General features: G+C 41.6%; 16 protein-coding genes across 28 annotated transcripts; 7 read left to right on the top strand and 9 right to left on the bottom strand.

Annotated features, from left to right (window-relative positions):
- Positions 1–51,488: 51,488 nt before the first annotated feature.
- On the bottom strand, positions 51,489–62,640 carry tmem59l (transmembrane protein 59-like). Its single transcript, XM_038716145.1, has 8 exons — positions 62,321–62,640; positions 60,919–61,024; positions 59,840–59,934; positions 59,527–59,679; positions 55,010–55,115; positions 54,793–54,907; positions 54,011–54,128; positions 51,489–53,396 (listed from the first exon to the last, which is right to left on the bottom strand). Exons 1-8 carry the CDS (start codon positions 62,483–62,485, stop codon positions 53,238–53,240), a joined length of 1,017 nt encoding a protein of 338 aa, XP_038572073.1. The 5' UTR covers positions 62,486–62,640; the 3' UTR covers positions 51,489–53,237.
- Positions 62,641–63,614: 974 nt separating this feature from the next.
- On the top strand, positions 63,615–75,484 carry crlf1b (cytokine receptor-like factor 1b). Of its 3 annotated transcripts, none has more exons than XM_038716142.1 (8): positions 63,615–64,472; positions 66,616–66,894; positions 67,856–67,985; positions 68,198–68,370; positions 70,556–70,713; positions 71,308–71,476; positions 73,191–73,372; positions 74,036–74,096. In XM_038716142.1, the coding sequence occupies exons 1-8, from the start codon at positions 64,415–64,417 to the stop codon at positions 74,063–74,065; spliced, it is 1,179 nt and encodes a 392-aa protein (XP_038572070.1). In that variant the 5' UTR covers positions 63,615–64,414; the 3' UTR covers positions 74,066–74,096. The 3 variants fall into 3 exon arrangements, with proteins under 3 accessions (XP_038572070.1, XP_038572072.1, XP_038572071.1); XM_038716144.1 differs by lacking the exon at positions 74,036–74,096 and adding an exon at positions 74,238–74,335 and having other exon boundaries at positions 63,629–64,472; positions 73,191–73,376; XM_038716143.1 differs by lacking the exon at positions 74,036–74,096 and adding an exon at positions 74,238–75,484 and having other exon boundaries at positions 64,127–64,472.
- On the bottom strand, positions 75,193–78,679 carry rex1bd (required for excision 1-B domain containing). The gene is made up of 5 exons (XM_038716146.1): positions 78,526–78,679; positions 77,729–77,811; positions 77,347–77,551; positions 76,154–76,242; positions 75,193–75,941 (listed from the first exon to the last, which is right to left on the bottom strand). The coding sequence occupies exons 1-5, from the start codon at positions 78,526–78,528 to the stop codon at positions 75,869–75,871; spliced, it is 453 nt and encodes a 150-aa protein (XP_038572074.1). The 5' UTR covers positions 78,529–78,679; the 3' UTR covers positions 75,193–75,868.
- Positions 78,680–93,502: 14,823 nt separating this feature from the next.
- On the top strand, positions 93,503–100,391 carry LOC119900860 (protein FAM78B-like). The gene is made up of 2 exons (XM_038716141.1): positions 93,503–94,742; positions 96,614–100,391. Exons 1-2 carry the CDS (start codon positions 94,366–94,368, stop codon positions 97,134–97,136), a joined length of 900 nt encoding a protein of 299 aa, XP_038572069.1. The 5' UTR covers positions 93,503–94,365; the 3' UTR covers positions 97,137–100,391.
- Positions 100,392–100,544: 153 nt separating this feature from the next.
- LOC119900858 (UDP-N-acetylglucosamine transporter-like) lies at positions 100,545–111,742 on the bottom strand. Its single transcript, XM_038716140.1, has 8 exons — positions 111,357–111,742; positions 111,027–111,237; positions 109,633–109,787; positions 109,354–109,476; positions 103,652–103,826; positions 102,356–102,474; positions 102,059–102,192; positions 100,545–101,952 (listed from the first exon to the last, which is right to left on the bottom strand). Exons 2-8 carry the CDS (start codon positions 111,214–111,216, stop codon positions 101,862–101,864), a joined length of 987 nt encoding a protein of 328 aa, XP_038572068.1. The 5' UTR covers positions 111,217–111,237; positions 111,357–111,742; the 3' UTR covers positions 100,545–101,861.
- An 847-nt stretch (positions 111,743–112,589) lies between these two features.
- Positions 112,590–164,415, bottom strand: notch2 (notch receptor 2). 2 transcript variants are annotated; one of them, XM_038716138.1, is made up of 35 exons: positions 163,846–164,415; positions 149,905–149,986; positions 137,701–137,975; positions 136,322–136,529; positions 136,020–136,153; positions 135,457–135,579; positions 134,228–134,461; positions 133,635–133,790; positions 133,359–133,544; positions 132,798–132,911; positions 132,592–132,705; positions 132,186–132,419; positions 130,933–131,043; positions 130,636–130,828; positions 128,634–128,779; positions 128,377–128,490; positions 128,107–128,226; positions 127,798–127,950; positions 127,230–127,458; positions 126,637–126,838; positions 126,199–126,352; positions 125,744–125,928; positions 122,834–122,966; positions 122,266–122,517; positions 121,958–122,070; positions 119,886–120,421; positions 119,434–119,772; positions 119,152–119,294; positions 118,836–119,055; positions 118,481–118,562; positions 118,180–118,333; positions 117,780–118,099; positions 117,432–117,579; positions 116,381–116,478; positions 112,590–116,080 (listed from the first exon to the last, which is right to left on the bottom strand). In XM_038716138.1, exons 1-35 carry the CDS (start codon positions 163,916–163,918, stop codon positions 114,629–114,631), a joined length of 7,530 nt encoding a protein of 2,509 aa, XP_038572066.1. In that variant the 5' UTR covers positions 163,919–164,415; the 3' UTR covers positions 112,590–114,628. The 2 variants fall into 2 exon arrangements, with proteins under 2 accessions (XP_038572066.1, XP_038572067.1); XM_038716139.1 differs by having other exon boundaries at positions 118,836–119,040.
- A 15,950-nt stretch (positions 164,416–180,365) lies between these two features.
- On the bottom strand, positions 180,366–185,901 carry sec22bb (SEC22 homolog B, vesicle trafficking protein b). Its single transcript, XM_038716137.1, has 5 exons — positions 185,697–185,901; positions 183,752–183,861; positions 183,490–183,650; positions 182,087–182,233; positions 180,366–181,889 (listed from the first exon to the last, which is right to left on the bottom strand). The coding sequence occupies exons 1-5, from the start codon at positions 185,769–185,771 to the stop codon at positions 181,735–181,737; spliced, it is 648 nt and encodes a 215-aa protein (XP_038572065.1). The 5' UTR covers positions 185,772–185,901; the 3' UTR covers positions 180,366–181,734.
- Positions 185,902–189,650: 3,749 nt separating this feature from the next.
- LOC119900855 (N-acetylneuraminate lyase-like) lies at positions 189,651–195,873 on the bottom strand. 4 transcript variants are annotated; one of them, XM_038716133.1, is made up of 12 exons: positions 195,717–195,872; positions 195,335–195,420; positions 195,049–195,122; positions 193,479–193,566; positions 193,328–193,385; positions 192,510–192,585; positions 192,171–192,263; positions 191,382–191,527; positions 191,207–191,253; positions 191,032–191,116; positions 190,903–190,942; positions 189,651–190,786 (listed from the first exon to the last, which is right to left on the bottom strand). In XM_038716133.1, the coding sequence occupies exons 2-12, from the start codon at positions 195,412–195,414 to the stop codon at positions 190,638–190,640; spliced, it is 936 nt and encodes a 311-aa protein (XP_038572061.1). In that variant the 5' UTR covers positions 195,415–195,420; positions 195,717–195,872; the 3' UTR covers positions 189,651–190,637. The 4 variants fall into 4 exon arrangements, with proteins under 4 accessions (XP_038572061.1, XP_038572062.1, XP_038572063.1 ...); XM_038716134.1 differs by lacking the exon at positions 192,171–192,263 and having other exon boundaries at positions 195,717–195,873; XM_038716135.1 differs by lacking the exon at positions 195,049–195,122.
- A 1,474-nt stretch (positions 195,874–197,347) lies between these two features.
- Positions 197,348–211,154, top strand: edem3 (ER degradation enhancer, mannosidase alpha-like 3). Of its 2 annotated transcripts, XM_038716128.1 has the most exons (21): positions 197,348–198,814; positions 198,921–198,966; positions 199,370–199,470; positions 199,682–199,721; positions 200,699–200,811; positions 201,021–201,174; positions 201,568–201,702; positions 203,798–203,903; positions 204,181–204,278; positions 204,611–204,736; positions 204,841–204,924; positions 205,046–205,129; positions 205,414–205,538; positions 206,075–206,246; positions 206,342–206,487; positions 206,603–206,747; positions 206,889–207,080; positions 207,378–207,543; positions 208,056–208,241; positions 208,655–208,702; positions 209,828–211,154. In XM_038716128.1, exons 1-21 carry the CDS (start codon positions 198,729–198,731, stop codon positions 210,205–210,207), a joined length of 2,733 nt encoding a protein of 910 aa, XP_038572056.1. In that variant the 5' UTR covers positions 197,348–198,728; the 3' UTR covers positions 210,208–211,154. The 2 variants fall into 2 exon arrangements, with proteins under 2 accessions (XP_038572056.1, XP_038572057.1); XM_038716129.1 differs by lacking the exon at positions 208,655–208,702 and having other exon boundaries at positions 197,350–198,814.
- Positions 211,155–211,793: 639 nt separating this feature from the next.
- Positions 211,794–237,122, top strand: zgc:92140 (uncharacterized protein LOC447854 homolog). 3 transcript variants are annotated; one of them, XM_038716131.1, is made up of 8 exons: positions 211,794–212,126; positions 214,251–214,296; positions 223,726–223,816; positions 224,020–224,149; positions 231,651–231,736; positions 233,160–233,227; positions 234,290–234,350; positions 235,438–237,122. In XM_038716131.1, the coding sequence occupies exons 4-8, from the start codon at positions 224,059–224,061 to the stop codon at positions 235,480–235,482; spliced, it is 351 nt and encodes a 116-aa protein (XP_038572059.1). In that variant the 5' UTR covers positions 211,794–212,126; positions 214,251–214,296; positions 223,726–223,816; positions 224,020–224,058; the 3' UTR covers positions 235,483–237,122. The 3 variants fall into 3 exon arrangements, with proteins under 3 accessions (XP_038572059.1, XP_038572060.1, XP_038572058.1); XM_038716132.1 differs by lacking the exon at positions 214,251–214,296; XM_038716130.1 differs by lacking the exons at positions 214,251–214,296; positions 223,726–223,816 and having other exon boundaries at positions 211,796–212,126.
- Positions 237,123–246,420: 9,298 nt separating this feature from the next.
- On the top strand, positions 246,421–270,279 carry colgalt2 (collagen beta(1-O)galactosyltransferase 2). Its single transcript, XM_038716127.1, has 12 exons — positions 246,421–246,656; positions 260,157–260,267; positions 260,425–260,542; positions 260,942–261,076; positions 261,170–261,374; positions 262,317–262,436; positions 262,797–262,870; positions 263,164–263,270; positions 263,624–263,756; positions 265,843–265,970; positions 266,053–266,259; positions 268,884–270,279. The coding sequence occupies exons 1-12, from the start codon at positions 246,421–246,423 to the stop codon at positions 269,155–269,157; spliced, it is 1,848 nt and encodes a 615-aa protein (XP_038572055.1). The 3' UTR covers positions 269,158–270,279.
- Positions 270,280–276,625: 6,346 nt separating this feature from the next.
- On the top strand, positions 276,626–298,007 carry rgl1 (ral guanine nucleotide dissociation stimulator-like 1). Of its 2 annotated transcripts, none has more exons than XM_038716123.1 (18): positions 276,626–277,196; positions 288,855–288,965; positions 290,550–290,758; positions 290,847–290,921; positions 291,068–291,258; positions 291,362–291,486; positions 291,608–291,823; positions 291,915–292,018; positions 292,136–292,220; positions 292,361–292,450; positions 292,807–292,893; positions 293,155–293,187; positions 293,300–293,421; positions 293,768–293,857; positions 294,039–294,219; positions 295,217–295,468; positions 295,556–295,670; positions 296,105–298,007. In XM_038716123.1, the coding sequence occupies exons 1-18, from the start codon at positions 277,038–277,040 to the stop codon at positions 296,290–296,292; spliced, it is 2,433 nt and encodes an 810-aa protein (XP_038572051.1). In that variant the 5' UTR covers positions 276,626–277,037; the 3' UTR covers positions 296,293–298,007. The 2 variants fall into 2 exon arrangements, with proteins under 2 accessions (XP_038572051.1, XP_038572052.1); XM_038716124.1 differs by lacking the exon at positions 276,626–277,196 and adding an exon at positions 286,268–286,506.
- Positions 298,008–301,179: 3,172 nt separating this feature from the next.
- Positions 301,180–312,365, bottom strand: abhd17ab (abhydrolase domain containing 17A, depalmitoylase b). Of its 2 annotated transcripts, none has more exons than XM_038716126.1 (5): positions 311,608–312,365; positions 310,523–310,929; positions 308,861–309,055; positions 307,566–307,745; positions 301,180–304,491 (listed from the first exon to the last, which is right to left on the bottom strand). In XM_038716126.1, exons 2-5 carry the CDS (start codon positions 310,897–310,899, stop codon positions 304,266–304,268), a joined length of 978 nt encoding a protein of 325 aa, XP_038572054.1. In that variant the 5' UTR covers positions 310,900–310,929; positions 311,608–312,365; the 3' UTR covers positions 301,180–304,265. The 2 variants fall into 2 exon arrangements, with proteins under 2 accessions (XP_038572054.1, XP_038572053.1); XM_038716125.1 differs by having other exon boundaries at positions 310,523–310,905; positions 311,608–312,364.
- A 2,677-nt stretch (positions 312,366–315,042) lies between these two features.
- Positions 315,043–332,360, bottom strand: zgc:77486 (uncharacterized protein LOC405808 homolog). Of its 2 annotated transcripts, none has more exons than XM_038716121.1 (6): positions 331,819–332,158; positions 330,217–330,416; positions 329,726–329,837; positions 322,084–322,211; positions 320,356–320,463; positions 315,043–318,627 (listed from the first exon to the last, which is right to left on the bottom strand). In XM_038716121.1, exons 1-6 carry the CDS (start codon positions 331,983–331,985, stop codon positions 318,479–318,481), a joined length of 864 nt encoding a protein of 287 aa, XP_038572049.1. In that variant the 5' UTR covers positions 331,986–332,158; the 3' UTR covers positions 315,043–318,478. The 2 variants fall into 2 exon arrangements, with proteins under 2 accessions (XP_038572049.1, XP_038572050.1); XM_038716122.1 differs by lacking the exon at positions 331,819–332,158 and adding an exon at positions 332,218–332,360 and having other exon boundaries at positions 318,479–318,627.
- Positions 332,361–332,486: 126 nt separating this feature from the next.
- plin3 (perilipin 3) lies at positions 332,487–342,270 on the bottom strand. The gene is made up of 8 exons (XM_038716119.1): positions 342,116–342,270; positions 338,358–338,447; positions 337,908–338,103; positions 337,456–337,538; positions 336,707–336,938; positions 334,700–335,034; positions 333,596–333,814; positions 332,487–333,223 (listed from the first exon to the last, which is right to left on the bottom strand). Exons 2-8 carry the CDS (start codon positions 338,424–338,426, stop codon positions 333,083–333,085), a joined length of 1,275 nt encoding a protein of 424 aa, XP_038572047.1. The 5' UTR covers positions 338,427–338,447; positions 342,116–342,270; the 3' UTR covers positions 332,487–333,082.
- A 10,593-nt stretch (positions 342,271–352,863) lies between these two features.
- Positions 352,864–484,499, top strand: sema6bb (sema domain, transmembrane domain (TM), and cytoplasmic domain, (semaphorin) 6Bb). Its single transcript, XM_038716118.1, has 17 exons — positions 352,864–353,794; positions 409,170–409,297; positions 410,834–410,948; positions 418,882–418,942; positions 419,083–419,145; positions 428,986–429,084; positions 430,556–430,646; positions 431,195–431,314; positions 434,606–434,694; positions 435,552–435,769; positions 442,568–442,699; positions 443,286–443,435; positions 446,414–446,593; positions 449,136–449,276; positions 451,221–451,298; positions 457,132–457,190; positions 478,611–484,499. Exons 2-17 carry the CDS (start codon positions 409,189–409,191, stop codon positions 479,516–479,518), a joined length of 2,613 nt encoding a protein of 870 aa, XP_038572046.1. The 5' UTR covers positions 352,864–353,794; positions 409,170–409,188; the 3' UTR covers positions 479,519–484,499.
- Positions 484,500–487,988: the final 3,489 nt, after the last annotated feature.

Genomic DNA, 487,988 nt, shown 5'->3' with positions numbered 1-487,988 from the left:
GTTCCGCAGGCCTGCTCTTCCTCCCTCCGCTGTGCAAACGGTGGGGGCTCCTTAAAGGGAAACACACACTTCTTGTTTACTGACCTCAGAAACATGAGGAGAGAAGGGGGGAAGATGGGGAAAGGCATGCCGGGTACAGGCTCTGCACTTAGACTGGCAATTTCCCTAAAAAGACATTCCAGGACTTTGACTCCACTTTCATTTTGGGACTATGACCCACACCAATGAGGACATTACTCTCATTACTCTCATTTTAGCATATTTGCACACAGTGTTAGGTAATTATTCTCCATATTTTGTTACATTTGTGATTTGGTCTTCATGTAACAAGTGTTGTTTTGTCATTATAACAAAATTATTATTGTACCGTAGGAGCTTATGAACTCAATGTTGCTATAGAGAGCCAAACTCCCTCCACTTCCGGTGGGCCACTTTGTAATCTTATTTCGGAAAAAAATGTGTATGTTAGTCAATGACGAGAGACAATAAATTTTTTGATGGCGTTTGAATAGAAATGTATGCATTACTATATGATGTTTGTCATTTTGAAAGATAAAAGTCAAGAAAGTAAAGTAACATTTAGTTTTGTGCGAAAACACTCCATGTACTACATCTCTCGTTTCACACATTAAACGTCACCAACATGGCCGTCACCTCTTTTTCCCAGAACAAGGGGGAAAGTATTGAAGTGGTACAAAACACACAGGCATGATGCTTCAATAATGTTAGCTTTATTAACGTTATCTTCGGTCATTGAGAGAAAAACTGTTGAAGTATAAGATCGAAAATTTTTGTACATAATTAAAAAGACCACAAACCCAAAAGTTGTATATGTAACATCATAACTTTTTCTCTCACTCATGCTAACATTACTGAAGCTAATGCCTGTCATAATGTAATCTTGCATGTGTGTTTTGTACTGGAATGAAACATGGCGAGACTTGACTACACTGAGCGGTTTCACACAAAACTAAATATTACTTTACTGTTTTACGACAAACTACGACTTTCTTGACGAACATAATTATCTTTTAAATTGACAAACATATCTATAATTTAGGGCACAATTGAAACGGCATAAATATTTTTGTTACCTCTCGCTGTACATATTTATTTCCGATATAAAAAATAGGCATAAATTAATTTGATCTTTACCCTATAGCAAGGTGGAAAGTAAAGTTAGAGTTCGGGATGGTAGATGGGTCTGACTTTGTGGGAGACTGGAGTTTGTGTCACATCACAGACCTTATTGTTTACTGTTTTAGTTAAGATAACTTAGCTTTAAGCAAGTTTCTTAAACTCAACCATACCTTAACAATAGATTGTTTGCCATTACCAAGATATTTCACTTACCTTAAGAATGCTGTAGTTGCCATACAAAGATACTGTAGAAATAAATAATCTTAAAAACATTGGCATTAATCTGGGGTTTTGCAGAATAGTAAAATAATAACATTCTTGTCTGGTAATATATTTTTATTTGCCTGAAACAGCCAGCTGTATCTAGCTAGAAATTATCCTGATCTGAAAACTTACCAAGAACTCCGGTTCTTTTTATTATTTTCTTCCAGACCTCTCTCCTTATCTTATCCCATCATGAGTAGATGCGTCATTACCATTACCTTAGCACTACCCAGACTATATATGTGTCTATTTGTGTGGAATCACACTTTTGAATTGACTTCACGTGAAATCATGGTGCCTCTGCAACCGGTTTTGCGTAAAGTCCTTACGCACACACCTTTCTGTTCAGTTTAACCGCTGTTCTAAATTAGCGTGCATTAAAGTACAGGTAGAAATAGCAACATTATTTCATTGTTTATAGTCAATACACATCATATAATATGGATAACACTTTAAACACAGCATCTGTTTTTGCCCAATTTAAGTATGATATTATACATTTAGAATAATACACCGCAAGGTGTCCTGATATAGAATATAACTGACTTGGTTGGGGGCAAACCAACTCCTTTGTATTGTGGCATGTTTCACATTATGGTATTCTTCGTTACGTGTTTCATTGCAGCATGGTTTCCATTACGGTGTTCTTTGCCTCTACCTCATCCATTATTTTGAAATATCAGGACAGCTTGTGTGTTTTTGCTTCATATTTCTCATACCACCAGTAAAAGGAGCAGGCATTTGAAACTGCTTGATAAATTTTTACAATATGCATCACTGGTGCGAATTTTGTCAGACTGGTATGAGGATTGGATTTAAAAGAAATAAGCTGGTCTTCTGAAGCCCTTATTGATTTTTATTTTATTGGTGGGTGTTTGCCTGATGATAATCACTGACTGAGTTCACAGTTTATGCACCATTTTATTCACAATTATTCAACTCTAACTGAGAAGTACAACCTACCACAGACAGCTCTGAGGTTTACTTCTTCTGCTTTCTAAACAGCAAAGGACACACGATCTTTTGTTATTCAGATTATTGAAAAATAAAAACTGAACGAGTTGGATGTGAATCCAGAGGCGATGAGTTAATTAAGGGCGTTCTTGGTTAACACAAGGGAGGCTTAAGCAGCAGTCTCCAGTGTCAAGTCATCCTCACTGTTCTGCATAGAGAACGATCAGCCCACAGTCGGAGCACAGCTATTGCTGTACATTTCACATCTTGAAGAAGGCCACAGTCCTGATGAGATCTTTAGCTGATTTCTTGTTAGCTCAAAGGGGATTGGTTATTATTATTCACTCTAACTCTGACACCCCACTGACCCAAGGTCAACCCACTTTCCCTGGCACTCTTACACCTCCGACTCCAATTACAAAGCAGCTGTAGGGAGGTGGCACAGTAGTTGTTCCATATCAGCAAGTGTTAACAGTTCTGTATAATAGCATCTATGATTGGCTACTATATCCTTAAAGTAGGACACTTTTGTGGTATTTGTCAGCTAGGCCTAAAGGCAGGATGTACTTGAGATCTTTAACTTTTAACATGCTATACCATGCTGACTTGTGAGGCAAGTTTACTGCTCACAGAGATCAATGTATGATACTGTGTATGTACTGTGGGCTACAGAAAAGTTACACAAGGCAGGAATTACATCCGAAGTATACAAGGGGTTACGGTAGTTAATACATATGCAATCAATTATTTTGTGGTTTATATTTTCACTTAAAGGGGCACTTCAGCAATTTTGAATAGCAATGCCATAAAGTTAGGGAACTCACAAGAGACATATTTGTAAAAGAATGATCATAATCAAAGAAGAGATATTTGTAATATAGTCTTTAGTATTGGTGAAACTCCAAAAACAATGGATTGTACTAACTATAATGCAACTGATTAGCATATTTTATTAGAGTCCTTCCTCCTCTTTCAAAACCATACAGCTCCAGTTTGTAATGTAGGCTCTCTGTTAAAAATTAAGTCAAGCACAAACAAACACGTGCGTACAAGAGAAGAAATACATATATGAGCAGAGAAAGCAGAGAAGGCAGAGAAAGCAAACAGCAACCAGGCACCCCTTATAATTGAAGAAAAGCCACCTAAAGAAGTGGGGTTTTAAATCAGCATAGCACACCACACATGAGAAGACTGTGAAACGCTTCAGTTATTATATTGTATGACAAGCGTTTTGAAGACACTTTGGTGTTTTTCAGTCCTGTTGCTCGCCATTAAAAAGACCATGTGTGCTCAAATAAAATGATTAGAAAACATCACAACTTGTCAGCTAACAGAGATACTTAACATGATGACTGGCTTGATGCCACATGTTTGAGGTTGAAGGTAAAAACTGTTAATCCATCTGATAAAGTAATACATGTTTGAAAACTAAGATTAAGAGTAATAATAGTGATTATAACTGTAATACAGTCTAATTTCAAATAATAGAGACAGCACCTTGCAGAAGTGTATCTTTCACTGGTGTTTATTTACACTGGGTCAAGGTAACAAAGGAATTAGTGTGATAAATATAGAAGAAAACCAAGAGAACATGACATTTGCGTAGTCCATAACAAGTTTGGGAGCAACCTCGAGGTAAACTAGTGCTGTTTCTCTCTGTGTCTTTTTCTCTTTTGGGTGGCCTTGCTTTCACTCAGGCAAGCAATGTGGTTGCAATGCCAGGAACCACTAAGCCATCTCTGGCCACACTGACTTTCATGTTATGCAACAGCTCCACCAGTGAGGGTCCACGTTAGACGTGCAAGCATCCAGTACCCCTGTTAGGTCTCAGCTCCTCCCCGACATTGGCCTGCATGGGAAGGAAAAACACAATAAGTTGCAGTCCAGACCAACAGGAATTCCCCCAGCCCCTGCCTTTGTGAGGCCAAATTATAATTAATCACAGGTTGAATAATTCAGCGGCGAGCATATAGATGCCTTTCCCAGCCCATTTCTCAGCACCTGCCTTAGGAGGCATCCCCAGAGCCTACATGTATGCATGTAGGTTATGTTTGTATGTGTGATTGGTGGAGTAGCTTCTCTAGGGCCAGTAAAAAGGGAAACACACAACCCCAAAACATCCAAACACAAGGCAGCAGTAAAACCTCCACCCTACAATCCCTATGAGTCAGCCATGACTCGCAGAGGCCCCTTGATCCGCCTCTTCTCTTCTCCTTCATTCTCATCTTTCCTGTCCAATTCCTTAACATTTTGACTTACAGAAGAGAAATGGCACTTTTAAATGCATGAAGGAGAACTGAATTCCTAAAGGCGGGCGGGGGCTGGTTCTACTCAAATAGCTCTTTACCCTCTTTATGTCACTGATTGGGTCAGCAGGTTGGAGGAAATCCATGTGATAGTGGGAGACAATGGGGGGCATGTGGCAAAATCATTGATGCTAATCCTGTCTTACATTTAAGTGTGAAATTTACACAGGAAACGGCAGTGGGACATCAATCAATAAACCAGTCAGCCATTGTTAATATGAAACATATATTCAGGCTACTGGCTGTCGTTCGGTCACTGAATTGAAACCAGTGTCTCAAAATCATGCTTCCATTTGTTTGTTTTGTTGCTAGGTTTGAATAACGCTTAGCTTAGGCAAATTACCTGTTAATTGCAAAAACTACATCTTTCAGCAAAAACCAAAGAAAACACTGGGCATGTATTAAATTGTTTACTAGACAAATAAAAAAAAAATTCCACTGGCACAGCACAGCCTTGATAAACATCTACTGCTGCTGAAAAAGTTTGAAGCTGTAAGCCCCTGCTTACATAACTTCAAGTACTCAGTTATCCCAAATATGAACCTGTCTGTCTGCTCCTCTGTCTGTCTGTCTGTCTGCGTGCCTACCTACCAGCTGTTATGTCTCTCTGCCGCTTCCTGTCTGTTTGTCTGTTTTGATTTGCGTCATTCCACTTGGTCACCAAGTTCATCTGTGCCATTCCCAAACACTCTGCACCCTCCCCAACCCCCAACCTTCCCCCCCCCCCCCCCCCCCCCTCGCTTTGTTTCATCCATCTGACACCCAGCGGCTACTGCGGGCCTCTGCTGTGATGAAGAAAGACTCTGTGCTCTTCAGCGCTCCCATAATTAGAGACAAAGAAAGAAAGAAAGAAAGAAAGCTTTGGCACTAGTTGCCTCTGTGCGAGGCGCACAGGCTGCAGATACAGGTTGCAGCCACACAGAAATAATAATAAAATCTATCTCCCACATCTTTCGTTCCGTGCCGCCTTGTAAAAATGTTCAAAGTCATTGCAAACTTTAAAAACACTATTCCACATATTGCAGTTGACAACACAAAAGCCCTAATGGCTAAAAGGCATCTGCGTTAAATTTTCCCTTTCTTTTTAACTTGTATATGCCATTACTTCAGATTTACCAGCAGCTAAGGCCACCTTACCATCAATCAAACAATAAAGCCAGGAGAGAATACCTTACCAGGCATTTAGATCCAAAACACCACTCATTAAAAAAACACAGGAGGCTGCACTGGTGGGGTCACGTTGCTTCAGGTACCACAATAAATGTGAGATGATAAAATATGATCAGAATCAGAATCAGAATCAAAAGGAGCTTTATTGCCAAGTAGTGTTTTACACATACGAGGAATTTGCTGTGGTGATAAGGTGCTACACGTAGACAAACATACAGTCAACATAAATAAATGTAGAAATATATAAATATGGAATAGAAGAACAACGTTGCAGATATATACATGTGCATTGTTCTGGGTCTGTGCCGTGTAGAAGTAACGCAACGGAAGAGAATAATGTGTACAAATAAATATATAAACTGACAACATAAAAATATACAACAACAAAGATCAACAATCAACAACAAATATGTGCAACGTGCCAGGTCTGTGCACGACACGAGATGAAAGGGGGAGTGTGAGTGGGGGACCCGGCCTTGTTAATAAGGCTGCAGACGGGAAGAAGCTGTTTTTGTGGCGAGAGGTTTTGGTCCTGATGGACCGCAGCCTCCTGCCAGAGGGGAGAGTCTGAAACAGTTTGTGTCCGGGGTGGGAGGAGTCAGCTGCAATCTTTCCTGCACGCCTCAGAGTCCTCGAGGCGTACAGGTCCAGAAGAGAAGGAAGATTGCAGCCAATCACCTTCTCTGCAGAGTGAATGATGCGCTGCAGCGTACCAGATGGTGATGGAGGAGGTGAGGATGGACTTAATGATGGTGGTGTAGAAGTGCACCATCATTGTCTTTGGTAGGCTGAACTTCTTCAGCTGCCGCAGGAAGTACATCCTCTGCTGGGCCTTTTTGATGATGGAGGTGATGTTCAATTCCCACTTGAGGTCCTGGGAGATGATGGTGCCCAGGAAGCGGAAAGAGTCCACAGTGGTGACTGGGGTGTCACACAGGATGATGGGGAAGGTGGGGCCGAGCTCTTTCTAAAATCCACGACCATCTCCACGGTCTTCAGAGTGTTGAGCTCCAGACTGTTCTGTCCACACCAGGTCACCAGGTAATCAAGGAAGTCCAGTTTGAGTAACAGAACCATGAGACTTGATCCAAGGTGTTGACTGACAATCACATTCTCACAATGTGGCAACTGCTACAATAAACTTCTACAAACCAAGAATATAACACAAAATATTGCAGAATGCACTGGCCATGTAAAATTGTAGTCGCCATTTTTTAATTGAAGCTAAAACAAAAACTCAAGAGTGGCACAGAGGGATTTCATACACATGACATCTTCTGCATGTCTGTCCGTCTTGGGAGCAGGATCCCTCCTCTGCTGCTCTACTTGAAGTTTCTTGGGGGAGTTTTTCTTCATCTGAATCGAGGATCTAAGGATGGAGAGTGTTGTATGCTTTGCAGATTGTAAAGCCTATTAATGCAAATATGTTATTTGTGATATTTGGTTATATAAATAAAATTTATGTGATCATGAATTAGTGACATGTCTCTGCTTGAAGAGTCTGACACAGATCGCAACCAACATTTTATTAGACCCATCTTCCAGAGTGTGACATGCAATGACCCTGTAAGGTCGCTGTTATCCCACAGTGTGTGGGGGCCTCGACATACAGTATGTCACGCACACATACAGAACATGACCGTGATTTTGTTCTCAGCTTATTGGCCTGCTATAAATGTTTGAAACAAAAACTTTAACATGGTCTGATGAGGTGCAGAGAGCAGTATGTTTTTTGATAACTTTGTCTTCCTCCTGCACTTTTATTCCCTACTCTCCTACTTTGTCCCTGTACCTTTAAGTAGAAGAAGAAGAGAGGGGAGGGGGCGATAGAGAATGGGGAGAAGTGCAGTGGCAGAGAGAGAGAAAGAGGGAGAGAAAGGGAGAGGGAGGCAGTGGTAATGTTCTCATGTGTTTTCTTTCTGTGGGAAGTGGCACAGCCCCATCACAGCATAAACATACACATGCCCATGTACACACACACACACACACAAAAAGCCAACACGTTTTTCTACGTGTGAGTGAGGGTCCCTATCCTCACACAGTCGGGGGAGAGAGAGTCATGTTGACGACCATATTCCACAGCTGTGATCCCATCACACTCTGCAGACATGGAAAAGGAAGGGACGGCAAATAGAGGAAGTGAGACATTGAGAGACAGACAGGAGGGGGCGGTTACATTTGCCTGACAGAATGAACAAGGTTGACAGGAAAGCATGGGTCAGACAAGTAAAGGAAGATTTTGTGAGTAAAAGTTTTGTGTGTTTGAGAGTGAAAGACTCCAGATGGGCAACTGCAGTTAAAGTATTGGTATTGCTCTCACTAGAGGAATTTCCTTTGTGACTGATGCAACACAGCTGATACAATACAGACAAACATGTCTGTAATGTCACCACCAGTAGCTCCCCTTTATTTCTGGGTGATAACTGGGAGGATGAATTGCTCTGGATTTTTCCAGCGTGCCTTCCTGCTTAGTTTTAGATGATAACCACAAACAGCTAGGCCCAACCCAACAGAGCTACACCGAAACATGTGGTTACATCCTATGCCTGCTCACTCGCTCCTTCCATTATCTGTTATGCTCCACCCCGCCATCCTCTACTTCCCCACCACCACAATATATTGGCTTTGCCTTCCTCAGACGCAGAGTCAAATTACCATGACAGTGCTGAGGAAGACGATGGGCTACTGTCAGCCCGGAGTGAGTGAAAAGTGAGAGTAGCAGCTAGCTGTTTCTGTAACAGGCTTTGTGGTACCCTGGTCCCCTAAGCTGGACCCGGAGGACCATGGTGAACTGCAGTCACACTCTGATAGGGACCGGCCCGGCAAAGGCAGAGGAACGCGCACCGCCTGCTACTGGCAGGCAGGCACTGAAATTGCATCATCAGCGTGAAGGCAGCCACCATGCCAAAAAACACGCCTTGGTAGAACCCGCAAAAACATGCCGTGCCAAGTCACTCCTCCTCCTCCTCCTTCTCCTCCTCCTCTTCTACCATCCCCTCTCCATTTAGCAACCTCTCTCTCTCTCTCTTTCTCTCTAACACCACCCCTCACCCCCCCATCACATTTTTTAATTCTCTGTTCCAAAACATGCACATGAGCATGCTTGCCAGCATGGGTGCCCACACTAGCGCGTGCATACATTCTGCATCACAGTTTGTCTCTGCTGCATGTTTTCCACGCGCCCTTGTACACCACTGCCAGGCAGCATGGAGCACTGTGACCTCCCACTTACCCGAGGGCCTGTGTATAAGTTTGAGTATGTGTGTGAGTGGGAGTGTGTTGTGGTGGGGGCATGGGGTTTAAGCAGACGGGTAATGGGGGTTGTCACACCAGGGAGTCAGGGATAGACGGTTGTCTGCTCCTCTGTGCCCTACAAGAAAGAACTGGTGCCATTATGAACATCATTCACTCCCTGAGCTTCACAGCACAAACCCTCAGTGATGAAACTACCAATCACACTTGGGAAGAAATTGAAACCTGCAACTTTTACAGCCATTAAATATTTCACTTTATTTCAGAGTCACCGCTATGAGTCAACTCCGTCTCCTGCCTACAATTCAGACTCTTTTTTCTTTCCAAACGTGTGATCTTTTCAGTCTGCACACGTGAAAAAAAAACATCACAAATCAATTACAGAAATACGGAAGTACCAAGGGGTATGATTGGTATTTACAAAAATGCAGTGACAGGTTGATGGAGACAATGGAGTGAGACTAATGTGTTGTCAGCTGCGTTTTGTTCCAGCGGACTTGTCAGCTGCTTGTACATTTGACTAACTTGGTTAAACCGCGTGTGATGCAAAGACGGGGTCAGCATGGGGACAGTAACTGACATGATAGCTGGAGGTATGTGTGTGTGTATGTGTGTGTCGTGCGAGGGTGGGTGTAAGGGTGGGTGGGCAGACTGGATTGTGATCCTGTCAGTGTACAGAGGAGGGTGGGGGCGGTGGAGGGCTCAGTGATATGAATAATACCACACAGGAAGTAAACAGCCATTCTTAACGTTCTTAACACCTACACCAGCCGACTGGCAGATAGAGATGGTGGGAGGGAGGGGGGAGAGACAGAAACAAATACAGAGAAGAAGATCAGGAGACACTTGTATGAAGTTTGCCTAATTTTTTAAGCTCCCAAAATAGCCACAGTGGGATGATGAATTTAGAGCTGCCTGTGTTGTCAGGAGAGTAAGATGGAGGTATTGTTTGGTTCCTTTCTCCTCCCTCCTTCCCTCCACCTTGCACTTAAACATCTCGATAGATAGACCCACGGGAGCCTGTCTCCTGCATGAACCCTGCTTTAAATTGCACTGTAAAAATCTTGAAGTCTGTAAGACGGCAGCGGGGACAGCACGCTGAAGCTTTTGTCTCAGTGCGCACCACTGTGAAGAGTCAAATCAAAACCGAGCCAACGCCATGGGATGCCTGGGGAATGCCACCGCAGGCTCCACACTGGGGTGGAGGCAAGATGCTCACCGGGGCTTTTTGGGTTATATGAGAAAAGCAGCCCGGTGAGTGTGTGCATGTTTCTGTGTGTGTCAGGAATGTAGCATCCCTCCCTCTCACTCTTTCCCCTTCTACCTCAGCTTCACTCAAAGTGACTCAAACTAAAAAATGGTGTTTTAAGTACTAAGGAGGGATTTTGTGGTGACTGTATTTGTGTGTGTGTGTGCGCTTGCGTGCTTCAATACACGGTTGTGTGTTAGGGGGTGTAAGCCTTGCACAAAATAGATTGACGTGACCTACATATCCATGTGGCTTTTTATTAGCATACACCCATATTTCACATAGACACACTGTCGTACACACACACACACACACACACACACACACACACCAACAGATAACAGTGAGACAGCCACGAAGAAGGCTATTTACATTATTTGCATTGTGTCCTTTGTTTGCCTTTAACCGTCTCAACACCAGAGCAGATGGCAAACTGACACACACACACACACACACACACACACACACACACACACACACACTCACACATATGTGCATGGAAGATGGACATCATGAATGAATGTATGCATAACCCATAGGCCAAGAATTTCCATTTTGAAGATTGCATGACAAACAGTTTACATGATGATGCTTATATTGCAGTGGAGGGGATCATTCAGGACTGACACCATCAAATGTGATTTCTATATTCCCCAGGGAGTAGAAGAGAAACTGGAGGTTAAGCCAATATACTTATTATTTATAATGTAAAAAGAAGAACTAAAAAAATTGTCCCTAATTTGCTATATTGATACTGTATTCTGGGTTTGAGTCCCTAAACCTAACATCTGGTTAGGTTTAGGGTACAGAAACACTTTGGTTGAGGTTAGGAAATAATTGTGGTTTTGGTAAAGTATTGAAAAAGTTAACAGGTCCTGTCTCTCGCTTCAAGTCAGTGAAGACTTTTTCAATATTTGACCATGAACTTTCCCTACACCATAACCAAGTGTTTTGAGCTGCCTAAACATAACCACAAAATCAATAGACCTGCTTTAGTTGCCACCAGCAAATCAAAACCAAATATTGTGTTCTGTATGAATGTTTCCTCATTATGTTGCATTTAGTCTCAAAACGTATTTACTGTGGTAAATTTGGCCATGAGAATAATGACTGTTGTTTCTTAGAAGGTGAAATAGCATGACGTTGTACTTGTGTTTTCAATTCATCCACTCCATCATAAATAATAGTTTTCTTGCATTTTGTTGCACAACCCTGTGTTGTATAATGATAAATAAATGACAGTCAACATTGCTTACTTTAAATTATGACTGAGATCTTTCCAGACCCTTAACCTTGAGTAGTTCTTCTTTTAAACCTGACCAAAATCGTTCCCTGACATTTACTAAGTAGTTTTTGTGTTTATACATAACCAAACCTCAACCACTATGTTGGTAGCAGGTCAGACAACATCCTCAAGACAAGTCCTTCAAACTGCAGTAGGTTGTTTGTACAGGCTCCCCATAACCACACATATGAGCATTTCCCTTACCAGTCCAGCGACGGGCGACTGTACCTAAACTACGTTATGTAAGTCACGTGACCCAAGACACATGACATTAAACAACTTTAACGTTGTGAAACGGTAGCAGTTTGGTTAGGTTTAGTCAACAAAACTACTTGGTTATGTTTAATAAGACATTGCGGTTTAATAAGTACGTAAAAATTACGTAATAAATTACGTAAGTAATGTACACACACACGAGACAGAAGTCAATTTAATCACATGATGGAAGTCAGTAACAATATATATATAGTAATCCCACTTATATGGGTTGTAATAACATACTGAACAAATGACCCGTTTGGTTGTTTTTCTGGGGAGGACAGGCTGCTACGGCCATATAAATAATTTTTGTGGTAATTTCTAATACTTTTAGATGGCATGCCTGAAAACTCACGAAACTTTGCACAAAATTCAAGTCCCACGAAAGTTTACATGTCGTATGTTTCATGCATGGTCGTGACAAAACGGCCATGTTTCTCCAAAATGTACAAAAGTTTTGTGGCAGATATATCATATCCAGACCTACAAAAGAGCCTCTTAGAGCAACGCACTAAACTCAGCCATTTTGGATTTAATGGTCATTGTTGGCGATTTACTAGTTCCGTACTTTAACAAACTCCTCCTGCAGAATTAATTCAATCAACTTAAAATTTTCACTATGCAATCTAAAGGCGTTGACAATGAAAAGTTCTACTATCTGTTAGATCAAATCATCAAAGGGCATTTCCGTGACATGGCAAGGAAAATTGATGATTTGCCATGAAACAGGAAGTTGTTGTAACCTCAGTGTATATGGTCACATCTGCACCAAACTTGCCCCTGCACCACGTTTTACCAAGATGTAAGAAATTTTTGTGGCACATGTATCATCCCAGGACACACAAAAAAGCCTCTTAGAGCCATACCCTGAACGACAACTGCAACAAGTGTCACAGTGCGCGGGCCTGTCCAATGCTGCTTGCAGCTTTAAATGAACTTTTTACTATTTATATATGTTAAAGGACAATTTCAGTATTTTTAAACATGGGCCTAATTTTCACATTCTCCCTCTGAAATCTCATGAGAGGCCAGTTGTTGCAGTTAGACAATGATGGAAATGTGAGTCAGTTGTAGGAGTTGTGTTGAGGTAGCATTAGGAAATTAAGTCTTGCTAGCAGCTCCTGTATGTTCACAACAAACTCCTCTCCTGCAACAACTTGCCTTGCACGAGATTTCAGAGCAAGAATTGTCCTTGAGAGAGACCTGGTTAAAAACAAAGGTGTCACCGGAAGTCCATCATGATGTTGTTAGACACCTCGTTTAACAGTCTGAGCCTGTCAGTAGCAAAAAAGAAATAGTTTTGGTGGATGTAATTTTGATGGGTACTGTTGCCCGGAAAGGAATACGTTGCAGCCATTGCAGATGGTTTGCGACAGCTGACTGCAGCCATCCACTGCACAGATTCCAAAACTTTTTGTACCTACTAGTCATTTGTACACCAAAATGAAAGTGAAAATAGGGGCCAGGTTTTACATTATGGAATCACTAAAATTATCCTTTCAGAGAAAGAAAGGTGAATTGGTAAAAAGAAAACCTTTAAATCAACATACTTCACTGTGGTTTGTGATTCACCATTTTACCAACAATGACACCACCCTCTTGACAGGCTTTATTCATAAACCCTTTTTAACACACAATTGCAACACAACAGGCCACATTCAGAAATCTCTTAGCTCAGTTTTCTGTTTAACTGTTTCAGACCCTTGAGCAGGAGGAGTTTCTCTCTCGCCCTCTTCTCTCATTCTTTCCTCACTGCTGTTTTCCTCTTTTTTCTCTCTCTCTTATCTCTCCCTCTGATCCCTCATTTCAGCCCCCCCACCCCTCTCTCTCTCTTTGCAGAGCAGCCATCCCCAGGACAACTATTAATCAGAGGCAGAAATGATAGATGTTTTGCTCACCAGCAATGCCATCTATTTTGCCTAAGTACAAACAGTAGATGTGCTGTGCATATTTATTTCAGGAAAAAAAGACAGTAGCTCAAAAGAACACACATCTTTGCACATTTACAAATGAATACACGCATACACAAACACATGCTCTCGTCCTCTGTAAACAGCCTCCGCCACAGTGACGCAGAATCCAGACTTAAATATAACTAGAATCAGCTCTCTGCGTTTTTGCCTCTGCTTGTGTTTGAGTGTTTGGGCATTACTGTGTGTCAAGGCACCTTGCAGCTCCTCCAGCGCACTGATGATTAAGCAGCACAATGAACACAGTGGTCATTGTTGGCGTAGGATTTCTTAAAAAGACTCTAACTAGAGGCATTTGTGAGTCAGAGGACTGTAACACTAGTTTATAATTTGTGTTCTCTTCAAGGCTATTGAATCATTCACTGTCTGAAATATCATGCAAATGTACTGATTTTCAGTTTTACTTTTACAGCGAACTAGATGTTCATCTGACAGCCAAAATGAAGCCCAGTGTAGGAGCAATTATCACTTGCTCTTATTTCTTTCCAACACCAATCAGAAGTGTGTTTAGCTTGCCAGAAGAGTTGCAGTAAAATTGTCATTTTTTAAAGGTTTTGCCCATAACTTCTTTAGTTGTGGCAACGAGCCCTACTGCTATGGGGCTACTTTGGAACGACCTGCCTGAAGAGCTTGCTGGCACAATCAGTCTCACCTTTTAAATCACCTCTTAAAACCCATTTTTATAGACTTGCTTTTATGTGACAGCTTATTATGCCACCAAGACAAGCATCTACCTGCTGTTACTAAGACCATGTCCACATTAAAGGGCGAAGTATGCTCAAAAAGAACTAGTTCATATGACATGTCATACAACCAAGTGTTTATAGCTGTTCTGAACGGCCACATTGGAAGGTGGAGTGACACACCCGGATTATCCAGACAGCTTGTAGGAAGTCAGGTGATGTAGTACAAAGTGCGAAAAAAGTCCACATAGGGAGGTGGTCGGGGTGGATGGATGGAATCACACAAGCACAGGACTTTCATCCAGGAGATTGGGGTTCACATCATGTTATATTTGTTGAAATTTTCTTTACATCCGGACAGCAATCAATAAATCAAATGCTCTGATACAAAAAAGAAAAAAAACTGCGCATGGAAATGTGTTTTGGGGGAGTGACTTTGGAGGGAGGACTGAAGGAAGGGGGTGAGATTGTTTTTGTGTTACCTAGCCCAGCTGTAACGTATAATTTATTTTACCCCATACTTTTCTAAAAACTAACAAAGTAGTTTTATTGCTTAAATCCAATCAAACTATTTACAAATAGATAAAATGTAAAACTTGAAAACACACATTTTTGCTACAATAAATCTTTCAAAACGCTCCTGTGCTGTCAGTAACAGCCAATCACAAACATGCATTATTGATGATGAAAGCCCTCCTTTGCATGAAGCTGCACCTGCAAATCTATCTCAGCTTGTGTTGCAAAGACAATGATATTAAGCACTTGGCCTAATTACTTAAAGAAGGCCTGTTTTTTTTCTTTTTTAGTTTATGATTAGGCTACTTTGCAATGCAGAAAGATATTTTTAATCAGGGATATGTCCGCCCTAGCTTTCTGCAAATTGTGGCCACCTGCTATCTTTATTTCTGAGAGATAATTTTTAAAAGCTCATTCTGCAATCGAAAATGGCAAAACGATAGAAAGGTCAAACTTCCTTCTATTAATATTTTGATCATTGATTTTGCCACCATCCGAAGAATCTGAAGATTCAAAGGATATACCATTATTGCAGAAATGGACACACTTGGTATCTCTAAGACCCTTCCCAACTTTTCCTTCCCTTTTTTTTGGGCCCCATTGGACCATTATGCATCTACAATCAACTATCGCCTGTAGTTTTGCAGTGCCCAGCCCTGATTGCCTCTGTTGGCCCTGATATAGTCTGACTGAGCACTGAACTGAGGTGATATACAGCAGTAGTGAATCAGTTCTTTCATCCGTCTCTGCTTCTCCTTATTTTTCACATCTGCCTTATATATGCTGGACTTAAATCACTATATGTGGACGATGTTTGTTCTTATTTTATTGTTTAAAAGTTTTATAAATTGGAAGATTTTTCGTTGGACATTGTAACCTCACTGTACTTTGTACCCGGGGGATATGCAGTGGTGGTGTCACACACTTTCAGCTCTCATCACACACTATAGTTTTCTGGTTTGTTTCTTGTACCATAGTAATTATGTCATTGTTCTATAGTAACTGGATCACATGAGATGGGAAGTTAGATGGGATTTGGATCAGTGTATGTATGTGTCAGTTTGGCATGACTAATGAGGATTTAGTTGGAACAAAGAGGCGTATCAGAGCCACAGTGTCAGATATGAGTGAGGCGCACTCGTAGCTACAAGAAACGTGCGGCAGTGATTGGCCGAGACAACATGGCCCACTCCTGAAGAATGCCTCCATCCTGGCTGCCTGCCTTGCTGGCTGGCCAGATGACTCGCTGCCTGCCTGGGAATTAATTGAATGGGCTGCTCCACGTGCAATAATATGACACATGCTCTATGTGTCGAGAGGTGTCACTTTACTGTTGGGGAGGGAGATGGGTGGAGCAGGGGAGTAGTAGGATGGAGAAGAAGGAAGATGATCTGCTGGTTTATAATAGATTGAAAGTGAAGCATGGAAACTCAAGGAAATGAATAAAAACACAGTGTAACGGAGTACCCTAGCTCAGAAAAAAAAAAGAAATTACATATCAAAGTTTTTGGACAAGCAATTTGTCAGCAGTTGTAAAGTCTTCAAATAAAACTGTCTCTACTGTTCCAAAGTGTTTGACTGATGTTTGTTGGTGAACAACTTACATCATCTTCTGTGTAAGAACTGCCAGAATAGCGCACTAACGTTATCACATACAGTATACAGTAGATTTTATAGCATTAGTAGTATACTTTACATACAAAGGTGTAACTATTGTATATGCTGTGACAAAAAGTTTCAGATCATTGTAATGGAGATCAGTTCATTGGAGGCGACTGACACAGGACAGAAGAAGTCGTACACATATTGATTTTGATTCTTTATTTAGTTAAACATTTGGTAACTTTCTTTGCAGTGGTAATCCCAGAGTGTGGTCGAAAGAAGCACAGGGAGGCTGGCCATCCTGCCTGTGTAAAAAGAAACTTCAATCAGTAGTCGCGGACCAGTTCAGTATTGTGTTTTTCTTCTCTGTTTCAGCTACAGTTTTCAAGCTAACTCAAACAGCTAATTCAATTATTTTATTTTTTGAGTTTATGTGTTATTAACTTATTAAGAGAAATTTGCGTTTATGTAAATATTAATTCTTTGTATTAAATTTTTGTAAGGTGTAAATATGTATTATTTCATATGGTTGGTGGTCTCACCTTGTTGCTGTCAGTGTAAGTTTGGTGACAATAAATGCCACGGTTGTGCTTTGCATTTTACATACGTCTCATATCTGTGGGGAAAAAAAGCCTTGTGTACTTATGTGACACATAAGAACACAAGGCAGACGCAACACAAGGATTTTGGAGTCATGTCTTCATATTTAATCTGGCAGTAAAGCATTGTGTAAGAGGTCATGTGGCATCAGATCAAGTCAACCCATATGTTTGTTGGTTTTTATGATTTTATGTTTGCTTTGTAATTATTTTTATTTTATTTTATTTTTTACAGATAAAGATAGTTTCAAACAACAGCTTCCACCAGCATTTAAACACGTAGTATCATCTATCATCAGTTTTTCCACACATTTAAAAGGATTCAGACAATGAAGCTTTTAACCCCCTCCTGTACACCAACATATACTCCACAGATTGATTTCATCATCTGATCTTCGGTGGAAAGTCATCTTTTAATTCTAAGACAAAATCAGGCCGGCTCCTCCTGCTTTAATGACTCACTCACCCATGAACTCATTTAAAATCATGCGTCTCCAAATCAGTCATGCACTGCCGACCCCAAGAACAAACTGGACGTCTTGGCAAAGCTTGAAGTGAGCCAACAGTATGGAGAGTATCGATAATGAGGACACAAACCTCAGACTGTGGAGCCCTGCTCAATATGCCAGGATTTGTCCAAGTAGATAAATCAGAAATAATTGCCCAGTTCCCCTGCATTTCCTGGCCACACTGAATGGAGATGAGGGGCCACAACACAATACAATCAGACATCAGTCACTTCTCAGCCTTCACGGGTCAGTGGCTGAAACAATAGGGAACTTAGGGTAATTGTTTACCATATCTTTTGGACAAAGACGGCGTTTTTCAAATTCTTTTCGTCCAAATCAAGATCATCAATTTGGTAAACTGTGAGGCAGAGATACTATGGAGCTGTAGATCTTTCTTGGCTAATCCTGGCTCCCCATCAGCCACTTTATACATGTGGCTGTCAAACTCTTCATGTGTAATAATGACATGTACAAAAGTTTGGAAACCGCTGGGATCTGGGTCCGAATCAATAACGTGATGTCAGTCACTGGTTGCAAACAAGACACTGGTGGCAGACACAATGTGCCTGTTAGCGCTCTACTGCTTTTCAAACTGTCAAAAATTTCAAACTGTCACAAAAGTTACAGAAAAGTCTCTCAGAAACAAAACCAGTATAAACTAGTTTAAGTGACAGTTGCATAACACAAGTGTTTACTTGAGAAAATAAATATGGGAGTGCCTGCGCGTGCCTTTTTGGATACATTACAGAAAGCCAAGGAATATAAACACTATTCATGCAAACTAAAAAAGTAATTTTCATGGACTTCCTTTTAATGTCACACGGCAGTGTTAAGTCAACAATGACTGACCGAGGGGAACTTTAAACAGAGAGAAGACAGGATGAGAGGAGCAGGACAAATGATCTATGGAGGGCTGAAATGGAGTGAATCACCTTTTACAGGGTCCTGCCTCAGTGCTCCTGGGTGATTGAACAGATCAGCTGGGTTCAGCCTGACAGAGAAAGGAAGACAGCAAGAGAGAGATTTATCAGTATATGGGGATGTGATCCTCCGACTGTATGTTACCAAAGTGTTAAATCACGGCGTGAACACCTGCAGGGTAAAAGGTTCGGTTGCCAAGGTGAAAGTAAACCTTCTACCAACATGTTGTTTGATTTGTTTCAATAGTTGGGAACAAATTAAGCTTAGAGTTGAATTCATGAGCATAAAAATAGCCAAATTCAGGATATAAAATAAAAGTCACAAAACAAGTCATTTTAAAAAATGCATTGTTTTTTGTAAAAATTCTTTACAAACAGAAAGCTAAAATACAAGATGAAAAGATAATATAATATAATAGCATAATTCTAGTTGTGTGACCACTCCGCACTACGCATGACCTTTTGCCATTCAAAAGGCCAAAGCTCTTGTGGGATCTTCCAGCTATAGGTATTTAATAGCTCTCACACATGTCCCTAAAATTTAAAACAAAATTTAAAGAAATATTTGCTAGCTCCTCATGAGAATGAGACAGAAAACTGAAGTTAAATAATTATATTCATTGCATTTGACATCACTCTGTCCTTAAAATACATTTAAATGTACTTAAAATACTTCACAAAGAATGTAAGAATAAATTATATACGACAACATATTTAAACATGTAAATAGCATAAGCTAAATGAGCTGAAAGGATAAAAGACAGATGCCGAGCTGGCCTTCTTGCTAGTAAGTAATAACTTATTGGCTGGCTTGCTATGTCTTGTTTGCCTGTGTTAGCAAAGTTTAAATGTGGTCCATAACAGACTCCAGTGTGAACTGGCCACGGCTTGAAAGTGACCCGCATGTGCAAAAGAAGAATACGATGTCACATGCAGCACGCTGTCGGACAGAAGTAAACATGGAGGCCACAGGGTTAGTTCATACTTGCTAACCCTCCCAATTTTCACAGGAGATTCTTGTATTTTGTTGCCCTTTTCCCGGTTTTATGACAAAGGGTTTTATGACAAATGTTTACAACTTAATGTCCTTCTTATTACAGTCATTACAATTTCTGGCACTGTACAGCGCGTATAAGCGCTACAACTTTTTCTCTATCTCTACTTCTTTCCGCCCAGACAAGTAGCATGCATGTCACACAGAATTGTGCTGATGGTCCCTCTAGAGTGACGTCAGAATTACATGAATTCCGATCTGACTGTCCAAACTGAGGTCGCATTTCAAAATATCCGACCTTATCTGATTTAGACCACATAAAAAGTGACCCAAATCCGACCTGGAGAAGATCAGATTGCCCATGACCTGGGCTTTTCACACTCTTATAAAGAAATCTGATCTGAGTCACATATGAGCAAAAAAATCTGATTTGGGTAATTTTGACGTGCAGTCTGAACGCTGACAGAGGAAGCTATGGCGAGAAAAGAGAGCGACCAAGCAAGCGGCTTCTGGATGCTGGCAAGAGCTTCGTGAAAGTCAGACAACATGCTGGCATACTTTCTGTTTGACCAGTAAGTAACGTTACTATGTCTTGTGTCGTCACTCTTGCTTGATGTTTGGCTGTGTTAGCAAAGTTGTCGACATGCTAGTTTTTGATCATAAGTAATGTAATCATAACTAATGCATGTTATAGCTGTCCTTATTTACAACAGCGGTGAATTACACTATGAAACAGCAGGCGCCCCAAATCACACTAAATCATATATAATGATGATTTTACTGTTTTGATTTCAAAACAGTTTTGATATCATACTGTAAAATACATACAGAAATCTGGTTTTAAGCTTTTGGTGTTAAAGTAAAACAAATAATGAATTAAGGTAAAAAAAAGATGTAATAAAAAAGTCTGTTGTGTTTTTATCTTATTTAAAGTGTGTTTTGGAGATGTCATGGTCAGAATTTCCAAGTTCCCAGGCAAAAATTTCAACTGGAACACCCCCTTCAGTCGGACTTCTGACTTGGAAAGTTGGGAGAACCTCACCAACCCTGACCTCAAAATCCAAGAGCAGCATCAACAGAGTGGAAGCTGTAGTAATATACTGTTTATCCCACTTCTGTCTTTATTTGTATCTCATTAAATCAGTCAAACATAGTACTGGCCAACGTACACTATATTGGCAAAAGGTTTAGGACACCCCTCTGAATCTTTGAATTCAGGTGATCCAAACACTTCCATGGCCACAGGTGTATAAAATCAAGCACCTAGGCATGCAGACTGCTTCTACAAACATTTGTGAAAGAATGAACAAAGTGAAAGTGATTGGGAACAACAGAAACTCAGCCACGAAGTGGTAGGCCACATAAAATCGCAGTGCGGGGTCAGCGCATGCTGAGGCGCACAGTGCACAGATGTCGCCAACTTTCTGCAGAGTCAGTAGCTACAGACCTCTAAACATCGTGTGGCCTTCAGATTAACTCAAGAACAGCACGTATAGAGCTTCATGGAATGGGTTTCCATGGCCGAGCAGCTGCATCCAGACAAGTGCAATGCAAAGCGTTGGATGCAGTGGTGTAAAGCACGCCGCCACTGACACTAGAGCAGTGGAGACATGTTCTCTGGAGTGACAAATCACGCTTCTCTGTCTGGCCATCTGATCTGGTTGCCAGGAGAACGGTACTTGCCTGACTGCATTGTGCCAAGTGTAAAGTTTGGTGGAGGGGGGATTTTGGTGGGGTTGTTTTCAGGGGTTGGGCTTGGCCTCTTAGTTCCAGTGAAAGGAACTGTTAATGCTTCAGCAAGACATTTTGGATGATTTCATGCTCCTAACTTTGTGAAAAACAGTTTGGGGATGACTCCTTCCTGTTCCAACATGACTGCGCACCAGTGCACAAACCGAGGTCCATAAAGACATGATGGATGAGCGAGTTTAGTGCGGATAACTTGACTGGCCTGCACAGTGTCCTGACCCCTTTGAACACCTTTGGGACAAATTAGAGCGGAGACTGCGAGCCAACATCTGTGCCTGACCTCACACGCTTCTAGAAGAATGGTCAAAAATTCCCATGAACACACTCCTAAACCTTGTGGAAAGTCTTCCCAGAAGAGTTGAAGCTGTTATAGCTGCAAAGCGTGGACCAACTCCATATTAAACCCAATGGATTAAGAATGGGATGTCATTAGGGCTGTCCCTGACTAAGGTTTTACATAGTCGAATCAGAATCGTCAAGTCCTGCCTATAGTCGACTGATGGTCGAATCATGTGTGTTTTTGTGTGCGGCGATTGCGAGCCGAAACTAAACTGAGGCTTATTGTTGACCTCTTTCTCTCTCTCTCTCTCTCTCTCTCTCTCTCTATCGCCTGCCATTCACCGGTCTTGTGCAGAGTTTTGCCGACAACTGCATGCACGTCCTGGGTCTATTTCAAGTAGCTGGCTGTTTAAAAACAATGTAATATTCTTTGTGTGGTTCATCAACGGTGATAAATTATCCGAAAGTCCCGCGAGGTGTGGACAACTCGGCACAACACCGATGAAGCTGGTGCTCCGCTCCGTCTCTTCAGCAAGTGTTCCTCTTCTGCCACTGCACACATACACGCTACGCCTACTCATGCACACTGACGACCCGGGGTTAGGGTTACAATTTTGGATTTATTCACGCATTTTAAAACATTTATTGAAAATTTTAAAAAGTATATTTACAGCATTAAACATTGAAAATGTATTGTTCTATGTAAAATCAGACGTTGAGCACCCCTATATAGCCAAAATGTCCTTGTTTTGCTGCAAAGCTTCGACTGTGAGATTGACAGTTGATCAGGCTCCACCCATCAAAGCATTGAATCTTCGACTATTCGGGGTCAGCCTTAGATGTCATTGACCTTCGTGTGCATGTAAAGGAAGGTGACCCAAAATGTTTGGTAATATAACACATATCTGTGGACATTTTGCTACAGTGTTTGTGTTTGCAAGACACCAGGTAACGCGTTGCTGTCAACTGGTATTGCTAACAATGGCTAGAAGCATTCATCTTGGTTTTCCAACTAAAGATCTGTTGTGTGCTGGAACCCTGATCAACTCGGGTGTGACACCCTTCTCAGCTCTGACTTCAGACTTCCAAAGTAAACAGAACATGATTTAAGACACGTACCACATGGACTGCAATGTCCCTGCTTTAAATACCCCTCACTTTATCTATCTACATTTGTCTTCATTTTTTTTTAAGTGTGTTTTGCACGTTCTTCCAGCAGCAACCTGGTCATGACAGCTTTTAAAATTTGCTCTTCTCGTACAGGTAGATCTGTGGGAGGACACATGGCAAACCAAAGTTATGCGTTTGTTTCCGGCAACAACAGCGACAGAAGATCGGTGTATTTAGCATGAACAGTGACGCCCACTGTGACTCAACAAAGGCCATGTTCAGACCTAATAGCTTGTATCCAGATATATCTGGTTTGCGTCCAGATCCATTTCAGATGGCCTGCAGAGTGCATCTCAACTGTGTCTCCAGTGACCAATTCTTATGAGATTTTGTTTCCCTTCTCACATGTGATTTTTTCTGTAAGTATGCTGACTGCTACGAAACAGAAAGAATCATCAGAGAAGAGGACTGTAGGGGCTGTTTAGTATTTCCAATGGATTTGAAAATGTTTCTGAATTGACAGGGATAGGCAAATCGACTGTTTTGAAGCTTTGCCATGCTATATGTACACACGCCTGAAGATGTAGTCCTTTGGTTCACCTGTGGATGCATGTGCACTCACACTACATTACTTAATAATATGGTTGTGTGTGAAAACAGTTTACTTACCAGTTTAAATGATTCATTTACGGTTGTAGGGACTGAACACAGTATTGCAACAGAGCTTATGAGTCATCACAAATAAAAGCAATCAGACAGGTTTCAAACAAACCCAGTTCAAAGTTTAGCTGTCCAAACGACTTATTTGGAAGTGAAAACAAAGCATGGAAATCCCCCCCAAATAACCAAATGTTCTATTATAAATTTCTATTACAGATTTACAGGTCAAAAGGCATGGGGGTGTCTTTTTTTGTTGGTGTTTGCAATAGACATTTTGACTTCACCTGTTTGACTTCACCGCTTTCTTGTTCAAAAAGTGGCAGTAAAATAAATTATTTTCGTGTTTCTTTTAATTGCTTTTACACCTGTATTTTGTTCTGTCCGCATGTGATCTGTTAACTCAAGATGCATGTCTGTTAAGAGGGTCGGAGAAATAGTGTCAGTTACAGAAGCTCAAACTTCAATAAAAAGAAAGAAAAATAAGGAAACAGCCATCAAAGAAAAAGAAAAAGTTTAAAAACACCACAGTTACAACTTACCAAAAGCTATATTTGAATACAATTACAACAAATTAAATAATACTGGCAAAGGTTTCACCCCTTAAATAGATTTTTGTTGTTGTTAAGAAACCACTGTACTCTCCTCACCCATAAACACATACACATGCTGTACATATACCTCTGATTAACTGTGTTGTTTACTTCAGGATTTTCCTGAACTTACAGTTATAAAATAAAAAGTATCGTCATTGGCTAAATTGGGCTAATTCTAGTTTTTAGCTTTATAAAATAATAAAAGTGGTTTCCTAGTTTACATCACTCAGAGTATAAATTTCAGCTCATTAACTTTCAATAAGTTTTGAAACAAATTTATAGTTTTGGTAGAATATGCACATAATAATATGATTTTCAGTGGTATGGCTCTGTAAGTACAGTATGAACTCCATAACCATACATGTGCATGCAAGGAGTATAATTATTTCTCTGTGTCATGAACCTCTGCCATTGTCTGCCATTAAAATTGTTTGCTCCATGTCCTGTTTTTTCCCCTTTACTTGATCTCATTTGTTGACAAGTTCTTTTTCCATGACTGTATATTGACTCAGACACACACAAACACATTGTGACTGATATTTAAATGGAGCCCTGTCCGTTTTTCCTGAACAAATCAGATCTGCACTCAAGTTAACATCCATTTGCTACACACAGGATACCATACAAGTCCAACCTGTTCTGTATGGCGACACTGTGTGTGTGACTGTCTTGGTTTTGCATGTTTATTGTGTGGACTTGAACACTGAACAGTATACGTTCTCATAGTGTGAGCACAAGGCTTCTGCTTCTTTGTGCTAAATGCTAACATTAGCATGCTATAATGATTATGGTGCGTTCCATTTGACATGGGAAGTCGGAATTTCCGAGTTCAAAGGTCAAAATTTCAAATGGAACGCCCCTTAAGGTGAAAAAGAATCGCACTACCCCGACTTCATGATCCAAGATGGCTGTCGGGGTATCAACAGTAAGTGAAAGTTCTAGTTTATACTGTTTATTAGCACTTCTGTGTCCTTGTGTCTCATAGAAATGTTTGTACACAAAGTGCTGTCCAACAGCTGTATGTGGTCGTGTTGCTGCAGTGTTTAGTGTGAGTAAATACCGCACAATGCTTTTTTTTAATCAACCGGCGTATCATTAGCTAACCTGGCTAGTTGTAAACAAACAGCTGGCCGAGCGAGTTTTTCCGACTTGTTAACGGGAACACCGTCAACTCGGGTATGACGTCATTCCCAGCTCTGACTCCGAGGTAAATGAAACACACCATTACAACGATGATGCTAACATGTTGATGTTTAGCAAGTATAATGTTGACCATGTTTAACATCTAAGTTTAATGTGCTGTAAACACAAAGCCCAGCTGATGGCATTATTTTGCAAATATTTGTTCATATACCAAAGTATTGGACAAATAGATGAAAATTTAAGGGATCACCAAAGTTACAATTCATCCTGAGAGAGACAAATACAAAATGTAATGGCAATCCTTCCATCGAAAAACCACATGATGAAGCTAGAGAAAACCTCAAAGGATCACCAAGTCACCAGGCTTCATCTTCTGGGAACCAGGAATGTTAAAATTTCATGGCACTCCATCCTACAGTTTGTGAGATATTTCTTTCTGGACCAAAGTGATGGACCAGCTGACATTATCAGCACAGAGAAATGGCTGAAAATTTCAGTATTACTCATTGCACGTCACATGCTTTCAAAACCAATAATTAAACCATACATTTTAAACAGCTTTTATTTGTTTTTTCCTATGCAAATATTGCACCATTGGGTAATAGCATCATGTCTTACTTTTGGAATTCTGACAAATAAATATACACATTTTTGTGTTTTCCTTGTAAATGATCATTAGAATATACATTGTATATAAAACAAATTCTACATAATCTGAATCACAATAAACATTGTGCTGAATCTAAATTATTCATCGTGATGTTCAGATGATTGATTACATTCATTCAGCTGACGCTAGATGGGTCACAGTGGGGAATTGAACTTGGTCTTTCACACCAAAGGCATGTGTCTTGTCCATTGCGCCATCACCACCCCGGTTGATAACGGAGCAACTTCATTTATGATTGCGAAATAATTTTAAATTCTATAAAATGAAAAGGTAATTTGTTACAGTTGTCATTACTGGGAATGGTTGGGGAGTGTGTGATACTGAGTAATAGACATAGATTCATGACACTGTTCCAGCAGCGTTTTTGAACTTTAACATGAGTTGTAGCAGGCGAGATGAACTATTGCTACCTCTGGCGACTCGTTAGTGCTAAGCTAATTACTGATGCTTTGGTGGAGGGGTGGGGGTGGGGTGGGGGGTAAAGGATGTGAGGGGAGGAGCCAGGCTAATGAAGGATTAGACAGATGTTGTTACCCTGTTTCCTTTTGATGGGATTTCTGTGCTAAGGGCTATATGCTGGCTGGCATTTAATGATGGCCATTCGGGTGTCATTGGAAACAACACCAACTAGAAAAGTGGCCCTGGGAACGAGAGCAGAGAAAAGGAAGGAAAGGAGATGTGCAGTGACACTGTGAGGTTTAGTTAATTAACCCCTATTCTGCACCGTGGCTGCTCTCTGCTATCACCTCGCTCTGGGAGACACACAGAGCATTAAAGGGATGTTTCGCTGAAAACACTGCTGTAAGAATACTAACATGTCGCACTGCTATATGTCCAGAGCTTGTGTAAAATACTGATGTGTTCCCCATCAACAAAGAGTGAAAAAAAATGAGTTAAAAGGTATACATGTTGTGAGAAATATACATATCTTTGGGAGTTGTCATGGTAGCTCAGTTCTCATTGATATGCACACCAGCTTATAATTTCAGCTCTGGTGATTCTCAGAACAGGATGAGTCACACCTACCCGACTTCACCCTCTATTACTCCTCTTTCTCAGTGCTCGCTTGAGACTGAATTTATCTACATTTGGAAGACAAAATATTTACTTATAGTATATATCGTTTGCGCCCTAACTCATATTTTGTCTTGTTTCACTGTATTAATCACCAAATACTCACACAGAAAATGCCATAAACCAAACAGATACTGCTCCACTAATCAGTATTATCTATATTAACAGAGGATCAAATGACGTCGTGAAAAACGTTGTAGTGACAAACTCACAGAGAATTATCACCCAACTCTGCAGCGTGCCACATCTCTACTGAGCTTTTTAACCTCTTTTACCTCATTGTTTTGGTACGGCCCACAATTTCTGCTCTGATCAACCTTGTTTCCAGCCGCAGCAAGGAACAGTTTTCAGATAAAAAGCTCAGATAAACTCACTGTACGCTGTTTGCCGAGCTCCACAGGACAGACAGACAAAGTTAGCGAATATCTAATGAAGAAGGTCAAACATTTAGCCGTAAAAGGCCAGATATTTCCCATGAGGTGGTGGAGAAAAACAAACAAACAAAAAAACAGAATAAAAGGTAGAATGAATATTGGACTTACATTCCTCTGGTGGCCATGAACCCAAATCAATGCTAATGTTGCTTTTTATGTGGATGTGTAAATTGACAATTGTTCACCAACACACGTTCCTTAAAGGTTCAGGGTGTAAGATTTAGTGGCATCTAGGGGTGAGGGCAGCGAATTGCAACCAGTGGCTCACAGTGCATTCATGTGCTCCTCAGATGGTCCCATTTCCTGCGTTGTGAAGTTGTTCTTCCGACTTCAGTGTGTGTTCATGTGCTCTTAAAGGTATAGTGTGTAATATTTATGAGGATCAACGGACAGAAATGCAATATAATATACCTAACTATGTTTTCAGTGTCGCATGTTTCTACAGTTGCCCAAACGGACAGAAGTCTTTTCAGTTCGCGTTTTGTCATTACGTTGAATACGTACGAAGCAGAAGAAGAAGGACAAGTAACGTTAGAAGTAGTAGTAGTAGTCGACTGGATTAGAAGTAAGAAAAGAAGAGAAATTTGGACAAACAGAGGCCCACATGTATTATTTAGCACAAGAGTAGACAGAGAGTGATGGCCACCGTAGCTTCTCCTGTGCGCTTGGAAAGGGAGGTGTGAGCGATGCATTCATGTGGTGTTGGAATAATCTTTTTTAAGGTGTACATGAGACAAAGAATTATACAAAACTTTGATTTGTGCAAAATCACGTATTGCATATACATATTTTATACGGTAAATTTGCTGTCCATGTAGAGTGAATTAGATGTCTGTGTGTTGTTATATGCTCTGATAATGCTAATCCAACACATCTTTGTTGTAGCGTCCATGTTGATTCCACATTCCGACTTAAAAGCACATGAACACACACTGAAGTCGGAAGAACAACTTCACAACTGAGGAAAATGGACCATCTGAAGACCATGTGAATGCACCGTGAGCTGCTGGTTGAAGTTTGCAACCCTCACCACTAGATGTCACTAAAACTTACACACTGAAAGTTTAAAGGGATACAGGGAAGCAGGGAAAGCAAATATTTCCTCATGGGTTGCTAGCTCTGTGTTTTTCGTGTGCTCAGAACAAAAAATACGGTTTTCCTACACAGCCCTAGGTCTGTAAATTTAGCACAAACAAAGCTGCTCGGAGCGAGCAGCAGGTGGCAGTAGCACGCTCGAAGCAGTGGGAGAGAGAACAAACAGTGGTAGATTCGAACATGCTGGACTCATTATGGGACTCTATAGCTGTGAAAATGGCTGAGAAACAGCCACAGAGGGAAAGGTCTGAGGAACTGTGAAACAAGTTATATGACCAGGTGAGGGGAAGACCTGAGTTAACATCTGTGAGGGGTTTCGATGCTGAGGGCGATCTGTTTCTGCTGGACAGGTGAGTAACGTTAGCTTTGCTGTTCCACATAAACAACATCAATATCATTGTCTTATCTGTCTCTTGTCATGTTTGTAATGATCCCAGCTGGTTAGCTTTGTTAGCTTTGTTAGCTTAGCTCAGTGTGTGTGTGTGTGGTAGAGGAGGAATAGACAGAGCGTGTGTGTGAACGGGTGCCCCAGTGAACAGACAGAAACGGGTCAGCAATGAGCCTTGTTCAGCAATGAAAGTTACAGTAGAAGTGGCCGGTGAATAAAGACTGCAGCTTCTCAAGACTAAAGAGGATCTCCTGTGTGTTGCTTGCCAACTGTTGAATAAAGAATGAAGGAGGTTCGCCCCAAAGTTAGCTTTGACTTCGGCCCTGGAGAAAAACACTCTCCCCTGTGCTTCCCAACTCTTGTCAGTCACTGAATTTTTGTAAAAAACTACTTCAAATAACTCGCTAGTTTATACTCTGTTGTATTTTGGATGCTGCGTTTGTGTGCTTAAATTCGTTCGTTTGATGATGTTTGTTCATTAATTGTAACTATTGAAGTTACTCTTGATAATCCTACCGATAAATAAACTAGACTCTGTGTCTTAGACTTAGACTTTGTAATGGGAATTCCTTGAGTACCACAGCTTAGAAAAGTATTTTTGCTTGAATGCATATTTAAATATTGACAGGCTTGTCTATGAAGATTCTCAGTCATCCAGGTCATAGTTATCCAACAAAGGTTAAAATCAAGGGCAACTGGACTTGGTTGAAGATACTGGAAGACGTTTCGTCCCTCATCCAAAGGACTTCTTCAGTTCTCTCCCCTCTCTCCCAGTTCTCACAGAACTGAAGAAGTCCTTTGGATGAGGGACGAAACGTCTTCAGTATCTTCAACCAAGTCCAGTTGCCCTTGATTTTAACCTTCGTTGGATATTGACAGGCTTGTTGTCACACCTTCTACAGTACTGCTAAAACATGCCCTGTCATTGAGGCTAACGTGCTCTCGGACAGCAGACGCTGTGGATTCTGCTATATTTCAGCCTAGTATGACTTGTTACCATGGCAATGTGCGTCCATGAGTTTGGGGGTAGGAGCTTCCGAAGGAGCAGTGAAGAGAGGGGAATGTTTTTTAGCAGTTGGACTCAACTTGAATCAACAAACTCTCAGCAGAATCACAAAGTATCTCTTTAAGGTGTAGTTGAAGTTAAATGTGTTATATATTGTGTAGCCTATTTTATATTGCATTTTTGTTATTAGATGCTCCTAAATATTACACACTGAACCTTTAACTTTATAACGTAACAATAAAGATTAGTCCCATTGCCACCTCTGAGCTAGCCACTGCTTCACGAGCTTCTGTAGCTCAATTCAGTCTCTCATTCTGCATTTCTTTCTGAGAAACCTGAAGGTGTTCCCAGGGTTTACTGTCCATATTCTAAAATTAAGTTAAACAATGAATAATTTGTTAGCGTAAAAAGAGCTGAATACTCTAATCTAATCTGAATATGCACTCAACAAACAACCACAAGCACACAGGTCGTGTGTGGTCGGATTAATGTGGAACAAATCAAAAGCCATAGCAACCATGTAAGGCTCCTCCCCAAGGGACAGAGATGAGGAAGCTGCTGATCCCTATGTGAACTAAACTGACTCAACAAGCTTTGTATGTATAACTGTCATCTCTCTCTCTCTCTTTTGTGTGCATCAGTGACAGACTCGTCCAGGGAGTAAATTTGCCCTCTTTGTTTTGTTTTGGGGAGCTTTAATTTTGCTGCTGTTGTAAAATTACCCATAATTGCAGCCTGCAAATGCTTATCCCTCTCTTTCTACTCTCCAGCTACTCTCTAGTGTGCACTAGCTGTAGATGCCAACATACACACACACACACACACACACACACACACACACACACACACACACACACACACACACACACTCAGACGGCTACCCTCTGTAGAGAAAATGGTTGCAGCTAAAGGATAGACCCACATTTTCTCATTGTCACACTTGGACACATTGCCACATTGAGACACTCACACATGTTTGCATACACACACACACACACACACAACACCACACACACACACACACACACAGTCACACGTCCACCCCGAGGTTGATAATGAGACTAGGGAAACATGATTTATGTTTTCATAGTGCAATCTAATTGATTTGATTAATCACATTCTTTCTTGACTAATTAAATTAACGGATTACAGAATATTTGGCCACAAACGTGCCCGGAGGCCATGCTGTTAGTTTTCAGAGTTAGATTATGTGTTTCTGAAAAGCTGTGATCAATGAATTTTATGGCCAATAAGTCATTCAAGATCCATTCCTGAAGCGGAGTTTGTGCTTTACAGAACATAAACATGAGAATGCATTTGTCCCAGTAGTAAAGTATTTGCCAGTGAAGTCAGCTAGTCAACTTTTATAATGCAATATGTTTTCATGCAGCTGGTTTAGATTGTGAAATTCCACATATGCTCTTGATAATATGTAATATACACTGCATATTGTATATGTACTCCACCTTGTTCTAGTGCTATATAAACATGCTGAATTTAAATGTGGTGACCATATAAAAGATATCAAATAATGAACAGCACAGAGTATATTTTAATATTATCTTATTCGTGTTGACTCTGTACATGCTGTCCTTATATAGATTAGTTGACCTCTTTTATCCAAGCTTAGGCTGCACTGTATGGTTTTATTCCTGTGGATGTTGCTCTTATACCCTCACAGTGAAACTCAAAGGGAATGAGAGTTGGTTGGTTTGGTTCATTTTGAGCCTGGAATTACAAATGTATTTTGGTTGAAGTAGTTTTAAGTATTAGTTTGGAGCATTTATGTCATATTGGAAAATAATTTAATACAGTCTCCTTTATTTATGTTGGATTGCTATGTGATGGACTGGTAAAATGTCCATTTCCCTTAAATAAAAAATCCAAACAATCTGTGTTTAGAGCTGCATTTTGAGTAGAACAACTTATCTTAAAACAAAATGTCAGATCCTAATTGTTGTTTTAGCTGGCCTGTGCAAAACCATGACAATACAAAACAAAGGTATGAATGAGAGCTCCCTTAAGAGAGAACTCCAGCATTTAGCACCAACAACTCCTCCAACCTAAACGACAACATGGGTTGTTTATCCATGCCTCCCAAAGGCAACCACGACTGCTTTGTTAGGTTAGGTTAGTTGGTTAGATTTAGGAAAATGGTTGGTTGGGTTTAAGTAACAAACGCTATTTAAGTTAAAACTCAAAATAACTCCACATTTACTTGGTTTCACATGGGACTTGAACACCATTTTCCTGACTGTAAGTCCAGGGTTTGACCCATCCAATCAAAACCTGTCGCCAACGTCTCTTGACCATGCATCCATATGTGACGACTTGGGAATGAGAACGGGTTGATCTAACCACCCCATTTATAATACATCTCCCTATTACCTCCTTTACTACCGTTGTACGGCCACTAGAGGTCACTGTCACAATAAACGTAAATATGCATCGTATCATGCTGCAAAAAAAACCTATATTGTCATTTTCTGGTGTGAACAGTTTCGCATATAGTATTGTATTGATATAAAGTTGGGGGACTTTGACAGATGGGAAAAAATTGTCAAAACTAAAGAGGCAGGGGGTAAAGCTGCCAGTATACTCCGTCAGAACTGCTCGATGGATGGTCCAATAGCTTCGGATTCCCTCCGCCCACACCTTTCTGACATCAGAATCGTTTTTGTAACTTTGCAATCTGACATTTACAGCTACTCCACGCAATGATTGGCCAGCTGTGTTGATGTGAGAAAACAACCAGGGTTGTAAGTTCTCCCTTAAGCCTTTTTTTCATGTTTCTTATCATGTGAACATACAAGTCCAACAGCAAGAATGCCATTCAGCAGAGACTGTCTGAAAATGTGCTCTGTTTTCCCCATGATATTCACTTCGTCCTCGAGTGTTGCTGTTCAGGACAGCAGTGAACACACTGGATTTCCGACGTGATCAGACAACACGTTGCACAAATCTTTCAATTCTTTTCCAGCATAACCCAGCCCTAAGATCCTGTCCTTTACTCCCTAGTGGAGAGGGACATTTTCCTACACTGCGACTCATGCATCATGAGCCACAGAAAACATTTTACAACTCTTCAACTTTACAATGATCTTTCTCTGACCAAAGGAACATCTCAAACTTCTGTCTGTTATTAAAACCAACAACTGCAAGTGCATTGGATGTACAGTTTCTCTTCACTCATCCACTGGGACTCTTCACCACAATGCTACTGTATTTTCATTTATCTCACTATCTTTTTTATGGTTGCTAGATGTCATCTATATATTGACTTGGCTATAGATGTAGTTATGAAATGCCTTGTCCGTGTTCATGTTGAGATTCCGGGCTGCTGAGAGTTGGTGACTAAGATGGCCGTAGCCCAGAAAATGGAAAATAAATTCTGTGCGAGTAGGGTGAGGAAAAGAGAAAAAGAAAAGACTGAGAAAAGGAAAAAGAGAAATACAAGGAGTGCGGGACTTGTGAAGTTTAGAGGTACAGCGGGACCTTATAAAGTGGGTGAAAGAGTGTGAAGATAGAGCACATAAAAAGAGAGCGGGGGATAGGGAACATTGGAAAAGAGAGCAAAGCCAAATAGAGGACAGATTGGTCTGCAGAAAGTGGAGAGCAGCAAGATGAGAAGGAGAGGTTGCAGGAGGGAAAGAGAGAAAGAGTGAGAGAGACAGAAAGGGAAAGAGAAAGGAAAAAGAGGGGGAGAGTAAAGAGGTCATGGAGTGGTTATGAAACCAACTCTGACCTAATCTGGCGTGTTTATGACTCTGTGTTTGCCTTTTTTTTCCAAGCACCGAGATGCAGGCTGGAATTAGACTGGGCGGTGGCTTAGGATGAGCACAAAGAGAGAAGAGAGACTGAGAGATGGTAGCATATTGTACCGTCCTTTCAAGCTGAAGAAACAGCTCTGTATGTTTGTGTGCGGCAGCAGGTTGAGGCTGGGAGTTTAGGCATGGTAACATACAGCTTCATTCAGTTGCACCAAGCAGCACCTGAGCCTGAATCACAGAAGTCCTCTAATCATTAACCAGTGAAATCAGTACAAACAATAGAAAGGTGGTTAGGTAAGTTTCCATCATGTATGTCCAGATATGAAAGGGAAGCCACGCTGGGACTACTGTTTATTTGGCAAATATTGCGTCTAAAAGATACAAACATGGACACCAATAACTTTCCACAGTTGTAAAATCCAGTTTCATAGAATTATAAACACATTAATCTGTCTCTCAAACTTCATCTCACCAGTACCTGAAGACCCTCCAATGCGGCATTTTTCAGCCACGACCAGCAGCTCTAAACCACGCTCTTTAAGTTGCTCGGTCCACAAAAATTTCCCCACCCTTTGGGGGCCACCATTTTTACCCTTGAAGGCTGAAATTTGGCATGGGGATCAAGTGTGTGTGTGTGTTTGAAGGTCTGTGTTTGTGTTTATGTCAGTTGTCCAAAAGGGGCGTGGTAACGGGAGCGGCCTATTGCAAAAAGGCGCATAACTTTCAAATGGATTCACAGATTTGCACAAGATTTTGTGGAAAGGTTAGACACAAGCCAAAGGACAGCTGATTAACTGTTCATGCCTATTGGACAAAATGGTGTGTGGCAGCGTGAGTGGCCTATCACAGAAAGGCTCAGAACGTTTAAACAGATATAAGTAACATGACCAAACTTTGTAGGAATACACACACACACACCATGTGTTTGTGAGGTTGTGTGTGTGTGTGTGCGCGAATGCATGAATGCCTGGATGTATGTGTGTATGTGGTTGCAGCTATTGCCAGTTTAGGTTTGCTTTAATGCAGGCCTGTTTTCAGACCAAATGCAAGAGTGTGTTTCCAAAGCTCTCTGAGGCAATTGTGTAATTTGTGATTTCTGGCTAATTAAAATAGTTTTTTTTATAATTTACTCACTTTCTGTGTTTCACTGTGTCATGGCTCTCTCACTCTTTGTTTTCTATGGTTCTCGTCTAATACTCCAGCCATGCTTTAAACTGAATTATAGATTTGACATCACATTCCAGGTGACCTGCTCCTCCACCCCACTTGGGTGGTGAGAAGTGCTGCTTTTCTGCTGGATTGTTGTCACATATGGATTGTACAAGAGTGTCTGTGATCTTCTTCTTATCATTACTGAACCACAGACAATGTGACACTAATACTAATTTATTATGCAAATCTTTGAATCCCACCTAAAAATGTGCGAGTACGAACAACTCTCTCCCAAATCTACTAGAATGTGACAGAAAAATATGCAAATCTGTGATGTGATCAAGATCTCAGGTCCATTGACAGTTAAATAACAGTCTGTGATATCTGATATGAATTTGTCCCATTACAAAAACAGAGCGCATATTTCTTTTTTTATGTACATAAATGAGCAGACTCAACAGCAGAGATCAGCAGAGATTAGAAAGCCCATGCACACTGGATACATTACCAAGTTTCGGTGTTAAGACCCCGTCACACCAGCAGTTGTAACAGCATTTTTTAAAAGCAAATTCTATATTTTGATTTCACTTACCAATTTCAGGCTTACCACCTGAGGCTTCATATCAAAACAACTGAAAGTACATCTGCCAACAAAAACAAGCAGCCCTATTATCGACAGTCCAAACTCACACTTGAGATATTATTGCCTGAGCAGCTAGTTAAAAGCTGCTTACTTATGATATTTTGTTAGTAACAAAATTCCTATTTCTTCATGTACTCTACTGTGAGAACAGAAGTTGATCACGACCTTATGATTCTGTGTTGTCTGAGCTCTGTGCTGAACAATAGGAATGATTCAACAGGGCTAATACCTTTATAGAAACACTTTGTTTGAGCGTTTCCACATAAATTGTGGCTATAATATGTGATAACATCACAGACTGCAGCCTTGGCTGCCTGGATTTTAGTGCCAAGGACCGCATTTGATTTACAATAAAGTAGAATAGGTCAATCATTTGAATCTCAAATACCGTAAAATCATGAGCCGAGCCAAATATTTACAGGTAATGAGGTCGGAGTTTAATTAAGCTGTGCAATACAGAAAAGAATAAATGCTACTTAAACATGCTAGGAATTTTTGCCACTGCAAAGTCATCATAACATTGTGGTAAGTGGGTTATCGTAACAGTGACATATTTTGGAGAGGCACCAAATGTTCCCTGTTCACATGTCATCACAGCCTTTCATCACATTGTGATTATATCAGCTGAGGGATCACGCCAAGCCCGTGTAATATAAACCCTGCGTTGTGCCTTGTTCGAGAGCCGCAATTCATTAATGAACTTGATAGTAGGGGTGTGTGTGTGTGTGTGTGTGTGTGTGTTCATGACCAAAAGTGTTTCTATATTAAAGAGTGTGAGTGTGTGTGTGTAGCAGTTTCTGGGAACCAGCAGAGAGGCTCACCAAGTCCGCAGACTGTCTGGGAAAAGGCATAAACAGTGGTGTGTTAATGCTTTCCTCTGTCCGCATCTGACTGCAAAACAGCACTGCTCACAGGCTTGTGTGTCCGCTTCACTTTCTATTGAACAAAAGCCAAAACAGAAAACAGTTCTCCAGCTGCATTTCTTCTGATACAACCGAATGACGTGTTGTACAAGAAGCCTGCACCCTGATGGAAAATTTAGATCTTCAGTCAAAATTGTTCTTTTTTATTCCCAATTATAATATCAACCTGACATTCAGTAGAGTTTGATTAAATGTTTATTATTTATATGATGTACATACACTTTGCACAAAGGGCTGTTCTGAATTTATGTGTGTATCATGTGCTTTTTTCCTGTAGGGAAAAGGCCAACTAACTACCTTCAGGTTTTCTGTCTTCTCCCTTACAGGGCCTCTTCAACCCCCACCCCCTATTCTTACACACAAACACACTAAATCTCTCTCTCTCTCTCTCTCTCTCTCTCTCTCTCACTCACTCACTCACTCACTCACTCACACACACACACACAAATACAAAGATGCACACATTACTCTGCACACAATCTGTATGACACATGAGAATGCTTACACACACACACACACACGCATTCCTAGTTGCTCGGCTGAGACGGTATGTGAACAAACCACAGGGAGAGGTAGAGAAGGCCAGGCCTCCACTCCTACTGATTACTGCAGGAGAGAAAAGGAGAGAGGAGGCTGCTGCAAGCTTCTCTCACAATGACCTGCACACACACACACACACACACACACACACACATGCATACAGAGCTGGATTGGTAATCTGGCATAGGCCTTCTGGGGATTTTCTCGATCGGCCAACCTACCTTGTGGATGATATAATTTAAATTTTTATATTGCAAAAAAAAATCAAATGTTTTATTGCTAATGAGCGGCTCATTGGTTTATTTTCTATAATGACACTAGGATGGCTGAATCACATCTCTTACTTAAGAGGCCGTGGCACAGAGCCAAACATCTGTAGATGAAGGAGGGCGTCTTTGTCAATGTTGTGAAGATGGATAAGCAAAAATGAAAGAAGGGGGGTACGGAGAAATTGCAGGGAAGAGTCTAGATGCGGATGCTGCTAAATGTGCAATAATCACAGGTATGTTTGCTGTAGGGGCTGCAGCAGTAGCTTAAACATCTACTGCGACACCAGGAAAAATTACCTACACAGCAACGTGTGGAAGGAGGAGAGGTGATTAGCTTATTCCAAGTATTGTTTAAAAACGATATAATATTTTTTGTGTGGTTCATCAATGGTGATAAATAATTCGAACATCCCTCAGGCTGCACGCACAACTCCGCACAAAACCGGCACAGTCGGTGGTCTGTCTCTCTCCCTCTCGTACCACACACAAACGCTACGCCACACATGCGCACTGACGTCCCGAACTTTAAGGGTTAGGATCACAATTTTGGATTTATTCAAGCACTTCAAAAATATTTAATAAAAGCTTCTTTCTTTTCACATATTTATTTACAGCATTATACAGTGCATGGTATGGATAACTGTCATTACTATTTGGAATATACTTAAATTGTATATTAGATATTTTGTCCCTGTTCTGCCCTGCACTCATACAAAGATAATAATAAATCTCTCTGCTGGCTCCTATACCTCAGTATGTACAAATGCAGACAACAGAATATGCATGTTAAAATCAGATGCTCACTCACATCGATACAATAAGAAGAATTGTTCACACACCTAGACACCCTTTCAGACCACACACACACACACACACACACATCCGCGTACCTTTCGGTCTTAAAACACTCTTCACGACATACATTAATGCTTTTACGGCTCCCACTCTTTGACAGACATTTACACTGGCTCCCCTTCTTCCACGCTTCTTCACCCTGTTAAACTCCTGTCCTAACACTCCTGTGTTGTTGGAGCCAGACTCGCACACTCCCGAGTGTAACACTCAATGTACACTGTACAAGCCATGTCACACACTGCCACACAATAGACTACACCTTCAAAGTACAGGTTGTGCTGCATGCAACACATGCTGAACACACAAATTTGTGCAGCCCCTTTTCCACGATCCACATTTCTTTGTGTGTGCGCGTGTAGTGTGTGTGTGTGTGTGATGCTAAAATTGACATGAAACATTTTATTACATTGTTTTTAGATAAAGAAGACTAGACATACATTTCTTTTTCCATTTACGTAATTGTGGTACAGAATAAAAAATGGCACTTTAGCATGGCAGCTGTTTGAGAGAACAGAGACAAATGCTCTTCTTGTACATTCTCTCATATATTGTTGAATTTATACATATGTAACAAACAAAAATAGAAAATAATGATAGTAACACAATTGAGACCTCAACGGATCAGTGACAATCTACATTACATTTGTCTCAGAAATGAAAAATTATCTAACTCCTCATTTGAATCTCTCTATCTCCTGTACTGGTTTGAACTCCATGCATCTATATCCATCCTGCCAATTCAATTTGATGCATTTGTAGAGCAACAAGAGTCTACAGCCACACTAGCATCTCTATTAGGTTGTCCTTAGTCACAGTGGTGCTTTGAGTTAAATGTTGATGACAGCACGCTAACTTGCTCACAATGGCAGTGCTAACACCATGATGTATGGTCACCATCTTAGTTTAACATGTTGCTAGTCAATTAACACAATATACACAAAGAGGAACTGAGGTGGATTGTAATGTTGTTACTTTTGCAGATAATAGTCATAAACCAAGGTATTAAACAAATGAAAATGGTGACCTGATGATAGTCAACAGAATCATTAAGATTCATATTCTGGGCATTATATATATCTGCTCCAAAATGCATGGAAATCCATCCAAAAGATGTTGAGATATTTCACAAAAAAATAAAAAACCTCATGGTGATGCTAAAGGAAAAGTCACACCAAAGTAAGGAAAGATTCATCTTCAGGGCACCATGAGTGTCCCCAAAATGTTATGGCACTCCATCAAGTAGCTGTTGAGATCTTTCAGTCTGGACCAAAGTGGTGGTCTGGCAGGCCCACATTTCCATCACTAGAGCCACACGACTAGTATAGCAAAATATCGCTATTACTTAAGCACACAAACACCCACCCATCAAGACCCACTCCACATGTGATAAATTATGTGTGTGAAGATGAATGTGTTACATATATCAGGTTGTGTCAAAACATTGGCTCAATGTTCACTGAATGGTTTCTGTTCACTGTACTGGCAAAATAACAGGTGCCAAAGTGCACACACACACACACACACGTTTGTACTTCTATAATTGTGAGAACCCCTAATGAAACGCATTAGCTAGCCCCAACCCTAATACTAACCTTAATGTAAACTAAATTCTAATCTCACCCTAAAACCCAGTCTTAACCTGAGAAAAGCCCTTTCAAGAAGTGTACAGCGGCCAAAATGCTTCATAAAAATGTCCCCAGAGTCTAAAACTCAAGTTGGTCCCCACAAAGATTGAATTACAAGAGCATACACGTACACATTGAGCCATATTGTATTTTTCCTGTTGCTGGCCAAGTTCGTTGATGTAAAATGGACATTAAAATGTGCTCTCAAGCATTCATGTGTCCCAGTAAAACATCTGCTCCAGACAGGTTCTCCCTCCACCCAGCAGCCTGATCGGACCCAAAAACAGAGCTCCTTCTTTTGGGGTTTTATGTCTCTCTAGGTTTTCCATGTCTATGTTTGAGCTCCTTTGTAGCTGTAAGAGCTTTGTGCCAAATTAAAGCCAGGTCCCCCTTTCCTACAGGCACCAGGATCTGTCTCGTCGTTTTACTGTCTCTCCCTGACTCTACATCTTCTTTTATCTCTTTTCTCTTCCAATTCTGTGTGTCGACAACAATTGGGTGCTAAAATAACTCTGTAAACTAACTAACTGTAAACGCAAGACATGACTTCACCTTCAGTCACGAATTCAGATTTATAGAAATGGAATACTTATGTGACTTAATGCCAAATTAAAGAGTTAAATGTCCAGCGCCGTCTTCAGCTCTGTGTGTTTTGTGTTGATGGGTGGAGGTAGGTTGGAGCTTGGCATCGTTCAGGGTAATGTGGCTCTGCAAAAAAAAAAGAAAAACTATCTCTGCTCCTTGCTTTCCTATCGCTCATGCATGCAGCTATTTGCATGTATATTGCAGACATAGAAAATGCATATGGTTGAGAGGTTTCTAAACTCCCAAACCACCATCTATCCTCCTCCTTTTTCTTTCTCTCTCTTTCACTCTGCTCCACATCACCTCATCCCAACCAATCTCAAAATCTTTGTAAAATCTCTCCACCGCCATTTTGTCTGATATCTTTTTCTCCCCTTTTGTCTAAACATATTAGTATACTCCTCTTCTTCTCCTCATTGTTCTTTCCCTTTCTTTCTTGTTTTCTTGGTTGCTTTATTTCTCTTTCTTTTGCTCTTCTAGTGCTGCTTTCATTGTGAGCCCTGTTCGTTTTTTATTAGCAGTCTAGAAAGCGTGACATTTATATGAACTGCTCTTAGAGTTTCTCTTGCCTATTGTCTATCAGTGGAGCTGCAGACCCCTCAGCGCCATGGCTCCACACAGGGTCAGCTCTTGCCCTCTGTCGCCATTCATAATTCTCATATCAGCCAGCAATGAAACTTCATATCTTCATATCAACAATCTCTGCCTTTTAATAACACGGGAAATTGCTGGTCTAGGTAGCTGCTCACAATGAATATTCTGGCTGGATTCATTAAATCAGAAATAATGAAGGAGAGGAAAATATCTTGTTTAGCTATTGTTTTATGAAGATATTAAATCTGTCATTTACAAGTGACAGCAATGTTCATTTCTCCAGGTGCGTTTTGTCTACTGCAAAAATGCCTTCATGTTATATCTCTCGCTTTCTCGCATGCACACACAAACACGCACTCTCACATGTACAACACAGTGATGATGAGTGTACTGGAGCCTCTAATGACCACAGAACATTTCCCCTCCCACTGCTAAGTCTTCTCATGAGAGAAACCTGGAAACTGTGTGTGTGTGTTTGTGTGTGTGCTTGGCACATGCGCACATTCTTGTATTAACAGACGCAGCTCCTGACTGATCTGTTTAAAGACACACCAGCCACTCTGATTACTGTCTCCATAGCCAGCCATAAATAATGAGATTTAGCTCAATTAGGATCCTCTTGAGGTGTAAAACAAGTGGAGAGGCTACAGTTAGCCTCCAGTAATCCACACAGCTCCTGCTCGGCCTGCCAGTGGATTACAACCCCCGGGTCACTGTTTATCCTTTACGTAAACTAGCTGCTGTGTGCAGTGCTCGGGCTGTAGGACGGAGCTGCGCAGAGCAGACACCTCCTGGCCCGATAGCATCTGATCTCTCAGCTACTTGACGAACAACAGGACACTCCGACTTCCACCTTCCCCCAGCAGCAGTACCATCACCGCCAATGCTCCATCCATCTTCCAGCTCTTTACTCTGGTCTCTATCTCCACAGCTCAGACATTTTGACTGGAAGGGAAATTCAATCTCAGTCATATCTGTTGAGAAGTGGCGATGCTGCTGCCACCTTTTACATTGGGTGGTGTGCCACAGGCCACATGTGTGTGACGCCACACAGGAAGTCCCACACATAAAATCAGACCGTTAAAATACTGAGCTACTGTGAAAAGATCTGATATTCACAGATTTAAAGTATAAGCACCCCCTTTTTCTGTACAAGCCTGAAAATGACAGTAACTCTTCTTGAACCCTTTGGATTACAGCATGATCCTGAAAAGGTAAGTCTTTGAAGTGTACTATCAAAAATTCTGAATTAGTGTGAGTGATACTAAACCAAATTTACAGTGGCACAAACCTGTTATAACTTATTTTAACAGGCTGTGTACTTCCAAACAATATAGTTTGTCATGTTCGAATAAAAACTGAACTGGACGCCATCCCAAATATGGCAACAAACTGCACCAGGCCCAATTTTGAGGTGCTGCATGTTATAGTTGTGACCTCTCTGACTAGTCTGAGGCTCAGAGGTGAGATATGGTAACTGTATGGGGTGACCTCCCCTAGGTTCTGCAGATTGATTTAAACTCTTCCATCAAGTTGAAAGTCACTCGTCATCGCCAAATCAAGGATATAATCAGCTTGTGTATTGACATTCTTTTCACAATGTAATGCAGTTTGATTGTCCAGCAATGCTGAAGTTCATATTATCCATGTTTGGTGCCAACTTCAAATCAGTGCTGTTTTGTTCATTGGTAAAAGCTGAGCACATTTCACAAGTCAACTAAGTGCACCAAGACGAATGTGACTCTATGTGCAGCACAGAAAATCTATGTATTCAGGCAAGGAAGGTAATGCAATAAACAAGAGTATCAAATGACTTCTAAGGATGCCACAATGATGACCAAACTGCAAAGATGGCCAATACGACCAGTGTGCATCTCAGTTTTCTAAATGATTGACAGCTCCAAGCCTTTGCTTTGCTGCAAACTTCGCCTCAGAGGTTTGAGCAAACCTCGACCAAAATGTGACAAAAACTGTAGTTTTGCAGGGGGAGAATGGAATGTCTCCCAGAGAGGTGTGGTCTGTACGTCTGTTGGTCTTATGGATTTCCATTTTATGGCGTGTTGGTGAGGCCGACATAGATATGGTTTCACTCCCCTTGGCAGAGCCAGGCCCCGCTGCTGACAGCAGGTTTTATTTGATGTGGACGTCCCGTGTTGGGTTTCAGACCTGGCTTTAACATGTGATCTCCATTATGACCAGAGGAGCAACGCATGTTGGTGGATGACTGGTGACTCTGGGCAGACAGGGTGTGTGGGGGTGGAAGAAGAGATGCAGGAAGGCCCGCAGATGGAGAGTGGCGTGAAGGGAAAGGGCGAGAAATGTAAAGGTAGAGAAATGGATAAGGTGGATGAGACAAAGGAGAAGATGAAATGAAGGAATGAAAAAAAACAAGAAAGAACAGAAAGATGTGGAAGAAAATAGTCAGTAAAGTGAATGGGGTTTGGTGTAAATGTGAACCAGTTTAATTGCAGCCAGGCCCTGACTGCTTCATATTTACCTACCCAATTACACACACAGTACACAATAGTTCAAAGAGGTGGTATTATGCTCATTTTCAGTTTCACACTCCTATTTAGAGGTTGTACCAGAACAGGGTCACATGGTTTAAATTTCAAAAAACACCATATTTTTCTCATACTGCACATTGCTGCAGCTCCTCTTTTCACTCCGCTCTTGAGCTACAGAGTGATGCATCTTACTGTACAAAATCTTTGTTGGGAGTTGCACATGCGCAGTTCCCAGGTAAGGACTACTAGCCAATCAGAAGCAGAGAAGGGACGGGTCGTAAGAAACAAGGAAGTGTGATCCAAATCAAAGCAGCTTCAGACTGAGACCGTAACCTAGCAGATGGTACAAGTTACTCACAAGTCCACAACCAGACAATATCATTGTTCCACATCAACCATAAACCACCACAAAAATCACCATATTTCAACTCAATTTTACATAAAAATTGGCCAAACAATTTGAACGTTTGCGCAGTAGCTTTCACATTGGGTGTAACATTAGCATTATAGTTATAACTTTAGCTGTGTTAGCCAACGTTTACAACAACTCTGCACTTGAACATTGCCGTGTTTATTTTAAATATAATTCACAACCAATAAAGCATACTTACAGGTTGTGATTGTGAATTTCCAGGCCCAAACAGAGTCGGAGTTGCATCTTTTAGGATTGTTAGGATAGGATTGAACTGTTGCCGGTGTTCTGACGATCTATTCTGCCTTGCCGGAAAATGCTACCATAGCGCAAATTGATAGACTCGACTCTACTCGGCCCTGCTCCGTTTTCCATTGCAGATAGTACCCAGAGATAGTACGTAGCTTGTCGTCATAGCGACGCCACACACAACTGCCGCGACGTAACGTTCAATGCGACACACACACCAGCGATCCACACAGCTTTCTCTTTTTTAAGTTAAAACGTTTCAACATTCCTCAGAATGTAAAGACAGATAAGCGGTATGAAAACCTTCCAGCTGTGTTTCCTCTTCCATTGTTGCTGCAGCGGTCTGTGTGACGGCGGGAGCAGAGGGCTCTGTGAGCGGGCGGCTGGCCGGCCTCACACGCTCCTCCTGCGGGTTGGCACAGGCTTCCCCCACAGACACTTGCGGAGCTCCTCAACTCCGAAAATATTCAAGCACATTTTTGTTCCACCATCACTTCTCATAAAACTGTCAATATTCGAAATCTACACAGATCTACACAGCTGATTCTCAGAGGTGGATTTAGTGATGAAATTCCATATGAAAACTGTAAAATATAAAACTTTCTGTTGCTGGCCTCTGTCTGGTGCACGCAATGATGATGCAGTGAATAGTGTATATTATCTCTGACCAATCAGCACTCTGTCTGTTTTCATGTTACATTTTAGTATCCCTCAGCTGGCTTGGAACCTCGATGGAGGTGAGGTGATACAAAAAAAAGTACCTGGAAGCAGGTACAACATTTCTACAATGGAAAACCAGACAAAGGCGAGTCGAGCCAAAGGGCCTCCGCTCAGACTAGCTTGGTTTGAGCGCGTGCCTGACCCCGCTAGCCGCTTGGCAAGCTTTATGACGTGTTTTCATTGTGACGTCACAAGTAAAGGAAGTGAAGGGCTGGACTACAAACGAGCTGTTCAGAGCAGAGCTTTCTGTGGGAGATGTGAACTCCCTTTGGGCTGGACTTTGGGCTTTTTCACTTTGCAAACCTGTTACATGCACAAAAAAAGATATATAACTCAATAAAGGAGAGGGGAAAAGCCAAAAAGCACAATACCACCTCTTTAACATGCATTTTGTCCTTTACAACAAAGATACAAATAAAGAAAAGAATGTCAGGTTTTTAAACAGAGAACTTGTTTTTTATTTTACAATCCATGATCTATGGTTTGGTTTGATTTCAAGGTCTTACATTAACCACACATCAGATGTTGATGACATCAATGAAATGTATATTTTCTTTAAGATATGCAGATTGCAAGTTCACATCTTCCCACATGGACATCATATACCATCTGTTCATTTAAAAGTCATTGCTGTTAATGCTGTTGGTGCTATTGTTACTTTGTATATGTCGTAGATGTCTTTGAAAAATATGTTAGCCTATCTGCAAGATCACTCTGCTTCCCCAATTTAATAAAGTCATTTAGTGCATAAATTTGAAGATTTAAACATATCACCCATTACAGTAACATATGAGAGCAGTTTAGCTCAATGAAAATAAATTTGTGTTTTCAGTCAAAATAATTCAATTAAATAGCATTCTGAGATTTCAAATGACTAATCTTTCTAATTTCCAGTACTCCCCTAAACAGCTCTACTGGTGCAGGATTCAGCTGCACACAGTCAGTCTTTACAGCATAGGTCTCCACATATTATAAAACTTAATCTATGACACACACCAGGCCTACTTAATTGAAATATCAACATATCACAAGTCTCACAGTAAACGTTCTGAACCACTTTCAGCATTTGTTCCACAGAAAACTGAAATGTAAAACATTTGCATACAGAAATGAAATGAAAACAACCGCTAGCTCGGGATACACATATCTTATACCGCCTGTACTCTGCTTCGTGAAACTTAATTATATGTTGGCACAATACTTGGATGTTGCTTAACTCGTGGCCTCTAAGTGTGACCCTTTAAAATCTGGAATGTGTTCAACTAATAGATTCAAGGTGTTAGGTGGCATTTATTTAAAGCTAGAAGAATTAATCACACAGAAAGTCATACATAGCACCTGCTGTGAAAGGTCAAAAAGATAAGTGACTTAACTATGGCAAACATATGTTTTGTACAACAATTATATTAATTCGGTGTAAGGATGTCTAATAAGTCAGAGTGCAGAAAAAATGACTATATATATAGGCTATGTGAGATTATTGCCAAACTCCAACCAAGTGGATTAATGACATTAATTAATTAATGACAAAACAGCCTCACTTTCAGTTTTGACAATTATGAATCAAACCTGGCAAAGATGATATTCTGCTTGACCTTCAGGGCCTAAAATTGCATTCAAACACCAAACAAAATAACATAATTTCTCATGCAATGTGTGCATTTGCATCATGTCACTTTGAAAACAGGCTGCTATTATAGGACAGCCCTGCAAATGTAATTCTTCAGTAATGATGAGAGTGAGTTGCTTATGGTACACAGCTTCCCGTCTTCCTTTGTGTTGATAATAACTTGGCCCAACTTTTGCACCAATGTGTTTAATAATTTGATGGAGGATGGAGGGAGGGAGGGGTTGGGGGGGGGTCATATTTATTGGATTTAACTGTTTTGGGGGCTCTCTCTCCGTCAAACTGAGCCTGCACACCATTCTATAATTCCTTCTTATCGGCCAGAGGCTTTAGTTATTTACTTTAAAATGGACTAATTTCTTATTCCAGCGGAGGGGGGGCCGGCCGCTGACTTGAACAGCTGCTTCATGACCCAAAAAACTGTCAGTCTTTCCCTGGAATAAATTGTGGAATGTACCATTTCTCTGCGCGGGGGTGGCCGAGTCTGGTAGGGATCGCGAACCGCTCGAAAAACGAGGTGTGTCTCTGCGGTAGCGAAATAAACACAATCACGCAAATGTTTTAAGAGACGTGGTTGTACTTGTGTGACATTCGGTGAGGATTTGACCCGGATTGAACGCACTGTTTCCCGCCGCTCACCCCCGCCTCTGAGAGCAGAGATTCGTGTAGGCTCATAGTAGAATCAATTCACAGAGAGGGCAGCTTGAAACCGGCCGCTCATGCCTGTGCGCCTAGTTTGGAGAGAGTGGCGTGTCGGGCAGCTTGGAGTTTAATAGTCCGGGTAGCATCCGTGCTGTATGTACATGTCTGTCTCCCCATGTGTACGTGCATGGCTGTTACGGCTGTAAAAGACCGAGAGACACAGAGAGTGAGGCGAGGGGAGAAATGTGCTCGGAATTTTGATTTGACATGTTGTTAAAGCTCTGATTGAATCTTTGTTTTAGGCGCAACGGAGGTTTATGACAGATGTCGTGGCGAAATAAAGTTAATGCTCCAACCAAGTTCGCTCTGGTGGATGTTTTCCTTTATCTCCCTGTGTGTGTGTGCGTGCGCGCGCGTGTGTGTGTGTGTGTGAGAGAGAGAGAGAGAAACAAAGCGACTCAGGAGTGATAGATGGAAAGCGTGTGAGCATTTCCCCTCCCCACCCCCTAAAAACCCCCACCAAAACTTTTCACCGTGGCAAAGCAGATCTGACACAGAATCACATTCATTTTGACACTTGTCACACACAGTTGGCATGACTCAGATGGCTGCGAAGTTGACATGTTTCATGCCCATCTCTGTTATTTGTCCATGTGCACAAAGAAACATGGGTGAAAACAAGAAGATATCAGCATATCTGCCAAAATTTCAATTTCAAGATTTGTGAAATTAGGCTTATTTTTAAAGCATGGACCCAGTATAGTTCAGTGTTAGGTGGGAAATAAATGAATTTACTTGACTCTGGCATCTCCAAAATTAATGCATTTTAAAGGCCAGTTTCCCCATTTAGACCATTTCTCGTGCTTCTCATGCAGCTTTATTGAACTTCCCATCTCCAGGTTACTTTCTTGCACAGAGCAGGAACACATTATATGTTCTCTAGTGTCATCGCAGAGATGAATTATTCACAAACATACACTACAATAGATTGTCCAATCAATCCCCCTGATGAACTCTCCTTCTCCTTCCCTCAACTGTCTCTGACTGTCTCTCCTCTCTCATTATTCTGTTGATTTCCAAAGTCAGTCACACACACACACGCTGCTCTGTGTGTATTCGCCTGTTTATATGTGTGTGTGTGTGTGTGTGTGTGTGTCAGCGGTGGTGGCTTGTTTAATGCACTGCAGGTTGGCTCCTGCAGCAGGTCTGGCCAGATAAGAGCAGCACACAGCTTTCTGCTGGGAGGGAGAAAGAGAGAGAGGAACATTGCCTCCTCACTCACATAAACCATTAAATTGTAATAATGGGGCCACCAGCACTCAAACCTGGATCCATAGCGCCCCCTGTGGGTGATTAGCTGAGTGACAGCCAATGTGACGGGGGTCCTTGTTGCAGGTTGTGCGGTGTTTGTGCACCCCACTGCTGAATGAGGCACTCAGAAAGACTGAGTAAACGAGAGATCATGAGGAAAGAGGGAGGAAAAAAGGAAAATTAAAATTACACACAAATGTCCCATGATGGTTATGATTGATGATGGCTTGTCTAAATTTTCAGTGGGAGAGGGGGAGTGGGGTTGTGCTGGCACAATCTGAACTCATGACTTAAGTATTGGTAGCCTATATAAAATTATGGGCAAAGCCCTGTTTGGGACCACTGTCTTGTGGCAGGAAAAACAAAACACCATCCTTCTTAAAGGATTCCTTTTTGCCAATGCTAATGGCTGAAAAGTGGATTAAATCCAGATTTGGCTGCGTTTAACATAGGGACAGAAGTCTCCTCAGGTCATGAATGTCATCCCACGTGACGTGCATGTGTGTGTTGTCCGGAGAGTGAGGCAGCAGCATGGACCATAAAATCTCAGTTTATCTTTCCCTGCGTCAACAGAGAACGTCTGATTGTGGGAGAGAGAACGAGTGAGACAAGAGGGTCCATTTGCATTGAATGAGTCAACATGCCAGTGTGAAAAGTACAGTCCATTCCTACTCTTTTTCATTTTTAGTTCTTCCTCCTCCGCCACGTCTACACACAAGTATGAGATCTATTTGTAGCCAGATAAGTTAGAGACACTCACACACACACAAGTAGTCATACCTTCCCTCTCTCTTTCTCTCTCCAGTTCGTTATCAATGGGAGCCCAGCTGCTGCCAAACTCATTCGCTGCACACAGAGCGAAGGCCAGCCCGGTCAAGTTGCTGAAGTGGCACTACAGCAGGCAATTTTTCTCTCTTTACCTAAAGTGTCTGAATGTATGGCAGACAAATCGGAGCCCTGATCCAGCCCGCTCCTCCCATGTGGTGGGTGAAAACGAAGTCAAAGACACAAATTTACACACTCTGCCCACACACAACAGCTTGAGGAATTGATGTGGGATGAGAAAACAACTAAAAGTCTAAGGATATTCTTCCTCTGAGAAGTTCATTTAGGCCAGTTGATCTCAATCCCGGTTGTGCAGACAGAATGAAATCCTTAACTTCCTCTGATTACTTTCTTTTCACCACAGGCTTATTCTGTCTGCCACCTGTCGACACACACTTCAGTTTGAATGGGGAGTATGCGCTGCCTTCACAGACCAATACTGTCCACACTGTACTTTAAATTAAAAACATAATCGGGACATGTAATGTAACAACCTCTTGTAGAGAATCTTCTTCCCTTTGATTATGTGTCACAGAGCTGACGACAAGACATGTTTTGATATTTCCCTCTGTCTGTCTGTCTTTCTCACAGCCAAGCAGCATGTTATGCTAATTGGACACATGCACTGGAAGCTCTGATGTGTTGCCCCTGGTTTGCAGTGTTTGATTATGCATTCATTGTATCTGGTCTGTTTTTTGTTTTTTTGATGCACTGACAGAGAAGCCAAAGCACATTTCTATCTGCTTATTTTCTTGAATGCATCTTGTTTTAAAAGTAACCTCTTTAAATTAGCTTATATGGCTTAATTACATCTGTTACAGGTAAGTGCAAAGAAAAACAACGTATGCTGTTATACTCTTAATTTGGATTGATTTACACTTGTCTTCCCATAGCACCAGACTGTATTTCAGATAAAGCCACTCTTCTACATGGACAATTCAGCCTCGACAACAATTGTGAGCAGCTTTTCGCTCACAAACGGCATTTACACTGTCAGGAGAAAATGGTTAAAAAAGACACTTTTGGTTCAGGGGTTATGAATGGTAAACTTCAGGATATGATTTCAGCCGACTCTCAGATTTCTCTATGTTTCAAACTTCATTGCATGTTTTTGTCTCCTACAGCAAGGCAGGTGCTTCATTTATTCTCTCAGCAGTTGGTCCAGCAGCAAAATCTGCCTTCTCTTGATGCTACAGCTCTCATCTGTCATGTTTTTTTGCAACCACTTTTACTCGCTTCAGAAACAAACTTTGAGCTTAATGTATTTTGTAGAGTAAATGTCACCCGTTCTTTTTCTTTTCCATTATGCTGAAGGTCTGTAGTTTGGAAAAGATGCCACAGACACACAAAGCAAATGCTCAGCAGCTACATAACTGAGAGCCTTTTCTCGCTGACATTAAATTATGTTAAAAATTTAATAAAAACACCCCTCTCCAACATATAAACATTTATAGTCATTAAATGTATCACTTAAGCTCAGGTTAAGTAAAACAGGGCACAGAAGACTTAAGCATTTTTACAAAAAGCATATAGCCTACTGCAGAACACTGAACTTCTCATTCCTACTTTTAGAAATGCTAAAACTCTGCTGTCACCAAGTGGACAGAAAGTCTTATTACACATTTAGGATTTTTTTTTCAGTGTGATGAAGAAAGACATTAGGAGAGAAAGACTGGCTGGTGGAACTAATGATAGATGTTTTTATATCGCTAATGTTAAATGTCAGTAATTGTGTGAAAAGTAACCAAATGACCTACATTATGTGGCCAAAGGTATGTGGACGTAACTTTGGTCAGGGGCTGTTTTTCATTGTTTGTATGAGGCAAACCCTTATGTTCTAAAGAATGGGAATCTTAACACTACTGCATGCAATGGTGTTTTAGACAATAGTGTGCTTTCAACTTTCTGGCAAATGTTTGGGGAAAGTCCATTCCTGTTTCAACATGACAATGCCCCTGTGCATGAAGGTCCATACAGAAAAGCTTTGTCTCAGATTAGTGAAGAAGAACTGCAAGGAGAGCTGATCTCTGAACACCTTTGGGATGAATTAAAATACTGACAGTAAATCTTGCAGCCAGTGTGCATAATCATGTGGTGAGTGGATGGATTTGGAATTAGGTGTTGAACAAATACACAAAAGTTTTAATGTGCTGGTGTCCACATACCTTTGGTAATGTAGTATATTACAATTATTTTCTTTGTCTTCTTTACTCTTCTGCTTCATCCCCCCCCCCCCCCCCCACACACACACACGCACACGCACACACACACACACACACGCACACGCACACGCACACGCACACACACACACACACACACACACACAAACACTTTAGCTACAGGGTATAATGTGAACCATCAATCGGGCAGTATTCTTTTGTATTTATTTTACTTTTAAATTTAATTTAAAAAAACACTTAAATCTCTAATTTATTCACAATGAAAACACTTTATCTCATCATGTTGTCAGCATAATTTCATTGAAAATAAACAGACAAGTAAAAAGGAAACCATACATCATATTCCTTGTGATATACCTTCGGTTTGAACCAGCAAAATCATTGAATGGCTTTTTAATCAAGAGTCCTTCCTGTAAATCATGAGGATATTGTCATTCATCATTACACACTCTATTCGATGTTTACAGTAAATAGTAACACAAGAACTCACAAGTCTACAGCAGAGGCTTGCCATACCGGCATGGCGGGCAGATTAGATAACAAGATATCAAAGCGTCACTTGCATGCATGGTTTATTCTACATAGCCCGGATGAAAAGAGAGCATTACAGGACATCAAAAGTACTGAGAGGAAAACAGAAAATCTTCTCTAAGACTGTGCAACTCTGCTCAATAAAAAAGGTCTATGTTAAAAGCTTTGCATTACACATTGTTACAGAGGTTATCCTTCAGTGTGTGCTCCTAGGACATACAAAATATTCAGCTATTAGAAAGCACATGGCACAAATAACAGCTAAGAACTCTTGAAGTGATATAAGAGCAAAAATATGATAATATCAATTATAATAATAATACAGTAATAGGTGCAATCTTCTCTCTGTGTCTCTCTCCAGTCTGTGTTACAGTGTATTTTACATACAGAGCAATTACATTTGTATGATGAATTAACTGTACGTGGCACTTCAGTAACACTATTTAACAGATAACTTGTGTCAATGACGGTGAACAAATAAAGAAGAAAAATAAATAGAGTTTTTATTTTTGCTCATTCTCAGACAGAGCATCCAGTCTTCAGTCCAGTTCCAGTTCTGAATCTACAGGTTTTTAGTATTTGTTCCCAGTAACTGCATGTGTGCTGTTACTGATGTACACATGCACCCAAACACATACACAGACACGCAAGAGAGGAATTAGGTGAGGTTTTTGAGTAAGTATGTCTTTGTTTCTATGAACTTGGTGAGAATGTGTAGCTCACTGGAGGATTGTTTTAAGGGAAAAAAACAGGATTTCTAGGCCCTTATATAATACAATATTTACTAAGCATCTCATAATGCTGATTATGTAAAGTGATCATAAAGTGGGAGCTACAGCATCTGTTTCCTGCAGCGCTCACAAGTATTTAGACCACCTTCCATTCATCTTCTTTTCTCTCTCACACACTTTTTTTTAACCCCTCTTGTTTCACTCTCAGCAACCCATCAATTTATCCAAACCCTCTCTGCGAGAACAAGGCAAAATTAAATCTAAAATTTATCTCAGCGTTTGTCTTCTCTTGTTCACACTAGACATGGGAAATGACGTGAAAGCTCTCAGCTGTAATCCATCCTCCCTGCTTGTCTCCAGCGTAGCGCTGAGACAAGGGCTCTGACTTATCAATAAGCAATGAGCAGGCTTGAAGGAAAATCTGAGGATGGACCTGAAGAAATCCGGACTGTACAAGTAAATGAAGTGCCATCAGACCAACAAGACCAAGCTAGATGCTTCAGTATGATAATCTTAAATGAAAGGAGGGTGCCATGCTCTTAAAAATATGTTTTAAAAATTCTGGTGACTGAGTGAGTCCCATCCCGTTGTGTGTTTATTTCACCCCTTCCACCGACGGGCCAAGGATTTCAGACATGGTTACCATGGGATGCAAGGCTCTCCCGATGGTCGCTTTAAATGCAGGTTTTGTTGAGGTCAACTTTCACCGGCAGCGGCCCTGCCTCCTGACTCTCCTCCGATTGTTTCATGGCGACTGCGATCACAGGACTCAGGTGGTACGGGTTGACTTTGTGGGCATTATCGAGAAACTCTTTATCTCCATTGATACTCAGCTGAAAAGCCCGAAAGAAAAAACAGGTGATAACAGTGAGAAAACAGTTGTAATTTAAAAGGCCATTTTTTTCCAACAATGTGTGTCACTCAAAGTTGATTCTGCAGATGGAAAACACCTTCGGACGGGTGTTAAGGGAATCACCTGAAAGGGAAGACCATAACACAGCACCATGCTAGCTGTTGTGGATGGGAAATACTGATAAGAATCAGATATTACAGTAATCTTCACTCTGCCTCCCTGGAATGGCTCCCAGCTTCAGAATAAAACTGGATTTGTTTCTGGATATGTAATAGTGTCTGCTGGAAGAGGAATGTATGTTGAAAGCAACTGGAGTGCACTACTGGGTGCACCTTCACCAAGTTGAAGTGATGCGAACATCACAAAATATGGGAGCACAGGAGACAGTGGACTTCAGTGGACAGACCTCAGTCTAAGTTGCAATGTTTTACTGAAATAAAAATTTACAAATTTACTGCACTGCTTCCCCTACTGCCCCTCTACTTGCACTGCGAAGTATGCTGAGTCACCAAACAGCTGCAGACAGAGAACCTCAGAATTATTACGTCACTGCCTCCCTCACATGTGCACGTGGTTGCATTTCTGTGCGTGTACCTGCGTCTTGATGTGCTGCTCTGGTGCGGTGACAAGGCTGGCACAGCTGAGCCACAACATGACCATGATGGACAGGAAGAGACAGGCCGCTAAAATCCACCGCGGAAGGCCTGAACGTCTGGAGAACGAAAGAGTTACGAAAAGAGGGAGGCAAGAGTGAGGGGATGAGAAACAGTAAGGGACCAACAAATAGAACAAGTCCAAATTTGAATACATTTCATAAATTTCACAGAGAAAACTAACACAATTAAAGTGACATTTTAAGAAGAGTATTTGCATGTATTCCCCATTTAAAGCAAATACCGAACTACTTTCCAAGCACGCAAAGGTTTAAGATATTATTGTGTTCATTTCCTTAGTGTCAGTATGGTAAATTAGTTCCCAGAGATGGGAAACATGGGAGTTAAATAATCCATCTCAGTAGGTGCGCCTCAATCCATCATATCTACCTTTGTGTTTGTTGATGTTACAATAGCATCACAATGTAATGCAGTTGAATGTGTAGATTGGTTTGAACAGCACACAATCATATTACAAGTCTGACAATAATAAAAGCAGATATGACGTCCGCTCTGATGGATTAGCTGTCTCAGGTACACATTTACGCAAGTTGGTTTTCATGCTGACAATAAACTGCCAGTAAGAAATGAAATCAGACTAAGAAACTTGCGGTTTGCTTTAGAAAATGATTGTCAGTAATATACAGTTTATAATGTAGTTTTATGGGGAAAACACATTCTCTCATTTAAATTCTCAGCAGGGTTTCTCCAGCACCAGCTCACCTCGACATGCAGCCGAGGAAGTCGTGCTCAGCCGTGGGGTCGTCTGTGTGCTGGACAGGGTGCTTTCCTTTGCCTCCCGCTTTGGATGCTCCCCTCTCGCCATGTCCCCTCACGCCTGCCAAACAATAGAATACTGCAGCAACATACACATGCTGCCATGCATCGCCTGAAAAATGTGTGCAAGTGCAGTATGTGTGTGTTGTGTGTATGTTCTCACCATGGGGTCTCTGGGTGTGAGAGTGGACCTGAGGCCAAGGTTTGTCCGCCACGTTGGATCGAGGGGCCTGCAGCTCGGGCAGAGAGTACTCCATCTCTGGCTGGCTCTGAGGAGGAAAAAACAACAGCAAAGACACTCAGCCACTGTGGCAGCAATTACACCACAGTAATTCACCAGAACTGACAGCAAAGGGTCTGTTTAACACTGTGAGGTCAGACCACAGAGGAGCTCTGGCTAAGAATAGTTAGCTGGGAAGCTACAGAAACAGCACAGGAGATGAATCAAATATGAGGAGAGGCAAGCTGAAGATTTAATTTCCAAATGCAACACAACTCAAGGGTTGAAGAAATAGTTAACAAACATTTAGGAAAATATGTTTATCCACTTTCTTGGTAGGTGGGTCTTGATGCATTTGAACAATGCCAGGCTAGGTATTTCTCCTTATTTACAGTCTTTATGCTAAGCTAGACTGATCACTTTGTGGCTCTGGGTTCATTTTTAGCCTTCATAATCAGCCAACGTCTACAGCCCTGGCGCTGGAATGCTGTTGGACTATTTCAGCCTGTAGCATGACAGATCATGGTGAGTTATATCAAAGAAATGTAAGAAAATTAACTTCTGTTGAAAGTAAACATCAGCTAAAGGGATTTTTGTAGAATCAAAGATACAATGCTCTAGTTTCATAATGTTTTGTTTTTCAGTTTGTTACCATTTGAATCTGATCGTCTGTTCAGTGAAAAGAAATGTCTCCTGAATCATAAAATGAACACTCTCAAACTGTTTTATCTCATTTTGAGCATTCAGTATGTTGTATAACTTTACCAAACTGCCTTGAAACTTGCACGCTCACTATGTTTGGGTGTCTCTCATAGTATCTTTCTCATCCACCCAAACCACTTTAGTTAAACCACTTGAACTGGGACTGAACTGAAAAAAAAATGGCTTTTAAAACAACTGCTACACACATACGCACAGCCTGCTGTCAGTATTTGCAGTGTTGTGTGTTTCATTATGTACACAGTGTTCCTGGTTCCCCTGGAGAACTCATTAAAAGCGGATTTTGGTTCCCCACTGCTGACCTTGCCTCCACTACAACAGCAGCTGTAGTCGGTTGTAACAATACTATTGCTGGCTTCAGCAACAAACACACACACAACACACACACACACACACACACACACACACACACACACACACACACACACACACACACATATTTAGTCAGCATAGACAGTATATCCCACTGCAGTAGCGTCAACCTCCCAGTACTTATCGATTCTCGACACTAAGTGGATCAGTGAACTTTGAAACCTCTTGCTGGGTCTTACACCAGCAAAATTCATTCTCATTATTTTACTTAGCAAGTGATTGATCTGTTTTCTACTGAATGATTTCCATCACTTGCCCAGAATAACAAAACAACATACTGTAGCTGAATGTGGAGACATGGCTGGTTAGTTTGCTTCCCAAAACACCTACAGTCCTCCAAACCCCTTCTGTTGAAAAAGTTATTTCCCAACCGGGTTCATTACCCCTAGCGAGCAATGGTTTCTGACAGAGTGCATTGAAACCAGATGCAGCGCCAGCATAAAGGTTTGGGGAGACGAGGGTAAATGTGAGGGCGACGATTCTCATTGGCTGCAGACTGAAGAGTCTAACCATCAGAACGAACGGAGGCTGATCTGCAGCTGTCATGCATTATGAGAGAGCGAACGCAAAAGGTGCTCTGGCTTACAGAAAGAGCCTTTATGGATTTTAATCTGGAGGCCTAAAATCTAAACTTTAATTGCAGCACCCCATGTGGTCAATTAATTCAACAATTTCTATTTCCATTAGCGGTGGAATGTCATAAGAAAAAGAACATGTATAGAAATGACCAACAACATGTGAAAAACAAGTCTGGTGACATGGAAGGGAGGCCAGAAAGTATTGAAAGACAGACTAACACGAAAGATTAGAATATTACCAGCATTATACCAAACATTGACCATAATAAATAAACCATGATACCATATAGCAGTGTTTTTACTATAATGAATGTGCTTCACATATGCACACTGTAAGTAACGCTCATACTAATGTCACTTTCAGTGCAGCGTCACAAGTCAAAGTCACGCTTCCTTCAAAAACTGGTATTTTACTGGTTCTTTCTGTTCTGTTCGGGGTGCTTGTTTCTTCAAAACATCATTCAGGCAGAATGACTAATGCAATTGTCATGTCAATTGTCAATTGTCAGAAATGGGGACCTTTCGCTTTGTATTCAGCCTTACACCAACTTCAGTTTGGTCTGCAGGAAAGCTCGCTAGCAGTATAGCAGCTCAGTTGGAGGAGGCCCTTCTCAACTCACTTTTGTACCAAATACTTTCACAGTACCATGGGCTGATTTGTCAAAATAACATGGGGGTGGTCAGAAGGGAACGACTGAAGTAAAGGACTGTGCTTTACCAATATTTCCTCATAATTACAAGTGTTTTATTTTTTTCTTCTACTGACAGATCTCAGTTATGACCTCTGCTCTTATAATCTGAACTAACTGCTGCCATTGACTTACTGGTTACTGTTATATATACTTGAGGTCACACAATGAGCACACAGATAGATGTATATAGACAGCTCATCCAGATCATTTATATTGCAAGCCGTGCTGGCTTGTAGTTGCTGCATCTCTATCGTGTTAGACTTTGTGCCTCGGAGCCCAGACTCTTACCAAATAGTGAATTTTCACCATATAAAAGATTCCTCTGTTAAACAGAAGCCCTTTCTGTATGGGTTAAGGTGCACAAAAACTGTCATTTCCCATTGAGCCCTTTAATTATGTAGCTAAAAAATGCCATCAAAGCCACATTATCCAAACGGGAAAACCCCTGACAAGGATGCAGGTTTATGACCACTTTTTGACATTTGGAGGATATGGCTGGGTAGTAGACAGACCAAATCTTATTATAGCTTTAATGTATAGGTGGTTCACTGCACTGACTTAAGCAATACATTATGGTTTAACTAAAAAGTGTGCATACATTTCTAAATTTGCTATTTCAGTAATATTATATGTGAAGAAATGTTTAATCCGTGTCTGCATATGCGTGAAAATAATCACCGGATACATGTACCCGTTTTATTTTTTCAGCTAAAGTAGTTTGTCAGTAGTGAAAATGTTGAGGAAAATTAATCACTGGACAAACTTTTTACCCACACATCATTCAAATCAGTTGACAGTGTTTGAGTGGACTGACAAACCAACTGGGGCGAAAATATAACCTCCTTGGCGGGAATCATGACATGAACAGTGAGTCTGTCAGCTTTGTTCAGTTCATCTTGTTAAATTCCAGAAATAACATTGGAATATTTATTTGTCACAGCCACAACTTTATTCTTTAGTGCAGTCCACTCGCTTTTAAATCTTGCAGTGTGTTTCCATCCTGAGGCGAGTTCACCACAGCCAGCCCTGCCAGTTATCAAATATGCAAGGTGCCGAGGGTAATGACATCATTTAAAAGGACATCTATAAACAATGAAAGTGCTGAAATGTATAAATCCAACCACCTTGTCCCCACCCCACTTTGTGCCCTTGCTCACTCAACCTTCACAGATGCACTGACTCTAAAATGAGTAGTGTGTTGTTTTGGCAGCGACCCAAGCTCTACAACACCGTATAGCAGGGGTTATATTTCCCAGGAAGCAGAGGTTAGCTCAAGTAATAATCTATGTAGGTCCACTGGTTTGCTTTTAACCCCCAATTAAAAACATATGACATGAAAAAGCTTTGTAGGTATTAATTTGATAGTTTTCTACCATCATGACTCAGTGGGCCATAATATAGTGTACGAGAATAGTTCATTAATGGGGACATCAGTGTTCATTTGTCTTTGTCTTTTGCAGCAAAGCACTTACAGAGCTAACTCTGTTGTGAGTGCAAATATTCATATAAAAAGTTTGCAGCTTAAATAAAAAACACCTATTTGCCACAACATATGATTCTTAGACTAATTCTGATTCATGCAACATAGAAGAAGACTGTAGAAAAATACATATATTCACACTGTAACAGTGTAAACTGATGTAGTCTGTGTTTCTCTTAGCATTTGTTCGCTGATAAGATTTGGTATGAAATGTGTCGGATGGAAGATGAAGAGGAAAAATGTACAAGTTGACTTTGCTGCTGTGTGTGCAGAGATTTTCAGGAACTTTTGTGAATGTGGTCAGTGTAGTTGTTTTTCTTTTTCAGTTCAGCCACAGGAACCATTGCTGTTCACCCCAACTACATAGTTATTTTTCTATAAATTATTACAAACAAACTCCTGCCAGAAAAAAAAAGTTTTAGGAACTGGGTTCATGTCAATCAGGTTATATTTAATGTCAGCATGAACATTTTGCAGAACTATTTACCATTAATCTACATTACAATACAAACATTAAACCTGGAATACTCAGATCACACATGTGAGGCAAAACAATGATCACTACGGGAGCCCCAAAATGCAAAACATGGCCATCTTGGACAATCAGTTAGGCCTTACCTGAAAAACCACAACCTTGCCATCATCAGCCTGCAGGTAGAAGGTCCAGGTCGAGGAGATGAAGCTCTGGGCAGAACTGACAATGTCGTTGCACCAACTGGACACAGCCTCCATCACAGAGGGGGGCTTAGGGCGGAGAGTCATGGCCTTGAGCTGTGGAGGAAAGAGCAGGACACTGACTGTGTATACATGTGCTTCAGTACATGTACACACTTGTATTCTCAGTAGTGATATTAATATTCAGACATCTGCAATTATGGCTGCATTTGCAGTATTTATTTGTGCAGCCATTGACTGCAGTGGCCTTTCTCACCTTCCTTCTCTTGATCTCAGGTTCAGAGGGTTGGCTGGCACAGCCGGTGCTGCAGGCCTCCTGCTCAAGCAGCTTGATATATGCCTCCTGGCAGGCTGGAGAGGGAAGGAGAGAGAGAGAGAGAGAGAGAGAGAGAGAGAGAGAGAGAGAGAGAGAGAGAGAGAGAGAGAGAGAGAGTGAGTTGTGAAGCATGAATGAAGACGTATGATGGTAAAAAAAAAGAAGAAGAAGAAGACGGGGTTGAGAGTGCAAATGGAGGAGTGAGAAGAGAAATAAGCAGAAAAGAGAGCAGGCATTGAGCACTGCAGTCAGTTGGGTAGAAGATGAAATTGTCTGCAGAGACAATTCACTCCATGTTGCTGTTATGGAAACGGGGAAGGGGGGGGGGGGGCAACAGGGAATCTTCTGTCTGGACAGCAAATCACATCATTGATTTCCAATACAGCAGTTGAAAAAGGGCGAACAGCCTCAAACACCCAGAAAATGCCCACTGAGCACGCCTGCTTTTAGGAAATAATGCAATATTTAGCAGAGCTGTGTTCAACATTTTGGTGTTTAAGAGGTGTCCACCGCAGTGCTTGAAATTCATTCAAATGTTATGTAGCTGCTATCTGCTTTTGTCTTGCAAACCTAGACTTTACATGTGTTTTTGATTCCACCTGAAATGCTCATTTGGCACAATATATTCTGTCCAGCTTCTACCCAAAGGACACCACAGTAGGCTATATTTACCTTTAGGTAAAAAGAGGGAATCAATGACATTTACTTTCCTGTCTTATCAAAAGGATCAGAAGGACTCTCACTCCCTCAAAGTTTTAAGATGCTATTCAAGTAGAAATAAGTGAGACACTATAAGAAGTTCAACATGCAACTTATGTTGCAGGAAGTAAACCAAGGTTCAAATGAATGATACTGGCTACGTTTAGATTGAATTTTTATGAGGATTTGCTCCACTGCCTTTCATTTTGACATATTTAGGATTGAGGCCTCAGCAATTCAAACTTTGCCCTCTGCCAGCTCAGGGAGACAGTAAGACCAGCAAACTCAAAACAATCAGTCCAACAGACACACTGACTCACCTCCCTGACACTCCTCCTTGCTGGTATTGAAGCCGGCGTTTCCATTGACAAACTGGCAGATGGAGTAGAGACGACAGCCGCGATGACAGGCGTTCATTATGGAGTCCTAAGAGCCAGACACAGAGAGAGATGATGGGACACACACACACACACACACACACACACACAAAATTAGAGATGTCTCCTGCACTCTTGGATAAACGCAAGATGACCTTGTTTGAAAATATGACAAAGATGGGTCATGGCATCTCTTAATGACATGGTGCAGCTGTTGTATTACAGCCTGTCATAAACAGTTGATACAAAGCTTTTAGTCCCTGCAGAGAAAAAGTGGCCATAATGAGCCAGTTGCGTACAAACTTGTGCAGGAAAATGAGGTGGTGAGAAAGGAAGCTGCGCATTACCGTACTTCCTAATTATCATAATGCCTCAATTCTCCGGTTGAAATGAAGAAACAGCTCCCTCTGGTGACCTCTCTGGGAACAGGAGCGACAACGAGATTCCCTGGCCGCGGTTTATTACAGCCTCGTGCTTGACATCATCTTAACTGCGTTTCACTGTTTATTCACGTGAAGCACAGAGGGGTATTTATGACAAACCATGAAATTGTGCCTTAGAGTTTAAAGGCCAATGCTTCTTCACCATCTCTGTTGCTGTCCAGTATGATGGCCCTAAACTCGACATATAATCAGAATCTTCAAAGCAGACTGTGATCCGGTTTGCAGCTCTGCTCCTGCTGCAGGACGGGTGAACCACACCTGAAGGCAGCAGAGGAGAAGGAGGGAGAGGAGGAGGTGGTGGGATGAAAAACATCCGACATTGGAAATAGGCCTATAGGCAAGTTTCTAAAGCACAGAAACTCCTGAGCAGTTCACAGCCATCATCAACCGTCCTGCTCGGATGCAGTCTGGCCTTGTCTAAGCAGGAAGATAAAGGGTAGCCAAATTGCTTCGCAATGGTCTCACTGATCCTCCAGCTTGCGATTCGCCTGGCCTGACCGATCCTTATTATATTCAAAATGATCAATTATTGGCGCAGTTTATTGCAAGTAGGCTACATCTGAGATTAGCTGACTGGATGCAGTTCAATTCTTAGTCGAGTCTTTAAGGTGCAGAAGAAAATGAGCTGCATCCATTTTTCGGCCTAATTGTGCGCCGTAGCATCCAAGAGGATGCAGCGAAAAATCGGAACGAGCATGGTGCCCGTGGTTACGCGCAGACATAAACACGTTTATTTATTATTTATAATATAAAGATGTAGAATTTTGCCACGCAGAATATATTGTGTCAGTCTGTGCGTCGTTGCTGCCGCTGAAATGTCGGACAGCAAGACGTAGCTGTCAGCTCGTTGCTGATAATGCGCTTTCTGCAGAGACAGCCTACGCTACACAGGGATAACTTACTTTAGCGGGGCTTTTGTTTTTGATGGTGAGCTGGCATTGCTGTTTGCAGTAATTGATATCGCCCAGTTGGTTGTCAAACAGATCCGAGGACGCCGCCGCGAGCCCAGCAAGAAGCACCGAGAGGAGTGCCGACAAGCCGCACATCCTACTGCCGAGCCGGAGCATCTCAAACCCTGGAGGAGAAGAGGAAAGTCGAGCTTGAATCAGAATTGAGCTCCCTTTGTGGCGGCGCTGCTGGTGCGGATGCTGCTGCTGCCTCAGCCCGGGTCCTGTCTGCTCCGCTGAGCTGCTTCTGCTCCTGGCGTCACGCGCATCGTCATCATCATCATCATCATCATCACGCACGAGCTGCTGTCTCCCAACTCACACTCACACAACCTGCAGCGTAACTTTCACTGCAGTGCACAAAGGGTCAGTAATGATATTCATAAAACGGTGGCAGGTAGTTCTTCAGAGAGGCAGATGTCCCGCACAGAGCAGAAGTGTTGACAGATCATACACCACCAGTGTGACAGTTATCAGCTGGATGTAAAGACCCTGCTGCAGCACATGTGGGCCACACCACAAATCATCGGAGGAAAGATTACCTGCAGAAACAACAGCTGATAAGAGCGACCTCAGAGTCAGAGCTACACATACATTTAGTGAAAATATGTGTTTTATTATTTCATTGTCTGTTCGATGCTTTATTTGTGATGATGACTGTCATATTATGCATATATAATGTATATGCTGTTCTGTCTATCACTGTCTAGGTTTGTATGCAAATAATTAATGCAGCATCAGGTATATGTATGTAAAATCTTAAATTGAGTAGAAATAGTGATGTAAAGTAGGGTAACGTTAGGTAAATTGGACTGCTTTTCAGCAACATTTTGAAATAACCACACAAATACCAATGCACATACATTAAAACTTCCAAAAATGTTCTGCTCCTCTTCTGTCTTCTGTTACTTCTCTTTTATTATTTTCATGCTTAGTCAAAATAATGTTTTTACATTCTAGAGGTGATCAATTGTCAGATGTCCCCAGATTTGGCTGTGATCAGCTGAAATCGGCCACATGTTCAGATAAACTTTAAATCAGACAAAAAAAGCTTATCTTGAACAAAGACCTATTGGGACACAAGAGAATAGTGTTTAAATCATGTTTTCATATTTCATATGAAAATTGATTATTAGATATATGAACTACCAATACAATGTAATAGACATTAGAAATATTAATTGTATTTATAGGCTATTATACTACAAGTGAAGATGCACTAAGTGCTTTACATAGTGTACCAAGAATGAATATAGGCTAAAACCAACTATACCGTGTTTCTACGACACCGGACATCAGTGCAATATTAATGATACATTATTCACCTTACATTTCATTGGTTCATTCATTTCTTAAGAATATATCAACCTCATCATGGAAAAGTCAAGACAATCACCATTAATTCTTTCCCACCAGTGTCCATATAATGAATTACCCCACCCACCTTAGCAACCTCAGACCAATCAAATCAGTTTAAACAAAGCAAGTGCAATTTCAATATATTAACAGTGATTGGCTATTAAAATGTATAGACCTATATCACTTCAACCTATTTGAGTAAATTTAGGTACCTGGTTACACTGCGCCGCTTTATTATATAATAGGTACAGTATTATATATCCAGTAAAGGATATTAATTTTATATAACATGAACCGTCTTTATTCGACTATGAACTTGTATAGTATATAACTGATAAAACAATAAAAAGTGTATAATGTTGAACTCAAACTTTATCTTACTTTTGATTTGTGTGTGTGTGTGTGTGTGTGTGTGTGTGTGTGTATCAGGGAGGGGACTAATTAAGGAGCATTAATGACTTGTGGCCGTTTGGAAAAAACAAGGGAGGAGTTTAAGTGTTTGAGCAGCAGCAGCAGAGTAACTCTGGAGCTAAAAACGAAGAGCACCTCGTGTTTCAGTCAGTGTAGTCTCCTGACTTTCAGTGAAGAACCTCTGGAGAGTGAGGCTGCGCGGTTCCTCTTCAAACTTCACCTCGCTGTCTGCTCTCCACGTCCCGGTGTTCCGGAAACAAGAAAGCGGCTGGAAGAACCATGTTTGCCTTCATGTTTCTCCTCCTCCTTGCTCCACATGTGTTGTTGTCCTCGGCACGTAAGTAGGCTACCAAACTTCAGTCAACTGGCAAGCCTGCGGTGCATTAGAGCGTTTCTGTCGGTTCAGACCGCACCGTGGTCTGGGATAGGAGGATATGTGTGTCAATTTAAAGCAGTAGAGTTACCTAAAGCTTATCGTGTTTTCTAGAGTTAGCTGCTACATGGAGGCACCAAATCAAAGAGGAGTTCATGTTTTAAATCAGTTAATGCACTAAAGGGTAATTTATTTCCACCTGTCCCGGTGCTGTTTTCACCCCACCTGTAATAAATATGTATTAGTAGATTTTCAAGAAGTTCTAATGCTAATGTCTGTCATTTGATATCGCGATACTAGTACATTTTTATGGAAAATCAGCAAGGAAAGTATTTATGGATAAATAACCAAATGGAAATGTTTGTTTTTGTCTAATGTTAAGAATTAAAAATCCGTCAAATGAAGGAACTAAAATTAATGCAAAAATTTAATAAAAATTACCAATCACTATTGTAATGAGAGTTTAAAAATCCAATAACTATCAGCAAGTATTATTTTTTAACAAACACCTCTGAAAAGGATTCCTTCAGGTCCAAATTAAATCCAGAGGCAGTGACAACACATAAATATGAGTAATCATTTGATGTGATTGCATACCCAATGGTGGATTAGGCAGAGAGCAAGACCTTTTAGACATGGTGGTGATGTAACTGATGAGACAAATTTAATTAATAACAGCGCTGCTGCATGAAGGAAATGCAGGAAAGATAACAATGTGCCAAGTTATCAACATGATGAGAGTTATTATCATAAGACCGAGAACATTATCTGCAAGTAGCTTCTTTATGTGTGATGAAAAAACATATAAACAAATGTATGTTTGTTGTTTTTCTCATGTATATTTCCTACTTAACATTATTTCTTATACTGACTACCACTCACTAGGGCCCGGAGGTGAATCCTCTTTCTTCTTGCACGTAGATTCAGCTTTCATCTCTAGATATTGTTCTTCATATTAGATGCTGAGTCCAGGGACGCTGGAAACAGCGCAGTGGCACACATGTTGGAAAGCTTGTCCACCGCCCACCTGGAGCACGGTTAATAAAACTCCACACATTAACCCTCATATCTTTGTGAAGAAGAACATTCAGACGCACAGCAGAGGGGTTCTCATGGGCATCAATCATAAAGGAAAACTTTAAGTCTAAGAGGGCTTGGGGTACGGAAAAGCATTCAAGGAGTTTTGCCGACAAACCAGGGTGACCTTTCTGACTGATCCTACTGAGCCTCCATAAATCCACTTCATTACTGGGTCATAAATGTATGCTGAGCTCCTGCTCTGTTGTGGCGCAGTGCTGCTGCTGCTCTCCTCCTCCTCCTCCTCCTCCTCCTCCTCCTCACACAAACACAAAGCTTTCAGTTGGTAAGACATTTGAACACACTGCAGTGTTTCTTGTTGGAAATGTTTCAATGTGTTAAACACTTGAACACATCAAACTGCACAGACCAACAGCTGCCCTGGACATAATGCATGCTATGAAGGAGTGTCTAATCAATGAAAGTTAAAGGGTGAGAGGGAGCTGGAAACCTAAAATGTAAATGAAAATGCACTGTGGTCTTGTTAGGAAAACAACATTAGCAAATTTACTGTATTTTTAACTTTGGTAACCTTTACAGTTAATAGTAGCTTCAGTAATGTAAATAAACTAATTCACATCTGATGAATGTAAAGTAGCAGGTGTTTAGGTGCATAGCAGAATTAAATCGTATAAAAAAAAAAAGTAGTGAACTTCTGTAAACTGTCAGCACTAAATGTATAGAAGAAGCAATTATTTGGCCATGGACCTTCATCCAGCATGTAACATACAATACTAATAGTATAATAGTAGCACTTGCTTCAGAATCGTCAAAAAAGGGATGAAATCATTGGAATAAATCTATGTACAATAATTAGTGAAATTGGTAAAACAGTAAGTTGATTAAACATGTAGTCCATTGAAAGAAAATGTAATTAGTATTATAGATTCATCATTTAAGTCATTCATCAAACAAAAATGCAGCACATTTGCAGGTTCAAGTATCATAAATGTGATGATTTGCAGTTTTTCCTCTGGGAACTTTAAATTTAAAGTCAGTGTGTGTGTGTGTGTATGTGTCCACCACCCAGATTTAGCAGAGATCTCCCCTCAAGATCCTGTCCTGCATATTGGCTCCAGTCTGACGGCCAAGTGCATGCTGAGCCCTGAGCTTGGCCTCCACGCCAGCATGCTCTACTGGACGCTGAATGGGATGTGTCTGTCCAGCAGCACCTACAGCGTGGTGAGCCCTGACATCCTGAGCGTCACCCTTCACAACCTAAACGGCTCCCAGCAGCAGTCTGGAGACAACCTTGTGTGTCATTCAGCAGATGGACACGTCCTGGCTGGTTCTTGTCTCTATGTGGGCAGTAAGTGGAGGCTTTTTTTTCTCTCTGTTTGGCTTTTTAATAACTGAAATTATTGAGAGCTTGAGTCACTTAATACAGCTGCCATTTAACAGAATGAAATAATGACTTGATTTGCGCGATTTGATGTTTGGAAAATGTACTGATAACATACTGAATGTTTTTAGCTTCAAAAACCATTGTTGGTGCACCCCTAATTTAAACTTAAGGGTTTTTTAAAACGAGAATCTTTATATTTCTGAATTGAGGATGGTAAGAAGCCAGTTGTCACAAATGTAAAATAAGATGTAGCTTGTTAAACACTAAACAAACAAACTAAACAAACAAGCATCGTGGTCATCCCTGTAGTAACTTCCTGCCCTAATTAACTAACTTTAAATAAATACAAACCCAAATAATCACAAATGAAACAGAACAAGGTGTAATAAAACCTTTCTATGTTGTTGTTATAAATATAAAAGGACATACTAATCCTGTGAATGAATATGTTATAAAGCACTGTGGATTCATAAGAAATGTTCCTTTATTGAGATGCAGATGAGTTAGGATTTTAATCCATTAAAATATTTTTTACAAAGGACATCCTAAAAGCTTACGATTTGGTTTCCATGTTTTGCTGTGTTGTCACTTCACCTTTAAAGTAAAAGTGATGCAGTAAAATGTATCTGTTTGGGGAACCTAAATATAAAAAGTGTGTGAAACATCACAAGACTCTTTAACATTTGTACAACTTAAAACTTTTTAACATTTTAAGTTGTACATGCACTCCTTTTGATTCTTGTCAGTCTGTAATGCTTTAAAGTCTCTCTAATCTGCTTCTTTAATGCATGGGCTTGGTGGAGTGATTGCTTCACATGAATAGAGAGGAAACATTTCAGAATAAAATTACATTAAAATGAAATGTTCATTCAACCACACTTTTTAGTTAAAAATAATTTCTTTCATTGCTCCTTTTGCTCTCCAGTGCCCCCGGAAAAACCAGTCAATATAACGTGTTGGTCCCGCAACACAAAGGACTTGAGCTGCAAGTGGAGCCCAGGGGGGCGGGGTGAGACCCACATCCCAACCCAGTACACCCTCAAGTACAAATTGAGGTGAGCGCCCCAGACCTGCTGCAGCTCACAGGTGATCACCTCGTCCAACACCACTCAGGTAGACCAGCAATAAATGCACTAGTGCCGCGTACAGTTCATCCTCTGCAACACATACCACACTCAGAGGCGTGTTAAAAATAGCCAGTCTGCCTTTTCAGGAACAAAACGCCAGACGTTACTGTGGTCATTGTGTTTGTTGTGTTTCTGTCCAGGTGGTACGGGAGAGAGAAGGAGTGTGAAAATGACAGCACGGGGAAGCAGCGTTACTCCTGCCACATCCCCCGCAACCTCGCCCTCTTCACTCCGTATGAGATCTGGGTGGAGGCAGCCAATCAGCTGGGCTCTGCCACCTCTGACATCACCACCCTGGACGTCCTCGATGTAGGTGGGTAAGCGCAAACGTTTTGAGCATGTCAGAAGTTGTTTTTCATTATTTTTAATTAACACAACTATTTTCTTTCCTTTCCTCTCCTGTCTTTTCCTTTCTTTTCTTGTCCTTTCCTTTCCTCTGTTTGACCTTTTGTTTGTTTGTCTGCAGATCTCCTGCATATGGCTACCACACTTCTCTAGGGGAGAGGGGGATTTATTTTTATAGCTCACTCCCTCCAACTTGCCGCTCTAACAGCATTATGGGTTCAGGCTGCGGGGTCTTAAAGATAAACGGTGTTGTTATAAAAGTTAACCACACATCAGATGCCTCTCAGGTAATAGCTTCACAGGTTTCTCAATGAGAAATTTAGGTTATGATGTACGAGTGATGGCAGGTATTCCTTACAATCTCTCCAGCTAGCTAATGTAATAGTGTAGTGTTTGGGCCTCCAGTGAGCGGCACATTCGGAAAGCAGTGTTTATTGGCCGTGACTAGAGCATACTCTCCCTCCATTCATCCTCGCTGCACACTGAGGAACAGATACCTCGGAGCTGTGAGTGGGCTGGAAAGGAAGGAGGAGCGTTGCCATATGTATGATGCATTGCACTGCCTCAATAACAGAAACAATAAGCTCGGAGAATATTTGTTCTGGCTTAGTTTTCCTCTCTGCCTCGAGCTGAATGCCATAGAACAAATAAAGTACGTCAGCTAAAAAACCAGCGTCACACGCCAGAAGAGAGGGATGTCAGAAGCAGAAGGTTACCAGCAGGAAACACTTTTACAAGACTTTTAATAAGTTCTTTTAATAAGTTCCTTTCCGTGTCGCTCATGCTGCCATCCACTTTATCATTCTCCACTTCAAAGCACTCGATTTGTTTGCGACCTTTATTGCAGTAGGTATAATGTTTTGTTTAGTGCTGACTGAGAGTACAACATGCTCTCTACAGGAAGTACAGACTGACTGGAACCAGCCGGCCGGTCTGCACAGGAGGGGAACTTTCTATGCCAAGTGATTTTTTACATATTCAAATGAAAATACCTTACTCTTCCACTTGCTCATTGTTCTAATAGCAGGCCAGCAACCTCTATACAGAATCTAAAAGGTGACGGACATCTGGAAAATCATTTTTCATACTCTTTCTATTATTGTTGGAACATTTATTCCCTTGCTTCAAGAAGTGCTGTTCCTAGATGAACTGTCCTGTTTCTGTTTCTCTTTTTATTTAACAACTATTCTCTCATGTACATACAGTATGTGCCAACAGAGTTCTACTTGTTTGTAAGTATATTGATTTACAGTATGTTATGACTATTCCCCTGCGTGAGGTTTATACAGAAGAATAGTATGCTTTTGGGGACATAAACCGTTACTTTGTGGTAAAGCAGACCACAAAAAAGTATTTTCGTGACCCGTGTCCTTTGTACTTTCAAAGGGAGGTGAAAACTAGTCCAGATCGAAGCGGCAGTGGCAAAGATATCCATGCTTTTAGTCTCCAGTATGGGCTGAGCTCCAAAAACGCTGGATCCTACTCTTCCCATAATGCAACTCGATAACATCTTTCATTTGACTTTCCCTGCCTGATAAATGCTCACATTTTTCAAACTCCTCGTCCCACAAAAATACATTTTTATTTGAGTAATATAAAAATGTACAAGAGAATCACACTTTACCTTTCTTTCTTTATACTTTTCAAAAGTACCAGCTTGATTTACAGATCACATAATTATTGTCTTTTGTCCTCACTTCATAACTTTCATAACTATTCTGAAATAAAAGCTTTTTGTTATTTTCATAATGATTTTAACTAACTGACCTTTTTGTTCTGAAAGAGGCTGATTAGAGAGAAGAATCGATAAAGAACACAATAGTAAGAGAAAACAAGAAACAAAGACTTTATAATGAAATTAATCACTTTGTTGTACTTTATTTCCTTCAAAAGAGGAATTGAATTTAAGGGAATATGTACAAAAATCAATCCAAAACATGTCGATCCAAGGGTTTATCAAGGAATGAAAAAGACAACTACAAAATTTAACTTGTGTATGAGACAGATGGAAGATGAGATATGCCGTCTGTCTGCCCTCAGTGTTATAGTGCAGTATTTGCAGTCTCTCTAGAGGTCAAACCTCTTGTATCCTGTATCCTTGCCCTAACTACTGTATATCTGCTGTATACAAACACCTGTCCTTGTCCGTGCAGTGACTACAGACCCTCCTACCAACGTGCAGGTGAGTCGTGTCGGCGACCTCGAGGACCAGCTGACGGTCCGCTGGGCCAGCACCCCCGAGCTCAAGGACATCCTGTTTCAGGCCAAATATCAGATACGCTACAGAGTGGAGGACAGCACTGAATGGAAGGTGGTCCACACACTCACACACACCTAAAGACTAGCATACAGTTTCTAAAGACTAGTCTGCATTAAATTATGACACGTCTGAGAAACATTTCAGGTGCAGCACTGACTGATCCGTGAAATAATGAACATAAATGTTGCTCATGCAGCGTCTCTAGCCGCTTGCATGTACGTCAATCTTTATAAAGCAAATAATGCTTGTGGTAAAAGGCTTGACTGCTGCTAGTGACTCTTTAATGGTACATTTTGAAAGCTGGCTTCGATCCAAAAGTGCAGCAGCAGAGCTTTTAGAAAATGTCATTCTTTCAAACTGCTTCTTTGATGTTTTCTGCCCACAGATTCTTTATGTTTTTCTCTGCTGTGTTGGTATGTCTTTGACTTCTGGATTTACTATTGAATGAGAGGATTAAGCAAATAATGTTTAAATATATATATCTGAAGCCAAACTTGTCAAATCTACCTTAAAAATAAAGCAGAACAAAGTTTAAAATACAAATGGTGAGAAAAGATGCAGCAAATATTTCTGTTCAGTCGGTGCTGAGGAAGATTTTGACTGTCATTTTAGTTCATCTTCTCTGTCATTTTGTTCCCTCTCAAGGTAGTGGATGATGTTGGGAACCAGACGTCATGTCGGCTGGCAGGCCTCCGGCCCGGCACCGTTTATTTTGTCCAGGTGAGGTGCAATCCAGTGGGCATCTATGGCTCCAGGAAGGCCGGCATCTGGAGTGACTGGAGCCACCCAGCTGCTGCCTCCACACCCAACAATGGTGAGTACATCGCAGAGATAAACAAATCCCACTTTCAGTATGCTATTCTTTGGTTGCAGGACAAATGCAAATAATTGCAGGAAATATAATAAGACTGAATGGAAAAAATTATGCCTGTGTTTTCTGGACATTTGTGGACAAGTATAACTGAAGCTGTCATTTCCTTCCTTTCTAATAACCAACCTTTCACTGCCAATTAAAGCCTAAAAACCCTCAATGTCCTTATCCCTGTTTCAACATCCCGAACAAGCAGATCCAACCCGCATGTGACTCAGGAGAAACCAAACATCAAAAGGCTAGATACCTTGATACAGATCTCCCAGCAGAGGATTAAAAGGAACTGCAAAGAGCCAGGGGAACATTTGATAGATTTTGATCATCAGCATCAGATATTGATCAAGTTAAAAAGCTGGTTGTCTGTCCGCAGCACACACAGGGCCTATAAAGCTTGAGTGGAAGCAGGTTTCGGAGCAGGAGGAGGAGATAATGAGTTACACTGGGCATGTGGAATTTACTCCCCAGAGGGAGGAAGTCCTTATTGGGCTCTGTTGTTTGCCATAAAGAACTGATTGTAGCAGACTTACGACTTTCAGTAGCCTATCTTCCCCAGAAGTGTGGTATATCACTTCCATACTTTAGAACATCAAACTGAGAAATATTTATCTTTATATAAAAACGTTTGCATCTCATTTTGCAAAATTAAGCAACATGAATCATCATAAATGTTCACTTAGGAACTCTGTTTTTACCGGAGGCCTCTCAGGTAGAGAGAGGTGAGAGATGTGCTGTGTTTCTATATTTAATTTCTTTTTAATAATACACCAGAGCATATATCTTAGTGTTTGAGACGGATATAAAAAAATGGCATTTCTATTCAGGCTGTAACTAGGCACAGTGGTGCTTGAGCTAAATGCTCCGTCAGCAGGCTAACATGCTCGCTATGTCAATAATAACATACTGATGTTAAGCAGGTGTGATGATGTTTCACCATCTTTATTTAGTAAGTTAGCATGCTAACATCTGCTAATTAGCACTAAATGCAAAGTACAGCTGAGGCTGAGGGGAATGTCAGTACTGTTGTAGGTATTTGGTCATAAAGTATTGGACACATTTTTAGCGCTAGATGAGAAGTCAGGGGATCACCAATGTTGTTAGAATTTATCCTTTGGGGAACATGAATGTCCAAAAGTTGTAAAGCTATTTCAGTCTGGACCGACCACTGAAATTGCCATCCCTAGAGCCACGCCGTTAACGCAAAAACAATTGAATTTACAATTGGTCAAAAACAATTGAATTTACTTTATTTCTCCGGATTCATTTAATGTAAGTGTCAGTACTGCTTTCTGCATTCAAGAGAGGCTTCAGTAGATATGTATAAAAAAAGACAAAGCATATCAAACAATAGCAGATAAAGCAGATCGATTAATCAAAAGGGAAAATGATAATTACAACATGTATTTATTTAAGAGTGAGGTATCTGCTCTTATGGGGTTTGAGTTGATTTTTACTTTGGTGAAAATGTTTCTGCTTGAATGAAGTTATTTATAAAAAAGTGTATCACATCAATGCTGACACACAACACAGTGAGCAGCCTGTGCATGTAGCTGTACACCACCTTGCACTAACAATTGTCCTAACTATAACCTTGATGCTGTTCTCTCATCCTCCCTCCTTTTCTTTACACACACTCTCTCCTTTGTCTCTCCCCTCCCAGAGCGGCTGCAGAGCGGCTCCTGTGATCCTAAGCCCGGTGAGCAGAACTCCACCCTGCGGCGGGAACTCAAGCAATTCTTCGGCTGGGTCCGCAAGCATGCGTACGGCTGCAGCGGCATGTCAATCAAACTGTACGACCAGTGGAGGGTTTGGCTGCAGAAATCGCACAAAACGCGCAACCAGGTAGGTAAGCGGAACCTCTCTCTCTTTTCACTATCTCTGCAGAGCTGCTCTCACAAACCCACACTCACAAACAGCCACCGCTGCTGCATTGAAGTCCCAAACTGAATTTCTGACCCTGCCTTTTTTATGCCATGTGGTCAGCACTGTTACAAACACAAAGGGGACTGATTTCTCTTGTACTGGCTGGCTCTGTGGAGTTTTAGTCCGCACTTTATGATCAGGTAAAATGTGCGGTTTTGGGCCCAGAATTGGGAGCATAAAAGTAGATATGCTTTTGTCGTGACCTCTGATTTTATTACATATTTTAACAATGTAGACTTCTGATCTTCAGCTGATGACCACAACAAAGAGAAACAAACATGTAAATATAATTAACAGCCCACTGTAATGTGCTCCTTTTGTGTTTGGTTTTCTCTTGGCATGAGGAGCCCCTTTCACAAAAATAACTCGGGCCAAATGGCACGCAGAGCCCCGGCATCTTCTGTGTTTGTGACTTTGTGAGGAGTTCAGATCTTTCAGCCACATCCTCTGCTGTTCAGTCCTTGAACTCATGGAAACCTTCACTCCACCTGACTCAATTATCTCAGCAGTCTGCGTGTTTTTTGTGCTTTATAGGGCACACGCTGTCTCCTGAATAATGTCTTTGTTCACAAACCTTGACAGGTTCCCATTGATTACCTTGAGAGAAAGTAGCTGGGGAGCGACACACACAGAATATGAAAGAGATGATGCAAAGAATGACGCAGAGGAAAAGAGAGGACAAGAGAAAAGTGGCAGCCAGACAGAGCAATTATCGTGATTGTAAATTACATGGTTTTTCACGCAAAATTATCCCAGTATGAACCATCTGCTTTTGTCTTTTCAGATTCTACAAGACGATAATTCATAGCACCATCACTCAGCACCACTGTGGTGCTTAATTCAAGAAGAGCATAAAGAAACACTGACAGATAACTGGCCCCGAGGGTCCCAGCTGTGTGAGAGGTCCAACGCCCCGCTTGAGGGATACTGCAGTGTTTGGTCATACAGCCTTAACTTGAGTTTAAAGGGCCCGAGTGGAGGATAATTAAAGTGAGACAATGCAGCCTTTTTCTGCCATTTCCTCTGGCCAGATCTTTCTGTTAGATGTGTTTGCACAAACACAAGTATTTAGGCTGTTGATAACTGAACTTATACTCTGAACAGAAAATGTTATCGGAACATTTTTTAATAACTTAATGTGAGATAAGCAAGTCTTTAATGCTACATTGATGTCAAATGGTACTAAAGTATTACTGAAGCATCTACAAAAACAAATTGCCATGGCAGTAACACAATGGACTGGGAACAAAATGCATAAAACCGTAATCCTACTTTTCCAGGCCAAGAAACACAAAGTATTTTTGTGAAGCTGTGGTTTTCTCCAAGAAAATCTGAATTTTTCAGTTTTCCAGTGTTGTGGCCTTGTATATCTCTATATCTATTACTATTGGAAATAACTAGTTCAGGATTGGACTGCAGTTATTATATGATAAAATGTTATTTTTATTATCAATTAACTGCTGATCAGTTTCTCAATGACTGGATTACTTGATTTATCGATAAAATGTCAAAATGAAATGTGAAACTTGTAAAACAATATACCAGTAATTTGCTAAAGGCCAAGGTGACATAATGTTTTCTTTTGTCTTACTGAAACCCAAAGATATTCCATTTACAATGATTATAAATCAGAGAGAAGTTGACTGTACTGACAATCGAGGAACTGGAACCAATGAATGTTTGGCATTTTGCAACACAAAAATAGACTTAAAACAAGTAATTACAAAATAGTTGGTGAATAATTTTCTATTGACCAACATAACATTTTATTCTCTGCTAGTTCAGTGAAAACTATATTTGTAGAAGCATCTAAAATGTTGTATGACATACCATTCATTAAAATTGTATCAGTAATTGAATACCCATGAGATAATGCCTCACTATCTGTACAATGTATATACTATCCTGTGTCTGAGTAGACCATTTGTTTATATTTTTATAACTGCATATTTAAAAAATGTTTTTTGACTTAAGTTCTACTCTTTTACTGCACCAGTAATGCCGCTAAAAAATGTATAACATATAGAAGAGTAAAAAGTCAAACTTGTCTTGAAAGTGTCTTGTTTAAAAATGCCGTTCATCAAGTCAACAAAGACAGCTGGATGAGCCTCCAAGAATTATTTAACCTTTTTAGTATTTACACATTTCATCACAACAATTTTTGTTTCTTGTTTTTTTTGCTGAGAAATGCAGTGACACAAACACACGACTACAGATGTAAACACACAGAGCCAGAATGTGATAACTCCCCTGGGTGGAATAAGACTGCAGCAGCGAGCAGGGTGGGGCCAGAGTGGGATCAATAAGTGCAGCTGAGGAGTCCAAGATGGAAGTTGCAGCAGAGCCGAGTCGATCTGTCAGCTCTGCTGTCTGGTGATGTGAGAGGGCGGCTGCAGGCCTCCTGGGAGTCACCTGTCAATCACACTCCTCAGAGTCATACTTAAAGTCCTGCATGATCTCACTCAGAGCCTCTTGGTTCTTGATGATCCTGGACAAAGAATGAGCCCAGAAAACACATCGGTTATTGTGTTACAAACGTTTAGGAATATCTTTTGACAGTTTTGTGATGGTGAGGTATAGTCTGTTAAAGTAGGTGGAAACAGGAAGTCCTGCAGCCGACAGCAGGTTGATAGTGAGTGAGTGGATCGGTCAGCAGGGAGCTAGCGCAGTAAACGGAGGGGTGGTAATAGCTGCACTTACTCGTGCTTGATCTCCTGAATCTTTTCTTGACAGTCCTCTTCCTCCGGGTGATCCTGGGCCCGCTGCCTGACCAGCTGCAGCTTGGCTGTCTGTTGAGAAGGCACATCAGATAAGATTTATGCAAACCATTCATCAGCGGAGGACGGAGGGGAGGAGATGGAGTTTGAACTTGCAGAGAATAGGAGCTTTATGATAGTACTGGCAGACAGGAAGTGGAGTCTAATATTATAACGGTGTGTAAAACTGTAGTTAAAAGTGCTTCACATCACTGAACACCAGATGTATGAGATGTGGACCGAGGCGTTTTCATTTTATCAGCAGTCTCCCTCGAACTGGCTGTTCAATGGTGATGAGCGTCACAGACTGAGTTTAGATTTCAGGTCACTAACAACACTGCATCATCACTAAATGACTTAAATTCAACTGAATTAGGAGTTTTCTTCCATAAGTGGCTTTTACTTTTACATAAATGTATGACTTGAGCTACCAGCGTAAAAAGAATAACTGAATCATCAATGTGACAGTGTTAAACACATACAAGACAGCAATAATGAAAGGGTCTTGTACAAGAGCTGCCTCCTTGTGGCGAAACACTGGAACCGTCTCAAATATTAAACAAACAGTGTGAACTTGAATGGAAGGCTTACATTTCATGTTATTTATTTGAAACTGAGGTTAAGTGGATGTTTGAAACAGAAAAAATCTTGTAAACAGTTATAAAGCAATATTAATGTTTAATTACACCGTAAATGCATTCAAATAATTTATTAAAGGAATTTACAAATGAGGAAAATACAATGAAGAATAACAAATAAATTAACCCTCCAAACTGAACTGCATTTACATACAACTAAACAAATCAAAATGCCTTTTGAGAATATTATCCTTTTGAACACTGCCCTGTATTTGTTTGTGGACTACTATTTACTTAAGTTATTTATTACTCAAAATCATAATTGATGCATATGACACTTTTTTTTTTCATATGCAAACATTGCATCATCCAGAACAGAGAACTTCTTGTTACATGGCTTGTCACAACTACGCAGTAGGCATTTTGTCTCTTATGTATCGACTGATTTAGGGCTCAAACGATTCATCAAGAAACCTAATTACTTCGTTTAATCCATATAACTCTATTCGCACTGTTTCGCACGGACGATTATTACTGTCGCACAAAACTGTTTACCTACCAGTTCAAGTTTCTGCTTCTCTTTGCTCTGCAGGTTCTCAATGTGCTCAGAAAGGTCTGGCCTGTCAAACTCGTGGTGCAGCCTCCCCTTGATCTCCAGCACTTCATTGGAGATGCCACAGAAGGCCTGTGTTACCTCATGGACCAGCTGCCTGTAGTGGTCGAAGTCATAATGGGGCCCTGTCCTCAAGTAGGCCTCGTGTCCTCTGGAAGGCAGCAGCCAAAACAACACCAATAAAAAAAACACAAAAACAAGCATGAATAACTGAGAAGGGCAGATTTCTTTGTTTAAGTGCCTGAAATGAAGATCAATGATCCCTGGAGACAGGAGGAAATGTGGTTGTGAAAGTAAGTGTGTATAGTTATGTTACATCCACACATACTCTTCAAACAGCCGATACGTCTCTACCCGCTCAGACTGCAGGTGATAAAACCTCTGGATCAGGGCTTTAAAGTCTGTAGGGATCTACAAGGGGGAAACACATTAAAGCAAGTTAACACCTGGCACGCACTGAATTAACAGAATATTAATCCACCCAAGTTGGATAAATAATATTATTTTTATTAATGTTAAAATCAAATAGATAATCTTATATGATTAAAGTGTTAAGCTATATATAGTTAAATCTTTGGCATTTCAACAGATTAAGTAAGGATTTTATTTCGGTTAAGAGCTCTAATAACCTGTGATGTTTGACATATTATTGGCCAAGTTATTATTAATCAAATAGATAACTATGCGTGAAGAATATAGTTAAGCTATATATAATTAAATCTTTACAAATATTTATATCCATAAATTATTATGAATTAATTATGTTTTTGCATTTGAACAGCTCTCATAACCTTTGATCTTTGACATATTATCAGCTATATTAATATTGATTAATCTAAAGATAAAAAAACAACATTGTTGAATCATTTTAATACCACTATCAATGTCGACTACACTGTTAAGCAAATAGTGTTTATCATGAGGAAATAAAACAAAGGCTTGTTAGGGGGCTCATCTGTTTTAGCTTGAATAAAGTTACATGTACCAAGCAGCCCACTGCCAACAACTACAGCTACAGTTGCCAAGTTAGCAGTAAGTTAGCTTGGCTTAGCTTAGCACATGTTAGAGTAATCGTTTTGAGGCATTCAGACATTTAACTGTAGTATAAAAATGCCAGCTACTCACCATGGTAACCTGCCAGAAAATACTGTCGCTGAGTTTCCACAGTTTATAACACTGACATGTTTATATTTTATAAATACAGAGCGCTGTTTCCCTCCTCCATGTGAATCAGCAACCTGCCTGCCATGTCCCCCGGAAGCAAACACGCTGCGCAGTGTTGGCTTACAAAGTAAAAGCTCTCACACAACAGCAGCCTTAGACGGTTCCTTTGTGACACCTGGGTTAGGGTGAAACTGTCTTGTTTAATGAATACAGTTGAAGCATTGTTTAAACAAAGCTTTTCTGTTTTAGTGCTACATTTGTAATGACATGTTCCTGTGTGATGATGCTGAACCTGAACCTTGAGCTGTTCCTACAGCTGTGTGACAGTGTTTCCCAATTAACCCATAGCAGCTTGAGAGTTAAAATTTTATAATCATACACACTACAACATTAGAAAACTGTTGCTTCAGTTCAGTTGTTCAATATTTGCATGTTCTTGAATGCCTTGTATATTTTTTATTGTTTTTGTGTTTGCTGCTGTAATCAGTATTTTTTATATAATCTTTACCATAAGGAATATAAGAAAGTGCCTTGAGTTGCTGTGGTAGAGGGCTGCAGGCCCTGCGACTCCCCTCACTTCAGTGTGTAACAGGCAGGACACCTGCCATCTGGGTGCAGGAAGGCACAGCCAGTAACCACATATTAAAATGGAGAATAGAAAAAAAACTGCAGTTAAAAATCGATTGGTATGTGCCTTGATCGACTGTCAGCCTCCGCTTGCTTTTAACCTGATAGTATTATCTGTGTCTGATATTTTAGGTAAGTGCCAACCTCTGAAGAGCTTGGTCTGAGGTGGATGTGGCTTCCACTGGGTCTCAAGATGTGTGAGCTGAACCAGGGATGGCTGGTAACATAGGTGTCATTTACACTGGGGACGCTGGGGACATGTCCCCACCACTTTTTGAAATTGCTGATTCTGTCCCCACCACTTTTTTAAAGCATAATTTGCTAAAGAAAACGAAGAAATACAGCTTGCAGTTAAATAACAAATGAAAATGCCTTCAGAAAGGTTTATTTGCACATTAAGAAAACATGTAATGCAATTAAAAAAAAAGTACCTTAAAATAAAATAAAAAACAAGCAACTGATTATAAAATTACCCAAAAACATGCATGCACCAGTCAGTAACTTTAACAACTTCTTGACACCGTTTCTTTTTGGTCAAGTTTTCCATTATCTCCCTTTGAACATGACAAAAGAGGAGGGAAGACTAAATCATTCCTGCATGTGTGTTGCCTCAGCAGGGATGCTATTACATGATAAAACGTTCGATCTACAGGAGAAACAGATCTAAAAGCTACACAGAATGTCTGAGAGCGGCACCGCTTTATATTCTGTTATATTTGTATATTTTGAAAAGTCATCTACCACCTGAATTTTGTGTTTCCTTTTACATAAGGGTCAATGACGTGACGCCTACATTTTGTCTCACTTTTAACTTTAATAAACATTAGCTTTTTGTAATTTTTCTGAAATCTTTTTCTGTCAAAATGTCATGTGGCCATGACTGCTGTTTTGAAAACTTTTATTTAAATCTATTCAAAATTGTGTTTTGCTCTATTTGGCATGATTTCCAAAGTGTTTTTTAGTCCTCTACAAAATTGCAAAGCATCTGTATTTATATTTCCATAATACTACACAAGTAAACTTTGTCCATTGATGTCCATTTTATGAAATATCATGTGGTGCCACCATCAACAAACGACCACTTTGGGACTTTTATGTTGAAATCCATTAGAAGACAGGAAGTTGAATAATATACCAATTTGCCAAGGTCCCATTGAAACAGCAAGTAGGTTTGTAACTCTCTCTCAAATCTGGAAAAATGTAAAATTTTAACAGCTGGTATGTAGTTGCCACTTTTGGATCTCATTTGGTATGACCTCAGAAAAACAATTAATATAAAGTTATTTCTACCAATATTTGTTTTGATTATAAATTTCATGGCGTCTTTTTGTAGGAAGCTATCTTGTTTTGTTTAGGTGGCCTATTCTCTGCCTGTAAATTTTGCTAAATTAGAAAATATGTAGTGCGACCAATTATGTGGTGCAACCCTTGAAAAGTGGTTTCCATGATAGGCATTTAGTTTTTGTCCTTATATATTTAATTTATGACTTTTACACATAAAGTACTTTTATTGTAGAATAATTTGGAATAGATTTTTCTGCAATTTGACACACTTTTTCTTACATTTCAGAAACAACAGATTATTTTTAGTCTTTGTACAATATCATGAGAAAAATGCCACAAAAAATATTTAGAACTAGTAATTTCACTTTGGTAACTATGTAATATTAGTAATATTTAATTAACTATAACTGTTTTATCAGATGCCACTCCCAGGTAAAGAAAAACTGCTCGCCATGGACAGCATGTTAATTTTGACCCTGCAGGAACAGTGTAGTCGCTAAAAGAAGCAAAAAATGTTGTGTCTTAATGAAAATTTAAAATGAAACCTATATGAAGCAACATGTTGCTCTTGTGTGTGCTTCCATTTCTTATGAGGAACTGCATTTTTTTTGTGAACATGTTGGCGTAGCAGCCCGTCCTCACATTTATTATGCTGCTTTACGACCCATGCCGTGTTGGCTGTGTCAAACCCAGGACTTTCACATGAGAACCGCTTTCGATTCCCCTGTGAAATCAAGTAAATGTAGAGTTATTTTCAGTTTGAAGCCAACTTTAGTCCTAACAAAATGTAGCAAAGCATTTATTCCAACGGAAATGGTGGTGACCCTTCCATATTTAGATCTCATTTAGGTCATACATGGAAGAGATGCTGCACTCTAAATTAGTATCCCCATTTAGTTAAGTCCATTTACTACTTCTTTTTAACTCAAAGAGCTCTGACAAGTTTTGGATTTTGAAGTCAACTAAATGAGTTTTTGAAAGTTAAACTTGTATTAATTCATTGTGTTGACTATTTGAGACTTTTGTCAGATATGTATGTGTTGATTGAGCTTTGGTATGTAAGTTACCAGTTGAAAAAAAAAAAAAGGTGTTTTTGCAGGATGGGAGTGTTACGTCCCGAGGTGTCTAGGGATATAGGGACATAAACATAAACCAGATGTTGTTGGTTTGAAAGGGTATTTATTTGAAATAATGCAAGTGGAGCACAAACAGGATGGGCCAATGGGTGCTGTGGAAAAAACAAATTATAACAAAAGGAGATCCTCAAAAGGAGGATTACTGCTTACAGAGATACTAACAAAACAAGAATAAACCAAAAGCTCACTAGCCTACTGCATTTGAAAAACACAAAACGCACAGCACCCCTGAACCTGGTGAAAACTAACATAAAACAACTATGGTATGTGCAAGAAAGTTGTCAGTGATAGCTAAGCTTAGCCCTGGCCCACTCTCTTACCTTCACACAGTGAAACACACAATGTCAAGACACAAAGTCTAACACGGGTTACAAAACACTACTATAATCTCTAAGACAGGCGTTCCCGAGGCAAGCAACTCAGGTCAGATTGCTGCCTCCAATGGCAGACCCGGCAGGCTTTTAAGCAGGTGGTGGTTGTCACGGTCTCCATCTGATTGGCCCGTAGCATGCCGCACCAATCGAGGGCATGGTAACTGGAAACCCAGGAAGTAGGCGGGACCTTCTCTCCTTGTGCAGCCAATCCTCCGCGTGGGCTTGCACAGCCTGCTCAGCATAACAGATAGCCCACTTGAAAGCACAGGCAAATACAGGTGGGGGCGGTGGCAGCCTAACACCCCCTCCCATAAACACAAACTCCATGTTTGGGTGAAACACAACTCAACACGCCAACACTCACTGTAACCTGGACAAGGTGTCAGCCACCACATTTTCCGAACCTTTGTGGCGGACATCTAAGGTGTAGTCCTGAATGATCAGGGCCCAACGCATTAGGCGCTGATTGTGGTTATACATGCGTGAGAGAAAAACCAGGGGGTTATGATCAGTGTAAATCACAACCGGCAGGGAGCTGGACCCAACATAGACCTCGAAGTGTTGTAAGGCCAACAACAAGGCAAGTGTCTCTTTTTCAATGGTGGAATAGTAAAGTTGATGTTTGTTAAATTTCCTGGAAAAGTAACACACTGGGTGATCGATCCCCTCTACATCTTCCTGTAAGAGAACAGCGCCTGCCCCTACCGCACTGGCATCCACCTCAAGCTTGAACGGCCTGGCGAAATCTGGAGCCGCAAGCACAGGTGCATGACACAGGAGCGCCTTGAGGCTATCAAACGCGGCTTGACAGTCTGAAGACCACACAAAATCAACCTTGGGGCTCAGTAAACGAGTTAGTGGCTGAGCAACAGTGGAGAAGTTACGGCAGAAAGCTCTGTAATACCCCGCCATTCCCAGGAACGAACGCAGCGCTTTACGTGTAGTGGGGGCCGGGCACAGTGAAATTACACAGATCTTTGCTTCAACAGGTCGCACCTGTCCCTGCCCGACCTGTCTACCCAAATAGGTGACGGTTGCCTTTCCAAATTCACATTTGGCTAAATTCAATGTCAGATTGGCCTGGGCGAGTCTACTGAAGACCTGTTCCAAGACGCGTAGGTGCTCCTTCCACGTGTCTGTATACACAATCAAGTCATCCAAATATGCGTTACAGTTACTCACTCCAGATAACACAGCATTCACTAGTCTTTGGAAGGTAGCGGGAGCATTACACATACCAAACGCCATGACGGAATATTGAGCAAAATGGTCTGGCGTAACAAACGCTGAAATAACTGCAGCACGGTCAGTTAAAGGTACTTGCCAGTAACCTTTTAACAGGTCCAGTTTGCTCACAAACTTGGCATTCCCCAGATTGTCAACGCAGTCTTCCATTCTCGGCAAGGGGTACGAATCACGCACAGTTACGCAGTTCACCTTACGAAAATCAGTAATGAAGCGAGGTGAGCCGTCAGATTTAGCCTCAACAAGGCAGGGTGAACTCCATGAACTAGAACTGGGTTCAGCAAACCCATTCTGAAGAAGATATTCCACTTCTCCTTTCATCAGTTCCCGTTTTGTCTGGTTTGCCCGGTACGGATGTTGCTTTATGGGGCGCGGGTCAGTCAGTTCAATATCATGCTGTATTACAGTCGTTTTGGTCGGTACATCACTGAACAAACAGGTGAAGTTGTCGACAAGGTTGATTACATCCTGTCGATGTTCAGCAGGTAAATGTAATAACTGGGACGGCAACTCTGCTATCGCCTCTGAATTAGGGAGTCGAGTGCCTAACTGGACTGGGTGACGCGGCCGCAGGTCATCACAGTCGGGGGAGACGCAGGATCAGTTACGATCAGTGCCGCGCTCTGGGGAGGCGAGGTAACGAGTGAAGGACCAGGTCCACCTACAGAGCGCTTACTATCCTCTCTAGGTTGATATATTTGAGCATGTTGATATGACAACGCGCGTTTTTCTCCTTCGCTCGGGAGTACTGAGAATGTAGTCCGTGTCACTGAGGCGTTCACGGACCTCATATGGACCCGTAAATTTAGCAGATAGCACCGACGTCTGCGTGGGCAGCAACGCCAGTACCCAATCGCCAGGATGAAAACAGCGAGCCACAGCAGAACGGTCATAGTGGCGCTTCATCACTCTGTGAATTAGTTAAGGACCGTTTAGCGTGTGCGTTCGTGATGTGTAGCCGCTCACGGAAGTGGCTGACATAATCCAATACGTTACTGACCGGCGACGATTTGAGCGACACAAACTGGTCATGCAACGTTTTAAGCGGGCCACGGGGGGTATGCCCAAACACGAGCTGAGCAGGGCTGAAGCCCAAAGACTCCTGAACGGCTTCACGTGCTGCAAACAAAACAAATGGAACCCCTTCATCCCAATCTGTTTGGTTTTCTAAACAATATTTACGCAGCATGGACTTGAGAGTCTGATGCCAACGCTCCAGAGCCCCTTGGGACTCAGGATGATATGCCGAGGACACTGCATGCTTAATATTTAATGTGCCGAGCACCTGTTTAAAGAGGTTGGACTGAAAGTTAGAACCCTGGTCTGACTGTATTACGCGTGGAAGACCAAAGGTAGAGAAGAACTTGGTGAGGGACTTAACTACAGCTTTGGCTGTAATATTACGAAGGGGAATTGCTTCGGGAAAACGAGTTGCCGCGCACATAATGGTGAGTATATTGGTTTCCGCTCTTGGTGCGGGGTAACGGACCCACACAGTCTATTATCACTCGGTCGAATGGCTCTTCCATTACAGGAATAGGATGTAGTGGGGCAGGAGGGACTGTTTGGTTTGGCTTTCCTGCTATCTGGCACACATGGCAACTACGGCAAAACTTTGCTACATCTGACTTTAACCCTGGCCAAAAGAAGTGCTTAAGAATGAGCTGATAAGTTTTCGTTACCCCCAAGTGTCCTGACCATTTGCTTTCGTGCGCAACTGATAACACATGCTGTCTATACAGAGAAGGCACGATTATCTGGTAAACAACATTCCAATCAGCATCAGTCTCTGGGAGAGGGGACCATCTGCGAACTAAGACGTCCTGGTCTAGCAGGAAAACCACTTTTTCCACACTTGCGTTATCGTTGACACTTACCACACTTCTGAAACAACGCTGCAGTGTTGGATCTCCTCTCTGGGCGTTCGCCAGGCGCCCTCGTGTAACTGGAAGTGAATCTGAGCCGGGAGGGGTCCTGTGGTTCAACCGCCTCAGGCAGGGGTTGCACGTCGGCCTGCTCCTTGGTTCCCACCACCTCAGTTTCACCTGAAAACATTGGCATGAGTACACTGTCGTTTAGGGAAACATCTGAACTGTCGCACTCATCCTGGAGCAACCGTGTGCGTGCATGAGTGAGCACACAAGCAGGAAACACTGAAGAAGACAGATTGTCGGTTGGGAACTTGCCGCACCGAGGAGAATCCAGCACCTCCAACGTGGGCGTCACCTTCCCTCCCGCAATATCATTCCCCAGTAGAAGTACAATACTCTGAATGGGTAGAGCGTCACAAACAGCAACAGGAAAGAACCCTGTAACTAAGTCAGATTGAATGTGGATACGGTGCACCAGACGTGGAACGTAACCCATCTCAATGCCACGGAGCACTGAACCGAACCCACAAGCTGAATGTTCCGAAAAGGGCAATGCCGATGTCAAAATTACTGACTGGGAACACGCAGTATCCCTCAGTACCCGGACAGAGTGCTGATCCACAGGCAGGCCAGTGAGTGAAATGCGTGCATCAAAAACAAACGGCTTAAAGCAGGCATCCAACTCATTGCATCTGTTACCCTCAACTCTTGTACTACGCTGAGTTTTAATTAGACCGACGCCTTTAGGCTGGGAAGGGCGTGAAGACTGTTCTTTGCGTTTCAAGGCCGGGCAGGTAGCAATAACATGACCGGTCAGATGACAGTAATAACATTTCCTTTCCTCCTTCTCCCCACCCTGTGTTTTGTGGACAGAGGGAGGTGATACTGGTGCTCTACGTGGTCTGTCAGGAGAGTGAGCGTACACAGTTTTGTGGATTAGTACATATTCATCGGCCGTTGTTGCTGTTAGCAGCTAGAGTTGTTACCTTCTGCTCATTTAGGTACACAACAATACGTTCTGGCAGGCGCTTTTTAAAATCCTCCACCAGTAACAACTCTCTCAGAGCACTGTAGTTATCAGCAGAACAGGCCGAAGTCCATTTATCAAATAACACACCCTTCTCTCTCGCAAACTCAGTGTAAGTCTGGTTCTGTGACTTCCTATGACTCCTAAATTTCTGCCGGTAGGCCTCAGGAACTCGTTCGTAAATACGAAGAATGGCAGACTTAACCGAATCATAATCTAAGCTCTCTTCCAAAGAGCGCGCTGCAATGGCTTCCTGGGCCTTGCCATGGAGCTTACACTGGAGCAGTAGTGGCCACACCTCTGTTGGCCACTGCAAGGCAACTGCAATGCGCCCAAATACACTAAAGTAAGAGTCAACCTCAGATTCCCGGAACAATGGCACTAGAGCAATATGCTTGCTAACATCAAAGGCCAGAGAAATTGGACTAGCAGAATTTAGGGTGGAGGAGGCGGATGATATACCTGGTGCAGCAGCAGGCGGTCTTTGCCCCGCCTGGGAGCTTTCAAGCTCGGGCTTCCGTAGCCTTACAGCCTTATCAGCCTCTACTTCCAGCTTTCTGATTTCAAGCTGAAGTTGCATGTGCCGCTGACGTTCCCTTTCTTGGGCCTCAAGCTGGAGACAGGCCAGACGAACCTTTATACGGGCCCCATCTCTGGAACGAGCACTGCTCTCTGGGGAAGGGTCATAACGTGGCAGCGTGACTGGTGTCTTTAACCCTCCACCGACCTCGTCGTCCCACCTAGAGACTGGTTGTGGCTTAAGGGTCTGCACCCTCTCGGTCTCCGTGGAGCCAGCCACAGGAAAGGTTTCTAACTCTACTGCCACAGGTAATTCAAGCAGCCCTCTCTCCACCAATGTAGCCACAACTAATGGTTTCAGATCCCTTTTTAACATTGTTTTACTTACCGGAATCTGGAGGTGACTTGCTACTTTAACCAGGTCATCTTTCCTACAGGCGTGAACTTTGTCATGAGTCAGATTTACCAAAAATGACTCCACATCAAAATGCTCCGAAGCCATTGCATCTACACAATCAGCTGTACCAGCTTATCAATTAAGTGTGCTCCCTTACCCTATTCCAATAAATATCCTTTCCCCCGGAATCAATTATTAGATTATCCCGGACGAGCCCCCACTTATGTTACGTCCCGAGGTGTCTAGGGATATAGGGACATAAACAAACCAGATGTTGTTGGTTTGAAAGGGTATTTATTTGAAATAATGCAAGTGGAGCACAAACAGAGGATGGGCCAATGGGTGCTGTGGAAAAAACAAATTATAACAAAAGGAGATCCTCAAAAGGAGGATTACTGCTTACAGAGATACTAACAAAACAAGAATAAACCAAAAGCTCACTAGCCTACTGCATTTGAAAAACACAAAATGCACAGCACCCCTGAACCTGGTGAAAACTAACATAAAACAACTATGGTATGTGCAAGAAAGTTGTCAGTGATAGCTAAGCTTAGCCCTGGCCCACTCTCTTACCTTCACACAGTGAAACACACAATGTCAAGACACAAAGTCTAACACAGGTTACAAAACACTACTATAATCTCTAAGACAGGCGTTCCCGAGGCAAGCAACTCAGGTCAGATTGCTGCCTCCAATGGCAGACCCGGCAGGCTTTTAAGCAGGTGGTGGTTGTCACGGTCTCCATCTGATTGGCCCGTAGCATGCCGCACCAATCGAGGGCATGGTAACTGGAAACCCAGGAAGTAGGCGGGACCTTCTCTCCTTGTGCAGCCAATCCTCCGCGTGGGCTTGCACAGCCTGCTCAGCATAACAGATAGCCCACTTGAAAGCACAGGCAAATACAGGTGGGGGCGGTGGCAGCCATAACAGGAGCAAGAGAAAAAAATAACCTAGTTGCTGAGTTTGAAGGAAACCATGGCAAAAGTTGAAACATGGACATTAACTAATTATTAGGGTTAAGCATGTACTCGGTTGAAACGAGTATCTGTTACAGATAATGTACCTTTTAGGATCATGAGATCCCAATGTGTCAATATCTGTTTTCTAATAAACTATAAATATAGGAACCCTTTTTTTAAAATCGTTCTCTACTATTGTAATCAAAAACATTGCTCAGAAACTCAATTCTGAGTCGGTACCATGAATAGTTTTCTACTAAAGCCACTTCTGATTAACCCATTCCAATTTCAGGCTTGATTAACTCACTTCCAGTTAGTCCCACCCGCGTCCAGGTTAAGCTGAGTACGGATACAGATACATAAAATTGAATTTCTTGAACAGATACAGATAGTGGTGTACTTCCTCATCACTACTAATTATACACTGCCGATAAGTCACATATTCAGATTCAAACCAAAATCTAGACACTTTTGTGGTAAACAAGAAAGGCAGTCAAAGATGTGATGAATTAATCCTTTCTAACATGGCCATGGAGCAACAGACAAGATTCTCTCACGACAAAGAAACATCTCTCCCATAATATCCTCTCAAGTACAGAACCACCAGCAAACAGTAATCACAGACAAATGTTGGCTTTCTAACATGGCCACTCCTTGGCTCTTCCTTAGAGCACAAAGACATGCAAATGTATGTATATAGCAAAGAATGTCACCACTGCCCCTGCTGTGTCACCCACTTGTCTGTGTTAAAATCTCACATACATGTCTGCAGACGTCTATTGTGAACCATGACCATTTGATTAATAATCAAATGGTCATGGTTCACATGGTCAATAATCTCGTGGTTCTTACTTTGAAATGTTACAACATTGTGACCAAAACCTATTTCCCCAAGTAAAATACAATGAGTACAAATAATCTCGAAAATGATCTGAATCTACAATTTAAAATTTATATTTCACAGGTACCTGACAACAACCTTACACATGTAAATTAAAACAAAATTTATGGTGGAGCCGCTGCTGCGCCGCTGATCTGGCGTCTCTGGTCGATGTGAGCCAGCTGTGTGACCAGCTGTGAATGAAGAGGGGATGAAGGGATCAGAGGATGATGATGGGATGAAGGGATGAGGAAAGCAGGGATGAGGGGATCAAGGGTTGAGGGCATGAGGAAAGCAGGGATAGGGGGCAGAAGGGATGATGGGATAAGTTCAAATCCATGTCGGCAGAGCTGCAGTATGTACAGCATGACCATAACATGGATGGAGTATTTTCAGACCCCAACATCCACATATCTTTTTTTCGGTCAAAACTTGGCTTGTACTTGATCAGCTGTTTATATTCATTTAGTAGTTGATCAAAAGTCAGTGTTGGCGTAACCTCAGGTGTTTTGGTTACCTCTCTAATTTGTTCATATAGGTCGTCAAAGTTTGGGAGCGGAGATGAGGGTGATGAAGACCTTGGAGACTCAGGGAATGGTATATGAGAGTTTCTTGTCTTTGCAGTGCTTGGTCTTCCTGGTTCCTGCTGTTCAGCATGCTTCTCAGGTCTGAGTTGCGTAGCACCCCATTGGTCTCTCCCAAAGAGGCCTACACAGCAGCCTGTATTTGTCCATAGCCGGACATTGCAGTCCAACCCCGCAGTAATTATGTTTTTACAAGCGGGGTCAGATTTAACACTCACCACCCCTGTGAAGTGAGTTTGCCAGGAGCCCAACAGAGGAGGTGGACACAGTGACACACGCCACCCATGTATATCCTCAAATGGCCCTTTGTCTGCCTGTTTTTTTAACCCGAATTCCTGAATGTCCCGCAGATAAATCTTTCCAGTACTGTCCCCAGTCAGTAAAATCTGTTCATTGACATCAGTCGACATGGTGGTAATGATGGCACTTTCATCATTTACTGCTCTGAACTTTACTAACAGACCTCCTTTGACATTAACAGACCACGCATTGATGTAGCCATCTGCAGAAATCAGCAGTGTGGCTGTGTCAATATTGACCTCCCTTGTCTTCAGACATAAGATAAGAGGACTGGTAGTCTTATTCCCAGTCAGAGTTGTAGATTTTTTATGTATGTTATTCTTTTGACTCTTCTGACCAGGCAGACTCCCTGTCCGGCCTAGAGCTTTTCTTGATGCGCTTCATCAAATGACATGGCAGTGAGCCCCTCATTCTGACCCGGAGTCACCTTGAACTGCATGATGGCCTTTCCTGTTACGATATCCCACACTGTCCCCACACCGTTTTGGCAAACAGAGACAACCTTTTTGAAGATGTGGTGATAAAGAGCACCGCAAAGGGGCTTGTCGTGGGATGTTAAGGTTTCTTTGAAAATGTCTGTTCCTCTTCCAAGATATTTTCCTATATCCGAGTTAGCCAGGACTAACTCATTGTTGTGTATGTTATAACACACACTGGAGATTGGGGCCCTCCCCATGTCTTGAGCCTGGAAGCTTTGTCTACACATCCAGCCGTCCTCGGACCACACGCGTACATTCTTGTCTTCCGATAGACTGACAAATATTTTGTCTATGGGGTTGAACAAAATGCAGGTGATGGGTTTCACATGTCCTGTTAACGTCTTTTCACATGACATGGTTTTGTGGGGAAACCACACCCGCAGCAAGCCATCTGTACCACCAGTCACCAGATGCTCAGCTGAAGGGGAGTATTCAACGCATGTGAAAAACTCATTGTCTCCGTGGCTCTTGAAGACTTTTTTAGAGACTTTGGTTCTGGAAGGCTTGGGTAGGCCAGCAAGGACCATTGTTTTGGATGAACTACCGCAGATGGCAAATGAGTTGAGGGGTGTAAAGTATCGGATCTGACTGCATATATCATTAAAGATAGGGACTTTAACGCAGAGAAAGTCTTTAGATGATTCTTTCAACAGGGCTGAAACACAGACTGTTTTTTACGTCCGCAGTGAGATTTCCTCATACAGCTCTGGGCAGAAGAGGCCGTTTTTCTTTATGTCGTAGGAGATAAACACAGACAAAAAGCCTTTTACATCACCAAAGGAAAACACTGCTTTAGTGTCTTTGGACCAGTAGTTCATGGCGTTCACTATGTTGTCCTCTACTATTAAAGAGTTACTGATTTTAAACATCTCAGGGAAGTCATTGCAGTCATAGAATAACAGTTCCCTGTCAGAAGTGGAGACAGCCAGCTGTTTCAGTTCCCTGAGGTACACCATGTCACGAACACACATTTTTTTGACGTGTGAAAAAGGAAGTGTCTTTTTGGTTTTGTATAATTCAATTGTATATTGCATGTCAAAGCTGTCAGTCCAGGCTTTGAGAATACCATCCGAGCTGATGGAGAGGTACTTACCTCTCTGGTAACTCCTTGTTTGTCCTGTTAATTCCTCATAATCAGTTTCCCTGCCATCCTCATAGGGAATGAAAAGCAGACGAATGATTGCTTTACAGTGATCCACAGGTGTCTTGGTGATAGGTTTGGGAAAGGCTTGATTTTTATAATCTATGCTTTCTGATGCCTTATTTTTATTGATCGAATGATCTTCTCCAGGCTTGTAAGATGCCTTCAAGCTACCCGTCAGTGATGCAGACAAACTATTAAATGCTGCCTAAAAGGCAGTTTGAAACCAATGTTCATAGAGATGCCTTCACTCGAACGTAATGCCTTCTGAGACACCACCTAATTTTGTTACACTCCCACTGGCTTTTGGGTTTTCTCTCTTTTTCCGCCCTCCCCACCTGACTACATCCCTCGGTCCCACCTCGCTTATGTGCACCCCGTACTTCTTTCACCAACATATCTTTCTAACCTACCATACTGCCCCAGTATCAATCCAACCATTAAAATGTTGAAATGAAATGAATAGACAAAACATCTGACAAATCAGAAACACATCCAGACAAAAACATAAAACATCTATTATATTCTGTTAATTCTTTATCAAAAACCTGAGACGCAATAAAGATCTAAGAATGTCAATGAAATGCATATATCAGTGTGTATGTGTGTGTGTGTGTGTGTGTGTGTGTGTGTGTGTGTGTGTAGTACATATGCTCAACAACTGACTGTGAATGATTCACTCTACCTTGAATCCGATGAGGAAAAGCATCTTATTATGGGTAATACCCGTTACCTTAAATGTAGGAGATTTTGTGTGGTTTGCGGACGTTCACGTGCATGGAATGAAATTGATTATTCTATGAAAATGTCTTTGTCTGCGTCACTTTTCAAAAAGAGCTTAAGACAGCAGTTACTACTCAAAAATGTTCATGCTTGAATTCTCTAAACGGCTGGGGACTAAACAAGTTTCTAAATTAGTTTTTCTGTTTAGTAATTTGTTAGAATTTTACTGTTATTTCCATTTGCCAAAAGTTTCTATTTATTGTATTTTACCTATTTAAATAATGCTTAAGGGATAGAAATGATACTGAATGAATGTGCTTTTTTTTTGTAGTATCTATGACTAGACAATATGTTAGTGCTTCAAATACAGGTCTACCATTTGCTTAGTGTTTGGGCCCCTATACAAGCTTCAGAAAGCTTACCAAGGTGTCCCTTTTCTCAAATGTGCATTATTTCTTATGAGTGTATCTTAATGATGTGAACTGTGTGTGTGTGTGTGTGTGTGTGTGTGTGTGTTAGGTACTTTACAGCTAACCAGCACCTAACACACACACATACAGGTTTGACAACCTTGGGGAGAGCTGTTATTATTATTATTATTCTGGTAGTGTTGCATGCAGTTAAAAAAACATATTCAGTAAAGTAGATTGTTAGTTTATTTACCCTTCATAACTCATGTCACTGGGGGCAAGCTAGGTACTGTAATTAGGCCAGTTAGGTCATGGTGTGTAGACCTATCTGAGACCTGTAGCCTAAATATGGAGGGATCTTGTATTAACAGGACAGAATTTATGCAAAAAAGTTCCTTTTTTATCTTGGAAGCACAACGGGATCCACTTAGTAGCTGTCTTTGGGCTTTCCATTTCTGGAATTTTATTTTTCAATTAACTAGTCTGGAGGAGAAGTCTTTAAAACTGGAACATCTACTGCACTGGAGCATACATTGTGGTGAGACAATGCCTCTGGCAGCTGGCTGCCACTAACCAATCACATGTTTCTCTGCACAATTAGAAACCCCAACCTTTCTATTTAACTACAGAGGGTGTATCATCAGTATGTACTATTATATGGAGTGATGCTTGTGAAGCACAACATCTAGGCTAAGTATTTCCAAAAACCCTTCCTGTGGTGTAGAAAGACTACCTGTTGCTTTATATCTTGCAGACCCATTAAAAAGAATTGCAGCCCATCCACTGGGGGCTTATGTGAGCCTTGTCTGCTTTGTGTTTATGCGATTAGAAGCATTATTCCAATATGGAGGAAAGAGGTCGCAAAGCTACTACCGTGCAGACGCATGCACTCCTACGCCTTCAGTCTCCCTCTGCCGTTCATTGGTCCATTCAGCGTCTTCAGCACCACGCAGGCTGAACAGCGACACACAGCCATGCAGCTTTCATCAAATGAGGATGCCGAGCGGTGAAGGCTGCCCTACACGGTTACTCTGATACTGATGATCTGATTTGATTTTAACCCTGGTGCCATTGTTCCATCAGTCTACAGCAGATGTTGACGATCTGTCTATTTGCAGCTAATTTTATCCCTCGTTTTGATCGGGGACAACCCGCCTGTGTCGTTTAACTCTGCAAGAGGAAGAAGCTGCTTTTCGCATCACAGATGCTCGGACTCCCATATTTTGTTTGTTTCACCGGGTTTCCCTTCCATCGAGTCGACAGGCATGACGGACAGTAACGCCGCCGCTCGGGTTATATGCAGCAGCAGAATCTCATGTACAGTGCCGCATCAACAAGCCTCACTGCCCGACCACCGGGTCCCCCTGCCGGCGCCCCGGTGTCCGCCAGTCCCCCTACGCCTCTTGTGACATGACAGCTCGGGGAAGAAAGAAGAGGATCAAAGGTTACGGGCAGGGGTTGAAGCAGGAGCGCAGACGGGTCAGATCCTTGAGGAGAGGGCACACTGAAAACAGACAGTGTGCACTGTTTGAATGGAGAGGATACACTCATAGCCTACCTGTATAAATTCATGTGATACTTAATTAATCCCTGCAGGATATTTCTCCTGTGGATTGCAGCCTCCGGAGAGGTCAGAGCACCGGGTCAGCCACAGAGCAGCGCCCCTGGAGCCGGTTGATGTACCCATACATCAGCAGGACGGATGCCTGGTGGCACAGAGGGACTGAACCTGGATCCTGGTCTCACTGGACCCAGCTGACCCCCTTCCTGCGATTTCACAGAAGACTTGTGATTCTGAGTTGGGCCTAGTGGGTAGCACCCACCTTTGCCTTACAGTTCTATCTGATGCACGGCTTCATAGTGTTGATACTGGTCGACTCCCAGTCAGCAGTGCTGTTCCCCAGGCCTGTCAGTCTCTCTTGGCTGGTCCTGACCATCACCTTTACCTGCACAGCCATGGGCTGCATCCAGAGCATAGCCTGTAACAAGTCACGCATCAAACGAGAGAACATCGTGGTGTACGACCTGACCGCCACCATAGACCACTGCCCGACTGTCATTGAGGAGAACTCGCCCATAGTGCTTCGCTACAAGACGCCCTATTTTAAAGCCTCGGCGCGGGTTGTGATGCCCCCTATTCCGCGCAATGAGACCTGGGTGGTGGGCTGGATCCAGGCGTGCACCCAGATGGAATTTTACAACACCTATGGAGACGTTGGCATGTGAGTTCACACCTCTGTCACCTGCGTCCCCAATAGGCTACACCGTATATGGGATAAGATACCCAACAAAAAAAAAGTGTGCCCGTGCCGTGCGTGCGTTATAGTCTGCGTGAGGGTGTTCGTGCATGCTTGTACACTCTTTATAATAGCGTGTTCATGCTTGTGCATCACACAGAGTTGCAAGGAGGAGCATTTGCGCACGCAGCAGGTTAACTGTGCGTGTCAGCCTCCTTCATTCAAACGCCCACCGACAGATTCTGTTCCTGTGACTTTGGCACCTAAATAGAAAAGCTGCTATTATAAGGAGCTAAGCAACAGTTGATGCTCTCACACTCAAATTGTGCCCACGGAGACATGTCCTCCCCCACACCCCCACAACACACACATATTATCTGGAGGGCATATGTGAGGGGGTGTTTAATCCTGCTGGGTTTAGGGAGTGGGTGGGTGTAGGGGTGAGAGGACGGGGCTTAGTGCAGCCGGTCATTAGATTGGTCATGAAAGCACAACAAATAGCTGAAAGGGGGCCACCAGATGACAAACACTGTCGGGCACAACAAGGAGATAATGATAATCCATTGACACCCTGAACCACTACACATCATTTACAGGCGGCTGTTGCAGTCTCAGCGCAAGCTTGTGTCTGGAAAATTATTTTAAAGCCTTTCTGAAATGATCTTGTTACTTCTGTTGTTTTCCTTGTAAACAAAAATCCACAACTGTTTATACCTCAGACACATGAGTATGCCAACAGTTCTTTATTCAAATATGAAGGAGAGTCACCAAAATTCAAAACAAAGGAACTGCTTTCACTCCCAAATTGACTGGCGACTCATTTCTTGTGGTGAACAGTGCTTTTCTTTATCAAATATCAATCATTTAGTCTAAAATATGTTTGAAAAAAATGACCAACCCCCCCAAAAAGTATAAAAAGTCACAGTGAGATAAAGAGAAACTCAACAAATCCACACATTAGAGAAGCTGGAACCTCAAAATGTTTAGCTGTTTTTGCTGGATAAATGGCTTAAATGATTAATAATATAATTTGATACAAAATTGTTATATAGTTTTACTGAGTAATCAAACAGTTTTAGCAGTATGTGAAAGTGATTTATTTTTAATGGCAGGACAAATTACTTTCAATTATCAGCTTAGAAACTCACAAAAAAGCTTCTCATGCATTATTCTCTTCAATAATATATGAGAATGCACCTCAAGTTTTATTAGTAAAATAAAAAGCATCTTCAGGTCTTTAAGAAGCAACTTCTCATCGTGCTGCCGTGATGTAGAAGTGTACTCCCGGGTGTGCAATAAGCTAGATCCGGCTTTTGCTACACAGGCAATACTTGTTAGTAATTAATTGTTTGTTTTGGTCTTTTCATGGGATTTGTTTTATAGTAATAAAAACATATCACCAGGCAGATCCTTTAAAAGGTACAATGTATAAAATATGGCCAAAATTTTAGTTTAAAACATTTTTTAAAATGAACTAACATTATCAACAGAATTTGAAGAAGATGTCTGCTGAATCTTCGTCTTTCCACTATTCTAACAACACCAACTCTGGTTTGGTCAAAATAAACTCTTATTCACATATTTAGATGAAACATATTATCATATTCTGCCTCTACACACTGTCTCTGCCTCTGGGTGCCCCTCAGCAGCTAAGAGGACCACTGCACGGCTAACTGAGCTAACGGCAGTTAGCAGCAGTTATGACCTGATATGTGATATTCTGCCCCCTATTTTTTGGGACTATGAATTAGACAGGTGGAGCATAGTCTCAGTTCTTACACATTGTATCTTTCAGTGGCACACAGTTACCCAGAAATCTCTTTGTATCCAGTCTCATACTGTCTGTCCTTTCCCAGGTCGAGCTGGGAGCTGCCTCAGCTACGAGAAGGCCTGGTGAGGGCCATCAGCGACTCTGACGGTGTGAGCTACCCCTGGTACGGAAACACAACAGAGACTGTCACCATAGTGGGCCCCACCTCCAAGCCATCCCGCTTCATCGTTAGCATGAATGACAATTTTTACCCCAGCGTCACCTGGGCTGTGCCGGTCAGTGAATCCAACACTCCCTTACTGACTAACATCAAAAGGGACCAGAGCTTCACCACATGGCTGGTGGCACTCAACACCACGTCTAGGGAAAAGATCCTGCTCCACACCATCAAGTGGAGGATGAGGGTCGATATTGCAGTGGATCCGTCCCTGCCTCTGGGCTCCAGGGCCAGGCTGGTAGGCCGTGTGCACCAGGACCAGCCGCGGGTGCTGTCCCGCATGGAGCCCATCCCTCATAACGCCATAGGGAGGCCCAACGCCAACGACGCCCAGGTTCTGATGTGGAGGCCGAGGAGAGGGCCTCCGCTTGTTGTCATACCGCCCAAGTAGATTGTTGAGAGCATCTGATTGGCCGTTTGTTATATCACAGTGGGCCACTTCCGCAGTGAAACAAGAAAATCTCATGAAAAGATGATAAACAGACCAAATGAATAAGCAGGCTGAGACTTGAACTGTCTGTGGCACAAATCAGAGTTGCAGTCTTTTCCGTGTAAAATCTTGAGGGGACAACTGCCTTAATTCCCCACCGCTGCCTTTGACATTGCAGAAAGTATGTTGGTCTGTACTTCTGGTGCTGTTGAGCTGGCCATCACTCCAGCCCAGCACAACTGAGCAAGGCTAACTTTGAAAATCCGCCATTAGTGCTGGGTTGTAACGCAAACCTGTACTGTAGCTACTCAGGCCCAGAAAGAAATGATCCAGCCTAAATACAAACCCAGTTTAAAAAGGTTCTTGAGCCTTAACAATGACATAATGCTGGTCTGCTCTGTACTATAAAGTGCTGTGTAAGAGAGTGTGACCAAGGAAAGGTGTTAGTGTTTATGCGTCATACACATCCAAGGAGAACAACACTGCTGTGGGATTTATTCATTACGGACAGAGAAAACTATTATATCAACTGAAATGTTACTGGATGATGTGCTTTTAGAGATGATGTGAGTGTGGGTGTACAGGCGTGTGTGTATGTGTTTGAGTGTTTTCTATAACGGAGCCCTAGGGTTGGGTCCGGGCTTGCTGCTTTGTCACACCAGACTGCCTCACACACTCTCACACACACATACACACACAAACACCAGGGGCCTCATTTGTGATAATGCTACAGGGAAGGTAATTTTTCAAGATCATTTTAAAAAACTGATAGATTGTCAACATACATGCATCCTCAGAGCTACTTTGCTTTTTCACATATCACAGAAAATGTATAAATCACAGCTTGGATTTGGTTATATGCACAGGATGTGTGCACTGAGAGGAATCTTAAATGAAGCCCTGCAGCGGGATTTTTGTTTTTTTTACACTAACAAATGGCCAGTTCATCCAAGCTGCAGAGCTTCTCCCTCCCTGCCTTTTGAAAGCCAGTGATGCCTGTGTTGATGACAGCCTTCTAGATTTAGTCTTTCCTGTGTCTCAATCTAAACAGATTTGTGAGGTGAAGAAGCAAGAAGTCATAAGATGAGCCTGCCTTCAGTGGCTGCAAGAGGCAGCTATAATACGTCTATATCAAGTCAATATATGTTGTTTAAGGATAAAGATTGTGGTGAAAGAGTACTGTATTTACACTAGAAGACTTTAAGAATAGGTTCAGCTCAGTTACAAAAAAACCCCATAGCTTCTCACTTCTAGCGGTATGTAGCCATGCAAAGTTTTGAAATGTCAAATGTGTAGATTTCTGCCTCCCAAACAATAAAAAGGAGGTGTACGACATTTCTTTAGTGATCACAGCTTTGACAAACTGCATTTAGCTTTTCTATGAGGGTGATCTCGGCAAAGCTTTGAGTTAAATGCTAACGTGCTGATGTTTAGCAAGTATAATGTTTGCCATGTTCATCTTCTTAGTTTAACATGTCAGCATTTCAACAATTGCTATTTAGCACTAAGTACAGCTGAGGCTGATGGGGAATCCCTTTTCTTGCAGGTATTTCATCATAAGAAAAAGTTAAAACATATTGGACAATTTCAAATTTGGACCTAACAATGGTACTAGAGGAAAAGTCAGTTAATCCGCAAAGTTATTACAATTCGTCCTCTGGGCTATCTGCGACAAATTTCATGGGTTCCATATCCAGTACTCACTGAGATATTTTACAAAAAAAATTAAACATGTCATCTAGGTGGCACTAGAGGAAAGGTTGAGGAATTACCAAAGTAATCAGGATATATTGTCTAAGAACTACTGATATCTGTACTGAATTTTGAGGCAATCCATCAGAAGTTGTTGAGATAGTTCAATCTGAACCAATGTGGTGGGGCGATTGACCTGCTGACCAATATTGCTGTCCCTAGAGGTACGCTGCCAGCATGTTTAAAAATTATATATCTGAATATCTGATATCTGAAAACCTGCAGAAATATAACCAAAACAACCTACATACTGGTGGAAGTAAAAAAAAAAAGAAAGTTTTTGTTGTTGTTGTTTTGTGTACTTTGGGTGAACTGACCCTTTAAATATTGGTGCAGTATTTGGTTTACAAAGACATCCAGTCTTTTGTGCCATTATGATCTTTTATAAAATGTGTTGTTATGAAGCTTCATAGGTGAAAATGAAAACAGTGTGCAGCTTGGAGAATATGAACATTTCAAAATCTTGTTGAATCTGAAAGTGTTGCTTACTGTTTTCCAAGCAGGTCTATACATTGTATTTCTGTTTGTACTCACTCAGCACACAGTGGACCAGTGAAACAAGTCGTGCTGAAGTGCTGAGCTGGTCAAGATGAGACAGAGCTGAAGAGAGATGGAGGATGTAACCACCTTATCTTACCCATGCTGCTCATTACTCCTGGTGCAAACCGAACAAGCCTTCACACAAACACACACACACACACACACCTCATCTTGAGAGACACCAGAGCCGTAATCACTGGAAGGAGTGTTTTGTCTGTGTATTGTGCACAGGAGTATCTGAGAGCCCACGTTGACAATCAAGGGAACCATCTAGAGCAGCAATTTAAACTGGAAAAACTAACTAGGTGATCTTTATTGGTCAGTGATTTTATTCCGAGAATTGAGGCTTTTAATGGGTGAAACAAAGCGGAAATTTTTTTTCACATGTTGCCCCGATTAAAATGAAGTGTTAAAAAATACACTTATACTTGACCATGAGGTCACACAGTCCGCTGTCTGTGTGTATCAGGGCCTCAATTGTCTTTTACAGTAACAGATGTGCCTGAGGACTGAAGGGTAGAGCGGTACGTGACCCTTCATGAGGAGCTTGACTCGTTAATATCTACTTGTTCTGCTGCTTGACTGGAGTCTAATGCAGTTATTGGTTTCAAATGACTGGGTAAAGGTGTTTTACAGTGTTATAATATAAAGGACATGAAACTCGGGCGTGTTACAGTCATTTCTCTCAGACTGTCTGGCTTTTGCATGCAGTGTTTTTAAACTCATTAAAACAAATGCCAAAAAAATCCAAGTGTGAATTTATTTATGTTATGTAGTTTGCAATTCTAAGGCGACACATCAAGTATTATATTAAACAAGGTAGACGTGTAATTGTGCAAACAATAAGGATTTAGATGTTGAAAGAAATGACAGGCTGCAGAGATGGCTTCATGATTAATTGTAAAGAATATATCACTGCAACGCATTGCAGCCCGAGTTGTACGGCTTTAAAAATCTGATGAACGTCCACATGCCTTTTGATTTAGCAGATTAAAATATAAATGTGTGTGTTTTAGTGTGGAAAAGTCCTGGGAGGACAATCACAATGACTTTAACACAATAACACATTCAGAAAAGTTAAAGGAAACATTTGTCTTTTATAAAAGATTCACATATTGGTAATTCAAATAACAAAGTTATTAATTATACCCGCTTTATCCCCTCTTAACTGGGCCACATACAGTAATGTTTGATTACTTTGCCACAAAATCAACAGAATATATTGTTACATGAGCACAGGACATAAGGAGCTGGATGCTTATTATCAGTGGCTTTGAAAAGACACATAAATGCCTATTTAATGAATGAATAAGTTATACAGACAATTCATTTAGATTTATAGATGACAATTAAAATGGTGCTCCCATTAGTTATACCCAAGTTTAACACTTGAACAAAATAATCTTCACCTCATTATCAAATAATAACCCCTGTTACAGCCGAGATTAGTTTATTCCTGTAGCATTTTATTCATTTACCCAGATTACTGTCAAACATTAAACGGCACCAGACAGACAGACCAGAGTCATACAGTAAAACAATTCTGTCACCGAGGCACACTGTATATGTTAGCAAAGACGCCCCGGTGTCTATATGTTGCCCAAATTAGCATTAGCAACATGACAGTCATAAATTAGGAAACAATAATAGTTATGGTTACTGCTCTTGGTGTGTTGGGTTGTCCCCCCCCCCCCCCCAAACCATGGCCCCAGTGCTAACCTTGACCATTTGACTGTTAGGGCATGCAGTATTGTACACAGTTTAAGGGCAAACAGTGGCTGGGAACGCTCACTTCAGGGAAAAAAATGTGCTTTCAGAGCTCAAAGTGGGACTAGAAAGACCGTCAAAGCCTTAAATACAGCAACAACAAGCCAACAGTGTGGGCTTGTTCACACTTATCAGAAAAAAGTGGCTTTGAAGAAGCTTGAGAAACTCCTGCCTGTCCGCCTCTGAAGTCAGTTACTGTATAGGCGTGATTGATGGGGCAGTAACAGCAACTGGCAGTCAAACAGGTTTTTAATCAAGACAATCAGTCGGTCCTGTTAAGAATATCTCTGTGGCTGCCAGGATTAGCTCTACAGCGGCAAAAAAAGAGGAACATACAAATCTATTTTGCCACAGTTTTCTTCTCTCACTGGTTACCCTTGTCAGAGGCACTTTTGGTGTATGAGACCCATCACAGCATTGTGGTTGCTCTTTTTTTTAAACCTTCCTTTTTACTCTCCCTGTCCTCTGTTCCCAACCTGCTTACCTCCTCTACTCCTACTCCTCTTCTCTGTCTCCTCCACTTAGTGATCTCAATATATGATAAAGACCTTTCCCCTTCTTTTTCCTCCACGTCCTGACGCTTCCACAGGACCTCCTACTGCTGCTGTAGTGTCAGCCGTGAGTGTACTACGCCCTGCTGGGGTTGGGGGATGTCTTGCCTTCGTAGCCGTACAGGAAAGTGGCCACGATGACCAAAATGGCCCCCAGGAAGAACACCCTGTGGACGACAGCAGACGACAAAGTCAGCTCAAGAAATTGTGATAATATAAGAAAGAAAAACAAAGACGTGAGACAAGGGAAGAGGTAGTGACTGTATCCTCTACCCAGTGGGGTCGAAGTCCTGTAGCCAGAAGTACGATATAAGAGTTGACAGGATGATGGAGAGCGATGTAGCAAAGCCCTTGAGGATGTTGTCTGCATACTTGATGACCGCTGCTATGACCAGACCACCCAGCGCCTGGAGAAACAACAAACACAGACACAGATGGACGAAGGCATGACCTGTACGGGCCAACAGGGAGTCTGATCCATGAAATAAAGAGTCTGTTACCCCAGAGGCTTGATAATATCTTTGACAGTTTTGGACAGTATTAAATCACTGGCAGTGGAGTGAGTGTTACCTGCAGCGCTACGACAGTCCAGGTGACCGTGCTGTATCCCTGAAACATTCCCGACTCCGCCACCCTCTCTCCATCGTAGGCCAGCATCCCAAAGAAGCCAAACACCAGGCCAAACATCCCTGGAAACGCACACAAAAGTAAAAGTGTGAGCTAAACGTTTGTCTAAAGATTTTATTGGTGCCAGATCAAAATAAACGTAAACTCTTCCAATTAAGTTAAAGAGAGAAATTCAGATGGTCACTGCCTGTTCATACAGAACAGACACACTTGGGGCTTTGTGAATGTAGCCTTAGGGTGAATAAAAAGACTGCTAACTGCTATTGCTATTATGCCAACATGTTGCTGTTAGAAAAGGAATAGTGTTTTTCACCATCTTAGTTTAGCATGTTAGCATGCTAACATTTGTCAGTGCTTCAGTCCTGCACCTGGCCAAGAAATAGTCCGACACATGACCATAAAGCTGCATATTATCGTTTTTGTACAGATTAAACAAGATATAAATTTAATAATTTAATAAAAGTTGGATTTTGCTACCGATAGAACCAGGCTAGCTGTTTCCCCCTGTTTCCAGTCTTGGTGCTAAAGTAAGCTAAGCTAGCATTAACCCTCTTCTGGCTCAACTTTCATATTTATTTACAAACATGAGAGTGGCATCCATTTTCTCATCCAACTCTCAGCTTTGAACACTACTTCTTCCCCATTTTCCTAACAAGGCTGTAACTAACAATTGCTTTCATTTTCAAATGCCATGTCAAGAATGTACTGTAAAAAATGGCTATTACATCTTTCAAGAGCACAAGGTGAAATCTTCAAATTGCTTGTTTTGTCATATCAACAGTCCAGAGGCCAACAAGTACAGCACAGCCTGGCATTTAATTTCCTTCATTTCACATTATGTTGTATCACTTACAACTACTAACAATAACAACAAAATACACAGCATTTTCTTCACTGCTCTTGTTGTAGATCTAAGCTCCAATATTTAATGCAGGTGAAAAAGCTCCAAGCTCACACCAGGAATCGCCAGAGACTTAACACACTCCAGGGTAAAAATAAACTGACAGGAACATTCATCTCAACAGAAACATATCGGAGGAAAAAAGCCCAGCTGGCTCTCTGTGCAGGGAAGAAAGGAAACTGCGCGCACAGCAAGAGCTCGCTTCAGAAACATGGACGTTGTCCCAATCTGTTTTCAATTACATTTTATATGTAAGAATAGTTGGTATAGCGTTCAAGTCTGACTGAGCAGTTGATTGTTGATTGATTGATTGATTTGAATAATCAATGAATACTGGCCTAGCTGGATGTTGCGGACCCAGACGCTCTGTTTGCTTTCCTTTAGGATCTTCTCAAAGTAGACACCAGCGAACCCGCTGGAGCAGCACGCCACTAGAACCGCCGTCACACCGACAAACTGGGAGCCTGCGGAGAGGGCCTCCTTCTCTGGGGCCGCTGCAGACTCAGAGGGCCACTGCAAACACAAAAAGCCCCACAAAGATTGAGCTTGAAAGATCATTCTTGACCTTGGTAACAGTAGTTTGATGAAGAAAAAAAAAAATCTTAATTCAATGTTAACTTACTACATTACTATCACTCTTTGACCTGCATCCTGCAGTTTTTCCTCAGCAGATAACGATAGCTCAGTTGTCATCATGACATGACGTAATGATCACGCATTTCACATGAGATGACAAAAATAATCCCAGAAGCTATTCACTAAACACAAAGTCCATCCACTGAGGAAGACCGCAAGACGGGGGTGAAAGCAAGTAAGTAGACCTTAAGTTAAATATGAAACGTCCTGGTTTAGAGTGAAGAAAGAATATAAATATTAAGGAACAAAATATTACACAAAGTAAAGAATTGTTACTGACTATATGAGTGTGTTAAGATAAGATAAATCTTTATTATCATTTTCTGGAAACTTGTCTTTGGCTTCACCAGGTTCATTAGAAAAACATTAAATACATCAAATATACATAACACAGGACACATACAACCAATACATTTAAACAGAAACCAATAAGAGCTTCCAGTAGACCGGTTATCTCTTATGAATTTATCAAAGCAATTGTGCGAGGGATAAAAGAATATTTAAAAAGATATTTTGTAACACCTTCCTGAGGGGAGCTTGTCAAATTCAGCAAACAGGGGGTGTGAAGAATCCCCCAAAATTCGCTGTGCTTTCTGCCTGCAGTGGAGTGTATATATCTCACTCAGCTGTCTCTGTGGTTTACGTATGATTTTCCCAGCCATATTTACAATCTTAGTCAATTTGGACCTATTCTTAGCCCCAAGATTACCATATAATGTTGATATGTTGTACGTGAGAACGCTCTACACAGCGTCCAAAGCTGCGCCCGCTGTGATCAAATAGTAATTTAAAGAAATAAACCAGCTCACGGCGCCCTTTAAACTGATAACTTGTTTTTAAACTTTGGTTTTGGACGGATTAAACAAACACGATATAACCGGTTGATAAAGGAGTTTTAGAGGTGCTAGCAGGCCGGTTCTGTTACCTTCAGACCGAGCCAGGCTAAACTGCTAAGCTAAGCTAACCTTCTGCATGCTGTAGTCTAGTAATTAAAAGGGAGCTGTATCAATTTTCTTATTTAGCTCTCAGCAGGAAAATTAATCCCAAAATGTCAAACTGTTTCTTAAAGTAGTTCCTATAACAAACCTTGTTTATCGTGTGTTTTGGCTCAAATAAAACATCCAACAAATAAATATCTATATGTGAATGAAACGTCTAAGGGTATGTACTTAATATGTAGTAAGGCCTGAACTCTCTGTCACAGCTAACAATGACACTCTAGTCCATAATGCTGGGTACCTGAAATTCATATAAAAAGGTATTTTTACAACTTTGCCAAGTTGTAAAAATGCTGCAGAGTGTGAGTTCCAGTATTATGTGCTGCAGTAGGCAAGAAAATTTGTGTGTATGCAAATAAAAATAGATGATGATCTCTTGGTTGTGCAAAGTAAGCAAATTATTGTAGCTGCTGCACCTTATGTATAAAAAACACAAAACATCAGAACAAGTAGGAGTCATTCTCTGGTAAAGATCATTTCAACAAGGTATGGATTTTTGGAACAAGATACTGTTTTCCTTCCACCTCTATACCTACGCCAAAACAAACCCTGCTGAGTGAGAACTAACAGCATAAACCTTGAAAATGAGCAGTCTGCAATAATGCAAAACAGGCCAATTATTTCTTCGCAGATTCATGCTGGCTTTTTAGCTCGTTTGTTTGTGGGTGACATTGTTTGCAAACAGAATAGCTGCTATGGCTGTGTGGGAATATCATATTTGATGTGAAGATCTGTTGTTTGAGCCTTCAAGAGGTGTCATGGATAAGCCGCTGTCACATTCAAGCACACAGCCTCGTTACACTGAGAACAGTTTGGGAGTAAATGTTTCCACCTGTCTGATCCTGTGGATTTATGAAGGTTTATGTTCATGTCCTTCTCCTCCATTAGGCTTCTGTCTGAGTGCTCAGCCGGCATTAAGATCACATCCGGTGTAATACTAACTGACTGGCATTTTCTTTGTTTTGCCAAGGAGGAGGAGGAGGAGGAGGAGGAGGAGGTGGTGATATCACAACAGTCTTTCCTTTTCTGACACTTCATCATTCATCAGCACATCCCTCCTGGTAGCAACTGGTAGCCAATATTTATTCAATGTTCCAGTTCAGGCCTCATTAATTTGTTTTATTTATTTAACCTTTTATATAATCACTGAACTCCGACTGAGATTAAGAGTTTAATTTTGTTATCTGGCCATTTGAAGAAATTGGCAATCACACAATCATTAAAACAAAAACACAGGCACACTTCTAATACAAAGTCAAGTAAAGGCTTAATTACACACAGTGACACTTACAGATGTGGGGCCTCACAACCACGAGAACAAAGAACCCCCAAAAGACAAAGAGACAATGTCCTACCTGGAACAGGAAAAACCTGACCATGCGGCCTGGCTGAAACGAAGGTCTGGAAAACAAAAGAAATGTGCCAAAATCAGGCTGTGCAGCAACGCAATGCCAGCCTGCACCGGGACTGCCTGTCCCCTCAAGCCATGCACTCCCAAGCAAGAGAAGCTCAGGCCCCACTGCAGGAGAGTACAGAGACCCTCTGTGGAGCACTCTGAGTACCCTTGCAAAGAGCACCAGTTAAGCACAAAGTGACTCAGCCAGACCTCTGACCTACTAGCAAGTCCCCTAACACTGTCTAACTTGAAATGAGTCCCGTCTAAGCACGAGCAGTGAAACACTGCTCAAACAGCACCCAGCCGATGCAGCCAAGACTAGACCGCTGCGTCTGGAACGGCAAGCCCTGCCGATGAAAGAAATAGCCCTCCCTCGACTGCTTGAAACAGCCCGATGCATCCAGCAACGCCAGCCAACCTAGGGACCATGGCTAGAAGCGTAATCTCTGGCATCGCTACACTAGATCGCGATTGAGTGCCCTCATCTGCCCGCACACTGTACACAGAAGTCCCACCAACCGCCAGGATACTACAGTCCACCACTAGCCGCAACACCTTGCGTTTTGGTTGGACCCTCTCTCCAAATTGAAGGGGGGAGGGGTACTACAGATACCCAAGCCGCTCCGGTCCCTCTTCTGCTACTGAGCCACACAGACCCAGAAGATCACACCTTGGTGGAAGTCGATCCCAACCGTGACAGGAAAGAAGATCCCCTCATCGCTTTGGCGCCCTGAGTGACTATGAAACCCCGGACGACTCAGATTACTCCTCTCCTCCCCGAAGACAACGCGTGCATATCCGACAACTTGAGTTCCTCACCAAAGATGTGGAACAGGTCGACCCGAGTGATCGAGAGTTGAATGTTGATGGCTATCTCAGAGAGATAGAGCGATGCCTACATGACCTACCCCAAAAATCATTCATATTCAAATTCATGTTTTCATGTAGACGCTCCAGCTAATGACCCGAGATCGGTACCCTGGACTCTGCCAAGCCTCGCAGGAGGAGTACTACTGGGTTACTGGGTATACCGACCACTATTCCATCGCCGCCATAGGTGCCTTTGCTGTCATCCAAGAACAGGATGAAACCCCACAGGAGTATTACCAGAGGGCTGAGACCTGCACACTTTCAGTGACGCCTCAGGACTGGAGGAAGAACTGTTCAAGTCCCTGTTCCTACATAATCTCAATGAGTATGTGCGGTATGATGTCACCATATAGGGGGGTAGCAACCTAAGTAGACGCACCCAGTAGGATCCATAGAATAGTTGCGTGCTCCAACTTACCACGCTAGCATGCACTGACACCTAATGCCATTTTCCCTACTAACGCCCTGCATGCCTTACAGACTGTCAGGAGTCACCAGAATATTGTTGCAAATACGTGCCATTAGTAAGATTTAAGGCAAGACCTCACCAGAGAAGTTAGCTTCCCGTTCAGCAGCTAGAGCAGCAAAAGGATTCCAGTCCATCTGGTTTCCCTGAACCTTGTTGACCATGCCGTTAAATGCGTTGTTACCACTGTGGTGCAACCTTCCCAGTTACAGTTGACTTACTGCAAACAGAGATTGCACTGCAATCTGTGTCTATGTCAAGGTTCTTTTCTTCTTGTTTTGTTTTTCCTCTGAATCAACACATAAACTGTTAGACACATCACGTACAAATACAAACTGTACCATCTCTCGTTTGTTCAGCTATATTTCCACACGGCAGTCAGCAACCATTCGACATACTAGCTTAATCCTGTCAAAGAGTAAATCTGATTAAGCACTTTTCCTTCTGCTCTCCCTCTCTTACCTTTCACCTTTCAAGTTTCCCTATTGGTAAGGAGCAACAAAAGACTGTGTGTAATGATAATTAATAATTTTGAATATTAATACTTGTATTAATATTTTTAGATTATCTTTGATATTCAGCTAATAACCAAACCTGACATCATGTTAAATCCCCAACACAGAACTGGCCACATTCTCTTTGTTCTGATATTTAAAAGGCACTAACAAAATAGATTTTTTGATTGCAACATGTACTGAACCTACTAAACTTTGGACTAGTGGCTAGTCCAGAGTTTACATGGGACTCGTAGGCTGTGATTTCATTACATGAGCGCATTTTGCCTCCTGAATGTGATCAATTCAAGATAAGATTCCTCACAAATACATCCTGGTTTCCTACTCCACAGTCAGAAATTGGAAAGAAAGCCTCCAATATCAAACTCTGAGAACTGCCGAAACTGCGGCATGGAATTAATCATAGGCTTACTGCCGAGCCCTCTACTGAAGGAACAGTTTTATCAGAATACACACAGGATTTACTGAACAGGAAAGGATATACTGAACAGATCGTGTCCCTGCACCTAGTAAACATCCTCTATTCAAACATGGCTGCTCTGAGAAAGAAACACCATTTGGGAAACTGATACAAAGTGTTAAAAACTGAAAAATAGATAGATAAGCAGAAAATATGTACTGAAAGAACAATATGATTCCAATGATTAATGAAATGAAATGGCAATTTAGTCTGATTACTAGCTCAGAAAAGGTCTCAGTTCACAATAATATAAAAACATTTGAGAGGCTGGAACTAGAGAATGGTTGGGCATTTCTTCACAATGTTATTTAAAAATAAATAAAATAAAAAATAGATTAATACATTATCAAAAGAGAGCTGCAGATATTTCTAATAATTCCAGCTTCTTGGGCGTGACCGGAGTTGTATTCTAGCTCTTTTAGAAGAAACATAGCTGCCAAATCTTATTTTTTTGCCCCAGCAGAGATTTGTTAGCTCTTATCCTGTCTCCTATAAACAATACAGAACAATAACCATCATCAAGCCTACTTTAGAGTTTATACCAATCCATTAATGTGGACTCTAATTATTAGTGGAATAAAAGTCTCTTATTAGAAGTAGCTACGTATAAGAACCCTTACAATCTCTAGTAGAACCACAGAGAGGATGTTCTGTGGCCCATTTCCACAAGTAATAAACAGACATGAAGCTGTACTGGACCTGCACGAGAGCCACTCCAGCCATAAGAATAAGCAATGAGAGCCACTGGTAGACGCCCAGCCTGCGGCCCAGCATGGACACTGAGAACAGAGCTGTGGTCAGGATCTTCAGCTGGTACGTCACCTGATGGAGACAAAGTGGGAAAACTGTTAGTAACCGGCGAACGAGGATGCGCCAATTGCTAAAAGCCTCAGAAAGACACATGAGCTCCTCTGTGCGTGTTACACTGAGGCATGCACACAGCTTCCTCTTCCAAACCCAACCTGCCCTCTGCTGTACCTGGTAGGTGGCTGCGTCCAGGTTGGATAAGGCGACGTACAGCAGGTTATTCTGCAGCGTGTAGATCCCAGAGGGGATCGCCAGTTTCAGTGTTTCTATGGGTTTGTGGACAATTTCCTGACGCAGTATGCTGTTCAGAGCTCGAAGGCTATAACCTGAGATATGAAAACAAACAAGTTAAATACAGACATACAGTAATTCCATTTTTGGGCTCTAAAATGACTATTGAATTTGTTTGCAGTGTCTTTTTAACTGTTTATGGAGGTCATTTGTATTAGATCTGTACATGTCTGCATGTTCGTTTTAAAGCAAAGATGAAAGTGTTTGTAAAGTTGTCAGCACCTTGGTTTTGATATACTTGTAGTAAAAGTGGCTGGAAGAAAATGAAAAATCTTTTTTTCTGAAGTTATAATAGTTTGACAGCATTGCCGACAGGGGCCTGATTAGGATGCAGGTTTACTGCTTTATTTATTATTAACAGATATTTCAGTAAACCCGCTTTTCACATCAGGCAGTAGGACAGGTTTAACTCAAAGAAAGGGAAACCCCTGAATTAGCGTTCTCATTTCTTTTTTCTTTCAGTAAGACGGGAGCAATATTAGTAAGGTGAGCTTCTCCAACTACAGCTTGTGGGCTATTTTTAGACAGGCAGGTGTTGACTGACTTTAGATTTTCACTGTACAATCTGAAGGCATTGATGATGAGAAGTCATGCTATCTGTGAGTTTTCTTAAAAGGTGTGTGTCTGTGGCGTGGCTATAAAAATCGATGATTCCCCATGAAACAGGAAGTCGTTATATCTTCAGTGTGCATGCACATATCTGTACGAAACTTTGCATGTTTGATATCAGTCCTGCCCTGAAGACATCTACAAGCCAATATTCAATCAATGTTATAGACCCCCCAACTGGCAACAGGAAATACACTCTGAATCATAATCCTCATTTGATTTACATGAAATTTTCCCAGTATGGTCCACAATTGATGTACTGGTACACAAATTAGTGGATGTTCTCTAGCGTCCACCCAACACTGCTTGCAGCTTTAATTGATTATGAGTATTTCTTTTCATGTAATATTAGTGTGGTATGTTGCAGTTTTATGAATACTAATAAAAATCAAAATAACTTTTCATAACTTCTGTCATTTACTGGGTAAAAAAAAAAAGATTAGCTGTTTCTGCTGTTCTCTGCTTTACATCATTGTTAGTGTCGTTTTCAGAATATTAAACTATTGGTTAGACAAAACACGCAATTAGAAGACATCTCCTTGGAAAAACATTTTATAGAGCTCACAATGAATCCGTTATTTGATAACAACATTACATTGGATTAACATAATATAATGAAAACTCTAATGAGTATGGGGACATGCATTACGTCCAGGTGCACTCACTGTGCTCCTTGAAGACGAGCAGCACACAGGTGAGGATCTTCATGACCTCGGCCACCACCACAGCTGAGGAGGCCAGGTACCGCGGGCCCTCGGCCTGCAGGGTGCGGGAGTATCGCATAGTGAGCACCAGGGAGGTGGTCTGGAACACCAGCACGCCCAGAGAGAGGTACTTCAGCCGGGATGAGGCCATGACCACTGGTCAGGGGGGAGGCTGGACAGAAAACGGGGACATTACGATGAACTGTAAATATACGGTGCGAGTAGAATTGTAAAAATTGTTGGAAGGTAAACACAGAACCAGACAAAAAGTTTTTTTTTTTTTTTACTTACAGAGCTACGATGAGAAGAGAAGTCACCTTTCAGCCTTTCCTTCAATGGCGCTTTAAAAGCAACTTCACTGACAGGGAAATTTGTCTCTACATAAAATAAACCCTTCTTTGGGGTTTAAACCTCGGCTCTGGTCTGTTCTCTGTCAGGCAGACAGACCAGGTACTGGAAGCTCGACCCAGCTGTCAAAACAGCAGCACTTCAAGTCCTCGCGTCCATTCACCCGATCAACCGTCTGCTGATAACTGCACATCATCTCCTCAGGGCTGCCGCACAGACTGCCCCATCATGGTCAAACTAACCGCCAGAGGAAACAGTAAATTATACCGAGAAAGTCTACAGAAGGAAAAAATCTCGAGTATGCAGGATCCTGGATAACTTCCGTGTACAGATTTCTTCCTCGCCTTTGCGTCAAGGCTTCCTGTGAGCACCAGCGCCTCCTGCTGGACCGGTAACGGGCTGCACGTCTAATATTTATTTTGAACTGAAGTTTACACAGCTAACAGCGGAATAACAAAGCACTATGGACATTTACACATTTATTTCACACCAAATAATTATTTCAAAAACACACAACTGGAGCATGGTAGTGTCTCTCTGTAGAAATAGTAACTTATTTTCCGTGTATGTTTTTAATGAATATTATCAATATCTTAACATACCGTAGAACACTGTCTGTGAATTTAGTGGTGCTGAATGTGCAAGGCTGAACCAAACGCATAGCTTTGATTTTAAATGTCAGAGGGATACAGATGTATAGGATAGAAAAGATATATAGATAGATATAAGAAAGATAGACGAATAAATAAATACAGCAGTCACACAAAGCTCTCTCTCTCTCTATATATATATATATAAATATCTATATATATCAAATATCAAATTATAATTAGTTGAATACTGGTGTTATTCTTCATCAAAATGCACCCTGCAATGATCCATAAATCCTATTCTCATCTGTTGTAGTGAAAGCACAAAGAGTTGTATTGTCAACCAAGAGGAAGCACAGTACAAATCACTGATGGGATCTGGTTGCTTTTCAAGAAATGTCATATATCCAAGGACTGAACAGTCTGATGAAAATAAAATCCGTACGACTGAAGCACCAGCATGTTTGAATTCGATACCCATCTGTGTCACACTTTTAATTTTCCACGTGAAACCGCGATACAACTATTTCCAACACCAGCACTGTTGACAAAGTACATTTGAAAAAAGAAGTAATGACAAAAAATCTACGAAGATCTGGGCTTTATTTTAGTAAGCACATTTGGTTGATCATTTGGTTTTTTGCAACAAACAACTTATTTTTTTCATCAGTTTTAGTTCTTCTACCTTATACAAACATGGTGACAACTACTTCATATGACACGTATGTTATAAGCTATTTGGTTAACAGAGGAAAGAAGGATAAAAAACATTTTATATACAGAACATAGACACATAGTCTTGCATATGAACGGGAACTTAATAAAGATGCTGACTGACAACTTGATGTACAGTACATGTGTTTTGTGAAATTGCAGTCACATTGTGGGTACAGAGAAAAAGGCACTTAAGTGTCAGGTACTGGGAATTTTGATTTGAAACGTGATTAATTTGAACAGTAGTAATTCCAACAAAAACAACATTTCTTGGTATCGGATGTGTGTCTAACTTAACAAAAGTCTTTAATAGATCACAACAATTGAGAAATATTTGGACCCGATGATCATTTTTGGCAGGAAATTTCTTTTTAAATTTGGTCTTAGAGACACTGATGTTCCTTTTTGAAGTTTCAAAATTAAAACAGTGAATGATTGTCTGTGTTTACAGAGCAGTCACGCAAAGCTATGATCAACATCAACCTTAAGAAGGAAGACAAAAAAAAAAAACTTTATTAAACCATGCTCACCTCCAGACTTTGTTTATGAATCATGACAATTAAAAAAGGTGCACAGATATAATGATTGTAGTTAAGCAAAAGGCAAAACTGGTTAAATGATTTTTTGGAAAGAAAACATTTAGGAAGAAGCGGCTGAAATGGTAACAACAGGCACCTCCGTAACATTCAGAATCATTCAAGAAGTGCGAACACAAGTCGTATAAAAAACAGAAACCGACATTTTAAAAGTCAACATGTCTACCCCAAAACGAGCTCAGTAATAACAAGCAGAATGTGTTGTAAGTCTATATACATTTCATCATACTAAAACTAATGTATGTGTTTGCATAAAGTTTGTCAAGCTTCTGAATGAATCCCTCAACAACACATGAAGTATAGTGGCACCGTTTGTGGCAAGAAAAGATGCATCCAGACATAACTGTCTTCAAAACATGGGTGATACACTGTGTTCTCACTGCACCGACAGCAGGCAAGTAAAAAATGCATTTATTGAACCTTCGGCGTGTTCAGACAGATACAGTTTGATAGGAAGCACTAATCTCTATCAGCTGTCAGCAATGCAGTAAATACATTTAAGTTGTTTGTACCAGTGTGGAGCCATTTAGCATCAAGATGTATCTGTGTACATTTCTATATAATCTATAATCTCCTTGGTGTTTGTCTTTCTAGTCATGCAACAACATTTTATAAAAATCCCCCTTTAGTACATTAAAAAATAATGCATGAATAACAAAAATAAGGCAACAACTAGGTAGTTTTGCTGAATTAAAGCATCCACTGAATGTGACCCATCGTATTAAAAAAGCAGAGTGAATGGTTTCGACGAGGAGTTAGTATTGGCAGGCTTGTCACATTAAACATCAAATAAGGAAAGCATTTAGCAGAAACAAATGACAGCGTTGTCCAAAACAGACAAGATCGATGCAGAGCGTCCTCGGCCCTGTCTCAGTGTCCATCTAAACAGTCTGTTTTTCTGATTCAATACCAGCTGGCTGCCATCTGGTTGGCAGTTCCTTCATGATCCCTCAATAAACACTTTGTGTTTGGCTGCCAATGGCCGATTAGAAAAGTCTTGACTTTGCCAACAGAGAGCAGAGGATGGATCGAAGGAACAACGCGGATTTTAGCTCGTGACAGCTAACTCCACGGTTTTTGGTATTGAGAACTTTTGATTTGTAGCTGATAATACTCGGACGTTTCAGAAACTATACACACAGTTTTCTTAAGTGCAAAGCGGAGAAGAAAATATAAAAGGGGAGTTGACCGATTAACAAAATGAAGACCAAACAAAGGAAATTAACGAAAGAACTGAGAAAGCATTGTATGAGTTACTATGCGTTATTTAACTACACAGAACCCTAAAGTCTGTTTATGCTTTCCTCTGGCCAGCCTACGCAAACACCTGCATATTTCCAAGCGGAGGCTGTTGAGAGGACTGCTGCATCTGTTGCGACTGCGGCTGCAGCTGCACCTGCTCTGGAATGTGTGTGTGGTGTGACGATTGCAGTGCGTGGTGGGGGTTCCCCAGGGGGGTGGGGCTGGTAGTGACGTCAGACCAGTCCGAGTTGGAGTGTGGCGAAGAGGACGACCAAGGGTCTGGGGACTCTGGCGAAGGGGTGAGATACGGGTGCTCGCTGGGCGGGTGGGCAGAGTGGCTGGGGGTGGTGCCATCTGAGCCAGCGGTGGCGTAACTGTGCTGGGAGGGGGGTGTGGGGTACTTATCAACAGGGCTCTGCATGGGCGGATAGGAGGGCAGAGGCCGAGACTGGCCCTCGAGCCCACCGTGGCCTCCGTGGCTGACGGTGTGGGGGTGCTGCAGGGTGTGGGAGAGCCCGTGCGCCATGCTCATCTGCTCTGGCATCTGGTACATCATACTCGGGGAGCAGTGGAGGTGGCCCGGCCCCTGCTGGGAGTGACCCTGATTCTGGTTCTGCCCCTGGGACTGTGTGACCTGTACCTGCCCCGGCTGAGGCTGCTTCAGGATGGCCTGGCTTCCTCCAGGGGCCATCATCTGGAATGTGACAATGGGCGGCAGCTGCTCTCTGCTCATGGTGACATTCATGGTAGACAGCATCGGGGCTTGGCTGTGGTGTTGGCCCATGCCAGGGTGAGATCCCCCCATCTGGTGCGGCACGAGGCCGAACATGTGGCCGCTGTAGCTGTGCTTTGGCATGCCCACCCAGCCCTGCTGCTGTCCCAGCATGTGGCTGACCGGGGGCAGCATTGGTCTAGAGGCTGGGCTGCTCAGGAGGGGAGGGGAGTTTGCTGTGGTGGAGACGGCTGTGGACACGTTGCTTGTGTACGAGTGTGGTGATTCCAAGGAGTCAACGGGTGACATGGTGACAGAGCTCTCTGGAAGTCCTCCTGCTGCCTTGACGCCATTCGTGTTCCCTCCTCCTGTACCTCCTCCACTTCCTCCTCCCACTCCAGCACCCACACCCGGCCCCTCTCCTCCAGTGGGCTTCTTCCTTCTCTTCGCCTTCATGTCTTTCAGCTCCTTAGCTCCCCCGCCAACACCTCCCACCTTCGCTCCACCTCCGCCCCTCCTGCTCTTCTTCCCCTGTGGCCCAGGGCGCATGCCGATGAAGCCCGCGCCGTTGGCCCCACACATAACGGAGGAGTTTCCCCCTCCACCCATGTGGTTAGGCCCATTGTGTGGACTGTGAACCAAATTGTACTGGTCTAGCAGGCGCACTATATCGTGGTGCATGCGCTCTTGAGCAGTGTCGCGAGGCAGCCGATCCAGGTGATCGGTGATGTCACGGTTGGAGTAGTGATCGAGGAGGACTTGAGCCGCCTCAAAGCTGCCTTCTCTGGCTGCAAGAAACAGTGGGGTCTCCTCCTGAAGGAAACACAGCTCAGTTAGGAACACTCAGTAATCTAAAATAACAAAGTAGAAATAATTTTATTGTACTTTTGTGTTTGTATATATTATATAAAATATTAGAATTTATATATAGTACTTTCAATTCAACTTTAAATCAAATACGGTTTGCCAGACATGTGCAGAGCAACTTGACACTGATTAGTGTTGAATCTGTATTAGTGTTACACCTGCATATACAGTATTCATAATTAGCACAAAAACTAAGGAACAATGGTTAGTGTTTTATATAGCATAAATCAAAACACAAGAACCGACCTTATTGTCTTGCATGTCACGGTTGGCTCCATTCTTCAAAAGCACAAGAGTTGCCTCCACATTATTAACTGCGGCTGCCCAGTGCAGAGCGGACTTGCCTGAAATAATAGGGTGGTGAGAAAAGACAAAGAAGCACATCCATGTTAACCTGAATGACATTTTTCCAATTTAGTGGCCATTATTTCTATTACTACAGAGATCTTAAAGTCTTAAGTGCTCCAATCAAACTAGATTTTAAAAGGACTGAAGAAAGTATTACAACAATTCACTCCTTAACGCCGATTGTCGCAAATGTGCATCACACCTCTTCCTTTCAGACTGCAGCTGAGATATCGTTTGTATTCCCCAAATGCCTGTTTGTGCATATTCGATACGTACCTGGGAACCTTTTGCAAGCACTGGTTTCTTGTTTATGCCTGTTGTCGCTAATTTGCATCATACCTGAATTTATATATTTTCTATGTTCTATAGACAAATTAACAATTTCCACTTAATTTAACATTAACCTGAAAGCAAATGAAAACATAAATAATTTATTTTTTATTGTAAATAAATTCAGGCATCAAGGGGTTAACTGAATTTTCATTGAAGTCGCAAAATGGTCTATTGCAATTTTCAAATCGCAGGAGGCGCAATTTTTGTTAAAGAAGAAAAGTGTGTAAAAATACCATTTTAAATTAAATATTGTGCTGCAGAGACGTCCTGGCCACATCATATTCTACAGACTTTAGTAAACATCGTACTTTGGTAACAATCCCCTCAAAAATCACATCATAGTCATTTAAATATATTTAATAAAAATTGGAATGGAAATAATAATAATTATGTAAAATTATTGTTCCCTTCAATATCAGATTTGCAATATCAGTCAAAATAATCGCAATTAAAGATTTTTTCAAAATCATTCAGCCCTACCTAATAGCAAGACTCCTCCTACTAATACTGCAGTTTCAATACGAGCACTATTGCATTCCAAATAACACATCAGACTTCCAGTACAAACATATGATATTCTGTAGTAAGATTAAGTAAATAGTAAAAGTTTGCTAACCGTGGTCGTCTACAGCATTGATGTCAGCATGGCAGTGGATCAGCTCTTCCACCATGCCATCCACAGCTAGCCTGGCAGCCAGGATCAGTGGAGTAGTGCCATCATTCATCCTACCATCCAGTTCTGTTGCACGATTACGAATCAGAATCTAAGAGAAGACAAAGACATGATGAATAATACGTGACAAACCACAGTGATCTGAACTGTCCACTGGAATGACCTTCACCTTTGTTTATGACTACAGTTAAATTAGCGTATTGGTGTCAGACAAAACCTAACTAATAAAAACTAATCAATTTTAAAGTCACCTCAACTTTATAAGCCCTTCTGATCGAACAGCTGTCTTACCTGGAAGACTCCCTGGGCATCGGCTGCCACGGCAGCATGCAGCGGAGTCCTGCCCATGTTGTCATGGGCGTTGGGATCAGCTCCTGCGTCCAGCAGTCTCTTAGCGGCGTCGGCCCTGGCGTAGCGAGCAGCCAGGTGGAGCGCTGTTTCTCCCGTACGGTCAGTCTGAGCCATCAAAGAAGCACCCTGAGAGATCAGGTCTGAAATGACACTTGGTCCTGGTTCATCTCCTCCACTCTCTTCCTCCTCTTCTCCGTGCAGGCTGCAGTCCGGACCTCCACCATTACGCAGCGATGCCAACATCAGTGGGGTGAAGCCATCTGAGAGAGGAGGAATTCATAATTTAAGAAATTGTTGTAAAGGAATCACAGCTAGATCTTCAGAAGTATATTTTTCTTACCAGGTCCCTTGACATTAACATCCAGACAGTCAGGATCCAGGTCGGCCTGTGGGGGAGTGAGGGAGATGTCAGCAGCCTTGCGATGCTGCAGGGTCCACTCCCTTCGGTCAACAGTTCCATCCATAGCGATGGGCAGCAACGGTTTGTCTTCAGTCTATAAAACGCAAAAGAACTTGAAACAACATTCACAACAACCAAAAACCTGTCCTCATGTTTCAAACAACTAAACCCAATTTAATATAAACTACTCAAATCCACCAATCTTATTTGGACCATTCTTATTCTTCCTTAGTTCACTTACTCTTGGTTTCTTGGATGGGACTTCGTCATCCAGCCATCTCTGACCTCCATCAATCAGGGCTCCATCCTGAGTCTTGAAATGCCTGTGAGAAAAAATTGTTTTAGTTCCAGCTATGCTAGGTTTCACACACTACAGCGTTGATCACTGTGAGCTGGTCAGTACCACCGCACACTTCTGCTGATGCCATTGACCTCTTCCAGTTATTTAACGTACAGTATCTTACACAAATGTTTCTAAAAGTAGGGGGAATACTTGTTCACATTCACTGCCCACATTCCCCGCAGATTATCTGAAAAACCCTACATTTCCCTCTGGTATGAAATTTCACCCAGTGGTTGTTGTCGTATCCACTCACTTCATATCAAAGTCATCCTGTCCGACAGGCTCTCTCCTCTTGTCATTTTTGTTGGCCATGAAGCCATCGGGCAGCCACAGGATACCTTGTTTATGCTTCCTCTTTGCTGCTAGCATCCCCAACACCAGGATAAGCAGAATAATGACCACTGCCACTCCAACCAGGTAGATATATGCTGATGTAACACCAGGATTTGTTGGCTCACCTGGAAGATACAAGTCTAAATACGAGTTGTTTTGTCTTCATTTGATTTATGTTTTTACCTCAAAACAAAACAGTTAAATTCCATTCACCGCCGAATGACAGGCCTACTTACTTTTAACAGACACTAGAGGGTAAGGCAGTTCAGCCTTGATGTGTGCTGCTGCAATGAAGGCCGCAGCCTCATCGGTGTTGGTGAAACAGTCGACAGAGATCTGGGAACATTCGCGGTTATCGATTTCCAGGTACACTACAGATCTGTGCAGACAAACGTGAAAATACAAAGACAGTTAATGACACACAGTTAATTGGTGACTCATTTCAAGCTACTTAGTATTAGTACGAGAGCTAGAAAGAAGAGAAATGGTGTAAGTATCCCATCGTGAACAACCCTTACCCAATAACTTCCTCCATCTCCCGCTTGCTTCTGCTCCTCTGTGTATGTCGTCCAAGCTCCTCGTCCTTCCTATAGTAAGGGGACACCATTGGCTTCTTATTTTTATCCAGCTTCACCTGCACATTGGTGTGCAGCAGGGCTCCAAGGTAGCGCAAGAAACCCCTTAAGTCCCCAAGCAGCTCCTCAGGCTGCAGCCGGACCACGATCACCAGTGTGCCATTTGCAATTCTGGCTGGAGTGTCAGCAGAACAGTCCAGGCCATCCCAGCCGCAAGCTTCCGTGTGGCAGCTCTGGTCACAGATGCCGTTACCATAGTGGTCTGCGCAGTACTTGTCATACCTGAAAATACAAAGAACAAGGACAATGGGTGTTTGTCGGGTTGACTTCAAACATTTTTGGACTTTACAGGTAACTGTAACAAGCAACACAAAATAAAGAGGGGGGTCACATACTTGCAGGGGACCAGTGGGGTCTCCTGGCACTCAAAGCTGTCAAAGAGGCAACGGGAGTTGTCACACTCCTTATCACAACGTCCATTTTTAAAGAGATCCCAGCAGGGAACACTGGCGGTGCAGTTAGCCCACGGGTGCTGCCAGTTGAGCGAGCAGTCTCCTCCGTCCCACTGACACTCATGGTTGTTGCACTGATCGTCACACACTTTATCCCCTGACTGCCGCTCACACTGCAGATACGGGCAGGTCGGAGGGTGTTGTATGAGTAGGTTTTTCTCACAGTATCGTCCGGAGAAGTACATGGGACACCGGCAGCTGAACTGGTATGTGTTGGACGGGTCTTTGATGCAGGTTCCTCCATTTTGGCAGGTCCACGGACACTTCTGTTCGTTCTCACAGTGTGGCCCACTGAAGCCTAGCTGGCACTGGCAGTACAGGTGGCCGCCTGGTGACTCCATACAGTGCCCACCATTATGGCAACGTAGCTTTGAACAACTGTAGCCTTCTATTTCACCACAGTTGATCCCAGTAAAGCCCTATAAAACATAACATGTTGTTGAAGTGTGATAATGGTAATATGTTATGTAAGACTTGGTTACACATTTGTAAAGAGCCGATAAAACTCGACATTTAATGAAACAAACTACTATAACTACTGTACATCTAGGTTCTCCTACAAATCTGCTGCTTGTCTACTATACCTGAGCCATGGTGTGGCCCTCTGAAGCAAGCATGGGATTAAGAGAGGGAGCAAGAGGTTAGTGGAGAGAAGAACAACATTTAGTGTGAAAAGATTGCCATGGCAAAGCAAAACTATGCATTTCCATGGCATGCCAATAATTATTCAGGGGTGGCGATGGCGCAATGGATAACACTATGCCTTTGGTGTGAGAGTCCCCCACTGTGACCCATCCACCATTGTGTCCCTGAGCAAGACACTTAAACCTAGTTGCTCCAGAGGTGTGCAACCTCTGACATGTATAGCAATTGTAAGTCACTTTGGATAAAAGCGTCAGCTAAATGAATAAATGTAAATGTAAATATTTGAAAGACTGACAGACACAACACTATTACTCAAGACCTTTAAAGGGACCTATTATGCTTTTCCTCATTTTCTGTCTATAACGTTACAAAGTGGGATGTTGATATTAAATGTGGCTAAAGTTTCAAATAAAGAGGTAAAAGTAATCCCAGAGAGCATAAAGCTCAGGTTTCTGACTGCACTGAATGATCTCTCTCTTTCTACGTTTTTTTCTATTGTTGTGCCAAGCTGATGTCCTTATACGGTTATCATGGCCATAAGATACATCCACCCGCTCAAGTCCATATTCACACAAAATCAGGTGTTGTAGCAAAAAACAACAACACCAACAACCTAGCAACCCTGCAGCGACAAGTTTAAACAGAATAAATTTCGGAACCCAACGCCAATAGCGATACTAAGAAGCTTCCTTTGGTTTGTGTCCAATTGTTTAAAGAGTGAGAGAGGCCGAGACAGAGAGAGCAAAGCTGTGGTCGAGCAAGCTAGAGAATGAATGAAGTAGTAACTGCTAACTACAGCTCTCTGTGGCAGCTGGCAGCCCGAGAGGTTCAAAGCTCCTGTGCTTGTTTAAACACCAAACTCTGAGCTCCCAGTCCGGATAGAGTCGGCTAAGTTAATAGAACCACGGTTACTTTAAAGCTATCTGTCCATCAGGAAACTCTGTAAATCACAGTCGGAGTAAAGAAAATATTTTCTCCATAAAATATGATGCGGTTTCACAAAAATCATTGAATAAAGTTATAACGTTGTGTGTTTGTACAGCAATCTGTGAGCCCTGGCTCCCAGAAAAACTAAATCATGTAAAGCTACTCATGCGGACTTATACAATAACACTATAGAGCAGGATATGAGCATAAAAGGTCCCCTTTAATGCAAAAAGAAAAGCACAACAACATTACACTGCTTCTGATGCAATTACTAAAGTGCGTGGAAAAACGATGACTGCAAAGCCTGTTTGCGGTGAGAAATAAATATAAAAAGGTACTGCCAGCTAATGCTGACAGAAAAAGGGCACATTAAAGAAACTTACAGGTAAACAGGAGCAGGTGTAGCCATGTACTGAGCTCATGTTCATGGAGCAGACAGCGCCGTTGCGGCAGGGTTTAGACAGACACAGATCCACCATGGACTCACAGTGACGACCTGAGAAAAGAGAAAGTTATTCAGAAAAATAAATAATATTTAATAACTGAAATGAATTTGAAGGATTAATTACCAAAACCTCTAAATTACTGATACACTCAACCCAAAAACACTAATGCCTTGCTGGTTTTCTAACATACAAAATTACTTAACACGGTGCTCTTATGTCCCTTTGGGCAGCTCATAAAAATGTACCCGTGTATCCAAGTCGACAGCGACACTGGTAGTCGTTGACAAGCTGCACACAGTCGAGGCTGCCGGGGGCTTGGCAGGGCCCAGACAAGCACTCGTTGAGATCCCCCTCACAGTGTTCTCCAACGAATCCTGGTGGGCAGGAGCATGTGTAACGCCCCACACCGTCCACACACTGCCCTCCATTCTTACAGCGCGGCTCAAAGGAGTCAGGCTTGGGGGCACAGTCATCCACGTTCTTTTCACACTGGAGCCCTACAGAGCAGAGAACAGATCCATATCACTGAATGTACCAAGTAATACAACTTGGGTAATCATATGAGTGTGTAAGAGTTGTTTGATTTTTACACAAAATACACTAAACATCTAATATTTCTTTCCCACTGCAAGAACTACTGAAGCAGCAGGGCTTACAGAGGATGCTGCCATTTGCACTGTTTCACTTGAATTAAATGCAAAAAAGGAGCATCCCCCCCGCCTAATTGTTAAAAGCAGCTTTATGAATGTAAAGGCTAGTTTTTACCCTAATCCTCCTGCGTGTGTAATCATGTACGTATGTAATATTATTTACCATGTGTTCCAGGTGGGCAGGCACAGGTGAAACGGTTGATGAGGTTGATACAGGTTCCTCCATGGAGGCAGGGCCTTGAATGGCATTCATCAACATCATACTCACAGTTCACCCCTTGGTAGCCTGGTTTACACTGGAGCAATGAAACAAGAAAAACAGGTTAGCCCAGTGTTTCCTCTATATGCATTCGCACCGCTGTTGAATCACGACTGCCACTACAAAATGCACGGCAGCACTCAATGCTCGGCTCGCTTCCTCTCCTCGTCCTATGCAGAACATACGTGACAGATGGTGTTATAAGAGCAGTGTAACTCTGAATCGGGAGGTGCGTAGCGAGTGATTGATTGTCCGAGTGGCAGAAAGTGACGGTGAATGAGAGCGGAGGAAAATATTCTGGCAGTAAATGTACGGTGTCTGTTACAGTGTATTAGCTTCTCAAGACCAAGAAAAGTCTGTTGTTTCCCTCCCAAGTTAGCCAACATCTCCCCTCCCATTCAGACTGCGCAGCTGAGCAGGAAAACTTCTACAGCAGCTACATAGCTGCTATGTAACTTAACATTAGCTCAATTTATAGAAAGTAACTGGAAGCTGCATTTTATTACTGCCTTCTTGTCCAATGTTCAGAACATCAGGTACAAACTTAAGACTAAACTGACGTAGCCTGCAGGTCTCTCCTGTACAGACCGATTCAATTATTTTTCAGTTTTCAGTCTGAAATAGTGGTTTTGGAAAAGAAAGGACGGTGGTGACTGGAGGAGCTGAGGTTAGTAAAGCTAATTATATTAATGTCTACAGAAAAATGTCAGAAGCTGTAAAATGAAGACACAAAAGGCAAACATGAACAGTCGTATCTATAATGATTCTGAGGTCATATTAACAGAGTTTTCCTGCCGTTAAGGCTTAGGGGTGATGCCCAAAACATGCTGTGCCATCACTGTAAAATCACTGTGGAGCAACAGAACCAACCAAATTACTTTCTACAGATCTAAAGGTTGTAGTTCCTCCAGTAGACTGATCTTTGGGTGTTGTTTATTTATTATCTGCTCTAGCTTTTCCAACCATTTGTTCTTGGGGGACTAACACCAAAACATTCAGCTAAAGCTCACATTAAACTGGGAATACAGTTTTAAGGTATTCTAAGGTGCATTGCATGCTCATGGACACAAGAGCAATGTTGCTGAGACATGTTGTGTTGGGGTTTTATATTCAGACAAAAATTTAGCTTCACCTCCGCAGCTACAACTCCATCCTAGGGAAACACTGAAGTTTACTTGTTTTGCGAACTGGGACAATTTTTGTGCTGTTTGTCCTCCACCCTCTGCTGAAAAAAATCCTACAGGAAGCACTGGGTTAGCATTATTATCACGTTAACGCATCAATTAATTAAGGCAGACAATTATTTTATCGCACGTTAACGCAGTTTTTATTATTATAATTTTGAAAGTCCTTTGCTCACTGGCTCTGAATACACATGCAGTCAAATCATGGGTCAAAGGAGGGGTGGGATGTTGATCAGCCTGTAAATCACCCACCCAGACAAGCTGCGGAGGGAGGCTTCGGGAGACTACGCTGGATGCAGCGTGTGGGAGAAGTAGATAAACAAAAGCAATACAAGTGAACAAATGCCATAGAGAAGTGGATAGCTACACACTGCGTGCTGATTAGTAAAACTCACAAACAGCGAGGATCAGTCTCTCTTGCAATGATTTGTGCTGCAGGTCACGTACAAAAAGACAATTCAACTTCGGGAACGGGCAGGCGTGTGGGCGACCACTTCACCTCACTCTAACAGGGACACTTGCTACTGAGTGATCGGCTCTGCTGCCTCAGTCAAAAGGATGGACCAGTCCTTCTATATTGATGGTTTCCATATTAAGCCTTCATCACTGACTCGTAACCTCTGTGTCTTATTCGACTCAACTCTATCTTTTGGCTCTCATATTTCTTCTCTTGTTAAAAACTCTTTCTTTCATCTTCGGAATATTGCTCGTCTAAGATCTTCTCTCACTTTAGCTGACGCTGAAATCTTAATCCATGCATTAATCACATCACGTCTGGATTATTGCAATGCTTTATTTCTTGGTCTTCCCAAAAAACTTATTGCAAGATTACAGTACATTCAAAACTCAGCAGCAAGAGTTCTCACCTCCACCAGGCGTTCTGCTCACATTACTCCGGTGCTTCATGACCTTCACTGGCTACCCGTGGCATCACGTATCCACTTTAAGGTATTGCTTCTAACATTTAAGCCATTACATGGTCTTGCACCCCCATATTTGTCTGATCTACTTTTCACCTACCGCCCTGCACGGTCTCTCAGATCAACTGAACTTGGTTTATTGTCCATCCCTCGTTTCCGGTTGTCTACAGTAGGTGGAAGGTCATTTAGTGTTAATGCTCCAAAATTATGGAATTCACTGCCCCTCTCACTTTGAAATATTTCATCTGTGGTTACATTCAAGACACAGTTAAAAACATGTAACTATTTAAACTATTTTAACATGTATTTCGATTAAATGTGACTATATGTATTCTATGTGATTGTAAGTTGTGTGTTAATGTGTAAATGTACCATGTAAAGCTCTGGAAAGGCGCTATATAAATAAGACTTCTTCTTCTAATGTTTAAGTTGAGATTTACAAGAAATATTTTATTGCTACTGTGTACAGGGAATACTGCTGGTAAATAGCACATTATTTGTGCGCAAACCACATGTTATTGCACTTTTGTGTATATAGCAGTACATCTAAATTAAAAGTGTGCAATACATTACTTTAGAATTCATTATTCAATTTTGCGCGCAACACTGCCCAGCACAAGTATTAATGTAAATTCTTTAAAACTTACAAACCATGCACACCTACACCACTAACACACATACAGTACACAAACAGCAGAGCATTTACTTACTATACACTCGTATGTGCCCTGATAGTCCTTGCATGTAGCTCCGTTGCGACATGGGTTTGGCACGCACTCATCGACCATCTTTTCACAGTAGCTGCCTGTGTATCCTGGCTGGCACTGACACTTGTGGAAATTCTCCACATTTATACACCGCCCGGCGTTCTTACACACTTTTTCCACTTCCAGACCTAAAGTAATTTGGTACAGTGAAGTAAGAATGTGAATATCCACAATTAGAGCATATTGTGTCTGTGCACAGGAAACAAAATGATCTTTGTCAGGCTACAGTGAACAACTTCAAATGGTAACTTTGTTTAGCTACAAAGCAACTCTTCTCTTGTGTTGACTTAGTCTCTATCTAACAGAAATGCATCATTACTGTATTTTAGTCTTATCCTAATTGTAGTCTTATCCTAATAATAAATAATGTGTTGTCACAACAGGAAGTAGTTCCTCACCTTGCTTGACAGCAAAGTCCTGGCAGGACATGTTGGGGACGCTACAGTCAATTCCCATCCATCCCATTGAACAGTGGCAGATCCAGGTATTTTCTGTCTGAGAGCAGGAGCCACCATTATGACAACGCTCCTGGCTGCACAGGTTTACAAAGTTCTGCGTACAACAAGAGAAAAGAGAGATAGTTAAAGTTGGCTTTAAACGTTCCAGCCACCTTCTTGAGTTAGATAGTTACATCTAACCGAAATAAGTTTCTTATGAAAATTGTCAAATTGTCATGCCTTTTTCAGCACTCAGTTTTGTGTGTGCGGACCATTTCTTCTAATTCTTTGGTTTTCTAAGTGCCCATAACAATAGTTTGTAAAAAATTATTGGCTGCAATAGTGGTCGATGGCTGTGCACCCACTCAGTTCACTTTCAGTGACACACAGACACTTTACCTGGCAGTTTTGTCCACTGTATCCTACGGGGCAGGCGCAGCTGTACTTGCCCCGGCCATCAGAGCAGATGCCTCCATTCTTACAGGGCTGAGAGTCGCACTCATTCTGCTCGTACTCACAGAATCTCCCGTAAAAACCAGGCCGGCAACGACAAGAGAAGGAGTTGATCTCATCAACGCATGTCCCATTATTCAGACAGGAGCTGGAGGTGAAGGAGTAAGAGAAGAGTAGTGATTAATGAAAATCTCTCTCTGTCTAGAGTACTGAGACATACTTTAAACGAACAAATGAAGAGGAAATAAGTATTAAAGTATTAAAGTATTAACATTTAACAAGAATACAAAAAATCTACCACTCTTAATGAAGTAAACAATCTGCCAGCACCACATACCCTTGGACACAGTATTTATATTTTGTTTTTCTTTAACCAGTCAAGACGTTAAAAAAGTCTTACGTCTGCTTTTACCCAAATCGGACATTTGTTTAAGTAGTTAGGAGGAGGAGATACATAAAAAAATCATCCAGGAAAAATTCAATGCGGAAGAACATAACATTTCAGCATGGGAAAAAAATTCTCTTGTTTTTTGGATCACCTCTCAGTACATTCAAGGATGTTGTGTTCACACAGGATTCCATCAAAGCCCGGTCGGCACTCGCACACAAAACTGTTGACGTAGTCCCGGCAGATGGCACTGTTCCTGCAGGGCTGGCTGGCGCACTCATCTATCTCAGTCTCACAGCGCTCCCCTTCAAAACCAGGGCGGCAGTCGCAGGAGAAGCTCCCAACATCGTCCACACAGGAGCCTCCATTCAGGCATGGGTCTGCAGAATGGACAAGAGAGAGGGAAGGGAGCCAAACATTTTATATAAAAAGCAGACACTAAATAAACAATTCATCCCAGTTATTAATGTACAATCCACCTGCAATCTGAAATTATTAAGCTAAAAATACCTTTTCATAGTTTAACAGGTTTATTCTGTGTGAGATATTTTACTCACTCTATGCTGCTTTCTACTGGGGCGTGGAATGTCTCTTATCATCTCAGATCATATAAAGATTTTGTTAAATTTTTTATTAAACATAGCCGTCATAAGTGCAGAGATCCACTGGGTGTGTACAGCCACTAATAAGCTGACTAAATTAGTTGAAGCGAAACTCACTGGGTGAGCAGTCGTCAATGTCTGTCTGACAGTTGTGTCCGCTGTATCCAGGTTGACATCTACACATGTAGCTGCCCTGGTTGTTTATGCACTGACCACCATTTTTGCAAGGGCTGTTTTTGCATTCATTCACATCTTCACGGCAGCGTGTACCTAAACAATTTTGAACAAACAAACAAGTATTAGAACAGCATTAGCAGTAATACACAATAATAGATGTGACTTTGCACTCAGGCTGACGGTTTCTCTATCACATCCACACAAACTCAATCAGACACACATAAGAACGCAATATCTTGCCACACGTACCTTGCCAACCAGCGGGACATAGACAGATGAAAGAGGTGTAATCTGCAGAGGGGCGACACACTCCTCCCTTCTCACATGGAAGAGAAGCACAGGGAGCCTGTTCCACCTCACAGTGTTTACCTATTTTGAAAATGCACACATTTTGAATAACGATGAAAACAAGTGTGAATGAAAATCAGCTCTAAGACGATATTCAGGTGGCCGCTACAAAGACTGCTATTGCATGCTGACAAGTGGATGTTGATATTGTGGAAATGTCACATCACGGACCTGTGAATGGCGGACTACACTGGCAGGTGTAACTGTTGACTCCATCTATACAAATGCCTTGGTTCAGACAGGGCCAGGATGCACATTCATCTATGTTTTTCTCACAGTTCACACCTAATTAGAGAGGAGGTGATTGAAATATAAATTTTAAAATGCAAATGTATAACTTATTTATTATTTAGTAATCATACTGTTCTTAAAGACACTATGCTGAAATATAACAATATAATACACTAAAATATGATTGTTATTATTACCTCTGAATCCAGATTGGCACTGACAGGTGTATCCATTGTGTCGGTCTACACAGATACCTCCATTTTGGCATGGACTGGGCTGGCACTCATCCTTTTCCTGCTCACAGTGTTGTCCCACCCAACCAGCTTCACACTCACAATGGTACCTTTACACAAAAGAAAGGCACACACGAATTTGAACCACACAGTAATAATAACAGCAGGTCGTCTTTGGGCTAACTCCAGCATCAGTTCCAGCAGTTATTACTTGTATCATTATATACAAATAGTTGTGCTGATACTGCAGTTTTAAATGTTATGCAGCGGCACATCGGAGAGCAAAGCAGGCTGGAAGAAATTTTCTAACTTGGGGGGGGGGGGGCTCAACATCTGAATTAAGGGAAGCACTATTAAAATAAAACATGGAAATGATGATTCGGCTGTTGGCCCAAGTGTTGCTTTACTTTATGGGTCTTTCAAATTCCCAATAATACTATATAACTGGTGTATGTTAAAGAGGTGGTATTATGCTTTTTGTTTTTTCCCTCTCCTTTATTAAGTCATATATCTTTTTTGTGCATGTAACAGGTTTGCAAAGTGAAAAAGCCCAAAGTCCAGTCCAAAGGGAGTTCACGTCTCCCACAGAAAGCACTGCTCTGAACCGCACTTCCTTTACTGTGACGTCACAATGAAAACGCATCATAAAGCTCGCCAAGCAGCTAGCGGGGTCAGGCACGCCCTCAAACCAAGCTAGTCTGAGCGGAGGCCCTTTGATTTTAGTTAAGCCCCTTTTCCACTGCACAGTACCAGCTCAACTTGGCTCGACTCGCCTTTGTTTGATTTTCCATTGTAGAAATGTTGTACCTGCTTCCAGGTGCTTTTTTTTGTATAACCTCACCTCCGTCGAGGTTTCAAACAAGCTGAGGGATACTAAAATGTAACATGAAAACAGACAGAGTGCTGATTGGTCAGAGAGAATATACACTATTCACTGCATCATCATTGCGTGCACCAGACAGAGGCCAGCAACAGAAAGTTTTATATTTTACAGTTTTCATATGGAATTTCATCACTAAATCCACCTCTGAGAATCAGCTGTGTAGATTTCGAATATAGACAGTTTAACAAGAAATGATGGTGGAACAAAAATGTGCTTGAATATTTTCGGAGTTGAGGAGCTCCGCAAGTGTCTGCGGGGGAAGCCTGTGCCAACCCGCAGGAGGAGCGTGTGAGGCCGGCCAGCCGCCCGCTCACAGAGCCCTCTGCTCCCGCCGTCACACAGACCGCTGCAGCAACAATGGAAGAGGAAACACAGCTGGAAGGTTTTCATACCGCTAATCCTATCTATCTATTTATTGGTTGTGAATTATATTTAAAATAAACACGGCAATGTAACTTCACAGACTGTACAACGTTGTTGTAAACTTTGGCTAACACAGCTAAAGTTATAACTATAATGCTAATGTTACACCCAATGTGAAAGCTACTGCGCAAACGTTCAAATTGTTTGGCCAATTTTTATGTAAAACTGAGTTGAAATATGGTGATTTTTGTGGTGGTTTATGGTTGATGTGGAACAATGATATTGTCTGGTTGTGGACTTGTGAGTAACTTATACCATCTGCTAGGTTACGGTCTCAGTCTGAAGCTGCTTTGATTTGGATCACACTTCCTTGTTTCTTACGACCCGTCCCTTCTCTGCTTCTGATTGGCTAGTAGTCCTTACCTGGGAACTGCGCATGTGCAACTCCCAACAAAGATTTTGTACAAGTAAGATGCATCACTCTGTAGCTCAAGAGCGGAGCGTACAACACAGGGTGAAAAGAGGAGCTGCAGCAATGATGAGAAAAATATGGTGTTTTTTTAAAATTAAACCATGTAAATGGTACAACCCCTAATTAATATTTTGAACCTGAAAATGAGTATAATACCACCTCTTTAACAAATCCAAAAATTGGATTAGAAAAGGACAGACAGATCTTAGAACATAAACCTTCAGAGCAGCAGTATAAGGTTAATGTACCCGTGCTGCTTTTCAACACAATCTCCGTGCACACAGGGCTGAAGAGCACAGTGGTCCGTCCCAGAGAGGCACAGAGGGCCGTGGGTGCTGGGTGGGCACAGGCAGTGAAACCCGTTGACCTTGTCCAAGCAGGTTCCCCCACTCATACATGGGTTTGAGTTACACTCGTTGATCTCCACGTCACATTTAACTCCTATTAGAGAGCAATTCAGAGGGAATTAGTTGTTTTAAATGCAGCCACTTTATTATTGTGTAGATTTTTTTCATCATATTACTGGGGTAGCCAGCAAAATATACCTGTATATCCTGGGGAGCACACGCATTTGTACTCATTAATGCCATCCTGGCACTCTCCGTACTCACAGGGGTTGCTGGCACAGTCATCCTCATTGATCTCACAGTTCACCCCTGAATTGAAAAATACAATGTCAAACTAGAATATATACAGTATAGTCAGGTTACATGCTTTATCATTATATCTGACTGTATAATGTTTGCTGAGATTTAAAAGCAGCAAACCAAAAACACCCCGTCACATCCCTTTTCGTTAAAGTGAGTAAAGAGTTGCATTAGCGGTGAAACCTATAGAGCAGGTGCTAAAAAATGTGAAGTTAACTCGTTCAGCACCAGGGGGAGCAAGACTCCATGAAAGTGGAGTTTTAGAAAGAAGTGAGAAATGTTAACAAAAATACAGACAAGCTTGCTACGACTAGGAGTATGACAAAGTTACAGAACTAACTGGAATAATAGTAGAGGCCCAACTGTTAAAGTGGGAGAGAGCAAGACAGAGGAAAAGTATGACAGACAGAAAGAGGGTGAGAGATACAAAGTGAAAACTAGACAGAGAGAGAACATGGTACGTTGGAGGAGGGGAAGTGAGACCTGACAGGGTGATCTGACAACAGTTTTGGTAAAGTGAGGACTATACAGACTTCAGTACCAGGCCTCAGGGTGGTACAACGTAATGAACTGAGCCTACTAATCCACAGAGCAACGTGGGGTAGCACCACTCGACCCAGACTTGTGACTGCCACACACACACACACACACACACACACACAAGTTGAGGGTTCCACACTTTACACTACATCGAAAGCTATACAGGAAGCTCTAGATGTGGGGGATGGGGGTATTTATATTTAATTCAAGCTGTTACCACCACTCTTAATCTTTTAAGGGCCACAGGATTCAATCACGAGAAAACTCAGAAGCACATGAATGTGATCTGGATTACTTAGAATGGTTTATATTTTGATTATTTCAAATAAGATTATGTAGAACTTATTTATACTTCAGTGAAAAGGTGTTGTGTGACAAAGTATCGGAGGAACTACAACTATGCACTCGTTTTTTGTTGATAGTTCAGTCTGTCTGGTTACTACAGCAACCAGATGTCAATCTGAGCTGAGTTTTGTTTAACAACCAGCAAAAGAAGTCGCAGCACATACTATACTGGAGGAGAACATGGCTGAAACAGCCCTCATACTAGTACTGTCTTGTCAAGCAGGCAGGAGACTGATGAGAAAGTGTTCATCTGTACAAGTACTTACCTGTGGTTCCCGGAGGGCAGTTACACTGGTAGGCATTGACCAGGTCAATACAGCGTCCTCGGTTCTGACAAGGGTTGCTGTGGCACTCCTGGATCTGGATATTACAGATGGAGCCTGTGTATCCAGGGTAGCATTCGCAGGAGAAGGTGGCGATGCCATCTTTACACGCGCCATGGTGGCATGGCTCTGGTACACAGTCATTGATGTTCTCCTCACAAAGTAGGCCAGTGAAGCCTGGGGGAGGACATTTCTTCTTAGAAAAATAACAAAGACTACTGCATCATAAATCAAGGGACTATTTCTTATTATTTTCTGGGTCAAACGGGACATGGGGTTGAATGTGATGCAGCCTACCATTTCCTCTTTACTGAATGTTGCTTTTACTTAAACTTATTTTTCGTTTTACCTTCAGCACATTCACAATCATATCCGTTGGGTCGGTCGATACATTTGGCCCCATTTAAACAGGGTGTACTGGAACACTCGTCTATGTCTATGTGGCACATTTCACCGCTGAAGCCTGAAAACAGATACAGAACAGGTAGGATTTCACATGTGTGGAATGGAAATCCATCAGTAAAAACACATAAACACAACGACATGTTTACCAACCTGCTGGGCACTCGCAGATAAAGCGGCTGACCTGGTCCAGGCATTTACCCTGGTTCAGACAGGGGGAGCTGAGACACTCATTCACCTCAATCTCACAGTGAGTCCCCTCAAATCCTGCACACATGGAGAGAAACATGTTACAAACAAATACAAATAATTTCTTCTTTTCTCAAAATTTGCAGACTTCATGTTTTTAATCCAATTCCTTGGCAATTGCTCAGCAGAGTTAGGCTGAGGGTCAACGAACAAGAGACCAGTTTTTAGTAGATCCAGAAATTTTAAAAAATTGCAACTGGACATTTTTCAACATTTTATGATTTAAAGATGAAGGCGCATTCATAACATTAGTGACCATCACTCTCGATCTTCATATTCACATGAAATTTTTTTTTCCTATGAATAAAATAATTCAGATGATTGTGCAGCCTTGGTGGAGTTCTCTCTCTGAGAGCTTTTTAGTTATAAATAACTCCAAATTGTTATCCGCTGCATCTTTTCCTGCCTGCAATAAATGTGTTAAAATGTAAGGAAATGTATAATCTAATTTCTCCAGAAATATACCGGGCATGCAGATGCAGGTGTAGTCCCCAATGCGATCCAGACATGTGCCATCATTCTGGCAGGGGTTCGAAGCACACTCGTTGACATCTTGTTCACAGCGTGGCCCCGCATAACCCCTAACACAGTTACAGGTGAAGGAGCCGTCCGTGTTCACACACTGACCTCCATGCTCGCAAGGGTTGGTACCTGACGATGAAGAGGAAAGAGGCATGATTGAAAGCAGAACCGGTCAGATGTATTGCATGTTATGTGTGTTTAGAACTTCGTCTTTCTCACCAATGCTGCATTCGTCTCTGTCGATGTTGCAGGTGCTGCCTACATATCCAGGTGGACAGTTACAGTTGAACATGCCACTAATGGGGTTGGTGTCACACTGAGAGCCCTCTCTACAGGGGTTACTGATACAGGCGTCATCTCTATGGCAGAGCAAACCTGAAAAGAACACCGTGTTGACAGGGAGTAAGTGGAAAATTACGTGTTCAGTTAAAAAAACGTTGTCTGTGCTGACACAAAAATGTCCCCAGAGAATCTTGAATACAGGCTTTGCCCATTTGGAGAGATTTAGTTAGTCCAAACCCCTCATGTGTGAAATGCAAGTATATTCTGATATAATTGGTGTATTTGACTGTTGGATCACAGCTTTAATGAATGTAGTGAAAGTAGTTTCTGCTTAGCAAAACATCAATTCTGATTAGACTCGTTGCACAGAATGTAGTCCCCAACTGTTTTAATTTTGTGTTTCTCTTTTTGATACAATATCTAAAGGGAAGTATTAAACTATGACAGAGATTCAACCACATTTCTATCTTATATCACAATATATGTCGATTATAAAAATATTTGCATGCGGTTTCTTACTACTGGCCTACCTGTCTTTCCGTGGGGGCAAAGACAGACAAAAGACGCAACACGGTCGATGCACGTGGAGCCTGGGCTGCATGCAGCTGTAGCACAATCATCGATGTTTTCAGAGCAGTCGGGTCCACTCCAGCCGTTAACGCACACACAGACATAGCTGCCAATCAGGTTGCTGCAGGTCCCTCCATTCTGGCAAGTGTTTGGCTGCAGACGACACTCGTTCACATCTTCTGTACAGCGCTGACCTGTGGAGTGACAGGGCGGTGGACACAAAGAGGACATTTTTAGGTTTATACTCTATCCAGTACAGCGTAGGTCTATCCTCATGGGTTTTTGGTAGAGAAATTAATTATAGTTTTTATTAAGAAGGAGCAATTTTTTACACACAGTATGCGAAGTTTATTTATCTACGCTGGGCATTTTTAAATACCCTTCAGCATCACGTTGGCTTTGCTTTCCCTGGTTGGATTAGTGCTACATAAACTCAGACAGGCCCAAGGAAGCTGATGTATGCATGTTTGCTTTGTAAACGGAAAGCTTGCACATGAGTAAGTGTGTTAGCAGAGACACACCTAGTGTGAAGTAGGCCTGTGTAGGATGAAGACAGAGTACCTAAGAACAGTAGGAACAGCAACATGAAAGGATGCAAGTCATTGTCACTGATCACAGCACAAACATTTACTCCACCTGACTGCTCAAATGAAAAAAAAAAAAGGCTTAAGAAGTAGAAAAGCCATTTCAGAGTGATATGGCTAGAAAGTCTAGAAAATGAAAAGGGAAAGACACAAACAACCTGCTGTGGATTTCATTGTTAAATGTTAAAGTATTTTCTGCAGAACATATTAACACACATCTGTCTTAAACTCAGCAGGCATACAAAATATTTTTTAAGTTCTAGCATAATGCATATAAATATTCCTATGGCCGTTTTCAGAGTGACAAAGTCATCCGGCTAAATGCTGCGGTGGCCAAGCACACATTCCCGTTTCATGTCTCACCGATACCTTAAAAACACCCCCACCAACACAGTCTGAACGCCCGCTATAAGAGCGCGTCTGAAAGACAATACTGCTTTTTAATGCTTTGTTTCAACATGTTTTAGGTTATCTTCAGCTACACACCCACTTCAGACACCTGTGGAAACCCCCTGACAACCCCCTGTACTGTATTTGACAAACACTGAGCATAAAAGTGGTCACAGGAACGCATCAACAAACCACTGCACACACAAATCCCTTACCTGTCCACTCTGGAGGGCACTGGCAGTTGTAGGTGTTGACGCCATCCATACAGGTTCCTCCATTGGCACACTGATGACCGGGACAGTCATCAATGTTGTTCTCACAGTTAGTCCCGTTGAAGCCTGGCACAAATGAAAGAGACATCCATTGATTATTAACTGTTTATTGTTTTAATTATGTGTCCATTGGGGAAGAAATTTCACTCAAATACATAAGTTGTACTATGATATTCTCTTGAGTACATAAGTATTATGAAATGTCCTATAAATGAAAGTATATAAACAGCAACTGTGTGGGTTTGTTGTGCCTACTTGCTAACTGTAGCAGACCGACAGTACAGTGTGTGTAATGAAGCTCAGCCAACAGGATCAGACTGTTTGTACCTCAAACAACATAATGTAACAATATAGAAACTCAAAGCTACATTCATTTATAGATAAATACCAGTTCAAATTTCTTCTCTAAAATATCCATTTCTCTTTAGTGCTGTCCTGCTTTCCGCTTCTCTCTCACCATTATTAATAACAAAGGTCAAGGCATTTCAGAATTTGAATCCTCCTACCTGGAAGGCAGTGGCACGAGTAGCTGGTTTCAGAGCTCTGGTGGCAGGTGCCTCCATTTAGGCACGGTGAAGGTGAGCAAGGGATGTATGAGCTTTCACAGTGTATGCCAGTAAACCCCGAGGCACAGTTACATCTGTAGCAATGACATGAGCCCATTTTATACATCTAATTTCATTGAGACTTGACAGACAAACAACAAACAAGTCAAACTGTTTCATAAAAATAAAAACATTCTGTAGTCTAAAAAACACTTCCAGATTGTGCCATTTTCACATTTGGTTATTAAAAACTAGATTCTCACTTGTAGGAGCCAGGGGTATTGATGCATACTCCTTCATTCTGGCAAATAGAGGGTGTGGCAGCACATTCATTTGTGTCATTAAGGCAGCGAGGACCTGTGTAGCCAGGAGGACAGGTACATGTATAGCTACCACCAGCCAGAGAGCTGCACATTCCACCGTGGGCGCAGGGACTAGATAGACAGCTGTCCTCATGCTCACATTTTGATCCTGGCAATGAAGAGGAAGCAGAAGAGCTGAATATTAGTGTGTAGGCTACCTTACAAGTCACTTATCAATGTTTATCAACCTATGGAGCATTGTGTGCTAGATACTAGTGGAAAAGCAATATGCAATGACGGTTATGTATTTGTGGTTAACACTTCATAATGAAGTTAATTTGTTAACTTAGGTTAACAGGAATGGGGCCACTCCTCAACCACACCTCCAATCACCTCTCAAGGCTACATATACCGCTCCACTCAGCCTGCCCCGCTTGTTTCCCCTCATCACTTCCTAATCAATCAGGGCACAGCTCTCTCATGTCTTATCTAGGTACCGTCCGAGACGGAACCCCCACACTGAGTCTCTCTGCCCGGTCTGCTGTACACACTCTCAGACAAGCCTATCAGACGACATCCTTCTTCCACCATCAACCTTCCCCTCTATATGCATCAATCCATCCTTTATAATCCATGCATTACATATTTGCATGTACCTCTAAATCACACACTGTTGTGGCATGGTCCTTGCTAGTGAATCACATGTTGTGTTTTATCCCGTGACATTTTCAGCACAAATTAGATTTGCACTCTTCTAAAGCACACTGTTTAGCCCTCTCTTAAAAATGTATTTGCAGCTACCACATGACACCAAACTGAACAATAAAGCAGTGTGCCACGGCACAAAAACTCTGAAGAATAGAAAATAACCTTCTGGATCCATTAATCACTTTAAATACACACACTGATCGACAATAATAGAATATATGTGTCAGAGATTTGTTCATTTCATCAGTAAGTGCAGTATTCCAAGAAAAGAAATAGGGTTACATAATTAGGGAACTTTAGTTTCAAATTTCCTGGATTTGTACCTAGATCTGGTTACACGCCGAAAAGTCACTTGTTCCTTGCCTCATAGCCTAACTTTTAATTAAACTTAATCTATCTCTGTAAAGGTTTTGAGATAGCCTGCAAACAGACTAACAAGCAGAACCAAAAACGTAACCTTGGCGGAGGTAATGACTTCTCAGATGACCTGCTTCGAAACAGAGATGTAAAAACTATTTTGTTCAGGAGAAGCGTTCTAAACAGCTAAAACAGCCTTTACTGTTAGCAACTATATTTGCATTCAGGATGTTGAAAATAAATTAGTGTTCAGGTGTCAGATTTCAGTATCTCACCAGTCCATCCTCTTGCACACTCGCACTTGTAGTTGACAAGGGACAGCAGGGTGCAGACCCCTCTGTTGGCACAGGGGTTGTTGGGGTAACATGTGGAGTTCTGTGGAGTCTGACAGTGCTGTCCAGTGTAGCCAAGAGGGCAGGTGCAGGTGGCGCTGCCTGGTACAGGTACACCAGCTGACATGGACACAGAGCAGTTCCCTCCATTCAGGCAGTAGCCAGGTTGACAAGGGTCCTTGTGGTGGCAATACTCACCCAAAAATCCCGGTGCGCACCTGGACACACACAAAAACAGAAAATCAGTGATGGCGCATGCAAAGGCACACACAAGGATTTAAAACCCCATCACCCCTCAATACAGACAATACAGCTGAAAGATGAGCTACTCAAAAAGACAAATATGTGTGTGTGTGTGTGTGTGTGTGTGTGTGTGTGTGTGTGTGTGTGTGTGTGTGTGTGTGTGTGTTTTGCTTGATGGAGAAGCAAATAAACAAAACAAAAGAGTGAGTTTCAGTCAGGTGCAGGTTATGCACCACATCAGACAACAGCATTGACAGCAGAGATTAACATCTGTGCTAGAGTCCTGTAGTTCACACACACATCAAAGAACAAATGAACCAGCACAGGTAAACACTACTGTCTAACACACAGTCATGCCATTGCTGTATGGTGATCTAAATAACAGAATGTGGGGAACCACATCCATAAGTAGGAGTATTAGTAAAATATGTGGTTGTGCATAAAAAGGAGATTGTTCAATTACTCCAAACCTTATACCATATGGTAAATGGACGGTACAAGGCCTCGTGCTTGGCAGAAGACACACACACACGCACACACACACATTCATATGACCTGCATGACAGAAGAAGTTAGGCATTGTGTCTTGCTTAAGGGCATTTTGACATGCTGTTATGATGAGACAAGAATTGAACCACAAACCCTTAGATTACAGATACAACCTGTGCTGTTAAGACATACATTCTGTGTGAGAAAAAGGGGAAGATGAGCTTGGTGTAAGGGTTAAACTGGGGTCAGTGATGGCTAAGAAGAAGTTCAAATGTGGAAGGATGTGAGGTGGAGTTATCTGGAAGTTGTTGACTGAAGCCTGGCAGAAACATGACAACAAGTGGAAAGCACCAGCAATTATTTAGTCAATGTAATAGATTAACAATATTCCTGTCAAAGTTTGAGTAATGCCATAATCTCCATTAATGTGTCCACAGTATAGGGAAGGAACTTTTCCTGAAAAAACTGCAAGTGGTTCACAAAAAACTGTATGAATAAAAGAAAAGCAACAATTATCTATAGTGTTATGACCACATTTGGTCTTCCTCTGCTTATTCATCAACCCCTATCTTTTCAATTTCTTTTTCAGTAAAGTGATTCAGCAGCATGCCGAGCAGCAGGGAGGAAATTACATTATTACACAACATGTCCAACATGGATCTCAGAGACAATGATCCCTTCCTCACTTTCTATTCCTCTGTTTTTTTCACAGTAACTCCACCTTTTTCTCACCACTTCTCTTTGTGTGACAGTACTTGGTCAGAGGTGTTATTTTGTTACTGGGTAAAAAATGTTATTAGTCAGGTAATTTCCTGTGTCTATTTTGATCAGCCATCTCTGCTGCATTGTGGGTGGGTGGATGGCACATGGCAGACACGCTGTCTGGGGACTGTGGGCGACAGAGCGACCTGCTGCCTCTTACACAGGCCTCTAAACCCGCCTCCCTAGAGGGGCTCAGGTAACATAATAACGAGAGCAGAGATACACCACACAGTAACAAAAACACACATACAAATCAATACCCTCTTTCATAGCCATCCTAAATGAAAACGATGCTTAATTCACAAATAAGCATTTGTCAAGCATTTAAAAACATCAAAGGGAAGAAGCGATTGGTGTTATTATGAGCCACATAAAACCGAGAGGAAACAGTGGAGAGGGGAATGATTTGAAATGGAGTCTCACGCTTACTAACTTGTATTTATTAGTGGAGACTCCACCCCAAAGCAGCTTGAAGATATTAGGTTGTGAGCGCATGGGAAAGTAGGAGAGTGGTGAATCATGCCAGGCAGACATCTCACAGATCAATCACTTCTGTGTGGTTTTCTGCCTGCTATGATGAATGTGAGTCACCCAGTGTCTCGTCAAATATGACAAACAACATTTGCCAACAAATTCCCACTCTCAGCTAACACATTTGGTTCACAAATGCACAGTTTATCACATACACAATCCAACAAAAAAACACTAAATTGAATGAACACCTTAATACTTCGTTCGCTACACGTTCATGATTTTTATAGGTTTTCCTATATTATAGGTTATAGGTTTTGTTCAGACTAGTTATCACAGAAAGCTCTTTATTATTAAATGTATTATTATAAGATTAAAGGATAGGTCTGACAATATTCTATATTTTTCTTATTGTCAACAAATGAATTGATCCTACTAATTAGTACCGTCTGTGCAGCCAAAGCCTGATCTATCTTATTCCATAGACTTACATTGTTGTCCAAAAACTATTAAAAACACATCAATGAGCCTAGTGGACCAAAGCTACGTCTGAAAAAAGTCCCCAACAAAAACACTATTATGTATTCTAGATGAGTAAAATGTGCTTAGATTACAGAGATTACTTAGATTATTGGGCCTTTTAAAACATGAAAGTACACATTTGTTGACGAGTTATTAAAGATTTACAGCTTTACAGTGAAGGAACAGGCTGAGAGGCACAGCGAGGGAAGGCACGTTGGACAGTACGAGACGGACTAACATACTATTGTTTGTTTTGGTCTCTTCAAGGGATTTTATGACAGTAACAAAACATTAAATATCGTCAGCCTTATCTTTTCAATATATAACAATATTCTCTACACTCTACACACTATTTGCTTATGCTCTTATAGGGGCTGGTAAACAAACAAACCAGATGGTGGATTACTGATGTATGATCTTCAAAGAAAAGACAGACCTCGTGCCTCCTCACCTCAACTCTGTCAGATTAGACATGGTCACCCTCCCTCTTCCCCTTCTCTGTCCCTGTCCCTGCATGTCTGCAGTGCAACCCCGCTACACACCCCAAAACACATGCCTATACACAAACACAAAGTTAGCCCTCCCCACTTTAAACACAAACACAGCTTGGCTGTGATATCACAACAAGTCATCCGTCCTGGGAATTAGGGCTGCTCTTTTTTTTTTTCTCCGCCCCCTCTCACGGAGTAAGGGCATGGCCCTCTGCCCTGTGACATACATCACATTAGCAGGCTGTCACACAAAGAACACCGTGTCCAGGTTAATGGCAGGTTTACGTTTCACTGGGAACATTTCGCACATTCTCACTGTAAAAACTATGGTGGAATACGAGACGCATTTTCAAAGTCAGTGAGAGATGCATTTTCAAAGTCAGTGAGAGAGAGGAAATATGAAACATGGGCTTTGTTGTAATTTTTAACCTAATTACAGTCTTTTGAGTTTAGAGTGAATAAATGAAAAATGATGAAACATTGTAGTTTGCCTGGTTAGGAAATCATTTGAGGAAGATAAAAATGTATTATACGCACCCTTAGAGAATTATTTATATTTGTGAGATTTTTGGGAAAATTCTCAAGTGCTGACAGAAAAGATGCACAGTAAGCTCCATTAAATTCAAAATCACTGCTACCTAACCAGTGTTGACAGAACCAAATGCCATGGCGTCGGGAAACGATACCACCCTGTCCTTCAGGTTTCCCTGCCAGATAGAGAGCTCATTATTAGCCCCTGGCTGTATCACTAGAGCCTGAGGCAAACAGACATGGCTCTGCATGATTCTCATTATTGGGAGGGAGTGGTGTCTCACTGAGGAAGAGATAACACTGACAGACTTGTCACTGAATACAACACAGGAAGAGGTGTGAATATTTGGACACATTTTCATACACACTACAGAACACAGGAACGAATTTGCACACAGATGAATGCCCACGGACACCTTAACGTACACAGTTAGCTCTACTTTCATGAACAACTCAGCAGAGAGGGTTTCTACAGCCCAGTTTAACTATGGGATCCTTTGTTTTGCTCGATTTCTCTATCCTTCTCTTACTTTGTGCAATTTCCTGCAGCCCTTCTTTCCCTCTCTTTCTCTCACTCCTCCACTTCTCATTTCTAACCCACTCTCGAGGTGTCAGGTTTCTACAGCTGGTTCACATTAGCGCCCCCATCTCACGCACACCCCTCCCTCCCGCTCTCGCTTCACTCCTTCCCTCATTCGCTCCCTCCCCTCCTCCTCTACCTCATGCTGACCTCTGGCTGTCCTGGCCGGCCATGGAGGCTTCAATGAGCAGAGAGGGGGTGAGTTCATTCTCACTCACTCATATAATGTCTCCCACCTCCTTCATTCCTAATCCCTTCATCCTGAGCTCCCCTACTCTCTCATTCTCCTCCCATCCCCAATTCCCATTTTCTTTTGTGCTAATTGTCTCCTCCTACCTCTCTACCTTCCTCTCCTCCACTACAACCCCACCACCACCACCAGCTCCTCCTCCAGTCACTAGTCTAGTCTCAGCGACGCTTAATAACTTCATCATGCTCTCCCCCCCTCGCGGCAATCGGGAAAAAGAAGGAGAGCATAAACCAGCTCACATTTCAATCCCTGGATCAGTCCGTGGCTTGGCAAGAGCATAGGTGGCCTGTTCACTGTACTGCAGTCCTGTGTGTGCATGCATGGCCCTCACAAGTCAAGTGCAGAACACGTTACTACCTTCGCTGTTGCTTTAATGCATAGCTATGCTTTTAGTTTGATGGTTGAGCTAAGCAAACAATGCTCGGCATACTGAAGATATTTTAGCTACAAGTTGAGCTGCACAAATAAACACATGTTCATTTACATAAAATCTGCTGCTGTTCTCTCTATCAGACCCAGACATCTGGAGAAACTGTAATCCAGATCATAGACAGAACTTATGTTTTGAAACTGCCATGTGGGCTGGTTTATATGGTGCTATTGCAAGTGTATGCAAAATCACTTATCAAATAATCAAACTGATTCAAAGTAATTAGCACTGTTAGTCACTACATGAGACTAAACTCTTTATATGTGAAAGCCTTTAAAGGCTTTCGGCAGACATTGTACCACCTGCGGGACTGAGATGATCTTTCACAGTCAGACCCAGAAGTGACACAAAGAGGGAACTTTCTAGACCTCAACAGTGAATTGTGTGACCTGTTTGAGGAGCCCCAGAGACTGGTTTGCATGTGCTAATATATACATCAATGAGGAGATACACCAGTGTGTGACCTTCTCTCAGAAGACTCCACACTGAATGCTTGACGGCATTTCTGTGTAGGCTGCCCGGTCAATGGCTACTACTAGTGAACACACAAAAATATGAGCATTCTGAGCATTGAAATTTCAGCTGCCTGGACCCTGGGACAAGCTTTAATTCATGTCTCCAGGGGGACAAGAATTCAACTAAAGCCAAAAGGTAAGGCAGAGAAGCAGTGATGTATGTGTGGCTCTCTCTACTTCGTTCCTATTTGTAGTTTCCATCACCCTTTTGGATAATAAATAAACAATCTAAAAAAGTATATGATAAAGATCAACCCCAGCACTATATTAAGGAAGAGCAGTGGCAGTTTGAGGAGCCCTTGTTGAAATTCAGATATCGTAAAGAGGCTATCACAGAATGATAGTGAGTTCTGCCAGATCTTTCCCTTGTGCCGCCACAGTATAAATGTGGTGTGTGGCTAGGTCTGGCAATGGAAGACTGGCAGCAGTGTACCATTAAGGCCCGTACATCAGCGAGTGCCGCAGAGGAGAAGAGGCCTTTTCTACACTGGAAAATTAAAATGCACCTAAACTTAGATGTAAACTTCAATTATGGGTTATTTTTTGGGGTGAGGGATGGAAACTATGAATCTAGCAGCAATGTAGTTTAAGTGGGGTGGGGGTGTTTTTTTTGGGCACACACTTCTCGGCATTGTTTTTTTTGTCTTGTTTTCATAGAGAAGAGCAAAGCCAACAAAAATAATATCAAAGAAGAGGTGTGAGAGTGATGTCAACGTCAGAAAAAAAGACTTAATCAAAAAGAAAAACAAGAAAAAAAAGGAAGGATGTAATGAGAGAGAGAGGGAGTCAGACTGAAAAGAAGCAGTGCAGACTGAATAAAGGAGTGCAGAGCAGGGTGGAGTCCAAAATAGGGGCATGTGGTAAAATCTCATACTGTGTTTAGAAACACATTCAAAAAGACTCATCAGAGTGGCTGTGGTAAGACAGCACAGGGCCCATTTTCTCTCTGAACGCTCCATCTGCCTGTCTCTCTATGTTGCCTGTCATTATCCTGTTTCTGTGGTTGTTTAAAGTGGGATCTCCAACAATAGGTCTGTCGGGCTATGAAAACTCCATATCTAGGTTGATGCAATGCATAGTCCACCACTTAGTCATTTAGAAATTTATAACAAAAATGAATATAGTGTACACTCTCTACTTAACTTAATAACTGAACTGCAGCTAATTGTGTTTTTTTTCTCTGGCATTTCTTTATTTCGAAAGTTTTCCTGGAACTTCCTCACTGGCACACGACAGAGCGAAATTGTTTGTCAGCTGAATGACCGAATGGAGCCAAGTGAAGATAAACTAAAACTCACACTGTTTAGAGCCTTTACGTCACGGTACTCATGCCAAGAATGTGTGACATTGTGACAAATCTGAGGTAATTTTGACCCCACGGTGTCATCATCAATGTGTGACAGAGAGCCACTTGTCACCTTACTGTATGTGGGTTTATGGTCTGGTTGCTACATTCCCCACTGTTTTGTAAAGCTTCCTCTTTCCGGGAGCGGGTTTGAATCTCTAAATCTCCAAGCAGCCTGGTGTTCGTCTGCATGCTTATGTGTTTTACCCTTTAGTTCTAGACTATGGTGGGTGGGCCTTGAACCCTCTCACCGGGGGGGTCCGGGGGCATGCCCCCATAAGAAAGTTTTGTACATTTTAAAGTTAAATGCAGCTAATTTGGTGCAAAATTAAGAGGTACGCTTGTAAACAATGTTGTGCTCTAATAAACTATTTCATCATAAATCCATTGTATAGCTATAAATAGTGATGAAACAGCAACAAAAGTCAACAAATTTATTTAATGTTTTCCCAAAAATCAAACAATAGAAGACAGAATAAGTAATTTCCCTAATATTTTATTGTTGTTTTATTTACTTTTATTGGACACATGTAATATATTTTATACTTTCTGTGAATATAATCCAATTAATCTTATTTCCATGCTGTCTAGACACCTTATTTTGAAAACCGGGCGTTGTGTGTATCCTTGTGCTAAATTCATTAAGTCCAACCAGAGTCCGAACTTGATAAATAATGTTGTATGTGGTTCTTGTATGGCGTTAACATGAAGACTTCACAGCCTCTCTTCAGGTAGGACTCTCATACTGCAACACTTGTCATTGTAAAGAGCGAAACTGACAGGATAAAGTCGCTAACCTGCCTGTCACTCGTCACACACAAAACACACTGGTCCGTTACAGTGGATTTACCATGAAGGCTTTAATACATGTGCACTCCAAATGTAGGCATGGCTAGCTTAATCGCCTTCTCACAAATGAGTGACAGAAACAGGCCATTAACGTTACCGTAGTTACGTCAAAAGAAAAGTGGTTGTCTCAAGTCGGAAGCCAAAGTGTCTGAGTGTGCGAGCTTACATTAGCACGGAGCAGCGCCCACAAAACACAACGTTAGAGGTCTGTAATATACTATGAGATGTAAAAATATTTTTCGGTTCATTTTGAAACTATGGCGGGCCGCCATGGTCTCGTTAATTTATGGGAAACACTGGGATTATACAAAGCATCGATGCAAAGAATTTGCATAACCATCGAGTTATTTGAGTTTCTCGATGAATCATTTGAGCCTCACAACTATTTGAATATTTGATAAATTCAATTTTAAAAGTTATTTATCAAGCCAAAATGCAAGACATCTGCTGGTTACAGCTTCTCAAATGAGAAGAATGTGACTTCAGACGTATCTGTTCGAACACGTGAACCTGCCCCAGGCTCAAGGTGCCCCTAACTCTCCACAGAAACACATGCAGACGGAGAGCATATGCAAACATATACACAAAGAAACTCTTATCATTGTGGTTCCACCACATCGACAGTGTTGTAAGCTGGGTTGTGGGAAGGAGATAAGTCTTTGGAGAGAAAGAGCGGGAAATCGCTGCTATGGGCTCCAATCTATAACTCTAGGGTTTGTTGGCTTTTGTTTGGATCATGTGTCATCCCAGTTCAATTCTGTGCGTGTGGGAGAGAGAGAGTGGGTGTCTGAGTGGAGGTGCGGAGCAAAGAGGAGTGACTGGTCAAAACCATCTTTCTTCTTTGTCTGTTTCCTTATCCCTCTGTTTACTCCGGTACCCCCTTTCTAACCTAACAACATGAGACTCAGAGATGTGGATGTGAAATCACACCAGAGCTTTCTGTGAAGTAACGAGTTGACTGATACTAATAAGAAAACAACAGCCAGAGCAAAAGAGCAAAATGTCATCAACAAAGCTCTACAAACAAAAAGATATGAATGGGAGGTGGAGCAGGTATATTAATAAAGTTTATTTATTTATTTAATTATTTATTATTAAAGGCAAAATGATGACGATCTAAAACATAGTGGGGTTGTGGGAGAAGGATTAAAGGCCTGGTGAGTTGTGTCCAGAGGCATCAGAATCCCCAAAGCAGAGGGAGGGATTGATGAGTGACAGTTTGATGAAGGAGGTGTAGCAAGGGGGAAATTACACTCCTCACTCTGCTCAACTTCTCCCTCTTCTCCCTTCCCCCCTCTTCCCTGCTCTCTCATCATTAGTAAAGAGTTGTGCTCCGAGGTATTCCTCCTCAAATTACCTGAAAATTTTCTTTTGGCCCTTTCTCTTCCTCTGTCTGCCCCAAAGGCAAATTCTACCTGTCAGATCAAACAGGCAACAGGTCTACACAACACTGTAACTCTCTCCCCTCACTCTTCAGAAAAGCTTTCCTTTTTAGAAAAAAAAATAAACATAAAGGCATGACAGTGACTGCAAGAGAAAAAGAGAGTGAGGGAAAAAAAGGCATTGAGAGGGAGGGGGGAGTTAAACAGTTTGCACCACAGCCCAACTGCAGACAAAGAGATCTTGTTCTGGAGGAAAATAGGATTTGGACAACATAATGTGTGCAGCCTCACTCTTGCTTGGACTGCTCAGGTATTAACTCAGTCAGTCAGACTCAATGTCAGTGTCAGAAATCCTGACCTGTTTCCATGATCTTAGCCAATATCTCATCAGGAACTATTCATGTATCCCTTCAGCAAAGATGTAAGTTACAACACACACCTTTTCTCACACCCAAGGTTCATGGCTTGCAGTATCACCGGTTAGACAGCTTTGTTGCACCCTGCCCTACCAGTCAGCTAGTCGACCTCTCCCATGCACTTTAAGTCTCTATCACAACATTTTGCGTGTCAAAAATGAGGCACCTGAGCTTCCCATTCACATATGCATTTCCAAGACATTTTTCAAATTAGTTTTTTTGCAAATTCCATTGTCCATGCTATGGAATTGCAGGCACCTATTAAAAGTGTCTTCTCCTTTTCGATCTCATAAACAAAAAGAAGTAGCCTAAGTGAAAAAAGTCCCTAAAAGGAGTTAAAAGATGTAAAACAGACACATACATATGACTAGAGTAGATCTGTTTTCCAGTGTTTCCAAGATCTCTGCAGAAGAGGCAAGGTGAGTAATGACAACACGCATAGAAGCTCATCCTGTCGCTAATCAAAACAGGACCTTGTCTTCACTGTGGATCTGTTTCATTACGGATATCAAACTAACACAATACTGTCCTCACCTGCAAAAATGCATAAACATCCTTTTCCTGTTATTACATAAAGAACTTGATTAGTTAAGTTAAGTTAACTTGATACCACTTGCTCTTGCTTCCCGCTCTCAGCATTTAAAAAGCAGGCTGGCTAATTGTAAACTAGAAATGCATTAAAATGTCTTTGCATTACACACACTACTAATATAGGCCTGGCTGTTAACTGTGTGTATTTAGTTACTTTCAGTCCGACCTTAGATACGATCCATCTGACATCATTAGGCTGGTCCGAGCCAAAATGCCAAAGTGACTGTTTACTCACAACCGGCTGCCTTTAATACACTGAGGAGACCAATAAACACATAATTACATTTTCAAACAATGAGCCTTTTGTCCAGCAGCCCAGTGCAGACAGGACCAGACAGGCCAGACAGAGGCAAGTGCATCCATTTGTGTGTACATGTGTGTATGAGTGTGTAGTTGTTCATGTTTGCTTGTGGACAGCAGAAAGAATTGATTGATTCGTTAATCTGTCTAACCGTAGGCCTGCGCTCTGTCAGCTGACTCTTCTCAAACTGAGAGACTCCTGTGTTGTCCTCTGTTGTTTTTTTCTTTTATCCTCAATATCATCTTTTAATTCAAAGAAATAGTACAGACTTTACTGGTCAGGAATAGAGACAGCTTAGCAGAGCAGGAGCAAGAGTAAAGACAAGAGAAATCTAATAGTCCTAGAATTTGCAAAAATGAACAATTACCAGTTCCTGTGTATAATAAATAAACTAAAAATTGTCATATGATTTACCATTGCAATTAAATAGTTATAAAGTTAATAAAAACAAACATAAAAACCTAAACCTTAGTGGATGTGGTCAAGCCTTAAACTGCTGCAAACTGTTTGAGTGTTGTTTCAGAGTCATATGCCAGGAAGTATTGGCATAAATCCCTGTCCTACTGGTACTGTATGCCCGTCGGCCTATATTAAAAACACAGCTCTGAATTTGGGTGTGATTTTTGATCCAGGCCTCTTCTTTGAAAATCATCTAACCAAGACAATCCATTTGTGTTTCCTCCACCTCAGAAACATTTCCAAAATTAAAAGCTGCATATGTCGAGCTGTCCTTTGTTTCATCACATCTTTATTACTGGCCTGAAACAGCCATCACCCACACCACACTACTTCAGTTGCCACACTGCACTAACTAGATGCAGGACGATCACACCCATCCTGGTGTCACTGGTTGTCTGTATGGTTATACACTTATTACAGAACTGACTTTAAGATCCTCTGTCTATAGTGACACAGTAGTTGAATCGGAATAAAAGAATATTCCTCATGTTTCTCGTCTTTATGAAGAGTCTAACTGGCTCACACACACACACACACACACACACACACACACACACACAGACAACAAGCTTCTTGGCACCTGCAGTACAATGTCTATCTGACCTTCAATTTGACAAAGGGAATGTCAAACACTGATTAAGAAATGTTGCAGTGTGTTGAAATTTCAAAATCTCTGGGAACAGACACGGAGTGCGATTCACATCACAACTGACGAAAAATGATCAGGTTCATGAACCAGATATGGTGTGTTTTCGTTGAGAATTTGGCTCGGGAGTGGCAATGTAAATATAAATAGGCTCAGTCTTAATTACAAACTAGGCTAAGCTGTCAGAAAGTGGAAGTTATAGATCAAACAGGCCACTGCTCTCCTCTATACTACAGCACTTTTCTTTAATGGTCTGATTGCACAACCGGTAGGAGAGACTCACTTGCAGGATGCTTCAGGTTTCCACAACAACATGACATGTGCCAGGAAACAAAAGTCTACACTAAACGTGTGCGGTAGTTATGATTAGTCTACTTGTCATTTTGATTCAAACAACCATGTTTCAGATTGTTTCCTCTCATGAATTACACTGAATATGTGTCTTTCTCATGTAATACAAATGTCTCGACATCCCTCAGCAACAACAAATCAGTGGGCAGTAAAAATGTTGGAAACATAAGAGCTATCAATTCTATAGCAACATGGGAGTAAGTAACAAAACCCCCAAAATGTCCCAAATAACATCTTGGAGGTGGATATGTGTGTATTGGTATTGTTCCCAGCACTGGTGTACTTTGTCAGATAGAGCAGTTTTTTATACCTTCCTCTGTCCCTGAGCAAAATCTAAGGGTCCCATGGACAGGCTGGGGTTGATATAAAAACCCCTATTTCCTTACTGGCTTTCACATCCAACAATCCCCTTATGAGGTGTTTTTATTGCTGTGTTCACATTTTTATTACAGGGTTGGGGTGACAGCACTATTAAACTGAAAAGCCTGTGTGTTTGGTCAGAGACCCAGTCAGTCAATCTTACCTGCAGTATTCAGTGCCATTGCTAAAGGTCAGACATGTAGCGTTGTTAACACAAGGCGCCTTATCATCCATACACTGCAGAGCTGCAAGAGACAAGAGAAGAGTTAGAGAGTAGACAATCAGGGAGGCACTTCAACAGCTAAATGTTCAGTCAAAATATTGGCAATATTTTAAGTGTGACCATTTAATTACATACGTCAATGGTACTGCTAACTAAGCTAATTAATCCATTCATTAACACAGATTCAGAAAGGTTTGTCTTTCACATACTGACCCTGGGGTATGTTAAGACAGTCTTCACACCTTAAAACGATAAAATGTTGTATAAGTTTCAGGAATTTCAGTTTCCTCATTAAAATGTAGAGATTGTGGAAATGATTGTTCCTAGTCAGCTATCTACTGTACAGTTATCCACCAGGTATAATTGTACGCAGTGTCCATCATGTCTTGCTCCTGACTAATGTGTCTAGAAACAGACTAGGGTTGGGCTGATAGACGATGCCATCGTCCATCAGCGATGGCTGACAGACATCATGACGTTAAGCCGGCATTGTGATTGTAAATCTCAATTTTTCACATTATACCACCCTGTGACAGCAGGTTTTAATCCCCACGAACATTATTATTCTTTGCTTTAAACCTGATGTCTCATTGTAGCCATCGTCCGATAGAAATTTTGTAGGCATTGCCCAACCCTAACACAGACATAGACATAGAGAGTAGAGGCTTTTTCGGGAATCTTGTGGGTCATGGGATTCCTGTGGGATTCCTGCAGGATGGTAGTCAATTTAACTATTCATCACAAGACTGGAACGGGACAGGAAAAAACAGTCAACGGAATGGGGCGGGGCAGGAATCGTATTTTTATTTTTATATGTAAAGATGCATTTCTAATATGAACAAACATTATTTTGTTATTGGTAATAGGATGGGACAGGAGTCATTCTTCAGGAACAGGATCATTTTTGTGGGAGCAGGATGGGAGAGGAGTGAAATACACTCCTGGAGAGACACCATAATGATGATGTCCTCATGCGTAATGTGCCAAAAATAAAAATATAATTACTGGAGACTCATAAGCTGGGTAGTGCAAGCCTTGCTTGCAGTGTTTCATTGCTCAAATTTCAAAGCTCAAGACTCATTCAGGGTTTCCCCCAGAAAACTGGTCAGCAGAGGTGGTAAGGTACCCCATCACACACACTCCCTAACACCTAAGTTTCCCCACTTTCCCCTCATCCTTAAAGAGATAAAGAAGACGGCTCGCCACCTATGAAAAGCCAGCCTGAAATCAGCCAGTGGTCACAGGGCGGCCGGATGGGCAGGCAGACAGAAATGAGCCTTTAGGAAGACAACAAAGCCCAACTATTTTGCCGCCAATGAAACACTCATAGTCAGACACATCCGCTATTGTATGGCCATCAACTCGCCAGAGACACATGGCTCAAGTGGATTTCACGCACACCATGCCAACTCAACATGCCAGACAAAAGTGTGGTGTTCTCAGTCTTTATTTATGTGATACAGTAGCCATATGAAGGAAACCATTGTTGTGTGATTAATTAGGCAAAACTGCTACAAATCATTCGCACTGGTCATACAAACGTTGCTATATTAACATGTTGTGTTTATGTGATGTAGCCCCACTCTGCAGAACAAAGCTCTATCTTTTTTTTTTTTTTTTTTTTTTTTTTTTTTACAAAACTGAGTGTAGGTCAGCTGATTTTGAAGAAACGCCAACAATGTCTTCACAAAACAGTCATTGCATTACAGGAAGTGCGCTCAGCCATCGTGTTACTTCCTGCGCCTAGATTAATCACATCTCTAGTAGAGGAGTCCTTGTGAAGGCACTTTAAGTGCTTTCAGGGCATTCAGGGTCCAGTCTTTGAACTTGTCCTGTCAGAGGGCGAGGGCAGACTAATGCCTTAGAGACAGGGTGAAATACATAGTCCATTAGACATGGGGATACCGTACGTAAACCACTGTGAAATTCATAATCCCACAAGCACGCACACACACGCATGCCTTTATGTGCACAATTGCACAGACACCCACTGTAATAAAGCAGGAGTTTATATCAGACTACTGCTGCAGCACATGAGACCACAGAAAATAGTGTGCTATTTTGGGACTATTTTTGTTCTATGCAGACATACGGTATGCACACTTGCAATGAGTCAACACACAAAAATCATGCTCACATAATAACACAACACAGCCCAGACAGCAGAAAATCCACACATGTGCGGTTAAACCAGGGACAGAGTGGAACTTTCACTTTTAGTTTTGATCATGTTTAAGTCCAAATTTAATGCAAACATGTGTTAAATCTGCTTCTAATTTCAACACTAAAAAAGGACTTACTTAAATGGGATTACTGCTCAGTAAATCTTGATCTAAAACACACCAGAAGGTGGGAGAGGATACCAGTCACCTAGCAGCAAGCAGACGATTGTATAATCAGCAAAAAAAGAAGTAATGCTGAGGGGGAGGAAGAAGAGCCCCCAGATGACCACTGCATAATTCAGAGGGAGTACAGAGTGTAAGCAAGAGAGCAGAGACAGGAAAAAGCTGATGTCACTCTGTGACTGGTTTGATGAGCTTCCCGTGCACGCTGTCGTAATGCTAGGCGCAATGATCTTACCAGATTTGGGACAACCAGCCTCCTATTACACCATTTTAACACGCACATGCACACAAAAATGTACGCCATGATGTACAGGTCACCAATTTCCAGACTGAAAGTTTGGAAAAGGTTTCTGCATTCCATCTCTCTAAAGTAAAACAAACAAAATGTTCACACACATGACTGACCAGTGTATTGTGATCCGGATTAATATCACCAGCATTGCATCCTCTCTACCTGGATGTTCTCACACTTCACTATCAATGAACCATGGTCAGGAAAGTTTCCCACGAAAGAGAGCCTTGATAAGACCCAATCGACAAAGTAAACAGTGAAAAAACAGGCAGATGGTGTGAGCTGAGAAGAAACTCAGTTACCTGTACAAATTATTACTATTATTTGGACCCTTCCTGACTCACAACCACCTAGGGCTGGGCAATAAAACAATGATGATAATTATCACAATATAATATTCCTCAAAAACAATATAACAAATGTTCAAAAAAATGTTCAGTACATGTTTGCTTTAATTAATTTGAATCATGAACAAGAACTTAATTTTTCTTTTAAGATATTTTGTTGAGGAAAAGTAACATAAGACTGTAATTAATTTTAGTCATGCATATTTGTTGAAAAAAATATTTTATAATTATCGTTTTGAATGTTCTATCTCAGATTTGTTAAGTGATCCACTGTTTGGCATCAAGTGTTTGTCATGTTCTGACCATAAAGAATAGATTAAAACCACAATTAACCATCTGGTTTCTTCAACTTTCAATCAAAAAAATCAGCCTTTAAACAAATAATGATTTGACATTTATTGTGATAATTATTGATACTGAATGATATGAAATTTTTTATTGTGATCAAATCTTTGGCCATATCTCCCAGCCCTACTACCACCATCTTACAGCTGGATGTGTGTCTTGTGTTTGTGTGTCTTGTGTGTGTATGCGTGTGTGTAAAAAGGTGACGGGGGGTTAGATCTGGTGGGAGGAGAGCTGTGTGTGATTGTTGCTAATGGAAACTGTATTTGTAAAAATGTCATTACAGCATGTGAAAACAGAGACTATACACACACACCTCAAAGCGCGTTTCCTCATTGACCTCAGCAGCACTTTTCAAACATAGTTACAAAGTGCTTCTGAGAGAAAGAACAAAAGAGACAAAATGTATACAATGAATCCTAAACTCTTAACAAAAAGAGGGAGAACCTTCTGATCTGCTGAGTGTCAGTGAGTAGATTTGACAAAGGAAATCTGTGCTGCTGCATAGAAAATAAGTGAGGTTATACAAGCAGTAGCAATTGGTATTTTTCCTGTTTTTATGTACATTTTTTAAAAAGACGAAGAATGAGAAGAATCTGTTTAGTCATGACTTGATGTTGGCTTATTCCACTACATGAAAAGCATTAAGGTGCAATGTGTAATAACTGGGACTACTCTCCTCCTGTCAAATTCATACTTCCAACGCAGAGGGAGCCACGAATGTCATCACGAATGTCATCACGAATGTCATCAAATTCACAGAGTTTACTTGCTGCCTCTCTAATGCTTGACTTCTCTCTTGCTCTTCTTCTCTTGATGCCTGTCTTCTTTGTCCCCGGAGTCAGACTTCTGGTCGGAGACGCTGTAAATCACCTCGGTACTGTATTCACTGTCGTCAAACTGGCAAATTTGATGACATTCGTGAATACAAAACTGAGCTAACTAGCTAAGTTAGCTGCACAGCTAACTTAAGCCTAGTTCACACTACACGATTTTTTGCCCGATATGCCGGTCAGTGAGTTCGGCAACCATCGGGCTGTAATCGGGGGTAAATCACTGATCGATCTGCAGTTGCCTGTCGTTATGTGTGAACTACTCAACGACGCATCAAAACGGCTCCCTGACAGTTCGCAGATGCCAGCCAGATATCTAGCATGCCAAATATCTGGAAGAGTCTGGGGACTCAATATTCACATCCAGCCAATGAATGCAGGCAGCTGGCAGAAGGGGCAGCTACTTTTTCACTGCAAAACCATTTTTACTTCCCTCCAGCTCTCTCTGTAGCTCAGACAATCCCTGCTACCTGTGTGTGCAAATCTATTCCTTCACCCATATTTTTGTCTTTATAAATGCCATCTTTATAACAACAAACAACAGCTGTTTCGTGTGTAGGTTCGCGTCATTTTCCATTTCACATTTCACATGTTTTCTTGACAAAACATTTGGAGACCAGCGTCGGGTGACACAACCGCTGTCAGCTCGTGTAGTGTGTGACCCCCTGTCACCGAGTGTGAACGCCACAACAATTTCAAGACTCCCGTCACAAGACGACAAGTTGTGTAGTGTCAAAAACAAGGCCATTGGCTGCACAAGTCTTTAGTGGTCCTACTAGCTCCTATTAGAGTCCAGAATGTGCACCAGAACTGGAGCCGGGCGAGCGGGTTTTGAACCAAAATCTATCACCCATCAGATTCTGGGTCTAAACTCAAACTACGATCTTTTCCTAAATATAACCAAGTAGTTTTGGTGCCTTAAGCTAACCAAAATGCAACCGCTTCACAAGGTCAACTATGTGTTAGAAAGCCCTGAGGGCTTAACTTCCCATTTGGGACATGGAATCTGATGGGTCATAGATTTGGTGTCACACGGGCAACAGAACCAGGTCAGCAGCCTCCCAATGAACCAGGACCGAATACAGCCTCCGAGACTGACGGAGGCAAGTTTGACGACACTGAATACAGTACCGAGGGGATATACAGCGGCTCCAACCAGGAGTCTGACTCCGGGGACAAAGAAGACATGCGAGGCGTCAAGAGAAGAAGAGCGAGAGGGAAGTCAAGCATTAGAGAGGCACAGGCAGCGGCAGTGAGTCAATATATATAATATTTTTCACCTAACTCTGAATTAAGAGTTTTTCTCAATGAAACCAGAGCTGGTGATTGTTAGAAAAGTTGACTAAACGAGACGGTTTTGTTGAGATTTATTTTATTTCTGTCACCTTTGAATGAAATATGTTTTAGGATGACTTAACAAGGAACTTAGTTCACTGAAAGAGAGAAACTTGAATTCAGAAAATGTACTGTTTACTGTACTGTACTGTATTTTTTTGTAACAATGCGACTTAGCACACATCTCCCTAGGTGAAACTACAGGGATAGGCCTTAGCTATTCTATCAGACTCAATACATAAGACATCTTCTTTACAGTCTGCTGGAGCAGACAAAACAATGCAACTGAATTTCAGATGGAATTTAACTATCATATCTTCCCTACCAGAAAGCCTCAAAATAAGAATAGAAATAGCAGAGGTGTCTGGTGTGTACATAACCACAAAGTCACCTGTTTGATTCCAGGCTGGGCCATTGTTGCATGTAAAGCCCACTGCTGACAATAGCCCTACATGCAACACGTTCATCAGAGGAGACTTCTTTATTCAAAAATGAGAGAAAACACCAGCGGAAAGCAGAAATGAAAACGCATGATAAGCCTCATAACTGAAATGTAAAAAAAACACCAATGGCTTGTTTTCCTTGGCAAAAATGTTACGAGTTATACAAGTTAGCAAAAGTTTTGGACAAAATAAAACTTATATAAAACATAATCAGTAGGCTCTCTCCATTTAACTTTTCACTTTCTGTTACTAGAAGCATTTACTGCGCTGCCCCCATTGCCAGAGGATCTTGGTTTTTGAGAACTGTGGTGAACAGCCACAACAACTTCTGGATGCATGATGACATAAATTCCAGGTAAAAAATAAGTTTCTACCATTCTCCTCTTTTTAAATTTGGGTATTTTTCTGTGAGAATCTGTAAAAACTGAAATCTCCGAGCCATGTGAATAAAGTCTAAGTAAGGAATCACAGAAATCACGGCCTTTAATTGGGGGGGGGGGGGGGGGGGGGTAAAGAGAGGGAGTTGTTGTGCTCAGCTGGCATTACGCTGGTTCCTCCCTCGGCACTCGCCACTGCTTTGTCACTGACACCACAGTGGGTCCCTGGAGGGATCCAGCCATGTCACAAGAAGAAAAGAAAAAGACTGTCAAAGAGATACAAAGAGGGCAGGAGAGAGACAGATGGGCTTGAGCTAAAAGCTGAGGATTGAGATGGGGAAGTAATTACGAAAATACAGACAAAGACTCCACACGAGCGGGTGTCCCTGAGCCCTGGCGTACGTCCATACAGCGGAGGGCAGGAAGTTGTTCGCGCTGAGTGAGGAAGTAACCCCATTTCCTGGAATTGCTGTACAAGCCACCAAATACAGCAGGCCAAACAGTCGTCATGGTAACTTGCAATAAAATACACTGCGCTCCACAAGGAAGGAGTGAGATGAGGCTCAAACTAAACACTACAGCCCTGAGGGAAGCTTTACTGGCCCACTCAAACAGCAGAGGAACCATGCAGACGTTAAGGCTTCAGTCTCCCAGGTCAGCTGCAGTTTACAGGGTTGTGACATACTGTAAGACACAAATCAGTGCCAGCAGAAACAGCAAAGGCGCGTGATTAGTAGGAATGTCTCAAGCTCATCTCCTGGATCATTATTAGGACAAAGAAAGGCATTTTTAATGCAACCATATCAGCATTATTAACCCTGATCCATTTCCAATCCTCTGTTTAATGTACACCAGCTGATGTTAAAACACAGAAACCTATCCCTGGACTTATTCAACAGAAATGAGCCACAGACTAGCAGCAAAGATATTAAGTAGTTTCAGCTGTTAAAAATTAAAATGAAGGACAAAAATCTTGATTGGGACATCCCCAGTTATTACCCTGCCAAGTGACACGGTCGCTTTGCTGTTGTGATTACTTGGAAAAGTTGGGAGAGTCTCATCTAAAACTGGCCTGCTGGCTCAGTGTGTGTGTGTGTGTGTGTTGGAGGGAGAAACAGGGAGAGCAGACCAGATGAGGCAAATGTAGGGATTTTCCCTTGCTCACTCATATCCTAACTTTTTTTTTGATCCAAACTTTTATATAATAAAGAAAAACTGAGAACTACTGTGCAGACATGTGCAGTTACATTCACATTATTTCCAGATTGTTTAAACTCCAACTATCTGTTTGTTCAACTTCAATTACTGGAGCCTTTGACAGACTGTGTCCATGAGTCTAATCATTTAAAATATGTAAATAACATATATCAGTGTTTCCCCTAATTATGACCGCCGCTAATAAAATTTCCCACGATAATTAAACTATGCGCTACAAATGTTTTCACTCGCACACTGTTCGAGCACGGCAACACTAAATGCTAACAGTGTAACTCCTGTAAGGAATCGGGAGGTGCGTAGCGAGTGTTTGTCCGAGCGTCAGAAAGTGACGGTGAATGCGAGCAGGGGAAAATATTCTGGCAGTAAATGTACGGTGTCGGTTACGGTGTGTCGGCTTCTCAAGACCAAGTCTGTTTTTTCCCCACCTGCTGAAAAAGTGAAGCATGTTAGCGCTAAGTTAGCTAACATCCCCACTCCACTTCAGACCGAGCTGAGCAGGAAAGCTTGAACAGCAGGCTGCGTCTTTTGGCTGCTATGCAACTTAACATTAGCTCAATAGAAAGGAACTGGTAGCTGTATTTTATTACTGCCTACTTGTCCAATGTTGAGAACATCAGTTACAATCTGAGAGTAAACTGGTGTAGCCTGCAGCTCTGTCTTATACAGACTGATTCAATTATTTTTCAGATGAGTCTGAAAAAGTAGTTTTGGAAAAGAAAGGACGGTGTTGACAGGAGGAGCTGAGATTAGTAAAGCAAATTAGTGATGGAAACTAGTCCTTTTAAGCTAATGAGGAGACGTTTCTTTCTGGATTTTAAAGCAAATAAAATGCACCTCAGAAGGGAGGAGGTTTCGCATATTGCACACAAAAAGAGCTTTTCAAACTCTTTCTTCAGACATATGGTGAAAATAATGGCCCAATGTGATGTGAAATTACATATTTGTCATTGGAAAATGTAAAAATTTTCTTGGGGGAGGACCAACAAACCCCCCACCACTCTGACCATGACCACTAACACCAAAACATTCAGCTAAAGCTCACATTAAATTGGGAAAACACTGAAGTTTTAAACTATTCTGATGTGCAGCGCGTGCTCATGGACACAAGAGCAATACTGCTGAAACATGTTGTGTTGGGGTTTTATATTCAGACAAAAATTTTGCTTTACTTCTGCTGCTATAACTCCATCCTAGGGGAAACACTGTACATACAATACCATGTCTGCAGAAAAACCTGCAACTCACTTTAATATTAAGTATATTTCAGATCTCATGCTTTGGCAGATTTTGGTACATTTTGATTTGTTAGTATTCATTTATTTCAGATGTATTTCAGTTTAAGTTTTCATCTAAACTCCAGATAATGGATGGTTAACCGTTACAAATGATTTCCTCTGGTGTAGTTTGGCCAAACATAACTTCTCTCTCTCCCCTCCTTCAGTATTTTATTATAAAACCATTTGATAGATAATGAGAGTAGAGGTTTAAAGACAACAGGTGTGTCCGTGGGTGACAAGCAGTAGAAGCAAATGGTTGACCAGAGCCGAGTCTTTATTGTTAAACACTGTGTTTAAACCAGAAGATCCTGTGTCCCACCTACATTCATTCAGCACAGGTAACCCAGCACCGCCAGGTTATCATCCTCACTGCTAGTTTCAATTCAAATTTACAATAAATTGACTGAATTGAAAATAGTCTATTTAACTCTAGAGCTGCAATGATTAGTCAATTAATCAATAAGTTGTCAACTATTAAAATAATTTTATAATAATGATTTGATGAATGGAAAATATGTCCAAATTTGCTGATTTCAGCTTATCAAATGTAAGTATCTTCCTCTATCCTATATGATAGTAAACTGAAACTGTAAACTATTAACTGTTTTCTGACATTTTGGACCAAACAACTAATCGATTAATTGTGAAAATTATCAACAGACTAATCGATAATGAAAATAATCATTAGTTGCAGCCCTAGTTTACTCATCCGCATCCAAGTAGTGAAATGAGACTGATTATATGGCACAAATAACAAGTGGTTCTTAAACATAGGACTAACTGAATACTGTGAGCAATTACAAACCTGCCCCTGTCGCCTAGTGCTTGTTCTTGGTGGGAATTGTTGAGTTTCTGTAAATAACATCACAGAGTATGGTCTAGACCTGCTCTTTTATGAAAAGCGCTCTAAAGTTTCCCTCCTTGTCCTGCCTGATGTGGCCTGCTTGGTTCATTACTCCAGTCGCCCTGCCTGAATGTCTCCAGGATTACGGGGCTGTGTTGGCCAAAGAATGCAGGCCGCAGTAATTCCCTGTTAATTTGCTAACCTGTTCAACAGTGCAGACACAACGCTCTGTAATCCCCTCGACCTTCACAGTCGCAAACACCACCTCCTATAGCACCAGTGCATGTGGTTCATGCAGGGCATGCACAAAGCTTCATTCACATTTTGACTGGTATTTATTTAATGCGGGAGGATCAAAGTCAGTAAAAGCAAACTGGTAGAGAAGCATGCATTGGCATTGTGTTAGCACTGTGCCACTGACTTTTGCCTTGTCTGCTGTGCATTTCAACTTCAAGACCTTAATCATAGTAGGTCTATAAGTTTACACCTATTCTAAGCCACTTTGGAAACAGAGGCCCACATACATGGGTGTGCATGTAAATACAGACATATACATTTGGAGCACAGTCCCACAGACTCTCACCCACTGACTCATACAGTTCTACACATTATTTACTACTCTCTCCCACTACAACCAACAAGCACAGGACCGAAACACATGTGGAGGCCTGGCTTTTTAGCTACACTGCTAGTCAAACTCTGAACTGAATATAACCTGAAACATGAACACACTGAAGCAATGGAAAACTTGTCTTACTGAGACTGCAAGGAGCAGATGAGAAGATAAGAGAGAAGAAACCAGAGGGAAAGCTTGTGTCAGAGATGATGTCTTAAGCCACATTAATAACACAACCACAAGGCAGTGGGTAGAGTGGGTGGTCATTAAATAATGCAGTATTGTGGGCAGTTCAATAAATATCTTTGTCTTCAGAGCACAGGGCGAAGCATGGCACAGATAAATCACATTTCACACCAGGCTCCAGCTTGGGTCAAATGCAAGTAAACCATGGGCGGCACAATTGCTGGCCTTTGTCAGTTTGTATCCACAATGCAATACATACACACACACAAATAGATACACACACATGCACGTCAGCTGTCTGCTGTTTGCACTGGGCAAATATATGCAACCATCCACATGCCCACGCCATAGGGGTAACACTATGTCGTGTGCCACAACGATGGCACCTACGCTTCCACAAGAAGCAACACAGAGCAGCTTCATTTTCCTGAACAGGCCTTAAAATGATGATAAAACAATGGAGAAGCGTGTACTCTTTTTGCATACATTGGAATTGACAAAAGTCAATCTAACCTCTGGTATTGGTAGTGTAGGAATGTGTCAAATATCACCTTTTGCAGCCAGAGTTTGCTGAGCGAAAAGAAAATACAGACAGTACCATCTATTTCAGAGAAAAAAAAAGATTAAAAAAAACTGGCTGATAATGTAGCAATGGGAATGAGTTTCACCACCTTTTCAGTGCCTCAGGAATAACAGGCTTTAGCCGAGCTGTTGCGTACAAAGTTGTGATTATAACAGCATTTCCATCTTCACAGTCCTCCTTAAGAGTAAGGTAAAACTGCTCCTCCCCAAATGTGCTGTGATGCAGTAAATTGACAGGTTGGTGACAAGACACAAATGTCTTATGTTCAGTGGATCACAGCTTATTCCACTCTCATGCGCTATATATTCGAGCTGTAATTGTCAGGTTAAGATAGTGCTAATGCAAACCTGCTGCTTCACATTAATAGCTTTCAACTGGCAAACATCTGGCAGGCTTTTATTGTGGAGAAGCTGCAGGAAGCATAGCTGTCTTTGCCACAGCAGTTTGCAAAGGACTCCCAAACAGTATTTGATAAAAATTTGTCTACACCGCCAGACATACAGACATTTTCATACAGTTTTGTTGGTGAATCATTTTTATATATTCAAAGAATTAAGAAGTCAAATAAGGAAGAGCCACAGGGAACTGGTTTAAATAAAAAACTGCATGCTTTAGACAGCCCTTAATGCAGCATGGGTAAACCTCAAACCTCCCTCACGTCATTCAGGTAAGCAAAACCTGCTACCGCCATCCTGTCATATGAAAAACCACTTGCGATGCACAGTTGCTCGCAGTGCAGTACATTACAGTGCAGTGTCCCAACTATTTGGAAGTTCAGCATGAGTGGCGGGATAGGTGAGGATGGAGAGAGGAAGAAAAGAAAATCATGGTGCACAAAGCGTATGTGTGTGTGTGTGTGAGAGAGAGGCTGAACAGAGAGGGAGGGAGGAATGTCAAACACCAACAACATTCCTCTGCCTCTCCTTGCACTGCCTGCAGCACTTTTACATTGTCTTTTTTTCTTTTGTGTAAGGTCTCTGTTCACAAGTCACCTACAGTCCATGAAAAAACATGATAAAGAATCGTAGGGCTGCATGTATCAACTATGAGCTACAAGGCTTAAAAAAAACGTGAGATTAAATCAATTTCACTGCTGTGGCAACCTTATGGAGAGGTTAAACAGGCTACAGACTACGTCTTATTTCTCAGAGCAAATGTAGGTATAGATAAGCAGTACACTGTTGTCTGGAATGATGAAACTCATTCATGGAATTCATGGATTCATGGAAAAAGGTCACATAAGTAAGAGACACATTACATTGACAGATGAATAAAGGCCTGACCATTTAAATAAACATGCATGGATGAGATGAGAATCATGGTAAACACACCGAAACTTAAAGATAAGTCCGGATAAAACTTTACTGATCCCAGGGAAATTAAGCATTTGCGTTTTATCTTGTCTTCAACAGGTGTAACAGTGTTTATGCACATTTGTATTTGCCAAAAAGCATTGCCATAATTTCAAAAAAGTATATAATATCAGTTAGAGAGAAATAAACCAATGCACACTGTCAGCCAAACGTTGCTCTTTTTCAGCAACATTAAATTAGAAAGCATAAACTGATGGGCACAACTTTATTAAATCAATATTGTTTGTGACCTTTTGTTTAATGAAAATCATTTTGATCCAATTAGGCCTCTAGGAGGCAACATGTTACACATCTGTGTTACTAATGAATTGATCTGGTCCACTGGACCTTAATCAGTTCTTCTGTTTGAGGTGCCATTTGGCAGTGTGGTCAGACTGTGAGCGGACCCAAGACCTAAACTATTTCAGGACCTGCTATTGGACTTGAAATAGTGGACACTAATTTGTGCTTAATTAAAGACAGATGCACTAGAAGGCAAACCCAGTATCCCTATATATGCTATGTTAAATACACATACACACTGCTACGCTGCAATACTATGACAATTATACAGTACAAGTGAGTGATTTTAGTGATTAAGAGTATTTCCAAATAAACCTAGTTCATTTTAAGAATTTCACTAACTATTTCTCAACTTTTAAAGGTATTCCCTCCTTATTATTTCACATCTGAGAGCATTTACAGAGTGTGCCCTTGCACTGCAGGGCATGCTGGTCACTTGCAGTGTTATAGATGAGTTAGGGTCTTGTAAAGGGAAAAATAAGCTCGTGTCCTCCTGAAACTCAAATTACCCATAATAACATGGTGGATATTTGCCCTTGAATCCACATTTTATCTACTTCTTCATCACTGTCAACTCTCCTAATTCAGCAGGGCAGCCTAAACATGGTTAAGTGTCCATTTTGAATTATTTCTCTTGCTGCTCAACATCTGGGCAGCGGTGCGACTCGTACCCATATTAACCAGACATCATGAGGTGTGTGATCAATTTAAACGTGAAATGGTCCGAGAGTCTTTAAGTATTAATAATTTAATAGAAGGGATAATAAACGTTGAGTTTTACAGTGACACTCTCTCTCCAGATAAGGATGTTATAGTACAATCATATGAAGGTTACGTTAACGTTAGCTAGCGTAAGTTTGCGTTATGTTTTGGGTAAAGGCCACACAAGTAACTTACCTGTTCAAACGCAGCAGGAACGAAACAACCATCGAAAAGTACGGTTAAAAATGCTTTCTATACGTTAGCCTGCCATCTAAAGTCACTTACAGGAACAGTGTTTGGTTGTTCAAAGGTAACTTCTTCAGAGCAACTGACCTAAGTTAGCTAACTAGTGTAAAGTTACAGCGGTGAGAGATGCTACGTCTGCCCCGTGCCCCGCAGATGAAGAGGCAACCAAACGTGACAACTCATTAATTATTAGGACAAAAAACAAACAATGCAGCTTTATCATAATAACACACTTACCCAAAGTGATGTGGATGAAGCAGAAGACAAAGACTAGTGATTTGCCCGAGGAGAAACCGGGGATCTGCTCCATATTTTCTGTAAAATCCACATAAGGTCGCCAGCCCAAAGTTGAGTTGCCTCCTGGGACGGTTAGCTAGTTCTCACAAAAAAAAAAGTCTCGTAGGAAACGGCTCACGAACAATTAAGAGTAAGAAACTACAAACAGAGCTAAATTAGATTTCAGTGATTTTCACATATGTTCTACAAACCGTCCCGTTAAAACAATTTAAACTACCCATAAATTAAACGCGTACTAGTCACACACGGCGGTGAAAAGGTCCTAAACCTCTCTGCGCTCCCCAGTCACTGAAGTCGCTGAGCGGAGACACAAATACACGTATCCTTCCGCTGAAGTCAGCGCGGATCTACCGTCTGGCTGAAAAGATGGTTAAAAAACGTATATAATAGCTTATATCTAAATATCGGCGTTTGCCACATCTTTAGAAAATTCGCATTACTCAAAATGTTCGTTATTTTTATCCTGGAAATTAAACAAACCAGAAGTTAAAGTTTTCTTTCTCAGTGTCGCCGTGGCGGAGGAATTTTTTCTCTCATTTTTCTACTTCTCGGAGCCTGGCATGACTCAAAATTAACCCGTTCAAAGATGTGTTTTTTTTTCTTTTCTCCTCCCATGAACTGCACGTTTTTTCCCGATAAGTCTTTTAACACCCACTCTTACTTGTTTTTTCGTTACAATGATGCCAGGCTGTGTGCCTGCCACATTTCTTCAGCTTTCAGGTTTGCAGGTAATTTATGCGCATGAGAATCTTTACTTTCAAAGAGACGGAGAGAAAAAAACAGGTTAACAGTGACTTCTAGTGATCTCAAAAAAAGCAGACGTTTTGTAGACCCAAATCATTATAACCTACGTCATTATGGTACTGTGTAGCTATCATGAAATAATAAAAAAAGACTGAGCGTAGATTATCTTGCTCCAATTTTTAATCACTATTGATGCAGTCTGTTTACCTGCAGGTTTCAGGTTAGTCACCACTTGCTCAGGTGCACATAGTTCTGTTCCAGTCCACAAGTTAAATGTTGCTGTAGGACTTTATTGGCTGGGAGGCTTTAAGAGTCATAATTTAATAACAAAAATAATGAAAGGAGAAGAATGCAGTTTTTGTTGAGTAACATAGCATATTATAGTGATCTCATTCTTTTCCAAACGAAAAACATTAACATAAAGCAAAAGGATCACTTTAGTTTTTCAAATAATTTTGTTATCCTTGATAAGTCAATTAAATGATTATTCAATCAAAAGAAAATTAATCAGTCATTTAAGAGACTTTTCAAGCTAAAAGTGCCAAACTTTCCTTGGTCCTTGCGCCTTAAGTGTGAAAATCAGCATTTTCCCCCCTTTTTATGTCATTAAAATTTAATATATTTGGTGGTTGAACTGTTGGTTTTTAGTGTTTTCTAGATTAACAGAGGAAATAATTATCCGATTAATTATAAAGTTGAGGCCTACAGTTATCATACAGTTTATGTGTAATGCTGAGGTTGTCAGTAGCCTACAAAATTAAAAGAATATTTGTCGCATCAGCTACTAAAAAGAAGTTTTATTTTTTTGAAGAGCAAGGTCAGCAATAGTACACCTAAAACATGAGAGAACCCCAGCATTGCCGTCTAAGCTCCCTCACTCATGCACAGACACACTCACACTCACACGCTTTATAAACTGTTGGTGACCACAGTAATCCCAATCTAATTATCCCTTATCAGCCTGAATGATCCAGGTGTAAATCACTGGCTCATCACAATAATAAGACCATATCTCATCCCAGTAATTTGTTTGTCTTTACACCCCTTAGAGAAACACTGCTGAGCCTCCTGCTGCTGCGACCGGCCCTCTGTCCTCTATTCAACCCTGCTGAAAGGCCGGGAAACGTGGGGAGCAAATTGATCTCCTCAGGGGTCTGTACTGACAATGCTTTTGTTGCTGTGGCCAATGTCAAGCTCTTGCTCTCCATGCGTGGTTGGGTGTCAGGTGCTGGCATCACAACAAACGCCATTCAGGCATTTGGTCAGATGCTGTTTTTGCTGTTAAACCACATTTCGTGTTTGCTTATACTTCTTAACTATCACCAAAACATATAAATCTACTGCCACAGATACGTCGCTTGCCGAGTTATCCCTGCATTTTTGTCCCAAGATTGTGAGGTTATCATATCAATTCAGAATTCCTGCTACACTTTGATAATCCTCTCATTTCAAGGTAAAGCCGTTGGTCATGTGAGCCAATAATGTGATATATATCTGAAGATCACTGTGTCTGCAGTGCTGTTTTCCTAATGATGTCACTCCAGATGTGGGCTTTGAGAAAGGGCGTGGATCTGCCTCATGAGCAGAAAAAGCTCATTTGTTCCTCTTTGCCACTGTTCTGATAAAAGGCTTCTACCACGGATGTTTGACACCGTTTCAAAGAAGAAAAATAAAGCATCTGAAAACAAAGTGTTGGTGCTTTTAATCCCTTTGAACCACATTTGTATTAATTCCATCAACAACTTCAAATCTATTGTTTGACATGACAAAAACACCTCAGACTTATCACATAACAACAGTAGATTAAATAATTGTAGTGTTGTCAGTATTGAATACTTTAACAAACCACATTAAATATTCATTTTATTAGCAGTAAATACTGTCAGAAACCAATGGAAATCAATGGGTGTGTTACCAAGACTTTGGATCCACTGCATTAGTATTAGTAAAGTAATGAACTCGGCCTGGATCAGAGCCATCAACCTCTGCTGGTGGGAGAGCCACTTTCATCACTGCTGGGGCTCTTCACACTGGTTTGGAGCTTATCAGTCAGGGTGACTCCAGCTGTCAGCCAGTAGATTTATACTGCAGAACACAGCATTTAGGAGGCAGATAGTAATGACTGATTACACTAGAGAGAGAGAGTGTGTGTGCACACTCCCCTTAACCATAAACATGGCATCTTCCCCCACTGTGATAAACGGAAACCAAATCGGTGCCTGTCATTTAAGAAGTCACCCGGCCTTTACGTTCTAAGACGGCAGCCGGGAGAGGCAGTATGAAGTGTATATATGATGCCTTTCTATAATTAGTTGTGGCAGGGGCTGATTCACTTTCCCAGCTGTGGCAACTGTTTTGCAGAGGCAGGTCTTGTTCATTGGTTCTGGATGCTTCTATGCGACACTTTATACTTATAATTACACTTTTTGCACTGTAGCATTTTACAAACAGCGCCATTAACCTTTAATGCAGCTGTGTATGCTTCACTGAGATCAGGTTTAGTTAAAGCACGTGTTGACTAGCAGGCATTTTGTGCTGGCTTTGCTGAGATGAGCATAAACGTAGAACATTAGGTGTGAAGTTTTGAAGCCCCCTGTGCCCTCGTCAAGACTCTTGCACATGTGCCCGGAAGCATCGTCTGTCTAATGTCGTCTTTACTGTGTAAGCAGATCTGGGGGACAGGAAGCTTAAGGAGTATATTTAGGGTTGATTATCACGTCCTTTCTCACTGACCTGTTTTGACTCCTGTAAAAGAAGCAGCTTTACATTTTTGTTGTGTGTGTCTCTTTCTGTAACAGGCTAAAATACCTGTGGATATATTGAGTGAAGGTTTGAATTAAATCAGGCGAGCTCGGGTGGAAGGTGATGTTCTGCTCTGTGGCCGGGACTGATAACAAGTAGTATGTAAGTTGTAAGAGCACATCAGATTAGTTGACTTTCAGATCCCCTCGACGCACGCATCAACATGGAGAGTTTGGCCATTAGAGCCGGGTCATCAAGATGAGAAGCCACATGGTGTCTAATTTACAGAGAGATGCAGCACTGATACGAGGGTTTATTTAATCACAGTAAATCATTTTCCTGTGTGAACTTCTGTGTGTTATATGTGCCAAAGATCAACACTGGGGCAGATAATACACATAATTTACAAAAGCACACAAATCAACACTAAATCAGTTTAATGATTTACTTGGTTAGACATGGGATTATTTTCAAAAAAAGTTAACATACTTGCACACATTTTTTTTTTCTGGCCTCAGTTTTATTTTAAAATATAAAAACAAAAGTGGTGCCACAGATAAAAACAGTAATTTCATAATGTAACTACTGAATATAATCACTCAAAACTGATTTACTGTGAACATACAGTCGTGTTATTTGATTTGCCGTCAAGCAGATGAATCACTTTGCCAACAGCGTCACATTTCAGACAACATGAAAAACAAGGAAAAAAGTGCAATGTCATCTCCTGCATGCATTAGTTGTCGATATTCTGTGGCTTTGAATATATAGTATATGTTACACTTAAGTAGTGTTTTGCTGTTGTCGGCTTCCTTGAGGAAAGCAGGTATGTTCGTGTGAGGAACCAAGAGAGAGTGTGTTTGTGAGATTGAATGTGTGCGTCATGGCGTTCCACAGTGGTCAAAGGTGGAGAGTCAGCGAGGGCCCGATGTGGCCGAGCGTGATGTGGGCAGAGACCTGATGAGGAGAAAAGAAGGGGGGGTTGGCAGAGAGGTGAGGAAACAGGTGATGAAGGAAAGGTGTGAGGAGGAGGAGGAGGGACGTGTGTATGTGAACACATCCTGTAAGGTGACCTAGGGCTCTGGCAGGGCCAGGTGGACAGGAATGTGCTGTTGTGTGTGGATGGGATCCTCCCTTGAGCGCCCCTGCCTGCCCACCGTCACCCCACACTAGCAGGCTATTTATATTGCACTGTGGGAAAATAACGGCCTCGGCAGTGTCATCTGGGTTCTGCAAGGTTTATAACCCCCCCCCCCCACACACACACACACACACACACACACACACACACACACACACAACACCCAACTCCCTCAGTCACAAACAACTTCAGCATATTAGCTTTGTACACTACTGGTGCTCTCAGTCATCATTGAGCCACGCTAAAGCTGGATTCAGCTGTTTTCAACCCACAGTGAATGGCTTAGACTTGACTTAGAGGAGCAAGATGCTAAGCTAAAAAACATGCCAAGTAATACTTGGGGCTATGACTAGGAAATAGATTTTAAGAATACTTAGATAGGATTTTAAATACACAAACACACAGGCACACACAAACAATGTGCACGCACTCATGCATGCAATATTCTCCTTTGCAAAGAAGAAAGGAAGCAAACATTCCTCAGTCTAAAATGTGCTTCAGGAAGAACGCTCTGTAAAAGGTAAATATGGAGCTAAATATAAAATAAAGGTGTACATGATGAAACAAATCAGCACAGTCAACATTTGTCTTGACTTGACTCAAAAAAAACAAAAACGTGTTTCCACCAAAGAGTAATTAGAATCACATTTTTAGTTTTTTAGTTTGGTACCTCCTTTAGTCCATAGTTCTTAGTGGAAGACACAAATAGTATGATGAATGTCAAATGGTGGTCACTAAAGTATGGCACTGAGTCAGATTAACCCAAATGAATCAAAATCTCTTATGTGAGCTAAACCTAAAATATGATGCAACTGAAATTGGACAAAGCACATACAAAGTAAACAGGCTTCACCAAAGTTAAAGATGAAACAATGACTTTTTAAAATGACTTTATGATGGAGAAAATCCAACTTGGACTGGGCACTTATGGTTGTTGTTAAATGCTGTAAGGCAGGAGGTACGTTAAGATGGTGGGAGTGGGACTGATTCAGTAAAAGGAGTTACAGTAGAGGACCTGAAGTTAACACCATGATCTGCCATCTCCCACCCAAGGTCATCTCAATCTTTCTCTCATACACTAAGGTTTGACACATTTAACCACAGATGTATGCGCGCTACAAGCACACTTTTGTGTGCACAAAAATACTGAAATGCGCATCTTGACCTTCTGGGTCCCTGCAGCCCAAGGGTGCAGTAGGTCAAAGTAATCTGCCAAAGTCTGTGATGCTTACCACACAGATGGGATTAGAACAACAGGGGCAGGGTAGAGAGGAGAAAATATATTGAAACATAGTATGTTGGTTGAAGTGCATGAATGATTGCCTTGGTTTTATTAGGTATACAAAACACACTTGCCCAAATATAGACAAAACCCGGACGGCCTGGGAAAAAAAAAACCTCATTCAAATTATGGGAAACATGAACATGCAAGGGGGGGAAAACATGAACAAGAGCTTAATTATTATAGTCATTCACTCATCTCTACTACTTTCCTTTCTTTCAATAAAAGGTTTTACTACCTGTTCTTTTAAAAAGTTTATTCTGATTGATGTCAATTGGAAATGGATTTGTACATCCCTCCCTGGCTGAGGCCTTTTCAAGTCATTCTTTGCATTTTCTCCATGCTCAATTCACAACACATGTGCAGACTGTGCTTTTTCTCTGCATATTTGTGTGTTTAACTCGCACGCTGAAAGTTTCAGATAGCATAAAGTGAGTGCGCTCGCCATATCTTCCAAGGTTAATTGTATCATAAATTCACTAGCTGCTAAAAGACAGGCATGGCTGGAATTCACACTTGAGCCCTCACTCTCTCACAGGCACAACTCAGCATTGTGTGTGCGCTTGCGTGTCAGATATGACACTGTTAATAAACCAATGATGTTATCTGTTTGACGGAACGGAGAGATAAATGGGAAACGCTGGGAAATGAGAGAACGTTCTGAGGGGAATGTTTAGCCTTTAATGTACATCACATTAAAATATGAATCTGGGACCTTTACAGAACTTAAATGACAAACAAATACATCAAAAGGTGTGTATTTAACCAGGCATTGACGCATGGCCCTGTTCAAAGCATCTCTGCTTGTGTGACATACATTTGTGAAAGTCTTTTGTTCCTCCTCTTTCTCGCTTTCTTTCAGATTTCTCTCTTCCCATTCTACATCCTGTTTTTGTTTATGGCATATTCTTACACACACAGAGGGCAATTCTTTGAGATGTGGGTATATATATAGTGCTGGGAAAAAGGATAATTTATTACATCCATTTTATTACAGAGTTCAAGACTCATGCAGTATTATGATGGCAAGGTGTGAGGGGTCATCATTGGTCTGCCATGAGGTGATAAAGAATACACAGAGTGCAGCGCAGGTCCAGGCCTGTGGGATACTCCACACTGACCCCCCCTGTGAGAAGTTGCCAGTTCCCAGGACCCAGTGTGTACGTTTGGGGGGCAATAACTCACCAGGTCCCTTGACTTCCTCTTTCGGCCTTCTGCGTTTTATGACCCTCTCCTCTGCCATACAGCTGCTGTCTCCGCAGCTTCCCTTTGCTCTTATTGGATTAGACAGGAGTTTGAGGGAAGAAGATGAAGGGGAAGTGACTGGGAAGCAGCTGGGATGAGGTGGGAAGCTGGTCTGATATGGGATGAAACCCATTTTTATCATGGCCATTACAGATGACAAGATGGACGCAACATCCCTTGTTGGGGTGCACATCTTACTGTACCTTCCCACCACACTACAACCTGTATGGTGGGAAAATAGTAGTCTGATGATCTGAAGACTGAATTAACATTGTGTTTTCAGTTCATTTTACATTATTTCAGGTTTTTAATTAAAGCCCTATTCTTTCAACCTATCTGCAGGGAGAGAAAGAGTTAAATCACATCTCTTGACTACTGTGAATTTACAGAAAAATCATCATTAAAAGCCTCCACACTAAAATCGTTGGGACAAAACTGACCCAGTTTGGCTCAACGTAGCACCTACTCAGTAATGGGTCAACGTTACCCATTACACATGGGTAAATCACCCAAGAGACCACCCATGCTAGTGACATCGCTCTATGGATGGTAATAGTCTGTTGGTCAGTGCACCTCTTTGGTCCAGACAGAAACATTTCTTTACATCAACTTTTAGATTAACTGCCATTGGATTTTGTACAGATATTCAAGGTTCTCATATGAAGTATCTTCCTGAATGTGGCGATGCCCTGACTTTCCCTATTGCTCGAAAGTTATTGGATGGACTGCCGTAGAATTTGTTACAGAAATCCATTGTCTGAAGAGGATGAATTGTGAAAACTTTGATCCCCTGAGTTTTCATCTAGCACCATCATCAGGTCAAAATTTCTGACTGTCTAACACTTTTTTGATTGAACACCTTCAAAGTTAATGTCATTCACATCTGTCACGGTTTGGTGTGGGTGAGGCAGGTTGGAGGACCCAAACACAGGACGCAAGGCAGGAGGAGGTACAGTACAAACCAAAAACGAGCACACTTACAGGTGAGTGGCTGAATACAGAGTCCAAAAACTAAGTTAGTCCAAACAGAGATCCAAAGGGAGCAGGGAGCAGGGTGACAGGGAGACACGACAAGCAGGCAGACAACAGGAGACCTCACAGCAACTCCAGGAGACAGCATACAATGACCCGACAAAGACAAGACAGAAACACCAGGTATACACACACACACACACACACACACACACACACACACACACAGGGACTAACGAGCAGGGCGGGAGCAACACAGGTGAAGGACATGAGACTAACGAGGCAGGCAGAGAGAGAGAGAGCGCAGAGGAAAACAGAGACTTGACATGACAAGCAGACCTGGGGCAGAGTGAATAAGTGACAACACAGGAACGCACACATGTTACAAAATATCAGAACACAGAACTAGAACACAAGATCAGGAGTAAACACTAAAGACACGAACTAAAGTACAAGACTAAGAACATGACATGGAATCAAAGACCAACTAAATAACAGATAATGAACTGACCAAACAATAACTCAGAGAAACTCAAAACACAACAGACTATAAAGCAGATACTGGACACTAGACAGGACAGAACCCAAAACTCAACATACTATAAGGCAGATACTAAACTCAAAAGTGCAACACAAAGTATGGCCGACCGGCAGAGCGTGACAACATCGACCTCAGCTGTACTTTGCTCAGCTGCATTTGGTGTTAATTAGCATTATGCTAGCATGCTTTTATGCTAAACAAGGATGGTGAACATTGTAAACATTATACTTACTTAGCATCAACATTGTAGCATTGTCACTGTGACCCTGTTAGTGTTTTTATGTTAGCATTGAGTTCAAAGCAACACTGTGCATACAGCCTCACAAATACAATAGCATGGTTGTAGACTCTTAGTCTTGTTTATATTAGTGTGTTTAGCTAGTAAAACAAAGGTTGCAAACTGCTAGAAATTACGTAAGCTCTTTTTAAATGTACACATCACTATTTATTGCTGATGTGTATAATAGTGTGTTAAACACTGGGTCAAAACTGCTATACTATACTGGGGAACAATGAATGCATGTGCTTGTGAGCATGTCTGCTAATGTGATAAAGTTAATTTGCCAGAAACATGACTGAAACTCTCCTGCTGTGTCTGAATTTGCATACTTGACTGTTCAGCTGTTCAGCATTAAGTTGAAGGTCAAGGTCAAGGTCACGTTGTTTTAATGTCCTGTTTCTTTAAGATTGCACAAGACTCGGGAGAAGTCGAGTGTGGGTGGACAGTCTTGTGGTTGTGTCTGTGTCTTTGACAGGAAATTTTATGAAGATAGGGTAATATGAGTTGGCAACAGTACACACCGCAGGTTTTGTTCTTGAAAACTGATAAATGTGTAATAGGCACTGCAACCCTTCTAGCCATCTTGGTTTATGAGTGAATCTGTGGGTGTTTCAATCAGGCTGTGTGTGTTTAGTACATGCTCCATAGTCCTGACCCCTGATCACACAAAGTATTTTAATCCAATCAGCTTCCTTTTCACATGACTGTCACACACTCGCTGCTGCTATGGCAACATGCAGAGGAAGGAGAGAAAGTGCTGGAGTGAAAGACAGGGGTATGTTGTCCTCTTTTTAATCACGGTGACATTTACACACGCGTAATCAAACACATGGGTTTTACACTTTAACTATGTGGTAATCAAGTTTCTCTTCCTTGTTTCTGACATCACAAAGATTTTTTGAAGGTACTCTAGTGCCCTTTGAATTAAAATAATGCCAGTGTTTTAAAATCTATGCAACAGGAAATTCAAGGGTTCATACATTTCTTTCTCTGGAAGGTCAGGTTTTAAGGCAGACAGGTTTAAATGTAGAGAGAATGGCTAGGCAAACAGTGACATATTTATAGTGTACGACCGAAACTGACGAAGATAGACAGGACAGGCATGGCTGCAAACATGAAATATGCACAATCTGACACATGACAGCACCAGTATTCAGAAACACAATTAGTAAGACATAGGAATCTACAGCAGAGACAAAGGCAAAAAGCAGCATTCAGGCAATGAAAGATATTTTAGTGGAACAAGATTACAAAGAAAGATAAGTGATCACAACTGAGGCCAACTCAAAAATGCCCACTTCCCTTGAGAGGTGAAAAGGTTATGCTGTGCCCTGTGGTTTGCTTTTGGCACGCTACCCTCTGCTGCTTCTCATTTTTTTCTCTGACATTTCCTGTTCTACCTCACGTTAAAGAATCAGATCGTTGCTCTGTTAAAGCTTACTATGCTATCAGTTGTTTCATTTACTGTTATGTGTGAAAACAGTCCCCCTCCCCATATTCTCTTACCCCGGAAGCTGCAACTTTTAAAATAATTATTTAAAGCTCAGCTAACAGGAGGCCACTGTCAGCACAAGTTGCAAGTCAGGCAGATTTAGAGCCTAACATTTGCACTTCATCAGTGAGCAAAAAACTCCACCTGCTGGTCAAGAGTGGTATCGCCAACTGTGTGTTTATGGTGGCGAACACCATGAAATAGCATGAGGGTAAAGTATTTCTGGATATTTACGAAACAATATCTGTGGAAGTGACACTGGCTAGAACCAATAGAAATAACTAAATAATAATGTTATAACCGGTAGGGCCCTCTGAGTTTCCTACTCAAAAGTTGGGTTGCAGCTGCCACCAGACATTAAGGAAGGATGGTCTCGGCCTCGGAAATCGACCTCTAAGATCAAACTGGCGAGCATATCCGGGAGATCGTCACCGCTGGGGCGGTGGTGAGGCTGAAGTGCATGACCAGGTACGCGAAGTCACCCAATGGGGTGTTGAGGGCTGTCTTCCAGCTGTGGCTCAAACACAGGGGGAGAGGATAGGCCCTACTTGTTTTGTGTATTTATTTATTTATTTATTTACAGCAATATCATTTAAACTTCAGAAGTCCATGCATGGCCAATGAGTCTGATATTTTGTTGTTGGGCTGTTGGTGTATTTCTCCGACTAGAAGGTAGAGGAGAACCAGGAAGTAGGTTAATAGGGCAGTCGCAAGATCTATGTAGAGGCATCAACTGGGCTTGTAGTTTACGGAATATCTCTCTGAAATCACAGGGGGAACTCAGAAGAGATCAGGTGACTCAGGTGAAGGAGCCCTTGAGCTAAGAGTTGGATTGAGAACGGACTGGAGACAGAGTGACAAATGCTTGACTGTTGAGCCTGAAGAACAGTCAGTCAATGTGTGGGTTGGTCAAGTTTGAGCTAAGACCACTGGAGCATGAGGAGAGTTAATAACTTGCTCACATTGCCATTGTGACTACAGAATGAAATGATTGTAAGCATATGAATATTGCTATATTTCATTGAAACAAGCCATTAATTTAAAAATGTATCCAGTCAGTGTGTTAAACATGTTTGAGATGATAAAAAAGGACTTTCTTCTAATAATGGGATCCAGTATGGCACATGTCTGATGATGATGTCATGATGTCAGGTTGTGCAAACAGAAAATCATTTTAAATTTCATCCCAACATTTTCAGAGCTATTAAATACACCATGTTGAACTGTGAGAAATGTATAAAATGATGAAGACACATTGAATTTTCCATTATGTAACATGTAGCTGCAATGATGTGTTGGAACAAGCGTATAGAGAATAAAAATGCAATATTATTAAACATTGTGGATGTTTTTTTTCTAATTGTAAAGCTAAAATCAGGGTTCAATAGGTTTAAACTATTAATTTTTCTGTTGACTTGATTTGGTATAACAGATAAGGAATATTCAGCATAGCACAGTGATTGCATTTTTCCAAACCTGTAGGCCGTCTGACACACTGACAAGCAGTCACATTTTCTAAAAAATCTAATCAAATAAGAGACCCTTTCTTCATAACATTGCCGTTAAAACAAACTCCTTGCTTAGTCTAAGAAGTAATGTGCTCTGAGGTGGTCATTATATCCAAAATAAGTTGGGCCTTTTTCTTAGTATTTTGGGCATGCTTTTTAAAATCTTGAGATCTTATTGTCTTGAATATCTCTATAAAAAAGGTACAACTATAGTCAGGAGGAGTAGAAGAATTCCTCACACACACCGTTTTAATCAGCAATTAGTCTAACCCCCACCTTCTTTAACTTTTAATACTGTTATGTGGTTGAAACTAAATGGTTAGCCATCTTGCATAATGTCAAAATAAAGTCTAGGGGTTTCAGTTAGCTCTGTTGGCAGAGTGCACGCCCCATGTACGAAGGCCGAGTCCTCCCAGCAGAGGATGTTCGCAGACGTTGCTGGATGTCACCCCCACCCCTCCCCCTCCCTCTCCTCCAACTTTCATGTTTCTCCTTGACTGTTGTATCCAATTAAAGACTAAAAAGCCCCCCAAAAGGCTTTAAAAATAAGTCTGTGGATGCAGATTTAATAATATTCTTCCTGTCCTGTTCCATGTCATGCAATAGTGCCAATAAAGTCAAGCTTCTTCTGATGCATTCAGATATGATCTTATATGTTTTTAGAAACATACACAGCAGGCAGCTCTGAAAGCAGGTCTGTTCTAAAACCAAGATGGTCGGAAGCTCTGCGTTTATAAAATAAATAGATACACATCAAGAAGACTTGTGGCATCCTCAAAACCTTGCATAAAAAAGCATGATTTAATATTTGTCTCTGGGGTTTTTCAACAAAACAAGACAGTCTTTAAATAAATTGTCCTGCTGACTTTGAGAAAAAATGTTAGATACAAACAAATTTCTATGATGCACATACTTGTAAATACATTTTGCACCTCAACATTGTTAGTAGCATCATTCATAGCATGATCAGCATATTTCTTTTATTTACAAAGAATAATTGTACCAAAAGGCAAATCTTCTTAAAATTCTTATTATTTTATTTTCAAATATACAGCAGTTGCCAATGTGAATAGATACACACAACATCAATGTTGGCGCACTCACTCTACATTTCTATCAACATTTTTATAAAATACAATTTTCCCTGCTGTTTGAAACAATTAGACTAAAAAATCAAATTCAGGGTACAGTTATCAGAAGCCACCACGTTTGGGGTATACCCCTTGAAACCTTTTATGTATTATCATGGCTCACAAACTTGCACACAACATCCACTAGGGTGTCATGTATGACAACGGATGCAGTGACAACGGATGTATATAGAGCGATTCCTTGTATTTTAACTGATTTGTTGGGTAAGCATAGTATTTAGGACCTCCTGACACATATTCAACAATTCATCATCACCAGTATCTGTCTCTTGGAAACGAGATCATACAGCATAAATCATGCATATTCTGTTGTCAAGGAGCCAATTAAGATGTTTGTCTTCAGTTTTTTTGCATGTCCTCCATGCTATGTTCAGATACAAATTTAACTGCCTGTCATCGTACTGGTCACTAAATATGTAGCAGGCAAATTGTTCAGGGTCCATCACTAACTTGCATGTAGCCTGATTTTCACTCATCCCAGAAAGTACTTGGCATAGCTTTGTTGACAGCCATTTTTTTTGGATTTAGTTGAATCCCCTCTTTGTCATAGTGATCCTGGGTGTATTTTGCTTTAGAGTCTTCTTCTTTACAAAACTCTGGTAGCCTGAAGCCTCCTGCTTCTGCTGTAGAAGATTGTCACATTTCTCTACATACCTAATCAATTTTGGTGACAACAAAACCTTTTTCCAACAGCCATCTTCAGTTTAAAACTTACCCCAAGTTCATGAAAAAGCTCTCAGGATCAGAGTAGTTACACTCACTGGTCTGGTTTCGAATCTCTGCACATGTGACACAAAGGGAACATCAGCTTGCTGTTACAGCGGTATGGACATGTGGTAGGTAATCCACCCCCCTGGGGAGGTAACAGTAAATTCTAGCAGCCCAGAAAGTCATTTTCAGTGGTTCAAAAAAAAAAAAATCACAGAAGATTGTTTTTCTAGTAGGCTACTTCTAGCACTACAAGTAGCCTAAATTAGGATAAACTTTGCACACAACTTGGGAGAAACATTGCACACAGTAATGTCTACACTAAAATGGAACACAGTATCAAAATGCACATCAAATCAACTAAGGACCTCGATACGGTCAGAATCTTTTCTACCAATAGAGGGAGGCAGAGGGCCACAAGCGTTACCTCTTAATAAGCCCTTACCTGGGTGTGAAATTCCATCCATCCATCCATCCATCCATCATCAACCGCTTATCCTGCATACAGGGTCTCGGGGGGCTGGAGCCAATCCCAGCTGACATTGAGCGAAAGGCGGGTCGCCAGTCCCTCGCAGGGCGAGAGTGTGAAATTACTATAATAAATTTGTTACAATGTATAAAACATTACAGTGTCTGACTTACATCGCCCGGTGATGCCCACAGGAGTGTGTAAAACAAAAAACACAAAATGTCACAATTTTTTTTCTCAACATTTCATTTCATGGCTGCCCCTAGTCTCACTCAACTAAAAATCTCCTCTGTTTCATCTCAATTTTTTAAGTAATTTGATTGAGTCTCTCTCTCCCTCTCTCATATATATATATTAATCACCTTGCCCCTTAACGGTTGATTGTAATTTCAATGTTATTTAGACACTGGACAGCCACAGGTAGGCCAAGAACCACTAGCTATATCCGGGATGCCATGACAGTGACGGCGGATGACATGCTTGAGACGGTGTGAGGTGATTTGTGGAGTCACGATGATAATGAAGCACAGAAAAAAGCACAGGCTACTAGCCCCCGGTCCCTCTCTACAGAAGGTACAGTGAGGGAAAAAATTATTTGATCCCCTGCTGATTTTATACATTTACCCACTGACAAAGAAATGATCAGTCTATAATTTTAGTGGTAGGTTTATTTGAACAGTGAGAGACAAAATAACGACAAAAAAATAAATGCCTGACAAAAAATTTATAAATTGATTTGCATTTTAGTGAGTGAAGTAAGTATTTCATCCCTCTCAATCAGAAAGATTTCTGCCTCCCAGGCATCTTTTATTCAGGTAAAGAGCTGAGATTAGGAACACACTCTTAAAGGGAGTGCTCCTAATCACGTTTGTTACCTCTATAAAAGACACCTGTCCACAGAAGCAATCAATCAATCAGATTCCAAACTCTCCATCATGGCCAAGACCAAAGAGCTGTCCAAGGATGTCAGGGACAAGATTGTAGACCTACACAAGGCTGGAATGGGCTATAAGACCATCGCCAAGCTGCTTGGTGAGAAGGTGACAACAGTTGGTGTGATTATCAGCAAATTGAAGAAACACTAAAGAACTGTCAATCTCCCTCGGTCTGGGGCTCCATGCAAGATCTCACCTTGTGGAGTTGCAATGATCATGAGAACGGTGAGGAATCAGTCCATAACTACACAGGAGGATCTTGTCAATGACCTCAAGGTAGCTGGGAACATAGGCACCAAGAAAACAATCACACTACGCCGTGAAGGACTGACATCCTGCAGCGCAAGGTCCCCCTGCTCAAGAAAGCACATGTACAAGCCCATCTGAAGTTTGCCAGTGAACATCTGAATGATTCAGAGGAGAACTGGGTAAAATTGTTGTGGTCAGATGAGACCAAAATCGAGCTCTTTGGCATCAACTCAACTCGCCGTATTAGGAGGAGGAATGACCTCCCAAAACATCATCCCCACTGTCAAACATGGAGGTGGAAACATTATGCTTTGGGGGTGTTTTTCTTCTAAAGGGCAGAGGACAACTTTACCGCATCAAAAGGGACGATGGACGGAGCCATGTACCATCAAATCTTAGGGGAGAACCTCCTTCGCTGAGCCAGGGCATTGAAAATGGGTTGTGGATAGGTATTTCAGCATGACAATGACCAAAAACACACGGCCAAGGCAACAAATGAATAGCTCAAGAAGAAGCACTTTAAGGTCCTGGAGTGGCCAAGCCAGTCTCCTTAATCCCATAGAAAATCTGTGGAGGGAGCTGAAGGTTCAAGTTGCCAAACGTCAGCCTCGAAACCTTAATGATTTGGAGATCTGCAAAGAGAAGAATGACGACATCCCTCCTGAGATTTGTGCAAACCTGGTGGCCAACTACAAAAAACATCTGACCTCTGTGATTGCCAACAATGGTTCTGCCACGAAGTACTAAGTCATGTTTTGCCGAGGGGGTTTACTACTTATTTCACTCATTGAAATGCAAATCAATCGATCTCTCAAAGAGACAGGACCATACAGCTCGTTTCAGAGATGCTGAAATGAGGCGCTATGTGAAGGGCCAGTGAAAAAATCTGAATCATGCAAAGCTGCCACAGAGGAGTCACATAACGACAATAACTAGGGCTGGAAATGCAGTATAATAAGTCTCCTTTCACTGTCGGCAACACTAAAGTGGATAACAGCATGTTTTGTGCAAATGATTTTATTCGCACATAGCAGACAGAAGACAGGAAAAGTGAAGGTGTCCTTTCCAGCTGTGGGCAGACGTCGGCTACCTAACACACCTGTAGCTCTCAGCCAGAATCCACTTTTAAATTTAGTCCACACTTGTAAACGTTATACAAAATAAAAAGGACCCAACCAGACATCTTTTTTGCATGCCTACCAACATAAAGGTGCCGGCCCACCCATCAGGGTGCAAGAAAGCGCAAAGGGAACATGGATGCACTCTGTTGAGGTCTGGTTAGGGACTGAACAAAAATGATTGGGGTAAGGCAGGAGGGTTGAATCTTATATTTCACTTTTTAAAAAAGCTAAGCCCTCCGCACTGCTATTGATAATTTTTTAGGTGCTGTGCAAGAATAAAGATATCCTAACTAAAGGGCTACACTTGAATTTTATTACAGACCACTTTATAACACATTTATCTTTAAAAAAAAAAAAAAATGCCAAAAATTGCCATGAGACTAAATAAATTTGGGGCGAGTAAAATTAAATGACCCTCCCTGCTCTCCTAAAAAAAGTCGGACAACTCCAAAGGAAAAAATATACACAACTCTTCCCCTTTCCTGACCTCCCCCTAATAATTTTTGTCCGGTCACTGACATAATGTCGAAAAAAAATCTGCTGAATAGGACAGGGGTGAAATAGCATTTTGCAAGGCTTCCATATAATATTTTAAATTAAATTACATTTTTTATGTGGTTGTTGAGCCTATACATCTGCCTTAGAATCAATGCCATGTTTCACAAATATGTGTAACTGTGGTACATACTGTATGTTCAGGCCTGTCAAGCAATCACAACTATGATTATAATGTCAATGAACACCGATGCCCATATGATGTGCTCAGGATAAATAAAGTTATGGGGCTGTTATTTTTTTGTTGCTCTTTTCTGTATTATTAGACAGTATACAAGATAAAATAAATCCTGTTACAGTACATTACAGCTTTGGAAACTCACAGAAAAAGGAAATTTCTTCATCTTTCTCACCAACAACAACAATCACTCTCTCTCACACTCTCTCTCTCTCTCTCTCACACACACACACACACACACACACACACACACACACTTAACCTATCTCCAAGGCAACTACTAGCGCATAACTGTATAATTGTTAATAATAAAACTATGTATTATCCCATAATTTATATTCAGATCACACATCCATGGACAGGCGAGAACAAAATGGGCGGTGGTATATCTGCAAAGTCTTATTAAGAGCAGGGATCCTGTGTTTAGTCGAAGGTGACAGCTTTTCTTAGTGTCTGCACACTCTGTGCAGCTCATTTTGCACTTCAATAGCCCCCTCCCTCCTTCCCTTTTCCCTCTCAGAGCCACCAGAAGCGCACGTAGACAATGAGCATGATGAAAAAGACACCGCCGGCTGCCAGCTTAGCATAGGTGGAGCGGGTATTCAGATACTTGGCGTCGCTCCTGTACTTCTTTGACAGGCTGGACAAGTTGCTGGCCTTGGAGTCTAGCGCTGCAGGCAGGAGAAACCAGAGGCAAAGGGAACGAGAGTTCAAAACAAAAGGGGAGGGCAGAAAAGGGGGGGGGGGGGGGGGGAGTGGAGACACACATGGACAAAAATCAATGAATCTGAAGAGCATCCCGTTTCACTTTTATTATTCAGAAAGACACACTGCATCGGTTTGACATGAAGAGACAACATGAGCTTACCAGAGAGAGCCTCTCCTCTCTGCAGCACCTCCTCTATGTTCGCCACCATGATCCTCTGTACGTCCTGGAGCTCTGTGTTGATGCTGCCCAGATTTCTTCTCGCTCGGCTGTCAATGTACGACTTCTTGGTTTTTTGGATGTAGGTGTCTGGTGCGGGAGCGGCACAAATAATAAAAGCAGTTAAACGCAGCCATGTGAAGGGTTTTAACTGTCAGGTTAGTTATAAAGATGACTGTCAGCTCTTTGGTAGACTGCTACATCTGTGTGTTTGACCATTTCCCAGCTCCGACAGACTTAACAAGTAACATAATAAACTAAAAGGTGAAGATCCACTCAATGAGGAACAGTGTTTGTGAGACACAAGTGACATTGTCTTTCCAAGGATCGTCATTATGATGCGGAATTGAACAGCGATGCGAGAAAAGTGAGTCTGAAGTTAAAAAACTTTAACTTTATGCAATGGAGAGCAATCTTAGCCTGGAGGCTCTGTTGCGATTTGCCAAAAAACTGCCAAAGAGAAAGCGATGCAGTGGAGGGCCAGTGAGCAGTTGCCCACAGCGACAAGCTGACAGTGGCGGAGCCAGTGTTGTATGATTTATAGCGGGCTTTCACCATAAGGAACTTGCTCATACTTATAAAACAGACCAAACACATATTTTAGTGATGCATTGAGCTAAATCAGGCCAACTTTTAGTGCCATTTTTATGTTCCCTAACATTTCACATCCCTTGCTTAGAGTCTGCCCTTTGCCCTTTTGTACTGCTGTATCTGCCTGTACCGCATGAGGCTATGAGGCACTTTAATCATGCTGCATGGGTTTTTAATTATGTGTTTATTATTATAGTATTAGGTCATTTAATTGTTTATATTATAGGGTCTATCCTGAAATGTTCTTTATTCTGTATGCTGCGGGACATGGGAAACGAATTTCCTTCCTTCATGTTTTAACATAGTTGAATGACAATAAACTAAACTGAACTGAGAGGAATTATTATCAGCAGGAGATCAACGTAATGTAGTACACTGATTAAAAATCTGGGAAAAAACAAAGCACTGGTATCTGATTGGGAATTGTTATTGGCATTTACACTGAGTATGATTAGAAAAGGGTACTGAGGGAGAAAAAGTTGGAATAGTGGATACCTGATTTTTATATTTTACCGTAATGAACTGTAATCTATCATCATGTATAGATGTAATGTCATCACAACTATATATATATATATATATATACACACACACACACACACACACACCACATATGAAGGGTCACTCATGCATTTGAAACAAGCAAATTACAAGCAAATACTGCTACAACCACTGACATCAAAACAGCAACATGCTTTAACATTTCAGCACAGAGAGCAGTGAATCAGTTGCCCCTGGCTCTCTTTTCTTCTTACCGAATTCAATGAAAGAGTATGGCCGGGAAACTGTGGGGACCTTCTTTCCATGCTGCTCATGGAACTCTGCCTGCAGGTCTTCTAGGTAAGCAAAGGCCAGCTTCTTAGGAAAGCTGGCCTCACACAGCACAAGGTAGCACACTCCTTTCTCTATACAATAGCTGCAAGAAAGAACATCACGGTTTGAGAAGATCTGACACATGAAGTTGGTATGGTACTGTGCATTCAATGTTAGAAAAATCATGTTTATTTTCATACTCACTGAAATGCCATAGAGCCAGCCTCTAAAGTGCAGCGTGTGGGACTCTGTTCATTGAGTTTCCTAAAGAGCTGCTTAGCTTGACTCTGATACTGCTGAAGGTCCCGACCCAACTGAACAGACAAATAAAAACAGCAAAAAAACCCACCACCAGTCACTACATGATCTCCCTCTCATCTCACACAGTAAATATGGTGTTTGACCAGGGCAAGACATTGATGTTTGTTCACAAGCTAATTTCACTATGTTACCACTGGAAGAGACATAAATGATACAACCTGAGTGTGGTTACTTGCTTAAGTGTTTGGCAAGACAAAAATAGCAACCATCTAAAGCCCAAATTTCACACTATTTTCTTTAACAGTGTCAATGTCTTGCCCTTCAAAGTGTGCTGAATATAAATAGTTGGCATAAAAGACTACAGACAGACTAAGCAGTGTGATGCTACATCTGAGTCTGAAGGCAATGAAGTTGTTAGTGGTAAACTGGTGGGTGGTATTCATTTCTTGGGTGTTGGTGACTGTAGCAAATGACAGATTCATTACAGAAACACAGTAGCATCACAGAGACATGTATGACGAAGCACAGAGCAGAGACACAAACCTTTTCACTTCCCTTTTTGAAAGCAAACAAGAGAGTGAGGGAAATATGTTAGACTCCTGGCAAGTCATGCTCAATATCACATAATGAAGCAACTTCACATTTCAACATGTTTTTGCATATGTTACGGTTATGTTTGTGTTATTTCTAAATCCAGTAACCACTAGGAAAACCCTAACATTTGTGACGTCAGATGTGGAATAAGTGAATAAGGAGGTGACTTTGGAGTCATGAAATAGAAACCTGGGTTGTCTCATCAAAACAAATCTTACAATCAAAACTGCTAACAGAAATATAACAATAAAATGTCAATCATCATCAGTAAATGTTCAACAGCATCTTTGCCAACATAAAAATGAGATACTGGAGTTTTGAGGTGAATATCAAAAACCATTCGGCCACTAAGACAGTCTGATATTTGAGAGTTAAAAAAAACCATTAACAATACATCAGCTGGTTTCATTTTTTTTTTTTTTTAACATGAACACATAACATAAGCAAACATTTTTGACGAGATAACCCCCTTAATTTGGTTACTAGCAAGATATTTATTGAGCAGAACATTTTATGGTTGAAAAATACAAACACATCTTTGACCTGTCTGTATAACTTATTTCTTGTTACTTGTCGGCAGCATGCAAAATTAACTATTTTGTCCACCGGCTAAATGGCTACTGAATGTCCAAAGTGTACCAGCCACTCAACAGATTGTTTTGGGCTGGTGAGTGAAGTACATATCTACCAGCCATTTGCATGTTTTACCAGCATTTGGCTGCTGGCTGGGGCTAATTTTGAACCTTGCTTGTTGGCCAACATACATATATACAGATACATATATGACATGTTGAAATCAGAAGAAAACATATTGGTCAGGCTCTAATCTGGTAAAAAAAAAAAAAAAAAAGTCAAACAGTGCCTTTAATCAGGAATCATTGACTTAATTCTGCAATCAATGCTGATAAAGAGCATAATACGCTGCCCTCTTTGATTTTGGCACATCACGTAGACATGTCTGACTGTGTAATGCACATTTATTGGACTGTGTCTTGAGTCTATAGCTGCAGCAGACCACCAAACTTCACAAACCCTACTGGTGAAGTTGTGCAGTGCTGAAATTAATTGGGACAGGATCTGAATAAGGTCAGGGTTTAAACACAGGGAGCCTCTGAGGAGCCAGTCGTTTGCTTTAGGTAAATAACAGGCGGGTTTTGTGTTACAGGTAGACAGGCCTACAGCAGCTAGTTAACGTGTCACTAAAGCGTTTGTACTACTAAACGCATTTACAGCAGAAGCAAGTGGCGATAACAGACAGCTAGCAACCACAGGGACAAAAAAGCTTAAAATTAACCTGCTCGTCCTCCTGCATTGAGGCGGCCAGCGGCAGTCCGTCAGCCAGCCGAGCGATCATCGTCAGCAGCACCATCTTCCTCAGTGTCTGGGTGTTTCTCTGCTGCCCGCTAAAGTCTTACAGGTAGCTGGTACCAGCGTTTGACAGGCTGTAAACTGACAACACCTCAGTGCTGATGCGCTGAGCTGGCCGGAAACGCTACAGCTTTGTGTGTCACAGCTAAAGAAGTCCGTCCTCTTGTTATGACGAACAACAAACACAGTTCCGTAACACTTCGACTGCATCCTTTATTTAACCAGTGTATTATTACTATCCTCCTCACAGCTCATGTGGATTTATTATGACTACATGGGCACTATTAGGCTCCTAGACGTAAAATAAATAAATAAATAATTCATTAATAAGTCACTACATCTTATCTCATGTGTCCATCCACTGGGGAAGACCGTAAGAGGCGACTGAAAGCACCAGGAAAAAAGATAATAAGTAGAACTTTAATCAAGATAATTTAATTCGGATAATTAATTGAAAATAATAAACAATGACTTGACTTTAGTTAAACAAAATACGAATGTACTATATGTATCTTATGTAAAGAGTTATACATATATCCTAAAATCATTTACAAAATGTTTATTTGATAACGGTAAAAATTACAATGAGTCTGGGTTTTTGGATCCATTATTTCTGCAAATATGTGAATATGTTTATGTAAATATTTGACAGAAAATTTGCCCTGTCTCGTAAAGAAAGTATGACAATGACAAGTTAAGGCCATTTTGTAAAGCCTTGATATGAAAGTGATAGTAACATAATTAGCTTCTCAAGGAAGGACATTATGCCATGTCCACAAGACATACTTACCAAATTCTTACTTAGGACACGTTTCCATTTCCTTTCAGCTTACTGTGCAGAATGATATCACTCTTGCTTCAGTAATCATTTATTGTCCAACCAAAGATCAGTATGACTCAGTTTATCTAGTAGTTGTAGATGTGAAACTGCAGCAGAGGGCAGCATTGTGCACTTTTAAGAGAGATAAGCGTTCTCTACAATATGAAGAAAATGACTCCCCTCATCCCCTTTCCTTATGGTATTGAATCTATTTTATTTAAACAGATTGTGTTCTAGCAGTTATTTGAGAAAACTGCTGTTGAACTAATTGGACATTGGACAAACATTGCATTACCTCTGTCACAAATGTGCAATATTACAGACAAAGCAGCATTTTGTCATCTCGTGAAAAGAGGAGGCGAGTTCAAGGCATTGCTCAGGATTTATCATTTAGGTTTCCAGTGATGCACTGATAATCCTATATTTTAAAACAACTGCTTTTGAAAAATCAGATGGAGTAAGGAGAAATAATCTGAGCTCTAGGCACATAGGCCAGCGAGAAACATCTCGAGGTTCCAATAAACATTACAGCATCTGTTGAAAACAGTCAGATTAGAGCAGCCTGATCATTCACTAGGCTACACAGTAGACTAGGCCTACCACTTTTTTTGCGGTGCGCCTTTTGCCTGTAAACAAGAGATCATTACAGCCCTCAGCCTGATGAGGTAAGAGTTTCATCATCAGTCCCTTTACAAAATGACACACTATCTCATATAGTCCCAATTACAGCTGTCATGTCCTTCAAGATGGCATGCTGAGATCGATTTCCGGGTCACACGATCGAGGAGTCGAGGAGACAGAAATGGCGAGATGGCCAATGGCGTGAGCTAACAGGAATGAGATAAAATACCAAAAGTGTGTATCCCTCCATAAGATATTTAATAAAAATCCAGTCTTTAAAGTAAAAAGTTTTCACAATAGGCTATAGAAGTTTCACACCATCCGTCACTATATAATCAGTATTTACTCAATCAGGGTGCAATGCATGGCATAGTGATTATATTATCCTCTTACTGATAGGTCATGACCAAGTAGCCATTTGTGATCCAATCAAATCCTTAATAATAATACTGCCACGATTGTTCCTCTATAAGAACCGCACTTTCAGGATATGAGGCGTGAAGGAAGTGTGTCTGAAGAGAGCTACGAGGACACCAGAACAATGTGAACAGAAAGTGGAACAAGATTTAGACATCCTCTAACTGCCCCCCTGCCCCCAACAACCCAGAGTCCTTGTGGGGATAATCAAAGTGCCACCCTATATCATCTTTTCTCTCTGCAGGCTCCATCTGTTAACATCACACCAGCTGCAGGTTTATATGAGCAGGGCAGGGAGTCAAGTTCAGTCACAATAAGGCAACTGAAACTCAACTGAGGACGGCCAGGTGACTCCCTCATTGCAAACTACTCACATATTTACATGCAAGTGAAAACACATTTTGTTGGAATTGATGCTTTCCTAATAGGAAAGGACACTAACTTTTAACTGTCTTCAACCGCACAGACTAAACATTGGCTAATTGTTATAGAAAGCACTGACAAAATGACAATAAAGAGCACTGTAATGACCTTTACTTGACCCAATGAACTCACTGCACCCTGATTCAGAGTATACTAAACACATACACACACAGTCCTCACAGAGGACTACTGCAGTTCACAACAACAGGCAGCCTGAGGTGAAGGCAGTTGTAGAACATGCACAGGCTACTCGCTGCACTTGTTTGGAATCCAAATTTTATATTAGAAAACTAATGACTCATGACAAAACATGACTTGAACATACATTGTGTAAAATAACTTAACTGTAGAAGCCATAAGTGGTGGCTAAGTCTGTTTTTATGGGTGGCATAGCTTTTCACAAAGGTGAGGTTTGTGTAGCACTTTGTCTTTCTCATATCTGTTTCTGTAAATTCACTGCCTTTTTGTCAAGAGTAGAATAGAGAAGATGATGTGTTAAAAGCAAACACATTCCCAGGCTCACAAAGTTACAAATGCCAATTTATGGAAGGAATTTCAATGGAGAATAAGTCAAGGGCAACTGGACTTAGTTGAAGATACTGGAAGACGTTTCACCCCTCATCCCCATCCCATCCTTCTCAACTGCTTTATTACAGATCCTTCTGGTCGCTGCAAAGAAAACAATTACAATAAAATGGCTTAAAAAGGAGTCGCCAACACAAGCTGAGTGGTTAACAATATTAAGAGCTATTTACAATATGGAAAAAATTACATACTCATTGAGGTTACAGAGGGATCTTTTCACTGAAAGGTGGGCACCATTGATGACAGCGATGGAAGACCATTAGAACTGAATCAGGTTAGAGCTACTAGGCGACCTTGTATACGACCCATGTTTGTTTTTATTTTTTTTCCTAAATTGATGTTTGTTTGGTTTGTTTTGTTTGCACATTCCATCTTCATGGTTGTTATTTTTATTTTTTCTAGTCTAATCTAGATTTTACTGTATGTGTAAGAAGGTGTGAATGTTGAGATCCCTTGTACAAGATACTGACACTAAACTGAGTAAAATGCTGTAAAGGGAGATTTGAAAGATGTTCAGAATAAAAAATAAGTGATAAATAAAAAAAAGAAAAAGCAAACACATTGGTGGAACCTGAGCTACCAAACCTCGTAATTAGAGGTTTGCTTGGAACAACAGCAGATACATGCAGGTTTGAAGTGGACTCATCTACCATCGAAAGGCCTTTTAATTTAGTTTAAAAAAAGAAGACACACAATTTAATCCAGGTTTAAATGAATTCACTAGTTGGTGGATCCATCCACTGATAATGTTTGTCTATAATTCGATGGCAATCTGCAAACTCTTTAGCAACCAGAAAATGTAACCTACAAAATAAATCTACAACAGATATACAATTTAATTATCAGCTACTACAAATAATAAAACAAGAATTGCAAACTGTAGTCTGTGTGGCCTCATACACTCATGCATACACTCAACGTACACACACAGAGCACTTCATGTTTGTGCAAGTCTTTGAGATAATCTGGCCTCATGAGTTCCAAATTCTTCAGGAACAAAACATCCAAGAGAAATTACATCACCGTGAACCAACAACAGTTGGCTCAGCAGATTTATTGGTAAGAAATCAGTGACTGTGTTACAATATAAAAAGCAAGGGTTCTTTGTCCCATAATATATTTCCCTTTAAATTCCATCAGAAAGTGTACATTTAATAACAGCTTATGCATTTTAACTCATAACAAGGTTTATTGTTTTTGGAGTGTAAGAAACGCTTTTATCGATGCCCCCTCTGCCTGCTGTCCTCCCTCTGGTAGAGTCAGCCCAAGGTCTGGGTTTTTCCATAACTGTGATTTTCAAGATAGAAAAAAAATGGCAGGATGAAGGATGAAGGCAAAACATTCAAACAAACCAGAACCATAAAAACAGTGATGAAGCTATGATGCTTTTCACTGTGATCATTTTAATTGTCTATGAATGTCATACTACGTGACTTTAAAAGGCTTAAGTTCCTAAAATGAGATTCTGTCTATTCTGTCTTCCACAGAACAGGATAATAAGATAATACTGCTGTTATGTTACAGTCTCTAAAAGTAGCAAAAACTAAAGTGTCACATTCCCCTAGGCAATGGAAGTTAGTCGTTCCCAAATTTATTTTATAAAATGATAAACATTGATATTAAAATATTTGTCAACATATTAGATATTTCCCCAGACACACAAACAATATGTCAGCTGAAAATGCCCATAAAAATATTCAAGTTTATTGAGTAAACACAATTTATGCTTTTTAATCTCTAATGTAGTGGTAGGTCCCAGGCCACTTAAATACAAAGCAAGCCTTTTGTTTGACATTGAAATGTATTTTTAGGGGTAAGGCTTGAGGCAAAGTGTAAACGGCTGATTAAAAAAATGCTAGTTTAGTACTATAATGATAAACACAGTGAACTGGATCCATCATAATCCCCATGTGTCCGAAGCATTAGTAACAGTAATTAGGTGAGCACTAAATGTTGGGCTGTTGAGGGATAATCAGGATTCAACAACCCAGTGTGAACATATCAATTCAGTTCAGGAAAAATGCTGTGATATTTCTGTGCGATGGACACAGCGTGAGCATGAGGACACGGCATCAAGGGGAGCCGAGGGGGCCCCAGACACAAGCCTGACACCTCAATCATCAGCTGCTTGTTCACTCCCAGATCAAAGCCTGTCAATAACAACAAAGCAGATTCAGAGGCAGAGCAAGACTGCCATAGTACAAGAGCATTTATTTATCTTACATATAATCTGGTAGAAAAGCATCATGACGCAGCCGTCACTCACCAATTTTCTTGGCATAACCGAGAAGCTCTTGCATCTTGAACTGCTCATGGAAATTAGACAAAGATGTCAGAAGCCAATATTGACGCATTAATATCAAAGACAAGTTAGAAATGGGGAGATGGACAGTACCTGTATTGTCCTGGCTTGGACAATGTCGCCTTTCTCAAATGCTGAAATGAGCTCGTTGACATGACGTGCTACGTAATTATATGTGCTGCGGGCAGAAATGTATAACTGAAATGTAAATAACTGTTTAGCAGAGAGAATGAAAGAAGAAAGACAATATGCAGGATCACACACTGACCTGCCAACTGCCCCATGGGCTCCCATAGCCAGAGCTGCAAGCAGTTGCTATAGCAAAATGAAAGAAAGTTTATTTTAGGCTCTATTGTTGAGGTCACAAAACATCATCATTATTACAATACAAGCAACTATATCAGAAAACAGATTGAACAGACTGAGAGGGAGAAAAAGCTGACCTCGTCCATGCCGTAGAGGACTGACCAGTGAGACTGGCTGTAGCTGACACACTGGCCAAAGTCCATCAGGTCGCTCCCAGAGAACTTCACACCTCTGAAGGAGGGGATACGTTTCTCAATATCTTCCAACACATCTCTCGCCAGCACTGAAGAAAAGTAAAGAAAAAAGGCCATCTCACACACAGTTTCAGTACAGATGATCTGACATTCAACATGCTGTTACCATGGTTAGGGATGCAGTGTCAATGAACTCCTTTAAGTCATTTCTTGAGTTATTTTCCTTTCAACTGTAATTTAATTCCTTGGTGTCTATCTGTTTCAACAGTTTTTCTTGTTTTTATCCATTTTCGTTTGAAACCTGATGGTTTTACAACTGTGTGTTTTCTTTTTCTGTCCTTGTGAAATACTTTGTAACATGGATTTTGAAAAGTGCTCTCGGGTGGAGCTGGACTCTGTGTCAAAGAGGAGGACGATGTCCAAACTTCATGTCATTTTGGCCAATGTCTCCCACCCACTCCATGACATACTGTTCAAACACAGGAGTACTTTCAGTGCAGGACTCATCCCCCCCAAAATGCACCACAGGAAGTCATTCCTCCCCGTGGTCATCAAACTCTTCAACTCATCCTGCAGAATGTCAGAAACTCAGCTCTTATGCCTTGATGTACAAGCAAGTATCTGTAACAAAGAATTTCCCCTCGAGGATCACTGAACTACTTCTGATTCTGAAATAAAGATTATTGTTGTCATTTCTAAATGGCATGCAATGCAATCATCAGTGGCACTAACCATTAACACCGGTGACAGCTGGAATATGATAGTAATAGAAGGGCAGAGTTGGGGCAACTGAAGCCACTACCTCAAGGAACGACCTCAACACATCTGCGGCAGGATGAGAGGGAAAGAAATGTGAAAAATGTAATATGACAGCAATATGTAAATAAAATAAATATAATGTAATATTACAATAATAATACAACATTTTGGTTTGGTTTTAAGCTTGACATGAACAGGACTGACATTTGAATGAAATGTGTAAGCCGATGTGAGGTGGCACACATTTTCAGTGTGCCCCTAACTCTTATTTAAACTAATGAAACATGTAAATACATTTTGAACCCTGCGTACCTGCAGTGTCGGGCTTAAAGAAGGAGGGAGCAATGACTGCTATCCCATCAGCCCCAATCTGTGCTGCATGGCGAGCCTGGAGAGAAGATGAACATTGTGACGAAAGACAATAAAAACAAAAGGCAATAAAGGAATGGTTTAAAGGAATACACGAGAAGATTGATACCACTCTCATATGTGACCATTAAATATGAGGCTACCGCCAGCAGTCTGTTAGCTTAGCTAACCTGGAAATAAGGGGAAACAGCTAGTCTGGCTCTTTTGAAAGGTAACACAGTCTGCCTCCCAGCACCTCTAAAGCTCACTAATAAATATGTTATACAGGGGTGGGGGATACATGCCAGACTAATTCTTGACAGGAAGCAGTAACTATTCCAGTACATAACTGCTCTTAAAATAGCAAATTTCCCCAAATTGTCTATTTCCGGGACACCCAAGTGCCAGATCCTCTGAATAAAATGCAGTGGAGCTACACAACATATTTGGGTTTTCTGTTGTTTTCTGCTGTTGGTGTCCTCTGTTGTCTTGACAGTTCTATCGCTCCTAATGTCTCCACTTGCAAATACTAAAAGAAAAGCCATGCTGAAAATCACACACAGTGGATGAGGCAAGCAGAGTGAAATTGCACCCACCATAGAAACAAATGAAAACACACAAACCTCCAGACACACCAGTCTGGAGGTAACTTAGGATAGACTTATTTAAAACCGTGAAACATTTCCTGAAACATAAACCAGATTGACTGCAGCACACCTTGTTTATTTAAGTGGTGATCAAACGTGTTGAAATGTTAAAACAATAAAAAGGCAGCAACTCACCAGTTCCTGAGAATCTTTAAGACTCATGCAGCCGACTTGCACAACCACCTGATCCATTCTGTGGAGATGCGCACACAAAAGAAATGATCGCTCCTGCAATTTGACTCAACATATGGAAAAATCTTCAAACCACAAATGCAAGATGACTTACTTGCCCTTGGCTTTCTGACACCACTCCTCTGCCAGGATCTTCCTCTCTGCAACACTGAGAGACATGCTCTCTCCGGTGGTGCCATTCACTGCAAGCAATTAAAGTCTTATTTAAGTCTTTTATTTCTTTTAAATTGAAGAAACCTCTGGTGGGGGCCATTCATAGAGGGGTCCAACATTATATCTAACATTATGTGCCAGGACAAAACAATGTCCATGGGTAATGAGTGGTAATGCAGACAATGAGAGTGAGAAAGAATATAAAAACATGGTCACACAGATAGCTCCAGGAAACAATGGAAATGCAGCGTTAACACTGGGAGTGGTTTAGCACAAACTGCAATGATTCATTTGGTTTAGAGGAAACAGGAAGGATAGAAAACGCTGACTAGCCTTGATCAATGCAGAAAAGAAAAAAGAAAAACTTTTACCTTATCTAAGTTTTCTGTGCGTCTGTTCTAAGGACAGTTGTTAATGTGTGTAAGAGGTTGATACTAAGCAAAGCTTGAGACAAAACAATATATTCCCTCTTTTGCCAGAAAGGTCAGATAAAACTGTGTTAACTGAAGAGCAATACAATAACTAGAGGACAATTCAGGACAGTAAATATCGTGTCAAGGTTTTTCCTTATCCAGAAAAATTATATGAAACTGGTACAGTATGACGCAATATTTTTCATTAACAGCTAAACTGAGTTTGGCATCAACACACTAAACTCAACATTCACCATATTTAGGACAGTATTTAGTATGTGCTGTCTCTTTTGAGTAGGGTTGGAACGAGCACTCGATTAATCAATCGACAGAAAATCATTTTAGGTATTATTTGCTGCTCAAATGTGAGATTTTCAGGCTTTTCTTTGTCATAAATGATGGCAAACTTAATATTGTTAAGTTTTTGGACAAAACAAGACATGAGAGGACGTCACCTTGGGCTCTAGCATAAGGGACATTTTATAGAATAATTAAGAAAACAATCAGTGGATTAATTGCGAATTAAAGCAATCCTTAGTTGCAGGCCTAGTTTTTATTATTATTTATTTTGTTACAAAAAAAGGTAATGCATTCACTATGTTTGTCAGGCCTCAAGAATACATTGTGTTTTGGTGAGTGACATGAAAACATAACTTCCCAAAGCACCTTTAATTGGGATTATGGAGCAATAATCTCATTGAGTTAGCATTAGGGTGCATTACTATTTTTTAAATTATATAATTTTATTAAAATCGTAGGTGGTGGAATTGAAGGTAGACTTTTCTTTTAATGTAGAAACAATTTCAATAAAAAAAAAAAAAGAAAAAAAAAAAAAAAAAAAGCGAAAGCGAAAGCGTAAAAAGTAATCTAAAACAAACAACTACCTGACTAAGGTGTAGTATTCCAGTGTATCACCAACCCTACCTGAGTACATGTCACAGCAACTTCTTCACCAGTCAGGAATTTTAATGGTGTTAACAGAGGAGCAACACATTAACTGTTTTTACAAACCAAAAAGGTAAACATGCAATAGCAATGTTGATTCAGGCAGGAACACAGACAATGACTAAATATTAAAAGGAGAATCCACCAACTTACCAAATATGCTATTTACACCTTGCTTCTCTTTCAAGTAGTCAATATAAGGTCCAATCTCTGATAGGTTGATTTCACTGTTTTGGGAAAATGTGAAAAAATATAGGCCTACACATTTGGCAAAAGACATACCAAACGTGCTAAAGGCCCTAGTATTCCAGGTCTACAAAATGCCCACACTCATTCCTCACTCTTAACGTTTTACAGTGGAATGTATCATGCACACTCACACACCAGATGCTGGGGGAAAAATGCAGACAAAGGAAAGCCGTTTCTAGAGGATACTTACCCCTGTAAGGTGAATGGAGTGAAAGTAGCTGCAACCAGTCCTGTCAGCTTTTTATCAACAGCAGGAGCCATGACTGACATAACTACCTGACATACATACAGACATGTTAGGCATGTAAGAGAGAAACAAAGGGAAATATAGGAAGAGCACAGTAACGGGTACGAAAGAAAGAAGAAAAGGTTGTAAGCCCAGTGATAACTTTTAGCGTCACACTATCTTATTGAAAGCCAAACTTACAGAAATACTGCATTAGGCACTTACATGACACGTGATATGTAACGTTAAATTATATTAAGACAAACATTGAGGTTACAGCGATGTACGTATGAAGAGGAAATTAATACCGTCTACTTTTAAATGCATCCAGTCAGCTCCAGCATACCTGTAAGAGCTTTTCCTTCTGTGCGTTGTTGACATCTAACGTTACAGTAAGTTAGGCTATTTAATAACCGAAGAAGATAGACTCTACTAATCAGGCTATAACTAGTTTTCTGGGACCTTAGTCAGGGATTTGTTGATATACATGTCATGTGACGCCGCAAAGCTTCAATGGAAATGTAGTTAATTAATGAAAATCACGGAAATAAACGTGGGTCTTCCTCCACTGATGAATTAGAAAGTATCCAGCTTACCTTTAAGCACGTATGCGTATTTCCAATAACTTCAAATAAAATTATTTAGAGGCTTGATTTTAAAATACATCCATGCTAATACCCAATTAGGAGAAAGTGGCCTTTTGCCGAGGGCATATATATTATGCTCGATTAATGTTATGTGTATGTCGAACAAGCTACTACTAATAGTAAAAGCGTTGCATTTAAATTAAGAATAGAGGGAGTCCACCACACCATGTCTTCATCATTGTTTTATTATTTAATAGTTGTTTAAAATATAATATACACTTAGTTATTGTTAATATGAAATATTAGCCAATATTTGGTTATTGCAGTACTCACAAAAGTAAGCGCCAGAAGCTATGAGACATAATTTTACGAGATTTTAAGATCAGCACCAAAAGGCAACACCAGCAACACGAATGAAAATAGTCAGAACCAATCAGAGCAGAGCTTTGTGTCAAGCACTGCCCCCTACTCTGCCTCTGATTGGCTAACCCTAAACCTAACCCCACCCTTACCCTTGAGCAGGGACGTTCAGCGCTGACAAAACGTTGCAAAACGTTTTTTTCAACGGAAACGGTGGTGCTTGAACACCCTGCTGTGTATGCAAGCGCACTGCATTTTCTTGTCTTTGACAGTATATTACTGGACGAAGCCACTCCGCTGATTTAAATGGAGAGGAGTGAAGCAAGTTTTGGACCAATAAAATACTACTACAGGGCTACTTCCTGTTGGCACCAGCGTCTACTGCGCATGATCACGCAGCATAACCGTGTTTTAATGACATAGAACAACGGCAGAAACACCGCAATTCTGGTAGCTGCACCAACAAAAAGTTTCATGGCTCAGTGTGTTTGTCTGACTAAGATCGTCACTGATTAATCAGCCCACCTACGAGGCTCACCTGTGAAACACCAACGCAGCGTCACTGATGGCCGAATAGTTTTTTTTAGATTGCTGAGAGTTTATAATCTATGCAATACGGTTACATCTCTCATGTGCGACGGGGTGTCATCATAGGATTTTTACGTAATTTTTGAGCCTACATGGATCCCCTCCATGCAGGCTTTGGTCGGCTTCACTGTCCGATCTCTGCCTTACCCCCTTGTTTGTAACACCGTTGTGTTTACAAGCTTGTGGCAGCTGATTGGATAACACCTAAGACAGGGCCACCAAACGGGAGAAAACATATGTCGTTGCAGAACGTTGCAAGGAAACATGTCGTTCAATTAGAAAACGTTGCAAACCGGTGCAAAACGTTTTGCGATTGAACTCGCCCCAGTTAAATAAGATAGCGGAGGCAACGAGTGCTAACCAATCAGAAGCAGAGTTGTTGAAACCGGATGGGGAAAAAAATAACGCATCGGAAAGGAAGTGCTTTCGTTTTTTGTTATCCTAAATTGGACTTTCAGGCAATGCCTCCACCTTTTAAAGCCATTAAATAACTGTGTAGGCTTAGATTAAGGTTATATATGCTTTGTAGCAAGATACGACCCGTGTTTAGACGTACGTCTGCAAATGCCAGAGAGATTCGTTTGTTAGCATGCGAGAAAACACTACCTGACAAGCAAAACTCAGGGTATAACTATAAGTCATTCCAGGAAGCGGATGTTGTTGACGTTTACATCGCAACGGCTTCCGGTTGTGAAGGCTGGCTAGCTCGGCGAAACAACAGCGTACGGCGAAATTATTTACTTTACAACCCAAAGGACAGAAAAGATAGCCCGCTCAGGGCCGCTGCTCAACAATGGACGCCGTTTTAGTCGACTTGTCATGTAGCGTAATTATCGGCCTGCCCGTTGTCACCAGTTTGGCTAGTTAGCACCGCCGGCTAACTGGCTAATTAAACCCTGCCAAGTGTTGGGCAGCTTGTCTGACTACTAGCTGACGAGAGAGAACTGTCAAGAGGAGGAAATAATTAACTTATATCTAAAAAGGTTTACAGCCGATACACCAGAGTGATAACAGGAGCAGGTATGAACGGGAGCTTCCAAGGAGTGTAGGTTTGACTTCTGGTTTGTGGATTGTGTGGAGTAACGTAAAGTTAAACGATTTGAGGAGTGGTAATCATAAAAACACAAATGAGACGAAGACTGTTAACCCGGCGTTGCTTACTTTTGTTTACAATGAGTTTTAAATATGACAACGTGTCTTGATACATGAAAAGGCTGGACATTTCTTGATCGACAACATCTTGAACATAACATTATTGTAATTTTCATATTTAGATCGCAGGAGTCATTTGACTTATCGGGGTTTAGGGCAGTGTTAGATAACGTTAGTCTGTTTCATGTTGACGTGTCTCACCTGTGTACAATAGATCCGGGTAGCATCTTGGAAAAGCAAACAGGTGTGGTACACCGATCTGCTCTTAGTGCTCAGAGCTGCTTTGTATTACAACTAATGCGCACTACATCTATCAATTTCACCCAGATATATCTGGTTACTTGAAATAGAAACATTCCTACAATCTATTTGACTGTTTGGGTGTTTGCTGAGAAACGCACATGGAGTGTAAGTGGCTTATCTTAAACAACAAACTAGGATGATTTCATGATGCTTTCTGTACCCGTGGATACCTAGGTGTTACATCAGCAAAAAGTGCTTTTAACATGATCTCAGAGGTATAACATTAATGGGATGGTGTAGGTTAGTGAATTGTAGGTGTTTTTGTTAGTTTGAGCTGTTTGGTTAGGGCAGTGGTAATGACTAGGTATTTGCTCAGTGACTATCTGAGAGCCCAACTGTAGTTGTAGAAACATCGCCCAGTTACCACAATGCCAGCTGTACTGTTGATATTACTGCTTGGGGCATTATGTAGCCATGGACAGGCCATGCCACGGGAGGAGAAGCACCGGTTGAGGTGAGTTGAGAAAAAAACACAGTACCCTCAGAGCATAATATGGGAACAAACATGGTCTCCCCTGACTTGCATGCTGACTGGTGTCTGTGTTTTCCCCTTACCAAAGGAACCAAGTGGTCGAGATGTTTGACCATGCATATCAGAATTATATGGTAAGTTATGTATTTCCACTGGATTCCTTCACAGAAATAGGACTTCAGTTTGTCTTTTTGCTGCAGCCTTGATATTTGGATTTGATTCAGGACGATTTAGCAGCTTATTAGGTGACCAGGACAATCTTTTCCTTTTTGTATCCCTGCCCATACTGGCCCATACTAATGTGGAGTAGAGAATATCTGTTGTAAAATAGGATGTTATATGCTTCTCTGTAATGGTTAATTATGGAACCATAATTACACTTAAATATATTTGGGTGGTTGCATTTTATATAACTTCTAACTGGCTTTTTGCAACTTCTTTCATTTTGGATAACATGAAATTTGATGTACAATTTAAGACAACTAAGATCTAATCTGACTGAGCTGGCCTTCTGTTTAACCTGTGTTTGTTTCTCAGGACCATGCATACCCAGCAGATGAGTTGATGCCACTGACATGCAGAGGAAGAGTACGTGGGCTTGAACCCAGTCGAGGTGACGTAGACGACGCTCTGGGAAAGTGAGTAGCGGACTGCCTTTTTTCCTTGAGATCTAACCTATAAACGGAGAAATGATGACGTGGGTCCACACACATAACCACACCAGAGTACTTGACGGAAGCAGATTGTGCTTACATGCTGAATAAACATCAATATGTTAAATTTTCTTGACACACATTATCGCGAGGAGCAGTCAACATCCCCAGTAAACAGCTTTTCTCTCTCTGATAGGTTCTCTCTGACCCTCATAGACACTCTGGATACTCTGGTGGTGAGTACTGCTTTTATGTATTTTTCATGTTTGGTTGTCTTACAGAAATTGTTTGGGTTATTATTTTGAGGCTGCATTTAAATTAATAGGACAGAACACAGTGGAGGTAGTGATGACATTGGAGTAATGTATTTTTTCTCAGTCCTTAGAATTTAGAAAGAAATGTCAGTGTTGCTAAATATACTTTTATATAGCCTTTTATGCAAATATGTTCATTATGGGAGAAAAGAGTCAATAGCATTTCCTTCAGTGTTGTTTTATCCATCCATCCAAAGATTCACTTTATGGTTTCTTCTATTGACCAGCATTGACTAACAAGTAAAATTGACTATTTAGTAAACAAGCTAAGTAATAGTGTTTGAATTCAAACCCGATTTTCTATTTAGGTTAGAGAGGTTTGGAGTATGAAATTTTGTTTCATATTTATTATCTACCCAAGATCTTCCTCCCTGTGTTGGTTCATTTGGTAAAAAGGTAAAAATAAGCGTTAATGAAATTTCAAGTAAATAGGTAAAAAAATAATTGAAAAACCATATTGGTAATTATCATGATAACGAATAATTTCTTTCAAGTTTAAAGGCTGATTTTAGCTACTTCATGAAAGTTGAAGAAACCAGATGATTAATTGTGGTTTTAAACTATTCTTTATGGTCAGCACATGACAAACACTTGATGTCAAACAGTGGATCACTTCACAAATCTGAGTAGAACATTTAAAGCAATTATGAAAAAAAAAAAAAAAAAATTCAACGTATTAAGTAAAATCTTTTTCAAAATCATAATTGAAAAAATTATGTGATTCAAATGATTTAAATCAAACATTTATTGAAAATAAATAAATAATATATTGCGATAATTATTATTATTGTTTTATTGCCCAACCATGGTATAGGGTAAATTGTTCAGATTATCCTTTTACTTTTGATCTATGTAATTAAGCCAGATTGTCATAATCGAGTATCAATTCTCATTGCCAGCTTTTGAACAAGACAACGGAGTTTGAGGCTGCAGTAAGGAGAGTGCTTTCAGATGTGAGACTGGACAACGACATTGTGGTGTCAGTCTTTGAAACCAACATTCGAGTCCTTGGGTAAGATTGGACTAGACTATCAACACGGTTAACAAATAAATTGTTAACATAGCCAAATTCTACACTTAAAGTGCCCTTTCTGACAGGCAGCAAACAGAACAGCTGTCCAAAAAGAATTTAGTGCTAAGATATCACTGGATTCTGCTGTACTGTGTGTGTGTGTGTGTGTGTGTGTGTGTGTGTGTGTGTGTGTGTGTGTGTGCGCGCAGAGGTCTGTTGGGAGGGCACTCCATGGCTGTGATGCTGAAGGAGGAGGGTCAACACATGCAGTGGTACCAGGATGAGCTCTTGCATATGGCCAAAGACCTTGGCTTCCGACTGCTGCCAGCCTTCAACACCAGCAGTGGCCTGCCTTATCCCAGGGTGAGTCAAACGCACGCAGGCAGAAAATTTAGCCCATTAATACCAGAAACAAGCCACCATGCGCTATAGTTTACAGTTAGTGTATATTTTGTCTTGTCATTGATAGTCCCATATTAGTAAATGTCTGTATTAATTACATTAGATGTATGTACTAAAAGAATAAAGATTTCAGGTTATTCACACAGTTCCAGGGTTGCAATATGACAGATTTGCATCCTCTCAGATCATGTCTACACATTTTCATTTTCTGCTTCACTGCTTTGCTCACAGCTGTCACCGTTTTTGAACGCAGATGCATTTTCATGTCTGAGTAGTTTTCATGCACAATCTCTTGGTAACCAAATGTGAGTCTAATAACAGATTGTGTAATGTTTATTTTGTTCTGCTTGACAGGTGAACTTGAAACATGGTGTCAGGGGTCCCGAGACGAGAACAGGCACAGAAACGGACACCTGTACTGCGTGCGCAGGAACCATCATCCTGGAGTTTGCTGCCTTAAGTCGCTTCACTGGGGACCCTGTGTTTGAGGTATCAGATAACAAGATCTTCCTATGCCTATGTTAATATGTTGTAATTTATAATTAATGGACCTCCTTTTTGTTTTTTAAAGCAAATGCAGGGCTCGACAATAATGATGGCTAGTGGCCAGTAAAAAGTAACATTGGGACTGTTGAACTAGCAACTCACTGGCCCGATCAGGCCAGTGCAAAAACATTAATATTAAAAAAAACGACAACAAAAAATCGCACCGTACCTGAATATTATTATTATTATTAATTAGCACCTGAATATCCTGCAGTTGTTTTGCAGCTCTTGGCACGCACCGTTGGGCAATCAAGACGAGTGGTTGTCAAATGTTATTTGTCTAATCTCCATCAAGCGGCAACCTCTGGGTCTGAAAGTGAAACCATGCAGATGGAACTTAAACCTGTATTCTCAATAACGGCCTGCATAGGGCGAGTCTGCTGGTTGCAAAAAGAAGTCTGGTTCCATTAGAAATAATGGTAAAATGACCCTACTTCTCATCTGAATTATTCCTTCAGTAAACACTTTCATAATGAGTTTATGTTTATATTAACACAACATGGTGTTCATTTAGTAAATTATGGTCCTATTTAGGGGTAAATAGACCAGAAAGCAGAGTTTGCTTTAGGGTGGGACTACCTTGTGATTGACAGGTCGCTACCATGGCGACTATCCGCTGCTCTGTGTACATTTGTTTATATTAAATGGCTGTCAGCAGGAGAGAGAGCATGTCACGTTTGAGTCTGTAAGTAAGTTTTGTTTTAAAAGTAACTTGTTTTGTTAACCTTTTAATTTTTTATCATTTTAACTGTGATTACATTTTTGTTTAGTTTTTTTTTTTATATACAGGATGTATTTAATAAACGATCAAACATGTTAACAGAGTAACATAACTTAAGTCTTTGGTTTTGTTGTAACGCTGATAAATCATGTTTGGAGGGAGGGAAAGTACCCGCGACCCTGTACGCAGGATAAGCGGTTGACGATGGATGGATGGATGGGAGGGAAAGTAAAAATTGTCTTGGGGCCAGTAAGTTTCAAACCCACTGGCCCGGCAGGACCACATTGCCGTAGATTAAACCATTTGAAATATAAACAATCACAACCCTGTTGTGTGATGACACTTGATGTGAAATACAGTCTATCACGTATGTACTCCCTGAGATCTGGTTCAGTGTGCTTTTCCCCCCCTTGTTTTACTTTTTGATCTCTTTTCACCGCTCATATATAGATGATGATATGATAATGATTTTGATGATCAGGAAAATCTGATCACCAAGTTTCATAGCAGCATTACATGTCGACCCAGACCCAGTGATGTTAAATCATAATACAGTTTTATAATGATGATGGATGCCAACATGTGTTGTAAATGGGGAAACTGGGGCTCATTCACCTCACTTCAGAAGAAACAATGTCTTTCCCTCTTTTTAACTGTGAAAACCAAGTGTGACTGCTCATCCTTTCTTTGTGTACTTCTTTGTGTGTGTCTTTGTGAATACACGCAATCATCCGATTACCCTGATGTTCACCAGGAGCGTCAGGGTGTTAAAATATGTTGCCTTGCAACTTTGGCTCTGTTCTGTGTCAAGTGTCCCAGTGAGCCACGATGGTGTGACAACGAGCCACCACGGCCAACCTCAGGACCCTGAAACTAATTTAATTATTTACACCTGTGATTTTAGTACTGTGACGTGTCAAAAGGCCTACTCATGGACTAATGATGCAGGTTAAAATAAGCTAGATAGATGTTTTTGAATGGGAAACCAATATTCTCTTTATTTGCTTGTCAATCAGCTTGCCTCTTGGAAAAAAAAATAAAAATAAATTCAACATTCAGTCGTCTTTATAACATTTATTTAAACGCTGTAGCTGCAGTGGTATAGTGAAAGATTTGAGATTGAGGTATTTGTGCAAAACTTCAGTATTTTTCTCTGTGCTACGATATTATACAATATTAGAGCCTGGGACTGGATCATTTCCTGGCAGCAGTAGACTGCTGATCAACATTGGGCAGCTACTGCAGATTGATTTATTTATTTATTTTTAATTAATCAATAATGCACCCTTCCTCTCTCACACACACACACACACACAGGCCCATGCCCGGAGAGCCCTGGACTTTCTGTGGGAGAAGAGACAGAGAAACAGCAATCTGGTGGGGACCACCATCAACATCCACTCTGGAGAGTGGGTCCGTAGGGGTAAGAGAGGGGGGAGGGAAGACCAGGATGGAGGAGGGAGTGAAAGATGTGTGGATGAAGGAATGAGAGAGGTGGGGGTGGAGGCAGTGGCAGACAGGGAGCTATGAGGAGTGAAGGACATGGGAAAGGGAAATTAAGTATAGGAGTAAAATCTTTCTACAGGAATGAGGGAGGATTTGGTTGAATGGTGGGTGGATGGATGGGGAAGAAATAGAACATTTGTTTATCACCTTATTTCTCTTGTCTTATAAAGTGATGCATGATTGTGTGTCTCCAGACAGTGGAGTGGGAGCGGGAATCGACTCGTACTATGAATACCTGCTAAAGGCTTACATCCTCTTGGGAGATGACCAGTTTCTGCAGCGGTTCAATATTGTGAGGACACACACACTTGTATAGAGTAATTCGATGCCTCTCTGTCTTCATAATAGCATTTTATCACAATGGCATCTCCAACATAAAGCAGTGTTATAGTATTACATTTTTGCATATCATGTTTAGTTCTTCAGCACAGACGTTAATCATAAAATAATGCTTAATTTTAAAATTTTATTTACTCAGATAAAGACTCTTTTCTCACATAGGTCTATTTGTGTATATCACCAAACACACACCACCATGTGCCTCAACATTTCTGTCCATCTTTTCATTTCGCTGTAAAACTGTTATTACATCCTCAACCCTTTCACTTTGTATGTCCCATTTAGCACTATGCATCTATAATGAAATACATTAGCCAGCCTCCACTGCTGCTGGATGTCCATATCCACAAACCTCTTCTTCCTGCTCGCACCTGGATGGACTCACTGCTGGCCTTCTTCCCCGGACTGCAGGTCAGAATTAAATCTTGTGAACTGAAGCTTTTTACTCGTCCTGTCTTTTGCCTTGTGCCGTTACAGTAACGTTTGACACACTGTCCATACTGTACATGTTTCAGGTGTTGAAGGGAGATATCCGTCCTGCCATCGAGACTCATGAGATGTTGTATCAAGTTACTAAGAAACACAACTTCCTCCCAGAGGTAATCTGTCTCTCTGTATCCAACATACTACATCTTTTAACTTCTGGCATTTCAAGGCTCTTCTAATTACAATGCTTGGGATGGTGTGCTAACCCTTTCGTCCTTCTCCTTCTGTCCTCAGGCCTTCACTACTGATTTCAGGGTACACTGGGCGCAACATCCCCTGAGGCCTGAGTTTGCAGAGAGCACCTATTTCCTTTACAAGGTAATTTATCATGGAAGCTTGATATAATGCAGGCGTTCTCTTTTCACTGCCACAGTGCTGAGGTAAATGTCTGTTTATATATACAGTTTATATACAGTTTTTGTTAAATGTTGTTAACTTTGAGCTTAAGTTTCTGACATTTGCATTCTGCGGTCTTGTAAAAATGTATGAAGGAACATACTGTGATAAAAGCGCTGAGATCATGTTGATTTCACTGGAGCCTTCTTCATGGTCGATGTTCTGTCCTCTGTTTTGAACACACTACTGTCCTCTCATCCTCCCAGGCCACAGGAGACCCTTATTACCTGGAAGCAGGTCGCACCATCCTGGACAACCTCAACCGCTTTGCTCGTGTCCCCTGCGGCTTTGCTGCAATGAAGGACGTGCGCACTGGGAGCCACGAGGACAGGTGAGAATATAAAGGCTCAGTACTTGAATTGTTGTATGATAGATGACTAAACAGCAACCAGAAACCATTCAGACATACTGTACATATTTTACCATCAGATTTACATACCTCGACATGATGGTATGCAAAGCATGGTGTTATGTCAAGCATGGTATGGCAAGTGAAAGGAAGGGAAGGTTAAACGGTGGGATAAGTTACATATTATTTAAAGATTATTAGATACAAAACTACATAGATGGACAGTCTTTAGAATGAAATTGTCTAATTGAACAACACTGAATTCACAATGCTAATTGAAACATGGGTTAAAAACAATAGGGGACAAATACACATATAATACAGCCTATAAAACATTAAAGTACCATAGTATGTTTTTGAATATCGTCCAACATATGCCATTCGATACACAGTATGTAGAATTGTGAACAAATACTGGCTGCTAATAAGTTGGTCACTTTGCAATGACCTTAGTGATAAATAAACCAGTAGCCAGTTTATTAGCCCCTGTGCCCCATATTTTACACCTCTTCTGTCAGAATGGACTCGTTCTTCCTCGCTGAGATGTTCAAATACCTCTTCCTGCTGTTTGCTGATGCGGAGGACTTACCATTTGACGTGGAGGACTACGTCTTTACAACCGAGGCACACCTGCTGCCCCTGTCCCTGTCCACAGCTCCTCACTCTTCATCCATCCCCTCAAACAGAACGGTAATCGGCATGATGCCATCATAAATCGTAACTGATGAAAGAGTTTACACATTCCAGTTCCTAACAGACTTTAAAATGCACTCATGATACTTCAGTCAGAGGAGGAGCTGGATGACTCCAACTTTGACTGGACCTGCCCTAACACTCGCCTCCTGTTTCCTGACCCCGCCTTCCCTCGTAACCTGAGGGAACCAATCCGTAGTGCTGTGGACAAGAGCTGCCCCCGTCCTGCTGCTTTCCGGTATGTATACATACATGTTCTAACAGGTTATATACATCTGTGCTTAGGATCTATTTTCTCTACCTACTATATCTCTCCCATGATTTTAACTTCTTGCTCCTCTCCCTCCTTGCAGGGAGCCTGGCATGGGCCGTCCTCCTCTGAGGGCTCAGGACTTCATGGCAAACAACCCTGAACATCTAGAGCTGCTGAGGAGGATGGGAGTCAGTCTCATCCACCTGAAAGATGGCAGGGTACAGCTGGTCCAGCACGCGACACAGGTAAACAGTTTAGCAACAAGGAAAAAACAAATAAAGCACGTAATCCGAGGCTATTCTTTTTCCCAACTCTAAAAATCACTGTGTCTATTCCATCCTGACTTTTCTTCCTCTCCTCTCCCACTCTGGCACGCCCACACCCAGGCGGTGAGTGCAGTAGCAGCAGAGGACGGCGTGCGTTTCATGCAGGAGATGATGGAGCTGTCCAGCCAGCAGCAGAAAGAGCAGCTGCCTCCCAGAGCCATTCAGATTGTCTCACATCCATTCTTTGGCAGGGTTGTGCTGACCGCTGGCCCAGCCCAGTTTGGCACAGACCTGTCCAAAAGTTCCACAGGGGTGAGTGGGTTCTGTAGCTCCTCCAAGCCTTCAGGTTTTGAATGGGCACTTAACTATCCCCCCTGTTTGTTTTTCCTAAGAGAGCCACTCACTTTTCCCCCAGTACTTTTAAGAGAGTGCTTCCTCTCCTTGAATATTTTCATAATTCAAACAGAAGAAAAGATGAGTGCTTGGCTTCAGCACCAGAAGTGAACACGTGGGATTAGACCGCACTGCTGTACACTCCATAATATTAAAATGGGTTCCTTCATTCTTTGCAATAATTCACCTGTCCGGTTTCTTTCCACCTGTGTGCAGGTACGCGGCTTTGTGACTGTGGCTGAACCCTACAGTGGCTGTTCTGAGATCACCAATGCTGAGTATGTCCAGGGCCACATCGCTCTGCTTCAAAGGGGACAGTGTATGTTTGCGGAGAAGGCCCGACACATCCAGAAGGCTGGCGCCATTGGGGGCATAGTCGTTGGTGAGTGCAAGCAGCTAATGACACAAGACGGAAGATGACTAGACTCAATGACTAGATTAGGGCTTGATAAATAGATTAACTTGAAGACAGACAGTCAAATAGGGTCCTGCACATTACATGATGATGACTAAATAATAAAGCAGAACTCAAGTAGGACCTTTCTCAACAGTTGCAAATTGCTTTACAGTACATAAACAGTTTATTACATACTTTTATCTAGACAGGTTTTTTCAATTAATAGTCCACAGAATATCAGAAACTAGTGAAAAACCCCTGTCACAATTTCCCAGAGCCTTAGGTAATGTCATTTTAATTGTTTGTTTAGTTTGAAAAACAGTCTTTAGGAAACGTCTTCATTCGAGAAGCTGGAACCAGCAATTGACATTTTACCTCATTAAAGGAGTTCCATGATTAATCTCTTATCACAGTCATTGTCAGTTAATTTCCTGTCAATCGATCAATCAACTACAAACTCTCACTTATGCCCTTTTGCTCCCTTCCTCTCCTTCCAGACGACAACGAGGGCAGCAGCAGCGACACAGCGCCCCTGTTTCAGATGGCGGGGGACGGCCGCAGCACGGAGGACATCACCATACCTCTCCTCTTCCTCTTCCACAAGGAGGGCAACATCCTATTGGAGGCGTTGAAGGAGTACAGGGAGGTGGAGGTGCTGCTGAGCGACAAAGCCAGAGACCGAGGTGGGACCTTGCTCCCTCATATGCCTCCGTAGTTATCAGAACTCTTCTCTTTGTTCCACTTATCTCTCCTGATGAGATTGATCACATGGGTGTATTCATCTCCCTCCACCGGCTGAGCATCATTATGTGCTCAGCTTCATAAAATAAAGATGAGGTGTAGGGACTCGGGAATTATTTGAAGTCTCAGAGATCGTGACTCATTCTAAAAACCCACCCACCAGCTGTGGTTATAATTTTGGATGGTGGAGGCTTTACACCCTTATCAATATTGCATCCTCATCCCCCCCCCCCCCCCCCCCTCATTTGCCAAATCCCTCTACTCCCTGTGGTGGACTGTAACAGTGCCTTTCCTCTCCTCTTTTTTTTTTGGTTTCTCTTCTTTCTTCATAACCTTCTCCCCTTTGGATGAACAGCAGCCATTTTCAAAGGTAAACCTCTTCCTGGCGCCCTGATTGAGGACAGTAAGTATTATTTTACTTATGTCTGTTAGCCACACTTTTCATCCCTTCCCTTGCTTTCATCTCTGTTTCCCTTCCTTACAGTCATGCTTCCATCTCTCCATCCTGTTCCCTTTACTCTGCCCTCTAACCACAGGCTTCTGTTTGTGTGTGATAGAAAAGCTTAGTGCAGTCACAGTATTGTCATTTGGTATTTTCCCTATCAGAGCTTAGTACATGACAGCTCTTTATAGCTTTTTTTGGCACTGGAGCAAACCAATAATTACTCATGGCAAGGCTGGACGGTGTGCGAGTGTATGACCCAACTTCTGTATTTTCATTTTTTCTAGGAACAAAGATAAACTCATATTTTGTATTTGTTCAAGTTGTCATGATTTTATCTGCGTATATTCAGCTGTGTTTGCCGTCAAACAGGCTATAAAATGAAACCTGAACAGGGACTATTATAAGTAACCTGGCTGTAGGTACAGGATCAGACGCATAACAGCGCACTAGGAGCTGTTAGGGATCTCAGCGTCTAAGACTACTGCAGAGACGCTTGCCAAAACAGACACTTGATCACAAATCCTTTGATTTGTGGCTATTCGGTGTAACCACAAAGCCACCAGGACACAGCAATTACCAGCTAACCTCTGCCTGTCTGTACTTGAATTATAAAGTTACTTCCTGTTGTCCTTGGCAGCAGCCCTCGATGTATTCCCTCGACTATATAATATAAAGCACAGATTTGTTCCTTAACACATTGACAATTTCAGTTAAAGAAGCGGCTACATTTTTAGAAACTATAACAGATCAAATATATTTTTTCATGAACCAAATCTGTGCAAAATTCACAGTTTCAGTTTTGCCAGATTTCTTTTCTCAGTTGACTCTTAGTTTGGTTGTGCAGCTATGTGAGAAAGGCGTTATCCTGTGAGAAACATGACTCACCATCAGCATCGTGCTCTTATAGTTGACAGCCTCTCGATGAAAATGGGTCTATTTTTGACTGAGAATGGCTACCAGGAGGCATGTTGTATAGATTACCGACTGAGGAGGAGGAAAAGAGGTTTTTGTGTGTGTGTGCGTAAACTGCAAATCATCTTGTACAAAGCTGTTAAGTCACACACGCCCCTTCTTTCTTTTCAGGTGTGGATGCGCAAGAAGCGGAGGAAGACTGTTTAACCGAGGCAACAACTCCCACCTCATTTGAACCTATTGGCCAATCCCAAATGAGCACGATGGAGCTAGACGAATTGGCTCCCGATGAGGCGACTCCAACACAGGAGGAAGTCAGTCCTGTAGGTGAAGACGCCAGCCTCGCAGAGGAAGTCAGACCACCGGAAGAGGAAGCTAGTCCTACAGAGGCAGAGTCTGATTCAGCAAAGCCCAAAGAGGAGAGAGACTCTGAGAGGAGAGAGGAGCCTGAGGGCGACACAGACTCAAGCAGCCAGTCAGTGGATGAACTGCTGGCTGATTGGCGGGAAGACTTGGAGGCGTTCCAGCAGATGGAGAAGGATGAGCTCTGATAGTTGTCAGCCCCGTCGTGCCCTTGTGACTGCAGTTTGATTCCCACTGTAGGGAGAAACCTGGAGGGAACACATCTTCACCCGTCATCAGCCTCCATCTGATGAAGTCAAAAGGAAGCTGGGGGGATGTTTCTTCTCTTGCTCTCTGTGGATGGTATCACGTGCCAAGGCGAGCCCACATAGTGTATCTCTGGACCATAAAGGAGTCCTTTTTAGCTTGGTAGATGATGGATGAGAGACCAGGGCTCTTACCTCTTTTTTTTCCTCATACAGTGTCTGTTAATCTGTCATAACAAACCCTAAATGACGACATGGACCAGACTGTATGTAACAGCGTCTGACTTTCCACCGCAAATTACTTCTCACACTGTTCTGTCTATGCATTTCTGACTCTTTTTGCTCAAAGCAACGCTGGTCCAACCACTACTTTCTGACTAATTAATCCATCGACCAATTAATTTTATTTAAATGTGATGATTATTTGTAAAGATACATTTTCATGTCTTCATGGTCTTGGGCCTAATCATATGTGCACACTGATGTGAGTTGAGGACTTAATCCATGTGTGGATCGGTGACATTGAATAAGCTGCAGGATCTTTTTGTGGCTTTACGGTAGACAAACTCAACACACCAAGCTTTATCTCTCTGGGGGATATATGAAGTCATCTGTCAATGTAAATATGTATTTGTTGAGATATTTTGACTGAAACAGTAGAGCGCTGCTTTGCTCAGGTTCTGGTTCACCCCACAAAAAACAACCTCTGGACCACATGGGGTGGAGCAGACACACCCTCAGCAGCTGGTCGGGATGGATTACACACCCTTAAATCGCCATAAGGGGGCGCTATATGATTGTCTGTCATGCTGTAGCTGCTGGCTGATTGGAAGGAGCAGAAATAAATTAACTTGATGAATTTAAATAAAAAATGAGAGGGAAATCGGGAAGCTTGGCTTGATTCTTTTGAATTTATGCAATTATACCACTGAATGTTGGGTTTAGATGTTGGAGTTCATACATGTGGCTGCTTTTACTTCACTATCAAAGGTAACAACAAAACAAAAAGCAGTCCAGTTGCCCTCGATTTTAACCTTCCTTGGATAAGTATGACCTGGATGACTGAGAACCTTTGCAGACATTTTACTTCACTAGGATAGATATGGTTGAAACCAAGGAGTTTCTTTATGATGGTAAAGCTGCTGTTATAGAACATTCAGCATGTGTCATGTTTGTGAATTTTCAGATGAAATGGTCAAAACATGTTGCCTTTCAGGAAGGAATATTTAAGTGAAAGGTGTAAATTTTTATTCTTAAATCGACAGACAACAGTGGACAGACCAAATCAACTGAGTGATCCTCTACTTTGAGAACCACCATATATCGCTGTCAAACTGATTAAAGCAGTGGTAATCAAGTGGAAAGAGAAATTCTAGTATAAAGTAAATATTTGCCCCTGAAATGTAGTAGAGTAGAAATATAGCATAATATTGAAATACTCATGTAAAGCACAAGTAAGTGAGTAAATGTTCTTTACTTCCCACTACTAGATTTAAGTGACACCAAACATGGGGTATTTTTATGGATTTCCTTCAGATACTCCGCTGGATTATAAAACCCCCACCACAAGCTGTCTATGGTATTAACAGCCCCTGGTGGATCACTTTCATTACTGGGACCAAAATAAGACAGCAGAGCTCAGGTCCAGCAGTGATTGCTGAGTCGGTGGGGCACTCCTCAGCAAGATGGCTGCATTGCTGCGCGCAATTGTGGCATCCTGGTGAAATGACGCAAGCTACAGTTTACGTTCAGTCCTCGAGGCTCTGAGCTCTCCAGTCTCCATAGCGCAGATCCCGCCCGACACACAACCGGAAGACTGACCGGCTATCCTCCGGTGGACCGAGCGGAACCGGTTCATAAGAGTAAGTAGAAGCGTGAATTACTTGTTTATCGTCTCCCAGAGGTGTCATTTTTCCTCCAGTGAAAACCACGCTCCTGCTCGTGGTTTCTTTCTCTCTTTACTCCTCTCTTTTGTTGTTGTTTCCTGAGTGAACCGTGATTACCCGGCGCTTTCCTCCCTGCACACTGGGCTTCGCATCTGTCGATGTTCTGTTGTTGGTGGCGGCGGCGGTGCTCTCCGCAACGCAGCTTTAATCTTGCCGTTTTTATTAGCGATAGAACACAAGGGGGGCTTCAAATGCGCCGTGGACATGTCCCTGCTGTGAATGTGTGCTCGCTCGGCTCGGACAGCGTTGGCTCATCGCATTTCAAATTTTCCACACACCGTGGACGTGGTTGGCTGTGCCACCCTGTCTCCGCTGCTCGCTGCCCGCCTGCCGCCGCTGTTAGGCCGTTTGGTGTTGAAAGACACTCGCCAAGAGGGAAGACGGACCCCGGCTGGTGGAGGATACAGGCCGTTAACCTTTGTGGAAATGAAACTATGTGTACGTCCCTCTCTGCCCACAACTCTGCCTTCCCCTGTAGGAAACAAAGCGCGCAGTGTCTCCTTGTAGCGCAGCTGGACACAGCTGTTGAGCCGAGCCAGTACAGCTCGAGCCCCAGGACAGGACAGGACGGAGCTCTGTGGCCGGGCCAGGGGCTGCTGCTGCTGCTGCCGCTGATTTTTTGGGGGGAAACTACTGAAGGCTGGTTGTTGCTGTAGCAATGTGTCTACCTCAGAGGGAAGACAGGAGCTGCTGGGTTATAATAGGAAAGTCACTGCAGCCAGAATTGGATTTGATATACAGACTCATTTGCAGCTCATTAGCTAAAACTTAGCCTGAGTCTACATACCACATTAGCAAAGGGACTTGATAAGTTCCCAACTGCCTTCCTGAATGCTGAGTTTTAAATGTGCCATATGGCCATTAGCTACTGTAGATTTCCCCCATGTGATGAATGCCAGGCCATTACACCCATTTGGTGGCCGTGCAGCACCCTGGTGTGAAAGTAGGTTGATGTGGCCAGTATTACAGAGTATAGCATCCTATCACCAGCAGCTTACATCGGGGTTATATAGGTTACCATCAAGTACCAGCAATCCTATGAGTGGATGTTGCAAGTCCCCCCCCCCCCCCCCCTACTTGATTTATCTGTCAGTTTTCATCTAACCGCCTCCATCTGCCCCCCCCCCGCTCACTTGCTTATCATAGTGTGTGTGTGTGTGTGTGTGTGTGTGTGTGTGTGTGTGACTGTGTATGTGTTTGTCATTGCTCACATATGGCTTTTGGTTCCGCTGGCTAGCAAAAAGAGGCAGAAACACAAGAGTCTCACTCCTCCTCACTCCTCTCTCTTCCTCTGTCTGTTTCTCCGAGGCGAAGGGATCTATTCTTAGTCCTCCTCCCTCTTCCTTGTCCCCTCAATCGTGATCGCCATCTTCTGCCCGTCCGGCCTGTTCACCGTGAGCTGATTGGCAGCAGTTCAGGTGATTGTTTTGGCCCCTGTTTGGGTTATGATGCTACACCTGTGTCGTCACGGTTCGAGGAGGTGGAGGGTTTCCATGGTTACCAGGATGTCTTCTCTGTGTGTGTGTGTGTGTGTGTGTGGGAGTTCCCATGACTGTCTCTTGCATCCAGTTTGTGTTTGCTTTGTGCACGTTGAGTTCTCCGTGTGGACGTGCTTAGCGCTGTCAGGTATGATGAGGCAGTCTGTATTGCAGTGCAGAAAGCACAAGGCCAGCGCAACATGATCCCTCTGGGTTCTGGGTGTCTGTCAGTTTGACTGAGGGCCTCACTGGCCGATCGGTTTGTCTACCTGACTGACTAATCAAAGCTCAAGCAGCGACTGTTGCAGCATGAAACCTGCAAACTCCATCTGTGTGGCTATCATCCGCTTTGTTATTTCTGGTTTGTGTGTTTATACTGTATATTTTTCTGCACTGCAGTCGATGTGCACATAAGTGGATGTGGGCTTTTTACTACCTTTGGTGGTCCTCTGACAGCTCACCTTTTGAGTCAGCAGAGGTTGGCTATACAGCCTGAAATGCTCTGTGTGCTTGAGCCTGTCCCATGATAAAAAAGCATCTGTCTGTGTTCCTGTGTTTACAGTGCAGTTTGTGTTCAGAGTCCAGTTGGGATGGAGCATGCAGACAAGGTCCAGTACTGATTTAGCTTGCCATTTTTTCCTGCCTTTTCTTATTTCATCTATGCTGTGTGACTCTCTCCACACAGTGTTTTCCCATCTGTTTCCCGTCAACGCCATAGATAAAATAGTTTCTGAAAGCATCCCTGCAGGCCCGTACCTTGATAATGACGACTCCACTGATGTGAGAAAAGCCCGTACATTCATTATGAAGACAGGTGATAGTGACAGTAGAACAACAAAAAATACTCTTGGGTTGGGTATCTGAAAGTTGTAGTGTGTGGCCAGTGACGTTACCTTCCAACACATTCCTGGTTCACTTACCAGTTTATTCATCAGATTTTGTGCACAAAGACTGAGCTTGTTACTTAATATGGTAGTTAATGTGGGACATTTGTTCATTGTACTTGCTTTTTTAGACGGGATGAGTATTTTACTTTAGTAGAAAACATGACCTGCCATTGCAGAAATTAAATATGTACAGATTTGATTTTGCTCGATGGCTTAACATTGGCGTGAATTGGCATAATAGCTATGAGAGTGATAAACATTAGTGTGGCTGTTGCTTAGGCAGTCAAATAACCAAATTGTTCACATGATGAGATGCATCAGAATCTTGGCTTACCACCTGGGCCAAACCATTTCCTGGGGGGAAACCCTGTTTTGTGATTTTTGCATACATATGCCAAATCGTAGATGGATAATCGGTAATGCTGTCGCAATGTTAGGTCTCATTAGTCTCTTTGACAGTTTGTACAGATTAAAAGCTGTTGAGGTTTCACTGAATGGAAGTTTTCCTCGCTGTGGCTCATGTGTCACTGTGCAGGATAAAGCGTAGGTTTGCATCTGGAAGAATAACATGGCGGATGTTGTATCATACCAGCCATGTTGAGCCATGTAGCTCGTTGATGAAGGGCTTGAAACATTTCAGTGTATTTCATTCATGCACAGACTGACATCCGAAACAGCGCTGCCAGTTATCCTGCAGCTTGCTCGCCAATTACGCAGAGATTGATATTTATTTTCCTGAGCTGTGATCATTTCTAATGAATGTGAATGCAAGTATTCTTTCATTGTGCCGGGTGTGGGTTGGTTTGGTTGCAATTCAGATGGATTTGGAAGAGAAAACATAAACATGTTTGACCTTGTGTGGCTGCTGTGTTGGAGTGGGCCGGCTCTATCAGCCGTGTGCAGCTGTCTGTTGATGTGATGAACAAGCACTTGCTCACACGTACCAAACTTGAATACATAAAAGCAATGATTGTAAAAACATAAACCACATTGCTGAACACCTTTTTATAGATCTGCCGTCAGCAATTAGCAGCAGTCCTCTTGCTTATAAGGAACTGCAGCCAGGACGGAAAAAAATATGCCTTTTCTACAGACCAGAGTAACTGTTAAGTCCAAAAATACACCTGTTAAATATATCTTAAGAATAGAACAAGATCTCAAATCAAAGGTTAGGCAAAGAACTTTTCAAAGTGCATGTTAGAGTCCAGACTTACCACCATTATAGTGAAAGCTGGTTTTAATGACCTCCCTGATGTTACTGCTACATTCTCCTTCAGGCTTTGTGTGTTTCATGTCAACGCAGGAGGAAGTCACAGCGCTGCTAAAGCATTTCTTCTCTTACTGTTCCACCCTTTTGATCCTGCTTTTCCCCCACCAATCACCTCAGGCTCTGACCTGCCTTTACCTCAGCCGCGACCAGAAGCAGCAGCAGCAGAGAGTAGTGTCGGAGGGAGTGAAAGGGGCATGACTATTTTCTTTTTTCGCTTTCAGGTAATCTGTCTCGCTCTTGTGAAGCCAGTGGTACAAACGCCAGCCAGTAACAGGCCTCAGAGGAGACATTTTTTTTCCTCTAGCCGAGTCTGAATAAGGTGGAACAATCTGTTTTTGTATGGTTTGGTTTTAACTGCACCAAGATGTGTCCCAGTACATCTCAACTTTCAATTAGGCTACTGCACTGGTCTCTGAAGTGAGGCTCCTTTTTATAATAATCTCAAATGTTCACGTCATCCGTTTTCTGCTTTTACTCCTTTGTGTTGTCCTCTCATTCTGTTTCTCTTGCTCTCTTTAAGTTAAAGTAATGAAAAGAGATGGTGAGAACCATTCAGATCTCTCTATTTTAGCTCAAAAACTTAAATTGGCCTGAAGTAAAAACAATGGCCTCCTGCCAAAATATATGTGTGCAACAACATATCTTAAAGCTGCTCTTATTTCTTTACCAGCACATGCCAGAACAGAACAGAGGAGCTCCTGTATCATGATTTCAGTAGTTTTATCAGTGAAAATGAAAATTGTGATGCAAAAAAAAAAAAAATCTTTCCCAGAATTTCGTGAATCATATCGCAATCGTAATATCTGTCAAAATAATCACAATTGGATTTTCTTTTATAATATCATGCAACCCTAAACAAGTGCAACATATTCCACTCTCTCTTAGAGACACAACTTTAATCATAGCAGCCTACGATTTTTTATTGGGAGCAGCTTAGAGCTTAACGATATTAGTGTTTCCCACAGAATGACAGTGTCACTGTGGAGGGGAAGGCAGTATAATTCTATTTTTAGTAGATTATTTCTTATTTTATTTTATCCACCTTTTTTTAGTGTTTACTCACAAACATCTTTAATCAGCTCACCTTGCTCTCACCCACACCCACACCTACACGTCTGTCTGTCTCTCTCTCTCCCTGTACATATCAGCTCTATTGACTCTCTCATCAGAAGTGTGTTTTATAAAGTTGCCAATAAAAACACAACTCAAGCGTGGACGCTTGTTGTTAATAGTAGCCTATCAAACGTTGTACTGAATGACATCGGCACCAACAGGTGTGTTCACTGTTGCTTTACCAGATCCTCTGTCTCTGTTTGTGTTTCTCTGCGGGACCACAGATCAAAACTATTTAGAATGAATATTGAATATAATGACGATCAGTGGCCGACCAATCAGAGCACCATTACAACAGCACACCACTCAGGAGAGGCCTTTACTGTCCAGCAGTCCGTGTGTGTTGGCAAGGCTTCCCGGGCTTGTCAGACTGATGGAGTGCTTAAACTGGGACAAGAGGAGAGGTGCAGCATTTGCTGCCTGGCTCGAGTAAATATTATGGCGCGTTGGCCCAGCAGTTGTACTGTAGCTCTGCTCTGTCACAGAGAGCGGCAAACACACACTGGACACACTGCAGCACTCCGCTATAGCATCATAAAGCAACTTCAGGTACACCCATAGGTTTTTGCTTTTACTACTTTTTTTCCTAAACCTAACCTAGTAGCTTTGGTGCCTTAACCTAACAAAGTAGTAAGGCTTTCTGGTAGTAAGCCATGAGGTCAAACTTCTGCCATGTGCTAGTTGTCATAGATGTTGCCATAGGCCTGCTGTTTAAACCATGATAGCTATCACTGGAATATACACCGATCCGCTACAGCATTATGACCACCTGTGTGACCACCTAATGTGGGTCTTCCTTTTGCCGCCAAAACAGCCCTAACCCGTCGAGGCATGTACTCCGCTGTGTATGCGCTCCCCGCATTCATCAGTGAGTTATGGCCACCCTTTCTTGGACCACTTATGAGAGGTACTGACCACTGCAGACTGTTTGCAGATGCTCGGAGCCAGTTGTGTAGCTATCACAATTTGGCTCATGTCAGAGTGGATCAAATCTAATGCTTGCCCATTTTTCCTGCTTCTAACACGTCAATCTTGAGGACAAAGTGTTCACTTAATGCCTAGTATATGCCTCCTACTGACAGGTGCCATGGTAACGAGGCAATTGGTGTTATTCACTTCCACCTGCAAGCGGTCATAATGTTATGGCTGATCGGTGTATATGGCTCACGGATAGACCTTTTGACTCTATATATCATGATAGAAGAGAACATCGACTGTTATACAGGGTTTCCTCCCTGTTGTTCACTCTTGTCGCCCATACGCCAACGTAAGAATTTTAGTTTAGATAATGTATGTATCAGATATAAGCACAAAATCAATCTATACACACACTTTTATTATCAAAGCCATAAAGCAGTGATTTGCACATTGACTATTGCCAGCAATTGTGTAACACTCCTAGAGATACTAAAGGGATATATCTACCTTTGTATTATAGTTACAGCGGTATACAACCTCACATCGCCCCACCCTATTCAGTGGTTTTCCGTAGTGTTTTATACCAGAGGCAGGCTTCCACTAACGTCGTAAAAACCTTCTACATTTTTATGAAATAAAACATTAACCTCAAGGAAAGGAGACCAGAATGTGACATTTGTTTGATCATCCACTAACTGTATTGATCATGAGATGCATTAACATATGGGTGGCTTTGCTTACCACTTTGGATAAACACTTGTCTAGGGGATATAACACTGCGCTCCATATATTTCCAATACTACTCATGCAATTCTGAAGATTCTGTGGATGTGGCTAAACTGTGCCACTGTAACAAGATCACCACTTGCATATTGTAATGCACTGGCCAGTTCAGCCCACTTCAGTTTAATACAGAGCGGCGCAGACCTGTAGAGCATGGCTCAGCACTCAGTAGTACAGCATGATGAAGTGGAGGGGTGAATCTCTGCTCTGTCACAGGTGGCTACGCTGAGTCTCCCTGTCGCTCTGACCGTGGCTGAAGTCATCGCTTCCTCAGCCAGGCTTTCAAATCTCTTTTCTTACTGGGAAGCTGAATCACTGCCAGACACTCCTGTTGCAGTAGCCCTGTGATGGGAACTGAAAAACCCATAAGGAAACAAAGAAAAATAACCTGTTATCACACCTCCCAAAAGGTCCTTCTAGCACTCTTCTCTCTTTCGCTTTTGCTCAGCCAGTTTTTCAGGCTCTGTGGTCGCTCGCTCTGCCTCTGACAACCCTGTGTTTGAGAAACCTTTGCGCCGTACACTGCTCAGCCTGTCTGCATTCTGTGTGTTTATGCAAGCATGTACGCTCATTCCACAGTCCTTTTGAGTTCCTCCTTGGACAAACTGATTTGTAAAGAAGGGTTCATTCACACGGACTGAGAGCGGGTCACGTCCCACCTCTAGCTATGCAGGCATGGGCAAGCCTGTGTGTTTGCCAAATTGTATTCATTTGAAGGGCTTGGTCATTTGCCATCTGTTAAGGATTCCTTTTGGCCTTAACATGCATTTAAGAGCTGGAGCCCTTTTGTGTTGCAATGGCTGATATTGTTCTTTAACATAAATAATATTGCTCATGGGCTAAAACGCTGAGAGATGGCTCTCTGCCACATCGGGTGTAAGTTTAGCCAGAAATGACGCAAGACATGCAAGCTGACATCAAGGCATTATTTATATCTTTAAATTAGGCTGCTATTTTGCTTTGGCGAGTATGCCTGTGATGAATGTTTAGCATCTGGAGCGAGTTGCGTGGATCCTGAGGTGGTTGTGTGCCAGCTGGTGTTAAGAACTCTTATCCCCTTCAGACGACGTGATGTTTATCAGATCATGTTGGCTCATCGTGTGTGTGTGTGTGACAGCAGGAGCGAGAGATAGCCGGTCGGCGTGAGAGTCTTAGCTGACTCCAGACTAAGCTTGTCCCATTGACACACTTCAGCGTCTGCAGGAGTAGGCTCGCTCAGAGTAGCGCAGTCCAGCTGTCCTGTGGGTTAAATCGACGCTGTGCAACGCCCACTGTAGTCTTGCATGTGGCACTGAGCCGCTGGTTGGGTAGAGCTCAGTACTAATTCAGGCTGATTCCAGCTGGAATCACCGATGCTAAAAGTGTATCCAGTTATCTCATTGCACATTGAAACACATGCAAAAGAGTAAAAGGATGCAAAAGAGTGTCAAGCATTGGCACTCCCGAGCATTTAGTCTCCTATATTAGAGTGGTTCCCAGCCTTTTTAATACAAAGCAGTGTGTTCTCAGTGCATGTCTGTTACATGTCTATGTCTACATGCTGTGAGAAGTTCAATCAAAAAGTCATTTTCTTCTTTCTGACTGTTTCATTCGAAGGAATTGAAGAAGGTGAACATGAGGTTTGAAGAGGTAAAACCAGACACTATTTAAGAAAAAAAACAGTCAAAATCGCAAAACACTTGACCCGACTCCATGAATTGTGATTGGGTGTCCCTGAATCCTACACCTTTATTCAGGGCCTCACAGTTATTTATTTATAGGTTTGTAATAGTCGGCCTACTAGCTGTAGCTTTTGTGTATAACCAAAGTAATAGCGGCTTGGCTTACAGATTCACACAGCCTAGCATTATCCCTGCACACAACAATAGTTCTGGGACTGCTGGGTCTATTTTTAGCCTGCTCCTACTCACAATTTGATGTTTCAATACACACAAATCAAAGCACTTTGAAACAGATGCTGCCCACACACTGGAGACCTTTTGAAACTTAAAATCTGTCAAGTCTGCTCACATTTCTCAATACAGCTCATTCTGTGGTTTCAGAAGGGAGTCTCCGTGCTTTGCTGATCCAATATATTCTCTTCAGTTCTACACTAATAACCCAGAGAAGAGAAACTCCACTGTTCCCTCTCTGTCTCCCCTCTCTCAGTGGATGTCTGTGACTTTTCCCCCGCATCTTTTTCTTTCTCTGTAGCCCTCTCTGGCTTTTCCATCTCTGCTTCACTGTGCTATGATTCTCTGACAGGTAACACGCACCCCTGTGGCAGCGTTTCCCTGGTGCGCACCTCGTCCCACTCAGTGCAGAATCCTCATTTAAGCGCCTCTGTCAAGAGGCAGATTATGCTGGATGAGATTATTTTTGAAATGTTTGCCGCCAGACGTGCCTGAGACTGCATTAAGACTTCCCAGCCGTGCATGTCTATGTGGGTTTATGAGTGCGCGTGTGAGCCATAATTGAGTCGTTCCAGAGCGGTAGTCGTAGTAAGAGGTGTCCCAGGCTGCCTGGAACGCGATGATAAGATGCTCTCTAGTAGACACAGCTCAGGCCACAGGTGACACCACACACATCCACACACATCCAAAGTGTGTGTGTGTGTATGTGCGTGTGTGTGTGTCTCGATTCTCTCTCCCTAAGTGCAGCCTCCTCTCACCCGTGGGCCCTTTGAGAAATTCATGTGGAAGCTCTGCTCAGGCTCCATAGATTAATGTCGTTTTACCTGGAGAGTCGAGAAAGAGATTCATATACATATACATAATTCCCTTATCCTGTACTGAACATAAACACACACCTCACACATTCACAGCAGGAATAGAGCACAGTTGATTTAAACTTGAGTCTGAAATTCATACTTTTGGCTATTGGTTTTGAACATTTCCTTTTTATTGTATCAAAATGTGGTATTGTCGTATATTGTGAGGATAAGTAACAAGAAACTGCAGTGCTGAAATGGCACAAATATATTTGACGTAATTTATAACAGTGTCCCCATTACATGTTTGTCTGCCTCTTAAAAATGTTTTTTAAATGTCCTGCTCGGTATACAATTCTTGGTCACAATTCTCTAATAGCGATTCTCTAATATGCTGTTGACAGAACAACGGGGCCTGCAATAGATCAGAGTGCATTTAAAAAATGCCTGGATTTTTTAAATTAAGATGAGGTAAGATAATTACAGATCAAATATTTATTTTTATTATTTTCTTTTGGACATCTTTTTTAGTGACGTCAACCGCGTTTTCAAATATCAGCAACAACTTCAAGAGCGCCGTGTTAGTATTACTGATTCAGAACAATGGCCCAAACTACGATAAACTAAACTTGAATAATCCTTTAACTATATAACCACAACACCATACAGCATGGCAACCATCCATACCCTTGTGCTCATACAGCACCCATCACACAGCAGCCTTTTTCCTGCAGCCTGTACACCTGGCGCTTTGTGTCTTGTCCAGAGAGATGGAGGCTGGTCGGCGGCACAAGAGTAAACACTGGCCTCCTCAACTTCAAACGCTCTGTGGATCACTGAAGGAGGGAGGAGGGGCTGGTGGCACTCTTTTGAAGCTCCGCACCTCTCCAGCCTCTTTCTATCCAACCTATTTTCTATCCTTTCCTTCACCCCTTTCCCCCTTCGTCTCTACCCACCCCGTTCTTCCCCTTCTTTGTCCAAAAAGCCTCTACTGTTTTAATTTAAGATTCTTCCGCCTCTCACTTATGTATCATGATCGCTGCAGATTTAATTTTGATGATGGGTAATCATTGGGTGCCTCTGTGTGTGGTAACTGGCAGCAGTCAGATGTGCTCTGTCAATGACAGCATTTGACATGTGTGAGTGGCATGGAGACTATCTATAGTGTAACGCGTCTGAGTGCATACGATTGACTGACAGTGACGTTCACAACTTCTTGTCAGCTGTCTTCCTGGATGGGAGGCCTTTGCGTTCCTCTTTTCTAAATAATAATTAAGTCAAGTTTATTTTATTTCCACCCTCATGATGTTAAGAGGCCAACACAAGGCTTTCAGAATAATGTTGAAATTACGAGTTAGCTGACAGAATCCAGATGTATTTATTGTTTTAAAGCTGAACTGATCTTTTTATTTTATTATTAAACAATGGATCAAATTCTCATTGTAATGTGAAAGGTTTTGTATGTGGTGATGAACCCATAGACAACTATTACCCGACTCTGCAGTTCCCCTCAGTTTTTGTTGTTCGGCCAGCAACTTTACTGTTAAACAACCTCATTTCCAGTCACAGCAGTCAGCTGTTTTAAGCAAACAAAGCTCAGGTAAACCCATTATACACTACCTGTCCAGCATCAAACAGCAGACAGACAATGTTAGAAACCACTAGCTGGTTAATAATAGTTTAGCGTTTAGCTTTAGCATTTAGTAGCTAAACAGCCACACATTTAACACAGCTAAAAGGAGGGTAAATATTGGGCTTACATTAGTTGGATGGTGTCTGCTGGATGTGAAAATAGTCATCTGCTAACACATATGCCAAATCAACTTTATAAGGTGATAATATGTCAGTGCTGGTTTAACAGCTTATTCTGCCATCCCCCAAGTGTCCGAGAAATGAATTGATACTGTTGTAAATACCAAATCATTTTAGACATAACGAAACAGTTGTTTGTTTTGCTGCTTTGGCGCCTTGCAATGGGAATTAATCCTTATGTTTTGACATTCTATAACAATGAATTCATTACTCATATTAATCTAACTTATTAATTAATCGAAGTTGAATATAATCAAAATACTAATTTATTTTCAGCCCTACTTCAAACCAGATCATCTTGTTTATTTACCCACGGGGCATCCTGGTTGCTTATGCTCTCCACATATAATGACAGTGGTTATGTGTAGCCCTAAAAAAACATAGAAGTGCTCACTTCACTTTCTGCTGATGTATTAAAACTCAACCTACATTAGTGGCTCTGACCACCAGGTGCGACATAGACACTTGTGTGAGGTGGAAGGAAATAATGTGTTTTAGGTTTCCTTCCTCAAATTCATACACAGAATGTCCAAATAGCTAAATGCATTTTTTTCTAAAAGTACAGCTCTAAACACCCTGCTCTGACGTCCTGCTCCTGCTTCCAACTGGGTGTCCTCATTGAAGGAGAAGCAAATCTTAAAACGTTCTACAATGTTGTGAGTGAACAATGTTTGAAGCATTTTACATTGATTGACCCAGTTTGTTTGGAATAAAGAAGAACAGGTTAGTTATCATGATTGACAGTCAGCTTAGCTGAACAAATGGTACAGTCCTTTTGAGACGTGATATCTTACAGGTCACACTGTGAAAAGCAGAACAGCAGTGTTGTTAATTTTATGATTTGTCTTTTTTTGACCAGGTGAGAGTGCAATGAGGAGAGGTTTCAGAGTGTGAGGCCATGGGCTGCACCTCGGCCAAGCAGGTGTCGGCCGTGCCCAACGATGAGGAGGGACGCGGCAAGGCCTACAGCAACGGAGATCTCTTCACTGGTCAGTATGCGTGTGCGCACACACACGCGCACACACACACACACACACGTCAATAAAAGCTTCACAGCTCCATTTCACTCCATTAATTGCTCAGCGTAGACCCATTGCCCCCTCTGCCCTCACCATATATTCCCTTCATTACAGCTCATTGTCCTCTGGCCGAGTGTAAGTTCTCCATTTTAGACAATAACTGTCAACACCGCTGTTTTATTGGAATCATCCGTGTTGACAGTTCATGTAAAAGAGAGGAAGTAGCCAGTTAGTGAGACTGCAGTGTTCACTCTATGCTCTGTCAGGTGTTGTGTATTATGTAAGGAGGGGGGAGGTGAGATGTAAGAGAGAAAGCAGAAATAGAAAGAAGTAGAAAGAGAAATGATGAGTTGAGATTCCACAGGTATTTTACCCATGAGTTCACTTTACTCGTCAGGCAGAGCACTATTCAACCTGTGAAAACACTGTTATAATGCTTTGGTGGCTCTGGATGAAGTTTTCCTAAGTTTGAAATATGTCATCAGGGTTTATCAGGCTAAAACTTTTTTAACAGCCAGTCTGCGTTACAAACTGAAGGTGTGGGGTTTGAAAGAAATGGGCATTCAGGAGGCAGGACACTATTGAGTTGCATTATGGGAAATGTGTTTTTGGAGCTTGGCCCATATTAGGGACTACATATCTGCAGCTGCTATTAATTTTTAAATGGGTGTTTTTTGAGTGCCACAACATTATGGAAGTGCAATACTTGCTGGAGTATGCCGAGAATGACAGCCAGTCAGATCTGGCTTTAGAAAAGAAGAAAAAGCCTAATCTTTGTTTTTGTATTGTGAAATACTGGATATACCCCCCACCCCCCATCACCGCCATTCAGGCCTCTAAAAACTATTCAAATGAAACAGGGGAAAAAGGGAACATCGCTGTTGGGATACTCACAAATCAGACAAATGCAACCTCTGACGAGGAGTCACAAGTACACACTGCTTCCCTTTTCAAAGGGTCACAAGCCATGGGAACCACTGTATTAAATGACAATTAATCAACAATAATTTTAATAACTGATTAATCATTTCTCAGAAACATTCTCTGTTTCCTCCTTCTTTACTACTGTTCTCTGTTTAACATCATTTAGACTGAAACTTGGGCCCCGTGGGTCATCAACTAATTGTAAGGTTATTAAGGCTATTGCTCGCCATGTGGGACTAAAGCGTCTTGCCGAACTTGATGTGATTTCATAGAATTGATTAATTGAAAAGATAATCCAGAGATTAATCTGTAATGTGTATAATTGTTAGCTGCAGCTCTAGCTTTAATAATAGCTCGCAGGCCGTTGTGCAATAAGGGACAGAAATGAAAGTGAAAGCCAGAGACAGGGAGAGATGAGTGGTGGTAGAGGGATTAACAGCGATTAAGAATTAGGAGCAACACTCTGGTATAACTGCACGTGGGCGGATGGACGTGGCAGATGACAATCCACAGGCGGTCTCTCTCTCTCTCTCTCTCTCTGTCTGTCCTCCCTTCCTCCCTCTGACCCCTCTCCCTCCCTCGTCTTCAGCCTCTCGCCCTCTCTCTGGGCCCTCTCTTTTACTTGCTTGCTCTTTCTCCTCCCTGCTATCCTCTTTCCGACACGTTCCCCCTCATCCAACCTCCCCCGCCCCTCCCTGTTATCTCTCTGCTCTCACGTCTCGCCTCCCTTCTCATCTTTTAAGGAGTAACAGAACAGGGCAGGAGATGAGAGGGAGAGCTGGGAGGAGTGGAGCGTTTTTTCCTTGAGAGAGGAAGGGAGAATGACGAGGGTTGATGCTGCTGCGCTTCTCTTTTTTTTCTCTCCCTCTCTCTCTCCTCAACTTCTGTGTCTCGGCTAGATCTCTCTTCCCTTCCCCTGCTCAAGGCCTTGTTCTTCCCTTCCTCTTTCTCTCTGTCTCTCTATTTTGGGTCTCTGCACCCCCACCCTCCTCCCTCTCTTCCTGCCTTCATCTCCCAGTGTTTCTTCTCCCCAGCTCTTTTTCTCTCTCCTCTGGCACAACATTAGGTCAGAACCTTTTGTCCTCTCACCTCCCCTCCTCTTTCCTCCCTCTTGCTCCCATCCTATCCTCCAGTCTTGTCGTCAGTTGGTGAAATGGGAATCCAGAGTGGCGGTGGCTGGACCAGACTACTGTTTGAGCTTGTCTGCAAATTTGTATGTGTATGTTGAGGGGGAAGACCGAGTGACCTGGATGGTGTGGATTAGAGGTATTCAAGGCCACAACCCTCAATAACATCCTTTCTTAACCCCCCTTTTTCTTCATCTCATCTTCATTCATTTACCTTAGTTTCTTCTCCACTCTCTTACTCCACTTTCTCTACAGTATTTCAGCCATTGTCACATACTGTGTAGTCATTCTTTCCCACTTAACTCGCCGCCCTTTCCAATCCCAGTCGAACTGCCTCACTGCATCCAGTGTACTTGTCATGATTGAGGCGGGAAAGATTGGTCCTGGTCAGTCAGCCTGCCTACGCACATACATTTACCCGCAGTGGACTTGAGTGTCAGCGTGTGTGTCCGTGCTTATATATGTTTGCATATGCGTATCAGTGTGTTTAGTGAGACAGGGAGTCTTCTTCTTGCAACAGATTTGTCTGCCAGTCAGTCTGTCCTTGTGTGTTTTTTTTTGCATGCGTGAGTGTGTGTGTGCATGTCCCAGATATTATTCTGGCCGCCCGCTCTGTCAAACTCCGGCCACTAGCCCCCCCCAAGCACACACACATATCCAACCACCCCACCCCTCTCTCTCTGTCGTTCTCGCACAATAACCGGAAAAGTCTGAGCTCCATTACACAAACACTGAAGGACGACGAGGGAAAATAGCAACACTCTCCAAAACATCATGCAATTGATGTCTGCGATAATTACAGTCGGAGGAGATTGGAGTGGAGATAGCATGTATATGACTGCATACGTGGCACCCTAACATGTATACACAACAATGGTGGCAGATTTCACTGTTTTAGCATTTGTGCTGTTTTGAGGCAGCGGAGCAGCTGAGTGGTTTGAGGGTCTGACAGAATCGGATGTTAACGTCCCTCTGACATATTTGTGTCACAGCAGAAAAAATAGTGTGAAGACAAAGCATCCGTGTTGTTTGTGTTGCAGATTTTTCATTGATTAAGTCACGTTTACTGATGTTTAGGCAGAAACACCTGGGGAAAAAAAGCATCAATGGTAGGTTTTGCTCCAAGTGAATGAAATGGGATTGCTCAAAATTGATTATTAGTGCCTCAAAGAAAAGCTGGCACTTCTAAGTGGGCGCTCAGTCCTTGGAAATATTATCACATGCGCAGTTGAAAGACAGAAGCTTCTGTGAATGAACGTTTTCTGACGCATTTCAGAGAAAACACAAAGCATAAAAGATAAACTCATAACAAATAGAGTTTCTGTGTATAGATTCAAAGGCATTGTAGGGCAAGTGCACAGGAATGAAGAAGCACTCTGGTGACCTGAAGGTCACTGCTACAATCCCCTGGCTGAAACGATAGAGAGAGAGAGAAAAAGAAGCAGCACTTGCATGTTCCTCAGGAACATTCATGCTGGTTAGATATACAGTATGTACTAGATGCTGAATGTTAGACTCGTAACCAACATGCACCTGTTTTAAGGAGAAAATAATAAGACTGTAAATAATTTTAGATGTTTGTCATAACACCCACCCAGACTGTGCAAAAGTGAGATTAGTGCGCATGTACCCTACACAATTGTAGATACAGCTATGGCACATACAGTATACAGTACATTACATATGCATACTTAAATCAGTGTGGGCATACACATCTATATGTGCATTTCAGAAAGCCAGTCTGTCTAATCGTATTCTATTACATTATACAAAATATGCTAATTTACTTATTTCAGCAACATTAGGCTAATGAGTAACTGCTGCTGCATGGCCAATGGAGGCTAAAGATTCTATTTTGCAGTGGGTGCATAAGGGACCATTTTTAATATCATGGGCCTGGAAAAGGAATCTGATGGTGAAATATGTGTTAATATTCTGCCAGTAGGAACCACAAGTCAGATCCTCAATGAAGATGATTACTTAATTGTGATTTTTACATTTTTTCTGATTAGTCGGTAGTTGTGTGAGACCTTTAGTCGTCGTTTAAGTTTAGTGTTTTTTCTCACTTGCTTACAGTAACATCCCAAATATTTCAGAATGTCTTTTCTGATCAGTCTGTTCCAGCTTTTCATCATTTTATCCCTACCAGGAAAAGCAATGACCTTTATTTATGTTCAGAACATTATGCACAGTATTTTATATATTTCTAAACTGAATCCTCCTTCGTGTGTGTGTGTGTGTGTGTGTGTGTGTGAAGTGAGACTTAGTGTTCAGGTGTAAATGTCATGGCCAGGCTGGTGATGGCCTGGAGCCAGAGTTGCCGAGAGGGAGGACGCACAGCAGGAAGGACAGAGTGACATAGCCACAGGACAGGCAGGCCAGCTCGAGCTGTTAGAGCAGACACGCACGAACACTCAAAGATGGCTATTTAAATGACTCAACTCATACAAATACACCCATACGCCACACTTGCATAAAATGACAATCGTGCTGATTCAAAGACACAGTGTTATCTGAAATAGAAACACACTTTGTGAGCGCACACACACATGTGCAGACATATTCACCCTCGTGCACACACCGTGACTGTTGGTACCTTAAGGTCAGCGCGGAGCTCCGAACTCTAATCAGAGATGCGAAAAATGTCCACATCACAAAATCACGGCTTCTCAAAATAGTTCTTCCTTTTCATCTTCCCCTCTCTCTCTGACGGTTTCCCTCCCTTTCTCCCAAAGCGAGCCCGGCGTCTGCGTGACGAAACACACTTGTCATTTCTTGTGACAATGACAGCCGCACACAAGCGCACACACACACACACACACACACACACACGACCCGCACAGCATGACCAGTCTTTTGCTCCTATCTAAATTGAAGCAAAGTCTGTGATGTGATGATTCTTGATTGGTGTAAGCTGGGTCACTTTGATCTATCTATACCCGTCACATTAAGCTCAGTGACTAACCTGTAACAGGAGCAGAACATCCAGCCTATTTATCCTGTCAGGCGGCAGCTCACCCAAATTAAAAAATGACATTTTTCTCAACTGCTGCTTGAAAATGTCCATTTAGATGTAGCCCACAGCGGCAGCTAATTTTACCCCTTGTTATTCATCTGTATCCACCTTAAGGTACAGATTAAATAGCTTGTAATGTATGTGGGTTGCCCTTGTAATAAACAGGAGAACAGAGGAAATGGCTCTTAATTCTGTTTCCTGCTGCAGCACCGTATGTGCTGCATGTTTACAGAGCAGATCTTAGTTTGGTGAGCCTGTGTATTGTTATAAAACCATGTGTGTGCCTATGCGTGTCAGCATGTTCAGACAGGAGCTGCTTCGCTCCGACTTGTTTACATTCCTGAGACAAACAGAACAGCAGAAAAGTAGTCGACATTTGTTTCTTCTCCTTCTCTTAAATCTGCCAGCATCCCTCCTTTTTCTCCCTCGAAATGATGATGACAAATGCTGGCTGTTTGGCTCTACAATGACGCACGTGTAACGGTGTAAGGTGATCGCAGAAGCAAGCACACACTCAGAACACACGGGTGATCCAGGTGCGAGGTGGATCATGAGCAACAGAGCAGAGGGAGGGAACCCTTCTGCTGAGTACAAAGTGGCACAGACACACACACACACGGATAAACAGATAGACAGACTGCCGATAGAGTGAGGGCAAAATACGAAGAGTGCAGCAGATAAGGCCAATAGAAGGTGTGCTCGTGTGTGTGTGTGTGTGTGTGTCAGCATCTCAACTGCTTTTTATCAGTCAAATGTCCAACAACCAGGTAGTCAGCAGAAGTGCCTGTGTGATTGTGTTGTTAAGGTTAGGTGGGGTTTGGGCTAACATAAATGTGCTGTATGTAGAGTTTTTAGACTTTATATTATTTTGCATCACTGTTATAGTTCTGGACTCGTAATAAGGCTATTTACCTAAGCACTAAATTAATGTTACTTTTATTTTAATGTTCAGATTAAAAAAAACTGTTGTCCATAACGTGTAAACTACACCAATCCTATGATCAATGTGTCGCATTTGATAGACGTGAAAATGAAACTTTACGACGCTACGTGTGCGTTACGCAAGGTGACTGCATTCACACAGTAATCTCAGTCTAAAGCACATCTTTACCTACAGATCATTTTCTCAATCAATTTATCAATTGTTCTTCAAAATGCTTGATTTCTGACCAAAGGTCCAAAACCCAGAGATAATCAGTTTACAATCACATGAGACAAAGAGAAACAAACAAATTCTCACTTTCTCCTTATTTCACTGGAATAAGAGTTTAAAAAGCGATTCATCAGTTATCAGTATTGCCGCCGATTAATTTTCAGTTGATTTGGTTTAATCAGTTAACTGGCACACTGTAAAATGCAATGTTGAGGAGAGCAGAGGCCCCAAATCATACTACATTGTCTCAAATGAATATGGTAATGATTAAGTTACTTAAAATACAACAGTACACACATATTTCTGCTTGGGCTGGACGGTATGATTTTAAATCTAGAACACAATAAATTCTCACATCATTTTTATAACTTTAAGTGTAAAAATAAGTGCTTTTTAATGCATCCTGTGCATGATATTTAATTTGTCTGGCTTGCTCACTTAAGATATGTTTGTCCTGATTAATACACTATAACCAGTTAGAGATGCTGGACTGGGCTGTGAGCTGAGTGATTTGTTGAACCTCTGTTTATTTATTGCATCCATTTTAATTATATGGGATTCAAACAGCGTATTAAAAAATTGCAATATGAGTATCTATGGATCAGTAAGAGACGCATAATGCCTGGATGTCAACACTTTCATTTTATTGCCCTAGTTTCACTCTTTAGTAGTGATTTAGGATGTACAGTGCGAGGCGTGGCGGTGTGGTGCTGTGCAATTTTGCAGAAGTGTTACCACAGAGCTCAACTTAACTGTCTTAACTGTCTAAGCTGTCCATGTAGCCTAGAAGCTGTTCAACAGATCTTTAATCCCCTCCTGCTTTCTCCTTCTCTTTTACTTCACAAATACATGTATTCCATCTCGCTATCGCTCAGTTTTTGCTTTCTCTGTCCTCAGATGAGTTGCTCGAGTTAAAATGGAAAAGAGATGAGCAGTCCTCCTGCTTGTACACCGGCTGCCATGTCCACTTTCTAAAACATTGTATCAGGTTGTAGTTATCAGATTAGCTTGGACAAATTATAACGAAAATCAATAGTATAGTCATTGGTAATGTTGACATAATGGAGTGAGACTACAGTGAAGCCGATGTGACAGTTCAGTTGTGTTAGCCTTTCAGATCACATTGACCTGGACAAGAAAGGAATCTGGTCTTGTTGTTGTTTATTTCCCCTGACTCTCTCTCCCTCCTTTAATCATGTCTCTCTCTCTGTCTCTCTCTCTGTCTCTCTCTCTGAACCACTCTCTCCTCAGATGAATACAAGATGAAGGGAGTGGAGGAGGTGAAGTACATGAGAGGGGATGAAAACAGGGTGAACGCACGCAACCAGGAGAACCTGGTGAGACACACACACACACACACACACACACACACACACACACACAAAGACAGACAGGCAGACAAACAACCAACCCAACCCATCCACTGACAGTCTGTCATCCACACACAGACTCAGACCTTTTCCTGACAGTTTATCAGCTCATGCGAACAGTTCGTGTTTGTGTCCAAAGGCGGCTCTGTCAGCCTCAGCAGCCCACACATACACACTTATTGTCTTTTGCACACGCGCAAAAACGCAAAAACTCACAGAGAGCCTCACACTCACGCAGGTACAGACAACATGCTGGCGTGTGTGGAATGTGGGGGCTGATCGCTTGGTTGGTTTGACTCCCTCCTGCAAAACCTGTGGTCTCAAACAGTGAAAAGAAATGTCACGTTGTCATTGAAGAAGTATTAAGAACTTTGCAAATAACCTGGCTGTCTAATCCCTGTTGCACATTTCCCCTCCATTTTGTAAAGCTTGTGCATAAATAGAACCTTATCAACACACTGAATGACTCAAAAGTGTGGTATTGTGAGATGAGAGCCTGTTGTTCAGTAAATCAGGTTAGTCTGCCTTGCGTCCTGGCAAGCACTGGAACAATAACAAATGTAATTATAAATCCTGATTTAAAAAAACTAAACAAAAGTAGTGTCAAACTGCCACTAACTTATATTACTGCAGCTCAAAAACTGGCCTTATCACTGTAACAGGCTAACACCACGAGGGGAAGCACCTCTTATCCTCTGAAACTTTGATTTTACTTGAAAAAATCAGATAAAATGCTGCTTGACTAATGCTCTGAGGAATATCTTTTGGATACAACAAACACACAGCTTGTCTTTTTTATTATTATTATTAAAGGAAACACATATTTTACAGTTTACAAATGAGACAAATGGCATGTTGTTCAGTTAAACTGACCCCAATCCCAACCTCCAGTATAGCCACTAGATGTGGTCAGACCAGTATTTGTGTCCTACAACATTTTATTACTGTTGGTGTTTCCTGTCAAAGAGGAATACACACATACACACACACACACACACACACACAGACACACACACACACACACAGTGAGTGGCGAAAGACGCAGGTTGGAGTATCTTTGGTTGATCGCTGCAGCATTTTAATATAGCAGGAAACTGTACACAGAGCTTGCAATAACATGGAAGGGGACTCATGTGAGATGACCAACCTTCCTCAGAGTTGACACAACAGTTTTTTTTAGACCTACATACATTATATCTGTGGCCATTGTCCTATGGCTGTTGTGCCGTGCAAGCTGGGTGCAGGTGTAATTTGATAATGCAGGTTTGATTTGACGTGTGCTTTCAGCGGTGTGGCTGTTTGCTGATAGGAGTTGTTTGTCTTTTGCCTGTTTTTATCAGCTGATAATGAGAGCTAATGGGGTGTGTGCGCGTGTGTTTGTGTCTTCCAGGAGAAGAGTAATGTGCAGTACAGGGGCAAACAGCAGAAAGAGGTCGCTGCAGCAAACATCAAGTCGAAGTAAGTGGCCAGCAGCAGTCTGCATACACTAAATGTCTGGTGGATATCATATAAAAATATATGATTTTAATAAATTATGGACAACTCTGATAACTTGAACACCTGCTCACAATTATTGTTAAAGGGTCAGTTCACTCAAATTTAAAAAAAAACAAACAGATTTTCTCACCTCTAGGAATATCCATACAGATGGTTTGGATTTAAATGATTTAAACCAGATTGTGACTTATTCTTCTCTTTCTGCTTTCATAATTAATTTGTAGTGCTCACAGCATTCAAAGGTTGTACTTAAAAATATCAATAGCAACATGTCTCTCTAGAAACAATGTCCTAATCCACAGTCCTCGCTGTGAACAACCTTTGTTTCCAAGGTTGAGAATTAACTTTCAACCTCAACCATTAAGCTGGGCGACAGGTCCTTATAATGGAAATTTGAACACTTTCAAATTCCTTGACAAGTGGGCAAACTTCATCTGCTGAAGACGATTGTGTGATATAATCGAAAGCTTCAGAACAGGTACCCATGGACCTTGTGGAGAGATTGTTTTGCCAGCTCAGTTTTCATAGGGGCTATTACTTCCAAGAAAAGTAGATCCAATGAAAACTGATAGATTTGTTGGCTGGACTGACCATTTAACAAACCGTTATGTCCAATGTCCATTAAGATGCGACTTTCAGTTTGTTAAAATTATGAAGTGTAACGTAAATGATATTTTGTCTCTGGTTTTTGTGATGTTGCCTCTTGGCTAACCTCAGGCTCTGTGTATTGATGAGTCTCTGTATATGTATACATACTGGTTGTTGGTGTCTGCAGAGTATTAAGCTTTGGATGAGAGACTGGGTTAATACTTTATAAAAATAATTATTTAAATAATCCATAGCCTCGCGAGCCATGTATTTCTCACACTGCAGTGACTGTGTGTGTGCGCAGTAGTGCATTTGTGCTGTGTGGGGGGGTGTAATGGAAAATTCTCATGATGTATTTGTTGCCTCCCCTCTCCTCCTCGTCTCGCAACCTCCAACTTCCTCTCCCCCTCCTTCTCGCTTCCCTCTCTTTCTCAGTATTCACACGTCAGAGAGCCAGCAGGAATTTTTCAGGATGCTGGATGAGAAGATTGAGAAGGTGAGGGGAGGGGGTACATGTGGGGCACAGAATGGGTCTCCGAGCGTTTAAAGAAACAGCTGGGTCCTAACATTTAAAGAGACAGGCTGTGCAACAGCAACATCCCTTAGTCCACATTGTCATTGTGCTCAGGAGCTCAACACTCCCCTCCACATGTGTGAGGAACAGGTCATCGCTGCACTCTTGAATTACACCAGTTGTTTCTGCGTGAAGATGAGGTTGCAAAATGAAATGACAGTGGCTGCTGGAATTATTGCTCGACTCCGCAGTTTCCCTCAGCTCCACAGAGAGTTAGTATCTTTAAGCTCGTTGTTCTGGTTTTATGCCCCAATACTTCACTGTTTTGGTGCAGTCTCGCCGCTCTTAACAGCATTGTTTTCTTGCTCTAAAAACTCACCGTACACTACCTGCCCAGCACAAAATGGAAGACCGACAAACTTGGCAACCAGCTGGTCAACATAGCGGAGCAGCTAAAGAGGCAGATTTTTCCCTCAGGACTTGGTGGAGACCAAAAACAGAGCTAAGAGAAGAGTGAATATTGGACTTGTCAGCGTCTTGTCCAGCAACACCACTCAAAATTAATGCTAATGTTGCACTGTGTCTGCTGGATGTGTTAAATAGGCAGCTGTTTTCTAACACACCATATCAGCATTATAAGATGAGAATGCAGTGGAGAATTAAAATGAATTTGTGAGAATTAAACATGTAAAGTAATATAAAATGGAAAATCATTAGCCAGGCACCATACTTTAGTAAATACACTTTATTTCCATCACTGATTTGCAGTGTGCTACTGAGGCAGCTTGTGTTTTAAAGCCTGATTTAAAGAGAGACAGTGTAGAGTTAGACAAGCTCCTCATTATGATGGAAGAAACAAAACAACATAACTATCAGCTCTTAACTGCCTCATCCAGTATTTTCTATGCCAGTACCTGCAAATCGACAAGGGTTTGTTTAAACTGGTGGGGGGGTAGACAGTTAAGAGAGTCATTTAAAGTAGGTTATACTGAACTGGAACAAATTAGAGTAGGACAAAAACATGAAAAATATGCACCTCTCATATTCTCTCTAAAACCTTTCTTTGCAGGGGCGAGACTACTGTTCGGAGGGGGATGAGGAAGATGGGACATAGCACAGAGGCCCCCAAGATTCACTCCCATAGAGAGCCTCACAGAGAGTGCGTGCGTGCGTGCGTGTGTGTGTGTGTGTGTGTGTGTGTGTGTGTGTGTGTGTGTAAATGCGTACGTGAGTGCTTATGTGTGCCAGAGAGAAAGAGAGTTGAATCCATGTTTTCCCAATGGGGCGTCGATGTAATGGGACACTGTATGAGTTGGTATGTGTGTTTTTGAACGGATGGTAAAGATAGTATTTTAATCAAAAGTTGGAAGAGTGGGGGATAAATGTGAGAGAGAGGAAGAGAGAGAGACAGAATGGGATAAAGAACACTTTCTTCAGAGACTGCAGCCCTCCTGTCTTAGCGCCTCACCCCTTCAGGCCCCTGAGCAGACAGATGGAGGTGGCGGAGCGATGAAGGGACAGACGGATGAAAGGAGGGAGAGATGGAGGCGGACATGACGATGGATGGACGCACATCGCTATGAACGTGGAAAAAGGACGTGCCACAGTTGGGTCAGAATAATTTCCTCAAGCAGGACAACAGCAGCTCCTCATCCCTCCATCTGTCCCTCCGTATCTGTCCGTCTGCACCTCCATATCTGTCCCTCTGCACCTCCGTGATCCAATCCCATTTAACCCCAACTGGACAGAGGAACTCGCAAATATGGAGGCCCAGTAAGGACAAATGGCTTGCTGTGGGGGTGCGCGCGCGCGTGTGTGTGTGTGCGCATGTGTGTGGGGAGGACTGATAGTCACACAAGTGAAGAAGAAAGGAAGCCTGGGGAGGAAAAGATGGTGAAGGCAGAGGAGTTATGTAACGCCGCCAGGATCCACACTGAACTTTTTTGGCCTGCCTACCAACAGCCAGGCCAGCCTGGGCCACGAGGGACTGAGAGAATGGGTGAGGAAAGGTGGAGAAGAAAGAGTGACAAATTTGTGATATTTTAATAAGAGAGAGTAGGGAGCAAGCTGGTGATTTAGAAACTCTAAACTCCTCCTGCCTTCTGAAGTCAAGGACCTTTTTTTTTATTCTGTTCTGCAGCCACACGTTCACTTATTTTTTCTCTTTTCTTCAGTTTGTTTTTACTCTTGGCTTCCTTCGTAGTGTTTCATCATCATCAATGTCATGAACATCTTCATCACTGCAGCAGGCAGACTGGAGCTGCGTTAGTTCAGAGCATCTGTGTCTCAACCCGATCCATCCTCCTTCATATACCATCACACTGCAGATCCCAGCTGACACACACACACACACACACACACACACACAGAGTCTTTTATTGTGCATAATGGTAACATGGCCTCATCCCAACACACCCTCAGCATGTACATATAAACCACCCAAACACACATTTATTGTATCCCTTTCATTTCACCAGCAGAATGTCATGTGCATCAATCAGAGGTATTCTGTATATTTCTGCTTTGGTTCAGCTCATATACACACACACACACACACACACACACACACACACACACACACACACACATTCATACACACTCGGCAAACCGGGCTGAGCTCAAGGGGAGGATGCGTGGTTGCCATGTAGACACAGACTTGATCACATTTTTTGTTGTCATCTTTACCGGATACTTCCTGTTGTATTATTTTGAATACTTTTTTTCTATTAAAAATAAAAATGAAGAAGCTCTTAATGTGCATGGCTTCTTTCTTTGTGTGTGTGTGTGTGTGTGTGTGTGTGCGCCCTATAAGCTGAGTAATGGAGCTCCGTCATGCTGACAGTGTACTGAGGAGTGTGAAGTCAGTCTGTTGTCCTGTGGTCATGCTGACTAAAGCCATGTAGTTGGAGCAGATTCTCTCAGAACATCAGGACTGTGTTATGCCACCTGCTGGCACAATGTCAGCACTGCCGTCTAGTAGACAATATGTTCCTGAGAACAATGTTGCCTTTCACTTATAATTAAATACACAATTTAACATTATGTGTTCTGGAGCAGGCTTTTGGAATTTATTAGATTTCTCCTCCCAGGTTCAGCTTACAAGTAAAAAAATAAATCAAGTTAACCGTCAAAAATGAACTCAGTGTAACAAAGAAAGTATATTGTTTTATTTCTCATTTTTACATTTTATTAAACTATATCTGGGAGATTAAATGACTTCCAGACGACATGACTTGAACAAATTTAAACTCAGCTCAATAATAAAGCCAGTCTGGCAATTCAAAGAGGTTTATAAGGAAAATAGGTGCAGAAGAACAACACTTAAAGTAGGATTATCTAATTTCCAAGTAATTCAGTAATGTTGCTCTTCTTGGAAATATAGTTAAATACAAAAGAAATAAAACATACCCTTGCACATATCAATACAATCAGGGGTTTTGCTGCTACATCATTACTTGTTCTGGTATGACCTGTACTTAATGGTATGATAATGATAATGCAAAATGACATTGCTGATTCAATACGATGACTTTCTGTGTCTTTTCTACTTATGCTACTTATACTATGTTGGAATATTCAATGAATTCAGAGAATTATCACCAGAATTTGCAGGTCCTCTGAGCTCTACAGACAAATGTTTGCCCCTTCTTGATTTCTTATCAAACAGGGCCATGTAGGTTTGGATTTTTCCCCCTTAATAATAAAAAATGCATTTTGTGTTTAGTTGTGTTATCTTTGTCTAATATTTCAATTTGTTTGATGATGATACATGCAAAAAAAAAAAAAAAGAAATCAGGAAGGGGGGCAAATACTTTTTCACATCTTTCAACTCATTGTTTTGGTTATCAACTTCATAAGGTGATGGCAGTTTTTCTGCTGACTCCCAAGTGGCCAAAAAATCAGTTATTGCAGTTTTAATAATGTGTAGCACAGAAGTATTGTGAGTTACTGTTAATAATAATTTATTGTTTTATGGCACCCTAAATAAGTACACTGATCATGTGTCCTCACAGTGACCAAATGAGTGATAATACTGTGATAATATCACAACAGAGGAAGTCTTCACAAAGGACTATATGATGTGTTAGTACATAAAACCACTGAATCAATATCTGCTCCTCGCCTCATCCTAATGTGCTCCCATGATGCTTCGAGTGAATGTCAGTGCTTAAGTTGATTACCACATTGTCAAAGGAAACACTCAGTAGCCTGTTTCTTTAAAACCCAACTGTCTCACTAACACACACACACACACAACTCCTTCTTTACCTTGCATGACTCACTTACAGGGGCACATGAGGTTACAATCTGCACCCATTGCAGCAGCAGGAAAGGGTCCCTGTGGGCCAGTGCTCGCAGGAAGGCTCTCCCACACAGAGAAATAAATGTTTGGTGGAGGCAGACAGAGAGAGGGAGAGAGAGGTGGGCGATGTAGTCAGTAAGTGAGCATGTGGGAGGGAGAGAGAGCGAGAAAGAGACGGATGTTGCCCGTTAACCTCAGACAGGAATATGGGCAAGAAAATGTTCTTTCCACCCTGACGTAAGTACCAATAAAGAGCCCACTCCTCCCTGCTTTGAGTGTGTGTGTGTGTGTGTGTGTATAAATGAAATAGAGTCCAATGTGTGAGAGTCCTTATTAGGGTACAACTTGTTCTTCAAGTCCAATTAGCTGAAACGTGATGGTTTGGTTTTAACCTACCTGTCATTCCTACAAATGTTACATGTTGCAAAGGTTACACATTTCTCTGTCATAATTATTTTTGTAAGGCAAGACAGACAAAAGTAAGATGATGGAGACGAAAGAACCCCATTCCACATGCAAGTTTGGTAAAAAGACTTCTCTGTGCATCTTCAAGCAATATTCGGCTGAATCAGTGCTACTCAGTTAGAGGTGAGCAAACTTTCATGGGAAAAACAGGACTGGAGCACACTAGTTGATTTGCAGCCTTTAATTGTACAAACAGAAGTTTAAACACATGTTCATGTGTGTGAACATGCAGTAAGAAAGAAATGTGGGACCAGTAAAATGTTACAAGCTGGATGGTGGAGCCACTGAATTCACAAAATTGTGGTTATCATCAGATGATTAAAACACAAAAGTCTTACTGAGATTTCAATATCATGAATCAAAAATGTTTTTATTATTGTATCACATAATTTTAAATTGACTGTGTGAGAGTGGCATGCACACATAGAGTGTGAGTCAACTCTGAGAGGCAAAGAGATGGATCCCTGCCTGGATACCCAGCAGGCCTTTGCTCAGTGTCTTAACTCTCTCCAGCAGCTCCTCACTGCCTAATACCCACTTTGGAGTAATCTACCTCTAGTCACTCTAAACACATTCATTTAGAAGTGTGGCAGCGCCAGCCTCTTAACCCTCTTGCCCTCGCTCAGTAAGGAGAAGTATAATTTTTTCAAAGTACACCAACTATATTCCTGTGTCTCTTACGTCAGCCCAGTAAACTTCTCTCTCTCTCTCTCTCTCTCTCCTCCCCATCCATTTGTATGTAAAGCCTCTCCATGCAGATCCATACTCTGGATTACCTTGGCAAAGGAGCAACTCACATGAGGGGTAGGCCAAGGCTGCAGGAAGGTAGCATTAGATGCATTTGCATTCATGCTGCAATATCCACAAGAAGTGACCTACTTAAATCCCAAGAAGCTAATTGTTCAGTGTAAGCAATTATGCAACCGTCTGGATGCATCTGCTTAATGTCAAGCGCACAATTTGACAGCTCAGCTTATTGGAAATTATTTGTGAATTCCCTGACGAGCAGAGTAGGGAAGGTTGAAATGGATAGCCAGGGAGCCTGATTGCTTTATGGCTCTGCCCTCATATTGTATTTTACTGCAGTCTGCCAAATTCACATTAGCTGAGCAAGCAGTCAGTGCCTGGAGCAACACTGGTGACTTGAGCCCAATGGTACTGAGGAGACAGTGTGCAGGAGTTGTTTAGTGACGTGTGTTGGGACAATTCAACAAACTCAATCATCTGACCAGGATGAGTGGTTTCTCTCACACCACTTGGTTCCCATAACACAGTGTGTGTGTGTGTGTGTGTGTGTGTGTGAGTGTGTGTGTGTGTGAGAGAGAGAGAGAGAGAGAGAGAGTGTATGTGTGTGGGAAAGAGAGAGATCTTTAAGGATAAAACAAGAGCACCATCTGCTGGTTCAGGCTATCCCATGACTCTGACAAACACCTGCCCAGAGAGACCTGACAGCTACTGAGAAGGCAAGTCCTAAACCACCCACCTATACCCCCCCCCCCACACACACACACACACACACAAATCAGCTCATTGGAATTACAAGTGTGCAGGCCTTTACTCTCCTGAAATCACTTGTTTTAACTGAGCCATACAGAGAGCCTCACCAGGCTGCTGCATAAAAAATTACAATTGTATGTGCTGTACCTCTAATATCCCGTGTTTCTTGTGGCAGTGTGTTTTTGTTGGTTCAGTTTCCACTATGTATTAAGAGTTAAGAGTCTCCAAAAGTAGAATAGAAGACAGAGCCTTCAGCTATCAAGCTCCTCTCCTGTGGAATCGGGTCTCAGTTTGGTTTCGGGAGGCAGACACAATCTCCACATTTAACAGTAGGCATAAGACTTTTTCTCTTTGATAAAGCTTATAGTCACGGCTGGCTCAGGTAAGTCCTGAACCATCCCTTAGTTATGCTGCTATATGCTTAGACTCAGGTACGGCTCGTGGCATAGGCGACATAGGTGGGTGCCTAGGGCGCAAAATGTTGGGGGGCGCCACAAGAGAAAGTTTTCGGCTCGACGCGAATCAATTCTTCCCAGCTGATGCGACACCGGTGTAAGCCGTGATAGTAATCAAGTGCCCCTCGCGCTGTGAGTCCATGCAGTTGTGACGAGTGGTAACGTAGCTCATACGATTTTGCAATATAAACATTTAAAAACTGAGGTGCAAGGTTGCTCTGTTTGGGACTGTGAGCTGCAATTTATCGGAGGTGCTGAAATTAACATGTGTGCAGTTTTGGTGAGATTTCTGCCCCACAGTAGTGTTTTCGGTTGGTTTTGGTTTCACATGCAGCATGCAGTCCCACATCTGTCGGTAAAACGGTCTAAAGAGGATAGCCTACTACCAGCGGAGCAATATCATAATGCACAGTAGAGTATAGGGAAGGTAGACTTAAAAATATTGTGAATTCTCATCAAGGGATGATAGTCTTTTTTTCTGGACATTTCAGATAAGTTGGAGAGATTCTGAATGTGCAGGAAGTTTTGATCATGAGCAGAAAAGCTGCTGAAACACAGGAGCTATTAAAGTCCAGGAGTTAATAATTTAATTTTAAATATTAAAATAAAGTAATTTATCATTGAGGTGAAATTATTACCACTACCACTGCTATTATTTTTCATCTCTATGTGGAACTTGCATTGGGCTACTGTTTCTCTGAACCCAACCATTTGGCCGCTCATCCTAAGATTAGGTTCTGCTCAAGGTTTTTTTTGCTTTCTTTGTTTTTTCCTTTCCATTGTTGCCACTTGCTTGCTTTTGGTTGGAATTGTGTATCTGTAAATAAAAATACAAAGAGTACAGTCTATAGATGCTCTATATTAAAAGTGCAATGAGAAAACTGCAACTGTTGAATTGGCGCTATATAAGTAAAATCAAAATGAATCACATATTTATCCATGAGATTTCTGTATGACAAGTTTTTCTATTTATTGAACCAAGTTATGAAGGATTTACCCTGCTATTTAAAGGTAGAAGCTAGCTATTTAGGCTATAATTTCTCTGAAACCACAGTTTAACAGACCAAAAGCTTGGCAGTTCCTTAAACCTTTATCCCAAACATAACTAAAGAAAATGATACAGTTCTGCTCTGCCTGTGATCCATAGTTCAGCTAAAGAGAGACAAATGGCTCCATGTCAAGTAGGCAACCAAAATTACAAAGCATATGTTTTGCTATGGCAGAAGAGGCGGTGCTCGAGCCATTTGAATTCTGAAAATGTAGACTTCCCCTGTGTTGAAGCCTGACACTGGGCCAAGGGGGTTTATAAACTGAGTAGAAAGTGCGTGCTGTGAGTGGAGTGACTAACAGAAGAGGTTAAGTTGTTTTTGTTGTTTAGTCATTTTATTGGCATTTTCCTTTATTTTCAGTTTGAAAGCTAAACATTCACAGTCCAGTTTGACCAGAGTTTGGCCCTAAGAGTTACTGTTTATGTGCCTCTGAGCAAATTTAAACGTAGACAGACTCCTTCTCTCTGCTGTGGGCTGTTGATGATTTGTTTTAGACAGCTGTGTGCAGGGGAAAAAACCCCTAAACTGCTGGCTTAAAAGGTCAGCAAACATTCCCCGAGCTATGTTTTTGGTGAATTTTCAGCGTTGTCTGGGGGGATTGAAGTGTGCGTGGGAAAGCTTCCTTCATGTTATTTCGTTTTTACACATTTTAACTGTCTTTAGGAAAGCACTAGGGGGAGCTAAGGGATTACTCGGACAGATTAAAGTCATTGCTCTCTCTCTTTGTCTGTCTCTCTGTGTCTCATCCTTGCGGTGACTAAGGGCATCCAACAACAGAGAACATGGCAGAGTACTCTCATTACCTCAACGAAAAAGGGAAAACATGACCAGGTGGCAGAGAGCCTAGCTTAAATAAACAGAGCTGAGTCGAGACAGGGACAGAAGCAAGCTGGTTTTGCCCGTCTGTCTGTGCTGTGTCTGCACTGTAATTAAAAAAGGTTACTTGAGGGTTACTGTAATCATATGAGAACACACAGTATAATATTATAATAGCATATAGAGCATGGATACCAACTTCTGAAGGTATGTGTTTCTATAGACTCCATATAGCAATTATTATATGTACATATTCACAGCAAACCTCTGATTTTGTATGAAGGCTGCTGGAGTGTTTGTGTCATGGTGTCATCTTAGTTTGGCACACTTTCTTCTGTCATGCACTTTAGATTTTTTCTTTTGGTGCCATGATTTTTAAATATTTTATGGCACTGACATTTTTGATAGATGATGTTTTTCCTTCTGCAAGGAGGAAAGGGAATATTTCCCCAAAATCTTTACGAGTGTTCTCTTACATCTGTCTTTTGAATTGTCTCACTGGTCTTGGGTTATTACAACTTTCAGTATTTCCCCCTAATTTAGATTATATGGTGTTCTTTTTTGCAGTCAGCTCAAACAACAATGTCATTGATAATGTCATAAAGTGTATTCTCCATATCTACTAGGCAAGTATAGAGTGTAAATACACAAAGCTAAGATTCAAGTCCATGCCAGGGGAACATCTCTTTAGAGTTTAATCAAAATAGGCCACCAAAAAAACGTCTGTAATTAAGTAAATCATATCACCACCGGGAAAACCATGCTTCTCCAAAACAATACAGATGAAGCTAATCTAATTGGTTTTAAATTATTTATTTAGCTTAGTAAGAAGGAACACGTACTCCTTCAGTTTTTCAGAAACATTCTAAATCACTAAAGTTGAAGATACATGGTTTTCTTAGGAAGGTTTTCTTTGTGTATATGTTGTTTTCTCCCTGTTCTGTTCTAACACTTTATTTTAGCCCACTCCCTTTTTTAGCATTTTTAAGCAGTATAAACATTTAATAAATTGTTTATAACACAATATATTGCAGTTGTAAACAGATACGATCTTATACAGTATATAAGCGTTATTAATGTAGTTTTACTGCTTTAACAGCTCATGTGAAGCATCAATAACTGGATGTTCGAATAAACAGATAGTTAAAGAATATACACTCACCGGCCACTTTATTAGGTACACCATGCTAGTACCGGGTTGGACCCCCTTTTGCCTTCAGAACTGTCTTAATACTTCGGGCATACTTTCAACAAGGTGATAGAAACATCCCACAGAGACTATGGTCCTTATTGACATGATAAAATCACGCAGTTGTTGCAGATTTGTAGGCTGCACATCCACAATGTGATTCTCCCGCTCCACCACATCCCAAAGGTGCTCTATTGGATTGAGATCTGGTGATTGTGGAGGCCATTGGAGTATAGAGAACTTATTTTCATGTTCAAGAAACCAGTTTGAGATGATTTGAGCTTTGTGACATGGTGCATTATCCTGCTGGAAGTAGCCATGAGAAGATGGGTACACTGTGGTCATAAAGTGATGGACATGGTCAGCAACAATACTCAGGCAGGCTGTCGCGTTTAAACGATGCTCAGTTGGGGCCCAAAGTTTGACAAGAAAATATCCCCCACACCATTACACCACCACCACTAGCCTGAACCATTGATACAAGGCAGGATGGCTGTTGTTTACACCAAATCCTGACCCTACCATCTGAATGTCGCAGCTGAAATCGAGACTCATCAGACCAGGCAACGTTTTTCAGATCTTCTATTGTCCAGTTTTGGTGAGCCTCAGTTTCCTGTTCTTAGCTGACAGGAGTGGCACCCAGTGTGGTCTTCTGCTGCTGTAGCCCCTCTGCTTCAAGGTTCAATGTTTTGTGCGTTCATAGATGGTATTCTGCATACCTTGGTTGTAACGAATGGTAATTTGAGTTACTGTTGCCTTTCTGTCATCTCAAACCAGTCTGCCCATTGTCCTCTGACCTCTGACATCAACCATGCATTTTCATCCACACAACTGCCGCTCACTAGATATTTTCTCTTTTTCAGACCATTCTCTGTAAACCCTAGAGATGGTTGTGAGTGAAAATCCCAGTAGATCAGCAGGTTCTGAAATACTCAGACCAGCCCGTCTGGTACCAACAACCATGCCATGTTCAAAGTCACTTAAACCCCTTTCCTCCCCATTCTGATGCTCGGTTTGAACTTCAGCAAGTTGTCTTGACCACGTCTACATGCCTAAATGCACTGAGTTGCTGCCATGTGATTGGCTGATTAGCTATTTGTGTTAACAAGCAATTGAACAGGTGTGCCTAATAAAGTGGCTGATGAGTGTAATCTATAACACTTTACATTAATAAACACTTTAAATGTCCTTAAAGCTTTTTATAGGTGTTGTGGAAATCATATATTTCCTGTTGCAGAACTGATCAAATAAATGGATTACAACAAACTGTTGTCTTTTGGTATTTAGAAAAGTAAGAAAGAAACACGGTGCAAACTGCAAAAGAATTCAGCTGGGTCAGACGTCTACCACCTAGGGCAGTATCAGACATCTGGCCCTCAGCAGAGGACAAACATAACATTTTTAGGAGGGAGACTGTCCCCCTCACACAGTGGCCTTAAAAACTCCACTTCTCATAGTAACGGAGAGGCATAAGACATAACAATTTCACAGATGTTCACACACGCGCACACACACACACACACACACACACACACACACACAAATCTTGATGTCCTAGTGCACAGTATGAAGTCAGAGAAGGTAACTATAAGTAAACAGTGTTAGATACATAATTACCAGCATGAATATAATATGGATCAATGTTCTGCCACCACAATAACTACAGTGTAATGTGTTATAATGTATTACATGCTTATAACAAACTTATAAATGATTAATAGAGGTGTTAAAGATAAGTTTTACCCCCAGATTTATGCTGCTGTAACAAATGACAGCTTTGTCAGTGCTCATGTTTATATAAAAAGAAAGACACCAGAAGGAAAGAAAGTGCAGCAGTTTGGCTGGTTGTTGTTGCCTGAGCTGGTGACTTCATGGTCTCTCCAGTCCTGCAGCATCCAAAAGGATGTCAAGGGTGAAGGCGTGGAGATGGAAAGAAAGAAACACTCAGGAAACATGTAGGAAGGAGAATCACACAGACCAACTAACAGGTTGTCCTTCACCTAACATGCAAAATCCATTTACCACCATGGAATCATAGTTGATGTGTTGATAAGACACTTTTATCAGGGGGAGGAAGAGGCCCCACATCAGCAGCACGTGCAGTCACCAGCAGGGGTGTAGGAGGGTTAAAAAGGGCGAAAGCTCTCCACCCACCCTATACCCCCCTTTTTTTTTTTTTTTTTACCTTCCTTCCTCTCTCTCCCTCCCACCGTGGCTCACTCCTTCACACTCCTCTCTCGCTCAGTCTCGGGACTCACTGCGGAATCTGGAAGCGAAGATGCGGGCGGTCGGGGCTGTGGGAGTCGGTGTACTGTGGGCGCTGCTTGTGGCTCTGGTGCCCGGCGGCGTGTCGGAACTGGAGACGCGGGTGCAGGAGCCGCTCAGGGCCGAGTCCACTCTGCTGAAGCCGAAGGTTATGATCGCCATTGTAGCTCGTAACGCGGCGCACAGCCTGCCACATTACCTGGGCTGCATCGAGAAGCTGGAGTACCCAAAGGAGCGCATAGCGATCTGGTGAGAGGCTCACAAACAGGGATGCAAGAGTGGGACTATTTTGACTCTTACAATATCCCTAGGTTTTCAAACAATATGTAAAGTTTTATGCACGAATGAGTAGGCTATGCCATAGAGTTCCCTAGTTTCAAATGTGCATTTTCACACCAGGCTGGCATCTTTCGGAGTGGGCTACACACAGTGCACGAGGTGGACAGTGATCTACAGTGGTGTGTGCTTTAATGAAAAGCAGCGTGTGTCCGCGTTAATTATAATAACAGATTGTCAGCATCGGCTCGCAGACCTGTTGCTGCGTTTTACGATGCACTTACCTCGCGATTCTGACACCGGCATCCAAATTGCACGCTGTGGCAGAAGATGAAAGAGCTGCTGTGCATGTTGGCTTAACCCCTAATCACGGATCCCTCCGTCTGATTCAGCACAAACCTGCGGAAACGAGGCTTTAAAACAGCAGGGCTGGCAGGTATAAAGAGTGGGGTGGGGGTGGGGCACCCCAGGTAGGGTCCTGTTTGGTAGGCTTATCAAATGAGCATACTGAGTTCATATAAAGTCACCAAAGAGGGGCCCTGCAGGTGAAGCGATGAAAGGAGACATTGAGTTGGTCTGACAGCAGGTCTGGAGGGGGGGCGTTCTGGGTAGTCATGCGTAAAATGTGTGTGTGTGCCTTTGAATGGTCTGCAGGTGATGTTGGTTGGTGGATCAGATAGAAAATCAAACAGAATCTGAGAGATTTCTGACAAGAGGCAGGTTGATATGATCAAAGTGCGGATGTGTAGAATGTGAGATGGAGGACATAAGAGTGACATGCAGGTCTGGTGGTGGATGTTTGCAGCCCTTTCCCTGTCAATGCCCACCTCCCAGAGACCCATTCTTCTGTTTTGTTTCCCACACATCCCCTTTGCTGAAAGTCTTGCTTTTGTTTGCAGAGCGAATGTCTGTTTCTAATTCAGAGACCTTCACTAAAACACACACATCCACTCTGGAGAAACTCAATACAGAGAAGGGCCCTTCTCTCTGGAGTGATGTGCCAAAGTGACTGAGCTAACAAGGCTTTGTGAAGGGTTTAACTGACTGAGGAAGGGCCCCATCAGTTAAGAGTGGCGTCTCTCCGGCCTGCATTCAGTGCAGCCAGGGGAAAAAATTGCAGTGTATATTTGAGACAGATCAGTCCTGCATGTCACACAAGTATGTTTGATGTTACAGCAAACTGTCACTGACATTATCACGTAAATGCTCACATAAAGTCCTCTAAGCCAAGCCTCTAACGCTGGGACGTTATTCAGGCAGTTCATTTTTATTTCAGCAGCCACAGCCTATAGTGTTGTGGCTTTATTTACCACACAAGTATTCTGATATCTATATTATTACATTTATGACACACAATGATTTAAATCCAGTAAAATATTTAATGAACACTTATGAGCATTTTTAGCACACAGAGAAAATTGTGTGTGCTGTATGAGGGCCGTCCCAGAGAGACCATTAAATGATCAGATGAAAATATGAACTTCTAAATTGTGATGCTGTATAATGTGGTGCTCACTTGTTTTTGTGGCGATTCTAAATTTGAAGAAAAAAGGGCAATTGGAAACAGTGGAAATACTTTAAACATCTTAAATATTGTTAAAAGGATGTTTGTTTTTCTAGTATAAAAAAGTTAATTGGGTTTTTGTGGGTAAATTGGTTAAGAAAATGACGTTTCACTCAACATAACTCATGCAGCTCTGTGCCTCTTTGTTTGTCTTTGTCATCATTATCACTGCCCAATGCATACAGTAAGCCAAACCACCCAATAAATGCCAAATTGTAATTCAGCTCTCACTAAAAGCATTAATCCACATTATAACAGTTTACAGTGTGTTACAGAGCACTAATTGATTGCAATACCACAATCAGGACAACTACAGTTAAAACCCAAACATTGCTTCTAAAGAGAAGAAGTACAAGACTTTGACTTAGTACTTAGTACCACTTATCTTGGCATTTTTGTTTGTAATTGACAGTACAAAGTAGTAAGAAGCTTGGTGAAGTAAAGTGTAGGAGAATGAGGTGAGATGAGGGACCCCAGCTGGACTCAAGCCAAGGAATTTGGGGTTGTATGATACACAACTTCACTAGCCACAGCTTGTGTGGATATATCATAGACGGACTGATGTAAAGAACTAAAGAATCAGACAATACCACCAGTGTCTGCCTGCGATGCTCCAGTTTTTGCGTGGAGACACAATGTTCCTCTCACTAGTTCCCCTCTGGTGCTTCAGGCTTGAGTGGAACGGAGGATTGTTTTCCCTCTTCATCTCCCCTCTACTCATTTCAAATATGTAATCCAAGGGAAATAGAGCAAGGAGTAGAGGAGAAGGATGCAGATGATTAAATATAATAATAAGTGTGGAGATCAATCGAGGAGAGACACCCGGTGTTCTCTTTATTATGTAGCAGCCGCAGCAGGACGCCGAATGTTGTTATTTTTGTTGCAGTGTTAATATGTGGTTGTACTGCACCTGTGTGTTTAGGCACATATATGAGAGGGCAGATAGAGAGTGTAACATAACAATCTACACATAAAGAAAGCTTATGGTGGTGAGCAGTTCATAAGTTCTGCAGTTATAAAAGTTAACCAACATCCCTTTCTGCTTTTGAACAAATGCAGTGCACAATATGTGGCAGAATATTATTTTACCAGCTTTTTCCTTTCTCACTGAAAGGACAATTTACCAAAAATATGCGTAAAAATTAGAAAGCATTGTATAGTTTCTTGCTTCACGGTAGAAAAGCTTGTGTTTGCAGCAGCAGCACAAAACAGAGTTTTTCTGGTAGAGCCATTTCATACGAGGTTCACACTGAGAATAACCAAAAAAATGGAAAAGGTTGAGAATCTACATGGGAGCAGGTGTTACAGAGTATTAAACTGCTGAACAACCCAGCCAGATGACAAAATCATGCAAGTTTACAAAATATCAAGACAGGCTTTGGCCTGTCTGAGGATGTTGAGAGGTGTGAGCTTGTTCACACAGGACAATCTGCCCTAATCATCAAGTCTCCTCCACCCTGTTCACTTCAGCCTCTGACTCACCCTGACGGTTGGGATGGTCAGTAAAATCTGCCTTTAAAAGTTTTGCCTCTGCAAGCAGGTGCAGTTCTTACAAAGAAGTGGCAGCGCGGTGAGAAACATTCTCACACTGCTGTTAAAGAATGAAAGAATGCAAGAATTTAGAGAAAGAGGGGGATGGTCAGGGGGAGAAAAGGTGGTCAAAAGTGCTGGGAAATTACCCAGAGGGCATTTAACCGGTTGGTTGGTTAATCCACATTCCCACAGTAGCTTTACCATGTGTACTTTCCTCTTTCCCTTTGTTGTGTTGTGCTTCTTCTGTGCGAAAAGGGCAATGGTGAACTGTAAGGCTCACTACAAGACATTCATATCATATATTCTAACCAGTGGAAGCTCACGAAATCTGTTTTCAGGCCGAGTAACAGCCAGACTCAGAGTGACTGAGCTTTGCAATAGGAGCCAGTAGTTGCTATGAGTCAGAAAATTCTATGAGCACAGAAGGAAATAAGTCTCAACTCTCATCACGTCTTTGGGTGACAGGTGAGATTTACTCATCACTGTCAAACCAAGTGATCAGCAATGTCACCTGGCAGCAGGAGGGTACTGGGTTTGAACCTGACCTGGCCTGTCTGCATTCGTTTCGTCCACAAGTGTTCAAGTTTCTTCGCTCAGGTCAAAGACATGCAAGTCAGATGAAATGAAAAGTTTTGTTGTTGTCCGTCCAGGGTGTATAAAGCTAGAGCCAGCTGCAGCTTAGCTTAACATAAAGTTGGGAACATCTAGTCTGGCTCTCTCCAAAGGTCACTTGAAACATGTTATATTGTGTTTATTTAATAGTACAAAAAAGAAACCCAAAGTTTAAAATTGTCACATTGTGGGTTTTACAGGGTTTTACAGGGGGTTATGTGCCAGACCATAATTTAATCCTGGATTCTTGTCGCAATCGGTGGACCCTCCAGTCTTTGTGCTAAGCTAAGCTAACCGTCTGACAAACTACAAACACAAGAAATACATAACACGGGTCAGTGACTGGAAATATGGACAAAGGGGTAGTGTGGATGACATGCAACCAAGGTTACATAGTTGCACAGCCTTCCACCTCATGGTTAATTGGACTCTCCATGAGTGAGAGGTTAAGTTGAGATTTCAGCAGCTTTTATCGTCTGCAAGTTAACATTCGAGTTTTGTGCCCGGCCTACAGGAGTTACTGTTTGTAGTAAGCAGCTTCAAAGGAAATCATAGAGAATTTCATAAGCAGTGAGCTGGGTGTTTGTCTGAACACCCAAGGCACACAACACAAGACAATTCTCACCTACACTTTAGGCCAGTCTGCCATTATTCTGCTCCTGACGCTGTTTGTTGCTGGCTGTCTGCTGCTTATTGCCTGCCGGCTGTGTTCAGGTGGCAGAGTGCTTTCCAGGTTCTGAGCTGGGGGTTAAGATGATTTGTTGACTTTTCAGAGAAAGACTGAACCATAAAGAGGATCTCAGAGCGCTGACATCATCTGCCTTTTCGTCCGCAGGGCTGGCTTTCTCACTTTCATAATGTCTTGTTGTTTATTTACTCATTTATCATATAACCATTATACCTCATTCCATATTTATGGTATTGTACTTTATACTCAGAGACGATGCAGGGACAGGGAGGGATTTGTGGTAAGAATTTTCTACTGGTGAACTTTTAACTACCAACTATAGCTATTATTATACAACCTTTGGTACAACCACTATAAATCCTGATGCACCACTCTGTAAGTTAAGAATTTTCCACAGCTGCTCAAATACGAACATGCTAAATGCCCCAGTGACATGTGTCATGTATACTGTCATGCGCCTGTTGAGAGAGGTTTTATGTAATTGTAGCTTGTATCTACAATATCGTGTGCTGAGGAGATTGATGTGCGATTATTAGCAACTCCATGCCAGATCCAGCTCCACTCAAGCATTTAGAAATAGATATATAGAAATGATTTGCCCCATGTGACATGACTTAACATGACATAATATTTAAGCTATTTTGACAAGCGCATAGATTTACGCAGCAATAAACAGATCATAAAAAATTAGACTTGAATGCTGAGTAATGGTCTGACTGTTTGATTAATGCTGACTGTAGTTTTGGGCTTTGCAGTGGCCTAACCTTTTTGCACCAGAGCCAAATTTTACTTTTTAAAAACCACTTTAAACCAGCATATCTCTGTGCCTAATGGGACACTTCAGTGTTTCAGGTTTGTTTCATGACAGTAGCACTGAAGAAATGCAGAGTTGTCCACCAAAAACATTTAACCTGGCTGGACTTACGATCAGTGTTGGACAAGTTACCTGGAAAATGTAATCAATTACTCATTACACATTATGTAACCTAGCCCCGTCTTCTGAGCAGACAGTTTTACGTTTTTAAATAATATCTGATAAAAATAATGGTTTCTGTTCAAGAGCTTGCTAATGCAGCATTCTATAGTGGTTCAAGTATTAAAAATATGGTACATTTGAAGTCTAAATATTTATATGGTTTTCTACTTAAAGCTAAGGTAGGCAGTTTATTTCAGAAGCATTTTTGTTCTATTTGTTGAAAATCTCTTTAGATCCCAACAAAATCAAATGCTCTGACATAAATATGAAAAATATTCGGTATCTGTGGCTTTTGCAGGACTGTAATAAGCACGGCCTACTAGCCTGCCTGTGTACCTACCTATCAGCGTGTAGTTTCCCACATGAAAATGTGTTTTCAGGGAGTGTCTTTGGAGGGAGGTCTGAATTGAGGGTGTGTGATTTTTTTGGTTGGATGCTTTCAAAATCTAGCTGTCTCTTTATAGATCTTCAACACTGCCTACCCCAGCTTGAACTATCCTGACTGTGTGCCTTCACCTCAGCTAGCTAAAAGGTTATCAGTTTTGTGATGTTGCACAGTTTCTCTAGTTTCCCCGTGCCAGGTGTGTTACCTCAGGCCCCATTTCTCTATGGGAGCACTCCAGCGAAATTGTTCCTGGTTTTGTCACGCAGGGAGTTTTTAGGAGAGTAGTTTATCGAAGTGTATGGAATAAGTTATCAGGATGAAATAGGCTATAGTGTGTTATCTGGTGCAGACAACATGGGCATTTGTGAATGATTAGCAACATGTGCTTTTGGTGAGTGTCAAATCTGTTAGATCACAGTATTGGCACTCAAATGAGTGTGTTTGATTGTCTTCAGTGTTCTGGTGCAAGGATGGGTATAAAATGTGCAAGCATGTGTGTGTCTTCTCACATATGCCTGTGTGTGTGTGTTTGAATGCTATTACACACATAATGGGTGTGTGTGTTTCTGCTGTGCTCCTCTGGCTCAGCCCCTGCTTTCCGTTCTCTTTCTAATGACCTCATAAGGCCCACAGTGAGCCAGAACTTTGTATTCTGTAGTCACATCCAATCCGTGGGAAATTGAAAAAGGTCTTTAAACATCTGCTCAGGTAGTTGACATGATTTCCAGAAACGCAGGAGGATGTTTCCTAGATAACAATGCAACTATATCTGTCTGTCTGTTCCTTCCATATCTTACATGTGTGACGTATGACATTGCTTGTGTTGCTTTGGACAGTGAAATTTCACCACTGAAATTGTGAGAGTTCCCATATTTAGCCGATTTGTTTCTTCTAAAATAAAAAAGTTGCAGTGATTTCCTTAAAGCGCTGTAGTTTTCAGCCAATGTTAATCAAACCTGAGTAAATAGTGCATCGGTTGGAGACTATTTGTAGCCATGGATTAATAATACACATTTGGTGGTCTTGAACCAAACTTGAATGTCTGTGTTCATTGCAATGAAGGGACATGTCACGCAGGTGAAGCTCATTGATATTTTTATTTACTGTTCCAGTATGAAGAGCACGCTAAGCACATGGCTTATAGTTGACACATCACTTTGAAATGGGCGTTCACTCTAACTCAAGATGTATTGAGTCACGTTTTTTTATACCTGCAGGGTATCTGTGGAAATAAAGAAATTGCACACATAATGATGTGGTGTTATTGGCAGAAATTACTGTGTGGCCCAATGTTCATTTTCCAAACACAGTGACTTCAGAGCCTAATCTTTGCCAGCCTTTCACTGAGCCTCAACCAGCAAAATCCCTGTAAAGCTGAAGGGCTGCAGCTGACGATGTAGTACCTGCCAACAGTCCAGCCCCATCCTCACTGCCCTGAAGCAAGAAGGCATTCATAGGAAGGTTTTCTCTGTAGATCCGACATGTCTGTGCAGTGCAGGAAACAAAGAGAATTGATTTTATTATCCCTGAGCTTTTTTCCCCAGCTCTCTCTCTCTCTCTCTCTCTCTCTCTCTCTCTCTCTCTCTCTCTCTCTCTCTCTCTCTCCCCTGGAGTGGAAATGGTTGTTCCTGGCTCTGGACTGCGAATTCTTGCTTATTGGTGCCCCATGTGTTCAAGCACTCTTCCAGCAGTATTGTCAGAGCTTGGCAGCACAGCAATGATACAGTGATAGAGTTGGCTAACACTGAAACACAATGGTATCTTGGTATGAGCCCTCTCATCTGGAGAGTGACAGGCTTGAATATGGATTGGGTTAAGGCGAAGTAGAGGCAGATGTAAAGAGAGCAAGAGAGAGAAAGAAATAGTTCCACCGTCAGGCGAAGTGTTTAGAGCTATGTTTTCATGGACAGTGGATTGTTCACTAGAAAGACTGGAGCTCATGTTGTCATAGAGCAAATGTATCTGTACCTCCATCTGTCTCTGTGTGTGATCATTTTCACTGCTGGTCCCTCTCCTTCCCTGCCTCCCCCCACTCTCTCACTTCCTCCCTCTTTCCAGGATCCTTCTGTTTCCCCATCACTTCCATCTGTTTGTTTGGGTTTTCGCTTTCTTTCTTTTTTCTCTCTCTTATACTCCCTTCATGTTCTCTTTCACAACCAGAGTGTGTTTTAAATAATGACTGCATGACTGAACTTGCATTGGATGTTAACATACTTTAAATAGTTACTTGTGTCCATAAGAGATCTTAAAAAAGTATTAAAACTGTTCAATAGCTGCCATTGCCATGATGGCCAAAATAATAATAGCCTCTAAGAGTTTTAGAACAAAAATTTAGAGTTTTACTTGACATGGTATTCCCTTCATCTACCCAGCTAAAATCAAACAGAAGCCTAAGCTTGTATCTTAATAGTTTAACAATTGGTCCAAAACTGCAGGAAGACGTACTGAAGTAGATATTTAGCACATAGTAACAAACCTTCAGACATAGTTTATCCTGGAATCAAATGGCTAAAAAAAGCTTTTCCTGGTGCCATGGGATTGAGGGAAGTGCATGCATGTATTAAGAAAACTGGATACGACGCTGTGACTCACTCTTGCCCAATGTGCGCTACTGCAACTAAAACAACTTCTGTCACCCAAAACGCTTTTACCAAATTGAATAATAATAAAACTGTTAACAGGACACCAAGAACTACATTAATCTTTGTGTTTTGTGGATTTCTAAACTATGAACATGTAATACTTAAATACTTTAATACTAAAACATTCCCAAAATGAAACGCTACTTTTAAGTGTGGAACATCATTGCAATATGCAATATATAATATAATGTCTACGGGAAGCGACAATTTGCAAAAGCAAACCAGAAAGACAGCTAATGTTTTTTAGTGTATTTGCTGGTTGTTTTGTTTTTTAATTAATGGCCACAATATCGGAGTCCTGTTTCTATTTCTCATAATATACCCAAAAGGGAAGGGGATGACTCTGTGCCAATGTTCTGTGCTCATACTACTGCAGCGTTTCAGCCCATGCTCCCTATGAATGAAAATGAAATAACTCCAGTGCAAATGTTATGCAAAAAGTAATAGTGTAGAGGTCACGGTGGCGAATGGCCATACAACGATGGAGACCAGACTTCTCATCTTGTCTCCTACCAGCAGTCAGCACTGGCTTTCTTTAATATTTAACCATGATGAAAATCTCATTCAATTCGAAGTCTTCAATTCGAAGTCTCAAAGTCTTGGAATATGGATACTGAATATTACACTTCCGTGCAAGCCTGCAGGCCCCGGCTACTTTTGTTGACCCTGAGAGTCATGAGGAATTTCAGTCAGGAGGTCCCGTCTCACCCACCCCTTCTTCCACCCTCCCTCCCATTCTGCTTGTCCCTTTCCCCTCCATTTCTCTACCCATCAAACCCCTCCGCTCTCCTTTCCCCCGCTAGACCATCAAGAGGCCTGCAGCCACGTCAGCCTCCACAGGAGAGACTATACTGCAAAGTCAACACAGACACACACAGACACACAAAGACACACACACACAAACACACACACACACACACACTATCATGCTTATTATGTTTTAAAGGCATCTACGCTCAGGCCTGAAAGAGGCATTCTTGCTTCTTAATTATATGCAGCACCCAGTCATTATTGGGAGGGATATTAGATAGTTTATTTAATCAACAGTCAGCTGACACTGGCCTGCTGGAGCCTTTTAAATCTGTGTTTACCTAAAAGCACCAGTCTCATAGACAAGCCACTGTGTTTAAGGCCAGATGTCAGCCTTTGACAAGTGGGAGGGAGAGAGCCAGAGAGAGTCATGAAGTGGTCTCGTTAGGGGATGCAGTTGGAAATGTGACCAACGTATTATTACATTTTACTGCATGACTGCTGCTATTCGATCGGACCAAAGCACATAAGTTTCACAGGATTTTGACACTTTTAGCAAATGTAAAAATTTGTGGTAATATAATAAATAAATAAATAAAACAGCTATTATTTTTCATAAAAGCTGATACAAGAATTTTCCCTTTTCAGAGGATATCATACAAACCAGAATTAGCTGAACAATGGATCATTTGGATTTTTGTTATATTGCAGTTTGCTTTAACATCTGCTCTATAATGCTGCTGATAATACTCTACACTAGCTGCTGCAGCACTGATTAAGGACATGTGCCGTATGTGGATGCTTTGAGATCTGCACAAGAGGAACTAGAGATGACAAGATGCAGATGGTGTAGGTCTCTGAGACTTGATAACAAGGGAAGAAATAAATGGACTTCTTATGAAAGGAGAGAGAGGGAGTGATAGGTGAGGCCCGGGGAAGCGTCTGTTGTCCAGATGCTGATCATGAAGACAGAAAAGGGGAGAGGGTGCCTAACCCCAACGCTGCAGGCAGTAGAATAATGAGGCTGCAGCTTACTGTAAACTTCAAAACAGGAACAAAAAGGCGCAGCACAAGACAAGAAAGAGATACAGAGGTATGGAGGAATAAGGAGGGGGATGGAAGCCTGAGAGCCCAGATTATTGTATCTGTGTATCATGTGGAGAGATGCATACTATTACCTTGTATCTTCATTTAAATATTTTCACAGACATCCATGAAATATTACTGTGTATAGATGTGTCAGCATTGTCATTTGGACAAAATATTTTTAATCCTGTAGTTTCAAAAGCATCAGCGAGTCACAGTTGAAGTAGGCCGATTTGGCAGAAAATGCGAAGGCTCTTTGACTTGGCGCTGAGGTCACAGACAGTACTGTACAGTTCAGCTGCAGTGGCTTATCTTGCCAGAAGGTACAGGAAATTGAGTAGAAGGAGCACATAACTGCCCCATGAAGAAGGACGGACATGTCTAAAATAAAAAGATATGGAGGAGAGGATGCCCCATGGAAATGACAAAAAGGACAAAATGAGGTAAGCAACACTAAATGTGTCATCCTCAATAGAGACCTTTTTATATTTCTATCATCCTGCATAAGCTGGAAATGTGTGTACAGTGTATCTTTATTTATGTTTTAGTCCCAAAAAGCTTCATAACACAATTAAGGCAGTGCTTTTATTGGCAAAATCTGTGTATTTATTGAAGCGATTGTTCAATAAGTTTTCTTTCCTTTTGTAGACAACCTTCAGTCTTCACGGACTCAATACCTGGACACAGGAAGTGTATGTCCTGCCAAGAAAAGCCTCTAAAAAAGGACTGATTTTGTGAGCCAAAGAAAAAAAAAGCATCATTAGCATTTTAATGTGATGTTTGTTAAACAGAGTTAGTCCAATCATTTATAGGTTTAGAAGGGTTTTAATGAACTCTGTGAGGAATTCATAAAATAAATGTAAATATTTTATATCGATGAGGACATTTTATCACAATTCTGCACATTTTCATTTCATGTTTAGCAGCAAAATAACAATCAAAAATCCCCTTCATTCACCCCCCTCTGTCCCCTCAATCCCACACTCTTCCTTGCTGATTCATACCTATAAACGGCTGTGGCTTAGGAGGTACAGCGGGTTGGCCGTTAATCGAAAGGTTGAAGGTTCAATCCCTGGCCCCCTAGTTGCGTGTCGAAGTGTCCTTGGGCAGGATACTGAACCCCGAATTGCCCCTGGCGTGCGTGAGTGTGAATGTTAGTTTCTGTTTGAGCACTTAGGCTCAGTGTATGAATGTGTGTGACTGGTGAATGCAGATCTAGTGTAAAAGCGCTTTGAGTGGTTGAAAAGACTAGAAAGGCTATGCAAGTACATTTAAACATACACATATTCTTATATAATGTATTTTCCCACAAACTGTTCTATGTCATTCTTTACTTCCCAGAAGTTCCCTCCTTTTAAATCCTGCCTGGAACTGTGTCTAACATTGGAAGATGGCATGTAGGAACACATTTTTTCCCCCTAGCGATGTGCAGTTTAGCTGTTGACAAAGCAAGTAAATATGTGTGCTTATCTACTCATTAGCAACGTTTCAGATGTTTCACTGTGTTTCTGGCCTATGATAAAAAAATTCAACAGCAAGTCATTAAGAGCAGACATCCTCCTTTATTACTTTCACGGGCAGTTATGCACTAATACACACACGCATGTGCTTGCATACACATGTTTTTACACTCAAACAGGTATACTTAAAATTGTAAACCACCACTTGTGCAAAAAATAAATCACCAGTCGCACTGCTGTAAAAACAACATTCCCAGATCACCAAAATGAACATTCTTGTGTTTTGTCACATCTGCAAGTGTAGGCACGCACACATACACACACACACACACACGTACTATTAAAATTATTGACCACTGTGTCTCCTTGAGGTGTATGGCTCCTCTCCACCTACTGCTTCTGTGTGATGAGATATTTATCTGTCTGACTGAAGGTTATTGAGAGCTCTGCCTCTTTCTGACTAATCTATGTGTGTAATGCAAGACTCTGCACGTTTATGTGGGATTTCTACATGTGGTTGTGTAATGACATAGGCATCAGTGTGCATGCCTGTGTGAAAACAGGTGTTTCTGTATCGCTAGTTGTGGGTAAACCAAGAGCGTCAACACTGTTGTTGAGAAGGTTCTTGCTGAAAATACGAGGAGACGGCGCACAAGTGTATGTGTGTTTTTCTATCTCTGTCCAGCCAGTCTAAAATTGGGTGCAGTTTTGGAGAGAGTACAGCAAGGAATATTACAGCAAGCAGTGGAAAACTCCATCTTACTAAGTGTGTGTGTGTGTGTGTGTTTGTATGCACACATTCGAGTAAAGGCCTCTGCCTCACATTCTGTTGACCTTTCCTCCTTAAAGGGCAATTTAAATCCAAGGACAGGTGATTATTTTTCTGAAACTGATAGCAAACTGCACAGTAATATGTTTTTTTTATTACAGTTTTAATTTCTCTTGCACTTATTTATATATACACACACTCTCACCCACACACACAGTAGTCACAGTGTCTTCCCTAGAGCCAGCTCTGGGAGCTAGAGTGGAAATCTCTGTGAAGAAACAGCGAGTGCTAACCACAGTAGTGACCAACAAGCAGCTGCAACTTTTACACTGACATCATTTGCTTACAGGTATGAGTGTGTGTGTGTATACCGGTCTGTGCAATATTTCTCGATGTTGACACAGAGTGCATCAATTTTCACATGCAGATGAAGTAAAACCTAACTTCAGGCTGAGTTAGTTTTGATGGAAGTCCTTGTCCAGCGCTCACAGATTTTGTTAGAGAAGTGGCAGCTTGTCTCTGGAGTTGTGTTAGCATGTTCTTGGTATTACCCAGAGTGCCTCAGAGAAATGCCTGTCTGCTCTGTGCCTACTCAGACTGCTCCAGCAGTGCAGTTAATTGGGCAGTAAGGAGGCTTTGCAACACTGAGGCTTTCTGTTGTAACGTCAAACAGTAATTAGACAACTCTGGAAGCCTGAACCTCTTCTTCCATAACGTGCTGTCTGAACGTCGCAATCTCAAGCTTATGACGGTTTGCAGCATTTGATTTGATTTGTGACCCAGCTTCACATCCCATTATTTTTTCAGAGGGTGTCATACCTGAAGACATTCCTGACATGCCAAGAGACTTGTTTCTGCTCGGGGACAGCTGTTCACATCTCATGTGTTTAGCAGATGCACTTTCAAGAGGTGGCGGGAAACTGTCTGTGGCTGTTCTGTCATGCGATGGATGGTCAGGAGTTTGCTTCATGTGAATGACATCCTGTGTTGTCTGTGTTGGTGTTTCAGGGCAGCAACAGACCATAATATTGACAACACCACTGCCATGCTGAGAGAGTGGCTGAAGAGAGCCCAGAACGTCTACCACTATGTGGAGTGGAGACCCATGGAGGAGCCAAAGTGAGTCATGGTTTCCACAAGAATCATTTATTAGCATCTATTTAAAGCAATTCAGACTTGGATTCCATCCTTAATATGCTCAGGTTATCTCACATCACTAGTGTTTTGTAATGGGATTGTGAAGACCTCTAAACTACCTTATATATCTCTGCATCAGATCCTACACAGATGAGTGGGGTCCGAAGCACTGGCCTCCTTCAAGGTTCAACCATGTGATGAAGCTGAGACAGGCAGCGCTGAAGGCTGCCAGGGAACGATGGGCTGACTACATACTAGTAAGACTCCGATGAAAAATATATGCAGTAATTCAGACACTTATGTTAACAAAGTGACCATTTATAGCAAATGGTTACACAGTTGGATTTGGCAGGAGAGACTCTGCAATGAATCTGAACAGCAACAAAGATTGTGCTCAGACAGAGCTAACGCTGTGTATCGATTAGATTCTGAACTGGGAACAAAGAGTGATTTTTCATATTTGTAACTGAAGGTCATTGATTAAATTCCAGATGATGTTTTGATTTGGATTTTGACCATCTTCACTGCAACAAATATATCTGTAATTACAAATATATTTGTAATTTGGAATAAATAATGTTGTGTAGCATAGTTCATTTCAGAATTGATGTTATATGGTGAGTGACTTGTGCACTCAGAATCTCTCCCCTCTTTAGTTTGTAGACAGTGACAACCTGCTGACCAACCCACGTGTGCTGAATCTGCTGATGGCTGAAAACATGACCCTGGTGGCTCCCATGTTAGAGTCTCGCTCGCTCTACTCCAACTTCTGGTGTGGCATTACCCCACAGGTACAGTTTGAACTTCAGTTCAGACATCTGTCCACACACTCATCTAGATTTCTTACCTGAACCTGGCGTCTTCCTGTCTCTCCTCTCTGTCAGGGTTACTATAAGCGAACCCCAGACTACCAGCCGATCCGGGAGTGGAAGCGGCTCGGCTGTTACCCTGTTCCCATGGTGCACAGCACCTTCTTATTAGACCTGCGTCGTGAATCCAGCAGGGACCTGGCCTTCCACCCTCCTCACCCGGACTACAGCTGGGCATTTGATGACATCATGGTGTTTGCGTTCTCGGCACGCCAAGCAGGTCAATTTGAAAACTCAACTCACAACAAACTGCGACATTTGTGGCAGGGCGGCAAATCCCTTTGCTTTGTCAGTGAACAAACAAACTTAGGAAGATATGGGTGAATGAGGTACTCTGGCTGTTTGTCAGTGTGCAACATGTTTGTAGAATTGCGTTTTTGATGCGAGTAATCACCGGTAGTGGATCACTTAAAGTCAGCACACTGACTGTCAGCAGGTATGAATTCTCCCTATTTCTGCTACTGTTACGCGACATTTTAACACTCACTCTAATCCTGTAAGTGTCACTTATGGTCACAGTGGCTGCATTTCAGGTTACGTAGGCTTGCTTTAAAACATTTGAACCCATATTTTGCTAAAACAAACAAAAGTGAAATGTAATTAATAATCATTAATCGAAACATAATTAAATTAATTTATAATAAAGAGATGAAAAAGAACCCAATTTCTTACAATTTAATAAATACAGTAAGTTCACTAATTGACTTACATAATGATGGTTATTGCTACGAAAGAGGGGATCATTTTGATGGAAAGATACGCTGATATATTTATTCATCTGATAACATAAGTTTCTCACAACATAGTGTATTTGATCCCTCACAGAGCATCCAATGCACTGTTAACTTAAAATTTATTTCAAGAAAAATATGATGTGGCAAAAAGGTCTCCTCTCATTACCCAGGGTGTATTGCGTTGTACTAACCAAATCCCTCGTTCATTTACTGGATATGCAATATGCATAACAATAACATTTTAAGGAACGTCAAGCAGTTTATTTGTCGAGTTTTTATTTGTATTTGTGTAGCATGCAGGCTGTAGTGTGACACTCATACATATGGGACGTGGTATGAGCACCAAGGGGTCGTCTAATTTTCATGTTTATTTGAAATCCTTGGGTCAAGAGGTGGTGTTTACAGAACTGTGTTTGTGTGTTATCCAGGTGTGCAGATGTATGTGTGCAACAGAGAACACTACGGTTTCCTGCCCGTCCCTCTCAAAGCACAGCAGAATGTAGAAGATGAAAGGGAGAGTTTCATACACACCATCACGGAGGCTTTGAGTGAGTACACACACACATACACACACACACACATAGCAGCTGAGTTTACTGTCTGTCGCTCCATGATTATTTTACCTCTCAGGTTTGTTTCTTCTCCTTCTTGACCTCCCACGACCCTTCACGGTTGCATCCTGTAAACCCTCCTTGCTTTAATCCCCCTCCTCCGTACTGTCTCCCCCTCTCTGTTTTTTCAACCCCCACCTCCCTCTCACTTTCCCTCCCTTTTGGCCTCTTCTCTCTGCTCAGATTTTAAATAAACCAAATTTAAATAAATCACCGCAATCCTGAGGATATTTGGTTATTTTCTAATCCTGTTTTTGCTGTCTTAACCTTTTGCCTCCTTCCTCTCTCTGTCAACAGTTGACCACGACATTGAGCCCTCTGAGCACCTGTACTCTTCGCCATCACCACAGGACACGATAGGCTTTGATAAAGTGAGTTATGAGTGTGTTGGCTCTGCCTGGAGGAACAGGGTTTCATCCACTTCTGTCTCTCTGTATGTTTACTGTTTATCAGCAACTCCCACTTCCTGTTTTAGTTTCTCTCCATGTTCTTCTTCTTCTTCCTCTGCCCTTGCCTTCACCTCTCTGACCCTAACTGACCTGTTTTATTTGTCCTCTCTTTCTTGGCGTTCTACATCTCCTATTCCATAAAGACAAACAGTGACACTAAGCAAAAAACGTACTACAGTAGGAATATTAGGGATATTTTCTGTTTAAATGTTTAGGTTTTCCTGATCAACCTGAAGCGTCGGCTGGACAGGAGAACCAGGATGTTGAAAACAATGGCTTCGCTGGGTCTACATGCCACGCTGACAGACGCTGTGGACGGAAAGTAGGTTACAAACACACAGCCCTGCATGCACTCGATTAACTGACCTGAAGGCTGATTTAATCCTGAAAAGAATCTCCTCACACTCTGTGATACAGTCTTACAGAGATTTGGTGTTTGCAGTGATATGCTTGACTTACTTTCCCTCCTCAGACCTTTTAATCCACTGTTAAGAATGTCCTAATCCTTCTTCCAGCCTTTGTTTGTCTGGCAAATTGTATTACTTATTGCAGCTTGCTAAGTCTGACTTTGCTGTGTTTTACAGTGAAGCTTTTTTCATTACTCAGCTGCAAGTACAGTTAAAAGAAATACCCTTCTTTTCCCACTAATACTCCTCTTTTCTCCCTCTCATTCAGGGCTCTCAATTCGTCCCAGCTGCAGGCGCTGGGAATAGAGATGATGCCGCACTACAAGGACCCTTACTCTGGCCGAGTCCTGACCCGAGGGGAGATTGGTTGCTTCCTCAGCCATCACTCTATATGGATGCAGGTGAGAGCAGAGTAGCGCACTAATATGTGGAAGACGGGTTGTGCAGTGAACAGTGAAGGCGGAACATCTTGTGACTGCACATGGGAAGATCACAAGACCAACTCGCTGAAGTGACCTTTAACAGGAAATACACGTGTAAAGGAAGAAAACTAAAGAAGTAGACATGTAAATGTTCTATGGACCTTGTGCATTTCAGCAACAAGGACGTGCTCCAAGTCAGAAGTGGTAACGTGTCACATTGTGTAGGTGGACACCTGCTGCTTGTGATCACCTTTACCTGCATTTTAGTAAATATCTGACCAGTTTAATAATATAATATCATAACTGTTCAAGAAATATTGTGAGCCAGGTTCAGGTGTGAAGAAGTTTCGGAGACTGATGAAGACTTAACATAGCATGGTATATTGAGCCCGGCCGAGGGGATACAGTGCCAGCATACAACATGTGAACACGTCAAATGGCGACACCAAATCTGAAGGTTAACATCTTTTGGTCCAGTTTATGTTTCTGTCTTCCCTCTAGTGCCTGTAGGTTTCCCTCTTAGGTCATCTTAGCTGGCCTTAACCTAGAACAAATAATCTATCTGATGTTTAGACTCCAGTGCTTCATCACATTGGAATCTATCACTACCCATGGGTTGAACTGTAATCTGTGGAGCCAGTGAGTTCTTGTAGGACTCAACCTTGTAAGATTCCCAGAGAACACTGATATCTGCCAGCCTGACGCCTGATCTACTGTCTCTACTTACCGGTCAATAGGATTTTTTTTTTACATCTTTAATCTGCAATAACAGCGCCACCTATGGGCATATTTTAGTGAACTTTGGTGCCTGTAGTGAGGGGACCATGCTGAACAATTGGGCTGTGGATTCATGTCAATGTGAGCTGTGGTTATAGAGGAACAATTTTCTTGGATTAAATAACGCCACCTAGGGGCGTGTTGCACCAAATTTTGCACATGCCCTCAGGGGGGCATCCCACATTAATGCTCCAAGTTTGGTGTCGATTGGCCATTCCAAAGCGAAGATATGCCATCATTTCCTGTTTATAGTGTTTTTCGCAAATGTGTGTTAGCATGTAATTGCGCCATTTTTAGTGGGATCAAAATTTCCTCTACAAACTTTCATCAGCTTGGTCCAGAGATTATCCGTGCCAACTTTGGTGTCGATCAGACTTGCGACTTCAGAGGAGTTAATTAAAATAGGTTTTGCAGTTTTCGCGATTTTGTGGAAAAAAAGTTTAGGCAGAAATGGGCGTGGCCTATACCACGAGATTCAGTTCGATCCACCGAACGCGTGGATTTAAGGTTTTTGATATCCGCCTTCGTAGGCGGGAGTTCCAATCCCAAACGCGTTGACCTTGCTTATAGCGCCCCCTAGAGGTAGAACTGTGCAGATTTTTGCGCCTGAGTTACTCTTGGGGCTGTGAAGCTACCTTATGAGTGTCGTGTCCCTAGCAGTTACCGTCTAGGCTGCAGTATGAGTTTTATGCATGGAAGAATAAAAAAATAAAAAAATAATCCGAGCGCCGCTTCGCTGATACTGGGAACCCACTCCCTGCCCACTCGGGCTTGGACCCCTAAAAAATATAGATCCTTTTGTGTTATTTATTAAAAATTTTACAATCTGCTTAATCATGTCTCTATGGGTGTGGTGTGATCAGATTTAATTTACAGTGACCCCCCCATCTTTGTCTAAATGAGTCCCACCCACTTCAAACCAGTGAGAAGAGCGCAGACAAAACCCAGAAATGCAGAAATCTCTCATGTGCAAAATGTTTTCATGTAGGACCCCGCCACTTATGGTAAAAAGCTGAAGCCCAGATATTGGTTTTCAGGGCCTTTAAAATACTTTATGAAACCAACAACAAAACAAAAACAACATTCAACAGAGAGACTTTCTGCCTGTCTGCCTACCTCTAGTTTGCATTTCTTGTCAATTTCGCAATGAATTTTATAGAGACAAGATAAGATTAGTAAGCTGAGCACAATGGTCACCAGGAATAATGTAAAAGAGACAGACAATCTGGCAAAACTACAGCTGTATTCTTTCATTTTAACTTTTATGTTTGTGTTCTTTGACCATCAGGTGTTAGAGTATGGCCTCCAGAGTGTCCTTGTTTTAGAGGACGACGTGAGGTTTGAGCCCAGGTTTAAAAGACGGCTCCGGGCCATAATGGATGACGTAGACAAAGCCCAGCTGGACTGGGACCTCATGTAAGAACACCCACCCACCCTTTCACACATACCCTCACAGTTTTTTTCTTCTGTCACATGAATGTTCCTATCTGTGCTCCAGCTACGTGGGGCGCAAGCGTATGCAGGTGCAGCAGCCGGAGCAGTCCGTGGATGGCGTAAACAACCTGGTTGAGGCCGACTACTCCTACTGGACACTCGGCTATGCGCTGTCACAGCAAGGAGCCAGGAAGCTACTGGCTGCCAAACCCTTCACAAGGATGCTGCCCGTTGACGAGTTCCTGCCCATCATGTTCAACAAACACCCTAAGTCAGTCTTAACTTAAAGTTTTCTTTGATTTAACATTACAGTGCTGCAAAGATGCAATACACTTGACATAATGGAAATAACATGCACATGCGATAGGAAGGCTTGTTTTATTTAGGGCATGTAATGCAGAAAACCGCAGACAGAAAGACCCTTTTTAGACGGTCTGGTTTCTGAACAGACAGACAAATATTTACCGAAGGCCACAAACAGATGATTGCAGGTGCACTCTTACTGAAGAACATCATCCACATCAAGAGTAAAATAAAAGCTAAGTAAGGGACACAGTCAGTGAAATTTAGGCATGCATGGATCATGACATGGACAAACAGACTCATGGGCAATAGAGCAGGGCAGAAATACTGAAGGGCCCACTGCACAGTAATTATCTATACATAGACACAAACATGCATGTTAGTGTCCCGTTTTGACTGGTAGACAGTGTGTAGTCTTCTTCTTCTTCTTCATCTTCTTTTTTCTGGGCTTCCTCACACACAGGGCATGGATTGTTTGTCTGGCTCAGCGGGTACAGTGCCTTGCACAGGACACAATGCCTGCTTTTCTGCTGTCGTGCCCTGCTCTCCTCCACCTCCTCCTCCTCCGCTCTCCTTCCCATTTTCTACCTTTTTATCCCTTGAGTCAGCCCTCCACCCTTCCTGGCTATCCTCTCCTCATTTATTTTTTTAATTACAACTTCTTTTACATTCCCTCCCTCTCCTCAACAGACTAGACGTTTTTGCACACCTACACCCTCCCTGTGTCACCCACTTCTCCTCCCCCTTCCTTCTCTCTCTTTGAGGAATGTGCACCAGCGCGGCTCTTCCTGCTGGTTGGAGAAGGGGACAGGATTCCCATTGATAGAGGCCTGTGTGTGGGGGTGGGGTAGAGATGGCCACTGTGTGAATGTGTGTGTTACTATATAAATACATGGAGATGTGTGTCCAGTGTATAGATTACTATTGAATACACTGTGTGTATGTATTCAACAGTGAGAGAAGGTGAAATGGGAAATATGGACAGAAATGTGGAAAAGTGGCAGAGAAAATACATTAAATGTGTATATTATGTAAATTAACAGCAGGGTGTTGTGTGCGCTATTTAAACTGTGGATATTATGTCAGATATGTTGTTATTTAGGGGGATGAAGGCTGTTTGATGAGACTGTCTTTTCAAACTCTCTGTTCCTGTTTTCTTTATAACACAGTTTCTGTAAAAAAAAGCACATGAACAGAAAAAAGAGAAATATATAACAGTAAAAACAAAAAATGCCTCATTGTGTTGAAAATGTGAGCTCTAATAAAAGTGTGGGGTTTCACTGTCCTGGTGGAGCGGCAGGAAGTTGACCTCTGTGGTGACCCCTGTCTGCACGAGTGTGATGCCGCTTAGCTGACGTGTCACACCCAAACCTCCGTCGTTCCTCCATCTGGCCCTGCTGCAGGCTAATGAGGCCCCTGGGATTAAATGTTTTTCTGATTTTCTTTATAATAACCGGTGTTAGTAATATACTGTGATGTGAAGCAACATTAGTCCATTTACCCAACTACTGTACTTCAATGATATTTTGAGGTGCTTTTATTTTACTTGAATACCTCTATTTTTTTTTTATAGCACGTAATAACTTGCAAATTACTATTGTTTTCATTATAAATTAATCTGACAATGATTTTCTCATTTGGTCAATACAACATCATATAAGAGTCAAAAATGCCCAAACCCAAGGGAGGGCTCCACATTTTTTGTCTGATCAACAGTCCAAAAAGATATTCAGTTTACTATGATATGTGACAAAGAAGAGTGTCAAATCCTCCCATTTCAGAAGCTGTAACCAGCGAGTGTTTGACATTTTTGCTTGAAAAATTATCAGAATAGTTGCTGATTAACTTTCCATAACTGATCATTTGTTTCAGCTCTAATTCTGCTGCATTTCAGAGGGAAATAATGTGCAATTCATTTTACTACATTTATCTGACAGCTATAGACACTGGTTTCTTTTCAACCTCAAATGGCACCTATGATTAGCTTATAAAACATGAATCATTGTTACAGATAAAACGGCTCAACACTATATAAATTAGTTAAGCTCCATGTAAACCAATTTTAACTTGACTGGATTCTTCCACCACTGTTGTAGGGAAGCAGGTCATTTTGTAAAAAGTTTTCAACATTCCTGACATTACAACTCAACTGCAGTGGAGAGGAGTATCCTGTTCCCCTATTTGATATCCTGTATATTTGCTGTGTGTGGTATACATTGGACACCAGAACTTCCAGTTAACATGATATGATGCGTCAGAAATGCAAAATAGTCACGCAAACAGCGATGAGTGAGCACTCTGTTCTTTTTCTTCCACATGGTGAGTTATCAGCTGACTAGTAACATTTGATCATATTCAAGCCCCTGATGCACTCATGCACCCAACGCTGTTTGCTCCCTCTACCTCCCCAACCTTCTACTTGTGTGCCATATTTTTGGTGTTATAAAATGTAATGTTCCTGTATGTTTATTGAGAGGGATTAGTTACCAGTTATCATAACTTGCTGTTATAATGACCATTAAATTGATTCCTGTTTCCGTAACATCTCTTTTTACTTATTTGTTCCTCTTTCCATCCCCCTCCGCCCCTCAGCACTGAGTACATGTCTCACTTTGAGCCGCGGGACCTGAAGGCCTTTTCCGTGGAGCCGCTGCTCATCTATCCCACGCACTACACAGGAGAGCCGGGCTACATCAGTGACACGGAGACCTCCACCATCTGGGACGACGAGGCCGTGGCCACGGACTGGGACCGGCAGCACGCCCGCAAGACAGCCCAACAAGGCAACATCCGCCCTGTGGCACAGAACAGCGTCACTGGAGACTCACCGCCTCCTGCAGCTCGAGCCTCACGGGACGAACTCTGATACAGAGACCTGAGACCGGGAGAGAAAGACTTGTGTTTACTACGTCGTGTACACACAGTGAATGTCATGTGTACACACACTTGAAAAGACACTTGAACTACAAGCTGTACTGTACATTGATTCACACAAACACACAGGTTTGTTCCTCTATCCTCGTGGGGACATCTCATTGACATAATGCATTCCCTAGCCCCTACCCTACACACACACACACACACACACACACACACACACACACACACACACACACACACGTGTCCTAATGGAGAAAAGCAGAGTTAAGATGTCAGTCAAAACTGCTGCCTGATGAAGGGACACTAAGAAGAGGATAAAGAGCCGAATCTGGGAGGAGGGCCAGTGGGCCTTTGACAAAAGCTTTATTTATTCCCCATGTGCCTCCTCTGGACATGTGGAGATGGCCACGGCCTGATAAAACTTAAGCAACACATGGAAGACAGCTAACATTATTTGCAGGATGTGGGAGAAAAAAAATTATTCTCACAAATCAATTTTGTTTTGTTGTTTAAGAAGATGATTGTTATTTAAAAAGAACAGATGTTTTTTTTTTTAATGGACAGGCGAGGAATAAAGGAATCTTAAAGCTGTCTGAAAACAATTCTTAAATGTGCGTGTGAAACTGTGTGTGTGTTTGTGTGTGCGTGTGTGTGTGTGTATCCACGTGGACATATGCATGTGTCGCAATACTGAACATATGTAGGAGAAAGGAGGCTGACATAATGTACCCAAGAGTGTCACTGCTTCAGATGATGTCAGGCACACACACACACACACACACGCACGCACACACACACACACAGAGTACAGCCCTTCAGCATGGCAGTAATGGATGTTATTAAGCTCAGTGTTTTTATCATTGCAGATATCTCACTTGTACAGCGGGCTGGTCCTGCTAGTTAGCGTTTCAGCGCATCGGTCATACATCACACAAAGCCTGTAGGATGTATAATATGCAATTCTGTCCACGTTAGAGCCCTGCTTTCAGATTTGACATGTGCTAAATATTTTTGGAAAAACTGAATTAATGAATAATTCATGTCTTAAAACAGGCCGCTCATCATTCAGTTGTGGTTGCTGGGCTGAACTAATAAAACAACTTCTCTATTTCTGTGTTTTCACTCACTCGGCAGTATAAACTGACGCAGATGTTACATATCATCTTGGAGTAATTTGGATTATTGTTGGATTATTGGCATTGCAGAGAGTTTGGAGACAGAAGCAAATGAAAAGAAGAGATCCCAGGCCAGATTCAAAACAAAAAAAACAAACTGCACTCTTTAATTCTGTGCGACTAGAATAGAGCTTTCATTAAATTATGTATATTATTGTTTTATCGGTTGACTAGCAAGCATAAACTTGCTGCAACAGTTCACATAACCTTCTGATGTCTGATATCTTCCCCCTCTAAAAATAAACCGTGTGGCATTTCACAAAATGGTGGTAAAACATAAAAGGAGCTGCAACCTCCCAGTGAATCTGAGGCCCGAGCCTTTATCACGTAGAGGACTCTCAGCGGGTGCATCGTCTCTCACTGTTCACTGGCTGAGTAAAAGTGTGCTCACTGTTTTATAGTTCCTGTCTGCGGTGGGATCTGATAGAGAGGATGATGGGGGGGAGGGGGGATCATCGGGCACAAATGAAATCCTGTTGTGAGACAAACCCTGATCTCATTCCTTTGCTGTCAGGTTTCTGTCTTTTTTGATAAGATAAAAACGTAGCACTATTGCTTATCCTACCTCATGCAACAGTAACCTGCCTACCTAATATTACTTCCATGCCTAGAAGTCCTTGATAAGATGCTTAATTTGCAGGTTTGTTTTCTCGGGCAATATCCCTTCTAGGTGCTGCAATGCTAAGAGATGGATTACGCTGCCATCTGCTGGTCATTTGTCGAATGGCAACTGGAATGAACAGCTTTTACTTTAAGGCCTCAAACAATAACAAACAATCTCAAACAATACAGCAGATGATTTACTGTTCGTCAAAATGATATATATATATATATATATATATATATATATACATATATATATATATATTTGCATGAAATGGCAATTTCTCAGGCAACAGTCTGGTGAATACTGCACAGATACTCTCTCTCTCTTGCTCTCTCTCTCTCTCTCTCTCTCTCTCTCTCACACACACACACACACACACACACACACACACACACACACACACACACACAAATAAACACACTATATCGCCAGGGGGATGAAGAGGGGAAGAGAATCAGTTGTTCAGAGTGAGTTGTCTCCTCTCATAAGTATACTGTACGTATGCCCATGTCAATACATCATTTGTAAGAACATAAAACTAAATTCTATTTCTCCTCAGTACCAAATACAGGTAGGCTATGTGCTAAGAAAAAACTGCTTGTGGACAAGTCTGTTCATATCTACTGTGTGGATGGGCACCCTCTTTCTCCCTCCTCCTCCTCCTCTTCTTCTACATCCTTTTTCCTGCTGCAGTACAGAGCAGTGTCTGCTTTTTATGGAAGGATCCTGTACTCAGGTAAGAGAAATATTGCCTTATCAAATACAGAATCATAATTCTCAGACTATATTATGACAAAAAAAACTTCACTTGACCGGATGTTGGCTGAAAGTGTGTGTGTTTACTGTAAGTTTGCAACAGGGCTGCTGTGAAATACTGATCCACACTTTATTAATAATGAGCCTTGGGAGTTGGAGAGGAACTAACACTGAGTGTCATAATTTGTGTGTGTGTTTGTGTGAGTGTGAATACTCATGTCTGCATGCTTTTATGTTTCTACGATATTGTGTGTATGTGAATATGATTATGTGTATGTATCTGTGTGTGTGTGTCCTGTAGAATAGAAACAGCAGAGCGCGAGCACAGCTTTTAGTTTACTGGGGTAGCATCTGAAATATTCATCAGATCAAGACTATGCTTTTGCTCACTGATTGCTCATTCTCTTCTCTTCTGGCTCCTATCTCATCAGCACACACACACACACACACACACACACACACACCAACAAATACAGACAGATGCCATTTCTGAAACATGCTGTCGTGTTTTAGATGGGTGTTTACCTTCCAGTCAACTCCTTCCCATATTGTATGAAAATCAATGTGTTTGGAAACCATCACACTGCACATCGCGTCTGCATTTACTAGCTACAGCTCATGTTATTGCAGTGCAGACTTCAAATCAAACTGCATTAGTGCATAACTAACAAATTTTTAAACCTTTCGTATTATGCAGTATTTCTGGAGATATACTATGTACATGAGAGAGAAACACTATGACCGAGTGATTTGTAACACCCGCTGCAGTCTCAGCAAGGAGCTAAATATCACATCACAGGAAAGAGTTGGTGATGCTCAACTATTTAAAAAAAGGGGGAAACAGCCAGTGTCACGACTAGCAGGAAAGAGGGAAAACAGTCAAAGGGCTTGCTGTCACTCCACTTGTCGAAGACCGACGGTCTTACTCACAGACTTCACAGTCAGCAGACAACTTTACATGTCACCAGTCCTCTCAGAGCCATCACCATGAACTGGACTAGCGACACACTTCAACCTTCAGGAAACCCAACTCTGCCTTTAGGCCGAATGCCTGGAGCAGACCTCAGTCTGCACACAGAGACACACATAAGAATGAGCGCTATTTCATTTTATTATTCTGATATGCACTTAAATTTTTGACTTGTGTCCACTGTATACTTGAGATACATCATTGCTGGTTGCGTACGCCTGTGTGTTATGTGTTACCAGTTCTTTCCCCTGCTTTATTTGAATAATTTTTAGAGGCCTGAACTTCAAGAAGAAGTTGAAATTCAACAAGAATAGAGGAACATTTTTGTAGGATAATACATAAAAAATCATCTGGAAATGTAACTTTTTATAATTTTGCTTGTTTAACTGATAACCCTATCAGTGCGATACACAGATAGTACATGTAAATGAAGGATTCATTGCTATTAAAGGGAACAGCAGGTGATTTGTTAGTGTAACTTGCAATATTTGATGATTCTTTATATAACAAAGGGATATTGTTGCATAAGTGGGTGAAATGACTCAGTGATGCTGTGCTGAGCAGGGAAGCGGCTGGTGACTAACAGGGATGTTGTAAGGCCGTGTCCTTTTGACAGAGAATGGGCTCACACATACGCACATTCACTTGCGTATAATCCACACATGCACACACCCGCACACATACACATGCAAAAAAGAGAAGGAAATGGAAAATGAAAATATTGTTCTTTTAACACGCACAGTGCCTCTGCTTCATCCTTCTCCTCTCTTGTATTTCCATTTCTCTCTGTCAGTGATCCAGAGATATTGTCTCCTTCTTTTCTCCCCCTCATACTGATAATGAGTAACTGTTCAGTGTCAACATGAGCTCCTCAGACTTCTCAATGAGTGATTAAGTGTGCGCGCGCATGAGGCAAAGGATTGCTGTATTGTCAGTGCAGGAAAGGCCCCTAGCAGCACTATAGCAGCAATACTCACAGCCAATGGAAAGACAGGAAATTATTCTTAATATAAGCAGTCTATTAATATGATGTGATTTGCGTGTACTTCATGCTAATCCTCCTGAAATAATCACTGACAAGGATTAAGCAAGAGGAAAAAGAGCAGGAAACACGTCTTTGAGTTCATTGTGTTTGTTGTGTTCCGATGTTAACCAGCAGGGGGCAGTGTGGAGTTGTGAAAGTGTGAAGTGACACAGCTCAACCACTGCGTGTGTGATGATGTGTCAGCATATTTAGAAAATTTTCTTACATCAACATAGGATCAGCTTCTAAAATACGATGCATTTTTATTAATTAAATGAGCCACCAGTATATTAAGTAGTTCGAATTAGCTCCACCTCAACCAGTTACAACATTAAAAAGCCACTGACACTATCCTGGATTAGTAAGAATAATCAAATAATATATATATATATATATATATATATATATATATATATAATTTCTTATAATCCATTTCTTTCCAATGTGGTCTTGCTACTTTTACTTTTAAAGGGTCTGAATCCGTCTTCCCGTGTTTTGTTTAATCTCATATATCAGCACAAGATTCTACTCAGTCCTACAGGATTTACTATTGTGTTCAATAGAGATGTCTCCTTTTGTGTTACACTGATGGGACTGTTTGAGGGAGAAAATGAGAGTAAGAGAGAGTAAAAAAGAGAGAGAGAGAGATTTTGTTTGTATTCACCCAGTCTGAGAGGATCTCTAGTGTGTTGTGTGTATAAAAAGTGTGTTGTCAGAGTTTAGAGAGCTTTGGCTTCCCAGCTGTGTAAACTGGTGCTGGCCACAGCGCGACTGTGTCAGCACACTCAGAAGCAGGCAGAGAAGAAATGCAAGAAAAGTGAAGGGAACACTGAGGAGTTTAATGAACAATGAAAACAAGTGATACTGGAATGGAAAAACCAATGTGTGAGTGTAAGTGCAGTTAACAGAAAATAAAGAATAAAGGAGAAGAATGTAACAGTGTTGATAACATAATGTCCTGACAGTTTCTTTGTTAATCCCTCAAATACATCACTATTAAAACTGCTTTGGCAACGTGTCAGGCTTCAGTGAACCAGTGAAGACTGTTGCTGGGCAAAAGCGAAGTGATTGCAGGCCTTTTAGAAAAGGAGTACAGCCCTCAAAAACAGAGAGAGGAAATGGGGGGGGCAGTTCTCTGGAAGTTACTCCAGACAGCAAGAAGACAAGGCAGCATGTTTACTGACTCTTCCTGCCCCATCATGCTCCCATTTATTCCCAGCAATCACACAGGCACATGGAGTCACTGAGAATCATGGTCAAATCACACAGACACTTGAGCTGAGCTTGATTTGCCTGCCTTTTTTTTTTTTTTTTAAATCCATAGTTCCAACCATGAGTCAGGGACTAAATATAAACATACTTTAGGTGGAGTCTCATTGCATTTTTGTCTGTTGAGGATCCAAAGGAGTTTTGTCAAGCTGAGTCAGAGTGAAGGTCTGAATCATGGCCGTGACATTGCTCAAGTCTCAGGAGAGGCTACTTTTTTTCTCTTCGGTACTGTCGGCGACTGAAAGAGGACTCCACTGATGTTTTCCAGTGGAGGAAAAAGTATTGTTGTAGTGGGGGTGGTAGATGCTTTTTTTTGAAGGACCAATAACACAATGTATAAATACACCATTACAAATCTTGCATTTAAAATCATCCGTGACTAAAACTACAGAGGTATTATCAGTAAAATGTATTTCTAAGTATTAAAAGTAAATTCTACAAAACATAGAATGTGCGACACAGATACCTTTAGGTTGTGGAATATTGTTTTTTTTTCTATATAAATTTAAATAAAACCATCTGAGAAGTTTAGAGGGAATTGTTTCTTTAGTGAAACAGTTAACATATGAAATGTGACAAGGGGCCTCTTATAGACTGTATTTTTGTAAGGGGCCACCAGTCAAATGTAGCGGAGTAGAAATATAAAGTAGCATAAAATAGAAATACTTAAGTGAAGTACATCAAAATTCTACTGAAGTACATTAATTTCCACCACTGATGTTTGCATTTGTGTGTGTGTGGAGTCACGTTCCTCTGCCATGAAGCACCTTCTCCAGATGTTTCTCTGACATTGGGGCTCTTTTTCAGTGGCTGTTTATTTACCTGAGAAACCAGGACCTGAAGTCAGACACTGCAGCTTCTAACTGTAGGAAGCAACTTTCTTCATCTTTTGTACAACATTAACTTCTGAATCTACGTCAGCAGTGTGTGCTTATGCGTGTGTGTCGGAGCACTGCCTGGTCCTAGATAATCCTCTTCTCAGCAACAGCATTGTTTTACACATGACTGTTTCTTATTCCTACCCTGAACTCGATCACACACACACACACACACACACACACACACACACACACACACACACACACACACACACACACACACACACACACACACACACACACTCATGCTCTCCATAATTGTTACACATTTATTATGATTTGACCTTTGCCCTGCTTTCAAATGTCACCAAGCTGTGCTTCTTAACAGAGACCTGAATCAGTAACTTTATGATGCTATCCGCACATCTAAACACCTGAACTTAATGCAAGAAATGTGTATCATGTTTTTGGGAAAAATTATGGTAAAATCCAGGAATGGCAATACCTCAGAACAATGATAATAAAATCTGAAATCTTTTTGAAGCTTTAATGAGTGCAGTTTGGGATTCAGCAGGACGTAAATGAGGTCAAAAGTCACCATCATGGAAAACATCCGCTATTGTTAATAATTCTTAGAACCTCTTCCGTAACATCCTCCTCTCTATCTCAGCTTTCCTGTCTTTCTTTACTTTTCTTTAGATTCTTCCACAGTCAAAGTCTCTTTAGTCAGTGGTGGTTGGGGGGGCCGGGCCACCAAGTGACGGCTCCTCCCCCTGGATGAATGTAGGGGAGAGAGAAGGAGGGAGAGAGTGAGAAACAATAGACTTTAATCACTCATGTGGTTGAGAGCTGTTGGCAAGCCAAGCTCCACGCGTGCAGAGAGAAGGCAAAAAAACACAAACAGAAGAGGCTAAGGTAGAAACTGTGTTGGGGGAAAAAGGAGAGAAAAAGGAAGGTAGAAGATAGAGGGGGACAACTTGAGAGGAGAGTTTTCATTAGTCCCACCTTGGAGCTGAAGTCCTGTCCAGTATACAACCAGATTGATGAGCAGAAGGGGAGGTGAACAAAATATCTGACCTAAAGAAGTTGATCCTAAATCAAGAGTCAAATCCTCTTCATCTTGATTGTCAACACTTAAAGGTCCCCGCTCCAGATTTCTACTGCTTCCACTGAAGAAGTCTCCATCCACTCTGCCGTCCATACTGGAGTATGCCCTGTCAACCCTGCCGCTGATCCAGGCGGTCAGCATGATCTCTCACTACCCTCTAGCCACCCTGCTGCCCTGGCCCGCAGGTCCCAACCACCACTGTCCAGACCTGGACTGCACCTTGCTGCTGGAGGGAGAAGGCGGGGTCGCCCTGCAGAGGTACCAGCCTCGCTCCCCAGAGAGCAGCCCGCGCCACTGGGTCAGTACATGGCAGAATAATGGCTGTTGTTTGTTGAAATCTGTTTTTATTTCTTTAAGCACAGGTACTTCCAGTCTTGTTAAAAAAAACAGATGTTGGCCTCTGCGTTAATGACCTTCCTGTGCCTTCTGTTGTTTGGAGTGTGTGTGAGGGGTTGCGGCATTGTTTGGTGTCAAAGGTTCAGTCAGTTTTGATAGATTCAAGGATGGGAATGGGAAGTGAAGTGGAACGTGTTTGGGGATAGTAAAAGGGAATAAGATTAAGATGAAAAACAATTCACTGAGAAAAGAAGTGTGGAATTATAAACAGAAGATATGTAGCGAGGGGCAGGTTGGTTTGTGACTCCTCCAAGGTCTGTTTGTTGGATGTCTGTGGTGATTGTGAGAGACAGGGCAGAGCGATAGGAAAAGAAAACTATGAAGAATGATATCGCATGTTCTTATGAGTGTGCTTGAGAGAGAGAAAGGTATTTGTCTACAGTTGACACAGACTGCAAGTCTGTCACTGCTCTGGACTGGTGGTCACATAACTGGTAGTGACACATCCTCTTCCTACATAATCCACCAGTGTAATGTACAGTAAGTGAGGGTCATTTTGAAACCAAATCAAAAAACATTCACTTGCTCAACTCCGGGATTGGTTTGTCATTCAAATTCAAACTCATAATGCAATAATGCAAACTAGACAGTAACCTTTGGTGGCACAGCTGGAGGACAGCTGACCTCTTGTGAAAAGCAGTAATTACTGTAACTACCGCTTATTGGTCACTGTGTGTGTGTGCGTGCGTGTGTGAGCACAGTTTTGCTGACTTCACAGCCGAGGCATTACTCACTTTACTTAAGAAGCCAAATGCCAAAATGACTTTGATGTATGATGCCAAATAAAGAGCATGGCAGAAATGTTGGTCACATTACACTTCATGTTAACGTGCATGCCTTTCTGTTTATTGGCCCTTTTTTTTTTCATCATCACAGATTTATCATAACAGTGCGATTACCAGAAAAACAACATGCAGTGACGGCTTATTCCAGCTTAGTTGTGGCTAATTGTTTGCATGTGCGCACGTGAGGTATTGAGGCTAAGGTGAAAATATTTTTGGCACAAGTGGCGCATTAAGATTTAGTGTCCTTGAGCAAGATACTGAACCCCACCTGCTCCAGTACTGTTATTTTGCAACAGCAAAAAGAACATTTTCCAACTGGGATGAATTCAGTATAACCTCATGTACGGTAATAGTTCATCTGTGTAAATCTGACTATCAGATGACTATCACGCCACGGTACGATGCATGTTTTGAGTCCAAGTATTGGGAGATCATCCTTCTCGCTGCCTATCTGACATCCTGGCACTCATGTCCTCCCATCTCACAGCACTGTTTCCGCCAATTGTTTCCAGGGGTACAAAAGATGGAGGTTAGCTTGCAGATGCTGACACTCTCTGAATGCTGTAGCCAAAGCAAGGCTAAGCTTACATGCACCGCTCTGTGTGTCCTGAAACTCATCCTTGTGAATTGAGTAGTGATTGCCCTCACAGCTGGGACAGAGGGCAGTAAGGGTGATTATATAGAGGGGTGAATACCTTCAATAAAGTTATGAAAGAAAACACAAAACCATCAGTGGGGTAATCATGGAACTTCAAGTGAAATTAGTTTCAACTATTTGGTTTTGCAGCTGCTTCCCAAACCGAGGTTTTGTGACAAAAAAAGCACAAAAGACCTCAAACAAGTACATCCATTCTTGTGATAGAAAGCAATCATTGCACCACCTCGCCACAATTTATATTGTCCATGCTGCTCTAAGGCGTTCCTCACTCGCCTTTCAGTTAGCTTTTCCCCTACCTGCATGAGGTTATGAAACCATGCCAGTCATAAAGGCGATGATTGGACTGATTGCCTCCCTGTAATCGCCCTGCTGTGTGCTTATGGACAGCTGTCAGGTCCACAGTTCATGTCAGAGACAAGGGAGGAGTGCTGAGGTGTCAGTTGTTATCAGCAGTCCACTGAGGACAATGAGACTCCCACATGAACACACATAAGATTGTTCACAAGAGTGGAGGGATGCGGAGATTGACATGGCGATGGAGTAGCTAAAATTAATAATAGTAAATCACAAAGAATAAACTTAGATAATGAAAATGCTTCTTTTAAATTGAATTATTCCGTATGCTGCAAGATGTGTCACGAGAAGGAATAACAAAGGACTTGACCAAGTTTGAACCCAGTTGCTCCGAAGCGAGAGTGTTGACAACTACACACATCACAGTGGGTTATCCATTTAACTTCATTTTTGAAGTCTGCAGTGTCCTTTCATACTCTTCTCTCTCTGTCAGTGATAGGGCATTGTAATTAAGCTGCAGGCTGATCAATTAAAAACTCCAGCAGAGGGAATATTAGCCGCTGCCTCACATTGGGTTACAATAACCAGCAGGGTAGTTCAATAACCTCAGCGGGTCATTCGCTCAAAATGCAGAAGTGATTTTCTACAGGGAAAACAGTGTCACAGGAAGAGGGGGGACAATTTCGATGATGATGTGTTTTCCATTGAAAAAAAGTAAGAAAGCTGAGTTAGCACTCTTATTTCCTCTTTCTTGCCGTTTTGAACAGAGAAGTGCACGTGTCAGACGTGACGTTTCCATTCCTACAGTTTTGATTCTTTCTTGTGTTTTTGATGACTGTCCGTGATTCACTCATCCGGCTTAGACTAGTTCTTCAGCTTTTTACCTGTTTCATTCACCTTCAAATTAATATATAACTGTATGGGTTTCAGTAGTACAATTCTATAACATTTATGAAAGTTTATATATGGAGCTGGAGGAGCACCATCCAGGAAAGGAATGGGTTTTTTGATTAACCCAGTAAGCACTGACAATACAAGACACAAGAGGAGGGGCAGTAATGTACATCAGTCTCATCAATTCGGTCCTTTCTATTGTCTCAAATTGCACAATTCACAAACTACCAGACTTCTCTTTTCTTTAAAATCCAGGTCCCATTCAGTTTTCATTTAGTCCACCACTTCAGATGGTGTCTGCACACTTGGGTGACCCCCCTGTGTCAAGTTGTCTAGTTGCCTGAAGCCCTGTAGAGGTTTGTATTGTGATCTTGGGCCTAATTAGGTCACATAATAGGACTGGTGTGAAAAGTCAATATTGCGGGCATTGTCCCTGTCACCCGCGCGTCCATCCCAGGAAACAACACCACAGGAGCAGCTTGCTCAACTGGGGCAGAAACTCATCGCACCATACGGAGATGGGTGTGTGTTTTTCTAGCGGTGTGTGTTTAGGGGCGGGTCGGTAGGAGGCAGAAAGCAATATGTGCAGCAGCACCGTCTTTGATTTGGTTTGTTTCTGGTGTGGCAGCTCTGTGACTGTGTGTGTGTGCATGGTAAGGTGACCCCACCAAAAACACACAAACACTAAAATCCTCCACTCCTTTTCCCGCTCAGTCAGGGCTCGCAGTATTAGCCAGGACCCGTGACTAGGATCAAGCTAACATTGTGATGTGTGTATTAGCATGCGTGTGTGTGCGTGTGTGTATATGTGTGTGTATGAGAGAGAGAGAGAGTGAGTATGTGAGTGTGTATGGCATTATTGTGTGAAGCTGGAGGCTGCTGGTGTCCGCACGACAGTTACTAATATGAATAGTCAGTACTAACACACTCTGTATGACAGCAGATTACCAACTATAATAACTCATATGTTAAAAAAGAAATACACTCACTTCATCCTCCATCCTTTATTTATATAGTATATTTATATAGTACATCTTTACACAGGGTCTAATGTGTACATTTTTTTTTTTGAGTAAATATCTTATATTTTGGTCCATGCTATGGCAACAGCTGTTCCTGTTTTTGTGCTACAATACAGCTACTGCCTCTTTTTTTGCAGCAGCAGCTCAGTGTGTTGTTGTGTGCATCTCATACGCAGTTTCATTTCCTACAATGCACATGCCTCACAATTCGATTTAACACCAACAGCACTGCAGATAGTGCATAACATCCCCCAGAATTAGAACTGGAGACATGAATCAAATGTTAGGAAGTTAAGTATTTATTTATGTATATAAAGTAGCCTACTAACAGCCTGATGGTTAAAGTGTGATTTTGCACATACTGATGTGATGAAGTTGGGCTCTGCTGTGTAGTTTTCTGGTGTGATTTCGAGTTGTTTTGTCACCAGTGTGTTACCGGCTTTATTGGTGCTGTGTGCTGTTTTTGTTGCATATGTGACAAATTTAGGGTTGCGTGTATCTGTTGGGCAACAGATGGTCCATCTCTCATTAGCAGGAGGTCAGACAGACAACCGAGCCAGTCCAGACCGATTCATTCAAGGCTTAGCAGGGCTTAGATCTGGGGAGGGGGTACAGGGCTTGGGCCCCATTAAGGGCGGGGGTTGTGTGTGTGTTTGCAGGGACTCGTCTGATTTATCGTCTGATAACTCTTCTAAATGTGGAGACACCTGAAAGTACATTAACTAACCAGCATACCATCTGAGTCATCATAGTTCCAGAGAGGATTATTGTTATTATTATTATTATTATTATTAACTAACACCATATGGGGGCTGTTGTAAGAAAAACAATTGCTTATAGCCTGAACATCTCTGTACATAAATATGATTTAGTCCATTTGATGTTAATGAAACTCTGAGCAAGTATGTCTTTGGTTAGGTTTGCAGGTTCAGCTGTGTGTAATGTAGAGTGTGGAGGAGGAGGGGGTCTCAGTCTGCAGGACTTTACTGGAAACTAATGATGTCACCCATCCAGAGAGAGAAAGAGAGGGGGAGAGCTCAACAACAGTCGGGACAATAGATCTGAAGGGAGCAGAGACATGACATAAGAGAAAAGTGAGAGAGAAAAGAGGCAGACAGAGCTTTAATGTGGCTGCTCGAACAAAGGGGTCAGTTGACCGGAGAAGAGACAGCAACGGAGAGTAAGAGAAAAAGTAGATGCAGCTGTGTGTGTTATGAGAGAAGGCCCCTGCATGTCCTTACCGATCTGTGTTTTCAGTGTTGCTGCCACAGGATCCACAGAAAACTCATCTGAGGATCTGACGCCTCATTAAATGCCTATTAAATAAACTTTTGCATTCACTGAGTGCCTTGCCACTGCTTGCTCTTAAATAACCCATTTTAGCAATTTTGATTGTCCCATTCTTAGGTTTTCATTGTGTTATAGCAGATCATCCCGACCCTGCACCATAAATCCAGCCCCATGGGTTTTGTTGCTATAGCTGGTTCTGCCTAAAACCTCTGCTGACTCTGGATAAACACAGCGGTTTATGAACTCTGCCCTCTACTGGGCAGTATGCTCTGGAAACACAAACCCACCAACCACACATAAACAAACGCGCTGTGTGCATACCCATGCATAACACAGGAAGAATGTAGGAGAACAGAGTATGACTGTACTGACACATTTGGTCCAGATATGGTAGCAGGAAACATCCTCTCCATTTTCTACGCAATTACCTTTTCACCGGAGAGTTTGGCTCCAGTCACAGCTGAGACTCCTCTGACTGGATAAAATGACGAGTCTCCTCTGTTTACTTGTTTCCAGCAGACAAGAAAGTAGAGCATCCCTTTCCAGTCTGAAATATGAAATCACTCTTTCTCTGGGCCTGTTGCATCACGCTTGTCTTTCGGCCAGTATGGAGCCTCTCAGTTTCTGACTGTGCTGTGAACTCTCCCCCTCTGTCTCTGACACTCACGGTAGAGATAATGTCCTTTCAAGTTAATCTCAACAGTGTCCTACACTTTCTTTTGATTCACGACCTTCTTATCTTGGATGTAAACAGTGAGAAATGACACATGCTGCCCAAGACCTCTACCCACGTTCCTGTCCTCTTGTGTGTCTGTGGTTTGGTTTTGTCAGTATTGTGATGCCCAGTGTTTGTCGGTCTCTCCTGCTCTAACTTCTTGCATTAGTTATACTCCTGTCATACTTCAAGTTATTGGTCTGATTTTATGACCATGCTCCAGGCCAGAGAGGCTCCCCAGTCAGTCAGGTATGAGGACAGTGGGCTCGCTGGAGTCAGGAGGCTGGAGGCAGGAAGTGGGAGATTTCCTGGAATGTGTGTTTTTCCCCACAGTGGTGCAATAACAGCGCGAGCAGCGCTCCTCCTGTTTTTGTCCCCTTTCTGTCTGTACTGTAGCTCCCTTTTCGGACCTTGTGGAACAGACACAAGAGCGTACTTGGGAAGTTCAGTAAGGGCAGGACCCCATTATAAAAAACTGCTCTGTCCTCGTCAAGGGCTTTCCTAAGTGTAATTACGTCATTAGTCTTCCAAGAGAAAGGCAAACTTGGTATGAGGATGCAAGACTTGTTATATATTTGATAGCCTTTCAAAGGTAGCAGCATGAAGATGCCATTCACCTCTGACACATTCGGTTTTACATTCATTTACAGGAAATCTGATTCCTAGAGATCTGCACATATATATTTTACTTTTTGCTCTACTACATTTATTTGATGGCTACTGTACTATAGTTATTAGTAGATTATACATATACAAGAACTTGGTGTCATTTATGTTAGAAACATCATTACAATCCCATGTCATTTTGTGTAATGTTCAACATTAATAGACTTGATGAGACTAGCATCTTGACTTGCAATAAGCAACCTCACGGTGGTGATAAGACTCCAGGAAGTCACTGCTTCCGGTCAAGAAATAGTCTTGAACATAACCCCGTAAAAACAAATGAGATAATGCGTTAATTAATGAGCTTTAGAGGTGCTGGTAGGTTACTTTTGGACACACGCAGTCAAACTGTTTCCCCCTGTTTAAAGTATTTATATGATAAGCTAAACTACCGCTTATAGGATAATAATACTGGTATACTTTAATGGACCTGGACTCCAGAGAAAGAGAAGACATTTCACATTGTAATCTCAAGTTGAAAGATGTGCGTAATCATCTGCTCATCAATCAGACAGAGCAGCAGCTGTCACATTTGTCAGACGTCTTGTTTGTGCTCAGATATGACATCAGTCCCACTGTGAGACCAACACTCGAATCCCCCCGGGGCTGAGCTAGAGGTCGTGTGAGGTCACAACCTTCCCACTGCCCCTCTGGGCTTCCCATAGCTCCAAAGATCCAAGTGATCACCGGGGCAGCTCGGCCTGGGAACTGGAGCCCGGCCAGATATACAGCCTGATGAACAGTCAGCAAGGAGAAACACTGATAAAACCACACACGGAGAAACACTGCCCAAGACGTGCATTGGGCTTCCCTGGCCTTTTAGTACCCTCCAAGCAAAGCTGGGAGGGAGTAATGATGCCAAAAGTGAGCACCTTGTGTGTGTGGGCACATCTATGTGGGTGTGCACCCTGCTTGACACCGTGGTGTGTGACAGCCAGCCAGTGACGCTGAGTGTGACGTTGCACGTTGGTCTTATGGGAGCCAGAGGAATGGGTAGGCATATGACACGCGCGCACACACACACACACACACAAACACACACACACACACACACACACACACACACACACACACACACACACACACACACACACACACACACATACACATACACACACACACACACACAAACAACATTGTGTTAGAGAGATAGCTAGACCCACAGCGGGTCTAGCTATCTCTCCCACTGAGCCAGATGACAATCAGCATCATAACGTTGCCACTGTCTCCTGACTCTGAATCAGTTGTTTAGTAACTTCATCAGCCCACTAAATGGACTTGCAGATGTATGAACCACAGCTCGCTCACATTTGATATAAGGTTTCCGATACAACTTTGGACAAAAAGACCCCTCACAAAGTCGACGCTTGATTCATATCTTCCCGTTTATTCACACAAGTGGGCTGTTTGAGTACGTGTGCAGGCACATTCACAGTGGAACAGTGTTGCCCATTCTCACACTCAGCCTATTCTCCTCTCCTGTCACTGACAATGCACAGTACTGGTGACGGCATCTACGGCCTTCCTCGTATTGTCCCACGCAAGGGCCGTGAGGCTGCAGCTGCTTCACTCATTTGACACTTCACTCATATGAAATCTGTAAGTTAATGTTCATTACAGTAATATATGTGGTAATTGGCACTGATGTACAAAAAAACAGGCAGGTAAGCTACAGCCAGAAATGTAATGACCCAAAGAAGTTTACAGGTCTTGGAGAGTACTACTGCATATGTGAAAAAAAGTTATATAAAGCCTTCTGTGTCACTTGAGTCAGCATTGGTTGGGGCTGAAGACTACAGGTTTGATTTTTTTCTTTTAAGTCTGGGTGTGTGCAGTTAGAAAGACATTTTTGGATTAATTGTTGGAAACAAATATACAGTATACACAATAAACAACGAGAAATACAGAGGAAGCAAACTGAATTTATGGTGGGACCCATAGAAGAAGAAATGTGTGTAGGTGTATTGTTTTAAGACAGACATGAAAAAATGTGAAACTATAATTCAAACTAAAGTAAAATAAAATAGCTGGCGTGCAACCACAACAACAAGGAAGTTAATAACCATTTGCATGGCCTGTTTCAATAAAGCACAGGTGTGCTAAGGAATGCAATCAGACAACACCCACACAATACAGAAACAATATCCAAGACATCCATTTTGTTTTCTAAAAATGTTTTTTACTTATTAAACAAAAGTAATTCAGAAAAAAAATACAGAATAGGAATTTAAAAAGTGATAATAAAATAAAATGACTTAAAAGACTACATAGGGATTTATATCCATTTCATTTTCACAAAAAAGAATACAAAAATAAAACCCTAAAACAACATCGCAATAAAATAAGAGTAAAAGGTTAATAGTATTCATTTTATTTTGAAAAATCATTAATCAATATCTTTTTTTAAATAATAGGCTACATAAAAGCAATATATCAGTAAACTCTTAAAAAGAAAATAGGTCACGAGTGCTATGAATTTTATAGGAAAGTGAAAAAATCACAAGCCTGCATCTGAGCGCGCACATTGTTGTCAGTCAGATGAAAGTCGGACATAAAGACAGGAGGAGGAGTTTAAACGGACTGTTGTGAGTGCAAGAAGGAGGAGTTCGGTCATTCAGTAGAAGAAGGGAAAGCCTGCTGCAGACAGAGGAGGAGGATTTGGAGTTTGGAGTGGAGCAGACGAAAGTGTACGCGGTGAAAGAGAAGACCATTTTCAGCGAGGATCTTGGATAAGGCTATATATATATATATATATATATATATATATTTTTTTTTTTTCTTAAAAGGAACTCATCTTCTTTAGTTGGCGGATTATTCCTGAGCTCTGATGCTGTCCCCGGATCATGAAAGAAACGCTCACCATGAAATTCGCCTGGAAAACTAAAATGGTAAAGACCAAACAAAAAAAGCGCAAGGTTTGCACCCTGTGCTCTGTTGTTGAGTTTGTGGTTTTGAAGAGAGGGGGCAGAGGGAGGGGGCTGAAAAGAGGGGCGGGGGTTGTAGGCTTGGGAAAGTAGAGGATAAGGGGAAAAGAAGAGGAGGAGGGGGGCGTGAGGGATCAGTCAGCAGTTTAACATTGAGTTTTAATTGTTTTTAGCCTACTATGCTTTAAATCCCGGTTAACCTACATTGTTGGTGCGCAAAGATGTCGCGCAAAGTTGGGGAAACGTGGGGAAGGGTCGACCATAGAATTGAAAAAAATCCCTTGCCGACTCCGCCAGAATATGAACTCGATCCGCTATAGCTCTCCCCTCCCTGGTGGTGCATATGAAAACTTTTGTCTGGGGGCCCGCAGTGAAACGAGGGAGGGAACAATTGGCGTGGCCCCTGTCTCTCCACGGGTCCCAGCTGCGTCCAGGGTAGAAAAACACAAAAGCCAATAGATCAGCGCCAGAGATTTAACACAACTGTTGTTGTTGTTGTTATATTGGATCTATTGTTTCACACACATCTGATTAGCACTGAGCAGAGATAGAGAACTATTTGCCTCTCTGCTGTCCTTAATGTCCTCCCTGTGAAGTCTTTGAGCATCTTCTGTGGAAGGATCCAAGTTGACACATCTCCTGTTTACACTATACCCAGGGTCATTTGATATACTGTGTTCTGTGTAAACCCATCCCTATCACTGTGACCGACTGTTTTGGTTTCTATGGAACTTTGTCTCGCAATAAGCCCTCAACTTGGTGTACAAAGCGGGCTGAGCAACCGCCCCCCCCCCCCCCCTCCTTTTTAAACCCCGCTCTGAAAAACATCTCCACTTTTGTGGCTGACAAAAAGCAGGCTGTATGCAGACTGTGAACTCAGCAGCCCGGGCCGGCCAGCATAGAGACCTCCCGCTATTGTTTTGGGAGCGTGTGGACTGCATGACTCATGCAGTGATGTATTTATCTGTCTCTGCGCCAGCCATCCATCCAGCCGGCAACCATCAGCAGCTAAAGAGGAAGGGGGAGAGGCAGAGAGACATGCGCTTACTAAAGTTGCTGACCATAAGACAAGATGCTGAACAGGGTAGGGGACGGGCATGTAGACGTGTGTCAGACAAGTGCAGCTTATAATATCCAACAACACAGACAGACTTGCTGGTTTCATCTCTCAGAGCCAGTTAAAATCATATTACATTACTTCTCCTCTCCCTTTCTCTTTGTGTTTTTAAATTTTATTATTTGGGCTTTCTTTTCATCCCGGCATCACATGTTTCTGTTCAAACCCAAACACAGCCTAGTCATGGCCACCATCCTCCAGAACCGTACATTAAGCCTGTTAACGGCGACTTTGACCCATGACCTGTTTTCTGGCAGCCCTTCTGTTGATGGAATAGCGTGGGCTTTGCCATTGAGCTGTGTAAATGGAAGTGGGGACAAGTGAGAGTGATCTTGGCTGCTGCAGCCTCTGTGTGTGTGTGTGTGTGTGTGTGTGTGTGTGTGTGTGAGGACTTGGCCATAGTACTGCATGCGTGGTGTTTATATTTGGCCAATCTCTCTCCCTCTTTGCTGTCCCTGCCTTTGCTTTTGTCTCTGTCTCCAAATGTTGATGTCTCAGCAGTGTGTTTGCCGACGACTCTCTCTGAGCAGGAGTTTTGTGTTTTGATTTCACTCTGCTCCCTCTGTTTGTTTATGCACTCATCTGTTTGACAGTGATTTACAACCAGAGGCAGACGCAGTACATGTGCAAAATGAGCACAAATCCATTTAGGCTTATGACTATCTTGGCTTGTATAATAGGGAAGGCAAAACAGACAAAGGCATGTCAACTGCGTCAAAAAAATGGTGCATATGTCCTGTTTTTATTATGTAGGGACTTGTTTGAGAGACCTCATCCATTCTGGATCTTATCTCCAGCTCCAGGAAAGCGCCCAGCTCTGACTTCAGCTCCAGAGAGGCTGGGACACAGTGAAAGAGATGGATAGGGAATAAAAGGGGGAGTAAAGACACAGAGGGAGGCCTGGCCGGCTGCAGCTGTGGGGGTTGGGGAGTTGGTCATTCTTGATGTTTTACTGCACTTTAGTCCTACTTTTACTTGTTTGTTTGAGTGCTGTGGTTGTGTTTCTGTGTTTTCCCCCTTGTTCTTCCTTCTGCTTTTCTCAGAGGTTTACAAAAAAAAGTCAATTCCTTTTTTGTTAAACTATGACACTTGTTGTGGAAGTTAGCTCTGCGGCTTACAATGTTCAATCCCAAACACAACTTTCCTCACTTCTCGAGGTTTCTAACATTTTTCCCCCTTACCCTCCTTTTTTCAGAGCTCAGTGCAGGACTGGGGGGAGGAAGTCGAGGAAGGAGCCATCTACAACGTGACACTAAAGAGGGTTCAGATTCAGCAGGCGGCCAACAAGGGAGCAAGATGGCTAGGGGTGAGTCTGATGTCTCGCACTGTGACAGAATCACAGCTGACAAAGCTTTTTCAAAGTATAGAGTCATGATCCATGCAAACCCTCAGCGAAACAGATCACACACAGGAAAACCTTATGCCTTAAGCAGACTGAGTCTTTCAATTGTGGGGCGTCTCTCAGCATTGTGCTCCACCAGGGCTGTTGTTTTAACATTTGAGCTATAAATCTCCCAGTTTAGACAACAGCTCTTTAGTTGCCTGCTGAAAATCAACAGTTTCGCCAGACCTGGACTGCTTAAAGCATGTGATTTCCTGACTTTCCCAGCTGCCAACAAAACTGCTCACTACCCTGGACAGCAGTGTTTTATAAAATGCTGGTATGACAAAATAAAAGGGGTATTAAAGGCTTTTCCTTGAGTTGTGCATATGAGGCATTGCTCTTTCCTCCACTGAGCTGTTTATACCGGTATAATAAGATGTTGTGCAGTATATTATTATACTGCACAGAAGGGCCAATTAAGGGGCATTACCCTTAGTTTCTCTTGTGTATTTTCTCAGTAAATACTAAAGGAATGCATGGACCTGGCATAACAGAAATTGCAAATCAGATTAATGGGGTTTTCCTTTTGTTTACAAGAAAGAAAATCTTGTGTTGTTAGTTTGCTGTCTCTTTGTGCTTGACACGAGGGATGGGGGATTGGCACAGAGAAGAAATAGATCACAGCTCTAGGCTTTAAAACTGTATTGATGTATTGACAGTTGACTGTATTCAAGCTAATTAAAACAACATGGGTACTTTATACAGTGCAGTATATTGAGTCAAATAGAATATAGAGCAAACCCCATTGAGACATCAGAATATTTACTATAAACAGTCAATTGTGACTGAATAACCACAATTAGTGGGATTGTAAGCATGTATACTGATGTATTGTTTACTGTGTGTGTGTGTGTGTGTGTGTGTGTGTGTGTGTGTGTGTGTGTGTGTGTGTGTGTGTGTGTGTCAGTGTCAGTGGCTTTTCTAATTCATTGTGAATTGTAAAATTGAAGCCTGTGTGTGACTGTGAATTCACAGAGATAAATAAAGGTATTTCTTGGTGCACTGAGTTGTTATCAGAGGGGAGAGGTGGGAGAACTTGGCTGTGCTGCTGTCCTCCTCTCTGTCTGGAGGGACGGTAGAGGGGCCTGCTGTGATTAAAAGCAGATTGGAGCGTTTCCTGTTGTAGCGTGCTAACTTCACCACGGCCTCTTTCTCTCCGTTTCTGTGCCACCTCTTCGTCTACTCTCTCCCCGCCTGTTGGGTAACCACTCGTTCTATTTCCCTGTAGCCACAATAGTCGGACACATCTGGAGAATTCTGAATTAAATATAGGTCATGATTCCCCCCCCCCCCCCCCATTTTGTTTTTGTCCTCTAATGAATTGTTCCACTCCTAACTAACCACCACTAACTTTTTAAAGCTTAACAACCAAGACGACCTGACACATTAAAAGTATCTAAAGCCAAACAAAGTAAAGAAAATCTTTGGAAGCACCAGCCGAGTCATAATGCACTCCTCAGTTTGATTCACACTAGTTTAACGGTGTAAAAATATTTGTGTGTTTAGGCGGAGGGCGATCGTCTACCTCCCGGCCACACGGTGAGCCAGCTGGAGACCTGCAAAATCCGAAGTATCCGCGCTGGAACCCTGGAGCGTCTGGTGGAGACATTATTAACAGCGTTCGGTGACAATGACCTCACCTACACCTCCATCTTCCTGTCCACCTACAGAGCCTTCACCTGCACACAGACTGTACTGCAGCTACTGTTAGACAGGTAGGGCTTAAATTCAAAATAATGTATGGACTATATGTTTGAGGGATTTTTTTTATCTTTTTAGTAATTTTGTTTTTTTCTGTTCCAGGTATGGAAGTGTGGAAGAAAACGAGCAAGACACAGCCAGACGCCAAGGCTCTGAAACCAATGGAGCCATCAGAAAGTGAGACATCTTCATCGCTATTAGTTCCATATGGATGGCTTTCAATACATAACATTTTACCTTCAGCAGTATAGCTGAATTATCACACCTGTCTTCCTATCATTGCCAGCTCTTTTGACACTCAAATTTTTCCCTGCTGTCTCCAGTGCCCTGGCCTCTATCCTGCGTGCCTGGCTAGACCAGTGTCCCGAAGACTTCCAGGAGCCTCCTGACTACCCTTGTCTCCACAGATTGATGGACTACCTGCGCAGGGCCCTGCCAGGCTCGGAGGCTCTTAGACGGGCAGAGGGTCTGCTGGAGCAGCTGCAGAGTCAGGCCAGCATGGACGACACTGATGGTAAATAACTTATAGTTCTTTGTTCTGTACAGTATTGATTATCTTTTCATATTAAATTTGAAACTTCCTCCAAGTCAAATCATCTGTGTTTGCCTGATTTCAGCTGGTTTCCATGGCAACAGTTCTTTCTGCCTGGGGGAGGAGGAGGAAGTAGAGATTGAGGTCCAGGAGGACTTCCTGTCGTTTGAGGCCGACCTGGTGGCTGAGCAGCTGACCTACATGGACGCGGTAAGTGGAGGGAAATGAGATGGAAACAGGGTGTGCAGGACGGAAAGGTTACACAGGTTTGCATCCCTGCAATGTTTCTTCAGTGTCGTCATACTAACATCCGCCTGTTTTTCTGCTCTAGCTGCTGTTTAAAAAGGTTGTACCCCACCACTGCCTGGGCTCTATCTGGTCCCAGAGGGACAAGAAGCACAACAAGCACAGCGCCCCCACCATTCGAGCCACTATTACGCAGTTTAATGCTGTGGCAGCATGCGTGGTCAGCACAGTGTTGAAACAGAGACAGATCAGACCACATCTCAGAGCACGGGTCATCCAGCGCTGGATAGACATCGCTCAGGTTGGCACCAAACGCACACAAATTCATCTATAAACCCACCACAAAAATGGGCCAAGCTCTGACCGTCCTTGTGCTAATTGTCTTCTAACAGGAGTGTCGAATACGCAAAAACTTCTCGTCTCTGCGAGCCATTGTGTCTGCGCTGCAGTCCATCCCGCTGTACAGACTGAAAAGGGCATGGGCCTGTGTGCACAAGTAAGCCTCCGATCTCTCAAATATGCAGAATCTCAATGAGTCTCGATAGAAGAATCCGCCCTTTGGCAGCATTCAACAGGATGTATTTTAGCTAACATGTATCTGTGTTCTACACAGAGACAGCATGCAGACATATGAAGAACTGTCGGACATTTTCTCCGATCACAACAACTACCTGACCAGCAGAGAGCTCCTAATGAGGGTGAGATCTAACTTCAACAACGATTACATGTCTATGACATTACGAATGAGTACATTTAGTATCCTCGTGTGTAGATATCATCTGGGAATCCTGAAAACACAGACAGGAACTGTATTTTAATTTTTTTTTGTGCCCTACAGGAAGGCACTTCAAAGTTTGCCAGTCTGGAGAGTTGTGCCAAGGAGCACCAGAAACGCACCCACAAGAGACTACAGCTGCAGAAGGAAATGGTGAGACAAAGACTGGCTAACTGATTTGCAACAAACGCCAGACAAATGGATTTTTTTCCCAAAGAGAGCTAAAACAGAGCTCTTTGATTTTAAACAACACATTCCTCTAAAGCAATGTACTGTAAAGTGAGTTCTAGCCTCTCCAGTATGACTAAGCCACATGCTCAGTGTTGTTTACTCAGTGTACTATGTGCTGTACTTGCATTGAGCCTGTGTTGTATTTTCCAAAACCCACCCTGGCATCTATAAACCACTGTGTAAATGAGTCTGTCTCTGGCTTTATTGTGGCATCCTTGAAGTGTTTATTTAAACCAAGTGTGGTTTTGAAGATATCGTAAAGCTGTCTTTCTCCACAGGGAGCAATGCAAGGAACGATACCGTACTTGGGGACTTTTCTCACCGACCTGACCATGTTGGATACGGCCCTGCCTGACCTAGTAGAGGTAAGAAAAAGTCTTTGACACCTGCCGAATGTGTGTGCGTTTCGATATTTGAGGAGCACGCGTCTGCGAGTTTACACAACCGCACAGATCTGAGAGTCTGTCTGTGCAACCGCTGTCAGAAACTGTAGCGTAAGTTTCCATGAGTGTGTGAGGAATTTTGTCGGCCCATTTTTGGAGTGGTCCACCTAATGCTGTTTGTCTAAGCAGCCGCTGGTATGTGATGTTCAGGGTCTGACAGCGTGCTCTTTGTGTCCTCCGCAGGGTGGGCTGATCAACTTTGAGAAGAGACGCAGGGTGAGTGTAGCTGCAAGCGGCCTCCTTTGATTACACCAAGACAATTATCGCATGACGAGCTCAGCCCACAGTGTTTGATGTAATGTTGGCATCCTTCTCTCCGTCTCTGCAGGAGTTTGAGGTGATCGCTCAGATCAAGCTGCTTCAGTCGGCTTGTAACAGCTACTGTCTGAGGCCAGAGCCGGCTTTCCTCCGCTGGTTTAAGAGCCAGCCTCAGCTCAGTGAGGAGGAAAGGTACTGCTGCTTTACTCAGAATACCTTCTTCCACTCTTGATCGCACCGTTATTCATTCAATAAAAGGCAAATTAGTGCATGAGGTCACAGTCTGTTGGATCTATTGTTAAAGACAAACACACAATAGAAGCTTCTTTCTGTCCTTTCTCCTTGCCTCTCCCTGCTGTTCTTCTGTCATGTCTTCATTCCCTACTGATCTATTGTATTGTACTAACCTTCTTGCCTGCTCTGACTTTTCTCTTCCCCTTTCTCATACTCAGAATTTGTGGTTCTCAAAACCAACAGGCACATGATTTGGCAATGTTTTATGATGTGTAGGGTTAATTATCAATGTTCCCTCTTGCAGCTACGCCTTGTCCTGTGAGGTGGAAGGTCTTGGTGACAGCAGCCCAACCTCACCTAAACCTCGAAAAAGCATGGTGAAGAGACTCAGCCTGTGAGTACATCCAGACAATAGATGTCAATATATCAAAATATCAAAATGCCTGAAATGAAGTGAAGACTGCTTTGAAGACGTGTCACATTTGAGATGTCCCACTGTAACGTTCAAGCGCTGAATTGCTGTGACCTATTTATTATATTTTAATATCTAATAACTTACTTTCTCTACTTTCCAGGCTGTTTCTTGGAACAGACAGTAATGCGGCCAGTTCTCCAGTCAGAGAGATGCCGCGCTCGCCTCCTACTGGCAGCTCAGGGGAGAGCATGGACTCAGTCAGCGTGTCTTCCAGTGACTCCAGCAGCCCGTCAGACAGCGAGGGCCTCACTCCCACTCACACCTCCGAATCCCAGCAAAAGGTGGTTACAACACTAATGAAATGCTTAGGGGCTGTTTGAAAATGATTGGTGTGGGGAGGGGAGCGGAGCTGAATTTTGTGTTTCAAGGCCATCTCCAGTTTTATTAATCTAATCTAATCAACACCCTTCCCCAAATATCTCAAAGTAATATAACAAAATAATGAAAAAACACTTTTGAATTGGTACAATCATGGACACAGGAAGTAGGGGTGCTGAGGGGGGCTGCAGCACCCCCTAAAATCAGGCATAATAAATCCACCAAACTTATAATAAATTTATTTTTATGGAATTTTTATTATATTTATATTGCACTAATATTTGTGGTTTGTTCATTAACTCATTAATACGTATTAGTCATTAATACGGAAACAACCTCATTTCCAGGCCTGATTAAAGCAAGACAGTTCGGCTTGTATCACACGCCATCACTTGAAGGTGTAGAGAGAGAGAGAGAATGGGATTGATTGATGTAGTTTGTATGATGCTTTGGCAATATTGTTGTTACACATTCATGCCAATGAAGCTAATTTGAGAGAGAGAGAGATCCTCCAAGTGCTGTCTCACTCCCTCTTCCTCCCCTCTTGCATTTGCGTTAGCTCAGTGTTGCTGTGGCGTCTTTACATGCAGTATGAACAGGTGTTCACGTTTGCTGTCTGCTATAATTGGCATCCCTGGGTACAATTCACTTTGCTGTTAATAACTGAAATTGCACCAAAAAAAATTAAGATGCCGTACAAAACCTTAGACCTTAATTTGCTAATGGAATAATCATGTTTACATCGTCACAACATCACATAACACAAGTAGAATTAGCAATTGACAAAGTATGGAAAGCATGACATAATTATGCATACTGTTTACTGAATAATTTCCCCCCCCCACTCACCTCAGATGTCTCCAATTTAGTTATCAGTTAATAGTTCGGTGCATTTGTGGGGGGAAAAAAGGTTCCAGTTATGGTTTTGTGCATCTAACTTCTGATTATATGATTCCTCAGCTATCGGAATCCTCCTCTTGTACTTCACTCCACTCCATGGACACCAGCTCGTCGACGGCCAGTGTCTCCCTGACTCCCGCATCTCCTTTACTCCCCGGGCTGCCCTGCACCCACAGACGCTCCATCTCGCTCACACCCATATCCCCTTGCTCCCCGAGCCAAACCCCAGCTTATAACACTCAGGCCCAAGATGCGTGCATCATAAGGGTCAGCCTGGAGCATGGCAACGGGAATCTTTACAAGAGCATATTGGTAAATAAATATGCGTGTTTGTGTTCCTGTGTACACAATATATGTTAAAGCCTGTGTGAGTAATTCTTTTGTCTTTTCCCTAAATAGTTGACCAATCAAGACAAGACTCCGGCTGTAGTTTCTAGAGCCATGGCAAAGCACAACCTGGAGGTGGAGCCAGAGGAGGGATACGAGCTGGTACAAGTCATCTCTGAGGAGAAAGGTAAAAAAACCCATCTGTGTCTGTGGTCGTTTTCTATGCATGTATACCTTTTTTCTCATTCTTCAAACCTACACTTTCTCAACCAGAGGTACCTAGCTACATGTTGTGCTCTCCACAAACTGATCCAGCTTGTACATATTTGCCTGAATCTTTCATAGACATTCAATCCGAGGCTTAGACTCAGATATTTACAGTGAATACAGTAAGCAGAAGCTGTTGCAGCCGTTATTATATAAACACAATGATGAAACACCCTTTGTATTTGCAATTCAGCATTTTAATTATTATAATTGTTTTTCCGCTGATCAGCAGTTTTCCAAACTTCATGAACCGCAACGACCCATGTATTGCTGACAAAAACTAAAATAAGATTAACAGCAAGAGCTTTAACCATACTCATAATGATTTTTCTCCCCACTCTTATCTTCTTTCAGAACTGGTGATCCCAGACAACGGCAATGTCTTCTATGCCATGAACACCTCAGCCAACTTTGACTTCCTGCTGCGGGTGCGGGGCTCAGCGCGTCGGACAGTCCAGCTGCGAAGCCGGTGTAGCTCCACACTGCCCCGCAGCCAGCACCGCTCGAGCCTGTCGCTCAGACTCAGCAAGGTCACGCTGTGACCCCTGAGCCGCAGGGACACAGCTGTTTGCCCTTACGCCACTAACCCAGGACAATACAAAGCATGGACTGGAGGAGGCTGGATGGACACATGGATGAGGAGCACTGGAGGACTGCTGGTGGATCAAATGAGTTTTCAGACTCTTTAGGAGCTTTGACTCTTACCCGTTTCTCGCCATGAACTGTGTCATCCCGTCTTGTCCCTTTGTCCAGCCTTAATATGGAACATGGGTGTGTAGCGTGACTGCTGTGCCAGTTGGACTTGACATTTGACTAGTGATGCCTGACAAACAGAGTGAAACAGCGACCCCAGGTGGCCTACACTCTTTAGAACAACAGGTTTTTGCACATGTTAACAGGAGCAGCCAGACTCCTGACCTCCAACAGTATTCTGATATTGAATGAACTTCTTTTTGTCATGTGATGTCTGTGCAGTTTAATATTTACTTTTCTAAGTATTAGATGTGTGATGAATGCAGAAAGAGGAGATGGATGGTGGGATGGAAGGAGAAGTGGACTGAGTGTCAAGTCCTGTTGCCTTGATTAATGAATGAATGGACCTCTGACAGTATTCTGAATGATATTGATTGACAGGAGCTGTTATGTCATTATTTTCTCTAGTTGGGCGTGTTTAGCTGCCATGCCCGGCTCGTGCACAGTGTGCATGTTGTGTGTGTCTTCACCCCCTCTCATATTGTGAGCTGTGTGACGAATGCATCGTTGTGTGCATTCTGATTGGTTCCATTACTTGGTTTTAACAAGTCCTCGGCAAATATTTTAATGGCCTTACCTGCCCTATCTTTAGGGTGTAGAGATTAAAATTTGTGCTGCTTTCCAATCCAGAAAGACGTTCCCTCACATCCTTGCATTATCAGACTTGTTTAAAAAATGATATGAATGAAGATAATAAATGTACAAGAACAGAGAAAAGGAGAGGAACTGACTTCCTGGAATTGAAAACACCATGCAAAGTGTCTCAAACTGATGTATACTTGTACCTCTTTGCCCTTCATTATATGAACTGTGGAGTTGCACTTGTCAGTTGGTAGGAAATGCCAATGGGATGTGAATACAGAAGAATGAGCAAGCCACTCTGTAAGTGGTTTTCTCCCTCTTCACTAAATGAATTACTATTTTTCTTTGTAATTGTTGCTTTTTATATGTTTTTTGTAACAAAATTCAGGCCAGAAATGTATGCCAGGTTGGAGAGTGATGGAGGATTTATTTTAAGAGTACCCAACAAAAAAAGACAGTGCCAGATTTTACTGTCATACATTTGGAAATCTTTACTGAGGGACACTTCACTTCACTTCACACACCCCAAAATCCAAACACAGTAAACAACCATCTGTTTGTCTCATGGGCAACACTCCTCATTTCCGGCACCATCATCGTTTCACAGCAGCATGGCCAACACTTATCACCTGTCACATAACTGCCACACATTTGCAGATGAACACTCAGTGTTCATCATCAACATTTGTTTTCTTCCAGTTATAGTCCACTCCTGCAGCTCTTCCAATGTCATGCCACATTACCCCCCTCCCCTGTAGGACTGGTTCACTGTTGGACTTTTGATAATGGGCCCAGTGGGCCCAGTCATTTATCTCCATGTAGCACTTCACTTTTAAAAATGTTCTCATTAAATCCCCCTCAGTTTGTGTTCTTCACTGCCAAAGACTCTTTCTCTACCTGAATAAATAAATTATTATCATTATTGTCCTGTGTTTTTGATTCCATCTTAAATTTGGATGAACACCCAAAACCATGAGTAGCATATCATTTCATATCATGTCTGATTATTGTAGCTTTGTTAAAACACATCTCTTGTTTTGTGACATTTTCTGCTAACACCATTTTTCATTGGATAGATACGGGCAGCTTTGCATCTGTCTTTTTAACCTTGTGCTGTGATGGACAACATGCTCGGCCGTGTTACCATTGACATTATCAATAAAAGGACCAGCGGCTGTTCTGGACCAGAGCCCAAGTTATTTTGCTGAGTGGTAGACATTTCTGCTGATGTGAATGCAGCAGTCACGACCTTCCTTTCCTGAAACTGGCTTTGCTGCGCTGGTCAAATACTTTTCCAGGAATTCAAAGACTAACAGGTTTTTTGACATGAAAACAGACGTAACTTAGACTTAAGACCAATGACTTTCACCCTCGTTCAATGCAACAAAACATGCAAACTTGCTTTCTTTCCATAAAATCAAGAGTATGTTGAAATGTACAAACTACTTTAGCCACAAGTAACACAATGACTACTATTAAACTAAATACAAGCAAAACCAAATCCAAATAGTCTCATTTATTCAATACTCAGACATGAAATAAAAATGACAAAATCAAAGAGCAAAACAAACATACTATACATTATTCACAGTAATTTTGGGGACAAAAAGCTGGACCCCACAATTAGAAAGGTAAGTGTTGGGGTTACTGATTATGGTGGACAGCACCCGCCAAGGGGTCCCAGGATAAACCAGAGAGGCCACAATAGGACTTTTGGCTGGGCCAAGTAAAACCACAGCGTGTTGATTTGCATTTCCATTACCGGTTAAATTAAAGGAGTCACAAAGGAAAAAACAAACAAAATTCTGTTAAATGCAATTACGTTGAGTTTTTCTAAATTATTTGCTATTTCCTTGTAAAATAATTTTACCTTCTTGCGTCTCCAAAAATCCTTCTGTGGTTGAACCTCATGTCCACATTAAGACCATGGGTCATAAGTAGCCATGTATCCTTTGCATTGGGTCACAAGCTAAAAAGGTTTCAAATCATTGTCCAAATGGACAAAAAGTAATGTTTGTATATTGGCTCCGGGTCATTGGAAAGGCTCTGGAGCTCTAAATATTGAGACGCGTCCATTCTTTTGTAAAGTCAGTGTAATTATTCCACAAATGTGTTCCTCTCAACTGGACAGAAAACTGCAGTGTACCATTACTGTTGGAGCAATATTTAGTCTTCACTCTACACAGCAGCAGTTTTACTTGGTTAAGAACTGTTGAATGAAAACAGTGTAGCCTCTCCACCCTGTATGACGACTTCATCATGAGGAAAGCTTACAGTATTTTCATTGACCACTGTCAGTGATATGTTCCATTTTATGTTTCATTTTTATTGGTGGTGCGAAAGGTGGGACCAGGCCTTTAAAGCAGCTTAATAGCCGTTTGATTGAATTTGATTTCCTGCTAACAGCTGAATTGTGTTAATAAAAAAATACTAGAACAGGAGTCTGAACTTAAACTGCATTAAAGCTGTAAATAAGCATTCAGTGAGCTTCATCTACTTTGTGGATGAGCAGTAAATGCCGGGAGACATGAGAACAGTGAGCACGCTTCAACAGGTGGTCGCTATGCATAAAGGTTGAAATCAGGTTTTAATCAGATGAGCTGGACAGCAGTTGAAGAGCTAACTTTTGTACTCGGGAAGCACAATTTCAGATACACAAAGTGACTGCCAAACTTAAACAACTGTCAGGCATAGAGTCAAACGGGACATGCAGTGCAGGCCTAATTGTTTACATTCCAGTCTAGTCATCCATATGGAGCACTGGCAATAATAGTGTGTTATTTCAGCTTTATTAGAATTTTTTTCAATCTTAATTTCTTTTTATGCGCTGAAGTAAGTGACAAGACAAAAAATAAGAAATACCATGCTTAAAATGCATCCAGCGTGTTGTTTGATATCCTGAAACCGATCAAGGGCTAAGGTAGTCAGACCTGCGATCTGCTATTATGCATCGTTCAAGGCTGCCAAAAGACTGAAATGTATTATTGCTTTTAATGATTTGTTGGTTAAATATTCAAACGACAAAACATTTGGTGAAGAACAAAGAGTTCTTTAAAACTAAAAACTTAGACCAGAGAGTCGAGGGTCGCTTTGTCTAAGCAATCAGCCCTGACAGGTTATCTGCAGCCTTGTGTCACAGTCAGGTCAACATGCAAATCTGCAGGACTGCGTTTCCTTTCATTTCAGCCCCTTCATCCGAGCCCTCCACACTCTGTGGTTAAACAAAGCCATATCAGCATCTGATGGACACATATTGGCCTGTAGGTGTTTCTCTCTCTAGCTCTCAAACTGATATACAGCATAGTTGAAATGTTCACCACACTCCAACTCTCAGGTTGTGAACATTCAAAGGCTTGTTCCGAGTCTTCTGTGGTTGAGACCCAGGACATATACAATCCTTTGATACTTGTCAAAATAAAAGGGTTTTTGTGCTGTGTCAGTGCATTTGAGTGCGGAGGGCTACTGAGTTGCGTTTGATGCATCAGGACGCTGCACTAACTTTGCCTTACGCAGGGGGGGATGTGCCACCGCAGCTGCTTTTAATCCGTAAGAGCATTTGAGTGGCACACCAGATTGTTTATGTAGTCCATTGAGAGCTGGCACAAGTGTGCGTGTGTTCAGGGGCAGGAGGGGGAGCGCAGCTTACCATCCATCTGTCCCTGTTTCCCCACAACTCAACATAGTGGCAGACAGCGAGGGAAGGCCGGGACAGACCTGAGTCCTTGTACTGGTTTAATTAAAACATCATTTAAACCTTTATTTATTTTTATTTTTTTGGCAAAGATGATAACAAGTCCATCCCAAGACCGAGGATGAAAACAAACAAACACACACACACACACACACACGGCAATTAAAGACTCATTTACTCATCAGCCAATTATTCACCCATCTCATGCAGCCCCGTGAGGCCTTTCACTACAGGCAAGTCATTATTCACAGAGTGCCAGGACTGCCATGAGTGGAAAATCAGGGACTGAATGAGACACATGTAACACGGATATCTGGAGATTGCAGATTAGAGCACATCTTCACTGTGAAACAACACTTGCATGGAAGAAATACCTTTAAAAATAAGAGGGAATGAGTCATGCTAACTATCAATTTCTGATTATGTTTTATTAACTTCTTTTCTCTTTAATTCTTGGGGGAAAAAGGACAAAATCTTTAAAAACTAAAAATTAGTTATACCCACAGATGTTACACCAGAAATCCAAACATTTTAACATAAAGACAAAAACAAAAGCTTTTCATTTGTCTGCTTGAAGCTCCTCTATCATTGTTCTTTCATCATCCCACACTGTTTTTCTAAATACAAACTCAACGGCTTTGCTGTATTGCTTAGTTGTACTCCTCCACAAATACATTTTAACAGCTTAAAAAGAAAATATAAACACCCACAACTTATACTATTCAAACTGTTGCTGCATATCTGAAACAAAACATGATATGAAAAAACATAATTGTTTAGCAATCGGATAAATTTACATTTAATTTGTATCCAAATGTGCTGTATAGTGGAAAAGGATCAGACCAACCAGATGGATAAATAAAAAGTTAACTAAAGAGCTTAACATTGCCTTTGGTTATGAAGAGAACAACATAAACAGCAGGTATACTGGGTAAAGCGTTAAACAAAAAATTAAACTTTGGTTGATACACGCACACAAGAAAACATGAAAATCCTGACTTCAAGTGAAAAACAAAAACAGTCATAATCTTGAACTAAGAAATTGTAAAAAGGTGCAACACTCATCTGAGGTCCATGTAAATCAACACAGTTAGATAAAACACCTCTGTGGCTTTGGTACGTGTACCTCATGTCTGGTTGTAAAACACACCATTAGTGACAGAACGAAGGGATTTTGTCATGATAGAGTGCGGTGAATCTAAATTAGGCAGTGAAAAAGAAGGCATTACAATTTATCTTATGAGTCATACAGCCAAACTGATGTAATCTTGTACCAGATCTTTTTGTAGACTGATTGCAGTTTTATCACAAGAAAAAGGTGGCATTTGCAGCAAAACGGATTATAAGAAAATTTTAAGTATATTAGTTAGTGATCTTTCCCTTAATAATCAAACAAACAAGGGCCATACAACATGTTTGAGACGGTTTTCACTTGTTACAAAAAAAACATACCAGCAGCTAGAACATGTACTGTACCCCTTTTATACTCAATTCCATGAACTAGAATCAATAGTGTTACCAAAATGTTATGCTTAAAATACGTAGAAAAACTATTATGTGGGACGTATTATGTATGGACATACAGACAAATGCTACAGGCAGTTCTCGTTAACACTGTAAACCAGAGAGGAAAGAGTCTTACACACAGCCTGTTTGCTGTATATTTTACCTGTAGCACAGAATAGCAGTGGAATAGCGTTGGACTGTAAATGTGCCAAAACATTGTCCACCTGTCGGATTTCGAATGTTAAAGTGTCCCTCAGAAGAGATTCTTAGTGTTAAAGCTGTAAAACAAATCAAGAACCATACAGCTGCATGACATCTGATAAAACATGTCTTCTTGTGCTTTTCTGTATAAGGGAGGTAATGCATTTTATCAATCAGAATATGAAGCTTATCAACCATTAAAATGAGAAAATGGACTGACTTGTTTTGTCAACAATCATAAAATACTTGATTCCAAAGTGAAGCTTTCATTCACTTCTTAAATTGACAAAACGATACCACATTATGGAGTATAAATGAGTAAGATGGCCGTCAGACAGCATTAAGAAATAAAGACAGGAGGAGATTAAAAAAACAACAACAAAAAAAAACAGGCTGAAGGTAGAAAACCAAAGCCTGTTTAATTTTAGTGTTGCTTCTCTGTTCCAGACACTGAGGGAAACAGGAACCTCGCTGACAGCTGCGACCTACTGGTATGAGACATAAACAAGACGAACAAGGCTAAAACAAAGTGGTAAGGGCTAACAGACTCCCAGACGCTCCACTAACTGAAGGAGCTGGAGGTATTTTCTTTTTGAGGCTACTGAACTTCTGTCCTTCTCCATTACTTGGTTACAGATTTGGTGCAGAGAAGAATATTAGGAAATTATGGAAACTTAAGTGGAACAAGAACGTTAAGGGTGCCAATGGTTCACCAAACTCCTGGTTTGGTCTGTACCTCAGGTTTTGGGATCATAGTTTGGTTTAATACTTTAAAATGAAATGAAAAAGAAAAAAGATAGAAAAAAAGACCTCACGCTGGATGAACATGTTCTCAGAAATCTTTGTTCAAAATTATCTGTGGAGGAGATTTAGCTGACTGCATGTAAAACAAAAAAAGAAGACACAAACAAATGTGGAACACATTGACCCCTAATGTCTAAAAGAGGGTTACCTGAGCAAACTTCAAATTCCTCTCTATGCATGTATGCACATATGCATCATGCACATACATGAGGGGATAATATATTAGAAACACCTTTCAAAATAATGCAGTCCAATGCAACATAACCAATCACTACAAAATGAGAACAGAGCTAAATCAGCCACTCTAAACAGGATTAATTGTAGGGCTGTAAATTGGATTGCATTACAGTATACAGGTGTTACTAATAAAACTCACTGTAGAGACCTTAGTTACAAACCTGTTTGCTATTTTACCAGGGGATTAGACAACCAAAATATTCTCAAAACATGTCAGTTGCACCTCAGAGAGGGAAAGTGTTTCCCATGCCATCCATTTAACTATTTGAGTAGGCTGGAAAATTGACAGAAATTTCCTGTGTGGAAGGTAATTGACCTACATGATTACTCATTAGTTTTTTTTCCTGTTCGGTCTCCTCATCATTGGAAGTCTTTTTCCTGTGGACACCGTCCATATTATTGCACAGTATAGGAATTAACCTCCTGCCACGTAACACATGGCAGCTGTACTGTTAAAGAAACTGCTAAAAAAAAAACAAACAAAAAAAACAGTCTAAATGTTTGTCACAAAGTCTTTCCCACTCTCACACTTCTGAGGTTTATGAACGCACTTCTTTTCTCCATGTTGTATCCAATCTATGGTCCAATTAAAGGGATACTGTGCCCCAAAAACGTAGCATTGAGGACGGTTTTGATGACTCTTGGACACGCAGAGAGATGACGTTTTAAGTGGGCCTGGGAAAAAAAAATAAAAAAAAATAGGTAGCATTAATGTTGACGATAACCCTGGTGGTGATGGTCTCAGACGTGCTGCACAGCCAACTCCTGTCCTATGAAGCGGCGCAGGCGCTCCAGATACTGGCTGTACAGTTCAATGTCGTTGTGTCCCGCTCCCTCCACCCAGAGGGGCTCCACAGCCTTGGGGCAGCGCTCGAACAAAGCCAGGCCGTGGGAGAAGTCAATCACCTCGTCCTCTGTCCCGTGGATGATGAGCACCGGGGACGTGATTTTGGACACTTTCTCAATGCTATAAAAGGTGAAAAGGGGGGAATGAGGAAAGAACGTAAGTCAAATCTGATGGAGAAAACGATGCTTTACTAATCCATATTAGTTCCCCACTTCTCTAAAAGTTCTGCAGGTTAAAAGTGATGTGGTTAAGGCAGCTAAAATATGTGGTTAGAGATGCACCGATCCAACTTTTTTAGTATCAGCCGATGCAGAGTAGTGTAAAATTAATAAGCTGTATTCCTCACAGTGAGGAAGACTGTTCTAAGTTGGTTGTGCTACCGCCACCCCTCAGAACATGGGCTTTGCCAATATTGCAAGTAGCCATAGAACTTGTAGGCGCAGCGTGAAATACCTCCAGAACTGCTGGCTCCTTGTTTATAGCTTACTCCATGCTAGCTAAATGTTCGGGTCTACCGGTGCACTGCTGATGCATGCCGTAGTACGCGTGTAACTGAATTGAATGGATTGCCCCCCTTGTCACGATACCCTATCCAGCTATTTGAGTCAGTATTGGGCAGTATTAGTTATAATAATATCTTATGGCCCTTTTCCACTGCATGGTACCAGCTCAACCTTCTGGAAAAGTTGTACCTGGTATTTTTTTTTGTATCACCTCGAGGTTCCAAGCAAATACCTGAGGCGGGACCAAAAGGTGATGTGATGTGATGGGAAAACACTGCAGACTACTGATGGTCAGAGACAATTCTTCACTTCACGGCATCATCATTGCATTTGCCAGACGGGGGCCAATGTTTTATATTTCACAATTTTCGTATGCAATTTTATCACTAAATCCACTTTACAAAAATTGATGGTGGATCAAAAATGTGCTTAACAGTTTTCAAAGTTAAGAAGCTCCACAAGTGCCTGCGGGAGCAGCTAGTGAGCCGGCCGTCCAGTGACGCTCACAGACCGCTCTGGCCCCACAGTCGCAGCGTCTGGACTGCTACAATAAATATGTACAGGCTATCAAACATGTATTGATCTGAAACTAACATAATATTTTGGTGTTATTATGTGCAGAAGTCAACAGAAGGAAAAATAATGCCTATATTGCCTGGGTGCAGATATAAGAGAACGTGCAAATTAACGTTACATCTTTGTTGACCTGTCCTTCTCTGTCGTACAGTTTGGACCCTTGTGGACAAACTTGAGTTGTGGGATTTGGTTATAGATTTTATCGATACAAATGATTCACTGCCAAACGACATATAAAAACCAAAACCTTTTGGTAATAATAACAGCAGTCAAAGTAAAGAAAAAGCACAAAATGGCCAGATCTTAAAAGTATAATGAAGTCATTACATTGAATATAGACGCGGAAAAAACAGTAGAGCAAGATACAGACAGACACACATAGAGAGAGGAGGAATGGCAGTTACCCGCTCTGAGTTTGAACAACAGGCGAACAATGGAGGCTTTCTCAGCTCACTACACAGACAGCAAGGCATTCCCTGGTTTCCTACCACCTCTGTTCCTCTCCCACTTGTACCATCTGGGACTAGACTCCGCGTAAAGGCTGGCGTTGGCTACTATTGACCTTCGTCACACTCAGCCACTAAAACTAAACTGACAACAAGAACAGAAGGGCTAGAGCCTCACTAATGATAGCATTACTCTGCTGCGTTACGGTCCAGCCAAGAGAATTGTTTAGTGGCCAAGGTTTAAATATATATAAAAAACACAGTAACAACTGCAGTGAACGCCCACATTACAAATCGCACACAAATGTGGGGCACCAAATCTAGTAGGAGTAGGAGGCTATAACTTAATATAAAGCATTAGAAGAATATTTGACAAGTACAGGGCCAAAAAGTATTTTTCCCACAACCAGCCACCTGTTTTCTGCAATATTACTACTTAATGTTAAAACGATAATCGGTTTCATTTAACTGCTTATTAATACTAATTTCTTTTCTGTTTTTAAAAGCATTGTGTGAATAAGTCCTCACATTGTATGCTGCAGCTCTAACTTAAAATTGACATTCACTGTCAAATTGGGTTAAAAGGATGTAGCACAAGACTTTTGACAGTAGTAGGTTGTACGTCATACACCGTTGTTGATAGTTAAAGATTAACTAAGACTGCACTCATGCAAGGTCACTTTTAGACCAAAGTGAAAGAGACATTTAAATGTGTTGCAGTAGCCCAATAATACAGCAGGTAATTCTGGCAAAGGTAAACTTACACATAGGTTTTGCTTAGGTGATTGGTTGGAATAGGCTGAAATGACAATGAAACTGTTACTTTCAACTGGCCCAGGTTTATTTCCTGTGGCAGCGTTTTCTTATCAATAAGTGACAGCAAATAACTCTGGAGCCAATCTTCTTCCTAACAATTTAATTCCACTGAAAAGCGACTGGATTTAATTAACACACTCAATGTATCGTGTCTCATTATTTACCACTTCTGAGAGAATCTGGTAATCGCATGAAAGTGCTGAATAATTTCTGGATCTATTCAGCCGTATTAAACAGAATTAGATAAGAAAGTTGGCCAAATATAAATTTTGTATGATGATGGTCATTACGTCTGACATTATCATGTGTGAATGGCACAAAGTGACGCAGCAGAATATCATGTTTGAAAAAATAACAGACCTGCGGCGTGTGAGTTCTTCTCTGAAATATAACAGTATTTTGATGGCCTACTCACACCTTTGAAATTAAATTAAATCCACACACACTCTAATGGAAAAAGGACACTAAGACTAAAATCACAGCACCAAAATGCGACCAGAAAGGCCAGGATGTTTATCTTGGACAAGAAACACAGTCACAAGTGGCAATTTAAGCTCCTCTGTTGGCAGATCTGTAATAATCTGTCTACGTGTGTGTATCATGTTTACACGAACACCTTATTTAAAGGATTTTATGAGACAGCGAGAGAGACAGAGTATAAAGACTTTGATTGCTTATAGAAAGATTCCTTTGACAAATATTTTATCCTTACAGCCAACGATATAATTAATGCCCTACGTCAACTGTGTCTATTTAATTACACCATGCACTAAAAAACACACATTTAATAAATCTCTGGTTGACAAGTAACAAAGAGACAGAGAAAAGAAACCAATGCTCAGCAGAGACTTACTTGGGGAAAGCGTCGAAGCAATATGTTTTCTTGGTGTCAGGAAAGGCCACTCTCATGCCAGATGTTAGAGGTGAGTGAAGAACCACAGCAGCACACTCATACCGCGATGCCAGGTCTACAGTGGGTACTGTGCCAATGCTCTGTCCGTACAGGATAATGTTCTCTGGGCTAATGCCATACCTGGGTAGGACCAAAGACACACAGAAAGCCATTATAGTGGAGGCTAAAGGCAGTACGCAGTGACAGATATACACACCAGCAGTAGCAGAATATAAAAATATGTGTTGTTTTTCATTGACTTTGGTCTAGAGTTGCTACTTTAAGTACGATGAATACTTTTTTCAAGTCAAATGGTGGGTAGTGATGGGGCAGTTGATAATACACATGCCTTTGGTGTGAGCGACCTGGGTTCAATTCCCCACCGTTGCACATCCACCAATTGCTCCCTGAGCAAAACACTTAACGCCTACTTGCTCTAGAGGCGTGCGACCTCTGATACACATAGCAATTGTAAGTCGCTTTGGATAAAAGCATCATGTAAATGTAAAGCCAATTGTAGTGTTTTGAAAACTGTGTAATTTGGTATATTTTACTGACTAAAAGGATCAACAAAACTTATGAAGCTGTACTCAATTTTCAACTAACTGAGATTTTATCAGTCTCTTCAGTTTGGGGAACAAAAGTTTTTAATTGAACCTTTTGCAGAAAAATATTTTCTTCCACTTAAGCAGCGTATGTTTTTTTTTTATAATTATGGTGAAATTTCACAGTGGAGTGACAGCTACACCCAAATCTAAATTCACCTCAGCCAACCCTTAATCAATGCCCTGTGGTGTCATGTCTTCCCAGGGCTACAGCCGCATTAAGGCAGCTCCACTTTCACTAATGAGACACTTTATCACACCACCACGTCCTTGAGAGACACCCCCCAGCCTTCCCCTCTTCATCCATCCATCTTGCTCTTTTTTTATTCCCACGGCATCTGTCCGCCACTCTGCTCTACTCTCTTCATCCCAGCTCTGTACTGATGTCAACCTCTGCCACCCTGATTCACCCTTTCGTCACATCTTTATCTGTCTTATCTTATCTTTATCACTTAACCATTTTCTAACTATTTTAATTTTTCACCCATGTTTTCTTCTTTTTGATGCTATGCACAGCAGTGGTAGATATTTGAATCCATCCACATTTTTAACATGGTTTGACTTGCTCCTAATTTAAACTACACGAGCCTGACACAGTATAATAAATCATCCCCTGATGGACACATATGGGCCAATTATATCATAACCTACCGTGTGCGCAGGGCATGCCAGGCAGCATCGATGTCTGCATAGAGATTCTTCTCAGTGGGCTTGCCAGTGCTGACACCGTAGCCTGAGTAGTCGTAGGAAAAGATGTTGCAGTTGATACGAGTGCCAAGGCCGATGTAGAAGCTGCTCATCTGGCCCAGGTCGACTGCGTTACCGTGGGAGAAGAGCACTGTAAATCTGAAAGGATACACGTAGAAAAGACAGGTTAGTAAATGGGCCAACAGATAAAGAGACAGTTTCTATCCCTGACAAGTACTTAAGTTATAGTTGGAAATATAGCAGCCTGCAGATAATTATATTGTGCATTTATCCTTTACATCTACAAATGTTTTAATAAAGATATTGATCTTTTTTTACAGGATCTGGGATGTCTAGAAAACACCACTAGTAAATGAAACGAAGAAAAATAACATCTTTAGTTAAGGCTGTGTTCAAGTGCATTTAAGTACATAAGTGCAATTCCATATCATATGTATAGACACTAGAAGTTCATTTATAGCAGAAAGAGACACATGAAGGATTAACAACAACATTAAAACAGACACAAACAAACTGACACAATCCACCTTATCACATTTCTGTTAACTCTATACTGAAACTAACCATACGCCAGCTGTTGTTAAGATAAAAATGGTGCGGTTACTTGGACTCTGTGCCAATACATCTTTGTCTAAAAGTGCTGCATGTTGGAGGACTGGTTTACTACAGTGGACTCTTGTCAAATTACTCTCACTTCTAGACATTTTGCACAACCTGAGAAGCAGAGTATCCACTATAAAAGCTAGGTATTCTAGTCTTTGCCTCTTATTCATGAATGCAGGTCGTGCTCCCTGGAGAAATCTGATCCTTCTTCTACACACTGACTGTTTTGAGCTCCTCGCTCAGTGGTTTTGTTTATGAACACATATAGCCCATGGCTTTGTTTTGGCCCCTCCACTCACAATGTGACATAACAATGAGTCTGCCATATCAGTTCTAGTTCAGATTCATTATTGTGTAAAATTAGATAGACATATATACAAGATACACAGACCGTAACACAATCCTGTCCATGTCTTTTTAATTGATTTGGTAAATTAAACAGCAGCAGCGCAGCAGGAAGATAAATACTTTTACATCTCAGCACATAAACTATACCTTCTGCCTAGACTAAATTATATGATCATTTCTCATCTACCAATCACCGCCAATAAATTCAATGACATAAACCTTCAAGAGAGAAAGCCAAGCCAGACAGCTGAAAATGTTTCCTCTCTGACTTACTGTAAAATGATACTTTTTTATTACTGTTATTATCATGAATCAAAACTACCAAGCGCAGGTGAAACTCAACTTTCAAGTTCCTATAGGAATGATTTTTGAAGAATGAAAGAAACTGTTAAAATAAATGGCAGAGATCCATGGAAAAGCAGGAAGAGAAAAGCTGAAGAGTCAGCTGAGTCAATAGTGGGGACAAGTGAAGGAAGTAGATCTGTGTATGACTGGAAGAAGACTGACAAGAAGGGAGGGCGTGGCTTCTGAGGAAGTGTGATACACTTAGTAATAAGAAAGGTCAAGCAAGCTTTGCTTTATAACACACAAACAGTCAATCAAAGCTGTTACCACAGAGACTCAAAATGTAGGCGAACCTCTCAAATTATCTACCTGGCATTAGGAACACAGCGAATGTACATGCAGCCGATTCTGTTGCCTCGGCTGGATCGAGTGAGGAACACCTCCGTCGTGTCCAGATCTCTCTGCGAGTACTGAAACTCCGCTCGCTCTGTCAGGTGCAGCTTCCATCTCCCCTCCACAGCCCCAGCCCCAGCCCCAGCCACTCCGCTTCCAGCAACTGATGCGCCGCTCCGCCCCCGCAGGCTGGATGTCCCTGTTGCCCCTGGTGCAGCGGGTCCTGCCTCTGGGTCCGGAAGAAAGGCGTACGTGGGCTCAGGGGGCAGGAAGGCGAGTTTGGCTGCGATGCGGCTGGGGCAAGGCGGGCAGCAGAACAGGCAGCAGAGCTCATTGAGAGAGAGGCCATTCATCCTTCACTGTGCAGGAGGACAAGAGGATCACTGTGCAGATGAGTCCACATCATCCCAGTGTTAACACAATGAAATACTTATTACAATGTAACATACAAGGCATTCAGTTTAAAAGTGGCAACAGTGATGGTGAAAATGTTCAGCTAGTTTGTAACGTTATCTATTCTTCACTTCACTAATGATTTATCAGGTAATAATATTTAATATTTGCTGGTTACAGCTTCTTGTGTGCAAGGAGTTTCTCCCTTTTCTTGTAATCAGAAAACAGATTAAAAATAACAGCCATTATTCAATTTGTGATAAATCTGCATTGCATTTTCAAATGTGATGGCTTCAACTTGCTTTTTTGTTCAACAAAAAGAATATTTTGTTACTGTCACATAAGAAACAAAGGCAGCAAACCCTCACAACTGAGAGGCTGGACAAATAATCAATTGTCAAAATAGCTGCTGATAATTTTTATGTTTATAAACAAAATGGATTAATTCTGAAAGCTTTAAAATTGAATACTTTGTGGTGGTTGGTTAAACTAAATAAGCAATTTTTAGGGCTTCACGTGAGGCCCTCGTAAACCATAATGATTTTAACTCATTAACCTATTTTAGAGCTAATAATTAACAATGTATGAAAATAAATAATCTTTGGATGGAGCCACAACATGACATCACTCTAAACGCATAGACGCGTATATAACAACAGCAGACCTACCTGTTGAGCTTAATTTACGTTCAAGTCCAGAAGAAGTTGTGCAGAAACTAGAATAACAGGAGGAAGACTTCCTCCACTACCAACACAGGATAATGTTTTGTAAAGTGCCCTGTCAGCAGAGGAGGGAGGTGTTATTTACAACGTATCTGCTGTGTTTTCCGTGCGGTGATTGAAGTCCAGATAACATCCATTTTGTCCATTTGCTGATATGTTGACGAGTGACTTAAGATGCAATGTGCTGTGTCCTCAAACGTGCCCTGGATATTTTAGAAAAATTATAACTTTCTTTACTTGTGTTGACAGTGTCGAGTAAGTGTTTCCAACGTAGTCTTGACCTCAAAGTAACCAAAACAAACTCTGAACGCTTCTCGGTAATAATTAAACACGCACAGTGCGGCTCCCAACTGTACGAATAAGTGATATATCAACAATAACAGAAACAACAAGTCCTAGTTCACCGGAGAGACGCGATTTGTCTGCGCGCACCAGCTAACGCTACGCTGGCTTAAGCTAGCAAGAAGACATAAACACGGCCACTCAGTGAGAGCGACGCTTATTCGCGGACATCCAACGTGAAATACCGTTAATACACAGTTTCCGACGTGTGTATGTATCTCAGTGAACCCATTCCGGACGGTGCTGGCGTCTCCAGTGACTTTATAGATAGCGTCTTCTTATTTAAATTAATCCATGTACGTGCGGTGTTTTCCTACTTCTCTGCTGTTTCACCGCACCCGGAAGCGACAGCTGACAGGACGTGACGTAAATAGTTTCCATTGGACAATTAAGGGAAACCTGTTATCAGTGTTGTAAAAGATAACACATTTGAACCTAATTGTTCATTTGCACTTTGAACCAAAAAAAAAAAAAAAAATGGTGACCCCATGAATCATCGCAATTACTTAGAATTGGTGATTAGAATGATTCAAGTTGGTTAATCTGTTAATAACAAAGAACAAGATGTATCATCATGCATCTGTGCGCAGGCAACTGTGATAATACCTGACGGGAATATTATCACTCAGACGTTTGTTCCTCTATTCCTGTGGACACATCTCATTGACATTATGACCCTAGCCCCTTACTATAACCATAACCAACATGTCCAACCTTAACCTTAAGCCTAACCTTATTGTAAAATGAACCCTTAAACCACGTGTTAACATCCCAAAAGCAGGCTTTACCCGCGGGGACCTTAATTCGAGTCCCCATTGGTTGGTGTGCATTCAGGTAAATTATTTATTTATATAACTGCTTTTAAAAAGTGGGACAAGGATCGGCCCATAATGCATGGACAGCGGCCCATTGGGTAATTTTCTATAGCCTACTGATATTGGCTGGCCCAATCACATCTCTTACTGGCCCCCTCCCACTCTGCTTCTTGCATTGCATGCCAAAAAAAAAAAAAAAAAAAACATTCTTCAGAAGGAGGCCGCCAAATGTGTGAAAATAACCGATATGTTTTCTACCGGGGCTGCAGTACTTTTAACATCAGCTGCAGTACCATGCGTAAAGCACTTGAAGGAGTAAAGGCAAGCTGTGGCCACTGCCAGCAGAGGAGGAAGCTGTGTCAGCAGAGCAGAGGGACAAAGTGACAGGGCCCAGGGAGAGAGAGAGCAGGGAGAGAGTGGAGGTGAAGCGGTAAGCATGGAGTAGCTCAACCTGTAGGAAGGGGACAGGGATGGAGGATAAGGATTTTTTTGACCACTCAAAGCGCTTTTACACTACATCTGCATTCACACACATCCATTCACTGAGTGCACAAACAAACTAACATTCACACACATTCATACACTGGTGGAACAGCCACTAGAGGACATTCGGGGTTCAGTATCTTGCCCAAGGACACTTCGGCATGCAGCCTGGAGGAGCCAGGGCTTGGTGAGGGGTGTCTGGCCGCCTGGGCCAAAAATGCCACAGCCAATTTTATGTCCCAGTCCAGCCCTGCCCACTGGGATATAAAAACATGAAACCCACAGACACAGGGATAGAGACATTTTCCTGCTTTGCTGGCAAAGTAACCACCTTTGCTACCCATTACAGTGAAGTGCAAGTGTCTGCCTTTTCAGCTTGTTTGTTATGTAGCCCACCCAGGCCACAAGAAATAGGCCATCTCGTTACAGGCCCTGCACACAGATGATTTCAGTCAATCTGGCTGATTTAATCTATTTTCAGGTTAGAGGGTCGGGTCACCCAAATGAGACAAAAACATATTTTCATCACTTACCACTCACAGTATCTGGCCATGCAGCCAGTTTTAGAGTGCAGAAATCTCATCTCAACAGCCAACCTGGATCTCAAACCGGTGCCTCAACAGACAGGACAACTGAGACAGGATCTGGAAAGATCATCAGCGTCTTAACAGTACTCTGATAAAGGCACACTGTATGTCCAAATGTCAGTTCCTGCATCTTTTAAAAATCTCTTACTATAACCATGTGCTCCAGATCTTATCTTTCTAGATCCTGCTATAGTTTTGGCTTTATCTACCCATGTTTGGAGATATGAGATTTCTGCCTACACCTCATTACAATAGAGATGAATTTAATTTGTAGCAGACACAACACCATGGACACCCGTAGCCTTCTAAAAAGACAACATTTTATATATATTAATTATTGTGGCTTGTGTAAAGAAATGAATCACACTAGTGCAGCTAAAGATATTGGAGGAAACATATGTAGCCTAATGGGTTATTAGGAAAGTGTAAGAAAAAACATAATTTTGCAACAACTTTTGCGACAAACATGATTTAAACACCTGTGCACAGACGTCCATACCAGCTACTCTGTAGATGTCTTTCATTTTAACTGACAGCGCTGCACTGGAAGGAAACTGAACTCAGCCTGTTACACTGATTCTTGCTTAGTGACTTTCAAAGGCCACATCAATTGATGTATTATTTTTCTCCACACGTACACACCACATTTAGTCACTTTCAAGGTCTTGTATGGTGAAATGGGAGATGACGTTATTTTTGGCATGTTTCCAGCTACAAGACAACAAGCCATTGGTCACATTTATTTCCAGACTCCTATACTCAGTTTTTCTTGAACCTGTGATGTCACTAAATCTGGGTGACACGCTTCTGTTTTATCAGTAACACAGACTAAGTGCGTTTGATTCAGTATAGTAAAGTGGCCCTCGTGGCAACCCCTCTGACAGCATGCATCGAAGCTGAACAGTGCTATTGTGTAGCACCAATTGTGCCCGTGGTGTTCTGCTTTGTACTTGAAAACAATATACAAGCACAAAGCAGTGGGGCCACAGTATGTGCATGTACTGAAGCAGCAAAGAAATCATGAATGCTTGTTACTATGTACTGCTAAATATATACATTTTTTACAGAACTTTTTTAAAGAATAAATCATTGTCTCAATCTTTAGCAACAAACACAAATAAATAGAAACGCATAAACACAAAAGACAAGTGTAATTTAAAATAAACTTTGTGAATTTATTGTTTTATACTTACTCTTACACGTCATACAATCCTAAATCTTTAAAAGAAAAACAAAATAAAAAGATATCTGGTGGTGTTTCTGGGGGACTGGAGTGCCAAGGGACAAGAACTACAGCTCAGATTTCATTTGATGTCCCTCAAGCTCATCTTGAAAGACAGAATATAGCAAGTCATTGTCATTTGTCTTTACTTGCAGGTTTATCATTATTATCAATCAAAACCCTAGCAGGATGAAGACACTGACTATGAAAGGTTGTGCTAAAGACAAGACTGAAGACATCAAAACTATCAAAGCAACAGAAGGAAGAGAAACGTGAACTTACTGAAAATATCTAGATTATGCAGGTATGGTTGCCCAAATTGCTGGTGCCAACAAAGTCCTTCATCACAAACAGTTTTTTCAAACTATTTTAGTGATCCAACTGTCCCAAATCACATGCAAGAAAAAAAACTGGGCCTCCATCCTGTGCCAAAAGACAGTCAATATCAGGCCAAGTAGTTTGATAAATGGCATTACAGCTCATTATGTGAATTATGGTGGTTTACATTCAAACTGCTCATGTTTATTAAGAAAATGGGGGGTGGTGGTTTGATATGAGCAGTCAATAGAAAACAGCAAGAGTAAACCATGAAATCGTTGCGATTTACACAGCTGAACAATCGTCCCAAGTAAAGGATGTTTCCTCTGAAAGGACTTTCAATCTGTAAAAAGGAAAACTGAGCACTTTGTAGGCGACAATATTTTGTAATAGTCATCAATCCAGCAGGCGAGCGTGAATATTCTGAATATATAAGACACACCTTATGGAACACCGAACTGCAGAGCTGCTCCAACCACAAGTTCCCCTAAATACGACAATTATTCTCCTTGTATATAATCGTCACTCAATCTCCATTAACTCCTTCAGAATTTTCAATGTATATGCTTTATATGACCAACTTATGCTAAGTAGTAAGTAAACAGTCTTGGTGTTGGCAGGACACAAAGCCATTTAGACATGTCCATCACCAACACTAGGACTTAAACAGGAATACTGATGAAGGCCAATTTTCCAATCAAAGGAACAAAAAGATCTAACATGATATTCTGTGTATACAAGGAAACGTGCCATTCACATCCGACACATTCTGCACTGGCTTATTTTGAAAAATGCACACTCTGCAAATTCCCTGCAACTTTTCTATAGCTCCTTCATAAATATTTAATGATCAGGATCAAGCAACATTTACAAGGAAAGCTTTTGATAAATGATACCTCTACATCTCACAACGGGCCTTTTCATCTTTCAGTAATATCGCTAGGCTATGAATAGGCTTCAGTAACAGGATAAAAGCATGGGCTGGGATACTGTGTTAATCAACAAGGTTAATAAAGCTTATAGGGGCTTGTTAACAATCAGACTATTATTGTAGAATAGAAGCCGCATGGCCTGTGGGAGACACTCATGGTAGAGTCAGTTAATGAACATACTTTGGACATTACATGGGCAGATGATGTTTAAAATAACTTGTAAATAAGGGGGGGGGGGGGGGGGGGGGGCTGTGCTATTTCTGGCACATTATTATTTATTTTTGGATTTGAATTATGAAACTTTTATACACATAGTATTTCTTCATCTTAGTCCCCCCAAATGGCAAAAATCTACATTAAGATTATACTATATGAATAGGAGCCATATGGTATTTACATTTGGAAAAAACAAACTCAAGAGTCCTGTTAACCTGAACCTTAGGGTTCCTGCCATGCATTGTGCTACTGCTGTGTGGCTTTTTAAACATTCCAGCTTCATTTCAAACTGCACAGTCCGTTACAAAACACTAACTTGTATGTTTCACTGCACACATGCATGTATGTATGTTTGATCTTCCTAGAAGAAGCTGGCTAGAAGCGGTCTTCGTAGTAAGGACTCGTCTGAATCGGAGCACATTTTAAAAAGCGCAGCACGCAACTCTGTAGCATCGCGACAATCTTTTCTTTTCGCTGAGCAGAAGGTGTGTCAATGTGTAGAGTAACTGCGACCCAGGTCAGATTTTATTCAGCATGTGTCAGTGGTCTGCTGGTGGTTAGAGAAACATGGAGCTTCACACGGTGACTCCATGGAACAGAAAAGGGCATTCAAGGAGAACACATAGCCTTACTGAAATAGAACGTCTTATCAGTCCAACATGAAGGCAATATCTTCAGCGAGCCATCAAACATAAACTGCAAATGACCCAGATGCTGAACAAAACTGAGTAGGTGTGGAACATTAGTTTGTGCTCTGCAGTTGACACACTTTGTTGTGCTTTGTTTCCAAATCCAAAACAATGGACATTTTACTGCACAACTGTAGCTGCAACGGCTTAACTGGACTCTATTGTGTCAGAGCTTGTTTATTTTTTTATTCAAAAGGTTATATAATCAAGATGGAATTACTTAAATATAAATGAAAAGGTCAAGTGCAAATCTTAATGATTTGCTGACACATGCCGCCAATCCTCCAGCACAGACCAACCAAACAATAAAAAATAAATAGAATGCAATCACACAATTCAAGCTAACTACAATATATTAATATAGATCTTCTGATGTCATACGCTCATTAAAACTGAAAAAAAAAAAAAAAATTAAAATAAAAACAGAATTCAATCACTCAGTTAACTCAAGGTTCTCAGTTTCCCCTACCCTTGCCCTCCCCCACTGTCCCACTCCAATAACTGTTCATGCACCCAATATCAGTATGATAAGTCAATATATGAAAGAGAAACATTTATGGAAAATGCTGAGACTTGGAGTTCAATGTGTGGTGACCCATAGAGTAAAGAGGTGGGAAGAAAAAAAAAAAAGCCAATTTGACAAGAAGTTGACATCATTTGCAGTCTGGGAGAAAAATGTATATTCCAAAGCCCTTAAAAGGTCTTGCTGATACATGAAACCTCCCAGTTTTTGAAATTTCTTTTCTTAACTTGCTAGACCTTAATTGAGCTCTGTGTCATTATCCAGGCTGTGACACATTCCTTAACAGCTTACCCCTGTCTCATTTCAACTGCCTTACAGGGATTGTATAAAAATAAACTCACACGATCCCCCAAGTTGAGAAACAAAAAGGGGTAAAATCAAAAGCCTTCCCTCCCCACAGCAACACTAACGTCCACAAAGCCCCTACAGCTCTCTCCCAGACTCTCAAGCAACTGTGCACACACACTTTCATACAAACACACACACAGAAACACTCAGGTTCAGCCATCACTAGTGGAGAGAGAGGGAGATGCTAGTAAGGGAAGAGTCTGGACAGTGGCTGCGACCTCACCACCCCACCCCGCCCGTCTTAGACTACCATGAACAAATGAAGCCACGATATCAGGTGTTTCATCCAAGTCGCCATTGTTCAAATTCACAAAGTCAGAGACTTGTTTTTGCACTCAGTCCTCATAACTTCTGAATTTTCTCAGCCACCACGATGGGGTTCTCCTTGCGTATGCGGGCAGCAGCTGCACTCCGGTAATCATAGGGACAGTCGTGTTTGTCCGAGTAACGGTGAATGGCACAGAACAGGTTGCCGCAGCGACAGTCAAAACCTTCAGTAAAGACAAGCAAACACGGTCAGTCAACATAACAGCTTTATTATAAACATCATTACATATTTAAAGAGTTTACACAACCATTCTTGCATAAAAGCGTAAAATGCATTGATCTCTACGGGTTGACATGTTCATATCTGTTGCTCCTGCATATTCTAGGTATATTTGCTCTTTAAAATTTAAAATACTGTACAACAAAATGACAAGAAAGTTAAACAGGGCATAAATAAAGGTCTGCAACTCAGCCTGAAATAAACTATGCCCCGAGGGCAGCATTTTCACATGTATTCTGAGGATTTTGATTAGGGTCAGGCCTAATATACAAATATTACTTTTCAACTTCAAATGGTGGCTGGAGCCTCCTTTGAGGAAAGTGTCCTTTGGCAAAAAGCTGCAGGACACTGTGAAATGCCTTGGACTGTGAAATGCATCGCTATCCTGCAGTATGTTGCTCTCTGTACCAAAGTGTTTGGTTGTAGAGAAAAAAACACATAACACAAACCATGGACTGGGAGTTGGGTTTTGGATGTGTGGGATACAGGTATTTTGTCTTAATGAGCATCCTAACTGGCAGTAGATGATAACTTCAAATGCCAAAATTTAGGAATATGCCAATTTAAAGAAGCCAGAATGGAAGTAATATATCTGTCTTTGTTTTGGAAAAATTCTGACAGCAGGTTTTTCGCCCCAGTGGCAACTGAAGGAGATGTTGAGGTATTTACATAAGTCCATGTGTGATGAGATAAAAGCCCTTTAGAGTCCATCTTAATTACCATGTGCGAGATGAAATTGAGACAGTGGTTATTTCAAAAACTCCCACTATTATACTGTTAAACTGTAAATAATTTCTATACAATTCTCATTCCTTGTGTTTGCAAATGGTGTCAGACACTAAATTTCAATAGAAATCAACAGGTACTTTTGGTCAAAAAAACAAATAAATAAAAACATAGTTCACTCAAGGTTCTCAGTTTCCCCTACCCTATAGTCCCCCCTCCAATAATGGTTCATGCACCTTGTATCGCTATGATAAGGCAATTTATTAAAGAGAAACGTTTCCGGAAAATGCTGAGACTTGGTGTTCAACTGAGAACACCACAACTGAGATGTGAACAAATGTTTGACTAGAAAATAATGAGAGCCTCATAAGTGAATCAAAAGTGACACTTCTGATGAGCTGCATCAAAATCAGAAGTAAGTCTATATCAGTAGCCCAAGAACATAATCTCTTCCGAGATTCATGATATAACAAAAAAAGCACATTGTCTCGTAACAGTTATAAGGACTGTGTTCGCAAACTCTGTCCGCAAACTGTGTCATCTCCTTCGGTGACTGCTTCTTGACAATTTTGATTGTGTGATTCTAGATTTTAAAAAAGGGACTTCTGGCAGGGCTGTGATTTTAAAAATGGTCCACGTTGTGCTCTTGTGGCACAGATTTTGAATCACCCAACCAACATTTGGGCACTTTGTGCCATAAAACCAGTAGGACAAGGGTAATAAAGTGACATGGTATCAATGACATGCAAATGGTGCAATGAGTTTACCGAAAACTACACACTGCATGTGTGTAAACTGTAAATCAAACCTCTGCCAGGTTGTGATTGTCAGGTAAGTGGAGAATCCCAGCAAGCACTTATAAACCCTTGAACCATGTTAGTAAGTTGGTAAGAAAAGCTCTCTACTCAGTACATGTGTGTGTGTGTGAAATTCTTCTCATCCTTACCAGTAAGGCCCACTTTCTTCCGGCAAGAAAAGCAGCGGTTCTTTTTCTTATTTTTGTCAGGAGTTTGGTCATTATCAGACAGAGCCTGTGCTGCCTCCCCCACTGGCTCTGATGAAAGAAAAACAAAAAACAAAACAACAAGCACAATGGTCACAAATCAATTTATCCATTGCTTGTTTAAATATATGCTTTATTTACAACAATGACTGTGTTTAACAATAACATAAATAAGGTAAAATACTAAAACTAACAATAACCCAAAGTTTAACATTCAAGAGATACACTATATTGCCAAAAGTTTTAGGACACCCCTCCAAATCTTTGATTTCTGGTGCTTGAATCACTTCCATGGCCACACCTGTGTATAAAATCAAGCACCTAGGCACGCAGACTGCTTCTACAAACATTTGTGAAAGAATAGGTCGTTCTCGGGAGCTCAGTGGTGCTGTGATAGGTTGCCACCTATGCAATAAGTCCATCTGTGAAATTTCCCCACTACTACATATTCCACGGTCAACTGTTAGTGGTATTATAACACAGAGGAAGTGATTGGGAACAACAGAAACTCAGCCACGAAGTGGTAGGCCACATAAAATCACAGTGCGGGGTCAGCGCATGCTGAGGCGCACAGTGCACAGATGTCGCCAACTTTCTGCAGAGTAAATAGCTACAGACCTCTAAACATCGTGTGGCCTTCAGATTAGCTCAAGAACAGCACATATAGAGCTTCATGGAATGGGTTTCCATGGCCGAGCAGCTGCATCCAAGCCTTATATCACCAAGTGCAATGCAAAGCGTTGGAAGCAGTGGTGTAAAGCACGCCGCAACTGACACTAGAGCAGTGGAGACGTGCTCTCTGGAGTGACAAATTACGCATCTCTATCTGGCAATCTGATGGACAAGTCTGGGTTTGGCGGTTGCCAGGAGAACGGTACTTGCCTGACTGCATTGTGCCAAGTGTAAAGTTTGGTGGAGGGGGGATTATGGTATGGGGTTGTTTTCAGGGGTAGGGCTTGGCCTCTTAGTTCCAGTGAAAGGAACTGTTAATGCTTCAGCATACCAAGACATTTTGGACAATTTCTTGCTCCCAACTTTGTGGAAACAGTTTGGGGATGACTCCTTCCTGTTCCAATATGACTGTACACCAGTGCACAGAGCAAAGTCCATAAAGACATGGATGAGCGAGTTTGGTGACCCCACCCAAATTGAACACCTTTGGGATGAATTAGAGCGGAGACTGAGAGCCAGGCCTTCTCATCCAACTTCTGTGCCTGACCTCACAAATGCACTTCTAGAATAATGGTCAAAAATTTCCATGAACACACTCCTACACCTTGTGGACAGCCTTGCCAGAGGAGTTGAAGCTGTTATAGCTGCAAAGGGTGGGCCAACTCCATATTAAACCCTACAGATTAAGAATGGGATGTCATTAACCTTCATGTGCATGTAGAGGCGGGTGTCCCAGAACCTTTAGCAGTATAGTGTATCAAGTAACAAAGGTAACACTCATCAATGTAGTCATGAGGAAGTGTATGTTATGGCCATGAATCAGTCTGAAGAGAAATTATATAATCAAATATGAAAGAGATACATACATATGGGGAAATGTCATCACAGAGTATATTGCTTTTGAGGGATGTTTATGGTGCAGGGTTTTGGGAATACTTTCTGTGGATAGTGGTAAGGGACAGATTTGGGAAAAGGACCACTGTTTCCTGTGATGTTTACCTGTGCTGTTGGAAGTACCCTCCTCCTCTCCCTCCTCAACCTCTGCTCGATCAGAGTCTACAGCTGCTGAATCCTGGGAGATGCTCATAGCAGTCATCTGTTGGGTTACTGGGCTGGGGGAGCTGGGACTGACATCACAACATCAAACAAAACCAAAATAATCTAATTTTATTCAAACATAATAATTCAAAATGAAATTACGATTAATGACGACTAATTAATTCTGTAGTAAATGTATGGCAGAGAGAGTGTATTAGGGATGTCCTGATCAAGATTTTTGCCCCCGATCCGAGTCATTTAATATTAGTTAGTATCTGCATAGACCGAGTCCTGATCCAATACTAGTCCTGATCAAAGCTCTTTTATCAGACTTTTTAAGACCTTTTTAACACCACCAAGGATGAAATTTAATACCAACTTCACTGCCGTATAATGACAAATCTGTATGAATTTTAAGCCTGAGAAAATTATTTACAAAGTTACGTGAATTTAATAAAACATTTTATTATAATACATTAATATTTAACACACTATAGCTTTTTGGGGTGTGTTTGTACTTTGATATGAATCAAGGATGTCACTTTGTGTTGAAAAGTGGTGGGGACATAGGGGTTCAAATTAGCGGTGTGACGATACACAACTTACAATATTGGGCTCACGAGAACAAGACAAGATGATATTTTAACACTATTTGGATGAAATATTCAATGCTGAAATATATAAATGGTGGTCTGTGGGTCCCCTAGAAAATTTTGAGCACTAAACACTTAATTTCCTGCATTCTGGAAACATTTTCTGCACCAATTTCTGGTAGAATTGTCTTATATAAAGTGATTCAGATGACAATTCAAACAAAAAAATTGTTTTTTTAGCTTAAACTTTTTTTGGACATTGCACATTTGTTTCTTCTATATTTAAATGGCATTGCATGTTTTCTTATTGTGCAAATAATCTTTCTCAAACTATTTTCATTTTTTTTTTTTTTAACATTTCTAGTTTGCAAGCCATTTTTCAGAACATATTTAACAAATGCTTCAAAAAAAGTGATGGAGACATGTCCCCAATATCCCCAGCGTAAATTACACCTATGAAATGAATCCAATTTTTGTGCACTAAGAACTCTTAAGGGGTGAAATCAAAAATACAAAGAAATTGTGCCGAATGGCCTCAACCGCCACTTGTCCGTGTATCTGGCTTTCTGAATTTCAGACACTTTCCCATTCTCAGGTGACGAGCTAGCGTCAGCTTGTTAGTAGCACGTCAGAGACGTTTTGTTTTCTTTCCTAACTGACTGATTCGCCCAGAGCTTGGATGCCAGAGCTCATGCACTGCGAACACTCCACAGTCCAGAGTATAAAGCTAAACACTGACGTAAACAGTAACGTTACCTGTACTGCCATACAACATCAGAGTCACACCAAACGGCGTAAATTATAAAGTCACACACATAAAAAGTGTTTATTTATGACGTTACGGCATTTTTTAATCCTACGAAAGGACAAGAACAAATTTAAGACCATGGTAAATTTAATTTAATACTTTAGTAATGAAATTTAATACTTTTAAGGCCTTATTTTTGGAATATGAAATTTAAGACTTTAATACTTTTAGGACCCCGTGGGTAACCTGTTTTATTGACCGTGTAGCATCAACACATGCTAGATTTCCCCAAACATTTCTGAAGCATCAGTAAGTGACGCCACCGCCACACATGGACACACGGTGACATCACCGATCCTTGGGCTGATGTCTGCGACTTTGCTGCAGTGGTTCTCTGCACCTCTATTACTGTCTGGTTTAGGGCTGGAACGATTTAACGATTAAATCGATAAAATCGATTAATAAAATGCTTCGACACAAATTCTTTGCATCGATGCTCCGTTTAATCCATGTAACTATACAGCACAGTGTTTTGCACGGACATTTATTACTGTCGCACATCGCACTTACACTGTGAACACGTCAGGATTATAATGTAGCCGTTTGCAAAGTGGAGGAAGAGAGAAAATGGCGAGGGACAAAGAAGAAAGTGTCCAAAGTATGTTATTATTTCATGCTAAAGAAAACAACAACTCTGTCTGTGTCACAGTCCGTCCACCGCAAAACAAAACTTATGTCGCCTTGGCAACAACACGACGGCAGTTGAACAAAAAGGTGTCCTGCCAGCGGCCCAAAGACAAGGTAACAGTAACAGCAACTTCAGCAATTAACTGAAATCTTGATTGATTGTTGAGTTGAAGGTTAGCCAAAGTAAGCCGCAGTCCTCAGCTGAAAATGTGAATAAGTGCGTTTGTTGTTCTCCTTTTTGGGCCGTGAGTTGTAACCTCACAGTCAGGAGTTAACTGCGTGTCGGGAGCTGCACCCTTTAATTCCCCTCCCTCTCTCTGTAGCTCAGACAATCCCTGCTACCTGCATGCGCTAATCCATCCTTCACCCATATTCTTTGTCTTTATAACTGTTATCTTTATAATAACAAACAACAGCCGTTTTGTGTGCAGGATCGCTCATTTCCTGTTTCACATTTCACGTGTGTTTTCTTGACAAAACGTGGTTTGGAGACCAGCGTCGGGTGACACAGCTGTTGTCAGTCGCACCCCACGTGGTGGGGGGGGCACATCGATGAATCGTTGAAATAATCTATTGAAGCTTCGAATACTAAAATCATCGTTAGCTGCAGCCCTAGTCTGGTTTGGTCCGGCCACCAAAAAGGACAGGGACAGACTACAACGGACAGTCAGGACTGCAGAAAAAATCATCGGTGCCAACCTGCCCTCCATTCAGGACTTTTCAGACATTTCCAGAGTCAGGAAACACGCAGGAAACATCACTGCAGATCCATCTCACCCCGGACACAACCTGTTCCAGCTCCTCCCCTCTGGTAGGCGCTACAGAGCACTGTACGCCAAAACCAACAGACACAGAAGCAGTTTCTTCCCACAAGCCATCACTCTGATGAACAGCTGATTTCTGACTCACAGTGTCAGGAACAATTCCTGTGCAATAACCCAGTAACTCTAGTATCTCTAATCAGCACCTGTTTACTGGTTTCCACTTATCTATTTATTCACCATTCTCTATTTCAGTGCTGTTCATACTATGTCATTGTATATACTGTATACCAATACACCTACCTCAGGTCATATGGTCATAGGTCTTATTTATTTTTTCCAGCATCCTTTGCTCTATGTTCCATCGTACGGTGTACATGTGTACATGTATGTGTACCTGTATATCATATCCACCTTCAACATGTACATAATGAGAATAATAGTTTACTCTTGCATCCTTTGCACTCTGATCACTGCACTATTTGTCAATAAGTCTATATTGTTTTGTTCATAGTGTCTATGTTAGTGTTGTCTATACTGTAGTTTGTCTGATTTTATTTTATTATTATTTTATCATTGTGTTATGGTATTTTTGTACGAGTAAGCACATCGTGAGTCAAATTCCTTGTCTCTGTTCACATACCTGGCAATAAAGCGGATTCTGATTCTGATAAAGACACGCACGATTAAGTTTACTTTCTATTGTGATAGTTGTTGTCTGGCCACCTCTTCCTCTAGTGAGGAGGAAACTTTGATATGTAATGGCAGAAACTTGTTTCCATGAGATGAGAGATTTCTCTCTCTCTCTCTCTCAGGCCTATTGCTATGAATGTTTAGGTTGCAATGTTGCCAGAGCACAAATTCATATTTAAACAATAAAAAATATATAATTACATTATAAAAACTAAAGAAAGCGGAATAAAAATAACAAAAACACAATATAGGCCTATGTTACATTGAAAATAAGTCTTGCTTTGACAAGCAGCAGAAATTTTCAAAGGAACAATTATTAAAATAGCAAACAATATTAACACATGAACCCTGGCACCTATTTCCAGGAAAAATGCCTAAAATAACATACCCAAAATAAATCCATTGTACATTCCATTGTACATTTATTTTACCATTATTGACTACATGGAGATGAAATACAGAAAAGATATGCTATTTTCATCCTCGCCTGGAAAAAAAGTTATATTTTAATGCAAAAAACCATCAAAACCACCATAAAGTAGATTATAATTCACCTGAATATCTTCTAATACACCTGGAATACAACAGTAACTGTAAATTTGATGAAAAGAAACTAATATACAACAGTTATTACACAATCTTTGAAAAATATACCAGGTGAAGTTCCATGTTTTGGCCATATTTACTGTTTAAATGTTCACTTTTATTGGGAGTTTTCTTCAAAACATTATTTCTCTCCATACAACCACGTTCCAAATAACATAAAGCTTCCAAAACACTGTAATATTGATAAAAATAGTCAATATTCCTGTGACCAAAAGCACTCCAATGCTTTACAGACCACAGCTTGAGAACAGAACTTCCTACAGGGCTGCATCTTGATGAGACGAATCCAGACATATGCTGGATGTCTGTGTAGCTCCTACGGGTCGCCAGCAGAGGCCGATAAAGACCGCCTCCGCCCAAACAAAACTCTTCTTCTCTACTTCAATCTGATGAGCTGTTTGTTTACAACTAGACAGGTTAGCTACTGATACGCCGGTTGATTTAAAAAAACGCATTGTGCGGTATTTACTCACACTAAACACTGTAGCAACACGTCCACAGAAAGCTGTTGGACAGCACTTTGTGTACGAACATTTATATGAGTTACAAGTACACAGAAGTGCTAATAAACAGTATAAACTACAGCTTTCACTAACTGTTGATACCACGACAGCCATCTTGGATCACGACGTCGGGATAGTGAGGTTGTCCTGACTTTCCGAGTCGGAAATCCGATTTCAGGGGGCGTTCCAGTTGAAAGTTCCAACTAGGAACTCGGAAATTCCGACTTCCCATGTCAAATGGAACGCACCTTTAGAGCTAAGATGACCTCACCAAGATGGCGGCCCACCAGATGGTCTCTGTTGACACAAAGGGCCGCTGTTTTTGGACGGAAAACAGCTAGAACAGGGAAAATCGATTACACCCCCTGCATCGTTTGTTTCCAAGTGGTTAATGATAATAATGTGATAATTAAGTTACTTTATACAAACAACGACGGTTCTCAGTTTGTTGAGAATAAAATTTGTATCAAAAAAAGTATCGTTCAGGAAATGGTTTCGAAGTCGAGGTATCGTATCGATATCGAAAATCTATGAACGATACCCAGCCCTATATATAACCCAGCTCAGTTGCAACCACCTCGCGAAATGCTCGTTTTGCAGACATTGCAAGTGGCTGTTGGGACTGCTTTGGTTTTCCAATTTAAAATATTTCCACACTGCAGGCATTTTAGCCGAGTACTCCCACAAACTGTGCTCTCCGTTTACCACACTTGTGTGACAACTACTGTCAATCAAAGGATCGGGCTCAAGTTTGTGCTCAATATAGCCAATACCAAATAAGTTTTAAAAAATGCCTTGGTTGGCCCTGATTCTTATCTTTCAGGTTGGATCGGGACATCCCTATTGTGTATTTTGTTAGATAGCAAGTTAGCCAACCTAGATGTTCTTGTTGCCATCCAGAATGACATACAAAGTATCTATGTGAAAATGGAGTAAACACAATCCAAACAATAAGAGTAAGTTTTTCCAACCACAAAAAGCCAGAAATAACACAAAATGATGATATTTGGAATCTTTCTTTTCTTGTTTTATTTGGCTGGATCGTTTTGTTTGGTGACTGACTACTAATTTCTTGGATATGTTTCAGCACACTCCCTGTGAACCACTCTGTCAAATACCCTTGAGGATCTATCACAATCAACGTGACAAAACACAACCTACTACAGAAAACGGGACAGCAAACACATACAGTACACAGCACAATTAGCCATGATTACAACATGCAGACAGATCAGGAGCAAATCCCTTCTGATAACTCCAAAATTTCATCACACTGGGAACAAATGACTGTTTGGACTTCTCTGTGCACATTCTGGGAAGAATTAACCCATAACTGGAACAACTTCTCTGAAAGCTGGGCTCATTATAATGTGTGTAATCTATGTTTTCCAGGAAATGTAGGCATTGGTGTTATATTATACTACAGAACAACTGCTGCTCAAACATTAAATCATCCAGCCTTCTATCTGATTTTCTTTCTTTAAGATTTATCCTGGTCCACTTCCCCTTTTTGTTTGATGTCAAATTACAGTTACATCTATAAAAGAGTAAAACCCAGCAGAACCAGCACATATAACACAAAAATCTTTTTAACCATTAAAGCAGCCTCATAGAACTTCAAGACATTGTCATCTTTAAATACTTTTCTCACCCATCAAGTAATACATCATACAATTCAAAGAGAATTATTTATTGCCATGTCTAAAACAAACCATCCAAGAATCCTTACAAAATGCTTAATCACAAAAATGAAATAAGCCTGGAACAATTATTCAACATTATGCAGCAGTTTCAAGAACAGGCCCTCAAGCAAGCTTTTTAAACTACAGAATATTGCTCTTCAGCTCTTCTTTTTTTCATTGTCACCTCTAAACAAGAGAGCAATATGATAGTTAATTCTGCCTTTGTTAACCATTAGGAAAAAAGTGCGTATACTTAAAGTGACATTTCCAAATTAAAATGCCTAAAAATTTGTTGTGCATGTCCATTATCCCAAATGTTTCCAACATTATTCAAACCCAGAGCAATCTGTAATTTTATTTGAGTTGTGCTATAAAATACAGTACAGTATATAAAGTACCACAGTCAGATATGACCTTGGGTTGTGCTTGGCTTGACAGTTTTCTAGTGTGCAAATATGCAAATATGTCCGTAACATGGGGTTGGAATTGTGTATACTGTAGCACACTGTTGAGTATGAACTCCTTAAAAATGGCTGAAAATGTTGTCCTGACTGGCAAATCACTCTTACCAGAAAACTCATCAGGTGAAGTTAAAAATGTTTGAGTGGCCAAAGGACAAAATCCCAGCAGGTATGTTGAATAGTAAGATGTATTTATACATATAGTAGCTTACCATCTTTGATTTCTGCAGAGAATAGCTGTTGTGCTGGTATTTAATTCAAGGGACTAATGGGAGAACATTACGAGACAGCGTGCTGGGGCTAGTAATGAACTGATGTACTCATTATTTAGCCAATTAAACACTCTTTGGAGCAATTCATAGTTTTCAGTCACGTGACATGCGTGGTGACCTGGAGGGCAAAACAACAGACTAATATAGCAGCTCACACCGCGACTCCCCCATAGAGACGCCGCAAAAGCAGTTCAATTTTATTTGGATCACCTTTCAACTTAAGAAAAAGAAAGATATGAACACAAACTGCAAGTGTTGGGAATATCCAATACATATAACATTACAGCATCCGCTGCCGCATTTCTACCGTTAAAAACAGCCAGGTCCCTGCCGCCGCTTGACTGCGGTGTGTTTACGTTTACCGTGTGGGGAATCCCTCACTTAACACAGCTGAGGCTTGTCTTCTCCTTGATTGGTGCATCCGAAAGCACAACAACCATCCAGCATCTCAAAGTAACAGTGTATCACTTGCTTCCCGGTTGGCAGGCAGCAGAAAATAACGTCTTTTTTGCCCTCCAAGGGAGCGCTTTCCTTGGAATGTGACGTCACGTGAAAACTATGAATACAGGGTTGAGCGAATTCTGTCGGTCAACTTACCTGGTCGTTTGTTCCTCTGGTGGGGTTCCCGCCACCTCTGTACTGGGCTCTGAGGTTGTACTCTCCACAGTCACACCAGCTGACCCTGGTGATCCTGACGGTGACGTAGCAGCTGTGTGGGGACAGAATAGTCTGATAGCACGAACAACACAGAACCTGTTGTTTTGGCCCTGAACGTGAATGACGTTCCATTTTTTTTTAGTATCTTATTATAAGCCATTCACTGCCCGTTTTTTTCTACCATGAGATGTGTTTTGAGTTAATGTGAAACAAATGGAGATGTCACTCTCTTGCTTTCTTATGCCACAGCGTAGGCAGCCACTGCTACCTATGCTCTCCAACCCCTTTTAGCAAATTCAAGTGTCCCGCATACCTGTACAGATTTTGAATGATCCCCTGTTCCAACTTCTTGTCTCCCCCCCCCCCCCAATAGACCCATATCCAGCATCCCTCTCTGCTTTTTATAGGTCACGTCTCTCCCATCTTCCTACCTTTCTCTCCCGGGGGGCTGGATCGCCCCCCTCCCTGTTGTCTCTGCAGGTGTTCCTTGTAGCAGACCGAGCACATGCCGTTGGTGCGGGGGTTACCATAGAAACCACATCCCATAGTGCAAAGCATTGGCACCTGCGTCTGATTGGTCTCCTGAGCCATGCTCTGACAGAGGGGGTAAGGGGGATGGGAGAGGATATTCCTGAAAATGGGGTTGTAGAAGTTAGTCAAAATGAATAGCAGTCCCTATATGCTTACATGGTTATTCATTTTTTAGCTAAAAGAGCTTGGAGAATGGCATTGGAGCATGAGAGTAGAGTTGAAGAAAATGTGAGTCACTTTGTGTTAGGGCTGCAACTAACGATTAGTTTCATTGTCAGTTTTTTTCCTGATTAATCAATTCACTGTTTGGTCTATAAAATGACCCGACATATTGTGAAATATTCTCTGTTTCAATCCTTGGGTTACTCAGTCCCATTACATTAGTATTTAAGGACCACCTCAACACTACCAGCACTCATTATTACACTATTTATTCATTCCTGCTATTTATCTTTACACTTCGGTAATACTGATAACTTTCCATACTCCTATTTATCACCTAACTACTGTTTAATACCGTTCTATACTGCTATTTATCATTACACTTCTGTTAATACTGTATAATACCGTACATATCCACATTTACAATTTATAATATACCTTTATTTTGACTTACCAACTTCTACTATTATTTCTATTAATATTATGCCTTGTGCAAGCCAGCATCTGTAACAGAATTTTCCCTCTGGAATCAAAAAAATATTTCTGATTCTGAAATGTCAGAAACCTGAAAATGTAGATCAGCCCAAGATGGCCTCCACAAATGTCTTTTTTTGGGGGACCACAGCCCATAGACATTCAGTTTCTTTTCCCAGAAGAAACCAGAAAATATTCACATTTTAGAAGCCAGATCAGAGAATTGTTTCCTCAATAATTACTCAAACCGATTATCAAAGTAGCTGGTGATTAGTTTATCGCAGTTGACAACTAATCGATTTATCGTTGCAGCTCTACTTGGTGAGTTAAAGGGTCATGGCCTACTAATTGTAGGTGTAATTGAAGGTTCATTCATACCTTTATCAACCAAAAATAAATCCAACACCACCAGCTCTGCCACTAAATCAGAACTGAACAGTGCCTTACACTTTACTGAGAATTTAGTTTAAATTATGTTGCTAAATTATGTTCTTCCTACAACATCAGGGCATTGATCCAGGTATTTAAAGTAGTAACATTAAGCTATGCAACTGTCACAAAAACTAGTTGGACAGCTGTGCCCGGGAATGAAAACAAAAGGTACAAAAAACAAGAACAATTCCGTAAAAGGCAAGTTTTGTCTGCGAAAGACAGTCTGCGAAAACATAAGCTAGCGCAGCTATTTTCTGCTTTCTTCCGCCGCACAGCAATATGTTTTGGCCAGGACAAAGTTAACAAAAAGGAACAAAAGCTAAAGACATGTCTAAACGAAACAGCCCTGAAAACTTAAAACGAAAACCTAAAATTAACCGGAGGATCAGGAAACGTTAACTCTACGTCGCTTACACTGTAGCTAAATAACTTACAGCTGACTGTCCCCAGTTTGAGTTCGTCCGCAGCAGAAAACAATTTGCGTCCTATGCTCGCCTCGCTCACAGCAAACACTAACATTAGCAAACAGCCTCACTGGACATTTTGTCTGACAATAGATGCCAGTGCTTAAAAGAACAAAACTCGCATAGTATAATTCCATTATGACGAAAACTAAGAAAATAAAGAAAGTATAGCGTCCTTAGCGACAAAACGTAAACAAATCCTGTGTTTTAAATCGAATAAACGCTACTGTTAGCAGGCTAACGTTAGCTGAGCTGCTAGCATGATCAGCCAGCCCGAAAGCAGTGCGCTCCCCGACAGAGCCCTAGCCGGTTTAAAACCGGTTACACACAGCCGGAGTCTTGTATAGCGGTCTAAGAAGAAGACAGTACCTGAAATACAAGGTACCGGGGGCTGCCGACGACCTTGGGCTTCAGATTTGTACAAGTTGTGTCCCCAGCAGAGCGCGCGGCCTCCTACCCAGCGCTACCTCCCGACATTCGAAACAACGACCATGACGTCATCCTCAGCATCGATCCAGCCTTCAGTCCGACGGCCCAACAAAGTCCACCCGCCCCCCCAAAAACTCACATAACAGCCTTCAGTCCGACGGACCAGCATAGCCAAATCCACCACTCCCAAAAAACACACTTTTTTTTTTACGTTGTGTGTCAGTATTTTATTGTCACATGTCAGCTCATTGACAGTTAATTAGCTGCTTCCATAAACCCATCAAGGTCCAGACACACAATACTGACATTAAAATTGCAAATCTAAAAACTAATGAATACACCATGAACTCCACGTCAATAAAGACGCACACAAGTCCCTCCACAAATCTGGAGCCCTAGAGTGGTCTTGGTGTTGGCAAGCACAACATACATTTGGTTTAGTTCTGGGAATAAGTTCCTTTTAGGCACAAACAAAAAGTCTTACAAACACCAGTATGGGCACACGCTGTATATAGAGTAATCTTCAACAGATGTAAAAATAATTCTTTTCCAGGATAAATAATAAAGTGCACAAATGTGTGAATTCTCTTAAGGCCACAGATCAGAGCCTTCCGTCTTAACTTCAACATCACAAATGTGGTGTTATCAGTTAATATGTACAAATTTAGTGCATCATGAAGAAAACAAAACTAAATTTAAGGCCTCTTTCATTAAAGCAAGCAGATATGTTTTTTTAAAAAGGTCCATCTACAGTAAACACTAGTCTTGTCACTGCACTGACTCATTAACACACACGTCTTCAAGTTTAGTTGTGTGGTCCACTCTGCTCCATCGCCACATCTCCCTCGGACTTCTCAGTGGTCTGAGGGGCAAAAGGTCCCACCAGCCAATTCAGTGGTATGTTGTTAAGTAGATACTCCATGACACCATCCATAGACTGCTGAACCTGGGAAAAAGCGCGCGCGCACACACACACACACACACACACACACACACACGAATCACTAAATCATAACCATTCCAAATAAATACTTTACTACACCCCCACCCACTAAGCTTAATGAACCTAGTTTCAAAAATGCATATGAATGAGCAGACATCCCCTGAGAATGCATGTTTAAGTATGAATGTTAAGTATGCAGGAGATCTCAATTTAATTCCTGTTCAATAAGAGTCTGCAGGTATAATTTAAGAACCAATAAAAAAGTAACAAAAAGGACTAACTTCTACGTGATAGTATTGAAGCAGAAAATGAAACTTCAAGCACTGATGTAGCAAAACAGAACACTGCATAAAGACAACATGGTGCAATTAGTACTTGGGTCAGCTGGTGACGGCTCCGCTCCACAAGGAGGGGTGTGATGGTGCTGGTGTTCCCCAGAGAGGAGTGCAGTTCTTCAGCAGATCGCCTTGCACTGGTCAGCTGGTCCTGGACTGCACCTGGCAGACCCTGAGCACTTGACACCACATTGGCGCACGCTGACCTCAGCTGGTCACTAAGACCACGCACCATGGAAAGGACCCGCCATTCCAGCTGCTGTGAATACAAATTAAAGATAGATAACATTAGCATATTAAATGACAGTTAATATAGCTGTAACAAATTCCTCTAAACTCTCTTCCCTTATTTAGTCCTAGGTAGTGTCTCCATCCCAATCCCCCAATGACTATTTCCTAAAGAGGCTTAAGAAGGCCAAATTCCTGTGCCAAGTTCTTGTCAGCTTTTACAGTGGAGCAATAGAAAGCATCCTGACTGGAATCACCACAAACTGGATGTGCACGGCCCAGGCTGCAGCAGCTGCTCTGAGGCTCCTCCAATCTGGGTACTTGTGGTGCCCTGCAGCGGGTAAAACTGCTCAGAAGATCATTAGTACCCATCTCCCGAGCAGTGAGGTGTCTACGCAGAGCCCAAGAGATACTAAAGGACAGTACCCACCCAGCCACAGCCTGTTCACCCTGCTGCCTCCTGGGAAGAGATATAATAGTTTCTGCGGCCACACCACACTGCCACACAGCCCCCCCCCAAGCTATCAGACTCTTAAACTCTAATTCATCTTCAGCACTGCGCCATTGATTACTTTATTTCTATTTACCATTTTTTTTATAGTTGATTCTGTATTAATGTATGCTATGCTTGTCTGCTATGTAGCAGAAGGGAGTTACAAAACTCAATTTCACCATATAACTTGTTATATTTATAAATCTACCTACCAAAAATCATGATGACAATGTCATTTACAATACATCAGCCTATAAAATCCAATGAAAATGAAAGTCCAGTTTATTGCTACATTTCCAGCCCGTTTGTTTTTATCCCTTTTGTGCTCTGAGATTTTTCACTTGTTCAATGCTGCATATGTACAGTACACAACAAATGCTGTTAAAAACAATTAAGTCAATTCCCAAATGCTTCAGTCCTGACCTCAGCCTCATCACTGGTCCCATCTGGTTCTGACTCCGTCTGTCCAGCTCCAGCCTGCTTCCACTCTGTCCAGCGCTGCAGCAGCTGCTCTGAGGCTCCTCCTATCTGGGTACTAGTGGTGCCCAGACTGGTGCGGGCACTCTCTAGCAGGTCCAGAGTACTGGTAATTTGAGTCACTGCAGTATAGGTGGCATCCCTGGCATGTCGAGCACGGACCAGGGACTGCTGTAGGGCTCGCTCCTGTACTTTGGCAGAGAGTTTCCCCAAGCGGACAAAGTAGCTGGGGCTGGCAGACAGGGTAGTCACCACACCGGTGGCAGGTTCAGCCATCTCAGCTAAGAAAGGATAAGGTTAATCTCCTATATTTAATGTGTATAATGATGTTTAATAAAGTGGGGCTACCTACATTTCCCAGCGATGGGATTATAGTGCTGTATGTTATACACATGTTTTGGGAAAGAATAATACAAAACAAAAAAACATGCATCACCCATTCTTAATCTCTCCTTTTGTTTTTTTGTTTTAACTGTTATGTGAAGAAATACACAGAAGAAACTCAGTATATGTACATTCTTTGAGGCTGGTGACCATGTTTTGAGTGATATATGGGAGGGACAATTTGCTCCCTCCCACTGTGACAACTGGTGCATCTGTTCCATGTCTGGCTACTTGACTCTGACAGGGTTAAAACACATCTGCTCCAGAAAGACAAAAAGACTTGAGAGCTACCCCACTCTCTTCAGTCATCAGTCTGTGGAAGCTAAGGAATATGCAGAGTAACACTATCTCCCTATGCCTCAGTTAACAGCCACTTTGGTGAGTCGGGTAGGCCTTTGCTGCAGTAACCACTGAACAAATCAAAAATCCCCCAGAGTAATGCCATTATAGGTACTTTGCTGCTGCCCCTGAATACAGTTGCATCTTTTTTATATCCATAATCAAGAGGATGGCCTCTTGGGTACTACTGCTATAATAGAGTATGGCAGGTTGTCATGATAACATGACATCACAGTAGCAGGTGTCAAAGCTGTGAGTGCTGGAAATTGTAGGTGTTTTATGGGCCAAGTTCACAGAAGGAAGTTCATTGGAATGTCCTGCCTCCCTCTCCATGAATAGCATCAACCATTCATGTGTTCAGATCTCGTCACTGTGGTAAAACTGGACACTTATCGTGACCAACTCCATCTTCCAACATCTCCCCGTCTTGCCTTTATAATGATAATTCATTTGGACAGTCTCATCGAATTTGCTGTTTGATCTATAGATCAGTGAAGCAAGCACACTGTGTCAGCTATGGACATAGTAAATGGCAAATAATGCAACTGCAATCATTCACACATTATGGAATAAATTAGGTTTCAGTAAATGGCAGTTATGCCGGCTACAGTTTATAATGATGAAATTAAGCTTGGAGTGATGTAAGGGATACAAGGCTAATCATTGTGCTTAAAATTTAAAATGTGTTGTTCTTTAAAACAAAACTGTAGCATTATTAATGCTCAACTGAAGCTAGATGGGATACAACCATGTACTTTTTATGCCTTTGTGGAACTAAGCACCCCCCCGCCCCCAATTTATCTTTTCATTTCACTTGATAGTATCACAATGTAAAGTAAAGAGAACAAAAATTATGTTTTCTATTACAATGACAGAAACATGGAATGGTTACTTTTTTGCACTGTCATAAAACATGACAATATCTCAACCTTAAACGGTCAAAAACATTAATGACCAGGTTTTGAAGTCTAGATTTCATGTTATCTTATCAGCTTTACAGGATAAGTGGGAGAAAAGCTGTTCTACTTATTTACATTCATCTGTGATAAAAACATGACAAGCTGGCTACTCGTCTATAATTAATTCCAAATGCAGCCTTGTTTCAGCCTCACATGATCCAACTATCAAAACCCACCTGCCTACACCTCAGCAGCCATGCGGGTTTATCACCTCCCTGGTTTTTTTTTTAATGGACTGATCATGCTTTCTTCATTTAGGATAGCTACTAACCCAGCTCTCTCTCAGTGAGGGGTAGGTTCTGGTCAACCCAGTCCTCGGATCGGCTCAGGGCCAGGCCCATCCCACTGCTGACCATCTGGCCCATCCTGGTGCTCATGGCGGTGATGATACCTCCGCTGACTGCTGCCCGGGTCAGCTCGACTCCGCCCATCACAGCCCCCATCACAGCATCTTTGGCCCCTGCCACCGACTGGTACACCATACCTACTGTGTCCGACACCACCTGAGGAAGAAAGAGCAGATTATGTGCCATAATCGGAGTGTTGTGGTAGTGCCATTATGCATTTTCTACATAGCTCTTATCAACAGAGATATGACATTTAAGACAATGTGGCCTACAAGAAGAACTTATCAGTGTAATGCATGTTGCATCAGTAATGTTTGTTTGTAGTCAGTTTAACCCATGGCTTGATTATTTTTACCGAGGGGTAACAGCAACTGTTCACATATGGTGAAGTATAAACATTGTTGCTATGGTTACCTGGCATGTAATAAAACTTGGACTAATTAATAAAACTAGTTAATGACCAGAGCCATATTTTATGTGTTCTGATACATGAATGTGATAAGTTATCACACATTTTATAACAAGGGCTGTTACTCTGTTGAAGACCTAGTACGATAAAAGGTTAACATTATAGGTAATAATGCTAAATACCCAGGGAAGATGAAAAATCAAAAAGTAAAAGAGGGTCTGAAATGCATTTTGCCTGCATTACAGCAGCATGGCTTTGTCTGACCTTATCTGCTGGTTGGTGAAGAATAGGCAGCTTCTCCTCCATCTTATTCAGCCCTTTCAAGGCGTACTCATTTACTGTAGCAACTGAAACAAGTACACAACAGAAACTCGCTAATTATTTAAGAGGAATAAGATTAAATGTCACTTCAGCTAACACCATCAATGGTAAGTAATACCAAATAACAAATTTCCACATGCTTACAGTAAGAATTAAAAAGGTTTTAAAAATTACACGTCCAGTAAACGATCAGGAAATTCTGTTCTTAGAAAAAGAAACCTATTTTTATTGTCGTCGTATTCTGGCTCAGAAGTAAGTGGATGTGACGTCCGTTTCACACCTTTAATGTGCAACGAGCTTGCAATATTCTTTCATAGTACATTTCAATGTTGTACATTTGTGTGCTGCCATTGCACATATATTACATCATATTTTGCACAGAGAGAAGAACTTACGTTGTGGTTCTATAATGTCCAAAAGAGGCTTGGACCCCGTGGAGGCAGCTGCGCCCAGGGTTCGGACCCCACTCTCTGCTGCATCTATCACTCCCTTCAGCAAGGGCACACTGTCTTTGGTGCTACTGTAGGCGCTGGAAACCACCCCGCAAGCTGAACTGACCAAAGGTAAATTGCTCACCCGGGAAACAACATTCTAGGACAAGAAAAAGACAAGAGAACAAAACACAACCAACCATTATAGTCATCGAAAAGACAAACATTGTGATAAATATTATTCTATCTGTAAGAAAAAGCTCTTTAGTACAGAGTTGACGTATTCTGTCAGGAATAGTGATCGATTCGATAGTGGCTTATCAAAATGGGAAAATTCTAAGCGTCAAATGAGTTCACAGTACGCCTCTGTGTTGTAATAGGTGACATGTCATTTTGGGTTACAGTGCTCCTCACCTGCTGGTCTCCATTTGATGGTTCTGCTGCTGCAGCTCCAGGCTCATTAGTCTTCCCGCTGTCTGCCATTGTGACTGCTGGATTCAATCTCTGACATGGATTATAGAGTGTCAGAAACAGAGCGTCACCTCACATTGCTTGGTATGCATGATGCCATACATCTTCCTCTGTGATGGCCTTTGTTTAAGTGGCTAATGTACTTCATCTTACAGAGAAGCATCTTATGAATTTAGAAATGGATTTGCGATCCTGTCAGTCGGTTTAAGAATACAGGCAGTAAGGCAACTCAACCATATTAAAATCATTTGTCAACACTATGATGCAATGAGGATGAAACTGCGCTTAAAAAAAAAAGAAAACTGTGCAGCCAGGCAAACAATTCATGTCTCTAGTCAATGTCAAAGTTGCAGGTTAAAAATTGGACAATAATGCATTTTGAAGTTAGGTTTTTTTTTTTTTATTGTTAACTTGGCATTTTTAAAAACTATATAGCATCCTGAAATAATAGTGTACAAAACATACTCTCTAAAAAGAGGGATTAATGAGGCCAATGTCTGGTAGATTGATGTATAGGATTAGCGTGTGAGACACATAATTTTTAAGTTTTAAAGTCAGTGTCAACATAATAGGAAGGTTAAGAAGATTTCCTAAGGTTTATTAACTGTTCAAGATGTCAGAAGTTTCCTACAAGAAAGTGAAACAAGCCCGGCCTTTGATTTAGATCAATACTTCAACTTCTGTATGTGTACAGCAAACTAACAATACTGCTTTCTTCAAGGTGATGAGTGCCATAACATAAAAGGAATACACAGACATGATACATTATGAGAACGACCCAGCAGTCGGTTTCATTTGAAATTATAGATTAGAGTCAAGAGAAAAGTCATGAATAATGGTCAGAACTGTGGTCCAGCAGGGCACTAATGCTGGAGATTGATTGTTCACAAGCTCACATGAAGGCACACAGGCAAAATGGGCCTTGACATCATTTATATCAAGGGAAAATTCTTAACTGAAATATTGAGCAATACTGCACTTCGACTGATGTAAAATATTGCTGTAAATGAAAACTAGGCCAAAAGAATTACTCAAGTGAAATACTGCGTCAAGTGAAAACTACCCTATTGCATTAATACAATGAAGTACTGCCTTGGATAAAAACTAAATCTAATAAGTTAATGTGTCACAGAATTGGAGTGAAACCATAAGTAATTCAACAATTGTCCAATTATATATCCCATTTCTATTCTTCTTGAAGTAAGGCGGAGACATTACATGTCATTTTTCAAATCAGCATAGGTTCAACTGCGCAAAAGATGGGTGAGTGAATGTCTTCTAGGAGTGGGTGATTTATAAAATCCTCTATCATAGTTATGCAAGACTGCAACTAACAATTAGTTTCATTATTGATTAATCTATTTTTTTAATAATAAATTTTTACCAAATGTAAACTATAAAATGTCATGAAATAGTGACAATTTGCCAGTTTACTGGCATCCAAGGGGATTCTTCAAATTGTTTGGTTAGTTCAACCATCCAAACCCGCCCCCCAAAATATTTAATTTGCCATCAAAGCGGACCATCAAATATCCACATCTGTTGAGATGACTTTGTGCTTTATCCTGTCTTATGTGACCGTAAACTGATAATCTTTGGGTTTTGGATTGTTAGACAAGACAAGCGACTTGAAGACATTACCTCAGGTTCTAAAAAATATGGTGTTTTTTGTTACAGACCCAACGATTAATAAGGAAAATGCATAATGGGCAGATGAATTGATAATGAAAATAATCAAAAAAACACGACAAAACGAGATGCGAGTGAGGAAAGTCAGCATGATAGCTGCCTGCAGCAAAGCATCTTTCCCTTTTCTTTCTGGTGCTCCCAACATGTGGACGGCATCCGTTTGTGTTCTACCAGAGTGGACTGTTAACAGGCATTTGCTATTCTTGAACTATGTATAGGGCAGACAAGTCAATAAAGGTCATGAAATCGGATCATACTGCTAGGGAAACACAGCAGTAGCATGAAGAGTGCAGCCGACCTGCTGTAATCTGTTGCCAACATGCAGTAAATGCTCAGGTAGATTAGGCTAGAGATCCACCTGACAGGAGCACCTGCTGATAGAGAGACGAGCCTCAAAGTGTAGCAAACTACACTGAAGACAAGTGCTTCCAACGATGGATGACCTCTATGTAGAACTGAGTTTTATTCATTTCACACATTCTTTTAGATGTCAGGGTGAATAAAATACTATCTGAAACTCTGATGTTTTCATGACCTGTGGTGTTCCAGACAGTCTCTCTGAGATCTGTGTGATTGCAAATTGCATTTTGTTGCAACAGCTTGGTTGAGCAACATGTTTTTCTGAAAGGCAGTTGATGAGATCATCACCGGCTTTATTACAAAGCAAAGTCTGACAATATACTCTGCTATCAAGTGTGAGATTAACCGGAGATAATTTTCAGAGATACACGGTACACATTATGACGAAGGCTGTTATGCAACACAAACTTTCAGAAATAATCATCTCACTGACAAGTGATCCCAGCAAAGTGCTCATAAAAAAGGCCATCTCGCCTCTTCCTATTGCATTATAAGGCTATTTGTTACAACTTCAGTGTTCATCATCCCCTCTTAGAGAAGGGAAAGCTACTACGCTCCCTTTGGAGCTGAAACACAATGTGACCTTTGATATTAATGGCCAAGCTGGTATATCTCCAGGAGGAAAAAAAAGTATTGAGACACTTGCCATAGGGGACAGAAGAGGGATCAGCTAGTCAGTGGGTTTAAGAGGCCTACAGCTGTGCTTGATCCAGGAGACTACAGTTGTCCCTGATCTCACAGACTGAGAAGAAAGAAAGAGTTAGGTTCTTAAAAGCCATCGTCATATTTCAGCTTTATCTAAAGTAATGTAGACCCGGATCAGTGAGATTAATTTGCAGGGGCTGAAAAGCATTTAATCGGAGCCCAACATTGAGAACTTTGCAGAGTACCAACTTAAATGTGAGTGTCACAGGTGATTAAAAGGGGTAAGAAATAAAATCTGTAACACAAAATGTGCATTTTGTGAAATATGGGACAATCACTCTGATTAAACAACTTGAGAGGGGAAATAAAAAAAAAAAAAAATAAAAAAATCAATCAAGCATTGGTTGAAGTGCTCACAGTTCATGTCCACACACTGAGAAATCCCAAGTGGATGTTGTGTCATTTTATGGGGTAATTTTCTTGGCATGTTACATTAAGAAAAGACACCATAAACGACAATGCACTGATTTGGCATTCATTGGAATTATGCCCAGTTTCGAACAGCGGTCTTCTTAAAAACGGTGTCAATCCAGTTGAGAGGATGATTTCCATCAGTGATCAGCGTACAGGAACACCTTTCAGCCGTTTTTCAAGCGCAACACGGTGTCTTCTTCACAGGGCATGCTGTATATTACGCAGCAGCTGTCATTTCTTCCAGTTAGTAGTTAATGAACTTCACCCCTGATATGGAGCTATGACTAATTCTCCATCTTACTTAAGCAAACAACAACAACCCTTTTTTTTTTACAAGGTTTCTCACAACTAATCATAACGTCATAGCTCCTCGACTTTAACAAGCATGTTTCCTCAGCCCTCAAAAGGAAGTAATTAATTGACGCTAAACGTTGGGTTAGGTTAGCTCATTAACGTTAGCGAAGTTAGCTTAGCAACACGTCTTCTTTGAGAAGTTTGAGTACTGATTTAAAAAACAAAACAGAGCCACTGACCTCACTGGCAGCTGTTGTTCCTTTGTCCCGCTGTGACCCGCAGTGTAATGTTGGTCAATGAACCGGTCCAGCCCACAACAAGGCCGTTTTTCTACCCGACTGTTGAGCCACAACTCAGTTTGGGCGGAAAGGCAGCAGGCGGAGAGTGGGATTGTCTTATCAACTTTTAACCAATTAAATCAAAGCACGGAAGCGACAGGCAGGGGAGTCAGCAGCTGTCACACCTGCCACAAATAAATGTGAATAACTTCACATGAAAGTCGAAATTCATACATAGTTACCAACCTGGGCTATTTCATTTCATGTTTTTATTGCAGCACTAACTCAGCTGACGTTTGTATGAACGTGTCTTTCAGATTTGTCCTTATTTAACACGACATTCGACATTTTGTACTATCTGACAGCATTGTGTTCTCGACAGGAGTAGAAAATTGGTCAAGTAGCCGACTTTGTAGCCTGTACAATTTTAAAGCACTTTACTTGAGTGTGGCAATATCTATATCACTATATTTCAGAGGCAAATATTGTAGGCTACTTTTTATCCCATTGGGCCTATTTCTTTAGCAGCTTTAGATTTTAGACTTTTAAAAAAAACATTTTACATCCATACCTCAAACTATCCATCAGTAGCCTACATAAAGCTGTTAAAAATTAGCTCCATCTCGAAGTTAAACACTGAAATGCTAACATGTGCTTACATGTTAATGCAGCAATTCTGCATAATGAATACTTTTACTTTTGAAGTTTTAAGTACACTTGCTGACAATAGCTGTTATTTCACTGTAAGTGGTATTACTACTGTTACTGCTATATGATCACTAAATGATCTGAATACTTTATATCTCCCCAGCACTGATGACTGCAGCAAAAACAGTTAATATGTCTTCATGTTTTGTGTGACTAACAAACATGCAGTATTTCTTTAGTATATAATTGATATGCATGTATTGAGTTATAGTCATGTATTTCTTTTAGTAGTCAATTTTTTATTCATTCATAAATTATTATTCTTCCCTCTCCATGATAAAGTTCCTCCGCTGATGAAGGCCAAAAGATGCAGCCAGATGCTACAAGAAAGCTCCAGAAGAAATCTAGTAAGTGGACCTTAAGTCAAGTTATCAAACTCTTACTCATTTGTAAATAGTTTTAAGCCCACCTGTGAATTATTCGTACATTAGGCTACATTAGATTTGCCTTTTTGGTTTTGGACTTTCGAGAGAACACAGTTGATGCTGCAGCACACATGTCCAATCAAACTACCATTAACATGCAGTTTCACACCAAAATGTTACACAGATGCTCTTCACCAAGAAAAGCTGTAACAACAATTAACTACTTATTTCTGGTGAATCACATGTGATGCTGAATGTCACTTTTCCCGACTCTTCACAGCCAGATGGCTGAGCTGTGCTGAAAGTCAGGCAACCATGTTAAGTGCAATTGACGTAGTAAACCCTGAGAGGGCAGTCTTTACCCATTAAGTCAACGTAGCCTTTTTTCTGTAGCCTCACCCACACATCCTTAAGATCTTTGTGCTGCAGATGCACTAAAACTCCGGAGCAGGGAGTCAGTTTTTGGATTAAATATTAATTTAATTAATTATTAATAAAAATATTTAAAAATCTTCAGGAAAGATAAAGTATGGATGGTAAAGCAGAACAGACAGTAACAATAGTTGCATTCATTTAATGTACTTATTACAGAATCTGGGAATGTGATATTCCCATAACTTTGTTCTTCATGTGGCATTCACATATCATACTGTGTACTTATAACTGTAAAACCAGTACAGTGACTTCCCCTGTTGGATGGTGTGTATCATCACCACTAGAAGTCTATTAACTCTCCCATTTCATTCAGAGAGGATTTTCATTATTCAAACCATTACAGTTTTCATTATGTGTCTCTTTGTATTTTCCCAAACGCCTGCACCAGGCTCCAGAGAAAGGAAACAGATTACCTCTAATGTTGCCATCAGAAAGCCATTGAATAGGACCTGTTTTAGCTTTGTTTTGGCTAGATTTCAAATCCAGGCTGCACTGGTAACAGTTTATGTTCTAACACTAGACTGTGGTCATGAGAGTAAACGGCTCAGAGTGAGAGAAAATAGCATGAGGTGAGAAACAGGGGTATGTTGTCTTGACCACAGTTGTGTGAACTCGTTTCCCTCTTATTGTTTGATATGTTTTTGAATGACCAAACAATTTCAACCTCTGCATTTTGTACCTTTAATTAAAACACACACACACACACACACACACACACACACACACAAACACACACACAAATCCATGCACACCAGTGCCACCACACTGTCTTGCACAAGAGTTAGCAACATGTGCCCCGAAGGCTCTCATCTGTTCCTGCTTAACTCTTAACTCTGCTTCACTGGATCAGTTGATTGAGGCCAAAATTGTTCTGGATATTGAGTAATTGAAGATTAGTAGATAACAGGAAAATCATTCATCCCTCAGAGTAAAATGATCATACCACCCCCCCAATCATCCCTCTCTCTTTCTCTTCCTGTCTGTAGACATACCTTTCAAGATAAGAGCAATAAATTGGCAATTTGACCAAATTTTCATGGATGTGAGAGCAGAACCCACAAATTGTATTTATATAGCCTACAGTAGATTCATCTTTAAGATATTTATGCCATCTCCAGAGTAAATAGAAGTTCCTACTTTCGGATCATTTGGTCTTAATAGAAAAGAAATACGTAAACTGCCTTTTGCAAAGCAGGAAATAGCACTAATAAATAATGGTAAAAGACTAAACGGAGTACCCTATATGTGAAACAACATGCAATGAAATGCAATGCAACGCAGTATAGAAGCACACAGATTTGCATACATTTAGTCCAGTTGCCACTAACATTGTTAACATCCCCAAATTAAAACAAACAGACCAATAAATAATCCAAAACAACAAATAATTGAGAAGAAAATGCTAAAGTGACCATAAAAAACTTCAAATGTTTAAATCCCAGGTGCGCTTTCAGTCTTTGAAGCGTGTTGTGGGGAAGATGAATTGTTTCAATAAAATATCCATCATCATCAAAGAGCAATTTTGCAAGCAACATGGTCTTTACTGCACAATGAAAAGAGCAGTACAATTACACCGTAATGAAATCCATTTGCTCTGTTTCATCTTTACTATTAAGCCACAAGTCTCAGGTGTACTGCGATCACATCACAAGCATTTCTTTGGCTCAGCATTTGTTTTCCCCTCCTGCTTCACCTTCTGCTCTTCATTGTCAGCAGCCTTGAAACTGTAGAAATTAGCCTCCACCCATTAATAGATGACCAGATCTGCTTGGATTCGTCTGCGCCACACCATTGATGGGAATCTTATTTCCAACATCCTGCAACAAATTTCCGGAGGCTTGCAACATGAGGTATCAGTAACATACAACACAGCTACAAATCATCTGCAGGTTGAAACTTGATATGAACCTTTGCCTTTTCTATATAATGCTCAATAACATATTAATAAGGCATAACCAAGGCAAGGGTAATGCACCAGCTGTGTGAAAGAACTACTCCATAATGTTGAAATAATAAAGAGACAGGAGGTTGACCTTGAGTCAGTCACATGCTGGTAAGCAAGGTATTCATTATTAACATTCTTTCTTTTAACATATATTGATGATTAAGAATATCATGATCTGAAACTGCACTGAGGCTAGTTTGAAGCAATAGTTTGGAATCTTGGAAACTATGCCTATTTGCTTTCTTGCTGAAAGTTATATGGGAACATTAGTACCACTGTCATGCCTGTACAGTAAATATTTGGCTGTAGCCAACACCTTAACTTAGCTTAGCATAAAGACTTGAAACAGGGGAAACAGTAGCCTGGCTCTTTCAAATGGTAAAAAATTCCACCTACCAGCACCTCTAAAGCTCAGTAATTAGCATGTTACATCTTGTTTGTTTAACCCGGAAATGTAAAAATGATGCTTTGCAGTTTTAGGCGGGGGGGGGGAGGGGGGGGGGTGGTTGTGTCCCAGACTGTTTCTTGGCCTGCTGCAGTTCCCATCCAGCCAGGAAGTTACTGATTCTGGCCAAGAAATAGCCTGAAAAATGGCACTTTGACGTTTTTACACCCTTTTGTACAGATTAAACAAACAAGGTATACCATGTTAATTAGTGAGCTTTAGAGGTCCTGGCATGTGGGGTTTATAACCTTTGGACAGAGCCAGGCTAGTTGTTTCCCATTGTTTGAAATATTTATGCTATAAGCTAAGCTCAGCGCTTCTGACTCCAGCTACTTTACATGTACTGTATTGACATGATAGTGGTATCAATCATCTCGTCTAACTCTCGGCAAGAAAGCCATTTACTTTCAGACCAAAACTAACATGGAGGCATGTTATATGTAATTGTTTTCGAGTCAATGATTTGGGTGAAGGTCATGGTTTTTCCCAATAAATAAATATTTACTGATATTGGACACTACCTTGAATCTGTCCATACTCATAAAAAACAACAACAATCCAAAGCGTATGAGAAGTGAACATTGCAAGAAAGTAAATGGAAGTTCAAAGTGAAAGCTCATAAAAGTCATTAACTTTATGCATTAAACTTTTTTAGGGAGAGTAACAGTCTTTAATCTTTCGAGTAAAATTGCCCTGCGAGGAAAACTTAACAGGCTACAGACGCTTTACGACTGTTGTGCCTTCAGCTTAAAGGATATTGGAAAAGTGATTTGTGGGGGAACCTCTAGCAAACCTTAAAAACACATAATCTAAAAGATTTGTAGCCACAGTCCGAGAACATGAGGAATGCCAGGTCACTGCATGCAACATACAAAATGAAAAGCAACAAATAACAGAGCTTGGTCTTGCCATGGCCACCAAGTAGCCTCAACTTTGCTTCAAAAAGAGAATGCACAATTTCCTCATACTGTGTTTTATGACTTTTCCATCGCTTTTTGAATACCAGCGGCTGCACCTCTATATCTCAGGGTCTCTCCTGTTTATTTTGGAGTGCTTACTTCACCCCAGAGCCCCGATAACGGGTCAGCTGCCACAGCAGAGGTTGAGAGGAAACATGGAAAGAGCTGACTGACCCTGAAATATTTATGGTTCTTTATAGTGTTGTGATTGTATGAGTTTTGACAGTGATCGCACATTACTGTGACCCTTCCTCAAACAAAAGGCCTGATGTGCTGTGACTTGGAGAGGTGAGACAAAGTGCACATTTTTTCACCATACATCAATTCTCCAAGCTTTGCTTTTTCCATCTCTCCTCTCTGTGTATAAAATACATCTCAGTATGTTTTAGTATTGATCCCTATCCCTTTCAGTATGTTTTTTTCTTTGCTTCTTTTATCATTTCCCACTATTTTCTCCAATATTATCTTCTTCAAATCTCTTCACAGCAAAGTGTGCTGCCCTCTCTCATCTCTCTGCTTTCTCTTCCCACTCAATATCCCAACTCATTTCCTTTGCGTTGTCATCTCGGCACCACAGTCATAATGGCAGATTGATGGCTGCCCCAGCAGTACTTCTCAGTGATAATAAAGTCACCCAGATTGGTCCTAACTAATTTACAGCAAGCTGATCAAGTCTCTTCACACACTGACTGTAAATTATTTCATATTCAGACTATGTAAATCTTATAAGTAATTACATCTTAAATGTACTTTTAGAGTATTAATTACAAAGTCATCTTTAGATTCCGAGCAGTGTTACAAACTAACCAAAAGCAAATAACAGGCCTTTGCACAAACAGTAAAGAACTCAATACGTTGCATAAAAATGAGTAAATATAAAATTGAGTTAGCTTGTTTCACGTACAAGAGATGAACAACCATCCATCATTTATGAAAGCAGACTTGTTGTTGCCCTCATTCAAATCCAAACAAAGCCTTTTTATTCAGACCTTTTTGCTTTACTGTTTACATGTCACACTGAGAAGAGAAGCGATTCAAAATTGAGCTCGCTGCCTTCATGTTTTGTATGAATACTGGAGCAGTCTCACACCAGGGGCTGTCAGTATAGGTCATTCTCTGGGTTTTCATTTGATTCAGATTCTCGCTGTAAATGCTGCACAAGGCAATGCGAGTGGTATTTCTTTAGTTTTTTGCTCACTTTATCACACACTGCTAATAGTTTGCAACTTTAACTATAATCAACATTTATTAAATTGAAGCTATAACATTGCGAGAAGAAAACACAGAGCGTCTGTCAAATAATTTGACTATTGTGATTTGTCTTCTCCACAGTACTAATAAACTGTATTTTTTTTCAATTTAGCATGAAACTGTGTCATATCAAACTTGCTTTTTAATGCCAGTCCTTGAGTTGATGGAGACCTATACAACAGACCAGAATGATATTGTTCTTAATTCAAAAGATAAAGCTCCATATTTTAATATTATCAAATCGAGCTCAAGTTTGCAGCTTAAAGATTTAGCATTTCAAGATGTTTTTTGTAAACAGTCATTTACAAATGATAGCGCTCAGCTGCCTTGCAAATGAACACCTTAAACTCAAACAAAAAGTATTAGTTAAATACGCCACTTGTATTAAAAGTCAGTTCAAATTGATTTGTTTCATGCTTCAAATGTTTTATGGGTTTTGTGAACATTAATGAATTAGTCATAATCTTAAGTTAACTTGAGTTGTCAGAATGACTGCAACAGAACCCGTGAAGTTAATGTGTCTGATCACATGAACCCCGCATGCAGTGTGTGCATCTTTGTTGAACCATGTGATTACTTGGTGGGATAGAAAAGGAGACTGAGGCATCTTTATTTTACATTCATATTTCTGCTAATCTTGGAAGTTAGCAGACAAAAGCTCTTGCTGTGAAGAGTTAATCTAACTTTGGCATCAGCATATCCCTTCTTAAAGCTACACCATTCTCCTCTGCTTTCTTACTGTACCTCAGGGGGAGGACAACTGGGCTGCCCTTCTCTATTTCCCTATGTTGAAAGATTAAAAAGTGCATTCTGCATCAAAGCTTGTAGTTTTCTACCTCAGCTTTCTTGCTCTCTCAAGGCAGCTCTTCTCCCTTTTTATCTGGCTCAGGTCTACTGACGGCTTTCTCTGACAGACCGAGTGGGATGAAAGGAAACAGATGAACAAAACACATATTTATTTATTTATTTATTGTCAGCACACAAACTTTGACAGGAGATGACATGGCATAAGTTATTTTGTTGAACGTAGCTCAAAGATTCTGTGTCCTGAATCATTTATATGCAAAGTAGCTGGAAACAGAATAATGAAGCTAATCTGGGGATTCAAAAAAACAAACACTTTAGCTATTTAATATCAAAGTACTGTAGCTACATTATGTACACTGACAGTTATTGTGGAAGTCCTCCCTCTCTTCCTGCATACATCCTGTGTTACCTACATAGAACTGGTTTTCCTGAATATCTCCTATTTTAAGCAATGGTTGGAAGACATATTCAAGAAAAGGAGCACTACAATATATAAAAATACTCCCTTACAAGAAAAGTCCTGCATTCATTCTTATTTGAGTAAAGGTACAAAAGTATCATCACAATATGTACTGAAACCTGCCACTTGGAGTCAGTATAAAAAACAAACTGTAAACACAACACTGACATATCATCACATTTTAAGTTGATATGACAAACTTGTTTCCAAACAGCTGCTAATTTACACATCAGACATAAACGGATCAAGTTAGCATTCATTTGGAATGATGGTTCTAGCTACCTGTCGAATGTAAGTCCAATATCAACTCTCCTTTTAACTCTAATCTGTTTAACCTGTTTTCGGTCTCCGCCAACCCCTGCTTCTGTAGCTGCTAAATGCTCCACATATCTATCTGCCATTTGATGCTAGGAAGGTAAGTGTACAGTTTGGTTTTTAGAGGTTTTTTTGCTGCCTGCTGCAGCCAGTGCTTACAAAACAAAACCAAAACTGTAAAGTTTGGCAGTAAAACCAAAACAATAAGCTGAAAAGCTAAAAGACACTACAAAGCTGTGGAGAACTTCTGAGTCAAGTCATAGTTTTAAGTGGGTTCGTTGCCTTTCACAAGTAGTTATATGATTCATTGCTATACATTGATTACAGCCACCTATATTATAATGTCATAACCATTGAGATTGAGATTTATCTGCATAAGACCATTATATTTTATTAGTTAAGCATATGTTGTGTACCTATGAACTCGTTACTATACCTCTCAAACAAATGTAAATGTAAATAATTTTTTCATTCTTTAAATGTAGAAGAAAAACAGATACAAGTAAAAAACACGTGTCTAAAAATTATACTTAACAAAACTATTTAGCCTAACTTTTTACAGAAGAAATAACACATTATTCCTCTTTATAAATGAAAAGTTTAATTCATAAGCAATAAAACACAGCCTTGCTCGATTCTGAACTTTGGATTTTGCTACTACAAACTTGGTATGACCAGTAGCTAATTGTGACTAATGTTAGATAACAATTACAATTTAGATAAATATTCCTGCATTAATTGACTTGATAACTGTTCTCTTCTTATATTACTGTTCATTGAATTTGTCATTATTACATAACACTCACTTGTAGCCAAAGTGGCTGCTCTTCAGCAAAAGTTACATAGTGCCGCTTAAAGTAAAAATGCTTGGTTAGTTTCCAACACTGATTCTGGGAGGAGTAAGAGTGTAGTGCAGCAGCTGGGGCAAAGCTATAAAAGGTGTCAGTTCTCACACACACTCACACACATGCAGACTCATAAGTTTACACACAGACAGGAAACTCCTCGTGATTTTTCAAGACAAAACACTATGGTCTCGATTCGTATAGACACACAGGCATGATGGTTTGTGTGTGAGAGCAATAGAGGGACAGAAATCAAGTGTGTAGGGACAACTCATCATTATTCCACTGTTGGTGAAATTAATTCTGCCTGAATAATGATACTGCTGTCAGAGCAGTTTCCTCTGTTGTAACCACAGTGGGCCTGTACAAAGACTTTTAGCATGCCTCCTCTGGACAAAGGAAACTTTCTTTTTAAGTTTTAATTGTGGAGGCTACAAAGTCACAGGCAGCGTGGGATGATAAGGTAAGCGGGATGAACAATGTTAATACGTATTACAGTGCTGGCGCAGGCACATTTTGGCTGTGTACAGGAAGATAAGACAAAAACAAAACAAAACAACAAGCAAACCGAAGCAATGTCCTACAATAATATCAATGTCACACAAAAGTAGGCTATATTATAAACTCCACAAAATGACAGTGGATTGAAAAAAAGGAACGTGTATAATAATAGCCATAATATGCCAAGAGAAAGCCTTTTAGAGGTGTCTTTTAAAACAGCTTCCGCCACCCAGAATTGCTGCTGACATTCAAGAAAGCGATTATTTTAAGACATTTACTTATGTACATGAAGTAACAATATCTTATGCAAAAATATTTTTTGGTATTAAATCTCAAATGAGATAACCTTAGGCTAAATCATATTCAGTAATAACAGCTTTTAAAAAATTTCTCCCAAATCTGGAGTTGAGTCATCTGATTTTGCGGCACTGATTAGCAGATTGTATCAAATAGGCTGTCAAATTGCTGGGAGTAGATTTATTAAGATGGCAAAGAGAGTAACCTACACACATGAGCCTTCAAGCCTATAGGAATCAATATTTCAGCAATGAATTATTCATGAATCAAAGCTTAAAAGTGACATTGGTTCAGTGCAATTTCATGCAGAGGTCCAGTAGGCTAGGTCTTTAAGACATATCAAACAGCACCAGCATTATCCATTGACACTGCTTATTTTGTTATTAGGTCCTCTACAGGTACAGGCCATATTAGATTCCTATTTGCGGTCAGTAAGAGGATGTGGAGTAGACTGATTTAACACTCATCAGTCAGTTTCCTCCATATCCTCAACCTCAAACCCAGAAGTGTAGATTAACAATTTGGCTGGAGGCTTATTGAGATTTAATTAGACAAAATTATCCCTTTGTTGTGTTAATTTAGGCCAAAGCAGAAAGACCTTAAACTCAGGGATGGAAACCATTTTCAAGTTACTGTATATGTAATTGCAGTGATTTGGACTTTCAAAAATTTGAGATTAAAACAAACTGTTCTGTGGGTCCAATAAAATATATCTTCTGAATCACATGATATCAAATAATGAACCTGGAAATGCAAATGCTGCTTTACAGTTGTTTGAGATATAGGACTACTGTTAATATATTGTTTAGCCTACTGAACATGTGACAACGAAAATGAGAACTCACAAATATTGTTTGTTTTTTTGCCTAAAACACATAAAGGGAATAAAATGTTTTGATGCTAATATCTTACATAAGACCGTCGCCAGTGTTTGATCAAAATGTATCATCACCTCAGCCACTATCTGACCTGGCACAGTGAGTCTCTTTCAGGTACTGACCACATCGCTCAACCACCAGATTATCCACAGTGCCTAGCAATAAATAGTCGCTTTGAATCGGCCTTGTGATTTTATTTTAACGTCAGCACAGCAGGCTAAATGTAACCTTTCAGACCTTTTCTAAACCGTCTGTTCTTTGTCTTTTTAGTATAAAAGGTTACTTAGAATATAGTCTACCTAAGAACAGTGCTCTCTGTCTGGTGTGCGCCCCCGGTGTAGTTGTCGTGTCTATAACAAGATGACTAATTTCGGTAGCCTAGTCGACACACAGCAAGCAAGTTTCTGCCGCAACTGGCTTGTCAGTGATATTGATGAGTGGGTTTTTTAAAAAGGGATTTGGCGGCTCATAATTAAATCCAATTAGTCATCAATCAATTCCATTCCAGTCTCCGTATAATTCTGCTTCAGGATTTGGCACGAACAGGCTTTAGGAGTCTCCTGTGGATGACAGCGGGGAGCAGTGCCGGAGATGCTGTAGCTCACACAACCGCTAGAAGACAAACGCAGTGGTCCTCCCCGCCTCACCAAAGCTCCTGAGTGCAGCCCAAGAAACAGGAACTATTTTTAATAAACCTATGAATGGGACTTTGCCCCGCGCTGGATCCTGAGCCCCGCTTTGTGAGGAAGTGGGGCGCAAAGGCAGATAGAAGGACAGTCTTTTCTTTCAGTTAAACCCGAGGTGGGAAAAGACGCAGCAATGACAGAGCAGCAGTCGTACGCAGCGGCAAAATAGACCAACTATTGTGGGGACGGAAGATTGATAAAACAACTGGGCGAGCAGCGAGAGCGGCAGAATTTCCAAACGCTGCATCTGGTTTGGTGCCAGTGGTGTGCTGGATGGCTTATTATTGCGTTGTCCTTTTCATCATTCGCTGCCTTCCAGCGTTTGCAGATTACTTGGGGATCTCGGACGGCTGTTTGTGAGGGAGTATTGCTACATAGACCAACGGGGAATGCCATGTGTCGTTGCGCGACATAGAAGCTCTTTGTGGGCTGTTTTGCACCGGGGACAGGTGGTGCCGTGTCTCTGCGTGTGTGTGTGTGTGTGTGTGTGTGTGTGTTGAAACTAGCAGGGGTGCACGGACACACAACCCCTGAGACAGTTGTCTTAGGGATGTCAGGCCGGAGTACGGGATCAGTTTTTGCCAGAGACAGGTGCGACGGGGAGGAGTAGTTTACAAAGCCCTACACATGATCGGGTAAGGCACTAACGAGCCTCTGATCACTCTCGGATTTTTTGTATCCAGCGGGACTCACAACCGGCTCATACTGTCGTTTCTCCGGCACCTTTCCGCCGATAACCAGAGGTAAGTGACCCGAGCTGTCCGGAGTGGAGGTCTGTGGTGGGTGGTGGTGGTGCGCTCCAGGGGCACGGGCTCTGTCGCGCCTTGATGCTTTGGATAAATTCTATTGCTTCTGATTTGACGAAGGAATTTAATTGTGGGAATTGGTTTAATGAACTAAATCAATAGCCTACATCATAGTTAATCTGTAATCTTTGCTTTTACAGTAGATTTCATTATGTAAGTCTTAATTTCATACTGCGTAGCTTGCAGCTACAAGCACAAAACAAGGAGCTTTCAGCTGGCACTTCACCATCCACCTATTGATTGGATATTGACAGGCCTCGGATCGTGTGATTGAAAATGGCTGACAATTAGTTATTGACCAAGACCAATTGTTACTGTACAATATGATAAAAGCTACTCTAATAATACCTCCGATGTCACTCACACACCATAATTAAACAGGTTTTCTTCGAGGAACTGTTTCATTGGAAATGTCTGGTACTTTTCTCGCTGTGTCAAGATGAATTTTCCCCTTTTGACATTACAATTGATTTAGAGCACAACTAGAAAAGCTCATTTTCAAGCCAGTGAGTTGCAGAACTGTGGAAGCAGAGACTGCATGCGTTTTCACCGTGGGATTGGTCAAAATGTGCCCTTCTCTCTGTGTTTCTCACTGTGTGTGTGTGTGTGTGTGTGTGTGTGTTTGTTGTTTGTATGGCGTGTGTTTATCTGCTAGGGGCTGTGCATGTTCTACAGTCCTACCCGCTGGGCTCCTGGTGTCCACTATTCCCTCCTTCAGGCTCTGACATACCTCCCTCTCTCCCCCTGCAGTAGCAGTCTTTACAGTACACTGAGCTAGTTAGCTGGATAGTCAAAATCACATTTTTAGCTTTTTGTGCGAGGACTGCTAACTCTCAATAGCTGGCTCCAAGTCTCCTAACATTTCACCATTTGGGGGCTGCATGTTTTTGTTGTGGCCCCTGTTTCAAATTCAAATTGCCTTTCAACTGCCTTTTGTCCAACACCGAGGTTTGTGAACTGGAAAGAGACACAGAGAAGTAAGTGAAGTCCCGAAGGGTCAGAGCATTCTTATAATGAGCCCTAGTGTGTGTGAGAGGAGTAGGAGAAGCGAGGGAGGCAGAGAGAGATGGACACACATCTAAAGAAAGTGAGACAGTGCTCCTTGTCCAATGCAAGGGTAGACACAGCCAAGGGAATACCAGCACCTCCACTAACCTTTCCGTCACTCTGACTGTGTCAATCAGCCTTGGAGGACAAGAGCCTCTTTAATTCATCTTCCTCTGGGCTGCCACCCACTCTGACAGCCAGGGCCCAGGGGTGCTGCCGCAGGTTACACATATATCCTTCCTCCCTGCTGCTCAGATGCTACGTCAGGGGGTGGTGTACTGCACCAGACTCGGTTTCAGAGCCTTTTCTTTTACCTTAACAGCAGTGCAAACAAGGGAGACACAGTGGGTGGTGCAAGGGAAGAAGTTAAGATGAAACATGAAGGGAGAGATGATCATGAACTAGATATTGTCTAATCATCTGAGCGCTACAGCTTCTTTGGCTTGACAGAAGAAGAGTCGTGCCCTTTTCTCTCATGGGGTGACATCCTCTTGTAGGTCCGTCGCCCCACAAGTAATTACAAGAGAAGTGCTATCAGAGGGAATGAATTAATAGACAACAGAGGAAATACCTGTCTGAAACGATCTCTGATCTTCTTAATGTACCGGATCTAGTTTTCATTTGCTCAGAAGTCAAGGACAAAACACATTGTTAGAATTGAGAATAGAATCATCTGAAAATCTACCCAAAAATAAAACTAGTATTCCAGCGTTCGGCACAGGGTTGTGAAAAAGATCAGGGAACCAAAAAGATCAAGAGACAGACCTTGGAGCTGCTGCACTGACACATATTGTTCGTTTTACTGCAACCACTACAGAAATATTAGCCCTTCGTCAAGATTTAACCCAGTAATAGTGTCATAAAACTTACTTTTGTTTGATCATACTGAAGGATTTTATAATAAGCTTCCTCAAAAGAGTTTAATTTCTTTCTGCAGGCAGAGGAGAGGGGATTAATGTTTTCTCAGTCAGTATATAAATAACCAGGCTGTAGGAAGCCTTACTCCTGCCAAAAGAAATGACTCAGTAGGGGGCAAGATTGCACAGACATATAAGGCAAACATAAGGAAAGTAATCGAAGGAACAGTGTACCTGATGTTAGAGCTCATGTCCTGAACACTGGAAGTGATTAGCAGAGAAACCCCAACAGGAAGAAAAAGCAATAGTTCCAAGTAAATGCCTAATATAGGAGCAGGATTTTGTGTCAATGGGGAACTCCGATAACAAGGCTAAATGTGTGCCCAGGAAACCAGGCAGGGGGGTTGTACCGTCCCAAGGTCCCAGAGCTGATGTCACTATTTGGCGATGTCTTCACCGTCCCCAGTGCTTCTCCTCAAAGCTTAACAAACTGCTCACTGGAGCTTGGCTAATCCTTGGCTAGCAGTGCCCAGTGATTTATTATAAAGTTAGTTAATTTGGGGAGATCTGACCGTAAACACATGCCCTTGACAGATCTCCGCTGTCTTTACCAAGGCATCTGCATCGCCAATTAGTTTGAAGAACTGTTTGTTTGTGTGTGTGTTAGTATGTGTGTGTGGGTCATTAAGAAAAGAAAGAGAGACTGAGTGAGAGTTTGCCTATGTTTATCAGCCAGAAACATAAGGGACATTGTACATCTCTTTGTGTCTGTTTGCCTTCCTGTTTTGCATGGACTGTGTGTGTGTGTGTGTGAGAATCAGTCTGTCTGTGCCCTATGTGAGTGTGATTCAGCACTGTCCAGCATTGGTTGAATGGGTGCCCTGTTTGCGCTTCGTTCTGACGCCAACAGCCGCTCTGCACCCCTTGCCTCGGAGCAAGTGTTGCACCCTATGCTAAAAAAACAGGTGCTTTTACACAGTGACTTAATCCCTCTTCACCGCCTCTTTGCTGCACCCTGCTGGGGTTATGTCACCTGTGGGCCTGGGGCAGCTCCAAGGTAGAAATAAAAATCCTAGATTATTTAGACAAAAGCTTCATTCGGCAGACAAGTTCAGGCCAAAGTAAAGATGCTTACTTTTACTAGGTCAAACTGTGGTCTTTTCTACAGTCACAGAATCTGATTGCAGAAAATGAGTAGAAACCTGTATTAAACATTAAAGCTAAAATGGAGTGGGTGTCACTGGATTTAGCAACTTGGATTCTCTCATCAGAAAAATCTTCTCTTATGATCTAAGTTAGGGCCTCTTCACTTTCCTGTGCCTACATTTAAAGGGACACTCCACTTAGCACATGAAAGTTATAGTCATAAGGAGCTCAGCCCGTGAAAACGGCAGTGTATAATGTCTACTGTAGCTCTGGAGGGAGCTGTCGAAATAGTTTGAAAGAAAGAAAGTTCGAAACAAAGGCTGTTTTACAAAGTGAAGGTATGTTATCTGAAATAAGTGGGCATTTAAGTTAAATTATGGGAAATGTGGGATCCAGTGTTTTTGGAGATTGGCCCATGGGGACTAAAAGTCAGGTTGTTTTTTTTTACCTCTGCCGCTTCGATTTATTTTGATCACTCAATCCGTTTCTTTTGAGTCACCCAACTTTATGAATGTGCAATACTAAACAGCTGGAGTAGTCCTACTTTGCAGTAATTGTTTACTATGGACTGCTTTACATAAGACTTAAGTTAAAGACAAAACCATCCTTTTTCACTTACTGTATCTAGTGGTAAATATTCAGCCAGGCAGATCTCCTTCCACCCCAATACAATGAAATTTCATTTGTGGTACTCATAGCCAAAAAACCCCAACTTTTTATGGCATTGAGATTTGCAGCATGTCTTTTGAGAAACAGTGCCCCTATTACTCTAGATAATCAACACGCTCTCAACAGTTTTCATCAGGACTATTTTGTTGGTAGAAAGTATTTCCTATGAAAAGTGTGTATACCTCTGGAGGTAAGTGTAGTATGATTTCTTGCAATTTGCGTGTGCAGACCCTTTAATTTCCCCCTGGCTGAAGTTTCTTCCTAGCCAAAATAAGTCATAAGGTAAAACATTTGAGTCTAATTACATTTCAACATTGCACCAAATACACGTGCATGAACACCTGTGTTTCCTGCTATTTCTTCTGAGATTGTCTAGTCTGTCTTGTATTTCTCTGGGTTTAGGCCAAACTAAGGCAGATGTATTAGAGGTGTCCTCTGTGGGAGCAGAGCTGTCGCCATCTGCATCACTTGAGTCTGAGACTGACAGACTGGTAATAAATACTATTGAGCTGCAGAGTCTGGGGGCTTGTGTTAAACCTGGCACCTCTAGCCTCCTTTTCATTCTTTCTCCTCAGCATTCCCCACCTACTTGTTTTCCTTCGCACATTCTGCCGCCATACCGCTGCCCCCCTCATTACCTCGCTTCTCCTGTTACCCCCCTCCTTCCTGTCCTTTGCTTTCCTCTCCACTGCTTTATTCCCTCCTCCTCCTCTCCATCTCCCCTGGACCTTGATGTCAAGGCCTCTCAGGCAGTGTGGTCTCTGTCTGCAGGCTGTCAGGGCAGGGACACTGCCCACTGGGACCCTGAATGGGACAAATTGACCGTAACAATGTTCCCACTTAGCATGTGGAGCTGGGAGAAAGAGAAGGTGAAAAGGAGGGCCTGATGATTGAGGGGCAGGCCAGCCGCAGTGGGGGAGAGAGAGAGAGAGAGAGAGCAGGACAGCTCTTTGAAATGTATGAATCTAAGACTTATATTAAATCACACATCTCGGCTTTTTAAATCCTCTCTTCACATCATCTCGCTCTTGTTCACAGACACACACACTTACAGCTTTTCTTGATGTTATTTGCCCAAGGCTAGTTCTGGGGTTGCCATAGCAGCAGGATAAACACTTTTGCCTGTGACCCTGTGAGCCCTCACACACACACACACACACACACACACACACACACAAACACACACACACACACAAACACACCTCATTCTCAAGGCCCAGATGCCTTCCAGGGGGGTTCATCAAGCCTGGAAGTTTGATCTGCACTAAGGTGCTACCGCTGCCTCAAAGGGTCAAGGATCATCCAGCCCCCCATTAAAATTCAATAAGGGCTATAGCCCAATGGGAACACCTCCGCCATTTAATCACACACCGCTGCTCCCTCATCATCTGCTCTCTCCCTTTTATCTTTTAATCACTTGTTTTTCCAGTCCTGTCTTCCTTTCACTCATCTCTCTGTCTGCTCTATGGCTTTTATACATCCAGTGCAATGCCAAGGCAGCCAGAATAGATGAGAGAGTTCAAAGAAGGAAGCCCGATATAGTCAATAATAAGCGCTCTTTCATTTTTCTTTAAAAAAAAAAAATTCTCTCTTATGGTTTCTCTCATCGGCAGCCACGGGCTAGTCTCTCCCCGGAGTTTGTTAAGTCTATGATTTCAATATTTTTTGTCTATGCCCTTTAACTGTGACAGAATGTCTTGGAGAAGTTGGAGCGATTTCATGTTGTATAAGCCTGAGGTGGCGCAGTATGACAGGAACAAAGAATGCAGCTGCTATCACCAAAGGCCAAGTGGCTGTTGAATAAAGATGCTTCCCGTTGGTAAAACTGGCATTCCATGTAGGCTTATTGTACCTCCACAGGGGGAGTGTGTTCTTGCGTGTGTGTCTTTCCTATATCTGAATAAGGTAGACGCAATGGATTCTTCCATTCTCTGCAGTGGTGAAAAAGAGACATTTCCATGAGTATAAACTCCATCCTGCTGGCAGTGGACCAAGAGTGATACTGTGGGGGACAGGATGAAAAGACAGGCAGACATGACTGAGACGGACACCAACTTTTACTTCCTGGAAACAAATAACCAGTATGTGAGCTGAATGTTTTTCATGGCCTGTTTGCTTGTCATTAAGCTGCTGCTTCCCCCCACTCACACACACACACACACACACACACACACACACACACACTTCTTCTTCTCCCTGTCCATCGCCCTCTTATGAAGTCTCGGTGTCAGCAGAGCCCCAGTTTGTTAACAAGAGAAGAGACTAATGAGGGGCAGGAAGGGAGAGGACAGGCCAGTCCCATGTACCACCCGGAATACATGAATGCACTCTGTCACACTGAGGCACACACTTGCATATTCTCAGACACACACACACACACACACACACACACACACACACACACACACACACACACACACACACACACACTCACAGCTAAGTAACAAGCCACCACAAGCCCAAAGCCTGGAGCAGCATATTCAGCGCCAGCAGCCATACTGCAATTATATTATTTTTCTTCTCTGACGTGATATAAATAGCAACACTTATTTCCATTAAAGCATTCACATACGCACTTTGTACACCTCCTCGGTTTTATTTCCCATGCCAGGTTGCTATGATCACTAAGCAGATAACTAATAAGGCACAGTTTAACTATGGTATGGTGGGAGACATAGCGGAGAGGATGCTGGTCACACACATCCTGAATCATTTCCCGCATCAACACAGCGTGAATCTGAAGAAACTATGCCCTGTGGGGCAGACTGGTATTATCCTACTGCTGTTTTATAGCTGATTCATTTCTTAGGGGAACTTCCAGCCCACATGGCTCTATCCTGTAGTTTTATGGTCGCGGAGAAGCTGCAAAAATAAAATGAGAATGTTGCCGTTACTGCTGTTGATGGATTTGTTTATTACTGTGGCTGCAGCCTCAGCTATTGTTGCAGCTTGTCTCATTGGTGCTCTGGTTTTAGGTTTGTGACTGTACTCTTTAAAAAAAAAAAATCTAAATGTCTGCTCATTTTGCTGCCAAGCTACCACTTGTTTTGTGCTTTGAGGTAATTAACAGCTTAACGCATTCAGTGACCTGGGGGAGCCAGTCATGCTGAAAAAAGAAAAAGAAAGCTCTGGCTTGCTGGCAGTGGGCGCAGGGCAGTTGGCGAAGTGGAGGGACAGAGCAGAGACTGTGACCTGCTGTCTCCCTTCATCCGATGGTGAGTAGAAGTGGCATGTTAACGGGTGAAGCTGAACTGTAAGGGTAATGGGGAAAAGTAGAGAGGCACCGAGCAGAAAGAAAGCGAGAGTGGAAAATGGTGGAAGAGTCTTGAGAGGATGCTTGTTCTGCCTCTGTTGCTGTTGGAAAGTGGAAGGAAAGTGGGTCCTTGAACGTACTTGCCTAAATTAACGGCTCAGAAGCACCAATTAATGTACAGCCTCGCTGTGGTTCTCTGCTCTGCTGAATCAAAGGGGTCTTGCTGTGCAGTACGTCTGCTCATCTCGTAAGCATGCAGTCACATACACACTCATGCTCCCACCACACACACACAGAGGGGATTTTAGCCAAGAAACTGGAGCCAATGAATGAGAGATGATATGAAAGTGTCACATGGAGCTACAAGCTGAATGTCAAGGTTAAAGAAAAGAATGGAGATTTGAGCTTTGTTAATAAGTGGCAAAGGGATGAAGGGAAGGTGAAGTCCGATGTACTTATGATGGGATAAGATGAAATAAGGAGTGGAGAAGGAGGAGGCGGAGGACAAAGTGTGCCCTTCGAGAGTGGGAATCACAAAATCAGACCCAGGACCCATCTGGAGGCAACAGGTCTGGTGACAGCAGGCGGGTTCCTGATCCAAGTATCCCAGCCGTGGGTGACAGCCAAGGTCTCCCCGTGTCCAAGACCCCTGGAGAATCAGCCAGTCCACCAGCAATCTGTCCCCTGATACTAACCACTTCAATATGACAGAGAGGCATGTTTGTTATGATGGGTTATGGATTGTAATTGTTCAAATTGAGAGTGGATGGTTGATTACATGGTATTAGCGCTGCTGTCAGAGATGAGTGGATTGTGTGTGGATGGTAGATGGTCTGTATACTGAGGAGTTACGTGGAAATGATAGAAAGGATTTAAGCTTCTTCACAGCAAATCTGTTAATGCAGTACATTATGTCCCGATCTGAATTCATTAACATTAATTTCATTTGATACAAGGAGTGGTAACAATGGCAGCCACAAACCAATAAGCCACAAAAGTAAAAATAATTGATAACCTACACACATAACCACTACTTCTAAAGCCCATGTTACAATAGAGCCGTTGATTGGCAAGTCCTCTGTGCCGGATTTTCTGTGGTTGCTGTGCATTCAGAGTACCATAGCTAGCGTGCTCGCAGTAGCTAGTGGGTCATTCGTATTTGCATGTAAATTTTTTTCACCCCTTGGCTTGACTGGTGGGGCAATCAGAATGGCTCTCTGTCTGCATCACTAAGAGGGAGGCTGCAATGACTGACATTCAGAGCTCAGGCCAGGCTTCACCCTTTGCTTTCATTCGCTTGTCCGCTCACATGTTCGTTTCTGTGGGAAGGAGAAGGAACAAGACAGGAAAGGGTGTTGTGCGTTGTGTGTTGATGTGGTATTTAGTTAGTAGTTTCTTTGGTGTATGTGCACAGTCCCTTTCTTAGCAGCTTGATTTGCTCTAAACATGAGAATTAGACCATGTCATCCCACATCCTCCTACCTCATCATCCGGCCCTGGAGCCTCAGCTCGGCCACCTCCATCATCCCATGGCGCCACTGAGATGGACACTTGCAAAGCTTTTCTTGCGTGGACCGGCATGACACACACATACACAGGCACACACACACACACACACACACCACCCACATGGCGATGATGGATACATGTGCAAGCGCATATCTGCACGAGGGAGGAGTGTTTGTGCTTGACTCATGTAGCACATCCCAGGGTTTGGCAGTCTGTCCGTCATGTCTCGGGCTCTGTCATCAAATGAAACGTGCTCCTTTAGGTCTCCGAGCTTGAATAGCTTGGTTTCTCTGGTTGCTGAGTGAGGCAGGCAGCAGGGACCATGGGGAACAAGGAAACTCAGGAGGGAACAAGCGTTTGAGTAAATCAGTTCAGCGAGGGCATGGGCGAATTAGTGAGTGAGTGAATGAGGATATATGAAGATATTCACATCCCCTACTGTTGGAATGTATATTTATGCCATGAATATGTCCATTTAAGAGGCATTATTTCAAACATGTCTGTTAAAGAAACCACAATGATCCTCTGTTGAACAATTCTGCTCTATTTGTTGTCCACATTCACTGTTCTCTTCCCAACACCGATGTAGGCGCATCATGTGTCTTCGTCTGAGAATGTTTCTGAGAGTGTTTCTCTGCCAATGTGGGAAGTTATGTGTATATATACAGTCTAAATAAACACAAAACTATTTTAAAAAGTTTCCCTTGTCCAGTTTATGCTGGTGTATGTTTGATGTGACAACACTTCAAACATTTCTCTAATCCTCCTCCTTGACATTTGAGCTCTCAGTTGTTTTATCCCAAATTAAAGGATGATACTGTATGGCTTGTCTGCTGCACGGTAAATGGAAACATTGCTTTGTTGCTATTCTTTGCTGTATTTGTGTATTGGCTGCTCTTCTAAATATAGTATGAGGAGCTGTGGCACCTTATGGACTTAAAATGTATGCGTATTGGCCTTTTAATCATCAAGTGTTGGTTCTCGTTTGTTTACGTCTGGGCTTACAGCGTATTGATTTTGACAGTAACCTTTCTCTCAGCGATGCAACTCGTGTGACAACTGCTCTTTTTGACCCTGTCCTTACCTGGCGACATCATCACTGTGCTGCCTCGACATCTTGTTGTGCGCATCAACATGCGGCTCACTTGTTACCTGCTGTGGCTGCTCTCACCTTTTCAACAATTATGCGCTTGGTTCTTATAAATAGCCCTGCTTGTTCTGTCTGTTTCATTTCAAAACCAGCCGCGCTCTCCCCTGGCTCTCTGCAGCAGCAGCAGCACAGGGAAACTCGATCCCAGAGTCTAAACTGAAGTAATAAACAAGACAGAAAATGCCTGAGAGCCAGCTCTTGCAGGCCTGAGATATGTCTTGTACCATGAAACATTAAGGGTGTTGTGAAAAGAGAAAAGCATTGACTTGAGTTTTTCCACTTGCATGCATGTTGGAGAAGAATAGCAATAAAAGCCATGTTGTTGCTGGAACAGCAAGTAAACAGAGGCCTTGGCCAAAATAACCCAAATCATCATAGAAACATGAAGCCAATGAATAAGCTTTCCGATCTGCCTCCTGCTTTCCCAGCATGCTTCTAACTCGCATTGGAGCGTTTTTTTTCCTCCTCAGTTTTTACGTTATTGATGACTCTCAGTGAGCGCGTTTTTAATTGTATTGCCCTGAGGGGGTGAGCTGAGTGCTTCGTTAGAAGAAACACTGGTGAGCACTGTTCCTGCCAAATGTTAAAGATGGCAGTTATTCTTTAGTGAGGTTTTTAGTTGTTATCGCTTGCCTGCCGGACAGCATTGCTCCTCTCCGGTGAACAGTCTTTATTAATTCTAAAAAAAACTTTTTTCTCTGTCTTTTGGCTCGGGCTGCTTCACCTGGCATAGAGATCCTCTCTGCTGTCATCAGCACCATTAATGGCCACAACAAAGTAGCTTTGAAGCTCGGCAGGGCTAAGGCTGTAATAGGGGGACAGCTCCAGGCTCACTCTATAATGGAGGGAATGCTCAGGGGCTCCTTAGTTCAGATTTCTGTCCCCTTTCATAAGATACGGCCCTAAAAACTACAAACCAATTAGGTAGGTACATTTATTGTCACAATACATAATGTGACATTACAGGGAAGTCAACAAATGCAGCAACATGGATCATAGCTGTACAGGATAAACAATGCAGAAGTGGTGAGTGTCGCTACTTGGATCTATTTTGAAGATAGCGATAGCATCTGCTGGGAGCTCCGTATTTATTGCTGTCTCTTCTGTTAATTGGATGCATTATGTTCATTTCCTTAACCGCTTTTCAAATCTTAATCAGATGGTTATTTACTGTCTTGCAGGCTTTAACCAGCTGGCTCCAAACATCTTCAGCTCCATGTCGTCGTCTTCTGTGCTTGTGTCTCCATGGTTTCCTCGGCTTGTTTAGTAGTCAAGCAGGCAGGGTTCTGTGTGTCAAAGTGTGTGTATGTGTGTGCCCGTGCTTGTATGTGAGGGGGTAGGTTAATATAATAGTATCTCCTGCCTGGTCTGGCATAAATACAGCGAGGCCAGTGAAAATGTGATGGGGATTATTTATCTGGCAGGTCTGAGTCAGTCCACAGAAGGAAAGACCACGCCACTGCGAGGAGCCCTCATTAATATAATAACACTCCTCGGTTACAGCTAGCATGCTTCACGCTCTTTATGCAGAAACAAATAGACACCTAATGGCTGCTTTGCCAGACCCTCCGTGGCCACATCACTTCTCATTTTTTATATATATATTTTTATATTTGTCACTAGTCTTTCACAAAATTCACAAAAAGAGAAGAGGGGAAGCTGATTATGCTCTCCACAGTCACTTCTCCTTGTGCCATCAGCTCAGCATTTCCCTGCCATTGTCAACTTGGTTCCCCGGTGCTGATAAGAAGTAATTGCAAGTGTGGCAGTTGACTTGCTTCTTCCTTGAGAGTTGCCATCCAGGCTGAAGCAGGCTTTTAGACTCTTTTTGTTCCCCTGAAAAGTCTACATCAATATCTTTGTCTGGAAGGTGGGGAGATTTCGTTTGCATCTGATAATCCCTTTTCACTCCTGAAATTAGTTTCTCTCTCTTGAGGCTAACACGCAGAAGCAAAATTACAAATGAGTGAGGATTACAAATGTAAAAGTGTGAAACAGAACAGATAGGAAAAATGTGTGTGTGTGTGTGTGTGTGTGTGTGTGTGTGTGTGCGTGTGTGTGTGTGTGTGTGTGTTTGTGGAGGAGGCCTCTCTGCCAGCAATCAAGGACTCTTGCTGGGATACTCACCTGATTGAAATGAATAGATTCCTGGATAGTGGATACAGGAGGAGGGGAGTGTGGAGTGGTAGCCGGAGGACTCGTCTTTCATCACACACAAAACACACACACACACACACACACACACACACACACACACGCTCAGTGGCTCATTAATGCACCTTAGCACCAACGGCTACACCAGGCAGCGAGCCAACTCAAAAACAGAGGCTAAGAGGTGATGCTCACCACGGGCTACCCTGGGCTGGGTAGAGGGGTAAAGCTGAGCCTCTGGCAAGTTTTAGGTATCACTCATTAGTATCCATACACAAACTAATGAAGAGCCTGGAGAGAGAGAGAGAGAGAAAGAGAGAGAGAGAGACCAATCAAAAGTAAAGAAACCGAAACACACAAACATGCACACAAGCTACAGCACAAGCAAGTGCAAAGACACAGCCGGCCGTGAAAGCAGCTCAGCTAAACAACCGTTTTCACTGAGGACTTGATATTTAGTTAGACTTACGGCTTAGGTGTGTCTGTGTAAGTGGATGTAGTGATAAATCTTAAAGCAGAACACTCTCCCCGAGCAGTCGCTGTATTTTGTTGAACTAGTTCTCCTTCATATAAATGCCAGGGGACGCAGACACACATGGGAGACTAGTTACAGAAATAGCCTGGGTTTTTGTTCATAAACACAACTCTTGCCTCATGGAAACATAGTAATCTATGTATGCGTGTGTGTTCGTATGTATTTGTGCACCAGAGCTGTTTTTCAACCCCCACCCCCCAACAGCTTGCATCAGCATGATTAACAGGAAAGCAATATTGATTTTGTCAAAGTGGTTTCAGAGGCAAAATATTATTATTTAGTCTGTGTATACGTCAGGACATTTTGTTATTGTTGTCAGGCGTCTCGGTAGCCTTGCTCAGGAACGCTCTGAGAGGGGCTGCTTATTTTCAAGGCTCAGCGAGTCCACGGCCAAGGCAGCTAGTTTCTCTTCCAAGGCCTCCCGAGACTCAACCCTGAGGACCTGGACTAATTCTTCTGCATCACATTACCATTCTCATTAATGTGACTGATTATACGCTTGGAAAGAGTGGGCCATAGTCGTGAGCCAATCGGCCAAAGTGTTTACTGGCACACAAGTGTGAAAAATCAGAATGCCCACTCGTGTTGAGTCATTTGTGTCTTAGATCATTCTGACAGCGGCGCACAGACCTTTGACATCTTATTCTGTCAGAAATGAATTTTTTAACTTATTTAGATGGTGATTTAGGATATGAGGCTGTGTTTGTGCTTGCACTTGCAGGTTTGTTGTGTCAGGACATATCTGCACTTTGCAGTGTAGTTTCTATGTTTTTGGAAGAGAGATTTTGCCGAAGTGAGAATTTAATTCATGTTGCTGTTGGTTTTCACACACTTAATTAACCTTTCTTGATGTAGTGAAAAAGGAAAACAAGTGGATGGAGTCCATTCAAAAGTACCTTACTCAAATGTTTCAAAAAGGTTTTCATTTCAGGGAATCAAATTTTCTGTAACAGGTTTAGCAGTAGTGTTCCTTTGGCTTTTAAAGGATATAACATTGTTTAACTTGTAAATAGGTGTCAACTAGAAAATGGCTGTCTTGGTCTTCTCAGTTTCAAGTGGAGTCCCAGAATGGGTGAAAAAAGTAACAACACTTAACATGTAAGCCATTTTTGTGATAATTAGATGTTGTGCAGAGACTGTTTAAAATGTAGACAGACTTCAAAACAAAGGAAAACATAAACCCCCAGAGCCATTACACTTTCCCGGCTACCACCATTATTTGTTTCATTACAAGTGGAACGCAACATAAATAGCATGTTGTTTCAGACTAGTGTGCTTTTGTTAGCTCCGCTCAGAATAGCAAAATGGAAATTGTTCTGGGTCTGACTGTTGCTGTGTTTTGGTGTATTTTTAATTTGTATGCTCCTTAATATAGACCGCAGCAATCTCCCACTATTAGATGTGTACCGTACTCTTTATATAGACCCGAGATTCCATCTGCTTTATTTAGTGCACGGACACATTTAGGAGCAAGAGTCAAGTTTACAATTTAAAAACAAAGAGACCCTCCAGGCCCAACAATAAAGAAAAAGCAAAGGAATTGGCCGAGTACATTAAGACATTAGTTATAATAGTAGCAATAGTTTAATCATGGCCCTAAATGAGTTATCTCAAAAATCTGTTATTCCTTGAGAATAGAGCAAATGACCCAGGATCCCCCTCTGATGTAATGGTGTGTGTCAGCATGTGAATTGCAGAACGGCGCCTTAACTGGGCAATAATAAAGTCTCTGCTTTGGGGGGCTAATGCCTTTTTTGAGAGAGATACAATCAGATCAGGCGTGACCACCATGGGCTGCGCCCCCTATACTATCTGTACCTTCTGTACATATCAAAAACTCCACCTAACCACCACCAACAGCATACATTTGAAAAAGCAAAAGCAAAACAAATTTTGGGGTGAGTGAGTGAGTTATGTTTGGTAGTAAGCTGTTTCATGTTTAGTTAATGCTCAGCAGGACATTCAACTCATCCTTTAACTCACAATATGTCACAAAAACAAATAATTGTAAGGTCGGAAATGGGTCTGAAAATGGTAACCAGAAATTGACTTGAATTGAAAATGAAATATTTATCTGTTAATATCACTTTGATAAAAAAAATCACAATGGTAATCTCTAACAAGGCAACCCCACACTCTCTTTTATTTGCCATGCATGGTATTTTCTGACCAAGTCCCAGTATGATCAGAGAGTCAAGTTATATACAGCAAAAGAGAGATAATTTACTTCTTTACTGCAACCAAATTAGTATTGTTTTTTCACCTTGTGTCAATGCTACACAATGACCAGAGTCCTATTACTGCCCTCTGTCTTCCCACCATTGACCTGACTGATGCCCCTGGCTATCAGAAACAATTACCTAGATTGTGTCAATAATAATTGCTAAGTGGAGCAAGTGAAGGCATCAGCGTCCCAGTGCAAGTCTCAGGTCAGGACAGTGAATGAGGGGTAATGGCCGTCACTTACTACATTGTGTGAGTTCAACTGGAAGAATACCAGCTCAGCCAGAGAAGCTGTGTGCCTCTCCACAGGGACCTTTGTACCAAGCCGAGCAGAGTGGTGCTTTCAGTAGAAACAAAGCTCAGTGTTTGTCTGTGTCTGTGTGTGTATGAGTTTGTGTTTTTGGAGGGTTTTCTGCGCGACTGTCCAGCTGACCTGGAGTTTGTCCAAAGGCCATACTACCACAAGTTTCTCCGCTCCTCTCCTCTCCTCTCCTCTCCTTTCCTCTCTTCTCCTCTCCTCTCGACGTCAGCTGCTGCACAAAAAGGAGAAGAGCCTGGGTCACTTCCAAAATTATTTCCATTGCCGCATAAGTGCCTTTGGAAGAATGCAACTTGGTACAAGCCAGGAAAGGAAAGAAATAAAGCACCCTTGATTTTGAGCTTGAAGTGGGCCAATCGAAGTATGGTTGGAGGAAGACTGCGGTTGCCTCTTGCCAAGGCCCAGCAGGGCAAATTGAAGAATTTGGAGCAGCGGAGAGAACAGCATGAGGTGGAGAAGGAGAATAAGCTAGAATAAATGAGAGAGATTGCTGGAGTTTGAAGGAAGGTTGTTGTTTCACTTCCTGGCTTTGCCAGGGATATAGTGGAGCTTCTGAGCCACACGATTACAGCAGAAGAAAGGAGAAAGAAGATGAAGGCAGACAAGGAGAAAAGCTTGAAAACCTCCATTAAATTAGAATAAATCACTGAACAACACAGCTAAACAAGTGGGCATGAGGATGGAGAGAAAACAAGAGTTAAGGGGAAAAAATGTCCCCCCTTTGCATGTTTGTAATTGTTTCGGCATGTGCATGTTCTCTCCCCCCTGTTGCTTTTGCAATTATCATCTTGAGACCAGGGGCGGTCTCCGTGAAGTTACAGTGCTTGAGACACTTGGGTGGCTTGATGGAGTTTGGCACCTAGCGGCGCATAGACAGGGCCTAGAGATACCACTTACTTAATTAACCAAAAAGACTAAAGCTGCTTCTCCAGGCTGATAAACAGGAACGAGGTGAACGTCTTCTCTCCCCCTTCCCTCATGAGAGAGACTCCAGAGAGAAAAATCTTCCAGGTAGTTTCAGGCTGTTTGCTTTTCTCATGGCAACAAAGGCTGGGAATCTTATCAGCCACGGGAGGAGGGAGGGGAGGTACCAATTTCAGTATCATTTTAAGTTTTTTTTTGTTTATGGAAGGATGAGTAATCTGCCTAATCATAACTTTATGTGCCATCAGCATATATTCTGTCATTTATGGGAATTTTTCTCCATGCTGCATTTATAAGAGACTCCTGCAGCCCTGGTCTGTTGTATTTCCACCTGCAGAATGTAATTCCACTGAAAAATATACCTGTGTGTTTGTGTGTGCACATGTTTCTTTCCACAGTATGTGTGTGTGTGTGTGTTTGTGTGCAGAAGGAGAATGTTTATGTGTACGGGTAAATAAACGGTGTGGGAGCGTTGGCAGACAAAGCATGCTGGGTTCTTGTAAACCACTGGTGGAAATGATTAACATCCGCACCGTCCCCAAACGAACCCCGACCGCTTCCCCACCGCCTCATTTGTTCTCACTGTCAGTCTGGGGGCCTCATTTTACTCGGAAAGGAAGGCGGTGTATAATTGTTTTAAAGGAAACACTTTGTCTCAATCTTTTTAACATTTTTTTTTTTTATCTTAATTGCAATCTTCATTTTTTATAGCAATTTCCTTAAATTCATGTCCTCCTCTCCCTCGTGCCGGAGTTCCGGAAAATTAGGAGTTTGACACGCCAATAGATGTCTACCTGCTGTGATTTATCTGTCTCACTGTCTGTCTGTCTCTTGCCCCTTTTCCCAGCAGTATTTTGCTGAGTATTTCCTAAACAGCGTCCTGTGGTTTTGGGGAGACAGATTATACACTCGCTACTGTGTCTGTGTGTGTGTGTGTGTCGGGGGGGGGGGGTGACTGCTCTGTCACTGCTGACTCTAGCACACAACCTGCAGAGTGTGCAGACATTCTATGACCTCCCATCCCTTCACTGCTGTACATGATTTACCATCCCGGCCCTGCATATCGCCTGCACCTTGTGCCCTGACATTTTAGCTTTGCCCTCCTATTTGCCCTGTCCCTTCTCATTATGAAACAGCATCCATTGCTGTCACAATGGCTCTTTCAGATGGTCTAGCTTGTGTCCTTACTGGCGCTCTCCGGCTTTCTCCTGTTTCTAATCACTGCCTGTACACTTTACATTGTTCTCCCCCTTTTTTCTCCCCATCCTGCACATTCATGCATCTTTGCCACGTTGACCAACAATGCTCCTCTGTTCTAAAATCCGCCCTCACATTGCTCTCACTTCACGCTGAGATGTTCAGCTCCTGCCTGCGTGACTGTGGTCTGTGTCTGTCGATCTAAACATTTCCCTTCATTAGACCAGGTCTTGTTGCGGCTTCTCTGCAAATTGGCCTTACAGAAAAGTGGGCTTTGTTGTTCATTGAGCTGCCTTGTCAGTAATAGCCGCTTGGCACCAGCTTTAGTTCCCCTCAGAGGTAATTGCTACAGAGGGGATTAAGTAATGATATGACAAGGGTGAGGGCATGGGCGTGCCATCAGTCATCCATCTCGGAGTGTATCAGCGAATCTCCTCTGAAGTGTCATTCTCTTCGCATATCTTAAGTTAAGACAGCAGGTTCTTTGCTGTTAATCACCTCTAGAATGAGACTGTGAACAAAAATTCTAATCAGATCAGGTACAGTCGAACTCTGCTTTAGTTTTGATGATTTTGACTGTTGCAGGTGTGACTGTCGCTCCTTTCCATCTTTTCTTTTCCTTGCATCTTACATCTGCATCTTTCTTTTTGTCACATCTCTCTGATTCTAAATGTCAGCGATGCAGTTTGACAGTGAAGCTGTTTATCCTGGGCTGCAGCCTGCTTGAAAAAAAAAACTTATTCTTGCTTTCACAGCGATGATGACATAGAAATGGAGATTACATCGAATGCAAATACAAATGTGCACAAAAACACAGCCACCACCTCCCACAGACAACTAGACTCGACTTTCTCCTCTCACAAAGTTTTCTTCTTCTCCATCCTCTGCTTTTGTCTCTTTCAGCTGTAGATGAAAGCAACATCAAATAGAGGACAAAGCGGGTCCTCAGTGTTTCTGCACTTGAATGCCTTGATTTCCATTCTGGTAGAGATGTAGTGTCTTGGCCTGCCAAGTTGTGTGTAGACAGATCACACCCTGGCCCCATGTCTATAAAGAAATCCACTGTACACTGGGTCGACTGATAATGAGATATACTCGACATTCAACAGATCAGAGTCTTTTCACTTCTCCTCTGTCACCGTGGGCTGACTCACTTTAGAGACCAGCTCTAAAAAAACACATTTAAAAGGTGCCATGTCTCTCCCTCTCACACACACACATCCAAAAGCCATATATCTTCTTACTGCAGCGACCCCTCTGTGAATTATTGCCACACAGTGAGGCGAAAAAGAACGAGACAAATCAAGAAAGACTGTTTGACTCTCATTTAACTCCATGTTCCCTTACAAACACATCGGTGCATCTGCTGATGGCATCTTGCCCTCTCAGTGGGACATGAGAGAGGCTGGTAGAGGGTGCTTCACTATAGGGCTCATTTCTACTCACCAGGCACGTATCACATACACACATACACACTCCCCGCCACTTAAGTCCCAGCGCAATTTACAGCGGAAATAAAAACACTCCAATGGCAGAGAGTTTGACAGAGTGTGAGTGCTTTTAAATATGGCCCCTTTTCTTTAATAAACACTACTCAGGTGAGATGAAGACATAAACACCCTTTCATAGCGTGGAGATAAGTTGAGTTTAGGGTGCTAATATTATTAGAATTTTCTCTTCTATTTCAGCTTATTCATGGCCCAACAACTCATGCTTATATGTGCCTCGGTTCCATTAGCCACCCAGCTAGTTACTGAAAGCATACCATTAAGGAAACACTGCTAAAAATAGATAATCTGTTGCCTGCCTGTTTGTAGTTCAACCCAGAATTTTAATTGATGTATGTTGTTTGCAGTTATGTAGACTCTTCCTGATTGAGTTACAGTAATTTGATTAGAGATAACATCAGGCATTTACAGCACGTCTAACAGACAATTAGACAGTCTCGACTAAGAAAACAGAAGACATCACGTCTTTGAATTAAATGACGCATCCCGCCTCCTGATATGATGCTAAACGTGGGCCTTTCCTACAAGCCTGACCATTATTATCGACCTATCGAGCGCCACCTTGGATTCAAATCTGCTGATTTAACTTTTCTGCCTGCCAGTAGTCCATTGCATTTATGCCACTCTTTATGTTGAACTGATCTGCATGCATATGAGCTGTTTTGATGCTGGGAGGTAAGCCAGCTTTTTTTTTTTTGCTTTGAAGCTTCTAGCTGCTTAAATGTTAAATGTTACTCTATATCTGAGACTTGATGCTACAGATAAACTTGTTTTTTGTGGAGACGTGTATGCTTCTTGGAAACAGAAACAACATTACAGCTAGTCGAGTTGCCTCACCACATACCACTGCTGTCACTATTTGTACAATGAGTGCTTGTGGTAATGCCGCCAATATAATAAAGTGATCAACTCGAGTCAGATTCTGCTATGTAGATTTTAGGATGGGGATTGTGTCGTTTGGCCAGCGTACAAGGATCAGAGGCGTGGGGATTGATGCCAAAGAAATACCAGTGAACCTTTTAGAGAACTGCCAAAGGACGGGGAATGGTTGTTTAACAAAGTTCCCGAACACGTGTTTTGTTTGGCCACATAGCCCAGCAATACATATGACTCCCATTTGTCCTGTTAACTTAATCTCCCTCCTTCTCTCCCCTTCCTTCCATTTCTCTCCTTCTCTCTTAGACACAGTATCACACCCTAAGGGCAGAGTAGTTTCTGATTAAGGAAACTGAATCAACCTCAAACTGCCAGGGGTACAATAGGGAGCAGACGATATTACCAGGCTACAGGATGGCCCACCTTTTCCCGGCCTTCCTCTGCAGCGCTAGGTTTTTTTTTGTAAGGTCGTGACTGAAATTTTAGGACTAAGGCAAAGCTTTTTCACTTTCTCTCCCCTCCAAAAACAAAAAACAAAACCCAAAACCCTTGAATGAACATTTGCAAGCGCGTGAGCAGCCAGTTGTCTCTGAGGAGCTGGCCCCAGCAGATGGCTCTTCGTCTCACAGCCGTCAGGAACATTTTATTTAGCTGTTTGTCACGCTGTAAGACTTGGGAGACCTCAATCTCGCCCCTCTCAATCTACAGTGACCCGCCACGGCTCCAGCCTGAGAAGCCCTAATGGAAACTCCCCTGTTAGTGCTACAGGTTGGGGGGGAGGGGCGGCCTGACTGTCATTCTGATGGAATATTGGATAAACAGGGGTCAAAGGTCATGTTTACGCAGCGAATTCTCCATTTCCTTCATGTCACGTCAAACAGGAGATATATGGCAGCCAGGGAGGGAAAAAGGGGAATCTTGACTTGATGCGGCATCACATCGACTTTCACTCTTTTTCAGTTGCTGTCACTCAGCACCCCTCTCCCTCCCTCGCTCTCTCTGTCTGCGTTTCACTTACATTTCACAAACATGCAGAGACAGGTTGAGCTTGCAGTGTGACATTGGCCCAATTTGTCACCTGCTAACTACTTGGTCTGTCATAAAATCTCACATACACTGAAGCTAAACTTACGATTAGCATTTATATTGAGTAAAACATGGGTGGGGGGTACTCATCACACACTTTTTCATTTTGGCTTCTCAAATGCTTCTCTTGGTTATGGGAGAAGTACAATAACCAATAATGTAATTCCCCTGATATGATTAAGACCTATCATGATTGATTTCTATGCTGCCACGACATTGTTCCCCAAATTAATTTGGATCTGTCTTCATTCTCCAGTTCTGTCACTCCTTCACATCTCTTTTTTCCCGCTTTTCCTTCCCACTTTGGCTCTGCACTGCTCCCAAAACCTCATTTAGAATACCTTAATGCTGTTGGCCATCATCTGTGGTCTACTGGTGGTGCTTTGGCATGAGCAGATGTTTGGATTCCAACTGCCTCTGAGATGAATGCTAAAAATGTGCAGGCGGTTTCAGGCCAGAGGTTTTGAAGAGTCAAAGTCAAGAGGGGAAACTTTTTGCAGAGAAGTTTCAGCAAAGTACTTTTTGACGCTGCAATTCTCAACTCGACTGAGCTCAGCACTGAAGATTACGGAGAATATCTATGAATTTTTTCCTACCCTTTAATCCCTCTTTTGGGTTAAGAAGGAGAAGCTCTTTATCTTCGTGTGTGTGTGTGTGTGAGTAAGTGCAAGAGAACAAGACTAAAGTAAAGAGAATAGTGGAGGTGATGGCAGAGATGATTGGCCAAAGTGCTCTGTGTGAGTTGTACAGATCAAGGTCACATCACTGATTCCCCCCCGGCTGTTAGGGTGAGAGCGGGTGACCTCCGCTTCATTAACTCTGTAATTCGCTTGTAGCCCTCCCTCTGTGTGTGTGAGCATGTGCAAAGAGTGTCTGCTTGTGCCTTGTTTGCGTGCATGTCTAGAGGCTGATGGAAGGTTGTTGTTAATAAGGGAGGCAGCATCAGGACAGATAAGCAAAGTGAGCAAGAAAAAGTAGAAGTTTCTCTAGTCAGCTTCTTGATGCAGACCTCCTCCTCCCTCCTCCCTCCCACTATCCTATTCCCTTCTTCCAAACTGAAGAGGAGGGCTGCAGGCAGAACAAGCAGACAGGTCTTTGATCTCCAAGATGATGGTTACCAAGCCCTCTCTTCCCCTCTCCCTCTCTCCCTCCCTCTCTCTTTTACAACCATACCACGTCCTTCACAGATATGGGCCTAATCACAGTCTAGCCAAGCAATGATGCACCCAGCACCCATCTTTCCTTTCTTTCCGTCTGTCTGCCTGTCTTTCCTGTCTTTCCTGTCAGCATTTATGCTACCCCTGCTCCGTCTCCTCACGTCACCTCCTCCCGCCGTCTCCTTCATGCAGTGATTGTGAGTGGAATAAACACGAGTTGTCACACGCTTCATACCCGACTCGTCTCGGTGCAGCCGAAGAAATGATGCATCCCGTCGACAATCTCAGAAGCAAGCGTTTGGGTGCGAGGGACGTCTGGCAGGCAGGAGGAATCTTGGGTAATAAACAAAGAGGATTTGGTGTCTTCTCTGAAAACAAACTCCGTAACCTGCCTGGACTCAAATCTTTTTAGGCCATAAATTGCAGTGTAGTATCCCTTTAATTTGTTCAGTCGCTCTGCATGTGAGATTTTCCCACAATGCGTGGCGTCGGTTTTTTGTTTTCTAATTCGGAAAAATCACCCCGGACTTAGTTTTTTTACTTTTTACTTTGTTTAATTGGCCTGTATTAGACAGGATTTGAGCCAAATAATCACATTAAAGAGTGAGACATTGCTAACTGGCACTGAGTTACATGCTTTAATCACCAATCTCTTGGCAATTTAAAAGGCAGTAGCATTATTTAGTGAACTCCTAATTTGCCTATTGATTTGAATTTAATTTATCTATCCCCAAATTCAGCCAGCCGCAGGAGGCCTGTTTGTAGATAATATATTTACTGTAGTAATGAACCATTAGTAAGCAAGGATGGCTCCGCTCCCAATGAGCTCCATTGTGTGTCTGTGACAGAGAGAAAGCTGTAAACAACTGAGCAGAAAATGTCACTTGTCAAGATTACAGCGTCTTGGAGGCTATTCTGAAAATAATGACTCCATAATTGTAAAAGGTCGCATGTTGACAAACCTATTACAAAGACTCTTTCCCTATTGTCACTGTTGTGCTGGAACTTTATGTTTTGCCATTTGCTGCTGTGATATTGTGCTCAGCTTGACAAAAAAGTTGTGTCGGAAAACTAGATAATAACATTGCATTGACAAAGAAAATGAATTATTGATTCTGAGACATTTATTCGGAGATTACCAGGCAGAATAATTGAATGATATCAGTACAACCAAAAGGGAGGGCAGCCACCCAGAGCACACTGCCAGCAGTTAAGTGCTCTACATATAGGTGCATTTTCATTGGTATTCTTCCCATTCAACGCAATAAAAACAGGTTAGCGCTGTCAGGATTCAAGTGGGATTGCAGGGGATTATAGGGTAGGATCGTGTGTTTTCCTCCTTGCTCTCCCTCTCTGTCTGTGTACCTCTCTCTACCTCTTCTTCTCTCTGACCTCTCTTCCCTCTGTTCTTCTGTATGCTGTGGCGGTGTTATTAAGACCTTGCAAAGCCCCTGATTAAGGGACTCTACTGTGGAACAGCAGATAGCTGTGTTTTCCTTATATCTCTCTGGATTGAGGCGGACAGACAGACAGATGGATGAACAGACAGGTAGAAACACTGAAGGAAAGATTAAAAAACAAGGTATTGGAGATGACACAAGCAGCAGGAAAAGTTACTGGATTAAGTGTGCAGAGGAGCTTGAGATCTTTGGACTATACCTGCCAGGACAACACATTCTCACTCTCCACTCGTCACAGATGGCTGCTTATTGAAGACCCCTCGGTGTCGCTTGTTAATGCCTTTGGTACCCCTTTTGTGTTGTTTTTGGACGTGTAGGGCTTCGCGGTCAAGTTAGCAACAATAAATATGCAACGTCTGGTAAGACTTTCGAAATAAAACTAGTGTTTAACATTGTGAAACGCCACGTGGTTAAAGTTGTGAAACGTCGCAGTTTGGTTAGGTTTAAGAAAACTTCATGGTTTGGGTTAAAAATACTCAAGTGACTTAACTTATGTAACTTAAGTAAGGCTACTTATGTAACATACGTAACAAAAAACAATCACTGATGACTTTTTGTTTCACACAGCAAACGAACACCGGTCTTCTGGGTGAAAATCTGGTTTGTGGCCCACCCCCAACACCTCCAACATCTCCTTACTCGTTTTTTTCTGTTATTTACTATACGCCTGTTTTTAGCGTTCATAAATGACGCCAAGGGGTCTTGCCTGAAAAAATACTGTAGTAGACCAAACGATCCATTAATTCATCCATTTTTTATACCTGCTTATTCTGCTCAAAGGAGGATCTCAAAGCCTACACATACACCCAAACACTGTTAAAGGTTTCATTTTTTAATTTTAATTTCCAGCTTGCTGTGGGCTAGTTAAAAAGGCATTTAACAATATCTGACTGTTATCAATTAACCTTTTACTTTGCAGAAAGAGGAGGAAAAGTTCACTGAGGTTTAGAATGTAGAGCCTCTTTAATATGGACGCATTGATTTTCTGAAATTGAATTTACTCACAGTCAGTGGGGAGTGCACAGCAGTCAGCAGGGATAAAGTTTGACAACAGGAAAAGACCAGCACATTTAAATGTTATTGTCTCAATCAGAGCCTCATTGATTAACTGCATCAGCCAAAGAGTGAGTTTACTTGAACTTTGGCACTTGGTGGGTGAGAATTTGTGAGTCTGGCTACACGGGGGCCAAAGAGATGCAGAAAAAGTAGCTGTAGTTAGAGGAGGTGGCCTGGTTAAGGGATTAGAGACAGGCTGCGGCAGGTGACGTGACAGGTTGGTTAGTTAATATGACAGAGTTCCTGTCTGTGCCAGTTAGGGTTTGGTTTCGGGGAGGGGTTGAGCTGCTTGTCGAGTGAGGGGTAGTTATGTGGAGCACAGACTAGCTACTAGAGAAGGAAGTTATGTATCAGACAAAGTGACATGTAGATCGGGAACTAAGAAACATGTAGGTGTTCATTAGTGAGCGCACACAGCGGTGTAAAATTTTTCCTCAAACTTTCTCTGTACCCGCACACACAGCTCACACACAAAATCCTCAATTTAAAGTTAAAGTAACAGAAAGAGGACAGAGAATAAATTCTCCATGGAGGAGGCTTTGAGGTGGAAGGTGCTGATATACCACAATGTAGTTTCACCTTCCTACAGATTAAGCCTATTCCGCCTCCTCTCTCTCTGTCTTTGTTCATCTCCCCCCCTTTGCAACCTTTTCAAATCGACTCCCTCCTTCATTTCTCTCTCTGTCTGCTTCATCATTCAGTCAAACTACTTTTTTTTTTTTTTGCTCTTTCTCTGAAATTTCCATACTCTGTCAAACTTTGGCATAGGACTTTTCCATTCTCTCCCAAACAGAAGATCAGGCCTTGTCCTCAGTCCAGTTAACTGTCAGCACATAAGCAAAGCGTTGTACAAACAGCTGCTATTGTATTTGAGAGAAGGGTATTGTTATGGAGTACTTATAACTGCATTAAAGTGTTCCTTTTCTTACAATAATATTTTGTGATTACTGATAGATGACAGATGAAATAGAGGATTACTCTTAAAGAGGAATGCTTTTAAAGCAAACTGTAACATATGTACAGAGCCGGCAGGTACCTTTCTTTAAAGAAAATAATTCCTATACTCATTGTGAGCCACTATAGTGAACTCATAGAACAACAACAGACAACACTGTTGTAAAATATCTAAGATATATTAATTTGAATCTATATTAAGTGAAATAATCACATACCACATAGGCCCACTAATGAAATCACAAGTCCATAAGTTACGGTAGTGTTCTCAGTGAAAATATATATCTATTTTTATGCATGGACAGGAATTTTAGTGTTTCATGAACTGTAAATTCAATGCAAAAATAACATGAATAAATCAGTGGATTGGGGTATAGACCTATATATTTGGGCTGTTGTATTGTTTTTCACAAATTCAGTGAAGCTGAATGGAATTTAGTTTATGGTACAGCATTAAAAAAAATGACAATATCTTAAAAAGCAATATCTTTTTCCGGAAACAGTTCCATTGTTACTGTGAACAATCCACGTTGAATCTGCTTTCTAATGAAGAAATAGTCCCCATTAAACTGTCGACAGTGTGTTCTGTGGAAACCACCACACCCATACCCAACACCCTGACCTCATTGGAGGCCCCCTCCTCACAAATCCCAATTTAACCCTCACTACTGCCCAATACCCACAATGTACCACAGTAATCTGAAAGTATTTCAAACGCGTGCTCTTCCTAATGCTTATACTAATTCCTTTGGTAACATTTCTGAGTAGGACTTTAATGCTGTGAAGTTTGACAGTCATTTCTTCAGTAACCTAAACAGCGCTGTTTGTAATCTGGCAGACAAAAGACAAGTCTGAATCAAATTTCTGTGAAAACTATCTTTAAACAACCACATTTCTTAGCAGGTTTTAAGATCCAGACAGGTGGGTGTGTTTAAAGCCTTAGGACTGACTCACTTGTATTTCCATTGTGCAACTTGCAGTTGATCACACAAAAGCACTGAAATGGATTTGGAAGAGTAATTTGACCCTTGTCAGATAGTGTAGCCCTGGGCTGCGGGGCTTTACTAGCTAGTGTAGTTTACCTTAGAACAAAGTAAGCCGGGTCTAAGCCAGCTGGCAACATGATCTGCCCTGCAATGATTCCCAGCCATCTGGGGGTCACACACACGAACAAGTCTGTCAAAGGCGATGTCACATTGGAGAGGACCATTCCCTCAACATTGGCTAAAGAAGAGAAACCTTATACACACACACATGCACACCAACACACTCTCGCACCCGATCTGACGGGCAGTGTGAAAGGGACATGGCTGAGTTAAGCTTATGGCCCCTGTGAGAGAGAGTGTGTTTTCAGTATCGATTAGTATTTGATCCCTGCCAGTCGCTCCTCTCCTGTGTCTCCCCACAGGCTCCACGCTGACCTTCTCTGACTGTCTGTCTCCACACGCACGCACAACACACACACTAAGCACGAGCATTGCCTCTTGCCACGAGCGGGATAACTTACCCTTGATGGAGATGGTGTGAGATGGTGTGTGGGGGCGTCAGGGGCATAAAAAAAAAACAAAGGGAAAGAATAAAGAAAAAGGAATTGGCTTTGGGCATGTGATGGAAGACAAATGGAGTGACTCAATAGGTCCATTATGAGTAGGGGAGAGGTAGTGGTTGAGTGATGGATGAAGACGAGGCTTTGGGAGGATGTGAATAGATGTAGGGAAGCATAGTTAGATCAGGCAATGTGCTTAAGCAGCTTACTGTTTCTGGCCCTGTTCCCCGCTCTCCATCCTCTCACACTTTCTGTGTGTAATCAGACGTACTTTGATAGCCATTATTATCATAACTGTGCCAAGTTTGCATTAGCAGTCTCCTCTAGTATTGTGATTAAGTAAATTCTTCAGTCGTTTTACATTTCTATGTACCTCTATCTGTGACTCGGGGTCAGAGGACTGGATGTAATCTGCAATATTTTCAGCTAGTCTCCATATTTCTGCACGTACCACTCCGCACTGAACTTCCTTTTATCTCCGCCAACCCCGCTGTGCCCTTCTCCTTTTAATCTATGTTCATCTCTTGCTTTTGATTCCCCCTGTGTTCCCCTTTCCTCTTCTACTCTCCTATGCATTTTCTTAGCCCTTTTCATCTTTACTTCCTGTCTCGGTTTCTATAACTGTTAAGTCATGTTTTATAGTTCTATTTGCTGGCTGGCCCAACTGCTGTAATAGAATCGCTCCTTCCTACATGGACAACAGTTTCCAGGGTAACAGCGACAGGGGAGAGAAGGCCACGGAGTGCACTGTGGTGCACTCAATTTTATCACCAGAATGTTTTGGCCCATTTCCGATACACACTGCATGTCTTGCTGGCAACCAGAGGTTTGGGGATAGAGATGTAGGACAGCGGTGTTTCTATCAGCCAAAACATTATTGTAGTTTTCAATTTATGGGATTGCATTTTCCTGAATGGGATAAGTGTTTGTGCTAGCTGCTGTGGCTTGTTGTGGAGGTTGAACAGGTGATGCATTGTCCATTGTCAGAAGTAACCCTGACTGGCATTTGTAAGGAGAAGGAGTGTGCTGGAGTGCCTCGTAGCCATTCACTGGCATTTCCCTAATCACTCCATCTCATCTTTTATTACCTCGGAAAGTCTTTCTCCTCTTGGGTGCTGGCGCTGCAGATGTTTCTACTGTCTGCAGTATTGGACATTTTGTCAGCGACAGAATAGAGGCGAGAGGAGACAGAACATAATATGACTGTCAGTAATATTCTCACTTTGCTCCCGGGAATTAATATTTGCACATAGAATTGCAACAAACTCTCACAGGTATGCAAAATTACATTAAGAAAATATTCCATTGTCAAACCTTTATGTGACATTTAGGACTGAGGATAGACTCACAGGGCAAAGATGGTCTATTTTCCTGTAAACCACATTATTAGAGTTCTCTGAACAACCTGACAGATAATCTTTCAACAAACAATCAAAGCAGCAAACCATGAAATCCTATGCTTTTCGCTGACTTAAAAATACCTAAAGAGTAACCACAATAATATATTGTTGACTGGGTTAAGAAAAAAGGCATGTATTAGTAAGTAAGTATGTATTTTATTTTCACCGCTGAAGACCAGAATTATCTGTATCTTTATCTTTGTCTCTAGGTCCCTTGCTTTAAATAAGTCAGATCTGAATTTTAAAGGAACATATCTCTTTAAACTGAAAGTTCAAAGAAGCAACAGTTCACCGCAATTTACAGTAAACAAGGTCTTCTTGTGGGGAGCAATGTTTGGAATATACTTACATGTAATAGAAAGTTAAAGTGAAAATGGAAAACTCAGATAGGCTGTTGATTGTTCAAAGTCATGGAAAAAAACTCAACTAATATATAGTGACTGTACAAAACATTGTCTTTTATAAAATAACTTTCACTCAGATTCTTGTATGATTGAGTTTTTAATTTAACTTTCAAAAAACAGATGAATTTCCAGATAAAACCCCCCATTAATAATTAGCCTATGCTTAACATCATTCACTAAAAATTGTCAGCTTTGCATTCGCACTCAGCTCTTGGAAGAATTTTCTAGCTTTCCAAAGATAGACTCATACAAAAAGACATCTGCACTATAACCAGAGTGGATAATGTTGGATGGCCTGTTCTCTGGTGCCAATAAATCCCCGTTTGTTATTCCTGCCCACTGTAATGTCATCATGCTTCTATAAAAGGGGATGAGATGAGAGAGGGATAGTGTAACTCTTTAGGCAGGCCTTTCCACAGTACCTAGTTTGCTCCAAATGAGAGGTTGAAATGAGGGGTGTGGGTGAGTAGGGATGTGTGGGGTGGGAATGGGGTTGTGCAGAGTGGTGCAGCATGAGGCAACAGAGAGAGAGACAAAGAGGGAGCACGGCTATATTTAGTCTGACCTGAGTGCCCGTGTGTAGAGGAGGCCGGGCAGAGAGACAGGTGCAGCGGCTGGTCATTATGGAAGAACACAAGAGCCTCACAGTAAGAGGCTGATAACGGGGCTTCATCTGACAACTACCTATAGCCCTACCTCACTGCCTAATTTTAGCTCCGATCTGAGACCAGTGGTTGGGGCTTAGCGCTGTACACGTCTTTGTGGGAGTGCAAGTGTGTGTGTGTCTTTGAAAGTGCAAATGTGTGCTGGGACTCCCAAGAAAAACACTGGGTGTGAAGGTGGGGATTGGACACTGGTTGTGCTGTCTCTAGGGAGACTGGCATCTGCTAGAAGACGACATACTGTGTTAGCAATGTTTGTTCAGGCGACCCAGCCAATCACAGAAGTGATTCTGACCTGCAGGGTAATGCGTCTCAGAATTACACAAACATGAGCTGCCTTGCAGTTTGTCATATCTCTGTATCATCATCTGCTGGTCTGTGCAAGTATGAACTACATGTGTCTTCTTTGTACTCACAGCACACCCCTAACTCGCTACTGATGTCGCGCTTCAGTGGCACTGCTTTACAGTCGGACAAATATCTGAAAGCTGACATGGCTGACATCAAAACAATTTAGCAGAAGTGTCTCAGTTTGGTTTACTCAGAATAAAAAAAAATACTTTAGATAGAATTCCGCTTGCATCTGGAGATTGTAGAGGACTCTGTAAGCATGTGTATTTCTTTCCTGTCTCCTCCTGTATTTTCTGACCCACTCAGCTTGTCTCTAAACACAAAACAAATATTGGCTGCCATGTATCGAGTGAAGTCCATCATATCTCTCTACCCTCTGCCTGTCTGTCTGAGAAGACCCAATACCCAGAGGGAGAGACTGAAAAAAGAGGAACTAGTCAGAGTTTCAGAACTGTTCAACCTTGGACTGCTCTCTGGTACAAAAATGCTGTGTCACCATACTGAACCTAAAAAAATGACATTGCTTTACCTTTCTAAAGTTAAAGTAGTGCATCGACAAACTGGGTCTTTACCTAAGGTGGATTTTGTAAAGGAATAGTTCAGGAATATTTTGGGAGAAGATTGATACCACTCACATGTCTGTACAGTTTATTTAAAGCTATTCTGCCAGCCTGTAGCTTAGCTTACACAGACTGTGAAACAAGGGGAAACGTTTACCCTGGCTTTTTGGTTTTACAGGCGGTTAATGAGTCAGACCATTTTTTGGCTTGGCGCAGAGACTACCTGTAGCCTTGTAGTGACCCCGAGGATGCCAGGCAACTCCAGGAAGTCATTGCACCAGTCAAGAAGTACTGTAGTCCCCATGACACCAAGGACATGTTTTTTTTACTCTTCGGTTTTTGTTACCCCTGCTTCCACTTTTTATGTTAAGCTAAGCTAACCTGATGCTGGCGGTAGCTTAATTTTTTCCATACTGAAACAGACAGTCAATTTCAAACTGAAATGAACTGGCCGGTTATTTGCATTTTACTGTTCTTAATTTGTAATGAATGGTACAGTAAATCAAGCTGAATGGCACACTGACTGTTCATTTAAGAGCCACTACTTCAGTTGTTCCATTAAGCCCAACATGAAAGGGAGTCAGTCAGGTTACAGGTTGGCATCAGAGTGTGAAAACAGAACGAGAGCCCAGCTCACTATCCTAATCCAAGCAGGGAGAGCAGATAGCTCCTGATAATTATAGAATATTGGCTCTGTCATAATGAAATAATACCACCTGCTCCAATTGCAAACACTCCATGGAGCAGAAGGAGAGGGTAAACTCAAACTTTGGCTCTTTCGATTTCACAGAGAAAGAGCAGTGTTTTTTACAGAAGAATTTAGAAAATGAGTTTGCACTCGCTGTGTTGATTTGTGCATTTTTATGTTTCTATTTTGTTGCCAAACAGCGAATGAGTCAGTTGGGAATGCAGCATGTCATAGGAGATACCATTTTATCTGGCCCTGCCTGTTGGCAACAGATTGCAACAGACGAATAATTTTCCCTGTTTGATGTATATGGCAGTGCGCCGAAAACTTGTCTTCATGGTTGTGACAGAGGAATTTGGGGGAGTAGATTTGATTAAAGTGCTGCGCAAGTTGTGCTATGTTTTCTGTTGCTAAGTGAAACTTCATAATTGAGGCAAGGGGTTTACAGATGACCTTTACTTGAGTCATAAATCGTCAGCTGGACCCCAGCCCCAGTGGGAATGCACCATTTAAATCATTAGAGTGTAATTTGAGAGGAATGGGCAGGCTGTATGGGTGGGTGTTGGGGTTGAGAGGCGGTCAGTGATTTTTTATCTGTCTTCAATTTCAGTTCAGAAAGCCAAGGTCACCGCCACTTGAGGGGTCTGAGTGAAAATGCTTTGCATTCTGGGTAAAGAGAGGCCATGACGGGGACAGTGGGGTGGGAGTGGGCATAAATAGAGAGAGGTAGGAGGGTTGTGGTGGAGGAGTTTGGGGATATGAAGGCTAGTAGTCGATCCTGCCCGAAGCAAAGAAAGAGATGGAACAGGGCCAAGATGATAGAGGGAAGAAGATGTGTGTCTGTAAGGGTTTGTAATTTATTCTCTGGCCACTGAGTTGAAAATTGGAGCGCTTGGTAACCAGGCCTGAGTGAGCAAAAAGGAATAAAAAATAAATTCATTAAGTCAATTAAAATTGCTGTTATAAATGTAATGTAATGTAAAATGTAATGTAATGTAATGTAATGTAACAAAAAAGTGCATTCACATTTGTGCTTCTTTCCAACACTTTTTTTGTCTTTAGTAACATCATATGTGGGTGATTTGAGCGGAGAATGTATGAATATGTATGAGTTGCCTCCCAACACATTAGCTTCCTCTCCTAACCCAAGTTTTTATTATTTCTTTAAAGAAAGGGAGTGAGGAGCTAAAAGAAGAGATGGAGTAAAGGCTGCAGGCAAGAGCGAGTATGAATTGGGGAGAATATGACAAAAGGCTGGTGTGAATAGTAAAAGGAGTATGAGTTGGCGCTGAGAGCTGTGTGCAAATTCTGGAAACATCTCGCAATCTAATTTAATAACAATGTATTTTAGCTTGTTAAAATAATCCTGAAGTTGCACTGTGCATTATAAGAATTTTATAGGCAGGAGGAAAACAAGTAAATCCTATAATTTGTTTGTGGGCAACCAAAGTACACTATTAGAATTACCTTAAATTAGATAAATAGATACATCTGTTGGTTTACAGACATAAGAGACCAATTAATAGAATGGAGCTCTGGAGTTAATTCAGTCTGTATGTGCATGTACTTGTTTCTGTTTACTTTATTGATTTAAAGGCCCTAAAGTAGGCAATCAAGATTTCTAGACTTCTTTATGTAAATCTTTCCACACACACAAGCTAAACTCCCTCCTCCCCTCAAAACTCTTTACCGATGCCTCCCCAGCAGCGGTGCGCAGCAGTGACTCAGGTTCTGTATCAGAACATGATATGTCGTCCCAGTTTCCTTGCCTGCAGCCTCTTCTCAGCCACAGCCAGCACACCTCACCACCCATTTATCAATCGGCATTAGGCTGTGGTAGGTAGGCCGACAGGTCAATCCACCTCCAGATGGGCCCATATTAGAGACAGCCGCTCCATCCATCTGAGCCCAAACTATCCACCCTCTGTCAGGAGTTCACTCGCTCGACTTAAAGAACTCTCCACGGGGTCTGAAACACTTTCCGAACATTTCAGAAGTTACTAGTGAAGGGAAGAAATTTGGCGTAGATATACATGTGAGGATAAATAAATATATAAGCCTCTGATGCATTATTCCATCTTAAATCAATCACATTTTCTCTCACTATCACCAGAATGTCTTTGTAGCCACCTCCCCTCTCTCTCTCCCCCTCTCTGTTTTCCCCGAGCCCATAAAAGTTGGGAGCTCTTTAATAAGAAGATGAAAAATGGGAGAGGAAGTGTGTGATGTGATGGAGATGAGAGAGATGATGAAATGGAGATAGACTGGATGTAGATGGGAGCCACAGGTGACAGGTCTCATCCTCTTCTCCCTATCGCCCAAAATCTTTCTTTTTTTCTATCCTCTTTGGCAAATCCCACATCTCCACTCTGCCTCTCATTCCAGCCATTTTTCCTCCTCACTGTGTCTTTTTTCTCTTTCTCCCCTGCCTGCTTCTGTCTCTTTCTCCCCTCTTCTCCTCCCTTCATATATAGGATGTGCATGGTGTTGAGCAGCGCTTGGATAATTAGCAGTAGTTTATTAATTATGAATGAGAGCGGGTTCTGTGGGAGCCAGTGAGTGGGCCTCTCGCAGAGGCTCATCAATTAAACAACAGAGTTTCCCAGCCTTTTGATTAAAGATAAAGAGGAAATAGAATGATCAATAGAGACCTGTTAAAGACTGGCAGAACAGATGAACAAAATGCAAGGAAGGAAAGACTGAAAAAGATGAACAGATCAGAAACAGATGAGGGCAGGAAGCAACCCACCGACGCACAACAACTCCCCTGCTTTGAGGTTCATGTGACAGCCTTGACTGGATGGGTCAAAAATGTGGGATGTGTGTGCATGCTGGTGCGTGCGTCAGCGTGTGAACATTTCACGTGACATCGGTAGCACGGTGGGAAAGCCTCGCGATCTGTCTGCATCAATCGTTACTCTGCCCACACAGACCAATGCTTGGATCGGCGCCAAGGTGCCAGCGCGCCGGAGTGCCAAACTCTGCTGTCTGTTCTTGTCCTCCTTTTTTCTCTGCCTCCCTTTTTCCTCTCCGCCCTCGCCTGACTCTCCTCTGCCTTTTCTCTTTTGTTCTCTCTCCTCTCCCCCCCACGCTTTTCTCCTCTTTCCCGTCTGTTAGTCCTCATCTTTTCTCACCTCCTGCCTCCCACCCCTCTGCCCCGCTTCTCGCTGCGGTCAGCTGTTCAACACGTCTCCCCCATCAGCAGGGTCTGGTGTCTCTTTTTTTTCCCTTTAAGAGATTTAGATGTCTAACCCTCTTTCAAGTATTTTTTATTAATTTATAAAAGTGTAGTTGGTAAGGGAAAAGGAATCACTTTTTCCCGTTGTTACGGATGATGTTGCACATTCACTAGGACACCCCCACACAACCAAAAGATTACACACACACCTACTGTGTTTCTGCACATATGGGCTTCTCACATGGCCTCCCACAAGTTCCCTCTCTGAACAGCCTCGATGTTCAGGCCAAGCGTGCGGTGAAAGGCCTTCTGATGGACTGCCTGTGCTGGTACTGTTAATTGACGCCATGTCTGATTACACTTTTACACCATGCACAGGAGGCTGCCAGGCTCCTGTCTAATAAGTGGCTATAAAAGTGGGTGGACGGACTGTCATGCTCATCACAAACACACACACACACACACACACACACACACACACACACACACACACACACTCTCTCTCTCGTGTCCACATTAAAAACTCACAGCCCATCTATCCATCCAGGTGAAGCATGAAAGGAAATTAGCTTTCGCCCAGTTAAATTACTTTTACTTGCTTTTGAAATTGACTTACAAGCGCACATCAACTGTGGCTGGTTGTGAAGATGTCTTGGACTAATATGTTGTGTGAGGCCAGTCGCTTTGCTCTTAGACTAGTGTAAGGTTAAAATAAAGATTTAGAAATCATTGTCAGCCTAAAAGGTTTTCCACTCCATACCCCTGGGCTATCTCAAATCTAAAAGCTGCATTCTGTAATAACAATCAATGACACCTGCTGACAACAGACAAAAAGTGTTGTGAAGTAAGCTGTGAGAATGAAAAGAATGCCTTATACTCTTGAAATATTTCTAAAAATGTGCTTTTTTTCTACAATTGCTGCACTCATCACTATGTCCTCTCTAAAGTGTCCTTGTAACTGTGATAAGATGTCTGCTGGAACAAAGCACCTGAAGTTGTTCTTTGTAGCATTTGAATCTGGCTTTGGTTTGCTATATTCTTGCAGGTGTTTTCCAATTTCTGATTAGGCAGAGAAGATGCCGTCAACACTATCAAGTGTATGCTCAAACAATAAATTTCGCATGTCTTGATCTACTCATCAGTGTAATTTGCTTCTGTTTTGTGCCATTGATATGGATCACATCAAAAAGAGTTCAAACTGGAAAAGAAGATCTGAGCTTCCCTATATGCCCAACCTGTCTCTTCACCGTGTTTCTTTTTTTGCCATCTTTGATCACTTTAAACGGCATCTGGTGCTTTTTGGCTAACTCGATCCCCTCCCACTTACAGGAAGACCAGCTAATAGAAAATGCATCCCAACATCTGGCCATCTCTACACTTCCAGCAGCAACTACATATTAAGACCACTGGAAGATAAAACATATTTTGGTATCACTCAAACACATGTTTTGTGCATTTTGAGGTTCCAAGTGCATCCTCTGCCCTCCCTGTCTTCCCCCCAAGGCAGCAGCTCCGTTCTCCTGGCATCCTCTTGTGTAGCAACTTGCCAGGTTACATGGCATTACCCTCATTACTCAAACCTCCTTCAAAGCTGTTCGCTCATCATGGCTTGAGGATAAATGAGGCAGCCTCCCTGGCCTAGCTCAGCTCAATGAGTAAACCAGCCCCCCGAAGCAAAGAGCCACTTCAGTCAGGGCCTAACTTCCTGGTTTACTTCTGATTGGTTATGGATTTTTGCTCTTAGTGTTTTGCTTTCTTCACAGGTTTACTAAAAATCAAAATCAAAGTCCTCTGACTTTTGGCTTTTTTGTGCCTTAAGAAAAAGTCTGTGTTTAGTTTCACATCCTCTCAGATACATTTTGATGTATAATGAGAGCTCTCAACTTTTGTGTGGGAAGTTTGCTATCATTAGCAGCTACGATACTTTATGAGTAGATGCATTCACATGGAAACATGGCCTGAGGCTGATATTGGCACTGGCCAGACGTTGGTTTGTAACAACAAAAAAAATCTGATAAGAACTGAATATACAAGGGTTGAAATTATTCTGTTTTGACTTTGTGCTTCTTTTCACTATTTCATAGAATATGAAGCGATATTTAAATCAGCCTTTGTACTAAATAGCTGACTAAATAGAAGATGCAAAATGTTTTTCCATACCTCTAACTTGACACATCTTGATGTAGCAGTAAATATAAAGGTTGAAAATCTTCCTCTCCAATTTGGGGCCGTGTGCTTGCCGCTATTTACTGTCCTATGGAAAATTACCTCATACAACCCCATTTCAAATGATCCAAACTAACCATTTAAGTTATTTAAACTGCTCTACAAAAGAGCTTAGTTTTTGGAATCAGTGGTACTAATGCATATTTTGAATAAACTCTGTAAAGTTATTTTCCTGTTAGCAACAAAGCTAACGTGCTTGCTAACCATATCAGCTGTGTTGCACCATCCAAATTTATTTAACCTCCTCTGTCAGGGTAAACTGCTCCACAGAAGAGGAATGGGACAGGAATTTATGGTACAAATATGTGTTTTGCAATTAGTGCAAAAGTTTTGTCCCTTCAGGGACCAAGCTAACACATTTGCCAGCTAGCAAGCTTGCTAACATTCAATACCCCTCAAGAACTCTTTAAAAAAAAAAAAAATCAAATGATGTACAATCCCAAGAACAAAATGCCAGGGGGAATAACCACCAGAGGACAGAGAAAAAAGAAAGAATCTTGGGGAGACTGGTGCTATTACCAATGCTGATTGCTAGTGAGTGATTAGCTTGCCACTTACAGCAGTTCACAAAGTAGGCTAACCCTGCGTGTAGTTACTACATAAAGAAGCTTATAGCATATTTTGCAAAGACGAGCAGATTAATTTCACTGTTCTACTTTCTGGTGTGACTTGTTCTTTATCACTGAATCTAAGGTGGCAAATATGCATGAATATATTCAAAGCAAGACACACGTGTTGATTCCCATATTCACTGAGACTCTGCTGGAGTCACTGTCTTGTTGCCATAGCGCCTGTTGACATTGAAGGACGCAGCAAGGCCTGACTGTAGAAGGAAGCAGAGCGAGAGCAAAACATAAGGAGGAAATGCACAGAAAAGAATGAGTGAAAAACCAGCGAGGGGTGGATGTTCAGGTTAATGAACAACCAAATAGTTGAATGTTTGGTTATTCAAACCTCTGTTGCTGATTCCTTCATCCCTTTGTCCCTCCCTGCCTTGACTCTTTGTATCTCTCTGACAGATTTCCCATAGCATGAGTCATTCTGATTAGCACTGGGCAGCCATTTCAAGCTCTCAGAGGCTTTTGACATATAGCCTAAAACAGATTCCTCTTTCCTCTCCTCTGTGGTCAGAAGTGTGCAATGTAAGTGGAGTCAACCTGAGACAAGAGAGAGAAGTGAAGCAGCCATTACGGCCTCAGACTCATAATGCCAGCGGTCTAATTCAGGAGCACACAAATTGATGAACTGTGTCTGTCCTTTTGTAACGGTCTTTAAATTCCATTTAATGCCACTGTAACGGCTGATCATTTGTGCCTCTGTGTTTGTGTCTCTGTGTGATTTTAAACAGTAGCAGCTGCTGATAAGGGATGTGGGGAAAAAAGAGTTTTGGGAGTGTTATTCAGCCACCACTCAGGATGACAAAAAATGGAGGCTCAGGTTGTGATGGCTGTCCTTATCTTGTCATGAGCCAAACTGTTTCAGAGAGAGAGCACGGTATTGCCACACTGCTGGTGAGGCTGGCTTTCCACTATCTTTCCATTTGTCTCCAGCCGTTCCAATTCAACCCTCTATTTTCGTTTTTATCTTCCGTGTCATCTCGCTCTGACTCTAAAATTCATTTATGCCCTCCTTCTCTTACTTACTCAGAACTTACCTCTCTTGCTCCTCTCGGTCTTTGTTTTCTTGCTTCTTTTTACTTTTCCTCACCATACTTGCCTCTTGATAGACATCATTTCTCTCTTTCTTTTTTTTCTTTCAAGAAGGGTTTCCAGCATTGACAGCTGTCCTTCAGCTGTGTGTGGTGTTTCCACGGCCATGTTGGCTGTAGATGGAGAATGTTTGGCAAAGTAGGACTTGAATTCTGTGTAAACAGAGCTTCTGTATGTCTCCATTACAGCTTCATCAGTACTCATTATAGTGCACATTTGGTAGCTGGGAATCCTGGCGTGATATCACTGCATTGTTTAAAATTATTTGGTATCAAACATTCAAAGGATAATTCCAGTTTAATTCAACAAATTGTTACCTAACTCTCAGTTTTGACCATAAATTCTGTAGTTTATGATTATATCTTACTCAAGATCATTTCTGAAATTTCTGAACATGGTGACACAGCTGAATTGTCTGATAGGAAAATGGCAAAAAAGTTGTAACGAATTAGAACACGTAGCCTTAATTAACTAAGATTAACACAACCAACTTAGGCTACATCTACATTACTACCTTTTTGATTAATAATAGATTTTTAACGAAAACAATCTCTATCTACACCAGTGTTTTAGCTGCGTATCAAAATTGATCTCCATCTATATGAAAATTACTAAAAAAGCACATCTGGTGTCTGTTCACATACACTGGGCATGCACTTGCTGGTGTAAACAGGAAGCAGATTGTCTCCTCCGCAGTTGCAGAAGAAAGAAAAAGAAAGAAAAAAGAAGGATACTACTACAGACTAAAAACCACACTAGAGATTTTTTTGCCTTGACCGACAATGAGGTGGAACTGTTACTGAAGCAGCAGAAATAGACTGGGAGTCGTTGTGCACAGTAACTTACAAGTGTATAAGTGTTATTTGCAGAGTACAAAATATTTTAATAAAAGTACCAAAATTAAAACACTGTCAGTAGATTTGTGCTTTTGCTTTGCACGACCCAATCAGGAAGCCATATGTGAGTGTCTGCGTCATCGTTTTTAAAATCCTCCGTTTTTGCCTGCCCACACTAAAACGCTACCCCGGAGTTTGAAAATGGGGTTGGCAGCTTTTTCAAACTTCTCCATTTTAGGTCTTTGGATTCGCTGTTTTAGTCTAGATGGGAGGTGCAAAATATAGCAAAAGGTCTGTATTTAAAAACTAAAATGTAACAGTTATGATGTAGCCTTAGCCTAAACTTGAACTACGCTTGTAGTTATTCTCTTCATTCGTCTGCTGCTACTTTACTTGGGTAACGTTAATGTAAGGCAATTGCATTTTACTGCACAAAATAAGCAAATTGCCTCAGCCTTACCCATTATTTCCCCATCTATGGCTTCAAATACAAAAAAATGGACAGCCTGAGAAGGAACTCAAGATAAAAATTATGCAAGTTTTAAAAACTTTTAGCCAAACTAAATTTGACGGTTAAATAATGACCACTCGTTACTCAGTTGAACATAATTCTTGATATGTGTCTGTATTTGGAATGCATAGTGAATATTGCCTTGTTTGTGTAAGAAATGCAATTTGCACTTCATATGAAAACAAGAAGTTATATTCAGACATGTTTTTTAATTTGAAAGGGGAGTCCAATCCACAGCTCCAGAGGCAAGGTAGGTCTTAATCAAACTGTTATGCCAGAAATGAATAACAACCGTCTTCATGCTCTGAGGCTAGACTTCTTTGTTGATAGGAAAACCAAGCCTGACTTTGCCAATGGAGTATTGAATAGTGCTATTTCTCACATGGTCACAAAGAACAGGGAGAATGGAAGAGAGAGAGAGAGAGAGAGAGAGAGAGAGAGAGAGAGAGAGAGACAGACAGACAGAAGGGGAGCTGGGCCCAACATAGTGGCCTCAGGGCATCTGTGCAGCAATGAAACCCCAGAGATATGTCAATAAACAGGCAGGTTGTTGTTGCAGGATCAATCCAGGCCTGGAGCATTGCTTCACTTCTAATTGCCATGTGAACTGACAGTACATCACATGCCCTCTACGTTCATGTGTGCCAAAATCTTTATGGTACTTCTCACAGTTTTACCAGTGTTCTGGTGTACAGGACATTATCTTTTTTAGTTTTGGGCAGTGTTTGAAATTGCATGAGGAATCATTAGGAACCACATACTAGAGCACTACTGTTTTATGAGCCTTCACTTGGAAAAATCCATCATAACTGAACAGCTGCAACTTTGTACTTGGCGTTTTTGGTGGTTTTCTTTTCGTATTGTCACAGGTACACGGTGTGGCAGAACATCAAGATTAGCAGCAGAGTGTAATATCTCACAACAGTTTAACAGCATATAAATTGTCAAACAACAAAAACATAAATGTTAAATGTCACCATATGGAGCTCCTAGCGCATGTTCAGGCAAATATGTGCAGCGCAGATCAGCTGATCATCAGCTGCTTCTACCTGTTGTTAACTGACCAGCTGAAAATGAACCCATACATTATTCAATTTAAGCTAATTTGTGGATTATGTGTTACCATTATCGCTTATGTCTATTATATAGCCGACATTTGCACCATCATAGAGTGTGTTGTCTTGTGTGCAGCCAACACTGAACAACAATGGGATGCCTTGGCTTCATTCACTCAGTTCCCACGGGGTGATTTTGTTTTTGCCCAGTATGAGATGGCTCTCTGAGTGGGCAGGCAAGCTGCCTGAATGTACCCATTGAAAACCAAATTCAACTATATTTTTTCCTCAATAATAAACAATGACAAGACTGTCTCTAGCTGAATTTGTGTCAATCACAATCAAACAGCAATGACTTGAGTTTTTATACCAGTCCAACATGCAGACAGACATTGTGAAAAGAGGCAGTGATACCACTTTCACCGCTGACAAGAGCAATAAAGAAGTACAGCCCAGGGTCATGTTTTCGAGGGGTTTGTTACTGTACTTTTTGGTGTGTCCACCTACACATACTGAATGCATCATATTTACATTGTCTCGGGGCTGTTCAGAGTCTTCCTGGAAAGCGTAAGAAACTTGAGCAGAAGTAGACCAAGCTGGTTTAGGGAAAATGGGTGTATGCAAATTGCTTCATCACAAAACAGCTCCTGGAACTTACTGAACATCACAGATTGAGGATATAAAACTCTGTAAGAGTATCCAAAGGAAGGAATTTTCCTTTCATGCTAAATTGGACAACAATTCCCGAAGGCATTCCCCTCTTATCTTTTTGGGGTAAGCTTAAACTCCGGAGTATTTGTTAGGATATTCCAGCAGGATGAGAGAGTTGGAGGAAACATTCTTGTGAAACCAAGCCGGGCTTTTTTCCTCTGAGCCTTGTTGTTTGTCCTCTCCTCAGTGTTTTTAAATGGCAGCCTCTGTCAACAGTCGCAGCAGGGGGTTAGTCTCCTGTCTGTTTTGGCTCTGCGGCATTAGACGCTCTTGCTCAAAAGCTCAGAGAAAGACCAATCAATGAACGAGCCCCTTACCCTGTTATTCAGAGAACAAAATAATGTCTGTAGCTACCAATCTGCTGGAGTGGAAGGAGCACAAAGAATCTGTGTACCAGTTCTTTAATGGGGAGATGTGAGAGAGAGCTGATGGAGCTGTGTGTTGGATTCTTGTTTTTGTTATGTGGGATTTAAAAGGCCCAGATGAGCTGCTTCATTCCTCTCCACTGACTTCATGACGGGTAACACAGAGACAACAGCTCCACCTTACAGCCTTTTAACTTCACATATCTATAAGCATGTTTTATACTCTGGGCCATCACAATCAATACTACAAATGTCCTGCATGCCTTACCTAAGCTGCCTTTTTTGTTAGTTCTGTGTCATATAAGTGAGCACTCACCAACATATTGCTCTACGGTCGTTGTTTCTTCATCTTTTGTTTTATTTAATTAGCTTGACAACCAGAGCAGGGTCCATTGACTTCTAAGGGAAATGGCTTTTATTGATTTGATCCGCTCCATGAGGTGCCAGGTACTAAATGACATTGTTGAACATCCCTGCGATTGCAGGCCTGGCGAGGAGGCTGGAGCATGAGCCAGATTTATGCAAATCGGAATAGATGTTATTGGGTGAAAACCCCACTGAGGTCTTTCTGAAGTGTGTCATATGAATGCATTTATCTTTAAGTGCAACAAAATGGATGAAGAGGCAGAGCCTGAGAGCTTTGTGGGGTAAAAGAAAGAAAAGAAGCTGTTAACCATAACACATCTTCTTTGACCGTCTGCCTGGGTAATTCAGGTCAAGGAAGCAACATCTCTTTTAATTTGTGTCTAAGTCTTGCACCATTGTTTAATAAAGCTGAAAGGCCTCTATTGTGCTTGCGCTCTACTCATGTGGAGCTATTGAATGGGCACGCTCTTCTCTCTAAATTGACTGCCCTTACCACACGTCTTCATGTTCTCCTTCTCTTCTAATTTCCCTTTTTGTGCCCCCTCTTCGCCCTACTCCCTTGTCACCATTGTTATCGCTGTCTGCACTGAAATGACGCTGTCTGCACTGAAATGACCACCCCCCTTCACTCCCCCACCTCATGACTTATACCTGAGTACTTTGGTAGAAATCTCCTTAGGAAACGCCCCTGTAAACACATAAATGCTATATCTCTCGCCACACAATTCACTCTCCTCTTCCCATCCTCCCTTCCTCTTTCTCTCTGCTCTTCAGCTTTCAAAGCTTTTTTTTTTTTTTTTTTTTTTACTTGTCCTGTGAAATTCATCCAGCATCCCACAGCCACCCACCCCGATCCAGTCACCATAACCAAATCCACTTTAACACAGGCACAAACAGATCCCAAAGCCTCGTAGCGGAGGGCTGGCAGAGGAGGGAAGGGTGACAGGAGGAGAGGAAAGAAGAGGGCAATGAAATGTTAGGCTGGTGGGTAAAAGTGCGAGATCTTCTTCTAAATAAACCATCCAGTCTTTAGTGTCTTAAATCCCATCAGTCTAGCCTTGGGGGGTGCATTAAATGTAGGAACAAAAAGAAAGACATGATTTGCTGTGATGGGATGAGGAGGAGAGGAATGTGAGATAAATGCAATGAGGTAGAGGTGGAGAAAGTGGGGCTTGACAAGAGCGAAGACAGATTGCAGAGAAAAGATGCAGATAGAGGCAGAGAGATGGAGACACAAGGAGTGAGAGCAAGAAAGATAGAGACATATATGGCTGAGCTGGCAGCCTCCTTTGCTGATTAACATGCCTCTCAGACACAGTGAGAGGGATCAAACTTGCACACAGCCAGGCCTGGGAGTTATGCCTGCAATGCAATGATAGTGTGTATATATATTTGTGTGTATGTGTTTATTTCTGTTTGTTTGTTTTGAGTTTGGATCTACTGCTCGGCACACATGCAGGCATGTGTCGTTGTTTGCAGCTGCCTTGTGTGCAAAGTTGTCAACTGGAGATGTCTGTTGATTGACAGCTCAGTGTGAGGGGTGTTTGTGTGTGTGTGTGTGTGTGTCTCTATGCCACAAGAGATGTGACATTCAAAGCAACAGGGACAGATAAAGCAGAAAAGGGAACCCATAACTGTAGTGTGTGAACTCATACTGAAATTGATACTGGTGGAATTTATCTGACTAAATTGGATGAGCAGGTGGCTGATTTGTGGTGAGAGGAGATAGAGTGAAAAGGGGAAAGAAGGGTAGAGAGATGCATGTGTGAGCCCAGGATGCTGATAATATATGTTTGAGTTTGAGAATGTATGCGCATCTACAGCCTTGGTGCATGTGTACGTGAGCGTCAGTGTGAAATTAAAAACTTGGGACTTGCAGGTACACTTTTCTATCCTTACCACTGCCAGCCCTGCTCTGTCGGACTTCCACTTGGGAGAAGATACTGAGCCTCCCGGTCTCTGTCGGGAAAGAGAAAATTGCTTTTAGATACTGTTTATGATGGGGGCGTTCACAGTGTAGCACTTGACAAGATGATTTTCCTGTGAAATTTGCCATTATAAATAAAAGGGAGGGACGTATTTATGAATGGTATAGCTTGTGGGTTATATAGTGATTCTGCATGGTGAGTTATTTCACCATCAACTTTGTAGTGAATGTCAATCTCAAGAAACCAAGCAATGCCTTCATTTGGCAGAGTTTCTTCCACTGTGAAGAAAGGGAAGATAGAGGAAAAGGAGGTAAACACCATTAGCATGCAGAGATGCTGTTGTGAAGCTGAAAATGTATACAGACCTCCGTGTTCCTTCCACCTCTCTGTCCATTCTCCTGACGGCTCTTTTCTGATCTTTATCACTTAATGTCAGCTGCCCTTTTTTCTTAAGCATTATGTCATCCAGAAGTATTGTACAATCTGAACTTGCACATTCTTTGTTGAACTACTTTGTGTTGTGTTTAAGAGACCAGGCCACTTTTTTAGGCCAATCATTATTCCTCATGCCAATGGCAGAAGTGCAACATTCCTGCTAACGCTGAAATTCCAAGGACTAGTTCAACATCTTGGGAAAGACGCTGTCTTCCTGAGAATTAAATTCTGTTCCTGTCATATCAGAAACAGCATCAAATATAAAAACTAACAGATGTACAGGTTATATCTTGGGTTAACTGGCAGACTATTTCATGGCTGGGCAAAGTGCTCTGCTGGGTGCCTGGAGTCACGGTGACAACAAGAATCCTGGTTGTGATCATTGACGCATTATTACATTACTGGGAAAACACAGTGATGTAATAATGCTTTAATAACCAAGCAGGTTGAAGCATCATTAGATCACTATTTTTCCCCATTAGGGATCATTATTTTCATAAAATAGGGGGGAAACTAGACTGCAGTTGAACCATTTATTGTTGTTATTTACTCAGCAAGAATGACTTAGATTAGATCAGATTTAACCTTATTGTCATTAGTAGTATGGGTACGGAGCTAATGAAATGCAGATAGCATCTAGGTGTTTTAGACACAGATACTGTAAGTGCAGTTATGCTATATATTACAATATGTAGAGTGTAGTTACAATATACAAATACTATACAGTATATGTCAATATATTAAAACATATAGTGTAGAAGTGGACAGAGTTAGAGAAAGTAGAGTGCAAATGTAAGGTTGAAGTATGAACAGCATGTATGCATTTGGTAGGGTGCAGAGTATTATAACGCATACAAAGAAGGTTATATACTAAGTTGTATATACAGTAATATTATTAAGCAGTGTGGGTGTTAAGTCCGTGCAAAAATATGAATAGTGCAAATAACATGTACATGAAAGTACTGTGAGGAGTGCAGAGGTGCTATTAGATTGAAGGTTTGCAGTTCAGCAGGGTCACAGCCTCATGGAAGAAAATCTTTTTGAGCCTGCTGGTGCACATAGGCTTCTATAATGCCTGCTGGATAGGAGGAGGGTGAAAAGTCCCTGGTTAGGGTGGGAGGCATCCTTGATGATGTTTTTTTGTCCTGCCCAGGCTGTGCTTGTGATGTTCCTGATGGTGGGTAACTGGTTGCAGGTGATCTGTGGGGAAGTTTTCACTGGACTGCTTTACGGTTTGATGCAGAGCAGTTGCCATACCACACTGAGATGCAGTTTGTGGGAATGCTCTTAACAGTACAGGAGTAGAAGTCCACCAGGATCCTGGGACACAGGTGAGCTTTCTCAAGGCTCCGTAGGAAGTAAAGGCCCTTTTGACTAGGATGGAGGGACCAGGGACCTGGTTTAGGGGCCAGGTGAGATCACCAGAGATGTTGATTCCAAGGAAATTGAAGCTTGACATACAGTCCACTACAGCTCTGCTGATGTGGATGGACCTGAACTCCATGATGTTCTCCTTGGTCTTCTGGGTGTTCAGCTTCAGGTCGGCACAGCACACGGCCAGGCAGTTGAAAGGATAGTGCAAAACAATGTTGGAGAACCAGTGGCTAATGTCCAAAAGTGAATGTTTGCTGTAAGTGAAGCAGGAAATAACCAGATAAATTCCCGCTATTTGGTGAGATGCTGAGCCTCACAATGCACTTGCGCCGCCACCTTAGTCGGTCATTTGCCATTCCCACCTGTTTTTTTTCAATATCTTCTATTACCAGAAACATACATCAAACTGTAGGTAGTTGTACTATTGTGCAGAAATAAGCAGTACAGTCTGCAGAATCTATTTTCGTTATTCAGTACCATCCACTTTCCCCCAAATGCTCTATTTTTGCCCCCCACCTGACCTCTTACCCTGCCTAATGGTTACTTGTTGCCATTACAATAAATCCACCCTCCTCCTGATCCGCAAGCAAAAAGGGCAAACAGTCTCTGGATGGGAACATATTGCCCTATTGAGTTACTCCTGAGTATTTATGCATAATAATACATGTCCTTGGGGGAATTTTAGCCGAATAATCACATCAAGAAGGATTCTGTCATGCTACAGAACCTTTTATTGCCATTAGCAAGGTTTCTGTATTATTTATAACCGTGCTGGAGATTATCGCCCTGTGTGTTTTCCTTTACTGGCTTTATGGAGCCTCCAGCCAGTGATGGATGGAGTTGCTTTTAGCCTCCTGTCAGTCTCAGAGTGTGTTTTCTTTTCATTTCTAGAGCAGTGTAGCCAGGTTCCTCCTACTTAGATGGGTTGAGTTTGATTTATGGCCTTGGCCCATGATCCCTGCCCTGCTAATGATGGTTGTAAACTGGTGGGAAGCCAAAGGTCAGGCCTATCTCCACTGTTGTGATGTTTCTCCTTGTCTGGTGAAGCATGTTGAAGCTTTAAAAGATGAGAGAAACAAGGAGAAGTATCATAGAGGGTAGGAAAATAAAAGATATGCGCGGCACGGAGAATAAAAGATTTATGCGCTCTTTCTTGGAGAGTCTTTCTCCTGAAAAACAGACCTATAATTAACCTGCAGACTCATGCAGACGTTGTCAGACGGTGCTGCAAAATCTTTGTTCTACTCCTTCTAGATAGCGACTCCTCTCTCTACTGGTGTCTTAGCAGCTGTAATTTTGAGGACTGTGAAGGTTAATGACAGTGACACAACTCCAGGGAGAGCTCCCATAATACTCAAAGATATCCATTCATCAACAATAAGCTATTACAGACATTACGTTACTGCTCTGTCATACAGTGCTCTTTAGTTGGGCTACTTTATGCCCATTAATAGGAGCATATCCACTGCAGAGAAAAAGAGTCAAAGATTATCTTATTCCCGCACCAACCTTTAAATCCCCTGAAATTATATATCCATTAGACACATGGTGCTGTGTAAAGAAGATACTGTGCTAACCGATGTAACTGGCATCACTGTCATGTAGCAGAAACAGAAGACATGTTCTCATGGTCTGATTCTGATAAAAGAGTGTTATAGAAATGTTTTGTCCTATCGCACATGCTGCACATATTTCCCACTGCATAAATCCATGGTGTTTCTCAGCGCATGGGAAAATCAGTGTACTGTGTGCAAAGGTCACTCTTCATTTTTCATTTACTCTGCACTCCCCCTCTTTTTTCTCTCTTGACCTTTTCTCCCCCACTCTCTCTTTAAATATGTGTGATGTTATTGAGGCTCCAGGATTTCATGGTGATGCAAATATCTAGTAAACAGACCCCGGGTCACTCAAGTCCCAAGCAAAGGGAAGAAATCATGTGTGCATCTCTCTCTAGTGGAGGGAATTCCTACGTAGTTTTTACATTAGGCCTGAGAGCGATACAGTAGAAGGGGAAGACTATGGTTTGGCTTAAGTGAAGGCACAATGCCCAGAGCATATGTGTGTGTTAAAAGGTTTGTTGTGTATGCATGTGTGTGTAGAGTATATAGTGCATCTGCTTATGTATATGTGCATCTATGTCAAGGAGTCATTCTTATAGAACATTTTACTGTGGGGGGGATACAATGCACAAACAAACAACACGAACAATCTGATGCAGTTTAAAACACAAACACAACAAAACTAATCAAATGCACAGGGACAACAAATATTTTCAATCGTTTTTTTTACATTGCTAATGTTGTAATGCAATCAAGTATCCCATCTGCCAAGACAATGAAAACCAAAACCTGCTTTGTCAACTTTTCATTTCACCCTAGGAACAACCAGAGGGTCTGTGCCAGATGACAAGGGAGGTCTGATAGGTGTGCACATATGGACTAAATAGGTCAAAGAGGTACACACCATGAAGCAAGGCCATGTAGGGCTTTATAGACAAGAGGTAAAATGTTGTTATCACCTCTAAAACTAACTGCCAGCCAAGTGACAGGTGTGATGTGATGTGATCAGCGACCCTGGCTGCGGCATTTTGAATAAACTGTAGTCAGCCCACAGTCTTTCTTGGTAGACCAGTGGGGAAGGTTTTTTTTAAAAGAACAACCAACCAGCCCAACATCCCTAAAAATGTTGTCCATGTTGGACAATTCCAGACATCAAGATTTAGGTCCAATACAAATATTCAGTGCCAACACAGGAAGTAGCTCACAGTTTTTTTTTTAGCAAATAAAGTGCAAGCTATGTGTTTGCGTTTTGCCACAGAGGCAATAAAAGAGTACTCCAATTTAGCATTGCAGTCCTATAACACTGACAGACTCACGATGGACAGTTTTGAAAAACAAAAACGACTCACGGTTTATTTTTATTTCCACATTCTTCTTCCTTGTCGTACTATGTCACTGGACCACCTACAGTCTCAGTTTCAGAGATTCGGGTGTGTTATGTTAGTAGCTGTCTTGAGGAGCAGACTACAGAGGTCTGTTAAGCTTACTTCTTTCAACTCCACACCCCCAGAATATTTTAATTTTCAAACTTGAGGCCACAAATGGTTTTACACAACTTTTTTCACATGTGCAGTGGAGTTCCCCTTTAAGACATTTTTACAGTAACCATGGGTTTTCGTTAACCATAACCAAGTATTTTACTTGCCTAATCATAACCATACTACTTAATTTGCCATAACCATGACCTTTCCCTAAACATAATTGCAAATGTTGAAGAAAGAGAGATTTTTAAACATTTCCATTGTAATAATAATAATAATAATGATAATAATAATAATAATAATAATAATAATAATAATAATAATAATAATAATAATAATAATAATAAGGTGAAGAAGAAGAAGAAGAAGAACAACAACAACAATAACAACAACTCTGGGTTTTGCTGAGTTGCTCAATATTAACATTCTTATCTAGTGATAGGGTTGAACCAATACAAAACCAGCCCATTGACATTTTCCTGCATCTCTTGAGAAGCCTTTTACTCTACATATATTCTTAAAAAATAAAAACACCCAGATTTATGACCTCTGTGGTACTGTACTTCAGGGAGAAAGAGGCTAATGAGAACACATTTCCTGCCACAGAGGCTTAGGACCAATAACAAGAATTTGGTTTTGTCTTTGTTGGGTTACAGGACATTGTGGGACATCCAGTTCTTTAACTGAGTCTTTAATGCGTTCAGCCAGTGACTTAAGAGGGTTTAGGTCACATTTGGGACAAGGATGGTACTGTATAACAGTGTGTCATCAGCATTATTATGGTAACGCTCCTTGTGTTTTCAATTTATGTGATCTAGAGACAACATGTACAGGCTGAAGAGCAATGGTCCAAGTACTGACCCCTGAGGGATGACCATTTTTGCTACAAATGAAAAGATACAGAAAAATATCTTCCCTTTAGATCACCAGACAAGTACAGAGCCAGGAGGTCCTTCCCACTAGTCCACTCTTGGCTCAGTACGGAGATAAATCTGGCATTGCAAGTGTACTATTGGCTCTATGCTCTTCCTCTCTTCTGTTTCTTTGTCTTTCTGTCGCTCTTATTCCAGACATTCTTTGGCTTAACTCTCTTTATATCCGGTGTGACTCCCCCTCTGTTTGAATGCCTCGCTTGTCTCTCTTTCACCTCTGTTTCTCTTCATCACTCCCTGTAGTGCATTATTTTTGTCATTTTCTTTGTCCTGCCTTGTCCTCTCCTCACTCTCAAACCTCCTTTTTTTATAGCTGCTGTGTTCATTTTCCTCTTTGCTTCAAATCCTCCATATGTCTTATTCCCTTTCCTCCTCACATCCCTGCCACGCACAGCATCTTATGTTATTGCTGATTGAAGGAGATCCAAGCAGCATCAGGCTATCACCTGTCATTGATTCTACACACTCCATAAAGCAGTCTCTCCTCTCTCGCTAATATGACAATTAGTCCAGTCCCTGGGAAATCTGGGAGGTGTCTTTAAGTCCACATAAAGAAAATGGAACAATCATAAAATCCTCCACAGCTTACTTAATATACTTTCTCATGTACCGGCTCAGTCTCATGTACCCAACTCTGAAGGTCATCTCGGTGATGCAGAACAATAAAAGCAGAGCAAAGTGCAGCTCACCCTTGTGCCTTGCGGCAAAGTAGTATTTCTTTGAACATTAATTCCTCTTTAAAAAGTTATTAAGTGTTTTAAGACTCAAGCTCAATGTCTTTTGGTAGTTTGAGTGTGTCTCCCTTACAATAACAAAGGTTATTAGAGCTTGAAACCCTTCAGGTTGTTGTTGGCTCCCCTCCAGTAATATCTCTTTTTACAGAGCGTTATTAGAATTGCATTGAATCAAGATGATCTTCTACTGCTACTGTAGAGTGTATAGCTGTCATACAAGGACAAACAATGTGTTTGAGAATTTTTCAGAGATTTCTTTCAGAATGTCTCTGAATAAATCTTTGTGTAACAATTATCAATCACAGAAAACCATGACAACAACTTACTTCAACATTTATTAATTGATTAAATTGGCCACTTGTCTTGCAATCCATTGTTAAAATAAAAATGATGATTACTGCAGCTTTAATATGTGCAATAACCAAAAATATTAATCGTTTTTGATATACATAAAAATATAATTTGCATTGTAAAATGACGATAAAAGGATTTGAGTGGAAATAGACCATGTTTGATTTCATTCTTCCAGTGTGCAGGCTTTTTGAAGCTGGGCAACCAGTGTGAAAAGGGATTATAACAGACTATTGCTTGACTACTGTGTTCTACCAGCACTGATATCTTTGTATAATTCTCAACTGCCACTCTGTTAAATATTTTAATCATAAATACAGTGTCCCCATTAATGCTGCTCCATTTCATTACCATTTTCCCTATATCTAGGACACGCATAATCTTGGTTTTCTTTCAACCGTCCAATTTTTAGTGCAAGTACCTCACGGCTGCAAAATGAAAACACATTGAGAGCGTACACATCAACAAGACTGGAGCTAAGGGAGAGCAAGAGAGAGAGAGAAACCAAGACGTAATGAGACGGTGAAGGGGAAAAGGTAGAGTGAAAAGAGGAGAAAGCTAGAGCCATGGCAACCGTAATAAAAGACAAAAGCATATCAGAGCATATTAGCGCCTTCATTTGATGATGAGGTGTTCTATTTGCATGCAAAGTATCCAAACCCCTGCAGCAGAGGGTCACTATCTCTGCATAACCGCTATCCCGTTCCACATTGCAGGCATTCCTCACATCTCTTCTCTCACCCTCTCCTCTTCTCGTTTAAAGCCTCTGTTCTTTAGTCTGACTTGACTCTGTTTCAGAACAGTATCAGTCTTTATTAGGGCTTTACTAACACTAAGACAATAGGCACCATTGATTGGCTGGTGATTTGTTATCTAAGTTATCTGAGTTGGCCACAGTGGAAATCATTCTGAGGTGGCGTTGATGGGGTCCAAGGAGACATAGCACCCTCCATACCCAACTCCCCCTGCCTTTTCAGCAGCTAAATGATCTCTTAATTACTTTGTTTAGGAAATTACCTGCCTAAACACCCATAATCAAATTGATCTGGGGCTGTGGAAACTGACAAATTAACAAGTCTGTTTAAATCCCGTTGAAGCGAGCATGGTGTTGTGTTCAAGAGTCCTGTTTCATTTATACTAAACAAAAGCTAGTTGGAGTGGATGAGGTATTAGAGCTCAGATAAGAGTTTAACTTGACCTTGTATTGTTTACATTTTTCCTCCACTGTTGTCACTTGCCATCTGTATTAATTTGGCACCCAAATAAGACTGTTGTGGGTGGAGCCTGAAATCAAGCTTAATCCCTGAATATGTTTGTGACAACACTGGAAACAATAGTCCCCACGGTGAAAGAATTGACACAATACACAATACAAATACTGACAGTGTAGTTTTTAATGTTTCTCAAATCCATGGAGCCCACACATGTGCCACCTTCAATATAACATCAGTGACATCTGCTGCCATTTCAATTTTGAACACAGAGTGCTTCAGCGCCCTGGGGTTGAATATTTTGGATTAGTGTCTCTCCTCCAAATGGCAAAATGTATATGTGTCTAGCAGCATGCCTCGTTCGATGATAATGGCATACTACTGTACAGCTTGTGCCACGCAGCGAGGCTTCTGAATGGACTCGGCTGCAGCCATTTGTCATAATTACAGAGATGCTTTGGCTCTGAACCATTTGCGCACACACAACACACACACTTGCTTTTATACTCGTGTATCTACTTATTCTGCTGTCCCATGAAATTGTATAGCCAAGGGTGTCTAATTATACTAATCGAATACGTACCGCCTGACATTTATTCATACATTATTAATAGCAGAAACAATAGAATCTCTGATTGGATGTACTGACTTCCTGACTTCTCATATTCTCTCTCTCTCTCTTTATTGCTTAATGTTTCTCACTTATCTCTCACTCCATCGCTCTCTCTACCCCATGACCTCCTTTCTTCTCTTGGTGACTCTTTGCCATTCACCTCCTGTAATTTTGCTTGTGGGTGTTGAGTAATTAGCATGCCTCCCACTTTTATTCTGATGTCAGAGCAGGGAATTTGAGAAATGCCCAATAAAGATTATGTGTCCTGATAAGGTTATGTCTGGGACTCCATTAAAGAGATGGGCTGCACAATGGCTGTTTGTGTCCTTCGAGCGAGAGAGTGAGTGAATGAGTAGGAGAGAGAGAGAGAGAGAGACACAGAGAGAGAGAGAGAGAGAGAGCGAGACACAGAGAGAGAGAGAGAGAGAGAGAGAGAAAGTGTAAATGCCTGAAAGAGGGAAACTGTTTTCATATTACTACACAGAGCACAGTATGCCAGCATTCTCTATTGCTGCATATCATTCTTTTCTTGTTAATTTTAAATGTTATAATAATTATCATAAACCTATTCATTATTTAACTTAATTACCACATTTTACTGTGTTACTTGTGAATTTACACTATGTGGCCAGAGGTATGTTGAATCCCCTTTAAACATATTTTTGGTTATTCTTTTTGGTCTCGAGCTGTTTGCCAAGGCTCTTATGTCCAGTTCCAAGGGAAATCTTAAAGTGAGACAATATAACACATTTTATTCTAATGAAATGAACTCACCCTTGCACAATTCAGTACACTTCAGACTTTTGACTTAACAGCCTTGCTTGGTCATTTATGACAGAGACATTTTATAGAGGAGACAAGCCACTTAATCACATCCTCAATATAACTCTATGGGGCAAGCCCTTAACGGCAAAGATGGCGGTTATCCCGCCCCTACCGCTAGAAAGCCAATCATCTGCTTTTAACAGCCAAAGCGGGAATCATATTTCAGCCAATCGTATGGTTCCACTGACGTAAGGGTCTGTTTTACTGCGGCAATGCATGCGTGGTAGTAGTGATACATGCGTAGTTTTTCAGCAATTTTTATTAGATTTTAGTGCTGATGTCCCGGTGACCAGTAAAAGTGCAGTTCTGGCTCTCTCCCCATTCATTCAGATGCTTGTGTCCAAGGTGGCAGGACTTGCCTATAAGGACTTTGTTTATGATCAGTAGCTTATGGTGGCTTAGCAAACTTTAGGTAGATATTTGTGTTTAACTAGCATTACAGTCAATTCCCGGACTTAATGACTTCACGTGTGCTACTTTTATACTAGCCTATGTTTAACATTCATAATTCTCCTGGCTGCCGTGGCTGCTTTTCTGCCAAAGTTACATAATTTTGGTATAGCATTCACCAATATTTTACACAGCAGTGTGCATCCAACTTTGGGGCTGTGCACAAAGCAAGGCCAATAAAGAAATGGCATACTGAGTCTGTCATTGGAGAACTTTACTGGCCTGCACAGAGCCCAGACCTCAACCTCCTCAAACACCTTTGGTATGAACTGCAGCACCTAGTGCCCAAAACTCAATTGTGCTCTTGTGGCTGAAACAAAGAACCAGTTTCCAAAATCTTGTGGAAAGCCTCCTCAGAAAAGTGGAGGCTGTTACAGCAGCATACTAATGTCCGCTTGTTATTGCAGTCATTTTTGTTTATTACAAATGCTTTTGATTTCATTGTAATTCATGTTTTACACTTACAAAATGCAACAAAATGTCATCTTTGCCTGTAGAGCTCTCAAACCCTTAATGCAGCTCAGCTGACTTGAACTGAACTGAAGAAGTCATGATGAGAGACAAAGACTAACACAGAAAGGAGGGGTGCATAGTGGATACCGTACGTGCAAGGTTTTGCATTGTTTTACACATTGTGCATCTGTAACCACAGTAAAATGCTAAGGACTTTTGCATAAAGAAATCCAACCATGACTATTCAAATTTGAGATGTTGCAATTGTGCATGAAATGTTTTGTGTTTGCGGCAGTGGTGATGGAAGACCTCTCCATTCGATTTTCAAAACAATTTACTTTATGTGACATTCAGCATTAAGGTGACAACAACATGAAAGCTGAGCCATAGTAAATTACAGTTTGTTTGGAAAGTCTTTTGGAAAACACAATTCCATGCCATGCCAAAATTGATAGATGATTACAGATGAGTCAGAGCTCAAGATAATAGCAACTTGAACAAAAGCGCCTGTTGAATTCCACCACACACATGCTGCAGGAGCCAAATTGCAGGAACAGCACACAGAGGTAGGGGCCAGCAAGACATGCCATCCGAGGTTTGTGGCTAAAGTCAATAGCATTTCTGAGAGCTTTTCTCCTGCTTGATGCATTTTATAGATGGATTGCATTCTGTAACTAAATTTGGGTATCATTTGTATTTCCACATGAATCACATCCGAGACCTGCATGTGCCTCTTTACCGCTCGATGAAAAATACAGACAGTATAACTTTGCCACCAGAGAGATGATTTGCGTCGCTGGCAAGCATTTAATTTAACTAAACCACCACTTCTCTCCCTCTCTCAGTCTCTTTAATATCCTGGATAATGCTTGATGTCTGGAGCGTTATTGAGCCTTTCATTGACTCTGCTTATACAGATTTTCCATTCATCTATAGGCCATATATTGCCCACTGTCTTGCCCAGTATTTTGTCCCTTCTCATCTTTCTGTGTCTTAGGCGGTGTGGTGTTTGGTGTGGTCATGTTGTACCACAGTGATTTGGCTGCATTCAGAGGTGACTGGACACTTCTACCTCAGTGGATGACTTAATCCTTCACTCTGGGAAGCTATTTATCTCCACTCACATCAGGGCAAAGAGATAAGGATGCTGTGGGAATACAAAGATAGAGCTCCAGTCAAAGAAACCATCCAGACAGTTTGTTAGTTAGTTAGTCAGTGATTGAGTGAGTGAATGTTTCTCTGTCCGTGTAGGTTTATGCGTGTCTCAATCCTCTACTCACTCCCTTTTCTCCTTTTTCGTCTTTTTTTATTTATTTCACAGACTCCGCCGTTGTGTTACTATGGCGACAGTGGCCCCTCCCTCCTTCTTCCTGCTGTGTTGGCTGCTCCGAACGGCCAGCTCGGCGTTCCCAGAGGAACCGGGGCCCCTCAACTTCATCCCCACTGAAGGTATTGACCTCCTGACTTTCTCGCCCTCTAACCACCTACTACCCTACGTGCCTCTCTCCCAGGTCGTGATGTGTGAGGTGTGGTGTCACGCCCTAACAGGCAGTGTGTTGAATTAACAGGGAGGGCATGGAGGAGGCTTGGTGTGGGTGGTCGCGGTCAGAAATGCTCTCACACGAAGGGTGTTGATTGGTGTCCAGGTCAGGAGGTGTGGGGTCGCACTCAGGAATGAGACCAGAGTGAAGGACAGAGCTCTTGCATTCATGACTTTCACACACACACACACACACACACACAGGCACGCAGACCCTCAAGAGCTCCTTACTCACTCAGACTTTGAGTCTCCACATCAGCTTGGCAGTGTCTAGCTCAGACCAGAACTTGATTGATTGCAGTTCAATAATATTGATTGATGGTTTCCCAGCTGAGTCCGGACCCTTCTCGACTTATCATTACCAAACAGTACCTCTCTAAACAGTGTAGTGTGGTTGCCTACTGGAAGCTACAGGAGTGGCTGTATTAGACACAGCAGACAGGGTTTACAGCAGGTATACGTTATGGTAGATGCAGAGTTTCATCTGGATGGTCAGGCAAGACAAACAGAGGGAGTTGTGAAATTGGACACAGAGAAAAGAAAGGTAGAGAACAAGGAGCATGAATAGAAGAATGAATCACAGTGGATCCATCATAGATACTATAAAAAGAAATTACAGGACAGAAATAAAGTAAAAGCAGCTAAAACAGAGACGAATAAGAAGAAAACAATGACTATAGACTACAGACTATAGAATGGGATATAAAGAATTTATGATAGAGCAGATAGACGGTGAAAGCACATCAGATGAAAATGCTCTCTCATTCACCTCAGTCAAGGTCAAAGACAGATAGTCATACTGGTTTTACACAGTAATCCATCTGAATTATATGTAGCTGTTATTTCTGCTTCTGTCCTCACTTTACTTTTGTTCTCTGTGTCTTTGCACATCTGTGGGAAAACATGATAAAAACATGTTGAAAATACTCCAACACTTTTATCTTTGGTTTCCCTCCCTAAAGGTTTTCCCTTCCACAATGTACAGAATCCCTCGTTCTCTGAAAGACTTTGAACATTTTGTTCAACCTTTTTGATGTCCCTGTTCCCTTTTTGAATTATCTGAATCACTTGACAGAACATGTATTGCCAAACTTCTCAACAAAAAGCAGCATGTAAATCAAACAGAAACTCTCAAATATAACAGTGACATATGAATTAAAGTTCAGACGTCTTTCATTTCCAGAAGATTTTTTGTTTCCTGTATCTCTGTTTGTGCTCTGCTCCATGTCTTTGTATGCTTAATGTAGCAGAGACATGCTACTGTTTCAAATGTTTCAAATGCAGGAGTCAAACTTCTGCTCCACATCAGCTTGAATACCTGTTACTACTGCTGAACTGTCAGAACAAACTAACATAAAAACACTTTTATGTTGACTGCTTTTGCCAAAGACGGATGTCAGTTTGGGATCAGGCTTTGTGTGTTTTTGTCTCTCGTTCTCTGACAGTGGTGAGAAGACATCCAGTGTTTCTGGGCCGACCCCACCGAACTTGGCTGAGGCAAGAGCCTCTACACATCCAGAGGATCCTCCAAGTCAATCGGACGCTCTACATTGGAGCCAGGTAGAACACGCATCAGCACACACACACACACACACACACACACACACACACACACACACTAATTAACTTTAGTATTAAGCAGTTAATATATGGCTTCATCTGCAGTAAGCATACGCTTTAAGAAATCTGTGATATGTCTTCCACCACACACACATACAAGTACAAATAAAGCAGAGCCATTTTAAGCTTTAATATCAGTTGGAGTGTCTGTTATGACTACATTTGTTGCCAAGCAACATTAGCCTTTTTCATTGGACATTATTTTAGGAGTTACAGTGTCTGAGCCTCAAACCTAAGTGTAGTAAGAAAACATACCATCAGTATTGCTATATAGAATTGCAGTAGGACTAAATGAAGATGTAACTTTGGTCAGTGTTTAAGCATGATAACTGTAGACATATTAATATGCCAATATTAGCATTCAGCTCAAATAATAATAATAAAAGAGGAGCTGCACTGCTGGGGCACCTGAGTATACCATGAATCTATCTTCAGTTTATAATGCAAAAACAAGGCTCTGTGTAAAGTGTTTTTTTATTTTTGGGAGCAGCAAACTCACACAAACAATCTTGACTTCTTCTGTTCTCAGGTTTTAGCACATTTGTTTGCATTTGTCTTCTCATGTATCCCTGGTCAAATCAGAAAGTGGCACAGCAAGGCTCATCCACGTATCCATGAAAGAGCTGTTGCTAGCTTGTTTAAGTAGTGACTACTCAGGCTAGTTGAGCTGCTGGCAAGCTAAGAGCACACATGCTACCCAGTCTAATGAACATGCTATCTCTAGTCAGTCACAATAGTTCTCCAAACAAGCTAGCCAGCTAGCTAACTGTCAGCTAGCTAATGTTCACACTGTTTATTCAAGACATGTAGGCTATTTGTACCGTCAAGAGTGGAAGTATATTAAAACTGGATGGTGCAACACTAAGCTACAATAGCTTCCTCTGTTTTGGACTCTCCTCTCGTGTCCCATCGAGTGGATTTACTTTGCCCCTGTGAGCTAATCCACTGACAGGCAATTTTTATTGAAATGTATAGATTTCTCTGCATTTAAAGGCCGACATTTGGCCCGGAAAAGGTTTCTAGTGTGTTCTCCATCCTACGATGGTTCCCATATGTCTCCTAGTCTGTTGAATGTGCTGATCACAGACAAACAGTAGCCCTGGTGGTCAGGAGAGCCAAACAAGGACAGCCTGCTCAGCTGCACCAGGTTTACACTGTAAAGCTACATCTGCTGCTCCCTAGAGCCATTCAGGAGCCGAGCTGAAACAGACTGAGCTAACAAAAAACATATACCTCAAGATTTACTGCCCATGTTGTCAAAAAATAATTTAGCTTGAAAGAAGCTAAAAAAAATGAGACACAGTCAGTTTCCACATATGGCCCTGGTTATTTTCTGTAGTGGCAGTCTGGAAGTAGACTGAAGTGGTTTCCTATAAGAGACGCCACTGTGGTCCAGGAAATGACCCAGTCCCTGGCCTCCAGCTGGCCTAACCTCACTACTGAGAATTGGTAGTAAATATATCAAACTGTGTAACATGGTTCCCGCCATTCTGTCTATGTCAAGAGGGTCTATAAGCACACACATGCAGACAGCCTGATAGTAAAACTGCCCTCAGACAACTATGGCTACTGCAGTCTGCAGGTCTGCTTTAAAATATAACCAGAGCCATGAAGCAGTCTGAGAGAGATGTTCATTTCACTTTACAGCTGCAGATATTCTTACTGAATAGAAGAAGTAAACTGATACGAATGTCTCAGCCAACCGGACAATAATGAAATGCTAGACTGACAGGCAAAAAGAGTGTTTCAAGAGTATATTTATATATTTCTTGTAAGTGGCTAATAGTGTTTGTGGCTTCTAGACATAAAAAACAGATCTGTGTGCTTGTGTGAGCCACAGACAGCCCAGCGTGGGGCAGAGTTTTAAAATGTATAATACATAAGTAAGTACCTGTGTGGTGGTATGACTGCCAAAGCTTGTACAGAGTGCATGGCCTGATAAGAAGCCTCACTCTTCCCCAAATCCTGTCACTATTAGCATAGCTGCAAGTGCTGCTAAATCCCTGCCCTAAGCACCTGCTGAGAGCAGCTACCTCTCCCTGTCTTCTTCCCATCCTGCTAAATGAAAGTAAACTATGTGCTTGGCTGGTGGTAGGTGGAGTAATGCACCTTGCTGTGTTAAGCCCCAATTCATTGCTGTCAAGATGAGCAGCTGTGGATCCTGTGGTCTCCAGGCCTCAGTCAGAACCAAAGGGCTGATCCACCCAAATATAAACCAATTGGAGAGTGTTTACCTATTGACAAGATGACCGGAGGAACGAGGCCAACTCTTGATTAACTGTTCCAATTGTGATAAACGCGTAAGAGGTTTTTGCCATCTGGGTTTATCCATGTGTGTGTTTACGCTTTGCATTAGGTGGAAAGGGAAAGTGTGTTGACTTACTGCCAGGTTGGATGTTTCTCCGTTTAGTAGCCCACAGACGCTGACCTCAGAGGTAATCAGAGGTCACGGGGTGGTCACAGCCAGGTCAAATGCCTCATGGCAGACGGACAGGGAGACGCTCCGTTGTGGCAAAGACTGGGAAGCTTGGGAGGTAAAGCTGGCAAGCTGTTCAGCTGCAGAGTAGCTAGCAGAGAAAGTATACAGCATGCAGATGAAGGCAAGTATGTGGTGAAGATACCCACATGGATACATAGCATAGGCACTGTTTCCATACTTGATATTATAAAGTACTTTAAAGTGTGCACTCTGGACTAATCCACATAGGATACTGTTTGGCAGACAAAAGTTTAAACACTTTACCAATAATAAAAGATGAGTGAAGACTGATGTGACTTAAATTACAAGTTAAAGCTGCTTTTTTTGGAAATTTAACTAGGACTGCAATTAATGATTATTTTCATTATTTATTCATTATTATTTTCATTATTATCTATTAATTTACCAATTATTTTCTTGATTAATCCATTAAGCATTTGGCATATAATAGGCCAGTTTAAGAGACAAAACTGGCATTGAACTGGAATAGACAGTAGAAATTTTTTTAGATCAATTTGAGAAATACCTATGATCTTGTTCCACATTTTATTGTGTGTCGTGTAATGTGGGGAACTGGTCTTGGTATTGACTCGGCCTCGCTCTCCCACGGTCTTGGTCTCTACTTGGTCTCAGCCCCTAAAAGTTGTGACTGGGTCTCGATAAACTCTGGTCTTGGTCTTGAATTGGTCTCAATTTGGGCGGTCATGACTACACCAACAAACAACAACAAACTGATTTTCTGGAGAAATCTATGGTGGCCCGTAGGTTTCAGGCCTAATACAAAAGCCACAACACGAACACAAATCCCACAACACGAATACAAACGCCACAACACGATTACAAAAGCCACAACACAAATACAAATGCCACAACACAATTACAAAATCCACAACACGAACAAAAAAGCCACAACACAAATACAAATGCCACAACACAAATACAAAAAGCCACAACACAAATACAAACGCCACAACACAAATACAAAAAGCCACAACACAAATACAAAAGGCCACAACGGAAGTAAACCAGAACGGAAGTTGACAACAAAAGAGACGGTTAGTAACAGTGGATTACTCTCCGCAGAACACAGCTACACAGTAGTATAGCGGCAGTGTAGCCGTCCCACATTCAGGAGGTCCGGGTCCGAATTGTAGAAAGAACATTCTTTTTCAGGTGTAAATGTAGGCCTACATGGAAGAAGAACTTCTTACCCGTTTGATAAAGTAATACTTTGTTCTGGTCAAATAATATACAGCGGGATATTTGTGTGAATTAAACAACTATCTGTGCAGATTAGCATAAAAAATAGACTCAAAATGTGCTAAACAAAAAGCAAGGAGTCTCAGGTTACCACGGAGATGACTTTATACTTACTTATACAAAGGGCTGCGGAGGGTGCTGCAGCACCCCCTATTCATAGTTTTCACGTGATTCCATGAAAAATGCTCCCTTGGAGGGCAAAAAAGACGTTATTTTCCACTGGCAGGAAGCAAGTGATACACTGTTACTATGAGTTTTTTTACTTTTGTATTGCCAAAATGCTGGAAGTAGTTGTACTTTCTGATGCACAAATCGAGGAAGAGACAAGCCTGAGCTATGTTAGGTGAGGGATTCCCAACAAGATAAACGTAAACATTACCGCAGTCGAGTGGCAGCAGGGACCTAACGACAGAAAAATGGCAGCTGGTGCTATAACATGGCCTAGCCTACCGCGAATGTCACGTGACTGAAAACTATGAATTGACAGGGAGGAACACTTCTAACTATTGTTACAATATGACAACATAAAATACACCATGTTAGTGCTGAATGCAAAAGATGCTCTTTATGTTATACAGCCTAATAATTTGACATTTTATCACGATTAAATGAGCTACATTGGTGTGATGCGCGAATTGGCTCTGACAATATCTGAATAATCATGTACGCACAAATCATCCACCCACGCTCAAACCATCTAATTATTTTCTCAGATTTATCCCACCTCTTCGGGTCCTTTTAACTTTCCAGGTGATTTCTTAATTGTGTTGATCTTATGTGTTGTGTGGATGAGTGTTTTTGTTTAACGGTTTACTTTCATGATTAGAAAGGCATCTGTCAGTCATTTTAAACGTTTCCATCGGCGCTGTAATGCCACAGCAAATAGGCTATCCTGGGACATGAAGCTAATCTGCACAGACAGCTGTTTAATTCACACAAATATCCCGCTGTGTATTATTTGACCAGAACAATTACTTGTTTATCAAACGGGTAAGAAGTTCTTCTTCCATGTAGGCCTACATTTACTAATTTGGCAGACACTATTATGCAGAAAGAAGTCACCTGAAAAAGAATGTTCTTTCTACAATTCAAACCCGGACCTCCTGAATGTGGGACGGCTACACTGCCGCTATACTACTGTGTAGCTGTGTTCTGCAGAGAGTAATCCACTATTACTAAGCGTCTCCTTTGTTGTCAACTTCCGTTGTGGTTCACTTCCGTATTTGTGTTGTGGCGTTTGTATTTCCGTTGTGGTTTTTGAATTTGTTTTATGCCTTTTGTGTTCGTGTTATGGCTTTTGTAATTGTGTTGTGGCGTTTGTATTTGTGTTGTGGCTTTTGTAATCGTGTTGTGGCTTTTGTGTTCGTGTTGTGGCGTTTGTGTTCGTGTTGTGACTTTTGTATTAGGGCTGAAACCTACGGGCCACCGTAGAAATCCGATCCAGTGACATATACCATCATATAGCGAACAACGACACAGAAAGCAATACTACCAACGTTAGATAATAATAATAATTATCTGCTGCGAACATAAAGCTAACATGCACAGAGGAGAAGAAATACCGTTTATAATCATGGAAGACTAACAATACCGGAAAATTTATTTAATTACATCACGTGTGCTGGATTTTCTAGTTCCAGGTTTCTGTTGTAGTTTCCATTCCTTCCTTTCTTATTTCATTTTATGTATGTTGTCAGGTATTAAAATGCAGTTGTCTATGGTGTACTGTGATTGAACACCTTACATGAATTTGTTGTTGCAGCAGTGAGGGAGGCTTATGTATACAGATGTTTTTAAGCACTGTAGGTTTAATGCTTGAAAAAGGTCTTGACCATAATGTTCCTCTCTTACTGGGTAGTGGAGGATTTTACTATAGCCACTTTTCAATTTTGAGAGCACTTCAAATTCAATTGTTAGAATTTAGTACGTAATATCGAACTGGGACACGGCTACTTACACACCCTGGTACATGCAAACTCACACGCAGACATGCCATAGAGTACTCTGCTTCACTCAGCAGAACTGTCACTGGTTAACTAGATGGTCAACTCAAATATTTTCATTTCTGTTTCATCCAGTGAAGCAGCTTCTCCTGCAAACTCTCTTGTTTGCAGGCTCAGAAAGGCCCAGCGCTGCTCACACTGAACCACAGTCAGGCCACAATAGCAAGAGGAAGTTTAGGAAAACTAAAAAGAAATATAGGAAAACTTAGCGGTTTAAGATGTCTTGACCTTGAGTCTGCTGATGTCAGGTGGGCCAGAAGGAGAAAGTTCATGAGCCAGTCAAGTTAGAAATGATTCTTTGTTGACTTTGTATTAGCCAGGTCATAAAGGGTCGGAGGACTTTATGAAATAACAGCTCAAGCACGCACACATCCTACACACATATACACACATACACACACATTCACAAGGCCAGACAAAGAGACGGAAATAGGAGACTTTAGATTTGTAGGTTTTAGGGCTGGATTTGAAGTTGTGACGTGATGAGTCGAGGCTATTAAAGGCTGTGCACATGTCCTGCAACATAAAGAAAAATTAAATCTCTACACAGTTCACATGTTGAATCATAACTGTTACATGGAGTGCACATTAAATCCACTAACACACATATAAACAAACAAAAACATACAGGCGTTGCATCATTCAAACAACCTGGAAGGACAGAGAAGAGATGGAGAGAGAAAGAGAAGCAGCAGCATAAATAATTCCCCCTCCTCTGCACTATCAGAGGCAACAGTGCTGGCTGCCGGCCGCTCTGACTAGGAGGCCTGCTGCTATATTAATTATGTTAATACTGAGACAACGCTGAAGCATCCTGGATGAGATTATGCCTCACACTCTGGCTCACTCCACTGTTTGGAGAATGCTTAAACTCTGACCTGTTAAGCAGGGACGCACTGAGCAAGTGTTTGGTGATTTCGCACTTCTTCGCCACTTAGTCGTTGTCCTGTTCTGCGAGGTTGAGCAAGAGCGGGAATCTTTTAACAAACCGACAGGAAGTGAGGATGAATTATTCAGGAGTGGAGTAACCTGATGGCCTACCTGTGCTCTCATCATGCACGCATTCTCACAGCTCTCTCGTTCAGAAAAAACAGATACAAACACACATTGATACTCACACACATTCGGGTGGTACGAATACTCACATTGGCAGGCGCTCGTACATGGATGCACACATGATGAGGCCTCCCTCTGTCAAAGAAAAAGGAGAAACTAAGAGAAGTTGCTGCACAGATGGGAGGCAGAGCTGGGTCAGAGATGGGATCGATACTGCTGCAGTAACACGGCTATGGCAGATTTACAGATTAGTCCATTCAGAGCCCGGCCCTTTGCTTGTATGAAGCCCAAGCTTCAGATTCATCCCAGCAGATACCAAGACCTTGATCAATATGCAAACGTCAGCTTTTAGCTGCCTAGCCCAACTCTCATTTAGCTGGCATTTTCACAGGAACGTCCAAGGTTACAGCAGAATTATCAGCAGCTTAAGAGTGTGAGAAAAGCAGTGTTTGGTAATATCATTAATACATGCATGGTATTTGACCACATGTAGGCTGCATGTGGAGGTGTGCAAGCATCAGTATAACAACTTGATTAAATCATCCATTAATTCAATTTCAAGCTTTTTAATAAGACTGATAAGCTGAATTTGGGGCCTTTGAGCAAATTCGATGCAGCAAGTCAAGTTTAATGAGCGGAGGCAAAAAAGGCAAAGGGGAAATATGAGAAGTCATTATGTAGTCGGGTACAATTCTCATATATATCAGGAGAAATGGAAGACATTGTAAAGCTGTTCCCTAATCTCTAAGGGTCTGATCAACTTCAAACGAATAGATGTTTCTAATATGTATGCATTACATAGCTGTATGAGTTACTTAGTCGTAAAATGGCACAGATTCAATATATAGCGGAAATATTCATACTCAGAGTTTGCATAAAGTGTGTGGCTTGGATTTAATCCAAAAGAAAATCTGCATCGACCTGCACTGTCTTGAGCTAGCAATAATGTCTATGCTATACTTCTGCTGTGAAACTGGTATTCATGGTTTGCTTAGTGTGGTGTCTTGCCTTACCTTAAGCTTTGGCTAGTGCTGTGTTGGTGACTGCCACTCTTTATCTGTCTTTCTCTCTCCAGAGATGACCTTTTCCGTGTGGAGCTGGACATCGTTGCAGGAGACGAGATGTTCTACAGCAAGGTGAGTACCTTCTAAAGAGACACCAATAGCATTTACAACCTTTGGGTGGATGTAATACTTGCCGTTAGGCTGGAAAATGTCATTTTCTACTACAGAGAAATGCAAATGTAGGTAACCAGCAATGTTTTTTTTATGTATAGAAACGAACATGGGAGTCTAACAAGAATGACATCAGGATCTGCAGGATGAAGGGCAAACACGAGGTGAGACAGTGTGTCTGTTTCTCTATCTATCTCCATCCTTTCTTTTTAAAACAGACATATTCTTGATCTTTCTGGGTCTCTCAAAACAGCGCGAAAACAGTGCATTAAACCTACATTAATTGATTTTTGTTTTGGCAACATGCGGGCAGTTCAGCTACCTGGCTCTGCATCTGTAATATCTGGCTCTTTAGGTGCTACATTTTAAGGCTAAATGCTTCAATCATTGTCTGTCTACTGCTTGGTGCTAGGCATGTAGTGCTGTGGGTTTATTAGAACGTTTCTTGCTTGAAACAGCTGGATGCCGTGGCTGATAATGAGGTTCTTGAGAATGAACCAAAACAATGAACTAAAAGATGCAAAAATGCTTTGTATAATTGTGGAGCCAAGTCGTAAATGTTTTTGGGTTTGTCTTTTAGCAACCACTTTCATACACAAGAAGGAATTTGATCCATTGTTAATATAAATATTTTAATTATAGCTGCATTAAAGGGTGTCATCATAATAATGACAAAACACTTACTTTAAAATGACAGAGCTGTTTGTAATTCATCCATCCATCCATCGTCAACCGCTTATCCTGCGTACAGGGTCGAGGGGGGGCTGGAGCCAATCCCAGCTGACATTGGGCGCAACGGGTACACCCTCAACAGGTCGCCAGTCCATCGCAGGGCGTTTTTAATTCAGATAATAATAATACTTTTAAAAAACATTTATAGCCAAAACACTCATTTTCCGAGTTGTTTCTCAGAGTAATCAACAGTGTCAATAAATTGCAGTCTGATCAAGGTCACTGGTTCAACCCCCGAAAAGACCCTCCCTCCTTACCACCACTGGGTCCCTTGAGCGAGGCCCTTAATCCCAACCACTCCAGTGGAGCTGCTCAGTGGCCAGCAGAGCACACTGTGTGCTGTGTCCAGCTGTGAATTTGTGTAAGGTTAAAAAATATACATACAACATATACATCCTGTAGAATTGCAGATCAGTTGTATTGGATGGCAGTTTGTTAGTGAAATATGTTAAACTCGTGTCAAGTCACTCAGAGCTTTTGTGATACGCTATCTCTTCTTCTTACACACATTATTAAGGCACATGTTTTACCGTTCTGCCTGGAGCTTTGGTTTCATTGTGCCAGTCATCTGACTGTCATGCCTGCTGGCGCAGCCTCAAGAAGGAGGGGGCTTTGACTGTGTATTATATCATTGTCCCTGATCATAACCACCATCACACCCACACACACACACACACACACACACACACACACACACACACACACACACACACACACACACACACACACACACACACACACACACATTGATCAGAAGAACAGAGCCACTCCTACCTATACACCATTTGTTCTGCCATCATGAGTTGGGAATGCGGTTTGTGCCCTCCGAAAATGCAGGTGGGCGTCAGGAAGTCGATGCGGTGAGGAAGAGATGGAGTGAAACGTCCCAGCAGCCACCATCAGCCCACGCCTGAATACCTCTTATATCTCCAACACACACATTCCTAGCTGCTGTCTGCCACACATAAGCAGCTCGTATTCAGTGTCTGTGTGTGTGTGTGTGTGTATGTTGGTGTGTGTAGTGGTGATGGTTGGCGGGGGGACACATGGGCTCTGTCCCCTCCAGGCAGAGGGAAAAAATGACTTATTTAACACAGTGAGAGAACACCTGACATTAAATCTGTGTGAGACAGTGCCAGACAGAAACACAATGGAGAATAGAGGGACAGTGACAAAAAGCTAGGCTGAAAGGAGGGGAGGGAGAGTGAGAGGTGAGGGAGAGGAGGCGGGTAGATGAAGAAGGAGAGGAGAGGAAAGGAAGGTAAGAGGATAGGAGAGAGGGAGTGTGTCGGTCCCTGTTGTCCAGCCCCGAGGAGAGCTGTGGGGCTGACTGAGATATGAAAGGTCTTCTTGCCCCTAATGACTGTGCTGGCTGGTGAGGCTGTGAGTCACACGGCAATGTGAGGAAGATAAGAACACCGCCAGGTCCTCTCAGTCAGCTCTCTGGGCTCAGACACATATGAATGCATGTGCTTGTACACACAAGCAAAGTCACACACAATTACACACGCTCACTAGGGTACAGCCAAAATGGGTTTCATATCAAGTCAACACAGATATTTTTAAGTTACTATAGTGAGTGTTTTTTTAACTAAATTGTGGTAAAAGTTGGAACTACACATATATGGCAATATGATGTTGTCCTATACAACAAAAACTCAAAAATGACTGTGGAGTATTTTTTAAAATACATTTAAAGGTCTTAACAAAGTTTACATTCACTGTTTAAACCAAAATAGTGTTTTGTTTAATGTATTTCTTTTCTCAGAAAACATCAATATCAACATAATCTTTTAAACAATTTGACACTTTTATTGTTCACATTCATGTTCCCAGCATGTTGCTGGTGCATTGCTACTTTTGTTGGCACATTATGTCCGTCAGCGGAGTCAGTGCAGAAATGTGCATTTATAATACCTGGGAATCCCTTTTATCAAAAGTGCAGCTTAATGAGGCTTGGCTTTAATAAAGTAATCAAATTAGACTCAAGTGAGCAGAGCATTTCTTTCTTAATAGTTGATTATTTGGCCTTCATTCAATGAAGAATTGTGTTGGACATTTTCTTTAAAAAATATTGAGGTAAAGCGCTGAAATAAAATCAGCAAATTGCTAAGCTGCTAAGAGCCTTTAAGACACAATTTAAGATATATTTTGAGGTTATAATCAAAGATAAGAATTTTAATTTTTTTTAAAATGTAGATTTCGTTTATTTAAATGCATTTGATTTCTGGGATGTTGTTTTTGTTTCACCTTGTTGCTATTTTGCTCATTATGTTGGAGATTGAGCTGACTGAATATTTAACAAAAGAACAATCTTGTTCTGACTCTATGCATGCATGGAGGTTCTTACATACATGTAGGTGGGCCCACCGGCCCACATCTACATTATATATACTTAATGTTCATGCATATTCATGATTTTGAGTTAATTTTTTGAAATCTGCTCTTTGTTTCTCTCTCCTACACATACGTGAACACAATTTAAAAAGAAAATCTCAACAAACACAGCTGTCAAGCAATCATTTTCTGTGTGCCTCCTTCCCCCTCTATGCCCTCCCTTCCCCTTTTTCTCTCCTCCACTTCATCTCCTGAAAATGTCCTGTTCTGCTTGGGGGATGGTTGTGTCAGATGTGACACATTCACCACCTCGTAATTGGTTTTGTAATTAAATGTTTCTGCTTGGTTGATCACAAAGGACATAGTATTCTCCCTAATTAGGCTGAAAATTCAATATCCTAATTCTTTCACCTTTTTTCTACTCCCGTGTTGACCAAACGATTGTTGATGAATGCAACAGTCGGCCTCGCTGTCACTCACTCTACATATTCCTGTCATATTTTCCTTTGTCCTTTGCTTTCCGCTGTCGCTTTATCTCTCCTGCATGAGCCCTTTTCATGTCTTTCTCTGGCATTCCTTCCTCTTCTCTCAACCTTTCCCTTTCTCTTCTTATGAAAGCAAAAGAGAGCAAGAGATAGAGGGTGAGACGTTCCCCAGAGGTGGCTCTGTGCCAACACATCAGGCCATGGCAGCGTGGCATGCACATGCAGTCCTTATAGAACGCTTTTAAAGAGCGTTTGGGCATCGTTATAAGCAGCACTTAGCGAGATTGTTTGATCAATATTGCGTTGATCTTGCTCTCTAAGGAGGTTTTCAATTGTCCAACCCAAATGCCTTTTCTGGGTTGGGCAGGCAGAAGAATCAGTTTCACAGTTGTTGTTTTTTTGGCTACTAAATTAATCAATTTGAAATGCCGCATGTGGAGTCACTTTTTTTCCTTGTAGTTTTCTCACCAGAACTTGATATTTATAAAGTAGTATTGTGCTCTCTGCCTTTCGTGTTGCTGTACATTGAAGTCTTTGCTCAACCTTTATTATATGTTTTGTATAATGGCCCATTGTTAGATTCCCCAGAAATCTGTACTTTTGAGACTATCCCCGAGCTCAGAACACAATGCTTACGTGCAAGAAGGCCAAAAACCTCAAATATGGAGAACTGAAGATTTCGCTCACCTAATTCCAATTCAACAATGTAATGATGAAACCGAGACATAAATTTTCCAGATGTTTGCGCAGTATTTATTTCCCTTTAATTACTTCTGATACCTATTTTCCTTTATTTTTGATTTATCTTCACTTTTTGTGCTGTAATTATTTGGCATGTATTTGGACTTAGGAATCTACAGCTGTGAACTACATATCCTATGTGTACTACAAAGCACACATCAACCTTTTAGTGTAAGGTGATGAAGGTTAAGTGACTAAAAGCTGGCTGTATCATAAAATACCTGCCCACGTGTGCGGAGCCTTCTTTTTCATATATTCCAAATAAGCTAGTTTTCCTACAGGCAGAGAAAACAATATCACATGTAAAGTGACAATTTGTCACTGTTTTCTCAGCAGGTTGTCAGACAGAGAGCTGTCCAGGGGCGACTCAGTTTAAGTGTTTTGGGCAAGGATTGAATGGTGGTGTGTGTGTGTTTGTAAATGTCTGGTGTGTGTGTCTGTGTGTGTGTGTGTGTGTGTGTGTGTGTATGTTTCCATCAGCGAGTGGAGCTCAGCTGACCCCACGATCTGTAGGTCTTGTTGCAGGTCGGCTCCACCGCTGAGGATGCCACATGGCTGATGGGCCTGGAAAAACTCTCTGGTCCTGTCTGTATCTTCCTTTCTCTCTCTTTATTTTTTTTGCCTCCAATCTCTATTATCTCACTTTCCCTCCCTCTCTCCCCCTGGTGTCTAATGTTTGTTTGTGGCCTGTGGTGTGTTCAGTCAGAATTACAATCAAAAGGGAAAGAAGGGTTGCAGAGGGACGCGGATTAGCTTTAACATGCTGAGTAAGACCGCAGCACTCTGAACAGCACATTGCTGCTAATTTGGTACCGCTGTTAATTTATCTTCCGCCCACATGCACACAAAGACACACACACACACATGCACGCACGCACACATACTGTCTTCTTGTCATGGTGAGTCACTATTTTCAGTCAAAATTGTGCGTCAGGGATTTTTCTGGAAATGACAATCCTGTTGTTAATGAGTGGAGAAGAGGGCTCGCCAAACCTTTGTGTAAGTGAGTGTGTATTGTGTATACAGTACGTGTGTGTGTCAGTGTGTGGAAGAGTTCTGGCTCAATGGCGACTCTTGGCACAGCAATGTTCTCTTCTCCCTGGTCGCTAACATCAGGGGACCAGCCAGGCATGTAATGGAAACTTTAGAGATTTAGAGGAGCAGCTTGCTAAATACGACCCCCTGATGTACTGCCTTAGATGGCTTCTATTGTAGGAACATTACTAAAGCAGGTCATCATGATAACTTTTATGAGAGAATGAAAAATGCTGTGGTATTTTTTTTTTTTTGTGGAAGATTTTACGATGTATAAACCTGTTTTGTATTTCGGTTAGACAAACATGGGAATGCTGATTGTAGCCAGAGGTAAAACCCCATGTTCGTTTAGGTTTCTGGATAAAGTCTCATCATTAGACCAAACATTGAGCTCGGGCTTAGGCCAAATGAAAAGGCTGTTTATCATCGCAGACTAAAGGTTGAGTTCCGGACAATAGATGGAAAGCAGATGCAGAAGGCGGAGCCTCCTCAGTTGTAATGCTGCAGGTTGTTATGAGCAGATGTGTTGTAGCAACAGAGAACTTGTGTGTGTGAAGGATCACTTGCATTTATATGTCTACGAATGCTTTTGGTTTGTCTAAGGAGCATTACTGTGCCTGTGCCGAGAATCCAAGAGGCGAGGTATGCACTTGCTTGGTCAACATCTGCGGAGTAGAATGAGCTTGTCTTAAAAGCAAGAAACCTGCTGCCTGTGTAGCATCTAGTTTAAATAAATGCAGATTAGCATGTGCAAACTTGCTCACACATACACACACACACACACACACACACTCTCAAACACACTCTCTCTCACACACAAACACACACTTTTGCACCACCACTCCCTGTCTTTTCACACTCTCATTCTTCTGTACATTTCCATACCATTCACAGCTACGTCCATATTTACACTCAGGCGCATGCTCCTGTGTAATTCATCTGTGCTGCAGATTAATTTTTCAGAGCCCAGGCAGCTCTGCCGCTGTCAGTAAGAGGAGCAGGAAGAGGAGGAGGAGGGCTGCAGTCGTCTGGGTTTTGAGAAGGCTTGCCAGCCAGCACAGGTGGCGTTTTGTCTGGATTCTGCCCAGGGAGTGAGGGAGCAGAGAGAGGGGAGGAGGGAGAAAGGAGAAGAAGGAGGCACCAGGATGTACAGCATTTGGATTCATATATAATTGTTTAATTCAGTGATTCACTCCTTGATCCTTTGTAATTGGTTTATTTTTTTTTATTGTGGAAACCGTAGTAAAAGCTTAATCCTGCTGACTGAATTGGGCTCTGAAAAAAGACCCATACCTGGTGGTGCCAAATAGCTTTGCAGAATTGATGAATATGGGTTAATGAACAGCATGTATACAGCAGGGGATGAATTTTGTTGATGTCTATAAAGTGCAAATGGCAATCAAAACTCAATAGTTGAAATGTTACTAAGGATCTAACCCTTGTTTTTATCCTCTAGTCATGAAATGTTTCATTATATGTGTACAAGCACTGCCAAATGCACACATTTGCACAGTGGTTTGGCTCTTCTAAGTATTGACTCCCCTCTCTTAGTTGCTGGCAGTGGGACTGGGTTGTTATTAAGAGTGCTTCATCTGGCTTTGTGATTACAGCTTTGACCAAGCAGACAGACTGCAACCCCACCGACAAACAGCATGCAAATGATTCTCACACACGAGTATGCATCTGTGCTGTTATACACACACAGATATAAGCACCAGACTCACATGAACACATGCTGTATGTGGGGGGAGTGACACACACACCCAAATCCTGTCACTGCCGCTCCTCAATTTGTCACATAGTGCTGCGCCATTAGAAATTTACACCTCAAACTTGACACACCCCCTGCACACACACACGCACACACATTTGTACCCCTATCGAGATGGGGACATCTCATTGACATAATGCATTCCCTAGCCCCTTATCCTAACCTTAACCATCACAACTACATACCTAACCTGAACCCTAAATACAATCCTTACCCCTCAATCAGCAGTCTACATTTGGGGACCTCATTTTTTGTCCTCACAGTGACACCAGTCCCCATCAGTTAGTGTGCATTCAGGTTGAAGTCCCTACCGGGATATAAAAACACGAAACACTAACACACACACACACACACACACACACTGTCTTTACACTCACACATGAAATCACTTCCTTCTTTCCAGTTTTTTGCTGCTGAAAAACGAGATCCCTGTGGTGACTGAAGTGGGAAGGTGGAGGGGTAAAAGGGTGTGGGGTGTTGCATCTGGAATAACACTCACCCACCTCTCATATCACTGCTTTCCCTCTGATCTCTTTCACACACACACACACGTACAGACTGTCATTTGACATACCCGCTATCACCACCACCACTTCTGCTTCAGCTCTACTTCTCTTTCCGATGACTTCACTGCGGGTAGTGATCTTGAAGTAGACCCCATCTGGTGCGTGTGTGTGTGAGCTGGTGCCATCCTGGCTGGGACACTAGTAGTATGGAGAGGGGGTTGCTGGCTGTTGTCCACCGGTAATCTACTGTACATCACCACACACACACGCACGCACACACACAGGAGGAGGACTCTGCAAAGGCAAACTGCTGTCAGTACATTTTGGCTTTTAAAGGCCATGACTGGAATTTAAGTTTATTACCCATGGAAAAATGTGAATTCCTGCATAAACAGATTCACTTATGTGTGGATAGGTTGTTTGTTTGTTTATTATTATGTTACTTTATGGTTGTAACCCCTTGAGAGTGGGGTTTCCAAACTGGGAACCTCGGAATAAATCTTTTCTCTATTAACAGTAAAAGTACTCACATCAAAAGAAAAACTAAAAGCAGGATTGCAATTAATAACATTTTTCATTATGGATTAATCTGTTAATAATTTCCTCAAATTCTGAAAATAGTGAGAAACGTTGTCACAATTGCCCAGAGCCCAAAGTAACTCCTTCACAATGCTTGTTTTATCAGTCCAAACCTCAAAATGATTAAAAGTACGTTAAAATAATCAAAAGGAAAAGCAGCAAATCTTCACATTTGTGAAACTTGAAATGTTTTTACATGAAAAATGACTTAAACGATTATCAAAATTGTTGCCAATAAATTTTATGTCAATCAACTAATGTACTAGCTGTACTTCTGTATGTATAAACTGTCTAATTTATAACAAACCATTATATTTTTTAAACTCTTCATGTGTTTTGTGTAAATATCTTACTTTGCAAAGTAACTAGTAACTGAAGCTTTCAGATAAATGCAGTGAAAAGTAAAAAGTACAATATTTCCCTCTGAGATGTAGAGTAGAAGTAGAAAGTGGTGGTATGAAAAGAAAATACTCATGTTAAGTACAAATATCTCTAATTTGTACTTAAATGCAGTACTTGAATAAATGTAATCACTGTTCACCACTGTCTGACATACAAGTCGTGGCCAGAAGGGCTGGAATAGTGTGGTGGGGTGCGGGCCAGTTAGTTTGTTTCTCATTTACTAAGCCATGACTGTGTACAAACACCGTTTTTTTTTTCAGTGCTCACACAGAAGGGGCGGCTAGCGGACCCTGAGGAGATATTGGCTGAATTTGACAAAAAGACATGTATTCCACCTTTAAAATATATAAACCCCAATGTTTTTACATACAAATTGTCCATATTATTTCTATCTTTCTTTTCTTTTTTCATACTTACATACATTTTTATCTCAGCCAGATGTATATACATTCACAATTAAGAGTGTGTGAAAACTAGTTAGCAAGCGAGCAGTGAAGTGTAAACAGTAGATGAATTGTAATAGATAGCTAAAAGTAATAAATAAATAGTTCAAATAGTTAAAAGTAGTAGTTGTTAGAATTGATTGCTAAAAACAGTGGATAAACAGTTAAAAAGTATTGCCAGAAATAATGGATAAACAGTCGGATTGTCTAAATGGTTGAAATGGTTGGGTAAAAGTATTGGACCCTGTGGTGTAGGTGCAGCATTACAGCAGTGTCAAGCATACATCAGAGGTTACATGTGTTCAGTCATTTATACTATAAACACACTGACACACTATACTGTTGTCGAGGCAGGAGATTAACTTGAAAGTCATTCTTCTCAGTTTCACTACACTAACATTTATTACATTTTGGCACTGTGGGGCAAAAGCAGCTATTAAGTCATGTGGTGCTTACACGACTTCTCATTTCAAAGAATATGCGTGAAAGAATTGAAACTGTGACTTGGTTTTATTTAGTCATTAAGCAGACTTCACGTAGTTCGACGCCTCACAGTGGAGAAATTAGCCTTAAATCTGCTACTTGTTTTCAAATCCTGAAGCTGGTTTGGATTACCGTCTGTCAGTCAACAGGAGCTGTGTGTGTGTGTGTGCGTGTGCGTGTGTGCCTGTGTTTGTGTGTGTGTGTGTGTGTGTGTGTGTGTGTTTGCACATGTGAAAGGGGTAGACACTTAAAGTCTCTGCAGGCTACGTGCAGACTGTATCAATATGATTGACAGCGTTAATGGTGTGATAATTCCACACATCAGGAAACTGAAAAGCTTCATTTCACAGAGCGGTTTGGATAATAAGTCTCTGAAAAAATAAACCCAGTTTTTCCTCTATTCGCTCCATCATCTTGCCTTTCTGCTCTTCAGTTTTACCCATCCTGCATATAAAAGCTCTCCCTCTCTTTATTTCTCCCTCTCCTGCAGGATGAATGCCGTAATTTCATGAAGGTGCTGCTCAGCAGGCAAGGGGGCTTGTTTGTTTGTGGGACCAACGCCTTCAACCCGCTATGCGCCAACTATACTGTAAGTACTGACTAAACACACTCTTTTCAACATCACAGCTGTACCTGTCCCAAACCTGTGATAATGTCATTATATAGTCATTGTGATTGGTTTGACATCATTGATAAATACCATGTCTATTTTTTTCTAAACAGAGGCCTCACTTTCACAACAATTAGTGCGCCTGTTCAGGTGAAAACTTACAGCTTGATTAGAGTTGTTTGTTCAGCAGTCGAGGTGGTGTTGACTTCCTCCACAGGACTTATTTATCCTTGTTGTCTGGCAGTACCAGTGCCTTGTTTTCATGAGATACAACAGTTGTTATTTCTCGGTGGTTAAACTTTGTGGTCTGCCGAGCTTGTTATCATTGAGAGTCAGAGACGGATAATCAAGAGGAACACAAAGAGGGGTGACGAGGAAGAGGAGGGTATTCAGAGAGTGAGGGTGGAGACGTGACTTGTTTGACTGGATTTCTTTTGCTAGCGCTTATGATAGCAACTACCGCAGTTGGCGGCAGGATTTAGGAGACACCAGGGTTCAAGCTACAAGTGTTGACTGACCTGATTCAAACAGTGTTTTTTTGAATATTTTCTCCGCTCTTTCCAAAATATGTTTGTCAGAGTCGGAAACTTTGTATCCAACTCACCTGAATCCTCCACCATACAGCTGAATGTGCTCCACTTCCCATCCAGCCCCTGTCTCGCACAATTACAGTAACGATTGCAGACTTGTTGAAGAAAAACTACACATAAATATTAATCATTGGCTCGGCTGGTTTCACATCATTCTGCAGGAATATTAAATGAGGGATGAAGACAGTTGGGTTGGAGAAAGTGAGAGAAAGAAAAAAAAACTTTCACAATCAAAGGCTTTTTCTGATAAGTGTTATTTTCAGTCTCTCACATTTCAAACACTGAGACGTACCTGGCCCATTATCTGTCAGCCACTAATGACATCTATGACAGTGTATCACGCACCTGTCTCTGCTTGATAGGCTGTCTGTTTCTCTGGGGACTAGTTAGTGATGCTAGCTACTGTTTTATTTATAGCTGGTTTTTAATTAAATGACATCTTTAAATTATTTCGGTTTCAGCTGTGGATTTTGGTTGTGTGTGTGTGTGTGTGTGTGTGTGTGTAACAAAGCGAGAGAGATATGCAGAAGAGAGATTTTACTGTGTATACATGTATGTTTGAGAGTAAGAGATTAAAACTTGTGTGTTACTTTATGTGGGTGTGTGGACCCCTATGTGTGTGTGTGTGTGTGTGTTTGTCTCTTTTATTTATGCATGAGAATGTGACTCTCTTGTTGCTGCTGTGCCTAATTGCCACCAGTGAATCATTAGTTTACACTCACGGTAACACTCCCTAATTGCCATTCTCTTTGTTGCTTGTTTTTCATGATGCTGCTGTAGATTCATTCATTTAGTTTGCTGATTGATGCATCTGTGTGTGTGTGTGTGTGTGTGTGTGTGTGTGTGTGTGTGTGTAATAGGGAGACACTCTAGAGATGGTAGGAGACATGGTCAGTGGTATGGCGAGATGCCCCTATGACCCCAAACACGCCAATGTAGCTCTGTTTGCAGGTAAGACACACCTTTTGTAATAGTCTTTACTACCTCACCTGCACATGGACTGCACAGCGCTCTGGCACTATGTGCTGCCAAAAATGTAGTTTTTGCGATCACAGTGATAAATATCATTGAAGGGTGTCATTATTGTTGGGATTTTTGACCCTTGAATACGCTATATACTGGAACATCAACGAAACTGAGCAACTGTGATTATTCAGTTTTATTCTCCTTTATTTACTCCATCGGATTTAAACACTTCACTATAATCAATCAGGGTTTTTTCTGTGGCTGAAACTGTAGGGAGTCATTACTGCTCAGCCATCATCCCATTACCTGATATTAGCTAGGAGTAAAAATGTTGGGTTTTTTGTGTGAAAGTGCTGCTAAATTGCAATTATGTTACTGCAATCACATTGTTGACTGTTCAGTGATGTTTATGATGCAGGACCTTCATTATACACTAACACTCACTCTCTTTATTGTTTGCAGTTATGCTGTTGCTTTGGTAGGCTGTCCAACTCACTAGTGTTTCTGTATGTGTGTGTGTGTGTGTATGTCAGAAGGGAATCTGTTTACAGCCACAGTGACAGACTTCCTGGCCATTGATGCGGTGATCTATCGTAGCCTTGGGGACATTCCCGCTCTGCGCACTGTCAAGCACGACTCCAAGTGGTTCAGAGGTACCTACAGATGTGCACGAGCATGTATGTGTGTTTCTGTATGCATGCTAAGATGTGCTGTTTTAGTGTAGTCAAGTCAAGTCAAGTCAAGTTTATTTATAAAGCACATTTAAAAACAACCAGAGTTGACCGAAGTGCTGGACAAGTTATACAGTAAAAGACATAAAAATTAAAACCAGATAAATTAAAACAGACCAAACAATTAATGACGTACAGCAATAAGACAGAGAAGCAACACAGTTAAATACAAAATAGATAAATAAAAACATGAGTGCTGGTGCCTCTAAACAGACTCAAACACCATCGACACATTTAAGTCGAGACTTATATGTGTCGATGGTGGGGGATGATCTAATAATCAGGGGTAAATTATTCCACAGTCTCAGGCCACCACTGAAAAGGCACGGTCACCCTTTGTTTTCATACGAGACTGTGGGATGGCCAAGAGGGATTGGTTTGATGATCTGAGGGGTCTGGACGAGTGATGAAACATTAGGAGTTGTGAAATATAAGATAGAGCCAGTCCATGTAATGCCTTAAAAACAATTAACAGCACTTTAAAATTGACACTATATTTGACTGGTAACCAGTGAAGAGCAACCAATGTTGGAGAAATATGGTCCCTCTTCTTTGTACCAGTTAACAATCTAGGAGCTGCATTTTGAACAAGCTGCAAGCGTGATAAAGATGAGTGACAGATGCCAGAGTACAGGGAATTGTAGTAATCGATTTGAGAGGATACAAAAGCATGTAGGTCCTTTACAGAGAGAATAGGTTTAAGTTTAGCTAGGGTCCTTAAATGAAAAAAGCTACCTTTAACAACAGAGTTTATATATTTGTCGAATTTTAATGCTGAATCAAAGATAACCACTAAATTCCTAGCAAAGGGTTTTACATTAATGGACAGTTGGCCTAGATTTTTTCCTCAATTAAGTTAGGGGAACCAAATAATATTACTTCTATCTTGTTTTAATTTAGTTGGAGAAAGTTTATTACCATCCAATGCTTAATATCATTTAGACAGTTGGAAATGGACTGTAGGGACTTTGAATCACCTGGCTTCAGAGGTAAGTACAGCTGTGTATCATCAGCATAGCAGTGTTTACGGAGAATGGAAAAGGTTCTATCTTTCAAGTAAGACTGAAACCACTGTAGCAAGACACCCTGGATACCAACCACTTGCTGGAGGCGATCCAGGAGGATATCATGATCAACGGTGTCAAAAGCCATGCTGAGGTCAAGCAAGAATAAAATAGCACAATTTCCAGTATCACCAAACAGCATCAAATCATTTAGTACCTTAAGCAGTGCAGTTTATGTGCTGTGATGTACCGAGAGTCGAGAAAGAATGTCCAATATTTTGGACATAAAAGATAATTTAGAAATGGGCCTAAAATTATTTAAATCCATGGGGTTTTTTAATAAGAGGCTGAACCACAGCATGTTTAAAAGTGGATGGAACAATTCCATTTAAAAAAGAGCTATTTATTACAGACAAAACCTCTTTCAAAAGACACGAGGGGACAGTGTCCGTAGGGGAAAAAGTAGGCTTCATGAGTGAAGCTATACCGATCAGTTCTGACAAGGCCACAGGCACAAAACAATTTAGAGAGACAGGGCATGGGGCTAGCAAAGATGGATCAAGATTGGAAGGTGAGATTTCAGATCTAATGACGTTAACCTTATCAATAAAGAACCTCAAGAACTTCTCTGTAATTTCAGAGGTAGCATCAGGGAGTGCAGTAACATGATTTAGTGCAGTATTTATTACACTAAACAAGGTTTTAGGGCTGTGTGCATTTCTAGCAATGATATCAGAGAAATACATTGCTTTTGAGACTTTGACCAGGTATTGGTAAGATGTTCGGCAGTTTCTTAACATTTCGTAGGACACTTCCAGTTTATTCTTTTTCCAGTTCCTCTCTGCCTTCCTGCATTCCTGTCTAAGGGCATGGTTCTCACTATTAAGCCAAGGCTGAGCTTTGACTTTGGATCTCTTAAGCTTGAGCGGGGCAATGATGTCAAGGATGTCTGTGACAGTGGAATCAAACAGAGTGATTAGTGCCTTGTGTCCATGGAGGCGGACACTGTCTCTGTAAGTTTAGCAAAAGGCGAAGCTATAAAGGCATCAGAGAGTTGCCTAGCTGTGGAGTAATTAAGTGCTCGAACATACTGATCTGGCATTTGAGATTTTGGTAATGGACATGAGAGTAAAGCAGTGAAGATGACAGGTTTATGATCAGATAAAATAGTATCATCCAGCTCAACATTTAAAAAAGGAAAACCTAATGATAAAACCAGATCAAGTGTATGTCCATGTTCATGTGTAGGACCAGTAACCCACTGAGAGAGATTAAATGAGTCCACAAGTTGCAGAAACTGGCTAACCAATGGCTTTGAAGGGCAACAGACATGAATGTTAAAATCACCAAGTATAAAAATTATATCAAAGTTAGGCACAAACAATGATAGAAACCTAGAGAATTCGTGACCAAAGTCCTTATTGTACTTTGGTGGTTTATACACAAGTGCACAAAGTAGTGGGCAGGCCAGTTCAACTTTAAATACTTGCACTTCAAAGCTAGTGTAGTTGTCAACCGACAGAAGTCTGCATGTAAAGCAATTCTTAAAGACAGTCGCTAAGCCTCCACCCTTACCTGTTGTTCTGGTGTAGGTCCACGGGAGCAAAGAAGTTCCCCTCCTCATCAGCATTATGCCGCTGATGTTTTCGCCAGAGTCTGATGTTTTGAGTGCGTGTCCGCATCACTTAGCAGCATGCAGGATCGATACACGAGTCAGTGGCAGAGGGCTGAGTCAGCAGCCTGACAGCTCCACGTTCAGGTCACTGGACAAGAAGCTGTCAAACATCCTGCTCCTTGACAGAGTTTGGACCATCCCCATCACGGTCAGACCTAACCATGACAATGAGACGGTGAAAAATACACAATATAAGACACATTCTGTAGTTTGTAGCCGGTCCTGGGTGTAATAGAGCCAAAATGCATAGCGTGAAACCGAGTTCTCAGAAACATCAGGGAGTCATAATGTGCTTATTGTTTAGTGTGAAATCCCCTTTCACCATGTAATGAAATTAAGCAGGGCCTGTGCCTCTTTCTCACTGCCCTCGGTGTCGTGGGAGTGGATGATACATTTGCAAATGGCTTCCTCATGGTCCATCTGCTGTATAGGCTACTTCATTGAACCCATTCTCTCCACACACCTCTCCCATATACTTTCCCCTTCTTCTCTCTCTCACTTTTTTTCTCTCTCTCTCTCTCTCTCACAATATAGAGCCGTATTTTGTCAGTGTCGTGGAATGGGGTCCCCACATCTACTTCTTCTTCAGAGAGATAGCCATGGAGTTCAATTACCTGGAGAAGGTATAGAAGACTTTCTGATCAAAACCCATCTTTCTCTCTGAAATCTCAGTGTTCACACAGAGGAAACTGATGGTCCATTCAGGGCTTCTTTTCAAAAGGACTGTAGAGGAATATGTGAATGTGTCGTTAAAATGTAACACCATGAAGAAAGATGTCGGTCTAATATCTCTCTGGTACTATTATTTGGATGTCAATATCAAGTCTTTTCCCACAGCTACACTGACTTTTTATCCTTGCATTTGTTTGTCTGCATATCTAATCCAACAAATCACGTTATAAGCAAACAACTCATGTCTGTGTTAACCTTTTTTTTATAGCAACTCTGTATTTCCAGCCCTTGCCAGAATTGGGGATACATCTTCATGAAATATCAGCATCAGGAAACCCGTTTCTCTGATAAATTAGCAATTCACATTTCAGGAGAAGTGCTTGCACAAGGTCTCAGGCTTTGACATGTTTACAGAGAGCAGAGTAAATGGATACTTAAACAGTATCACCGTTGTGTGGATGAGGGTGTTCAAAGAAGCAATTTTGAGATGCACTGACATTTTCATGAATAATTGATATTAAATTTTCTATTATAAAACAATAATCTGTCAAAATAGGGGTTCCACATTGCAAATAGCATGCAAATAGCATGCAAATGACTCTCACCCTGGAGTTGAAAAGAGCTTTTAAATATGCCTTTTTGAAGATGAAACCCAAAGCTTGGGAAATATATCCTAACTCCCCAGGTTATTATTGGAGTTATATGTGAGCTGTGCTTATACAGACATGCCTGTCAGTATGTTGCAAATGTATTATACACGGCCATTTTCTATGCCTACATCTGCTTCTCCGTGCCTGACTACTCACAGGTGGTGGTGTCACGTGTGGCGCGGGTGTGTAAACGCGATCAGGGAGGATCTCAGCGCGTCCTGGAGAAGCAGTGGACGTCGTTCCTGAAGGCCCGGCTGAACTGCTCTGTCCCTGGTGATTCCCACTTCTACTTTAACCTGCTCCACTCCACCAGCCCCATCATCAGGATGCACGGCAGGGACATAATCCTGGGGGTGTTTTCCACACCGGCTAACAGGTACTAAATAGACATACAAACATATAACTGTAAACAGGCTACAAAGCCCACAAACATGTCAAAGCGGTGCACACAAGGACAGGCACTCAAGATCAGTGGTTCCCAAACTTTTTTGTCAGTTGTACCCCAAGATCCCTGTCAGATGAAATCAAGTATCCCTTTTATCAACACCGTCATCTATTTTAACCATTAATCCTTTACTTTTAGCTAGCATTTTAACTGTTTATCTATTACTTTTATCTCTATTTTAACCAACCATCAGTTACTTTTAGTTAACTTTTTGAACTGTTAATCCATTACATTTAGCTATATTTGACCATGTTTCCATTACGTTTTGCTAAATATCTGAAATTTTCATCCATTTATCCATTACTTTTAGCCAACTGTTTCTACCTCTCTGCTCGCTTGATAATTAGTTTGCACGCATCTCGACACATGGTGTTCAGGTGTTCCAGCTGACTCAATATGAGTATATATTTTCTTTATTTAAATTGTAATTGATCTTTTTTTCAAATTATGACTACTTAAATTACAGCTACTGCTACTTATTACTACTCCATAATCTTTATACGGAGCCCCAAGCAAGCGCAGACCCTGGTTAGGAATCTCTGCTGTAGATCAATACTCAGCCTGCTTGCCTTCAAATAAGAAGGTTATTTGTGTGTATGTGTGTGTATCCACATGACACAGGAAAAAGTGAACAGATTTAAATCCATGTCCTCTCTGGAAAGAAAAAAAGGGAATTCAAGTATACTGGGAGTGTTTTACACAGACATAGAAGCACATCATGTCGTACTTCCCATGGAGACTGAGATGGACACACACGCAATGTGAAGCAGCACTCACATGGCCTAGCGGACCACCATAGTTTGTTCCTTCACCTATGAAGTCAGAAAGAGCAAGGCTTCTTACAGGCCAAGCAAAGCTCCAGAGAAATGAAAGTTGCTGTGTGGAGGTACAGAGGTCAAGACTGTGGAGTACAGAGTAATTTAAGACACGTGGAATGCCTTCATTGAGGAAAAAAAGGGTGATTTGTTGAAAGACAAGATTAAATTGAAAAAAGGTGAGAGGAGAGGAGAGATGCTGCCTTTTAAATGGGGGATTATTGGACACTGGGGGTATTTGCAGAGCCCACAAACAGCAAACCAGAGAAATTGAAAAACAGAGCGAGGGATGTGAACAAAAAGATTTATGTGAGCTTCACATACAGTGTGCTTCTGATCCTTTTGATGCATGAAACATAAATATCTGCTTCTACATTGGAGACACACAAAGGTTTTATAGTTACTCGATCTAGTGTTGAGTCTTACATTTTCCTAAAACAAGTTAGAAAACAGCCAGTGGGAAGAGATAATTCCCCTTACTTCAAGTGCAAATAAACAAAACTGTTTTTTTGAGTCATGTGTCTCTTTTATGATACAGTGATCTACTTACTGTAGCATTTCAAAATTAGTAAGGAAAATACGATAAGATTAAATCAGTTATTAAGAGGGACATTGTATTGTACATGTTTATGCAAACATACTCCATGTGTCCTTCAAGTTGCACAGAAATAAACATACTCTGCACACTTTAAAATAAGGTATATTGCAGTCTAAGTGTTCAGTCTACTTTTTCTGTGATGGCCCACTCACCCACTATCTGAATGGCTATGATACCACTGGCTGTGATACTGTGTCTGGTAGTGTGAGCACACTGAAGCAAAAACATACAAATATTTGCAGCTGCCTGCTATTTGATTCTGATCTGGAATCAATACAGTCTCTAGCTTAAGTGCAGCCAGCAGAATAACTATCACCTGTCAGTGGTCCCACTGTAATGTCTAGTTTTTTAAGATAGAAAAATAAACCCCTTACCAGTTGCAAGGCAGTGTTTCAAAGCAGTGGGCGCCCGACCTCCCAGTAAGAGACAGGGCAGAAAGAGGAGAAGAAAAAAATAGAGACAATGAGCTAGTAAATGCGAAAGGAGAGAAGACGAAGGAGAATAAAGAGGGAGATGGTGAGCAAGATGGGGAGAGATGGATGAGAAACTCAAGGACAGGGAAGTCAATAATGGACAACATGTGCATCCCTCGCACTCTGAGATCTGTTTCATCAGCTGCATCTTATCTGCGTGTATTTAAGGTCTGCGCTGCGAAAAGGGGCCACTGCCTCCACAGACAGATGCTTCACACACACACACACACACACACACACACACACACACACACACACACTCTCCTGCTCTCATACACAAACACATACATGCACAAACACACTTACAATGGTTCCCAGATAACAGCATTTACAGCCTGCCACAGCGGAGAACCAGCTGAACACACACACCCCTGGCTGGGTAAACTGCCACCGGGTCCTCCTTTAAATAACTGCCAGCCAAGAGAAAGAGAACGGGAGGTTAGATGAATAGATGAGGACATGTGTGATGGAGGAAAATGAACACAAAGAGAAAGAGAGAATGTGTGATTTGAGCTGCAAAACTCCCACTGGCCTAGTGTGGCCCACTGCGCCACACTGGCTAAGTGCTTGCCAGACAAATTGCTTTGGCTGGCAGGGTGCAGCGAAAACAGCATGAAGCCGGACCTGGGAGTGGAGAAATAGCTATTCTTTCCAGCCATTTGGCCCTGCGCAGCATATATGGGAGTGTAGTATGGGAATGACGGGTGATGTCAAGGTGTTACTGGGCCCTCCTGATGTTTCCCCAGGACACTCATCTCTTCCTGTGCCCACATACTCCTGGGATAATTTTACAGCCACACACCAGCTCCTCAACTGTTATCGAGTTGCATTTGCAGGATTCTTCTGTCTCCGCTTCCAGAGAATGAAATCGCCCCCAGTTGTCAATTCCTTTATACATGCATCTCTGAAGCCCCAGGCCCTTCCTCTTGAAGAAGAGTGAAAGAAAAAATCAGATTTCCTACTAAGCACCTCCTGCACTCATGCTCCTGATGCTCAAGAGGTCAAGGTGTAGGGAGCAACAGCAAACTTGAAAAAAGCACAAGAAGAACATGAGGGAGAAGAAGAGAAAATAAGTACTTTCTGCTTTATTTAGCAGCTTAAATAACTGGATATATGTGGAAAGAACAGCAGCAAGATGTCAAATAGAAGGCTTACCATCATCATCCTGCACTGGACTAAAAACAAACAATTCCCATTATTTCTTAGCTATTGTTTTGGCAGCTGAAAATGTCTATTGCTGCTGGTGTAGACTGATGTGGGCTCATTAGGCTTAATGGAGCCACACAGGAATGCAAGGAAAACATCCCATCCAAAGTAAAGTAAATCTAGTGCATCCTGAGAGTGGGAGGCCATGTTTGGTTTTGGTTGCAAAGAATCCCACTTGACAGGGTCAGACAGCAGGATGTCCCTCAGGGACAACACAGCAGAGGAGGTGAAATGAGGAGTACAAGGAGCAAGGGGAGAACAGGTTTACTGAGCTAGGAGATGCGTGACACAGATATGCAAAGTTGTCCCCCCTCCCTGCACAAGGAGAGAAGGCGAGGGAGTACTTAGGTCTCTATAGCTAGAGCTTTAGACATGGTATGGGAGAGAAACACTGCATGTAGCTGACAGCAGAGCCATGTCACAAGGAAAATACAGAGTTGTTACAGTGGTGTTCACGAGTCAACATGGGCCAGGATAGTCAGGTTGAGGAGAGAAGAGAATACCCACCTGATGTGGAAAGGTCATGATAAAGTATGAGGAATTAGGTTGCTTGAATACTGAAAAAGGAGATCAGGTGAGAAGTTTGTGGTAGAATAAATGAAAGAAAAAGGATGGCTGAATAATATTAAATGGTAAAGGGTTGGTGTAATGGGTCTCATAAGTCCTAAGTTGAAATATGAAGCTTTTCATGATACAGTTTTGATCGTAGTTTAATGTGTCACGTTTTGCAAAAACAGCCCATTGGTCAGTTCTATAGGACTATGATTGATCAGAAATACCTTTATTTATTTCAGGTTATTGGCTCTCTGTGTGTGTCTCTTATTTTAAGTCTTAATAGAAACATAGCACTTTTATCATCCATCCTTATCCACTGAATAAGAAAATGCACCATTTTGGCCTCTCTGATACCCCCTAGAGGTTTAAAGAAATAGCTTGACATTTGCGGAAATGCACTTATTTGCTTTCGATTACTATTTGTGATTTTTTTTTTTTACTGGAGTCTCCGCTGGTTGCCTGGCAACAGCAGGACAAGACTCAAGTAAGTCACTGCTCCTGGCACAGAGTCCCCCCGTAAAACTGCACCATGTTGTTTTTACACTTTTCTTGTGCAGTTTTCAACAAGAATATAATGTTCAGTTAATTACGGAGCTTTGGAGGTGCTGGTAGGCATATTTGTTTTGCATATGCACAGAGCCAGGCTAGCTGTTTCCCCTGACTGTCTTTAGGCTAAGCTAAGCTAGCCGCCCCCTGGCACCAGCTTTATATTTACCGTACAGACATCTAACGCTTGGCAAGAAAGCTAGTAAGCGTATTATCCCCAAATATCAAACTATTACTTAAAAAAATGCTAGTAGAACCTTATTCTACTGAGCAAAGAAAATACAATTTGGGTTATTTGGACTAAAGTTCATTAGTTGTGTCCAAGGTCACGCCCATTACAAAGTTTGTGTATCTGATTCTGCCAAGAAAAAACGTTAATCTGAAACCCCTCTGGCTCTGTTTGTTGGAAATCAAGTCATGTCAATCAGTGAAGTTGACAAACACAAAAGCTTTCTGACCTTAAAATGTATTAACATTTGAGCAAAGTGTAACATAAAATTAGCCACGTGGGTAATTGATACCATATTTCACAAGGTTGATGGTTATTTTTGATATTTAGAAGCATGCAAAAGTTCAAGACAATTTATCAGCGCTAAACCCCTTTTTAAAGGATTAACAGTGAAACTTCCCTTGACTCCCAGCTTCTTTCCCCTCTTCCTCGTCTACCCCTATACAAGGCATCATGTGTCTGTGAGGACTGTGTTATTCCAAGCTGTCAGTGAGCTTGTTAAACAGTGAGGAAGTACTTTAGACCCCACAGCAGCCCTCTCAAACGGACGCCCTATGCATCTTGCCTAGACAGCCTGTCACTCAACCCCTGTCAAGGAGAAAGAGAGAAGGCAGGGCAAATGGCTATGGGCAGGGAGAGCAAAAAATTTAAGTTAACAAAGGAAAGTAGTGAGGGCGACAGAGAAAAAGGATTGAAAATGAAATTTGTGTACAAGATAACAACACATATGGACTCAGAAACAAAAGTATGAGAGACTACTACAGAATGAAAATGAGAATAATTAAGTGAATTTGCAGAGAGAAACAGCCTGAGGCCTTTTGGCTAGCTTCTGTTAGATACACAGCCCTACACGGGGCAAACCCACTGACCTGCAGCGAGAGAGAAAAAGAGAGCTGGGAAAGAGGTAGAGAAAGGAAGCCAAGCTGGCACCGGTGCAGAGCTGGCAGACATGTCACACATAACATCTGGTGCCTGCGGTCCTGAGAGAGACGCAGTATCGTCCACAGATACGCCTATATGCCTGCAGTCCTGCCACACTGGCCGGGGTTGAGTCACATCCCTGTGCCTATGAATGATAAGTACTGAGGGAGACAGCGTGACCTGATCAAATGGCACATCAGGAGAGCACGGCTCCCTGCTGCAACCAAAATCCAGCCTTCGGGCACTGCCTTCCCAAACAAACCCTTCTGTGACTTTCAAAGGGGCATTCAACAGAAACACCGCTGCAGAATCATGGGGCCAGACCTTCACATCACCAGCTGGACGTTTGTTTTTTAAGACAGAAAGAGAGAAAGAAGGCAAGAAACAGATGGGCCATGTGTGGGATTTATGTAGCAGCAGGTTGCAGGTGACTCAGTGTCTCAGCTTTTCTTCGTGTGCATCACTAAGGTATTAGAAATTATTCACTAGCTCTCAATCCACGCACACCCTTAGTCATTGAAGAGGACACGTTTGGAGAGTTGAATCTCGGAGCAGGAAGCATGGGATGTTTTTAAAAAACTCATTCCTTATCTCATCCTGACACTGCTCTCTTTATTTCTCTGTCTCTGTAGTGCTTCCTTTAGCCAAAACACAAAAATTTAGCATCAGGCTCAGTGAGGAGATCTTACTTTGTGTGAATGTGTCTCTATCACTATCTCTAGATTTGTTTGTGTGAGCGTGTGTGGGCTATGGACACAGATGTTGTGATCCCTGTTGCAGGGTTCACGGGTAGTTAAACAGCCTCCGAGGTGCACCGGGCATTTTATTGGAATGTCTTGTTGGGTTCACGAGAATCCCTCCCCCACTCTTTTCATTTTGAAAGGCAGAATATTTGGTGACTGATTTCCTATTTCGTTTTATATTCCAGGAATTCCAGCCAAGATCTTTTCATGGGTCTAATCTAGCTATTGCATCCACTGCATATCTGTTTTACGCCCAAGGAGTTGACAGCGTCTATCTTATCCTGTCCTTATTTCCGTCTCAGTAACAATTTCCTTTGTGTTCAAGCATTGAATGTCAAAATATGAACAGCCCAAATCCAATTTGCCATCTTCGCTGGGTGCCTGTCCCTTTCCCGCACTCACAATTGACTTTCTATATTTTAACTTCTTCCCCTATTCAAGTTTCACAGTGCATTTTTCACTCTAGCTATTATCTACCTTATCTTTCATTTTCCGTCACTTATTCTTTCTGCACCCCTGTTGAAAGTAAAGCCCACTTGACGCAGGACTGACAGTAGTTTTGTATCAGTTCCAAGTGTTATATCAATTGACAGTCTCTGTCTCAACCTACCTCTGACTCACCTCTCTGTCTCTCTCTCTCCAGTATCCCAGGTTCGGCAGTGTGTGCCTTCGACATGGAGCAGCTGGCTGCAGTGTTCGATGGGAGGTTCAAGGAGCAGAAATCACCCGAGTCTATTTGGACGCCTGTTCCAGATGAAGTCATCCCGAAGCCAAGGTGCAGATGGCTGTGATCAATTTATACACCTGTGTTCAGGTTGTTACCAGAAAACTGTAAGAAGAGAACAGTATTATGAACAACCTGTGTTGAATACATCATAATTATGTGTGTTTTGCAGATCATGGCTTGAGTTTCATTTCATAACAAAATGAAATATGCTCCATTCACTGCTCATGGTTCTGCTCATGAGCATTTTCTAGGCTGATTATACACACATGTAATGGAGAATGCAGGATGATGCTGCACACAGCATTACAGCCTTTGTTAAGTAAAGTGAAAGTCACTTAGAGCTGCAAAATACATTTTTCACAAGGAAAATTAGTTCTTTGCTAAACTAAAGGCATGTCTTGTCCTCATGCAACAATCCATCACTTGCCAAATACTTCAAGTATGAGGTTCTTTTGACAAAATCAAATCATTCTCTTCTTGAAAAGGGGGTATGTGTCTGAATGTGAGACACTTAGACAGTCTAGACTGCTTAATTATATGACAATATTTTACTAATGCCTGTAGTAGTCAGAAATGAGTATGCCGCTTTTCCTCTGTGCCATCTGCTAAACATAATGAAACTTGCTGTCTCCAGACCCGGTGGCTGTGCTGTTCAAGGTTCCAGGTTTAATTCTTCAAACTCATTCCCTGATGAGATGCTCAACTTTGTCAAGACCCACCCTCTGATGGATGAAGCCGTCCCATCACTCGGACAAAGACCCTGGATAGTCAGGACCATGGTCAGGTGAGAATGGACTCAGACAAGCAGTGAAAGAACCAACTCTGTCTCCTAGTCATTTCCATCAGCAAATACGTTTTGAAATAGTGCCACTTCAATTACATTTCTTATCAGTATAATGAGAAAACGTTTTCAATGAGCATATCTGACAAATTGCAAAATGTTCATATACTGTAGAGCCTATTTGCAAAATAGCAATATTCACTGGTAGCAACTAAAGCATAATAAATATGGGATTCAGGATGCAAACCCTGGACTCCTCCTCTCCTGTGCTTTGTATGCTAACCATCCACCCTGACCACGTCTATATGACTTCAGTTTGGTACTAAAACTTTGCACTTCCCACGCTCCCACACACAAATGTTACCATTGAACATAATCCAGGCCGCAGTTACTTTTCCCTGAAGACATATTTGGCAAAACACATGAGATGTTTATAAACAGAATTCCAATACAAAAAGGAGGTTTTGCTAATATTTGCTATATTTTTTTTAGAAACTTCTTTTGATGAGTTTAGTGAACATTCAGCAGTACATTCATTCAACTAATAATTTCAAGTCACAAGACTTTGGGAAAGGGTCTGAAAACAAAAACTATAACATTTAAGTTGATTTAGTTAATAAAACTTATATATTTACTTTAACTTAATGATCAAATATTAGCTATACCCAATAAATTTTTGATGTGTAGGTGACAGGGTTACAAGCATACACAGATATATGTATGCAAACACACACATGGTCTGTCTGGTCTGTCTGCATGGGCTGTAGACTCCGTCTGTTGAATTATCATGGTCAGGTGTTGAAGCCTGTGCTAGCAGGCAAGCAGCTGTAGCACATCAAGTCTCACATAAATGCATGCATGCCTCTCTCTATCTCTCTCTCCACTATCTACCGTATGGAGTCCCACTGCCGACCAGCCACCAAGGGATTAGGGGACTGAATGTATGTGGAATATTAAACACCTGGCACAACATGGCTTCTATTCTCATCTATTGACTCATACACACAGGACTGTGCGTAGTTCAGCAACACTGTGCTATTGTTTCAAGACGAGGCCATTTACTCGACTGATATTATTAATGACTGAACGTCTAATTAGTTTATTATGTAAATATGATCAGCAGTTTCTCCTCTCTGGAATTCATTGCACTTTGCAGTGACTCAAGAGAAAATGGCATATTTTGATTTAAATTCAAAAGAGTCTGTATTTTACACCTGAACCAATCAGCTTTAAAGCCCCACTCCAGCCGGTTGTGACTGACCTTTTGGGTTAACGCTCTTCCTCAAACAGAGAATGGGGTTGTGGTTAATAGACAGACGTAATCCATAACCAATGCAACGAGACTGCAGTTCTAGCAGTACGTATCAAGGTCTACATCAGTAGATTCAATACTTTTGACACTGAAGAGTTTGTAAAAGTATATTCATACGCATATGATGCACCACAAACTTATAATTATTGGGCATCTCGATGAGTGACCAGCTTGTATCTATGAGTGTTAGCTATACACTGTGTTCACATCACAACATTGTAAAATTTGCTATCCCGTATCAAGCTATAACATAACTAGTATTGGTCGTCCAATACTGGCAGGAGTATCGATACTTACCCATAACAGAAACTAATGTGCAAGTATCAGCTTTTTATTTATTTATTATAACCCCCACTACATTTTACAGTGCTCTAGCGTTACCACAGGGGAGAGATAGAGATAATCTATCACTTTTTGTGAATTGCGAATTGTCCAATTTTCTCTACAGTTAGAATAAAAGCCTTTGTAGACCCAGGTAATAAAGTACATACTGAGTGCTGAGTGTTCAGCGGGTATCTAATCCCAGAAATCATTGCTTTTTAATCATATAGTTGATCTTCTACATGTAAAGTTGTCTTTAGCTAAGTACTTTACTATAAAGATAAGTAGTAAATTGGAGACAGTAAAACTGAATCTGAACAATTTTCTGTTTCTCTATTACAAGTTGTCCGTATTTACATCACCGAAGCTTTAATATTTTTACCAGGTTTAACTGTAGATATTGTGTCCGTATCCCTAGGAAGTACCGTTACCTTACAAGCAGTTTGACCTAAGGCATTCTGGGTAGGAACATTAGGAAGCCCTACACCCTCATGTGTTGTGTGACCAGAAGAAGGGGGAATTTCCAAAGCTTTATATATAGCCTCATTTCGGTGACAGTCAATAAAATGAATCACAAAGTGTCATTCTGTGTAACATTTATGCAGCGATCATGCAATAACAATTAAACACATCACTATATATTACTAACTATTAACTATTGGGGGTGGTGATTGAGCAGTGGATGTCATATGCCTTTAGTGGGAGACCGGGGTTCGAATCCCACTGCAATTCCACCAATGTGTCAGCGTCAGCTAAATGACTGTAATGTATTGATGTATTCTTATAATTATTAATTGCAGTTAAGACAATAAGGCACTTTCAATACACATGTGAACTTTTTTAAATATGAATGTGGAACTGTACATGATCAAAATAAAAAATACCAAGTGACCCATTTAAAATTAGAAATCACTCAAGAAAGCATACTTCCAACTAAAGCTGTGCAAGCCTCAATATTTTATTAATGAAAAATAGAGCACATTGAAAACATTCAAAATACTATCTTGCAATGTTGAGAAAACTTTGCAACAAAAAAAGATAAGTTTTGACCCATGGCCTATTTGTTTACCAGATTTCATCAAAATCTCTCTTACCCGGTTTTTAAGATATCTCACAAAAACAAATGTGACTGGGATGCCAAGAGCAAGGCATATTATGCAGTTCAGAAGTTGTACATATGTGAATAAAACCAGACAGAGACAACTTATAGGACAATTGTATTGTGTGATCATAAACTTGCTTCCAGGAGCAACTTGACTACGCTTTCAGCTTTCATGGAAAAAATGTCCCAAATGGGCCATACAGATCTGTGACATTAATGCACTTCTCTATCTCTCCTGCTATACAGGTACCAGCTGAATAAGATTGTAGTGGATACAGAAGCCGGGCCTTATCGAAACCGGACCGTCCTGTTCCTCGGGTCGAGCAGAGGGACCATCCTCAAGTTCCTCATCATGCCCAACCAGGACAACACCGTCACTAACAGCAACATCTTCCTGGAGGAACTGGAGGGATTCAACCCTGATAAGTAAGACGTTAAAGCTAATAAAAAGGAAATGAACAGGTGAAACAGCTAACTTGACTGGGTCTATCTGAAGGTAACAAAATTCACCTACCAGCACCTCTAAAGCTCACTAATTAACACATTATGTCATGTTTGTTTAATGCATACAAAAAGTGTAAAAACAGGGGGGAGTTTATGAATGCCTATCAGACAATTTTATTCAGTTACTTCCTTGTCGTCAGTGTGAGGTTGTTACATGATGTGTTAATTAGTAAGGTGCTGATTTTTTGTTTCCCTCTGTAGTTTCCACTCTTTATGCTATGCTAACCTCCTGCTGGAGTTAGCATATGTATTTACTGTACAGACTTGAGAGTGGTGTCATTCTTCTTATCTAACTCTCGGCAAGAAAACTAATAGCATAAAATGTATTTTCCCCAAATCTCAAACTATTCCTTTACGCCACAAGTCTGTATACAGGGGAGGGAAGGGAAGGGTTAAATGACATCTGGGGTTGATGCATACACAAGGAGGAGGTCTATGCGCCTAGAAGAAAAGTTGCAAGAAAACAAACAAAAAACACGTCCTAGAAAACATGGCGTGTCCTGAATAATGCAAAAAACCTCACCTATTCTTCGAGAGATCCACATAATTGTGCCGGAGCTGAGATGTTACAACCCCATGCAGAGAATACAAATAGGGCAAACTGAAAAGAATAGGATTAGAGGCTAATATTCATTATCAGGAAATCTTAACATCTTCTAATGAGGTTTGGACATACTGTAGAACGGCATTAGGGGAGAAACATCAGAAAATAATTAAATTATGATAAAATCATTATCCTTAATCTTGACAAAAATGACACACTGTCAGGAAAAATGACCCCTTATCTTCAGACTGAAGCTAAATTATATTTAATATCTGGATCTCAACAAAAGATTGGAGTGGATTGGGTTTCTTGGCCCTTTTTAATTAGCATTTTGCATGAGACAGGCAGCTTTGAGGATTTACTGGATGCCCACCACTACGTAATGAATACTGGGTACAATGCATTTCAGTAATTTTTGCTTTTGTTCTTTGTTGCGATGTGGTGTTCCACATGGTGGGTGGCTGCAGGGTGGGGGTAAGAAGATTGTCACACAGATGCAGGCAGATTTGGCTGGTGATTATCTTTCACTGAGGCTAATTAGAGACATTTAAAACAGAAAGTGCATGTTAAACACTAGCTTTCTGTTGTGGTAATTGTCCTGCCTGATATATATACAATTTTCTCCTGCAATAAGAGGAAACAAAGGATTATTTCTCAAGCCAACTGGCTGGAAACATCCTTTCTCCCTACAGTCCAGACTGCTGTTTCACTTCTTTTTTAATAATAAACTTCCTTCATTTCCCAACCCCTCCAAAATTTCCACACCAATTTGTGTCTCAGCTTATTTGTTCTGCTTCAGACTTCACAAAATGAGGGATAGTGATGGCAAGTGAAAGGAAGGGGCTGTGTGATGAATGAGCTGGTGTGGACTGGAGCCAGTGTGTGAGGGATAATTTGGTGAGCATGGTGAGCCCACCAGGAGGTCAGTGACAGTCCAGCTATCACAGCAGGCACCCAGCTAATCAGGAGACAGAGCACAGACACATTAGGTTTTTTCCCCCCTTTTATTCTCCAGGCCAAGCCACCCCCCAACCTCACCTTTGTCATACACAGACAAAGCGATATGTTGTGCCCTGTAATAAACCCCAGGGTACACAGAAGCAGGGTCACTAACACAGTGATTTTTTAAGAAGCCAGTGCAGATTGGTTTGTGATTGGCTGGTTGCCATAATGAACCAGGAAATGATCTGACAGGGATGCAACCCTCTCTGTCTTCTGCTATTTTCTCCCTGTCTGATCTTGGTTCTGTTTCTCGTATTTTCTTTTCATGAGTCTCTCGACTCTGTTCCTCTGCCTTTTCCCTGAATTTGTTAGGTTTTTTTTCACTTTTCCTACACCCCCCATCCCACCCTACTTTCCCCTGCCTTTGACTGCTTTTCGTAATATTGCCTGTGAATAATGACTCGCAGCTTGGCCTTAGCACAATGATAGATTCTTCTTAATGACTGTGGGTCCGCCGCAACGTTATTACCATAAACCATCCAGATACAAGTGATGCATGAGTGCACATGTGCATAAAAAGGTGTAAATCCGCTGCACGGAGGCAGGTTGGTGCCGGTCTATCGTAGCTCTAAGTGCCAATTAGAAGAGTTTCAGTTCCTGGCTGCTGTTTTTTGATGCCCGACCAACCTCTCAAACCCCTGCAATCAGCACAGTGCATATTTGGGTTGACACCGTAACATCTGGCTACACCGATGGCCTCTTGTCGCTTTCAATTTTATTGTGGCTTTTATTTATAGAACTGTTTATGTTTGGTTGTGTTTCACATTGAGTCATGGGCAATGTTTTTTTCGCTGCTGTAATGCCGAGGTCAGAGGTTTAATGTGCAGTCTCAGTCTGATAATTGAAATTGCCTAATGCATTTTTGTGTTTTGTGAGTGCCAGCCTGTTTATGTATTTGTGTGTGTGCGTGTGTTGCAGGTGTGCTGAAGACTCTCCACAAGCCAGGCAGCTGTTGTCTTTGACTCTGGATCGGGTGAGCCACACTCTGCTCCTCGCCTTCCCCTCCTGTGTGGTCAGGGTGCCAGTGGCACGATGCCAGCTCTACTCCAGATGCATGAAGTAAGTTTGCACCAAATGCTGCACGTACAGGAATATAAAAGGGGTAGCAGGGCAACGTAACAAGAACTTAGGTGACCATTCAAGAACCATCTGGTGAACCCCTGCCAGCTGCTGAGCTGCTGCTCTTTAGTTGACCTGAATTTTCCTGCAATAATAACCGTACTACAACTTTTAATAGCAACTGTCAATGTGGCAGTAAATTTGAATAAAATCTAATAAAAGCCATTAAAATAATAATGCTATATTTAAATGTATCACAGTCCATAGTAATATTTACTGACTGTGTAATACATAATATGGTGAATAAATGATAATAATAAATGATAATGAAGCTCATGAGAATAGTAAGCATGAAACAAATCCGTTATAATGGTTTAATAATTTTTGTACACAACAGTTGTAATAAGTATATAAGTATAATCAGTAGCTAATGTGTTAATGTGATATTATTTAATTTAGCAGCTACCTTATAATTTTTTTAAAGGGAAATTATCACTTTATCCAGCAGTTATAAGATTATCAGACGCTCCAGTGAAGTTGCTCATGTTGTTATTCTGGCAGCTCCAAATTATGAATGTGTTTAACTGAATGTGCAGCAGGGCATTTCTGGGAAAGAGCAAGTACCCCAAATCCACTAATCCACTAATCCATAATTAAACTTAAAAATGCATATATTCAAAGTAATGATATTTCACCTGCATACACCCACATAAGCACCATAATGCAGACTCACTTTCCCTCACTGGCACACTTTCTGAGTCTTGATGCCTGTGGCTGTGGCCCGTTAGGGTCCACTGACACACTAACCGGTACACACTCCAGCACATCAGGCACGCAGTGTGTTCACTGAACCAGGTGAGTCATACAAGCGTGTAATCCAGAGCACATTAAGAAACGCTCACATGCTTTCTGAGGTATGCTTAGTGTGTGAGCGTTTATGTGTTTAGATGAGAGACCGAGAGTTAATGTTGTGTGTGTGAGTATGTTCAAGGTTCCTTAGTCACGCTTCAGCAGCTTCATGTCTGGTTCTTATCCTTTGAAGAGATTTTTTTTTCGTCAAATACATTTTTAATAACTCAACATTTTACACTAAAGTAAATTTTGCAGTACAGTTGCAGACTGACTTTTATATCACATTTAACCCTTAAAAAGTCATGTTATGCAGTAAACCACAGAGCAATCCCGCAGTACGTCATTAAACGACCATATCGGAAGTTGTACATATTATCGGTCAACAACAATTAATCCCCTTCAGGCTACTTGCACTTCAAAATATACCACAGGATTTTATAATGACTTCTTACCTTTTAGGCGTAAGGTCATTTCTATTCATGACACTAGTTGGGTTTTTAAATTTACTTAACAGCGACTTGAATTTTTCATGAGACAGGTAATCCATCAGAGTGAAACATCTCATAGGCTTTGCGTGTTTTTCAGTATTATATTATCATTGTGTAACAGTATAACTGTGAACAGAAAGCATTTCATTAAAAAAAACCTGTTGCTGCAGTTAAGGACATTCTGAAGTCTAATATTTAAGATATGGAATTAAAATGTGACTCATTCACACCACAAGCAATACGGACATTATGAAACTGTTGCTTTGGTAAGTTCTTGCACATAAAAGGTTGAAGCTGGACGGAAATCCCTGAATGTCTCAATTTCCTAGAACTAGTTTCAGGAAAAAAATCTTAAATATTAAGTGCACTTTGATTGCATTTCCTTCCACTGGAGACCGTGAGATGCAGTTGGAAACTCTGGAAAAAGCTAGTAAGTTATGTTATTTCCAAAGTCAAGAATGAACTTTCTACTTAATTTCTTAGATCTACTTTAATCCACTAGCAAGAAATCAGTATTTCAATTTTAAGCTATGTGGGTGAATTTTAAGTAAAAGAAAGATCATTTGGGATTCAAGCAATTAAATGAATCTTTGTGTCTCTGCAGGAACTGTATCGCCTCTAGGGATCCTTACTGTGGCTGGACCAGAGGAAGCACCTGCTCTTTCCTCAGACCTGGGACCAGGTATGACACCTCTACATTTGTATACAGGTGAAACTCGAAAGATTAGCATATCGTGCAAAAGTTCATTTATTTCAGTAATTCAACTTAAAAGGTGAAACTAATATATTATATAGACTCATTACATGCAAAGTGAGATATTTCAAGCCTTTATTTGATATAATTTCAATGATTATGGCTTACAGCTTATGAAAACCCCAAATTCAAAATCTCAGAAAATTAGAATATTGTGAAAAGGTTCAGTATTGTAGGCTCAAAGTGTCACACTCTAATCAGCTAATTTATCCAAAAAACCTGCAAAGGGTTTCTGAGCCTTTAATTGGTCTCTCAGTCTGGTTCAGTGGATTTCACAATCATGGGGAAGACTGCTGACCTGACAGTTGTGCAGAAAATCATCATTGACACCCTCCACAAGGAGGGAAAGCCTCAAAAGGTAAATGCTAAAGAAGTTGGATGTTCTCAAAGTGCTGTATCAAGGCACATTAATAGAAAGTTAATTGGAAGGGAAAAGTGTGGGAGAGAAAATGTGCACAAGCAGCAGGGATGACGGTAGCCGGGAGAGGATTGTCAGGTAAAAGCCATTCAAATGTGTGGGGGAGCTTTACAAAGAGTGGACTGAGGTTGGAGTTACTGCATCAAGAGCCACCACACACAGACGGGTCCTGGACATGAGCTTCAAATGTCGTATTCCTCTTGTGAAACCGCTCCTGAACAACAAACAACGTCAGAAGCATCTTACCCGGGCTAAAGAAAAAAAGAACTGATCTGTTTCTCAGTGGTCCAAAGTCCTCTTTTCTGATGAGAGCAAATTTTGCATCTCATTTGGAAACCAAGGTCCCAGAGTCTGGAGGAAGAATGGAGAGGCACAAAATCCAAGATGCTTGAAGAACAGTGTGAAGTTTCCACAGTCTGTGTTGGTTTGGGGAGCCATGTCATCTGCTGATGTTGGTCCACTTATTAAGTCCAGAGTCAGCGCAGCCGTCTACCAGGACATTTTAGAGCACTTTATGCTTCCTTCAGCAGATGAGCTTTATGGAGATGCTGACTTCATTTTCCAGCAGGACTTGGCACCTGCCCACACTGCCAAAAGTACCAAAACCTGGTTCAATGACCATGGGATTACTGTGCTTGATTGGCCAGCAAACTCGCCTGACCTGAACCCCATAGAGAATCTATGGGGCATTGCCAAGAGAAAGATGAAAGACATGAGACCGAACAATGCAGAAGAGCTGAAGGCCGCTATTGAATAATCATCGAAATTATTTCAAATAAAGGCTTGAAATATCTCACTTTGCATGTAATGTAGTCTATATAATATATATTAGTTTCACCTTTTCAGTTGAATTACTGAAATAAATGAACTTTTGCACGATATGCTAATTTTTCGAGTTTCACCTGTATGTTGTACATCATCACAACACATAGTATACTGTACCTGCCCTGCATCACCACACATCCATCTGAAGGTCTGCATGCTGTTTTACCACCTTTCTCTGTTCTCTCTCTTTCTCAGCAGTTTTTGTTTTGTTTTTGTTTTGATTTGATTTATTTGTATTTTTATCATTCCTCCCAAGGTTATATTTCTGACAGCACACCTAGCAGGCCACCCATAGAGTTGTCCCATGTATTATTTATCTGGCCTGGGCGTCCTTGGTTGTGTCTGCGAGTATTTGAGCCCCTGAGGAACATCTGTGCCCTCAAAGTAGCCTGTCACACAAGTCGGCTCTGTGTACATGTATTGATTCAAGATGTAGCTGTTAAACAAAACTATTCTTTCACTTTCCGTGTTATCCGGTGGTGACCATATAACACCATGTAGGTGTGTGACTGAGTTTTGTGTTGTGTTTATCTGACTCTGTTATGCACAAGCACATGCACTCAGACCGTGTCTTGTCTGGATATGTTTGAATGTGTGTATCTGACTGGATGTCTGGGTGTGTGTGTGTGTGTGAATGTTGAACGTGTGTGTTTGTGGGACCTCTTTCTCCTACTGCTACTGAAACGCTGCAGTCTGTCTTGACAGCTCACCTCGTTGTGGCAACCCTCCAGTGAGATTGAATCTCTCTTTAGTCAGGCTGCTTATTGAGTTAGAGCTTCAAAACACAGGTGTAGTGCCAGCGGAACAGACAACATAGGCCTTAAAGACCACCTCAGGCTGCCTGCTTATACTATTAAAGGTCTCTGTGTTGGTTCTGATTTGATTTACCAAGGGCGGTCAACTTGGCAATCGATTTTGCATTGAGTTACTGTGGATTTCCTCTTTGTGGACTAATGCAACCTCTTTGCAAACTGACGCCAGAGGAGAGCTCAGTAGTTGGCGTTATATAAGATTAGATTGTAGTTTCGTCAGTTTCTGAGGAAAATAAGTTTTGTATTTTATTATGGAAGCAGTTGTTGTGTTTGTTTACTGTGAGAAAAGGGGTTTTATGTTCGGTTTTATTTTATGCCTGTGAGTGTTTCTGTTCCCACTGCTGAAGGTCATACAAAATAAATCTCACCTTCTTTAGCTTCTTCCAGTGAGAATATTATAATAATATATATAATATATAATATAATATAATATAATATTGATTTTAGATAACTATTTAAACACTTAATCGTTTACTTTAAGCTAATAATTTTCACTATTTGTCTGTTACTTTTGGCCAACTGTTTCAACTTCACTTTCTTATTCTTTACATTCTACCTCACAGAAGTACAAGCACAAGATGCTTGTAAACACAGCACTCAACATGAATAAACACATGGCCTTTATCAGTTTCTCTTTTATTATGAAGTTTTTTTTTAATATAGAGCACAATGAACCTGTGACAATGTGCTGGGGGAAAAACACTGTCAACCCCCACCCACCACACACACAAAAAACATGGACGCACACAGGCAAAGCTAATGTATACAAAGTAAATAACCCATAGTCAGTGAGAGGTAGCCAACTGAACACAAACCATTCTTCTTTATTAAGATGTCTGCTGTAGGTTCACAGTGCACTTGGACTCATTTGTCACCGAGATTTCTAAGCATTAGAGGCACGAATGTTGGCCGTGCTGCTGCCTGAGCCTTTAGCTAATTGCAGAACACTGAATTCTCAGTAACTTGTCACAGTGAGCTTCAGCATCCTCGATTAGTTTGTGCTCTGGTTCTTCAAAGGTTGTTTGTAGGCCAAATAGTGATTCAGTCTTACAGCACAATTTGTGGGACCGTGTAGAACTTTCAAAGTGTTGTCAGTGGTTTGGATCGACTCACTAACACAAAAGATCAAGCAAAGTAACATAAATGAAAGTCAGCACATTGATGATTTGTCATTGCCATCCATATCAACCCCAAAATGAAAAGATTTTCTTTTGGTCAGATGTTGGCATTCTAAATATGCTTGGTAGCCTGAAGACTTGTAACTTTAAATAAGCTTTGTTCCTCAGATTAGTACATAGGTATGCACCAATTTGCTTAGCATCTCTGCTGCCAAGTGCTCACTGATCCTCACTACACCAAGTCTGAAGTGTTTGGTCACAAGCAGTGGTGGCCTTACTCATTTGGGGGCCCGTTTCAAGAGTTAATGCGGGGCAAACGATACAAAAGTGTGAAATTAAGTTGGCTTACAGTTATAATGGTAAATATTCGGACTTCAACTTAAATGCATTATTTGCACTTTCAGCGTAATTGACAGCAAAACAGATAAATAATCCACAAACTAAATGATGCCAGAGAAATACTGCAAAGAGTGAAAAGTGTGCCAACCAACCCCACCCTTATGAAAATGAACTATAGCATTTCTATAGTATACTATACCAAATATATAGTGTCTTGTAGTAAGTTTGTAGTTGTGTGTTTCTGTAGTTCCTACAGTACTACTATGATGATGTCATAGTAAATGGTAAATGTATAGTATTACTATAGTAACTTTCTGTTGTGCGTCTGAAAAAAACATATAGAAAACAATATACTATATAAACACTTAAGTATAACTATAACTTCATTATAAGTTGACCATAGCCAACTTTATTATATTAAAACATTACATTTCTAAAGTGTGTTCCAAAAAATATTTTTTATATATCACGTCCAAACTTCTGTTCATAACTGCACGATCTCTCTCACTCTCTGTCTCTCTCACTCTCTCTCTCTTTAATTATGGTTTTTGTTCCTGGTTTTAGGGGTGCTGAGGGGGTTGCCATGAATCTACATGTTGATGAGTGAAATAAGTAGACCTAGTTCATTTTAAACGTGGTGATCGAAACGGGTGAAACATAGATAAGGCCGCCGCTGGTCACAAGTGTAAGTCAAGTCTCAGGCAGTTAAATCTAGTTAATTCTAAACATGTTTGCCCTGATAAAAGAAGCTTATAGATCATGCATTAAGGTCAAAAGATTAAAAGTTTATTGAAGGAATAGTTCAAGACAAACAAATTATAACGTGTGAGTTAGTAACCTTTTAGAGGTGCTGGTAGATGGATTTTGTTTTTCCTGGACCTCTCCAGTCTTTATGCTAAGCTAAGCTAGCCATCTCCTGTCTCTAGCTACATATTTACCAGCAAAAAAATGTGAAATATGAAAATGTCAAACTATTCCTTTAATACACTGTTTGGTGTGAATTTAGATGTTAGGGTAGAAAGTCATCTTTGCCAGTTTGAATAGCTGTTAAGGCACACAATTATGACTGTGTTAGTTAGACACTATGTACTATATTGACTCATCTGTGTGTGTGTCTACAGTTTTTCCACATGTATTATATATTATAGATTGATATACTGACTGTAATATATCCATTATCAAAATATGACTCTAATATTTAATACATTTTAGAATGTGTCCCTAATAATGTGCCTTTTTTGCATCTTTCATATAGTCGTGTTATTGCTTAATCACTTATAAATCAATACAGGTATTTCCACTCACATGTCATTCATTGTAAATTTACTCTGTACTCACTGAGGGCTATAACCTTATACAAACATACACTCACGCACACACAAACTCACACTCACTCATAGCCTGTCATTTGCAACTTGGTGCTGTTTTCCCTGATATGAGCCATGACTAAAAGCAGTTGTGTTTTTCTTTGTGAGCACCTGGTCTGCGTGCTGTTCTCATTTCCTCTCTGCTTCCTCGCCTCATCATATGTTATTGTCCTTTGAGTTTTCCAGTTTTCCCCAGTCGCCCCGAATCGGAAATGAGTTTTAAAGCACGGGGATAGAGTTGTAGAAATAAGATATTTTGTAGTTTTTCTAGAATGATAGAATATGAGTAAAGTTTGAGGTTTTGCTGAACATTTGCTTTCATGATGAGTTACTTTTCATACTTTTTTCATTAAGGTATATTAGGTTTTTCATAAAACTGATGATGATCTTATGATATTTTTATTAAGAACCTCTCTACCTTAGGCTCCATAATATAAAACAGATTTTCTTGAAACTACTCCTTAACTCCTTTATACTTGGAGACACAGAGTTTATATTTACAGTTTATTTAAATATGCTGACCTAGAAATATTTGCAATTCAGTGCATTAATTATCTTAATTAATGACCCTGCGGATATAAGTGGTTATCTCTAAATTATAATGGTGATTATTGCAGGATAATAGGCAGCTCAGTAGTTGCCTCTTGAGTTCTTTTGTTGTTTTAATGATTTTGTTTCTCACTTTCTCAAAATAAAACACAGATTTCTACAATCTAAGTGTTAAAGGAGCTTGTAGAGATATGCGCTCCCGTGTAGCTTGTCCTCTGCTGTAACTTTGAGATAGTTCTCCTCTATCAGAGTGGATCTGTGCTGTGTGTCAGTGGCCGAGTCGCTGTGCCTCTGTGTCTTCTGATTAATGACCGTGTCTCTTCTCCTCTGCAGACTGCCGTTCGAGCAAGATGTTGAACAGGGAAACGTGGCCCACTTGGGTGACTGTGATGGTAAGAGGAGTGATTCACAATCTGTGTGTGTGTTTGTCTGTGTGTGTTTGCCCACAAGTGTTATAGCTAATAGCTCTCTTGTCTTTACCCAGATCCTTATATAACATGTGTATCTTCAGGATAAACGAGTTACAGTAAAAGAGAGGAAGAGCCTGGTAGTTTCAGTTTATACAGTGGAAATCCACAAATAAACAAGACAAGTCCCAATCCACCTCAGTGCTCTGTGGTGTCTCACTTCTCCCAAGAGTAACCACCGAGCTCCAACACAAAGAGCTAGTCTCAATTTGTCTATAAGCAGGCAAGAAAATCTCCAAGTATGTTTTAGCTAACTCGGTTCTTCTCGCTGTTGCTATCTCTGCTGTGGTCTGGCAGGTTTTGTTGCATATACATGTGTGTAATTATATTCAACTCTAGCTTGAATCCCCCTTGATGTTTCCTTTTTTTTTTTAACTCTCTCTCTTTATATCATTATGAAAATAGAAGTGGTACACAGCAAAATGAAATCTCTATTATAGATACACAGAGGTTTTGGATACTCCCATGACACCCCCCCTCTTTGATCTGAGCGCTAATTCCAATGCGTGCAAATTAATCCTGTGCTTGTGAAAGTTCCCCGAGTTCATGTGCCATGCTCCCTGAGAAAAGAACAGATAAATATTGCATAATCAGAACCCGCGTACAACTCCTAATCCTGTTTCAGATGGGCGCTCTGTTTGATGCTGCTCTCTCACTTCAGGTCCTCTGACCGCCAACCCACATGGGATGGCCCCTGAAACTGGTGGCTCATGCTCTCTGGTTATTTGTCTTCATTGAACCCATGTGTGGCTGCTTATAGAACATGTGGGGGAACTTATTCAAGCATTTACTCCCTACAGAAATCTATGATCTTCCAAAGGGTTTATTATATTTAAAACAGATCATGTTGTGCATGTACCTTTAACTAGATTAAAAATCGGAGGAATATCTTTTCCACAAGGGAACTCCACCTCAGCAAATGCACACTGTTGTGCAGGAAGCTTGTAATTAAAAGTGCAACTTCTATGATCATTGCTCTACTTCTGTACTACACCAGCGGGTGAGAGATGAACATAATTACTCTTGCTCAATGCTAATGGAGAGTTTTACAAGCTCTAGTCTTGGATCCTCTTCTCAGGTCTCAGGGTCAGAGGAAGAGATGAAACTGATACTGAAGGTGCAGAATACTTTGCTACTCACTGCACACTGTAGACCATCTTTTTTCTGAATGGATTGTAAGATGTCTGCCATCCCTAAAGGAGTGCTCCCGCAATTTAATGTTACATTTCTATAAAGGTAGGGGACTTGTGAGCATTCAGAAGAGCCAGCGATGTCCTGACTTTTAGCCTAAAGCTAATGAGAGTACCTAATCACCTAACATACTCTCTCTTTCTCTCTCTCATCTCCTGCGCTTTTATGCCTTGCTACCTGCAACCTTGTGTCAGGCGGAATATGAAACTGAGAGTGGTGGCACTTCATTCCCGATGGCTTCTCCCTAATCTGCTGCGGCTCTGGGTTTTTACAGAGCTTTATTCCTGCATTCTTGAGATTTTTATGCAAGTACTGTACATCACGAAATGAGCAACTAGAATACATTTTTAGAACGAGAAACATCTATCATCTCAGCTGAGCCTTTGACTACAATAAATAAATTAAATGGAAGAATGACTCTGCTTTTTGGAAAAGATCCACAAGGGGCACTAACTTCTGTCAACAGCAAGATTATCTTCAGCCTTGATGAGCAATTATGATTGGGATAGTATACCATTAAAACATAACAGTATCAGTGAAATATTAAAATGGTAGTATTTAATATTAGTAAATATTATTAGGAAGTTAATACACCTTTATCAGTATACTAGTCCCAGTAGTAGTAGTCAGGGGCCGATTTTACCATTATGCAAGGCAGTTGTTGCAGCAACAGAATAAATTTAACTAGACATTAGATAGAGAGATAGAGAATTGCAGGGCCATTTATCATTTTAATAGTTTTGTTTCATTAATCTAGAAAAATGTCTGACTTGTGGTTAATCTCTAAGCTAATCAAACAAAAAGCAGTAAGCCATTATATTAATGTTTCACTGATACCTATGTAATTGTTAGGTACCCCATCAGCGACTGATATAATGGGAGAAGTGACAGCAGCACAAAAGGAACACATAAAAATCCATGATTTTAAAAGCACAAATAACCGGTCTAGGGGTTAGGTCCGCATTTCAACAGTTTCATTATGTTCCGATGTGGAGCGTGATTGATTGACGTAGCCAATCATATTAAAGCAGTCCTGCCCCATCCCCGTCTGGGCCAGTAACCACACACTATGGGCCAGTCGATCAAGGCACATGTGTTATTCGAATTTCAACTGCAATTTTTTATCACTATTTTAATACATGTGGTTTAACTGATTTGGTACTCCTGGTACTCATGAAGGCTGCCCTTGCACAAGGCCAGTCCCTCATGGGATCATTGTATGATACCTTTACAAAACATCAATGTTTATAGTGCAACAGAAAACAGATTCCAGCTGTGTTTGTCACAAATCAGCCCACAAATATTAATCCTTACTTATATAAAATTTTTATTCTTGAACTCCCATAAATTCCCAAAATAGCTTGCCAATTTGAATGTCTTATATTTAAGCAACTGTTTGAGGTTATTGTGAGTCGTCTGTTCACTTCTGTCTTTTATGTCACCAAAGAGAGGATCAAACAATTCCAATACAAAGGACATGAAAAGACAAATTGATCCCCAGTTTGTACTCCCCCTTGATCAAACACTGGACAAATTCTATTTTCTTTTCCCAAAGCAGCATACCGGCCCATTTCTATGTCAGAGGCAGTAGCTCTGATTTGAGCACAAATAGTCATATTTTTCAGTAAAATATTTATAATTACTTTCACAATAAGATGCCTTTTTGGCTTGTCATATTTAACCTTGCGAAACACATTCTACCTTAGCGATACACAATCAGTCTTCTCTAACAAGTATGGGCCATCCCCAAAACACTGTATCCTAGACACACAACTGTTTTACAAGCTGTGTAGTTTTTGCCATGATTAGTCAATTTACTTAATATGAATAGACATGTTAAAATGGTGGAGTGCTCCTTTAAACTGGCCTCAAATGCACAGATTTGTACACACAGGTGTGTATTGTTCTGGTAGGCTGCTCCTCTTGGACCGGTGTCAGATAGAGATGTAGTGTTCGGCTCCCTGGCCCTGCCTTTGAGGAATATCTGAGCTCTGAGATGTTTGCTCCGGAGTCTGATCCCGTCATGAAATATGGCCGAGCTGAACTCTGTTGACAGAAGTGAGCTCTGTTGTCTCTGGATGAACGAGAGCTGCTGGGTTGGCGTGGCAGGAATGTGAGGCAACATCTATCTGACGGCTGCCGCTAACACTTAGACAGCACTTTGTCTCAGATACTGTGATGAACTCTGTGCCGTGGCCTATCTTTTCATCATATCTATTTCTTCATTTGACACTTTCATTGTCTCTGATATGGATGCTTTCCTCAGTGTTTCCTGTTGCTAGTTAACACTGAGTCCATCTTTCTTTGTCTTCCTATGAGACACAGATTCTTTCAACCATGTGCAAATGCAGTATTCAGTCAGAAGAAGACAGAGAGGCGCAGCTTCAATGAGCTTGTTATGACAAACTGTCACTGACAACGTTAATACTTCGCTATATGTGTCTGTCAGCATCTTTCTCTCTGCTTCTCTTCACGTGCTGTATTCTCCTCGTACACAGGATACATGCATCTGTGTATTTACAAACACACCGACACAAACTCTTCAGGGACTTGGATTGGTGGAATAGACTGAAGGCTTTTGGATACTGAATATTTCATATCTCTATATTGGACACATTCCACCTCTGTATCTTGACCCAGCAGATGGGAGGTGAGATATGGTCTGGCCTATCCATCTCCCTTTGGGGAAATTCAGCTATCTCATATTCGCTCTCCCTTTGCTTATTTCTTTCCTCAAAGGGGAGTCTCTTTCTGCAGCTGCATGTCAAACCAAATTCTCCCTCTCTGGCCTCCAGGCACAATCAAAATTCACACACACACATCTTCAACAGTCAATCATTATTAAAAAAACAGACAAGAGGTAAGGTTAAAGGGTCACTTAAATCAGTGGTTCCCAACATGTGCGTCGGGGTAACTCCGTGGGTCACAGAATAATTAATGTGACACGAAAAAAGAAAAATGTTGCTCTTTTACATAAATGAATATAAATCTTTGCTCTTCTCTCATAAACTACAACATAGTTTTACCTCTTCTGGTAGCTAACAAGTATTTAATAAACTATCTGAATGTTTACACAGAGAATTCATCTTTAGTAGAACTACTGACAGCTCAAATGGATGCAATATGTGATGAAGGCTTGCAAATAGATATTTTTCTCTGCATTGTATGGGATCTCAAACCAAAAATATTGAGAATCACTGACCTAAATTTCACCTCTACAAAAAAAACCAAATTTTCTCACTACTTCTAGTATCCACGAGTTTAATTTGCCTAGTTTTGAGGGACTATTTCTTGAATATAAAGTAGTTCCAGTGCAACATCTTCCAAAGAAATGGGGTCCTTGTTTCTGTCAAGTTTGCAATGGTCCTACAACTGAAATGTTTTCCACAGTTTGTCACCTTTTAGATATTTAATAAATAGATGAGTTTTCTGCCTGTTTTTTCATTTTGTGGGCATTTTTCCCTAGATATTTGAGAATACTTAATATTTGAGAGATGTATGAGAGCTAGAAACAAAGAAATCAGTCAGTCCAGTTGTGTTGATGGTGGCACAAATCTCAGAGACATATATCTGAAAACCTGGCAAAATAAAACCAAAATTATCTGCATGGCTAGATTCTGCTAGAGGTACTGTAGTGTAAGTCAGAAGCTCTTTAAAGGGGAGAGTAAGTCATTCTGCCGTCGCCTCTGCCCGGTCGTGCAACTTTTTTCTCTGTTTATACTCTTCAGGCCTTTTCCTCTTTGGCTTTTTCAAGGCCATCTCTCCTTCTTCACGGTGCCTGGAGTCCAGCACGTTCGAATGTGCCGGTGTACAGAACTCTCTCTTCCACGCTGCCCCCTCAACTGTTGCTGATTGACTGGAACAATGTTGTTTGGCAAGGTTCACACCACTTTATTTGTTGTCTATTTACAGAGTCAAGGCTGTATAGGAAAACAGAGCACACAGAAAACAGAGAGGTAGAAAACCATGAGGAAATATTAGCTGAATTTAACAAAAAGTGTTTTGGATTCCAGTCACTTACTATCCCTTTAAGATTAAGGTTATGCTAATGTAATGTTAACTTTCAATGGGGAATTGATGCTAGCTCTGACTTTGCAGCTTGTCTGAAAAAGAACAAGTCATTTGTGCCATAGTCTTTGCTCCTCTGCTGCTCCGGTGCCTCTCCTTCTCCCTCATGCTTCATCTCTCTCCAGTCCCAGTCAGTGCTACACTGATTTCAGCTTTGTCATCAGACCTCAAAGGGAGATGGATGGACGGCCTTACTTAGAGCCCAGCTAACTGCCTCCCCTTTCTCCTTAGCCAGAGAGAAGCAGTTGCTGGAGGGAGAATCGATTTTCATCTCTCCTCGGGCTGATGGCAGTCGAATAGATATCAAGGGTGATTCTGCTAGGGGAAAGGAATTGGGCTGAGAAGAGCGAGGACGGGGAGGGGAGGGGAGGCTGGTTAAATCAGATCCAAGAGTAGAGAGCAGAGCAGAAAGAGATTGAGAGATCATAGGAAGAAGGCAAACTTTGAGGATAGAAAGGGTGAAATGGTTCAGGGGATCAGAAGTGTGGAGTCATAAGGGTAAATCATAAAAAACAAGTGGAGTGATGGAAGAGAGGACAGAAAGAGTGAGGTCAGAGGAAAAAATAAAGGGTGGGGTGGTGGGGGTAATCACATAGGAAACAGAGAAAAGATGAGGGTGAGGCTGGATAAAAGCTTTGAGAATAGGGGGAGTGCATGGAAGGGAGATGGGCGGCTGTTTTCATGGGTGCTATGCAGGGCCAGTGTGACAAATGGACTGAGACTGCCATTGGCGTCTCCTGTGTCACGCCACTGTCACTGGCCTGCTCAGTGGGCTTGTGGCCAGGCTGTAACTCTGTCGAGGTGATGCACACCCCCTGCCTCATATCCTCTTAATCTTCTCTTTAGTATATCACAGAGCTGCTGCCCTTCTCCTTACTTCACACAAGTATCTTTATTTTGTATCATTCAGTTTTTTATAAATTTTGCCATTTTGAAAGTTGATGAAATGAGCACAATGTTCCTCACACTGTTGGGAATTCTGCAATGTCAGAAGACTACAGTGGGATATCAGTTTTATTATGGGAAGCTATATGGGGAAGTCAAGTGTAGCTAAGCCATGTGGTTATGCATGTCTGTCTCTACATTCATTAGAAAACAAATACCATACAGCAAACACACACACACAGACACACACCAAATATTAGTATGTGCCGACATGCCGTTCCTCTAAACCCCCTCTGATCAAAGCAGACTTTGGAAGCACAGCGTCTAATTGAGACGATGTGTTGTGGGAGGGACGCTTTGATGAAAGAGATGAGGTCAGAGACATAACTGGGTTAAATTGTGTGTGTGTTTGTGTGTGTGTTTGCATCTAATGCAGGTCTATTAGCTATGGGCTCGACTTTCTCTCATTCGCCAAGCGAGCTAACTTCATTATTGTTCGGTAATTTTGTGGGTCTAAACAAACCGAGGGGAGTGAAGTGACGCAGCTCTACTGGCATGAAACCGTTCATTTCCACCTGCTGAGACCACATTTTACTGCAAAGCACAAAGAGTAATTTTCAAGCTACATTCTTTAAGTACTTTTCAAGTATCATAGGCACATACATAGCTCTCTCCAAAATCACAGGAAAAAACTTTCATGCATTTTGAATTTCACCTCTTTGACCTTGACATATGTTTTCAAATACACGTCAAAAGACCATTCTCAATGCAGTTTCTCAGTGCTTTTAGGATGAACTCTTCACTTGATTAAACACCTCTAGCTGTCATACAGCAGCTGGAATAATTGATGTTTATTCTATTTGCAGTCTGTAGTTTGAGCGATGTGATATAATGCCCGTATTTATACTACATTCATCAATTATTCAATGTTTTCACCTAGCACTGGGACCTAAAAAATACATACACAGACTTCTCAGACAACAAACTATTACACAGAGTTCATTTTTATACTGTTCAGTAAGATTATTAGGAGCATAAAAGCTGTTTACTTATAAACAACAACATTTTGTACTTTACTCAAATTTCCAAGCTACATTTTCAACTAGAAAAATAGTTTCTCCCTCAGCCTGTCAAACTGTGTTAATTGTAATGAAGCAAAACTGTATGTCAACAAGTATATTGCTCGAAAAAATTGTATTTTTCTAAAGGTTTTTGGACCGCAATGGTGTTCTACAGCACAGAGGCATGAGCAATAACAGGCTGTGGTCGGATAATGTCATTTTTTATTTTATTGTCTTGAATGGGAATGGTTGATAAAAAAGCCAGCCTTGTGTTTTGAAAAGAGATATAATCTGCCTTTGGAACCACATTAAGAGTGCTGAATAAACATATTTGGTCTGGAGCGTACATCTGATTTGGGATTCTGCGCCTCTTGAAGACATTTCATGGCCCATTAGGAAACTGTCAATCCTGACATGATTGGCCATTAGTCCACCTGCTGATATTTTATTCCCCTCAGTTTCTGCCTTAGCCTCTTTTTCAGTTTTTGACTGGGGTTTCTGGCCTCTGGTTTTTAAAATTGCAAAAGATGATTTGATCACACCCACTTGTGCCCAGAGTTTGAACTATCAGTTCTGCTTACAGGAAAATAGAGCCATTTATGCCTGTGTGTGAGCAGTTGTGTGCCCTCTAAATTAGTAGGCTGTTCACAGTGGACATCTCAGCCAGCGTGACAAAATGCAGCTGGATTTATGCTGGATTTAGTTTTAATGATGTTTGAGCGGTACACACTCTGCTGACGGAAATCACCTAGCTAACTTTGAACTGCTAGGGGTTTTGTGTGTTTTTGGGCCTGTCCGTGAGGGTGTGAGGTGAGCATGTGTGAACATGCCTGTGACAGGTAATATAAACCATTTCTGTAAACAGGGTAATGAGTCAGATTTGGTTCAGGCGTCGACAAATGGTTTAGGATGTCAGATCCACTTACGGCAGGTTATCACCACGTGTCGATTGGCTGGCTTCAGTTTTTTCCAGGTCGTGACCCTTGCTGACAGGTAGATCAGTTACAGCATAAACGTGGGCTAAATGGTCTGTCAGACCTCCAACTTCCCTCTTTTAATTTGCCATGAGGGTCTCTTAATTCGAATGGAAAGAGATTCTTCAAATCATGTTGTGACCCTGCAACAGCCTCAGAAATGCCAAGCGCCTGAATCTCCCAGCAGCAACGGGCTAAACACTTCCTCATTTTATTTTGCTGTTTGCAAGCCTTTTGGGAGAACGAGTCAAATTGTGTTTGCACAGACAGCTCATCAGCTAAAGTCAACGCTGTTAAACCAGCCATCAAATAGGAGTAAGAGGCGGTGTGCGTAGTGTGTGTGTGTGTGTGGTGCTGTTGCTACAAGAGACACGTCCTGCTTCATCACATTTTCCAACTCAACACATTTCCTCAAGCCTCTGTTTCCTCCCAGTTGATAAAAGCAGAGTAGGATTTCCAACAAGTGCACGCATCCAAAGCCTCACCGACACACGCGAGCGTTCACACATACACATTCGCCACCCATTTTACTGTGAACTCACTCAGCCGTAATGACACAGCTAGTGTTGCCGCAGTGTAGCTACAGATGGAAGCAATTATGGCGCTGTGAAAATATTTCCCAAAGAAAGGCAGTGTTTTGACTGGTGGAACAGCGGGATGCAATCACTCAGTAATTGAGGTCCACTGAAACATCAATGAGACGAAGGCAGATTGGAGATTCCTTGCTGTGGCGTCATGTTAGAGACGATCGCTGCAGAGCCAGGACTTTCTCTCTGTGGTTGTGATGTTGTGAGGAGCTTTGTGCAGGAAAGAAAATTTGTTGCCAAATTTATGGCTGTGGTCTCATCTGATTCCATTCTAATTTCTGTGGTTTGGTAAGGGGCCTGGGTTGAGGCTTAGGAAGGGGGAACACATAAAGCCAACACAGTTCTTTGTATTTACATGGCAGCTAGTTAAAGTACAGGGTCTTAAGTCTGCTGATGATAAATGTGTTGCCCTGCAGCTTGAACCCCAACAGTGAGACAGACAGGAAACGCGAAAGAAAGGGGGGCCACAGTAGTCTAATTTTTTTTGTTTGATGCGGTCTCCTCTTTCAGATGGAGAGAGGGCTCTGTAACCTTGACGCCACAGTTGTCCTTTTTCCTCTCCTAACTCCCTCTGCTGTCACTCCCGCAAGTCAGACACCAAGGGCAAAGAGGGAAGGAGACGGAGAATAGACAAGTAGAGATAGAGGAAGTGTGGTGTGTAGCTGTGCATCCCCTGATGCCAGACTGTGCTCTAACTCACACATCTCTCACACCCCGAGGAGCTTCTGAGAGGCTTGAAGAAGAGAGCTGATCCCCTCTGTGAATACTGAGGCTTGGCTGATGAAATATGAGGACCAGCGCGCCTTATAACAACTGACGCGTGTGTGTGTGTACTTGGGCATAGCAGCGCAAAAAGGGAAGTGGAATACTGCTTGGCGTTTGTGCCGTTTTCAGTGTAGAGATGGGGACTTTTTTTAGCTAGTTTTAAGAAGATAAGAATAGCAGCCTCAGCCTCTAGAAAGCTTGGCGAGGTGCGAGGACTCCTGAAGGGCTTCAGCTCTTTCATCTGACTTCCTCCTCTGAGTCCTCCCTCCTCTCCCCTCACAACTCCTTCCCAACAGCGGGAGCCTCAGAGAGAGCCTTGAAAAACATGGTGGGGGGCCTGATGACCCCTCAGCGACCCACAGGTCCTCGCTGATAGATGCGTTTTTGTGTGTGTACAAGGTTGCAATCATTCAGCAACTGGTTGAAGTGAGATTTTGGGTGGTGAGGCTTGTACACATACAGCTTACAGTTACTCAAAAAATGCACAATACTTTTAAACAAAGTCCATCACTTTAAACCAATATTCACTCTGATTTTATGTCCCTACACATCCCAAACTTGCTGTTTCATGCTGCAAGAGGCCACTGATCACTGCAGTTAACAATAGATGAGGTTCTCTAGTGAGCTTTACAGCTCAGTAAATGCTTTAGGTAATAAAAATTCAAGAGAAAAAATAAGGATATTCAATGAAAATGCGAATGAGCTGCTCATTATGCAAAAGAGTCCCGCGGAGTAATTTAAAAAACGATAAAGTTTTTAAATAAATAAAATAAATGCAGAAAGAGTCCTGCATTTAAAAAGATATCAATCCTGATCTGCAGTATATCATCATTTGTTCAAGTTATTCAAGGTTACAGTAAGTGTGATTGGTTAGTGAGAACAAAACCTAAATAGATTTCAGAAAGTATTACATATATCATGCCAGTTAGATAGTACTGTATTTCAATTACAAATGCAGCATTTAAAGGCTCTGAAAATCCATTTTCTCAGTAAGCTTCTTCCTCTGAGAGATGGGGTTCAGCATGAACACAAAATGTTCAGCTAAAGTTGAAAATGTTTTGTGTTATTTTTAAATGAGAGATTTCTGGTTTTGTGTTTTTTCTATGCTCAGTCGGAGAAACGTGATATCAAGTAATTTATTTTCATGCACCAATGAGGATTCAGCAACATTTGAATCAAAATGTGATGAATGTTGTTGCGTTGTTTGCTTATACAGTTTCTCCAGGCCCACTGTCAATCACATCTGATTAAACCACACATCCACCGTCCTGATGATTGTGAAATGTTTAAAGATCCCCTCACTTCTTATTTATTCCCTAAAATGTCAGATAGCCAGCTGACCTTACTGACTTACGTCTGTACTTGTATCTGTGAACAAGTTGTTACTACACCAGCAAACTACTAGCATAGTGAAAGTTTTGACAGTAAAACATGTGAAAGTGTGCAGTTTTTTGACGTAAACGGACCCTGGAGCTTCTTGCCTATCTACTACGTAATGGCAATGTGACAACATGAGCTCACTGCAACATCGCAACAGGTTTCACTCCCACTAACGCTGTGGTGGCCACTGCCAGTTACAAGCTAACAGGCAAACAATGTAAACATAATTTATTAAAGATGCTAACCACGCCATTCTGATGCATCTATTAGTCTCCATTTTTGGTGCACAACAGACACCTCATCTGTGTTTCTTCTGACTGAAGCTAAAATACTTGCGCTGTGGCTGAATCTTTCCTCTAAAGCTAGCCATCTGTGGTGGTGGGCGGGGCATTCATAGGTCCAGAATTTCTTAGTGATGGAGAAAGAGTAGATGTGCTTCCAGCCCCTTCTTTTCATTTTATGTGGTAAAACTATCCATCATCAACAGCTTATCATGTGTACAGGGTTGCGGGGGGGCTGGAGCCAATCCCAGCTGGCATCGGGCAAGAGAGGGGGTACACCCTGGACTGTGGGAAAACCATGTTTTCAACAACAGATTATTTTTACATACTTTTAAATGTGTCTGGAGAATTACTGTAATAAATTGTTTCATTAAAAAATATAGCTCAAAATTTAAAATATGTTTTTTTTGGTGAAGTTTAACTTTATTTTTCACATTTTGATTAATAATGAATATTTAATATTATGGAGAAATGCAAAGGTTTTTCAACAAAGTTTTCAGGGGCTTTAAAGTCTGATATTAATGCAGCCCTTTTTTTGGATTAATCAAGGCGACAACCTTGATAACCTGCAATTGTAGGTCACAAATAAAACTGTTGGGCTGCTTGATTGCAAATAGTACATCTTGACAAAAGACTTGTGTGTGCATGTGTGTGTGTGTGGGTGCATGATTTTACGCTAAACATTGTGATGGGACCTACACACAAACATGCATACCATCGGCTCTTCTCAAAATCCACAGACACTGGCATTTGAAGAATTTGGTTGAACCTGTACACAAACACACACACACACACACACACACACGCACACACAAACAAAGACCTTGGGCTGTTCTGTGGTCAGTGCTGAGTAATACTTGTCCAATAAAGTGCGGGCAGGACCTGGAGGTGCTGGTAATGCCTCAACAGAGAGTCCTGCAGTGTGACATCCAGAGTACTGTAACTACTCTCCTCTCACACCACTGGGGATTGTTTTTGTGTCTATCATTCAGACAGAAATCGACCATGGTGAGTTCCCCAACTCCCTGTATCAAACAACACTTTTCCTCCTTTCTGCAACACATCAATAACACTACTGCACTTTTTTTCCTCACTCCCTCTCTCTGTTTCACTAAGTCACACTCAATCTCATTCTTTAACTTAATTTATGTTTCTCTTCCCTCTAGCACCTCCTCCCTGCTCTTTCTTTCTTTTTCTCACTTCTTGCAGTCCCTCTGTCCCGTCTCTTCTTTCTCTCTCTCTCTCTCTCTCTCTCTCTCTCTCTCTCTCTCTCAGCCTGTCCATCAGCCTCTTCCTATCTCTTTCACCAGCAGGTTTGTTGCGGCGCCTCTGTATTGATCACCTTAAACTCTCTTTAGTCCAGGTCAGCTGACAGGCACTGTGACTCTGAGCGATCGTTCAGCTCAGGATGTGTCCTGGCGGCACGTCCACCTGCGAGGCCTTGGACTGTGTCACAGCGGAGACATTTCATTAAAGACAGCCTGTAAATTAACAGAGCAGGCGGGTGGCTGAACGAATGGGGCGAGGGTAGTTTCAATCAGCCACCCAGATGGGGTGCAGCCCCAACGTGATGGCTGATGGTTTAATCATTCTGTTAAACCTTCAGAAATTTGTACCAGGAACGAGGCCAACACTTCAGCACCGGGGATGTGAACATAAAAACAAATTGGCATGTGTTTTCAGCTGGTGGGCGTATAGTATAGCACCATACTTAGCTCTGATGTGATATATGGATGTAGCATGTGAGAAAGATTAAGTTAAAATTGCCTGGTTCATGATTTGGGAATAAGAGATATGAGCTCTCTGGGCGGATACTTTGACTAATGCTATGCGGACCTGCTCTCCAATTTATTGCCAGTGACATGTTTGTGAATATTTATCATTGCTCTCCACAGTTTGCTTTTGGCTTTGCACCTAAAATGAGGATATCAATTACCAAACCAAAGCACAGCCAATTCCGTAACCCGTAAGTCATAGGATATCGAAGAAAATAATAAAGGCTACATCCTACTGAAAAACCCACACATGTACATATACACACGTGCACTCTCATGCACACAAAAGTCTCTGGAAAACAATTTATTTCTCCACAGTGTCCGCCACAGCCCAGTTGCTTTGTTTGGATTGGATGCAGCTGAAACTGCTAACAGACTCGCCCTTGTTAAGCTGCCTCTCGCTAAAGGTTGACCAGATTGGGAAAACAAGGTCTCCTGATATAATTGAATCCACAAATTCAATGAGGAACATTCCTGACAGCAACACGTGTGCAAAGGCTGTGAAAAAAACATTTATGGGAGAAAAAACGTCCTGTAGCTTTTGATTACATGGCAGCGGGAGGGAGTCAGCCCCCTCTGATGATTTTAACATGCAGCACTGCCCTAAAGCAACTATAGACTTACCTCATTTACCCCCAGCAGAGATTTTTCCATAAGCACAAAAAGGGAGAAAGAAACCAAGATGAAGAAAGGGGGCTAGAGTTAAAAATGAGGATACACTGTGTAGTTACGTGGAAGAGAGGAATGTATGCGGCAAGAGAGTTATGCAGGTATGTAATTATGCAGTCATCATCGCAAACCTTGACTCTGAGCCAGCCAAAACCCAGATCTGCCCTCGCTAATAGACCCAGTTGAACACCTGAATCTATTAACGGCAGGTTTTTTTGGTGGAGATTTTAGGGAATTTTGATTGCAAACACATGGCTGGTGCACATAAATGTTTTAACATATTGATTAGTCGAGTGCAAGACAGGCACGTCTGACTAGCCCTCAGGAGCTGAGGTTGGGTGTTTTTTTTAGATATATTTATATAAAAAAACATTTTTTTCCTTTCTTAACCCAGGAGTTGTGCAGAACTCTCCAGCAGCTTTCCTCAGCCATGCTCTGAAAACAATGTCAGGGAGGGACTGTAAATGGTTTTACAGTCATTCTGAGAGTAAACATGGTTTACGAGCAAGGGAGGTTTAGTCCAAGTAAGGAGCTCTGCAATGTTCCTGCTTCATTTTAAAGCGCTTTAATTCTTCCTCACTTTCCATCCTCAAACACAGTCAGTGTTAGCTTTGCAGCTCACAACATGAGGTGCAGTGTGTTTGTGTGTGAAAGCACGAGAGATGTGCAGTGGTGGAAGCGGAGGGTGTACTATATAGTGTATCTGCTGAAAGAGAAGTTATAGGGATGGTAAAAAAAGGAGTAAGACAGCAGGAAGGAGGAAGATGTGCTAAAAACAAGAAACAAAATAGTGCCTGCAGTCTTTCAACAGAGGAAAAGGAGAGGAGGATAATGAGCAAAATCACTGAGCCATGGGTGCAGGCAGCGCACGCAGTCACTTATTAACACACACACATATTCATACATCTATGCACACTTATTCACACTACGGTGCACATGCCCTGCCACGTGCATCCCCACCGTCACAGTGTGCGTAAACACATTAACATGCAGAGAAATGGCGGATTCTGGAGATGAAAGCCCCTCAGATCAGTGGCTGTACGCTGACACAGTCGTAACCTATCAAGCTCAGAAGTGTGTGCTTATGGCATCGACAGGTCCACCGGGATGCTGTGAAGTCTCTTTGTTCTGTTTTGATGTGCTGTGTTTTTTAATACATGTATTCCAGCTCGCATAAAAGTTCCCTTGCCTGGTTTTTGATTAAGGAACTTATCGAACTGTAGGAAGCCTCAAAAAGTTCCCAAATTCATTTGTTAGCAACTAGAATAGCTAACTCCTCCAGACAGTAATCAAAACCAGTTTAGAAACTGAACAGCTGAAACAAGCTTCTTTGTATCATTTTGTGTTACAGTGATTTTTACCTACTAGGGATGTGGCATTCCACGAGATCTTACAACGTGACGATATTTCTCGGGGGAAACCTGTCACGCCACACATCAATTTTCTCAGGAGGTGAAAAACAATGTAAAGCTGATAACGTCGACTCGCAGTGCGAATCATCTTCACACAGCTTATGCGACGCATACATCGTGATAGTAATCAAGTGAACCTCTCAGACAGTTACAGTGACTGTTAGAGTTTTGCAATATAAACATCTAAAAACTGAACCGCAAACTTGCTGTGTTTGAGACTGTGAGCTGCACTTTATCAGAGGTGATGAAGTTAACGCGTGTGGATTTGCTATGAGATTGCTGCCTGATCAGTACTGTTTCAGTTAGTTTTGGTCTCCACCTCCTTCCCTCCTAACATACGGTTTTAAATGGGGTTCTGTGTCTGTCAGACGGTCTGAAGGAGATACTGCCATATCAGCAGAGCAATAACGGAATGCAAATCAGAGTGAAGGGCAGGTAGACTTAAAAATGATCATGAATTCTCAATAAATGATGAGGTTAGTCTCGTAATATTATGACATTGTTCTCGACGTGTCAGAGAACACAGATATGTGGGACAGATTCTGAGTGTGCAGAAAGTTTTGAACATGAGCAGAAAACTTGGAGCTGTTAAAGTCCAGGAGTTTATAACTGAATTAAAATGTATTAATTTATCATTGAGGTGAAAAGGTGCGACATTCACATTTAAAGAAGTAGGGATGATGATGATTAAATGAGAAAAGCTGATCTACAGGAGAAACATATCTAAAAAGCAACACAGAATGCCTGAGAGCCTTTCTGCATTATACTCTACTATAGTTTTAAATTTTGACCTGCCACCTGAATTCTGTGTAGTAAAAACATTTCCACCATAGATTGAATTTACATATAATTCGGCATTAAAGAAAATAGTGTTAAAATCTTGTCTCATTTCGATTCCTTTATTTCTCACTTCTAGTGGTTTAGATCACTGGTCACCATCATTTGTGACTTGTGACCCTTAATAGCCAAGACAAGGGGACACAAGTATGCACCACTTGTGTCCCCTTGTCAGTTGTTTATACTGTATCCCTGAGTTGTGAACAGTTGAAAAGTTTAGAGTCATGGAGAGGTAAAACTCTCCAATAGTTCACAAGAAGAACAACATCCCGAGACAAATCGGGAAGGAAATGTTTGGGTAGTAGAAATAAATGTTTCTTCCTAAATTGTTGAATATTCCTTTACCCCCCAGGTCGTCTGAACATTCTTGTGTCTTGTCAGGCTTCATTGTAGTGATTCCCAGATTTCAGCAATTACTTGTGTGGTTCTTTCATCCACAACGAAAAAGACGGCCAAAACTATGAAAATTAGACCCAAGTAGTAATAAACTGTGATTATATTTTGGATGCATTTTTCTAATCAACATCAACTTCACTGATGATTGGTGAAAAATCACGCTACTCCCCTTCATCTGACCCTTTGTCTTTATCTCATAAACGCATGTTCGCAAGGCCTTTGTCGAAAGCGCCAAACTGTGAGCATGGGCTGAGCTGATACACAGTCTTCTGCCAGTGCTCTAATCAAGGGAAATGTTTAACAACTGGCATGGAGCTAGCAGGGCTTTTCATTAATTTCCCTTCCTCGCCGGGCAGAATGGAGGGAGGGAGGAAGGAGAGCGGAAGACATGAGGGAAAACTTAGAGGCAGCCACATAAAAATCCCTCCGATTAACATGACCACAGCTGTCGCATTCGCCATGTAACGGAAGCATCACTTTGTCGTACTGATATTAAATTTGATCGCACAGGGAACGACCTTGACTTGAAAGTGTGCGAGTAAAAGTTTCTCCACTTCTCTTTTGAATTTTTAAGCCATTACACCCATCATGCCGCCACCCCTGGTGATCAAAGGAGTGGTGGGTAAGAGAGAGCGATATGGAGAGAGGATTAACAGCTAACAAGAGGATTGGAGGGAGGGAAGGAAGATACATGAAGGAACAGATGACTGTGGGTTAGAGACAAAGGATATCGAACACCAAAGAAAAATACAGAGCTCCTGTGCTTTCTATTTGACAGTTAAGTGGCGCGGTATATAGACATGTTGTATATTTTGTTATACAAAATATCCTATAATAGTGTTGCTTTCAACAACAGAGCCTTTCCACCCATCCTTCTTCTCTCCTCAAACCTCCCTTCATCCTTTTCTCTCTCTTCTTCACCTCTTTAATCCTCACTTATGACCTCTTCTTCTCTCTTTTCTTCAGCCTTCTCCTTCTCTCATCTTCTCACCTCATCTGTTTCAAATCTCCTTTTTTTGTCTCCTCTCCTCTCCTCTCCTCTCCTATCCTCTCCTCTCCTCTCCTCTCCTCTCCTCTCCTATCCTCTCCTCTCCTATCCTCTCCTCTCCTCTCCTCTCCTCTCATTGTTACACTGTAATTGGAGCTGGAAGCCTCAAGACAAGCGGTTCAGTGTGCGTCAGGCTGACAGGCAGGCCCATTGGCTTCTATTAAGCTTTAATAAGTGAGCAGGATTGGAAGAGGAGGAGAGTTGAAGGGAGGAGAGAGTGTGCAGGCCACTGCTTCTACTGTCACCCCTCTGTAGGATGCAGGAAAACCTGCTTACTGTCACACAAAAACACACACACACATACTACCAAATCACTCCGTCCTTTCATTTCCATCGGCTTTTTCAGCTTATTGCCACTAGCTAAAGATTTTCTTCTACATGCTGTGCATCCAAGAAAGTCAGACATTCGTAGGAGAAAAAAGAAATGATGAATAATTAACATATTTTAGTAACCATGTCAAAGAGAATGAGAAAGCACATAGAGTAGGAGAGGACAGTCTGTCTCCGTTCTGCAGCTGAAACATCTACACACACAGAAAACCATACTACTGTAAAACACACACACACTTGTCAAGACCTCTCCTCCTGCATGGAGATGACAACAGTATTATTGCACCGTGCAGAATTTAATCTGAAGTGCCACATAGCAACCTTGGACCACAGTTGAGGTAAATGTCAGAGAAATATCTACAACCTCTGCAGCTGAGAACTGCAAGAACAATTCCAGATGTGATGTGTGTGAGAGAGGTGATTTGCAGCCCCCCCCTTTATGTTGCTGCCTTGAGTTTTCTGTGGTCACAGTGCTTCATTTTTGTTTACAAAGTCATCAGGCTGCGGTTTATTGGGGGAAAAAAATGAATCAATTCATTACCTGACTTCTCCAGCGTGTGTGTGTGTGTGTGTGCGTGTGCGGAAACTGTAAATGAACACGCTGGTAACCTCCAAATGCCTTTCTTTGTGTCGCATCTGCTGCCCCCAAGAACAGCCTTCTTACTGAGGAGAGGAGCGATAATGTAATTGAAACTGGCAGTCTTTCCAAATTGAATATTGGCCTGAAACTTGAAAATAAATACAGCAAGAATCAGCGCTATGTTTAGGCTCCTGCAACAAAGATGACGACAATGTGTTCAAGGAGAAAAGAACTCCCAATGAACAAATGCCAAATTAAATGTAAACATAGAAGAACAAGGATGCTTAAATGAATACACAAGGACTAAATAGACGTCTGTGCAGGTTAGCCTATGTAACCACAAGCTGGCTGCATGGCAGCATGAAGTAACAAAGGGAGGAAAGAAATATGGCGAGATCCAAATTATGAGCTGCCATCTGTGTTCAGACCAATTTTAAGATATAAAGCAATACGGTTTTTACATCCCATCCTGCAATCTTAACTTTCTAAATAAACCTTAATACTAGATTAAATAAACACTTTAAAATGCATAACTCAAGCCACATGTGAGGACCTGCTTTAGGAGAATGTTAAATGAAAAATTCTTTACGAACAATCCCATTTTAGATTTAAAAAAATCAGATGGAAATGTATTTATTCCAATTAATATTCAGAAGCAGTGATGAACTAATGGAAAAGTTAGAGCAAAGAGGTAATAAGAAGTTAAAAGGAAATGAGGAAAGATGAGGTTGTGGCACTATGCAAGCAAAAAAATTAAAAACAAATACGCTTTAAGTCCGAACACAATCCCTCTGATAAAACGGGATCCCAGTTATTCGGGAGGATTTGTCCGATGGTAAAATGGACTGTGCACGTCACATAATTAACAGGCTGTAAGTAAGGTTTGTGTCCACATGTATCACTGTGCTTATTGGATTGTTGATAAAGGTCTAATTAGTGCTGAAAAGGACATTGATTGACCAACAAGGCCAGTTGATTAATGCCAGGTTTCAGTCAATGGCAGCTGAAAACTTGTTGAGAGTATGGACTTGCATTGATAGTGTAGAGGATCCAAGCTTTAATGTGAAATTGTAAGTGACGAGGGATCGATGAATGGTATATAATTCTGGTCATTTGTTTCCTGGACTCTTAAGAGTGCATTTTTGCACTGGCAATGAACCAACTGCCTGAATAAATAAAGGTAAAACACAGAGAAGGTTTACCTTCATGTCAGGTTTTAGCTGCTATTTGACACAATTATATTTTTGCTAGCAACGCGTCTCTAGGGATGGGACTCCACCATTTTGGTCCAAACTGAAAACATTTTGGACAGACATTCATGGTCCCCAGATGAGGAACCCTACTAAGCTATTTTAACCAGTTGCAGGCATCTCCTCAGAGAAGGAAGAAGCTAAAAATGGAGCCTGAGATTTTATTTAGTAGTGAAGTTATTGTTTTTGGAAAGAGGTGTTACTGTAGAGCTTTGAAAGTGTGAGTTTTTTTGTTGAACCAACACAATCTAGCTTTCAGCTCTATCTTCTTGGGAAAGATATTCCAATAAATTACCTGAATGCAGGAAAATGGATAGGCTGCACTGTGAGAGTAGAAATAGTTTCCACTGTGTTGTTTTTCATTTATTTATTTTTGGTAAATTGCCCTTTTAATGTGTACAAGAGTACCTTCGGCACAGCACAGCAATTCAGCAGTCTCTCCCAGGGTTTTAGCTGTCATTTCCAAGCTTAATGTCAATGTGTAGAGTAACGCTTTATTATACCAAGCCACAGGCCACATTAATTAACCACCAACTGCAAGTACTTGCACCAAAACTAGCTCCATTTGTCCCCATTAAAAATTCATTTGTCAGTCAATAAAAAGCATGTTTATTTTTTTAAAAACTGCTGCTGTTGTTGTTTATTCTTTCTCCCATTCTTAGTCCTCTTCCTCTCCCGTGCTGTGTGTGAGTAAGTGGCTCCCAATGCCTATTAATGACATCCATTTATTTTCTGTGAGAAAGGATTTATTTCACTGTCCTTGTGGAGACAGTCCTCCCTCTGCCTCTATTGGTGTTGTAATTTAACAACTATTACTATGTTTGTCTAAGGCCCCAAATGTTCGAGTTCGCTTCAGGCATCTTCTCTCTCTCTCTCTCTGTAACACCCTCCTCTTTCCTTCTTTTGCTTTTCTCCAATCTGCTTCCCTTGGAACAATTTCATTGTTTTCGTTGGTGTTGGTCCCAGGAGCTCACGCAGCAAAGAACAACTTTTCTTCTGGCATTTTCCTAATTGATCCATGGCAGCCTGCGCTGTGGCCTAGCTGTATTCACATCTTCATTAATTCATAAACAGTTCTCTCTAAGGGAGTTCATCTGATGTTCTTATACAAAAGAAATACAGGAATTTGTGGTCTTGTCTGCTTATATATATATTTTATGGTATCTTTTATCTATAAACGTTATGCCTCATGTTCATCCTTGCAAAGACGTTGGCATATAGATGCAACAATGGATCAAAAATATAGCAGCTTATTTATTTGAGATTTTTTTATATATATATATATATATATATATAAAATGTATACTTCTTTTTTAGAAAACAAGTTAGGGTGTTTCAGACCTGTACTGTGTTTGTACATTATACAAAAAGGGGTATCCAGAGATGTTTTATTAACTGATAAGATAACTGATACGTAAGCTGAACTGACTACTTGTAAGTCACAAGTAGTGTATACAGCCCAAACACCTAGATGGTAACAGACTTTCACGGTAAAAAGTATGAAAACTTTAAATTATCACTCACCGTTAATGCCAATACTTGGCTTCTCTCCCCATAAAGCTAATGTTTTGAAACATGTTAGGGTTGAGAGCTATTCTCAATCAGGAAGACAGTTATTACAGCTATTAAAATCACCATCCACTTTACGTAATGAAGGCAATTAGCCAGAGCTACCTTGGCTGGAAAGCATACGACCATTCCCACCCACAGAGAGGAGAGAGAAAATAGGCCATTTTGTCTCGCCGTTTGTTAACGCCCACATGTTTTCAGACAGGAAATACTGATGCTATTAGAATGGTTCCACCAGTTGACTGATGGCTTTCTGTTTGTGTTTGATTGTATCTCTCTATTTCTAGGAATGCTGCTCCAAGAGAGTTTCATCGAGGAGCCTGATGGCCTGGTCTCTGTAAACCTGCTGGTGGTGTCTGCTGTTTCAGCCTTCGCAACAGGGGCTGTCCTCTCTGGCCTCACTGTCTGCTGGATCATGAGTCACCGCCACCGCCACTCTCGAGGCTCTGGGGCCAGTGGCGCCCGCCGCAAAAGTGACAAAGAGCAGAGCATGCTGGGGCAGGGCCGCAGCGGTTCAGTAATGAGCGTAACAAGGACCAGCGGCGGTGAGAGGCGTCGTTCACAGGCAGACAATCCCTTTGTCACACCCAATGGTTGGCCTAAAGGAGAGATGGACCCGGGCTTGCTGCCTACCCCAGAGCAGACCCCGCTGCAGCAGAAACGAGCCATGCGTCTCCCAGACACCGACTGGGACCAGAGCCAGACCTTCCTCACCGCTGTCGGGACACCCTGTCCCAACAACTCTGTCATCTACCTGAGCTCCAAGTTCCTGCATGGAGGTGGAGGGGGTGGAGGGATGGTCCGGATAGAGGACCCAGGGGAGGTTGTGCTGCCCCCCCACACCGAGCGCCAGCGCTACCTGATCTTAGCCACCCAGAGAGGGGAGCACGGTGGCAGTCGTCCCAGCGGCACCCTGAGGAACTCAGCGGGAGAATACATCTACCCCGCCACGCCGCAGGATTCCCCTGACCGACGGAGGGTGGTTTCCGCTCCCACTCCCCACATGGACTATGGGGAGCCTCGCTGGAGTCACGAGGCACTCAACTACAACAGCAACAATGGAGTGCCCTATCACCCTCAGCGTCAAGGCCTCATCAGGCCAGATATGCACGGGCCTCGAGGGCTGGGAGAACTGGCTGACTTCAGCCATCTTCTAGGGAAGAACATGGGAGAGCGTACCCCCAGTGGCCAGTGAGGCGAAGTACGTGAGCCCTGGCACCAAGCTCTCTCTGAACACCCATTCACTCCAACAGCGGACTGAAATAAATCAACCCTTCAGACTCACTGTCCCGGTCCAACCTTACCCTGTCTGTCCTCTCTCACTGTCATTCAATGTTCTGACGTCATTCAGCTGACTGAAGAGAGAGACAGAGAGAAAAGAAACAAAGAGAGAGTTGGAAAAAGAGGAGAAATCACATCTCACGTTCCTCTGCTCTCAATCAGAGGTGCACCCCTCTGCTCTGTAAGTGGTATGACCCACAGAGCTTGACTTTGACACCACAGGACAAACTGTAAGCTAAAGAGAGGGGTGCAAAGGAAAGGGAATCTTTGCAAAGCAGTGTGTGGGGATTTTAAAAAATGACAATTTTGCTCGCAGCGCCAAATGTGAAGCGTCTCCCTCTACCATTTTGTTCCCCGTTTTGAGACCATGGATCTTCTTTGAGTGGGAAATTTTGTTTCTGCTTTTGTTTTTTTGTGCCAGTGGCATCCAGCAGATGACAATGCGCTTTACTATGGATTTCAGATGAGACTAAAACTGTTGTAGCCGTGCCAGAGGGCCGTGACTCATGAATGAATCATGCAGTGTGTGTATGTGTGGAAGTGAGTGGCCACAACAACCCCAACCAGTGTCCTGTCTAAACTGTGAAGTATAACTATATAATTAAGTTTCATTAAGGAGGTGGTTGATGTTAACATTATTTCCTCTTTTTATAAACAGTCACAGAGAGACAAACGGATTTTATTATGATCCTCTATTTGTTTAGCAATCAAAGGTTTAGATGGTTGACCAGTGGCTAGTGAGGGGTTGAAACTCCCATTGTAATTTTTGTCATTCCCAGTACCTCAGAAGCAGTACTGGACAAAGCCATCATGAAGGGAAAGAAAGCAATAATAAGCAAGACACACATAGGGAAGAAGATGAAGCCAATTTAATTTGATATTTTATAATATCACTGTTTTCTCAGCAAAGCAAACTGAAGTTTGGAGATGTGAGAAGGAGACAGGCACTGGGAAAAGGAACAATATCTCCCCTTCATTGTTCACTTCCTAGCTGCCTCTCAGTATGCCTGGGTCTCTCTGACCTGACCTGAGGCCCCCCTGGGCTCCGAAGTCCATTTGAAGGAGGGAATGTGAGCTGTGGCTGTCTGGCCGTCTGACTGGGGCTGTGAGGCCCGGCCGCTTGGGAGCTCCATTCAGCCTCTTCTGCCCAACACTGAGCCTCTTTGTGCCCCAGAAGCAGGAGGAGACTGCGGCAACAAATAGCCGTTAAGAGTCAGGGACCTAACCCAACACTGCAGCCAAGCAGAATATCAATGAGGAGGACAGCAGCTCCATCCGTCATGTGAGATGTACCAACCAGGACCGGGCATCTTTTAGGCTTCACCCACTGTGGTGATTCACTGGTTTGCCAGTACAGGGAGGAGCTGAGGGCTGAAGCTGGGGCTGAGGCCAGGATTGGGGCACTGCTAACTGTCACAATGGTCATCCCTTGTGGTTTTATCCCTTTCTGTCTTTCAGTGTGTTTCATGACAAAAGCAGGATAAAGAAAACAGATGGGCATGGGGTATACTTGGGTGTGGAGTTTCACTCCGCTGTCTGATCTTTTGATGTGTTCTGTTTTTGTCTGTTCTCATCCGTTCTTGATTCAAATGTAGATCCAGAGATAGCTTTAGTTCATCTGGGTCATGGTGTGGTAGGGGTACTGTTTTTGTGTGCGTCAGTCTGTCGGCTGGTGTGTGTGAGTCTCTCTGGGTTTGTGCGTTACTTATACTGAGTGCAAAAAAACAGCTTTGATCAATTTTACTCTCATTCTCACCCTTCTTCTTCTTTCTTTCTTTCATCCCTGTTCCTTTCTCCATTGAGCCATTAAAGTTGTGAAGCCTAACAGTGTCGGAGCCCTGCATGGGAGCAGTATATGCTATACAATTTATTTAAACTATTATACTTTACACAATGAAGTGCAGCTAAAATAGAGATGCTGGGCTCTACATAGCTGAAGACAAGGGCTGGCCATTGTTTGAAATCTTTTGATACTAGTGTAAAAATGACACCTTTCAGTTTTTGAGATTTTTTGAGACTAGTTTAAAAAATATGGTTTAAATATACATTTTAAAACAGGCAATACTGAGCTTTATAGCGTCTTTTAGCTCATTGTTTTGGTATTTTAGGCCCAGAACGTAATTGGTTTGGTTCACTCTTACTGTTTTCAGTTACGGTTTTGGCCTCAGCAGCTGTTTTCAGCAAAAATGCTCAAAAAATCAGCTGTGTGCTACTTGGATAGCACCCAAGTGGCCAAAAAACTAATGAAGGTTTAATGTAAATTAATGTAAATTATTGTTTGAAATGTTTTAACACTAAGGTCAATAGAATAACAAACAAGACTTTTCTTTTGTCTTTCTTTTCTTTTCTTTCTTGATCTTTTACTTTGAGAAACATGTCTTTCTACAAAAAAAACCAAACAATGTCCAACAAAAGCCAAAGTAATGACATTGTCTAAACACCAGCAGTCGTACGAGAACTTTCCATGAATACAATAGTGTAAATTCTTTGACACTTGATCTCAGTTGGCACCAAAATAGTATTGAGGTTCAATACCCAGCGCTAAAAGAAAAACACACAGCCCGAGCTGGAGGTGGTGCATTAGACAAGCCAGTGAAAGAGATTTATGAAAGCAAGGACAGAGGAGGAGGTCAGGCGGGCGAACATGATGTTACTGCATTACCGCCTCACCACATTAGTACAGTGTATTCTTTACACATTCCACCCTGAAACAGGTCATTAGTATTGAGGATACGGAGCCCTCCACCAGCCAGGCCCCTCATCTCTCTGTCTACATCTCTGCTGTGACCTGAGTGCTGCTTGTCTCTATATATATGTGTGTGTGTGTGTGTGTGTGTGTGAATGAGACCTCTCTGTCTCGGCCGGCTTGCCCAGCCAGCCGTGTCCTCACTCTGCATCTCCTCCGGTGTTTCACTAAACATGCTTGATTAGGCAAAGTACATTCCCGGCCCTCTAATGGCCTGATGAGCCCTTGAGAAGATTACTACAGACACATCAGCCCTGAGAGGGAGGTGCACATTCAACCAGCTCTTTACCCCTCCACTAACCACCAGCCACACACACACACACACACACACACACACACAAATATGGTCGACCCTTCAACCAAAATCGGGATGCAATTGAATTAAGATCAGAAGTAGAGCTCAGGCTTAAAATAGGCTGACACTGACTGGTTCTAGGAAAGGTAATGCACATGATGTTATCGTACTAACTGCACAATTGAATTACCTTAGTTTATCATTACGGAGCAGCTAAAGAATTCAGGTGCAACCTCATGTAAGTCAGTCTGTTTATTAAAGCCATCATCCTCCTTCTTTACATGTTTCATGTCATTCCCATTTCTCCTCTTTCAGCAGCTGCACTTTGGCTTCTTCTTTCAATTCAGTTTTAATTGTTAACAGACTCACACAATTTCTTTGCGCACACACACACACACACGTAACATGTCTACCTAATGTGAGCTGGTGCTTTGGTCCCGTTTGTCACTATTAAAGGTTAGCTGCTTTATTTATCTGTGACAGAAACAGAAATCAAACTAACTCACAAAAATATCAAATGGTTAATGTGTTAAATAAATTTTAAAGACATTTTCAAAGCCTCTCCTGTGGAAAATTGCTTTCCTGTGCTTAGAAATTAAGAGTTTTTTTCCGTTAAATGTAGCACATATTGCCTCCAGTCCCACATACACACACACACTCTCCCTCTTTATCTCTATTCTACACATATGAACACGCGAATTCCCACCCAGCCCTCATGACCCAGTCTGTCTGTTTTTCTTATTTATCTTGTTGTGCTTGTGTGCTTGTTAAAGAGAACATGCCTTTGTGTGTTGGGGTTGTTCGTGCTGTGTGGCCCCTGTGATGTGATGCCCCCCAGCCAATAACTGCCATCTTGCCCTACAGTGTTCCACTGTACTGTATGTGCTCTATGCCCTAGAAAGAGTCTAGAAATGGAGGCTAACTTGTATTAAATCCACCATCACATTTGGGAGTTTTGACATGAAACTGCTCCCTTCCAAGCCAACATATGAGAGGAAAAAGCACAAAAACAAGGCGAAAACAAAATCAACCATTTTTGTAAAGCTGTAGATGTATTTAGTCAGCACTGATCATTTTTGTCATGTTTGTTTTTTCTATAGTTTGTTTCTGTGGTAGATATTTGGTTTGAAATGATATGGAATTTCATTGTATATGATTTCAATTTCAATTCTCTGTTGTGCCAGATTTGATGGCGACAATGAAGACGAACCTGATGACTATAATGATTATTATATTTACAGTGACAATGAAGCAGTGCTGTGAGCAGCACTGGGGTGTCCTATTTGGATGCTGAAAGGAAATGGTAGAAGAAGAGGAAGAAGATAAAGAAGAAGAGGAAAAGAGAGTGAACTAATGAGGTTCAAAAAGAGATTCTTCTCTTCTCCTGCGGAGTGGAGTCTCCTGCTACTGTGAAGGATCTTGTCGTCCTGTGGCCCTCACCAGAGGCTGGCCCCCCATTGCCCCGGGGCCCTCAGGGCAGGCTGTCATCAGATGACAACACATGTCCCAACTACGTGTACATAACCTTGATGCTTACATGTAATTTAAGTGCAGTAGCTGCATGACGACACAGCCTCTGTGTGTGTACAGAAGTAGCGATGTGTGAATTTGTACAGTACATGCAAGTGTGTGTGCTTGTGTCCGCGAAGAAATCTGTCTGTCGTCACGCAAAAAGCAACACGTGCATGCACCCTCTGACAGTACGCACATACACTGCACACGCCCTAAACATGCAAACACACTCCAACAGTTGTTCACCATTCTCCACATTGTCCTGAGCTCTGCCTGTCACTCCGCATGGAGACTTTGCTCTTTGTCAACTTTCTTATTCTAATAAACCACTCAGATATTGACCTCCAAGGTGTCGTCATTGACTACAGTGTGTTTGACTTCCTCAATTATTTATAGTCTCATAATATCATTTTAAAAACCTGTAGCACACTGATAAATGCAACATGAAATAAGTTATTTTCCTGCAATGTTTCCATCATGGACATGACAATGTAGGCTATATGTCATGAACTACGAGCTGAGAGTGTGTTGGTATTCTGCTTTTTCATTTGCATGATTTCATTTTCCTGCACACCCGTCTACCACTTGTGCGTCATGACAACATTTAGTTTTAAACATAAGAAACAAAAAGAAAATACCATCACCTTTTACCTACCTACACCACCTTCCCAACGTTTCTCACAGAAGACAAAACAATACAAAGTAATGCTAATAGTGTGTAGTAAAAGGTCATAGCAACAAAAATGTCCTTTAAAATGTCATACAGTGGAAATTATTGAAACATACAACATCAAGATTCTTCTTTTGACCCAAAGTTTTAACACTCACGCTTAGCAGACTGATTACTTTTATGATCTAGCAATTAGGAGTGATTCAGGCACAGTGTTACACCAGTTATGTTTATTTTTACAGGTAAAGTTTATTCGTGTTGTTTTGAAACAGCTGGCTTCCTAACTTTAATGTGGCGCCAAAAAGGGGAAATTATTAGCATAGTTAGCTCCTCGGGCAGGCTATCAAACCAACCACACTAAAAAGCAACATATCTGGTCAAAACCTTCTAAATTACCCATTTACAAAAACACAACTAAAGGAAATCCAATGATTGTGTTAAGATGCAAGATGTAGTATCATCAGTCATCCATAGAGGGAGCTATTGCCCCGTAAGACACGTTTTGACTGTGGCAACATATGTCTGGAGCAAGACTTCTGCATATATTCATAAAAATCTGTAAATCAGTGAGAGGAATTGTCATTTAGCTGCCAGTTCATGTTTGCCGGTGTAGACAGACATTTACACCACCCTTACTGTGCTGTTGCTCCTCTCCTCCACCTCTCCCCCGTCCTCCCCATCCAGCTCTTCATCTCTCTGGGGAGCCTATCAGGTTATTTCACATCTGTTGAGTGGTGGAGGACTGTGAGGGCCTGTCAGGGGCTCTCATTCACTGATGTTTTATGGAACCGAAGCCTTCCAGTGCTGCAGTACTTGAGTGATAAGAATGGTAGAGGTGGAGGAGGGAGGTGGATGGTGATTGCTCCCACCCTGTGTGCAATTCCACAGCGAGCGTTTGCGGCATCTTTGTTCACTCTCTTCTGCAGATTTAGGGTGACTGCATGTGCTAGCTTTGGGATAATTTACAGCTTGTTTACACCCGGCCATGTCCCATCAGTGAGTATGTGACAGCAGTCCCTCTGCTATCTATCTATCTATCTATCTATCTATCTATCTACACACACACACACACACACACACACACACACACACACACTCAGTCATTATGATGAATCTGATTAATGAAGAGGCTGAAACAGTGCCAGTGGGTACTCTCCTTGATTTGACTCTCTACTCCACAGCTGAGCTCCACGTACTGCCAGCTGTCATCCATCTCAACCATCTCAGTATCTGCACTCCAAGTACTTTTTCTCAAAAACTAGGTAGTGCACATACTTTTTGTAAGGATACAACAACATTTTGTATGCGTCAGAGGTCTGGTTGTTGGTTAATGTTATATTGAAATCTGTGTGTCTGTGTGTGTGAGTGAGGCAATCAGAGCAATAACATTGTGCAAATTAAGGGTTTTATTTACCCAAATTTCAATGCCCAAGCCACTAAACCGCGTTCACTTGGCTATGAACACATTTGGGCAATGTGATGCAGCTCTTTCTAACCTCCAATGAATTGTGATCTACATCAGAAATTGAGATAGAGGCATTACAGTTTTTCTCACTTGCTTTGGTACATTTCTCGAATCATCCTTCACATTTGCAAAACAGTAAGTGTATTTCTCAAAACATATCAAACAAACAGCACAACACAGTGGTTTACCTTGTGTCATTGTTTATGAACAAGGTAGTCAAAATGTTTAGTCGTGTTATCAATATAACAGTGTACTATACTTTACAGTGTAAGTGTTTTCTGATGCAAACTATGGCTAAGATTTTGTTGACAATGATTGAAAATACACAAGGCTGCACTTTTTCAATATCGCATATCAATTTCAACAGTACAAAGTTATACATTGCAGGAGATTGGACAGGATTCACGTTTGTACTGTTTGTACTGTTTGTACTGTAATTTGTTCACAGACCATGCCATTGTGAAGCTGAAAAGAAAAAGGAAGGACTGTTTTACAGCACTGCATATAGCACAACGGAAAAAATTCTTTAAAAATAATTAGAAATGTAAACATGGGAAACACCCCTTAGGCTGTTGGGTCATCTATCTATCTGTCCTTTTCCATGCAACCTTGTGCCAGAAAACCCTGCTGCACCAAATAATATTTACCATGTTCACCATCTCAGTTCAGCCTGTTAGAATGCTAACATTTGCTAATTAGCTCAAAGTTGGCTAACAGCTGTGGCTGATCCTTGGTTTTGCGGGTTTTTGGTCACCAACAAAACTTTTCCCAGATGGTGCCACTAGATGAAAAGTGAGGGATCACCAAAGTGATTCCAATTTATGTTGAGGGACAGACTCAGTGTCTGAACCAAACTGGAAGGCAATCCATCCAACAGCTATTGAGATTCCAATCAGAAACACATGCCCAGCTCATGGTGGAGTCACTCAGCACCAAACAGACTGACATTGCCATCCCTGGAGAAACACATATGCTGTGAACATCACCATGACACGACAGAGGTAAAATGAAATGATTTGGGGAAGCAGAACTCAACCTGTAGAGAAATGTGACTGGGCCTTCACAGAGTTTCATGCATTCACTGAGCAGAGGTCATGATATTGACTCTCAGCCATGTACTGGGAACATTCAGAGCTTAACTGATGTGCAAATGTGCAAACTGGATAGATATGAGAACATACAGACACCTTCCTTCATACACGCACACACAACAATGCATCCAACAAAAGAATATTATGTGGCTTTTTTGGTATTGTTTCCATCAATCTATAATGACAACAATAATGACACTGCCCATAAATCAGACAATATTTCTCACACAGTAACTCATAGCATTACTCACACGACCAATAGCAATTCATGTTCTCATGCATTGTTTTCAGATGTTGACTCTGAATCAACATCAAAATCTTTACCAGACAGTCTAAACAGAGACTTTTTAATATGCCAACATATGCAGTGTGTAGCCAGTTTTTTCTTCACAAAACTGAATAAAATAAATTGCAGGTGCTTTGCAATGACAATCTGGACCACCAGGGGGCAGTGTAAGCTGCTGGAGAAAAAAACCGTGGCACTGAAACCACTCAAATCCATTTAAGAGTAAATTTCATTATTTCCTTTATGTCCTTTTGCCTCCTCCAGCTTTTATTTCCAGCAGGCTCAGAGAAGGATCAAATCAAACCAATTTAAGGCACAC

This window comes from Micropterus salmoides, unplaced genomic scaffold (genome assembly GCF_014851395.1).
Source record: "Micropterus salmoides isolate LMB-PRFRI ecotype aquatic unplaced genomic scaffold, ASM1485139v1 Ms_hic_scaffold_13, whole genome shotgun sequence".
Classification (NCBI taxonomy): Eukaryota; Metazoa; Chordata; class Actinopteri; order Centrarchiformes; family Centrarchidae; genus Micropterus; species Micropterus salmoides.
The sequence above is the reverse complement of the archived record's forward strand: the minus strand, read 5'-3'. Positions and strand labels throughout refer to the sequence as shown.

Excerpts from the sequence above, each read along its gene's own strand:
- sema6bb (XM_038716118.1), top strand. The coding sequence starts at position 409,189 with ATGGCGACAGTGGCCCCTCCCTCCTTCTTCCTGCTGTGTTGGCTGCTC. Across the intron at positions 418,943-419,082 it reads ACGAGATGTTCTACAGCAAG|AAACGAACATGGGAGTCTAA; the intron begins GTGAGTACCTTC and ends TTTTATGTATAG. Across the intron at positions 443,436-446,413 it reads ATAGTCAGGACCATGGTCAG|GTACCAGCTGAATAAGATTG; the intron begins GTGAGAATGGAC and ends CCTGCTATACAG.
- abhd17ab (XM_038716126.1), bottom strand. The coding sequence starts at position 310,899 with ATGAATGGCCTCTCTCTCAATGAGCTCTGCTGCCTGTTCTGCTGCCCG. Across the intron at positions 307,746-308,860 it reads TGGCATGCCCTGCGCACACG|GTATGGCATTAGCCCAGAGA; the intron begins GTAGGTTATGAT and ends GGTCCTACCCAG. Across the intron at positions 304,492-307,565 it reads TGCTTCGACGCTTTCCCCAA|CATTGAGAAAGTGTCCAAAA; the intron begins GTAAGTCTCTGC and ends CACCTTTTATAG.
- colgalt2 (XM_038716127.1), top strand. The coding sequence starts at position 246,421 with ATGCGGGCGGTCGGGGCTGTGGGAGTCGGTGTACTGTGGGCGCTGCTT. Across the intron at positions 261,375-262,316 it reads GTTCTCGGCACGCCAAGCAG|GTGTGCAGATGTATGTGTGC; the intron begins GTCAATTTGAAA and ends TGTGTTATCCAG. Across the intron at positions 265,971-266,052 it reads CAGCTGGACTGGGACCTCAT|CTACGTGGGGCGCAAGCGTA; the intron begins GTAAGAACACCC and ends TCTGTGCTCCAG.
- edem3 (XM_038716128.1), top strand. The coding sequence starts at position 198,729 with ATGCCAGCTGTACTGTTGATATTACTGCTTGGGGCATTATGTAGCCAT. Across the intron at positions 199,471-199,681 it reads GTAGACGACGCTCTGGGAAA|GTTCTCTCTGACCCTCATAG; the intron begins GTGAGTAGCGGA and ends TCTCTCTGATAG. Across the intron at positions 207,081-207,377 it reads TGTCCAAAAGTTCCACAGGG|GTACGCGGCTTTGTGACTGT; the intron begins GTGAGTGGGTTC and ends ACCTGTGTGCAG.
- rex1bd (XM_038716146.1), bottom strand. Across the intron at positions 76,243-77,346 it reads AGAAGCAGAAACTTGAACTG|ACAGCCAAGCTGCAGCTGGT; the intron begins GTAGGTAAACAG and ends CCTTCTCAACAG. Across the intron at positions 75,942-76,153 it reads ATTCAGGAGATCAAGCACGA|GATCATCAAGAACCAAGAGG; the intron begins GTAAGTGCAGCT and ends TTCTTTGTCCAG.
- LOC119900855 (XM_038716133.1), bottom strand. The coding sequence starts at position 195,414 with ATGTCAGTCATGGCTCCTGCTGTTGATAAAAAGCTGACAGGACTGGTT. Across the intron at positions 192,586-193,327 it reads TTAAAGATTCTCAGGAACTG|GCTCGCCATGCAGCACAGAT; the intron begins GTGAGTTGCTGC and ends TCTTCTCTCCAG. Across the intron at positions 190,787-190,902 it reads CGGTTATGCCAAGAAAATTG|GCTTTGATCTGGGAGTGAAC; the intron begins GTGAGTGACGGC and ends TGTTATTGACAG.
- zgc:92140 (XM_038716132.1), top strand. The coding sequence starts at position 224,059 with ATGGGCTGCACCTCGGCCAAGCAGGTGTCGGCCGTGCCCAACGATGAG. Across the intron at positions 233,228-234,289 it reads GCAGCAAACATCAAGTCGAA|TATTCACACGTCAGAGAGCC; the intron begins GTAAGTGGCCAG and ends TCTCTTTCTCAG. Across the intron at positions 234,351-235,437 it reads TGGATGAGAAGATTGAGAAG|GGGCGAGACTACTGTTCGGA; the intron begins GTGAGGGGAGGG and ends CTTTCTTTGCAG.
- notch2 (XM_038716138.1), bottom strand. The coding sequence starts at position 163,918 with ATGGAGCAGATCCCCGGTTTCTCCTCGGGCAAATCACTAGTCTTTGTC. Across the intron at positions 132,420-132,591 it reads TGATTGTGAATGTGCTGAAG|GCTTCACTGGCCTACTTTGT; the intron begins GTAAAACGAAAA and ends GTCCTCCCCCAG. Across the intron at positions 122,967-125,743 it reads AGGGCACATACGAGTGTATA|TGTAAACCAGGCTACCAAGG; the intron begins GTAAGTAAATGC and ends TCATTGCTCCAG.
- plin3 (XM_038716119.1), bottom strand. The coding sequence starts at position 338,426 with ATGGCAGACAGCGGGAAGACTAATGAGCCTGGAGCTGCAGCAGCAGAA. Across the intron at positions 338,104-338,357 it reads CATCAAATGGAGACCAGCAG|AATGTTGTTTCCCGGGTGAG; the intron begins GTGAGGAGCACT and ends TTCTTGTCCTAG. Across the intron at positions 333,224-333,595 it reads GCCGTCACCAGCTGACCCAA|GTTCAGCAGTCTATGGATGG; the intron begins GTACTAATTGCA and ends GCTTTTTCCCAG.
- sec22bb (XM_038716137.1), bottom strand. The coding sequence starts at position 185,771 with ATGGTGCTGCTGACGATGATCGCTCGGCTGGCTGACGGACTGCCGCTG. Across the intron at positions 183,651-183,751 it reads GCTGGCTCTATGGCATTTCA|CTATTGTATAGAGAAAGGAG; the intron begins GTGAGTATGAAA and ends TCTTTCTTGCAG. Across the intron at positions 181,890-182,086 it reads GAGAGGAGAGGCTCTCTCTG|CGCTAGACTCCAAGGCCAGC; the intron begins GTAAGCTCATGT and ends TCCTGCCTGCAG.
- tmem59l (XM_038716145.1), bottom strand. The coding sequence starts at position 62,485 with ATGCTCCGGCTCGGCAGTAGGATGTGCGGCTTGTCGGCACTCCTCTCG. Across the intron at positions 61,025-62,320 it reads AAAACAAAAGCCCCGCTAAA|GACTCCATAATGAACGCCTG; the intron begins GTAAGTTATCCC and ends TCTGGCTCTTAG. Across the intron at positions 54,908-55,009 it reads TCACACCCAGAGACCCCATG|GCGTGAGGGGACATGGCGAG; the intron begins GTGAGAACATAC and ends ATTGTTTGGCAG.
- LOC119900858 (XM_038716140.1), bottom strand. The coding sequence starts at position 111,216 with ATGGCCTCATCCCGGCTGAAGTACCTCTCTCTGGGCGTGCTGGTGTTC. Across the intron at positions 109,477-109,632 it reads TGGACGCAGCCACCTACCAG|GTGACGTACCAGCTGAAGAT; the intron begins GTACAGCAGAGG and ends TGTCTCCATCAG. Across the intron at positions 102,193-102,355 it reads GGACTGTCGTAGCGCTGCAG|GCGCTGGGTGGTCTGGTCAT; the intron begins GTAACACTCACT and ends TTGTTTCTCCAG.
- rgl1 (XM_038716123.1), top strand. The coding sequence starts at position 277,038 with ATGATCTCTCACTACCCTCTAGCCACCCTGCTGCCCTGGCCCGCAGGT. Across the intron at positions 293,422-293,767 it reads CAGCTCAGTGAGGAGGAAAG|CTACGCCTTGTCCTGTGAGG; the intron begins GTACTGCTGCTT and ends TCCCTCTTGCAG. Across the intron at positions 293,858-294,038 it reads ATGGTGAAGAGACTCAGCCT|GCTGTTTCTTGGAACAGACA; the intron begins GTGAGTACATCC and ends TCTACTTTCCAG.
- LOC119900860 (XM_038716141.1), top strand. The coding sequence starts at position 94,366 with ATGCACGGCTTCATAGTGTTGATACTGGTCGACTCCCAGTCAGCAGTG. Across the intron at positions 94,743-96,613 it reads ACCTATGGAGACGTTGGCAT|GTCGAGCTGGGAGCTGCCTC; the intron begins GTGAGTTCACAC and ends GTCCTTTCCCAG.
- zgc:77486 (XM_038716121.1), bottom strand. The coding sequence starts at position 331,985 with ATGGAATTATACTATGCGAGTTTTGTTCTTTTAAGCACTGGCATCTAT. Across the intron at positions 330,417-331,818 it reads CAAACTGGGGACAGTCAGCT|GAATATCCTCTCCCATCCCC; the intron begins GTAAGTTATTTA and ends CCCCATTTTCAG. Across the intron at positions 320,464-322,083 it reads GGGTACTTCCAACAGCACAG|AGCCAGTGGGGGAGGCAGCA; the intron begins GTAAACATCACA and ends TTCTTTCATCAG.
- crlf1b (XM_038716142.1), top strand. The coding sequence starts at position 64,415 with ATGTTTGCCTTCATGTTTCTCCTCCTCCTTGCTCCACATGTGTTGTTG. Across the intron at positions 68,371-70,555 it reads CCTGGACGTCCTCGATGTAG|TGACTACAGACCCTCCTACC; the intron begins GTGGGTAAGCGC and ends TTGTCCGTGCAG. Across the intron at positions 73,373-74,035 it reads CGCACAAAACGCGCAACCAG|GTTCCCATTGATTACCTTGA; the intron begins GTAGGTAAGCGG and ends AAACCTTGACAG.